General features: G+C 42.0%; 2 protein-coding genes across 24 annotated transcripts in view; both read right to left on the bottom strand.

The window, feature by feature from the left end:
- Positions 1-219,375, bottom strand: part of MCF2L (MCF.2 cell line derived transforming sequence like) — a 262,290-nt gene extending 42,915 nt beyond the window's left edge. For 4 of the 17 annotated variants that reach the window (XM_048855499.2, XM_048855525.2, XM_048855554.2 and 1 more), the window contains exons 1-8: positions 219,303-219,375; positions 205,051-205,240; positions 68,508-68,591; positions 54,461-54,575; positions 13,251-13,341; positions 1,532-1,651; positions 1,087-1,203; positions 413-562 (exon numbers count right to left, since the gene is read on the bottom strand). In XM_048855499.2, coding sequence (XP_048711456.2) covers positions 413-562; positions 1,087-1,203; positions 1,532-1,651; positions 13,251-13,341; positions 54,461-54,575; positions 68,508-68,591; positions 205,051-205,219 — 846 coding nt within the window. In that variant the 5' untranslated portion in view covers positions 205,220-205,240; positions 219,303-219,375. Of the gene's footprint in view, positions 1-412; positions 563-1,086; positions 1,204-1,531; positions 1,652-13,250; positions 13,342-13,441; positions 13,584-54,460; positions 54,576-68,507; positions 68,592-90,068; positions 90,172-91,137; positions 91,276-91,756; positions 91,778-128,387; positions 128,539-159,804; positions 160,010-160,088; positions 160,219-183,198; positions 183,338-184,084; positions 184,305-184,436; positions 184,612-205,050; positions 205,241-219,302 lie in introns of those variants that run through there. The other 13 variants (XM_048855506.2, XM_048855580.2, XM_048855605.2 and 10 more) reach the window with 13 other exon arrangements.
- Positions 219,376-256,839: 37,464 nt separating this feature from the next.
- Positions 256,840-492,176, bottom strand: ATP11A (ATPase phospholipid transporting 11A). Of its 7 annotated transcripts, none has more exons than XM_048855455.2 (31): positions 491,999-492,176; positions 383,710-383,832; positions 369,487-369,576; positions 356,817-356,897; positions 350,864-350,971; positions 346,230-346,358; positions 345,468-345,571; positions 330,355-330,405; positions 324,984-325,048; positions 318,385-318,466; positions 316,875-317,025; positions 313,709-313,906; positions 312,263-312,436; positions 310,522-310,685; positions 310,129-310,200; positions 308,506-308,579; positions 308,106-308,209; positions 302,532-302,713; positions 300,904-301,155; positions 298,919-299,093; positions 297,427-297,529; positions 297,021-297,166; positions 285,974-286,033; positions 284,177-284,304; positions 280,225-280,360; positions 279,528-279,551; positions 274,157-274,222; positions 272,874-272,977; positions 269,180-269,345; positions 264,087-264,191; positions 260,968-261,104 (listed from the first exon to the last, which is right to left on the bottom strand). In XM_048855455.2, exons 1-30 carry the CDS (start codon positions 492,035-492,037, stop codon positions 264,102-264,104), a joined length of 3,441 nt encoding a protein of 1,146 aa, XP_048711412.1. In that variant the 5' UTR covers positions 492,038-492,176; the 3' UTR covers positions 260,968-261,104; positions 264,087-264,101. The 7 variants fall into 7 exon arrangements, with proteins under 7 accessions (XP_048711395.2, XP_048711402.2, XP_048711412.1 ...); XM_048855465.2 differs by lacking the exon at positions 264,087-264,191 and adding an exon at positions 267,157-267,245 and having other exon boundaries at positions 260,969-261,104; XM_048855470.2 differs by lacking the exon at positions 260,968-261,104 and adding an exon at positions 267,157-267,245.
- Between the last annotated feature and the right edge of the window lie 84,540 nt (positions 492,177-576,716).

The following is a 576,716-nucleotide window of genomic DNA, read 5'->3' as shown; positions in this document are numbered from 1 at the left end:
AACTAGTTTTGGTTCAAATTATTAATGTTTAAAAAAAATGTTATCTGAACTGGTTTGTCCATTCCTAATCAGAATTTCATATATATGCACACACATTACTACAAATAAAAAAAAATGAACATCCCCATTACGACATCTTTGGTTGTACAACAATTTCCATTACAGAAACATAACATCATAATTTGTACGTGCTGTATCTTAGCCTCCAGGATTATTTTTGCAAGGAATAAAGATCCTTATTAAACTTCAAATATAGCCAGACAGCTTTAAGAAGATTTCAAAGGTCTCACATTCTTAATATTATCCAAATATTTTCAAAAGCTCTCCAATTTTTCAATTGTATTTTTATTGCTAGTTATAATTAAAATAATGTGCTAACTAAATGCAGGGTATTTTCCTATGACATACCTACCTTCATTTTGTCCTTCTTTTCACTATGTGCTGCAAGAAGGGAGCTGGTTGATTGCACATCATTTGGTAGTTCTGTTTCAGCCAATTCTGTCCCAAAGGACTGAAGCATTTGAGCTGTTTGCTTAACCATTAGGGCAAAACTTTCTATGGCCTTTGGAATATAAAACCATTAAAGACATTTGATGCTCTGAATACACACACACCCCCGCCCCCCCACAGTAAAATGCAAACTTTAGATTACAACTAAAAAGTTTGGTTTAAAAGTTTGTTTTAAAGACTATTTTGCTAGCAAAAGTTGTAAATAAAACACCTTCACCATTAGCTTCTTAACTGCATATTTTCTCTATGCTTACATCGGATGCATTCTCCGAACATTTTTATAATCTGGAATCATTTTTTAACTTGAGCTTTTCCCCCGCTCTTGTAACACCACCACCCACCCAGGCCCTGCCTCCCAGTTCCCAAACAACAGTATTCCTTTGCTCCAAAACCCTAAGAAAACCACTCCCAAAGTTACTACTTATGTTATTTCTCTAAAATGATTAAGTTCCACTGAGATCATCTCCTCACTCAGTTGATGTCAGCTTGCATTAATTAGAATGTGTTTTATAAATGACAGAGTATAACACAGAAGGGCCCATTAAACTGCGAAAAACAAAAACAACTAAGACTTACAGTGCGGTGAGAGAGCCATCTGTTATGGCAATAATCCAGAGTGCCACCAAGGTCTTCTGTTAGCTGTGTTTTGTCAATATAAGCATGCAATTCTGTTACCGAGCCCAGCATTATGATCTGCAACCATAAAGGAGTAGAATTAATATGACCAAATAAATGACAAGACTCATATTAGGAATTTTGGGGCAAATCCTGCAGTCTTTACTCAGGAGATTGAAATCAAGGGAAGAAGCATAGGGTGGATTTATTCCCTTCGTGTATACAACATCACATCAACTCAATAGTAGTTTATGCTGGAAGATGTTACAAATGTAACATGGAACAACATAGACAAATTGTTAAAGTAACATGTAAGCATTTTTTTCCATTTGCTGATGTGCACATTGTCCAGATTAAGTACTTTAACAGTTCACTGCTAGTATAGTTGAGGCAAAGAAATACTTACAGGTACCTTCATTTTAAATTCATCTCTGTTGAATTTGAAAGCGAGGTCTGAGAGAGTTCGGTGGATAAATCCTGTTGGACGCAGAACAAGGACCAGCTGCAGGTTTCCTGGGAAAGATGCCTGTAAGTATCATTAAACAGGTTTGTGCCATTAATTTCTGTATCACTGGGGTCTATAAATGTATCTTTAGACTATATGAAACCCATGCTAAACCACGTCCTGAGTGTACCGAAGGCCTATGTAAATGCTTCACTGAATAAAAACTCAACAAGGCCTGTAATCAGAACATTTTAAAACCCACTCATCTATGGGAATTAGGATTTAACTATTTTCCACCCTGGACTGTGAAGCGTTTGAATGATGAATTATACCGTCCAGAGCAATTATTACTGCTGTGTAGTTGAAATAAATGTTCTAGTTCAAGGACAGTAGATTGATTAAAAAGGAGGCTCATTAAAACTTACAGCTGTAGTTCTTTTATAGTTATCTTTTCCCATTGCCATTTGAACGCATTGTGATTATCTTTTCTGGTCCGTTTGAACACCTTGCCTATCACTAGCCATGTGAACTATTACCACCACAATTGACTCTCTCTCAGGCATTAGCTTAAAATGTCAAACTAAGTAGTCATTAATCTGAATCAAGTGAGGGTTTTTTTTATTTTTTTAATCATTATTGATCCAAGGGAAATACAGGAAAGATGTATAAACTTATTCTATACCCCAGCCGGTCTATCTGAAACAATGCTACCAAGATCATTTTTGTCTCCTGCTGCTTAGACTAAGTCACTCCACACTCAAAACTGTCCAGTAGTTTCCCCTCTCCTTCTGCATTAAGTGCAAGCTCTGTACAACTCTACTTTTGCCTACATATTTGCTCTCATCTCCACTTGCCTCCATTTCTCCTATCTGCACACTCCCTTTCCCACCTGTAACTGACACTCTGCGTAGCAGGGAGGGCATCAGTCAAGAGGTAGTAGTTGAAGAAATATGTAAAGCTTTCTATGTGAAGTGGTAACATTGGAGAACTGCTACTGTAAACCATGTTGGGCAGGTGCCTGCTGTTCCTCTTTATCTGAGCTCATATCATCACTATCTAGATAACTGCATTCTTTTTATGCCTTTTTCAGAAAGTCCTGGAGAATTGCAGAGACAAGGACATGACATAAGAGACATTCCTAGAACACATTTTAACTTTGTGAACTAGCCAATTTTAGAACGAGCAAAGACGAAAGGACAGAAAAAAACCCATGTCACTCTAATCCAGCAACATATATGTTATGAAGCCCAATGTGTAGTAAGCAGACAAACCACGCAGTGCTTTCTTAATAGTGCTCCATGCCAACTTATTAAGAACAAAGATAAACCATGGATTAATTTAATGTGTGGTTACTAATGTCATACTTTTATGGGTTAATGTTCATTTATTGTATAAGTGTCAAATTCTTCACAATGTAAGAGAGAGGGAAGCAAAAATATAGAACAATTTTACTTAAAAAGTTAACATTTTATACTCAGAGGACACTGCTATGGATTTCCAGGTCAGGAAATGAGAAAATTGGTAGAAAGATTCCTACAATATGCAGGAAAAAAATTACTGTACGTTCTTTTTCATACAACACTAACAAATCCTTGGTCACCCAAGCTATTATTATTTGTGTTGTGATAGTACCCGCAACATGGTACGTCCTCTCCACACACATTAAGACAGAGTCTGTGTCCCAAACAGCTCACAGTCTAGGACTTCACTGTTATCACTATGGTGCACGCTGTGGCCATTTGGAACGTCACATCAGCACCATGGACAGACTTTGGAGCACCTGACTCTAAAAGCACACCTCACTATCTACTGAATCGCCATTAGTTGTTAGCAGTAAAGGAACTGACACAGTGGAACATTTCAAATGCCACCCAGTAGATGGCAATGGTACACAGACATATCAATCAATTCGCTGCAATACCAGTAAACAGCAGCATCATGTATTAACATCCTTACAGGCAGTACTGATCCATGAAGTGAGTCATTCCAGGAATAGTGTTACCCTCCCATAGATAGGTTGGATATTTGTAGGATAGCCAGGCGTGTGAAAGAAAGATCTCGTATCTTCCTCTGCTGTCCATCACTAAGTGTCAAAAGAAGGTTCCTGAAACTTCACCAGTTCAACATTTCCATCAGTTCTGTCATTTAGGAAGATACATTATTTCCCGGCACCACGTCTCTTTTTGGCAATTGATGCAGTGAAATTACTGCAGCCAAGATGTGCTGTCAATATCAGAGCACTAATGGAAGGTAAACATTGCCAAAAAAGTCAGCATTCACAATATATAAACTTTTGACCTCACCAGAGGACCTAAATATTCACATCCATGTACAACTGATGTAATACTTCCTCCACACACAGTATATTCCATGACCAGAACCCCTTCGATGAGCAGGTGATTGAAACCATCTTTTATGCATACACACTATTTACAATGGTGTTAAGAAATATTTGTGTAATAGTAATAATAATTTATATAGTGCATCTACTACCATGCTTCCCAAACCATATACATCATCTGAAATGTAGCCACCTGTGGAGTGGAAGATAGCAGCCAGCTATTCTTATTATTTAAATTATGGTACAGCTCAAAGGCCCCAATAAGAATTGGAGGCCCATTATGTGGGGTGCTGTACAAATACATAGGAAGATGTAGGTCCTGCCCTGAAAATGCACAATCTAATATGAAATAATATGAAACCAAGAAGTCTTATAAACTACGGAAGGAAGGATGACAAAGGCAATGAACATAAGATTATGTGGCTACACAGAGTTCAAACAGAGCAACACCTAACGTATCTTCTACCCATAGTTATAAATAAAAATAAAATCAGCTATTACCTGCTGAACAACCTAGTCATCACTGATATGTTGTGGATATTACAACAGAAGCGGGTCTGATGGAGGGATTTGAATGAAGAGAGCGTAGTGACCTTACAGATTTGTTCAGGGCATACAACTTTGCACATCAATAACAGGAGAGGACATTTTGGCACGTGACAATAGAGCAAACCTCTACTCTTACAAACAGTGCCATGGGATATTTAGTGCCTGCACAAAATGGACAGGAACGCTGCTTTCAAGGTCTCATTTGAAACACAGTAAAATGCATGGTACCCAGTTTATCTGTCTTGTATGTCTGAAAAGCTGACTCGACCTGCTAAGAATTTAACTAGCAATTCCAGCGAGCATAGGTATCCCAAACCTAGGTCCTGACCCCATCCCATTGTGTTTCCATTCAGGTCAATGGCAAAGCTCCCTTGGAGGTCAGTGAGAGCAGAATCAGACTGAAAGTCAACTGGAGTTTTACTACTGACTTCAGTGGAAGCAGGATTGACTCCTGATGCCTAACCACTAAGCAAACCTCTGCAGCAGTAAAAACAAGTTAATATACAGAATGTCCAAGAATTTACTGTATGAGCTTCTCAACATCACAGAAGGCAATACGGTATTCCGACTCTATGATATCCATTTCTGTGGCGCTCAAGCAGGATGCTACAAACCACGAAATGAGGATGCACTGAATAGTATTTCAAACAGTTGAATTAGATGCTTAATGTTCTGTAACTAATGTATACTATTACTAATAGTCTCTTTGCTTAACCCACACTACAATGGCCTTTTCATAGGAACAGGGCTTTTTTATTAGATGGTTTTATTGATCCGAGTTCTGTTTCTTGAAGGTAGTACAGTTTCAGTGTCCATGGGAATTTGCAATTTCTTGTAAGGTATTCTCACACCTATTACCACAGATATCAATAAGAAAAATAAAAAGAAACCCTAAATAACCAGGAATAATTTCCACAAACAGTATCTTCCAAGTCTAAAATCTTGAATTAACCTGTTTAACATTTTCCCCTAAAATGTTATTTCAGGAAGTATACTCCACAGCCCTTTTAGAGGGACACAATGCAGTTTAGAATCAAAATTCAGCATTTGTAATTTCTGAAGTGCATTACAGAACCAAATAATTGATTTTATTTCATTAAATTAAAAATAATTCAGAGTAAAAACAGTTTTTGTTTTTAAAATTTAAAAACATTCCCTGCACTGTTGTGAACCATTGTGCTCGAATAGGCGAACCAAAAGTTGAAAGTACCTACAAACATGAGTGCTAATGACCAGACTAATTTTATTGTCCAAGCAGAGTGAAATACTTAAATAACCTAACATGAAAAGAAAGATACCTATTTTAAATTATTTCTCTTTAATAATCTGTTCTGTATAAAGTTAACATTATAAAATACCTATGAGGAAGAGCTCTGTGTAGCTTGAAGGCTTGTCTCTCTCGCCAACAGAAGATGGTCCAATAAAAGATATTACCTTGCTCTATGACTAAATCATGACAGAATCTCTTTAATCTCTCATGTTTAACATTCACCATCTTTACACAGTGGTGCCTCACTTCTGTCTAGGAAGGCAATGCTGTTTAAGACTCCTTCTCCAAAATCCATGTTTGTGCTTTACATTGTGTAGGCTAACAATGAAGTTTCTGAGTGGATCTTATCTTGGGTATGTCTGCCTACACGGCAGCTAGAACCAAGCCTCCCAGCCAAGGCAGACACATTTGTGCTAGCAGGGCTTGAGCTAGCATGCTAAAAATAGCAGTGTAGATGTTGGGGCTTGTGCTTTCAAGCTTAGGGGGTCAGGTGGGCTCCAGTCCAAGCTGCAACATCCATACTATTATTCTTAGCATGCTAGCTCTAGCCCCGCTAGCGTGGGTCTGTCTAACAGAGCAGGAAGGCTCACTCCCAGCTGTAGTATAGATATACCCCCACAGGCTACAATAAAGCAGCTTATAGTGGCCTAGGAGAATCCTGAATCCATTCCATGACTTATATTCTCTATTACCACAGTAAATAGCTGCTACACCGCTGGACCAGCCCACTCCCTGTAGTATTTATATGCTGTGACAGGGTCGGGCAAGATGGCTATAGGAGAGTAATAGAAGGCAGATATATTAGCCCCAGGCTAAGTAGGTCCCTTTTCCTTGGGCAAAGTAACAGGGAAAGTTCCAGAACAATCAGGAACCTTCTAGAGACAATTAAGACAGGCTGATTAGAACACCTGGACCCAATCAAGAAGCTGCTAGAATCAATTAAGGCAGGCTAATCAGGGCACCTGGGTTTTAAAAAGGAGCTCACTTCAGTTTGTAGTGTGCGTGTGAGGAGCTAGGGGCAAGAAGTACTAGGAACTGAGAGTGAGAACGCGGACTGTTGGAGGGCTGAGGTGTACAAGCATTATCAGACACCAGGAGGAAGGTCCTATGGTGAGGATAAAGAAGGCGTTGGGAGGAGGCCATGGGGAAGTAGCCCAGGGAGGAGTTGCTGTTGCACAGCTGTTCCAGGAGGCACTGTAGACAGCTGCATTCCACAGGGCCCTGGGCTGGAACCCGGAGTAGAGGGTGGGCCCGGGTTCCCCCCAAATCCTCCCAACTCCTGGTCAGACACAGGAGGAGTCGACTTGGACTGTGAATTCAGAAAAATGGCCAAGCTGAGGGCTGCCGTGAAGCTCCAAGACGAGCAAATCCACCAATTAGCGTGAGACCCACCAAGGTAGAGCAGGAACTTTGTCACAATGCACAGTGAAGCCAAAAAGAAGGTTTTGAAAGGAATTCATACTGAAAAGGATGCCAATTTTCTTGATAAGTAAAAAATGAAGGGAATCTCCTCTTGTATGCCTGAGTCAATGTTCGTAGATCCTGCCACAGTTATGAAGCTGTTAAAAAAGTGGCAATTTGATCACTGAATCCATATAAACAAGTTAGAGACACCGCAGAATGTAAACATAAGTGCATGCAAGTTAAAGCTCATTTATAGAGAGGTCTCATAAGGCCCACACGTCACCTTTGGATAACCTCAATGGTCATAAGTTTTTCAGATTACGTAAAATCCTTTAAAAAAAATCATACTTCCAGCTGAAATGTTCATCTATTATTGTCAGAAATAACTCCTAAGATGATTAAAATGGAAAGAGAGCAGAGAAAAAAATACTTTCTCTACTGTTGTTTGACTGCACTTTGTACAGAGCCAGTTAGGTGGGTCCCAATCTTGCAAGCAGATTCCATGCAGGTGACTGCGGTGGGCCCTTATGGAGCCCATTGGCTTCAATGGTGGGGTCATCCACATGGAGCATTGGAGCTTTAGTCATTTTCAGCTTGTGTTTGTATGAGCTTTTCATACCGCATGGGAGAGGGAAAAAAATATTGCAAAACCACACAAACTGGCCGAGGGATTCAGGGGTCAGCACAGCCCTTGACACTGTTCTTAGTCCCAGTGGGTAATCTATTCCATTTGTTCATTTAAACACATACAGATTCCTGGCTTTGACACCATCCATGTCCAGTCCAGTGGAGAACAGCATGGCCTTTCAGATTTGTGGAAATTTCTTTACATACAGTGCATTCACTAAGTCGGAGCTTTCCAGTAAATGAAGATCAGTTACATCCCCAGGAACTGTACTGTGCTTTCTATTGTCCTCTGGGTGTCCCAAACCTGGAGCACTACAGAGCTGCCAGCTGGCTGAATGAAAGAGGAGCAGCCCACCTACTGGCTTCCCCAAGGCTTCTGTTAAGTGCTGGGAAGTAGGCTGCTCCTCTCCAGCTGGCCAGACTTGAGGAAGCAGCCTTTGAGCTGCTCCCTTCCTCTGAAGTGACGGGAAGCTTCCCACTATGCTCCAATTTGTGGAAAGCGAAAGTACCTACAAAAACAAAATCCAGCTATGTTTAAAGCAGAGTTTAAAGTGGATAAATTTATATATTATCTTAATGATAGCTTGGAAGGTTATTGAAATGCAAGCTTCCTATGGCACCAAAACTCACCCTAGGATTAAGAAGCTCTTGCGGAGGATTGATAAAGAAGCATTCCATGCTTCATTACTATGCTGGATACTAAGATGACAAGCAACTGTAGAATGGGTAAACACATGGGTAAAAACATAGAGTAAACATCACCTGGGAAGAGCAGAATTTCCACTTTCTATAGATGACAGTTCACAGTTCATTAATCCATGTTTTCCCCAAGGAACTACAGTACAACTCGATCTTCTGCCCAAGGTCAGAAAGAAAAGCAGTGGCACCGTGAGACTTTGTTCTATTCTGACTGACAATTGGCTAATCCAAAAAGACAGTTTTTAAGACTTCCTACTTTTCAGCTGAATAAATAACTGCATTCAGAGATGATACATGACAAATATGTGAACCAAATGACAGAGAAGGCTAGAAACGGACTAGTATCACGCATTTCACGTGACAAGGTCAGATTCATATTTTAGTTATTTACAGTACTTGGACTACAACGAGTAGTCGTGAAATCTCATTTTATGTACAGTACTCAATATATCTACATTTCCCTGTAATAATAGAAAATGTTATGCAATTTTATTCCTTCTACACTCACTTGTATACAGCAAGTCAGAAGACACTGTATGTCAGAATTCCTGTATATAAAGCAGCAAGCAGGTATATCTGTTGAAACTACATTAACAGTGTAAATTGCCAGAATCACCCAACATGGTTTAATGGCAGAATCCTGCACAAGATGAGCTCTCTTATATGGGCTTATTGTCCGGAAGCTTCAATTAGATGAGCTTAGAGGGATATCTTTAATTTGAAATTCTAGTCAGCTTAAAAAACATAATTAAAAGCAGTTCTATGCACTAGGTCTGTTCTCAAGTTTCCCTGGTAAATGCTTGTGGCTTTACAACCCCATTTAAAATGTATTTTTCTCTCCTCTTTTTGTGTGTTAAAAACCCATGTAATAAAAGGGAAAACTGACTGACTATATCAGGGAAATAGTGAAAAGGTCTATACACAAAGCGCTGTTAAATACACAATGTAAACAAACAAAACAAGGAAATAATAGTTAAATTGAAACAAGTGTAATAAAACAGCTTTATCTTTTAAAAAACCTAAGTTTTATACAATCAGAAACAAAATATACAGATAGAAAATTAACAATCGTATTCTTCTTTGCTGACGCAATCACTACCACTCCTAAGATACCACAATGCCTATAAAATATCAGCTTCTGAATGAAGAGCAGCTTGTATAAACTCAATCCATGCAAGCCCAAAGTGATGGTGGTTGATTGGGGGCATGCTGTGAAGAACTAGCTGGAACACTTCCCCCCAACTCCCAGTCCCATGAAGTCATACAACCCCCACTCATCAAAATGATTCAACAGGACAAGTCTTGTTTGACTCGTCACTAAACCTGTATGACTGTAACATCGGTTACTAATAACATATTCTTTTATCTCCAGCTCACTAGGAAATTTCACTCCCAGGCCTTGGCCACAGAGATCAGTGTCTAGATTACCTAATTCACTGTATCTGAAGCCGATTGTAAAAAAAAAAAACGCAAAAGTTCTAGATAGTACAAAGTGTGACTGCCTGGCTCGTCAATGGGTTTTTTAGGCTGTGGTCAGCACATTGGATCCATGCTCTAGTCCCTCCACTGGTCACCAGTCCACTTCTGCTGCCAGTTCAAGGCCTGGGTCCTAGTCCTCAAAGCAATTAATAGATCAAGCCCCAGTTACACGAGAGACTGAGCCATGAACCACTAACAGAGCTGCACTCCTACAGGACAATGCAGCTCACAAACCCTGATATGAAGGGCATAAGAAGTAGGGACAAAGCATTCTTAGTCAAGGGGAACCAGCCATGGAGCAAACTTCCAGAGCAGATTAGATGAATCAAGAGTCTGGTCACCTTTAGGAAATGCTGCAAAGCTTTACTATTTGATAAAGCTTTTCTATCATAAACAGAGGGCACACACATCATCAGTCACTCCCTCCAACCCATTAAACAACAACAATTAAAAAAAATCTACCCCAAGTTATATCCTTATAAACTGAAAGAGAGCCAGAGGCACTGAAAAGTCCATCAGGGACTTCACCACTGCTAACAGACTTTTGGAGGAAGACACCTCTGATACGCTGCTTATGGATGGCAGTATAAAACCCTAAAATATGATAGGAAAAGAAAGATCCACTTTTCAACTCTGGTGTGAGGGCCTCTCTTTTCTGAGATTCATTGATAATCTCGTCTCTCAACACTGACCATCAAGGGGTGTTACATAAAACTCCACAGCTGAAATATTTTGCTCCTAATTGAATCCTCAGACAGAAGTCTTGCCTCGTTTTCACAATCCTATCCACCTTCTCAGGTTGTGAAAGCAGTACAGTTAAACAGGGCTGTGATGGGGGTGTTCACCCCACACTACCCTGAAGGAGTTAAGGTGGCTCAGAGTTGCTAATTAACCAGAGTTGCTAATTTCACCTGGGGAGAGATTTAGGCTTGACTGACAAGCCCTAACTGGAGATGGAGGCCATTTGGACAGAAGTAGGAGAGGGCTTGTATAAAGCCAGGAAGTGAGAGCAGAAGGGGGCTGTAGTGGGGAGGTCTGCAGTCACTCTCTGGGCCTAGTGAGGAGAAAAGGAGGAAACCCAGAGGTGCACCAGAAGCCTTGGCATCCTGACCTTGAGGGAAGGGTTTACCTAGAGGGGTGGTGTAGAAGAAAGCCTGTGGAGGGCAGAGTAGGAAGAGGCCCAGGGAAATGGCAGCAAAAGTTGAGATGGTACAGACCTTGGCTACTTATAGTGGGGTCCCTGGGTTGGAACCCAGAGTAGCAAGTGGACTCAAATTCTCCTACCAGCTATTAGGAAAGTGGCACAGTCTTGAATCAGAACACTATCTGGAATGGCACGGGACAGCTGGTCTGGTGAGACTTTGTTACCCTGGAAGGGGAAAACTGTATAGTGGCCTGGTCAGAGGGCCCAGCCATGAAGAGGAAACACTGCAACTTCTAGAGAGCATGAGGGGCTACATCATGAGCTGAGAGAAGGAAGGGGGCATCACACTGGGCAGAACTAATCCCCATACGCAGCCATGAAAGGACACCCTAGCGGGGAGTGTGCCCTGTTATAAGGGCATTAGCTCTTTGTTTGCCACTGCTAATGCAGAATCTCTGCACCTGAAACAAAATTTCAATGTGTCATTGAGTTACTTTTGTTTCATGATTAAATGAATCTATGGGCCGCAGACAAAAACTTGTATACAGGAGCAGTCCCAACAAACAAATATAAGTGAGTGCATTTCTTATTAGCAAAGTGAATTTCTAGTTAGCAGTTGCTAAAACGTTCATAAATGTCTCCCATGATACACATCCAGTCTAGTCACAATGTCATCGCTATCCAGCCATGACATTTTTATTTGGGATTGTAGAATGGAATTTTCAAAAAGGCTCAGCATTGAAGACAATGAGAGTTTTGTCACGGACATCAATGGAAGCAGCATTAGGCCAAAGCTGAGCACGTGTGCAACTTCAGCTAAGGAATCATTGATTTTTTTTAAATTATTTTTTAAAGTAGCATACAGAACAGTACAGAATGAGAGAAGGAAACATTTATGATTCCATTGCAACAGCCTACACATATTTGCCAGGTTCTGCCTTTAAAACTTAACTTCCTTCTTCAAGCAAAGACTCCAGCGACCATTGCAATCACAGGTCTCATATGTATCGTAGTGAGTAGGTATTCAGGTTCTATGTTCTGTGAAAGACAAAAATCTCCCATTTCTTCAACACATGGAGCACTGTATATGTACTTGGTGCTTAAAACCACAACATTAGAGCTTAGTGTAAGCTCTATTATGGGAATATCATATTGTCAAGCCTATTTAAACAAACTGCAAAGCTGCAATAGACAAGAAGCCTTCTGGCAGTGCCACAAGAACAAGGAAGCAATACTAAGATGACAAATAATTTGCAGCTTTGATTCTGACTTGCTTTTACCTCCCATGAGGAGAACCCCTTACACAGAAACTGGTTACAGCTCTATGCTTTTGCACTTACTGGTAAACATTCTGAAATACTGGTAATTAATGCCAGCATGACAAGATTGAAAGAGGCAAAAATATAAGAAAGGGTTATGATTAGTACCCGATCAGTATACAAGTGAATATTCATTTTTTATTATTCGATATGCCTCTCTTTTACAGCTTATGTAATACAAACTTGCATTGTTTAACAATTCTGTTTATATTTAATTTTTAAAAATTAATAACTGAACGGTATGTTAGTTAAACTCTGGTAACTTTTTTTTAAAGGTATGAAATGCATGCTGAAACAACCTAAAACACCTGCTATTGAGTTTTCTTTGAAACCTGTTTAAAAACTGTTACCAGAATTAGCAGATTTTAAATGTACGTAGCATCTACCTTTTGAAATATTAAATCACAGAACTCCTCCTATAAAGGTACTTTTGTAAATGGAGTTTCATATATTTAAACAAATACTGAGGCGGTTTCAATTTAAACCAAAACTGGCATTTTAAAAAAAATCCTCCTCCTCATAAAATCAGCAAAGCTTGTTTGATCAGTGAAATGATCATGGCTCAGCTCTATTAGCTTTGGGTTACCAATGCAAAAGCTATTTTCCATTTGAACCTAGGTAGGGGTGAAGCTACTTTGCAGACCACATTACAAGCATACTGTAAGCCATACCACTGGGTGTTGATGGGTTAAATCAGAACAGAAGTAAGAACAATTCGAATGTATCTCTAAAAAAAATTATATTGTAACACTTTGGTAAAAGAAAAAATGTTTACTGCATTTTATATATGAGATAGGTTCAACCTGGAAGGACCTGCCATAAAGGCCTTAACTGAAAAAAGAACTCACCGCTATTCGCAGTATGGAGGCTTTCACAGAGGTCCATTTGTCTTGCCTTCGATCTATGACAAGGATAAATCCAATTCCAGCATCTTGTAAACTAAGTTTGGGGGAGCAAAAAAACCTGTAGTTAAACATACAGATGAAACGGTCTGATATTCTCTAGTAATATTTCACAGTTAAAAAAATAGTAGGTTAACCTTTCTTGTGCTGAGCCTCAAGTTATTTATTTAAAATATACACATGAATATCTCTGATATGCCATTAGGAGTATGCAGCACTCCCAAAAGAATTCTGTGCAGCTTGTCAGTCAGTTAAGCCATAAATTGCGCTTATCCACAGGAGGCAAGGTTTCACATACCCTGAACAATTATTATTTCAGTGGAATATAAACCCCTTTGATTATTCAGGATTTTTGTTGCCAGTATAATCCATCTTTCATATAGTTTTCTGTATCACTATTCCTGGATAAAAACAAAATCATTTTCTTTTTCCATCTGTTTTCTTATTCCTTTTTTGGACTGGCTTCTTATTTTACTCATTTCTTAATCCCTTCAAAAACTCAAGCTTTTGTGATCCATGCATTACATTAGTCCTTCCATCTGAAATTCTCATAGTCGTCCATGTTAGAAATCTTCTCTTAGGGCAATTGTTATATTCACCAAGACAAAAAATCCCAAAGGCATCTAAGAGTTCAAAGTCACACACTAGAAAGGTAAGATAAGATGCACTTCTTTGAAATGGAAACATCTGTGAGAAAGATCACACTTGAATCCTTGTGTAAAGATAAGCTTTGTTTCTCTGCTCTGTTCAGCTTCATGTGCTACAGTCACAGAGTACAAATAAAGAGATCGGCTCCGTTTTTTGTAATTTCCTATCAAAACCAATTGTGTAAAGCCAGCACTTGACTGCCAGCCAATCACAACAGAAATGAAAAATGACAGGCAAGTACAAGACAGACTGACTTGAATTGCTAATTTTTTGGTATATTTGGCAACTTGTATATGCTAGAATATACACTATAGCTGAACACAGCAATCATTAATTTAAAAAAAACAAATATAAATTGATGCAGAACTATATAGTTTGTAGGGAGCTCTGTATGCTGTGCTTGTAAATATTTCATATGATCGTGGTTTGTTTATTGTCATTATAATGATGGTGCTTTTTTATTCCAGGTTTGTAAAATGGTATGGAAATATTTCTTGCTTATTTAGCACTGATGGTTTATCATAATGAGTTACATATTGTTAGCTACATTCAGTAGAGATAACTATTGTGTGTTATGGTGGATGAAAATTCCAGGCATCCAACTGTGGTCTCCTGAATTAATATTTACTATTATAGGTCTTAGTACCCGCCTCCTTTTTTTCCTCACTGCAAACTGGCCAAAAGCATGGGCTAAATATTTATTGGAACAAAAAAGTGAAACTAGGCTTCCAAAAGTAATGAGAAAGGAAAGAAACAATACTAAAAATTAAAAAAAAAAATCTACACAACATATGTATCAACAGAACATTTATTTTCTTTTACCACAGAAAGCCTTCAGCTTCCCTGAGCTTCTCAGAACCAAGACATGCAGCCTTTAACTCATACCTCTGGTTTAGGATAACTGTACAGACACCCCCTGACTTACGCAATCGTTCCATTTTGGAAAGTCCTGCGTAACTCAAATTTTGTGCAAGTTGGAAACATATACCCCCATACGTTACGCAAAGATTTCCAAAACTCAAAAATCCTATTTCTGGCTTATGGAACTTTTTCCGTAAGTGCGAATTTGCATAAGAGTCGGGTCTCGCGTAACCCGGGGAGCGTCTGTATCATTGATACATACAGCTTTTGAGCATTTAACTCATAAGCTTGACCAATCCACTCCATCTGGGGTGGATTCTAGCCCTGTAAATTTACCAGTACATGAACCTATGCAAAATATGCAAATATTCAAATAGTGAGCTATAGCTTATTTTGGAATTCATGATGCTTTACGTCTTTATATTTTTGATCAGTTTTCTTACTTTTTTAACCTATATGCTCCACCTAGGGAATGCTGATATCCGATTAGGTCAGATTCGAATTGTTAAATCATTTAATTATTAAATGGATAAGGAAACGTTAATGCCTGAGGCCATGTGGTTCACTAGACCCCACACATGGCTAACTCGCACACTGATCCCTGATTGTGTTCTAATGACACGATGCACTCCACTGCTGCAGATCAAGGGAGTCATCTCCACAACGCGTGCCAGTAGCTCAGAGTTAAGGAACCTCAGGGTTGCTCCTGCATCCATTCTAAGGCCCTGATCCTGCAAGCTGTTCTGCACAGGCAAATCCATGTGCCTGCATGGAGCCACAGGGACCATTCACACATAGCTTTCAGATTGGCCATCTCAACAGTATGGCTCCAAACCACTATCAGTTTACAATTTTGTATTGTAACAGTTGGAGTTTGTTTCTTTTTCTGTTTTGGAGGAAACCCACTTTCCCTGCTTTTCAAAGCAATAACATTTCTATTGAAATCAAACTTCTTGTCTTAAAATTCTACCCACAATACACCATGCCGGGCATCTATTTTTGCTGAACATTCAGCTGTAGACTTTCAGATACAAAATACTGTAGCGGGGTTTAATACTTGAACTATAAGAGAGTTTTCATTAACTGTCTATTACTATAGTAGCTAGGGCTGTGTAAAATTTACCATTTTTTCTTGGAAAGCATATGTGGGCACTAAAACAAAAACAAACAATAATTGGAAATACTACTAATAATCATAACCATGTTCCTCCTAATGGCTCTGAAGATTTTCAAGATATCAGACCTTACACATGTCACTGGTCCAAGACTCAATACTACCAGTGTGATTTTGAAGAGGAAATTCCACATAGTCTGGAAAAATACATACATTTCTTAAGCAATTTTATTTTAAAAATGGCAGCTGTTTGAAATGGCTCAGAGGTTTGGAAGTTAGACTAAGTCCAGTGAAAGATGGATCAATAGGCAGAGGGCAGGTAAGATGGTCAAAAGTACATGATAACACAAGTTTTCATCTAGTTCTATGCATTACCACATGACTACAGGACCCGTTCCTATCCAGCCTAGCATCTCTCATTCACTATCAGGAAGTCAATTTCTGCCTGCTATCAGCCAATCATGCCAGCCTCCATCACCTACTTGTTAAGTTTTCAAAACAAGGAGCAGCCTGTGTGCTTCCTCTCATGCTTGGGAGGAGCTCCCCGTAAACAACTCCAAAGCCACCTGATTATCCTCCTTCAAAATCTGCCTTCAAACTCTCCTTCACTGTGGTCTTAGCACACTAGTGGTCCAACCGCTGTCAAGTTTCACTGGGGTGCTAAGACCACAACCCCTCATACTGATCAAAACTGTTTCGTTGTAGTACTCCATCTGTTGTCATTTGTATTGTACTTCGATTATAAACACTTTGGGCCAGGGACAGTTTTTTTTGTTCTGTGTTTGCGCAGTGCAGTCCTGATCCAGGACTAAGGCTGCTAGGCATGACAGCAGTACAAATAAAATAAATAAATAAATAAATAAATACTACCACCACATGGATTTTATTATAGGTGAAACTGGTAGTGAACCTTATGGTTAAGGTTGTATAACACCTTCCACTCAGAATTCCCTGTTTCAGTTGATTGTAATTTTGCCACACAAAGCATTCGGGCTGAAATTTTCCATGCTTGCTCCCTTCCTCATGTTGAAATTTATTTGAATGTTTCAGAAAAAAGAAAAGGGGGGGTCGGTATATAGGAAAATAAGTAGTTTTTGACCATGTTGAAATGCCTTTTTATTGATTCTTTGAAGAGCGTGGGTGCCTCCAAAGACTTGTAATTTGGAATGGGGATGTTCCTGGCGTGAGGTGTCCCCTTTGCTGTCCCCAGGAAAAAGCATTCAGATTTGACAAAGTTTTAAACCTCTGAAAATTGCCGTTCCCACAGGTTCGGTAGAGTTTACCAGAAACTTGCTTCTAAAATTTCTGAACATTCCATTTGCATTAAGCATGGTGCCAAGTCCCACACAGAGCCCCCCATGTGTCATCTTCACTTAACATGCTCCCAGGCGCTGCATAGCTTCCTGCAACACAGACACAGAACTAGAGCCTCTGACGTGATGCCAGCATAGCCCCATCTTGAGGGGAAGAGGAGGTAGGCTGGGAGCCAGGAGGAGTTTAGTTCCAGCTCTTTCACAGACGTGTGTTAACACTTCTGTGCATTTCACAGCTCTTATGACTGAGCAAGACCTCATAACCCTATCTCAGGAAGGAGGCAAATCTCTTTCCCCCATTTCTCAGGTAGGGTAGCGGAAAAGTTTCACACAGCCACATCTTGCAGAGCTGAAAATAGAAAGCAGGTCTGTTAACATAGAAGACCCAAGTATACTTAGCCAATTCGCCTTTCAGAATGAATGGACAAATCTATGTGCTTGGCTCTGTTGTCTACACCTTTGCACTGTCAAAATCGGAATACAGGATGCTCTATTTCCAACATTCCTTGGCTGTCCAGAAAATATTTACGTAAGTTCTTGGCAAAATATGCACTGGACTAGTAGTTGCTGCAAGGGGAACTTTAATTCAGGGGTTTCTTAATTTTGAGCACTTAGCTTTGTAACTTTAACATTCTCTTAACATAGTTTTTTGATGCAATTTATCTATAAAGTACTTATTAACAACAAATCTAAAGTACTCTGCCACTATCCTTTTCAGAGTAGTAGCCGTGTTAGTCTGTATCCGCAAAAAGAAAAGGAGTACTTGTGGCACCTTAGAGACTAACCAATTTACTTTACTAACACAAGTACTCCTTTTCTTTTTGCTGCTATCCTTGCCTCTCTATATGGTTTTGTATGCTACTCCAGTGATTTAATTCTTGGGACAGGGACCACTGTTTTGTTCTGGGTTTGCACAGCACCTAGTAAAAAGGAGTCCTGGTCTGTGACCCAGGGGTCCTACGCACTACAGTAATACATATAATTAATAAAAAATAATAATGAAGTAAATGGCAAACCTCAGGAAAAATACTTGAGCTAATACACACAATGCCTATCTGGATAACAAAGTTAGTGCTGTGTGGTTAGCTAGAGTGCAAAAAAAAAGTGAAAGTTAAGGGAGACTTGCTGTCAAAATTCAAGTCTCATTACCAAGTAATACTGGGAACATACTGTTAAGGCCCTATTGTGTGCAGATCTGCTCTTAAGATTTTAATTGTTCCCTCAAATACCCATCTGGAGAGAGAGAGAGACTCAGCAAATTGTGGAGAGGGGGCTAGCAATCTCTGCAGCACTGTCTTTTCCTACACACCTTTTCCTGTTCACCTCCCTATACATATGCATTATGCTACAGTCTAATTACATGATCATATGCTATTTTTTCCACAACATCCCTGCCTCATTCAGTGCACAGGGTGGATGGTGATCAATTAAGGAGCAGCTATTCAATATGTTGTTTCCTTCTCATTGCTCAATGTGTGGACCAGGATTTATTTGCTGCATACTATTCAATCCCTGCTCTGAATACAGAATTATAAATTTCTTCATGAGCTTGCCTGTATTTGCTAACCTCAGAGGAATGGTGAGACACTGGAATGTTGGGTTCCATTCCAGGCTCAGGAGAGGAGAGTGTTCCAGTGGGCACAGACTTGATCCCTTCTATCCTGTCCCCACCATCTTGTCCTTGTACCAGTCCTGTCTCTTCCCCCATCATCCCAGTCCCATTCTCTTCACCTATGCAGTCCCATCTTCTTCCCCAGCCAGTCCCCACCCCCTTTGGCTCCCAGTCTCGTTGGCCAGCTAACCCCAGGCTCCCCTCATCCCAATTCCTCTCTTCCCCCCACCTGTCAGTCTCCAGTCCCAGTCTCCCCACACAACTCTGTGTCCCAGTCTTCTACTCCTGTCCCCCCATTTGGATCTTGTCCCTTATGCATTTGAATCGGGCCGCTTCCTCCTCACTGGCTGAAGGAGGAAGCTGGAGAGGCACTGATAGCACAGGAGAGACAAGTCTTGCTCTCATTTCTGGTGCCTGGCCCCAGCCCGTAGCAGACCAGACCTACAAATTAATCAGCCCTAGCCTGGAGAATGCTCAGTGCAGAGAATATTCAGAGTTATTGGCTGAGAAGCTGTAGCAAATCTACGCTGAGCAGATATGAACTGCAATTTTTTAAAAGCTAATAACGTGGCCAGATTTGAATGGATTTTCACAGGGATGGCAAAGGCCACCCATCTGCCAGATTCCAAGTCACTGCTCCGAACCTTGGGGGTGCTAGAGTTTTCAAATAAAAGGTTGATCGAACAACTGATTTTCCCCTCATCTAGGTCTCAAACTGCAGATCCATTTGGGTTGAAATTTTCCAAACAGACTGGACAGCAAGCATGGGAAATTTCAGCCAAAATAACTAACATGTGTGAAAATTATAAGCTACTGGAAACTGGTATTAGAATAGGAAGTTATGGGCAACCTTAACAGCAGCAGAGCGGGTCAGACCCTGTTTTCAGTGAATACACATATACCCTGATATTTGTTTATACATGTTTCTTTCATGTACTTTATTTGTACTCTGAAAGGCAATTTATAAATGTGTAAAACTCAACAAAAACCACCGAGCAGACAATGTGCTGCCTCCATCTCCCACCCTTCCCAAAATAAAGAAGAACACACCACGGGTGAGCATCATTCTCTATCCTCTGCACAACTGTAAGCAGACAAAACAGAACAGGACCAAGAAAAAAAAAAAGAGTAGCTAAAAAGGCACTGAATCAGCTACATTAGTAGTGCTCCCAGACTACAGGCAGGAAAGGGCGGAAGGAAGAGAGGGAGAAGAAAGTAAATGGGACAAAAAAAAATATACCGTAGGCTGGGTCTCACCTTTCCAAGGCCAGTATCCCATAATGCAGTGCCAGATGGCTGAGGGGTACTGAAACAACCCCTTACTCCCTTCCCTGCAAGCACATATCTCAGACAGTGTAGAGCAATGGATGAAGTTTTCATTCAGTGAACCTTCTGCTTTATGCTATGGGGACATCTCCCGCCTTTGTCTTCTGTTGTAAGATTTATGATCTCATGTACCAGGGGAAAGGGTGGGAGAGCTTATAGCACATGCTCTTTCAGAAAGCAACTTTCCCAGATGGCGTGTGGAAGCAATTCTGTATTCATCATTTGAAAGATCCTTACATTTCTCCAAGGTATGGGTGGTAATAACTGGTACATATATAAGATGTCAAAAGTTTCCGCTGCTTTTATACTGTTGTATGAATACTGCTTACATATATTACTCTCCACACTGACAACAACACAGAGATTGCCTTGCTACAGTAACTCACTAAAGCAGAGATCAGACATTTCAAACAGAGGACAGGATTACATCATTTTTGACCTAAATAACTAACTAAATGATGTGGATTTAATAAAGTGTATTTCAGTATTAACAAGTTGCTTATTTTTTTTTAATTAAGAACAAATGGAAGTTAATTGACAATCCATGTCAGTTGTTCTCTGCCCTTACAGTCTCTGCCTGGTTATACTAATGGGCTAGGTATTTAAAACTTTCAACAGCTGAACAAATATTTTGGCAGTAAGACTTAAATGAGCGAGGACCATCCTTTTGTTCTGCTTCACCAGCACCTAGCACAATGGGGTCCTAGTCATTGAATAGGTGCCTAGGAGCAACAGTTATACAAATAATAAATAATAGCGGTATTCAGTGAGAAACCAGCACCGTGACCAGAGCACCAGGGTGACATGTTTACAGCAATCTGTGTTCCTAAGCAGGTGAGTAGTTGTATTCTGAGCCAGCTGGAGCTCTCTCAGGACCCCTGGTTTCATTCCCAGACAGAATGCCCTGCAGAGGTCAAGCCTGGAGGTAACGGATAAACAGATTGCCAAGGCAGATCTTCATGTGTCAAGAGACACGAGAGAGTCTTCTGGCACCTTTGATGGTAAAAGGCATTTCCAGCAGATGTGGCCACCTGAAGTCAGAGATGATTCTTCATTTCCTTATTAGAAGACTGGGAATGGTAACCAACATCATCAATCTCAGTTACCTTGTTTAGGAATGGGCGTTTAGAAACCAGATAACAACTGGCAAGATTTGTTTCCAGGAGGAACGAAGAGTCCTGATCTTTAAAAGTTCAATGGGCAGGACCTGAGCTACCTCAAAGATCTGCTAAAATGTCTGCATTCCTCAGACAATGGAAACATTGGCTACAAGTGTGAGACTCCTGGGAGCAGTGGAAAAACCTTCTCTCACCAGTCAGCTTGTGACTCTAGAACTCTCCTTTTACTGCTGACGAGAATGGCTACTTCCAGGACAAAACGTAAACCCCATATTTTTGTCACAGCTGCTCCACAACACTAAAATAAATCCTTTAATATCTCCTAGTAATAACTAGAAGAGAAGCAAGAATCTACTCATCCACTCTATGTAAGCTTTGTAAAGCACTCGAAAACATGGAGATGACTATGGTGTAAATTAGGTAAAATAGAACTCTCCTCTACAGCAACTTCAGATGCCAAACATTAGGGTATTATGTAACTTACTTGAAATATTAGGGTGCTATGTATCATACTAAAAATATTAGAAGAAATTCATAGCTTAAGGTAATACACTATACAACCCAAATTGCAAGATCAAGACCACTAGCTAGACACTGAACAACTGTATCTGAAGAGGTCTCACTATTAATTTCTTCTCCATCAAAGATTACCACCACTTCAGAATTGGCTTTTTAAAAATCTGTTTTTAGGTTCTTATACTGCATCCACCACTGTGGTATTTGAGTGCCTAAAAAATTTCCTGACGTGAACTCCATAAGATGTCTTATATCTAGCTCTTTACCTCCCCATTCTGTTGGGAGTTTTTTATGTTTTGATCCAATGAAGGAGGATTGCTAACCATCTAAAACAGGCAAAGGTCAAGGGCAGTTAACTTGGGAAATTATTGCTGCAAAAGAGTGAAATTGTCTTGCACCTTCTTCTGTAAATGATGGAATAATTCTCCATTCTCCATAAAGCTCTACTTTGAATGCTTCAGGACTTAGACTTTGGAAGTAGTTCTATAACTCATAATACTAGTTCTGGCTTCACTGTGGAAACCATCTAGTTAGGTTCAATTTAGAAATAATAAGCACTAAGAAGTAATGTTATTCGGTGAAGATGTATGTTGTTTGGTCTTTCACCTGGGTAAGGCATAAACTTTCTAGAGTCAACAGTTACTAAGATGATATGTTATGCATGTTTTAAAACATGAAGTCTAAATTGAGCACTGAACTTTGTAATGCTGTACACATATTTTAGACACTTTACCTTGTAAAAACCGTATTAATTGAACGTTTTTAAGCAGTTTTCTTAAGGAATAGGCTGTGAGACAAAATATTAGAATAGTTTCGATAACTACATTAACATTTCTTTATGTCAGAAGTACACAAAAGAAATCCCATCTCAATTTTTAATAATACCTAAATGATGAAATTATTTAAAAGCAAAACACAGTATTCTTTCTTTATCCTCGCACACACTCAGGTGCATAGGACATCCAATAGTTTCTTCCGTATATTTCAGTCTTGTGCTGGTTTTCTCAGGCTTCCAAGTACCATATTGATGGATTTGGCTTCTTTGCCTATTGTTCTGCATAATATCTCTCTGGAAACTGTAGCTTCTCTTTCTAGGTAGTGTCCACCTTTTCACTTGCCATGGAAGTCAAATTGGTGGGATCCTTAAACCATGTCCTAAATATGTCTGTTGTCTTACCATATTTGATGCTTTAGATTAGTTTGGTCTACTCAGAATGTCTGATGTTAGAAGAAACTTTGTTCTAATGTTCTAAAAGTTCTAATGGACTGTGAAGTTCTTCCACAGGCATTTACTTTGAAATGAATTTGTTAATAGATTTCCATGACTCTGCTCTATAAAGGAGGGCAGACAATGCTGATGTTAAAAATCCGTAATTTTGTGTCATATAGAGGTGCCAATCATACTACTTTTCCAAATCTTTGATAGCCATATATCTTGTCTTTCTGTTGTTGATGAACACACCAACTTGTTCTGCTGTATCAGCCAGAAGGTGGGTCTTTTCTTCCATTAAGTGATGTGCTGAACTAAGCAGGACAATGCCATCAGCAAAAAGGAGGTCATCCAATTCTGCTTTATCATTTGTCCATACAATTTCTTGGTTGATTTCTATGGTTACTTTCCTCAAGAATAGTCAATGACCGGTGCAAACAATAATGGGGACATAATACACCCTTGCCATACTGCAGATGTCACTGAAAACCATTGGTTGATATGGTCACCATCTCTGACTGCACATTTGGCATTATCATATAGATCCTTGATTATTCTAATTATTGTTGCTGATATTCCATAGTATGCCTTAATTTTCCAAAGACTGTCTCTGTGTACACTGTCACAAGCCTTATGGAAATCTATAAAATTTATCACAAGAGGTGCTTACCACTCCTCACTTTGTTCTATAATATATCTGAGAACAATAATATGGTCTGAACATGAGCTCACTGGTCTAAAACCTAATTGTTCTTCTCTAAGAAGGACTAACAGTAATGTGATTCATTTCCAGTGACTGCAGGTGGTAAGGTCACCCTTCTTTGGCAATTTTACCATAAAGGTCTCTTCCACTAGGTTAGGTTCTTTTCTTCATTCCACATTCTACCCAAAGAGACAGGGGGGCTGTTTCATCACTTGCTTTGAGCATCTCTGCAGTAATGTTATCCTCTTTAGCTGCTTCCCCATTTTTGAGCTTACTGATGGCTTTTCTAACTTCTTCCATTGTAATATCTCCCAATACGTATCAAGGTCTAGAGTGGTAGGTCTTCATCACATATTTCTAATAGTTTGCTTGGGCTTAGTCTATTTAAAATAGCCAGAAAATGTTCTGCCCATCTTTTCCTTTGCTATTCTTCTGTACTAAGAATCTTTCCATTTGCATCCTTAACAGGGCCTCTAGTACAGCTAAAGCTTCCCGTGAGCTGTTTGATTGTCTTGTACAAGGTTATAAGATCACTTCTTTGGCTAGCATCTTCAGCCTCTGGACATTTTCCATCAATATAGACTCTTATATTTTCTAGCACTCTTTTTTTGGGGGGGGGGGGTATTATATATTAAGGGTGGTACACTATCTTAACCCTCAGAACAAAAGCAGAAAGTTATCCATCCTTTTGGACAGGTAATTTTGCGGCTGGCCTCCAAAACTCTGTAATGTTGACATACTACTGAACCCATTTTAAACATTTACCTCTCTTTTTAATTCCTCTCCCCACCCCAGTATTACTGTTTTTATGGCACACAAGAATTTTAGGTTGGTATACATCTCAGAATATTTGTAGCAAAGAAATAATATAGGTAGAAAGCAAATATAATGAAACCATTTCCCCAGTGATAGCTATACATACAACCGAATGATACCATCATGACACTTAACTGGTTAGACAGAAAATAACTTAGGGCCAAATTCTTTCCATGGATACGTGTATGAGACTCTCAGCGAGGTCACACATCTGAGGGCAAAACTGTTTCTAATAATAAATAATAATAATAATAATAAGAAGAAGTCACTGCAGCATAAAATTAAAAGATCCAGATAAATTCTTTAAATATCTGGCAGGTCCACAGAGCTATGTGCATAGCTGTCTCCTTAAGCAAACTATATCCTCACATTTCAAATCTGATTCGTGTTGGTGACCCGTCACCTCAAACTCTACACTCCAAAAAATGTATAGCAGCATCCTGATCTTTGAACAGAAATTTAATCTTTTGGTGAACCATCCCGAATTTAACTGTATATAATCCATCATAATTTCATACTGAATATGGCAAATGTATGGAGAACGTGAGAACCCCAAAAACAGAAATATTTCTTTAAAAGTTTTGTGTGAATTCTTTCAGCTTGCAAGATGTTTAAGTCCCTCCACCCTGCCCCTCACTGCAAAACAAAAACCTGAGTGAAGAACAACAGGGTATTTTTAAAAGATTATGATCCCGAATTTGAGAAAAACTCTTTCACAGGGAAGATTGAAGGATGCCACTACAGAGAAACATGGAAAATCCTTTTGATAGCAATGTCTAGTTTCAGATCTAATTTCACATTAAGTGATTTAAATAACCTTGAACATTAACTTTTGGAGGCCTGCTCTCACTACCAGCCGGCAAATGAAGGATTCCTAAATTACAATTTCACGAGACTTTCAGTATTCTCAGATCTCTGTTCTGGATGTTTGTTATCTTGAAACAAGGTACAAGGACAGCCAACTCCATTTTAATTTTAGGTTCTGGCACATGTTGCACATACAAGTCAAATTTTGCCTGAAAAATGACTGATAAATAATAATCTGGTTTAGGTGAAAATAAAATAGATTTTTATTTAATAACTGTACCTTGCATCCATTCAGCAATATGTTCATGTAGACAGAAGAGTCAATCTATCACAAGAGGTGCTTACCACTCCTCACTTTGTTCTATAATATGTCTGCGAACAATAATATGGTCTGCACATGAGCTCACTGGTCTAAAACCTACTTGTTCCTCTCTAAGTAGAAGGACTGTTTGTTTCTTGATACGTTCAAGGATGATGTTGCACAAAATTATGGGAATTGGCATATCCAGGTCTTGCTCAGTTGTACCTGCTCTGGTTGGAGGCTAGAAAGCCATCAAAAGAAGAGAATGTGATGTGGAGGGGCAAGTGCAATATAGGATTCATGTCTTGCTAAAGTCTAATCTTTATCTGCCACTGGCTTGCTGTTTCTAGTAACAGGCAGGTCATCTCACCTTTCTGCCAGCTTCCCCATCTATAAAATGGGAATAATACTTTGACACTAAGCATCCCTGTATTCACACCTCACACACTATTTTAATAATCTTTGTACAAACTATGCCTTATGAATAGGGCCCTACCAAATTCATGGTCGTGAAAAACGCATCGCAAACTATGAGATCTGGTCTTTTGTGTACTTTTACCCTATAGTAAAATCCAGTGCAGTTATACGTACCGTTACAGGTACAATTACTATCTTATTTCAATATAAAAAAAAAGAAAGGTCATAAACTTGTCAGGATTTATTGACTGATACTTTAAGGCAGCAAACACCACTTAGGATTCAACTGACTGATTGGTAGATATGGGCATCTGGGGCGGTTTTGCAGCATAGCGGTCTCAATTGGTAGCCTACCATGAGACAAGTGAAATTATTGTAAAATGAGTGTCCAAAGTAAATAAAAAAACCCTACTATCATTACTACAGCAAATCACGTGAAAGAATTTGGAAGCCAAATTTTCTGTATGTCAATGGTGACAAATTGTTTTGTAGGATCACACAGGGCAGCCAACAGCTCAGCGCCACTTAGACTTGGAAAGTCATCGAAGCAGGAAGGGCTGCAGATAGCGCATTTGTGACATTGGCAGACCAGCCAACCAGAATGTGACCCACAACAACTTAACAAGAGGCTTTGCACCTGTAATCAAGACAATCCACTTATGTATGGGTATCAAAGAAACATTAATTAGGCTAGTAATCCCCAACTCATTCACTTTGTATTGATGAGAATCAAAGGGTAGGTCTACACTACCGGCCGGATCGGCGGGTAGCGATAGATATATCAGAGGTCGATTTATCACATCTAGTCTAGATGCGATAAATCGACCCCCAAGCATGCTCCCATCAACTCTGGAACTCCAGCTCCACGAGAGGCGCAAGCAGAGTCAACGGGGGAGCGGTGGGAGTCAACTCATCACCATGAAGACACCGCGGTAAGTTGATCTAGGTACATCGACTTCAGCTACGCTATTCTCGTAGCTGTAGTTGCGTACCTTACATTGACTCCCCCCACGTAGTGTAGACCATGGCAAAAAATAGTTGCTACATGTATTGGTCTGTGTTTACCTGTATCTTGTTAGAATTTTACCAATCTAACCCAATTAGCTTTTAGATGCTAATTCCCTTTTGTGTCTTAATTGCCTTATATTATATATGTATCTATGTCCAGTTAACCTTAAAATCAAAGATGTGAGATACTGCAGGAAACTAATAATATCAACTACATGGCCTTCAGCTTAACTATCTCTGTTATAATGGAGGACCGGTTAATTACCTTATGTAAATAAACATAACTAGTTTACCTGTATATGCATAGGAAATAGAAGATTAACTTCAAAGAAATGGTCCATAAACTATCTACATGGCCTATTCTTCCTCTGGGGAAAGCCCTGCTGTGACTATTTCTGTGAGGAGGCTTGTCAGCTTGCTAGAAGAGCTATAAAAGACAAACCTCAGGCCTGATCCTTTCATATCAGGCCTGCTTAAACTTTAACAGGAAAGGTCTAAACTATACGACCGAGGGTTCCAGGTAGATACCTGGATTACCCTGGAATTCTCATGGGAAAACTAACAGACTCTACACATGAACTATCTATTGGACTATAACCCTTTGAATTGATTCCAGAAAAACTTGTACAAATCAGCAGCCTCACTATCTTTTCTAGTAAACTGACCTAAGAACTTTACATACGCTTGTATGTCCATTGATCTCTTAACTATTTATAACTCTCTTCTTTCTTCCTTTTATTAATAAATCTTAGATTTACAGTAGAACCTCAGAGTTATGAAACGACCAGTCAACCACACACCTCATCTGGAACTGGAATTACGCAATTAAGGAGCAGCAGAGACCAAAATATAAAAAAAGCAAATACAGTACAGTACTGTGCTAAACAAACTCCTAAAAAAATAAAGGGAAAGCAGCATTTTTCTTCTATACAGTAAAATTTCAAAGCTGTATTAAGTCAATGTTCAGTTGTAAACTTTTGAAAGAACCATAACATTTCGTTCAGATTTACAAACATTTTAGAGTTATGAATAACCTCCATTCCCAAGGTGTTTGTAACTCTGAGGTTCTACTGTAGTTAAGGATTGGCTGACAGTGTGATATTTGGGTAAGATCTGAGATTCATATGGACTTGGGCACAAGCGTCTGGTCCTTTGGGATTGGTGAACCTTATATATGGTAAAAAGAAAAGGAGTACTTGTGGCACCTTAGAGACTAACCAATTTATTTGAGCATGAGCTTTCGTGAGCTACAGCTCACTTCATCGGATGCATACAGTGGAAACTGCAGCAGACTTTATATACACACAGAGAATATGAAACAATACCTCCTCCCACCCCACTGTCCTGCTGGTAATAGCTTATCTAAAGTGATCATCAGGTTGGGCCATTTCCAGCACAAATCCAGGTTTTCTCACCCTCCACCCCCCCACACAAATTCACTCTCCTGCTGGTGATAGCCCATCCAAAGTGACAACTCTTTACACAATGTGCATGAAGGTCTCTATCTTAAAACAAAAAAAACTTCAAATCCAGACTCCAGCGAGAAACTGCTGAATTGGAATTCATTTGCAAATTGGATACTATTAATTTAGGCTTAAATAGAGACTGGGAGTGGCTAAGTCATTATGCAAGGTAGCTTATTTCCCCTTGTTTTTTCCTACCCCCCCCCCCCAGATGTTCTGGTTTAACTTGGATTTAAACTTGGAGAGTGGTCAGTTTGGATGAGCTATTACCAGCAGGAGAGTGAGTTTGTGTGTGTATGGGGGTGAGGGGAGGTGTGAGAAAACCTGGATTTGTGCTGGAAATGGCCCACCTTGATTATCATGCACATTGTAGGGAGAGTGGTCACTTTGGATGAGCTATTACCAGCAGGATAGTGAGTTTGTGTGTGTGGTTTTTGGGAGGGGGGTGAGGGGGTGAGAGAACCTGGATTTGTGCAGGAAATGGCCCAACTTGATTATCATGCACATTGTGTAAAGAGTTGTCACTTTGGATGGGCTATCACCAGCAGGAGAGTGAATTTGTGTGGGGGGGTGGAGGGTGAGAAAACCTGGATTTGTGCTGGAAATGGCCCAACCTTGACAAAGCCCTGGCTGGGATGATTTAACTGGGAATTGGTCCTGCTTCGAGCAGGGGGTTGGACTAGATGACCTTCAGGAGTCCCTTCCAACCCTGATATTCTATGATTCTATGATCACTTTAGATAAGCTATTACCAGCAGGACAGTAGGGTGGGAGGAGGTATTGTTTCATATTCTCTGTGTGTATATAAAGTCTGCTGCAGTTTCCACAGTATGCATCCGATGAAGTGAGCTGTAGCTCACGAAAGCTCATGCTCAAATAAATTGGTTAGTCTCTAAGGTGCCACAAGTACTCCTTTTCTTTTTGCGAATACAGACTAACACGGCTGTTACTCTGAAACTTATATATGGTGAATAGGTTTTCAGTAAATCGCTCAATGTATTAGACTTAGTTGTCTAATACAGTGACTCTTGCCCATATGCTCAGGGTTTAGCTGATTGCCATACTTGGGGTCAAGAAGGAATTTTCCTCCAGGGCAGATTGGAAGAGGCCCTGGAGGTTTCTCGCCTTTCTCTATAGCATGGGGCACGGGTCACTTGCTGGAGGATTCTCTGCTCCTTGAAGTCTTTAAACCACGATTTGAGGACTTCAATAGCTCAGACATAGGTGAGAGGTTTTTCGCAGGAGTGGGTGGGTGAGATTCTGTGGCCTGCCTTGTGCAGGAGGTCAGACTAGATTGCGTTTCCCTATTTTGTTTATGAGAAGGTCATGCGAGACAGTATCAAAAGCTTTACTAAAGTCAAGGTATACCATGTCTACCTATCCACAAGGTTTGACATAGTTTGTTTTTGACAAATCCATGCTGATTGTTACTTATCACCTTATTATCTTATAGATGTTTGCAAACTGATTGCTTAATTATTTGCTCCATTATATCGAAGTTAAGATGACTGGTCTGTAATTCCCTGGATTGTCCTTATTTCTCTTTTTATATATTGGCACTATATTTGCCCTTTTCCAGTCTTCCGGAATCTCTCCCGTGTTCCATGACTTCTCAAAGATAATCGCTAATGACTCAGATATCTCCTCAGTCAGCTCCTTGAGTATTCTGGGATGCATTTCATCAGGCCCTGGTGACTTGAAGACATCAAATTTGTCCAAGTAATTTTTAACTTGTTCTTTCCCTATTTTAGCCTCTTCTGATCCTACCTCATTTTCACAGGCATTCACTACATTAGACATCCAATCACCACCAACCTCCTTGGTGAAAACCAAAACAAAAGTAATTACGCACCTCTGCCATTTCCACATTTTCTATTATTATTTCCCCCCCTCATTGAGTAACAGGTCTACCCTGTCCTTGGTCTTCCTCTGGTTTCTAATGTATTTGTAGAATGTTTTTTTTTTTTACCCTTTATGTCTTGAGCTAGTTTGATCTCGTTTTGTGCCTTGGCCTTTCTAATTTTGTCCCCACATACTTGAGTTAGTTGTTTATATTCATCCTTTGTAATTTGACATAGTTTCTGCTTTTTGTAGGTCTTTTTGGTAAACCTGATAAACTGGTCAGCTACATTAAAAAAAGATCTTTAAATACCGCCCTAGCCACAATCTTCAATCCAGGCAGTACATTGCAAACATAACTGAAATTGGGGAACAAAACATTGCACTTCCCCCAAAGCTAGTAATTACTTGTTGGAATTCCTGGTTTCAGGCTGTACAATACCATGCAACTCACCTGAAGAACTACTCAGAGTTCATCTCAGAAGAACTGACACTGAAGATGCAGGTTTTAAAAGAACTTTCAATCCTTCTAAACGATGCTCAGCTGAATGAGGAAGTTCAGTTTGTTGCCAAGAATGCCACAGGACTAGTGGACTTAATCACTTGGTTCAAATCTCAACATGTCACAATCCACCAAGCTTACAACAAAGAAATGGACATACTATTCTGGGCTGAAGTGCAGTTAAGCAAAAAATCACTGACATTGCTGAGTTAAATGTAGTGCTCAGCAGATGTTTTCTTTCATGGCAAAGAAGCTCAGACAATATTACTGCTATGGGGAAGAGTAAAGTGATGTAGAAAAAATGTCTCAAAAGTTTCAACAACCTGCAGCAGGGATCCTAAAAGCTGTGCATATTTTTGATCCTGCACAAATGCACCTGTTGATGGTGGATTTAACAATAGGTGTAGTTTGACTTCTATATTCAGGGGGGAGGGGGGTGGAAGAGGGAGGCTTCAGTCAGGCCAACGGAGCCACGTGTGTGCGCGCAAAATTCCATGCCTGCCCAGTGCGCCATTTCAGATTTTTGTGGGCAGGGGAGGGAAGGGGAGACTTTAACCATGATTCCAGGGGATATTTAGGCAACTGAAAACTCTATGGTTTGTTTTGCAGATAATAACTTAGAAATTATCTGACAGGAGCACTGTATCTAATTCCTATATCAAGAAAGAAAATTCAATATTAAACAACTCAGCTGTAATACTAACATGTTCTGACATCTTGTGGCAAGTTATTTAAGGGACACTGGTTAGGTTTAAAATTGTAATATATATTCTTACTCAGATATGCTTACTGAAGTCATAAGTGACCATCATGATAATTTAGTCTGATCTTCGGCACCTTGCAGGCCACAGAATCTCACCCATTCACTCCTGTAAAGACCCCTATGCTCTGTCTGAGTTACTGAAGTCCTCAAATCATGGTTTAAAGTCTGCAAGTTACAGCCAATTCATCATTTACATTAGTTTAAACCTGCAAGTGACCTGTGCCCCATGCTGCAGAGGAAGGCAAAACCCCTAGGGTCCCTGCCAATCTGACCTGAGGGAAAATTTCTTCCTGACCCCAAATGTGGTGATCAGTTAGACCCTGAGCAAGTGAACAAGACCCACCAGGAAGATACCTGGGAAAGAATTCTCTGTAGTAACTCAGAGATCGCCCTATCTAGTGTCCTGTCTCCTGCTGTTGGGGATTTTTTGCTACAGGCAAACAGCGATGGGCCATACACCACTGTAGGCAGTCCTATCATACCATCTCCTTGATGAACTTATCAAGTGGTGTTCTGAAGCCAGTTAGGTGTTTTGCCCCCACTGCTTCTCTTGGGAGGCTGCTCCAGAACTTCACTCCTCTGATGGTTAGACACCTTCGCCTAATTTCAAATCTAAACTTGTTGATGGACAGTTTATGGCCATTTGTTCTGGGGTCCACATTGGTGCTTAACTTTAATATCTCCTCTCCCTCTCCTATTTATCCCTCTGATGTATTTATAGAGAGCAACCATATCTCCCCTCAGCCTTCTTTTGGTTAGGCTGAACAAGCCAAACTCTTTGAGTCTCCTCTCATAAGGTAGGTTTTCCATTCCTCAGATCATCCTAGTAGCCCTTCTCTGCACCTGTTCCAGTTTGAATTCATCTTTCTTAAACATGGGAGACCAAAATTGCACACAGTACTGTAGATGAGGTTTCGCCAGTGCCTTGTATAATGGTACTAACGCTTCCCTGTCTCTAATGCAAATACTTCACCTGATGCATTCCAGGACCATTTTAGCCATTTACTTTTCAGAGTCACACAAAGTATTCCAGGATCTCTTTGAATTAGGATGTGTACCGTTATAGTTCAGGCATTCAAAGCATAGGTGTGAGTAGCATACAAGAACAGAGGAATTTTCATCAATATTGCATTGTGTGTAGCATAGAAAAGGATGAGGCTGTAATTTGCCTCAGTGGGAAGTAGGAATAGGGAGGTCACACAGCTGTGATGACATGGGAAGAAAAGAAGAACAATGTGGCACAACTGTTCTTGGGAAGGTGATCATGGGACGGCTATAGATAGGCTAGCTAAGTCTGGGATTGTGTTGTGGCAGGACAATTTAGAGGTCAGATATGGCAGAGGCGAAGAAAAATTAAAGCAAAACTTTGTAGGGACGTATCCAGATCTTTCAGACTCTTTTGAAATCTGTCCATCAGTATTCCATCCCTAGACATACCTAAGGTTCGTTCATTTGTCTCCACCTTTTTTGCCTTTTGAACCCCATCTAATTATTGTACCAGCCACAATAGCAGTAACAGCTTATTGTATTTGCCACCCCAGCAACAACATACAACTAAGGACAGGTTATCATCAATATTTTGCAGATCAGAAGGCAAGGACACCTGAGAAGGAGGATGGCTATTCTTAATCCCTGTAGAGATCAAATTCTTTATTAAGCTGGGAAATAGGCTCCTCCGGACTGCTCCACAACACAAATTGGTATTGATTGATTTTGACAACATCACTGTGTGATGCACTTCCACCCAACCACCTGGCTTAATTAGCCAAAGGAGTAACATTGCTCTAGATCGAGAAAAAGTTTCTCATTGATTAAATATTATCCAACTGAATAAAGCAATGTACTCATATTGATGGCAACAACATTTAAGGGATACATTTTCAAAATAGCTAGGCAGCATTTTAGGCATATGGTTTCCATGGACTGTACTAGGTGTCACATGGTTAATATTTTTGCAAGCTGCTTTGAAACTTTATTCCTAAATGCCTGTAACTACTTAACATGGCATTTATTTTAGGTTTGATGAGTAGTTTTACATTCTTTTTAAATGATTTAAGTACCTGGCATTGAAAGATTTTTGTCTTAGGGATGAGTTTGAACAAGAACCTTAATCCATGTCATCCTCTCCCCATGCCCTCATATCTGAACCTTATTCCACACCACATACTGCCTTCCCTTATCTCAAATCTAACTGATAAATCCCTTATATCATTCATCAGCAACACACAACAGTGCACAGCCTCTGCCTATACCTCTGACCTGACCTTCTCTTTTGCTTGTTCCCCTTGCTCCCTCTGCTACACCAATAGTATCAGCATCCTGTACGTCTTTCTTTCACTGGTCTCTGACATCTTCCACGTTGCTCTTTATTCTTGGAACACCCTTTATCAAGTTGTTCGCCAAACCACTTTCAAATCCCTCCAAAATATTCACTTTGTTATTATTGATTAGTTATAATACAGTAGCACTAGATGCTTTCCCATCATATATGTAGGGATGGTTTCCATTCTCAAAAGCTTACAGTGGTGCCATGAAGTGGAGCATATAAAGCTAACATTATAAATAAAAAAAGAACTAACATAACCAGGCATTCCCCTCACCATTCCGCTTGTATTGTGCATATTGATTTTCTTCCCACACTATCTAGTTCTGTCCTTTTAGACAGCTTGCAAACTTGCAAGCTTGCAAACATGTACACGAATAGTGAATAGTTTAATTGTTTTCAATAGGATTTCTTACATGCCTAAATTTAAGCAGGTGTTTGCACAAACAAATAATAGCTATTAAAAGAGCTCATGCTTAACAGACCTTGCATCTTTTAAAAAGATTACATACTTAAACTGTGGCTGTTTTTTTGGTGGACTGAATCCTTTAAAAGAAAGGAATTAAAAATGTTTCCATATTGTACATGAAAAATTGATAAATTCTTCAGATCATAAATTAACTTGTCTTTATTAGAACTATTCCAAGAACTGCAGTGTTTTTGAAGAGTAGAAACAGACTTGTCTCACGTCTGGTTGAAGCAGGACATACTATCCCTGAGGGGCTTTTCTCTGGAGAACTACAAATATATAGGTCACTAAAGCTTAACCAACATGGAGCACTTTTGGCTAATGTAAACAGGAGCTGCAGAGAGCTGAAGCAACACTTCGTTTAGAGCGGTTAACTCACAGACTTCATTTTTATAATTATTCAAATATGTCAAACTTGAAAAGTTTACCACATTTTTGTTAGTCAAGATCAGTCTGAAATTTAATCCATTTAAAAAAAAATTACAAGTTGTTTCAAGTACTACAAATGTCCTATAGCCTCCCTGCCATTTTTGTGCTTTTAGAATTACATTATCTTTTTATTTAAAAAAATCTTTCCTTCTGTGTTTAGTCCATCGGCTCAATGACGACGTTTTCATGCTCTTTTTGTGGATTCTGGAGTGACTCTGAAGTCCAAAGCATGACTTGCGAACAGATCAGGCAGACAAAGTCATTGGTGAGCATCTTGGTAGCTATAGCAGTAGTATGATGCTTTTCCCTTGCAACTAACATATCTGTCCTCTTCAAAGGCTTGGAAAGCTCTGAGTGTTGTGTGTTGCCATGCTGATCTATTTAATACAGCCGTCTTGAGATAATCTGGTTCTATTGCACCAAAGTGTATGCTGTTCTTGATGCTGCCCTTATTGCGCTTTCTGGGGTGGCCTTGATTCCGATGTTCTTGTGCCAATTCTCCATGGAAAATTTTTCTGGGGAGTCGATATTCAGGCATCCTAATGATGTGTCCAACCCAGTGTAGTTGGCCTTTTATCACCGTGGCCTCGATGCTTGTGGCATTTGACTTTTGGAGAACCTCCAGGTTGGTAATTTTTTCCTGCCAGCGGATCCCCATAATGGAGCTCAGAGACTGCATATGGAAGGCCTCTGTTTGATATGCCATTTGTATTGTGTCCATGTTGCACAGCTGTAGAGGAGAGATGTGAGTACAAAAGCATTGTAAAGTTTTATTTTTGTTGAGAGGGTTATGTTGTGGAATTTCAGCTTTCCTAATGACGGAGAAATTTTCTGTATCGTGTTCGTGATCTCTGTCAAGAGATCCATCACTGGAGATGTTGCTGCTGAGATAGGTAAAACTGTCAACTTGCTTTACTTGGCTTTCACTAATGGATATGCTAGGGGATATCGCACAGAGCGATGAAGATGATTGATGCAATACCAGAGTTTTTTCCAGGCTGATTGTGAGGCCAAACAATTTTGATGCTTGAGCGAAGTGATCTATGATGCACAGGAGATCTCCCTGCGTGTGTGCTAGGTGGGCACAATCATCCGCAAAGAGTGCTGCTTTTATTAGTAGTTCTGTTACTTTTGTTTTTGCTTTAAGCCTTGTAAGATCGAAGACTGAGCTGTCGTGTCTGCATCTGATGCATATGCCTCTGTTAAGCCCATCTGTAGCATGGTTGAGAACTTGGCCGAAGAAGAGGTTGAACAGTACGGGGCAGGGACACAGCCTTGTTTGACTCCATTTGAAATGGGAAAGGAGTCAGTGAGATCTCCATTAAAAAGTGCCTGACCTTGCATCCCCTCAGGAAATAAATGAATGATCTTTACCAGTTTTGGGCAACCAAGTTTGCTGAGGATCATCCTTAATCCTTCTCTAATGACAATATCAAATGCTTTTGTCAGATCAATGAAAACTGAAGATTCATATTTTGGTCAAAACTGAAAATCATGTCTATGGTGCTACTTCCAGGTCTTAGTCCGCACTGAGTCTCAGGCAGATTAGCTTCTGAGACAGATGAAATCAGTTGGTTCAGGAGGACATGAGCAAAGATTTTTCTAGCGACAGATAGGAAAGATATCCCGACAGATAGGAGAGATATGTCCCTTGTAGATATGTAAAAAGTACACAAAGAAAGAGATTACTGACTAATACATGGAAACAGTGAAATTGATTGTGCATAAACTACTGTCAAAATGTAAAGAGCAAGCCAACCAAAAATATATCTATAGATGTTTCTTTTCTCATCTTTCAATTATAATGATCTTAGGTGTTAGTTTAACAATAATAGGCACACAATTGTCAGGTGTAAGGGTGATCCTTTAAGTTGACACACCATGTCATGGTTCCAGAGCTAGGTGCACTTCTGTCCCAAGATGTCAAGTCTGGTGCCTTCACCGATCCTGGGGTGGAATGTAGAAATTCTCCCACTGTTAGACTGGGCCTCGGGCTACTCCGCACATCAACCACTCCTAAGCTGCAGATTCAGCTTGAGTTCCAGCACCAACACTTCTGTTCTTCAGAAGACCGTGATCAGCAGTATACAGTGATCAGACAGCCTTCTTACCACCAAAGTTTATTTTATCAGTTGTAATAAACATTAGAAAAAGGATTTTTAAAAACAGTCTACACACGTCTATCCTACCGAAAGTTTTACCATCCCTGAATGGTAACTTAGGCAGACCTAACTTCTTCAATCCACCCCAGAGGGTCCTGTCTCAGTCTGGTTCCCACAAACAGCTGCTGCCCCTTTCCAACACTGCTACAGTTTTGTTCTTCAGTGTTCCCAGGCTTTGACCCTTCTGATCAAAACAGGAGTCTGAGCCGAGTCCTTAGTGCCAATGGTTCTGGCATTGTCCCTTAACAATCAGTATTTGCAAGATGGGGCTATCTAGAGTCATTCTTTTCCTTCCTGCTTGTCTACCCAGACAAACTCTTATGTCAAATCAATACAGTGTTGGGATTCCCCCGAGACCTCTTCCGCTCAGTTCCCAAAGAACTCAGTTCAACTCGTCTCATCACTTAGGTTCCTTTATTTGGCATACAGCAAAGCTACATTGAGTTGATCAGACTCAAGCGTAGGGAGTGGGTATAGGATGTACCAAAAGTTACAAACCGAACCTCTTCCTTTATATACATTTATTAGTTATATTGCACTTACTATACATTGCATTACTCATTTTGGGATTGCCTTGGTTATTCTGTATGAACCAATCCCTGTACAGCATGCTCTGCCCACACACTGCCCATGTACGACTTACTCTTTACCTCATCTTTATGTTCCCAACTTATCTTGTCCATTGCAAATGATTCCCCAGGTGTTCCCGCTTATCTTAGCTATTACAGACATTCTGTCTCCAGCCTGCAGACCCATTTTCCTTCTTAATTCTGTCTCCCAAGAAATGAGGCCTCACCCATGTCCAATTACTCATGCCAAGCCAGGCCTGCATGCCACTGCTTTTGTTTTTCTTTTCTACATTCGCATGTGTTTATTTGCATTATATTTCTGTCTTTTTGTGTATTTTTTAAAGTTCATTACACAGCAACACATTTCCAAGACCGTAGTAGTTGTAATTATTTGAACCACCATTAATACTAGGCTTAAAGTATGAACTGGGGGTACAAGCTCACCCTCTATGGTACAATCTACCAGGGTATAATTCTACAGTATAAGATGGCTCTGCCTTTAAAGCATCCTTCTCTAATTTTAACTTTGCTTTTATTTTAATTACATCATTAAAAAAAACTTGTACAAAATGTAAAGTATTTATTGCCACAGGAAATTTAGGTTAACAGAACATAGGCTAATCAAAATAACACTCCCTAGGTGCATGCCAGGAGTGGTCCTCTTCAGCTACCACCTCATACTTGTCACCACCAGAGACTGTTTTTATTTTACCAGTGTCCCAGCATCGCAACAGAACTGTGCAATTTAGAGACTGTTCCCCCCACAGTGAACCCACATGCTGGCAACTCTGCCTGTAAGATGTTACACCTGCACATGTAAGTGTGTTCCCCAAGTAGAAACAGCAGTACACATTTAGGGTTTTCCAGACCTTGCCTTGTTTTGCCACAGTATTTGAGGAAAAAAAAAAAAAAAGGAAAGAACTTCTATGCCGTATGGGTTGTAGTGCTTTGCAGCACTTTCTCAGGTAACACTTTGACCAAGGTGGTTGCGGTGATTGTTGTGGGTTTTGTGCCCCTCCCCCAGACTTCATGATATTTGACCCGTATTAATTTTCTTACCCTACACCAACTGGTATTATTCTCCTGTACCGAATTATCAACTCTTCTGTGGAGAGGAGAGATCAAACATCCCAATAAGTAGGCCAGCACACAGAATTCATGAATTAGAGAGCAGCTTCAAAGCTGTCGCACCTCTTAAACACTACTGTAAATATGACTGATAGTCTTCAAAAGTATATCCATAAAAACAATGATACTTTAAACTTCTTTAGCAATATTTTTCCTGCCCCCAAATGGAGTACACCTTGGATATTAAAGGGCTCTAATTCAGCTGGAAAGTTATGTGATTTTCTGGGACTAACCTGTTTAGGATTAAGATTGGCATACCATGAAAAGAAATGTGCAGAGGGGGGAAAAAACCATCGTTAAGCCTGTCAGAGGGAGCAGTGAAGCTTCTTAGTGTGAGCGGGGGAATGGTCTTGCTATTTTGGGGAACTTTTCTGGCTTATATATGACCCTGGTGAAATGGGCTAGTAAAAGGATCCGAGTCCTCTCTCCCACTTCCTTTACCCAGAGGCCTGCCTGACCTCAAGGGCTCCCCTTCCACTCTCCTGTGTGGCAGAGTCCTGGTAACCCCAACAAGGCTGGGCCCAGGATTCCTGGGGGGCTTGACCCCCAACCCTGTTGTGGTCACTTAGGACAGGGGCTAGGGCAGGGGTGGCTGACCTGAGCCTGAGAAGGAGCCAGAATTTACCAATGTACATTGCCAAAGAGCCACAGTAATACACCAGCAGCCCCTGAATCAGCTCTCCCTGCCCCCCCGCTCCCAGCGCCTCCTGCCCACCGGCAGCCCCGCCAATCAGCACCTCCCCCTCCCTCTCTGCACCTCCCAATCAGCTATTTCCTGGCGTGCAGGAAGCTCTGGGGGGGGGGGGGAGCAGGAGGAGCGAAGGCACAGCAGGCTCAGGGGAGGGGGTGGGAAGGGGTGGAGTCGGGGCAGGGCCTGAGCAGTGAGCACCCCCCGGTACACTGGAAAGTTGGCTCCTGTAGCTCCAGCCCCGGAGTTGGTGCCTATACAAGGAGCTGCATATTAACTTCTGAAGAGCTGCATGTGGCTCCAGAGCCAGAGGTTGGCCACCCCTGGGCTAGGTGTCCCACTCCAGGGTGCTCTCTCTGCACTGGACACTGCTGTAACCCACTGATCATTGCATGTACTTCAGGTAAATACACTAACACCAACCAATTAAAAAAAAATAAGGAAAAATGGGAAAGGGTTAAAGGAAAACACGTATCCCCGCTCTGTGGCACAGGGACATCACGACCAGCGTATGGAACGTCAGGGCAGTTCACAGTCTGTTCCTCACATGTCCCAGGCCTCCTTCTCAGGCCCTGGCTGTGCTGCAGGGATGCTGCGGGTCAGACACTTGTTCTAGTGGTGGCCACATGCTCTCAGGCTCTTGGTGACAGGACCCTTCTTCCCAGCATCAGCTGCCCCCACCCCTCCACCCACTGGGGTTATGATCCCCCTTCAAGTCTGGCCTGCAATGCCTCTTGGACAGGGGCGTCTCCCTGCGCTGGGTCCGCTGCCCACAGTCCCCCCTCGCTCTTCCCAGCTGCTCACTGCACCTGGCTCTGGACTCCTCCAGCCCCAGCTCCACTCTGCCTCAGCACTGCTGCTGCTCTGCCTCCAGTACAACTCCTTGGGCTGCTTTTCTGGCCTCTCTGGCTCTGGTTGCTACAGCTCTCCTCCCAGCACAGGTCTGCTCTGTGAGTTGCTTCTGTGACTCTGCTCCCAGAACTGACCCGCTCCCTGGGCTTCTCTGGCTTTTGTTGCTGCGGCCCTGCTCCCAGCGTGGAGTTGCTTCCTGGGCTGCTTCTTGCGTTTTCTCTGGCCACCGTGGCTCGGCTCCCCAGCTCAGCTTGGGCTTCTGCTCTCTCCTTAGCTTGGCCCCACTCTGTTCCAGGCAATTCCAGCTCACACGGAGGAGTAGACCCTCCGGGCCTCCTGACTCCCTCATTAGCCTGCCCGCCCTGACAATCACGCTGACCTGGAGCATTGGTCTCTCCCCATTGCTCCTGGGTACTGTCAGGGTCCTGATTTCCCATTGACCCTTCCCCTTCCTCTTGCTACTGGGAGCTAGCCAACCAAAACACCCCCATTGAGTTTTAGTAACAGGCCAACATCCCCTTACACTAGTAATGAGTAGTCCTATTCCGCTTCTCTTCATCTTCTGCTGGATCTGCTCAGGTTGTAGCATTTATTATAGTTCCAAAGCTGTGAGGAACTCCCTTTGCTTGTTTCTCTTATGTTTCTGGATTTTAAGAAATGCCTGCATTTATGGGGTTAGGCTCAGCATGGGGCTGCTTCATTGGTGCACCACACCCCTTACAAAGTCTGATTTACAATACAGAATGTTTACTAAAGGCAAGGAGTTGGCTTTGACATCCAGCTGTCTTTACATAGTAAAGAGTGTATCAAAACAATAAAGCTGTAAGCACAGGATCTTCCAGCTGAACATACAGGATATGTTAGGGAATTCCTTGAGATTACTCCTAGGTGTGGCAAAATAAACAATCATAACAGCAACTACTCAGGGATCAAGTACTCTTCCTACTGAAATGTACAGCCAGGAGTTTTAGGGAGAGTTTCTATACTTATCTTTGCTTAAAAAGCCTAGAAACCAAAGGGAATTAAAAACAAACGTCTTATTGTGAATGTTTTACACAAACAAAAATGTTTCTGTTTATGGAGACACTAACTAATACTTTAGGTTCAAAATGTGACAATTCTTAAAAAAAGTCATAAGCAAGTAATAGCAACCAGATTCTAAATCCCTATTTTGCGTTCAGATTTTAAATTCCTGGTTTTGTAATTCAAAAAAAATCCACAAATCTTGGAATGTGACTTGTGTGGCACCCACATCAAACAAATGAAACAAAAAACCCGAGAAATATTTACATATATCCAATAATAAGTGTTGCCAGTCCAAAAGACAAAGTTACGTTAAAGTTTCATTAGAAACAGAGGAGGAAAAATAGCCAGTCACCATGTGTCAAATGGAAAAGGACAAGAAGAAGAAGGGAAATAAACATTTGTTAAATTCTTGAGTGATTCAAACAAGAGAAACAATGGTGGTTGACAGAGTTCCTGTACCATGTCTGATATTTTTAATAATTAACTTTCATCATTTTACAATGCTCACTTTGCCCTTTGTTTTCAATGAGAGAAAAAAATTTACCTGTGGGCAATGGGCCTTTATAAAAGCCATTTACCGCTTAAATCCCTCTTGAATCCTGAAGATATAAAAGTGGGATTTAATCTATACATAGGTTTTGTCTGCACAGAAGTGAATTTCACCCACTCAAACCAAGCTCAAAACAATTCCAAACCTAGTTAAACTGAGACATTCTCTAAGTCAGTGGTTCTCAACCTTGGGGGTAAACAGAGGTCTTCCAGGGGGACCTCAACTCATCTAGATATTTGCCTAGTTTTATAACAGGCTACATAAAAAGTACTAGTGAAGTCAGTACAAACTAAAATTTCATATGTATGACGACTTATTTATACTGCTCTATACACTGAAATGTAAGTACAATGTTAACATTGCAATTGATTTATTTTATAATTATATGGTAAAAATGAGAAAGTCAGCAATTTTTTCAGTAATAGTGTGGCTGCAACACCTTCTGTATTTTTTTGTGTCTTATTTTGTAAGCAAGTAGTTTTTAAGTGAGGTGAAACTTGGGGGTACGCAAGACAAATCAGACTCCTGAAAGGGGTATAGTCGTTTGGAAAAGTTGAGAGCCACTGCTCTGAATAATGTTTGTCAAAATGTCATCACATCTGAACAACTGGCACATGAATGGTACAAAAAACTTTTGAATTCTATTCAGCTTTATGATTGAATGCAATCATTTGAAACATAAATTTCAAATTTGATTATTTTCTCTTTCATATGGAACATATGATATTTCCAACAGCTCAGCAGCTGTGCCATGTGAAAGGAATAGGATACAAAGCACAATAGATTTAACTGGAAGACCTGGGACACTAGCCAATGACTCTGGGAAAGGGATTGTGAGTGTAACAGAACGATGCTGGTTCTGCATCTTTACCTTGGGTTGTAAACTGACGGAGAGAAGTGAGTGCAGCCAAAATATAGCAGAAGGAAGTGGACACTGAAGCTGCAAAATTGTTGCATATTGCATCAACTTGAGCTGTTAGTCTGTGCGCTTTTTGGTGCCATTGACTCACCATACAGTAATGTACATCTGTGGTGCTATATAAAAAGATAATAAATAATAAAGCAGGGTTTCCCTGAAGTTTGGGAGAACTGAAGTAACAGAACCTCAGAACCTATGAAATGCAAAAGATCCAGTGCAGGATTGTTCCCTAATATCTGGTTTAAAAATGTCACAGACAATGGAGGTTCCTGGAACTCAAGAGAGCTTCTTGAAATAAAGAGTGGGGTTCTAGAGTTAAAGCAATTGGGACCCAGGGACAATGACATTCTCCCAAATTGGAGACCAAAAGGGATGGTCTACAAGAGGGGCAAGAGCAGAACATACCAAGTTAACATAAAAGTTTATACAAGTGAGGTAGAAATGAAGAACAAGTTGTTACTTAACAACCTTAACTAGCTTTTGAAACTAAGTTTGGTAGTTGGATTTTTTTTTTAAAACAGCTATCATTTCCATGCATAGGTAAATTAAGATATATTTATTTACACATTAGGTGCTCAGAAACTATGGGGATAAGGTCCACGTAAGTAGATACATAGCTAGATTTTAACCATTTTTTCTTCAAGTGCTTGCTTATGTTCATTCCCCTTTAGGTGACTCAAAAGCAGTACCTCAGTAGGTGGGCTTAAGTTCATGGACATGCTGACTGCCAAAGAAACTGGAGTCATCTCAGGCCTGTTGGGTGATGGCGTAGTGGGATGCAAAGGTATGCACTGATAACCAGGTCGCAGCTCTGCAGGGGTCCTGCATTAGGACCTGCACAAGGAACGCTGCTTACGAAGCCTGGGCTCTTGTGGAATGCAGAGGTTAAGATGGGTGGAAACAGGACATTCACCTGCTCGCAGCAAGCTCAAATACAGGCAGTTATCCAGGACAAGATATTTTGGGTTGACACAGGTAGCCCTCTCATCCTTTCTGCTATTGCTACGAAGAATTGTGTGGATTTGTGGCAGCATTTAATCCTCTCAATATAAGAGGCAAGGGCCTGTCTAACGAGTGAAGCCATTGTTCTTTGACGTTTTTGTGAGGTTTTGGGAAGACGACTGATAATAAAATGACCTGGTTGTTATGGAATTGTGACACCACCTTTGGCAGTTGGACCAAATCCTGGAAGAACAGCATGTGGGATGTCTCTGACATAAGGGCCTTGATCTCAGGGACCCTTTTGGACAAGGTGATCGCCACCAGGAAGGCGACCTTCCAGGACAGACGTGTCAGGGAGCATGATGTTAACAGCTCTAAGGGGGAGCCTGTAAGCTTCGACAGAACCAGGTTCAAGTCCCATGGGAGGAGTCGGCTTGTGGACCTGAGGGTAGAGTCTTTCCAACCCCTTGAGAAACCAAACCATCATCTTGTGGGAGAACACTGACTTGCTGTTAACTGGAAGGCGGAAGGCTGAGATTGCTGCCAAACATACTTTAATGGACGAGAGGACCAGGCACTGCTGTTTTAGGTGGAGCAAATAGTTGAAGAGAGACTGAAAGGAAGATTGAGATGGAAAGAGAGCACATTCAGAAGCGGAACAAGAGAGACACTTCCACTTGGCCAAGTAGATAGCCCTGGTGGAAGGCTTTCTACTGCCTAGCAAGATCTGCCAAACTTGTTCTGAGCAGGCTTGTTCTTCAGGGTTCACCCATGCAGCATCCATGTGGTTAGGTTCAGGGAGGCAAGGTTCGGGTGAAGTAATTGGCCATGGTCTTGTGAAATCAGGTCTGAACGAAGAGGGAGGCAGAGCGGGAGCAGGAGCCAGAGTGGGAGCTGACACTGAGAAATCCAGGAGTGTGCCAAACCAATGCTGGTGTGGCCACACTGGTGCTGTCAGAATAACTCTTGCCTTGTCCCATTTGATTTTTAGGAGGATCTTGTGAACCAAGGGGATTGGGGTAAAGGCATAAAGTAGGTGGTCTCTCCATGAGAGCAAGATGATGTCAGAAAGGGAGCCCAGGCTGTGTCTGGGCAGAGAACAAAACTGATGGCATTTTCTGTTCTGCCTGGTGGTGAACAGGTCCACCTGTGGAGGCCCCCCATCTTTGGAAGATTAATCTGGTGACTCTCGAAGAAGCGACCACTCGTGGTAAGAGGAGAAGGATCTGCTGAGGTGATCCTCCATTCCAGGCTCCCAGGAGAAGTGACACCTCAAGATGAATGGAGTACTTCATGCAGAAGTCCCACAGACGGATGGCCTCCTGACACAAGGCTGAAGATTGAGCCCTCCCTACTTGTTGATGTAAAACACAGCCATAGTTTTGTCTGTCAGGACTTGCACCACCTTGCCTGAGATCTGGGGGAGGAACACTTGGCATGCTAAGCGTACCGCCCTGAGTTCCCTGACCTTTATGTTCACGGAGAGTTCTTGGATCAGAGGTCCCAAGTACTGAGACTGTTGAGGTGGGCATTCTACCCTAGGTCAGACATGTCTGAGATTAAGGTTACCAATGGGCATGCCCTCATCACCAATCTCGGGCCTTTCGACCAGCCCAGTGGGGCGAGGACCAGAGAAGGAAATGTAAGCACTGTGTCCAAGTGGTGTCTGCTCAGTGACTAAACTGACACTAGCCACATCTGGAGGGGACTGGATCCAAGAACTGCCCCTCATGGTGACCGCAGAGGACATAATCCTGGCTGCCAAGTTGGCAGTATCCAGAACCACCTGGAGAGAGGTCCTGGCTATGTTCTTAGGCTCTTCCAAAAGGGTCACAAACTCCTAAGAACATAAGAACGGCCATACTGGGTCAGACCAAATGTCCATCTAGCCCAATATCCTGTCTTCTGACAGTGGCCAATGCCAGGTGCCTCAGAGGGAATGAACAGAACAGATAATCATCAAGTGATCCATCTCCTTGACTCCTGGGGCAGGGAGTCTCTGAATTTAGTCAAGGAGTCCCATAAATTAAAATCCTATGTTACCAGCAAAGCTTGCTGATTGGAGGTATGTAGTTGGAGGCTACCCATCAAATAAACCTTTCTTCTGAAAAGGTCTAATCTCTCCACATCTTTCTGTTTTGGGGTAGTGCTCGACTGGCCCTGCCTGCCCCTTTCGTTAGCTGCAGATACCACCAGAGACCTGAGGGGATGCAAGTACAGGTATTCAAAACCGCTTGCCAGCACATAATACTTCTTCTCTACCTCCCATCTCAAATAGGGCAGAGAAGGAGTTTGCCACAGGGCCTTGACTGGTCCCATCACCTTCTCATCGATGGGCAGGGCCATCTTGGATGGAGCTGCTGCAGCCAGGATATCAACAAGGCTGTGCAATGTCACTTTGAGCTCCTGAATTTCCAGGCCCAGGTTTGCAGCAACCTGCTTCAAAAGGTCCTGACAGGCCCTGAAATCATCCTGTGGAAGCAAGCTACTGAGACCCATGATGGCCTCATCTAGGGAGGAGGAGGAGGAGGCGGCTTCCACCAGAGGAGGGGCTCCTTCGTCTTCCTCAACTACATCCTGGAGATGGCTCCAGTGGACATTGGTACTGAGGTCAGTACCAGAGTCAGGGTCAGGTCCCAAGCAGGCAGGAGCAGTAGCCTATCTCTCTGTAACCAGTGAGTTGGAGCACTGCGAGGGAGGACCCTGTACTGGGAGAAAACCCCAGGAGTTCCAATAAAGGCCATTGCATCCACCAGTGACCTGTTGACCAGGTGCCAGTCGGGGGACTGGCACTGAAGTCCAGTGGTGCATACACTGGGTACGGGTGGTGGGCTTTCAGTAGCACATAAGGTTCCCCTTCAGACTCAAAAGAAAAGTATTTTGTCAGCGAGCATGGTGGAGTGGTACCCGCTTCTGCCTCCATTCAGTGGGTTTCTGGAGACCAGCAACACATCAGAGAGCGGGACACTGGGAGCAGGGAAGGTTTACCTCTAGAAGGTGCCGAGGGGCCCGGTGCTGGGAAGGCACCCAACGCTCTGTGTTCCCTCTTGCTTCTGGACACTGGCTCCCCGCCGCCCCATGTTCTGCTCAGAGGCCTCGCTCTCACTCTCACTCCCCCTCTACCCTGAAGCCAAGAGGAGCTCAGCTCCAGCTGGTAGCCTGGAGCTCAGGCCCACTGGCAGCCAAGCGCGGCACTGGGGCTGGACCAGCCTGGCACCTGAGGGCCGGGACTCCTTTGGCCGGGGAACAGGGGGGTTTTGAGTAGAAGGGGCAGGGCTGGTGGGCTAGCATTCCCAAAGAGGGGATTCACCCACCACCAATGCAGAGGGTCCCACACCAGACTCAATGCCCTAGGCATCAACGGTGCCGACACAGGTCCAGCAGCAGAAGAGTGGCCCACATGGATCTCACTATGCTGCCTTCCCCGCACTTGTCTCTCTTCTGTGTTGGCAAGCGCCCTCTGTTGGTTCGCTGCTTCTTCCTCAGCACCGGAGATGGTGAACAGTGCCAGGAAGAGCTTGGTGCCAGGAGAGCACTTAGCACCGATGCTGAAGGACTTGGCGCCAAAGTGGAGCAGCTCGGTTCTGAAATTGGTCTGAGTTCAGCTTCCATGAGAATAGCCTTCAGCCTCATGTCCCTGACCTTTTCAGTGTGGGGTCTGAAGTCCCAACAGATCTGGCACTTGTGCCTCACCTGGGTTTCCCCCAGGAACTTTAAGCAACTGGAGTTCGGGTCACACACAGGTTTGCCACAGGAGGTGTAAGGCTTGAAGCCCAGGGACCAGGGCATGCCTGGCCCGTGGGGCAAAGAAGTCCCTCACCAATAGGAACTATGTATTTACACTAACTATATACACTAAAACTACTTGTAATAACTATATACACTAAACTAGGATAACTACGAATGAAGGAGGGAGTCCAAAAACCTCTGGGAAGAAGTCTTGCCACCGCAAGAAGGGTCCTTCCAGCAACCATCACGGGCTGTAAGAAGGAACTTATGCAAGGCCAGTGCATAAGTGAGTGGCTTCAGAGGTTGCTAGAGCCAGCCCTCTGGATACCACTGGGGGAATAATCTCTGATAATGCTGCACACAGCATGCAGTCACCTAAGAAGAATGGACATGAGCAAGCCCTCAAAGAAGAAATTATATCTAGTTAAGCATCAGACTTAACACTAGAAGCCAGTGCCTAAGCTCCTAGGCCATAGGGTCCCCCAGAAAAGTCAGCGACTCTCTCTGTGCTGTAGCTACTGCATATGAAAAAGTAGAGTCAACTGAAACTTATTCATTGCTTATTATTTTGTTATCTATCTCAATGAAATAAAAATTAAAAGGACAGAAAAGGAAAAGAAAAATGGGACTAACCCCTGTGCATGGCTAAGCAAGTTAATTATGAAAAGTAAGATGCTGTGCAAGATCATTTCTTCTGCGTGCAGATAAAAAAATCTTGTGTATTGTATTTATAGTTAGTGTAGAGGTCAGGGTGGGCTCCCATATTTGGTAGATTTTTTTGTACTGTAGTTTTTCCATTTCTCTTGAATGATACAAACTTTGAAATTGCCTGTTTCCAGGAGGATCCACCTTAGGTATTTAGGGTTTTAATCTCAAAGTTTCTTGGATCAATAGAAATTTTAGCTTTATTTATTTGTTAAAAAAGAGGTGAACATAAAATAGCAACAAAAAAGCACACTTTTTCTCTCACAGAATATACTGACCATTGTTAATAGTCTGGCTGCAGTAGAAACTGCTAAGGACCCAGAAGCAAAACCATATGTTTGAGACCTCCTGTCATTTCTATACAACAGGTAATTTATTCATAATCTTTGGACTAAAGACTTGTGCTACACCGTATCTTTTTAAAATATATATTCCGAGAATGTGTCCACATTAATAATTTAACAAAACATATGTTTAAATGACAGCTGTGTTGGATCAGAATAAATACACATAGCATTTACCTCTGGGTGTATCCCACACCTTAAAAGTCAACTTACTGAGATAAAAGAGCACATTTTACAGTAAAGAAAAAAAATGTTTTGAAAAGAGAGAGAGAGTGAAAGAGGAGAGAACAATGTATGTCCTTCTGAAATTACTTCCTTGAGTGTTTTGAAGCCTCTTTCTTTGTACTCTGCCCCACCTTGATGAAACTTATGAAGGGTTTGTCTACACTGAAATTAAAAACCTAGGGCTGGTCTGTGCCAGCTGACTTGTGCTCCTGGGAGTTGGGCTAAGGGGCAGTTAATTGCGGTGTAGATGTTTGGGCTCGTGCTGTAGGACCCTGCAAGGTAGGAGGGTCCCAGAGCTCAGACTGCAGCTCAAACCCAAAGGTCTACACGGCAATGGAACAGCTCCTAAGCCCAGCCCCATGAGCCCGAGCCAGCTGGCACAGGCCAGCTGTGGGTTTTTACTTGCAGTGTAGACATATCCTAAGAGTACATCCCAAGGGTGCCTGTACCACTTCAGGGTACTGATACTTGACATTGGACAATGTAAATTGGGGTCCTCTGGCATTCACCCACTTATTAATTATGAACTATCACTGTGCTGTACTACCTCATCTTCCTCTCTACAGCTTAGCAGAAGCTATGATCACAGTACCCACCCTGTAAAGAGGTGAGACAGCAAGAAACACAGTCTCCTCTGCTTTCTCCACCAGACGAGGAGATTAGCCCTGGAGGGAGTTCTTTTTAAGACCCAAGAATATTTCTAACTGCTATAAGATTAAGGTCAGGTTTACACTACAGTCTTATGTCTGTATAACTATGTCACTCAGGGGTGTGAAAAAAAATCCACACTCCTGAGCTATGTAGCTATACTGACCTAACCCCCTTTGTTGACAGCGCTATGCTGATGGGAGGGAGTCTCCCGTCAACATAGCTACCGCCTCTCGGGGAGGTGGATTTACTATGCTGATGGCAGAAGCTCTTCCGTCGGTAGAGGAGCATCTTCACTAAAGTGCTACAGTGACGCAACTGTATCAGTGTAACAGCACTGCTGTAGTGCTGTTTGTGAAGACAAGCCTGTAGGGTCATTGCTCTGTACTGGTTCCTAGTACTTTATTAATATCTCAGTAAGGCAACTTTATTAACATCAAACCGAACTCCTGCAAAAACATAAGCATGTGCATAACTTTATTAAAATGACAGTGCCATTAATTTCAAATGGCACTAACTCCTGTGACTAAAGTTATTCATCTGTATAAATGTTTGCAGTGTCAAGCCCTTAGTTTTTAAATATTTTTGTTAGGACGCATCTCCCTAGTAAGTTACATACTGCCATGCATTGTTGCTTGAATTGTTGTTGCTGAGGGATTACACTACTGTAAAAACTTTTAAAAAAGAACTTGATGTGGCTTGATTAAATTTAGTTTTCTTTACAAGAAAAGCAAAGCAAAACAGAAACATGAAACTCCACCCTTTACATAAGATAAAACCCTACTTTATTCAGTATCATCTATCAAAAATATCAGTAGCTACGATGAAGACAATGGTTTTAAAGGTCTTCTTTAAACAGACAAACTTAAAACACAGATACGCACCCACACCACATCTCATTATCAAAACAGGAGCAGTAAAGGGATTAGCTACCAATCCTTCATAGTCTACACTCTGCAGCAGTGGTTCTCAGCCTTTCCAAACTGCTGTACCCATTTCAGAAATCTGATTTGTCTTGCATACTCCCAAGTTTCACCTCACTTAAAAACTACTTGCTTACAAAATCAGACATAAAAATACAAAAGCGTCACAGCCACACTATTACTGACAAATTGCTTACGTTCTCATTTTGTGCGTATGAAATTTTCGTTTGTACTGACTTTGCTAGTGCTTTTTATGTAGCCTGTTGCAAAACTAGGCAAATATCTAGATGAACTGATGTACCTCCTGGAAAAGCTCTGTGTACCCCCCAGGGGTAACGTACCCCTGGTTGAAAACCACTGATCTACAGCACTCATCCTTAATCCATGAGTTGCACTGCTATAGCACGACGACTTAAACGTATACGGTTGATAAATTTGGTCACAAAAGCGCTTTGTATTTAACATTTACAAAGATTACAAAGCACATTAGATGATGCTCTCAAGAGGATTTTGTTCACTGTATTACATCCTTGTATCTATAAAATATGTAATTCCAGCCATATCCGCTTGAGGGAGTTGCACTGCATTAAATAAAATACTCAATGTAGAAAATTAAGATAATATTTCAAACTGCTAAGGGATTGAGGACCTCCCCCCAACCCATTTCCTTTGTTAGCTTGCAATATCTATACATATAAACCTACACACACAGCATCATGCCAGCTCACTCATCTTCACCATTCCCTTGGAGGCCCAGGTTTGTATCCACTATTTGGGCAGGCAGGACTTGTGGGTTGTGATGAAGAGGACTGTCTTGCACACAGCCCTGGTAAAGCTCCTTCTAGCTGGGCTCTCTCCAGATCAAGCGGGCCTTAAGCCTTCAGAGTCTGAACAGAGTTCAGGCACTGCCCAAAGCTTGGAGTCTCTCGGTACATGCTCAGGGTGCAGACCCTCTGTCTAGCACCCCCCGCCTAAGAGCTGGGACCCATGGTTCGACAGTCTGGCCCCTAGGAGTAGTGCTGCCCTCCCACTCAGACTTCCAGTAGCTTAATTACACCCTCTGTCAGAACTCCAGTTGTGTGGGCACTCTGGCTTTAGCGTTTACCTCCTGGGGGGTATGCGGTTGGTCTCCCATGCGCACGCACACATGCGCTTTGCATAGGACACTAACACGCCATTGCTCTTTACTTACTAACACAAGATATGCACAGAATAGTAAATTCTACACGTGCATTTCCCTGCCTCCATTTCCTCACCACTATGGAGCACTCTTTGGGATGAGGCCAGGGTCCTACAAGGACATCCAGGATTATTCTCCTGCAGCACATGGTTTGTCTTTTGAACCAGGAAGTGCCCCTCTCTCTCTCTCCAGGTCAGCTTGCTTTAACCTTGGTTGATCCCACAGCTCAGTCAGGTCCCTTCCCACTATGAAAGTATGCCCAACTATTCCCCTCTCATGCTTGTCTCTTCCCCAAAGCTTCCCATTCCTCCAAAAAGCCTTCTTCCTGTGTTTCCCTGTGAGTCCTCCTCAACTCCCTGCTCTGTTCCTTACATCTCCATCCTGTTTAGTATTTTCTTCTCTCTCCACAGCACCAGCGCCCTACAGACACACTTGGTCAGACTGATTTCTCAATTCCGGCAACTTACTTGGCCTACCCACGGTTTGGTACACTGCAGAGTCACCAAGTACAGCTCAGACCACTGCCAGTAACTCTGTGGTGTGTATAACAGTTATGGTGTCTCTTTACAGAGTAGCAAGCAAGGTATGAAAAAAGGTGAGACTAAAGTTAAACAATATGCAAAAACAAATGTTTCTCTTAAAAAGAGTACAGGGTAAATAAAACAGTTTATACAGAGGCCACTTACCACCAACAGTTATTTCAAAAATAGTCTAGTAGCTGCAGATACACAATTTACTTTGGTCTCCCCTGCTCAAATACTGCTATTATTGTGATGCACAGAGGAAAGAACACTGCTCAAGGGACAGTGCTAGATAATCATGTTTTTATAAGTGAGCTGTTTCTAACTCAGAAAGCTATGTATAGTATAATTACATTTCTCTTACATTGTTGAAATAATGCAACAAAACAACACACGTTGGGGTAGTACAATATGTTGACCAAATATTTGTAATGCCGTCAAGGTTCCTTCCCCACTCTGAACTCTAGGGTACAGATGTGGGGACCTGCATGAAAACCCCCTAAGCTTATTTTTTACCAGCTTAGGTTAAAACTTCCCCAAAGGTACAAACTATTTTACCTTTTGCCCTTGGACTTTATCGCTGCCACCACCAAATGTCTAACAGCTATATAACTGGGAAAGAGCCCATTTGGAAATGTCTTTCCCCCCCAAAATCTTCCCAAGCCCTCCACGCCCTTTCTTGGGGAAGGCTTGACAAGAATCCTCACCAATTGGTACAGGTGAACACAGACCCAAACCCTTGGATCTTAAGAACAATGAAAAAGCAATCAGATTCTTAAAAGAAGAATTCTAATTGAAGAAAAAGTAAAAGAATCACCTCTGTAAAATCAGGATGGTAAATACCTTACAAGGTAATTAGATTCAAAACATAGAGAATCCCCCTAGGCAAAACCTTAAGTTACAAAAAGACACAAAAACAGGAATCTACATTCCATTCAGCACAGTTTATTTTCTCAGCCATTTAAAGAAAACAGAATCTAACGCATATCTAGCTAGATTACTTACTAAGTTCAAAGACTCCATTCCTGTTCTGTTCCCGGCAAAAGCATCACACAGACGGAGGGAGAGAGGCTTTGTTTCTCCCTCCCCCCAGGTTTTGAAAGTATCTTGTCTCCCCATTGGTCATTCTGGTCAGGTGCCAGCGAGGTTATCCTAGCTTCTTAACCCTTTACAGATGAAGAGTTTTTCCTCTGGCCAGGAGGGATTTTAAAGGTGTTTACCCTTCCCTTTATATTTATGACAAATGCATTCTACCCTATTATTGATTTATTGTTATTTATAATTTGTATTATTGTAGTGCCTAGGGACGTGGTCATAGACCATGACCCCATTGTGTTATGTGCTTTGCAAACAGAGCAAAAAGATCGTAAGCCCCTTCAGGCAAGGGCCATCTAAGTATAGGAAAAAAGATGAAAGATGGACATAGACAGATGGAGGAGTACAAGTCAACAATAAGACAATGTTGGTCAACATGATAGGCAGTAGTCTCTGCACACAAGGAACCTATCCATTATTAAGAGACCTCAGGTTGATCAAGTAAAGAGTCAATTCCTACATCTGACCCTTGCAAAACCAATGGTTGAGAATAGGGGGATATATTTGGCAACAAAGATGATTTTAGAACTTAAAAGAATAATATAAAATAAAATGCGTTTCTCTCATTCTGGAGGTCAGAAAAATTGGAATAATCTTGATTCCACAATAAGCTTACAGTAAAACATGGTTTCTGTGGGCTGGCCCACTGGCTTAATAAAAGGCACCACACTGCTATGTAAAAGAACCATGGTAAATTGCTTGGCCAGTTTTTGTGCACCACAACCAGAAGGAGATGAAAGTTCTGCAAAGATAGTGTGCTCAGCTGCTGGGGGAAAAAAAGAGAATATGCACATTGATCAGTAGAAGAAGTTGGGAATAACTAAGTAGTATTCTCATGCTCTGAGGGGTGTCCTGCCCAGAGTTTCCTTGCCTGGAAGGCTGCTGTTCCATTGTGGGGCCTCAACAAGGTAACAGGGTGTAAAATAGTGACTGGTGCAACAGGGAATCCTCAAAAGTCCAGAAGGGAGACAGATGATCCCACAGAATAATGCGGGCTTTTCCAGGTTTGGTTTTGTTAACAAGAATGAGATGTTGCCCCAAGCATGTGTACATTTTTAATGAAATTGAGAATGCAGTGAAACAACAGGACCCAGCCAATTCTTTTCACTGAATAGAGGGGCATAGCTCAAAAACTGCATTTGCTTGCAGCAGAGAATTATTTTCTCTGACGTGCCGGTGAAGCATAAATACTACCTCTTAACTCTCGTATCGAGCTATATTACCAATAAAAACTCTTAATGACTATAATTCATCATAAGACAAATTGTATTGTTTCTTTTCTCCATATAATTGGTCACAGAGTCTGAACTTTGCAACCTGTATGACACAGGTGATTGAGCGTAAACATATTTGATAACCATTGCTGTTTTCTCTGGCACAACAAGCACCTACCTTGGAATGCTAGTTAGATATGTCAGGACATTCTGAAACTCTTTCTCTGGGATCTCGCTGAAAGCTGGGTAGTCTGGGAATGTGATAACAGGGCAACCATCTTCCCCTCTACCACCTAAAAAGCATAAGCAAAAGTATTGATATGTAATTAATCACCTTATGTAGTTAATATTTCCTGGCAAACCAATTACTGATTAATTTTTTTAAAATAATTGTTATGTAGTCCTCAGAAATGGGAATATTTACTCTGAGTAATCTAGTTTTCAAGTACAATTTAGGAAATATAATCCACCATATCCAGTACTTCCAACTTTTTTTTTTTTTTAAATAAAAGGGTAAAGTGTCTTTGTTCCCTTTGTGAACTGGTTTTAACACCAGATGGCTCTGCGCCTTGCATACAATTTACTTTACCTGACTGCAAAGATACTCCACATAAAATGAGAAATGGACAAATTATTTAAAATAAAACCTATCAATTCAAAACAAAACCACCCAAACTAAAGTCAGTTGGAACCTTCACTCAGAGCTGAGCCAAACCTTTCACAGGGTTGAAAATGCTCATGTAATTCCCCCTGCCGCGTTTTATTTTTGCAAGGCTTCTACACTTCCAGTTTCCACTCTTGTCTGGAAGAAGTGGCAGAACAACAAGAGTCTGTTTCTGGTGAGATTTCCTGTCCAATTCTGCAGACCGAAGTGGAAGAGATAAAGCATAATTAAACATCTGAGCTTCTGAGTGTTTATTTGAACCTTTTGTGATTTGTCCACCACTACAAAGAATCTAAATTAAGAAAAGGGGAAGTGAAATAGTTTAAAATGTATTTCCCACAGGTTTTATAGCTAAGTATTTTTATATATGTCACTATATGCAGTTACAAATATGATTAATTAATATATAAAAGAAGGGCCAAGGTTCTCTAACCCCCTGCAACTGCACAAAGTTAATAGTGTGGGACAGACCCACCTAATCCTAAAAGGTTATCCCTGCTCAATGCTACAAAAGGAGTAGAGAACAAAACAATCAATAAGGTCCCTGCCAATATCCTGGGGAAATTCTGTCTCAACCTCACAGCTGACAACTGTGAATAAATTAGCTATAATATTATTTCTAAACATTATTAATATAAACAATAATAATAACAATTATAACGTTGATGTAAATTTAGGATTATATAAGAAACAATTTATGTGCACCTGACATTAACTCAGAAAGAAATATCTACATTCATAGAGTTATTTTGATAAAAATAAGCTTTTCGCTCCAAAACATCCGTAATCAGAAAAGCGTATATATTGCTACTCTGTGTTACTCTGATTACTTTGTGTTACTATGGTCAGCTTACTTTCATGCAACACCGTGATATCTCTGTAAAACTCCTGAATGTAAACTGTATTAAAAATGAATCATCCAGGATGCATTCCAAGAGGAAAAATGATAACTACTGTGCAAATAGCATGGCTTCGCAACATACCCTTTATGACTGAGCCAAGCATTAGCATATGAAAGTTAATTTTAACCATATAAATATTCAAAAACAAACATAAGTCAAGGTCAGTTTTGATGATCTTAATCTCTTTTCCTTTTTCCCTTCCCAGTGAGCAAATATTTTCCTCTATTAGTTTTAGTAAAAATATTCTTCCTATTCAAAATAATTTTTATTTCTACATCTCAAAGAATCCTAAACTCTGTAAGTGTTTGGGTTTCTCTAGAATATATTTTTTCACTATAGGAGGGACTTCTTTCCAAAGTCTGAAATGTAGCAGTTTTAAACAGATATCCACTATAAATAGCCTGTGGTATTCCTCTTGGCTGTTTGCTTTGCCTCAATTAATTTCTACAAATCAAAAAGCCAGAAACAAGCAAACAAAAAAAGAGTAATGTGGTTGCAATATATGTTTTAAAGTTTAAAACTATCAGTTTACTGTAACACTAATATTTATCTAGCAACACATCACCACATGCTTAAAGCTAGGCATGTGATTAAATGATATTCTGCTTCAGGGCCCTCCTGCAGGAAACAAATTTTGGAGTCATTTGACTTGAAGTACTAATTATTATTTGACAGGTTTCAGAGTAACAGCTGTGTTAGTCTGTTCGCAAAAAGAAAAGGAGTACTTGTGGCACCTTAGAGACTAACCAATTTATTTGAGCATAAGCTTTCGTGAGCTACAGTATGCATCCGATGAAGTGAGCTGTAGCTCACGAAAGCTTATGCTCAAATAAATTGGTTAGTCTCTAAGGTGCCACAAGTACTCCTTTTCTAATTATTATTTGTATGCCATATATTTTTCTGGGGTAATCTGTTTTTTTTTTAAATGTTGATGTTCCATAGATCTTGATTCTTTGAGTGAAGCTGCTTATGAATGAGGCATAAATTCATCTACCTTTTACTAAGTCTTAACTTGTGTTTATGAATATTTTGTTAATTGCACGTGCCTGAAAGCATCCCCATGAACCAGCTCCTATTTAGGTTAGGTGAGTACAGAACATCATGATCCTATGTATATGAAGGAAAGGCAGATAACATTTCCCGGACCTTTTCAATTTACCTACAGGTAACTCCCAACCCTGGGATTTGAATCTGCAGGAGTTATTACTCTCATGAACAATCTTGATTCATAAAAACAGCCCATTCTATTGAAGCTAGTTACAATTTAGATCTTTGGGGTCTGATTCACTGCTGCATAACTCCAGTTTTATGCCAGTGTAACTCCCTAAAATCTATGAGATGTTACAACAGTTTCCCAAGGGATTAACAGACTGGGAAAAAACAACGGAGGAATATTCTGTAGAAGTAGCCTCACATTTTCAAGCAGCTGACTTGTGAGATTTTTTTCATTTCTGATGTATATGAAGGATAAAAGCAAAATGTCAAAAAGATAAGAATACATTTGTCCCCCTTCCATTTATAAGCCTGAAAGTCCTAGATTTCTCAACAGGTTTCAGAGTAGCAGCCGTGTTAGTCTGTATCCGCAAAAAGAAAAAGGAGGACTTGTGGCACCTTAGAGATTAACAAATTTATTTGAGCATAAGCTTTCATGAGCTATGCATCCGATGAAGTGAGCTGTAGCTCACGAAAGCTTATGCTCAAATAAATTTGTTAGTCTCTAAGGTGCCACAAGTACTCCTGTTCTTTCAACTATTAACAATTTTTAATGGGAACCAATTCCTCAATTACTAATCAAGCCTGCCTGGACCTGCCTATCTGAGGGACAGCCTCTCTCTTTGTGACACACTGACCCAGCTGCAGCCAGCTGCGGTGCTTGAGTCGGATCCCTCTTGTTTTAAAAGAGAGGGGTCTGCCGGTAGAGTGTTCTCTGCGAGGGCTCTGGGACTCGGGACTCTGCTCTTCCTCCTCAGTCTGAAGTGGCTTGAATTTGATAATCTTCTAGGCCGGCTGCATACAACATCTATCTGATAGGTTTTTTTAGAGAAAATTGAGCTTATATTTCCTGCAACAACAAAGGGGTAGAAAGGATTTTTTTTTTGTAGGTGGCTGGCAGGCAGAGTTCCTGTTTGACCATTTTAATAATACTGGGGGGTTAAGTTTTAATATTAATTATGCACAAAAGCACCATGAGCTTTGTATAGGCATGTTTTAATTATTTAAATAAAAATAAATAGATAACTGTTTCACTAGAGAACTACGGTACACCAGGGCTGGGAATTTTAACAGAGACCATAAGAGCTAGACACCCAAATCCAGTGGGAGTTTGGTGCCTAATTCCTTTGGACTCATTTGAAAATCCCAGTCTCTCTCATTGTTGATATACTACCGAAAACCATGCAGAGCACCTTTCAGATAAGTGTAAAGACAAGGTCCTTTCCTTAAAAAACTTAAAATCCAAACAGACAACATATGGGTGACAAAGTGGTGGTGTTTTCTACACATACTGAAGTTCTACTTTTATTTTATTTTCTGTAATGTAACACTTCATGAAAGGAGGATGAGGGTTTGCAAATGTCATGGAAGAAGCGTGATTACAGAAGGACTTGTAGGGTGGATATAGACATAGCAAACTAAGACTTCATGATGCTCTGCTCTATTCAGGTTCTTATACAATGGTATCCAAGCATGTTGCCATCAATTATCTGATGTACAATCTCAAACAAGAAATGATTAATAACGTTTTCATCTCAGTGTGGTGCTAACGTGAAATCACAAAGTGACGGAATTACTTGCACTCCAGTAAAATGAATAAAAGACTTCAAGTAAAGAAGAATTCTCTGCTTAAATCGTTGATTAATACACTTGTCGATTCAGTCATAGCAGAAGAGCAGCATAGGGTAGCATCAAAAATCATTTTACAGAAAGAAAAAAGCCCCCAAACAGATAAGCTGCACACAGATTCTTCTTCTTAGGGCTAGAAGGGTTTGGGAATAGTGAAGAAGGTTTCTCAGATTTTTTGGTGAAATGATAGGAGAAAGATGGAGGGCAGCTGTGCAATGTTCAGTAGTGACCATTCCACTTGAGTAAGGGATGGTACTAATGGATTCTCAAAAGCACTTTTTCCAGTCCTTTTGGTCAGGAAGGGTAATGGACATGATATGGCAAGGGGGTAATTAGAAAGCAAATGATATTAGTTAAAAAGAGTAAGGACAGGGATCCACAGACCTAAATCCATGGTGGGAAGTTGTAACTGATTCAGATTTTCAAAAAATGGATGGTGTCCCTCCATTGATTGATATAAGTAGACAAAACCCAAAAATATTAGCATGCTTAAGTGGCCCAAATCTAGACCAGTAGTTTAAAAGCCCTAATTTGGCTGTATTGGCATCACTCCATACAGAGGAATGGAAGAATCAAGCACTTGTGACTCATATAATTAACTCCTAAGTCAATGCAAGCCTGAAGACCCAGTGTTTGGAAATAAGCTTCCTCCTGATTTGGAATTTCCATTTTCTATAATGAAAAAATTGACTTATTAACAGAAGTACTCAACATACTCGTGAACAATTTTAACTGTATGAGTTGATTAAAATCTTCATTATTCTTATTCATTATATTGCTTTCCTTAGACAGCAAAAAGATCAGAGAAGAAAAATATGTTGAAACATTTGTTTTGGAACAAGAAAGAAGTTTTACACATATTGTGTTTCTTCTTAGTATGCATTTAATCCAGAGGGATTCAAAAGTATCTGTAGTTACAAACTACACTGGATTACAATTTAGCCAAATGTGCGAATGTATTTGAAATCTAATGCTTTTTGGCCAAATAATCCATTTAAAAAAATTGGGTATGGCACCAAAAGTAAGTTTAGTACTTTAACTTTTTATTTTAAAATTTTAAAACTCTGGAACAATGCAAGGAAAGTGGTAACAGCTGTCCCACTGACAATGTGGATTTAACCTCCCCCTCCTCCCGCCCCACAACGTATTAAGATCCTCAGTTTGGGCATTTCAGCTCCATTTTGGTCAAAGGAATTATACCAATTTACGCCACCTGAGAACCTGGTATACCATATCTATCTATAGATAGATTTGTTTAATTCCTGACTTTGCTCATCAAAATTTCATCTTAACTTATACCACCTGTCTGGTTTCTGAAAACCACCAGAAGCTGTAAGATATCCAAGATGACCTCTAAACTTTAGATTCATTCTATTGCCCCCTTGAAAACAAGATTAATTTAATACAAAGCACTAGCATTAATACAATATTAAAACTGTTAAATCAAAGCACAAAATTCCAAAATTTAAGGTTGCTCTGGCTAGTCTGCACACATGTAGTTTCCAGTCTCTCTTTTGCTGAGGGTTTAACATACTATATTTTTTATTTTCTTGAAAGCATATACTATAAAACAGGTTCAACATGGCTACACGTTCAATGGGGGTTTTGTCTACTTTAACAGACAAAAGAAGAACAAAATCAAAGAGAATCAAATGTAGAGAACCCTACAGCTATAAATCAGTTATGCCTCCCACCAGATAGAGGCTTAATAAGTAGTTTGTGGTCATTTCCTTTAATTTGTAAAGCACCTTTTCCTTCTGTTCAGGGGAGTCATAAGAGACTACAAAGAACATGAAAATAAGGGCACAGGTTCTCTACAGTGCACCTTCTGTCTGCCGCTAGTTGGGGCAAAGGAGCCAGTTGCTGATCTGGTGGCCAGTTCTATGAGTACTAATTTATGCTGGCTGGATAGGGCCCCACGAGGGACTGTCCACCAGCCAAGAACTGCCAGAGCACAGCAGAGCTTTACACCCCCTCCTTATCCTGGGGCTGCAATGGGGGTGGCATAGCTGTACATCTGCTCAGGACTCCACCATGGGAAGGGAATCCCCAACTGGGGAGATCTGTTTAGTGTTGTTGTAGCTGTGTTGGTCCCAGGATATTAGCGGGACAAGGTGGGGAAGTAATATATTTTATTACAATTTCTGCTGGTGAATTTTCAAGTTGTAATTGCAAAAAGTATTCATAATTATCAGAAAAGGCAGGTAATACGGGAATTACAAACAAAGGTGTAAATGTGTATTATAGAACAGTTATGTTAAAGGAGATAGTGAATCTCTTACCATTATTATCTAATCTACATTTTGTTTGACATTATATGTTGTACCAGAGAACGAGACATAGAAAAGGCAGCTGGAATGAGTGGTTCACTATTTGTGGTGGCCAGAAGTCATTTGTATTTTATCATGTTTTATGATATTCAAGGTGCTTGTGACAATTAATTTGTGCAGATAATATTTTGATAAAATACACTTGTCTGTCTATTCTTACTCATCTATATTCTATTATAACGTACCTGTGCGTAAACAACTGCAGGAAGTTTAAGTGTGAATATAAAGGAAATATGGCAACTTCTCACTCAGGGGAGAAAAAAAAAATCTGAGCAAGTATCTGAGTGAGAAAATAACATGAAGTGCTAATGAACAAAGCCCTAGCAAGGTGTTTATCACCCACAGAGGGAGAGAATGTCCTTGGAAAAGGTAACAAAGGCTTGAGAAAAGGAGTACTTGTGGCACCTTAGAGACTAACCAATTTATTTGAGCATGAGCTTTCGTGAGCTACAGCTCACTTCATCAGATGTATACCGTGGAAACTGCAGCAGACTTTATATACACACAGAGAATATGAAACAATACCTCCTCCCACCCCACTGTCCTGCTGGTAATAGCTTATCTAAAGTGATCAACAGGTGGGCCATTTCCAGCACAAAGCCAGGTTTTCTCACCCTCCACCCCCCCACACAAATTCACTCTCCTGCTGGTGCTAGCCCATCCAAAGTGACAACTCTTTACATAATCAAGTCGGGCTATTTCCTGCATAGATCCAGGTTTTCTCACATCCCCCCCACCCCCATACACACACAAACTCACTCTCCTGCTGGTAATAGCTCATCTAAACTGACCACTCTCCAAGTTTAAATCCAAGTTAAACCAGAACATCTGAGGGGGGGGGTAGGAAAAAACAAGAGGAAACAGGCTACCTTGCATAATGACTTAGCCACTCCCAGTCTCTATTTAAGCCTAAATTAATAGTATCCAATTTGCAAATGAATTCCAATTCAGCAGTTTCTCGCTGGAGTCTGGATTTGAAGTTTTTTTGTTTTAAGATAGCGACCTTCATGTCTGTGATTGCGTGACCAGAGAGATTGAAGTGTTCTCCGACTGGTTTATGTAAAAGAATAAATGGACACAAATCAGATGTCAAGAATTATAACATTCATAAACCAGTCGGAGAACACTTCAATCTCTCTGGTCACGCAATCACAGACATGAAGGTCGCTATCTTAAAACAAAAAAAACTTCAAATCCAGACTCCAGCGAGAAACTGCTGAATTGGAATTCATTTGCAAATTGGATACTATTAATTTAGGCTTAAATAGAGACTGGGAGTGGCTAAGTCATTATGCAAGGTAGCCTGTTTCCTCTTGTTTTTTCCTACCCCCCCCCCCCCCCCAGATGTTCTGGTTTAACTTGGATTTAAACTTGGAGAGTGGTCAGTTTAGATGAGCTATTACCAGCAGGAGAGTGAGTTTGTGTGTGTATGGGGGTGGGGGGGATGTGAGAAAACCTGGATCTATGCAGGAAATAGCCCGACTTGATTATGTAAAGAGTTGTCACTTTGGATGGGCTAGCACCAGCAGGAGAGTGAATTTGTGTGGGGGGGTGGAGGGTGAGAAAACCTGGATTTGTGTTGGAAATGGCCCACCTGTTGATCACTTTAGATAAGCTATTACCAGCAGGACAGTGGGGTGGGAGGAGGTATTGTTTCATATTCTCTGTGTGTATATAAAGTCTGCTGCAGTTTCCACGGTATACATCTGATGAAGTGAGCTGTAGCTCACGAAAGCTCATGCTCAAATAAATTGGTTAGTCTCTAAGGTGCCACAAGTACTCCTTTTCTTTTTGCGAATACAGACTAACACGGCTGTTCCTCTGAAACCTGTCAAAGGCTTGAGAGAACTCTTTGAAGCACAGAAGGAAATTAGAAGATTGTGTATCAAAGAGTAACAAAGATAAAAAAAATAGAGTAAAATACCAAGTAAAACAGAAGAGACAGTGAAGTAAAAGAAAAATACCGCTATAGGGAGTGAGTTATTCAAACTGATGTCTGAGAGGAACAGCTGGTCGAATGTCTGAACATTCTAATGAAAATGTTACTTGCTTTCCAAAACAAGAAAAGTTCTTCTGTAGAGAGAACAATGAGTAAACGGAAAAATAAAGGGACATGTCAAGGAACAACATTTTAATTGTGGGGAAGGAGGGTGTGGGCATGAACTTATTACATAAATGGATCACTTGGACCCGTCTGGAGCTAAACTGGAGTTTGGACGGACTGCTACCCATAGATTAGGTGGAACGAATGTCTGCATACTAAGAGCAACAGCTACAGTCTTTAAACTCAGTCTGTACTAGTATGATTTTTCGAAGCTTGTCACTAAACAGGGTTACGTTTAAAAGCTTTTCTTAGTTTTACTATTTCATTTCTCTATTTCTTAAATACAAAGTATTTTGTTTAATTTCAAGTATAACTTGGCTGGGGCTATTGACATAGGGAGAAAAATGCTGTCTGCCAACCCCAGGAAATGAAAGAATTGTTACCCTTAAGGGAAAAAGAGGCAACAGAGTTAACTGATCCAGAGGTATCCACGATCACAAAAAGAGGTTTGGAAAAGGCCGTGGTGTCTACTCATAAGGGGTGATAGGGCTTTGTGCTGAAGTTCAGTGACTTCCTGTTACAGTCCTACATTCGAGCTAAATAAATAATATATTTTATTAGAGAAAATACTGCATATTCAACTATATGCAGCACTGCTTTTTTTTGCTATGTTTTAAGTGTATCTACCTAAGACAATAAATAATACACCAAGCCTAAAAGCTCTTCAAGGGAAATTATTTAATAAAAATATTCTTAAATCTATATACTTTCCTCAATTGTAATTTATTTTACATTACAAGATCAAACAAGTATTAAAAAAATTCCCAGCACTCCCAAGACAAAAATAAATATCCTACACAGCATAGCAGCAAAGTCACAATGCAAGTGTGAGTAAGCTGTTACATAACTTCAGTGACAGAATATTAAACACTGCTCTTGTGTTCCCAGAACCCATAGCAACACTGTATCGGAAAGCACTGAAAGTTAACTATTAGCACACTAATATGAACACTAGGATAAATATGGAGTGCAAAAATAGACACAATGCATTAAAAAGTCAAATTGCACTAGAACGATAAACTGCAACAAAAAAGGTAAATAATGCTCACAACCCATCATTAAACAGCTGCACTAGCTTTTAAAACAAAAACATCTACTCATAACAGATCGAGCGGTTAAGAACAAATTCAATAAACTGGAATGAGAAATGGCTGCTCTTATTCAGCTCCACTGCACCGTGGACATAATGAGTGCTGAAGATGCTTGTGGCTGTGTGAAAAGTAATCTGGGGGGGGGGGGGGAAGGCGCTAAGGAATCTTAAATTGCATTCAATTGGATTGCATCTATTCTATTCATAATAGGTTTAACTCATGGCAGTTGGAAAAAAGTAGTAAATCCTTCTTGCAGTTATCTAGTAAGACTGTTTCTTACATAACATGATCACGAGCATTTTTTTTTTTGCCCCTAGTTAGGAAACAGAAACTTAGGCTGGGTCTACACTCGAAAATTAGGTCAGCATAAATATGTTTAGGGCCCTACCAAATTCACGGCCATGAAGAACGTGTCACAGACAGTGAAATCTGGTCTCCCCCTGTGAAATCTGGTCTTGTGTGTGCTTTTACCCAATACTGTACAGATTTCACAGGGGAGACCAGCATTTCTCAAATTGGGGGTCCTGACCCAAAAGGGAGTTGTGGGGGGGCATAAGGTTATTTTAGGGGAGTTGTGGTATTGTCACCCTTACTTCTGTGCTGCCTTCAGAGCTGGGCGGCTGGAGAGCAGTGGCTGATGGCCGGGCACCCGGATCTGAAGGCAGAGCCCTACCAGCAGCAGTGAAGAAATAAGGTTGGCAATACCATCCCGTGCCACCCTTACTTGGGAGCTGCTGCTGGTGGGGCTGCCTTCAGAGCAGAGATCCCAGCTCTGAAGGCAGTACCGCCTCCAGCAGCAGCAAAGTGGTAAGGGTGGCAGTACCACACGTACCCCCACAATAACCTTGTGGCCCCTCCACAACTCCTTTATGGGTCATAACCCCTACAATTACACCACCATGAAATTCCAGATTTAAATAGCTGAAATCATGAAATTATTGATTTTTAAAATCTTATGTCCGTGAAATTGACCAAAATGGACCATGAATTTGGTAGGGCCCTAACTATGCTGCTAAGGGGCATGAAAAATCCACACCTGGAGTAGTGTTATTAAGAAGACCTAAGTCCCCGCACAGACAGCACTAAGCTGATGGAAGAATTTGTCTATAGTCCGAGCTACTGCCTCTCGGGGAGATGGACTAACTACAGCAATGGGAGACCCTCTCCCACCAGCGTAGGTATGGTCTATGCTGAAGTGCTACAGGAGACACTGTAGTTTAGTTTTAAGTGTAGGACAAGCCCTTGGAGCATCACAGACCTCACACATGACAAGAGAATTTTACATTAAATACCAGAGGGTCCTTCACTTCCAACCGGCCCCTCCAATATCGAGTACGTCTTTACTTTAAGACAAAATACCTCTGCTTATTTTTCCCCAGACATTAAGGCTTTCTCTATGCTGGCAAATGAACGACAAAACTTTTGTCATTCAGAGGTGTTAAAAAAACAACAACAAAACAACACCCCCCCCCCGAAAGACAAAAGTTTTGGTGACGAAAAGCGCCGGTGTGAACAGCGCTTTGTTGGCAGGATCACTTTCCTGCCAACAAAGCTACCGCTGCTCGTTGGGGATGGAAGTTTTTTGGTCAGTGGGAGAGCTCTCTCCTGCCCACAAACAGCGGCTACACTGCACAACTTTTAGTGGCATGGCTGTAGCGACACAGCCAGGTTGCTAAAAGGTGCACAGTGTAGACAAAGCCTAAAAAAAATGATCAGCATCACAGAAGAAATAAACCTCAAGTTCAGCCCATACAATAGAAAGGAAACAGTCATTATAACTAATGAACAACAATGAACACAATGAGATTTAATGCACCTGTACTGAGCAATGCACTGCATTGATCAGGACACACAGGAGAATGAAACATATCCATCTCTGTTTCTGCACAGAAAGGCCACAACTTTATTCATTTTAATGGAGAGGAGGTGCTAATTGCAGTTCAAACTATACCTCCATTATTGGGCAGGGCAGCAACTCCAGCAAGATGGCTGCTGCACACCAACAAAGGCTTTACGTACAGAAAGGGGATGGGGGAAACTCGGGGAGCCAATTGGCTTTCCTTTCCCCCACAATCTGGCCATTGGGAAGCAGGCACTGATGGAGAAATCTCGCCTCTCCTGTCCCCCTTTCCACCTCGGCAAAAACTCCATGTGCTCTGGGCTAGTGGGGGAAGGGTCTGGAGCAGTTGAGCCTGCACCTCCCCTTCCAAGGGCCTCAGGGTCTATCTAACATCACTCCCACAGAGACTGGGATAGGCATAAGAATGTAAGAATGGTCATATTGGGTCAGACCAATGGTCCATCTAGCTCAGTACCCTGTCTTTCAACAGTGGCCAATGCCAGGTGCCCCAGAGGGAATGAACAGAACAGGCAATCAGATAGTGAACCACCCCTGTCATCCACTCCCAGCTCCTGGCAATCAGAGGCTAGGGCTACCCAGAGCATGGGGTAGGCGGAGCGTTCCTGACCATCCTGGATAATAGCCATTGACGGACCTATCCTCCCTGAACTTATCTAATTCTTTTTTGAATCCTGCTATAGTTGTGGCCTTCACAACATCCCCTGGCAACAAGTTCCATTGACTGTGTGTTGTGTGAAGAAGTACTTCCATTTGTTTGTTTTAAACCTGCTGCCTTGTAATTTCATTGAGTGACACCCTGGTTCTTGTGTTATGAGAAGGAGTAAACAACATTTTCTTATTCACTTTCTCCACACCATTCATGATTTTGTAGACCTCTATCATATCCCCTTCTAGTCGTCTCTTCTCTGCTGAAAAATCCCGGTCTTTTTCATGTGGAAGCTGTTCCATACCCATAATCATTTTTGCTGCCCTTCTCTGTACCTTTTTGGTTTCTAACATATCTTTTTTTGAGATAGGGTGACCAGAACTGCACACAGTATTAAAGGTATGGGTATACCATGGATTTATATAGTGGCATTATATTTACTGTCTTGTTATCTTATCCCTTTCCTAATGTTTCCTAACAGTGTTAGCTTTTTTGACTGCCGTTGCACACAGAGTGGATATTTTCACAGAACTGTCTGATGACGACTCCCAGATCTATTTCTTGAGTGGTAACAGCTAATTTAGACCCATCATTTTGTATGTGTAGTTGAAATTATGTTTTTCAATAAGCATTATGGCACATTTATGGTATGATTTTACTGCATTGTCAGTAGTTTCTCAGAAACAGAGTCCTGACTATTGTCAACGCTCTTTTGTATTTCAGTTCTGTGTAGAGACCTACTCAGTGGTTTCAGTAAGGGGTCAGGCTTACTTGATATGGCGTGGCTTCAGCAAAACATGTTCTGTTCATTCCCTCTTAAGCACCTGGCAGTGGCCACTGCCGGAAGACAGGATACTGGGCTAGATGAACCACTGGTTTGACCCAGTATGGCCATTCTTATGTTCTTATAGTTGGAGGATGGGAAGGCAGTGTCTAGGAATGAACCCTCATGGACACAGAGAAAGCAGAATCATATGGCTGGCTAATAACAAGGTGGGAGATTTGGGGACAGGATGGGATTAGGAATGAATTGGCCTTTTTTGAGGGAAAGGAATGACTAGTTTTCAACATTGTGTGGGTGGTTTGAGAGATGGGTAGAAAGGCAGAAGAAGTCTAGTTCTGTTGGGGGAGCAGCTGGGTGGGGCAAGGAGAAACTAATGGGGCATTTTTTTCCGTGTAATCCGTTGGGGACATGTATACTTACGATTACATTCTCTGCATGTCAAAGGGTAAGAAATCTAATTTTTTCTTGTTTCTTGACCCACGATAAGTGAGTAAGTTTGCAACATAATCTAATATATATTTAGGGTTTTGTTTCTTTTTTTTAAAAAAAGCTCCTTTTAGTAACTGGGTTAAGACTAATCAAATACAGAGTTTTTCAAGTCTCAGTTCACAAAGTTCTCTATACAGTAGGCTAAATCCTGATGTCCTCCTTCAGTTTTTTACAACTTTATCATCTCCTGCTGACCCATGTGTGATTATCTGAGGTTAGCCTCAGACCTGGGTCTCCTTATCTACAGATCTATAGAGCATTGTGGTGTTGTCCACTAAGCCAACCAGCTAGCACTACTAGAGATGATATAAATAATTCAAGTGTCAATCATATTTAATTTTTTTTTATAAATTCCAGAACTGCATCTCTTTATGAATAATTCTAAATACAGATCGCAAAATGATGGATGCCCTGATAATAGTGTTCAGTGACTATGTGAAAGTATGGATAGAAACCAACAGCTGAAACCGCACATTTGAACAATCGATACAGTAGGAACTTTCCAGTCTTTACCTGACAGATAGGCAAATTGCTTCTTTAACTGGTCTTCAATATCTGCAGCACAGAGGGGAATGATATCCTGATGCATGATTTCTTCTGAAACAAAAAACAATGCTATGTCATTTTACAGAGAATCACGGTCCACACAAACTCTCAGTTCTAGAGCAGTGACACAGAGCTATTCAAATTTTGAAACACCTGTCACGTGTTTGAAGAAAGTCATTCAGTCTTCTGGCAAGAGCAATTCATTTGGTTTTCCATGTGGAGCAGGACTGATACATTCACAAATAATTACAAGTAACACAGCTTTGCTGATAGTAAGGAGGATAGGATGGCTGTTGAGTCCAATATTTTTTGATGTGATTATACTATGTGATAGAGGTAAATCTGATTTTGCACTTGAAGTTCAAACTCAAATTTCATTACAACCTGCTCAGATATTTTTTTTAAAAAGCAGAAAATGGTGCTATTCATATGTAGTCAACTCTCCCTGAGACCCTGCTGTAATGTACACAGAGTAACCTTGTCAGAATGTTGGATAAAATTATGTAGGCATCTCCAGACTTCTCAATATGTCTAAAAGTTTTCATGAAGAAGCAACATGTACATTCAGAATTGCACTCACTACACTAGCCATTAAATCCAAATGTAGTTGAATGAATATTTTTAAGAATAATAAAACGTTTTACAATGTATATTCTTTATGATAGGAACATAAGATTTACTATACCAAATCAGACCATTGGTCCATCTAGCCTGGTGTCCGGTGTCTAAATAGCAGGGCAATGATTGGCACTTATATTGGATGGGTAAGACACACTTCAGAGGAAGGAGCCTTCCCCACAGGTAATGCACCTGGGTTAACTGAGCTATAATAAACATGGAAGAATATATTTCCTGATACCTTCAGTGACCAAATTATTCCTGGAAGCATGGGATTTTAATACCTACTATTTTAGCTTGCTTAATGACAAATATAACCAAGCTTTACCAATTCTTTAATTTCCTGCCACAGCTAAAACTTCAAATATGATCGTCAGACAAGGAAGCATGGCTGTCCCAGTTTTAGATTTGTGGTTTCTTTCTTCCTGCTGTGGTCTCATTCTCTCAGGTAATCTAAAAATTAAATATTGTTGCTCCTGTGATTGTATGAAAGTATTTCTCTGCATTGTTCTTGTTTTGTTGTGGACCATCGTGCCACCGTTCCTCATTTTCATCCACCTGTTTTTAAATGTGTCTGACACCCACTTAGTCTTTTATATTTCATTTTGCCCTCACATTAATATGCATTGAAATACTAGTGCCAGCACATGATTGAGTCTGACAGACAGAACTGAGAATGTGTGACAGTGAATTGTCAATTAAAATCCCTAAATAATATTATAGATAATATCCATTTTAAAATGTAGATCTGATCAAATAGAATAGTGCCAGTCTAGTACTACCTGCAGTTATTGAACGCTCACTGTGACAGGGTCCACAAATATGTTTGGTTCCTGATATGTCTAAGCCAGGAGAGAAGAACTGAACGGGGATAAAAACAGTTATACTCAGACTGTCCTGTTGTTTCTGCTTCCAGTCCTGGAGTATGATTTTGCTACGTAAATAACATTTGGGCATACACCTCTACCCCGATAGAACACGGTCCTCGGGAGCCAAAAAATCTTACCATGTTATAGGTGAAACCACTTTATATCGAACTTGCTGGGTAGGGAAGGCTGTGCCTCCCCAAACAGCCTGGCCCTGCCCCATCTGACCCCCACCTACTTCCCGCCCCCTGACTGACCCCTCAGAACTCCTGACCCATCCAACCCCCTCCCCAGGACCCCACCTCCTACCCAACCCCCCTGCTCCCTGTCCCCTGACTGCCCCGACCCCTATCCACACCCCCGCCCCCTGACAGGACCCTCGGGACTCCCACGCCCTATCCAATGCCCCCCATTTCCCATCCCGACTGCCCTGCCCCCAGAACCTCCGAACCATCCAACCCCCCCTGCTCCCTGTCCCCTGACTGCCCACCAAGACCCCCCTTATCCAAACCCTCGGCCCCAGCCCGGCACCCTTAACACGCCGCTCAGAGCAGTATGTCGGAGCCAGACATGCTGATCCGCTGGAGTGCGAAGCCCCACCCCCCAGAGCACTGCTTTACCGCATTATATCCGAATTTGTGTTATATCGGGTTGCGTTATACCGGGGTAGAGGTGTATTTAGCTAACATTAATGGAGAAAGGCGCATAGTCTACCACTGCAAAACTATAGGACAATGAGAAGTATTTTTCACAAGAGCTATATATACTGCAAGTAGTCTGGTAATTAAAAGACATGTTGAGTATGCATCTATTCTGTCATCTGTTGTGGATTGGATGGTATTTAAGTGTAACTTTAGAGATAACTGCTTATGTAAATTAGTGATCCGATTTTCTAAACATTCTTTTGATTTATGATCTGAATTGAGAAATGGGTCTGTACCAACACCCCAAATCTGAAGAATCTGCAACCTTTATCAAGTCTTGAGCTGCATCAAAATTCACAGCTAACCCTTATCGTTACATAAATGGTTCAAACCAAAATCCCAGTCCAAAAACACTTGGAATTTTGCATTAAAATTTTAAAGCTATGGCTCATTGTCATCTGTCTGTTCATAATTAACAGAGTGCTAACCACCTGGATGTTTTTGGAGCTCAAATAGCACTGATGCCAACATAAGAGAACATTTAAAAATATCATTCCAAGGGATCAAAAACATAAAACCTTCAATTAATTTCTATGCTTTTTGCAGATTTGAAACCTACAGAAATAATAAAAAGTTAAAGAACTTAATCAAAAATGCACTTCTTTGTGCCTTATTAAAGCACATGTTTCTAATTATACCTAATACTTAGATTAATCAATCAAAGTAAGGATGGAGTTTCAGTTCTAACTTGGCATTTCCCTTTGGTTAAATCTGTAAGCGTTTGAGATATTTGTCATTTCTCTTCAGAAGAGTAAACCCTGTATAGATACTTGGAATTTACTTCTTACAATTGGATCATGCACAGTGTGGAGTAGAAAATTAAAATTATCTCAGCCACCAAAGAAAAATGCTTAAGAAGTGGACCTAAAGACTAGTAAAGTGGCAAAACAGCAACAACATACTGACTGAAATCCGTGGAAGACTAAAACAGAGAGAAAGAGAGAGAGAGAGAGAGAGAGCACGCGCAAGTGAGCGCACGCATGCAATATTTTTTAATTCAGTGAACCTCACTCGAGCAGAATTCTGAGAAGTGCTATTTTTAAGAGTAGCCAAAGAATTATCAGTTTCATTTCTTCCTGATAAGTAGCAATTTATTTTATTAAACAGAACTTTACTGTTCTCTTTCTGGCAGCTTGGCAGAAGCAGCACTGATAACTTCGTTCAAGGTCACACAGCGATTGAAACAATCTTTCTGTAACTGGTGAACCTCTAGTTGGCCAAAAGACCTCTGCATATTTTACTTTCAAACCCACAAGAAAATATGTTTAACAGTTAACTATGATTTAACTATGGGGCCTCCTGTTATGCAAGTGTCTGATATGTACAGGAGATAACTGAATTAAGTTCTTTAATTTCTTTTGAAAGATCTGTCTGAGATGATCAGCTCTCCCACAGAGAAGAAAAATCCAGTCTAACAAAAGCAGGACAAGTTTACTGTTGGACAACAGAAACATAATGAAGATTCCATCCACAGTGTTACACGTACTTTAAAACCTAGGATTCTGGCCCTGCAAACAGATGTGCACAGGTGAACCAATTTGCCCATACAGATCTAATTACAGGTTCAAAGCCTATATTTTCCAAAAATATACACAAACACAGTAAGGTATCCAACATCTGCAGGAACAAACAAATATTTTCATAACAGAAATTTAAGCTCCTAGTAAAACTGAAAATAAGATTCTGCATGCCCAATTTTTGACAAATTGAGCAGTCAGGCATGCAACTGAGCATCCAAGATATCATTTTTCATAAAATTCAGGGAAACGTTTTCATGCCCACAATTGCACATTGATCACCACATGTGAACAATCCTGTTAGTGCCCTTGTTTGCATTAGATAAAGGAGTTTGATTGCTCGTTCATAATCTCATCCAAACAACAGCCTTTGAAGCCTAAGAAAAAATAGAAGACAGCCTAATTTCACTGATGCCAAGACCAAAACATCAGTGCCTATGTTGAATCCCATCACTGAATTAGAGCCTTAGTTGGTTAAACCAATACCACCAAATTACATACTCCAAAAAAATTCAGAACAGTTTCCCATTGCATCCTACTTAACCAGCAGATGAAGCCCTTCTTTCCTTGCTTGTTCCTCCTTCTCCCCCCACAACCCCAAACACACAGGGTGAGGATGAGGATATATGAAGGTCTTCTAAAACTATTTTGCATATCTTTTCAAAAAAGCCTTTCCATAGGAACATTGCGGAAATAAATCACTCCATGGCTTTCTCCTATTGCCTGCTCTTCTGACCATCAGCCCTGTAAATCCTGGTGTCCAGGCAAATATTTAGGAGCGACCAATCTTTTTCTCTGCTTTGTCATGTCACCTGTTGTGTGTGCGCATGTATATGTATACATGCAAACACACATACCTAGAGACAACAGACAGATCAACAGATTACATTGTAAAATTGGAGAGACAAGGTGCAGTAGGTAATAATTTTTATTGGACCAACTTCTGTTGGTGAGAGAATCTTTTGAGCTACACCAAGCTCTTCTTCAGGTGTGGTCCAATAAAAGCCATTACATTACCCATCTGGTCTCTCTAATATCCCAGAACTGACATGACTACAACACCACTGCCTACAACCATGAGATTGGCCAGTTTCATCATCAAATTGATATATTAATCATTTAAGTCATGCATACCACAAGACTTAGAACTGAAGCTGGTTGGGAATTTGTGTCAGAAAATGCAGATTCAAACAACCCAAAACATTTTATGGAAACATATGCAGGATCTGTGGCTCTGGAGTAGACCCGCCATGCTGACTGCCCCAGGATTGGGGACCCCAAGGCTTCCAGGCTCCCTACCATAAAAGCAGAGGCTCGAAGTAGGACTCTCACAGCCAGGAGCCTGGCCACCCTGGAAGCACAAGCTCAAGATGGGGCTTTCAGGGCTTCTAGACTTTCTGCTCCATGGCAGGGCACTCCTCTGACCCCCATGGATTCAGGGGCAGCTTGAGGATTCCCCTGGACTTAGGGCAGCCAGCTGTTCCATTTCCTTTTTTGGGGGAAGAATACAACCCAAAACTATTAGATTTTTCCAAATTCCAAAATTTTGGAATGTTCTTTCTGTGGGAAATTTCAAGTTCTCATTCCAAATCAGAACAAAAAACTGCTGTGAAATATTGGAATTTTCCACAGCATGGACATAAGTTTCAGCCAGCTCTGCTTAGAACAATCTGACCTATATATACGTTAGCTGATTAACTCTCTCAGGTATGTTAGTTTGGACTCTAATAGTTCTTCCTTCTCCCTCCTCCTCCTCCTCTTCTTCCTATATGTCTCTCTTTTTCTTACTATTGTTCCTGAATTTCAAAAAGTATGGTCTAAAGTAACATACTCAGTGCACAATAGCATATTTTAAATAATGCATAATTTGTATAACTACCTGGTTTACAAAATGATTTCCTGCATGCACTTTATCGTGTGAATATACTTCAGAATGTAATAAAATATCACTCTTTACAAGGTTGCTAGGAGAAAACAAAGATGGGAACATCAAAACTGAAAAGGCAAATCACTGGTCATCAAAATTGCCTCAGACTAATTTTATCTGCAGTAACAACGAAACTCATGACATCACATTATAGATTTATGACATTGAATGTAAATTATTCAGTACTTCCGAACAGATCTGAGGGCGAATTCTGTTTGTAGAGGAATTAAATGAGAAATGCTGGGGGAAGGAGAAGTACCTCTTTGCTCAACTCATCTCTGGAATATGTGGGGTTTATGCTTCTAATGATGCACAGGCAGCCTAACTGGCCTCAACTGAGTATGTGCCTTGGATTTCAGATGGGATTGTACTCGGAGCGGCTAGACCGTCCCACTGCTCACACCGCCACAGCCGACCTTCTATTTTTAACATGCTTGCTCAATCAGAGCTAGTGCAGGTACGTCTATTCAAGCTTGAAATTACACTTCCAGCTCCAGTGTAGACATATCCAAAGTCACCTCATCTTTGTCTTGTATACCAGGGAAGCACGAGGGAGTTCTCACTTCTAGAGTGCTTAAGATGTGATTGAATGAATGGTCCAATACATCAAAATATGGCATGTGAACTGCAGTTAGTAAATGACAATGAAAGAGTTGACAAAGAAAGCAAGCAGATCAAAGATTGACTGTGGTGAATATATGGCTTAAAATGATGGGACACTATCAAGATTACTTAATTTAAAAACACGTTGTTTAGAGGGTAACTAACAACATCTTTGACCCCAATCTGGCAAGGATGTCAGCGAGAGTGTAGTGGCCCAGCTGCATGAAGTGGCTTGCAGAATCTGAACCTAAGACTATTCGAAAGATTTTTTTTTAAATTTAATATGCGCTAAGCTTTGAATTTCACTGAAGTCAGACAGTAAGATAAAATACTATCGTTTTTATTTTAATCAAGTTCAGTTTTGTGTCTAGTCAGTTTCCTTTTCTGGTTCTCCTGCACTAGAAAGATGCTGTCAAGTTACACAGCATACAGGATAGATAGAATAGCCACTGTAGGCATAATCCTTCATCTCTGTTCATCCTCATGCCAGTTGCCCTATTGACATCAATAGGACTATAGGCAGGAAAGAGGTTGCTGGATTGGGACCAGTATTTGTAAGGCAAGGATGAAATGGTTAAAAAGTTATTTCATTAGTAACAAAGTTAATAAATGGAGACAATTTTTAGTAACTCACCTAAGTCAATATTTAGAAGCCTCACAGTGGATATTGAAGCCATTCTCAGTGACAAACGAATTAAGCAAGAAGAAAAAAGTCCCTTTAAAATAGAAGACCATCTTAAGAAAGAAACATAAGAGACAAATACAGATGCCCAAATACAGAATAAAGAGGAACAGTGATCATCATAAACAATCGATTTAGAATCAAGAACCACCATGACATATGAGGAAGGATGGTCTTGTGGTTAAATCATAGGACTGCATGAGCATGTTCGGTTTCTATTCTTGCCTCTGCTACATAAGTGCTGTGAATTTCCCAAGGTCACACATCTTTGTATCGCAGTATCCTCATCTGTTAAATGATTATAATACTTGCCTATTGTACTTCTTATGGATGTTATGCAGAGGAATTAATGTTTGTAAAGCACATTGAGATCTTCAAATGGAATGAAATATAAGGCTAAAAAAAATCGATCAAGTGTTGTACAAATGTGCTAGAGTACAGTTCTCTGAATTACCAACATAAGCCTAATTAGTTGTCAAAAAGACAGAAAATTTCTAAAACCAGAATTTTTTTTTTTTTAAGTTTGACACGTGCGGTTATGACCACCCTGTCCATTCCATATTGATGGATGGAACAGGTATCCTAATATGGAAAAAGCTGACAGCCACTGGTTTAGACAATTGTTTGAATAGGTAAACAGAAGTTATTTTAAATGTTTTATGTCAGATCTTCCTGATGTGTTCATACCCTCCCATGAAAATGCTGCAATGAACCACCAGAACAAAGGCCAAAAAGCAGTAAAAAGCAAAGGCAAAGCTCGACAGAAACCTATGCTGAATGGTTCAAAGTATCTTATAGATCAGAGGACCACCAGAGAAGATATTATACAAAAATGAGTAAAAAAATAGAAAGTGTCATTTGTGACATTGGAAAAGAAAAATATAGAAAGAGCTGTGATTTCTGTTTGCCATCCGAAAGTATAGTCCTGTTGCACAGTTCTTCAGTCCAGAGTCAGAATCAAACAGCGGTAAAATTACTTTTAAAAAGTACCAGAGGACAAAACAACCTGAAAATCTCAGTTTAACCGGCTCAGTTCACAACAGAAGCACACCAAATAAACGATGCTGCAGCACTTTCTTCCCACAAAAATCAGACGCTCCTCTGGCTGTATTAACACGATAACTGAAGTGAGGACATTCAGCAGTGCAAAATAAAATAACTAATATCATCACATGCCAGAATCCTGCCTCCACAAGCTGCCTCAGGTTTTCGGTACAGCAACACAATCAAGTCTGTGCTATATTAGAGTAGGAATCAGATTATGGTACTGTTCGGTAACATCCATTTTTTTCACCCAGCAGCACAAAATCTCAGCTCCGTAATGTAGTCCAGCAGGAGACCAAACACAATAAAAATGACAAAATGCTTGGGGTAAAAACCTGGATGTACAGAAGTCATTGGGAACTCCCACAGATATCAATGGGTTCAGGATTCCACCTTAGGAGAGGCAGATCTCATCCAGATGGCCAGGTACTTTCCTCCACAAATACAGCATCAACCCTAGCCCTGAAAGGGAAGTCCCAGGTCTTTTGTCTTATTTTTATAATCAATTAAAATGGGATGGGATGTAAAAACAAATCCTGTGGTTCAGCTAACAGATTTTCACAGAAATCAGGGAGGACTCTCCGGGATGCAGTTATTGTAGCTAGAAGAAAGTTCAATTTTCGAAACAAAAATGATGATGGAGATTGCCAAAAACAAATCAGCTTTAGAGTAGCCTTGGGCTGTAGATCAGATTCCCAGTTCTGGATATTTATCTGCTAACCCTATATTTGAAAAGGTACTAAATGTAATAAATACATAAGGGACTCAGTGACTGAACAGAATTAAAGTGCTGACTGCACTCGCCTCGGTCATAGCACGGCCCTTTCTAATAGTGGCCACTGATTTTCAAAACCATAATGCCCCACAAAGCTTAACTTTAGATAAACATAAATTTAGCAACGGGAGCAGGAAGTGGGGAATTACATCACAGGAGGGATTTCTGGCCAGCCTGTCTTTCCCACACTGAGAAAAAGCTAGGTAGGGGTAGCGAGGTAGAGACCAGAGTTTCAAATAAGCGAAGCAACCAACAGATCCCATGGCACTCAGACTTTGAGTACAATGGGACCTGTTGTGTGCGGAGCTCATTTGAAAGTCTGACCACTTCAAGTAGATGCCTAAGCAAGATCTGACCTCTTGAAAAAAATCAAGCCCCCACTTCAGCTGCTAAGCACACATTTGGAAATCTGGCCCTAGGTGTTTAGGCCTGTCATTAAAAAGAGGACATTAAAACAATCGGTGATCAATATGTTCAAGTTCTGACTTAAGGTAAAGCAAGAAAGTTAAAAGATGTTTAAAAAACTTCTCAAAAGTACGCAAGAGACTTAGGAATCTTTCAATGAAACTTACAGTATGTCGACACAAAGAAAAAATTCTGGAGCCAACTGAGAAGCAAGCATTTATTTGTCACAGGTCGCCAAGTTAGACTATATGTGCTGGAGAGGGAATGTAATGCTATAAACCCCCCTCCCCCAGCCCCCTTTTACTATAGGCTTTACTCCAGAAATTCTAGAGACAGGTGTCTCCCTCAGAGTCTGGGAATCCTCATTTGGTTACCACAAAGTAGGGGGTCTACAGTAACTGCCAGAAGTCCTGTCTTGGGGTGTGTTGGCCTTTGAAGGTTTGAGAGGGGACTTCTAGGCCACTCCCTCCCAAGCCATTCTAATAACAATGCCTTTGGGACAGAAGATGTAGTCACTGAGGGGAAGGATGCTGTAGTCTCAGTTTACAGTGTGTAAAAAGAAAAGGAGGACTTGTGGCACCTTAGAGACTAACCAATTTATTTGAGCATAAGTTTTCGTGAGCTACAGCTCACTTCATCGGATGCATAAAGTGGAAAGTACAGGGAGCAGATTTTACATATACACACAGACCATGAAAAAATATACATTGTAAGGAGAGTGATCCTACTGCTGACTCTGGTTTAGGGCTGGGACCAACATTCCAAAGGTGTGTGTGTGGGGGGGGGGGGGGAGTTGAAGACTCCCTCCCCCACAATGGGGTGGATCAAAATGTCTCTTCCAGCTGCCTCCCTCACACAGAGGACTAGAACAGCAAGGTAGGACAGGAGTTGTCTCCAGGGCAGCTAGGACTATAATCTGGGTTTCTGGCAGGGCCTTCTGGGATTGTAGCTGGATATATAAATAATTCTCTTCCCTCAGATCAGTTAGAGACCTGGAAAGGTCAAGATATATCTCCAGGAGATAAGGGACCACCCACTAATCAATTTATGTTTTTTTTTCTTTTATTTCTCATGCCACAGTATAAGAAAAAGAGGAAAAAAGAAAAGAAGCAAATCTCAACCCTCTCTGGAGAGGCCAAGTACACTGAAAAAGACTGGGGAGATAAAGCTCTGCCAAGGGAAGGTCTCTCTCTTCACACTTTTTTTTTTCCAACTCCATCAGCATGGTTCTTTTGTTCAGTTTGTCCTGACCATGGGTCCCATTAATGGCTAGCAATTTACAGCTGCTTGCCATCTGGAAAGCTCTTCATCTTTATCTGATGTCATCTTAAAGGGTGAATCAAATTACCTAACAGTGCCAAAAGTCCTCTCACATAAACAGTGTGAACTCTTCTTAAAATCAGTAATATTCTATTTCAGGTGAAATAAACCATGCTGCATATATGCAGAGAGTGCCTTGAGCACCAGTCCTGCCAGAAGACATAATAGTGCAGATCCCTGCACCAGAACAGAGGCCGTATGCAGAAGTCTGTAGGATCTGGGGCTTGGAGCCTAAAGCCAGGTCTACACTAGGAAATCTAATTGGCTTAACTACATTGCTCAGAGTGTGAAAAATCCACACCCGAGTGGTGCAGTTGTGACAAAACACAGACAAAAGGAAGTACTTCAACAATGCAGTCAACCTGTGGAACTCATTGCCAGGGGATGTTGTGAAGGCCAAAACCTTTACCTAGAACAACAAAAATTTGAAGAAAGGATTGAAGGTGCTTACATTAGAATTTATATCTATTGGTACAAAGGCCTCTGTGCTTTTTCACCTCAAGCTCAAATTCTTTGCAGGTAAGAGAAAGTTCAGCTTTCTAATATGAGAAAGCAAAATCTTTTCTTACAACACAGCTGAACAAGGAGGAGAGGCTGAAAATAATATTTAGGTGGATCTGTAGATAATCCTATTTTATAATCCTATTCCCATTTAATCAATGGGAATTGGATCAGGCTCTTTGGAGTCAGTTGCAATATGCAGTGGTATTTTACTTCACACAGACTTTAAATAAAAATAAAGGGAGAAACAGGTTGGCTTTCAAGGCAGGTTCTTTTGTACAACTCTTGGAAACTATTATGGTCCTTCTGAACCAAGTCCAACATGATTGAAAACAAACTGTAAATAGTTTTGGGTTGATTGTTTTGTCTCTTTAATAAAAGCTCCAAAACTTTGCTGCTTAGCCCGTAAGATACTTTTGATGGTCTGACTAGAAAATTAAACAAAAAAAAATTTTTTTTTTTTCAGAACACAAAATTGGACTAATGTGGTCAGGAAAAGGACACTTTTGTTGTGTCCCCTCTGGACCAAGTTACACAAACAGTACTGTACTAGGAAACTCTACAACAGAAAATCTTCATTAAAGCACCATCCAGTCTTGTGATTATATATTCAACAGAATGACTTGCAGAGCATTCCCTTCAACTCTCTCAGGTGGGAAAATAAGCCCGGTGGCAAAGCTTTCATTTTCCATTCTTTCTTCACCTCTGCCTCTCCCATCACCAACAGTCAATTTCTTTGTGTAGCCCTGAAGGTGGGGGACTGGGTCCAATTAACCAGTTAAGACACTGAGGGAACTCTCTCCTAAAAGCTCGTTTACTTAAACAGGGACTGTAGCTCTTTTTAGAAATGCTGCTTGTAGCGGTCTTGATATTTGTTAGCTCCACAAATAAAGCAAGTTAAGAAGTTGTTTTGAACCATTAGGCCAGTATGCAACAGGAGTTTCTCGCTTCAATCCCTGACCGTGTAGTGCATTATCCTGGTTGATTTGTGTGCTGTTTGTAACCATGTTGAATTGTTTCACAGTTAAGTATTAGCCTGACCGGCAGTCCACAATTTATTCAATGGAAATGAACTTTTCTAGAATTAACGTTCAGTTACAGTTAGAGCTGGGCAAAACTTTTAGGATGAATATTTTATCTGATGAAAAATGCCATTTTGGTTGACCCAAAGATAATTTTGCATTTGACATAAATAGTTTTGGTCATTCCCAAATGGCCAGAGGAGGAGTGGCGACTGCCACTTCCCAAACCCCTTATAACATTTAGCCCATTGGTTAGGGCACACATTGAGGATATGGGAGACCCATGTTCAAACCCCCGCTCTGGAAGAGACCCAAAATTAACTTTTCTGATTCAACAAAAACTGCTAAATATTTTGGATTGGGTTCAACACAAACCACTTCCTCCACCCAATTTTTCAGAACTGCCACCGAACCAACAAATCAATTATTCACCCAACTCTAGCTCCTCTGCAACCTAAATTTCTATTATTGGATCAGAAACTAAGTGACCAATCCCCCAAGATTTTTACACACAATAGGACTCTTTCCATTTAAAATAATTTATGAAGTGCCACGAGAAGGAAAGCTGTAAGTTATATAAAACAGCTCCATCAGAAATAGCTTGTTTCTGCTACACTGAAGTCAGGCTAGGGCATGTAAACTTAAAAACACTAAAGCTTCATCTTCCTCAACATTCCAACAAATTAGCAAGGTTATATACCTGAAAAGAAGTATCTTTAAACTCCAGCTACTAAGGAAAACAAATAGCACTGTCAGTTCAGATTCAGCATTAGGTGTCTGATGCATAGCTGAATCATTTAAATATTTAAAGTCTTATTTTTAAAACTAGACAATTGATTGACGCTTACAGTTAGGAGACAGCTCATATTTCTCCACCCATTCAGGAGAGACAGGTTCCTCTTTAGAGCCACGATGAATAAAACAGAACTTCACATTCCGAGTTTTTTAAATAGAATGATGTTCTACAGAAACTCCACTTCCATGGTATTAATCCTACCAATATCAGTTTGATACATAGTTTCTAATTTACTTCACATTAAGAAACATCGCGATTTCATACCTCCCAACAGCCTAGGGTTCACAGGACTGTCCTGCTTTGACCCCCCAAATCCCATCATGGTTGAAGCAGATCATGTCCCACCGAGCTGGCTGGGCTCGGCTCCCTGCTTTGGGCGTTACAACTTGGCTCCTGATGCAGGGAGGCAGAGCCAAATACAAGGGAGTGCAACCTGATGCACAGGGTCACAGCAGCACTCATTCAAACTTGAGCAGTGCTGCAACTGTGTGCCAGAGGTCAGGTCGCAACACCCAGAGCAGGAAGCCAAGCCCAGCCAGCCTTCTGGGACAGGAGCCGCCACTACAGGATGAGCTCACAGACCTCCCAACCCCCAGCAGCAGGTCCTACCCCTGCTTTAGCCACTTGAAGTGTTGGGAAGTATACAGTTAAGGGCCTCATCACAGGAGGGAAGGATGTACTTTCTGAAGGGCTGAAACAGCCTGCTGCCATGCTACCTGGGGTAGTAATGTAAAATTGTACAAGCTAATCAAGGTCTTGCCTTGTCAATACTCGGAAAGAAAGTAAACCCAGGTTGCTAGAGGAAGTGGTCCTGGGATTTCAGTAAGTGGCATTCCTTCCCTTATAAGCCAGAGCATGCTGATATGAGGCACTTTATTGCTTGAACAGGTTTTACAGGACCACTTTTGGTCATTAAAAGGTTCCATGACACTTCTCAAGAAGAGAGGTGCTAGTCTTTGCATCTTGGAGGAGTTCTAATTTGGGCAACTACCTTCTGGCCTCTTAAGTTCTGAGTTCCCATTGTCAACGGGATATGGAATTCCCCTTATCTTCATTTCTGAAACTGCGACATACTGTTGCTATTAGTCTTCCCTTTAGAGATGTCTGCATTTCAATGAGGGTGGTGAAAGGATTAGTGAGATTTTTTAAATAATGATACATGTATGTTATTTATGGTATTCAAGATCATTTTGAATCCATATAAGATCAATATTAACAAAGTTATAATTTATTCATGTTTGTTTTGATATAGTTTATAAATGAGGCTTCAACAGGATCATATCCCCTGCAGATCAGCATAGGGGCTGCACCTGTGAGATTCCCTTCCCTTACATGTACTTCTAATTTTTGTTTTTTTTAAATGGAGCTCAGCTCTTTAGCTAAAGATGTAGCAGTTCATGTTTTTAGCTATGGAGGTCCCCAGTGTTTGAGGGCAGGAAGAGAGTCCTTAGGGAAGAGAAGGTGGTAGGCTGGAGCCTGGGGGGTAGTGTGGAAGAGAGTCAGCAGCTAATGGTGAAAGGGGAAGTAAATAGCAACCATCTGCGAAAGAGCGCAGCTGACCCAAGAAGGAAAAAGGGAGCAGTCATCCGGGGAGTGGGGAAAGCATGTGGTGTCATGAGTAGAACCCCACCACTTGTTTCCTCACTCACACTTAGCACTTACACAGCACTTTGAATGTTCAAAGAGCACACATGAACAATTACACAGTAAAAATGTATTTTGCGTTGCTTGACACTAGTGTTCTATTAAAAACAGAGTATTTTTGGTGTGGTTAAATAGTGGAAAGAGATTAATGGCAGGCATGGTGAAGAACCTTGTAGTGGGCTCAACTATACCAAGAGGGATATTTTTGCTAACTGAGGATTCTGATCATGGAACACCTGCTGAAGGCTCATTTTGAAAGCACTGTCAGCAGTTATGCTGAGCAGCACCAGCAGTAAACTTCAGCACACCGCTCAAGCAAGGAGGATATGAAGATTAAAAGGTAAATGTTAATGCTATAAGTGAATAGAAACTAAAATGAACCAGACAGTTACCCTTCCATTACAGACTCAGCAGCCAATGTGGAGACACTAAGCTTCAGTGCTATCATTTAAACAATCCCCATCAAATGCGAGTTTTAAATTCTTGTTAATTTGTTCTCACTGAGAGAAGAGCAGGAGAACTTGTTGAGACTATATGTTAAACACATAGCTTAATTCCTAGAGACAACTGTACCAGTAATAAAAATACATTCCAGGGCAGGCACTTGCAATGCATGTGATGAAAAAAAAAAAAAAAAAAAAAAGACAGTGCACAGATGCAGATTACCACCTGCTCTGCTCACACTAACTAGGGCTTCCTATTACCATGAGCACAAGGCATTTTTTAAAAAAAGTCTCCATCTGGTTCTTCATTAAAATAATAAATTGAGGCTTCGGCAAGGAATCATTCACAGCATGATCACGGTCACCTTTCGTACACGGAGATTACTCACTGATCATTCTTGCAAACAATTTGCTGAAGTGCCTATTGATAGCGGTGCACAAGCACAGCAGGACCCAACGCAGAACGTGAGACACTCACTGTTCCGGTATTTCCGGTGATGAAATAGTCACTTACATGTATGTTTTGATAGTGTCAGTAGCCAACTCGGTTTTTGGATTCTTCCAAATGCTTCTCTAAGGACCTCTAATCCAAACACCTAAAATCAGTATTAAAATCATTTTAGAAATGCTTGTCTATGTTTTACTATTTTTCTTTGCAATACCGAGCCCCAGATACTGGTGCCTTAGCTTCACCTTGTTTAAGTACTTCCATCTCCAGGCAGATGTGGGCTTTGCATCTTTGAGGCACTTTTTGATTCAGGGTTGCTCCTTTCCTTAGGATCTACAGTCTAGCTTAACTGCACTTGCAAGATACTCCACGTGTAACAGCACACCACACATCCTGGCAGAAGAAACCATGTCAGTTCTACTACTTCACCCATGTCCACCCAGCAGAACAAGCTGAAGCTCTTGAGTAATTCAGAACAAACTTAAAATGGGGTCATTCAAGTGGACATGTCCAAACACTAATCATCTCTAGTTTAAGGAAAGTCTCGAAGAAATAAGTACACATCAATTTAGAGATCAGAAACAAAAACTCCTTTATTGTTTTTCCCTGTACTGAGGAAATTCAGCATGGCTTCTACTCTCCCAAACACTTTTAAGATACTTTTTTGTTTTGTGTTAAGATAAAAGGGAAAAAAAAAAGATAGAAAATGAGGGGAAAAAAGGGAATTCTTTTCACAGAATTGCAGATGTGTCAGAACCACCTCAAGATTTCCAGTTTTCATATATACAGAGTCTAATCATCTTGGTTTGGATCATAATGTGCTTCAATGCTCTTTGGTTTTTATCCTGCTCTGAAGTGTCCCAACACTGATTTGATGGCACTTTTAGATGCCCTGTGCTGTTCCAAGTAATGGTAGTTACTGCCAATGTGAGGTGACAGCAGGAATTCTTGATTACTTCACAGACTATCATGAACTAAGTCACATATACATTATCGTGTATGGTAGCTACAGTATGTCGTCAGCAGCAGACAGACCTGTGCTCAAGACCTTCACAATGACCCACCATAGTGAGGCTGATGCATGGAAGACCCAGGTTTGAAGCAAAAAGAAACTGCATATCAAGAGATTAGAAATAATTCAGAAATAATTAATTCATTCTCCTTGAGCAGTTGGAGAAGAGGGAGCACTGATTGTGTGTATCTCAAAGTCGGTTATCTACATCAGTACTACAACTTCAGATTCCTCAGGACCTCCACCACAAAATTAAATTTAATAAAAGCTGGAACATTTCTGAATTAGACAATATTTTAAACAATTACTATTGTGTATATGTGCGCACACAGTGTATAATAAAATCATTTCTGAATGCTCATTTTTTAATTTTAGCTATTTCAGCTTATTCTAAATACGAGTGTCTTTATAATCACATATGACAGATATATTTCTGAAGAAGCAAGAGAAAACACGTTCACAAAAAAAGCATGATAGACTGAACATAAGATTCTCATTTAAGCACTTGCTAATGGAACAAAAATGGAACTCGACCCAAATGTGTCTAATTTAGTACTTTATCAAACAGGCCTCTGTGGATTGAATGGAATATTACACTTTTCTAACTGACTGACTGTAGTCAGATTTAAGACTCAAAGTTAATACAGTTTTCTGAATATTAAAGTCTAAAATGAGAATTAAGAGGAAAGAAAATTCTTAGTACCTCAGCTACTGATTTTGGAGAGACCTACTGTATTAAGAAAAAGTGATAAGAGCCCTATCAAAATGATAGGGGGTCGTTTTTACCAGGATTTTTTAAAAAATACATCTTCCTTTAAAACTTGAGGCAATTGCACAATTACATTAAAAATATGTTCAAAATGGTCTTTTCCAGCCTAATACCCTAACACTATTTCCCCATTAAATCCATCCTCCATCAACAGTCCTCCCCCTAAAAAAAACAATGGGAAAGCACATTCCTTGCAGCATACCCTGAGAGACAGCATCAGGCTTTGCGGGACCAGCTAGGGGAGCAAGTTCCAAAATTCCTTCTCCAGTTTCCTCAAGGAAACGGCTGGGTTGGGTGCCTAAGAGGATCTCAGCTGCAATGTATCATGTACCATCAAGGTGGCCACAGAAGCTGAACAAAACACTGTACATCAGTGACAGCATAGATAATTCCTGATCAGTTCCAATTTTCTGTTGGAATGATTTCTTGATAGAAAATGCACTTTCTGGAGGAAAATTTCAGTTTTACTTGAAAATTGTGATGTTTATTTGGAAAATCATTCCCAGCTCTGGGGATCCCCTGCTCTTTGGCAGGCCATCTGACAGGCTGCTGGGGAGCCCAGGCTTACAGGCTTGCTGGTTCCTGGACAGTCCGCCAGGAGGACTGTCTCAGAGTTGGGGGGTTTCCAGTACTTTCAGGCTCCCCTGCAGCCTGGGAGCCCTAGCACCATAGCCACCTAGTTCTCCACCTAGCAGTCTGCCTTAAACTTTTAATCTTACGTGGTTACAAAAACACATTGAGCCAAAGTGCAAAATTGCTATATTTTTTTCACTACAATTTGAGCTAATTTTCATACACTGCCCCAGTATGAACTTGTGCTGTATTCCATTTGGGGAAGCAGATGTGGGGTATTTACCTCACTGAAAGTTGATCACAGGATATGTTCCTGTACACTCACAAGCTTAGCAGTTTCAATCAATGGATGAAAACAACACTGCTGATCAATATATTTTGTGGTACTTGCGCTTCAGAGTGTGCCTATCTACAAAAACACCACTATAAACTGTCCAGCTGAATAGCAGATTCATTTATAAAGAGCAGCGTGGATGTGTGAAAGAAGAGATAAACATTTACTAAGCAGTTACTAAGTAACTTAGTCATTCCTTAGCATTTACTTGCTATAGTTAGTACGACAAGCTTTTCTGGCATTTCTGAGCCTGTGAAAATCCAAGTAAAATATAAATACATGAGCTCTACCTGACCCATCTGAATGTATTTGTAAAGTACTGCCCATGTTTAACAGTTATAGGTTAAAGAAATAGAGGCAGATACAGGATCCCTAGTCTAGCTTCTCTAATGAAGCACCTAAGGATTCCCGATGTAAGAGAATTCCCAGGGGCTGAAGTAACCAACCACGCTGGCTCTATCTCACATACTCCAAGTTTTTCCTGTTCTTCAGCACAGATGGCATGTTGGAGATGGGCTGGCACATTAGGCACGGCAGGATTTATCTTTTCTCCCCCTTCCCTTGAGTTCCAAGATGAGCACCTGCTCAGTGTCTGATCTGATCTGGCATATGGCCTTTTATGAAACTTTACAGTGTACCTTCCATAGAATTGATTTTTTATTGTATGGAATTCAGCCATAAACTCCACACTTCTGAGCAAGGATTCCAAGTTACTTTTGTTGAAGGCTGACTGTGAAAAGCAAATTAACGGGGAAAATTTTTTCTCAGTTCTCTCTGACTCTTCTCTTCACCCAGGATCGGAAAGATGCAAAGTTTTCCTTCCACATGTAATAGGAAGAAAGTTGAAATTACATTTGATTATTCCAAGCATGTGTGTGTGAGAGAAACCTAAAGAGCAAAGCTTGAAAACAAACCAATAGCAGATTATTATTATATTATTATTATTCCAGCTGTAGATGTCTAGCTGCTGTGGAGACATACCCTAAGTTTCAAAGGCTCCTGGCTCTCTGCACAGAACAGAACACCCAAGACACTGCACTGGGACCGTGCTTTGAAGAGGAAATGCTCCCAGAAGATCATGTAGGTTGCTCAAGCCAGTTCAAATTTTAAAAAGTGTCAGAGAGCAAAAGATGACAACTTCAACATCCCAAAGGCCCATTTCAGAGCTCCCTGAAAAACTCATTTAAAAAGAGACATTATCCAGGAGTCCCCTTCTTTCCAGATAAGATTACATGATGAGAGGCAGAACCTTTAATAGATCAAATGCAGTAAAGAGGTGTAACAGCAAACTTTAGATTTGAACTTCCTCAGTTGTTAAGGGGTGTTCAGATTTGGGATTTTGTCTGAGCTATATTTGTAATTAAATATGATTATTAGACTCACTGGATCATCAAAAGGCATATTTGCTCCCTAGGGACTAGTTCCCTGCCAGATGTCAAGCTCCAATGGCCTCCCAGCTCAGGTATAAGAGATTCAAAAAAGGACATAAACATTTATTTACGACAGCAGACGTATTTGTTTTCTATTCTCTTTCCTTACTAAAATGGCTAAACCATTTTAACTCATTAAAACAAACACACCACCACTCATGTTCTTGGGTTGAGAAAAAACATGCAAAAGCAGTGTTATGATGAATACCAAGCAACTGACATGAAACATGTGCAACCTAAACTACAGGTGTTTGGCCTGCAAAACTGTGAAAATAATGTAAAAATCCATTCAAAATAGGATACAGAAAATTCAGTTATCTAGGTCCATCTGCCTTAATTACCTTAAAGATTAACAAAATCCATATGACAACTGCAACAAAAATTGAAGGGTCTGGTATAGGCCTGGGATAAAAAGACAAAACAAATGAAGATTTGATATTTCCAAAAAGCAAGGAAAGAGAAAAATATTCAAATGCCACAATCAGGTAACTTCGGAAAGTATTTCTGAAAGAAAGCTTGTAAACAGATTGCTTTCTGAAGCCTGTTCATGACTCTCTGGGGTTGTGTCCTCACATTAAGAACTCATGGCTTAGCAGGATGCAGCCCCTCCCGGAGGGATGGCAGATCCCACATAGCTACAGGAGGAGGGCTCTGACCATGGCCAGGCCACCCCACACTCCACTGAATCTCTCCCTCTAAGACAGAGAAATGGCTCCGTTTTCTTTTCTTCCTTTACGAGAAGGGCCTTAGTTCACTCTAAATGCTGAGCTATAGCAGAAGTGGATGATTCAGCCTCCACTCTGCTCCCAAACATGTGACCTTCCTGTGTTCTGTGGCATGTATCAGTAACTGGAACATACCTATTTTTATTCCAAATTAGCCCTTGCCATTGGCTTTGCCCTTACCTACAGTTTGTAGGGCTTTATACTGATTTCAAATACTCAGGAATGTAGCCTCTCTCCTGGCCTAGATCCCCACCATTGGGGAGAAAACCTGCAGAATGATCCCTTCACATGGTCCCATTAGGGGGCCCTCCTCCATAGCCAGTTATCTGCCTGGCTCCCCTGGGAGATGCAGGAGGCACCAACTGTAATCCCAGGCAGCCTGCCTCTTGGTCCTATCGAAGGGGCTGATAATGGCCCCCATTATTGTAGTATCTGAGCACTTCACAATCTTTATTGTTGTCCTCACAACATCCCCCCTGAAATACTGAACTATTACTGCTCTATTTTACAGAGTGGGGACTGAGGAACAGAGACTTACCCAAAGCCACACAAGAAAGCTGCAGAGAATTACACCCCACTTTCCTGAGTCCCAGCAATAGTGCCCTATCCTCCAGACAATCCTCCTCTGTTTGCCCCGATCATTCTGCCCGCTCCACTGGAGCCTTGGTACCAGGGCTGCCCCCACCAGGGAAGCTCAGCAGGGAAAATAACATGGCCCCACCTCTGTATTTTACTTTCCGGAGAATCCTCATGAGGTGAAAGAGGACAGTGTCTCTCTCCGCTCCTTTCCCCAGTCCTGCCCCAGCCTGCTAGTCTTCATTCTCTCCCTTTCATGGACCCGATAGCTCCTCTCATGGGGTCTGGAGGAGGGGGGTAACAGTGCCATGAAGACAGCTGACCCTTCCATCTGTCTCTGGAATGACCCCTATCATACATGCATCCCAGGGAGGGATGATCTGGGCCACAATGAACAGGATCACAATATGTAGCTACATATCTGAGATCAGAACTGAGCCCTGGAAGTTGCTAGTCAAAGCTGCCTCCTAATGTGTTTACATGTTGTCCAACTTTAATCAAACCTTACTGAAAGAGGGAGCTCAGTGATGATATGCAGAAACTCTCACCATTGTTTAGCACTTAACTCAGACCTATACATTTAAATTCTACACCACTGTCACTGCTAGGCTGGATAGCTACAGTTCATAAAATGATCTTATTCTACCTAGAATATTCACTGATCCTACAAGATAAAATATATTCTAAATATACAGCATGTTCTTAAATATAGACACCTCCCCCCAACACACACAAACACTAAAAGTTTCATCTAATGATTAACCCTCCCAGCCTTCTAATCTTTCTAGCCTTACCTTTAATTATTCCTTTCTTCATTCATATGCAGCATGCCTTGTAGCATGCTCCTCCATACCAAGTGCAGTAATAGGAACAGCTACTGATGAACACAGAGTGCAGTAAAGGCTCACACACAGATAATTTAATTAATTATTCTAAACAGAAAAGCCACTCCTTACGCATACCAGTTTCATTTAAATATGATGTTTGAAAAGCAGCAACATTGGAATGTAAAATGCCATCCCAGCAAGTTACAGTCCTTCCTCTGGTATTCCTCACCAACAATCATGCATACCAAATAATAGAAAACAGAACTGGAAATGTGAATTGAGGAAGGAGAATAAGGAAGTAATTTTTGGATGTCACTATTGCCACAAAACATGCTTTTCAGTTTTGAATGGACTGCAGCTGCACTATTTATAGGAAGTAATATCTCAATGTTTCATTTCCCTCCCAAGTGAAACAAGATTTCTGTGGAAATCTTTAATTAAGGAATTTAAAAAATAATTTACTTTTGTTTGTGCCTCCAATGCTAACAGTGTTAGAATGACAAATGCGCCCTGAAAAAGCAACGGTCTTCCCCATGCTCCTCTTCTTGCACAGGGCTTCTCACGGAGGTCAGTACAAAAATAAATATTTGTCAGAGTGAGAATTACAGCTCAAGCAGTGTAGTCTAAGTAGAGCAGAGTAGTTCTCCACGATAGCACCCTCTTCCCACTAGCTGTAACAGTGGTTCTAATTTTTATAATGATTTACTAATGTACAGTACCTCTAACAAAACTGGTTTCTTGCAACAACTGCAAAGCAATATAGTTGATAAGTGTGATATACTGTGTAATACATCTAAGAATAGAAGGATACATTGCAGATTTACATATACATAACCCCCTCCCCACCCGACAGTATATATAATATTGCAAATGCTGAAAACATAAGAGTTCAATTTCTTGTGCCCTTACACTTTACCCCACCTCACATGTTCCTCAATAGGATAGTGTTATTTGCCAGAGTTACCAGGTAACACGCAATTTCAGTGCAATTAAGTCACTAGGAAAAAGCGGAAAACAAATATAAAGCTGGACACACCTGTGCTTTTCTTCAGAAGGAGCCACAGTTCTGCAATATCCTTGTACAGCAAAGAGATCAGACTTAAGGTCATATTGCCACAAATCAATTTAGTGAAAAGCAGTTCCATAGACAGTGACCTATTTATCTGTAAGCCTGCCTTCAGAACACAAAGCAAGCAGAAAATTCCATCTTTCAGTCAAAGCCAAGCTCTGCAGGATACAATACCTTTCCTCAAATTACATGCAAAGCAAGTGTGCCTTTCAACATGATCAGAGGTCTGGCAAAGGGTTAGCTGTTTACTGAATATTTATCAGTTTCAGTCTTATTGTATAAAGAACTGGCATGTATTACACTCAGTTTATTTACTTAGAGTGTGAACACATTCACTGTTCAAATACTGTCAGAACAAGAATGTGTTAAAAAATTAATTAAAGCTCTCAATGTTGCATGTCACAAACCTTCCTTTAGGAGCCCTACATTTAACAAATGGTAACCTCTCAAGTAAAACTATCTTTTTTTCCTCCCAACACAATGAAATATATTGTCCAACAGACAGCTGTCTTCCCCAAAGACCGTTCTGATTAGCAAATCCCTTGGAATTTAACTGGGCATTTCATATTTAGTAGGGAAATCTCACCCTTGCATCTTCGACTGAAATAGATCAGAATATTTTGCCTCGTAGAAAATCCATAAAGCATCTGTTCCTTATGAAGATGTATAAATCCACCAAATGTGCTACAGACAGCTCCCTTCTCTAAAAAAGAACCCTATTTTACTTACAAAGTCACATTGGTGAAAACCTACATCAGGCTTTCAAAAAAAAAAAAGGCAATCTTTAGAAAATCCATTATGACCAACTATTTTTGTACGACCTTTCACACACTAATATTTAGCAGTCTTGCTTTACTTGATCCTTTAAAGTAATTGCTGAAGGATAGATTATCTGTTAATTAATGGTCTCAAGATTATTTAGCAGCAATCCAGACTCACTAATATGAAGAGTATGAAGATAAATGAGAATGGCAGCAGCAGCAATTAGATGTCCTCTATGAAAATTCCTGGGTTCCCTCCCCCTTAGTTGTTATAAGAGCTCTTTTCCAACAAGAGAGGCCAAGAAAATAGAACAGCAGCAATAAAGAGATTTGATTGATGCTTATATCTGTTCACAACAATCCATTTACATGGGGAAAAAGTTCAGTTCTATATTCAGCAATCCAGGCTATCAACCAATTTTATACACGCAGAACCAGCGGAAAACAAGTGACCAATGGAGTGCATGGAATATTTTAACTGCTTACCTGCAAAAGTTTTACTAGTCTGCCTTCCACACATCCATCCTCAGTGAGACAGAAATGCCTATAATCTCAAACCCACTTAACATTTTGTCAAGCCTGACCTTAAAAACCTCAAAGGAAGGAGATTCCACCACCTCCCTAGGTAACCCATTCCAGTGCTTCACCACCCTCCTAGTGAAAAAGTTTTTCCTAATATCCAACCTAAACCTCCCCCACTGCAACTTGAGACCATTACTCCTTGTTCTGTCATCTGCTACCACTGAGAACAGTCTAGATCCATCCTCTTTGGAACCCCTTTCAGGTAGTTGAAAGCAGCTATCAAATCCCCCTCACTCTTCTCTTCTGTAGACTAAATAATCCCAATTCCCTCAGCCTCTCCTCATAAATCATGTGCTCCAGCCCCCTAATAATTTTTGTTGCCCTCTGTTGGACTCTTTCCAATTTTTCCACATCCTTCTTGTAGTGTGGGGCCCAAAACTGGACACACTCCTCCAGATGAGGCCTCACCAATGCCGAATAGAGGGGAATGATCACGTCCCTCAATCTGCTAGCAATGCTTCTACTTATACAGCCCGAAATGACATTAGCCTTCTTGGCAACAAGGGCACACTGTTGACTCATATCCAGCTTCTCATCCACTGTAACCCCAGGTCATTTTCTGCAGAACTGCTGCCTAGCCACCTGGTTCCTAGTCTGTAGCAGTGCATGGGATTCTTCCGTCCTAAGTACAAGATTAAGTGCACTTCCCTCGATCTGTTGGCAATGCCCCTACTTATACAGCCCAAAATGCCATTGGCCTTAAATATAAATATCAAACAAGCTGCTACAGTACACTGCATTAAAATACAGCTTGAGAGTGCAACTAAACCACAACTAAAGAAATTCAGCTATTTCATTCTTAGCATTCACTATTATGCTTCCAGGATCTGTAAGGAATCACAAATGTGGCTGGATCCTAAAGAATTCTTTGAAAAATTAGAGTTGGACTAAAAAACCGGCCACCCTATAGAAAATATTTTAACTGCTCCAGATCTTACATATAACTCTTTGAACTTCCATAGTGCCTTCCATCTGAAAAACTCAAAGCATCTGTCATAAATATAAAGGGAAGGGTAAACACCTTTAAATCCCTCCTGGCCAGAGGAAAAACCCTTTCACCTGTAAAGGGTTAAGAAGCTAGGATAACCTCGCTGGCACCTGACTCAAAATGACCAATGAGGAGACAAGATACTTTGAAGGCTGGGGGGGAAGGGGGGAGAAACAAAGGTTCTCTCTGTCTGTGTGATGCTTTTGCCAGGACCAGAGCAGGAATGGAGGTCAGAACTCCTGTAAAGGGCTAATAAGCAACCTAGTTAGATATGCGTTAGATTCTGTTTTGTTTAAATGGCTGATAAAATAAGTTGTGCTGAATGGAATGTATATTCCTGTTTTTGTGTCTTTTTGTAACTTAAAGTTTTGCCTAGAGGGATTCTCTATGTTTTGAATCTGATAACCCTGTAAGGTATTTACCATCCTGAGTTTACAGAGGTGATTCTTTTATACTTTTTGCCTCCATAGCTCTCCTGTGGGCAGCCTCTAGGGCTTTTTCTGCCTCTTTCACTGCCTCCAGTCTGGTTAACTCCAATTTGTGTTGTGCCTGGGTTTCTGTCATGTTAACCTCTGTTTTTAACTAACTTTACACCTGAGAGTTAGAAATAAAAACAAAACAAAAAAACTTGGCTTGTCAAATATATATATATAGGTTGTGCTGTAATCGGATACCTATGTTCTCTGATAGTGATTGTCAGCCTACAGAAAAATCCTTAAAAAAAACTAAACAAAAAACTAACACCTTTGTCTCCAGGCAAATAGACAGAAAACCCCTCTAGTTGCTCTTAGCTAAAACAACAACTTCAGGTCCGTGAAGACTTGTGAATTTCCCTGCAGGAGGTTAACTACCCTTCTCAGGTTCATTTTTACAAGCTGTACTCTCAAAGTTCTGTTGTCTTTCCCTTACCAACCTCTACTTCCACAAGGAATGAGATGTTAAATTCCTGAGAGACTACAAGTCCTACCCAAAGCGTCTAGAGATGAGAGTAGACCTGCCATCCCCTGCGTTCTCAAGAGATTAACTACCCAGCTGTTCTGCTCTGCAGGCTCAGCTACCCAGTCTTCCCTCTCGCTGGCTGGGCCTGGGGTCACAGCCCCACTGAGCCCTGTCCCTGGTAGCTCCATCCTTGCCGTGGACTCACTTCCCAGCAGCACCTCTGGACAAGGCAAACCTGGTTGGCAGCCATCCTGCCCTGCCTGTGGGTCCCTCCCATTCAGCTGGGGTCTTATCTCCCTCCTTGCTCAGCGCTGCCCTTGCTGTTCCAGTGGGGGCAGGCAACGAGCTCTTTGCTCTCCTTATAGCATCAGAGCCAGCGTGAGCCCCCTTTCCGGTGTGCAGGGGGGCAGGGAACGTCTCTTTGTCCCACCCAGCCCCAGGGGTCTGGTTACAGACAGGCAGGTAGCCTAAGCCTAGCAGCTCCTCCCCCCTGCCAGCCAGGTCATCTGCATTTTCACTGACCATTTCCCTCTCTGCCGATTGGTTCCCTGGCTTCAAGTTCAAATCCTCAGCCATTAGAGGAGCAGGGCCTGGATCCTGTCACAAAGAGACACCATCACCCCCCAACAGGACTTCACAGCTGATATTCTGGAGAACCCCAACAACCAGCCAGCCCGACGCCTCCTGTGTCTGCACAGGGATCTGGGCCATAGGCAGGGCGATGGGCTTCATCCCTGGGACCTTCACGCAGGTCACACAGCCCTTCAGCATCTGGTGGGGCTACACCATCCAGGTCCTGACAACAGTTTTCTCTGTCCCAGGATCTCGCCACCCCAGGAATGTCTCCCCATTGACCATCACCTTCCACTCCCACTGGGGGTCCGAGGGGCCTGACCCCAGGAAACTCCACACAGACATATAGGTTGGGGTCAGGAGTGGGAGCCTGTCCACCATCCCACCCATCTGGCTGACTGAGTCTATGGCCTTGGGACCCAGCAAGGGAGGTAGATACTGGGGCTTTTCCGCAGGATCCCTCTCGTTCAAATCTCCAGCCTGCTCAAAGGTAGTGAGGTGGGTATCCACATCCCCCTCCTCCTTAACCAGGGGCAGCAATTTAGTATCGAGGTTCCCTGCGGAACTGGCACCCCGGGGTCTATCTCCACTCACCTCTGGGAGGTCCCCTATGCCTCTCTGCTCCACCATCGCCAGTTCATGCTGCTGCTGCTTCTGCAGCTCTTTCTTGGACTCTCGCTGTCTCTCACAGCCCTCTTGCTCACTTGGACTCAGCTCCAATCCCGTCCGTCTCTGATCCCCTGATGGGGAACCCGATCATGAAGACCCCTGTCTGGTTGGGGACAGGAATCTTGGGGATGCCTGGCTACCACTCCAGCTGCTCCCAGATCCTCTTGTAACCTCATTTGTGTCAGGAATCTGCTCCTTAGAGAGATCATCCTCCTCCAGCTGCATGATTACCTGTGCCTTGGTGAACGTTCCAATGCGCAACCCTCTCTTTTTTGCACAGGGTTACCATGTCCTTCTTAAGGAGATGATGATAGGCCATCACTCCACTGTTCCCAAGTTGTTGTGGACTCACAGGCCTGTGTGCTCTCAGCTCCCCACAGTTTCCAGGGAGAACCCCTAGTGTGCCAGCCTTCTCGAGGTCACCCCCTCTTTGCCAGGGTCGAGCTGCAGACTCGACCGCTCACTACAATCCCCAGAACAGCGACTTACAAACATTAGTGAATTAATTTTCACATCACACCTGTGAAATCGTTAAATACTACCTCAATTTTACAAATGTGGAAGCTGAACCAATGAGATTGAAGTGAGTTGTTCTATGTCACACAATACATCTACAACAAAGTCAGGAACAGAACCCAGATCTCTTGACTCTCAGTCCTCTGCCTCAACCATAAGACCCTACTCCCATGGGCGGTGAGTATCAGAGGCTTGGGGCGGGACAGTCTCCCCTAACAGCCAGGCATGGTCCCAGCCACTCTCCTCCCCCAGACCCTCCCAGCTTCCTGCCCTGTGTCTCCTCCTGTACAGGGGCCCCGGCTCAGGCTCAAGCCATGCCGTGCCCCTCCCCCCAAGGCACTCTGGGGCTGAGGGGACTGGGGCCATGCCGCCCTCCCTCCCAGCGCTCCAGCTTCTAGCCTGGGGTGGGGGCTGGTGGCCATAGTGGGGGGGGCTCTGAGCTCCAGCAGGGGGCACAGAAGGGGTGGGGCTGGGGGGCTAGCCTCCCCCAGCCAACGGTTTATGCGCCGCCCATACCCATTCCCTCTTGAAGTTTAACAGATTGGCACACAGATTATCACCCGATACCACCTGGAAGGCATGTAGAGAGGAGTCTGTACATTGGATCAAGACCTTGAATTCCAATCCTCAGACAGCAGTTGTAATTAAAATTACCTTATTTATAGTTTTTGCAGTACAAAATGGTCCCAGGCAGAGCTACTCCTCTTCCCTATTAGAGCATTATCAACACAGTATTTTGTAAATCAGAAATTCTATTACTCTTAAAATATATGCATGGGCGCATGCTGCTGTTTCTTTCTTATTTAGCAGCACAAAGTCACTCAGATGCAACAGCTAGTGTGAACTCAGCACTATATTTGGCTGATTAGACAATTACTAACAGCTATGAGAGTCAACAGTCTAACCTAGTGATCCCCAAACTGTGGGGTACGCACCCCCTAAGGAGGCACAGGGGAATGTTCAGGAGGGCATGGCAGGGCCTGGGCCAGCCCTCACAAAGGGTGGTGCGATAGCCCCATTGGGGTCAGGAATCTGCTCCTTAGAGCGGTCATCCTCCTCCAGCTGCACGATTAACTGTGCTTTGGTGAACTTTCCAATGCTCAACCCTCTCTTTTTGCACAGTGTTACAATGTCCTTCTTAAGGAGATAATGATAGGCCATCACTCCGCTGTTCCCAAGTTGTTGTGGACTCAGGCCTGTGTGCTCTCAGCTCCCCACGGTCTCCAGGGAGAACCCCTAGTGTGCCAGCCTTCCCGAGGTCACCACCTCTTTGCCAGGGTCGAGCTGCAGACTTCTCCACACCAGGACCGCTCGCTGCAATCCCCAGGAGAACCCTGTTACTGCAAAAGTCCTTCTCTCTCCAAGGGCCAAGTCGCAGGCTCCTCCGCCCCGAGACTGCTCACCGCAGTCCCTAGGGGGACCCCACTACTGCACAGTCCTTCTCACTGGTCACACACTCCCAGGGGTTAACCACCCCCCGAAACCACTCCTCTCTGAGCCTTCAGCACGCCTGGTCCTCGTCAATCCCCCTTCGTTTTACTGCTCCCCCGTCACTTACTGCAGGAAGTACCATCCACAGGGTGCAGTACATCCCACCTCTGCCACCAGTTGTCACTGAGTCCCTGGGTGATGCTCTGGAACTGCTCCCTACGAAATCAGTCAGGACTCTGGGGAAGTCTCCTTTCTGTGAGCAGACTGTCTTCAGGACACACAGCTCACACAACTTCCACCTTCCTGGGTCTGACCTCGGAGCATTCAGCATCCTCTGCCCCTCTGTGTGCTTCCCACAGTGAGTCTGCCCAGGCAGGGTCCTGGGGAAGCCAGAAGGTCCTGCACCCCAACTCCGCAGTCAGATGTGACTCTCAGCCAACCAGTAAAACAGAGGTTTATTAGACGACAGGAACATGGTCTAAAACAGAGTTTGCTGGTGCAGAGAACAGGACCCCTCAGCAGAGTCCATTCTGGGGGGGGCAGTGAGCCAGACAACCACGTCTGCACTTCACTCCTCGTCCCCAGCCAGTCCCAAACTGAAACTCTCTTCCGCCTCTCCTCCTCTGGGCTTTGTCCCTTTCCCAGGCCAGGAGGTCACCTGATTCCTTTGTTCTCCAACCCTTTAGCTCTCACCTTGCGGGGAGGGAAAAAGGGCCCAGGCCATCAGTTGCCAGGAAACAGGGTGTTGGCCATTCTCTGTGTCCAGACCCCTGCACACACTTGCCCTCTATGGCTCTGCAACAATCATATACCCTTATCCCACCACCTAGATACTTAAGAACTGCATAGGGGAAACTGAGGCACCCCCACAATATTCAGAGGAAACATTAAGAACAGTCCTGCTTCGTCACATCTCTCCCCCCTTCGAGACCGAACTGAGACAGGTTACTTTAGCCGGTGACCTGGGGAAGTTCGAAGCCACCAATGTCCCATGGATGCCCCAGCATCTCTCCCGTTCCTTGGTGGGAGTTACACCAGGCCCTTCCAGTTTCACGCCCTCCCTTAGGTCGGGGGTGGTTGATGGCACTTACTTGCTGCATATGGGTATGTTTATGCAGCCCGTGCCCTTTTGCCACCCCAAAAGCCCCAGGGGTCAAACTGGGATCGGGTCTTCTCCCAGCGCTCAATTGGGGCTCTCTTGGCTAAGAGCCCCCATCTTGACCTGGGCCACATAATGTTCACTTACAGAACTAGCATGGAGACAGTCCTTTCTCAATAACCTTGTCTCCTCAACAAGCTGGCCAAACACAGCCACTTGGTAATAGGACTGTTTAACTTTCTTAACAGCTTTCACTTCATCCGAGACCTTCTCAAAGCTATCCACACTGGATCTTTCAACAAGGAAGTCAGTGGATCCATACACAACAGAAAATTTCTGGCTCCCAGCCGGGGGCCCCGCTCCAGCCCTGCCCCCTGCCTCAGCTCTGTTCCCAGCCCTGCTCCCAGATTTGGCCCCCGGCAGCTGCTCCACTCCTGGTCCCAGGCCTACCCCACCCAGCTGCAGCCCCAGCCTTCGTCTCTTTACCCTGTCCACACACTCCCCACGCAGAGCCATGGTCCTACTTCTGGCCCCATCTCCCATGGGTGGGCACAAACAGATGGAAGTAAGGGGGGGCGCAATGTGAAAAGTTTGGGGACCATTGGTCTAACCTGCTGCACAGCATGCTGAAAATTGAGTCCTCATAAAATATATTTAACTACACAGAAGTGATGACATTCCTTTTAGATTACGTGGAGGAAAGACACGGACTGCCTTTAATGGCATCTGTGGAAAAACAGCAGAAGTAAAGTGAAAGAGGGGGCTAAACCACTGTCACAAAAACAGAAATATGTATCTTGTCAACAAACAAACATTTATAAATACACAATAACCTGACACTTTGGCATAGTTGAATCTGCATCTGTCTCTCTCTGGGTCTCTTTTTTTTTTAAAAACCAACTTGCATGGTGTTGATTACCTTGACCGTAAAACTAAAAGCAAAGATGAAGTGTAAACGTTTGTGTAGATTAAAACTGCTTTTTTATGAATCCTTTCAGATTGTGAGAAAGGCAGACACAAACCTCATCACAGACAAGGATTTCAGAGCACAGGGATTCCCATGCAGAGGAGGTTGTAGAGCTAACCAATATCTCAGGTGAAAGCAGAATATCAGTATGATGGTAATTAGGTTCCTTGTAAATTTCAGAATCTTTAGTTCTGTAGAAGTCTTCAGTTACATGTAAAATTGTTGTGGGAGGGAGACAGCCAAGAGCAAGAGATAAGGGGGCACTAAGAGAAGCAGTTACCTTTGAAAATGTTATTTTTGACTTGGCTTCCTATTGTGTGCTTCAGGGAAAAAAAAAAGATCAGATTGATACAAAACCTAGTAAGAAAAGGAGGACTTGTGGCACCTTAGAGACTAACAAATTTTATGCTCAAATAAATTTGTTAGTCTCTAAGGTGCCACAAGTACTCTTTCTTTTTGCGGATACAGGCTAACACGGCTGCTACTCTGAAACAAAACCTAATGCAGATTGATGCAAAACCCAGATAAAGCTCACCCTTACACCTCGGCATGTCCTGAAAGTGAAGGGTTCAAAGTTCATCACAGTCACTCTACTGAAGAAAGGGAAAAGGGGTTAAATAAAGATGTGTCGACTGTCAAGGGAGGGAGAAGGTTTTGCGGTTTTGTTATTTTTAAAGTAGTCCAACAAGAAGCCCAAACAAGTTGTGATGCTGGCAGACCAGGTTCTAGTTTATGCCAAGGCCCCGAGGTCTCAACTGAACACTGACAAACACATAGCTGGAACTAGTCAGACTCACTTGTAATATTAATGTTGTTAAAATAGGTATTAAATACAAAAATCAGTTTCATGTTTAGACTTGATGAAATGCTTGTAAGTTGCTGCATGCATTAACCTCACTTATATTACCTCCATGTTATAAGGAAATATGTGAATGTTTGCTCTGTAACTGTAAATCACCAGACAGGAGAGAAGCGTTTTCCAACAGGAGATATCATCTCTTGCCTAGCAAAAGACAGACATCTACAGCTACATCAATACCAGATGAACCATTGTGGAACATCAGAAGACAAAAAAGACTTCGTGGATTTCTTCCCTCTCCCCTTCCTCCCACCATGAAGAGGAGACTTGCAACTGAATTCGTAACTGGAAGCAGGAGGGAGAAAGGAATAAAAAGCCCTAACAAGGAGGAACTGCATCTTTTTTGCTTCTTGGGCTCTGAGACAAGGATTACTAAGCATAAGCAAAAGATCCCCACTGCTTGCCCTGGGTGAGCCCTAAAGGATGCATAAAGCTTGCTTAGTATAAAAGCTTCTATTACCTTTTGAAACTTAATACTAACTCATACCGGTATGTGTACGTTTACCTGATTTAACCTTGTAAATAACTCTTAGTTCCTTGTGTTAGTTAATAAATCTTTAGATTATTACAGGATTGGCTGCAAGCATTGTCTTTGGTGTGAGATCTGAGATGCAATTGACCTGGGGTAAGTAACTGTTTTTTGGGGACTGGGAGTAACCTGAATATCCTGTTTTTTGGTGTAAAGGACCATCAATCACAAACGTAAGCTTGCCTAGGTGACAAGACAGATCAGAGTGCCCAAGGGGACAGTCTGTGACTCTATGGTTAGGCTGCTACAGTGCCTGAAGAATTTACTCTTGATACTAGGTTGGTGAAATTTAAGTATAGAACTATCAGCCAATTTCAGGTTTCTGCCCTGCTCTATAACCATGTGCGCTGAGATTGGTACTCATGCTCTTGACACACTGAAGGAGCGCTTGACAGAGGTAACCAACCCCAGGGGTCAAGGTCAGCCATGAAAATACTAATTTATGGCCCGATCCTACAAAAAATGACTTGCTTAACAGCATTCAGGTGAGTGGTCTCATTGAAGACAACGAGACTATTCATGTGAGTAAAGTTAAGCATGTTTGTTTGCAAAATGAGGGCCTTAATATTTATGAAACTTTAATATTAAAATGTTACAATTAAAGATGTGTTTCCTCCCACAATGGGTACACAGAAGAAAGTGTCTGTTAAAAGAGCAATTAACCTAAAAAATAAAATAATAATAACCACCAGTTTAATTTCCTGATTTGACATGACATATCATCTCTCCACAGAGTCATTTATAGAACACATTGGAGGAAGTATACTGTATTCTTGGCAGACTGTATAAAAATCAGCAAAATACATTCCGGCACACCTCCCTGACAATGAATGTCTCAGGAGGAGATATAATAGGGTTGATTCTTAAAGTGACGAAAAGATTTAGTGTGCCACCTCTTGCAAACTGTAATTGAATGCAATGGTTGATTTAAAAAGACAAAATTAATAGGGGTTTTAAAACATTTGAAACCTTCTGTGATGGTATTTAAAAGAATGAAAACTAGAAAAAGGTATTTATTCTTTTTCATACCACCAAACAATAATTTGCATTTATTTTATATGGTTTACAAGGGATCCCAAAGCACTTTAAGAAAATCAGTTTTTACTTTCATGTTCCTTTTAATACAAGTCCACTGTTCAAATAATTATTTGCCAACCTGTATCAGCTGTTTGCCAGACCTTGACACAGCAATAGCAATTTTCAAACTGGGCTGTTTAAAGCTAAACATCTAAATAAAGTCCTTCACTGCACTGACGTTTGAAAGTGTTGATTGTTGTACCTAGTTTTAATTCAGTCAGAAATTTTGATAAAACTATGAGGGGGAAAAACCTCAAAAGAGTAGTGTTATCATGTGAAGATTGAACAATGGTGCTGATATTATCAATACTTATTTCACCACTTCAAAATATGAAGATCACTGTTAAAATAGTATGGTGAATCCTGAAATAATCTAGACCCCACTAATGAGACAGGCTACCATTGCAGAGGAAGCTACTAAGCAATCACATTTTGACTGTTAATTGATAGTTTGCTGGATAAAAACCAAGAAGTCCTTGCAAATGATTATAGCAGCAAAAAAGGTGTTTCTCAAGAAAAGGCACAAACTCTATCATTGCTAGCAGATAACTAAAGAATGAGGCAAGACACTATTTTAGGGACTGGACTTCCCTGTTCCAGGTTCACAGAAGAAGAAAGCCACCCTCAGGGATTACACTGCACCACTTCCTCTCCCCCACAAAATAAAGCACAAGCAGTCTCTAGCTTTTATGATATAAAAGGTATAGTTGGTTCAAGATTCATTAAGTACATTTCCAAATCCAGTTCTAGTTTTTAGATAAGAAATGCTTAAAATTAAAAGCAAGAGAGAGTCAAAGGATCCTGTTTATGTCCCCCACTGAACAGGTTAAGTATTTAAGCCTAGAACTATATATAATTAGGCCTAGATCTACCTCTGTTTGCTGCAGGATTTTCACTGTGGGTTTTTCCACAAAGAGCTCTCAGAGCTCTCAAGAGCTCTCTTCATTCCAAATTTATCATGCAACATTTGGTCATATGACATGTTATCAGGTGACATTTGGTCACAGTTATTTTATCCCAGCAGCCAAATTGATAACCTGCCTTTATCACTTCTAACTTAATTTGGTCCATATATTGTACTACTCGGAATTATGTTTCATGGTTACGAATAACAGCATAAGGAAATGTTTACTACCAAAGTTGGCCATTGAAACTCCACTGGAAGAAATCACATGAGAAGACTCCTAGGGCTATGCTGAAATTATCAGTAGTGATGTGTGAAGCTTAATAGGTTCACAGGTTCAGTATGATTAAGCATACAAAAGCTGAGTTGGTTATCTGAATCTTCACTTATTTTTGAATATTTTGATTCAAGCCCAAACTCCTTTGAGATCATCATTAAGCGAATATTCTTCCTCCACTTGTACACTCAACATCCTTCTGGCATGCATCTCTCGCCCAAGGATAAAGGATGCCAGTCTTGCAGGGTTATATGGGTCATTTAACATGAAGGAGCAGGAGAAGAAGTGATAGCAGGAACTGGATACTTTCATGAGAGGGAGGCAGTCTGGATGGCAGCAGGGTCACCAAATGTCTTAGGTGGGAGCCAGAAGTTCAAATAAAGTGGAGACAGATGGGATCCTTTATTACAGTGGCAAAAGGCTGGGAGCCACTGAAAGGGACCAGAAAAAGATTTGGCTTTGATATGCATCTGCAGTAGAAAGAAAGTTGAATGGAAACTGAAATGGGAGAGAGAAAGGTCTTAGGTCAGAACGGTAACAGGAGAGAACCTAAGACCGAAAGAACAGTTGACATGTTTTGTTTTTGTAAGAGGGTTAATAAAGCCGTGTTGATTTCAAAAATATTTATGTACGTATTTGACATGTACAACAGTAAAAAACACAGACCTGTTAAAATAGAGGAAGTGCAGGTCCTCTCTCTCTACCCACCCTCCCCCACACTTCAATGAATCAAATCAATCAGAAACAAACCTTTGACTAATGGAGCCTTCCTTGGGATGCAAGATTACACCCTTCACAGTGTTTACAGAATAACTATGTAGTCAGGGGGTAAAAGGACCTGAAAAATCAGCCCATTAACTTCTCTGCCTCAGGTACCTGGCCATCTGTAAGATGGGGATCATGGGCCAAATTCTGAGTCTGTTAGTGGGTAGTGGGTGCCGCCAGAGCTCTCCAGCCTTACTAGGCTCCCTGTCCATGATATGCTAGTCACATCCAGAACAGGGAACTTCCTTTCAGCTGTGGAGCTGTTCTGAGGCCACTCACCCCTGTACCCAGAGTCCAAGATTCCCCACCACAGTCACTGCTATGTTGTCAACATTAATCACAAAACTCATGATATCTGGAGTTTTTCTTAAATGCTCCATCTCCTGCTGAATCTCAGAAATTAAAAAAAAAGATTATGTTTCTAGCTCTCAGTTGCGTAGAAAAGCTTGAAAAAAAACATGAGCAATAAAGGCTCAAAAACCAGCAGGCAAATAAAAAGAACCCCACATTTCTTTCTCCTAAGCCAATCGCCATAACGTTAGGGCCTGACTCACGCTTTGGAACCTTAGAGGCTGGCAGAACCACACACCTAACCAGTCCAGCAGTAGACAAGGCTAAAAAGGGCATCACAAGCCCCACGTAACCCCCAAAACTCACCATGCACCAGCTAACATTTTCAAAAGCCAGGTCTGAATTCGTCTCATTGACCTGCCCTCCCTCTCCAGGGCTTCAGTAGGTTCCACAGTCCCCAAACGAGGGAGAGGGAGCCCAGAATCAGCGAAAGGCCAGTGGAGGGCTCATTTGGAGCAGTATTGCCAGGGAGCAAGAAGTGGAGGAGGGAGTGGCAAATGAGCACAGATAATTCTGTCCTCCAGAAGATTTTAGGACGACTCTCTTCAGATTCTGAGGCCAAAGCTCAGGTTTCTTCCTTGGAAGAAAAATCCCAGTATAACAAATTAATTAAAATCCTAGTCCCAAATGTTTTTTTCTGCTTTTGAAACACAATTCGCATTTCAGTTATTACATGTATTTAGTATAAGGAGAAACCAAACTGATGCTGCTTATGGCAGCTAAAAAATCAGCTACAATACTTACCCCTCTTCTTCTTTATAGACACCATCTTTGTAAAGAACCACTTTAGTAAGCTATAAAATCCTGCAAGTATAGGTTGCTGCATACAATTTAAAAAAATAAAAAACCTGCAGAGAGTTTGGATTGTTTATGGACATTATAACAAAGACACACAGCAGCTGTCACTGTGTCCCATGCCTATTCTCCGTGAAGCAAACAGGAAGCATATACCTTTACCTGATTGAAAAAGCAGCCAGTCCACGAAATGTAATTACCCTAAAACAATGGTCATTTTTCTTTCTTTTCCTGTGGTGTTTCCTGGCCAGTCCAAGGTAAAAGCATGGAGATTAAAAGCTTTCTCCACTGAAGCACAAGCTATCACTTACCACTTTAAGAACTGCTATTTGCACGGTTACACTGTTTACTTTTACACTAGGTGTGACAGAATGGGTGGGACTCTTGCTCTGATTCAGACAGCAGAACCACCTCAGCTGAGGAGCAGTCTAGTTAGTCAAAAGCTTTAATTTCACAACCCTACATTCCAGCTGTCATAAATATAAAGGGAAGGGTAAACCCCTTTGAAATCCCTCCTGGCCAGGGGAAAGCTCCTCTCATCTGTAAAGGGTTAAGAAGCTAAAGGTAACCTCGCTGGCACCTGACCAAAATGACCAATGAGGAGACAAGATACTTTCAAAAGCTGGGAGGAGGGAGAGAAACAAAGGGTCTGTGTCTGTCTGTATGCTGGGTCTTTGCCGAGGATAGACCAGGAATGGAGTCTTAGAACTTTTAGTAAGTAATCTAGCTAGGTATGTGTTAGATTATGATTTCTTTAAATGGCTGAGAAAAGAATTGTGCTGAATAGAATTACTATTTCTGTCTGTGTATCTTTTTTGTAACTTAAGGTTTTGCCTAGAGGGGTTCTCTATGTTTTTTTAATCTAATTACCCTGTAAGATATCTACCATCCTGATTTTACAGGGGGGATTTCTTTATTTCTATTTACTTCTATTTTTATTAAAAGTCTTCTTGTAAGAAAACTGAATGCTTTTTCATTGTTCTCAGATCCAAGGGTTTGGGTCTGTGGTCACCTATGCAAATTGGTGAGGCTTTTTATCCAACATTTCCCAGGAAAGGGGGGGTGCAAGTGTTGGGAGGATTGTTCATTGTTCTTAAGATCCAAGGGTCTGGGTCTGTAGTCACCTAGGCAAATTGGTGAGGCTTTTTACCAAACCTTGTCCAGGAAGTGGGGTGCAAGGTTTTGGGAAGTATTTTGGGGGGAAGGACGCGTCTAAACAGCTCTTTCCCAGTAACCAGTATTAGTTTGGTGGTGGTAGCGGCCAGTCCAAGGACAACGGGTGGAATATTTTGTACCTTGGGGAAGTTTTGACCTAAGCTGGTAAAGATAAGCTTAGGAGGTTTTTCATGCAGGTCCCCACATCTGTACCCTAGAGTTCAGAGTGGGGGAGGAACCTTGACACCAGCATATGCATCAAAATCCTTATAGTTCAGCTTGTCCAGCTAAGCAGTAATTAGTATAACATACTACCAATAGGGAAAAAAAATCAAAGTGCAAATCTGTTGGGATGGTGGAGGAAGGAAATAAGATTTTGCAAACTACCATAAAATCCCCTAACCTCATAATCATAGATTTGTAATAAACTTTTTGTACATAAAGCAAAACTGGCAGTTTGCCCCTTTCAGACTTTGAATACTCCTTCCCCACCACCAAAAAGTCCACTGAATTGGTTTTGTGCTGCTGTGTTTCTCTAGAATGGAAAGCAAAAAATGTTTGACTGCCACAGTCAGGATGAGTTGAAGATTCCAAAATGAATTCTAGGAGCTCTGACACATGCTCATCAATTGAGCCAATACACGTGACTAATATGACAGCCCTCAAATCTCTCTCCCCCCCACTTTTTCTTCTTGTTGTTGTTGTTTACTCTGCAAAGATTCTAAGCATTTGCACCCATCTTTTCCTGTTTCTGGCTCCCCTCCCACTTTTTTTTTTTTAAACGAACTGGAAAAACCTAACATGCTTTATTGGTGCTAGTAAAGGGGGGATATTTTATTTCTATCCTCTGTTTCCCACCACTACCACATTTTTCTTCCATTTTATTTGTGTCATGATCATTATCACAGGGCTTCAGACTCTCAGAAAGATAACAGACACATGTGCCTAAATTTTTTTTCAAGTTCAAATGAAAATTAAAATGGAAAATTAAATTCTATGAAGAGTTATTTTGCTAGTTATGGTGAATTTTTATTTCTTTAGAGTGTGTGCTAGCAGAAAAGTAAAAGAAACAATGCTCTGATACTGCAACTTCTTTCCTATACCAGAATTTGCATTTGAACCACCAGCCATTTACAGAAGTTTCTCAGTCCCACAGACTCCACCCACCACCAGCAAAATCTGTTTTCTACAACTCTCCTCACAGAGATGTAAACTTACTTATAGGGTGCATCACTGATCAGTTACAGTGTATTTAAATCACTTTCTACTCCTGCATCTGCAGTAAGACAGACTGGGTAAGCCAATCGGGGATGGGGTACGGGAATAGTGGCATAGTTATAGTCTTGCTTTAGAACTGAAAAAAAATGTTAAGGTTCTCCTTTACTTTGGTGATGGATCCAAAGAAAGAACCTAGTTAGATAGAAAATAAGTCATCTATTCATCAGTGGTGATGGTCATCAGGGTGCTGAGGCTTGTTCACTTTGGTTGAATACATTTATATTGAAGACAAAAAGGGATGGATTTGCCATCTATGAAAGAATCCTTGAAACTACGGGTTCAAAATATGGCAGCTTTCGTACTAGCATACCTCCTTCCAATATGGAAGCTTTTAATTCAACGAAGATAAGTAAAACTGAACTCCTTCCAGTTCTGTGCCTGGATCACTCAGACATGACCTTGATAACTAAAGTCCTGTCTCTTCTTCACAGACAGTGAAAATCCAAGAGACGGTGTATAGTATCATTGACTAAAATCCATCTTCCAAAGTGTTCAGTAGTGTCTGGTTCATCTGACTACCACCATCACTCTTGAGCTCACTGTATGTCCTTGCTGCTGCATGTATCTAATTTGTAAAGCATAACCAGGATCCAAAATGTGTGACACAGAGAGTAGAGCAGAGAAACATTGGGAAAGGAAAAAGGTGGCAAAGCAGTCTCCTCAAGAGTGTTTTTTCTGCTTTTGACTAATTTGGAGCCCAGGGAAGGTGATTTCTCAAGGAACTGCATGGCAAGTTGCAGGGTTTCTCATGAAGAAATCCCTAGAACAGAGCTCCTAACATGCATTGGGGGAAAAGGATGCAGGAGGGGCCCAAGAGGATTCCACTCTTTCCCCTCTTAAGATTCTGAAGATGTTCTCCTGCAGCCCTGTGTCCACGCACACCTCCTTTCCTGTAGAGAAAGCCTTTGTTAATTTAGCTTGTCTCTCTTGTGCTTCCTCAGCTCATGAAGGTAGAAGCTCTTACCATCCCTGAGGGGGAGGCAGTGAGGAAAAAAAACCCAGTAGTAGTTCCCTCTTCAGCTTGTCCAGAGAGAAGTCTGAATCGGTCATCTACTTCCTGACAACTGACTATCTTTAGGCTTCAGACAGCCCAGCTGTGACTAATTTAAAGAGGCAAAGGTGCAGGAATAATCATTTAGCAGGTAATGAGGGATATCAGCATTCTCTTCTACAGCAGAACCCTGATCTTCAGGCAGATTCCCCAAAGGATGTAAAACCAACTGCTGAGATTTCTACTGGAACCTTAAAAACACCAAGGAACAGAGATTCTGATCTAAGTTAAACAAGGTCAAATCCAGGACAACTCCACTGAAGTCCTGGCCTTCAATGGAATTATCCTAAATTTGCACCAGTAACCAAGAACAGAACCTAGTCAATATACTCCTGGTGTACTCCAAAACCTGGCAAACTGTAATTCAGGTATGCTTTGTTCTTGTTTTAGTCATTTTACTTCATTTGCCACCACAAGTCTTTACTCCAATTGCTTAGCTGGTGGCAATACCAAAATATTATAAAGTGCATCTGCCTGTATTTAAAGTTCTTGTTCTACGGAGCCTAGGTATAAGTAACCATTTGAATCTAGCAAATACTACTACTTTTTTTAGAACATGTAACAACTATACAATTTTGGGGAGCGTGGAGGGGAACTGTGCCAAAAAAACCCTCAAACTAACCAGGATTGGGCATGGCCACTTTTTGTATGGGACACTTCAAAGCAGTAAGGTACTATCAACTTCACTGCATTAGCTTGTGATAAATACTGTTCATAAAGTCCGAGTATGCTCACATGGGGAGGGGTGGACTGGGGAATCTGATTGTTTAAATAGCGAAAAAATGCATACACACACACACACACACACATAACCAAGGAGGGAGGCAAGGAAAAACAACAAATTTTATATTGCATTCACTGTAGTGGAAATGATTATAGCTCTTGCCTTCTGAAAAATATGCTGAATATATTAATAGTAAAACACAGGGTTCAACCTGTAAAATTGGAAACTGGGGGCAGATAATTGAAAACCATGTTGGGGATTTCAGGAGTATCCTCCCCAGGGAAATATTTTCAAAAAGTTATCTGCCAGTTAATGCATTCTGGAATTCCAGAAGGCAACACTATTGCTTTTCAGAATCATTTTTATGTCCCCAAGATAAGTAATTTTCAGCAGGGATGTTTTAGTGTTATAGAGAAAGACCAGATGAACTTTAGGCAAGGAAATCACTCCAACCCTGCCTTCCATTTGGTGGCAGAATTTTAACAAAGAATGCCTCCTCCATGACTCCACTGCTTTCCAAAAAAATAAATAAAATAAATCCTAAACCCCCAAACATATCACTGGATGCTGTAGAAGTAGTACTGGTGATTCAGATAATGTCCTTGTTTTATCTGAGTCAGTCCTACATCACAATTGTCCAGAATGCCATGAATAGGTGCTGGGTTATCAGAGGTGCTTCTGATGGAGAAGATATAAAACCAAGATCCTGACCTCTTGTGAGTATTAAAGATTCCATGGCTCTATTCACAGGAGATGGAGTTTTAATCCCAATACCCTAGACAAATTCCAGTAGTTCAGGTAGTAAATTAGTGACTTACAATACCGTACGACTAAGGCATTGGGTATGTTGACCAAACCAGTCCAGCTCCTTTCTGATGGCAATAAGACACTGTTTTCAGCATGACAATGTCACCCTTATGATTGAAATCGTGGGGGGCGGAGGGGCACAACCCCTTAGGCTATTTGTAAGATAAAATGTGCTCACTGGTTGAGTTAAACGAAGATGACTAGATCTAAGTTCTCTTCCAACTGACTGTTTTTCTGCCACAAGGCATTCTGTTGTACCTACAAATCGTCTAATCTGAAGCATGACAAGATTTCATTAAAAAGACACACATATTTCATCTAGTTGAACTGACTACATTTGCATGAAATAATAGAACAATGTCCTTTATCATTATTCAGTCCATGCATCTGAAGTGCTTCTTTTGGCCAGTCTGATTCAGGAAAGAAATCACTTTATATTTCTGAAGGGAAAACACAGTTTAAGATTTTGCTTACATAACGTTATAGGATTTTACTTTCCAATCTTGAAATAACGATCTATTCTAAACATACACAAAGCATTAAAAAGCTTTGCAGTGTGTTTTTTCATCATGTGAAAAAGAGATTTTCAAAGTATATTTAAAAGAATATTTAAATTCATATAGAAGAGTCTCCAAAACATACTATTGTTACAATTTTATTTTAATGTCAGATGCTTGCTCAAAAGTACCAATCCCTGTTCCAAATGTGCTTATGAATTGCTGGAATTGCAAAAAAGCTAAAACTTCTCTTTAAACCCCGTATTACTGGATGTGAATCCTCTCCTGAGGGGAGGCTAAAATACAAATGTCATTGTTTCCAAAATAAGCAATGTACTTCAAAGAATAAAAAAAGGTAGGGGACCAAAAAGGGCAAAGAAGAATTATTAGATATAACAAATGTGGTATAAATAAAATTTGTGATAATGGAAATGTTAATATATAACATTTTTATTACCAGAGTAATGTTCTTGTTACTCCACTGTGTGTGTCTGGGAGGGGGTGGGGGGGAGAGAACACACAGAAACCAAGAACAGAGAAGAACAAAAGGAGGGGGGAGCAAAACAGCCAAGCAGCAGCTTGTGAATATGGTGTGACCACAGAAAAAGCTAGAAAGAGCGCTTTTGAGTCTGGTTTTGGCTAAAGAGACAAGGGGCTATAAGCTGAGAAACTGCTTCTTTTGTTCTTGGTTCCTCCTGTGTTCGGAGAAGCAAAATTATGTACATTTCTTGTAAACAAACAAGATTGCCTCAAATTAAATACCATAACCATTAATTTCTGCTTCCATCTGGAATATCTCCTGGGTCCCAAAGTTTGCTAGCTGCTTGGGTCAAAAAGGGGCAACAGTCAGACTGTAATGGACCAACATCTGATGCACATTTCAGAGCACAAGCCCTTCAACCAGTCCTCTAATATTTATTTCCATGGTGTGTCTCTCAACTGTTGCGGAGACTTCAGGGGGTGATTTCTCAGGCAGCCATAATCAGAGTCTTTCCCGGAAACTGAAATTAGAGGGGGTGGTCAAATTTATAGGGATGGTTGAAAAATGACTAAATTGGCAACACTTCATGTAACTAATTGACTACTATGGAAGGATGGGGGAGTTCAGGGATGGTGTAGGGAAATTCCTAATCCTAACTGTACATAGCCAGAATTAAATCTGAAGCTAGAGCAATTGTTAGAGAATTCTTTGGGACTAACACCAGTAAGCTGGATGACACCAATTTTACATACCAGCTGAAACTTCTGAATACCCTTCAAGTGTAGCTTAAAATATTGCAATGTGATCTACAAGTACCACAGGGAACACTTATTGTGACAAGGGCCAATTCGGAGAGAAATCCTCACAATCCTCTTACCAGTCACAGTTTTTTGTTTTTATTTTTTTTAAATGTGATTTTGGCCTCTAGCAAGGACATTCGGGAATCTAAAAAGCAATGGCAAATTCTGAACATCTCAGAGAAAGGGTGTACAAGATTATTCAACAGAAAATTATAATTACTCACACTATATCCTCCAGACTCCTTTCCTAACTTAGGCTGTTGACACTGTCACTTTTGTTGCTCAGAGGTGTGAAATAACACCCCGCTGAGACACAAAAGTTTTAGCGCCCAAAAGAACCGGTGCAGACAGCGCTTTGTCAGTGGAAGATGCTTTCCCGGTGACGAAGCTACCACCCCTCATTGCAGATGGTTTTATTTTGTCGCCAGGAGAGCTCTCTCCCAGTGATAAAGAGAGGCCACACAACACAACTTACAATGGTATGGCTGCAGCAGCACAGCTGCGCCATTGTAAGGTGTCCCATGTAGACATTGCCTTCCTAGCATCACTTCCATCCTCTCTGGACTCAGGCTCAGTCATTTTACCTTCCTTCAAATCCTAATCTCAGCCAAACACTAGGAAACCACAGACAAATCCGCATCTGATTTTAAAAGTTAGACAGATGAGTGTCACTTCATGCTGATGACACCTCAGATCAAAACAAACAAAATCTCACACTCACATGTAAAGAAGAAGGAGGAGAATAAAAACTTTGTAGAACTCCATATAATAGATTCCTAGAGGCAGGTAATCACCGGCCTAAAATCACCCTTTAGAAGGAAGAGCTGAAACACACAAAAGCAACAGCATTCACCCAGTTAAGGACTGCAGGCAAGTTAATAAAACCTTGTGGTCAATGAGATCAAAGGTTGATAATGAGTGTTGCGAGGTGTCCAGTATCACATCATGCCCATATTCTTCATGGAAATATTTTTATGATATAAATAGGTCATAATTAAGTTGTATTTGATGCAAGATGAGTCCCGTGACATATCATTGGAAAGGTTATGATTTACAGAATATGATAATCCTATTTATATGCATGTATCATTGCTGTATCTGCAGTTAGGAAGATAAGCTCCGTATCAATTGCAAAAGTGTTTGCATCTGGGAAATGCCCACCAGACAGTAGGCAATCAGCCTGAATGGGTTAGGAAGAACAATTAGACTTCGAAGATACTAATCTCCCGCCTACCTGAGAAGCTTCCTGGGTTGCTGCTTTAACACTACAGGCTGAGATGATCATGTCACCTGGAACTAGACCCCCATCTTGGGCTTTCAGTGTTTTTCAATTAAGAGGGGGTGGGGAGTCAGACTGCGAAACAAAAGATTCCCGCCATATGTAAATTCTATTTAAGGCTGGAGAGTGTGTTAATCACGGTCACTGGTACTTCACTGAACCCCTGCTCAGAATGACTGCTGGAAATACCTAAGACTGATCTGGGGAGAAGGACTGGGACCCAGGTTGAGAAAGGTCAGCCTGTGAAGGGTATACCTGAAGATTTAAGCTGCAAGCAGTGTTTACTTTCAAGAAACTCTGCAACCTGCATAAAACAACATTTAGGGTGAGAACTTACTATTTGTAACCAATTTCTTTCATGTATTAAACCTAGTTTGCATGTTTTGTTTTATTTATTTGGTAATCTGCTTTGATCGGTTTGCTATCCCTTATAATCACTTAGAATCTGTCTTTTGTACTTAATAAACTTCAATTTGTTTTCTATAAACCAGTCTGTACAATTCATATCTGGGGGAGGGGGGCAAAAAACTGTGCATATCTCCCTCCATACTGAGGGAAGGGGCAATTTTTATGAGCTTGCGCTGTACAGATCTCTCTAAACAGCGCAAGACAATATAATTTTGAGTTTACACCCCAAAGGAGGTGTGCACGTGAGTGCTGGGTAAATCCCTGATCTGAATCCTCCCACACAGAACTGATTTCAGTCTGTGTCTGGAGCTGGGTATGGCTTTATCTGTGTGTGTGCTAGAGAAGGCTTGAGGGTCTGGCACAGGCTAGTGGAACGGGTGGTCTCAGTGTGACCCCAGAATATCAGATGGAATACCCGACAGGGGGTCCAACCCATCACATCCGGTTTTCAGCCAGAACACTCAGTTGAAAAGGGACCCTAGCAGTTCTGGTCAGCACCGCTGACCAGGCTGTTTAAAGTCTGGCTGGCGCATGGCTGGCAGGATCGCTACCTGGCTCTGCGTGGCTCCCCAGAAGCGGCGATACATCCCTCGTCTTGTTGATGTAGGACTGGCCAGGGATGCTCCAACACCCTGCCCCAGCTGGGAGCCCCTCCTGTACCCTGAACCTCTAATTTCTGGCCTCACTCTGGAGCCCTCACCCCCTCGTACCCCCAACCCCTGCCCCAGCCGCGTGAAAATAAGCGTGAGAGTAGGTTGGCGGAGAGTGAGCAACAGAGGGAGGGAGAATGGAGTGGGGGCAGGGCCTCGGAGAAGGGGTGGGGCAAGGGTGTTCAGTTTTGTGCCATTAGAAAGTTGGCAACCCGATTGGTAACAGATGTTAAAAAAAAGAACTACACAAAACCACCCCTCCCCCCCACATCCCCCATGGACAATAGACCTTTGTCTATTGCTTTCAGAAAAAATATTAGCCAGCCTAGAAGACTAATGGAGCCTCCATGCCATAGCCAATTCAAAAACCAGACTGCAAGAAATTTAAGTCGTGTATAATATATACACAAAACTATCCGAAGCATAATATTTTTTAGGGATTTTACAAATGCCACTTAATAAAAACCAAACAAACTGATGAAAGTTGTGTGGCTTTGTACTTCCTGATTTTGGCTTGGAACAGAGGTAGAAATACTAAAATAGAAGACAGGCTGTTCTTGTGGTAATTTGGCCAGTCAAAATGTTAGGAATCTCACCGAAAAGATTACAGTTTCCAGCCCACTTTCCCTAAACAAGGTGGTGTGGGTGTACTGAACCTGAGAACCTTTTGAGATCTATGCAACGTATTTCATGAACACATGGGGTTTTGTTACGCATAACAAGTATATATATAGTAGGAGGAAGTAGGTACAGCCACCACGCAAACCATTGCTTTAGGATAGGGAGAGTAACTTAAACAGCTTGCAACAAGCATAAAAGATTGCAAACATGTAAAAATAACAAGAGATAAAGAGTACCAGTAAAATTATACTCCAGGTCTGGGAATAGCCCTGCCCACAATGTAAATAGTGATTTTGCTTGTTGGCGAACAGAAAAAAAAAAATCTTTCCAAAGATTATCGGAAAGTCACTTTTGCTCTACATTCTAAAGAAATAAAACATCTCTCTTGTAATTGAATAAAAGTGTCATTTTCTGCAATTCCATTTCCCTTCTTCATACAAGCTCAATTTTTTCAGTAACTATATGTACAAGAACAAATTTCCTATTACTTAAATTAGCTAGACACTGTACATTATTGCCATTCATTAGGATGAGAGTTTAAAAGTGCAGTAATCCAGATTCATCAAACAGGATGTCTCTATCTTCAATTTCAAGAGTTTCAGGACAAACCCAGATATAAGTACAGTGTGATTTTGTTTACCAAGGATGCATTTGAAAAGTGTACAACAAAACATCTTTCAAAATGTTTGTAGTAAAAGCAAACAAATATTTTAAGTTAAATGTTGATTTTAAATAAGGTGTTTTAAAAAGTGTTTTGTTGTGGTGGTGTTTTTTTGTTGTTGTTTAGGGGTTTTTTTAACTATAAAGAAAGCCCTGATACACAGAATGCAGATACAGTCAATGGATTTCCGCTTCCTCAGATTTCAACATTACACTGTAGAGAAAACTCTCAGGAAATGGCAACTGATTTCAGTTTCCTACTGTAAAACATTTAGATGACAGCTTCTTAGAATAGCCCATTAAGCCATCACTATAAAGAAATTTCAGTGAACAAGCAGTATCAGGTCTAGCACTCCACTGAATCCATCAGTTTTCTTGGATGGATCATCATCAGACTGGATAAAAATGGTAGCCTCATAGGTTAGTATCTCAATGGTTACACTTAATTACAAAACAAATACCATACATGCTTTGCAAAACACAGTTACAATTACTTAGACATCACACACAATGCTATAGCACTAAAAGCTGTATTTCTATCATTTAAAAGACAATATCAAACCATTTTACAAACTCTTGGAATATTTAAAGCACACTGAATAATTAGTGAAACATCATAACTGTTATGGTAAAAGAACCTTTTAATTGTGAACTGAAATTAAGTTTCACATGATAACTGTTCATATATACGCACCAAACCTCTTAAAGTTCTTCAGTCCCGAATAAGTAGGGTTCGGTTCTTGTTTCTACTGATAATGTGTTAAATCAATCCCAGTCACTTACCAGATATTGTATGACATCTCTTTTGCATAGTTTATCTAGAGATCTTTTAACTTTTCTGAAATAGTTTATAAACTCTCCATTCAAACTGGAATTTACTAGTTGTTTAAGAAAAGGAGATTACAGGACTATATGAATCATATAATTTTAACAGAATTGTCAGCAGTGGAAAATGTCCAATCAAGGCTGGTTATTTGTCAAGAAGTGGCTTGGCAAGACAAAATGTGAGCAATTGGACATAAATACTCAATCACTCAGATTCCAGCCCCTAAATTTTCAGTACTCTGGGTAGCCCTCCAAGCTGCCAACCACTAAAGCCATCATACTTCCAATTTCTCATCATATAAAAATTAGTTTTCAAAGATCTAGGGTAAAATTCTGGCCCCAATAAGTAAATGGCAAAACTGCCACTGACCTCCAAGGGGCCAGGATTTTACCACGTATCTTTTGACCCACAACTGAAAATGTGCATATCTAGAATTAGTCTGCAAGCGCAAACAAAATTACATCACCACCTTTTCAAGGTAGACATTTACTAAAGCAATGCAAAATGCTTTCATAGATTACAATTTCTATTTTATGCATTTTAGGTGCCCCCTATATTTTATTAAAGGCAATGTCAGAGGTTTGTTCATTATATGCAAGGCCAGTCAGGGGAAAAAAAAACCACCCCAAAACCCACCTATGGTTTACTTCACCCATTCCAGATATTTCTATTTTCTATCACAGTATGAGCCTAAGATTGTCTTTCAAGTATCATAAAACTCCAAATCACGTGTTTTTCTCATTCAAAATCTTTATATCCTTTTTATGTTTAAAAAAGTGAAATCTACAACAAAGCCTGGAAAAAATTAATTTTTTTTTAAAGTCTGATCCCTCCAATACTGCAAAGTCAGTCAGTATAGACTTACAAGGAAAGATCTAATGCAGAGTTGGTGCTGCCCATGTTAGTTGCTGGATTGGCAGCTCTGGAGAGCGAAGGTGCCAGTTTATCACATAACAAGGACTAAACAGATTGCAGCAAGCTAAACTGCCGGAGAAAATTCTGTCAATATGCTTAAATGCTGACTTTGGGTGAGAGAACAGATCAGTATCCATGGCCCTTAGCCTCTTTGCTGACTGCCAGAAGGATGCCAGTTGTGGTGCTGGTTTTATGTATCCGCTTTCTGATGAAGAACTTGACTGAGACCGATGTATCATTTCACATAAACCCTCAGTTACCAAAACGCTAACAACTTTTTTCTCACTTCTAGTGACCTAGAGATGAGGAAAGTTCTGTACCTCCATCAGCAGCCCATGCCTCCCCAAAGTCATGCCTCATCTATTAAAAATGAGTAAAATAGTTAACTATACACTGTGTTTAACTGAAGCATATTATTGATCAATTCTCAATTTAGTTATATATACAAATCTACGTTAAAAGAATGTTAAGAGTTACAAAGTCCAGCACTCAGAAGTCAGGAAATGACAGCATTTTGGTGTCCTCACATCTCTCGCTATGCTTCTCTTTAATAATTGACCCCATCAGTATCTCCCTTCCCATCACATGCTTACCCTCACACTAATCCACGCATCCATTCAGAGCCTGGACATTTTACCAAACACTAATAAACTCACATTGACAGAGAAGACATCCTCCAGTCCAGGTATCTTCCACTGTCCAAGAGCAATCCTCAGGTAAGAATGCACGCGCTCCTCTCACAGCTGTTCAGAAAGGGAGGGATTCTATCAGGGTGCTGTCCCTGGACCTTGCTCTGGGGGTTCATATTTTGCAGAAGCCTCTGGCTAACAGGTCTGATAAACGTGAAGACTTTTACCATCACCGGGAGAAGGAGCTCTGGGTGTGCCCCACACTCCTACCACAGAGATGGGTGGGTGGGGCCAGGGGTCTCTGATACTCCACCTCTCCTGCAGCCTTTATTTTTGGTCCCCCTTGTCAGTGATTAGTTCCAATTCCTCCTACCTCTGCAGTTGTTCATAGCTTTCTCAAGCTGTGATTCTTGTTAGGTTTACTGCTGCCCACAAGAATCTAAATAGCAACAGCGAAACCTAGCCAGTCTTTTCCAAATACAAGTGTTAGAAACTTGTGGGGTTTTTTTTTTTTGGTTTGGTTTTTTTAAACAAAAGTTTAGATCCTGCAGAATTTGATGGTACTTGCCCAGGAAGAGTCGCTACTCTTCCTAGAGGAGTGGATTTTTAAAGCTCTGATCAATACCATAAGCTGTCTAGATTCCTCAAACAACGCATTCTATGAAGAGATGTGTTTTCAAGATTCAAAGAATGAACTAGAAAAATCTATAGGAAGGATTATTTAAACATGTATTTTTATGGCTTATATAAACCAGGCTGTTTACCTCAAAATTCTTCCTGCACACACACAACACATACGTCCCACAGCCCTACTAAACAGATTGTACTTTTACTGTTACAAGATCAGGGACTTATTTTAAAGTTATTATGACTTACCCTGAACCAGAGCACCCAACAAAGAACACCACTCGGAGAAAAAATAATAGCTCTTCATTTCAGAGACAGAAATTCTTAGATCGTTCATCTCTAGGATGATGCAAAATCATAAAGGGAATAAACCTCCACTTCACCCTGCTTGGGCTCCTATCACACTATCCTGCTGTGCATACAGTTTCCTTATCGACTGAACTTTGTTCCTTAAATGCAAGAGGAGGGACAAGACGACTTTACTCATACATTTTCCTGCAGTAATTCCACTGCTTCTTGTAATTATCTCTTTAAATCACAATATTCTCTGCCTCCACCCCGGATATTTAGATATACTGTAGATATACACATCATCTGACATGTTGGCAATAGACTTAAGCCTTGAAGTCTTAGTACTTGTTTCAGGAAAATATTTTGGGTTTGGGTTTTGTTTACTATTTTAAGCATTGACAGGACTGAGCAGATGCTGGTAGTCTGCAAGTGAGACCCACAAAACACTTTGTACTCTTGCAGAAGATGCATTGAAGTCAGAGGACCATGAGTTCAAGTGACAAGGTGGACGAGGTAATATCTTTTATTAGACCAACCTGTTTGCGAAAGAGACAAGATTGCAAGCAACACCAAGCTCTTCTTCAGGTCTCTTTTTGTCCACTGACAGCTGTTAATGTTTCTTGTACACTTCATAACCGTTACTGAGCAAGGTTTTCTATACTTTCCCACTATTTTACATGTAAGTTAACAGTTATGGCACTTCTAGCAGAGCTGGTAATAGAATCCAAATCTCTAATCTGGCAGACCCAAATCTCAAGCACGCTGCCAAATCTAAGTATTTGGCTATTCCGTTTCCAAACAATAGGCCACGGTCCATTCCCAACATTCTACGGCTGTCTAGCAAATAGCTGTGTAACCTGCTGGCAAAGCATGTGTCACACCGCCATCTAGTGGCCAGTTTAAACAGAGGCTATAACAGCTTTCTGTTGCTGTCAGTTATACTCCTTGAGCTCAAGTGGCAGAGGTCTGTATTGTGGTCCTGAAGGTCTTGAGTTCAAATCCTGTTTACAATCCACAGAGGGATGGAAAGAAAAAGGAATCATGTAATTAAATACTAGTATAATGCATGTGCACATAGACAGAAAGGGCAACCTTAATTCTGGCCTTTCCTAATTTTTAAGTGGTTGTATTTGCAAATTTAGTGTTATTTTAATATAGGTATATTACTATTGTTAATAAATATCTGTATTACAATAGTGCTTATTTATAACTTAAGTTAGCACTTATTTACTTTCACTGTAAGCAGGTCAGGGCACGGACTGCCTTCATTATGTGTTTATACACTGCATTGCACAAAAGGTGCCTCTAAGCACCACCACTGTATCAATCATCATCAATAAACTAATAAATAAGTGGCTTGGAGGCCGTGTTAATATTGCTAATTAGCTATGGTCTTTCAGCTTGAATATACGTAAAATTCCTTAGGAACTGATGGTTGTTCCCATCCAATGGATGTTTGTGGGCCCCTATATGAGAGAGGTTTTGAGGTTCTCCATTCAGCTCCCCCATCACAAACTTGCTACCATGCTTCCATTATTGCCAGGTTCAGAGAACACTGCATGGGCCATGGAGACTGATCTACCCCTAGCACCACTTGAGGAAGTCACCCATATCAGGGTAGAGGCAGGTCAGTGTGCAGGGGACGCTTGCCATAGAGATGGGAGAGCCACAGACCCGTGGAGAGTTGCTTTAGGCCACACATCTCCATGGCTGGAGTCCTCCAGAACCCTCACTTTGACAGCTGCCATCACCCACCCATAATCAGAATTACAGAGAGGAGTACTATCTAAGGCAACACTTGTGACTTCTGTATATCTGAGACAATGGCTGGGGATAGTGATCTAGGCCCTAGCTCTACAGTTGGAAAAGAGCTGTGTGTAGGGCAGAATGGCACTCAAGGCTGGGTCTCTGCGTTCCAGGGGACCGACCCAGTAGCAGTGTGACCCCCGCCAAGGCAAGGGGGAGAAGGAAAAATGGTCAAGGCCCAGGGAATGACTCTTCCAATCCACCATTGACAGAGGGAAGGGAGTAGCTAGGACCTGGGCTAAGGGGAGAGACCCACCTTCCAGGGAGGATAGAAGAGATGGGGTAGCTGGTCTTGCTCTTCTTCATTAATGTGAATAGAAAAGGAATTGAAGATAATTTGAGACATTCAGATCAAATATACAAACCATGGCATAACTCGCTAGCATAAAATCTCCAGATTTCTGGACCGTTTGCCTCAATGGGTATGGAGTAAGAGTGGAGTTCCCCCATTCCCAGTAGCCAACATGGGAGTGAAAGTGAGTGGATACCTACCTTCATTTCAAATTCTTTGAAGTACTGCAGCACAAAGGATTCTGGGATGGGAAAGAGTGGTTTAATTTTGTGACAAAGAAAAGGTTGAAAGCAGCTAACCAACAAGAGCCCACAAGATAAAAAAGTAAAAGTTGATATAAATTATTGTTAAGACGCAACTGAGGCTTTTTTGTCAGACATCTGCATTTCACAAACAGTGGCATGGTGTTTTCATTGAAACCATGTTAAGTCTGTTACTCTGACAAGCGCCCATTTGTTCAATATGAATTTTACCTGACGTAGTTACAAGATATATATGATTTGATTGATATTCTCTCAATCCATAATCCAAGACCTTCCTTTTACAATACATAGCTGATGTCTTCCTCTGGAATTGCGGCTAACATGCTAATTCACGTCTGTTACGAGAAAAGTATGGGAATCTTTAACAAGACACATGGCTTGTTTGACAAAAGAGCAATGGTATAAAAGCTTTCAAATACATCCAGATAACATAAAAAGGAATTATTGTTGCTCCACAGTCAGCATAAATTGGGGAAAAGAAAAGGAAACTGAACTTTTGTATAAGGGAAGACTTTAAACAGAAAGACTGCTCTAACAAAAATCTAAAGTATTTTGGAACAACAAACAACAACAACAAAGTTTGGGTAGGACAGAAGAGGGACACTCTGTTAAGGAAACTGACACGTTTCAGGATGACAACTCCTGCACGTCATGTAACAAAAGGATTCTGTAACTAAAAGAGGATTATACAACATTACAAAATTTCTCTCAGGGATAGTATGAATATCTTTGAGATTCAGACAAGCCAAAAATCAAGAGACAATTTTACTATCCTAGAACGTGTAGCTTTCTATACTAGCAGAGCTTACAACTACTTGAAACTGGAAGAAGGCTGACTGATGCAAATGGCTGCTTTTCTGTCTATGTTTCAGGTTGCCCCAGTACAGCTATGCTAGTTGCTGGCCACTGATGGCTGAATTCCAAGTACAGACAAGACCTAAATTTGAGGAAAGGTTGTTGTTTTTTAATCCAAACTGTCCAATCTTACATGTTTAAAATGTAGCTAAATGAGATTTTAGACTTTTCCTTATATTGCTGTAAATTGCCAATAAACATAACTCTTGTTTAATCTGAGCTAAACTGAGTTGTTTGACAGTTAAATCTAGGTCATTTACTGGCTAGCACGTAAATTCGGCATGTTCCATATACTACAAAACCTTCATTTTGTGTGAACACACACACACACACACACACACACACACGTTCTCTTATTCAGATTATTCTTCTATACAAACTCTTCTTAGTGGCTTTAGTTGCATTTTTATGACTGAAGCAATCAATGAAGGTCTTTAAGAAAATGAGCACTATAGGCAAACCAGGCACAGCCCTACTTCTTAGGCTTCGTCAAGCGATTAAAAAAGTAATCATGATTAATTGTGCTATTAAACAAACAACAATAGAATACCATTTATTTAAATATTTTTGGATGTTTTCTACATTTTCAAATATATTGATTAGAATCATAGAATATCAGAGTTGGAAGGGACCTCAGGAGGTCATCTAGTCCAACCTCCTGCCCAGAGCAGGACCAATCCCAACTAAATCATCCCAGACAGGGCTTTGTCAAGCCTGACCTTAAAAACTTCTAAGGAAGGAGATTCCAACACCTCCCTAGGTAACGCATTCCAGTGTTTCACCACCCTCCTAGTGAAAAAGTTTTTCCTAATATCCAACCTAAATCTCCCCCACTGAAACTTGAGACCATTACTCCTTGTCCTGTCATCTGCTACCACTGAGAATAGTCTAAATCCATTCTCTTTGGATCCACCTTTCAGGTAGTTAAAAGTAGCTATCAAATCCCCCCTCATTCTTCTCTTCCGTAGACTAAACAAACCCAGTTCCCTCAGCCTCTCTCAAGTCATGTGTTCCAGACCCCTAATCTTTTTTGTTGCCCTTCGCTGGGCTCGCTCCAATTTGTCCACATCCTTCTTGTGGAGTGGGGCCCAAAACTGGACACAGTACTCCAAATGAGGCCTCACCAATGTCGAATAGAGGGGAATGATCACGTCCCTCGATCTGCTGGCAATGCCCCTACTTATACATCCCAAAATGCCATTGGCCTTCTTGGCAACAAGGGCACACTGCTGACTCATATCCAGCTTCTCGTCCACTGTCACCCCTAGGTCCTTCTCTGCAGAACTGCTGCCTAGCCATTCGGTCCCTAGTCTGTAGCTGTGCATTGGGTTCTTCTGTCCTAAGTGCAGGACCCTGCACTTATCCTTATTGAACCTCATCAGATTTCTTTTGGCCCAATCCTCCAATTTGTTTAGGTCCCTCTGTATCCTATCCCTACCCTCTAGCCTATCTACCACTCCTCCAGGTTTAGTGTCATCCGCAAACTTGCTGAGGGTGCAATCCACACCATCCTCCAGATCATTAATGAAGATATTGAACAAGACTAGCCCCAGGACCGACCCCTGGGGCACTCCGCTAGATACCAGCTGCCAACTAGACATAGAGCCATTGATCACTACCTGTTGAGCCCGACAATTTAGCCAGCTTTCTACCCACCTTGTAGCGCATCCATCCAGCCCATACTACTTTAACTTGCTGACAAGAATACTGTGGGAGACCGTGTCAAAAGCTTTGCTAAAGTCGAGGAATAACACGTCCACTGCTTTCCCTTCATCCACAGAACCAGTTATCTCATCATAGAGAGCAATTAGATTAGTCAGGCATGACTTTCCCTTGGTGAATCCATGCTGACTATTCCTGATCACTTTCCTCTCTTCTAAGTGCTTCAGAATTGATTCCTTGAGGACATGCTCCATGATTTTTCCGGGGACTGAGGTGAGGCTGACCGGCCTGTAGTTCCCAGGATCCTCCTTCTTCCCTTTTTTAAAGATTGGCACTACATTAACCTTTTTCCAGTCTTCTGGGACTTCCCCCGATCGCCATGAGTTTTCAAAGATAATGGCCAATGGCTCTGCAATCACATCCGCCAATTCCTTTAGCACTCTCAGATGCAACGCATCCGGCCCCAGGGACTTGTGCACATCCAGTTTTTCTAAATAGTCCCGAACCACTTCTTCCTTCACAGAGGGCTGGCCACCTCCTCCCCATGCTGTGCTGCCCAGTGCAGTAGTCTGGGAGCTGACCTTGTTCATGAAGACAGAGGCAAAAAAAGCATGAGTACATTAGCTTTTTCCACATCCTCTGTCACAAGGTTGCCTCCCTCATTCAGTAAGGGGCCCACACTTTACTTGGCTTTCTTCTTGTTTACCCAAGAAAGAATTTTCTGTAGTACCTGGCTGGTGAATCTTGCCCATATGCTTAGGCTTTAGCTGATCGCCATATTTGGGGTCGGGAAGGAATTTTCCTCCAGGGCAGATTGGAAGAGGCCCTGGAGGTTTTTCGCCTTCCTCTGTAGCGTGGGGCACGGGTCACTTGCTGGAGGATTCTCTGCTCCTTGAAGGCTTTAAACTACGATTTGAGGACTTCAATAGCACAGATATACGTGGGAGGATTTTTTTGTAGGAGTGGTGGGTGAAATTCTGTGGCCTGTGTTGTGCAGGAGGTCAGACTAGATGATCATAAGGGTCCCTTCTGACCTAAATATCTATGAATCTATAACATACCTGAAGAAACTCTTCTTGTTACTCGTAACATCCCTTGCTAGCTGCAACTCCAGGTGTGATTTAGCCTTCCTGATTTCATTCCTAGATGCCCGAGCAATATTTATATACTCGTCCCTGGTCATTTGTCCAATCTTCCACTTCTTGTAAGCCTCTTTTTTGTGTTTAAGATCAGCAAGGATTTCACTGTTAAGCCAAGCTGGTCGCCTACCATATTTACTATTCTTTCTACACATCGGGACGGTTTGTCCCTGTAACCACAATAAGGATTCTTTAAAATACAGCCAGCTCTCCTGGACTCCTTTCCCCCTCATATTATTCTCCCAGGGGATCCTGCCCATCAGTTCCCGGAGGGAGTCAAAGTCTGCTTTTCTGAAGTCCAGGGTCCGTATTCTGCTGCTTTCCTTTCTTCCATGTGTCAGGATCCTGAACTCGACCATCTCATGGTCACTGCCTCCCAGGTTCCCATCCACTTTTGCTTCCCCTACTAATTCTTCCTGGTTTGTGAGCAGCAGGTCAAGAAGAGCTCTGCCCCTAGTTGGCTCCTCTAGCACTTGCACCAGGAAATTGTCCCCTACACTTTCCAAAAACTTCCTGGATTGTCTGTGCATCGCTGTATTGCTCTCCTAGCAGATATCAGGATGATTCAAGTCGCCCATGAGAACCAGGGCGTGCGATCTAGTAGCTTCTGCAACTTGCCGGAAGAAAGCCTCATCCACCTCATCCCCCTGGTCCAGTGGTCTATAGCAGACTCCCACCACGACATCACCCTTGTTGCTCACGCTTCTAAACTTAATCCAGAGACTCTCAGGTTTTTCTGCAGTTTCATACTTGAGCTCTGAGCAGTCATACTGCTCCCTTACATACAGTGCTACTCCCCCACCTTTTCTGGCCTCCCTGTCCTTCCTGAACAGTTTATACCCATTCATGACAGTACTCCAGTCATGTGAGTTATCCCACCAAGTCTCTGTTATTCCAATCACATCATAATTCCCTGACTTTGCCAGGACCTCCAGTTCTCCCTGCTTGTTTCCCAGGCTTTGTGCATTTGTATATAGGTACTTGAGATAACCCGCTGATCGCCCTCATTCTCAGTATGAGGCAGGAGCCCTCCCCTCTCATATGCTCCTGCTTCCTCCTGGTATCCCGCTTCCCCACTTACCTCAGGGCTCAGGATTACAATTATAACAGAATACAAAATGTACAGTGCTCACTTCATATTTATTTATATAACAAATGTTAACACTGTAAAAAACAAAAGAAATAGTATTTTTCAATTCACCTAATACTATAGTGCAATCTCTTTATCATGGAAGTTGAACTTACAAATGTAGAATTATGTACCAAAAATATAACTGAATTAAAAAACAAAACAATGTAAAACTTTAGAGCCTATAAGTCCATTCAGTCCTACTTCTTGTTCAGTCCATTGCTCAAACAAATTTGTTTACATTTGCAGGAGATAATGCTGCCTGCTTCTTGTACACAGTGTCACCTGAAAGTGAGAACAGGTATTCTCATGGTACTGTTGTAACCGGTGTTGCAAGATATTTATATGCCAGGTGCGCTAAAGATTCATATGTCCCTTCATGCTGCAACCAACATTCCAGAGAACATGCGTCCATGCTGATGACAATCCAAAGCAGGGCAGACTGATGCATGTTCATTTTCACCATCTGAGTCTGATGCCACCAGCAGCAGGTATTTTCTTTTTTGGTGGTGCGGGTTCTGTAGTTTCCACATTGGAGTGTTGCTCTTTTAAGACTTCTGAAAGCATGCTCCACACCTCATCCCTCTCAGATTTTGGAAGGCACTTCAGATTCTTAAACCTTGGATCAAGTGCTGTAGCTAGCTTTAGAAATCTCACATTGTAACGTCTTTGCATTTTGTTAAATCTGTTGTGAAAAAGTGTTCTTAAAATGAACAACGTGCTGAGTCATCATCTGAGACTACTATAACATGAAATATATGGCAGAATGTGCATAAAATAGAGCTAGGGACATATAATTCTCTCCCAAGGAGTTCAGTCACAAATTTAATCAACACATTTTTTTTAAACGAGTGTCATCAGCATAGAAGCATGTCCTCTGGAATGGTGGCCGAAGCATGAAGGGGCATATGCATGTTTAGCATATCTGGCACGTAAATACCTTGTAATGCTGGCTACAAGAGTCCCATGCTAACACCGGTTTTCACTTTCTGATGACATTGTAAATAAGAAGTGGGCAGCATTATCTCCTGTAAATGTAAACAAACTTGTTTGTTTTAGGATTGGCTGAATGAGAAGTAGGACTGAGTGGATTTGTAGGCTCTAAAATTTTGTGTTTTGTTTTTGAGTGCAGTTCTGTAACAAAACAAAACTCTACATTTGTAAGTTGTACTTTCACCATAAAGAGATTGCACTACAGTACTTGTAGGAGGAGAATTGAAAAACATTGTTTCTTTTGTTTAAATTATTTTTATTACAAATATTTGCACTGTAAAAATGATAAAGTGAGTAGTGTACACTTTGTATTCTGTGTTGTAATTGAAATAAATATATTTCAAAACGTAGAAAAACATCCAAAATATTTAATAAATTTCAATCGGTATTCTATTATTTAACAATGCAATTAAAATTCAATTAATCATGATTAATTTTTTTAATTGCGATTAGTTTTTTTGAGTTAATCGCATGAGTTAACTGCGATTAATCAGCAGCCCTATTAAGAAGCCGTGTTATCTGGATATCAATTGTATAATACACCCAGGACTATAAGGAAAAACAAAATCAGAGATATGTTCCAGTGTGTTTGTTCCTGTATGTCTCCGAAGAGATGGACTAATCCCAGTAAATACTAAAAAGTGAAAGAAAAAAAAAGGGAAGTGGGGAGAGAGGAGGCAAAACACTGTTCAATAAATAGTATAATAACAATACACAAGAAATCCCAAATTTCTGAACAGCTGTTGGATTCTAACAGATGTATATATTCTGAATTTAGAAAATACCTGTTCCTCAATATTCTGATATTTAAGAAAAAACATCAGTAATGGAGGAATCACGGTAGCTATGAAAACCGTAACCAAAATACTGTATCATACCACTTACTGATCTTAAAAAACAAAACAAAAAGCAAAATAACCCACATGAAATCCAGCTGCATTTGTCACTTCATACTTCTTAACTGGCATAGGCATAATATAAAAATAAAATAATTTCCCTCTTTTCTTTCACAAGGTGGTTCTTGTATTATCAATACAATTAAACAAGTGTATGACTTGCGATGTCTCAATGCAACTTTATTTTGACAGTCCTTCCAGACTGAAGAGAAACATGTTTTTCTTCATTCTGACTTCCAACTTTTAATGCATTTTTAAAAAATATTTAAGAAAAAGAAAAATGCAAAACCTAGTAACTTGTCACCATAATTTAGGACTAGGAGTTTAGAATTCAATATTCAATGACATAAGAGATACAATATTGTAACTAAAAAAAACCCCCAAACATGAAAACATCTCACCAGACCATGCTCGACGTGTGTTATTTCGCGAGTGTCTCTTTGGAAGGGAACGAAGTACTGTGGATGAGACATTGCGAAGGGTTTGGCTGACTCTTGTTAGTAATCTGTAATGACCTTCTCGTCCTTCCCTTAAAAACCCGTGTAGAGACATGGATGTATTCTTCTATTTTCACAAAGTTATTCAACAAGGGGAAAAAGTTAACTCTTCAGACCTGTGTTCTGATGACACATCCAAAAGAAGTTTATGCCAGTGGCACCACCAAAAATTTCTCCTCCAGTAATCCCAGTGTGTGTGTGGGGGCGGGGAGGAGGGAGGAGGCATTCAAATGCTATAGAAAGGGGTGTGTGTGAAAAAGTGACAGAGGTTAAGAACTAGAAATAGGTGCAGGTTAATTTGTACTGTTCATGCTGTTCCTCAGAAAACAAAGCATGTTCCTTACCAAACAGAGTATAATAAACTACTGCAGTTGTTTCTCACTAACAGAAAATGCCAAGATAATTTCTAGATGAAGCTACAAGATTCTTTCAATTTCAAGTGTGTTTAACACCTTAATACTGAACATATGATATCTTGATAGAGAATAAATACATAATACATTCACAGCTTTCTCATCTTCAGTGGGAGCAGATAAAAAAAAGTTTCTCACATGCAGGTGAGACTAGCAGAAAAACAAACAGAAAAAAAGTGTTCAACAATACCTATTTTTCAATGAGATATTGAGCTGCAACTTTTTAAAACAATTTCATGCTGTTTTTGATTAAATCAAGAGACACATCCAGTTAGATAATTCTTTACCGCAGCATGCACTGTCCCACAGTATCAAAGAGTTGTTCTTCCATTTCCAAGTAACACCGCCTCTATGTTCGCATCCTTTTCGCTGAAGTGCAGGAATGTTCCACTGTTGCAAAGTGACATCTTAGGTTTTCAGTGAAGAAGGGCACTTGGAGGTCCTTTTCATGCATTCACAAATCAGCATTCAGCCAGGCAGAAATCTAATGCTGACACTCACTACACTTTCTGTGCCTGCGTCTGCACCAGCCTGTATGCCCCTGAGGCCAGCACTGTGCTGATATCAGCAAATCAGAAGAAAATATTGATGACAATACAATGCTGTACGCTAGAAATGGTGTATTTTTTCACCAATTTAGTCTGACTGGGATTTCCATCCCCCCTAAAACACAGAAAATCTGCATAGAACGCACCTGAGCCTTTCAAAGTCAAAGTGAGTTTTCATACTAAGCAAGCTGAAAGGCTTAAAAAAGAAACTTGAATCTTCCCGGGACTTTAATGAACAGCTAACAATGGGAAGGAAGGAAGGGGGAAATGGATCCCTGCTTTCTTAAAACATACCAGGAAATTCTGCACTGTCCACTCCTGTGTCTCTTTCAGTGTGGGAGAAAGGAAATTGATAACACTGCTTTACTTGGCAGTCAATTCTTTCCACTGACTTATGTTTAACTATACCTTGTGTGGTAACAGATTTAACACAATCCCATTTTATATATATCAGAAAAAATATTCTGAGATACAGCATATCAACTAGCTCTCTCTTTTTAAAAGGAATCCCTCTATGAAATTTTGTAAGCGAACTGAAGGTTGAATCCTTGTTTCAAGTCCCATTATACTGAATATCACTAACTTCCTAGAATATTTGTAGAGATACAAGGCAGGTGAGGCATTTTTATTTTAAAACCAATTTCTGTTGGAAAGTGTATTCCACTCCAACGGCAGCCTCTCAGCAAACCTGTTTCTGCTCTTGGTGGGGATTATTTTAATTCTATCATATATACTAATAGACCATGTGACAAAGTTCCTCCTCTGCCTTGGTGGGTCCTGCGCTTATTGGCGGATTTGCTCACCTCCGAGGTTCACGGCAGCCCTCAGTTTGGCCACTTTCGTGGCTCAAATCTGCCGTTCACTCAGTTAGCCTCATCACTGGCCAGCATGGGGAAAAGGAAGAAGAACAATCCCCACAGTCTCTGCTGATCCACCTAGTGGATCAGGGAACAGGACAGAGACCTTCCCCTCTGGTGGAACCCACAGTGCAGGTCAACTCCTCCGATATCAAGTAGGGAGTTGGGGGGGATGGAGGGAACCCTGGGTTCCAGCCCAGGGCCCTGTGGATTACAACTGTCTACAGGGGCTCCTGTAACAGCTAGAACTCCCTGGGCTACTTCCCCATGGCCTCCTCCCAACACCACCTTTATTCTCACCACCACTCTCTCACACCTCCTGATGTCTGATAATGCTTGTACTTCAGTCTTCCAGTAGTACGCCTTCTCACTCTCAGCTTCTTGCTCCTCTTGCTCCCATCTCCTCACACACACAACACAAACTGAAGTGAGCTCCTTTTTAAACCCAGGTGCCCTGATTAGCCTGCCTGTCTTAATTGATTTTAGCAGCTTCTTGATTGGCTGCAGGTGTTCTAATCAGCCTAACTTAATTGTTTCCAGAAAGTTCCTGATTGTTCTGGAACCTTCCCTGTTACCTTACCCAGGGAAAAGGGACCTACTTAACCTGGGGCTAATATATCTGCCTTCCATCACTCTCCTGTAGCCATCTGGCCCAACCCTGTCACAAACAGTAAAATCTTGTTCACTAGTGATAAAAACCCCTCTGCAATCCTTACTTTAAATGCAATTTATGACACAATGGAACTCTTAGGGGTGGCTGAAAAGGGCATTCTTAATGGTTACATCCTTTTCACCTGTAGTCGCAGTTTGAGCCCTGAGAGCTGCTGAAGGCTGGGTGGCAAGAAATAGAGCAAGAAGGATTCATATCAAATTACTTGTGCTGACAAACCCACACTTGCACAGGGAAATCAGGAGCCCCACAGATGAAGTGCTGTGCATAAACTTTTTATTGCATCTTTGCTGCACGAAAGAAAGGACAGGCTGAATCTGCCTCGTTGAGAAAGATGAATTGTTACAGTTGTGGCCTGTCGAATGCTAAAGTTTCACTAAAAAAAACCAATGACAAATATGACAATTGCAAAATCTGGTAATTAAGAAGAGACACAGAAATACTAACACACTGATTTACTTTATGCAAATTTCATTCCTTTCCATGTTGATTATTAATTTGCTACAATACTTGGACCAGTACAAAACTGGTGGGGCTAGGTTGATCACCCTCAACCAAAGACTCATTACACACAAACAGAAAATGGGGCGAGGGGAAAATCAGTTTAAACATGTACAAAACAATTGTTTTGTATTAGCTGTTCAATGCCTAAGCAATATCAGAAAGCGTGAGAATGGAATTTAACTTTTGTGACAGATAAAAACACAAAACACTTTGATCAAAGTTCCACCTTTTCTTGTGTAAATGACTTAGAAGGGGCAGTAAGATGTTGCTGGTCACATGCAGTTACACAGCAGGGTGGCTTAGGGAGAGCAAGTGCACCTCACAGCTTGCTACTCAGCTTCTGAGTAGAAGCACTATGCATGATCAGCTAGCACTTGCTGCAGACAGTATATGCCAGCCAACTTGACATTCCCCATAGCTGGCAGTCCACTGCTCGTTTTTGGGCTGTGTGCTTGCTGGTGCGTGCTAGCTGAGCATTCTCCTGAGCTGCCGGATGCTTATGTGGAATACTGCCAAATCATGTGTGTCAATGTTCCCCCATAGCATCTGACTCCCTGGAGACCAACAGCTGTCTACTGCTACCAACTAATAAATTACTCTTAGTTCAAAGGGTGCTGGATTGTGCTGTGGGACTGAAGGCTCTTGGTTCAAATTCTACTGAGGACCCATGTGGGGAATCATTACGCTTAAGCAGGAGCAAAATTTCTCTATGCTCTCTCCACCTACCTCCTATGTACCCTGTGCCACAAAGGATGGATTGTACCCCTTCTTGTTGAAGATTAAAGGTTTATGACTCACACTGCAAAAGTACCAAGGACGCAAAATCCCAATCAAATCAGGGCATTAAGCCACAATCACGTTGCTACAAGTAGCTTTTAAATTTTCGTTCATGCATTCAAAATTTGTTCTTCGCAGTAAAGAAATTAATCACAACAATGGCCAGGGCAATGCACAATCAGAAGGAAACAGATGGTGTGATGCAGCATTTCCCAAACAGCAGCCGTTCTCATATCACCAGAAAAATAATCTGAGTATTTTCCTTGCTGTTTGGTTACTATAACAAAAAAGTACATGGACAGGATTTCTTCTGTGCTCTATACTGCATCAACAGGCTAATTAGCAGTTTTGAAAAGATAGCTATATTCTTTGAACATTAATTGGAACTACTAACTAAACTGCACCTGATCCCCTCTTTCTGCTTTGTAAACAGTAATACGCACAGGGGAACACCGCTGTGACTACAGTTAATGACTATGAACAGAGTGGTGGAATCAGAAAAATCATGGAATGGAGCAGGTTTAATTTTTCCACTTACTTATTTGAATAATTTCTAATTTCAGCTGCACACAAGAATATCATTCCATTAACTTGCATTTTATAAGTTATCATTGACTCTTCTTTTGAGAATTTATGACTGTCCAAACATTCCCCCCCCACACACAGTAAAATAATTTTGGTTTTTCTTTGAGCTCATGAAATTAATTTGCTGTTTGACACTCTTGTTATTTCTTTCACCTGTGTGTATACAGGTGTCTTATCTTTGCTGAACATCTTGAAATCCCTGATGTCATTTTCCCAAAACTGATGAGTAAGTTATTTCCTACAACCTTGTATTAACCATATAGCTCTGAAAAGTTCAGATGTAGCACAAAATGACCCTCTTCCATGAGTGCAAAAGGTTCTGGTATCAGCACCAGTGCAGTTCTGGTGCACAAGAGGATGCAAGGCACGCAGGAGGCAAACATACCCTATATGCCCTCCAGCTCCCAGCACACAGGTGGTGGGGTGGGCTGAAGGATCCGCTGCTCTGTGGAGGAGTCCATCTTCTCGCCCACTCATCCTGCGGGAGGGATACCTTAAACCTACAGCTGCTTCTGCAGACAGAGCTGCAAGCACAGCTTTGCAATCACTCTAAATCAAAGGGCGTACGCCAGTTTACATTTTGTATATTTGGGGGGGAAAAAAATGTTAAGGTGCTGTGTGTGTCCTTCAACAGCAGCACATGCTCAATGAGATCAAGAATCCAGTGAACTGGAGGAGAAAGCACAACAGAGATGTTTATTAAAAAAAGCTCAAGCTGTTAATTAGCTCACAGCACACGAATGATGATTGATCTTGCTGAAAAACCGACATACAAACAAAATGATCTCAACTGGAATTATATTATATTGTCCAATAAACTGGTTCCATTACATGTAGATAAGAAGTTTAGCATAAAGTGATTCCTATTTTGTATTTTTACTTGTTTCAGGTATCTGAACAGAGGTATGCTAACTATAGAACCTGTATATTATCTTGCACTGTACTGTATTTGTTTTATAAACACGCGTGATAGCTCTTTCAAAGGATGATGTGATTGTACATACATATATATATTTTAAATAAACTCACAAGATGAACACATACCCTAGGCAAAAGAGATTGGCTTTGCATTAGCTGAGAGAGTGAGGCCTTCCAAGGTTGCAGCTTTTCTCTGAACTTGGATGGGTAGATGCTGCCATCACTCAAGTGCAAAAACCCCTTTGAGAACCCAGAAAGGCACACTTGGCAATTCCTTCCTGTGGGGTACCCTCAAGCCCTTTCACCTCCCCCCCCCCCCCAAGGAAGAGCTGAGAAAGAAAACAAAGGAAATCAGCTGTTGCCACCAGCTAATTAAACACCACACACACAAACCTCTTAGGACACAAAATCCAATCTTGTTCTTAAAAAAGGTAAATTTTATTAACAACAAAAAGAAAGAAAATACATTTGAAAACTTAGGCTATTGCTAGATTTAAAAAACCCACTTACAAGAATTAAGTATCAAGAATAACCTTGAGGTCTAGCTTAAAGGTTACAAGCAAAATGAAAGCATTTGGGATTAGCACAGAGAAGTCCACAAGCCATAAAGAAATAAACAGAGATAAACCTAATCGCGTTTTCCTAGATGTTTCCTGATCTACTTACATATGTGGAGTTTTAAAATGAGTAGTTTCTAGATACGATTTTTCATACCTGGCCCAAACTTACAGCATAGCTGCTCTGGCCCTTCTTTCCTGGAGAACAACACAGACAAAGGGGGAAGTTTTTCCCCAATTTTAAGAAGCTCTAGCCTTCCCATTGGCTCTTTTGGTCAGGTGCCCACTCCCTTCCTTTTACCTATGCAGGGAGACATTTTAACCCTTTACAGGTAGAGCAAGTAGAGAAAACTACTAAGAGGGATTTTATAGCTAACTGGCTGGCTGGCTGCATAAAAGGGAGCTACCCCCCATCCCTTCATGTATCACAAATCCCCAATACACTGCCAGTAAATATTGGAGGTTAGCAAATATATTATTAAAGCACTACCTGACTTCATTAGAAATCCAGACACAAACCCTGAATTAGCTTGCATGTGAAAATTAGGTTAGTTGTCCAATCTTAGTCCTGATAGCCTATCTCCAAAGGTGGACTACGACCGTAATAGCAGGTGAATATAAGCTGTTCAGGACTGAGGTAACTTGACAATTTCTACACTTGTCTATTTACATATGCATATTGTGTCACTATAGCACAGCTGCCAATCCCTCACTCTCAGGCATTTAAATAGTTACCTCTCTCAAAAAACCTAACTATTTTTTAACCACAATAGTGATTTTTAGGGCATGGCTAAACAGTAAAGATTAGTTTAATGACTTCAGTTTAAAACCGAAGCAAAACATTTCACAACTTAAGAAATTCCATCATGTATCTTCCCTTCTATCCATAAAAGGATTCCAGTATCCTAGAGAAACTTGGCAATATTTATATTTCTTGAAATAATACCTAAAAGGCAAAGGCTGTCAAGCCTAAAATTTGCCTTTTTTGGACGTTGTCCCATATTGTAGGTCTGAACTTCCCAGTTCTAGCATTGTATTTATTGGATTAAAAAAAGAAAGTTATGACCTGTGTGCTAATGCTATGATTGGAGATGGCATATGGGTAGCAGTTTGTACTGGTCACACAGGTAATGAGATGGGCTGAAGGGGGATTATTTATTACACAAACTATAATGGGGGCACTGGTCACAAGCCACTCTAGAGAAGATTGTTTAACAACTCTCTCTGACCCTCCCCATTCCCACCCAAAACAGCACTATGCAGGACAAGATGGGTGCAAAAAGCCAAATTTTGACACAAACAGCAGGAGAGAAGGGGCTTTGAGTGTTCTGAAGTAAACAGGTTCCAGTTATAAGCTTTTAACAGGTGCACAGTACACCTTTAGCGAGTTTTGTTGCTAAGCTCCTAAAACCTGATAAGCCTCTCTCCTCATGCTGTTCTGTCACAACTGAGATTAGTGAGGGAAGTCAAGCTGGCACTTCTTTCATTTAAAAAGAGGCGAAGCATTCTCCATGAGGGCAAGTTTAGAATTCATTTCCCAGTTATTCTAAAAGGCCCAAACTTCATGGGCTTCAAGGACACTGCAAAGCCCATCATTATATGAGGGGTTTCAGGAGAGGGATGCTGCTTGAGAGTAAAAACTATGAAGGGAGAGAATTATTTTGCTGTAAGGTTTAGCAAGTTATTGCTGTATATGCTGCAGATTGCTGTTGGATCAGTACTTTTAAATAGTTGGCAGGGGCTCCTAGAGCCTGGGATTAGGGTTACCAACTTTCTACTCACACAAAACCGAACACCCTTGCCCTGCCCCCACTTACTCCATCCCCCCCCGCCCCCGCTCGCTTGCTCTTCCCCACCCTCATTCATTCGCTCATTTTTATTGGGCTGACTCAGCACGTTGGGGTCCAGGATGGGGTGCAGGCTCTGGGGTGGGGCCAGAAATAAGGAGTTCAGGGGGCAGGAAGGGGCTGAGGCAGTGGGTGAGGGCTCTGGCTGGGGGTGCAGGCGAGGGCTCTGAGCTGCGGGGTAGAGCTGAGGGGTTTGGAGTATGGGAAGGGACTCCAGGCTGAGGCAGGGGGTTGGGGTGCGGGAGGGGGTATGGGCTCTGGGGTGGGGCCAGAAATGAGGGGTTTGAGTACTGGAGAGGACTCTGGGCTGAGGCAGGAGGCTGGGGAGTGGGGGGGGGTTCAGCTGGGGGTGCAGACTCTGGGGTGGAGCTGGGGATGATGGGTTTGGGGTGTAGGAGGGCACTCTGGGCTGGGACCGAGGGGTTCGAGGGCGGGAGAGGGATCAGGGCTGGGGCGCAGGAGGGGAGCAGGCTCCAGGTGGTGCTTACCTCAGGCGGCTCCCAGAAGCAGCAGCATGTCCCCCACTCTGGCTCTTAGGCGGAGGTGCGGCCAAGTGGATCTGCACACTACCCCATCCACAGGCGCTGCCCCTGCAGCTCCCACTGGCCACGGTTCCTGGCCAATGGAAGCTGCGGAGTGGGAGCTTGGGACAGTGGCAGCGCACAGAGCCACCTGGCTGCCCCTAGACCTAGAAGGCAGAGTGGGGACATGCTGCTGCTTACGGCAATTGCAGGAGCCTGACTTAGCCCCACCGCACGGCCAATTGGACGTTTAACCGCCCGGTCAGCAGTGCTGACTGGAGCCACCAGGGTCCCTTTTCGACCAGGCATTCCAGTCGAAAACCAGGTGCCTGGCAACCCTACTGGGGATAGGTTTTGTTTATATAAATCTACACAAATAAAGCGTGCCATGGAGGATGGCTGCTTTGTGGCTATGTACATAGACTATTTAGTTTCTCCCTTTCAGTCAGCTGTATTACTCCAATCAGGCCAGGACTCACAGCTAAATGCAGGGAGTATTAAAAAGGATGCTTCTGCTGCTACCACTGCTTTCCTCAGGAAAAAAAAAATGTTCCCCCTGGTTACAGGTAGGACAATATACACTGACCTAGGAGTCAAGTGAGCCTGAATTCCATTCATACCTCTTCCACTATTTGTCCTAATCCTTTTCCTGCTTTTAATAATCCTCTTTTTTTCTTGTTTTATCTGGCATATTGTTAGGTACGACTGTTTGAGATTAAAGTATATGTTTAGAAATTCTTCATATTTTTGTAGTATTACATTGATTGTAAATGTGTAATATTAGCTATATTTCATTTTCACAGAAATAGTATTACTTCTAATATCTTATAAAGATGGCATGTTATAAATAATATCTTTTAGCGATCTTTAAGAAATACTAAGAAAATCCCTGAACTGACAGAAGGCAAAAGAATTTTTCTTAGATCATTGCTATAATGCAGCAGCGTGTTTTCCTTCCATTGGACAAAGCCCATAGGGATGCAAGATTGACAAATCAGATAAAGGGCTATGTAAAACATTGAATAAAGGCTGAGATTTTCATAATATAATGAACACACAGAACTCATTTTGAACTGCTTATTTTAAACATCACCCAAGTGAGCCTCCAACAGGTTCTTTACGCAAATTAATATATATAATTAAACAAAATTGTGAGAAACATTAAACTGGAAAGGAGGGAGTTGTCAGTGTGAGGTCTGCCAGTTTCCAAAACAGAAACGCAAACTTTAATTCTAAACTGCCTGATCAGAATTCTTTTTCCAGCCTGCTTATCAGTTAGAGAACTATCCCAGTCACTTCTTAAAAACCACAGGTAATGAACGGAGTAAGAGACTAGGCCTTTTTAGGTCATCTGAAATTGTCACTAAGAAGAGTCAAGGTGTAAAAAGGAAAACCTCTCTGACAGTTGGGAGAAAGTAGCCATCTTTCTATCTCTCAAAGCCTGGCACAAATGTGATATGATGATGCAGTTACCATGGTTACAATTCTTAGAGAAAGTGAGCAGCTCATTCTATCCTTAGTGGATTTGCCTGAATGTGCTGTTTTTAATTCAGTAAGCAAACATGACACTGAAGCTGACTGAAATGTGTTACATGCCAAGCTTTTTGATACAAAAGGAGACCTATTGATTTCCCACAGCTGAATATATAATTTTTTCTTGTATTCAGTAATTCTTCTTGCTTTTGGATTTTTGACTCTTTTTAGAGAGAGACTTCTTCAGAGATTTACTGAATCAGGTTTAAGCACTGTCTACGACTGTGCCAGGGCATTTCCAGAACCCAAATGTACAGAGCACTTAAGTGATTTGCTGTACTACTCAGTCAGTCAAAGGCCAGTCAAAGGATGTTGAAAAACCACCAATAAACTACACACACTCAACGCACAGATATGAAATGACATGACCTCACTATGGAAGAAGCCTTGCAGACAAGATGGGAGCAACAATAAAGAAAGGGCACAACAAATGAATCCCTACCAAAAAAAAAACAAAAAAAAAACCACTTATCCTACATCTAAGATATTCTACATCTACACTCACATGAAAGATCTTACATTAGAGTAATGCCTTCAAACAAATGGTATGGGAATTGGGAACCTCCATGCCCAAGATCTCCATAAACTAAGGGTCCATCCCAATGAATATCTCCCTGACCGCAAAAATCAGGCCTTATAAGGGAGTTGCCACATTTGCTGTGTCCAGACTGTTTTTCCAATATTATAACTGGTGCTTCCCATTTGCAAGTCAAAGTTACATCCGTGTCAGCCATCCCTGCTGTGCTGTAAACATCATGTGAGAAGTAGAGATGGCCAATATAGTGCTCCTCTGCATTGTGCAATCAGAAAGCCCAAGTCAGACTTGGCCATATCAGCTGTCTCTGCTCCTATTTGTAACAAATGGAGACAGTGACCATGGGGATCCTCCGTTAGCTCTGAGCATTACTGCATTGAATAACTCTGCTCTATACCCCTAGAGAGGGAAAATAGAAGTGGAGAGCACTACACCTATTGACCTGCCCCTATTACAAAATTAGATTGGATTTCCTGATGCATCCTGAGGGATGTATCCAAGCAGGGAAGGGAAATGGGAAAGTCATAGAAACTGCAATTCCCATGACAGATACCCAATAATCATAAGCGCACATGCATGCATGCGCATACACACACACACACAGAGTATGTTTTGAACATACAGTATAGTGAACCCAATCAAACAAAAATAATTCTGGGAAAAGTTTTGTGGCTAATACACAATCAGAGAAAAATCACAGAATGCTGATTTATTGATAATTTGCCTGCAGAATGCAGATCTAGATAAAAACTTTTCCAAAATCCAGGTACAAAGAAATGGGGGTTCAGTTCAGGCCCATTTTAGCTCTAACTATCAGTTTACACAGACACTGCTGCTGTACTGGACATTTCTAAAGATTTATAGTAGCAACTTCTACCACAATCAAATTATGTCTTTTCCCTTCTTCAAACACTTGAACTAGGATGATGAAAATTGCTAAAATCCATAATACTTGGACACTGCAGAAACAATCGCTGCTTTAAAAAACCCACATAAAACAAAACAAAAAAAGAAAAGAAACAACTGACTGCAACAAAAAGAAAAGATCAACTTATTTTGTAAACAGTCAAAGTCCTGGAACCTTGAATAAAGGCAGTGTAAAGGTGCTTTGATTAGAAGATCGGTAAAGTCATCACTAGGGAGAGGAACAGAATCCTTCTCCAGAATTCAGCAGAGTGAATAAAAATTGATTTTTTATTTAAAATCAGATTTTATTTAAATAACAAGTTTAAAAAAATAAAATACAATAAAACTTGTTTAAAATGAAATCTGAATTTAATACCAAATACTAAGATTATAATCTCTTAAAACAATTATATATTATATATATAACATTTAAATGTTTTAAGAGATTATAAGTATGTATCCTACACACACAGAATCTATCACACAATGAGTTAAAGGCTGCTTTCTATATAAAGAAAGAATTGGGGGATGGGGGGAATATCTAACTTCTGAGGTCATGTTTTATAAATATGCTGTCAATTTAACAGTTTTAGGATTTAAAAAAAAATAATATATTTCATGATTTCAGATATTTAAATCTGAAATTTCACAGTGTTGTAACTGTAGGGGTCCTGACCCAAAAGGGGGTGGGTGGGTGGGTCACAAGGTTATGGTAGAGGGATTGCAGTATTAACACCCTTACTTCTGCGCAGCCACCAGCAGCAGCGCAGAAGTAAGGGTGGCATGTTATGGTATTGCCACCCTTATGTCTGTGCTGCTGCTGGCAGGACGCTGCCTTCAGAGCTGGGCACCTGGCCAGCAGCCATTGGTCTCTGGGCACCTAGCTCTGAAGGCAGTGCAGAAGTAAGGGTGGCAATACTGCAACCCACCTACAATAGCCTTGTGACCTCCCCCACTGAGACCCTCTTTTGGGTCAAAACTATCAGTTTGAGAAATGCTGGCTCCCCCAAGAAATCTGTGTAGTAGGGTAAAAGTACACAGACGACCAGATTTCACGGTCCATGAAGCTTTTTTCATGACCATAAATTTGGTAGGGCCCTAGTTATAAATATGGCACAATAGTTATGTACTTTATTAAGGGCTTGTTTTGTTTAAGAAAAATAAATTTGATATATTGTTTTGTTTTTAAATTCCAGTTACCATCCTAATGCAGCTTGATACAAATCATGAGCAAAAAGTTAAATTATCTAGTAAATAAGCAATATGTAATTCACCATTTTCTAACATATTCAAAAATGTACCATTAAGCAATTATATTGCTTAATATTTTCAGATTCTTTATTTAATAAATTTATATATAGTGTTTTACCCTTCAAGGTATCAGTAAGATGTACTAAATCTAATGCAAAGTTCTATTTATTTGTAAATCAACATGTTCTAATGGTTAGATCAGCCGATGAGAATGCATCTTTCTTTAGAAAATAAAGTAAAAATGGAAAAGTTGATTAAAACTGATTATTTAAATTGAGGTTTGGTGATTTCAATCAATCCACCCTGGAATTCAGAGCACTAGCTCTGTCACTTTCTGCTGACTTTAGAAGAGCATACACCTATGAAAAGCTATTGTAATTTCCCAGCATGGGGGTTTCAGGCAGTGGATCTGTGTAATGGTCAGCCCACTGGTCACACCCGCTTCCCCACCAGACTGCGTTGGAAAAAGTTGCTGTGGATCGCTACACCCTAAGCTGATAGAAGATGTAGAGTCCATGTGTGCAGTCTGCCTCACATATGTAGAAGTACCACTATGGTCCAGCGGAATTCAGGGCTTTGTGCATCCACAGAGAAGGATGAGAGCAACTTTTGGCCCTTAGCTATTTGGCTGTTTCAGTTTCTCCCTGAACAATTTAATAAAATTATATCTTGTTTACTTGAGAGTGATGTGATGGGAAAGAATAGAGAAAAAATATTTAAATTATTTACATACACTGTAGAAATATCATGAAATATTTACCCACTGGTCACAAGCAATTTCTAAGCATGGCAGACAAACTCCTTCTTCAAAAGACACAAAATCGGTCTTCAGATTTGTATTAGCTTATTATTTGTACTAGCAAGAGCTGGAAAAATACATTTAGGATAGTGCACCTATACAGCCAACTTCAACAGTACTAGTCTATAAACACACTTCTGGCTGGAAGTAAAGTAATGGGATTTTGCAATTCTATTGGAAGAATTTTCTACTATAGTCAATTAAGATTCTATCCAGTATCTTCATGGAACATAATTGAACAAGTCACTGGTGCTCAGTACTATCAAGCACGAGCAGCTGATTAGGTCATCAAAGACAAATGGAGTAAATACTAAGTTCATTTGTAATGGATGGATAATGCTATAAAATACTGAACAGATGTGAAGTCCGCTCTCTCACTCTCAAATTTACCAACTCCATTCAGCTTGCTTGAACATCAGATTATGTATTCTTCTTTCAGTTTTCTGGAAACAAAAGTTTAGGAAATAGGCAATTGTTGAACTTCTATACAAAGTCAAAGAACCTCTACAAATGATGCAGACAAGTGCTGGGAACAGACTTCCTCAATATCCAGCCCCTTATAATGCTTTATGAAGCTAATCTTTTTTTATTCATGCAGTTCAACAAGCTTTTTCTCATATATAATTAAACCAAAAATAAGGTTAAGAACCAGGAACAGATCTGAAACAGTAAAGAATTCTTATTCGAAAACATAAAATAACTCTGGTGTAGAACAAGATAAACCTTAACATAAATTTGCTGGTTTATAACTTGAAATTTTCTTAAAAATTTCTTTAAAGAAAGGTTTCTTCCTCAGTGTCTGTTCATCTTCAGAATATATACTGTTGTAATCTCCACACAAAGGCCTTTCTGTGAACAATCCATTGGCTATCTAGTACCTCCACCCCCATTTCCATTAAAGGATCATCTGAACAAGCTCCCCTTTCTCTTCTAAAGTGAACCCCTCTGTAGCAGAGTGCATCAGAGTAGCGTTCATTCTTAGAAACTCAGTGGCAAAATCTATTAAACCTGTAAAGATACAAAACCCCTTTAATTTCCATGTCTTGCTGTCAAACATCCACATGTCTGATGTACATGATGTTAGCTCTTAGCTATTCCCTGGCCGTCATAAACAATCAAGGCTTTTCATAAATGCTAAGGCCAGAAGGGGCCATTATGATCATCTAGTCTGACCTCCTGCATAACACGGGTCAAATAATTTCACCCAGTAATTCCTATATTGAGGCCATAACTTCTGGTTGAACTAAAGCATATATTTTAGTACAGCTTTGACAGTTTTACCTGCAACAGTGCTGTCTTACCTTTAAAAAAAATATTTAAGGACACAATTTAATAAAAATATCTGTGCAGTTTCTATCTGAGTGAAATGCAAACAACGGTACTGTCAGAAATGCCATAAAACTGTTTGTCAGATTATTAAATATTTTAATAAAGGTAATTGATATATTACTCAACAGCACAGCTCCAAAATATTGCACAACCATGCTAATGTCCAACCAAGCATACATAAGGTGTGAATTACTGTAGCATTAATTCATTAATGGTTAGAAGTGCTATAAAGTAATCAGATGGAGGATGCTCTGCAAAATTGAAGAATTTTTTTATGTTCTTTTTGAAGATTTAAAAAAAAAAAAAGTTAAAAAGGCTGACCCAAAGTAGAACTCTGGACCTGAACATCCCAAAATGTTGAAAAATGTCTTTTGGAATCCAGATTCAAAACCTTGCAGCAAGAGCAAGGTCTGAGTGTTTTCTCCTCAATCTGTTGGAGATGTATTGATTTATTTTTGTAAACAAAGGGGGCAGAGAGGGGGTAGAATCAGGATGATAATCCAAAATGGTTTCTAACAAACTGTAAACTTAACACAAGTCACATGTTATGTTTAACATACATGACTGCATTCCTTTAAAATACTTCTTGCTGAAGCTACATTCTATCCTAAGAGTTTAGTATTTCAGACCAAACACAGATTCTGCATATCAATGACTGTACAGCAAGAAGTTATTTGTGAAGTAAATACAAAACAATATATTCTTGGATCTTATACGGATTTTGGTATCAACAGTAGACCAATCATAGTATAATGTGATTTAGAATTTTTAAATTGAAATAACCGTGCATGTTACCTCTACCCTGATATAACGCGACGCAGTATAACGTGGGTTCGCATACAACGCAGTAAAGCTCCAACACGCTGCTCTAAGCAGCGTGTTAAGGGTGCTGGGTCAGGCCGGGGCGTTGGATAAGGGCAGAGGGTCTTGGGGGCGGTCAGGGGCTCCCCCACCTCCAGGGTCTGGGAAGCAGAAGTTGGGGGGTGGGCACTTTTGGGGGCCCCGCAGTCCCAGAGTGGCCCGGGGGATTAGCGCGGGGCCAGGACCAACCCGCTCCACTTCCCTAGCCCCAGCTGTGTCGCTTGGGGGAGGGGGCTTGGGGGAAGCGATCCCCCCTGCACTCACCAGCAGCAGTGGAAGCGGAGCAGCCCGGCCCCAGCCCGCTCTACTCCACCCTCTACTCCGCCCTCTACTCCCAGCCGCGGTACTACGCTTCCCGCCGCCGGTGAGTACAGGGGGCGTCCTTTTCCCAACCTCCCCGCATTCACCAGCAACAGGAAGCAGAGCACCATGGCTGGGAGGTGGCGGAGTGGAGCGGGCTGGGGCCGTGTTGCTCTGCTTCCCTCCACTGCCGGTGAGTGCCTGTCAGGGGGAGGGGGTGCAGATAAGGGTTGGAGCAGTCAGAGGACAGGGAGCAAGGGGATTGGGAAGAGGGTGGGGTCCTGGGGGTGATTAGGGACAGGGGTCTCTGGAGGGGGCGGTCAGGGAACAAGGAACACGGGGGCCAAAGCAAGTTCGATATAATGCGGTATCACCTATAACCCAGTGAGATTTTTTGTCTCCCATGGACTGTGTTATATCAGCGTAGAGGTGTACTACAGTTCCAAAAGACAATTAGTAATCAAATCAGTGTGTGTAGAATATTTCACAGTTCAAAAAATTGTCCCCAACTCCATGGCTTTTTATGCAGGGTAATAAAAAAAAAGCACAGCATGTGTCTGATGGACTCTAATGCAACCACGACATAATCAGGATGGTCTTGGTCCTACCTGGACAGGTGGTAAACCTGTAACTAGGATATCTATAGGTGCCAATGTATGGCTCAAACCTAAAATAGGGTCCCTCACCAGTAAAATGCAATAAAATATTTTGCACGCCTCAGAAAACTGCATATATTGCACGTAAAGAACAGTTTTTGGAACTACCTTTATAAGGAACTATATAAATAGTTAGCAAATTATCAAAGTAAAATAGAAGATAACTAGAGCTATATTGTGGCTGCTTGGACACCGATGTGCAAGGGTGTTGGAATCAAGAGAAGGCGCAGAAAGCCTTTTCTCTGCACCCATGTCGGAGACAGACAGAACAGCAGTGCATTTTGGAATTGCGATGGCAGGTGTGACTGCACCAGAGTCATATAGAAACAAGAACTACCACCACCTTGCTCCATAACATATCTCTTCATTTTACCTCAAACCACAATGTTCATTTTTGCTGAAACTGTAGCATCGCGCACACTCACCACCGCAGCACCTCCTGCTGGTCACTCTGGGAATTAGCTCAGTCCTGCCTCAGAGCACCTCCTGCTGGCTGGTATCTCCTTACCAGTACCTGCTTCCTCATCTCCACCACTGTACTTCAGGCTCTGTGTCCCTCCTGGATCCTGGTGCCCCTTATCTTGGGGTGCTGCCCCACATCAGCACCCCCACACTCTGGGTCTCCCCTCCCAGGGGAACCCCCTCCCGTTATACCCACCTTGCCTCTGTGGCTACTGCCAGTCGTCATCTAGCCCCCTTTCTCTGGGGCAAACTGCAGTCTGTAATGGTCACTCATCATTGGCAAGGGGGTTGGACCTGCTGCCTTTCTAGCCCCAGCTGTCTTCCTGCAGCCCCATTACCTCTTTAGGCCTTCCTGCCAGGCCTCAGCCTGGGAGGTAGCCAGGCCTGAGCTCCCCAGCTCATCCTGCCCCTTCCCCAGCACTGCTCTGTCGAAGGTACCCTGATTCTCCCAGGTGGCTAGGTCCTTCTCATTCCAGGGCTGAAGTGAAACTCTCCCAGCTTCTTACTCACAGCCCTCTTATCAGGGCCAGCTCCCCACCCAGCCTCTCTCAGCTGCTCTCACTCCTTCTATCCCAGAAGCAGGGTAACTGCCCCGCTCCACAAACAAATTTCCAAGTTATATCTAATTAATATTTAAACACTTTAATGTCCACTCTAAATTATACCTCTGTTTCTTTAGGCATTAATGCTTTCTCTCTCCCATTTAATATCTGTGTTTTGGATTAATGTAACTATCTGTACAACCATCGTTGACGTATACCATATCACTCCTGCATGAGAATGAGAGCAAAACTTACTGGCTCGGAACAAAAATAAATAAATAAATGCTTACTAAAATAAAGCATTTACTGTACATAAGCTTTCAGCCATGTCTTCATGGATCACCATCTTGTCACAGACTTATTCCTTCAGACAAGATTTTATATGTGCCTTATCGAAGGTCATTTAAGATTCTCTGATTGTCAGAATACTGATGCTAAAGAACAATACCCAGACTAGGCAGCTTGCTCGTTACACCCACACACTATTTACTCACACAGAGTACAAAACTGGAAATAAACAAATTCCAAATTGGATAACCACATTCTATTTAAATTCTCCCTGTAATTTCACTGAATTAAGTTACTCACCTTCACTGCCAGCTTTAGAGTGTTGCCAGAGATGTTAAATGGTGCACTGACCTTGTATATTTGTATAAGGTACGTAAAGAACTTTGGGAAGATGCTGGATAAATGGTACTATACAAAATACAAGCTATTATTAATTTATACAGTAACACTAAAGTTAAATCTGGTTTAAAACGATTTGCACTGTGATTTTATATTTTATAAATGACATCTTTTTTCTTATAAAATTAAATTCTCCTTCAATTGTAAAGGTTAGGCAGAGAACAAGACAACACAAAATCCACATATTGCAGAACTATTTTCCAGGGAAGCACTTAGGACCTGTTCCAACTCCCCACAAAGTTGATCAGACACTCAATGAGAGTTGAATTGGACCCTTCCAGTGATTGGCACTGTAAAGAAGCCTAAAGCCCTGATCTCATAACTGGCTTCATGTGGGCACAGGAGTCCATTTGCACGGAGCCTGTTGCAGTATTGGGGTCTAAAATCACTATATTAAATGCAATAAGAAAATGAGATCGGCTCTAAAAAAAACAAAAAAACCATCACACAACAATGTGTAGGTTTTAATGCAAACCAAGGGAAAAAAAGCCTCTTCTGAAACAGCCAGAGTTGAACAGCTTCCATAGAAAATAAAAACTATATTACAAGCCATACAAAAATCCAGTTAACCATACAAACAACTCAGCCTGCCAATTAAATACGGGAAGGGTTCATAGAATCATAGAAGATTAGGGTTGGAAGAGACCTCAGGAGGTCATCTAGTCCAACCCCCTGCTCAAGTCAGGACGAACCCCAACTAAATCATCCCATCCAGGGCTTTGTCAAGCCAGGCCTTAAAACCTCTTAAGAATGGAGATTCCACCACCTCCCTAGGTAACCCATTCCAGTGCTTCACCACCCTCCTAGTGGAAATAATTTTCCTAATATCCAACCTAAACCACCCCCACTGCAACTTGTGACCATTGCTCCTTGTTCTGTCATCTGACACCGAGCTCCATCCTCTTTGGAACCCCCCTTCAGGTAGCTGAAGGCTGCTATCAAATCCCCCCTCACTCTTCTCTTCTGCAGACTAAATAATCCCAGTTCCCTCAGCCTCTCCTCGTAAGTCTTGTGCCCCAGTCCCCGGATCATTTTCGTTGCCCTCCGCTGGACTTTTTCCAATTTGTCCACATTCTTTCTGCAGTGCAGGGCCCAAAACTAGATGCAGTACTCCAGGTGTGCCCTCACCAGTGCCAAGTAGAAGGGAATAATCCTCACTTTCCTCCATCCACTGGCAATGCTCCTACTAATGCAGCCCAATATGCCATTAACCTTCTTGGCAACTAGGGCACACTGCTGACTCTTATCCAGCTTCTCATCCACTGTAATCCCCAGGTCCTTTTCTGCAGAACTGCTGCTTAGCCAGTTGGTCCCCAGCCTGTAGCAGTGCATGGGATTCTTCCTTCCTAAGTGCAGAACTCTGCACTTGTCCTTCTTGAACCTCATCACATGTCTTCTGGTCCAATCCTCCAATTTGTCTAGGTCACTCTGGACCCTATCGCTACCCTCCAGCATATCTACCTCTCCCCCTAGTTTAGTGTCATCTGCAAACTTGCTGACGGTGCAATTCATCCCATCATCCAGATCATTAATAAAGATGTTGAACAAAAACAGCCCCAGGACTGACCCCTGGGGTACTCCGTTTGATACCAGCTGCCAACTAGACATAGAGCCGTTGATCACTACCCGTTGAGCCTGACAATCTAGCCAGCTCTCTATCCACCTTATAGTCCATTCATCCAATTCATACTTTAAACTTGCTGGCAAGAATACTGTTGGAGACTGTATCAAAAGCTTTGCTAAAGTTAAGATATATCATGTCCACCACTTTCCCCATGTCCACAGACATAGGTGCCAACTCCGTGGGTGCTTCGGGGCTGGAGCACCCATGGAGAAAAGTTCGTGGGTGCTCTGCACCTACTGGCAGCCAAGCTCCCCGCCCCGCCCCCTCCTCCACCTCCTCCCAGCACACCACATCTCTGCTCCTCCCTCCCTCCCAGCTCTTGATGCCGCCAAACAGCTGTAGGAAGTGCTAGGAGGGAGGGGGGAGGAGCAGGAATGTGGCGTGCTCAGGGGAGGAGGCGGGGAAGAGGCAGGGATGGGGCAAGGATTTGGAGAAGTCGAATGGGGGCGGGAAGGGACGGGGCAGGGGTGGAATCGGGGTGGGGCCAGGGGCAGAGAGGGGTCAAGCACCCACTGGCGCCAGAAGAAGTTGGTGCCTGTGTCCACAGAGCCAGTTATCTCATCATAGAAGGCTATCAGGTTGGTCAGGCATGACTTTCCCTCGGTGAATCCATGTTTACTGTTCCTGATCACCTTCCTCTCCAAGTGCTTAAGAAAATGAACCATCTACATTGTCTTTTCTTTTAATTGTACATCTTTTGACATAATAGTCTTTCATGCAATCTCAGTCCCAGGTAGACCAAGATGAAATTCAATAAAGACAAGTTCAAAGTACTACACTTTAGAAGAAAATAAAAATCAAAATGCCCAGCTACAAAATGGGGAACAACTGGACAACCAGTAATACTCCAGAAAAGGACGGGGGTGGGAAGGGATTATAGTGCATCACAAATTGATTCTGAGTCAACAATGTGATGCACTTGCTAAACAAGGGTAATATAATTCTAGGGTGTATTAACAGGAGTGTTGAAGGTAAGATACAGGAGATAACTGTCCCACTCTACATGATACTAGTGAGGCTCTGTTGGATTGTGTGTCCAGTTTTGGGCTCCACACTTTAGGAAAGACGTGGACAAATTGGAGAGAGCAACAAAAGTGATAATGTTTAGGAAACCTGGCCTATGAGGAAAAGTTAAAAAAAAGTGGACATGATTAGTCTTGAGAAAAGATGTCTGAGGATGGACCTGATAATAGTATACACGTATCTTAAATGCTGTTCTAAAGAGAATGGTGATCAATTGTTCTCCATGTCCTCTAAAGGTAGAACAAGTAGTAATAGGCTTAATCTACAGCAAAAGAGATTTAGATTAGATATTAGAAAAAACTTCCTAACTATAAGGATAGTTAAGTACAAGAACAGGCTTCCAAGGGAGGCTGGGAAATCCCCATGATTGGAGGTTTTTAAGAACACAGACAAACACTTGTCAGGGACAGTCTAGGTTCACTTGGCCCGGTCTCAGAGCAGGAGGCTGACTACATTTTTATGATTCTATGATTATAGAGGCAACATTATAGACCATGGAGACTGAATGCAATACAAGTTTCTTCCCCACCACCCTCAAAGTTCTCTAGGTTTACTAATTGCTAGATAAAGAAAATTCAGTACATCACATAAGCATACTATCGCAAGTAGATTACAAGGCCCAGACTTTCAAAAAAGCACAGTTCATATTTACAAACCTAAATGAAGTGGCCAGATTTTCAGAAGCATGTTGTACCCTGCAGTTCTACATTGTACTAAAATCACAATGAGCAATTTCAAAGGTGTTATTTTATGCCATTTTCCATTCAGTTTAATAAAAAAGGTGTCACAAAGGTGAATAGTGTAGCAATATTGGAATAAAAATTCTATTTCATGACTTATTAAAGCTGTCAGAGTAAGACCAAGCTAACCCTGAGTGAGGCAGAGAATAGTTTAGGCCCTGCCTGGGTATCCATGTGACAGGTGATCTTCATCAAAATGGTGTCATGGAAAGACTAATGAGGGTACAAAGAGGAACCAAAAGGGGCATGACACAACAGTGACAATATTGACAAACTCCTTAATTTTATTTTACTCAGCTTTATACAGAGCCAAAAAGGAACTACTGCAAAAAGCATGAAATGCTGAAACTATTCATTCACTTGTACCCTCCCCTCCTTGGGCTAAAAGCATGTCAGCTTCTTTTGGCAGGTCTTCACTATGGAACTAAATCGGCTCTAATGCAATCGATGCAGTGGCATCGATTTAGCGGATCTGGTGAAGACCCACTAAGTTGATGGCAGAGCGCTCTCCCATCTATTTCTGTACTCCACTTCCCTGAGAAGCGTAAGGGAAGTTGGCGTGAGAGCGTCTCCCGTCAACATAGCGTGGTGTAGACACCGTGGTAAATGGATCTAGCTACATCAACTTTAGTTATGTTATTCACAGAATGAAGTAGCATAGCTCAGATCGATTTACCACAGTAGTCTAGACCTGGCCTTTATGGTGGTATGGGGAACAAACTATCTGACAAATACTTCCCCCCCCCCCCATCCTTCTCCCAACCCTCCATCCTGTGCTTCTAGACAGATGTCCCTTATATTTCCCACTTCCAACATGTCAAGTGGGGCTACCTTAACTCCTTCCCCTCCCATCTTTTGACACACACATTCACCATGCCTCCTTTCTTTCATGGTCCGTTTGGGTCCTCCTTCCTCAGGTACTGCTATATTTAATCCCCTGTGGCCCACTGCAATTTGTAGACCTCCCTAATCCCATGTGTCACTTGGTTTCTCTTTTGTCTTTCAAATACCTATTTGAAACCCACTTCACTCAGGAAGCCTTCCATCTCCAACCCTCACAAAAATAAAACACTAAAACCAAAATCACAGTGCACATTATGTAAAATCAAATGCCTGTGACCTTATTTTATGTGATGACTATCATACGTTTCCAGACTGTACATCCTTGTCTGACGTTTTCATCTTTTGTTGAGTCTAATTTAGATTTCAATTTCCTTCCTGTCAAGTATGGCTCATCTACAAAGTACCACGCACATTTCTGGCTCTGTGTGTGTGTGTGTTTATTTTATATATTATATATAAAAACACAGTGCCCATACTCAATCATAGTGCTGTGGATGATTGCACTCAGCAGTGATAAGTTTTCTGAGTAAATATTACACAAATGATGTACAACATACTATTACACAATGCATGAGATTTTCAAAGTGCTCCAGTTTTGTGTAACTCTGTTCTCAATGAGCTCAATGATGAAACTCCCAGTAACTTCTGTGGGACCAGAGTTATGTCACAAGTGAGTGATTATGGAAGTCCTGCCCCACATGGAATGATAACACCATTATTTTTTATTTGTCTCTCACTTTGCCTGAAAATCCTGGTTATTTAAATTGTTAACCTAACAGGGACATCTATCTTGAGGCGCCCAGGTCATAATGGACAGTCATGGTAGGGAAAAGTTAACAAATTGTGGAAGACAGGTAGTATATCATATGTTCAGTAAGTTAGTCAAGCATTTCCTATACTAAAGATTTATTTACAAGCTGGATTGTGCCACGTATGCTCTGATCTGCATTCAGATCACAATTACAGCTGGTCCAAAATAAAATAAGTTAATTTGGAATTTTTTTGACAATAAAAATGAAAAGGAAAACATTTTTGTGTGAAGTTTTTCCACTTTTTGACCAGCTCTAGTCAAAATGTCTTGCAAATCTCCCCAGCACGTAATTCATGCCTGCTGTGCAACCTTTAAAGAAGGATGCAGTGAGCAGTCCTCTCCATGGTAATCAACTCCACTGGCTGGTGTGAGAGATGGAGAGCTATGGCCCCACACCTCCCATGCACCCTCTTTGAGGGGAGAGGGATAGAAAAAGAGCTTGTGCCGCAGGAAGCTCTAGTCCCAGCACTCTTCCGTATCATATGCACATTTAATTTTAGAACAATTATCTTTTATTATTACTACTTCCGTGAATTCAATCATTTGCTCCCTACCACTTCCTTCCACTTCAGTCAAATGCACACACCAGCATGTGGACAGACGGTACGTTAACAGCAAGCTAGGCAGTTGCAACGATGCCGGCAATGCCCATATTCTCTAGCACTGACAGAATCAAAGCAAAAATAATTAGAAACAGGTCAGCCCCGTTTACAGTCTGCACAAAATACAAAATGCAAACTAACAGCAAGCAAAGAGTGAAAAGCAAATTAAGATTTTTTTAAAAATTCACTTAATGTTATTTGTGACACATTCATATTTTTTAAAATAGGATGTTATCCTGAGAACATCCTTTAATCACTATCTTTTTTTTTTTTTAAACTAATGCCTAGGGTTAAAACTAAGGTGTTTCAATTAGGAAGCCATAGATTTAATGATAGTGTTCACAGCCTTCTGTTTTGGCAGTAATGGTGTCAGAGAACAAACCTTGACCCTTTTAATAAATTTTTCCTTACTAATGCATACTCCAATATATATCAGTAGCACAGCGAGCTTTGGATTCATTATGCAAAGTGCTTCTGGGTCTCCACAAATCCTTGCCCGAACATAGGGGGGCAACGAATAAAGGTCCTGCCTCCCCACACCGGCTTCTATCACTTGGGAGAAACCCTGTAAGGGAACCGTAGTCTTGAACACCCTCTCACCACCACTAAATCCACTGTGTTTTCAACACTGATGTTTGTGGTCATAGTCAAATTTGACTAAGTGTGCAAATTAGCTAATTAAGTAACTTGCATAATACGCGACACATGAAGTTGCATAAAACTTAGCAGTTATGATTAAATGAATTCTGTTCTACAACACAGAGCTTACATAAGCCCCCAGCAACAATTTTTCAGGGCCTAAAAAAAATTAAAAAAAAATAAAAAATAAAAGAAATCCACACATGACAGCTGGAGTGTGTATTTAATTCAGCACTAGATCAGCACCTTATAATGACTAACTAAAAGAAAAATAAAGGAGGAAGTTAAATATGTCAATCTAAACCTAAAGTAATCATTCTTGTGTCCAAATACTAGATCAGAGGTGGAGGATGTGGAAACATTTGTTCCCTGTCCAGTCAGTTCTTAAGAACAGGAAGGGATCTCTCACTGATACAATAAATTGGAACTCTGCAAAGCACACTGTGCAAAATTAACAACATAGAAATTGGTACACGTTTCCACTCCCCTAATGTGAAAATAATGGTGCTCTCCTTTGAGCTGCATTCCTTACACAACCTTCTTACTTTCCTGTCATATCGCTCAATAAAATTAAAAAAAAAAAATCAGTCTATATTTAAAGACCTTCACCCATCACATTGAGACAACTCTTCCTTTCTCCCCCCCACCCTCCCAGCAGCACACGATAGGAACTATTCTTAAAAATAACCATCTTGCTTCCTGTCTTGTCTGTTCTCAGAGCAGCTCAAAGTCTAGTGTTTTCAAATAAACTGATTTAAGAGAAAACTATGTTACTGAAGCAGAGAAATAGATAGGATTATCTTTTAGATCAAAGTGGAAATCAAGCACTGTATAATTGGGGGGGGGGGGGGGGGGAAGGACAGGGAGATTCTAGAGTTGAAGCTTAACACTGAACATTTAATTTAATGGGCCCAGATATTAAGCTCTTAGGAATCATTATGTGTTGGTTTACTTTTTTCTTTCTTTTTTTTTTTTATTTAAAACCTGTGATTGAGCAGACTGAAATAATGGAAACCCATAATTCTTCCAAAGGAAGATGGAAAAACATTGTCAATGGATTTTAAGTAGCATAAATACCTTTCTATCTTGCTAATCTCAACACTGACATTAACAGAAAATGGTTGGCCAGGTTGCTGATGCACAAGCATTGAGAGTTAAGGAGAGAAATTACTATGACACCAACAAGATTAATGGAAGCAGTCTCTGCTTGGCTATGGAACTCCCTCATGTAAACACTAAGAAGGGTCACTAAAACTTGTTGTCTTCCTGACAAGACACAAGAGCCTTATGTTTGGCACAGCTTTCCCGCCATAGCAGCAGGGCGCTCAGGCACTATAGTGCTGAGTACAGTAGAAGTACCAAGAAAAGAGAGAGAGAGGAGTTACCTACCAAACAGGTTTTGCAAGAGTGTTACACTGCCCAGAATATAGTTTGAAATTGGATTTGAAAAGCAGCCAGCGAGAGAGAGTGTGGCATGGGTTAAAGGATTGTACTACATGGAGAAGACATGACACTGGCTGGGATAAGATACTAATCAAAATAAGGGACTTCGCCCACTCCAGAAGTCAGACAGGGCTGTTTACAGTAATTTAATGTTTTTAAATGTAAAGAATTTAGCTTGGTGAGTGTTATTTCTAGAATCAGACAAGTTTATTACTCTGCTTCATTTCAGTTTAGTTTGATTCTCTCTCTAATATCTACTGTAAATAATCCTCCCTTTAAATTAATCGGGATATGAACAGTTGTTGGGTGGAGGGAGAGAAAAATTGCTGATGAGAGATGGGTGAGGAATAAAAAGGCACCAACTTGCACTGTCAGTCATAGGTGTGGAAGCAAGGCTCACTACAAGAAGTACTGTAATACAGTGACTGCAACAAGAATGGAGCACAGTGAAAGCCCCAAAACTAAAAGGTGATTGTGTTTAGGTGCTCTATGGTAACAACGCTGTTCAGTGACACCAATCATCTTAGCATGTTTTACTTTCGTACTCTTCAAATCTTATTTTACTCCAGGTACAACGTTTAAATAAGAAATCAGGCTACTGACAGAAAAAAAGAGTTAGACAGTGATCCTCAAAAGTGTGTACTCTTACATTAAATGTTATCATGTAATTATTTGAGGAAGACATTCTGCTAGGAAGCGGTCTATCAATCTCTCCCTGCACCTTAGAAATATTACAGTCTGGCCTAGGTTATTTGGATTATTCGGATCTCTCCATACTCACACTGGCTAGTGCCAGCCTCCATATACAATAACACAGTTGATGTTGGATATCACAAAACCCTTGTTCCTGACTTTGTACTCAGGCCAAAACTCATTCCTGATTCTGTCTTTCCCAAAGTCTAAATTCAGTCACTTTCCACAAGACCCACCAAAGACGGATCCACTTAACAGCATCCAAGTTGTCTTAAAAGCAGATTTTATTGGCACAATAGGATGAGAAAAGAAATCATGAACTAAAAACAAATAAAAAACACACTTGCCAGACAGATTCTATGAAGCAGGCTCAAATCTCCCATTAAAATGTCTGGTTTCAGATACCTGAAAATCTTGTATAGAAAAGTCTTCAGTCTGATTCAGCAACAACAAAATTGTATGTGTCTATTCCATCGCACTATGTCACATGTCCCATTCTGAACTCTTCCTACCTTTAGCTCTCTTTGGCTTGTCAGTTTAAGCTAATGATGCCTTTAAGAGAATGTTGCTAGTGTAACTTACACTTTTTGCCCAGGGCTTGAAGATTACGCTTTCCTACAGATATTCTCTGTTATCTGATATGCATATTCTCTTTATCATCAGATTCCGCTCTTAAGGTAGCCTTTTTTATATATCTACCAGTGGACTTTTGTCACCTGCCCAATCTGAAGGGCTAAAAGAGGGTTTAAAGCCCTCTTCACTAGGTTGGCAAGTCTGTGCATGAAGATGCTCTTTTCCCTCTTGGTCTTGTGACCCCATTTCTTCTCAGCAGACCTTCTTCCTGGAATAGCATCCCATGGTTGAGGAAGCTGAAACCCTCCCATAGACACCATCTGTGTAGCCATGCATTCATCTCCAGGATGAGCACATCCCTGCCTGGGCCCTGACTCTCTGCCGGGGGCCTGGATGAGAACACAAATTGCACTCCGACCCCTTCACCCTTGCACTCAGAAGCCAGTAGTTACTGCTGATCTGCTCAGGGTCAGACCTGGCATTAGTGCCCACATGAGTGAGCAGCATGGGGTAGTGATCATAAGGATGGATGAGCCATGGCAACCTTTCTGTAATGTCTTGGATGCAGGCTCCAGGCATGCAGCGCACTTCCTGGGACATCACATCAGGCTGGCAGATGGATGCCTCCATTCTCCTCAGAAGGAGTCACCAATCACCAGCACTCTGTCTCCTCCCCTTGGGTGCAGCTGCCATCAGCCTCTCAGTTATGGGGGCAAATGGCTCCTCCTCTTCAGCTACTGGGTCTGCTCCTCACCTCCTGTTGCCAGTATGGCATACGGTTCTTCACCTTGATGGAGAGGGGACCTGAGTGGGGGTGGAGAACTGTCTATTGCTTGAGGTGAACCGCAGCTGATTTCCTCCTCGCAAAGCAGACAGTTCTCCTTCCTCCTCTGGTGCTGCTGTAGTTATCCATAGTCAGCTAGTACTCTCCATCCCACATGTCTCCATGTGTGTCCTGTTTATGAAGTCCTCGGGCTCCCAGATGCCACATAGATGAGCCACCTCTTCCTGCAGCTCTCTTGCCTGCTTCCACCAACCAGGCACTTCTCACACCTGGTGGTTTCCCCTGCCTAGCTTTCATTGACAGGGATATGCAGGCCGCATTCCCAGCAAGTCAGACCTGGCCTCTGTGGAAGTCTCCAGGGTCAGGATGCCTGGCAGGGCACCCCCACAAGTGCAAGCAATTCTTAAGGTATGTTTAACACTGTGAGCTGGAGGGATAAATTTCAGCTTGGATAAATGTATGCGCACTGGGTTGATAGAGCTAACTTGCTAAAAGCGTAGCTGTTGCGGGTGCAGGCAGCTGGCTGGGGTAGCCACCTGAGTGAGTACCTAGGGTCCTGGGCAGGACTGTACTCGGGGTGGCTAGCCAATCCTACCACCTGCACTACTGCAGCAACACTAGTAATTTTAGCATTTTACCTCAACCAAAGCTAGCATGGTACGTCTCCCCATGCGAGAGATTACACCTCCAGCTTGAAGTGCAGACGTTCCCTTACCTTACACCACAAAAAGACCACCCCATATCTGCAAAATTTCACAACTCCCTCACCCTTTGGGACATGATGCCATCTAACACGATACTTTCACTTGCCCTTCATTAAACCCACAGATTACATTCATCTCCCACCTCACTGCTGACAATCCCCAGGGAAAGAAGACCCCTGTGCCCTGCTACTGACACAACCTACACAACACAGTGCTGAAATAAGGCATACTGGACCTCTCAAGATACACTTCCATCTCTTTCTTTTGATCACACACATAGGGGGTCAGACAGAGGGCCTTACATTCCCCCCGCCGATTGCTTCATATCACAGTTACAGCTCTTCCAAGCTGCTCCAGCTAATCCCTCCACTGTTCAATGCACTTGCACTTATCATGGTGAATGCAGCTGGAGTGGACACACAAATTCCCAGTGACTACTTCCAGCTCCAGGGGGCAGAGTTACAGTTACGTGGGTGTGCACCATAACTTTAGATTTCCTGGTTTACAGAAGTTTGAGTTTTGCTGAACTTGACTTCCTGAAAGGGTGTGAGACACCACTGTGCAACCTTAACTCTGCAGTAATGAAGTTTTTTTTGGTCAGTGAAGAGAGGTGGTAGTGGAAGTCATGTGAGTAGACGGCTTTACTCAAGGAGCACAATGTGAAAATAGGAGGTGGCCAACAGAGCCCTTTGAGAAGACTACAATAAATCAGTCTTAAGGAAAAAAATAAAAAGGGGATGGGAAAAAAAATTAAAGCTCAGTTTAAATAGTACTACAACTGAAGTAAGGTTACCTATAAATGCAATCTCATGGAAGGCAGAAAAGAGGACGCAGGGGTATTTTTTGCTAAGACTGTTCCTAGATACTAGTGATTGGCACTTTAGAAATGGAGAAAGAGAGAAGACAGACAGACACAGACAGCGCACACAAGTACAGCTAAATCATATAACCATGCAGATGTCACTCTATTTAAAGTATCACCCCATTTTGAGATGGATATACATTGACATAAATTATTAGCAATACAAGTCAGTGCCTGCCCCAGTGGGAGAAATTAGGACTGGGAGCTGTTTGCACTCTTGTGGGTTAGGATGCACACAGCTGGATGGTTGGGAGATGTGCCGGACAATGTGCCCAGGCTGCCCAGCACCCAGCCTGCAGACTCATAATAAAGTTCAGGAAGAAAAACCTCCCATACAAGTCACAAGTCTATTACCTATATTGATATACATTGGGCATCACTGATCTAAGGTGTGCTTTATAGCTGGTCATACCCGAGACAAAAAGTATAGCCACAACTGAGAGGGAAAGAAACATTTTTAATATAGGAATTATTTAAGCTAACAGTTTGGTTACTGCATAGCATCTTATGCGATTAGATGACTAGGACACAAAAATAAGGTCACCGGCTTTGTGTTTTATAAAAAACCACACTAAATTAAGAGAGGCATTAAAAAAAGAAATACCTGTGAATTTGAGAGAGACACCAATGTTTCTGAACAGAGAAATGATAAAGATATCTGGTGGAAACAGGCATGTGAGAAGCAATGTAAGTAGAAAACAATGAGTACAATGACCTTTTCTTATAATGTAATGTTTTGTGCTCATCTTAAACTTTTTCCCTTAAAATACCTTTTATTAAACGAGCACTCCCTCTAGTCAACAACATTGATGCAGCTCATCTGTATGTTTCAAATTTGGTATTTAATCTCTTCATTGGAAAATGGCATCAGCCATCTTGAAAATTATCTCCTACTATCAGATTAAAAATGAAAAGGACAGTATGCAAGAATGAAAAATACTATATTCATGCTTTGGGAATGAGAGTGTTGTTCATCCCAAGAAAATAAATCCTCCAAATTTCAATATCTGCAAGGAATGATACTTTGAAATTTCTGTACTAAGAACCCACCAGTACACTTTGGACGACAAGGAGATGCAAAACTTGCAAAATCTGCCTAAGAATAACTAGCAAAAGAAAGGTTTCAGAGGAACAGCCGTGTTAGCAAAAGAAAATATTTTCAAAGGATGTAAAAAATATTTCCCTGCACTGTCAAGATAAGCATTAGATCCGTTATGCAAAGGTGTATGCTGTAGATTCTATAATGTGTTCACATTTCTGCATAAACAATTGCCCATGAAAGTTCTCCTGGACCTAAATCCAACCACAATCCAATCTTTTTATAATCCTAAAACCATTTACAGATATTTGCTGCAGGTTTTATTCCTATTTAGATGCACCACTGAATTTCCTATGACTAGTGGAGTCATGACTTCATCCTCCTGGAAGTGCAACTTAGAACTACCTAAAATAGAGGTTGCTGTGCCTTAGATTTTCATTAATTCACATATCTGCTTTTTTAAAGCCTGCTTTACAGCTCCCCTGCCCACTCAGTAGCTGCAGCTGGGTCTGAACCGCAAAAGACTCCAGACTGGTTTATACTAATTGACTGTGCTAGCAGTTATTTAAGAATAACTTAAATAACTTATTTAAGAATCAATTCAACAGGATCTTTCTAAACCTGGCTTCATTAATTTCCAATAACTAAAACCTTTCTAAACATAATGAAATGTTACTAAAAATAGTGAGTGTCAATGTAAACGCGAGATACTCTTATGTGAATAACAAAAGATTTTCTCTCTCATTAACATAGCTGAACATAAAGAAAGCTATTCAAGTCACAGGGATTTACTAAAAAACCCACACACACAAAAAAACCCCACACCTATAAATTCATTGACAGCATCAACAAAACATTATTTCAGACCAGCAGCTCCTCCTACCAGTGCACTGGAAAACCGCATTTAATCTCTGCACCAATTCTTCTAGGGCCATTTCTTCAATTCTCAGCAAACATTCTCTGGTAAAACAAAAAAGATCCACAGCAAACATGTTTCCCTCTGCTCCAGAAATAAAAAAACTACAGCAGTGCTTCACAGCCCTGCATTTCAATTACTCCACACAGATCCCCTATCAGCACAAAAGGAGGTGTGAGTGCACATTCCCCCCCTGCAATGCATAGGCTTGGCGGATGCTGCTCCAAGCCGGAGTCATGAATGTTAATTACCTCAGGATCACAAACTTCTCTCCTCTGTGCACTGGTTTGTCTGCAGCATCACTATTACATGTCAAAATTAATATGAAGCACTGATGAGACAGTAGCACAAATCTCTATATCAGACTGAAGCAAGCACTGGGGAGAGCTGCACTGAAGCAACAGCAAGCCGTACGAGCTTAAGCAATTCAGCAAACCTGAACAAAGCAGTATCCTCTTTCTTAGGAGAGCATTAGTCTTTACTTTACCCTCTTGCCAATTCAACTGCTATATAGGAAAATTCACTCATTGCAGACAGAGGGGCAATACAATTTTACTATCTTCCACAATAGATTTACATTCTTCTAGTTATATTTAACACATTACTTTTTGCGTTTGTGCCCGATATCCTCAGTGTTTGCTTTAAAAAAAATCCCCAATGATATCAGAACCATTTTCAAGATAGTTTGGAGGAGCTTAGCTGTTAAAATCCTGTCCAATAACAGCCCATTTATCCTCTACATCTCTGTTTTCAAGAATCCAAAATGTCTGACTTTATGGCACTGGATTCATAGACATTAGATATGGACAAGATCTAAGTCACCTAGTCCATTACACTATCTCCATATGGTTGTTCCCTGAAGTTAATTTTCAGTGCTTGTATCCAATCTTCTTTTTAAAGTCATAAGCAATGACTTCCACTACTTCCCTTGGGAGACTATTCCACAGTCTAATAAATCTCACTGTCAGGATGCTTGCTTTTGCTGATATTCAGCTAAACTGGCTCCTTACTTTCATCCTATTAATTGCAGTTATACTGCCTTGTGCCACCCCAAGTATTTGATGCTTTTCTTTGGTGCTTGTCTAATCAAGTTACTTATTTACCACAGGAAGATGAAATGAGTCAACATGTGTTCAGTTATGATGTAACTGAACTTAATAAACGGATAATGGGTAGCTATAAAGGGCTAGAGCAAGGTTGCTTTTGGAATGTGCAGCACAGTATTTCACATATGTACATTTCTTAAAGAGATTGCTGATCTAATGGTGCATTTGAATATTTATCAGCCTTTTCTTAACTGTTCATTTCCAACCAACTGCTGTTTCCACTCCCAAATTGTACATTCCTCAGCATATGCACACACACTGTAGCAACCTTAACTTTTACTCATATTTTTCAGTCTATTGCCTTTTATAAATTATTATTAAAACTACTGGCCCAATGTAGAACTTAAGATCTCCAGGGAGTTCCTGGCTTGATCTTTCTCTCTAGTCCTGGGACCTCCAGTTCCTATTGCCTTGTCACTGCTCTGTGACACATCGGAATTGTTTGCAAGGCTCCCATTTCTCCTTGCCCTGCATAAGCATTATAAAGCCCTTGGGTGTTGTAAGATACCTGTCAGTGTGCCAAATCCTGATCCTGCTCAAGAGAGCCTCTTTGTGGCTGCATAGGGTATAAATACCTCTCCACTCTTCTGGTCAACAGGAAGGGCAATGCAGTGACCCTGTCCTGACCTGGCTCCAAGTTCTTCCTCCCTTCCTGTCCATCCCCATAAACTTTGCATTTTCTCCTACCAGCTGTCAGGGAGCCCTTAAAGGGGCAATGCCCCTTTTCTTCCAGCTAGCCGGATAAAGATAGACTTGCATAAAGGTTGCAGTAGAAACATTTCTCCTCCACTTCTTCTTGCCCTGCATATAAAGCCCTAAGGATACTTAAGATATGTCAGTGTGCCAAATTATAACCAAATTTTGTAAATAAGTATTTTAAAAACAATAAACTTATGTCCTAGATTTTAATGTTATTTAAAATATGTAAAGTTTGAAGTTTTACAATCAAGCTTATTTCTTTAAAGGGTAGGGGGACCTAAAACTTTAGATACTTGGAAAATAAGCTTTTTAAAAAGATTAACTACAAGCAGCTACAATAATTATAAAAGGAGATGTAGCTGTGTGGAAATTTTGAAGAAATAGTAATAAGCAACTTTTGAGCTACAGACAATAAGACTACAATCATGACATATCTCAAAATTGTGTTTATAGACTTATATTTTCCTGACAGAGAAAAGATATTCCATTTCATTTCAAGTTACAATATACTGTACTGGTTTTACAATAAAACTTCTGTATTACCCTGGTCTTTCTTATCTTTGATCTATTCTAGAAATGATAGGTAGATCTGTAAGAAACCGTCCCCAATTCTGATCATGAAATTAGCCTGTTTCTTCTAAACCCCAATATGCCACCAAGGGGCATCTTTCTCCTCTGAAATTTTACCCAGAGCATACCCTGATGCTATTCAAAGGTGCGAGGACAGCTTTATAGTATGGGAAGGTCAGGTCTACTTACCCAGAAGACACCCAAAATTTGATTTTTTTTTTTAAATTGTGCAGAGATTTCTCTTTAGCAGTTGGAGCAAATCTGGCATTTTTCAGTCGAAAACAATATTGCTAACCGAGGTAATTTGGCTGGGTACGGAATAGCTAAAACTAATGCTTATAATATAACAGGATTTCAACCTTAACTGTAAAAAGACTAGATTGTGTATAATGGGATTCAATCTACTATTGAGAAAACAAAAAAACCAATTGAACATATGCAGCCACTACTTTACTTTATAAAACGTAAGGATGAGACAGCACATTCTTAGAGCACCGACTCCTAAGAACATAAGAATGGCCATACTGGGTCAGACCAATGGTCCATCCAGCCCAGTATTCTGTCTTCTGACAGTGGCCAATGCCAGGTGCTTCAGAAGGAATGAACAGAACAGGCGAGGGATCCATCCCCAGTTGTCTGCTCTCAGCTTCTGGCAGCTTTCCTCTTAAGCTAATAGGAGTCTGGGTCGCACAAGGAATGCAAAATAAGGCCCTTAGCGTGCGTCAAGTCAACATTACAATTTATATTGCACAGCAAGTTTTTCAGTCTACACACACCTATTTTAGGTGTCCTTACGGTGAAATCTACTAAACTGAAATGGTCTCCCAAGGGAAGCGAGAGATGCCTGATCACCTGAACTTTTTAAAACTGGGGCAAAAGTGCTGGAGAATATCCTGAAGTGAGCAATTCTGCATTGACAATGAGAAATGCTAGATTACCTACTAGCACTTCTCCCAATTTTTCTGATACATTTCAATGGAAGTTTGCTTTGTAATAATAGGACGTGCTTTACCAGAGCTATGTTGCTTCTTTCACATTCACACATGCCTGCAGTTTAAAGAAAGTCTGTATAACTGTATTGGTTCTTGAAGAAAAAGCAGGTGACTGTCATACCAGATTTTTGAACTAATACATCATGCTTAATGCACTCTCAGCTGGATATCCACTTTTTAGGATGGATTTATATAAAGAAAAAAAATAGAATATCATTTCCATATTATTTTTTTTCACTAAAACCAATCCTGCTTTTATTGACGTCAAAGGGAGCTTTGCTTTTCATTGGGCCAGGATCAGCCCCATTGTACTAGTCTAGTTCCTAGGCATACTTTGACACGGGACACCTTAGAGGGAGTTACTTCACCGCCCTGTGCCTTAGTTTACCCACCTAGGAAAAGGAAACAATAATACCTTCTTTTTATAAAGTCTGAGATGTATGGATCAAAAGTGCTATGCAAGAGCACAATATTATTAGATTCTAATATTTGCATATGTAAAAACATGAAATATTAAATATAAGGCTTTCAATAATTAAAGTGGTAAAGATCTGGCTTAACTATACATACAGCAAGGACATCCAGAATTAAAGCTGTTAATGCATCCTCCTTGAACTCAACCGACTGCCTAGATATTGCCATTCATGCGATCCTCTATAAACCGTAAGAAGTAGAACAAACAGTGACCTTATTCTCACAAGAGCGCAAATGTCCAGCTTTTTGCTGTATCTCAAAACCTTCATGTAATTTTAACTACTTTTTTTAATGATTTGTTTTCTCTCAAATTTCTGCTTCTAAAATAATAAGTAAAGAACAAACATTCATTTTTGTAAAGGACTGTTTTATTTAGCACAAGCGAAGTGCTAAATAAACTTAATTTCAACACCACCATGCAGCTGGCTAAAAGAAAATAGTCCTTTCTAGAAAAAGACATGGATCCCTGTGGTGACTAATCAGTACAAAGGTGAGTAGGGCACGGAGTAATAAAATGAATTGAAAAGAGATACTCCTCAATGTATCAGGTCTTTCTCTGCAGTCATATGGATTTTTCCTTATTTAGATATTAATTTCTGCAAAGTTTAACAGCATATAGTAATTCCAAGTTTAAATAGGCCTACAACATCTCAATTTGTTTTGTATTCTTTGGGTTTATTTATTCAAACAGATTAACTTTATTCCCTTTATCGAGTTTTTGTAGCAAGATTTTATATGATAAATACTGTGTGTATAAAGCTTGTCGTATGATAAATATTTCATATAGCTGACATCCATTTAAGAACGTACCCTGGCAAGGGAAAGAAGATCCATAGTAATAGGATGATTCTGTAACAGTTCTATTTCTGAGTTTATTGGGTAATGAGTTAGAGCACAACACACCCGCAGCTTGTCTGTTAACATCTGAAGTTTGTTTTGAAACAGGATGTGCCATGGAACACCATGTCCAAGAAATCCTCTGTGAGGATTTCCAGATTTCAGGAGATCAGATGGACTTGTTGACTCCTGCTAGTAAAATACAAAAAGGAATAAGAAATCATAGTTTGTACTGAACAGTGAAGGCCACCCAGAGATTACACCATTTCCTGGGCAGCAAGAAATGCAAGATACACACACGATTTCACAACCATTTAGAGGCGCGGAGTGTGCTGTTTCAGCAGTGGCTCTCGCTTATGTTGTCTGCCCTCAGCTTACAAGTTATTTTTTAACTCTCTACGGAGTCAGTAAACATAATGAGCCTGATGCTCCACTGCTGCCATGCATCCTGTGAAATTGTTTCCACTTGTGCAAAATGAGTAGTAGAGAATATTGATTCATTAGCATTTTTTACTCGCATTCTTCAGCGGGTCTCATTTTAAATCAAAATTTGGGGGTCTGTGTAGGAAAGCTTAATGAGCAGTTCTACTTTGAAAAGTGGCACTGGGGGATTCCACGTTCTCAATGATTTCAGATCAAAATGTACTGTTTTCAAGTTTAAAATTATTATTTTAAAAAACAGACAGCTTTGCAAACTCGGCCCAGGCTATGAGAGCTTAGCGGGATCCTTTCCAGCCTATACATCATCACTAGTAAGAAAGGTTCAACAATTCCTATGCAAGACTATATTACAGCAGGGAGATTGAGCTCAAACTGCTGTGCTACACAAGAAAATGCCAGTTACATGAAGTGCACTGCAGTATATGCCCTTCATTCGCTGTTAGCTGGTAAGCGTGGATAGAAAACATTGTTATCTAGTCTACATTCCCATTTCCTACATGCTCAGGGAAAACAACAAAATAAGCAAGGAATAAAAAAAATATTGCTGATCTTAATGAGATCAGTCATCTTAGAGGGCTACATGAATGCAACACCTGACCCAATTTCTGCAGGTCTGCACTGACTTTTCTTAAAGCTATGTTGAGCTTCAAAGCAGCAAGAGAATTCGTTTTTCCTCACACCACCTACTTTGTATTTTGGTTCACATTTTGTTCATAAAAACAGGATTCGGCATCCATTATAATGCAGTTTTACTCCTTAGAGCTGAAAATGGGCTGAGGGGAAACAAACAATTCAGTTTGGTTAACTAGTTTTCCATCTGGCTTTGCACTGGCTTACTCAAGAAGCAGCACAGTAGCTCGCATAATTTATAGAAATTTAGTAGTATTGGTACATTTTCAAGAACCCCGTCAGCGATAGATTAGTCTTATAAACTTTTCTTTACTACTGTTCTTTCCTGTTACACCCATACACTATTTAATTCAATTTGTAATTATAGCTTTGCTTACGTGTCTGTAGATCATGTGCAAATGCAGGCGTGTTACTATCAAGGTTCCTTCCCCACTCTGAACTCTAGGGTACAGACGTGGGGACCTACATGAAAGACCCCCTAAGCTTATTCTTACCAGCTTAGGTTAAAAACTTCCCCAAGGTACAAACTTTGCCTTGTCCTGGAACCCTATGCTGCCACCACCAAGCGTGTTAAACAAAGAACAGGGAAAGAGCCCACTTGGAGATGTCTTCCCCCCAAAATATCCCCCCAAGCCCTATACACCCCCTTTCCTGGGGAAGGCTTGATAAAAATCCTCACCAATTGGTACAGGTCAACACAGACCCAAACCCTTGGATCTTAAGAACAATGAAAAATCAATCTGGCTCTTAAAAGAAGAATTTTAATTAAAGAAAAGGTAAAAGAATCACCTCTGTAAAATCAGGATGGTAAATACCTTACAGGGTAATCAGATTCAAAACAGAGAATCCCTCTAGGCAAAACCTTATGTTACAAAAAGACACAAAAAAATGAATATACATTCCATTCAGCACAGCGTATTTTACCAGCCATTAAACAAAAGGAAATCGAACGCATTTTCTAGCTAGATTACTTACTAACTTAACAGAGTTTCTGAGACTGCATTCCTGATTTGTTCCCAGCAAAAGCATCACACAGACAGACAGACCGACCCTCTGTTTCCCCCCTTCCAGCTTTGAAAGTATCTTGTCTCCTGATTGGTCATTTTGGTCAGGTGCCAGCGAGGTTATCTTAGCTTCTTAACCCTTCACAGGTGAAAGGGTTTTGTCTCTGGCCAGGAGGGATTTTATAGCACTGTATACAGAAAGGTGGTTACCCTTCCCTTTATTTTTATGACAGTTACCTCTTCCTAATTTTCACATGGTTCCAGGCAATGAGTGACATCTGTTTCAAAGACTCTTGCACAATCAGGAATACCTGAAGTTTTCTACTAGTAAGAAGCCTTCACCTGAATTCAGGTAGAACATGGAAAACCTGTAAAATGTTTGGCCACCATTATGTACATCAGAACATCTATAGCTGTATTATATGGATCCCTCAAAGGTTTTACACTTCAATCTTTATCTTTAAAAGCACATCAGCTTGGTCACTTAGCAGATACTGGTTTTTTTGGGAGACCACTGAAGAATAAACAATCTATTCCAGCACTTTGGGCTGATGAACCTGGAATACACTGTAGCAGATGTCCTTGGCATCCATGTTGATGGTGCTAGACACACTGATCTTTTAGTGGCCCCTACCAAATAATTCACAGCATGGCATCAACAGTTTCAGAAAGACTGTACAGCCATGCTTCCTTGGTGGGAGGAAAGGAGTGACACTGTATAGAGTATGAGCGACCATTTATATTATCAATACCAATATTACAAAATTACAATGAATCTTATACAAGATACGTCATGTAAGGTATCAGTGGAAAAGTTATGATTGGCTAAATATGATAAGCTTGTGTATATGTATCTATTATCTTTGTATCATGAGTTATACATATATATGTTATATTGATCTCAAACTTGTGCTGTGCATCTCGATAACACCCCCAGGCATATTGGCATTAGCACTATCCAGCCTGCTTGATGGCCCATCAAAGACCATCAGTTGTATAATTAACCCTTTGAGAGAAGCCAGGGGCTACCCCCGAGTCAGCAGGACAATGTAGTGACATGTCTATGGACAGGGGACTCCAAATAATTTTCCATGTGCATGTGCTGTGAGCTTGTGTTTGGCACAAAGGATGTACAAGCCACATGACTGAATATAGAAAGGCAGCGGCATCACCTCCATTTTGTCTTCAGTCCTGCTTCTCACCTCTGGAGCAACTTCTCTACAAACTGAAGCTTTAAACAAAGGGCCTAATGACCCATTAAAGCTACGGATGTGTTCCAGAGGGATTTTTACAAGCCAGCAAACTCACCAATGCTGTTAATAACCTGATATATGTATTCTGAAGTTACATTTCAGGATTGTTTTGACCATGTAACAATTCTCATTCTTTTCTTATAAACCTTTGTTTTTAGATACTAAAGGATTGGCTGGCAGGGTGGTATTTCGGGTAAAATCCAAACTAGTAGTGATCTGGTAATGGTGCTGGCCTTTTGGGGTTCAGAAGAACATTTTGTACAATGAATAGAGCTTTAAGTAACTTCTGATTTTATTGGACCTATTTGCTGATTGGGAACCTGAGATTGGAATGCAATAAGGGGGCTGTGTGATTTCTTCTCTTCTTTTTTAAATTTAGCTTCTAGATAACAAACGTGAGGGATCAGGAGTACAGTTTGTGTCTGGTTGGTGAATCTAACTACAGTGTTAACCACCAGTATTTGGGGGAAACCGGCTCTCCTTTTTGGAGCCTTCCCTGACCTTGGCATTTTTAGCGTGGGCTACCCTAGGCACCTCGGGTCACACAAGGTACTATGACTGTGAACCCAGCTGTTCATGAATAAAGAGCTTTGAATAGGAATAAAATCATAACAACAATATATCTAAAGACTTAGGTAAAATCCTGGTGCCAATGAAGTCAATAGGAGTTTTGCCCTAACTCTAATAAGGACAGGATTTCACCCTCCATCTGCTCTGTAGGTAAGCTCTCTCACATCTGACCGTATCTAGGTACTTATATGACCCCTATCACAACAGTATCTTGATTCTTCACAAGCATTCATTTATACAGGCAGCAAAATCTCTGTGAGGTAGAGAAGTACTATCATCCTCATTTTGCAGATGGTGAATAGAGGTACAGAGTGTAGGTGGCTTGCCCTAGGTCACGCAGGAAGAATATGGCAGAGCAGGGAACAGAAACCAGATTTCCTAAATCATAATTAAGATTTTTAGCTACAATCCCATGTTCCCATCCTTATATTTGGATTGTCTGAGGAAACGTAGGAAATACCAATTTTTTTTGCTCTGCATTCAGAACACCAAGATTTCTCACTGACAAAAAGATAAGAGAATAAAGAATAGGAACAGTTGCATGCCCTACAGCACTAGCAGCTAAGCAATGGGACGGATAAGTTCTGTGTTTTTATACAAGGTTTTGCTTCTCTCTTCACACTGACTTGAGGAATCAACAAGAGCCAACACCTTATCCTCAACTGGGCGGCATCTGCTCTCCACAGGTTTTGCTGGACTCAGTGATCCTGCATCATAAAGCTCTGATTTCATCTATGGTTAGCAAGACAATTCCACCTCTTCCACTTGTATCATAGCCTAGCCATAGTAATTCATGCTTTAATCTCTTCCAGGCTGGACTGTCTGTAACTCACTCTTCCTCAGCCTAGACAACGACACTGCAGCTGGTACACAACACAGCAGTCCATCCTCTATACGGAGCGAGCTGAAGAGAGTATATTTCATTGGCAGTCACAACTTGTATGGAGAGCCAGTGCATTACCAGATCCAATTCTAAGTTCTGATATGGATATGCCAAGCCCTTACCTTGATATCCCCACATTATCTCAGTGACAACCTCTTGTTCCAGGGCCACCATGGCAGCTGCAATTACCCAGCACACTGTTTTAAAGAGCTCAGGTGTAGACTCCAGGAAGCCATCAACAACAGGCCCAAGGTTCTAGAACACTTTCCCAAGAAAATCAGAAAGAGCCCTTCACTATCTTAATATCATGCTGTCAGACTCATTGTTTCATCACAGCATTCCCCAGAGAATCAGCGCAAAAGAAATTAAATCAAAAGGACAGATCTCCTTTGTTTTGTTTTTATACGTGATCTTTGTACAGCACCTAAATTACAGGAACTTCAAATATGCAAAGGTAGAAATGCGGATATATACAAATGAATCGTTATTTAAAAGCCACTGACCAAGTAGGGGCAATATCCTTGCAGGACCTACATTTGCTGACCCTCAAATGTAAATGCAACAGTTGTACTGCTACCACTTGAACTGAGGAACCACCTCCATTATCTGTCAGCAGTAGCAGCACTTAGGTCCTCTTTACAGGCTTCTATCTACTTCCAAGAGAGAATATCAAGTATTCCCCACACTTAAACCAAGTATTCAGCTTCAAAAAAGTCACAACAAAGATGTTCTAACTAGAGTCCAAGTCCAGAACCTAATTTCCCCAGAGTTCAAGGTAGCCTGGACTCAAGTGCTCCAGTTTATGCCTATCTTTAGAAGTGATAATGTTTTCTCCAGTAAATACTAAGTTGCATCAGACTTCATGAAAAGGATTCAAATCAGAAATTAGGGTTTAGGTATTATTATTGTTCAGTATATAAATTGCAGTAACACCTAAAAGCAACTGTCAGAGTTGATAGCCCCACTGATAGGTGTGACAGATATGGCATTTTCCTGCAATATCTTGGACAAAACTTATTGAATTAAATATTTTAGGAATTCATTGTATTAAAATGCAAATGTTGATGTATTATTGTGGGATTGTATGCAAATTCTCCTGGGAGGAGACCTGACTAATCTAAACCTTGGGAAGTGTTAGGAGCTTCAAAGAACTCTTTGAAACAATGTCAACTTTTCAAGTAAAGTGGATTTAGGAAATACCTGGAGAAGGGAATGCAGATGCCTCACCTTGGACACAAGATTTTGAAGCTACACCTTGAAGAGAAACCCGCGGTCTCTAAGAATCTAGGACCCAAACGGTATGAAGGAGAATATTAGACTCATAGGGGTGCTTGTTCTGAGCTATACATTTATGACCACAGGGAAAAAACCCTTGCTGGTGTTTGAAGAACCTACACCTGCTAGAGTCCTTTTTGGAGTTGGGGTGATCTCTGGTAAGTTTATTAGTTTGTGTGTAGGTTCTTTTATGGTTTTTAGTAGGTTCTCTCTGTAATACTTTTACCTTAAGACTAAATGTGCCTGCTTAGAAAAAGCTGTGTAGCAACTTATAACTTTAGGCACTTAGGTTGTTTATAGCCTTTGAAAAAGGAAGGCAAACCAGGCTTGCTGAGACAGTCTGATTTGCTGGGGAATCCACAACCCAGACAACAACTATGAAGCCTGGAAATGCCCTGCTCAGGAGGGGGAGAAACATGCATCCGCCAAGAGAGGTGATGGCTGGAGAGCCAGAAACCTGAGAGTGAATGGCCATAGTGGACCAGATAGAGGGGGAATACAGGTGCAGTTACTCTGAACTGTGACAATAGGCTCTGTACACATGTAATAAACTGCCAAGTGTCAGGAATCCATCCTGCTGCAAAATGAACAAGAGACCCTCAGATCTACTTATCAAGGTGCAGTATGTAATGGCAAACCTATATTAGCTGCCAGTAGTAGCAGCAGCAATGGACAAAGCTATGATTAATATAAAATATTATTTACATTTGTCTTAACATATAAATTAAAATAAGGTACAATTTTATAAACAGGGACATTAACTATCCAAAGGAATAACCTATCTAGGGACTTAGTGGATTCTCCATCACTTGTAGTCTTTAAAGGAGATCCTGTCTTGATTTAAAAACATATATTCTACGATATTAAACAGAAATTACAGGCTTGATGCAGAAATTACTGGACAAGGTTCTTTGCTCTTTGTTACGCAGGAGGTTAGGAGTAGATGAACTTAGTGGTTCAATCTGGCCTTAAAAAAATATCTATGAAATTATATAAGAAACGTAAGACATAAGGCATAAGCTGCTTTCAAAGAAATAAAAGGCTCAAGCCTAGATTGAAATTTACTTTGAGCAGCCCTGTCATAGGTACTTACATGGTTCCCATTAACACGGTATCTGAATGCTTCACAATCTTTAACATATTTATCCTCAAAACACCTGCATGAGAACAAAGTAGTACTGCCATCCCCATTTTACTGATGGGAAACTGAGGCACAAATTGACCAACTGACTTGCCTATGGTAACATGGGAGTCTGTGGTCCCATGGCACCTGGGTCTCGCGAGTCCCATGTTAGAGCCTAAACCACTGGACTATCCTTGCTCTTCCTGTAGCATGTTTTACAACACAAGCTCCAGCACGTCTTAGTCAACATCAATATTTGTCCCTAACCCTAGGTTGGGAAAAGATCACACCGTGAAAGATACAAGCTTCCAGATATTTTAAAACTACATTCGTGGTATAATATGGTTTGGTACATTTCTAACCATTTTATCCTTCTTTAGGCACCAGCTCTTCCTTTGTGGAACTGGTTTTTCCCCTTGATTTTTCTGAATGACTAAATTCTCTCGGCATTGAGCCCAGTTTGTCTTTATTATGCAAAGAATCTGGGGTGCTATTTTGAAACAAGGATCATAAACAGAGATGGCAATATTCTAGTTTTGGCAATACCCCAGCTCTTTACAAGGACAAAGATGTCCCTGGATCCACAGCTTAGATGAATAAGGAGATTTTTACATTTTACAAGTTGCTATCCTGCTTCTAGGACTAAGAGGAAATAAATTAAAAGATATTAAAAAACCCCCAGCTCTGCATTTCAAACACCAAACAGCAGACCACTACATTAGCAAAATTAATACAGGAGCACAGAGTAAACAAGACTCCAGATTTGCCCAAATAATACAAACCCAACATTTACTACACTGTTGTATTTTAACTTTTATCACAGTATTTTATATGTGCAATAGAAAATACCCACAAACCATACACTTATTAATTCCTAGTGCCCACTATGAAAATGTGCCCATCCACCTACTAGCTGCATTTTCAAGGATGGTCCCAGCAGGCCTGCTTCCCCTCTGATGTCATCTGAGGCCTCTCTCCTGCAAGCACGCACAGAGGAGTCTCTCACTTCACTCTCTTCCCCATGAGCAATGGGAGGAAGAGGCAGGAACTCCAGGCAGGTAACCAGAGCCCTGGGGAAAAGAAGCAAAATCCCATGCAACACCCAGACTGGGACAGTGAGATCTCTGCCTGGGGACCCATTAACTTGGTCATTGGGGGGGTAGGAGGAAAGGGAATGAGGCCTCAACGTGTAACTATCACCCTACCAATTTCAAAGGGAAATAGGAATCTAAGAGGACTCCCATGAAATTCCCATCTGACTCAGGACAAACAGATGCTATCACCATTGCTCCTCAGATCTCCTTCAACACATATGATGTCCCAGGAGAGGAGCTGTACACCACAAGTGGAAGAGTGTGACGCTCCCCCAGGATATCTAGACAAATTAGAGGATTGGGCCAAAAGAAATCTGATGAGGTTCAACAAGGACAAAGTGCAGAGTCCTGCACTTAGGACGGAAGAATCCCATGCACCGCTACAGACTAGGGACCGAATGGCTAGGCAGCAGTCCTGCAGAAAAGGACCTGGGGGTTACAGTGGACGAGAAGGTGGGTATGAGTCAACAGTGTGCTCTTGTTGCCAAGAAGGCCAATGGCATTTTGGGATGTATAAGTAGGGGCATTGCCAGCAGATCGAGGATGTGATCGTTCCCCTCTATCCGACATTGGTGAGGCCTCATCTGGAGTACTGTGTCCAGTTTTGAGCCCCACACTACAAGAAGGATGTGGAAAAATTGGAAAACGTCCAGCGGAGGGCAACAAAAATGATTAGGGGACTGGAACACATGACTTATGAGGAGAGGCTGAGGGAACTGGGATTGTTTAGTCTGTGGAAGAGAAGAGTGAGGGGGGATTTGATAGCTGCTTTCAACTACCTGAAAGGGGGTTCCAAAGAGGATGGATCTAGACTATTCTCAGTGGTAGCAGATGACAGAACGAGGAGTAATGGGTGGAGGTTTAGGTTGGATATTAGGAAAACCTTTTTCCACTAAGAGGGTGGTGAAACGCTGGAATGCGTTACCTAGGGAGGTGGTGGAATCTCCTTCCTTAGAAGTTTAAGCTCAGGCTTGACAAAGCCCTGGCTGGGATGATTTAGTTTGGGATTGGTCCTGCTTTGAGCAGGGGGTTGGACTAGATGACCTCCTGAGGTCCCTTCCAACCCTGATATTCTAGGATAGCCAACAGCCCTTATCATGAACGAGTCTTGCCTCCGTCTGTGATGGATCAGTTCCCTGAAACCAACAGCCTCTGGACAGCAGAAGCATTACCTTCCAGGCCCTCTCAGGCCTCGCGCTCTCTCCCCAGATGGCGGCAATAGGCACATGGCACCCCTCAACCCCTTGGAGTGTTCCCTGCAATGTCCAGTCCCTTATCCACTGAATGCTCACAGAACTACCAGGCCTGATATTCTCAAAGGAACAGAACATACCAGCTTGTCAGATACAACTCAGGACCAGCACTTTGCTGAACACCACTGTTCTTAGTTATATTTATAGTGAAAACAAGAATAAAATTTATCAAAGATTAAAGAATCAAGTGATGAGTAAGAATATTGGAAACAAATGTTTACATATAAAATGAAATCATAAGTCAGTTTCTAGAGACTAAAATTACTCTAGAAACAAGAGACTAAACAAGCTATTCACTTGTCTAAAGTTTATCACCCAAAGTCCTCTTCAACCAAGCCTGGTTGAGGCACCTTTTTCCATGAAGCAAAAGCTCTGTCCTTTTATCTCAAAGAAAACTCCCTACCACCTTTCACTTAATCTCCCAAATATAGCAGAGCAAATCTTTGAAGCGCAGCCACCAGATAGGGTTCCCCCTCTGCTTTTCTCTCTTCCTGTTCAATTTTTTTCTCTGAAGTCCTCACAAACCTCCTTTTGCGGTGAGTGAGTGGTGAGAGGTGTCCCATTGCGAATGGGACAACACTCAGTTTATATGTGAAGATTTGATTATTCATCTGTCAGTTATCTGATAGAAAACCTGTTTTTCACCTTTGCTGGTGACTAATAACTTGATACAGATTTTAGGAATAGGTTTTCAACACACACACACACCCCTTTTTATATCGTAGCTGCGCATACATTTCACAGTTACATTGATGACCAGTGTGACTCTGGCTTTCATGAGAGACCACATGACATTCTTTGGAGAACCAGAATGTACACACCAGAATCAGGACATTCCTGTAACCTCTTTACGTCTCCTTAATAGTTGGCATTAAGAGGTTCTTGGGTCACAGAGAGAGAACCCCCCCATCTTTCTCTCACACCCACAAAGGTATGCAACTCTCGGGCACAGATTGTGAAGACAAACACCACTCCATGTCACAGTAGGCTCAGTTTCTGTTCCACACACATGCTTTTCTCCAAGAATACTGCAATAATTCCCCTGTGTCTTTGGAGATGGGTTGTGATGAGAGTACTGTACCTTTCTCTTCCCTCTCATCGTGGAGAGAGGAGTGGTAGGAAGCTTTGCCTGCAGTCCCACAATCAATGGGAAGGATTTCTCCAGCGAGCCCAACCATAAATGCACAAGTAACTTTGGGCACCCACCTCATCTTCTGCGGACAGAATGTCACAGGAACAGGCTTTTAAAATGCTTGAATGCTGCCCCTTAGCTCAATTAATAGCAAACCGTGAACTTACTAGGGTGGGAGCTGTGCTTCCTTCCTTGAAAATGCCTTTATATATATTAGGAAAACAATAACTCCCTTGAAACCCAAAGATGGGGAGCACATGTGTGGCAGGGGAAGAGACTAGCTATACCCAAAAGAATATGGAAGATCAATTGCCATCACTCTGATTTCCCCCCCTCCACCCCGAAAACTTCACAAGGTGAAATGTTCTTGGGGGAATGGGTGCTGGAGGGAAATTGTGCTCTAATCACTAAATAATGCTTGCTTCCTCCATGATTTAAGTAACAGAGTTTCAGGAGACAGAACTTCTTGTGTAAAAGAATAGTCTCCATTAATAAAATGTGCTGAAAGATCTTTTGAGCAATAACCTCAAAAAACAGTGATTATTTGTTCAAGTTTTCCATCCATTCTCCCTTGACTTAGCATTTTATAGTTAAAATAACTAAATTAAGCCAAAAAACATGCCATTTGCCCTTACTGATAATAGTTTTATTTTTAAATGAAGACAGTCAAGGTTATTAGGCATTTAAATTAACCAGCCTTGAAAGTTGTTTGTTTTGGGGGGTTTTTTAAGCCAAACCTTTCAAGGATTCCTAAAAAATACTGGACTTTAAAACCGGTCTTTTCTGGGGAGTTAAATTTGGATGGAAGGAGAAAAGTGTCTATTTTACTGCACATCTCATGGTAAAACATACTAGTTCAAGAACACTATTTGCTTTAATACTGCCCATTCACTAATCTAGTGATCTGCATATTAAAGAGCCAGGCTAATTCTATAACGAGCTTGACAAATGACCCTTTAATGAAATGTGAGAGACTTAACTTACAGTTGATTTTACAGTTGATTTTACATACAACAGTCATTTTAAAAGAATTTCTAAGAGAAGAAGAGGACACTACTGGTACCACATCAATTTGACTGCACAACAGAGAACCTGACTATATGCCATAGGGGAAAAAAAAAGATTTTTTTCTTCTTCCACTCACACAAAATGTCACTTAATTTTAAACTTTCTTTTCTAGTATGCGTCTTTCAGTTCGTTTGGTTTTCTTCAAAGTCTATAAGTCAATACATTGGTATTTTAAAGTAAAAGAAAAATAGGTCAGCCAACAAGAAAATTACAGTAGTCAGTGTCGTGTAACCTACATGCTTGCATTGCATTAGTGGTGTAAATAAGGGAAGAAACAGTGGGTAGATAACAGAGTTTTTGTTTTGGAGTCTCTAGGAGTATGTTTGCACTGCAGCTGGGAATGTGCCTCCCAGCCAGGGTCGACAGACACATGCTAAAAATTGCAGCGTGCACATTGTTGTATGGATGGCATCTCAGGCTAGCCACCTGAGTGTGGAACCAGGGGCTGGGGCAGGCTTGTACTTGGGCAGCTAGCCCTTGCTGCTGCCTCGGTTGTAACATCCACACTGCTATTTTCAGCATGCTAGCTCAAGCACAGCTAGTGTGTGTGTCTACCCAGGCTTGGAGGTACAGGCCCAGCTATAGCGTAGACATACCTGGTACAGACTTGCTAGAACTGGGCAAAGTGACTGTCAAAAGGAGGCAGAAACATCCACAAGGATGGCAACCACCAAACAATGAAACGATCAAGGAAGCTTTCATTGTGGGCAAACAAACAGACAGGCAGGGGACACTCCTAATTACCATCTGAAACTGAGACAACTGGAGCTCAATGAGGAAGAGGCTATAAATAGGGGAAGCTGGAGACAGCCTGGTGTAACTCAGCAGCTGAACCACGCAGAAATAAGACTGAAGCGTCCCCTGCAAGGTCAGGGTCTCAAAAGACTGTGCCCATCCATCTGGGTCCAGATGGTGTTCTTCCTATCTTACTAGGAGCCAGAGGAGACACAGAGTCACCAATGGTTATGAGAGTTTAAGACTGCTGCTGAAGGGACGCTGTGGCGTTAGAAGACAACAAGGAACTACCACCCACTCCACCTGTAAGAAACTGAAAGGACATATATACATTTTAAATTTCACACCTTGCAAGAAGGGCTGAGGACTCTCCCCCAGGAGAAAGTTAGAGGGAAGCATATGTATAAGTGGGTACAAGGTACATATTTCTTCAATATTTTGTAATAGCATCAAGTGTGGAAATTTGGATGAGAAACACCAAAGGGCTACCACATCAGAGTTCTTTGTGAGACATATTCACAACCAATGTAAATATTGTTTGTAGATTTTCTAAATTTAATAAAAACAGAGAAGAGAAAAATTGTATATCACTCTCTCAGAAGTGTAATCCTGTATAATGCTAAATCTTTGTCCTGAAAGGTCTTGTGCTTCAGCAGAAGAGTAAGCTGAAGTGTAGGAAAGTGGAAGTAATTGGATAAATAGATCTCAGCTCCCCAGCCTGCTTCTTTGGCCTTAAAGATTGAAGTTAGCATCTATTTTATTATTTTCTTAATTATGATTGATGTAACGTACATGAGGAAAACTAGCAAAACCATGGCTTTTATTTTATTTATGTTTCAGAGTTCTGAATGGTTATACATTGGGGTCATTACAAGTACGGCTTCATAGAAACAGTCAAAATATATTTCAGTAGGACTTCTGGGTCAAGTAGTCATAAAATCAAGACATATTATAATTGAACAAGCATGGCAAATAAGTTATTTAGGTGATGAGTGTTACAAAATCCAGACCTTTTGGCTAAAATAATTTGCTATAATTAAATAATTCTACACAAGCAAACAGCAAATAGGCAAAGACCCTTAACTGAAGAGAGAATCAATCAACTAGATAAATTACATGCAACACAGAGGGGACACTGATCCTCACTCCTTTTAACATAAAAAGGATGCCTAACAACAAAAATATTTGCTTTACTTGAAGTCTACACAAGATGGTCTGGAAACATTTTGATTTAATATCCAAAATTTTCTACCAATTCTGGATGCCTCAAAACAAGAGCTGATTTTTTGAGGGTGGCTTGCTGAGTATTGTCTGAAAAATCAGGGTCCTTCACAGTTTAATGAGATGACAGCTTCTTCCTTTCTGAAAGTGTGCGCTTTGCAAATGTTTACAAACAGAACATTTTAATCAAGCAGCACCCAGACCACCACCACGGAGGTGTATGTAGTTGGTCTCTGACTGCTACCACTGGATCAGCTGGTTTAAACACAACCTCTCACTGGTTGTGGCCATTCTTTAGAGTGCTTCCTATTTGTTTGACCAGAAGAAACTGGTCTATGACAAAGACACCCCTTTGTCAGTAACAGGTCCATGTTTTAGTGCTTGTACAGCCTCTTGCATAATGGGGTTCAGATCCTGATCAAGGTCTCAGTCCTACTGCAGTATATTAATTAAATTAACACTCAGCATTACAAGAATCACTTCACGATGTTCTCTCTTCAAAGATGGCCAACAGCATGACCAGAATAATGGTTATACCATCAACTGCTCTTTCATTTTCTGTGTTTTTGATAACAAAATGTTTGACATTTATCTGTTATATGGAGTTTCCATCCATTTATTTTCTTGTACAACACTTTCATTAAATAAAGGAACATTAATTTCCCAGGTGGGTTATAGTTGGTTGCTATTTATGAGAGAAAACCTAGATGACATGTGGTCCAAACAGGTATGGTTGTGGTAGTGGGAAGGAAGGGAGAAGTTTTGTTTGTTTGGTTTTTGGTTAAAAAAATCACTTTAAGGGAATGATGGTTTTTGAAGAAAATTCCAATTTTTCCATCTTTTGTCAAAACAAAATTAAGGTGTTCAATTCAGAATTAAAATTCATTTTATCTGATTTTAAAAAAAATCAGACTGTAAAAGTTTTCATATGAAATGAAATTTGTTTCACTGGATACTTTTTGTGAGGAAAAAAAAAGTGTCAGTTTTCAACTATTCAAAAAAAACTAGACCTTTCCTAGGAATTAGTGTATACTAAATGCCCCCGACAGAAATTGCTCATCACATTACAGTTTCTATTTTTATAACTGTAGATCTGTCAGGAAAATTTCTTTGTTCCTCTTTTACAGTATAAGGCAGCGGTAGTCAATAGGTGGATTGCAGGCCAAATCCATACCACCAGATGCTTTTGAATGGACCACGAAAACTTTTTATAGTTATTGCGGTGTGAAAAATTTTTCTCAGGACTCTGGACCTTGACTATACCTTGACCAAGAAATTTGGACCCGGGGGGGGGGGGGGAGAGGGGGGGGGGAAATTGATTACCCCTGGTATAAGGCCACTACTTTGTGCTTTGTATTTTGAATAGAAACATCAGATTGTTGCTCCCAGAGAGTTTTAACAGGCTTCACTGTTATAAAGTTCTTTCAGAATAGCAGCTCTGAAGGTTTACTGTTTTTCAAAAAAGTGTTGCTTTGAATCTTTAACATAGGTATGGATCTTCCCCCACCTACCTAGAGACTTTCTGAGGAGATGTTTTACTATTTTAATTCCACACACTGTCAATCCATTTGATTGCTGACAGCTTTAATTTGAAATGAGCTGCTGGAATTCTCATTTGTCAGCTACTCCTTATGAATCTTCAAATAGTGGTCCATTATCAGCAATTACTATGATATACCATGTCATGCAAACATGGGTTATAAAATGAGTTTTTGTGCTTGTATCTGGTAACGTTGCTACTTCAAGAAAATTCAAAAACCACCCCATAATTAACAAGCATGCAGGTCTCCAAATTTCTCCATGCTACCACAACTCTGTTGGAAGAGCAGTGAATTTTGCTCCCTCCCCCCCTCCTCCCCCAATTTTTTGAATTATTCTTGTAGTATTACTGTATCTTCTTGTTTAAGCTAGGTTGATACACATGCTTTTCAGTTTTCCCTATACTGTTATGTCCTTGTCCATGCTGCAAAACCTATCTTAAGAAAGATGGAATTACGGTTCAATTCCTTTCACCAACAAATTCATCTTTGTGGTGCATATTTTCTTTCATCACATAACAAACACTGTCAATTAGACTTAATTGAACTGTTTTGTTTTCCCTTTCTTTGCCTTGATCCTGTGTTAGAGAGCAATTTCTGTGATAGGCTAGCTGCCATGAACAACATGTTGCCTGGGCTATATTCCAGTCTCAGATCATATTGTTGTAAACATGATAATATCTATATCTGTAGAAGAATCTCCTTTGAACTTAGTTGTCCAACTGTGATCAAAGTTTGGCAGTGTGTTTCCACCAAGACTTAATCCATCAATGTAAGTCAATGAAGTTTTCATTTCCAGAGCACAATCCTGGAGCTTCTTTTTCTATTTAAATAGATATTTAAACTCTGTCTGTTCTTTTTGTAAGGTTTGCTACCACAGTTTTTTCCCCACGGTGCCCAGTTTTAAACAGGCTGAAACGACATCTATTTTTGTTAATTTTTAAACTATTTACCCCAGAGTTTTGAGTACAGTTCATAGTCCTGTCATATTTCTTCTGTGCAATTCACCAGATTAAGGAATGAAATGTCATACTTTACTGCTGCACCAAGATTTCCTTGCAACAGGACACTGGATTTATGTCATGCCCAAATAGCATATTTATAGTGCTCATTTTGCTCCTTTTCTCAAGTACGATATACAAGAATATACAGAAGACATCTACATTCCAAGGAAATGAAGGAGAACTGTATGAAAAATACAGGACAAAATGAAACATATGATGTTGCATGGTACAAACCATGCATTTGATTGATGGCAATAGTCATGCAAAAATGTCTCTTACATTGACTTTACATTAGTCATGAAATACAGGCTATCCTTTAAAATGAAGGTCAGGTGATAGTACAAGGAGTGGGCCACAGTGTGTGCAGAAAGAGAAAAGAACTAGTGGGAGGAGGTCAGCAGAGGGCATGCCCCCAGACTCCCTTTTGCTCATCCTCATCCATAATAAGTGCCACTATTGTAGAGCTATGATAAACTTGACACATGTCAGCTTCTATCTGGTCAGGCATTCTCCCTGGGGTGCTTCCTGCCTACTGCACCAGAACACAAGACACAGGGTATGCTCCTCTATGAATCTGCTGCAGGTTTGGAAGAGGAAGAGCATTTTCAGAACTGGATATTGTTAATGTGTACAATACAAAATGGACAGATATTTTATTGTCAAGAGATTCCAAACATGTGAAATCTATTCAAAAAGTTGTGATCATCAAGGCAAAACATTCAGCGATGGGCTTGATGATGCACTGTAATGCACTGGGAAGCACAACTCAGGATCCCAAATGCACAGAATTGTACTGAGGCAATAAAATCATTTAAGAGGACAGTCACCTGCTTTGTCTCTAGGTACAGATCTACATTAACATCTGCCTCAGAAACCACTTCACTGCTTCTAAATCTGTCATAAAGAGAAACTTTAGAAAGGAAAGAAAGGTAAATAACCTAGAAAGGAAGATCTTAAAAGTTTTAAAAGCTGAGATCAGATGCTTTGATAGCCATTCCAAAGCTTTGTCCAATAGTTTGTTCCTCATAGGAACTCCACCCAGTTTGCACCCTCTGTACACCAGAATATTTGCCCTCACTCACACTAGCAGTTGTGGGTGTCTGGTATAGCAGTTAGCTGTGCTGGGACAAAGTATTGTAGACTGGCAAATGGTTGTATGCAGAAGGGCAGTTAAAGGAGGTGACTGAAGGCTGTTATAAGGCTGGGGGACAGCTATGGTTGAGGCCTAGGGTCTATAGTATATGATAGCTATGGTAATTGTAAGGTGTGCCCTTGTGGATGGAAGGGTAGAAGATATACTGCTAATCTGGCCTTTCATTACTTTTGTGGATTTGTGTCAGTAATGGTGTGTGTGTAGCAACACTATTTGCTTCACGATGACATTTTTGAGGGTTTTTTTTTTTAATGTTTAATTGATAGCGGGCATTGGATGAGCTGGGGACAGACTAGTACTGGGGTAGAAAAGCAGTGGGAGAATTTTTGTTTTTTAAATGTGTCAGCAGCTGTCCATGAATCCTTCTCTGTCATAAGAACAAGTGACAGAAGTCTAGCTCCTTATGGAAAAGATTTCAGGTGTACCCTCCCCACTACAGTCACCCACACAACCACAAAGCACAACCTTTCAGCTGCAACATGACTAACTGCTAAAATCTTAAATCCAAACATTAAAAAAAAAACGAACAACAAAAAACACCACATCCCCATTGCAATAGTTCAACTTCTCTATCAAGTCCTTCGTAGACAGACAACACTTCAAGAGAGATAATCATCAACAATGAAAGGGGGGGATGGTCAGGGGAATTTTCAGCCTGAGCCCAAAGTTCAAAGGCTTCCTATTAAAAAAGTCTGAACGTTTTTGTTTTTTCCCCTTCATAAAGGGCACAAAAACTTAAAACCACAAAAACCTCTGTGAAATTTCACACTGACTGATTGCCTCCTTTAAGAGAAAAACAGAAATGTAAGCCCCATTTTAAGCCTACTTTAGAATGTGACCCCAGCTATGAAATCATGACCAATGCCTCCATAATATTTGCCAAGCTGTAACCAATGTTTTGTCAACATACCTATAAAAGTGTTTCTATAGAGAGGACACTTTTCTCAGTACCGTGCATTATTTTCCAATTACATATGGGAAACAGATTTGTGTCTGTCCTCCTGTTAGCAAAACTGACTTCTACCTCACATATCCGTGACTCAGTAATTCACATGAAGCTACATTAAATGTTCTAGTCAAAACATGAATATACATACATAAATACAATTACTCACTCTTCAAGCTCTTCTCAGTTAAACAATTTTTATTCATTTTGTTAGCTTCTGCCAGAGATATTATGTCAAGCAAAATACACCACACTAATTCATTTAGCATATTTTAATGTTTATAAATTACCAGTCTCAAATTTCCAAGCCAAAATAAGTCTTTGCAACAAGCATTATTTGAAATGTGAAATCAAACTTACCTTACAACCAACACCAAAATACCATTCTGTCAGAGCATGTCATGCAGTTCACACTGAATGAATCTGAACAAACTACAAATAAGACCAACTTCCTGCCAAAATCTTATTAGGAAACAAACACATTAGTTTCAGAGGAACAGCCGTGTTAGTCTGTATTCGCAAAAAGAAAAAGGAGTACTTGTGGCACCTTAGAGACTAACCAATTTATTTGAGCATGAGCTTTCGTGAGCTACAGCTCACTTCATCAGATGTATACCGTGGAGATGTATACCAGCAGGAGAGTGAGTTTGTGTGTGTATGGGGGTGGGGGGGATGTGAGAAAACCTGGATCTATGCAGGAAATAGCCCGACTTGATTATGTAAAGAGTTGTCACTTTGGATGGGCTAGCACCAGCAGGAGAGTGAATTTGTGTGGGGGGGTGGAGGGTGAGAAAACCTGGATTTGTGCTGGAAATGGCCCACCTGATGATCACTTTAGATAAGCTATTACCAGCAGGACAGTGGGGTGGGAGGAGGTATTGTTTCATATTCTCTGTGTGTATATAAAGTCTGCTGCAGTTTCCACGGTATACATCTGATGAAGTGAGCTGTAGCTCACGAAAGCTCATGCTCAAATAAATTGGTTAGTCTCTAAGGTGCCACAAGTACTCCTTTTCTTTTTGCAAACACATTAGTAACTCTTCCACCAGCTCTCCAATACCAGACTCCGCAAAGCAGCTGTAGCTGTGTACAAATGGCAACATTAAACTAATATTGCTAAAAAGAAAAAAATAACTTATGTTGTAACACAGAAGCAACTTTTGACTTGGCAGTTAAGTCAAAAATATTTTTCTGCAAGTCACTCAAAAACAAGACACCCCTAACTTTTAGCTTCATAAATACCAACCTTTCTTGTTGCTTTGTCACAAATTCCAAGCGTGTAGCTAATCTCTTCCTTTGACCATTTACTTTGTAAATTTGAAAAAAGGGTACAGTACACAGCATTTGAGAGCCAAATGAAATAAGACACTCCACGCACAAGTGTTAAACTCCAGAGATAACATAAATCTCAAGTTCAGAAAAACTGACATTCAGTTTAGTGCAGTGTGTTCCCAGCAAAATTGGTTTCCACGGAAACCAATGGCTGCAGATGCTTTACCATTCAATAGGGAAAGACATTTCTGCAGTGAGAGCCTTGCTGACTTGCAAAACAGAATTCCGCAACATTTTTTTTTCTTTTTTTTGCAAACACCATTTACCCAAATCCTTGAGGGAAGATCTTCATCCTCGCTCCGACTTCTTTACTCTGGGTAAAAGGCATGCGGTGCCCCTTTATGCCACTCCATCTGGCATTGGAAGGATCCCCTCACAAACCCTGAAACATGGGTCCTGAAAGGGGCAGAGCTGCAGATTGAAGGCAGTGCTGCAGACATAGAACAGCCTAAAGAGGCTGATGTACCTTACAGTACGGCTACACTGTAATAAAAGACCTGCAGCACAGCCGTGGCTGCTGACCCAGGTCAGCTCATTCAGGCTCATGGGGCTCAGACTCATGGGACTATAAAATTGTAATGTAGACGTTCGGACTCAGGCTGGAGCCCAGGCTTTGAGACCCCACAAGGAGGGGAGGGGTCTCAGATCTTGGGCTCCAGCCTGAGTCCAAACATCTACACTGCTATTTTTTGCCAGGCAGCCTGAGCTTCTTGAGCTCAAATCAATTAGCCCAAGCTCTGGGGCTTCATGCCGCGGGTTTATTATTGCAGCATAAACAAACCCGTACATCCCCCAGGACTGTCCAGCCATAAAGCCACCTTAGCTCCCACTCTCCCCGAGCTAAGCTCCCTTAAAGGCACAGCACGAAATCTCATCATGCACATAAAACATCACAGGCATGCCTTTTATTGCTGCGAGCACCAAATTCATCACTTCACTTTTATATCTTATAATTAGGAGCAGTATACTTTGTTTCTTTTGACCTGAATTGTGCCAAGAAAAAGAAAGGCTATGATACAGAATGGCAAGTTGGTGATTTTCAGTGTGATGGATGGTATTTTTAGAAAACTTATTCTCTTATTTTAAGTAAAAGTTGATAGAAGTGAATTTTGGGGGGGAATTAAAAAATAAATGTCTAATCTGAATTAATCAACATGCATGTTCTATCACAATTCTTCATTCGGGGTCTACACTAATTTGTAAATAATATTTACAGACACTGGTGTCTGTTCATTGCTACCTACAGCAGTAGTGGCTCCTGTGCTCTTGTGAGTTAAGAGAGAAGGTCCTCCCATGGATCAGTAACTGGCCAAGAAATAGGAAGCAAAGGGTAGGAATAAAGAGTCAGTTTGCACAATGGAGAGATGTGAACAATGGAGTCACGCAAGGATCTGTATTGGGACCTGTGTGGTTCAATATATTCATTACTGATTTGGAAAGGAAATATAGCAATGAAGTGGCAAAGATTGCCGAGGATACAAAATTATTCAGGATAGTTACATCCAAACCTGACTTAAAGAGTTACGAAGGGCTATCACAAAACTGGGTAACTATATGACAAAAGGGCAGATGAAATTCCACATTGATAAATGCAAAGTAATGCACACTGGAAAAATAATCCCAGCTACACATATATAATGATGGATTCATTACCACTCAGGAAAGATCTTGAAATCCATGTGGATAGCTCTCTGAAAGCTTCAGCTCCATGGACAGCAGGTATAATAGGCCAGGGCAGGCTAAGCCTCCCCTGGCACAGCTGCTGACACCAGATGCCAGTTTCAGGGTTTGCACGGGAAAGTTTTTGCTTATTATTATGTGCCATGCAGGTTCTGGGGCAGCTGAGGGAGTATGTGCTACTCAGCTTCCTAGGTTAATCAGTAATCTCCCTGGACTGTTTTTGCAAAGTTGTGTTGTTTCATAGGTTACAGTCATCATCAGTGATGAAACATTTTTATCTCTTAGGATGCAAATAAAAATAATTTTACAAATTTGGCAAAACTGTATTATACAGTAAAAAGGCAAATTTAAAGTTCCTTCTCTCCCCCCCACCCCATATCTTACTGTTGGGGCATTCAACTCATAACTCAATAAATTAATTTCTATAAATATACTTGCAGATCTCTTAAATAACAGATTCCCAATCTGCAATATTTTCATACCTTACTGGAAACCATTATGTACACTATATTTGCTGTTTTATAGTAATGCCTTGTCTCTCTCTCTCCCCTTGTGTTAAATCCAAGTCTCCAGAATATTTCAAAACCTCTCACCCTTACACTGCCTCAGTCCTATTGATTCAACAGCAGCACCTGCTGGCTGAGCAGAAGTAGGATTCAAGGTCAGTGCAGACCTTTTAGGAAGATAGATTTGCAGGGCTATGAGATTTGCATTCAGAGTAATGGGAAGGAATTATGGTTAAGGCGCCAGACCCTCCATATCCAGATGCAAAGAGTGCAATGGATTATCCCCATTGGTCCTTAATATTGTCCTTAAGAGGGACCTGTGAACTTTGCACAAATAGAAAAATTTGAACAGCCTCCAATGTATGCAATGAAGAGCTTTACTTTAACTTTTCTAGTTCAACTTCCCCATAGCTAGGCTAATTAAATGGGTGATACAAAAAGCACAGCCTCAACTACAGGCTATCATATCAAGAAAAGGTTCTCTTAAACATCTCAGAGAGGAAGTCGACTATGTGCAGGTCCATTAAGGGCTAACTGCTTAAAGAGGGTAGAAAGTGAACTGACAAACATATGTCACATGCCATATGTCATATGCCAAGGCTCAAATATGGGCCATACTGTGTGAAAAAAGCCCCAAAATAAGGGACAGAAAAATATTCATGTATGACGACATTTAAAAGCTGTGGGATACATTCATTTAGTGTAAATGCTGCTTTCTATAACCTCACTTTCATAATTGTTTTGCAAGTGGACAGGCCTAGCCTGTTCACTTTTCGCCACAGGCCCCGCCCCCTGCCCCTCCTCTTCCGAGGCCCCACCCCCAGGTCAGACCAGAAGCTGGAACCTGTCCCAGGCCCAGCCACCTGTGAGAAGCCACAGACCCTCCATCTGCCCAGGGTGGGTCGGCCCATGGCCAGGCTGCAGCTCTTCAACTCCTGAGACCCCGCCCCAGGCCAGGCCGGAGGCCGGAGCCAGGTCAGGGTAGAGCCATGCAGGAATCTGTGCAGAGCAGCGGACCCTCCACCTGCCCAGGGTGGGGGGGGAGGGGGCAAGTTTCCCAGCTTGACCCCAGCTTCCAGTTTGGCCAGGACCTTGGGGGGGGCGGTGTGGGAGGGGGTGAAGAGGAAGGGCAAAGGCGTGGCAACAGAGGGGGCAAGGCCCCCCACTTTTAGGAAGAATCTGTCACCCCTGGCACTTTATAAGGATGACTAAAGACAAAACTTTCTAAATGATGGAATCTAAATTAGTGGTTACCACCTAAGAAAGATCTTGGAGTCATTGTGAATAGTTCTCTAAAAAACCATTTGTTCAATGTGAAGCAGCAGTCAAAAAAAGTTAACAATCTTACGAACCATTAGGAAAGGGATAGATATATTTTCTGTCTTATTGCCACTGTATAAATCCATGGTATATCTACATGTAGTTTTCATCACTCAATTTCAAAAGATATATTAGAATTGGAAAAGGTACAGAGAAGAGCAACAAAAACTATTAGGGGTGTAGAACTACTTCCATATAAAGAGAGATTAAAAAAGACTGGAACTTTTTGGCTTGGAAAAAGAGATGACTAAGAGGGGATATGACAGAGGTCTATAAAATCATGAATGGTGAGAAGGTGAAAAAGAATGTGTTATTTATTCCACTGCATAATAAGAATCGGGTCACCCAATGAAATTAATAGGCAATAGATTTAAAACAAACAAAAGGAAGTATTTCTTCACACAACCTGTGGAACTCACTGGCAGGAGTGAAGGCCAAAAATATCATGGAGTTCAAAGAAAAATGAGATAAGTTCACAGAGGTTAAGTCCATCAATGGCTATTAGCCAGGTCGGGGATGCAACCCCATGTTCTGAGTGTCCCTAGCCTCTGACTGCCAGAAGGACGACAAGATGGATCACTTGATTACCACCTGTTAATTTCCTCCGAAGCACCTGGCATTGGCCACTGTCAGAAGACAGGATAGTGGGCGAGATGGGCCATTGGTCTCACCCAGCGTGGCTGTTCTTATGTTAGATGGGTCAGTCTGCCTCTGGATCCTTCAGATGTCAAAACTGGGATCTGTCAAAGGTAGCCAAACAACCTCCACACACAGCCCAATCATATATCAGTTGTTGAAACACGACTGGGGAAGCCTCTATCAGCACAACTTCCCAGTCTTTTAGGAACCAACACTCCACCTCCCACAGACCTCATTGGCAGCACTGAAGGAGTGCCTTCACCACCCTAGCCTGCCTTCACCACCAGCTATCCCCTCTGGATTACTGGAGTTAGGGATCAGCCAGCAGCAGTTCAGCACGGACAAATCTTCCGTTAGTGCAGGGTCTCAAGAGGAAGCAGAAATGAATCACCATCTCCATGGTAATAGCTAGGAACAACTCTACCCTGAGGTGCTTCCTGACTGAAAGTCACACACAAGAGGGTTGTTACAATGGTTATTTTTTCTTCCAATACATTTAGTAATTTGTGAGAGTACTTCTCACCAGGTGAGCTTCTTCAAAAACAGGTCATACACTTTTGACAGGATTAAACTTAACAAAACAACAGATGTAACATGAGCAGGATCTCCTACACAAGAAATATATTTCCATGTGCAATTGCTAAACTTATCAGTTTTGAAGAATAACTTGTTCACTGGTTAGCTTAGCCTGCATTTTAAGAAATTAGACAGTAATTTAATTATGAAGAATTTAAACTAATTTCAAAGAATCACAATTTTTCTAATGTACCTTATAATCAAATATGTTCAAACCAATCTGATAAACTGATCTGAGAAAATACAATTCATTAAGTGACTCTGCAGATTAAATATCCTGCTTTTAAACTCTAGCTATTAAAACAAAAAACACAAACCTTTTCCTCAAGCAAAAAGTATATTTGACATCACCATTTTTAAAACTATAAGCAATTCAAAAAATACAAACTATAGGTTTTTTAAAGAGACAAAACTCAATAATGATAAGCATTTTGTCTGGAGTTTGTCCAACAGGATGAAAAATAAAAGGAACCATCAATCTTCACCTATAAAAATATAGTTTTTCCGCACAACTCTTTCCATTGGGAGGAGACACTTGTTTCTAGCCATACGAAGATGCAAGATTACAACTTTACAGTACAGCTTGTGTGTGTACACACAATTTTTGTTATGAATTTTCTCTCCTTAGGTGGTGATAGTTTGACTCATGTCAGTTAGTGGAATGCTGCACAGGTCCACTCCAGCAAATAGATACAGGATTGGGGCCCAAGTTCATAACTTTAGTATTACAGATTTTATATATGTATTATTTCACTGAGTTTTTAAAAAACAAAAATTACAAAACACATACTGTGTCAACTCCTAAGTGCCATGAGCAATAATAAAACTCAAAATCTAATACAAGATTTTTACTATCTATACAAAGAAACCACTTTTAATCACTTCATTTTAATAAATTACAACAATCCTAAATTTACCATGTACTTACTTGTCATTATAGATGAGTCACATCAGAGGTATAAAGTTTTAAAAGTTCTAGATGTTATCCATTCACAAAAATAAAATTTTAAAAATAAGAAATAATGGGTTCCTCTGCCTTCTAAAGTAGACAGTGGGCCAGATTTACAGATTTGAAAATCAATGGGAGTAAGGCACCTAACCTGCTTAGGCCCTTTTATCAATTCCACTAGGCACCTAAATGCCTTTGAAAATCTGGCCAACTGACTAAATGGATTTGGTAAAGCTTCCAGAAATATTCCTATTTCAGCTCTGAACAAGCATCAAAAGTTTCTGCACATAAGGTGAATATCTGAGGAACTGATGAGTGAATTAAAGTGAAGGTTTATAACAGAAATTGCATTGCAATCTTAATTATAGAAGCTTTTGCTACCATGAAAGCTACATCAGTTTACATAAGAAAATTACTTGTTTTTTTCCCCCCTTCCACATTTAAAAATATATCTTTTATACAGTACGTAACAAAAGAATCACCCACTTCTCTAACATGAAGAAACTTAAAGAAATCTATACCTAATTTGATTAAAAAAGAAAATTTTATGTCTAACAAATTGGTATAAAATAACAGGATTTTTTAAAAATAAACTAGCATTTCTTAATATTTTAGCACATGCGACAGTGGCTGGATGAATAGCTCTAACAGCTCAGAGGTCTCTGGCCACACCCAAGGCAGTGACCTTCCCAATTTCCCCGTAGGAGTGAGGCAATTTAGTATGTCTTTCTACTGATGCTTCTAACAAGGACTCCAATTGTGCTGATGGTTTTTATGTGATGAGGAAGTGGTTTGAGACAAGGAACTCATTTCAAACAGTAGTCAGATAACCTTCAATCAATTCTCTCCTAGGCCAACTTTGAAGCAAACCAGAAATGTTTAACCCCCTCTCTGAATCAGTGATGACAGAGCATTTTAAACTATTGCCTTTGAAATGAGCAAGTAGATATAATGGGGGACCTTCCCCCTCATTAGCCTCTTCTACAAATGCTAATCTACCACTCAAGAAAAAAGTGACAAGAAATTGCTCAGATGACATTTAAGAGCATCTGATACACTGGATAGAACCCTAGAGGCCCTCATTTTTTATTTATTGCTTTTATTGGTCCTGTATAAAATACAGGATTTTCAGCAATTCAGCTGCCTTCTGCAGAGGCCTCAAAAATATTCTAAAAGTTTCAATTTATATTTATATTTGGTAACGATGCTTCTTTTACCATGAGAAGTCTCTGAAGTCCATCCTGATCAAAATGGGTGCAGCTTCCCTTTAAGCGTGCAAAAAGCAAGGAAGTTTTGAGCGAAGGCTTATAACTCTATATAACCCCCTGCCACTCTGTGAGCTCCTCTCTCAGAGGAATGTGTGGTCTTAAGTAGCAAAACCAGGTGAGTCAAAACACAGAATTTGAACTATAACTGCTAAATTATCTGGAGGTTTTAAGCCATCCCATTAATATTAGTTTTGGTGAGCAAATAGTTTCTGCAGGAAACTTTTGAAGGAAAGGAACAAATGTGAAAACCCATTGCTTTTGATGTGTTATTTATTATAAGAATAAAAAAAAAATTTCCCCCACAAGATGCAGGCAAACCCTACTTGAAAAAGATTTTTTTTTTTGCGTTTTAACAATGTATATGTGAATAGTCCAAGAAAGAGTACTGCAGCAGTACTTCAGATATATCTCACACTTAAGTTGTGTCTGATGGTAGTAAGTATAGTCTGATGAACTTTGGGTCAGTATATAGGACTATAAACAGAGGGAGCACACGGAAAAAATGAGACCATAATGATCAGCATGCAAGACAGTGGTCACAGCAGTAAAGTTGCTTAATCATTGTCTGTGTTTATGTAGGCATCATGGTAGTGGGACTTGAAAGAGGACAAATGAGGTGGCTTTTCAGATACAGTTCTACTCAACATACATGTTTACTAGAATAAAAAAAAATAGCTTGAAATTTTACCTGAAGTGTGATTTTTTTTTTCCTGGTAGATGGTCCCCTTTTCAGCTAATAAGACTTGAGTTTTTGCTACACTTTTTTTTTTTTTTTTTTTTTTTTTTTTAAAAGTCTGGACTTTAATATTCCTACCCAAATAAGATTTGATTTTACATACCATACATGCTGTAATACCTAGCCAAACAGGGGATTCAAGAAAGATGTTTCAGTATTAACTATGGACATTGTTTTATTAGTTTAAGGCAGTGGTTTTTCAAACTGTGGGTCACGACCCAGGACTGGGTCGCAGAATGCAAGGCAATAGGTTGCGGCAGTTCTGGTCAGCACCGCCGACTGGACCATTGAAAGACCCGTTGGCGGTGCTGCCCGGCTAAGGCAGGCTAGTCGCTAGCTGTTCCAATACTGCACTGCACCCCGGACGCGGCCAGCAGCAGGTCCAGCTCCTAGGCAGGGGGTCCACAGGGCTCTGCATGCTGGCCCCACCTCCAGCACTGGCACTACATTCCCATTGGCCAGGAACCGGCCCATGGGAGGCGCGGGCAGTGCCCGCAGGCAAAAGCCGCATGCCTCCAACTAGCAGCTGTACCTACTGCCGGCCACTTCCAGGGCGCAGTGAGTCCATGGAGCCAGGACAGGCAGGAAGCCTGCCTTAGCACCCCCACTGTGCCACTGACTGGGAGCCGCCAGAGGTCAGCCTGTGCCCCAAACCTGCACCCCCAATCCCCTGCCCCAGCCCTGAGCCCCCAAACCCAGAGTCCCTTCCTGCACCCAAACCACTCATCCCCAGCCCAGAGCCCTGACCCCCTCCCACACCTAAACCCCCTGCCCCGGCCCTGAGTTTCCTCCAAACCCCTCATCCCTGCCCTGCCCAAAACCTGCACTGCCCCCCCACACCCCAACCTCCTGCCCCAGCCCAGAGCCCCCTCCGACACCCCGAATCCCTCATTCCCAGCCCCACAGCCCTCACTGCCGCACCCAAGCCCCTCATCCCCAGCTCCGTTGGGTCATGGGCACCAACAATTTTCTTTAACTGGGTCGCCAGAAAAAAAAAAAAGTTTGAAAACCACTGGTTTAAGGTGTGATTTAACCTGCACAACTTGAACATCCTGGATGAAGTCCTGGCAAAAAAGTTCCACAGACTTCAGGATTTCAACCCTTTTTATTATTATTATTTGAAGCAATGAGACAATACAGACTAGCAGTACGGTGGGTCTATTTCCATGTGATTAAATGCATAGCTCCAGTTAGCCATTAAGTATGTCTCACCCTGAGGATACAGAGTTCTAAACGTGCCAAAAACTTACAACTATTTTATACTAAACAGCAGAAAAACGTCAGCTGATAAATTTCTGAAAAGATTGGCTCATTATAGACATGTTGACAGACTCCTTAACTATGGGCACTACTGACACCATTACAGGAAAGTTCTAGAGTCAGTAAAGGAACAGACTTGTGAAAAATCTATGAAGTCTGTCCCTTTACTACTGACTGTATAATCTTTTTATAATAGTATCAGTCGTACCTAGAATTAAGGACTGTCAGCATATCTATGATGAATATACAAGAGAGCATGCCCCATACACAGACACTGATTACAAGCTCTGTAATTCAGGGACTCTCTTCTTTGTACAATGCCAAGTACAATGGCGCCCTGGTCCTTCAGAGGAGTACCTAGTGTGCTATGGCAATTTCCTACAATATCCTCAAAAAACCTTATTGTATTAATGTGACAGAATACATCCATGTTCACACTCTACACACTTTTGTAATAATCTTTGTACAAAGTATGCCATGTGAGGTATCGTTTGAAAATTCACAACTTGCTTATCAGTAATATTATGGTAAAATGCATATAGCAACATTAGATGTAATGTTATAAACGCAAGCTGAAATCATGACTAAAGCATGTTTCACAAATAAGTCTGGGGAGTGGTTAAACCAGTTTTCCAAAGACAAAAGGCAAGCTGACAACAGCTAAGTGTCAACAAAGCTAATGGGCCATTACCTACAAAGTGGCCACTCGTTGGCAAAGAAGTGGGGACAGGGCAAAGAGATCTGCATCTTGGCAAAGAAACAGCATGGTGTCTCCTCCTTCTGGCAGACTGCCTGTCTCCTGGTTCTCAACTGGAAATGCTTTACAAAGAGGAACTTAAAAAATAAAAACTATAAAAAAAAAGAGGGGGAAACACCCCAAGACAACCATTTCTCTCGCCCTACCCATCTCATGCTCTGTACCTGAGAAGACAAAGGAAACAGCCATTGGACTCTGGGGGAAGGGTCCTGACCTGAAGAGTTGGGTTAATAATGCTACTACAAGCATGTGTTGAGAAACTGCTTTAATCTAACATAGTTTGTTAAAAGTTAGGCACTAGAAAGTGTTTTCTCTTTATTTTTCTTGTAACCGTGTCTTTTATGGATCATTACTTGTATTCTCTTAAAATTTCTCTTTGTAGTTAAGAAACTTTTTTTATTGTTTTATTTAATCCGGTGTGTTCAAATTCAAGTGTCTGGGTAACAAACCATTGTGTATTATTCCTTACAGGAACAGTGGACTTATATTTGGACCATCCAGGAGAGGGCTGTGCAGTGCAAGATTTACATTTCTGGCGGCGGTGGGGGGGGAAGGGGGACAACCTGGGACTGAGTGCATTGGTGTCACCCTGCAGTATAACCCAGGCTGGTAAAAGCCAGAGTGTAATCCAAGTGTGGCTGGCAGGTTGCAGTTACCCAGACACACAGGGTGTAGCTTGCATGCCAGAAGGCTGTTTGTAAGCAGCCAGGTGTGAGCTACTTCAGCAAGGCATTGTAAGGCACACAAGGTTGCAAGGCAGGGGTGACACAGCCCTCCACTGGTCTGGATAGCACCCTGGTATGTGACTGTTAAATGCAAAGTTTATGTATTATTGTGGGCTGGGATTGTATGTAACCTCTAGGGGGAAAATGTGATGTGAACCTGGGAGTTCAAAAGACTACACTGACATTGTGCCAGACAAGAATACGCTTTTGGAATAATAAGAATAAAAAGTGTTTTTCCTGGGGAATATCTAGGGGGAGGTTAATACAAATTCCCCCTCTCCAGTTATGCAAAAACCAAGCCTTTTGAAGCTACATCCTGAGATGAGGGGGACTGTCTGCCAACTACCTGTTCCCAGAGGTTAGAGTTCAAAGGCCTAAACTATATAAAGAAACAGGCTGATCTGCTCAGTCTGGGTTCTGGTTCTGAATCTGAAGACAGTCATAAACTTGTAACCATGGGGAAAACAGAGCTGTAGATTTGAAGGACTGACACCTGTAAGATTCCAAGGCTGGAGCGACCTTTGGTAAGCTTTTTAACGTGTGTAGATTCTTTTATTGTTTTCAACAGTTCTCTGTAATGTTTTCACCTTAAGAACAAATGGGCTTGCTTAGAAAGACTGGTGTGGAAACTCATAACTGCCCGCAATTATACTATTCATAACCTCTGGTGAGAAAGCAAAGTGCAGATACTGGCCTGTTTAGGTAAACAGCTTGCTACGAATATTACAGCATGATCAAGGAGCTATGCAGCCTTAACAACCCCGTCAGGAGGGAGAGAGATGCGAGTCTCTGCCCAAGAGAGAGTGACGGCAAAGGAGCCAGAAATCTGGAAGTGGGTATCCTTAGTGGACCATGGAAGAGGTATACAGGTGCAGTTGCCTTGAAATGGACAGCTAGGAATGGAAATTTTAAAAAAACAATATTTCTTCCATTAACTTCCAACAGATAAGGTGAAGTTCATTAGAAAGCGGAGTTGGCATCACACGTACTCCACTACGAAAGGTGATATGTGCACCTTCCTAAGGGTGAAATTCACTTTACCTACATTTAAGCCAGATATATGCATAGCTGACCCATCTGCAGAAACACACTTTGAGGGACTGAGTGGTATGAACTGTGGAGGATCTTGTAAGAGGCCCTCTTCACCAGGGTGAATTTCACCCTAAATCGATACCAAAAAAGGAACAGGCTAGTTAAGAGGCTATTTTTATTCAGCAAGAATTAAGCATGTATAGCAAGTATTATTTTTGTTTTTAAACCTTACCATCTCTGTGATGGAGAATACCCATGCAGGAGGGAAAAAACAAAACAAAAACAGGTATCAGAGGAACAGCCGTGTTAGTCTGTATTCGCAAAAAGAAAAGGAGTACTTGTGGCACCTTAGAGACTAACCAATTTATTTGAGCATGAGCTTTCGTGAGCTACAGCTCACTTCATCAGATGTTTACCGTGGAAACTGCAGCAGACTTTATATACACACAGAAATCATGAAACAATACCAGGACAGTGGGGTGGGAGGAGGTATTGTTTCATGATTTCTGTGTGTATATAAAGTCTGCTGCAGTTTCCACGGTAAACATCTGATGAAGTGAGCTGTAACTCACGAAAGCTCATGCTCAAATAAATTGGTTAGTCTCTAAGGTGCCACAAGTACTCCTTTTCTTCTTAAAACAAAAACACAAGCTCTAAAGATACGAGAGGAAAAAATATGAATAACGTTGAACAGTGTGACAAAAATACATTAAAAACAATTATGTATAATTCTTAGATCTCAGCCACAATCAACTCATGGCTTAAAAATACATTATTAATATAATGTAACAATCTCTCTAACTGAAGATATAAGCTTCTACTATACATCTATGTGGTAGAACAAAGCTTTTACCAGATAAAAGTTTATCATTTGTCAAATTACACAATTCAATAAAGTAATAATGTATTTTTAATCTTGTGAAGACAGGGTTTTGTGGGGAGCGACACATCCCTGGCTGATGCACAAAGGACATTTGTAGTCCTACTTGAACAAACAGCTTTTTAAATAGTAACGAGTTTCCAAATTCAATTCTTAAGCCACTTTAAATCTTAAAAACATAATACTTGGCTACCACACTTATGCATCTCTGCAAACATGTCAGTACAAAACCACTCTTAGTGGCAGAGTTTAGAATTCTTCACGGTGTCATGAGATCTCCTTTCAAAGGAAAGTGTTGCTACCTTCCTCAAGATAAATAGTGACAAATACGAATGCTTCCAATCCAACTTGAAGAGCTTTTATAGACATATTGAAAGAAACCATTAGCCAACTGGCACTTCTTTTCACCATCTTCATGAGAATACCTTAGTAAAGAAAATGCCTGCATCTTATTAAGGAAATATTATATTCCTTACTTTAAACTGAATGTGTTAGTAATTATTCAGGACATAATTATAACTATTTGCTATACGAGCGTAACAAAGTTAAAAATTGCATCTCTCATGCCCAAAGGATCCTAAAGGTGAGAAGGGATGGGGAGAGTGTGGGGTCGTGTGGGGGGTGATCACAGGGGTTACTCCCCTGACCCCCAGCTTCTCCTCCACAAAAAAATTTCCCCACCAGTTGCTGTCCTGGCCCCTCAGAGTAAGCAGCTGGTGAGCTGGGACACTTTGTTTACCTCCATGCCTGAGGACGCTCAAGGTAAACAAACCATCTCGACCCGCCAGCAGCTTATCCTTATGGCCCGGGAGCCAAAGTTTGCTGACCCCTGAATTATGGGGTCAGCTTATGAATGGGTCATAATTTTTTTCCATTTTTACTTATCCATCTTGGGGGGAAGGGGGGGTGTTGGCTTATAAACAAACCGGCTAATGATCAAGTATATACGGTACTCAGTTAGAAGTGACCTGCCAGTCGTCATTTTACTAGTCTGCAAACCTGCTAAAATTCAAGAAAAACCCAACATTATCACACAACTTCACAGTTAATATTTAGCAGAGGACAAGAATGAATTTCATACTACTAAGAGTTCATCACTTTACTATAAATATATCACACTACTGTATGTGATATTTCATAGTATTCTAGAAAGCCACCAACTCCACCTGTACATTGTGTGTATATATAGATTGTATATCGGATCTTACATGTGCACATGCCACACAGAGCACTGCAGATATGGGATTCAAAGAATTAAAGGAGGATAATATAATTAACGCCAATCAATGTGTGTTTATGGAAAATAGGTCTTGTCAAATTAAGGTATTTAAAAAAAAAGTTACGTTTGGTTTGTAAAGGTAATAGTGTTGATGGAATAGATTTCTGTAACATCTTACAGTATCAAATGAAATATATCTTGATTAATAAATGAGAATGATACAAAAATCAAACGGCTCACATTAAATGGATTAAAACTAGTAAAATTATAATTACACTGAGATAATTTAACAGTGAATCGCTGCTGAGCAGCTGTGTTTCTAGTGGGATCCATCAGGGGTCGGTTCTTGCCTCTGCCACTGTTTAGTAATTTTATCAATTACTCCGGGGGGGGGGGGGGGGGGGACAGGGGCAACAATCATTGCTACTAGAAGTTTGCAGATGATGCAAAGATTGGGGCACTAGTAAATAATGAAGAGGATAGAACAGTGATACAGAGTAAGCTGGATCACTTTGTTTGCTTGTGCCCAGCTTACCATGCATTTCAATACAGGCAGTCCTCGGACTTACGACACACTTGATTCCTAAAAATTGCATCCTAAGTCGAAACGTCGTAACTCAGAACCGCAATCCTCTCCGTTGCGGGACCGAGCATTGTGAAGTCTAAACCAATTGTCGTAAGTCAAATCAGGGTATCAATTCAGAAGCATTGTAAGAGCCGTTCATCATAAGTTGAACATCATCAAGTTGAGGACTGCCTGCCACACGGAAGGTCATACATTTAGGAACAGGCCATGCTTACAGGATAGGGGACTCTATCCTGAGAAGCAGTGACACTAAAAAGGATTTGGAGTCCATAGTGGATAATCAGCTGAACACGAGCTTTGAGTGCAACATTGTGGCCAAAAGAGCTCATGTGATTCTTGGATGCATAAAACAGGGAAATATAGAGTAGAAATAGAGAGGTTATTGTTACAAGGTTGGTCCTGAGTTTGCAACAAACCATGGCTGGATCCCCAGTCAGGTGCAAAAGGACAAGCTGTTTATTCAGGTGTCGCCCCCTTCAGGCAGGGCAGCACCTACAGCACTCATACTCAGCAACACAAACACAAGACAAGTTGCTGGTAGCAAATTCAAAACAATAGTCCCATGTCAAGCCTACCTTTCCTCATGGATGCCCTAGAAGGCAGCAGTCTGTAGTTAGTTCCTGGCCCCTGCTAGGCTCCCTCTTACGGAGAGAGAGGTTGAAGTCTACTCTCCCGCCTAGCCAGCCCCCCCTTTAACTCCTCCCTCCAAGCCTGACACTTACTGCAGGTGTAGCAGGACAGGGCTTACTGAGTCCATAGCAGTTCAATTACCCTTTCCCAGTCTGTGTGGGGTTTGTGCACCCCATTGCAGTTCCATTGCCTTTTTTCTCCTAATGGTGCAACCTCTACTGGAAAACGGTGTGCAGTTTTGATACCCACAATTCAAGAATGATTAAAGGATTGGAAAACATGCCTTATAGCAATTGTGCTCCTTGAGTCTATCCATTTAGATTATCAAAGAGAAAGTTCAGGAATGAGTGGACTGCAGTCTAGAAACACCTACACAGGAAACGGAAATTTTATAATCTAAACAGAGAAAGATGTAACAAGATCCAATGACTTACTCGTGGGGGAATTCTGAGCCAATGCATATGTGCAGAATTAATGTCCACCACAGATTTCTTTGCTTCCCTGCAGAAAAAAGAAAAAAGACTGACAGGGAAACAAAGGGAAGCCACAAGGGAGGCCATGCACCTCTTCCCAGCAGCACAGGCACATTGTTGCAGACACCCAGAGCAGCTGGAAGAGAGGTAAATCACTACCAGGGAGGGGAGGGGGAAGGCTGGGGATTCCCCGCTGTGCTGGGTCAGACTCAATTTTCATGTATCCATACCCAGAGTGCCCCCCTACCTCCACCAAGCCTCACTCCCATGCACCTGGCTCTCCCCAGTCTTACCCAGTGACTCCTACCCTGCACCAGGCTCAGCTGCTACTCCTGGCTGGGCTGAGGGGGGAGCGCACTTCCTTTGCATGGAACAGGCAGGGCACTTCCTGCCCCCCATTGCTCCTCAGCTGTAGGGGGTCACTGTGAGGGAGCTGCTCCCCTGTCTGCCCAACCCCTGTGTATTCAGACACCCCCTTCCCAGAGTCCCCTGCTGAGTTTCACCCCCTGCATTCAGAACCCCCACATTCAAATCCCCATCCCGATGAGCACCACCCCAACCAGCCCTCTGCACCCAGACTGCCACCCCACTGAGCTGCAGCCAGTTGCACCCAGACCCCCACCCCATTCCCCCAGCACCCGGACCCCCCATCCTGCTAACCCTCCCACCCCCAGACCCACCACCCCCCCACACTAATCCCTAACCACCTTTAGCTGGACCCTCCTGCAGCTTCTCATTGTTCCTGCAACCAGAATCCCCCCCCAAAACGAGCCCCTGTGCATCCAGATTCCTGCCCCCACAGGCACCTGGACCTAGATTTCCACACACAGAACCCTATCACTTCTTACCTGGATCCCCCACACACTAAACCCCTCTACACTTGGATTCTGTCAGACTGAATCTGCCTGCCCAAACTTAGTATGTCTGGCGCAGAGGGAGAGGGCCCCGGGGTGTTTCTGGGGCAGGCCCAGCCCTTGCGTTGTGTCAGGCACAGTCTCACTTTTGAATCTGTGTCCCAAGGTGGAGGCTGCAGGGTGATTGCCCACCTGCATGCAGCTAATGGGCTGTGCTCCCCACTGCCATGCCAGAGCCTCCACATTTATTTAACAAATAAAATTTGCAGAATTTTAAAATATTGTGCACAGAGTTATTTGGTGCAGAATTCCTTCAGGAGTAAGTGACTGGAAGTTGAAGCTAGACAAATTCAGACTGGACAAAAAAATGGGGGGTTCCCTCCCCCCCCCCCAACACAGCTGACTAAGGGATATGGTGCATTTTCCATCACAGGGACATTTTTAAATCAAGATGGCATTTTCTTAAAAAAAAAAAAAAAAAAAAACCCACAAACCATACCACAGGGGTATGTTCTTGTTCAAACACAGCTATTGGACCTGCAGGAAGAAACACAGGGAAATCCTATGCCCTGTGTTATGCCAGTGGTCAGATTAGTCAATCACCATTGTCCCAAATCTACAAAAAAAAAAAAACTGTTCACTTACCAGATTCAGCTATCCACAGTAGGTCTTCCAGTCATTAATGCAAATTAACACACTTTTCAATGTACATACATATAGTTTCACCAATGAAATTCAGCCACCTCTAGGTTAAGGATAGATCACTGGCACACAGGTGGAGTGGGGGAGAGGAAAGGGATTTTCACCCACAGATATTTGCACACATCTCTAGTCTTTAAAAAAAGAAAAAAAAAAAAAACACATGAATGGGATATTTTCCATCTACTGGACCTAGGTTTACAAGCTCTCATCTGCACAACTCCATACACACGAACCTGTTTTGTTATATAAAAGATATGCCAACATTCTTAAATGAGTGCGAAAGGCCAAATTAAAGCCCTATATATTGGTACTCGCTCAGTTTTCTGCTCATCAGAGTTAAAACAATCCTTTTGCTGCTATGCCATATCACATAGTGATTTCTAATATAAAACAAAGCCAAGATAGGACTCAGAACTGTTGAGGACAATATACAAATTTTACAGTTCTTTCTATAATCAAGCAACCTGGTCATCCATTCTGGTTATTGTTTTTAATCAATATTTTCTCTGTACACATGCCAGTTGTATTTCTTGTGATAAACCCTTTGAAAAAAAATTTCTCCAGATTGTCCCTTGCAGCCTTCCAAATAAAACCAAGGTTAATTCCAATGAAATATCAAGTAGGGTAAAGCTTCTTAGGGAATAGCACCTGTTCCACGAAAGTTTCTTAGGAGATTTTCTCCGATAAAGTGCAAGAATACGTAAAGGATTAGCTAGACTGGCTAATTTATCTTTCCTGCACTCTCAGCATTCCAATTTTTTTTTTTAAGTGGTGGGGGAAATTAGTTACATTCAGGACATTCAAAAGTAGAATGGATTTAATCCAAATGCATTATTTCCCATCCCTTTTTGAGAGGGCAGTCAATTCTGGGATAATATATGGTAAAACAGTTGTATATCACTATTTAGTGAGCAACAACAAACATTACCACTTCTTGCATTTATCCTGATTTGCTCCTGGGGGTGAATCACTTGAGTGCAATGCACCAGTGGATTTAGCAGAATTTATAAAGGCTTAATAGGTTATTTCTTTTTTGGCTTGTACTTCCATTAGGCTGTTATCAAGAGGAGTACATACCAGTGGCTTGGTAATACAATGTTAGCTGAAAATCTGTTTCCGATTTATCGAACTAGACCTGCTAGAACATCTCAAAACAAGCAATCTCAGCAATCTAAGGCTGAAAATCTATTGGTTGCTGTACACAGAAAGCTATGTTTCAGAATAGCAACGGTGTTAGTCTGTATCCGCAAAAAGAAAAGGAGTACTTGTGGCACCCTAGAGACTAAAATTTATTTGAGCATAAGCTTTCGTGAGCTACAGCTCACTTCATCGGATGCCAACGAAGTGAGCTGTAGCTCACAAAAGCTTATGCTCAAATAAATTGGTTAGTCTCTAAGGTGCCACAAGTACTCCTTTTCTTTTTGCAGAAAGCTATGTAATTTAACATTTTTAGTTGAGGCCAAGAACATTCTTCAAAGAGTTTATGAACGTAACAGCTAAGCATTTCAAGAGTCTGAATTACAGCTTTACAATGGTTAAATTGGTTTTTAATTATTCTTGTAACAAGTTTTTGTGCTTCTATATGAATTGCTGATGCACATGTGCCTTCAGCTGCTTTTTCAGTTCTCCTGTAATTTTTCCACATAAAAACTAAACAGAAAAGGAGCCCATTTTATTCAGTTCTACATTTTAAAAAGTATTTTCTGTTCGGTAAATATATGTTGTTATTGCATAATTTTGCACCAGAGTGATTTTTCATGCTTTATTTTCTGTTCCAGATCTTTACTTGTTTTGAGTCTTTAAACCCGAGCTGAGCTGTGCTTAAGTCTTAACGTTGGTAAAAGCTTTGTCTGTAGCACCCTCGTTTGGGAGCGGTTTGTCACAGCAATCCTACTTGCTGTTTTTACCATGGTTTTCACCAGTATGCCATACTAGCACCATTTACCTTTCCACAAATTCTAGAGCCACCCTGACTTCACTCTAAGCCATGGGAGGAGAGTGGAACAAAAAACTGCAGGAAGACCAGGCTCCAGAAAGCCTGTGGGCGTGGAAGTGAACTGGGTCAGCCCACTGGTCAGAAGACACCATTGCTACATGAGCATACCCTGGAACACAATTTGCAGGAGGTGGCAGCATTTGACATTGGCCTGCAAGCACAGCACTCAAGGAGCTTGACTCAGGTGGAGCTGCAGTGAGAGGAGGCAGTGCCACCTCAAAGACATTGTGCCCTAAGGGAAAGAAGGCAGGTTGACTAGAATCGGTTGAAAGCTTTTTTTTTTTTTTTTTTAGTGGAAGAATTTCAAAACAAACGAACACAAAAAACAAAACAAAAAAAACAACCCCACCACACAGGGACAAAACAATCATGAACTTTTTTCCCCCCAAACCAGCTCTACAGGCAATGGAGGAAAGAGTGGGTATTATAGATGCAACTTCACAGTAATTGTGCACACAACCTGTCTATGCAACATCACACTTCTGTCCTTGTTACCCTTGCCCTCTATTCTTTCCACTGTTTGTTTCCCCACGTCACATCTTAATCTAGACTCCAAACCCTTTGAGGCAGAAATTGTCCCCTGCTCTACATTTGTGCGGTGCCTAGAACAATGGGGCCCCAATCCTGCCTGGGTCTCCTGGGAGATATTCCAATATAAATAATGCTTAATACAATAGGGAGGTTGACTTTTGAAAGCGAGGCAAGAGGTTAAAACACTAACAGCAGATGGTTAAACAAATAAAGGCAGTGAGAATGCTCTCTAATACGATCTATCACAGATTACTAGGCTGCATGAGAGATTTAAAAACCCAATACGTGTTGTGAGCCAAAAAATGGCCACTGAAAAGAGAATACTCCATTACAAGTTCTGTAATTTATTCCCCATAGCAATATTTTAATAGCAGTATTCCCCCACAAAAAGTGATCAGCTTCAATGGCTATGCTCACACGGGTTTTCTTAAATCAGAACTCAAAGGGGTGAGGTTAATTTGTCTTGAAGAAATCATTCGAACAAGCATTGAAACTGTTAATCCATCATCCACCTCCTACGCAACCCACTATATAAACTGTTAGTTTTAAATATGTAAAATATTTTGTAATTGTAATTCTTTCTAGAATTGATTTTTAAGCAACCTTTGACAGTCATAGAACTCTGTATTGTCAATGAGGCTAATTTATTAAAATCAAAACTTCGTTAAGAATGACCACAAACATGATTCAATTTCTTTTAGTCTGATTAGTGTTGCCAGCAACACTGTTAGCGATGATGGAGAAGGAGCTTTCATGCTGAGCTCTTAGTTTTATAGTCTTATAACTTCCACCCCCCAAAAAATCACATTCATGGCTGAAATGTCTTATGCTTGCTCTCAGCAGCTGTGCCCGCCATCTAGTTTCAAGAAAATATATTCCTATATCTTTTGACTTTTTAGAATGAAAACAATTTTTGTAGCAATTATGAATTTTAAGGTGCTTTTTTTGCACTGTGATTAATGGTTTGGAACACAAGTGTCAAACTTGGGATGGATGTAGTCCTCAGGTGAAGAATCTGCTATGTACTGAACTGACAATATTGATGAAGAATGGCCCAGTCCTGCTTTCACTGAAGTCTGTAGTGAAGTTTAATGCAAAATTCTTAAGAGCAGCACTGGAACCAAAGTTAACAATTGAAATTACCAGAGTCTTGAATGCACAGTACATTAATTTTCCTTACTGACTTAAGTACACCCCAAGCAGAGATATCCAGATATAGGTATACGCAATTGTGGATATCCACAATGTCCAAAGGATAAGGAACTATTAGGAATCGCTGAAGTCTTGTTTAAAAGCCAAAAACCAACCCACCATCCCTGAAGCCACTGAAGTGTTTCAATTTAGGAAATTAACAACAAGATATTTAAAGCAAAAGTATTCTGTGTAAGCCTAGCATAAGAATCTTGCTTAAATTACTAGAAATTGAAGTTTAAACATTTTAAATTAATAGTAGTTTATTAAAACCATCCCACCAGCCAACACTTGGATATTATGTTATGAAGGTTTTCTATAGCTTGGCACCAGCAAGAAATGTTCACAACATTTAGTAGATTTTTCTCACCTGCTTGCATCTGCTGCTTCTCTTGCACAAGCTGGATGATGTCAGATACCACAATTTGTGGCTCAATATCTTCTTCTTTCCTCTCATTAGACTGGCTGTCTGTTACGAAACAACTGCAGCTGCCAGTTTCCTTACATAGGATCACCCTCCAGTGCCAAGAGACAGACATTAAAGTATCTTATGTTGACTTCTGCCAAAAGTGAGACAAATTAAAACTATTTAGCATTATTCAAGGTAAGTTTAAAAACAGTGATCGCTACACACATTACCAGAACCTTTGATTTTTGGAATAGAATAAAGCTACTTTATACTTATTTAAGATGACAGGTGTATATCCAGGATATCAGATGAGTAGAACTAGCTTTCATCCAACACAAACATCAGGTTTCCTTGTATAAAAAGGCCCTTTCTTCACCTAGTCTTGAACCAGAGGCCTTGACACAGATTAAGTCAATTTAACTACAAACTTTAACTTCCTAATGGAAAACAACATACAACCTTAAAAACAAGTGCATGGAAGCCAAAGATACTTCTATATACTTTCAATGTGAGACACCAATGCTTATACAAAACAAATCTCTCGAACAAGGTTGCTTGGATAAAAGAGAAAATGTCCCAGGAATACAAGATTTGCAAAAAGCAAAATAATATAAATGTTTAAATATTAAATTATTTCCTGAAACATGAAAAGAGGTAAAATGACTGTTACAGATTTGAAAGGTACATGTTAGGAAACAAATGAACTCAGAGGGCATTTTGGTGGTGGGAGGAAGACCAGTCAGGGAAGAAGAAATGCATTATATTACTAACTTGTTTTGGCTTTTAACACGGGGTCTGAGCCTCTTGAGGCTGCCCTATTCCTGGAAGGGAAGAACTGGAGGGAAGGGGGAGATGTAAAAGTTAGTTGTCCAGACAAAAGGTAAGAGATTTAACTGTTTATGGATGGGAGAGACACCTGCAGGTTTGTGCATTTACAGAAATAGATGGGTGGAAATAATGTACCTTGACCTCAAAGTCACCTGTTCTTGAAATCAAAGATAAATCATCATTAACCGGGGAATAAAGCTATATTATTTTTCACATTGTGGGAGACATCTTAGTTCTTGATACTTATAATTGCCAAGTTATACTTGTTTATAGTGTTGTAGCAGTATTGGTCCCCGGATATGAGAGAGACATGGTGGGTGAGTTAATATCTTTTATTGGATCAAATTCCGTTAGTGAAAAAGACTAGTTCTCAAGCTCCACAGAGCTCTTCATTGAGGAAAAAGTCTAGAAAGCAACAAGGCTCTAGCAAGAGGAAGTTTCCCCTCCATTGTTGGGATGGTGCCAAATTGGTGTGGCCATACTGAGTGAATGGTGCGAGCATAACTTGACATGACTTAAACATGGCTGAATGGCTGCAGAGGATCCTGGGAGCAGATTTCCTTTAAGCAGAAGCAAATTTGATAGAGAACTGGCAAAGTCTGCATGTACGATCGATATTGAACCTATTGGTCAGCAAATATGGGCCCATGCAAAAGTAAATATCACATGCATAAAGTTCGAGCATGGAGCACAGGTCAACCTGGTTGTAGTTACCTTACAGCAAGGACACCACGCAGAGAGCCAGAGTGAATGACTGAGTGAGTAAATGTGGGATCTGCGTTTGGTAGCACTCCCCCCAACCCCCCTTCTAAAACACTAGTTAGGTAAAAATTAGTAGCCACACGGCTACTGAGCATACTTGTAAGACATGTGACTCCTTTGAGGGGGAAAAAAAGTGTAAGAATCAAGCAAAGTAAATAATTCTTGGTTGGGATTCCTTAACTGACCCTTGAAGAAGCAACGCTGCTAGACACAGTAGCCAAAACTGCTCTGTGAGCTAGAGTAGCACTGTGAACCAGAGGGGTCTCAAGGCAACCAAGGCTTGATTCAGGAGGAACCCAAGACGGACCAGGAGGAAAGAAGCTATCTATAAAATTGGTGACCACCTTCTTTGTTTGCCAAGCAGGAACTGCATGAGGCTAGTGCAGGGCCTGTTTGTGAAAGACACTCATTAAGAGGAATGTATAGCTCTTAATGTCTAACATAGGAGATAGATGCTTAATATAATCCTTTACTGCTTGTGTAATTCCTTCTTAATAAACTGCTGTGTGCTGCAGAGAATTACTGTGGGCCTTTTTCACAGGTATGGACAGTAATCCACCAGGAGCCAGTCAAGATCCATTTCAGGGGTAGTGGTGCCCCCTGTTGTCAACATCCATCACATTACATCAGCGAAGCACCCTGACTTTTCCTAGCAGTCTAGTAAACACCTTTGGCCATCTTTTGACTTAACTCTGCAAAGGAAAAGCAGAGAACAAAGCTGCTGGAGACCAAAATAGCTTTGCTAAGTCACTCTGGGTAAGTAAACAAGAGGGAAGAAGGGACATGTGATATCTCCTAAACTCACATTTAGCATGCACTGGACAAGGATGTGACCTAGGATTACTGTATCTCCACTTATTACAATAGCAAGAAAATATTAGTTGATTCTTTTCCTTTAACCTTCTCCATATTTCCAGATGCTGACTTTGACTGCCTCAGAATAAAAATATTATCCAAGAGTATAGATGGTAATACTGATATACTTCAGGATTGTCACCTTCAAGTATAATGCAGATAATCTTATGATTTAAAGAAAACTAACTCAGCCAATTTAGCTTGAAATAAAATGACTGTTTGTAAATAAAGAATGAGACTAGCAATGTTTTAACCATGAATCCCTCAGGAATGGTCTGAGAAGGATTAAGTATTATCTAATTAGAGTTAATTACTATACTTCCCACACACACTACACATCATTCCTACCAAAGCCCTTCTGCTCTAAACACTGTTATAAGCTATATTTTCTCAGTGTATAAAAATAACTTGTTTTACTCGCAGCTAACATGTTGCTGACAACTTCCCTCTTCTCCTGCCTCCGCCTCATGACAAACTTTCCAAATATTGTAGTCTTTGCTGTACTTTTAAATCTACTTTTAAAATAAAAAGCAGGAGTACCTGATTTTCTAAGGTGCTGAGCATCCAGAGCACCCACTGATTTAATGGAAGCTGCATATGCTTTGTACCCCTAGGGCAATAAATATTTTTTTTAAAGCAATAAGCCATTCCCAGTGGTAAAAGAATACAAGTAAACAAACTTACTCTCTAGGAGACCTCTATTGGAGTGTGTGCAGCATTACAAGAGTGAGATTCACAAAAATGAATACTATTATGATAAATTAAATTTGGTTTGAACACCTGAAGAGAGTTAAACACATCACAGGCAACAATGAAAACAAGAGACTACACATGCAGAGATAACTATGTGATACTGGAATTTCAGCAGAAGATAAATACTACAAAGTGTAACAGCATTTTATATTTTATTTGTTGATACGGCACTATTCATTGTTTCTCTTGATTATCTCACATGGTATATTTAAGGCAATATTTCTCCCTAGTTTCTTGGCTAACGTGTGGACTTTTCTAATCAAGAGAAATTTAAAAAAGAAAAAAAAAAGAAAAATATCCCTTGAGGAGGACACCATCATAGACCATCAGAGTAATTTTTCCTTCTCAAGAGTGAAGTGAAATGCAGTAGGGTTACCGTGACGCTCCCCTCTGGTGTTATCTAGACCAGTGAGCTGCTAGGTCACTCCAATCCTGGACTCTGGGAGCCAGCCTTACCCCGCTCTGCTGTGAGAACCCCCCACTCCTGGGCTATTCTCACACAGCCTCTGGCATGTAAGCTGCTCCTTGGATTGTGCAACTGAATGACACCAGCCAATATCTCCAGTCCCAGACACAACCATAGGAACCACCGTCTTGCATTGTCCAGTTATGCCCACTGGGCACTGCAAGCTTATAGAAGTTCATCAATTTAACAAAGAAATTGATAAGTACCAGGCTTGTTATCCCAAGGGGAGTCTCTGACATGCTTCAAACCAAATGCACTGCTTCAGGCAGAACAAACTTACTAATTACAGAGATATAATCACTTAATCTACGTCAAAGCACAAGTCAGATTTGGTCAAATGAAACAAAAGCAAAATGCATTCTAAGATGATCATAACACTTTCAGTGCCCTTACAAACTTAGATTCTTCTCACCACAGGCTGGCTGGTTGCCCTTTAGCCAGGCTCTCCCCTTTGATCAGCACTTCAGTCACTTGGTGGTGATGTCTGCAGATGGAGGTGGAAGAGCATGGCAAATGTCTCTCCCTTTTATTATGTTCTTTCTTCCCTCTTGGCTTTGCCCCCTCACCTCAACCCTTTAGAGTCAGGTGAGCATTACCTCATCGCAGTCCCAAACCGACCAAAGGAATGTGGGGTGACTCACTCAAGAGTCCAACAGATCCTGTGTTGCTGCCTAGGCCAGTGTCCTTTGTGCCTGTGAGGCTGGGCTGCGCTTGTCCCATACATGCCCCGATGAGGTGTGAACTGCCCCTCTGCTCTTGAGAGTTTTTGCCTGGGCTTGCTTTAAGCCCTGAGGACACATTTTCAGACTCATAACTATATACATGAAATTATAACATATAACACAACAATTACTAGAACAACAATGCTCAGTACATCATAAACCTTCCGAAGACACACGACATGACAAACTTTGAAATAGATACCACACAATCATATTATAAGGATGAACACAGGGGTGTGGGGTGTTCCCCCGAGGTACAGAGCATCACAGTTACACTTCAGTGGTCAGAAATTACTTCATAAATATTAGTTTAACCTTCACTTTGGATTTCCTTAAATAAAAAACTTCTAAAGAAATACATATTTACAACCTTAACTCCACCTTAATGAAGTTGTTTGCCCAGTTCATTTCAATTCGGAACCATCTGTCAATGTGTCAACGAAGCAACACAATCAGAATATAAATGACTTCTGAAAAGGTTGCCTAGAGATTGTAAGTGGATTCTGTTGGCTGGGAAAGAGACATAGCCAGGGCTTCCAGAAGACGCAATGACTCAGTGCACCACCACAGCTCGTAGGGCTCCTATAGAGCCCTAACCATAAGTTAAGGCTGCTTTGCCCTGGCAGACCCCCAGGAGAAGGGTGCAAACTAGGGATATAAATATTGGTTAAAAACGTTTACTGGTTAAATGATTAAAATTATATCATTTAACAGGGGCGGCTCTGGCCAGGGTCCCGCCCAGCCCGGGTGCTGGAGCTGGGGCCCCTGCAGCCGGCTGGCTTGGTGCAGCCGCCCGTCCGTGTTAACAGTTAGGTCCAATTAACAGTAAGCCTAATGCTTACTGGTTAACCAGTTAACCGTTTAACCTTTTACATCCCTAGTGCAAACCTGAGGGGATGAATCCATCCCTGAAGGCAGAGCTGCAAACTGCACCTCCATCTCCGTGTCAGGAAATGTGTGAATCAAGCTCACTGTCTATAAAGCTAGCCTGCAGCATTTATAATGGATGTACAGCAAGGTGTGCAATGAATGCAAGTATTTTGGTGGCATATGTAACAGATGTTTATTGCAGGAAGTATATGACATATGGAAGTTATATGCAGTATGGTTTGAGGAGAGAAAATGTGGGTGTGCACACCTTGGGTTATGAAGATTGTGCTCAAAGACTTGCACACTGTGGACAGGACACATGAGAATTCATTATTCTCACTCAAAGAGGTAAAGCTGGTCCAGTCTGTTTTACCCAGACAATATATGAAATCTGTATGGTCTTTCAGCATGTTAACATAGCTCACTGTTCTATTGTCACCAACCTTTCTTTGGCTGTGACTTTATTAAGGTGAATGGTAAAAAAACATATAGTACACAGGTTAAGAAAAGAATGTGTGTACATCTGGGTATAGTGCTTAGATTATCCATAAATACCTACCCAAGCTATTCTGATGTCTGTTGAAAGTGTCACACACAATATGTTGGCTATGAGCTCTCTCAACTCACTGAACAGCTGGAATTCTAACTTTAAGACTTAAGACCATTTGTAGTTTTCCAGAACAAACTCTTCCTGAAATTCAAAGTGATAAAAAACCCACCCAAGAACAATTTATAAGAGTGAAAATCATATTTTACAGTCAATAACTCAAATATTTATTGGATTTACTTCAACCCTCTCTACCCAAAACAGTCCTCAGGCCTAAGGAAGGGAAATGTCACTCCAAAACAAAGTTGTTTGAAGATTTATTTCCTTGAAAGCTAAGTGGTGGCTCATGCTGGATGGATTATCTGTCCAAAAACATGGGGGAACAGGGAGAGGGGAGCTTAGATTCGAAAGTATCTTGTGACCTTAGATCTAGATCCTGCAAAATCTTGTCTATAGGAGCACTTCCTGAAAACACAAGTTCAAAGGATTAGGCCTAAGCTATGGAGGGAAGTATATGCTCCATAACATCCCTCCTATTACAAGCCAAGGTACTATTGGATTTCTTTTCTGTTTCATGTTGAACTGATCTATATTGCACGAGCTATTTCACTGATCACCATTTAATTTTGTGCATTATTTCTAGGAAAGTGCAACACTTTATACTTAAAAAAGTATTAATGTGTCGAATTCTCCTCTGTGCCTATTTGCCTGATCTATCCTGATTACTAGGTAAACAACACCACTCTGGGTTTTAACCACTTCACCTATTTTAGTATCATCTTACATATTATACAGTAACTTTGTCTAAATCATTAAAAAAAGCATAAAAACGAAGGGCTCTACATTGGGACCAGCACTATTAACACTCCTTACCTCAGTTTCCACATAGAAAACATGCAACTTTCATTCCAACGCTTTAAGAAGAAATCGGATAACGTATTACTTAATTCAGGGATCGGCAACCTTTGGCACGTGGCCCGCCAGGGTAAGGCCCCTGGCCGGCCAGGCCAGTTTGTTTACCTGCCGCATCCAGAGGTTCAGCCAATCGCAGCTCCCACTGGCTGCGGTTCCATGCTCCAGGCCAATGGTGGCTGCAGGAAGCGGCGGCCAGCATATACCTCGGCCCGCGGCACTTCCCACAGCCCCAATTAGCATGGAACGGCGAACCGCAGCCAGTGGGAGCTGCGATTAGCTGAACCTGCGGACGCAGCAGGTAAACAAACCAGCCCAGCGCACCAGGGGGCTTACCCTGGTGGGCTGAGTGCCAAAGGTTGCCGATCCCTGACCTAACCCCATACTTAGAGATTATTTAATAATTCACCATGCTCAGTATATCCATACTAATGGAAATATAGTGGAACCTCACTGATGAAGTGATAATTAATCTGCAAACCCAGTAATTCTCTCAAATAATTTTGAGTTTGTACCCAATTTTCGGCAAAGATTTAATAGCACATTGCTGGAACATGGTTTCATAGTACTACCATTTCATTATTTTAAATTATATATTCCAGTACATTCACTGTTATTTAAAACTATGCAGTATTATAAATAAAACTGAAGTACACTTGTCAAAATAAGTGAATGAACACGATGCAATATTCTTCACGATTCATATTTGTTTCCTTCCTTGCAATGGTCTACAAATCATGATTCTCAATTAGGAAGGTTGCACTGTACACAAAACAATATAGGAACTATCTGCCTAAATGCAGTATGACATACTACAGACAGATGACTGACTTTTTTCCATGAAATTCTAATAAGGAATATAATGCATTTTAAAGCTATTAGCAAAACAATGTCAATTAAACTACTGGCAAGCCTTATTTCTTAAGTTCTACCAAGGCAACCTTCTTCCTAAGGATATTCACATTTGAATTCATAAATATGCTGTCTCCCACCCCCCACATCCCTGTTACTTTTTGCTCTAAGCAGGGGAAAGAGAGAGAGAAAAAAAAAGCATATTTTATCTCCAAGGTATATTTAAATTGATTTTAAAAGGTGTAGGATACTTTAAAGATTGAAGAGCTCTTTTTCTACTTCAGAAGCGTACTGTGATCATCACTTTAATCTAAACTACCAGAGATTCCTATTCCTCCAAGATAAACTTTTTCTATAAAAAAAGTCCCCTGTAGAGGATTATCAACCTCCCGTTATGATTTAAATAAGGGAAAGTTAATCTCAGAGCAGTTGCAGCTACGGTGTGAGTAGGTAGCCTTCCCTCTTCTTAGTATGAAGATCGACAATATTTATACATTAAAGTGGTTTCTCTCAGTCTCTCCTCCTACCCAGTGAGGACAGCTCCACAAGTGAATTACATGTTTTGCAAATTAATCCAAAATATGACATAGTTTAAGACATCTGACAAAGTATTACAAAACTTGAGAGAAGAATTTTTTTTAATGCAACATCCACAACACAAGAACATGGATGTGCACGCTCTGAACTTGGGGAACCCATTTGTATAGTGTGTATGCTAGGAAAATAATTTGCTTGTATACAACTGAAAATACGACATCAAATCGTGCACCCATTTTACATAGTCACAAACTGACTACACACAGTGTTGACGAAGGACAGTCCACCTGGAGCACAAAGCAAAGGGAACACAAAAGGGATCAGCATTGTCAAGCAGTTCTGCATCTCCTACCTGCATAGGTGACAGTGAATATATGTAAAGGAGTTTCCCACTTCCCAAGCAGCCTTACATGAATTTGACCCTAACTCCCTCGCAAGCTTGATCCCTAGATTTGCAAATATTTTCTTCACGGCTCCAGCAGAAAGAAAAATCAGGCCCCCTTAGTTAAAAAGGAGATTGCATGGACATGTAAATGAGAGGTGGCAGCTCAAGGAGAGCGCTTGCCCTCAAGATCTGTGTTAATTTTCATTCTCGGGGAGCCCATGTGGGTCTTATGATGCGAGTGCCACAAGGGCACCACAGAAGCAGCTGGGTCTAGGATTGGCGTATACCAATTAAATTACTGGGTATGCCAAATATTTGTCCTTACCTTTAGAGCATTATTAACATAAATCTAATGTGCTGTGCCCCTACTGCTCAGTGCTCTCCGTCTCCTTCCATATCACTTTACCAAAAAAGTTCAATTTCCACGGACCTCGCTTGCATAGATCTCTAAGAAATATGCTGAAATGCCTTGACAGAAACTAGAATTCCACCATGTTGCACCCTGCCATGCATCAGTTATACCAGTATAATTCTCCCATCCACCCCATGAAGACACTTAGTCCAGTATAAGAGTACCCTATTTTAGCTTAACTTAAATCCATTCCCAAATGACATAAGCTAAATTGACAAAAGTGCAGTTACACTGGAATAGGAGTGTCTAAATAGGGGTTATACCAGTACGAATATATTGGTTTGAAATTCACACCTTAGCACACAACTTTCCTGTGAGGACAGGCCCTAAGTTTTTATTGTGTAATTTTGTAACATTAATGAAGGTTACCTGCATACACTGAGTGGAGTATGCAGCTTGCAGCCACCCTAAAACATTAGAGAAGGGGAGCCAAATTAATTTCTTGGAGAAGGCCAAATTCCATCTTTAACACTGGTGCATAAGCCCAACTGGTCCTAGACAAAGGAATTTATTTTTTTCAGGCTTGACTGTCTCCCCAATGTGAATTAAACAAGGTGTTAGGAACCATTAGGAAAGAGATAGATAAGACAGAAAATCTCATAATGCCACTATATAAACTCATGGTGCGCCCATATCTTGAATACTGCATGCAGTTCTGGTTATCCTATCTGAAAAAAAGATATCAGAATTGGAAAAAGCACAGAGAAGGGCAACAAAAATGGTTAAGGGTATGGAACAGCTTCCATATGAGGAGAGATTAAAAACACCAGGGCTGTTCAGTTTAGAAAAGAGGAAACAACTAAGGGGTATATGATAGAGGTCTAAAAAAACCCATGAATTATGTGGAGAAAGCGAATAGGGAAGTACGATTAACCCTTTCACATAAACACATGAGCCAGGGGTCACCCGATGAAATTAATAATTAGCAGCTTTAACACAAACATAAGGAAGTACTTCATACAACACACAGTCAACTTATGGAACTACTAGCCAGGGATGTTCTGAAGGTCAAATGTATAACAGGGTTAAAAAAAAGAACTAGATAAGTTCATGGAGGATAGGTCCGTCAACAACTATTAGCCAAGATGGTCAGGGACACAAATGCATGCTCTGTGTCAGGTGTCCCCAAAACTCTGACTGCCAGAAGCTGGGAGTGGATGACAGGGGATGATCACTCAATGCTCTGTTCAGTCCCTTCCCTCTGAAGCCTTCCTGCCTCTGTCTCTCTTTGGAGACAGCAAATTCAATAACTTCTATGAGTCCAGTGAGAGGGACTGAACAGTGCAGGGAAAACAGTTTGGGGGAAACTTGGGTCTGGAAGGGCTGTTGGGGCCACGTGGCAAGGAGTAACCAGGCTGTGGAAACCAGGATGAGGCCATTGTGCCATGAGCTTGCTATTGGTGATAGGGCTCTGAGCCAAAACTGCACAGCACAGAAGAAGCCAGGGTTACCTGGCAGGTGGGGACATAATCCCTTACTGATCTGGTTTAACCCCCAAAGCATCACAACATCCTCACTCATTGGAAAAATGAGGTTTTCCCCTTTAGGAGGGCTGCCTTTTTTGCCCCACTGTTTCCTCTTTATTCCCCATCCACCTTTTTGCTCCCTTCCCATTTTTGTCTCCTTTCTTCCCTCTGTATTTTATTCTCTGCAACTATGCCCAATTCCCACCTCACATAGACTTCACTCCTACCTCCTTTCACCCACGCAATCTATTAGCAATGAAATAGTTTGCACTGACATTTACATAACATCATTAGATTTCAGAGTCTACACCCCAACGAGATTAAAGAGAAAGACACAGTTTAAATCAGTGGTGGACAACCTGCAGGCCGCACATGTCCTGTCGGGGTAATCCGCTGGCGGGCCATTAGACAGTTTGTCTACACGATCCCAGTGACTGTGGCTCGCCGTTCCCAGCAAATGGAAGCTGTGGGCAGCCGTGCTAGCGGACAGTCAATGTAAACAAACCATCTCGCAGCCAGCCAGCGGATTACCCTGACAGGCCACGTGCGGCCCACAGGCCCACCACTGGTTTAAACCTCTCCAAGTCTTGCTTTAAGACTGTCTGTAGACTCAGGAAGATAAACACTATCAGATTACACTTAGTTCACATTTTGGACATTATCTTGACAACCAGGAGGCTTAGAAATTTACTTCTTATTTTAAATAGTAAACGTTAATACTGCTGAATTTGAATATGCTATGTAGATCAATTAAGTAAATCAAGTGGGTTGGATGTTTGAGACTCTTATTTGAAACACTGATAAGTCTCCTGATATGATAATTAGCCATGAGAACACCTCCACCAATAGCGCATTATTCTTATATGAAAGATATGACAAAAATACCCAAATAGGATGCTGCCAATATTCTACACCCAGATTTGTTTAACACAGACTCACCAATGGCTAAGTATGTGAATCCTAAAAAACAGACTAGATTTCTTTCAATTTAGAATGTAGAACAGGGGTAATCAATTATTTCTTGTCAAAGTCCAAATTTCTTGGTCAAGGTCAAGTCCAGAGAGAACAACAGAACACCAGCAGCAACGATAACAATAAGTAAATAAAAGGATTTCGCGATCCATTCAAAACCATCTGGCAATCTGGATTTGGCCTGTGGTCTGCCTATCCAATACCCCGATGTAGAATGTATTCTGCTTTCCTTAGTGTTAATATATATATTGCGTGATTTATTACTGGTGTTTTACTTATTGCAGAGATATCAGAATTTATCATCTTGAAAAAGTAAGTTTGAATGTCAGGGACCCTCCCCTGCATAAAGTTCATTTGACAGCATCCGACTGCTGTAGCAGGATCAGAGGAAAACATGCACTCTGCTACTGTAGGAAGAAATCAGTTAACAGACTTCTGATCTGTTTGTTTTTTCAATTCAATAAAGTAATGGGATGTTGAACGCTTTGTTTACGAAACTTGTATAGATTTAATAGGCAGGTTCTATTACCTTGTAACAGATGGTAATGGACATAATTTTTTCAGCATTAAAACAGAACTACAGAAATTACTTAAAAGCGTTTAGGAAAATTAACATTTCACATTAATAAGTTTACAGTATTACAGCATAGTACAGGGTGGCCAAACTTACTGGCCCTCCGAGCTGCATACAAGCTTCAGAAGTTTGAGAGCTGCTGGGTGGCACCTGCCAGGGGCATGGGGCTTCTGCCCTGATACCCCCCTTCAGGGCTAAAGCCCCAAGACCATACTCCCCACAGGGCAGAAGCCACAAGCCCTGCTGCCCAATCCCTCTCAGTCTGCTGGGAGGAGAAAGGAGGTTGGGGCCAGGGGGAGAGGAGAAGAGAGCACCGCAAACCGCACTTTAACTGTAAAAGATGCATGCAGCTCACAAGCCACAGTTTGGCCGTGCCCGCCCTAGTATCTCATGTGCGTCCCTTTCCTCCCTCAACTACTCACACATGCAACTTTCTTCAGTGTTGCATAGGTGGGCCCTTCTTCCACCACAGATACAGAAGTCAATAAAAAAGAGTTTCTATGAATGCTCAATTGTTCTTGTACAGTAGATTCTTGAGTCAGCAAAGCATGCCAGTTCAGGAAGAACACAAGCATATTCTTAAAGTTAAACATGAGGTTAAATCCCATTGAAATAAACAAGATTTAAGACAGTGCTCAAGTGTGTTCCTGAGTTGTGAACTAAATCAATAGTAGTTGGTTTTGTCTTTTAATACAGTATTTGACATTAGCAATATATTTAGTCTGTCATGACAGTTGTTCCTTGTTGTTTAATCGTCACATTGTACTTGTAATCAAAAAAGCTTAGTCAGTACTAACACATACTCTGACTCTGCAAACAGCCATGTGATTAATCTTATGTATTCAAGTACTTCCAGTAGTCAGCCCCAACCATTCAAAAACCTCATGAGATTATCTTAAAAACCATGAGATTGTGTTTAAATAGTAAACTTTGGGTTCTATTTATTTGCCTTCATGGTTCATATTTTCAACCTTTCCTTTGCAATAATATGGGCTAGAAATTTACTTAAAAATAAATAAAAGCTGAGATTATTACATAACCTTATGAAATTAATGAATTCAGGGACTGGGGCTTTATGACACAAGCCAAATGTTGCAAGAGCTGGCAATTCTGATTCCACTGAACTCACTGGCACTACAGAACTTTCGTTCAGTTACATATTACTTGCAGGATTGGGGCCTTAAAAAGAGACACTGTTAGACCTATATAGGCCCCAAAGTGTAGGGCTTGCAAATCTTTTACAAAACCTAACAGAAGAAACGTTTCCATTATTTTTTAAAATGTCAGTAAAAGATGTTTTTAAACACATCTTTCCTTGTAATCTTTGGATTGTAAATAACCCTTTTCCCAAATGGAAACCAGAATGAACTACTCATTGGAAAAGGACTACAAATAAAAGGACGGCTAATCTATTTTGAGATACATGCTCAAATAAATTGGTTAGTCTCTAAGGTGCCACAAGTACTCCTTTTCTTTTTGCGAATACAGACTAACACGGCTGGTACTCTGAAACCAAACAAACTGAGTGAAATATAAAATGTAAACAGCACAAGAAGTAATTTAAAAAAAGACTATTTCACATTTAATAATACCACGTACTATTAGCAACACAACGAATGAGAGGTTTTTAAATATAAATGTTAATTTAAGTGCCTCCTGATGTGAAAAATTCTTTGTTCTTTTCAACTACGGAAAAAGCAATACAAGGTTTGTTTTTTTCCGAGCACTCTCACTCATTTCTAATGCAGCCTGAAGAGACGACACCCTGCAACAGCTACCAGATTTACCCGGAGTGTGACAATCGCGTAGCGGATTTTTCCCAGCAGCCCGGAACTATCCCCACAGCTCTGCTTTAACCCACACCACAACCGGAGTTGTGGCGCCAGCCCCAGCCCTGGTCCCAAGCTACCGCTCAGCCCGGGCAGCCCCAGCTGAAGGCGGAGCGCCCTAGCCCCGAAAGGGGCAGCGCGGCCCGGGCTGGGGCACTTGCAGGCTTCTGCCGCGCTGCCAAGGGAATGAATGGGCCGGACTCAGGCAAGAGACCTCGGCGTGCGTCTGCTCGCCCGCGCCTCGCACACTGCGCGCCTGCCGGGAGCTGGGACCGGCCCGCTGACCCCCTGCAGCGGCTGATCCTGCCCTACGGAGAAGAGCCAGGAGAGGGACTTCAACTCCCCCGGGCTGCCCTATGCAGCCACAAGCAGACCGCGGGGGGGGGGGGGGGGGTGCGCCGCTGTTTGCTCCCCAGGGGAGCAGCCACAAGCCCGGCGCACGAGGAGGGGGCGCGCCCCGGGCACACTCACCTGGGAGCGCTGCTAGGGCTGCCGCCGGGGGCTGAGCGCCGCGCACAAAGCCGGCCCACGCCTCGCTGCCAACGATTGGCCTTTGCAAGCGGCGCGGGGGAGGGAGGAGAGATGAGCGCCGCTCCCGCCCCCTCCCAGCACAGGCGGGGCGTGGTGGCTGGCGGGGGAGCACCAGGAGGCGCCCGGCCGAGCGCAGCAACTCCGCCCCGTGCAGCCCCTCGCCGGCGGGCGGGAGCAGCCGCAGCCCCGCAGCCGCTGCCGGGGCGCTCTCCAGCCGGCCGGTTGCTCAGGCACTTGCCGGGGGTAGCGGCTCTCTTCTGCGGCGAGGCGTGGCAGCTGGCGCACCTGGGTCAGCCCTTTAATGCAGCCGCCTCCAGTCGCGGGGGCTCCGTCGGTGACACGAATAAGAACAATGGGCAGGAACATAAGCTACCTTCCCGCGCTGTCGTGGGGGCGGGACCCACCGGCAGGCAGGCGGCGGCGGCTGGAGAGCTCGGCCACTTGGTTGAGGTCACGCAGCCAGCCCTGACCGAGCACGCGGGGAATAAGTCCCAGTCTCTTGTTCGCAGCCCTGCTCGCAATAGGCGTCTGTCCACTTCATCCACCCACGCTGCACTGAGCTGACAATCGCTGTAGTTTGTCCTTCGTTACACAAAAGATCTTAGTTCCGTGCAAACTTCCTTTCCTCTTGCTTTGCTGCTGGGCCTGTGACCGCACCTGCTGTGTTACAAGCCACTTTAATGCTCCAGAGAAACCACTGAACCAGCAGGACTCACCTAGTATGTTCAGTGGGAGAAGACAATCATGGTTTTTTTTGACTCAAAGTCTGACCAAAACTTGGATTTTTTAAATTTATCTCTATATAGCTGAACAAATGGACACATGGTGATAAGTTTTTGTTTTCCATTCTAACCCACACTCAGCAACTCATAACTTTTCTGAAGAGTGTGCTTTGGGGCTGAAGTTTTCTGTTATTAATTATAGGGAGCACTACCTGTAGCTAGGATTGCCTAATACTTCCCACCATCAGAGCTGCTCTCAGGCCTGTTCCACAAACTGGTATGACAGAAGGTCTTTTACACAGAAAGACTGGAATTTTCAAAAACCAGTTGTAAGAACTCAAAAATGATGCCTCATTCTCTGGCTGGATGGTGGGAAACAACACTCATTTGGGTTGGACATTTCAAGTCTACATTAGAGTATGGGTCACCCTGAGATACACCAGCTTCTCTAGGAAGAAGTTATGCTGCCCAACAGAACAGGATAAAATGACCTGTTTCATTCAGCACATTGGGTCCTCTACTTTCAGAAAGCAAAGGGAGAAGACTGAGGTCCTGGGCTATCTGGAAGTCCTCCTGGTGTTACCAAGTACCTATCTTGAATAGGTAACATTAACTGTCTTTTTTTCCCAGCAGTTTAGGTAGTTTGCAAGTGTGTGTTTGCAGGATTAACTCCTGGTGAATAGTATCTCTCTCAGCTGAATGGCTGATCAAAGTTTGGTTGATGCAGACTTTCTCTTGGGTGGCAACCCAGATCAGTCAATTGAGCACTGCCTGAAATCAGGTGCCTAATTAGTAGAGAAGTGTACATGTTTGTGAAGGTGCTTTAAGGATTGTCAGTGTTGTTCTTGTTTGGTAACAAGTTCCAATCAAGATTGTTATAGAGGAAGTTTAAAACTGAATCAGTTACTATTGTTAACTAGGATTGCCACACACTGTCCATGTGTCAATTATAAATTAATTATAAATAGATACTGCATTTTGAGTTCTAGGTATTCTAGGGCAAGGCCAGATGGTTACAGAAAAGTAGTGGGAGATAGATATATTAGCTCCAGGCTAAACAAATCCTTAGTACCAGGATAAGTTAAATGGCAGCTGCTCCAGGTCAATTAAGACACCTGGTGCCAATTAAGAACTTTCCAGAAGGCAGGGAGAATGCTAGATTGATTGGGACTCCTGAAGCCAAACAGGGACTGGCTGAAACTAGTTAAAAGCCTCCCAGTTAGTCAGGTGGGGGTGGATATCAGGAGTTGTGGGAGGAAGTTGTGCTGTGTATGATGAGATTACTGGTTCTGTGAATGAAGGGAAAGCAGTGGATGTATTGTTTCTTGACTTTAGCAAAGCTTTTGACGTGGTCTCCCACAGTATTCTTGTCAGCAAGTTAAAGAAGTATGGGCTGGATGAATGCACTATAAGGTGGGTAGAAAGTTGGCTAGATTGTCGGGCTCAACGGGTAGTGATCAATGGCTCCATGTCTAATTGGCAGCCGGTGTCACGTGGAGTGCCCCTGGGGCTGGTTTTGTTCAATATCTTCATAAATGATCTGGAGGATGGAGTGGATTGCACTCTCAGCAAATTTGCAGATGATACTAAACTGGGAGGAGTGGTAGATACGCTGGAGGGCAGGGATAGGATACAGAGGGACCTAGACAAATTGGAGGATTAGGCCAAAAGAAATCGGATGAGGTTCAATAAGGATAAGTGCAGGGTCCTGCACTTAGGACGGAAGAACCCACTGCACAGCTACAGACTAGGGACCGAATGGCTAGGCAGCAGTTCTGCGGAAAAGGACCTAGGCGTGACAGTGGATGAGAAGCTGGATATGAGTCAGCAGTGTGCCCTTGTTGCCAAGAAGGCCAATGGTATTTTGGGATGTATAAGTAGGGGCATAGCGAGCAGATCAAAGGACGTGATCGTTCCCCTCTATTTGACATTGGTGAGGCCTCATCTGGAGTACTGTGTCCAGTTTTGGGACCCGCACTACAAGAAGGATGTGGATAAGTTGGAGAGAGTCCAGCGAAGGGCAACAAAAATGATTAGGGGTCTGGAACACATAACTTATGAGGAGAGGCTCAGGGAACTGGGATTGTTTAGTCTGCAGAAGAGAAGAATGAGGGGGGATTTGATAGCTGCTTTCAACTACCTGAGAGGTGGTTCCAGAGAGGATGGTTCTAGACTATTCTCAGTGGTAGAAGAGGACAGGACAAGGAGTAATGGTCTCAAGTTGTAGTGCGGGAGGTTTAGGTTGGATATTAGGAGGGTGGTGAAACACTGGAATGTGTTACCTAGGGAGGTGGTAGAATCTCCTTCCTTAGAAGTTTTTAAGGTCAGGCTTGACAAAGCCCTGGCTGGGATGATTTAATTGGGGATTGGTCCTGCTTTGAGCAGGGGGTGGGACTAGATGACCTCCTGAGGTCCCTTCCAACCCTGATATTCTATGATTCTACATGTTGGAGAGACTGAGCAGTACACACTATATCAGGCACAAGGAAGGAGGCCCTGAGGTAAGGATGAAGTAGAGCTTGAGAAAGTGGAGGGCTGCTGTGGGGAAGTAGCCCAGGGAAGTGTATGTGTCATGTTTCTAAAAGGTCAGCTATCATAGCTGATACTATTAGGGTCCCTGGGCTAGAGCCTGGAGTAGAGGGCAGGCCTGGGCTCCCCCTTTTGTCTCCCCCCACCCCCCGCAATTAATCACTGAGACTGGGAGATAACCGAGACTGTGCAAGGGAGGATAGCTTCTCCTCATCTCCCTCACTGGCTTAGGATGCAAATGGCTCAGTAGAATGACCCTTGTCCCTAGAGAGAGAAGGGCTATGTTGAGAGATACAGTGAGCCTCTGAGGCTAGTAAAATCTGCCAGGAAATGTAGGACCCACGGAGACAAGGACAGAGCTTTGTCACAGTATATATGGATACAAAATAAGATTAAGTGTGGAAAATCTCATGAATTGTACTCGGTCTATAGAATCTGTGAATAAAATATAGGTGTTAGTGTTAGATATTTAAGAGTGTTAACCATATCCTGGGGCTAATGTGATATGGGTGGGTATAGGTTAAAAGGGTTGACTATAGATCTATTGGGTAGGCAATCTAGGTGAAGTGGCATGTGAGTAATTGACCACACTGACTTGTGCGTTAGCTTTGGGTGTTTTCCTGTGCTGTGTTAAATAACTGGAGTTTATAACTAATTGGCACAAGTGAGGATCTGTTCTGAGGCACTCACTCAAAATTCCAAACAAGTCACTTTCTCAGGATAATTGTTGAATGGTAATGTTGTATTCTTTTATGGCTGTGTTATGTGATTCTTAAAAGTTGGATGGTTATCATGTTTACCAATTTTTCTAGTATATATTAGTCCAATAATCAATGCTATTTTGCTTTCTTTTATCCTATACTATTGATTATTATTGTTAAGGGCAGATGATAAAACTCTATAAAATCAAATCTAATTGTAGTGTCTTTTCTTTGGTTAAGCAATTGGTATCCAAAGAACCCTAAGAAAGGTGGTATGAGTAATCTGTTTAACGGAGGTTTATTGTACCCTATCTTTCTTACACTTGCTTGTAACTTTGCCAAACTTAAACTGTGCAGGTTGATATTTTCCATGCCAGATGTTTGCCTCAGGCTGAATATTTTAAGAATCTTTCAGCTAAAATAGTTTAGCCCTTTCCAGGAGTGAGATTAGGGAAAAATATCTTTTTGTCCATGTTACTGCCCATGACTTTTATTGATGCTCTAGTGCCTCCCAGCTTTAGAGCAGGGACTTGAAATTTGATATTTATCCAAGTGTCAGCCTTTTGCCCTTCACATGAAAATTCACTACATTTGGGAAAGTTACAAGCCTCCAAAAAATCTGTTTGCACAAGCTCAGCAGAGGATTCTTAGAGTTTGCCAGCTAAATTCCCTGAAGGTCCCACCTGCACTGAGCATGCTCTACCCCCTCACAGCTCCTTCATGCAACCAAAAGGCATCTTCTCACAGCTACTGACCATAGTCCAATCCTGGACATATGGCTGAAATTCCTTGTAATTGCTTCACCTGGCAACTGGGGCTGCTATGGCACTGGGCACCAGAACTGAGAACAGGGAGATTTTCAGCTTTGCTCTCAGTGCCTCCTGCTAGTGCCCAGGCACTGAGGAGTGACAGACCTGCAGAGATTTAAGATCTCAGATGGAGAGGAGGGAGAAATGCCGGCCATGACAAATGGAATTCTGAGGAGATGAGGGGAGCAGAAACGAAATTGCGGTAAGGAGCTAGGGATTGGTGATGATAGCTGCAAAGGAGGGGAATATGGACAGGAGTCAGGTAACGGTGGGGAATAGGGGCAGGGCAGAGGATGGGACAGGTGTTGGAGAAGGGAATAGGCAGGAGCCAAGGGGGGTATCTGAAGGTGGCAGGGGACAGGGCAAGACCTGCGGATAGGAGCAGGAGAGGCTAGAGGGATAGGAGCAGAAGGGTCTGTAACCACTAGATAAATTCCAGATTCTGGAGGGGAGCGTTAAGACATTGAGACTCGCCATTCACTTGCTGTCTCGCAAATATCTATGAAACCTGCTGGAAAATGTGTGACTGCATTCCCCCTAGTGACAGGTCTACAGAGAGGATACCCTTCTACTACTACCAGTTACTCTGTTAGCTCAACTGATAGAGGGCGATGCTGTAGCTCTAAAGGTCCCAACTCTGCTGAATGTAAGTGAAAGTCTTCATTAAAGAGTACATGCTTTCATAAGCTTGAACATATTGGTTTATAAATATTTGAAAACTACATACTGAATGTGTCAGGAGAAGGGCCCTGAGCATGTCTGGGTAGCTCAGAAAGTGCATACTTCTCAAACCAGTCTTCCTGCCCAACAGCCTGTGTTCCAGGCTTCTTATTCCCTACCCCCTTCCCCAGTAGTGTTATTTTAAATGTCTGATTACTGGATCACATGTTCATGTTGAAAATTTCCAACCTTGTGTTAACAGCATTCCAGAATGTACTAAGGTCTCTAGAGCCTAAAAAATATAACCCCTATGACTGGACAGCATGTGTTCACTCAAGCTGCTCCTCTGGCTAGTAAGCAGCTACACAGGCATTCTTTGCACCCTCCACTGCTTAGTTGCAGGAGGCACCAGGGACCAATTTCAGTATTTGAGTGGCACAGATATGGAATTTACAGATGTCATAAATATAAAGGGAAGGGTAAACCCCTTTGAAATCCCTCCTGGCCAGGGGAAAGCTCCTCTCACCTGTAAAGGGTTAAGAAGCTAAAGGTAACCTCGCTGGCACCTGACCAAAATGACCAATGAGGAGACAAGATACTTTCAAAAGCTGGGAGGAGGGAGAGAAACAAAGGGTCTGTGTCTGTCTGTATGCTGCTTCTTGCCAGGGACAGAACAGGAATGGAGTCTTAGAACTTTTAGTAAGTAATCTAGCTAGGTATGTGTTAGATTATGATTTCTTTAAATGGCTGAGAAAAGAATTGTGCTGAATAGAATAACTATTTCTGTCTGTGTATCTTTTTTTGTAACTTAAGGTTTTGCCTAGAGGGGTTCTCTATGTTTTGGAATCTAATTACCCTGTAAGATATCTACCATCCTGATTTTACAGGGGGGATTTCTTTATTTCTATTTACTTCTATTTTTTATTAAAAGTCTTCTTGTAAAAAACGGAATGCTTTTTCATTGTTCTCAGATCCAAGGGTTTGGGTCTGTAGTCACCTATGCAAATTGGTGAGGCTTTTTATCCAACATTTCCCAGGAGAGGGGGGGTGCAAGTGTTGGGAGGATTGTTCATTGTTCTTAAGATCCAAGGGTCTGGGTCTGTAGTCACCTAGGCAAATTGGTGAGGCTTTTTACCAAACCTTGTCCAGGAAGTGGGGTGCAAGGTTTTGGGAAGTATTTTGGGGGGAAAGACGCGTCCAAACAGCTCTTCCCCAGTAACCAGTATTAGTTTGGTGGTGGTAGCGGCCATTCCAAGGATAACGGGTGTAATATTTTGTACCTTGGGGAAGTTTTGACCTAAGCTGGTAAAGATAAGCTTAGGAGGGTTTTCATGCAGGTCCCCACATCTGTACCCTAGAGTTCAGAGTGGGGGAGGAACCTTGACAACAGATGTTTTCATAATTGTCCATACACTCTCCTACTCTGAAATGACTCAATGTGCTATCAGGGAATAGTTTACAGAAAATCTCTCACTATCAAATTATTTCTTCTTGAAAAAGCTTGTTCTGGGAGACAAAAGCTCTTGAACTGGAGCTGGGACAGGAGTGAGTGATTGAGTCACTGTGCATTGGTAATCATAATATAAATTCACACCTATCATCTTATGCTATCCTATAGGAAAGGGTAGCACTATGACAAGTACAAGATGAGGGATTTTTGAAAATGAAGCAATTAATTTGAAACCAGTTGAGTGGAAAAGAAATTAAAATCCATAGACTGGATATGGATGATGCATAAGAATAACAGAATCCACGAACAAAAAGAAACGAGGATGTCAACAAATCATTAGAAATATTTCAGTATAGCACAAAAACCTCATGAGTAAGCAAGTGGATCTTCTATTACCCCAATGATGGTCAGTTAAAGAAGATATTAAATAGCAGAGAAGACCGATATCAAAAAAGGTTTTGTAGTGTGAGAGGGACTTTAATAAGATATTTGCTATTTCACTTCTTTGCAGCAGGCATTGTCCGTTGTTATATGCAAGTAAAGTGCCTGATACAATGGGGCTTTAGGCCCTGACGGGAACCTCTATGCACTACCCTAATACAAGTAATAACAAAGCAATACAAAGACTGAAAACTATTTGATTCAGCAGGACTTCTACTGAAAACTTTACTTGAAAGAACAGATGGAATAACTAGCATTAGTGGCAATATTTGTAAAAGGGGCTTATTTAATGATAAATGCCTTTTTTCTTAGTCTTCTATCGTTATGGAGATGATTTTTCCCCAATTTTGACCAAATGCATGTCTGTATTCATACCTTATGCACTATTGTAATAATCTATGTACAAAATATGGCTTGTGAGGTATCATTTGAAAACTTATAACTCACTGGTCAACAACAGCAGAGTTGCTGGACCAGTCCTGCAGCTGTACACAGACACTCAGGGTGTGACCTGCAGCCTGTTTGGCTGTTTATGAGCATGAAATCTGCCATCCAACTGTTTGAAAGCAGCTGATCTACTCTTGCTGCCAGGCCTTAGCTTTGAGGTATAGGGGACAGGCAGCAGTCTTTCCAGTGGGGGGGCCTCAGATCTAGAACTAACTTCCTCTGTTAATCCACCAAAGCCTGATGCAAAGCTGGCCTGTTTACCCATGCATTTTCATGAGTTTGGATTAGAGTGCCATGTTTTCAAGCCTGGAGAGTGGCTAATCAGCAGGTGGCTGCTGATTGCACCTGCCTTTGGGAGAAAGTATTGTTTTATATTATAAATGTATCCAGAGACCTTATGTGCCAATGGTGCATCATAAATCTCTCTATAAATAATAAAAATTAGGCAACAAGACAGCAGATGAAATTTGACAGAGAAGAGTGCAAGGTAAATCATGTAGGAAGAAGCAATTTAAAATAACTGTACAAGGAGGTTTCTGCATTAACTGTGATCTCTCAGGTGAACAGACAAAGTCACTGTAGATATGCCCGATATCTCAATGCAGATGTCTGCAGCATGTGAAACAGAAGTCAAAATCTCACCAAAATCTCTGTTAAGCTGCAATAAGAAGAGGATGGAGTAAACCAGACAACACTGAAGTCAATGGCAACAATTCTGTAGACTTTAAAAGGGACAGGATCTTCATCACCTAACAAAGTATGTATTACATTATCACAAAATGACAGGTTTCAGAGTAGCAGCCGTGTTAGTCTGTATTCGCAAAAAGAAAAGGAGTACTTGTGGGACCTTAGACCTCCTACACGCCTCCAGCTTTCATCCAGACCACACCGTATGATCCATTGTCTACAGCCAAGCTCTATGCTACAAACGCATTTGCTCCAACCCCTCAGACAGAGACAAACACCTTCAACATCTCTGTCAAGCATTCTTACAACTACAATACCCACCTGCTGAAGTGAAGAAACAGATTGACAGAGCCAGAAGAGTACCCAGAAGTCACCTACTACAGGACAGGCCCAACAAAGAAAATAACAGAACGCCACTAGCCATCACCTTCAGCCCCAAACTAAAACCTCTCCAGCACATCATCAAGGATCTACAACCTATCCTGAAGGACGACCCATCACTCTCACAGATCTTGGGAGACAGGCCAGTCCTTGCTTACAGACAGCCCCCCACCCTGAAGCAAATACTCACCAGCAACCACACAACAGAACCACTAACCCAGGAACCTGTCCTTGCAACAAAGCCCGTTGCCAACTGTGTCCACATATCTATTCAGGGGACACCATCATAGGGCCTAATCACATCAGTCACACTATCAGAGGTTCATTCACCTGCACATCTACCAATGTGATATATGCCATCATGTGCCAGCAATGCCCCTCTGCCATGTACTTTGGTCAAACTGGACTGTCTCTACGTAAAAGAAGAAATGGACACAAATCAGACAGCAAGAATTATAACATTCAAAAACCAGTCAGAGAACACTTCAGTCTCTCTGGTCACTTGATTACAGACCTAAAAGTGGCAATTCTACAACAAAAAAACTTTCAAAACCAGACTCCAATGAGAGACTGCTGAATTGGAATTAATTTGCAAACTGGATACAATTTAACTTAGGCTTGAATAGAGACTGGGAGTGGATGGGTCATTACACAAAGTAAAACTATTTCCCCATGTTTTTTCCCCCACCCCCCACTGTTCCTCAGACATTCTTGTCAACTGCTGGAAATGGCCTACCTTGATTATCACTACAAAAGGTCCCCCTTCCCCCCCACCCCCGCTGGGAATAGCTTTCCTTAAGTGGAGGAGTACTTGTGGCACCATAGAGACTAACCAATTTATTTGAGCATAAGCTTTCGTGAGCTACAGCTCACTTCATCGGATGCATGCTGTGGGAAGTGTAGACAATCTTATTATATACACACAAAGCATGAAAAAAATACCTCCTCCCACCCCACTCTCCTGCTGGTAATAGCTTATCTAAAGTGATCACTCTCCTTACAATGTGTATGATAATCAAGGTGGGCCATTTCCAGCACAAATCCAGGCTTTAACAAGAATGTCGGTGGCGGGGTGGGGGGTAGGAAAAAACAAGGGGAAATAGGCTACCTTGCATAATGACTAAGCTACTCCCAGTCTCTATTCAAGCCTAAGTTAATTGTATCCAATTTGCAAATGAATTCCAATTCAGCAGTTTCTCGCTGGAGTCTGGATTTGAAGTTTTTTTTGTTGTAAAATAGCGACTTTCACGTCTGTAATCGCGTGACCAGAGAGATTGAAGTGTTCTCCGACTGGTTCATGAATGTGTTAATTCTTGACATCTGATTTGTGTCCATTTACTCTTTTACGTAGAGACTGTCCAGTTTGGCCAATGTACATAGCAGAGGGGCATTGCTGGCACGTGATGGCATATATCACATTGGTGGATGTGCAGGTGAACGAGCCTCTGATAGCGTGGCTGATGTTATTAGGCCCTGTAATGGTGTCCCCTGAATAGATATGTGGGCACAGTTGGCAACGGGCTTTGTTGCAAGGATAGGTTCCTGGGTTAGTGGTTCTGTTGTGTGGTATATGGTTGCTGGTGAGTATTTGCTTCAGGTTGGGGGGCTATCTGTAGGCAAGGACTGGCCTGTCTCCCAAGATTTGTGAGAGTGTTGGGTCATCCTTCAGGATAGGTTGTAGATATTTAATAATGCGTTGGAGGGGTTTTAGTTGGGGGCTGAAGGTGACAGCTAGTGGAGTTCTGTTATTTTCTTTGTTAGGCCTGTCCTGTAGTAGGTGACATCTGGGAACTCTTCTGGCTCTGTCAATCGGTTTCTTCACTTCTGCAGGTGGGTATTGTAGTTGTAAGAATACTTGATAGAGATCTTGTAGGTGTTTTGTCTCTGTCTGAGGGGTCGGAATATGAACAAGAGGCTGCTCGGCAACTCTCCAACACCACTTTCTACAAGCCATTACCCTCTAATCCCACTGAGAGTTACCAAAAGCAACTATAGCATTTCCTCAAAAAACTCCCTGAAAAAGCACAAGATCAAATCCGCACAGACACATCCCTGGAACCCCGACCTGGGATATTCTATCTACTACCCAAGATCCATAAACCTGGAAATCCTGGGCACCCCATCATCTCAGGCATTGGCACCTTGACAGCAGGATTGTCTGGCTATGTAGACTCCCTCCTCAGGCCCTATGCTACCAGCACTCCCCGCTACCTTTGAGACACGACTGACTTCCTGAGGAAACTACAATCCATCAGTGATCTTCCTGATAACACCATCCTGGCCACTATGGATGTAGAAGCCCTCTACACCAACATTCCACACAAAGATGGACTACAAGCCATCAAGAACACTATCCCCAATAATGTCACGGCTAACCTGGTGGCTGAACTTTGTGACTTTGTCCTTACCCATAACTATTTTACATTTGGGGACAATGTATACCTTCAGATCAGCGGCACTGCTATGGGTACCTGCATGGCCCCAAAGTATGCCAACATTTTTATGGCTGATTTAGAACAACGCTTCCTCAGCTCTCGTCCCCTAACGCCCCTACTCTACTTGCGCTATATTGATGACATCTTTATCATCTGGACCCATGGAAAAGAAGCCCTTGAGGAATTCCACCACGATTTCAACAATTTCCATCCCACCATCAACCTCAGCCTGGACCAGTTCACACAAGCGATCCACTTCCTGGACGCTACAGTGCTAATAAACGATGGTCACATAAACACCACCCTATACCGGAAACCTACTGACCGCTATTCCTACATGCCTCCAGCTTTCACCCTGACCACACCACATGATCCATTGTCTACAGCCAAGCTCTACGATACAACCGCATTTGCTCCAACCCCTCAGATGGAGACAAACACCTACAAGATCTCTATCAAGCATTCTTACAACTACAATACCCACCTACTGAAGTGAAGAAACAGATTGACAGAGCCAGAAGAGTTCCCAGATGTCACCTACTACAGGACAGGCCTAACAAAGAAAATAACAGAATGCCACTAGCCATCACCTTCAGCCCCCAACTAAAACCCCTCCAACGCATTTATTAAAGATCTACAACCTATCCTGAAGGATGACCCAACACTCTCACAAATCTTGGGAGACAGGCCAGTCCTTGCCTACAGACAGCCCCCCAACCTGAAGCAAATACTTACCAGCAACCACATACCACACAACAGAACCACTAACCCAGGAACCTATCCTTGCAACAAAGCCCATTGCCAACTGTGCCCACATATCTATTCAGGGGACACTATCACAGGGCCTAATAACATCAGCCACACTATCAGAGGCTCGTTCACCTGCACATCCACCAATGTGATATATGCCATCACGTGCCAGCAATGCCCCTCTGCTATGTACATTGGTCAAACTGGACAGTCTCTACGTAAAAGTGTAAATGGACACAAATCAGATGTCAAGAATTATAACATTCATAAACCAGTCGGAGAACACTTCAATCTCTCTGGTCACACGATTACAGACATGAACAACAACATTACAACAAAAAACTTCAAATCCAGACTCCAGCGAGAAACTGCTGAACTGGAATTCATTTGCAAATTGGATACAATTAACTTAGGCTGCCTTGCATAATGACTAAGCTACTCCCAGTCTCTATTCAAGCCTATTTCCCCTTGTTTTTTCCTACCCTCCTCCCCCAACGTTCTTGTTAAACCCTGGATTTGTGCTGGAAATGACCCACCTTGATAAGCTATCACTCTCCTTACAATGTGTATGATAATCTAAAGTGATTACCAGCAGGAGAGTGGGGTGGGAGGAGGTATTTTTTCATGCTTTTTGTGTGTATATAATATCTTCTACACTTTCCACAGCATGCATCCGATGAAGTGAGCTGTAGCTGACGAAAGCTTATGCTCAAATAAATTGGTTAGTCTCTAAGGTGCCACAAGTACTCCTTTTTATTATCACAAAAAGGACATTGTGGAAATGGAAAAGAGCAATTAAATGTATTAGAAGTTTGGAGAATGCCTCCATCTGAAGAAAAATGTAAAAATAAGGCTTAGTTACACAGGTAAGGAGTAAGAAATAATATTCTAGAAGTATAGTCTATGATGTTTATAATGCATTTTAAAAGTATATTTATGTTTTTGGCAGTCCAGGTGGTAAAATTCCAAAAGCATACATTTTAAAGGCATGCTGGAATTAGTAATATTAATAAGGTGCTTATACAACCTAAGAAAAGTTCTGTTAGTGTGATCTGTGTCTGTTAAGTCTTGTTGTAAGTCTGTCATAAAGGGAAAGCTAACCACCTTTAAATCCCTCCTGGCCAGAGGAAAAACCCTTTCACCTGTAAAGGGTTAAGAAGCTAGGATAACCTCCCTGGCACCTGACCAAAATGACCAATGAGGAGACAAGATACTTTCAAAAGTTGGAAGTGGGGGGGAACCAAGGGTTCTCTCGGACTGTGTTGTTATCTTGCCAGGACCAGAGCAGGAATGCTGGTCAGAACTCCTGTAAAGGGTTAATAAGCAATTAGTTAGATATGCATTAGATTATGTTTTGTTTAAATGGCTGATAAAATAGTTTGTGCTGAATGGCATGTATATTCCTGTTTTTGTGTCTTTTTGTAACTTAAGGTTTAGCCTAGAGGGATTCTCTGTTTTGAATCTGATTACCTTGTAAGGTATTTACCATCCTGATTCTACAGAGCTGATTCTTTACTTTCTCTGTAATTAAAATTCTTCTTTTAAGAACCTGATTGTTCTTAAGATCCAAGGGTTTGGGTCTGTATTCACCTATGCAAATTGGTGAGGGGTTTTTATCAAGCCTTCCCCAGGAAACGGGGTGTAGGGCTTGGGGGAATTTTGGGAGGAAAGACGTTGCCAAGTGGGCTCTTTCCCAGTTATATTTGTTAGACGCTTGGAGTGGTGGTAGCAATAAAGTCCAGGGACAAAAGGTAAAATAGTTTGTACCTTGGGGAAGTTTTAACCTAAGCTGCTAAAACTAAACTTAGGGGAGTTTTCATGCAGGTCCCCTCATCTGTACCCTAGAGTTCAGAGTGGGGAAGGAACCTTGACAAGGTCCTTGCATTCCACGTGAAACTTGGCTGGTTGCAAGGTAAGCCTGAAGTAAACAATGCTTGCTGAAATCAGTAGGCCTAGCCCAACATGCCAAGAATGGATAGCATACAGACTACAAAACAGAAAGATAGGAATAAAAAACAGCTTACATTTTGTGATATCAAGGTTTTGTTTTCAAGGGAAATTATAAGAAATGTTTGTCCTATGTCTGAAGTCTGCAGAACTAATTTTTATTATTTACATCCTGTCCAAAACCAGAAACTGCCCATCTGCCCTACAACCTTAACTGTACATCATTATCACACTGCTATTGGAACTTGTAATTATTATCCAGGGGAGAGCCAATGTACTAGAGACAATTCACAGTACACACGAGAAAAGAGTAACAGGAACATTAAGCAACAAAAGGCAACAATCAGTTTTTCATGAAATAAGCACCAAGGTTCATGGGAAAGATTTTGTTTTGATGAAACACTTGGGGATGTGAGGGTCAATGTTAATGACCGTCCACAGTGATGTATTGGCAGGAGTGTTTGTAAGCAAGACAAGAAGTAATTCTTCAGCTCTACTCTGCACTGATTAGGCCTCAACTGGAGTACTCTGTCCAGTTCTGGGTGCCACATTTTAGGAAAGATGTGGACAGATTGGAGAAAGTTCAGAGAAGATCAATAAAAATGATTAAAGGTCTAGAAAACATGATCTATGAGGGAAGATTGGGGGAAAAAACTGGATTTGTTTAGTCTGGAGAAGAAGACATAAGTTTTCAAATATATTAAAGTTGTTCTTTAACCTCTGAGGATAGGACAAGAAACAAGGGGCAGTTTAGGTTAGACATTCAAAAAAACCTTTATATCAAGGTGGTTAAGCACTGGAATAAATTGCCTATGGATGCTGTGATCTCTGTCATTGGCAATTTTTAAGAGCAGGTTCGACAACCACTTGTTAGGGATGGTCTAGATACTACTTAGTCCTGCCTTGAGTGCAGGAGACTGGACTAGAAGACCTCTCAAGGTCTCTTCCACTACTACGATTCTATGTTTGTAGTTTAAAATACTGTCAATTTCTTTTTCATTAAGTTGTGAATTGATCTGGAGTAGTGATATGATAAGAAATGATTAAGTTGTGTCAAATTATTGTTGATTTAACAATAAAAGCTGAAAGTAACAAAATAAAAGCAAAAGAAACCTGGATAATGCAGCACTAGACAAAAGGTGCATTAGCAGCTATAATCACTGCAAGGCAGCAAAAGGAGAGGAAAAACAAGTGACCTCACAGACAATCCTGCTCAGAGGGATCTCAGGTGATAATGTTCTATGTTTAAGCAAGATGTGCACAACATTTATTTTCATCATGGCACTAGTCTGCCTTTTTATTCAACAATGTACTAGAGTGCTGTACAAACATGACACTCAGGGTTAGATGGCACTAGAACCCCTTCCTTCTGGGGGGTGAAAACATTAGCCTTTGAGCTTCTGTACTGGGTGCTACAAAAAAACAGAATGTGAATCCTGAGAATTCACTGGAAATACCTGCAGTTTCTCCATTAATAATGGAGGCTCTTGATTTCAGGGTTACTCTAAAGCTGAGTAATTCAAGGGTGAATGAATCAGAGAAACTATAATAGCCTATAAACATTCTAGCCTACAGTAAATTAGTTTCCATCAAGAAGGTGCTGTTGAAGATTTAACTTGTTATAGATGGACGACCCTGGTGTTTCACCAGACTGCTTTGGTGCCCATGCAAGTCCCTAATGAAACAAGAGATGTTACCTCGGATTGTATTGAAGTGCACTGGTGGGTGGAGGAATCAAATGAACAATTCACTCAAATGTATCAGTGGGTTACTATAAACTGATTAGTTTCAAGAACAAAACCTAGGGGTGAAAACTGCCATTAAATACCTTTCCTGACCCCATTTCACTAACAAAAAGCAATATACATTCATGAATTTTAAAAACAGATATGCAGTAAAACAGCAGTTTAGTTGCATGGCCCAATAGCTCTCACTTCATTCCAAATCTTTGTTTGGATTGTAACTTTCAGAAACTGAATGTGGAGAGGTTATTTGCTTTATTCTGGGAGATGGAAAGCTGCAGCCAGCCTGCTACTACTACTGCATATGTGCTGTTGCATATATTATATACACACATGTGTGTGTATGTGTGTGTATATATATATAAATTAAAAAAAATTGGGGCTGTCAAGCGATTAAAAAAATTAATCATGATTAACTGCACTATTAAACAATAGAATACCATTTATTTAAATTTTTTGGATGTTTTCTACATTTTCAAATATATTGATTTCAGTTACAACACAGAATACAAAGTATACAGTGCTCACTTTATATATATTTTTGATTACAAGTATTTGCACTGTAAAAAAACAAAATAGTATATTTCAATTCACCTAATACAAGTACTGTAGTGTAATCACTTTATCATAAAAGTTGAACTTACAAATGTAGAACTATGTAAAAAAAAATCTTTTGTTTTTGAATGCAATCTAAAATTTTAGAATCTGCAAGTCAAATCAGTCCTACTTCTTGTTCAGCCAATCACTCAGACAAATAAGTTTGTTTACATTTGCAGGAGATAATGCTGCCTACTTATTGTTTACAATATCACCTGAAAGTGAGAACAGGTGTTCTCATGGCACTGTTGTAGCCAGCATTGCAAGATATTTACGTGCCAGATGTGCTAAAGATTCCTATGTCCCTTCATGCTTCAACCACCATTCCAGAGGACGTGCATCCATGCCGATGACGGGTTCTGCTCAATCATGATCCAAAACAGAGTGGACCGATGCATGTTCATTTTCATCATCTGAGTCAGATGCCAACAACAGACGGTTGATTTTCTCTTTTCGTGGTTCAGGTTCTGTAGTTTCTGAATCGGAGTGTTGCTTTTTTAAGACTTCTGAAAGCATGCTCCACACCTCGTCCCTCTCAGATTTTGGAAGGCACTTCAGATTCTTAAATCTTGGGTGGACTGCTGAAGCTATTTTTAGAAATCTCACATTGGCACCTTCTTTGTGTTTTGTCAAATCTGCAGTGAGTGTTCTTAAAATGAACATGTGCTGGGTCATCATCTGAGACTGTTATAACATGAAATATATGGCAGAATGTGGGTAAAACAGAGCAGAAAACATACATTTCTCCCCCAAGTAGTTCAGTCACAAATTTAAGTAACTCATTATTTTATTTTAAACGATCACCACCAATATGGAAGCATGTCCTCCAGAATGGTGGCTGACACATGAAGGGACATACGAATGTTTAGCATATCTGGCACTTAAATACCTTGCAAGGACGGCTACAAAAGTGCCATGTAAATGCCTGTTCTCACTTTCAGGTGACATTGTAAATAAGAAGCAGGCAACGTTATCTCCCGAAAATCTAAAGAAACTTGTTTGTCTTTTGAGATTTGGCTGAACAAGAAGTAGGCCTGAGTGGATTTGTAGATGCTGAAGTTTTACATAACTGCACTCAAAAACAAAAATGTAACACAAACAAATGTAGATTTTTTTTTAAGTTACACTTTCACAATAGAGATTGCACTACAGTACTTGTATGAGATGAATTGAAAAATACTATTTCTTTTGTTATTTTACAATGCAAATATTTGTAATAAACTAATACAAAGTGAGTACTGTACACTTTGTATTCTATTTTGTAATATAAATCAATATATTTGAAAATGTAGAAAAACATCCAAAAATATTAAACTTCAGTTGGTATTGTTTAACAGTGCAATTAATTGCGATTTTAAAAAAATCAGTTAATTTTTTGAGTTAATCGCGTGAGTTAACTGATTAATCGACACCCCTAATACATGTGTATGCATGTTGATCGATACAGCTGTGTGTGTATACACATGGCCTGACTTTAAAATATTGATCACTTGCAACTCCTACTGAGTTAAATGGAACTTGGGGTGCTCAGCATTTCTGAAAGTGAAGTCTTGTATTCAGGAACCTAACTTTAGGCACTCAGGTTTGAAAATATTGGCCTCGAGCAATAGTTTGCTACCACTATATTGGCCTTTTGACTGTAATAAAGTGCAGCATGAGTGACGCATGATGCCATTATTAGGAGGACTGTATCCTGGATTTATGGGGATAAACTCAGGGATCAAGTCAGTCTTTTTCATTGCTCCCTTCTATGATCCTTTGAAAAAGTCAGTGGAGTGATGTAAAGAGACTCTCCACTATTGTAAGAGAAGTCGCCAAAAAAGGAGGGAAACCTGCTATAGCAGAAAAGATAGGAAAACATTGGTTGGAACTACATATTGGAATCTACTGGGGAGAGCAGCAACAAAAAAGGAGGGGATTATAGCACTAGTGGGTTCAGTCAAGGCATTGGAGACTGTACAGAAGGAGCAAGACTGACATCCATATTGAGGTAAAAACAGGTTAGAAACCCAAACTCTTCCAAAATCATGGTGAATTTGTATTCTACCCAAATCAACACCAGTTTAGGGATGCAAAGAATTAGATCTAGTCTGATGTTTTATACAGAAAACTATTCCCTTGTCATGTGTGTTCCGATCCTGCATGGTGGGACAGCCAGGAGCAGCCAAAAAAATGCTATCGCCTTTTTCCTAATCCTGTAAGGTCTTTGGGGAAGCCACTTGTGCACATGCAACACAGAAGTCCATTTGTGGTTCACAACTCTGTCTCAGCAACTTGTCAGGCCTGACATCTTCACTGCACATCACACTGGTGTCATGATATGTATTTAAAAGGTGATGAAATATATTGTTTGAAATTAAGAATACCCTTGTCCTTAATATCACTGTGAAACAACAACTCCTTCTCAGTAGGTCAAATTATGGATTACCTCAGATGTACCATGGAGATTTAATAGACAAAGTTGATGCCCTATCCAGGAAAGAGGGCTCTGACCTACTGCCTCTGGGTCAGCCAATGGCTAACCTTCCTGCAGTTTTGTAAGGGGGTGTTGGGATGGTGCCAGTATGGTGTGGCCATACTGAATGAAGGGTGTGAACATAACTTGACATGACTTAAACGTGGCTGAATGGCAGCAGAGGATCCTGGGAGCAGGTTCCCTTTAAGCAGAAGCAAATTTGATTAAAGAACTGGCCAAGTTTGCGCGTAGGATCGATATTGAACCTATTGGTCGGCAAATACGGGCCCATGCAAAAATAAATATCACATGCATAAAGTTCCAGCATGGAGCACGGGTCCACCTGATTGTAGCGACCTTACAGCAAGGACACCGAGCAGAGAGCCAGAGGGAGTGACTGATAAGTGAGTAAACGTGGGGTGATCTTCGTTCGGTACCACCACCCCCAGCCCCTCTTCTAAAACACTAATTAGGTAAAAATTAGTAACCACATGCCCACTGGGCATGCTTTTAAGTCATATGACTCCTTTGAGGAAAAAGAGTATAAGAATCAAGCAAAGTAAATTACTGTGATTTGGGATTCCTTAATGGACACTTGAAGCAACGCTGCTAGACAGAGTAGCCAAAACCCTTTACCGCTTGCGTAATTCCTTCTCGATAAACTGCTGTATATTGCAAATAATTACTGTGGACCCTTTTTACTGGTATGACAGTGATCTGCTTCACAAGGAGCCAGTAAAGATATATTTCAGAGATAGTAGCGCCTCCTGTTGTCAACAGGGGTGTGTGTGACTAAGAGCATCCCAGTGCTAGAGGGTAAGGGGCTCACCGTTATCAAGTAATGAGTTTCAGCTAGCCTGACCAACACATTGTACCCCAACTCACTATGGTTATAAACTGCATCTAAAAGGTGTCATGTAAAATGTGATTGGAAAACTAGTAACTAACAGATTAATATTCTTGCAAGATGTATGCACAGGGTGTGTACAAAAAGTTATGAATATATGGTAGACTTATATTCTTAAAATGTATGGTTACCTATCTTTCATAACTGTTGTTCTTCAAGATGTGTGGTTCACGTCCATTCCATTCTCGGTGTGCGCGTGCCCATGTGCACAGTTGTCAGATATTTTTGTCTTAGCAGTATCTGTATGGTCGGCAGTGGTGCCCCCTAGAGTGCTGCGTTCATGCGCTGGTTTATCAGGTGCCGCTGACCCTACGCCCTCTCAGTTCCTTCTTGTTGGCAACACCGACAGAGTGGCAGGAAGGCAGGTAATGGGATGGACATGAGCAACACATCTCAAAGAACAGCAGTTATGAAAGGTAGGTAACTGTTTTTTCTTCTTCGAGTGCTTGCTCACGTCCATTCCATTCTAGGTGACTCACAAGCAATGCCAATGGAGGTGGGCTCAGAGTTCACAGGTTTGCAGCTTGCAGCACTGCTCTGCCGAAGCCAGCATTGTCGGAGGCCTGCTGAGTCAATGCGTAATGTGATGTAAACATGTGAACAGACGACCAGGTAGAAGCTATACAGATCTTTTGGCTTGGCACCTGAGCCAAGAAGGCCACTTACGATGCTTGTGCTCTAGGTGAGTGTGCTTTGACTATCATTGGTGGAGGCACGCACACGAGCTCCTAGCAGGATCGGATGCAGGCTGTGATCGAGGATGAAATCCTTTGAACAGACACTGGGTGACCTTTCATCCTGTCTGCCACAGCAACGAACAGTTGCGATGACTTATGGAACAGCTGTGCCCTGTTGATATAGAAGGGCAGCGCCCTCCAGACATCCACAGCGTGTAACCTGCACTCCTCATCGGAATTATGTGGCTTCGGAAAGAAGACCGGTAAGAGAATGTCCTGGCTGGCATGAAACTGGGAAACTACCATGGGCAGGAACACCGAGTGTAGCCGCAACAAGAGCTTGTCCTTGTAGAACACTGTGTAAAGGGTGGTTCTGATGTAAGTGCCTGAGCTCAGAAACTCTGCAGGCGGAAGATCCAGCAGCATGCCGAACCAGTGCTGGCGAGCCACTCAGGGATTATCAGGATAACCCTCACCCTGTCCCGCTGATTTTTCACTAGGACTCTGTGGATCAACAGCACTGGTGGGAAGGCATACATCAGGGCCCCTGACCGCGGAAGTAGGAAAGCATCTGACAGTAACCTCTGTCCATCCTCTGAAACAAACAGAACACGTGGCATTCCCTGTTCTGGTGGGACATGAACCTGGGGAGTCCCCCACTTCTGGGGCATCATACTGGCCACCTCTGGATGGAGCGACCACTTGTGGCGAGACGAGAAAGCTCTACTGAGGGGATCTGCTAGCGCATTTTTGGTGCCGGGCAGGTGCACGGCTACCAGCTGAATGGCATGCTGCACACAGAAATGTGAAAGGTTGAGAGCTTCTTGGAGAGGGCTGGCAACCTGGCTCTGCCCTGTCTGATGTAATACATTGCGGTGGTATTGTCTGTGAGGACCTGCACCACCTTGCCCCTCAGGTGGGGCAAGAAGGCCTGGCAAGCCATGCAAACCACTCTGAACTCCCTGATGTTGATGTGGAGGGCCAGATCATCCCGCACCCATCGGCCCTGGGTGCTCAGCTTGCCCAGGTGGGCTTCCCAGCCCAGGTATAAAGCATTGGAGACCAGGGTCAATGATGGGGACAGTTTGTGAAGGGGACTCCCGACAATACTGACTCAGCGTCCAACCATCAATCCAGGGATGACAGGTTGTGATCTGGCACCCTGACCACCCAGTCTAGAACATATCTGTTGGGGGTGTAGACCGATGCCAGCCATGCTTGCAGAGGCCGGAGGTGGAGCTGGGCATCCCTGACGACATATGTACAGGCAGCCATGTGGCAGAACAATTGCAGGCAGGTGTGAACTGTGGTGAGCAGGGAGCTCCTCACATGGTCTGAAAATGCACCTCCAGGAGGAAGACTCTGGCTCACATGGAGTCAAGAACCACTCCTATGAACTCTATGCACTGAACCGGCCTTAAGGAGGATTTTTTTCTCGTTTATCAACAGCCCCAGGTCATGGCAGGTGGAGCACACCAGATCGAGGCTTCTCTGCACTTGGTTCCAGGACCTACCCCAGATGAGCCAGTCATCGAGATATGGGAAGACCTGGACCCCGCAAAGTCTGAAGTAAGTGGCCACCTGCACCGTATATTTGGTAAAAACCCTTGGAGCCAATGAGAGGCCAAAGGGGTGTGCTGTGAATTGGAAATGGTATTCACCCACTATAAACTGGAGGAAATGCCTGTAACTTTGGAATATTAAGATGTGAAAATAGGCATCCTTCAAGTCGAGGGCGGCATACCAGTCTCCCAAATCCAGGGAGGGGATAATGGAGGCCAGGGAGACCATGCAAAACTTCAACTTTTTGAGAGACTTGTTGAGGTGTTGTAGGTCCAGAATTGGTCTGAGGCCCCCTTTTGCCTTTGGGATTAGGAAGTAGTGGGAGTAGAACCCCTTTCCCCTCATGTTCCGCAGGACCACTTCCATTGCCCTCATGTGCAAGAGGTTCTTGATCTCTTGAACGAGGAGTTACTCATGAGAAGGGTCCCTGAAGAGGTATGGGAAGGATGGGGTCTGGGAGGGAGGGGCAGCCAAAAATTGAAGGGTGTAACCGTGAGACACTATGTCCAGCACCCAACAGTCCAAACTGACTTTGGACCAGGCTGAACGAAAGGGATGCAGATGGTCGAGGAAAGAGTGGGGTGGATCCTGGACAGCGACTGGGGTGTTGCTCTCAACCACACTCTCAAAACAAGCATTTCTGGCCCCCAGAATGTTTGCCAGACTGGGCTGCTTGGGTGAGCAGGAGGAAGAAGGGCAATGGCAGCTGAAATTAGCATCTCTGTCCCGTCTTGCAGGTCCCAGGCGAGACTGCCAAGGCTTAAGCAGAGGGGGCAGCCAGAACTGTTTCCTCGCAGGCTGTGGCACATGCATTCCCAGTGAGCGAAGGATGGCCCTGGTGTCTTTCAGCCAATGCAGCATTGCATCAGTCTGCTCTGAAAAAAGACTGTTACCATTGAATGGGAGGTCTTGGATAGAGGTCTGCATTTCCTGGGACAGACCTGCAGTCTGAAGCCAGGAGCTGTGCCTCATCACCGCCGCGACCATCTGGGCTGCCGAGTCTACCATGTCCCACACCGTCTGGAGGGAGCACCTGGCAGCCACAGTGCCCTCCTCCACCACGGTGCCTCCTCTTGGGCCAACCCCTGTGGAAGGGACTCCTTGAACTTATGAAGGAAGTCCCATAAATTAAAGTTGTACCAGCCCAACCAGGGCCTGATGGTTTGCCACCTGGAACTGCACGTCAAATAAATCTTATTCCCAAACAGATCCAACCATTTGGCTCCTTTATTTTGGGGAGTCAAACTGGTATGCCCCTTTTTCTCTTTCATTGGCCACAGAGACCACCAGCAAACCCGGGGCAGGGGGATATAGAGGTACTCAAATCCCTTGGCTGGAACAAAGTACTTCTTTTCAGCCCTCTTTGAGGTGGGAGGGATGGAGGACTGAGTTTTGCCAGAGACCCTTGGCAATCTTAAGGACACCGGTAGTGTGACATGGGTCGGGGTGGAGGTTAATGGGATGTTAAAAAGGCGTCTGTCTGCTCAGCCATTTCCTCAGCCTCCAGAGCCACATTCTTGGCTACCCAACTCAGCAGGGCCTGATGTTCCTTTAAAACGTCCTGCGGGCTTGCCCTTGAGGGTCTTGCAACCTCCTAATCTGGGAAAAAGGATGATTGTACTGCCGGGGGAGGTTCTGAGGCATCTTCCCCTGCGAGCAGGGGGAGGCTTAGGGGTGGGCACCGTTCCCTCTGCTTTGACCACTGGGCATGCCTCGGGCACAGAGCCCGGTGCCATCAGTGCTGCCAGTTGCTGCTCTGAGGTGACAGCCGATGAATGGTGAGAAGGGGGCATTGCCACAAGTGGCATTCCCCCCGCATCCCAATAAGGCTACCAGATTGGCCACTGGGCATGCTGCCAATTTGGCACTGATGTCGACGCAGCTTCAGGTGCCCATTCGCACTGGTGCAGATTAAGTGAGGGGCTGAACTGGGCTTCCATGCTGGAGGACTCCCCTTTCGGTGGCCGCCAATGCCTGGGTCCACTTGCTGGAGCGAGGTGACGGGTGCTCGTATCGAGGGAATCGGTGCTGGGGGGACCAGAGATGCGACGGGGAGTGTTCCCCTGATATGGGTGACCGTGACCTGCGCCTAGAAGACGATCTGTGGGAGGGTGAATGGTGTGGGTAGTACGGAGACTAATGTCTTGCTTTACGTGATCCATGTTGAGGTGGCGGCGACTGGGAATGTGGCGCCAGTGACCGAGGACGAGTCTCAGAGCATCTGGGCTGCGGCTTCGGTGACCTGCAATGCAGAGGTGGAGAGCACTGCTTTGTCTCGGGGGATCGGCAGCGCCCCACTGTCCCCTGAGGGGTCTTAGGGGCTGGCTTGTCCTCATGGAGAGCCTTTGCCAGTTCCTGGGGCACATGCTGGATCGGCAGCATGGGTGGAGGCCTGTGCTCTTGGTTCCGGGGGAGCCTGTGAAGGGGTCGGCGCCGCCAGGGTTTTGGGCCCTCTGCCGCTCCTGGAAGTCGGCGGTGGACCTTTCATGGGACTAAAAGCCCCAGCTGGAGGCGTGCGAGCGCATGGCTCCAGAGTGGCCTGGCGGCCCAAAGCGGGTCCTTTGTGCAATGGCCCATGGCCCTGTTTGCTTGGTGCGGGGGTTTTAGTCTTTTTGGGCACCAACAACTGGGAACAGTGCCATGTGGAGCCTGGTGCTGGAGGCACACTGTGCAATGAGACTGAGGCACTCGGTGAGTCCTGGTGGGGCTGACTGGAGGCCGGGCTCAGGGCAGACTCCATGAGGAGAACCCGAAGCCAAATATCCCACTCCTTTTGTGTGCAGGATCAGAAGTTCTTGAAAATTCAGCACTTATCTCTAACATGCAATTCCCCCAAGCACTTGAGACAGCTGCTATGGGGGTCACTTACAGGCATCGGCCTGTTGCAGTCCATGCAGGTTTTAAACCCGGGAAACCGGGGCATGCCCCGCCCGGGGCAAAGTCCCCGCTGGGACCCTGCTAACTACTAACTACACTTAACTACTCTGAACAAAACTATTTACAAGGCCCTAAGGCTCAAAGACAACAGACGAAAACTGCTAGTCCTTGCAATGCAAGGGAAGGCACTCCGACAAACTACCATGGACGGTAAGAAGGAACTGAGAGGACGTAGGGTCAGTGGCGCCTGATACACTGGCGCATGAGCGTGGCACTCAAGGGGGCACCACTGCTGACCCTACAGATACTGCTAAGGCAAAAAACTCTGACGACCACACACATGGGTACACGCACACCTAGAATGGATTCGACGTGGGCAAGCACTCCAAGAAGAATGTGTATTTCTTTCTCTGACTACCCTGGTCTCCAGGCAAAGACAATGAAGGTCCATTTTTACATAATAGGTAAACAAAGCTATCAAGCCAACCAGTGAGGGAGAAGACAGCATGGCGTCTACACCCCTGCAGAAGAGAGAAGCTTGGTCTAGGTTTTACTTTTCAAAGAATATATTGCAAAGGTTTATTGCTCTATAAAAGACAAGGAGGCTGAACCTCAAGTGATAAGCAATTGAACCAACTGATTTTATACAATATTATTGTGTTTATAAAAGTGTATAGAGTGTAGTCTTTTCTGAAAGTTAATGCCATACTGGTGGTTAATATTGTGAAATGTTTGTATGCACACTATATGATGAAATATGGATACTTGATGATATTATGTTTTAAAGTCTATGGCCAGTGACCGAGAAACAGGTTCCCTACCAGCCAGGAGAGAAGGTAACTATCTACCGGTCTCCTGTGAGATTAAGCAAGATGTAAACTTAAAACAATGGAAACCCCATTTACATAGAAATCAGCAAAGGGATGGGAAGTCCACAGGAAGGTAAGAACAACATGAGATCATCCTGCCTCTTGAAATAAAGTGATTGAACTTCAGAAGGTATGAGCAAAAACAGAAGCCATCTTCGGCATCCATTACTAGACAAGGTGAGAAAGATGGTCCCTTCAACCAAGGAGGGATTGAAGTCTCTGGAAACTGAATATAGGTCAGAACTCTGCTTAGGAAAAGATTTTTCACCTAGTACGAAAAGGGAAACCAGCATTTTGTAATTCTGTAGAAGGTCCAGACTGATGCAAAGTCAGTCATGGCTGGGAAGAAAAATGACTGACTGAGAGAAATCATCTTGTATAAAGGCTATATCTTGCTAGATTAAGTTTTTTAGACTATTAGATGTGTGTTTTCACTTTTATTTGTTTGCAACCCTTTCTGACTTTATTCCTTTTACCTGGTATCATTTAACTTTTGTCCTATGGTTAATACATTTATTTTTACTATAAATTAACTCAGTGCTGTGTTTAAATGGAAGGGTGTATTTAACCCAGTGAAGTTAATAAGCTTTGATGTACTTGTGTGCCTTTTGAGGAACTGTTCAGGAGAGGACTAGGCATATTAGAGCACATTTGGGAAAATTTGGGACTGGGAGTGAGTTGGGGTTACCCTGCAAGTAGTAAAACCAAGGCTAGTAGAGTGACGGGTGTGTTGCTGGCAGACTGCTGGGGTCATAGTTGCTGGACCAGGGCTGCAGTCATACAAACATTTGGTGTGACCTGCATGTTTGTTTGTTTGCTGACTGTTAGTGTCCCAGGGCAGGTATTACAGTAGCAAAGCACTGTGAGGCATTCAAGGTTATAGGATAAGAGATGACAACCCCTTATCGGTCTGGATTGCACCACAAATTCTGTGAGAGCATACCCATGTGTGTGAAGCTAGTCTGACTGCAATTGCTGAGGAACCAAGCAGGGTCAGGTAGCCCCTACCATCACAAAAGGCTTCTCCACCCCTGAGCTTCCAGCAAATATATACTAGGAGAGATACTTACAACTAGGGGGTAGGGATTTTGGGGTGGTAAGGGAAAGATCTGCCCCGGAAAGTTTCCTGGGGACTTTTTCCAGCACCTGCTGCTGTGTGTGTGTGTGTGTGTGTGTGTGTGTGTGAGAGAGAGAGAGTGAGCGTAGGCAGTGTGGAGGGCTACTCTTCCATTTCCCTTCCCCCCACCAAGAAGTTCCTTGCAGCATTATAGGAGGCAGTGTCACTTCCTGCAAGACCCATACGCATTAAAGAGAGACAGAGAGAAAGAATACATGTGTTAGTGTGCACGTGTGTGGAGTTGGAGCAGCTACACAGAATCCAACACAAGCCCCAGGTGAGTGAAGACATCTAATAGACTGTTTTTTTGTTCTGTGTTAGTATAGTGCGTAGCACAGTGGGGCCTTGTCTGGGACGAGGGGTCCTAGGCGCTATCGTAATACAAATAATAAGAAATAGTAACAGCCTGAGGACGGCGGGGTGGTGGTGAGTTTTCAGGGAGGCGTGGCTTCTACACAAACCTACATCCTCATGGTGCAATATTCAGTTCTTGTCAACCCTCTAATCTATGTATTAGAGACAAGAAAAATGGAGGTAACTTACCTGTAACTGGAAGTTCTTCGAGATGCATGGTCCCTGTCTGTATTCCACCTGTGGGTATGCATTTGCACCATGTGCCTGAGACCGGAGATTTGTAGCAAGTAGCGTCCATTGGTCCACGCTTGCATAGTTGCTCATCGTGATCCGAATGGGCAGTGCGGACCGACACACCTCCAGTTCCTTCTACCATGAATCAGAAAAGGTTTGAAGCAGAGGGGAAGGAATGCAGGCAGTGGAATACAGATAGGGATCACACATCTCAAAGAACCTCCAGTTACAGGCATGTAACCTCCACTTCTTCTTAGAGTACTGGTCCCTATGTGTATTCCATATATGGGTGATTGGTTAGCAGTAATCAAACATAAGGAGGGTGCAAGGATGCAGTTGGTATGGATGACCAGAATTGCTGACCGCACAGCTACATCCGCCAAAAGAAATCAGAAATGGGGTGTTATGCTTTGCAAAGGTGCAGATGGAGCTCCAAGTAGCTGCCTTACTAATGTCCAGTATTGGTACATATTGAAGAGATGCCATTGAGATTGCTTGTGCTGTTGTACAGTGAGCCCTCACCCCATCTGGGGGAGGAATACATGCCAACTGATAAACAGTGAATGATGGATCCAGAGATCCACTTAGAAAATCTATGGGCCGATAAAGTTTGTCGTCATAATTGCTCTGCAACAGCAACAAACAGCCTTGGTGTTTTCCTAATTGGTTTCATTCTTTGTAGATAGAAGGACAAGCTCCACCTGATGTCGAGGGAGTGCAGCCTTTTTCTTTGCTGGAAGCATGATGTTTTGGTTAACTGAATAGGTTGGTTCACGTGAAATTCTGAAATTACCTTTAGGGATGAGTTTTGGGTAGAGATGAAGGGAGACTCTTTATGAAATATGGTGCAGAGCAAGTCACCTGTGAGTGTTCCCAGTTCACTCATCTGTCTGATTGATGTGATAGCAACTAACAAAGCAGCCTTCATGGAAAGGTCTGGTATAGAACATGCAGCCATCAGTTCAAAGGATGGTTTGGTAAAAGCTGAAAGTGCAACACTGAGGTCCCATTCTGATGTGGGTTTTGTCACCAGTAGGAAGGTTTTAATGAGGCCTTTCAGGAACTGAATTGTGTCAGTGTGAATAGAGTGGCCTTCCACCAGAGGATGGAATGCAAAATGATGACTGCCAGGTGGACCATCAACGAGCTAATGGAAAGCCCCAACATTTTTGGGATACTGGCCCATTCTGGTGATAACTGTTTCTGTTGTGACCAGGTAGAGAAACACTTCCATGTAGACAGACAGCATTTTCTAATAGAGATTTTTCCGCTATGAGAGAGAATAGTTTGGACAGCCTCTGAACATGAACGTCCCAGGTCTGATGCCCATTCAAATATCATGCCAGGAGATGAAGAGGGTCTGGGTTGGGATGTCTGATCCTGCCATTCTCTTGAATTAATGGATCCAAAAAGGGTCAAATATAGATAGGAGGACAGAATGATATACATAGAAGGTTCAGACACTACAACTGTTTGGGCCAATTGGGTGCAATGAAAATAACCCTGGCAAATCTTCTGGAGAACCTGGGGTGGCAGAGGGATGGTAGGAAAGGTGCACCTTAGATAGTCCATCCAGGATAACAAAAGGAGTCTCAGTCTAATGCTGATCTGGATCAGTAGAGATTGAATTTCTCGTTTTTTGGAGATCTGAACAGTCCCAACATGGTGTTCCCTGCTGGGTAATGATTTCGGTAAAGACAGAACTGAGAATTTCCCACTCATGGTCTGTGGAGAAATGCCTGCTGAAATGGTCTGCTAGATTGTTCTGCACACCTGGTAGGTATGTCGCTGAGAGTGTGATGTGGTTCCATAAATTCACTGCTTCTATACACAGAAGAAGAGATCTTGATCCATCCTGTTTATATAAAAAACTGACGTCATGTTGTCCGACATTATTTGGATGTACTGGAAGCATATGAGGGGGAGGAATGTGTTGCAGGATAGGTGAACTGCCTTCATCTCCAGCAGATTGATATGCATTCTGGCTTCCCATGGGGACCATGTGCAATATGATTGTCAATATGGGCTTTACAACCTATGAGGGATTCATCTGTAATTACGGTTGGTGTTGGGTATGGTTGGAAGAAGAGCAACTCCCACTCACACCTGGTCTACTTTTGTCCACCATATGAGAGAGGCTCTGACCTTCTGTGGGATTCATGTTTTCCTTGTCTAATGAGTAAACAGACCAAACTCAGGCCTGCAGGCAGTGGAGGAGCATGGCAAACAGCATTATGTATGACATACAGCCATGTGGCCTAGGAGGAAAAGACAGATGTTGACTGTGGGTTGAGGGTGACTTGATTTATCCATATGCCCACAGTCTGAAATCTATCTCTAAAGAAGTAGGCCTTTCCTGAGGATGAGTCTAAGATTGTTCCTATGAAATCCATAGTCTTTATGGGAGTCAAAGTGGACTTTTGTTTATACAAATCCCCAATGATGTCAGAGGTGGAGTAAGAATAGGGCTGCTGACTGGACCTATTAGCTTGATCTGCTCATTGGTAGCTAGTCATCCAGATATAGGAAGATGGTATAGCCATTGCCTCTCATCTGGCCTGTCAACACAGAGAAGACTTGCATGAAGAACCCAGGTCTGTTGCCAGCACGAATGGGAGTACTCCGAACTGGTAGTGCTCTTGTCCTATCATGAATCTGAAAAACCTTCTGTGGGAGTGGTGAATAGCTACGTAAAAGCAAGTATCTTTCACATCAAGGGCCGCAAACCATGTGCTCTCCTCCAGGGAGGGAATTATTGATGCCAGTGTTACCATAAGAAATTTTGATTTGCAAATAAAGATCTTTAGTTGACGTAGATCAAGAATTGGTCTCCAGCCTCCATTTTTCTTGGGAGCTGTGAAATAGCAGGAGTAGAACCCCTTCCTTTAATGTTGGAATGGAACTTGCTCTATGGACCTTCACTGGAGGACAGAGTTCACATTCTGATGAAGGATGTCCCTGTGAGAGTGATCCTTGAGAAGAGGCCGAGAGGGGAGCTAAACTCAATTGTGTCACCAGAGTGGATGATCTCTAGTACCCATTTGTCTGTTTTTATTGCCCTCTAGTTGTGTGCAAAGTTGGTTAGGTAGCCAAAGGTTTGGGGGGCAATATGGCATGGCATCAATATCAGTATGCAGTCCTCGAGCATCTGTCAAAGAAACCCTTAGATAGCAGGTGGGGATTGGCAGCAGTCATGGAGGCAGAGGAAGCTGCCAATCCCCAGATGTGGATCTTTGAACCCTTTGTCATTGTGTGGTGGTTTATAAGGGCATTGATGATAAAATGCCTGGGGGGTAAAGCTGGATCTGTAGGTTTGCTTGTGGTGATTTCTCTTTGGGTCAGGGTGCAAATTTCTACAGAGTGGACAGTTGTCCTAGCATCAAGAGAGTATAGGGATTTGTTGGTTTTCTCATTCAAGAAATTAAATTTATCAAAGGGCAACTCCTCAATGGTATTCTGCCCCCACCCTAGGGAACTGTAACAGCATGGCAACCACTTCTTCCAAGCGCTCCTTTGGGTTGGGTGTGTCTGCAATCTTTAAACAGTTTTGGCCCTGGTGTCAGGCCGTATCCCCAGGGTTTCCTCACTGCAGGCAATGGTTTTGCCCTCTCTGGGCCCAGCTCTCCAGCTGGGTCGCTAACTAGTTCAGATCCCCTTCTGGGGGTTTATCACTGTCCAGTTGCAAGTCACTTCCCCAGTGACCTACAGAGGTAACCCAGGCCTGCCCATTACTCCAGATCCCAGCCCAGGGACCCTAACAATAGCAGCCATGCGCCACCCTGTCCCTTTAACAAAGCTGCCTTCAGTTCCCTGGGGCACTTCCCCTTGGCCCCAGCCTTCACCAATGCTTCACCCTTAGCTCAGGGCTCTTCTGTGTTCAAGCCTAGCAGCCAGCCAAGAGCTCTTTTTCACTGCCCTGGTCCCTGCCAGCACTAAGCTGTCCGTGGTCCTGCTGCTCTTTCAGTCAGCCAGCCAGCCAGCCAGGAACACAGACCTCATGCCTCCAGCTCTAGGCAGCAACTCACTATCTCCAGCTCTGCAGAGAGTTTTATATGGCCTTCCTAGGCCCTGACTGACTGCTCCCTGAGTGGCTGCTTCCCCCAGCCACTCTAGGCCACTTAGAGGACTTCTCTACTGCTCCTTTCTGGGATGGGGTGTGGTAGGACCCTCAAGCCTCAAAGGGGCTCTAGGCCTAATCCACTCCAACACAGAGACCCAAGGAGTGAAGCCATGATTCGCACCTCATGACTACAACTGTGGCAATGGCTCTAGATGCAGTGTCAGCAGCTGCTTGGAGTGATGTTTTAGACACCAACCTGAGTCATCAATGAGGGCTTGGAACTGAGCTATGTCTCCCTGGGAAAGTTTGTCTCTGAATTCCAAATATTGAGAATAATTTAGGAAATTGTACTTTGCTAACAGTACTGAGGGTAGTTAGCAACTATGAACTGGAGACTAGCTGATAACAATGCCTTCCTCCCCAAGAGATCAAGACATTTAGCACCCTTGTTAGTTGGAGCAGTCTTGGTTGTGTCGCATCCTGGACCTCGCTGTAACTACTGCACGATTAAGGATTTGGGCACTGGTTGTGTAACTAAAAACCTCTGCCCTTTAGTCAGCACAAATAAATTTGTCAGCCCTTTTTACAGTAGGGGCACAGGAGGCAGGGGTATGACACAGACCTGGTGGGTTCCACAATGGCCTTGTTGACTGGGAGGGCCACCCTACTAAGGTCAAAGGGGTTGCTGAATGTCCAATAGACCATGCTGTGTGTCTTGGACCTCCTCAAGAGTTACATGAAGCTCGGTTGCCACCTTCTGTAATGGTTCCTGGTATTGCCTACGGTCATCAGATGGGGAAGGAGATGATGGAGCAATTGCCTTATCAAGTCAGGAGAAAGACACTCGTTAGGACCTGTTTGACTGTTTTCTCCGCAAACTCTGACAGCTGGGAGAAGACAGTTGGTGGAATTCTTGCATGGATCTCGGTTGTCTGTGATGCAGATTCCCTGGGGCCCAGTAAGGCCAGTAGGAAGGATCAACCATTCAGAGGGGCCCCCAAGGCATAGAGTACCAACAGCCCCCTAAGTAGTCATAACCTGGAGAAGGAGGATGGTTGGGCTTGTTTCCTAGAGGGCCTAGGGGAAGGCTAGTCTGGAGCATCAGATACGTCCAATGAAAAGGTAGGCTCCTGTTCTACCAGAGGTGCCATTGGTTCCAGTGGAAGAATGCTCTAACTTGTGGGTGCAGTAGGGGAGGATCCTCTTCTCAAAGTGGATTCTGGCATTGAAATGTCTCTAAGGGGGACCAGGCCTGACAGAAGAGAGGACTGTGGATAAGGCAGAGTGAAAATATGTTCCAGCAAGATAAGGGTTTCAGTCCTTCCTGGAGCTTGCAGAGTCCCTGAGATGGGGACTGATTAATCAGAGGATCCCAGTCAGAGTGTGCTGGAACCACTGAACGGGGGGTCCAACATGAAGCTCCCAGATGGGACTGGTGGGTACTCCTCTTTTGGCCTGTGGGATGCAGCTGGAACTATGGGCTCCTTTTTCATCTTCACCTTACCTTCTTGGACAGAAGGTTTATGTAGATCTAATTCTTTAGGACCTGCATGCAAGGATTCACCTGATTTGGACCAAAATAAGGAAGGATCCTTTTATTTATTTTACAGGCAGATCTGTACTGGGATCTGTCCTTACTGCTATGGTCATCTCCCCTACTCCTATGAGGGGGTTTCTCAGACAACTATTTTGGTGTCTACTCCAGAGCTCATGCTCAGAAGGGTGCTACTTGCAGTCTGAGGCCACTGTACAGGGTAGTCTCTCTGGCCTGGATCCAACTGAGGTCTCATGGCTTCCTTCATGAGATGCTTCTGCAGGTGGAGTTCTCGTCCCTCAAGGGTTTGAGGCAGGAAGGAGTGGCAGATGCTGCACTTGGTGGCAGTGTAAGCTCTCCAAGGCAGTAGTGGTGTTCATCACTGATGGAGAAGAAACAGGGGCAGGAGATACAGTCTTGGCATGATCCGCCATGGGGAGAGGCTCCCTGAGGCAGGGAGCACTAACTATACTAGCTATAAAAACACAAAGTTTAAACTTACTAAAAACTATTTACAGGTATTAAAAGCAGAGGAAGATCGAAATGGACACAGAATCCTCAGATGATGTGGCAGTAAGAAGGAACTGGAGAGGCATCAGTCTGTGCCACTGTTTAGGCCCTTGGTTCAGAGAGTAACTGCAGATGCACAAACCAACACCATTTCTGGCTACAAATCTCTGGTCTCGCGTGCATGAAGCACATGTGTACCTACATGTGGAATACACATACAGACCAGCAGTCGAACAAACCACATTTTGAAGGATGAGGCTATAATTCCATCTAGCTCTTGGCTTGTGCACGAGTCTTTGCTGAAGCCCCGACATTCCTATTTGCTACTGTTTGTTATATCTTTATTCCACTATTTTTAGCTTGTGATACCTGGAGGAGGAGTTAATAATATTTTGCCCTTTCCTCTTGAGCTTGTATGTTAAACATACTCCAGCAAAGCACAAAATATATCTATTCTAGAATACAGTTGTGCAGCAGTGGAAGCTCCTTCATTTACACATTGTGATGATCTCATCCCTCTTCCTATGGAGTAAACCCCTTTGTTAGGGGTATAAAAGCAACTGCAATGCTAAGTAGATGTACCTCATCATCCCCAGTATTCAGAACAATATCAAAGCAGTAAAATGCATTTCAAATGTACGGTGGAAACAAATACAGGTTGTAGCCAAGTAATTTGCACATGGATGGCAGAAAATGCTAATTTGTTGAAACTTTTCATAAAAAATTTTTGTGGCAGGTTTCTTGGGTCCACGAGGGAACTTCTGGTCAGAGAAAAATATCCACCACCAGGGGCCCCAATGGAGAATGGGAAAAATTTTGAAATCTCAAAAATGTTCATGGGACAGGAAAACCATGCGTACCATACCTTTCTATATTTTAATAATTTCTGATTTCTTTCAGGTTTAACCTTAACTCTGAATTTCCTAGGTTTCTAATGCTTTGTTATGGGATAATTAAAATACTCTGCAGTGGTGTTGTATCCTAAAATATGAACATGTGCCCTCAACCTTAACTCTGTCTTAACATACTTTTTGTCTGGGACTCCAGTGTTACGTTTATGAATTTAAATACTCAGAAATGTGGAAATGAAAAAGTTCTCAGAATAATGTTACCTCTGCCATATTCTGCATCCCATATTTTAGGGCTTTAAAATATAAGCAATATATTAAGATAGTTCTTACATATGTATCAGTCTATAAAATACCACAAATTAGCCAAAGTAACATTACAAAGAAAATCTTAACTTTTTGTGTTTCAATTTCCAACTTCCCCTAGCCAAAGGGATGGGGGAGAGGGGCATGTGGAATTCAAAGCCATGATACCTGAACAGCTCAAACTGTTTGAATGGGAACATGGGGGGTTATGAAGTTTAATTAAGTGGTCAGTTAGTTGACACTGCCAGCAGAGGTATAAACACTACAATTTGGTTTATGCCAAGAGGAGGGCCTGAGCTGCTTACTGTGACCATAAATCATAATTCAACCCTAATATTCTGTTAACAGTTTTGGTACGGAAATTCCTAGGTTTTTAACTCAAAGATTTTAAAAAGAACAAAAAGGAACTTCATTCTCTCTAAGAATTCCTTAGCTTCTGCATGCCTTACAAGGAGATTTTGCATAACTTACGAAGTCCCAGTTATAGATTTCCCTGGTGATACAAAGCAATGTTTCATCACACAGTTCATTCTATAGCTACCTTAGTTACACACATACGTTTAGTGAACTTTTATTTTTTTCTGCACTTTACCAACTTAACAAAAATATATACTGCATACCTCAGTATACAATTTACAAAAGTTTGCAAATTTTTGCAGAACACAAACACACTTCTTTTCAGCGAGGACTATTTCTATTCCGAATTTCAGACCCAGCCATTTTGACTGTAACGCTGTTCAAAACAAAGTCAAACAACATTTTTTTAAAAAATTATGGGAAAAGTGTATATTTTTTCCATTTCCCTTCCACTGAAAAATGGAATTATTTTGGCTCAAAGTTTCCTAAACAAATTCACTTTGAGGCAGAGACCTAGTACGATAAACATCAACATCAAAAGGTAAAAGTTTCAGCGTTATGAATGACTAAAATCAGGGAGTTAGGTTGTATAATGATTTTTACTCTAACCTTAGAAGTCACGAAGTCACTGGTGCTCCCACTGCAACCTCTCCATAGCTCAGTGTGCATAAATGCTGAAACAAAGACTAGGCAGATTAGAAATTATTAAACAATATTTTATCTTATGCAATATTAATACTTATGGAAAATTTAGGTATTGTTTTGAGAATTCCAGTTTTTAGACAGTTCTTCTACTTCTTTTCTGTTGTTCGGATATAAAATATTGATCTTTAGAATGTTTCAGTAAGAATTCTGTTTAGCGGGGTTTTTAATTAATTCTTACCAAGATTTCATTTTGAAGAAAGGAGTGGGATAGCTATAATCTAAAGTATTTTATGATGTAGCTTTTCTTTAAAACTTGGGTCAGCAACAGAAGCAGTTCAGTTAAACTAATAAATATTTCTGAATGATTGTGTGTCTTAAAATAAAACATGGGATTTCTTGACCTCATATTTTGACCTCATATGATGGGGTTGAGGAAAATCTTCAGGTTTCATAAAAATCTCTAATTTCTTTTGTCCAGGATTATGACTAAATGTTATGCAAAAATTAAATCTGATCAAAAGAGAAGAAATGATCCTAACAATATTCTCTGAAATGAATAAATAAATCAATAAAACCAAGTTTTCCTGTACACTTGATCTGACCCATACATTGTGCTATGGACTCATTAATCACTGTGTCTTTCAGACTTCTAATAAGCTATTTTGAAGTCATGGCAATATTAATACACCTATTTTAACACTAGCGGTCTACAAATGTATTATCTCCCTTACACGGTGATGGTGCATACAAATATTTTGGTGGTCCCAGGTGGGAACCTCAGGTCCCTGCTGCTGTCTGCCCCAGGAGCATCTTGCAGAGGAGTCCTTGACAAGCCAGCCAATGGCCTGGGACTTCAGGGGTTAATTCCCAACCATAGTTTAGAGACAGCTCAGGGAGGAACTACCATTTGAAAGCTAATTAAGCAGCTGATCTGGGTTTTACCAAATTCCTGGCCATGAAAAACACGTCATGGACTGTGAAATCTGGTCTTTTGTGTGCTTTTACCCTATACTATACAGATTTCATGGGGGAGACCAGCATTTCTCAAACTGGGGGTCCTTACCCAAGAGAGTCGTGTGTGTGGGGGGAGGGGGCATTGCAAGGTTATTTTAGGGGGGGTCGGTATCACCACCCTTACTTCTGTGCTGTTTTCAGACCTGAGCGGCTGGAGAGTGGCAGCTGCTGGCCGGGCACCCAGGTCTGAAGGCAGCGCTCCCCCTGCAGCAGCACAGAAGTAAAGGTGGCAATACCATACCATGCCACCCTTACTTCTGTACTCTTGCCTTCAGAGTTGGGTCAGGACCACTACAGTTACAACACCGTGAAATTTCAGATTTAAATATCTAGAATCATGAAATTTACAATTTTAAAAATCCTATGACTGTGAAGTTGACCAAAATGGACCATGAATTTGGTAGTGCTCTACCTATTGGAAAACACCTTAAAAGAAGGGTTTTACTCAGGGGGGGGAAAAACCCAGGTTTTCCAGGGCAAAGAATACTAGGGAAAAATATATGCTACACGGTATGGTTTATAGTTTTTGTTTGGAATTTTTTTCAGCTTGATGGCTGTAAAACTGCATGTAAGGAATGAAGCTTTGCCAGACTGGTGCCAATTTGTATTAACCCAGAACCTCTGCGCTAAAACCAATCCAGAGTGAGTGATTTTGTGTTTACACCTAAGCCTCCAGTGAACTCTCATTTTTATCACTCTGCTCCTCTTCTGGCTATATATGGCTTCCTGAAAATGTAACACCTTTTTCAAACTACTGCAAAAGAAAAAAAGTCTTGGTCACGATGAACAAAGCTCACTGAAGCTGACACGATCAGACGACTAAAATAAAATGTGAATACAAACACATCAATGTAAGATTAAAACACTACTTTATTAGTCTATTATCTACTTACAGTTTATTACAGTTTAATAAGAAATCATTTCATATTGACCCTTAAATGATTTTAATTGCTTATCAACAAGCTAAACCAGTCTTTAATTTTTATTTTATTGCAAACAGATTCATATCTCCTGCTTATATATTCTATAGAAATGTCCAAAATATGAATGAGTATATATAAACAAGTTATGTGTGGGTATCTATAGAAACAAAAGTTAAAAATAGCACTGAAAATAAACTTTACAGTAATGTATGATTATTTGACTGTTTAGGTCAGGTGAATGAAGTGTTACAGGATAATCTAAACCTTAGATTTGAAGGCTGATTTATTTTCAGATAAATGCACCTATCATTGTACAATTAAAAATAAATGTCAGTATTTGGTGCAGATGACTAGAGAGATCTTAAATGGTTAATGCACTGATAACTCTCCCCCCATTCCCAACAGCACTTTTGCAGAGTCTACTTTACATTATATAATTAGGACATTTTAAGTGACAGTATATGCACACAATACAACAAGTCAGAAGCACCACAATTTAAAGTCTGTATATGTTCATATGGTAAAAAATTAAAGCTACATAAACTGATTTTTAGATTATTCTGCAAAGTAGAATCATGTATACTTACACTTTCATAATACTTTGACAAATTTCCATTAAAGCTTTGTTCACAGACAGTAGCATGATCACAATGATCCCACTGGCTTTCCAAAATAGTGCAGTTCCTCAATTAAACTTGTTTCCTTTTATACTTGCAAGCCAGTGGGATCAAGACAAACAGGCTAATGCAAGCAAGAAAGTAAACTGTAAGCTTTTATATTAAGTGGTTGAACAAACCATATTAATTACTATGTACCATACAATGAAAATGATTCCAGTATTTTGCTAGTAGCCACTGCAGGAATACAGAAACTTCAGTAGCTAAGAAGCTTGAAATACTTTAAGTCTTCACAAACATTTGGTTGATGCCTACCAATTCCAATACATTTATAAAAGCAGTTATGAAGGTATTTTGTTGTTAAAGCTGCAACAATTTAAACAAGGCAAGTGAGGAGTTATATGAATTGTTCTTTTTGTCTTCCTGAAATTTCTTTCATCATACAAAAGTCCATCAAATGACCATGTCCCATTAATAATACAACCTTCTAATGTTGTTTAGATATAACTTACATTTACACGTGTGTCCTATCTGATCCATTTACAATGAAACTCTTGAGTTTAACATCTGCTGCATTGGACTAGGTTGGCTATAGTAACAAGGGACTGAAGGAAAGATGTATCAAGTGTAAATTAATTTTGAGAACATATGCCTTTTTCATTTAGATGGCATATTTTTGCAGACAAATATAGTACAACTATTTAACTAAAAGTTTTAATAGATATTTCTGCTTTGACTTAGTAAATGCGAAACATCTCTCTCCCTCCCAAAAATGACTTTGTTAAATAAAACTATTTTGTTCTTTAAACAACTCCCCAAACACAAGTGTTTCAGCCTGTATAAAATCTCTGTCAATGATTTCTAGGTAAGAGTTGGGCTGTAAGAAGGTTGCAGTAAACTGTTTTGTTAGTAGGCAGCGCAGGAATGAAGCATTTTCAAGATCAAGCCAAAGTCTTCTGATTTAAGGCTGAAGGATGGAAATGAGAAAAAAATCGAAAAGGATGAGGCTTTACAGAATAAAAAAAGTGAGCGTAATAGTATATAAGCGGAAAATGTATCACACTAATCACTACTATAATAAACAGCATCAAAACATCAGTAGTTTGGGTGAGATTGATAGAGCAAAAGACCTAAATTTCTAATTTAACATTCTTTAGAATTTTAACATTCAGCCACAATTCCTCTGTAAGCTAAAATTTAAGTGGCCAAAACTCAAATATTAAAAAAGCCTTCAAAACAGATATTTAAAAATAATAAAAATGGTGTGTTAACAAATGTATGCGTAAACCAGATCTATAAATAGCTACAGTATGAAAAATATTTCAGTGCAAAGGCAATTTTAAGATTTCTAAAAAATACATTACAAATAATTTGTTAACTGCACACAGGAAATCTGTCACTACTACTGGTATAAAACATATACCCATATAAGATATATTTTTAAAATATATACACCAGTGTTTTATATAGGGGACAGTTCTAACTGACCGACATTCAAATATGCAATGGCAAATATAAATAAATTTATATTTATTAATATTACAATATGTGACCAATATGATGGCATTGTTTGAAACTGAAAACTGCTACATGTTAAATGGTAAAGATGCCCTAATATCATTCTATAGGGCAATTAATAGGTTGTCAGACTTTTTTCTTCTTCTCTCTAATCTTTGGTATAATGAAGTTTTCACAATTCACTTTTTAAAAATTCTAGCTGTTTTCCCCAGTGTTTCTTAACAGTAGGTCACTGGTTCTTATGAAGAGATCACTGTAAATGTTTGTGTGAAACATTTCCTAGTGCATTGATTTTACTTGTATTTAAAAAACATGTACTTCTAAGTTATTTTACACAAAAATGAAATCCTCCCCTTTCCCCCTTATCTACAGCACTAAAAAGTCTGCAAACAATACCCTGGTCAAGTTTTCTAATAAAGGCAGCAGCTCTCATCCCAAATACTTAGTTTCCATTTAGAAATAAACATTTAACTAATGGCCTGCCAGAAACATTAATGGAAACAATTGTTTATCTGGTATTAACTATAGGTACATTAAAATTGATCAGTGTTCGATTAAACCTTGAGGCATTTTTACACCCCAAATAAAACACTGGACAAAAGCCAAGCAAGTACATAGCTAAGTAAAAACAGTGCAAGGTAAAATTAATGCTGCTGAGAAATTGGAAGCACAAGCTGGCTGTAATGCTTTAAATAATTCATACAGCTTGTAGTCAGACTCATTTCTACCAGAAATATGTTTTAACCCACAGTAATAGACACATGCCATCGAGTGGTTCTGTCTCAAAAGACTAACAAACATATACTGGCTTCTTCAGAATAAGATACATATAGTGGATCCATTAGCCATTAAGTCAAAATAAGAATCAAGGAACAAAAATGGAGATGTTAAAAAAATTCTATTTGGGTAGCATAAAAGATTGGTTATGAACAACTATTTCCTATCATTGACAGGAAAAAGCTTAACCCACCAATATTTCCTAACATGAATAATTTAGAATCATGCACATGCACTTTTCCAGAGAGGTAGCTAGGTGATAGGAACACTGGTTAATTTATTCTTAAATTCAGACATTTTAGGCTGAATTCTTAAATTCAGTAACTGAGTAAATGTCAATATTGATGGTTTTATGTATTTGACAGCCAGCTTGACTCCATATGGTATGTATCTAGTCTAAGCAAAATTTATTTAGTCTACCTTTCTACAGGGGAAACTAACTTAAAACCATATTAGACCTGATTTAGCCACTTACAAGGTAGTGAATATTAGAGAGTGTTTCTTGAAAGCAGATTTGCACAGAGGAAACACCAGTTTGTTCTACAGAAAGAGCAAAGAAAGAAAAAAGTACAGAGGAAAATCAGAAACCGCACTTGTTAAATATTCTTTAAGAGACTTTCACTGGAGTTATCTGAGGTCATTGCTTCTGGCTGAAAATTAAAACTGTTGATCTCAAAATGTAGGTCATTGACTTAAATTATACACTTCAAGTAATACAGAAATGACTAATGACAACAGAAGCAATGAACGCACAAACGTCTTGACATAGCATGAAGAAAATTTCTAGTGCTATCAGTCTCACAGTACCAGACTGTGCAGATTGTTCATTGCTGCAGCAGTTCAAAACATAAAAAGGGGCCAGCAGGCCTGGAAAGATTCATACTTCTAGCTCTTGATCCTATTTGTCTGAACATTATTTCAGACAGGAAAAGCCAAGTGTATTTTAGTACAGTTCTGTGACGTTTCCTGTTTTTGCAAAAAAGAAAGAAAAATGCAGTTCTTAAAGGCTTGAATTGGTGATCTGTCATACGGATGTTTCCAGACCTGACCCACTGTAGCAGTATCTTGCACTGGAATTGCAACGGTTATTTGAATAGCCAAAGATGGATGGAAGTATTGAATAATCATTGCCTCTCCAGTGCGTAAACATCATTTTTTTAGAATGAGAATTAGACCTCCTGGCTGGGGAATTGCTGCAGTCACTGCTCCTATATCTTGGGTTTTTCAGAGATGCAAGAGGTGTGAATTCTGAAATGTGGTCCCAACAGTGCCTGGACATAATCTGTCAAGAAAACCAAAGAAATAACACACAGTAAATTGACAATAAAATAGCCAAATATCCTAAAAAAATGTCATTTAATAGACGCACTATGCCTTTCGCACACACATAGTGCTCACTAGAGCACCAGTCTGGCTTGTTCATTTCAATCCCAAAGTGATGAGCAATCAGCCAATTTCTACATGATTAATTTACATTAGATTTAGAGATCAGAGAGCCAGCTATTCTTCATACATAAAGTTGATAATGTCTCATTAAAGAGCAGAGTGGGGATTAGAAGGATTATTTTCAATTTGAGAATTATTACCAGGTTTACATTATAATTTGCTATATTGCTTTAAATATCATTTCATCCTTGACCTTTTATCGGTGTAGCAGGAATTTTAAAAAGGCCAGAATAATTTCATATATTTTCTACAGCATTTCCAAAGAGAGAGAATTCTCCTCAACTAGTTTATGTTAATAGATGATAATGCACAGTGGGGTTAAATGCACTAGCTCTTTACTTCTGCAGATCTAAATTCAGATCTTGCTTGGATTACATATGGATCTATTTAGCAATTTATACTACACATCACAGTATTATCTTAGTCTAATCTTCCATTAATATTTATCTATGCTACAAAATCACCCCATAACTGAGCACAATGGGTAACATCTACCCAGGAAATACTCAGGACTACAGTAATAGCAGTATTGCATGACAAGACTGAAGTACATGTGCACTGACTGAGGGGAAATTTGCACTGGGCCTTCCCAAAGCAGTGGTCTATTCTCCTCTGCAAATGCACATATAACTAATATTTATGGGTTAAAGAAGCTATATCAGAGAGGAAAATAAACCTTAAGCCAATGCTTAACCTTAAGCATTCAAGCCAATGCTATCAGTCACTTTCTCGTGAGTAATGACTAAACCATTAACAAATTAATAAACCATTAATAAAACCTATCTCCTCTGTTCAAAACAAAAAATGGCAAAAGGAGGTAAAAAACATCAATGTTAGTCATTTCACCCCCTTTCTGTTTATAAAACCTGCCTGAGACATTATTTCTTTCATAACAATCACAACCCTCAAATGCCAGTTGTATATGCTCAAGACCAGCAATAAGGCTCTCTTTTTAACTCCACAGTATAATCACTCTTTGAAGACAAACAGTGAGACAAATACAGGGAATTATTCAGCAGAGGGGTATTTAATATAGCCCCGAATCTTTTCAACATATATAGACCAAAGACAGGCATTAATTAAGGGGAAAAAAAACAGATAAGTATACATTGCATCTTATGGGAAAGCATTTTATAAATGTTTTTTTAAAGGATTTTTTTTAAAAGAAGTGTACAGGAACTATATTTCATATCCCTCAACCCACAAAGCCAGTTACCCTAAATACCTCTAAAAATGATGTGTTGTTCTATATATAAAATGTCATGAGCTCAAGGTCTTCTATTTTGGGATTGTCCAGGGCTCGAAACAATTTGTGTGTCCACACTGCAAAACTGGGAAACTCCCCTAAGAATGGTATAAAGTGCCTGTGTTTTGCTCTGCAGGGTTACAAGATATCTGAAAACACAGCTTCCCTGCTGCCCGAGCCCACTTCCCTGCATGCTTCCCCTTGGCTCCCCCACACACCTATCACTCTCTTCACACACTGTCACTCTGACCTCCCTTGATTACCCCACTGTTGTTTTCTGGTATCAGGAAACGGTGAGGCAACCATGGGAAGAAGTAAAGTGGGAAGCAAGGTATATTCATGGGTCCAGGTGGGAGTTTGTTTGGGTAAGGCAGCTGGTATTAATGAGACTGGAGATACTGGAGACCCAGATCCTGAGTCTCAATGTCTTTGTGCTTGAAGAGCTCATGACCCTATGTTGCTTTTCCACTAGTACCATGGGAAAACACTGTTGCCCTGGGCACACAGGAATTCTATCCCCACTCCAGGTCCCTGCTTGATACATAGCCCTGGTCTCAACACAAGATCCTTCTCGTACATAACACCCTCTCCCACAACTATCTTTGAAGACCAATGAACACCCCTGTACCCTCTATATTTCCACTCACCCTTCCTGACCGCCCCTCACAGGTTCCCCATGGTGACTTCGGTTGTGACACCAGGAGAGAAAAAACCTGAAAAGCAGTTTAATCTGATCAGGGACCCCAGACACCAGAATAATGCATTAATAGTAACTATATCGTTATTGCATGGTGTCACCACAGGGCAGAATTAAGGTTCTTCCTGTGTTTTAACGACGCTTTTCTGTACTTTAACCTTAAAAGAAATCAAAACATGTTAAACTCCAAATTTTCTGGGTTTATAATGCCTGTTTTGGAGATAATTACAAAATCCCTGTGTGTTTTTTTTTACCTTAAATTACTGCTATGTACTTTCAATTTTAATGCCATTCTAATGCAGTTTTTCATCCAGGAATATATATCACACAAGAGACATAATACATAGAGCTCCATGTTTGAGTTTTCAGTAGTACCTACAGCATTTTAAGACTCTGTACGTCTAACATCTTGTTTTGTCTGCATTTGGTCTATACATGTGTCTGAGAAGAACCGGGGCTATGGTGAATAAACTGCTAATGATTAAGTATTATTTCTTTGTATACTATGTATTCAATACCCAAGATACAGCATGAGAACAAGCAGTTTATAAATATGAAAGCAATTGTCATACAATACTTAATCTCTTAAACCCAATCCTCTTCAATGGGACCCCTTGTGGGTGTATGGATCCACGCAGGCAGATAGCTTTGCAGGATCAGGGCCCTTTACTGTTACATGTCTGAGACAAAAAGACCTTACCTGTGATATGACATACATCATACAAAAACTTGGATCTCCAAGAAAATGGTAATGATATCATATATCAAAATTGGTAAAGCACAACAAAAACTCTGGAGGAAATAGTTTTAGTTTTAAATAGCACAGAAAACCAATAGAAATGACTCCAAACTGGCAACATGTGCAATACTGTTACCTAGCATTGATCTAATTATGCCTCGGAAGCTGAAAGAGTTCCTTCAAGAAGTGGCCCATCGCTGTTCGCCAGTGCATTTAGAGTTGTTTTATGTTTCATACTCTTCTGCAAGGATGAGGAAAAACACTGAGACTACTGCTGAATACATGAGTGAAATGAGTGAATTTGTCAAGATGTAAAAATAAAAATCTAACTGTTGTATCAAGATCATATAAAGCAACAAATTTTCCAATACAGATTTTTTTTTAAAGTTAGGTTTAAAGCAAAATGCATACTCCTAATCCTGAGGTTAATTTCCTGAGCCATACTGCCTACCCAGAGTGGCTTTAATCCCATTTTGAACTCCACTGATAGAATACTAATCACTCTCTCAGAGATATATACAGTGTACCATAACTAACTAGTAATGAGTATGTGTTCTGCTGCACTCTTTTGACTATTTATTAATTACGGCAGAAAAAGTTATTTGTATTAACAAGAGATTTCCTTATGACATGATCAAATGACTTGAGAGCACAGTGCTTATAAGAATGTCAAAACTGCCCTGGAACAAGGCTATTAGCTGTGCTGGTAGAATGTTTATGTATGAGTAAAGCTAAGATTTTGTCATGGATATTTTTAGAAAACACCACGGACAGGTCACAGGCAATAAAGAAAAATTCAGGGAAGCCGTGACCTGTCCGTGACTCTTACTAAAAATATCGGTGACAAAATGAGGAGCTGCAGAGTCCCCCCATGATCTGCCGCAGGACCCCGCAGCTCCTGGGTGCCACCGACTGTAGTCACGGAGGTCCCTGGAAGTCACCGATTCTGTGACTGGCATGACCTCCCTGACAAAATCGTCGCCTTATTTATGAGCTGTCAGCTCAAAGTGCTCAGCCACCAAAATTAAGGAGCAAATTGTCCCCTTTACTAATTTGCAGAATGATTCTGTACTGAAGAAGTAGGCAGTTGCACTTGAAAACTGATGAGGGTTGGTGCTACAGGAGGTCACTTTGAAGACTACTCAGGGTCAATGTAGTTGTCATGGGATTCACGTTCTTCCACAGCAGAATCCTGTCCTCTTTTTTTCAAAAGAGAAGAAGCCAACGACTTGACAAAGATAATAGTTTATTGGTCACTGATGTAATAAAAGCACTCTAGTTCAACAGGGCTATACACATAGGAAAGTGGAAGTATGCAGAGTCCCCATTATTCCTTTCTAAAGCAAAGTACCATTTTTGGCTCCTCTAGAAACAACAAAGGGCAAAGATTTAACAACAAGGTGGATGACCTGCAATTGGGACTGAAGCAAAATATTAAAGAGAAAACATCAGTCAGCAACCAAATGGAAGGGAAAGGTGTTTTTTTTAAAAATGGGTCAAAAATGTAAAATTCTTCACCACTCTCAGATAAAATGCTTGACATTTTTGAGTTAGATAAATATTTTCAATTACTAGAATAACGGTCAGTTACAGAGCCAATAAAAAAGTGGGAAGAAGATAATTTGAAGTGCTTTTGCATTTTTCAAATGAGTGTTGCCAGATATTAGACATCTCTGCTGTTAGTTAGAGGGAAGAAAGAATAATGGTAGTGGAAATGTAATAAATTAATGCAGTTTGGGTATAACACATGACCACAGTGTATGATAGATAACAGAGAAAACACCACACACGTGTAATTTCAAATTAAAGGGTCAAATTCAGCTTGCCTCACACAGGCAAATAGTTTCACTGTAATTATTGAGCCTACTTGTCTGAGAGGTGCATGCCGGTTTTGGCCTGAAGTTACTCATAGCAATAGATTCCTCCAAAGCTTTTGCAGAATTATCGATAGTTTTATCCCAGCATATACAACACCCCTCTGATAGTGAACTTCAAACGGTGACAGACTTTAAATGATATTTTAATTTTTTTTTTAAATGGTAACGGATGGTAAATAGCTGTTCACCACACACAAATAATCTCAAGGTTAGAAATACAAAGTTCAGTAGAGCCAGAATTGGTTCAGTATATTTTCAGCTGTTGCAGAAGCCCTCTAAACTATATTATAAAGAAGGCTTTATCATTTTAAGGGACTCAAAAACTAAAAATCATTGCTGTTCAAGCAGCTAGTCAAACCAATTCTAGCATATTTAGAAGACAATTTTAGCCAAAAATTTGAACTTCAAAATTAGCTTCATATGTCCTCCCTGTGACTTATGCAACAACTCATTTTTAAATGACCACACTTAAAAAAAATTCTATTTATTATGTTGGTCAGTCAGAAAATATGAATATGAAATCTGAAATAGAGACTGGCCCCATTGAAGTCAATGAGAGCTTTGCTATTGAATTTAATGGGGACATGATTTCACCTTAAATTGTTCTATAAAAGGGCATCTATCACTAGTCTATTTCCTATTAATGTTTTTGTTAATTTAAATATTTTGAATTCAACAGTATTTCTGATCTTATGGATGTTTTTTCTTTCTAGAAAGCAGCATAGGATTTCATGAAATAGAATACAAGGAAATTTTCCTTTAAAAAATGAAACATGTTTGCTGGAAATAATGGCTGCAGAACAAAAGATCAGAGTTGCAGCATTTTTCCCCACGGTAGTGGAGTAGACACATTACAAAAGAGCCATTAAATAGCTTAATACCATCATTTCTGTATTAAGTTAGAAATAATGGTAAAACCAATATCATCTTGCTTAAGGGCTTTATCACTTCTTTGTGTGGTGAACAGTCAACATAGTCAGTTACAATGCAAGCACTATGTGCATTCATCTATAGAAACATCAGTGCTTCAAAAAGGAGGGAAACAGTCACAGATCTCTGATTCCTTAAGCAGAAATATTACTGCATAAAATGCAAATGACTGTGACAAAGATGACTCAGATAACCACTAATGATGTGTAAAAACTTTAGGATAAACATAAGGAGGAAAAATCTAATCCAAAAAAGTATTTTTCTCTTAAGTCTAGTAGTTTATATGTGAGTCAGAAGTGGAGACAATGATAACAGTAAACAGGTTTTGATGATAATTAAGCTTTCTACTGTCCTTTGAATGAAATGGCCAAGCATGCAGAAAGGCAGAAAAAAAATCACCTTTTATTCCATTAGAAACTTAGACTGCTTGAAGTCTGAGAAAGCATAAAGATGGTGGACTGCTCAACAGAAAGGCACTGATGTTTACTCTGATTTCCCCAGAAGATTGTAGGAAGTAATCGTGCACATCATGTATGTTTAAAGCAAGGTAGTGGTTATTTAGGCAAAAGCAGGTTGGAAGATAGGAGGAGAGAGAGAGAAGAAAGAAATACAAGGGATAAATCTGGTTAAAAGCTAAAGATTTTCTAGTGATATTAGAGCTTATTAAAAAATGAACATTGCCAGTGTTAAGCCCACTCTGCTTTCCAGCTGGTTCATTTTCCAACATTAACACATAATGGCACTGAGAAATGCCATTAGATATACATCCTCCCCCCACCCTCTTTCTATTTTTTTGTTTTATAACCCATCCTCATTCTCTCTCGTTAGAGGTTTTAGCTTGAGCACCCACAGCCTAAATAGAGGTCAGAGATTTGTTGATATAGTGAGCTTCTGTAAGTAGCAGTCATATACTGAAGAGTCCTATCTTCAAAGGTCCAGATGGAAAAATTCTATAATCTGATCTGTGCAGAAATCTTCTTCCAATATTCTGCTATTCCTACAAGCTTGGTTTTCCTATAGAAATCGGTCAGTTATAGTTTTATACATACAGGGAATGCAGAATAATGGCATTAAGAGTTGCCTTACAGATATGCAAAAAGAAAAGGAGTACTTGTGGCACCTTAGAGACTAACCAATTTATTTGAGCATAAGCTTTCGTGAGTTACAGCTTACTTCATCGGATGCATCGAAAGCTTATGCTCAAATAAACTGGTTAGTCTCTAAGCTGCCACAAGTACTCCTTTTCTTTTTGCGAATACAGACTAACACGGCTGCTACTCTGAAACCTTACAGATATGAGAGTTTTAAGGTTGGAACTGGCCTGATGGCCCTCGGCAGTACTGCTGTGGGCTACCATCCAAACCACCTGAGTTTGGCTCCATTCTCATTCGTCAGTAAGGGAGTTTTGAATTGACACTATACAGTAGTTTCTCCTGTTGGCTGATCAAAGGAATGGGGAAAGTAGAGATCTGAAAACAGGCTTGTCTTTCAATGATGTGACTACAGTGCATGTCAGTGTGTTTGTACTTCAGTATGTTGTGAATATATGCATCTCATATATGTGAATATTAATTCTAGAAAGAGTACTGAAAGAAACAAAAATAAAGATAAGTTTAACTATAGATGAAAAGAGCTAACAGCATTATGAATTAGTAATATTTAAATCAGTGGTTCTCAACCCACGGCCCACAGGCCACTTGCAGCCCAATTATCACACAGCTGTGGCCCATGTGATATCCTCTGTGTTATACAGATAGTATATATATTGTGTGGATGCAGCCCACATAACACAGAGAGAGCTGCATACGTGGCCCAAAATGGTAAATAGGTTGAGAACAACTGGTTTAAATGCACGATTTTTCGTAAAAACTACAGCCTCACTAGAGACAGCAAACAAGAGTAATATAGTTTCCTAGGAAATGATTAGATTACATAGGTCATGTAACATGATATTTTAGCAGTAGTAAACTACTTAGTCATCTTATGCATATTAATTTTTAAATTTACAAATCCTGGATTAATTAAACAAACATTCATATAGTCTTCTTTTGATATTGGAGTGGAACTGCTTTTGCAAAGAGTTACTTTGAATTTGGTTAAGAAAACTTGCCTTCTTGCTATTGGCTTTATTTTGTGCTCAGGAAACACCTTTACATGGTTTTCCATTGTATATAGCTGTAATGAACTGCCTGGATCAGTACCATCAACTATTTCTCAACAGTCTTATAATTTATGAAAGAGTTGATCAAAAAGTTCTCCCAGTGAAATTTCAACACTGCAGAAATTGACTAACACATACGTCTCACTAAACATAAACATGATTTCTATTCTTTCCATTTATTGCTTCTAAAATGCTAAAGGGCTCTAACTTTTAAGGATTCATAGTAAATATCACTGTATCTACTTAGAAAGATATTTTTACCTGGGTTCTTTCTGTTGCTGTGGGCCACAACTGTCTGCATAAAACCTTCTTGAGTACATCTGGAAGAAGGCTGACAGTTATGAGCAGAATGATACCCAACCATGCAGGACCACTAGACAACATCTGCATGAAAACATAGTACATCCTCTGATAATTGAGAAAAGGCCTAGTGGGAAAAAGAAAAAAGAAATTAAACCTCAATGGAACATCTAAGAACAAAATTCCTAACATTGTTAAATATAAAAACTGGAGTAGCAGAGTTGTGTGAAACGGTTTCTAATTTGCACATAGTTCACTTTTCAGTTTGTGGGAGTTCATCCACCAGAGTTTCACTCTGTATTTCAGATTCAAACAAACCAGAAAATTCAGACAAGCTTAGTTCGAATGGCCTCCACCTTTTGCCTGGCTCAGGCCTTGTCTACACTACAAGGAAAAGTGGATCTATGCTACGCAATTTGAGTTACATGAATAGTGTAACTCAAGTCGACATAGCTTAGATCTACTTACCGTGGGGTCCACACTATGTGATGTCGACAGGAGATGCTCCCCTGTCGACTCCACTTACTCTTCTCGACCCAGTGGAGTACAGGAGTCAACAAGAGAGCGATTTGCGGACGATTTAGCGGGTCCCCCGGTAAGTGTAGACAAGCCCTTAGCATCAAAACCACTGTAGTTTGTACAATATTTTAGCCTAAATCATTCTTCCCCTGGCTATGGAAGGAGAATGATTATCAGCAACTCCAGCCCCCAAATTAACCACGGAATAGACTTCAGCCTGGTCTGGGATACTCAACAGGTCTCCCTTCCCCCTCCAAATGTTCCAAATTTGTCCTCAATATTGCCAACTCCAAATGTTCAAAAATCATGACTCAGACCCCTAATGCCCCCAAAATACCCCACTCATGATTGGCTGAAAAATTAGGATATAAAAACATATAACATTTTCACACGCCTTTTGATTTTTTTCACCTTAAGGGGGAAGAACACCTCCCCTCCACAACTTGTATGTTACCTCAGGTTTAAAATTCAACCTTAAATACACTCACAAGAATGTAGCCTCCCTGTTCATTAATCGGAGAGAGCTACACTTACCCTCGTCTATCTATGCAGGTGCGTGGGGAACTCGCCTTTCTATCCCCCTCCCTCCTTTGAAAGGATAGGGAACAGCCCCATTCTCATTCTCCCTGTATGCTCATGTACTCTATCTATTCCCTACATTCATTTGCCCCCCATATTTCTCTTTCTCCTCACAGTCTCCTCGTCATCACATAGTCCTGCATTCCTCCTGAGTCTGCCTGCTGCCTCCCACATTCCCCCCACATCCATCTCATGCCTTCTACATCCCAGACTCTACATATTTCCTTGACCAGCTCCCCAACACATTTATTTTCTCTGCGGCCCTCACAGACTCATTCTGTCTCGTACATGGCCATGATCATATGGTGACTAAGAAGCCATTGTCACTTTTATCAACAAAGGTAAAAGAGACATCCAAGGCAGATGACTATCCAGCCTCCTTTTGAAAACCTCCAGTGAAGGAGCTTCCACTACCTCCCTAGGCAGCCTGTTACATTGTCCTACCATTCTTATGGTTAGGAAGTTTCCCCTGAGATTTACTCAAAATCTGCTATGCTGTAGTTTGAACCCATTGCCTCTTGTCCTGCCCTCTGTGGCAAGAAAGAACAGCTTTTTCCTGTCTTTTTTATGGCAGCCTTTCCAGTATTTGAAGATCGCTATCATGTCCCCCCCTCAATCTCCTCTTTTCCAAACAGAACATTCCCAGTCCCTTCAGCCTTTACTCATATGGCTTTCATTCCATCCCTTTGATCATCTTTGTTGCTCGCCTCTGGATCCTTTCCAGTTTCTCTACATCCTTTCTATATATTGGTGACCAAAACCGGACACAGTACTCCAGCTGAGGCCTAATCTCCCGTGACTTGCACGTGATACTTTTGTTAATGCAACCTAATATTGCATTTGCTTTTTTTGCAACAGCATCACATTGCTGACTCATGTTGAGACTGTGATTCACCACAACTCCCAGATCCTTCTCAGCAGTGCTACTGCCAAGCCAATTATCCCCCATTCTGCATTTGTTTTTTCTTCCCTAAGTGTATCACCTTACATTTATCCTTTTTGAATTTCATTTTGTGATCTATTGCCCAGTTCTTCAATTTATCAAGATCCCTCTGAATTTTAGCTCTATCCTCCAAAGTGTTGGCAATCCCCACTCCCAGCTTTGTATCACTGCAAATTTGCTTTCTGTTTCTACATCCAGGTCATTAACATGGGGAACCTCAGACGTATAGACCCAGTTCAAAAGGGAAGAACAGGGCCAACGGGAACCTTGAGCCCTGCTGTTGCAGAAATGAGAAATGGATAGGCTGCCTCCCAGAAGATTCTTCCTGATCTGGGGGGAGCGGGGAGCAGACCACCCTTCCCAGTCCCAAATTGGTATGCAAGATGCAAGCTAGCAACAGTCCCCTTCTCCACTTATAGATTGCGAGGGGAACCAGCTGGCTCACTCAGTTAAGACACCAAAAGAATAAGAGTGTCAGAATGTGCTGTTGGAGATAAATGACACAGGTCTCCCATCCAGAAGGTAGTCAAAAGTTCATTGGGCATGGGAATCCCATGGGAAGTATGTGGGTGGAGAATGAGAATCAAGTTATTTATAACATACATGTTTATTCTCCTCCCCACAATTTTTAATAATGTAATTAAGTTGATAGTGATTTTTCAGTTATATACAACTGATTTATCCTGTTAAAATGTAAATATGGATAAAACAAAGCACTTTATAGCTATTTTTTAAAAATGTATTTAATCTAAAGCCATATGCCTTTATAGTCTGTTTGCAGCCAAAAGCATGAAACCAGACAAGTCTCCTGAAGTGAGCTGTAGCTCATGAAAGCTTATGCTCAGATAAATTGGTTAGTCTCTAAGGTGCCACAAGTACTCCTTTTCTTTTTTCTTTATTCTCTCCTATATACATCCAAGAGTTTTGTAATGAGTTTTGCTTTCCATTTTCCTTGCTAGCGGTGGATATTAAACCTTGCCAGAATGTATTCATAAAAATACACAAATAAAGTAACAAAAATAGCAGTAGGTGGTGCACAAATTCTGCAATAATAATATATATATTTTAAGCAAAGAAGAAGGAAAGGAAAAACATTTACTAAAACGTTATTCACATCTGGTGAATAGCAGAAATATTTAGCTATCATAACAAATGTAGTACTCACTAACACATTTAGCTTGTGTCAGAAATTCAACGTTAACTCCTTGCCTTTTAACATGAACTCATTTTACAAATTTAGAAAATGTACTGCAGTATGTATATTAGCACAACAGGGGACCTCTTTAATATGTACTTAAGCCTTTATTAAAAATAGAGGTTTTGGTTTCTTAAAACAATAGAACAACCAGAAACTCAGGTGCTTACTGACTCAGTCTGAGTGCTATTCTTCTTCTCTTCTTTAAGAACATTTTTAGCAGCTATTAAACTAAAGAAAAGCCAAGTATTCATTAATCGCCATGACTGACATGTTTCAGTTGGTAACTCGTATTGTAAATTACAGTACCTATAAAAGCTTAAATGAATTTTATTTGAAAAAAAAAACAGTTGAATATATAAACTTATTTTATGCTTCTGAAAATAACATTTGCAATACAATTCACACTAGGTTCCTACCAGATAATTCCTCCCCAGAGGAGGGAAAAGATAATGTAGAACAACAACGATCCCCAGATCACAAAGTGGTTTATCCATGTCCAGTAGTGTGTATCTAGTGCAAGCTGAAAGAAAACAGGTCATCTTGGTGTTTATATTATTTTTTAGAAGTGATAAAAGACTCAACAGGAGATGAGGTACAAAGAAAATCAATGAACTATTTAAAGAATTAATCTGAGAAATCTTTGCAGAACTTTAGGGAACAATGATACCTTTCTATTTCTACCATACCTAAGAAAGTTCCCATACCTAAGTACTAATCTGTACTGAGATCTAGTATATGTCATGACAAAGGCTTGACTATTCATTAGGAAATTATAACATTGAGATATTACTAGCACAGCCCCAGACTATTGTTTCACCGTCCTCCCTCTTGTTCCTCTTTATAATTAGGCTGTAACTGTCCTACTTTATATCAGTTAAAAACTTATGTATATAATTACTGAAAATTGGCAATTATAAACTGCCTCAACAATGAAAAGAATTCTCTCCCCCCTTATAACAAACAAATAATTACATAGTGATGCTCATTACTGATGCTCTCTTTTCATCTAATAGGCTGTACTTATTGGATGATAGAAATATAAGTCATGAACTCCCAACGCTTCTCTCTTTTGACAGTGAAAATCTACTGGAGAAAGTATTCCAACAATTAACTCAGTAAAATCAGCTATTTTGAATACCCTGGCTAAAAAGTCACATGAAAGGAACTCAAGCAAAATATAAGTATATGTGCATTTCTGCACAGAAATTTTCATTTCATTATACAGAATGTGTAAGAAATCAGTATATTTAAACATAAACCAACTTTGATAGGGCATCTGAAAAGGGATGCATCTGAAAAGGAATACATCACCATACCAAGCTAGAAAGCTGAACTTAAAAATTAAAACCAAACCACAAACAGGATCAATCTGGCAATTCATTGGCAACAATGTGATGATATGTCAAGATCCAACTCTGGAACTCCAGCTAAATCCTTCATTCTTGAGCTGCCAGTAACCCTGCACAGATTCAACCAATGTACAGTTTTTTTTATAGCTTCACATACCAACAGCTCTGGACAGGAGCAGCATCGACAAACTCCGAAGGAAACCATGTCTAGTTCTCCGTAAGTAGAAGGATTATAGTCAAAATACCATGTTGGGAGAGTTGGTTTTAGTAAATACGATAGGGTACAACTATCGCTATTGATGGAAATCCCAGAGTCTCAGTAGATGAAATATTAATATAGAATATCTTACCTTCAATGTAACTGTAAATACTAGCACAGTAAACACCAATGTTCCAAAGGTCCAGTTTCCAAACATCTATAAAAAAGGGTCCAAAGTCATTATAGGTAATGTACTTCATTATATCATGATCCATCTAGAAAAAACTATTTGGATATCAGTTTATTTTGCTCATATTTCAGGCTGCACACAAGCAGAATACACATAATCAGAACACTCAGCCCAAAGCTCATTGGTAGTTTTCTTTGCGTAAAGAAAAACTGAAGCACAGTTAGCGTGTCATCGCGCTGTTTCCCATGACAGCACTGATGATATCTTCAGAGTCTTCTCAACAGCCATCTTTCTGACCTCCCTCCTCTCTAGCTCTTGGAGTCACATGTCTTCATGGAGACTGATGAATGCATCAGGTTGGTAACAGGACAAGTAAGAATGTGATATGCATCATAGAAATGTAGGTATGTATAAACTTCACTGTTTTAAAAAAAAATAGCTTTGAGTAGTTGATACTAGATTTTTTTCCTTTTATTCCTCACTACATGCACCTTGAAATAAAATCACCTCAACTACCCTAAATGCACACTGCTTTATGTAGCATACAATATTTATGGTTCAGGATACCAACATAATACCTTTTAACACCTACACATATATCTATTTTAGAAGCTGTGATAATGATGCAATATCTGAAGTATCTCATGCTCGAGATTCTTCAGATAGATGGCACAGAGAAGGAAATTTGAAAATGATGTGAAGAGGACCTGAGAGATGAACACAGACAACACACGAGGGAGCAGCTGCTGCTTACTCAGATAGAGACAGCATACAGCTCAGGAGCAGATGAGCTGAGCTGAATTTTCTTATTCAAATGTAGTGACTGTATACTTCCAGCATGCTGCACCAGAGGCTGCTAGTTGGTTGTATGAGGGCAGGGCAGACATGCAAAGATTACATGAGCTACAATTTCTTTCCACTTCATTCCATTTCCAAGATTTATGAAAAATGTGCTATTTTATACTAAGATATAATTGTGTTGCAATTGATAAATATGACTTCTGCCTTATTAAACCAAGACACAGAAGTGGCATGCATATTTTCCATATACTAGTATTTGTAATAGAGATTAGGTGTTACTTAAGTAAACTTCAGACATACTGTAAGTCATTTATTTCAGATACCAACTTTAACATAGAGCCTTAAAACAAAACAAAAACACCACCAACCAACCAAAATAACTTTGGCTTTTACATAAAGGGAAATAAAGACCATTTATATTATAAATTCTGCAAAGTAGAGACTTCTAAGTAAGTGTTTTATCTAGTACAATGAAGTCCCAATCTCAGTTAGGCTTCTACATACTACTGTAACAAAATATTATGATTATTAATAATATTCTGTCAAATCCATAGTATTATGTATATTCACTACTCAATTATTCATCTAGGTTTTCATAAGATCACCCCTCACCATGGTATCTGAGCTACTATCAGAAATTATAGTTATGGTACAATAAATCTTGAAATAATGTACTTTAATAGACTGAACAACACGTATTATGATAAAATATCCCAGGTTTTCTATTTTGTTTAAGAGAGATTTTGGTGTGTCTTTTAAATTGATTTCCTGTGAAGGAAACCACCAGTTTGGAATCTGGGCTGCTTCTCGCTACATTGTTTGTTTGTCTGTAGCTCTTCTCCCTACTTGGTTGCTAGGCTTTTGCTGCCCAGCAAAGTCCTCTCTACCAGTAACATGCCCCCCACCAGTCTCTGTTACCTTTACTTCAAAATGAGACAAGAACTATTGCAGTAGTACTCCCACAGCTATACTGATGACAGTAGGACTGAAACTGTGCATGGAGTGTTGCAGTGACTGGAACAGGCCTGGCCTGACCAGCCCCTTATACCTCATTGAATCTTCACCCTAAACCAAATGGGAAGAGACTCCACAAGATTTTGGACAACTTCCTGAGAAGATATCAGGCAGGCAACCTGTTCCACAGGAGAGGCACCAGAGCAGAGACTAGAAGGAGCACACAGTCAGGTAGAAAGGGTCTTTCCTCCCAGCTATACTTTGATCTGGTGGACCTCCTCAACTACATGTTGAGGAGAAAGGTGTGGAGTTGCTCAGGCCTTGACGTTCACCACATTTACTCCAGACTAGTAGGCTCTCTGCAGAAATAATTATTAGTGTTGATGAAAAGTGTAAATTACTATCCTTAGAGATTTATGTCCCATAACCATTAGAGCATATGAAGCTGTGAAGGCTCACTCAATTTGATTTAGTTCTGATTTGAAGGGTTGATAACACATGGCGTCACCTCCAGGGATGATAACTTCCCTTTTTCACATGGTGATCCTTTGTATCTCCACTGAACCTTCCAGCAATGGTGCCTCACTGCCAGCTGTGCTAGTAGTTTCTTTGATGTGGACACCTCTCCACGAGAAAGTAGACAGACACCATCCACTCATTTTACATAGACCAGTACTCAAACTTCATCATACCCAATATCAGATTCTGAATCTCAGTTAGAAAGGATATCTTCAACAATATGTTATCCCACAGTGTTGATTTCTCATTTATCTTAAGTTAATTCCATTGAAACTAAGATCAATGCGGCTGTATTTTTAACTTCTTGATATTTTACATTCAATACAACATTTCAACAGTTCATCCAAATTTATCTGTATGCATGGTGTTTAAGACGAAGAAACATTAAAGCAATGAATGACTGAAATATTAAAGTGATTGTCTGTTCCTCCATAATCAGGACTTTCACATCTATCTAATTTCTTTATTTAAGCCTATGTGGCACCTTTCATTCACTAGTCAGACCTTCTGCATTTAATCCTCTTACCTGTACAACCTGAAGGATTTTGATTTACTGAGGTTTCGTTTTGGTAATCAACTTGATTTTGACATGGCCATGCTCATGGCTGTACTATTGTGTGTGCCACTTCTGAAAAATTCAGTTCACTTCTTGATTAGAGAGGCTAGGCTGGACTCTTTAACCCTTTAGTTAGTTGACTTGTTCAGGACTTCGGGTCATGCCAACACATGCTGACTTTCTTCCAGCAATTAGATATTCAAGTAATTAGATGCTGGTCTAGGCACCTCTCTGACAGAATAAGAACTTGAAGATCTGGTACCAGTTTGAATGTTTGTATGTATAGTGCTCAGCAGACTTTGTGGGATGGCAAGTCCAGATTCCCAGTAAAAGAAGGTGTATCAAACCCAGATGGTGAACATTTTACTTCAAATTCTGGGTATTGTGTTCTGTTTGCTGGTTTGCTATGATATGCTCCTACTCCCTTTGTCCTCACTGTCATTCTGCTTCTGACCTCATTGTCCCTGTCCTCCAAGTTCCTCTACAATTTTCAATCCTACTTCTCCCATCTCTTCTTCTCCTTCATTGTCCCTATTCCCTTCTTTTGTCTTTCCCACATCTTTGCTCCTATTAACCCATCATCTCTCCTGCCCTTTTCCCACTTTTCCAACCCCAATAATACAATTTTAAAAATCCTACAACAAAACACCAAATCAAGAGCACACAAAACACACTGTATAAGTTATATGACATTTACCACCTGCAATCACTCTGCTTCTATGTTGCATTCCTTTCTTTACTCTTTGCCTTCTCTGTTTAAATTGCAAGCTCTTTGGGGAACATCTCTTACTATGTGTTAGTACTGTGCCTAACACAATGGGGTCCACAATTCAGTTGGGGTATCTAGGCATTGCTGTAGTAAATTGACTACTATTATTATTGACAGATCTTGGACACCTGAATTTTGCTTGTCAGCCAATTGCTCTGGGCCAGCCATTTTGCAGTCAGCTGGCCAAGAGAAATGAAAGACGATGGGTGATAAAGGACACCCAACATTCTAACAGTATATCACTTTAGGTATTGTAGTGGACCTTCAATAAGATTTCTAAATAAAGTTAGATGCTTTAGGTTTGTGATTTATTTTTAAGCTGAATGTCATGTCATTATCTGGCCTGTCACATTGGAGTTTTTCACACAGTAAAGGACATTAACTTGCCTCACATTTTTACTAGCCTTGACGGAAGTGGAGATTTGGGGTGAAAAGCTGAAAAAAAATACCTTCTTGATGCAATAATCTAGAAGTTGTCCATTTTAACAACTTGGAACCTAAGGTGGATCATCTAGTGTAGCTTCATGAGACTGTCACACTTGTCTCTCCTCTCCCCCTTAACTTGTTTTTGACTGACTTGTTGTGAGATACTGAATTGATATTGTAAGCCACTCAAAGCTTGATTTTGTGAGGCACTTAGCACATATCGGACACTCAATCATTGTTTAGAGTTGAGGTTGATGCCCACATTTCAGTTGATAACTTATAACTTATCCCTGGCAGCCAACATTTTCAGGCACCCAAAATCCATGCTTAACACTGAAATAAAAGGTCAGAGTTCCAAAAGGTGCCGAATTTCCCCTTAAATTCTGACTTCAAATGGAGCTCAGGATACTCAATACCTCTGTCATTAGGCTACTTATTTTAGGTACCTAAATATTAATGTGGGTACCTAACCTTAAGCACCCAACTTTGAACATTTTGGGATGAGGCTTTAATGTGTTTTGGGAACATTGTTAAAAGCAAGCTGGCTCTATCTACACAACAAGACTGAACTAAAAGATTAAAGATGGACTCTGAATCAACACATCTGGCAACAACGAGAGGCTATGCGATACCCACAGGTCTGAAAAAGACAATTTTATGTGTACCAAAAATTGAAACGATATAGAGTTTTCAACATCAGACTGAAAACATAAGTACAGGATAAACAGAACTACTGTAGCACACTGCACTGCCCAATGGTAATTTTTTCAATGTACCTGCAATCTTAAAAAGAAGATTCCTATCTTTTCTCACATAGTGGCTTAGTATATTACATTCAATGATGTCACAATATCCATTCTACTCGAATATTACTTCTCTAGTAAATGTAGAATTACAAGTGACATTTGTGGACAGATCTGTTTCTTAAAATTAGGTAAAAAAATTACACTGTTGTATTCTCACTGTCATTCAATGAATCTTTTCTAAAGTTTTGGAAATGTCAGATATTATAAATCGACTAGAGTACAGATTTTCAATAAGACAAAAAAGCTGAGTGGGAAGCACTGATGAAAACACAACATAACGCAAAGGAAAGCAGAAAATGAATATTGTAAAAAAATTATAGTCTTTCTAATACAACTCCCTGGCCGTAACAATTTTTAAAGAAATAAAAAGGCAGCAACGGCTAATATTTCTATAAAGGACAGAAGTCATGAAAATATTTGTAGGAAATATTTTAACTGTTCTTTAGTTCAAGAATCGGGAAAGAGAAAATGCACATCATGACAAAACCACAGTAGTCTTACCATTTGAGTGTTGGCTGTCATTAGCTGAGGTTAGGAAGAGAAGCAAGTAGCAAAAAAGAAAAAAAAGCAAGACACAAATAAAATAGACCAAAAAATGTTAATGTATAAATAACTAAAATGCAAAAGGTCCTTAAGAATTTATATTCATGTCACTGTACAGTAAGTAGAAATAGAATATCTTAAATGACACGTAAAATGTATAAATGTTAAACATGTAATTCTAGTCTTTTATATTTAGGCTCTTGCGTGGTACCCATCACAAGGATATTCAGGTGTCTATCTTTTTAAAATATACACAAATTAATTAAATGAGTCAAATTATCAAGATATTGATGAAGTAGGTGTTAATTATGAAATAGCAAAGTTATAATGTAAATTCTTACAGAATATTTCGAGTTCAGGTTATAAACTCCCCCATTGTCCCCCATACCCCCACAAAGTAGCATGCAGCCACATGCTGATTACTGATCCACAGTATTTTAGCTATATAATTCTGCTTCTGTTAAACACAGAGTTACAGATCACTCCTATCTCACTGCCACCCATAAAAGTTGTTAACTCTACAGGAAGCCTTTATGACAATAGTTTGTTATTTTTAATGAATTACGCCTATGTAAATCATAATTGAACATTTGGGATTTTAAAAGTTACAATTTCTTCATTTCCCAAGTCTACTTTGATCAAACTAAATACTAACCTGTCCATTGCTGGTCACAGTTGTGTTGTCAAACAAGAAATAGGCACCAAAAAAAAATACCACAGCATCAAACAGTCCCAAGAACGTCCAATAAATAAATACACGCCAGCGCAGAAGAGCATTCTTGGTGATATCCCTGAACAAAACAAGACATATGCACTCAGACTGGCATGCTAAAAAGATCCAAGAAATATGAAGTCAACAAATTATTCTGTGAGAAGAAATATTTAAAACATTTTATTTGGAACAGCTAAACGCTTCCCATGCGACAGGTGTCTACCAGACCCACATTCATCTCTCTCCGTAAGATCTACGACTTTTTTCTAGCCTTCTCCACTACTCATTGACTATAATTCTACCAGTTCCCACTCTGATGGTAAATTCTGTATTTGTACTGTACCAGTGCAAGTTAGATTTCAATCTCTTCAGGGAAGGGACATGTTTAAAGTACAAGTTTTATAAAGTGCTGTACACACTGATGACCTAAAAAGATATGTAATAAATTGAAACACTAGAGGTCTCTGGAGACTTTGTTTTCTTTTCCAGGTGGTGCTCTTTGTAAACAAAGAGAGCACAGGACAAACTTATTACTACGATATGGAATGTTAACAACATAGGTGGAGTCACACTTACCAGAATCAAAGAGTATATTAACATAAAGAGTATTACTAGAATGCTTTCCTTTAGAAAATGTGATTGATTGATTGTTGGACAAAAGTATTTGGCTATAGTAAATTTTCCACAGTACATATGAATTTGAATGGTACTTGTTTAATTCTCATACACAGAAAATTGGGACATGGCCTATCATAAAATATCATAAAATGGGTCAGAGCAAAACTGAAATGAAAAATGTGAATTATAAAGATATAAACAGTAGCTGGAAACAAAAGCACTTATACACTCTCTCTCTTTCCATCAGTGATCATATCAATCAATATTTTCATCCAAATAGCTTTTAAAAAAAACTGGGCTCAGGACGATCTTAAATTATTTTTCATTGTGAGTAAATTACCCCATTCATTTAACAGGAATTTTTTCAAAAGAATACATCACTATAAATGGCTAAAAGAGCATCATGTGTCTCATGTGGCCTGCAATAATTTTGTGCTATTGACTGACAAAATAAGTTCAGAAGATCAGTGGGCATTAAATATGCTATGCTCTCAAAAGCCAAACAAAAATGTCACTCTCCAAAACAAGCATTTTTTTAAATTGTGAGGTGTAGTAAAAATGAGTTTTCAATAGCAGTATGTCATATTGCCCTTAGGATCTAAGAGTTCACCCAATTGTGAAATAAACACCTGGAGCCATATTACACTTTTCAAGTTTATGCTTTGGGCATCTACAATTACTCTCAAAATAAGGCACGGGTTTTGCAGCTTCAGCAATCCAAACCAGACACTCATCCTAATGTGGACTGCCAAATGCAGTTTATTGGCAGAAATAGTCATCCAACTGGCAGAGAAGAGTAATCTAAAATAGTTTTAGCATTACTGTCCTGAAAGCTAGTCAACATTTTGCCGTTGACTATTTTAGTCTCCCTGCCAAAAGGATCTTGGGACATGTAAAACTGATAAAAGTTTCAAGGAAACACTATGGCATACTGGAAGCAGGCTTGAGGTATTTCAACAAGCAGCAACAATATGTTTATGGGGCTTCAAAAAAACTTGTTCACATGGCGTCTATTGTGAAAAACATGTTGCTGCATAAAAGATATCTTTGACTATACCCGCACCACTCACCTCTGCAAGAAACAAGGAACTCACTGATGGAATTAGATCCAGCAAAGAGAATATTTAAGGAAAAAGGAGCGAGAAACTGCAGCTTTCAGTCTCTCTTTCCCCTCAAAAGAAAAGTTTATAAATAGATATATAGTGTGTTTTGTTTCTAGGAATCTGCTGTCCTCCACAGACGGAGGCATTAAACAATACTAAACGAATACGTTTTTTTCCACTCTGTAGGGCAATAATTTTCTACTATAATTCTGAACTTCTGTCCAAGATTGTACATGATCTACAGAGTTTATCCAGCTATTGAAATATATATATTAGGGCTGCGAAGCAATTACAAAAATTAATTGCGATTAATCACACTGTTAAACAATAATAGAACACCATTTATTTAAATATTTTTGGATGTTTTCTACCTTTTCAAATATATTGATTTCATTTATAACAGAGTACAAAGTGTACACTTCTCACTTTATATTTATTTTTATTACAAATACTTGCACTGCAAAAAACAAAATAAACAGTATTTTTCAATTCACCTAATACAAGTACTGTAGTGCAATCTCTTTATCATGAAAGTTGAACTTACAAATGTAGAATTATGTACAAAAAATAACTGCATTCAAAGATAAAACAATGTAAAACTTTAGAGCCTACAAGTCCATTCAGTCCTACTTCTTGTTCAGCCAGTTGCTCAGACAAACAAGGTTTTTTACATTTGCAGGAGATAATGCTGCCCACTTCTTGTTCACAATGTCACCTGAAAGTGAGAACAGGTGTTCACATCGCACTGCTGTAGCTAGCATTGCAAGATATTTACATGTCAAATGTGCTAAAGATTCATATGTCCCTTCATGCTTCAACCACCATTCCAGAGGACATACGTCCATGCTGATGACGGGGTTCTGCTCAATAACCATTCAAAGCAGTGCAGACCGATGCATGTTCATTTTTATCATCTGAATCAAATGCCACCAGGAGAACGCTGATTTTCTTTTTTGGTGATTTGGGTTCTGTAGTTTCTGCATGGGAGTGCTGTTCTTTTTTGATCTCTGAAAGCATGCTCCACACCTCGGCCCTCTCAGATTTTGGAAGGCACTTCAGATTCTGAAACCTTGGTTTGAGTGCTATAGCCAGCTTTAGAAATCTCACATTGGTACCTTCTTTGCGTTTTGTCACATCTGCAGTGAAAGTGTTCTTAAAATGAACATGTGCTGAGTCATCATCCAAGACTACTATAACATGAAATATATGGCACAATGCGCATAAAATAGAGCCAGAGACATACAATTCTCCTGCAAGGAGTTCAGTCACAAATTTAATTAACACATTATTTTTTTAATGAGCATCAGCAGCATGGAAGCATGTCCTCTGGAATGGTGGCCGAAGCATGAAGAGGCATCCGAATGCTTAGCATATCTGGCACATAGGTACCTTGCAATGCCGGCTACAAAAGTGCCATGTGAATGCCTGTTCTCACTTTCTGTTGACATTATAAATAAGAAATGGACAGCATTATCTCCCATAAATGTAAACAAACTTGTTTGTCAGGGCGATTGGCTGAACGAGAAGTAGGACGGAGTGGACTTGTAGGATCTAAAGATTTACATTGTTTTGTTTTTGAGTGCAGTTACATAACAAAAAAAAATCTACATTTGTAAGTTGCATTTGCACGATAAAGAGATTGCATTATGGTATTGTATGAGGTGAACTGAAAAATACTGTTTCTTTTGTTTATCATTTTTACAGTGCAAATATTTGTAATAAAAATAATATAAAGTGAACAGTGTATACTTTGTATTCTGTGTTGTAATTGAAATCAATATATTTGAAAAGGTAGAAAAACAGCCAAAATATTTAATAAATTTCAATTGGTATTCTATTGTTTACCAGTGCAATTAAAACTGCGATTAATCACGATTAATTTTTAAAATCGTGATTAATGTTTTTTTAAGTTAATAGCGTGAGTTAACTGTGATTAATCAACAGCCCTAAACATATATATGCTGTATAGTATACTATATACATCCGGTCATTTCCAAAATATTTACAGAAGTACCATCTCAGGTGCAGCGCATTTAATTGTTAGAGGATGTTGAATTTCTTATATTGTGCACAATGGAAGTACTGAATCGCTAAAGGTATTTTGGAGACACATTCCAAAAAAGACAGTCTACAAATGAATAGCCAAACATTTTGGGCTAAATGATTACCTTTACCTGTACAGTGAAGGTTCTCTCTTGAGCATGTCTGTACTGACATGTTGTTCCATTAGACTGTACAAGAGGATAGGAAGAGATGTGAAGCTGATATTGTATAGTGTTAGATACGCAGTATCATACAAAGGCTGCAGATGGAAAAAAGAGTTACATTAACCAGTTATATTTTCAAACACAATACACCATATTATGCTTGATTTAACGGGAGAACGTTGTCTTGTTTAGAGCCATAAAAGCACATTCCTTAAAACGAAGACAAATTCCACATAACATCCTTGGATGACAGCTTTTGAGATAGGATAAAAGTTAGTTTTCACCCAGGTTCCTCTGGGCAAACAAGTCTATCAAAATTTGACCTGACAATAGTCAGTGGCCGCCTCACAATGTTTCAGCTGTGCAAAGGAGCTGTAAAGCTACCCTAGCTGGACAACTGATTCCTCTGGTGGAGGAAATCTCTGTCAGGCATAGCCAGCTCCACTCCACCCCCTTTTCACTCACCCAATGTAGGGCAGAGTTCAGGTGTAATGGCTGGAGTGTTGTTACATTCCAGTAATCCTCAGATGCCATAATGGTCACTTGTGGGGCTGTAGCTAGCAAGTTTAAGCTAAAGCGGCTCTAGAGAACAGCTTGAATAGGGGGATCAAATCAGCTCCTTGACAACATAAGGGAATGGGTATGAACCAAACTTTTTCTCCCCTTCTCCCTGTTCTGGGTCTTATTCTAGGTACCTAACGTTTATCATCAACAACAAACCTATTCCTTACCCCTATAAAGTGTTTTTTTTTTTCCAGACCCTGCCTCATGATCAACCTATGCCCTGAAACATGTGCACTGAAAATCCTTACTACAAAGGCTTCTCTTAAAAAAAAGTAGTGTTATTTTTCATGAAAAAGAATGGCAAATTTTGCAGTCAAAGTTCATGAACACATGCTTTAACATCTAGTATTAGCCAGAAAGTGCTTTGCAAAATGCTAGATAGGTTTCAGCACATCCCTAAAATTAACTCAAACTCCATGTTGTTAAGCTCATTAGAGCTTTACTGGGAAAATCTTTGACAAAGGTCCGGTCTCCTTTTCTTCCAAGTTCCTGAATTTGTTTTCATCTCCCTTACTTCATGGGAGGAGTGACAAGGAGCCTTCCATACAACTTAGATAGCTGAGAACAGCCGAGGAGGAGCAAAGAAACAAGAATTTAGAAGAAAGAGGACCTTGCCATCCCCCAAGAATGCCTTATTTTTTTTTCTTTTGGAGAATTAGGTCCCTTTTCCCTAAACTGGTGTGTTTATTTTCCCTTCTCCCACCACGGATTTCCACAGTATGGGCATCTGCATGCTCAGCCTGAGAGGCCCCCCCAGATCAGGACAGCAGCCTTCTGCACTTTCACCCCTGCCTCAAAAGACAAACTGCTTGTTCACACCCACACCTTTTAGATTTTCCTCTATCCGTGCTCTGTGAGCAAAAAAAAATCGATGAAAAGATTGAACTGCATGTTTTCCATAGAGATTTTGCTTTCCACAGCTAACTCTCAGTTTTGCTTTTTCCATTAAGTCTTTGACTCAGAAAATAACGTGGGTTTTCTGATAATTCATCAAATTCATTTCAGTAACAGTCACGAGAGCTCTTGAAAGCCACACTAACCAAAGGTAATAGCCTTCTTTAGTGACAGCTGTAAGCTAAACTAACAGCTTTCCCAGCCTACTTGGTCCAGTAAGAATATACAACAGCCCAACGCTTTTAGTTAAAAAAGGCCAAAGAGAAGGTTTTACACAAAGCAGAAAAATTAAAATGACTGACTAACCTGTTGTGAAAACCCACAGAAGAACTGGTATAAAAACTGAGGAAAAATGAAGCAGACATTCTGGAAGACAAAGTGAGAGTTATCAAGTGATGCATCAACAACATATATCATGCATTATTACAACCATGTATATTATAATATTGTATAATACTAATTGTACTGTACACAGAATACAGAAAATACCGTGACAGATTTATAGAAATAGGGCATTCACATTCTCCTTTTACATTAGCACAGACAAACACAATTTTGAAAGAAAAACTATAAGTACTCTATCAAGTTGGAGGGAAATGAGATGCTACCCGGGGGTGGGTGGGCACAGAAGACAGAAAGAGGAAATTAAGGTCATATCAACAATGGGATTCAGGTAAACTAGTTTCTGATATACGGTGGCCAGTCAGTGTGGACATAAACAGTAAAATGGGTTTCTCCATCCACACTGGTCAACTGAACTTAGAAACTGATTTAAGTTAGAATTATGTTAACTTTTAAAACACTGTTCCTCAGACTTGATTTAAAAGGCCACTGTATATGGAGCCTAGAAGATGGGTGGGGGGGCGGAGGGTAGAGGAGGAGGAGGGAGTTGCTGGAATACATAAGGGAATAAAGATTAAAGAAAAAATGAAAATTTTATTTGTGACCGTATTAAAGATCACACAGTGCATATAAATAAAAGCTGTTCTGCCTCAGAGTTTGGTGACAATGATACTCCTGAGATCATTCTGCACCAAAAAAATTAGAATTCTATACACAATATTTTAAAATTCTGCAAAATTCTGCAAATTTTATTTGACAATGAAAGGTTAAAATCCATTGCTGATGTAATAACCTGGTATATGGATTTGTGTACAGGCCCAAAGTCCTGAGTTTGGTCAAAAGGTCAAAGGCCTAGCAATAGCTAAGAGAAAGCAGAATAACCAAAAGATAACTTTGCTTTTGCTAAGATATGCCTGGTCAGCAAAATGCCAGATGTTGGGGGCAATAATTGTGTCTTATTCAAAGTTACAAATAGAACAAAGAAGTCCTGTTTCTGTTGTGTTAGTTTCTTGTGTAGGTAGATGTTCTTCCCACACATCCAACCTTGAGTTTATAAAAGGTTCAAGCATGTCAGTATAAGATATGGCCTCCTCCAACATCCCTTTCCCAGGAACCAATGCCTGCCTTAAAACACAAATGAACAACTTGAAAGACAATTTTTATTGCCATATACTTTCACTGTTTCTTTGCTTTTACCCCTAGATATGTATCTGTTGGACAATCAAAGGAGTTACTTCATTCCTATAAACCCCAAATAAAAATTCAACATATATATTTTATACAAATACATTTATTAAAGTACTAATTAAATGTTAAATGTTAATTTGTGAACTTGAGACCATGGGCAGAGACATTATGTAACCTTTAACCATTGGCTACTGTGCTATCATGTCTTACTGCTAAACCTATCCGGGGAAATGGGACTGCCTACCCCGTCACTTTCCCCGCTTATGGAAAATCCACATATTCTATTGTAATCCATTGATTAACAGTGTCTCTAAGCCTTATAAGCGAGGTGACACTCCATAAGCGCTGTACGTAATAAACTCCTGTGCTTGACCTCTACACAGTGTGAATTTATGTCCTTCCATTTGGGGGATCGTCCTGGATTCAGGCTTTTGAGCTAATTGAGGATCTGAGACTGAAATCCAAGGAGGTGAGTATGTTTACTTTACCACCTCATTAGGCCAGGGATAGAAGTCTCTCATCCCCTTTCAAACACATCTTGTTTCTGCTTTTTAAATTTAAGTGTGAAGGAACTTAGGCACGTGTAGTCCAAGCAGAGGGGTTAAATAAGGGTATCAAAGGGGAGGGAAGACAAGTGCAAAAGGGTCATGTACTGTTTAAACTAAGGGGTATGTTACGGGGAACTTGAATAAACCACCAGCAAGCGATTGGCCCTGAGTTAAGCCCAGGACTGGCTGGGTACGCAAGCGGTAGGCAGTGCAAACTGGTGGTCCCATTTCCTCATTGCACGTAACACTGCAAGTCCTAGGGGAGTGCCCCCCCGCAGGCATGTAATGTACATGCTTTCGAATAGCACAAAGTCTCCAACCAATAAGGCCGGCAGCTGTGTGTAACTTAAAACCATGCACTATTTAAAAAAAGGGGGGGAGACGGCCTCATAAAAGGCTGTGGAGATTGAGACTATAGCAGAAAAAGGAGAAAAGGTAAATCCCGATCAAGGCTGACAGGCTGTAAAGATTGAAACTACGGCATTTAGAGGGGAAAATGTAAGTTCCCAAAAACAAGGTCAGCAGCCGGGGTGAGTAAAAGCCCATGGCATCAAAGGGAGAGGCAATAATCAGCCCTCAAGAATATTTGAAATATAAACATGCCAAAACTCGGCAAACAGCAGCTAAAAAAACAAACTACTCTGCAGCTGGACCAGAGGCGGATCTGGTTACTTGGTGGAATAATCAGAAAAGTGACAAAACAGACAAGGCGGTAATAGTGTTATTGAATATACTCAACATAAAAGAAAAGAAAATGCAATTTTTAAATCTAAAAACCAAGCTCTAAAAAATAAGAGTTTGTGCTTTCAAATGTGTAATTGTCCGGAGATTGGAAAAGATCCCAGAGCAAATGAATTACATTCACCATGCCTAAAACACGCTTCCAGATTGGGAGGGGGGAGAGCCCACTCCCAGCATTTGTTAGCCAACTGCATCACCAATTAACTATGTGTGAAAAAACTCAGCAGCACAAAGCAAAGGGGAGGAATCCAACCCTCCTCCATACATTTCTTCATGTGAAAGGCCAAATTTAAGCACCCACAAAGATAATAAAGGAGCATCACAAGGATTAATTGCCCAAGGGGAGCAAGTACAGCGTATGGCTCCAATCAAGACGCAGTTAAGGAGGTTCAGAAATGTTAATGCGGAGGGTGAACCAGTAAGGAGACTCAGAACAGACACAACTAAAATCTACCATCCCTTCACCCCCCAGGAAAAACAGGCATTACTATCTGATTTACCCAAACTCAAACATGACAACAAAAATACTGAGTTTTGGGACAAGCTAAATGGCCTGGCTAAAATACACAGCCTCCACAGGAAGGATGTTCATATCCTGGCCAAGTGTAAATGCCCCAGGAATGTGTGGGACAACTTGAAAGATAAATGGAAGATGGGGCACTGGGCTAAAAATCATAACCCCAACCCTGCGGGAGGGGATCAGGCCGGAGAACCAGCAGGAATTCCAAACCCAGATGCAGGCAGTGTAACAGAATTCAGAAATGCACTATCTGCTGTTCTAGGAGCCCAGACCACTAACTGGGGGGCTCTGCAATCAGTGGTTCAGCAGAAGGGGGAGTCTGTCATGTCTTATGCTGAAAAGAAATGGAATGCATTTCAAGCTTATTCAGGTCTGGAGAATATAACATCCCAAAACCATGATGTATTCCTCCAAATCCTAAAGGAAGGGGCAGTCTGCAAACCACCAAGTGGTCCTGGCATTAGGCACCTCAGTGGGAGAAACACACTCAGCAGTAATGAAAAGGGACACAGAAGTAGAAAACAGAAAAAAGAGGAAGGTAGCAGCAACCATCCCCTCTGAGGAAATGACAGCAGTTCATGCAATCAGAACCATTACTTGCTTCACGTGCAATAAGCCTGGACATCTGGCACGTAATTGTAAAAATAAAATCAAAACATGCAGCAATTGTAAAAGGAGCGGCCACATAAAGGAAGACTGCTTCCACCCCAGGGGGGAGAGGGGGCGTAAGGAGGGCCAGTGCCAAACAAGCAAAATAAAACTGATACAACTAGTACCCAAAAACAAAAAAACAAATCCAGGAGTTGCTCAAACTACTGGCTAGCAAATAGGTATCTGTGGCCTCTGTGGCTGGATCCGAAAGTGACCCCAGGATGTTTCTTAACGCACAAGTGGGGGGCCAACCGTGCAACAATTTTGATAAACATAGGAGCCTCGTTATCGATAACCAGCCAAAATCTCCCCCTCACCCGTCGAACCATATAAATTAAAGGAGTGGCAGAGGGAAGATTAAAAGGAACCGTAAGACAGCCAGTAGAAATAAAATTTAAAAATATGGTCACAGTCAGTCAAATCTGGATTTGCCCCAAGCAGGAAGACACAATTTGCAGCACAGATCTCCTTAAGGAGCTCGGGGGAGCAATCAACCCCAGAGGTAGCTGTACTGAATGGGCCGGAGGGTCCAAACAGGAGAGATTATCTCAAAATGTAGCCATAATTGCCAAGAGTAAGGCAATAATACAAGAGTGGGGGGAAGTCCAGTAAAACACTGTGTTTTCCTTCACCCTGAAGTGTGGGCAACAGATAAACAAGATTGTGGGCTAGTAAACATGAAGCCTATATCTGTAGAAAGACCAACACATAAAGCCCACAGGCAGTACCCAATGAAACCAAAAACCTTAAAGGCAGTTAAAATTATAGTCACTAATTTAAAAGCTAAACAGGTGATTAGACAAACCACCTCCACAACTAACGCCCCAATTTGGCCCGTCCGAAAGCCAGATGGGACCTGGTAGTTAACTATAGACTACACCTACCTTAACCAGGTGAATCCAAAGGCACACCCTATTGTGGCAAGCCCTGCCACTATTCTTAATTTGCTAAAACCAAAACACTCAGTATTCTCAGTCCTGAATATAGCTATTGAATTTTGGAGTATTCCCCTTGCAAAAGAGAGTCAGGAAAAATTTGCATTTACAGTGGAAGACCAGCACTATACTTGAACCCGAGTACCCCAGGGGTTCCATTCTAACTTCCACAGGGCGACGCAGAAGTAATAACACAAGTGCCTTTGGAAGTGGATACTGTAATATTGCAGTATGTAAATAACTTGCTAATTGCCAGTTCAAATAAAAAGGACCATTTAAAAACCCTAAACAAACTGTTTATATATCTTCGCGAGGCAGAATTTAAATTAAGCGCAAAAAAAGCTCAATGGCAACAGCATATCACAGGGAGAAAAAGCACTCACTGTAGACAAAAAAACAGGCAATTTGAGAGTTAAAAAACCATGGACACTTAAGGAAGTCCGAACAGTGCTGGGACTCCGCAATTTCTGCAAAACATATATTTCGGAGTACTCAGAGACAGTAGAACCAATTCAAAGCCTCACTAGAGGAGGAAAGCCTGTAAATGAGTTAGTAATATGGGGCACAGAAGAAGAGAAGGCATTTAAAAAAATAAAACAGGCTTTAGCCTCTACCCCCAGCCTGGGCTTACCCAATGTGAAAAAGCCATTCCACCTTTACTGCAGCCATCATGAAACTCAATACTCAGCTGTATTAACACAACTTCAGGAAGATAAACAGGGTCTGTAGCATACCTATCTACCTTAAGACCCCCTGTATCCCATGGACTACCGGAGTGCGGAGTGCATAGCAGCTCTAGATTGCGCTACATGGGCGGTAAAAGCTTGTAAATCATACACTCTCACGGAAAAATTAGTGCTACATACACCCCATACACTTATTAATCTCCTTAATACCAGGTGGCTAAGATCTGTAACAGATGCCCGCAGGCGGCAGTGGGAATCAACATTGTGCTTGCAAAACCCCAACTTCTCTATCGTAAGAAACAAAAAAATAAATGTAGCTGAATGTCTAAACATAGAGGGAGAAGTACACAAATGTCTTATAAATAGGAAAGAGGAAGTGTTGGGGAGAGTTAAAGAAGAGCCATTAGAGAATTCAAATATAATTCTGTATGTAAATAAATCAAGAAAGTATAAAAATGGAGTGCCACACACCGGATGGCCGGTGGTACTCAGTAATGGGACAGTAATAGCGTCAGGTCAGATGGAAGGATCAAAGTCAACACAAGGAGCGGAGCTAACAGCCCTCACTAAATGTCTGAGAGTGGGGGAAGGCAAGAAGCTCACTGTATACACAGACAGCAGATATGCATTCGGAGTAGTGCATAACTACATGAATGTGTGGTCATGCAGAGGGTTTATAACAACAACTGGCAAGCCAATTAATAATATGGAGGCAGTTCAAAAACTGACAAAAGCTGCCAAACTACCATCAGAACTGGCAGTAGTAAAGATAAAAGCACATAATAAAATCTCAAGCAAGGAACAAAAGGAAAATTACTGGGCAGATAAACGGGCCAAAAAAATTGCACGAACAAGTCCTATTAAGGTTTGTGCAACTGTAGTGTCAAAAAAGGAAGTGAATTTAAAAAAGCTATATGCAACCATAAGCCCAGAAAAAAAAAATGGAAAGAGCAAGGCTGTGTGTATAATAATCACCTCTGGTATGGGCCGGGGGGGTGGGGGGGAGGAGCTGGTAGCCCGGGAGTGCATACGGGCTCTGCTGCTCCATGCCATCCACTCTCCAGCTCATCTGGGGTGGAGACAAATAAGAGCTACCCTAAAACACTGGTGGTCGCCCTCTATGAAAAAAAAATGCTTTATTATTTCTCAAACCATGTGTAACGTGCGCACAAGTGAATCTGGGTAGAAGAAAAAAGGTGCCTCTAAACCACCAACCATGGCCAAAGGGACAGTGGTAAAATCTGCAAATTAATTGTACTAAAGCCTTTGCCACGAAGCAGGGGATACACTTACATTTTGGTAATTATTAACACTTTTACCCGATGGATAGAGGCATTCCCAACCAAGAACTGCACTGCCACAACAGTAGCTCGAATCCTAGCAAAAAAAATAATACCCAGATGGGGTCTGCCCCTGTCAATAAACTCTGATCTCACTTTACAGCTCACTTTACAGGGCGAGTGATGAAAAAGGCATGTAAGGCACTAGAAATAAAGCAAAGATTCCATATACCATACCACCCTGAAAGTTCAGAAATGGTGAAAAAAATAAATAAAACAATAAAAGCAGCCTTAACAAAAGCAGTATTGAATACAGGAGAAGGATGGGCTTGTATGCTCCCTGATGTATTGTATCAAATCAGAGGCAGCAAACAGGCTGACCCAGCTAACGCCCTTTGAGTTAATAACAGAAAGAGCAATAAGAACGCCTAGCACTGTAATCCTCCTGGTGGGGGGGTGGGATCTGGACTTTTTGCAGACAGGCTGCAAAACTACATCAAGGCATTGGACAGAGAGTTAAAGGATTTGTACAACCAAGTTTAAAAAAAAAAAATCAAACCCAACTGAATAATAACAGCACTTTAAAGAAACTGGCATTTAAATTTGGAAATTTGGTAATGTGTCACATTTACCCAGAAGTTAAAAAATTTTCAAGCCAAAATGTCAAGGCCCAATAAGGGTCCTTCTAACTACTAATACATGTGCAAAGATTGGGGGAAAATTGGGAACATTTTGAAGGCACCAAAATCAGTTAAAATTGTTTAAATCAGCATCTGTCAATACTAACAATGTTTCCACAAGTGTCTCGACAGGTAAACAAAAGAAAGTAAAGGACAAAGAACTAAAGGGTAACCAAAACAACCAGAGTGACTAGGGGAAGGCTCCTGCTGTGGCTCCTGCAGTCCCTGTGGTGCATTAAAAAAAAAAAAAAAAAAAAAAAAAGCAAGTAGTGTGCCATGTGAAAAGAAGGAATGAAAATGGGTCACCAACCCCCCTCCTTCAGGTTTGCTTCGCTTTAATTGCCACACTAAAAAAACACTTAGCTTTTGCAAAACACACGCAATGGCCAATAAACAAGTCTGGCCAGAGATAAAGATGGCACTACAGTTAGGACATGAGCACACAATAAAACGTAAAAAGGTCCAAACAAAATCATACACTGATGCTCATAATAACAGGGAGACTAGTAACATCACAATTTTAATAACAGCTAACTGCCCTGTTATTCGCTGGTGTCAGGTGCCAGAGATCATGGAGTTTAATGAAGGCATTTGAAAAAAATCATGACAGTGCATAAGCTACCCCTTCAAGCAGAGTAACACCCTTTAACAATGCTGTGGCCCTCTTAGAGGGACAGTGCCTATACTTAATGCAACTAGTGTCCAAATTACCTTTAAAGGGGGCCAGCTGTGTCCCACTACTGAAGGGGACTACAAGGTCCTGGGTTATCCCTCATTTAAACACAATTACATGGCATATTGCCACAATGGCTTGGAAGAAAATACACAAACCTCAATACTGGAATTTGTGTGGAATTTTGTGAAAAAAAACCCCCCAAACACTCGTAAAAAATCATGTGCCAATTATACTAACATGGTACCAAAATAAAGGCCCTGGAGGAGAGCTGTTGAAGAGCAAAACAAACTTTGGCCACACCACACAGGGAATTGTAACAGATTTCCTTAATGGGCGGGTCCACCCAGCCCTTATAAAAGTGGTGGAACCCTATCTCTCCAGTACCCCTCCGTGGGTATGGGGAAACAAAAAAATCAATAAAAGTCCAAAACCAGTTTGAACAGGTCACAGTATACTCTTCAACCTTTTGGTACCTCTGGGCATCCCTCATTTACAGCAAGCCAGGATGGTGACCTCCCTGCCAGTATGGAGGAGGGGTCATGTTATTAAAATAGAAGGCGTTGCATACTCTGAGGTCACTGGAAAAGCATTGTATCCTAGTGAATGTTGCACCCACTCTAAGAAGAAAATTTTGTGTACTTGCCCATATAATATTCTAACGACTCTGTCTAGGTTCAAAGTGGCCATCACTAAAAAACTGGCGCACATGGAGCTGGTCCAAATAAACGGTACCTACTGGTGTGTAACAGCCCCAAACCACTCCATCAAGCTAAATAAAAAGCCCTGCCCCTCAAGGCACCCATCCGTGTGCACGACAGTTCCCCAAAGGGCAACCCTGACTGTTAACAGGACGCAGCTCCACCATACTCTGCCAATAATGGGTAACCTAACATAAAATCTGGAATGTCACTACGGCAGTAAGTATCTAAAGGAGGATCTACAGGCCCTGCAGGCAAAAATCAAGGAGTTGGCGGCCAAGGCCCAGAGGGTCTAAGGTACACCCTAATAGGAAAAACTGTGGACCAGGCCAATGTAAAGTACTTGAAGGCACGGAACCAGGCAGTAGAGGTTAGAGAAAGCAGAATAACTGAAAGACAACTTTGCTTTTGCTAATATATGCCTGGTCAGCAAAACACCAGATGTTGGGGGCAATAATTGTGTCTTATTCAAAGTTGCAAATAAAACAAAGAAGCCCTGTTTCTCTTGTGTTAGTTTCTTCTGTAGGAAGATATTCTTCCCACACATCCAACCTTGAGTTTATAAAAGGTTCAAGCATGTCAGTATATGATATGGCCTCCTCCAACATCCCTTTCCCAGGGACCAATGCCTGCCTTAAAACACAAATGAACAACTTGAAAGACAATCTTTATTCCCATATACTTTCACTGTTCCTTTGCTTTTACCCCTAGATATGCATCTGTTGGACAATCAAAGGAGCTACTTCATTCCTATAAACCCCAAATAAAAATTCAACATATATATTTTATACAAATACATTTATTAAAGTACTAATTAAATGTTAAATGTTAATTTGTGAACTTGAGACCATGGGCGAAGACATTATGTAACCTTTAACCATTGGCTACTGTGCTATCATGTCTTGCTGCTAAACCTATCCGGGAAAGTGGGACTGCCTACCCCGTCACTTTCCCCGCTTATGGAAAATCCACATATTCTATTGTAATCCATTGATTAACAGTGTCTCTAAGCCTTATAAGCGAGGTGACACTCCATAAGCGCTGTACGTAATAAACTCCTGTGCTTGACCTCTACACGGTGTGAATTTATGTTCTTCAGACAAATAAATGTGGAGGCTCCACCATGGCATTGGGGACACCAGACCACTGGCTGCACAGAGATGGGAGATCACTCTAGAGCCTCCCCTGCCTGGGACACAGACTCATCTGGTTGAGGTTCGGTGTGGTGAGGATCCAGGTGGCTCATTGGGGTGGTCCAGGTGTAGGGGGAGTGGGGCTCATTGGGGGCTTCTGAGTGTGGGGGGGGGTGAGGCTCAGTGGGAGGGTCTGGGTACGAGGGGTCTGGATGCACGGAGTTTGGGTGGACGGGGGAGCAGCTCCCTGTACAGAGATCCCTTGTGGCTGAGGAGTGATGGGGAAAGGGAAGAGTTTGCAATGCTTCATAGAATCATAGAATATCAGGGTTGGAAGGGACCCCAGAAGGTCATCTAGTCCAACCCCTGCTCGAAGCAGGACCAATTCCCAGTTAAATCATCCCAGCCAGGGCTTTGTCAAGCCTGACCTTAAAAACCTCTAAGGAAGGAGATTCTACCACCTCCCTAGGAAACGCATTCCAGTGTTTCACCACCCTCATAGTGAAAAAGTTTTTCCTAATATCCAATCTAAACCTCCCCCACTGCAACTTGAGACCATTACTCCTCGTTCTGTCATCTGCTACCATTGAGAACAGTCTAGAGCCATCCTCTTTGGAACCCCCTTTCAGGTAGTTGAAAGCAGCTATCAAATCCCCCCTCATTCTTCTCTTCTGCAGACTAAACAATCCCAGCTCCCTCAGCCTCTCCTCATAAGTCATGTGTTCTAGACCCCTAATAATTTTTGTTGCCCTTCGCTGGACTCTCTCCAATTTATCCTGCAGCCAGGGGAGAAATCTGGGAATAGGTCTGACCCGGCCCCAGATGCTGTACAGGGGAAGAAGAAATCCTGTTCTCCCCAGCCCAGATGGGACTAGCACCTGAGTCCGGTGCAGGGTAGGAGCCACCCGTTGGGTCTTTCCCAGTCCCGCCTCCTGTCCCACAGTGATTTACTTCTCTGCTGGCTGCCCTGGGCAGCCGAAACATACTGCTGGGGAGGGTTGCATGACTGCTCTTGTGGCTTCCCTTTGCTTCCCCATCAGAAAGTCATTTTTCTTCAGGGAAACAAAGAAGTATGTGGGGGGACATAAATTCTGTGCATGCACAGTGGCACAGAATCCCGCCCCGGAGTACAATGAGCAAACGACCTGGGGATTTGTATCTAGGAGTCAACAGACTTTCTGTGGAATTACAGCATTTTCTACAGTTGAGGGTACCTATTACATATAGTTAGTTAATACCATATGCATATTCGTGGATTACATGAGGTCACCCTACCTTATAAAAGAAGTATTGCACAAGCTCGGATATCCTAACATAATAAAAATGCCCATGAACAAGTAACATTTTTTTCAAATGTTTAAATTTAGGTATTGCATAGTCACTATTTCTTGCAGCTTGGCGGCCTTCTTTCCCCGTGATTCCTAGAAGAAAGAGTCATTAGAAGCTGTTCAGAAAGGTAACAAATTATTTAAAGCATACAAACAAATACTGGCAAGTTGCAGGGCATGTGGTGATGTTAATTTAATATTATTAGATTTCACTATGCCTTATAATTAGCTGGAGTGTATAAAATATAAAAGGTATCTAAGAAACTGGGGAACTAATTCTTTGAAGCAACCTCTTATTACTTTTTAAATTATATTTATTTCCTTGTAAATTAAAATCTAGACTGCACACTTACCTATACCAACGTGTGCTTCTAGAATCATACTGACATCATTTGCTCCATCACCAATTGCTAATGTGATAGGGTGTTCCTTTGATAATTTAATCAATTTCACGATCTGAAAAAGAACTAGCATTAAAAATCTCTTTCCTGACATGTTTACAGTTTGGTTACTGTGCTGTGAGATGGCACGTGGTGTACAGTTAATTAAATGTAAGCAACATGCTTACTAAGGAAATTCTGTGAAAGTGAAGAAAACCACTTTTGTCCAATTCAATCATTATACATTAAACCCAATAGGTTTTCTTTGGCTAGAAAAACCTTGGGTATGAATAGTCCTCTGGTTTTATAAGTATTATTAGTGCATTTTAAAAGGGGTAGGGGAGAGAGACTGTTGAGGAGACTAATGTAGAAATTATTCAGAAGTTTTGCTTATGCACAGTCATCATCTATAGGCTGTGAAAGCTTTAATTAAAACAATTCCCAAGATATGGACTGTACATTTTCAGTAAAATCCTTTTTAAAAAAAGGTTTTTACCTTCTCAAATGCTTCCAAAGCCAGTAAAGTTGCTTTTCTTTTCTTATTGAATAGTTTTCTTGAATATTAATCTCATGATCATTCCATGACTGGCAAAATGAATATCAAACTTGACAATGAACAAAGATAATAGGGTCCTGTATGTCTTTCTGGATATAGAAGACCAAATATGGGAGCATAGATCTATCCATTTTAACTAGCAAGCATTATAATTTTAATAAACTGGTCTATTCAAACTAAATACTTATACAGACTTCCCCAGGATGAAAAGAAGAGTGACTAAATACATTGATTAGACTAAACGAATATGCATGTGTACTGTATATGAGTACTAAAACAAAGATATGGGGATTCAAGATATTAATGTTCCCATGTTTTGTGTCTTAAATATCAACATGCTTTAACGTTTCCTTCCCTGGAGTTATTAATATTGTTTACAAATTGAATTCCAGGTAAAACAGAGTTTTTAATCTGGGAATATCTACAGAAATGTATATGTTTATGTTAACATCAATGAGCAAACAGGAGTCGGACAGTATTTCAAATAGTTTACACCATCTACCTATTCCATCTGGATTTTACTTCTATTTGTGTTTAAAAAACAAGAACTAACACTCCACAATAATAGGTAACTCATTCTTCCAATAGTATCATGTAGCATGAATAGAAGATGAAGCAATTAGTTCATTAAATATGTTTCATTTACCAGTATGTATCAACCATAAAAGTTGATCATATACATAAATCAAAATCAGGTGCACAGCAGGGTTCTCTTTTAATGTGCCATTACCTAATTGCTTTCTAGCAAAAATTCTCCTCTCATTCTTTTTCTAATTTTTTTATTCCATTTTATAGGATAGAAAAGTAAAAGATAACATTTTAAATTACCATAACATGTCCCAAACAGTAATGACTTTCAATATTTATATAGATGCATAGTTAACAAGTAATTGATCATGAAACACAAACCTGTGCTTTCTGCAAAGGTGCCATTCGACAGCATAACACTGCACTGCAGTTCCTGCAAATTTCAAGAAAGAGCTCTCTATAGTTACCAGAGCTCCCATCTTCTCTAGGTTTCATTATTAATGATAATGCTGCTCCATCAATAATTAAGCCATAATCTTGCATATCAGTTGAAAGTCTGTTGAGGAAGAAAATGCAAGTGAAGAGCTACTGTACAAATATACATATTTTGAGTCTTGATTTGGAAAGAGAAGGTGACAAATTTATTTACCAAAAAGCAACATTAAAAGGGACACTACCAAGGTAAATATACTTAAAGTGAAAATCCTTCTATGCTGTTCCTAGCAAAATATTTTTAAATTCTAGTTTACTTTTGACTCATTCTGCTTATTTACTTTTGCATTTCACCACCTAGCTTGGACAATGAAACTAGATTGATTCCGTTTAATTTATGCTTTGACTTCCATGCACTGTATAATGCTACTGTGTTTGGGTTTCCAACACTGCAAGGGAATGTTCACAACAAAAATGGGGGAAAAACAAGTGGTTTTCAAAAGTCTGTAAACATTTACATATTATTTATAATAGTTATTTTCCCCAACACCTCCCTCTGTCTCCACTGCCAATATACAACCTTTTGTTTATCTTTGACAAAAATAAACTGCCTAAGCTACCCATTATAATGATAAATTATTGACATTAAAAATTTCCCTCACATCTTGAAAACAACAGAAGCATCAAAGTAGCACACTACTGAGTCAGAATTAACTAGAAAATGAGGTATTTATTAAGAGCTGACGATGAGCTTGAATGCTTGACAGGACAATGAAATATTTTCATTCTAGCCTTACACACACAGAATCCCTACAACTAAAATAAAAATAAATAAATAATGTGTTTGATTCACACATATATGAATCAAATGGTACAGAGAAAACCAATGTACAAAGACCTTTGCAATACAAGGTTAAAATAATATACATAAGTGAACACACCCAAACCCTTGACAAGAGAGAGAGAGAGAATTAATATCTAGGAAATAAGAGCCAAGGAAAACCAGTAACCATCAACTCCAAGCAACAAGACCGACATTTGTGCAATACTCTGCCAAAACGTAACAATGCTTGCTAACTGATGCTGTCCCTTTATTACAAACTTATCACTAGGGTGAAATTGCTATTTGTTTTCAAATTAACAAAGAGAACAAAGCAAACATACACGCTGTATTACTAGGTCCAGAAAACCCAGAAACTGATTTCCCCCCAAATTTTCAGACAAACAAACACTTTTAGAGTTTTAACCTTTTGAAGTTTTATTCAGACATTTTCTGATTCCAAATCCCATTTTTCTGACTTTCTAACCATCCTCTCTCCCTTCGTGACACATTCTAAACTGATGAAATCAACCACTCTTCCCCAGATCATGGGCAGCTGCCACTTAGCCACCCAACAAACATAATTCAATATTCTCTGGTTCCTCTACCTTCATATTTAAGTCACTAACGTTTCAAGGTTCACATGTGGGCCAAGAGATCCCGCAATGCGCTTGCTCTGTCCCAGATGCATGTAGGTGTACTCTAAGGCTTCCTTAATTATAGTACACAAAACCTCCTGGCACATGGGCTTATCAGGGAAGTCCCAGAGCACACAAAATATTAATTCAGGAACATACTGTTCATAGTATCTTTTAAAAATATAAACAATATATTTTTCATAACCATGATTTTTGTCCATGATCTATTTTTAGCAGTGGAATGGTTAAAATAACGTAAGTCACATAACAAGCCCGAGGATGAAGAGTGGAAAGATTTTTGGCACGTAACAAGCCTAAACTAGGTATTAGTTGCTACACAGTAATTCACATTCTGGCAACATAAATTGAGCTACAGTATACTGCTGCCATTGCTGTTCTAACAACCATTTAATTACAGTAATTATGAAATGCCCAACAATTCTTTTCTCAGCCTGAAAGCTGAACTTTCTACATACCCTGAGAAGTTGTCCCTGGTTAAGCTGCCACTGTGCTTTAGGACAGTTTTGCTTAGGTCAAACAATACATCATGTAAACTCTGTTCCTCAATTTTCTTTGTGGTTAGCTCAAGTAGTTGTGTGTTTCTTCTGAAGAGTTTGCAGGCATAGCATGTGGCAGCAGCAGTCTCCATTTTGTCTCCGGTCAGAACCCAAACTTTAATGCCAGCTTTCTGGAGTGCTTCAATAGTGTCAGCAGCTTTTTCTTGCAGCCTGTGGATATCAATTGACAATAAATATTGATAGACTGACTGGAAATGAGAAATTCAGGGTCCTTACTAAAAGGTTTCCATGACACTAACAGTATTTCAGTAAAAGGTTTTAGACACAAGAAGTTTCTAATATGAGGAAAATCATAGCTGGGAATCTGAAAATGCTTAAAGACAAAGATCAGCATGTACTGTATAAGTAATGTGTCTTGCCATTTTCAAGCTACTCAAAGGTTTCTGCTTTCATCTTTATTACTTAAAGAATAGGATGTTTCATCTCACCAGCTCCAGGCCAAGTACAAACACACAACATAGAATCATGGAATCATAGAATATCAGGGTTGGAAGGGACCTCAGGAGGTCATCTAGTCCAACCCCCTGCTCAAAGCAGGACATATCCAGTATCTTCAATTAGTTGTGTTAAAAAAATGAAACATCTAAGTTGCTGGGTGATAAAAGTCAGACACACACATCCCCCTCACAGCACCCAATAAGCATATCTTTTGCTCTCCTCACCAACCCCTAAAGATTCTGCCTTCATTTCCTCAGACTGCCCATCTCAGAGACTTGCTTCTCCATGATCTTCCCTCCAGCAGATGAAGGGTACACAGGAATACCACCCAGCCCTGTCACACATCAGTGATGTTCTCAAAAGTGTGAGATTCCCTTTTTTGTTCCTCTGGGGCTCCACAGCCTTCATAGCCAGAACTAGTGACAAATGAAGAATTCCAAGCAATGTCTTCTGAGCAGACCTAACCTTGCTGAGTTTTGTATCCGCTTTTCCACATGGGTGACAGATTTTATATAAACTCCATAAAAAACAAATTAAAAGAAAATTATTATTGCAAAGCTAAGCACTCAAAACTCAGGAAATGCCAGAATTAAGGTAGCTCATGCAACCTTAATTATGGTCTGTGTGTGAATATACAGTATAGTCTGATTAAACAATTCTAGGAATATGCTGACTTTGATATAAACCAAAATGTTCATTACCATTTGTGACTCAAATCAAATGAGTATAGAAATACTTGGGTAATATTCACGACATGTTATTCTTCAAAGTTTTATTTTAGTATGGTATCTATGACTGAAAGAAATAAGCCATATTTAACATTTTTATTTGTAGTAGGTCTTAGAAACATAATAGTAAAAGTAATAATTTGCAACATTGATTATCTGAAAATACTGATTTATGTGTATTTATTATACATAACAGGGAATGTAGGTAGCTAATTTATAGGAGATGGATACAAATAAAGAGATCTGTGCCTCACACAAAAAAAGAGGTATAATTATTGCTCCTCTGGTAATAGGCGCATCTTCCCATTTATCACATTTGCTAGTATACATCATTCAACATATCCAAAGCAATATACTTACTGGTCCTCAACAGCTGTAGCACCAAGCAAAATAAGATCTTTCTCTATCTGCTCATATGCCTCTGCCAGTTTCTTTTCCCGATCATGAAGGGCTATCTTTGCATTCTGAAGCAGCCTGCAGACATTATCATACTCTTTGAATGTGAACTTTTTATATGCAACACACAATGTTCGCAGTCCCTCCTAAAGAATATGATAAAAACAAAGAACAATGTTTATACTGTGAAAGTCTTAAACACCATTAAGAAAATTTCTGAAAATAGAAGAAATTAATATTATCTAATATTTATGATTAATATGAAGAGTCCCTCTTTGGTTTCTCTATATCAGTTTAGGGCTCGATGATGACTATATAATCTGCCAGAACAAGAGGCATCAGGATGTTATGCTGCTCTGAGAGCAGCCTGGGAGAGACATTGTGACCCTCCAAGTAGGGAGTAAATTGTACTGGGTCTATACCCACTGCAGCACACGCTGCCTGACATGCCAAGGCAACTATCCTGCTGAGTGCGTAGGATAGGTAGGTGGAAAAGCATGGGAAACCAAGGCTATATGTTCCCCTTTCTGACCTCTCCTACCTACCTGCACAGAGGAGGAAATGTACTCGCTTTGTGGAGCCTGCTGCCCCTCCTCAGCTGCTACCTGCAACCTGGTCCAAAGGGGTGCTTCTCACTCTTAATCCCTTGTGCTGCTGCACAAGCAGGGATAGAATTTGGCTCTTGGCTGGTCTTTACATTATATGCACAAAGATTTAATTTGTAGGCAAGCATTTTTATGTCTATTTAAAAGGGATTCAAGTTTATAATTTTTTCAGCTGATTTTACTGATATATTTTCCATGTTAAAAAGATCAGCTTTAAAATTCTGATTCATTTGGCGAGATTATCTTTAAATAGGTACAAATGAAAAAAATACTAAAACTGTACAAATAGACCTCACTTTTGAGAGCTATAAACAATTGTCTAATCTAAAACAATTCATGTTTCTCAGTAACTCCTTATACACTGAAAGGGCAGGCATCATCCAATTTTGAGATAACTAAATATTATAGTTATATTATTCTGTGAAGTTAAGCACAAAATACCTGAATGTCACGATAATCTCAATCCTATATTTACTGCACATATCGTTTCTTAATTTACAATAGTTTAATTCTAACAGAAGAAGAGAAAGCAAGCACATATAAAACAAAGCAGGATGTCAAGTATCTCATTAACAAAAGGAAATCAAATAAGAAGCTACTTTCTTGTATGTACTGGTCTGGTGAATGATCTAGTGAACGATCAGTACCTTTTTCACCATAACGTTACACTTCAGCAAATGCACCACAGTAATTGGACTGAAAGTCAGGTGGAATGTCAAGTGTTCAGAAAGCAATACAACAAGAACATTTCCCTTTGACCATTTTCGATGTGAGTATGATCAATTATTTTCTTGCTGGTGTCAGATATTGTTAAATATTTATGTAGTGCCAAAACTTTGAATGGTACTTTACTGAGAATTATAAATGGAAGAGTCCCCAAGGAGTTTGCATACTTATTTAGAGAAACAAAGGAAATGAAGATAAAGGAAGAAGCAGTGAAAGGAGGGCCAAGGATTAAGGCCAAATGATAACATGAGTCATGTTATATTGTGGTTGAATTATATAACTTGTGATTTTTGAAATGAGGCTGAGGTAGTGCAAGAAGGATCGAGTGGATAGCACAGGAGTGGAAGTGAGTGACAGAAATCAGGGTGAAAGAAATGGGTTTTGCGGAGGCATTTGAAGACGACTGAAGGTGCTTGACACATTACAGAGCGAGGTCATTCCAGTTTGAGGAATGAGTGCGTGGGAACAATCAGCAGTTAAGAGTAGGCAGATTGCATAGTACGAGATGGAGAGGGTCAAGAGGATAAGTAACATGTATAGGCAGGAGTTCACCATCAGTGACGCAGGAGAGCCAAGAAAGGATAGAATAACAGAAGCCCATGTTAGAGAGGGTGGTGATCACAAAGTGAAAAGGCAGGAGAGAGAGAGCATTCCATTTTTATTTCAGTTACATTTTGGAACTTGAAAGGAGCCCTGCTGCAATGCAGCAGTTGAATTTGAGGACTAGCAGTAAAGCATTTCACTGTGTGTAAATGTCATGTGTTCACCTTCACACTGCACTACTGCAGGGATTGGGTATTACTATATTTTTGTACTGGCTCACAGTGGCTTCTATTACTAATGTACAGTACCTTAAGCATCCCGATGACTGCCCACAACACCTAGATCAATGGTTTTCAACTGCAGGTCTGCAGCCCCCTGGGGGACTGCGAGGCAGTTTCAGGGGGTCCATGAAGCAGAGCCAGCATCAGACTGATCAGGACCTATGGCTGAAGCTTGGAGCCCTGAGTCCTGGCACGCACAGGGGGGGAAATTCTGAGCCCCCCGGCTTAGCAGCTGAAGCCCAGAGCTCTGAAGTCCCGCTCCACTCCCAGTTGGGCCTTGGGGTTTTTATAGCATATCGGTGGGGGCCTCCGAAAGAAAAAGGTTGAGAACGTCTGACCTAGATCACATCCTCCCACTCCCTATTTGTCCCCAAAATAGCAGACCACAGTGCCAAGGATAAAAACAAGTAACAATCACCAAAAATGAGTTAGAAATTTTATGGCAACAGCATTTCACTTGATCAACACCACTTCCAGCCTTGAGATATGGATATTGCTCTCCACAGAACAGCACTGCAAGATTAGTAATTATCATACTCCTAGTAATTTGATGTTTCCACTTTCTACCTTGATCATGACCAGGAAGCACAGATTTGAGTATATTATTTTGAGCTGGATTACTTCTGATTTGATCTGAACTGGTTTACACATCCTTAGAAAGAATAGTACTATTTATGACAAACTATCATTGCAAGTTCCCTTTACACTGTTAATTAGTACCTTTAATGTAACCTGAAAAGTTAAAGGAATTTCCCATGAATCTAACCGACAAATAAATACAAACAAGTCTCTTACAGTTTGATGGGCACTACCGAACGATTCTGCTCTATAACATAACCTACCACTGTTACCATTTTGGCTTTATATATTTTGATCCATGAGTAGAATTTACTAAATAGAAGGTAGGTAACCCATGTACCCTTCTCCAAAGAAAAAAAGTCACGCTATCAAAAATATGATGGGAAAATGTACAAATCAGAAGTGCAATGTGCTCTTTTTGAATTATGTCTATAAGGAGCCATGAGGAAAGAAATAGCTGATGGCAACAAAGCCAAGAATGTTTATTAATAAAGTGATTAACTCATCTGAGCCAATGCCCAGAACCCAGTTGCCAAAGATGACTGAATTCAATTTTTGAAGAGGAAACAACATTATTTCATTTTTGGAAGGGAACATACACATAAGATGATGAAATTCATCCCTATGAAGATGATCAGCACAAGGCCAATGCATTAAATGCCACATAACCATTGTACAGATCTTGATGCTGGCTCTCTGCACAAAGGTGAATTTTACTTAAAAATGAACATAATGCATAGACAGAAGAAAATGAATGTTATTTTTTTGGTTTGTTAGATCAACAGGACTGTCTTACTTGGACAGAAGAGCAAGTCAGTTAATTGAAAATGGAAGGACAGCAAGGTCTTGCCCTTGGTGTTACTGTACTTTGCTTTAGTAAATAAGAAAATCCTAGCTCCTAATCTGAATGTTTTAGGCTAATCTTCCCCTGGTTAAAGCCTGGGCAGTTTGTGGTGATAGCGCTTTGCCCATCACCTTAGATTATTAATTTGTATTGATTATAGAAGCCTCTGTATTTTTTGTACTTTGGTATTTAGCAATTAACAACTACAACCACCTCTCAATTTAGTTTTCCACTTTGAGACAGAATGCATTAATAGACACTTTTTGAAGAAGTTAGCTTGAGATGAGGCTCTAGTAATTTTACTCCTTCCGGTCACAACAATTTGGGCAACTAACTTCGTGATTTTATTGATAAATTGATGTTGCTTCTTGTAAAAAAGCAGTATATTGTCCTGGACACAGAATCTGAAGTGTTATTTTAATGTTAGTCAGTAAAGTCTACATGACAAAATGGACAAAATGAATAATAAAGTCTTAGTAATCTTTCAAAAGAGAGGGAAAGGACCAGATCAATATTGAAAGCATGACTCAATCTAACTGTTCCAGTTTAGTTGACTGCTAAGACTAGATTCCAGCAACGACCTTTCAAGTTGGTTCAAACTTTTGAACTATGGACTGTATTAGAATAAGGAAGCATTTTATTTCCCAGTTAAATGATGTTGTCAGAGGAAATATATTTTAAGTGGCATTTAATGTTCGTATGGAAGAGTAATCAAGCAAAATAAAGATAGACGAGCTCTCTACAAAGTTACTTATATGCAATCCAAAAAGGACAAAAATCAGGACATCTATGAGATACCTATCATTTATCATAGCATGTGAGCCCATTTGCTGCCTGTATGCTCTTGAAGAAGCAGCTATATTTAAGAATTTGGCCTAAATGCAATTATCCAGGATGAAGAAATATTGAGACTGAGGCTCTTGATTCTCTCTCAGACTCTGCCAGAATTTGGATGGATATAGTAATATTAAATTGCTCTTTCAGTTTTATTAGCTTCTTCCACCTCCAAACAACCACTCTCTCACAGGGGAGAAAGCTATTTTATATAGTAAAGGCTTAGTAATGTGCTCTGGGAAAGAGTTTTAAAGAGGAAATCCAGTTTTCCTCTAAAACAGAAGATAACATTGATGGACATTTCTTCACTTTCTGTAGTAATACCTGTTTTCAGTCTGAGTATCTGATGCCAGCCAATGCTATCTTATTTTAAAAGAGATGATAATATTTCATTGAAATGGCCTTTGTTGTTTTTTAATGGCATGTGAGACAAGTATTTATAACCCCTAATCCTATCTTTCAAGTAACCAAGTTAGATATTTTTTCCCAAAGGAATCGAGCAAGCTCATACTTCCTTTTTAGCGAGCAAAAATGTACGTACAGGCATTATTGTTGTATTGCTTCCTCATAACAAGAACATTTACAGCAAAATTATGTTCTAATGTTTTCTCTCTCAGGAGATCTTGTGAAGTATTCTAAAGTCAGTAAAAATATCAGATGCCAAGCTGGAGACTGAAAGTGGGGGTGGGATTTTCAATAGGAGTTTTACCACTGACTTCAATGGGGAAAAGTTAGGCCAAAGCTGAGCACTTTTTAAAAACCTCACCTTTGACTGCTAATTAACTAGTTCTGGGTAATAATAGATAACTACTAGTTAGATTATCCTAACCACAAAATTAACATGTAAATATCCTTCAAAATATGAGTTCTTGGTGTTTATTAAGCATTGGGGCAAAAATCATACCTCAGAGGAAAGATCTCCAGGGGGCAGAGGAGAGAGGGGGCTCACTTTTGTCGGCAGCTACTGCTACAGAGGCTATGATGAAGAGTAATCCTTGCACTCAGGAGGGCAGAAGGACTGTAGCTGTGTCCAGGTCTCGCACAATGGTGGAGGCTCCCTGAACCCTCCTCCCCATCTTGGTACACAATGCAGGGTCAGGAAATGCCATTTAATATTTAATCTTACCACTGCGTTGCGCTCAACTCTGGATCGTATTTGGTCTATTTTGCCTTCTGTAACTCTAGGAAATATAGATGAATCTGCTCCCTTACAAAACAGAAAAATGTCGCCTAAAAGAGACAAAATACGAAGTTTAAAATGGTTAAAATTTATTTTCTCAAGAAAAAAAAAAGTTTTTAAACAGGTTAAATATTTTTAAAGACAGTTTCTTCAGACATACATTGTTCTGAGAGAGCTAATTACCATCTTAAAATTCCAAAGTATCACTGGAAGAACAGAAAAGAGCACAGCATGAAGAAAAGAACACTCTGGTGAGACCCAGTTGAATTCAAAATCAAGACAAAGTTCACAAACCACTAACCCCCTCCCTCCAAAGCAAACCAAATCCAGGATATGACATCTCTACCTGCCACTGATCGGACAATCACACTCATTCGCCTCCTTACCGAATCAAAACTCAAAATCTCTAACAATTCAAACCTGAAAGAGAGAGAGGAAAAAAAAAACATTTTGAAGTTAGCCTGTTTTTTCATACAGCTAAGCTTGTTACTAATCCTAGATAATAATTTGTAAGTTCTGCCCCGTGGAACAAAGATGCAGTCAGTTAAGGAAAAATGGGTGAGTCCCCTGGCAACTAGACCAGGAGTTTTGGCTGGGTAATGACTGCATGATGGAGTCCAGTATCCAGTCACTGACAGCAGCCAGTACTAGAGGAAGATGCAAGAAACCCTATAACACAGGGATATGGAACATACTGCTCACAGGGAAAGTTTCCTTCTAGTCCCTAATAGCTAGAGGTTGTCCTATGCCTTGAAGTATGAGGGTTTCTATCCCTCAGATGTTTTAGGATTTTTAAGATTTATTATAACTCTGAATATTCTTGTTTTCCCCAAAGGGAAAGGCACTTCTACCCCCAATAAATCTCCATCCAACACCAATATTCCCCTCGACCCAATGATTCCCCTCTACCTTCTCCACACCATTCATTTAATGTATTTTATCAGGTCTCTTATTAATTTTTTATAAAGTAAAGAGTCCCAATTTTTTTTTTCAATATAAACATATCTTTAACCCAAGTTCTGACCTCTGAAAGGCCCTTCTCCGTAAATATTTTACTCATGAAAAATGCTCTAATCATTAGACAGACTATATCATATTGTTTTCACTTGTTTAATCAGAGAATTTACTCAGTTCTATGTTTTTACAGTCTGGAATTAAAAAAAAAAAAAAAAACTACGTAAGGCCATAATACTACTTTTGTTGAAGTCAATGGTACAAATCTAGCAGGAAGCTGGATCAGGCTTATGATTGCAAAATGCAATGAAAATTGGAGTAAGTTCCAAGTATTTTTTAGTACTTCTATATTTTACCTGCCAAATTATTACTGTGCCTCCATTTGCTTATGAATTTAGCTATAAATATCAGAGTCCTATGTTACTTAACAGGAATGAAACCAATGGGGTTCTACAGAAATATAGATTAACATTTTCAAAAGCACATAAATCCTATTAACTTTCAGTGGGATTTAAGTGGTTTTGAAAATTTTACTCATAAAAATGTTCTACAGAAGTTACTCTATAGTCCCAGACTATTTAACAAAGTAGAGTACCCTTTCTGTAAATTACTTGAACCACCTAAACGATTTTCCAACAGGGATATAATTCTCCATTAAAACTAAATAGGATTGTTTAAAATAAAATATATAGAAACAGATGAAGCCATATTAATTTTATATACCAGAGAAACACCATTTTGCCTCGGACTACCTTGTTATACCTTTGCTGTTTTCCCATTTTTCCAACTACATAGTTTCTCAAACTGTCAGAGTAAGTGAAAACAGAAAATGAGAAGTCCTGTAAATTATAACTATCAGTAAAGCATTAGCCTTCTTCAACTAAGTGGTTTATTATTTCTCAAAATTTTTGGTTTACAAATGAATATACTTAGCGAAAGAAAAAATTGCTGTATACACCATTGATAAAATCCATTTCCTCAGACCCAACCAGTTCACATTTCCACAACCACTCACCTCTCAATATCATTTTTTGGATTTAAAATTTCCATAAAGTTGTCCTTCAGCCTTAAATATGTATAACCAAGTCTGCAAATTTAAATGCAAATTCAGACAAGAAGACATTACAAGTAATACATTTATAATTACACAGCTTAACACGTTGTAAGTACTTAAGAATCAACTTTATCTTCTGAAATAGAAATATTCCGTTTTGATTTCATTCATAGCTAAGAAAAAGAATCACTAAGGTATGCTAAGAAGATAGTAAATATCACATGTTGATATGATTCTGTTAAGTTGCCTATTAATAATATTTTGCTGCTGAAATATATTTTCAGCTTCAGTGAATTGAATATCCATATTCAAAATTATTTTGGAGACCTAAAAACGATCAACATACACACGTACCTCTGTATTCCTTCAACTAAAGCAACTTCATCAGGTGATGATGATATATACACACAAGATCTTCCGGACAACTGGGCTTTCTTTAATCCATCTACACTGTCATCCTCTTTCACTTGAACAGTGTGACAAAGACAAAGAGCCCGAAAAAATAGCTCCTCTCTCTCCTAATAAATAAAAAGGAAAGCATTGTCATTATATAGTATTACTTTGAAAAGGGATACGAAAAATGAAAACAAAAACAAATAAAACCCAATCTTCCTTCTAAATTATTCTGTTTTGTAGGAGATTGGAACCACTTATTTGATTTGGGCTTGTACCTACAACCAATTATGAATATTTTTGATAGGTAATACAGTCTTACATGGTGGCTAATCCTTTACGAGGGAGCCCTACCCATGACTAATCAAGCTTCCTCCTAGATGATGTCAAAGCCAGGATCAGGTGACGGCTTGAAGATTACCTGGTCCTCATAAAAGCCACCAAGCAGCTCAGGAGAGCAGCAGGAAGTAAGACGACTCCTGTAAGAATCCCTGGATCAAGGGAAATGGCCTATTTCATATGCAACTCTCTGAAAGAAGTATAATCTTAAAAGGAGAAGAATGGAGAGGTGCAGTTGTAGGAAGGTTCCTACGGGAGTCCCTAGGACAGGGGAAGGAACACAGATTACATATGATTCTGCAGGCAGCAGGCTAAAGATAAGGGGAGTAGAGACAGGCTCGCCCTGACTCTCAGGCAGATGCCCTGTGGAATATAATCATGTAGGGAGTAGACAGGCTCTTGCAGAAGGCTGTGGGTCACAGAGAAAGGACAAGAATGATATGATAAATTTTCTCTCAGCACCCAGGTCTTACTGTGGGGTGAGTTTCTGATTGTTCTGTTGCAACTCTGACAAGTGTTTACTGCACAATAACAGAGCATGTTTTCAGGGGCCTTAAATCCAAGCTGAGAGCCAGAAAAGCATTGGGTCTGGACCTTTGATGTTGTCAGCTGAGTGTGTGGACTTCCTGTCTTGCATAGCTTGAAACAGCCCCTTTCTGGTTGCTCATATAAGGTATGCTTTGGTAGGCGATTTTGGGAGCTGGGGTGAAACCTTTACAGTCAGTTGCAGGGACTAACTAAGGACATCCTCTCTTTATGTATCTCAGGCCTCTGAGTGCAGTTTGGGAACCATATCAAAGAGGTAACTGCTAGTTCCTGGGCTGTTGTTTGGGGTTCTGTTTTATCCCAATGAAGGTTGCTTAGTTAAGCCAAAGAAGAATTGCAGCCCGTGCTCTAATCACACTTCGGTGTCTGTCTCTCTTTCCTGCACAGCAAAAACTGCAACTGTGTAGAGAATAGAGTCACCCAGAAAAAAACTTTTGCACTAGTTTAAATTTATGAAGACTATACAATATGCTTTTAGCACTCATTTTTACCCATTTTATCATAGTTTTTGTCTTATATTATCACTTTAATCAGTCAACTAACTATTATTATAGATGTTTAGCTATTAACTTGGTAAACTTTCATATTTTAGTTTTCAATTAACGATATTTTACAATTCTGTTAAGTGGATTCTCTTGGACATTTCTTGTTAACCAAATGAATCCCTTAGACTAAACTACAAGAGGAAAATATTTATGCTGTGATACAATTCCACCAGAAACCCACTTAGTTTACTAAAATCTCTGGGACATTTATAATTTTCTTTTCCACATAAAGATCAGTCCATTTTCATATTTTTTTTAAAGGGGCATCGTACTTTCCCGCTTCCTCCTGGAGAAGAGTCGATCATATCAATGCCTGTACAATCATGGAGGATTTGCCCATTACAGATGACATGAGGTATATAAACATGCCCTTCAATGCAGCATTCTATGAATTCCATATTGTTCTCAGTTAATGTTCCCGTTTTATCTGTGAAGACATACTCAACCTGCAAAGAAATACATTAATTAAAGAGAACTGGATTTATTATCAGACACTGAGAAAGTCTCTGTTCATAAATCAAGTTGTATAATTTTCAAGCCCTTAGCTACTGGTCCTCACTAAAGAAGAACACAGTAGCTTTCCTTTGGGGTGTCAACTTTTGTCAAAATACAGGCAGCACCTGAAAGGTTCTACAGTACATGGGATAGCTGCAGAACTATGTTTCACCTGACAAAGAAAGTATGTGAGACAGTAGTGAAGCACTTAATCCATTTTTCTCACTTCCATCCTCCTCCTTTCCCAGGTTAAATCCCTTATCTGCAAGAGCTATTTCTGGAAACACATTGCACATAGCTTACACTTGTCAATGACTTTTCATATCTGATGCATAAGCCCAGATTTCGATTATAGTTATACAATGTAAATCCCGAGTGTCTACAACAATGTCTACAACAATGTCAACAGAATTACTCAAGCATTACATACTAATGTGCATGTAAGTGAGATACTAGTGCGATCAGAATAGGACCACAGCAATTGTGGAAAAACAAACAAAATGTAGTTATAGTGTTACAGTGTAGGCCTAGCAACTGCACTCTTCACCTGAACATCAGTTTTTATTTCACCTTCCATAGCACTTCATGGAATTCAAAACCCACAGCAGTAAAAAGAAAATGAAAAGTGACCGGTAGCAGGGACAACCGATATGTCAGACAACTATAACAGCTCAAAGGTGGGGTGTGGTGTTTTTTTTTTTTTTTTTGAGTAACTGACAGCAAGCAGTTCCAAATATATCATTTAAGCTAATGGTGCTTATAATGGGTTAAGCAATACTTCTCTCAATTACTATTGATCATATTGTTTAAAAGCCTTAGAAATTATCGCACGTTAAAAGAAATAAGTTGGTCCAATAAAATGTATTACCTCACACACCTTGTCTCTCTAATACCCTGGGACCAACATGGCTACAACAACACTGCATCAACAATGAATGTGTCCACTAAGTTTGGTTGCACAACTTGACAAACCTCAGGCCTGTTCTTCAGAGGCTCTGAGCACCTACAATTCTCACCAACTTGGGTGGTCAGTACCTCTGAAAATTGAGCCTCATGGGTATCGAGTTGGACATCTAAAACTGAAGAACACTTTTAAACTCCAGATTAAATCTTGAACAGCACATTTTGAAATGACAAAAATTAATTAAGCCAAAAATGACCACAATTGGGTTATTTTTCTTTAAGTGTTAGAAACGATTGATAAATTTTTATAATCAATTTACCTGTCCTAATTCCTCATTGAGGTCAGAAGTATTCACCAGAGGTCCTTCACCTGTGTCCTCATCAAACATTTCTTCATCCCAAGTGAGGAAATAAGAACCAAGAAACTTCTGCATTTCCACTGTGACATACATAGATACAGGAATAATGTAGTTGAAAAGAACCATGAATGCAAGGAAGTCTGTAAATGCTCGAAGTATCTGCCAAAGAAACAAAACCAAAACATTGATTTTTCATTAATCAGTGGAAATTAAAAGATTCAAATGGTTATTTATGAGTTTATCTTTCAAATGTCTTTCAAACATTAAGTGGAACCATTTAAAAGAAAAATCTTCTCAGTTACTCTCAACCCTAAGCTTGCATTTCTGCATTTCTCCATCACCGTCATTTTCTCTCCATGCTTCATGATACAGTGAAGTCAGAATCTGGCACATTTTTATACATCTGTTATGATTCCAACTTCACTACTAATCAAGCATGAGGAAGAAAGAGCTTTGAAGGAGAAACCAACTTTGTAATTCTCGTGAGTCCAGGTTTAGAGTACATATTTTCAGTTACATATTAATGTATTACAAAGTTCTAGAGTGTCGAATGAATGACTACCTATGAATGATGAAAAATTAACATTCACAGAATATCATAAAAGAGAAAAACCAAACAGCAAGAAAAGGAGGCAAGGTTTGCCGATTTGTACAGATTACAAACACTTCCCATATTTCAAATAAAGGGCTTCCTGTCTCAATGAAATAGCAAGGTATTCATGTGTATATATGAATACTTTGATGTTTTCTCCATAGATAATAAATGACAGATTTTAAGCAATTTAGAAATAAAGGACTGAATTGTGCAACCTTTACTCCCATTCGTAAACCTAGCAATCACAGTCACTAAGATCACACAAGTAAGTATTACTTGTGGGAGTAAAGGTTGCAAAATCCAATCTTATTTGTAAGAAAATTTATTTATGTGAAGAAAGGCTGCAAAGTGGGGCCCAAAGTTAAGAGCTCAGAGTTTAATACCGATTTCTCAGTAACTAATACCAGCAACAAGAAAATACACACTTTCAATTTAGGTGGATTTTTGATACTGTACAGACTGAATACTAAACACTATTACTATATAGTCTCTTTAAAATTACATTTGAACAAACATCCAGCTTAAAGTGCAGAAAGCCAAAATACAAGCTTTTCCAAACTGCACTGCCAGTAGTCTCAGCAAGGACCAGGAGAAATAATTCATGACTGATAGTCACTCTTCACTAGGATCACTGGAAACAAATGTGAATTTAGGGTATTCTGAAACTATTTTGGTATTTCAAGTGTTTTCTTCACAAGATAAATTTTCATTAAAAATATTCTGCGAATTATGGTTGCACAGATCTACTTCTGAAAGAACAATGACAGTTTTGTATTTATCGATCTATAGGAACAGACAAGACAGCCAGTATCCATTTATATAGGACATGGTGGAGCATGATGTAACAGTCCCACCAATAGTGCATTTTTACAGCACGAGGGGCTAACAGGTGTATATTGCCTCATTCACCTTGGGGTCATTAACTTTGTATATGACCATACCAATTTAAAATGTCAATACTGTTTACTATTTTACTGCTGTTCATTTTAGTATAAAAACCTAGCTAATGTGCTTTATGCAGTATAGCTGGATTAATTCAAAAGGACATGCTCCACGAATCAGGTTGCACTGGAATATGGTATCAAATATTTGAATTTTGTTTTGGTCCTTATGGGGGAATAGAAGGGAGAAGAGAGAGACAGGTGATGATATGGGAAGACCTCTGGGAAGAGATCGGGGTGGGAAGTCATAAAGAAAGGACTCCAGGTTAAGGTTGGGGGCAGAAGAGGGCAGAATACATTTTATTTTAAAATGATCCAGAAAAGATACAGATAACTTACTACAATCACTAGCATTCTCACTTTTATTTTGATTTGCTTTACAAAAATATCCAACAAGTTCATTCAATTTGTTTTAAATTCCATTGAATTTTATAAATTTTCCGGTAGCTATCCAGTGGCTCTAGTAATCCCCTAAGTGATTCTCAAAAGTCCTGAAATGGCTTCCCCTCAGACAGTCAAAATTACTTCTAATCAATAGGAGCTCATCCCCAACTTCAGAGATCTATTCATAAGCTACCGTATAAAAATATATCATATCCCACACGTTGCCATCTAATTTTTAATGTTTACTTTAGACAAACATTTACTATTTATTCAATATTTATTTTTTAAAGTAATTAGCTACTATGCCTAGGGGATTTGCTTCCCTTTAACTGATACAGAAATTTTAGCCTCTTTAAACTTTTCAGTTTTACTATTATCTATATACTATTTAACAATCACTACTTAAAAGGTTTTCATCAAACAAGTGTTAACGAAACAGAAAATGTATAAAAACAAAGATTGCTGGGTACCTCCATCTGATTTTAGGATAGTAGGAAGTATGTTATCCAAAGACTTAGAATTAAAAAACAAACAGAACGAAAACAACAGATCAGCATAATATGGTCAAGTGTTGTATCTGCACTTAACGCTCAGCATTTTAAAAGTGACCTCCAAAACATTCAGAAATATATTTTATCTAGTGTGTGCTAAATGCACAAAGAACAAGAGGGCAAAGAGTCATTCAAAAAATAACAGATATGAAAAACTAGTTTTTCCAATCTTCTTAAAGTTATGCTAGCCAATTTGACTCCATTGTGATGTCACACATACCATGAAGTGTCATTAACTAATAGAGCCAGTCAATATGGGTCTGGTAAGGGACACTTTTTTGGTAATATGGTGCCCTTTTGAAAAAATATTTCATATACTTTTTAAAAAAATAGCTTTTTAAATTTTTTATAGAATAGCTTTTTAAAAATATTTTAAAAATAAAACATGTCTCTAACTCTACATCAATCAATCATACACTTCAACAGCAGGGCTTCCTGTTATCAGTAATGTCATACAATCACGTATTCTGGGATTACGGTGAAATGGAACTGTAAATCTCAGAGACACTAGAATAAAAATGGCAAGTTTACACTTTCCTAGTTGCTATATGATCCTCCATGCTCTTCTGTTTAGAACACTATAATTTTTATATGTGTCACTCTTGAACACCTTGAGAGAAAATTATGTTACACAAACACACAGTAATTTTCCGTACCATGTTTCTTTTCCTTTCTGACTCTGTTTTCTGATTATACCATGGTTCATCACGCAATGGATCACTCTGCCAGACATACTTCAGGGTAGTATTTATTAGTGCTTTACTGATTAGAATACAGAGGTATACAATAAGGAATACATTCATTGATCTAAAACAAACAAAAGAAAACAACTCTTCCATTAGTATATAAAAATGTACAGAGTTTATGAAAACTTTATACTGAAGCTCCTTAAGTCTAATTAATATTCATTAACAAATCTAATAATGTTATGATGTTAAATAAGTTCTGTACAGTATTTCTCCAGTGGAGAATAATATTACTAAGACCTGGTCTAAACTTAAAAGTTTACCAACATAACTTGATCACAAATTTTATACACGTTTTACCATCAACACTATGCTGGTAAACCCACTATGTAGATGCAATTACATTGGCATAACTATCCTTATACCAGGACAGCTTAAGCCAGTTCCCTGAACCAGCACAAACTATACTGGTATAAACACTTTTACACAGATATAACCGCATCCACACTCAAGATTTTGCTGGTATAACTATACCAATATAATGGCAAAAACGTCCTAGTGCAGATAAGGCCTAACTTTCTTCTCAAAGCGTAAGAAAACAAAAATGTTGTTATTAACATCAGTGATGGGCATGAACTGAACGTTCTGACCTGTACACCTTTAACAATAAGAAGAGCTCCTTCACCACTTCCCAGCAGTTGTGAAAGGAAAAAGGAGGTACACAGGCTGATTACCGTAGCTTGCTTTAAGCAATGGCATCCTATCTGCCACTCAGACACCAGGGTAAGGTATGAGACTATATAAGAATCCCCGATATCTGTGGTAACAGACAACCAATATCAGCCCAAGTAGCTGCTACTCCCCTTACAGATGACAGTGTGTTCAGAAAACAACAGGCTTCCTTTTCAATAGCATTCATTTTGCTTGTGTAGACCACCATTCATTTTAGTTAAAACACAGAAACCCTGCCAGAAACAGACTGGTAGTACACAGTGTTTCTGCAGTTTGGTTCCATTTTATTGTATTTTAGTATGCTGTTCCAGACTGAAGTGCCTCAAAGGAGTTTTGTCTATTGAACTCAACATGTAATTGCTAAAAATTGGGAACTGTAAGGGTACTGGAACATGGCACAATCTGCTGATTCTGTCAGTGGATCTACTCTAAGCAGGAAGAGTTACTATACTCTGGAATGGTAAAGAACAGCTGATTTTGAAAAGGTAACTAGAATTAATAAGTGTTTGTTGTTGTTTTTAAAATATAGTCATCTGTTCAATAAGAGGAACAAAAATCTAAAGGGCGCCCATGGTGACACACAGAAAGATGCAATTTTTACTAAGTCTCTTTCTTCCACTTATATTCTAGTCAATGTAACATACAGTTTTAGCGTAAACAAAAATGTGTCCGAATATTATTTTTTTAAATCCAAACGTACTCTTTTCACCCCAAAATAAATACTTAAAAAGGATAATAAAAGCTTTACTTTTCAACAGCAGATCGTTTCTGTGATTTTGACTGGTAATTTAATGCCATCTTCGTTTCCATGCCAGTGTATATAGCAACACCTGAAACAAGAAAAACTATTTTAGTAAAGATTGTGATTGAAGGTTGTGAATGCAAGTGTTAATGAACAGCACAAGAGCAAGGAGGATATATGATCCTGACAGCAACAAAAAAAAAATAAATAAAAATCTCTGATTGCCCTGGTATTTACATATCCTACCATTACATCCTGCCTTGGCCATATGAAGAAAAAAAAACACTGGTTCAGATGATATTCAGAAATTAAAAACAGTTGTAGCATCATGGATAGTCCAGGCAAATTTTAAGAAACAGAGGTTGTTTACTTTGTATAGTAACTGGAGCGTCTTTGAGATGTGTGGCCATATCTGTATGCCACTGTGGGGACGCACGCACTTCACGCGCCTGAGACAGAATTTCATTTTTTTGCCAGTAGTCTCCATTGGTCCCCACCTGTGGTCCAGATCAAGAGCATAAGGGGCAGTGCAGACTGACTACCTCTCCTGTTCCTTCTCTACCACGAATCATGTGAGAATCCAAGTAGAGGGCAAGATGGACAGATAGGGGAATACAGCTAGAGACCACACATCTCAAAGAACTCCAGTTACTATACAAGATAAGCAGCCCCTCTTTCTTCAAGTAATGGTCCTTATGTGTATTCCACTGCACACTGCTGAGGAAGGAAGCGGATGCGAGGACCTACGCAGTATGAATAACTGAAGGATTGCAGATCCAAATGAACCATTGGCTGCAGAGGCTTGGATTATGTCCTGTGAAGGTATGTATAGAACTCCATCTTGTGCTTTGTAGATGTCAGTCAGTGGCAGATGAAGTGATGCTTGATGGGACCTCACATTTTGCAGGGGAGGGTATCAACTAATTGATAACAGAGCAGGATACAGCCTGAAATCCACTCAGGAAGCCTCCGAGAAGATATCACTTGTCCCTTCATCCATTCTCCCAGTGAAACAAACAAACAACGTAGATGATTGCCTAAAAGACTGTTCTTTGTTGGTGGAGTGCCAGTGCCTGGCATATATCCAGAGAATAAAGTCTCCTCTCCTCATTAGCAGCATGTAGCTTCAGAAAAAACAAACAAAGAGGTAGATGGATAGTCTGTTTTAGGCAAAAGCCCAAGAGGACTTTGGGGGTGAATTTTGGGTGTAGCCTCAGTGTAACTATTGTTATGGAAAATTGCATAAGGTGGATAAGCCACAATGTCACCTAGTTCAACAACCCTTCTTGCTGATGGGATGGCCACTAACATGGTGACCTTCACAAAGAGATGGGAGAAGCATGTCATGAAAACAATCATCAAAACGGTGACTCAGTTAATGCTAAGAGGACCAAATTAAGGTCCCATGCTGGAGTGGGTTTAGTTACTGGATGAAAGGCTTTAACTAGACCAGAGGTCAGCAACCTTTGGCACACGGGCTAATCTGATGGCGGGCTGAGAGACATTTTGTTTACGTTGACCATCCACAAGCAAGGCCCCCTGCAGCTCTCAGTGGCTGCGGTTCACTGTTCCTGGCCAACGGGAGCTGCAAGAAGCGGTGGCCAGCACGTCCCTGCCACCCGCGCCACTTCCCGCAACTCCCACTGGCCGGGAATGGCAAACCACGGCCACTTGGAGCTGCGGGGAGCCGTGCCTGCAGACTATTAATGGAAACAAAATGTCTTGCAGCCCGCCAGCAGATTACCCGATGGGCTGTGTGCCGAAGGTTGCCGACCCCTGAACTAGACCTTTTAGAAAACGTAATTATTGGATGGGTGAAAATAGAGTGGTTGTTGACTGGAGGGTGACAGGGACTAATTGCCACCACATGCACTCATAGGGAGCTGAGGTCTTCAGGGTGAGCAGATAATATAAAATAGTGGGAATGTCCAGTCATTTGTGGCCATATGACAATGTCAGGCCCAAATAGAAAATCTCTTCCACTTAGCCACTTTCTGATGGATTCCTTCCTGCTGTTGTTAAGGATGGCTTAAACTGCTAACAAACATGTCTGTTCTAGATTTGATGCCCATCCAAATACCAGGCTGTGAGGTGGAGTCACTCTGGATTGAGATGTCCGATCTTGCCATTGTCCTATGTCAGAAGGTCCAGAAAGATCAGAGGCTGATGGGGTTGAGCTGACAGCTGGAGAAGGTTGGGTATCCAAAACTGTCTGGACCATCTGGAAGCAATGAGGATGATCACCACTCCATCTTGCTGGATCTTCCTGAGGACTCGAGGTAAGAGAGTAATGAGGAGAAAGGGGTACATAAGGGATTAGGATGGTATCCCCTTTGGAGTCCTGACCTTTAACTCCTCTGGAGCAGTAGGTCTTGCATTTACTGTTTTCTTGTCCTACTAAAAGAGCCCAAGAAGGGAACCCCAATTGCTTGAATATGCTCTGCACCACAGGCTCATGTAGCTCTCAATTGTGGTTGATCGGGACATGTATGCTGAGCCACTAATGTTCTGTGTATCCTGGGAGATGTACTGATGATAGAGTGATTTTATGACTAATACACCAATTCCATGGGTTGACCATGTCTATTAACAGGTATATGCACCTTGCTCCCCCTTCCCTGTTGATGTAGTGCACTTTTGTGATATTGTTTGATATCACCTGAATACATTGGGATTGTACAAGCAGTAAGAATTGCTTGCAGGCCTCTCAGACAGCTCTCTGTGCCAGCACATTTGTGTGCATCCTGGACTCTCAGGGAGTCCACATCCCTTGTGCTGTGTGTTTGTCCAGATGGGAGCCCCATCCTAGGAGGAAGGTGTCTAATAATCATCTTCTGGGGGTGGAACAAAGGCAACTCCTGTGCACATCTACTTGTTGCACTGCCATCGCCTGCTTGGCACAGATACCATCTGAAGCCAAGCTTATGGGCAGTGAAGCTGAAGTCTTGCAAATGGTGTCAAGTAGGTAGGATGCCATGTGACACAGGAAAATAAAACATGTACAAATCAATGACTGAGGGCTCTGGATTGATTGATTAAATTATTCAGTGACTGAAATCTGTCCAGAGGTGCACCAATAAATTCTGTGGTCTGCAATGGAACTAAAATGGACTCTTCTGTGTTCACAGAGATTTCCAGTGACACTAGAAAAAACTGAGGAGAGATGAGTTTGATGTCAGTGCCTCCTACTGATGAGATCTCCCTGTCAATAGGTAATTGTGCAGGTAAGGAAAGACTATTGAGCTGTGGTGTCAGACATGCTGCCATGACAGAAAGTACCTTTGTAAACACTCTGGACACTGCTGCTAGTCCAAAAGGGAGCACCCTGTACCGATAATGATTAGGACCTATAGTGAATCTCAGCAATCTTCAGTTAGAGGGATGGATGTTGATATGAAAATAGATATCTCTCATGCCAAGACCCGTGATCCAATAGTTTCTGTTTAGGGACATAATTATTGATGCCAGGATGACATCCACAATTAGGGTTGCCAACCCTCCAGGATTGGCCTGGAGTCTCCCAGAATCAGCATTGATCTCACAGTGACTATTGAAAGCAATCCAGGAGATTTTAATAGGCTATTTTAAGACAATGACATTACGTCATGCTGGGGAAAAATAAAATCTCCCAGACCAGCTTCAGTCAGACTTGGCAACCATATCCACAATCTCAATCTACAGATAGTTGTTGAAGGTCTAAAATGGATCTCCACCCTCCTTTTCTTGGCTATGAGGAAATATTTGGATAAAATCCTGCCTCCCCTGCTCCCCAATACTGAGGTGGTACCAGCTCTACAGTTCCCTGCTGAAGTTGGAAGTCTACCTCCTGAATGAGTGTCTTCTTATGAAAGTGGCCCCTAAAAAGGAATAGGGAAGAGGGTTTTCAAGGGGAGGGTAGAGGAACTCTTTGTGCATCTGAACTTGACAATGTTAAGAACCCATTTGTCTGTTACCTACTAGGCATGGAAAAATTTCGCTATTCAGCCACCAAAACGGATTTCTGGTCTCATCAAAGTACCTCTTGACATGAAGTTGTTGTTGAAAGGAGGAGGAAGGAGGATGAGTGTTGTGTTTACTTTTCTGGATCCTCTATTGCTTATGTGGTGGTTTGTATCCCCTTTGGTGGTAGAAGGATTGTGGTACTGGACTTGGTTCATAGGGCTGTCTATGACACTTCCTCTTCAGTGCTAGTGTATATAAAGTCAGGGAGCATACTGTTGCCCTGGAGTGCTCCAATGAGTGTAAAACTCATCTGTCTTTTCACTAAATAAATTATTCCCATTGAATGGCAAATCCTCTACAGCTGATTGAACCTCCTTGAGAAATCTCAAGTGCTGCAAGGATTTGCAACACAACAGCAGGTGCTATTAACCTTGAGGCCATGTCAGCTGTATCAGCTGCAGCCTGTAGAGATGTTCTAGCCACCAATCTACCCTCCTCAATAAGGACCTCAAATTATGCCCTATTCTCTGGAAGGAATTCATCTCTGAATTCAGAAATTTTTGAATAGTTGACAAATTGTATTTCGATAGTAAGGTCTGGTAGTTGGCTATTCGGAATCACGTGCTGGTGGACGTAAATATTTCTTCCAAAGAGGTCTAAACTTTTGGTTTCTTTACCTGGGGGGGACAGACCTTGGGTGCTGTTACCTACTTGTAACCTGCCTGAACCACCAAAGGATTCCGGGCAGGATGAGTAAATAAAAATGCTGTTACCCTGTCTGGGACAAAGTATCTCTTTTCTCACCTCTGAGGAGTAAGGTGCACTTGTTGCTGGAGGAGTAAGGTGCACTTGTTCTTGGAGCATGCCACACAAGCTTGTCAAGCTTAGGGATGGCACTGTCAATGGCGAATGCCATTCTGCTAGGTCCTGCAGTCTGTAAACTATCCAGGAGTCTGTAAGGTATCCCCTGAATTTGCTCCAGAAGAATCTGGAGCTCATCCACAACTCCAACAGATCTTGAAACCGTTTTTGGTCATGTGGTGCAGACCAATGGACACTACTGGCAAAAATCTTCCAGACTCAGGCACATTGAGCGTATATGTATCGACAGCGAAACGCACACAGGGACCAGCACTAGAAACAGCAACATTCACATTCCATTTCTAATTCACATTTTTCAATCTTGAATCTACACCATGTTCCTCACAATTCTTGCATTGGAGTGCCTTTTGACATGTTACCCAATGCAACTGTACAAAGTATTTTTGAATAGTCCATATTGTAATTCTAGATTTGTCCAGCTTCAATTTTAGAAACTAAATGATAGGTTATAAGAAGTATTCTAAACAAGCCTAAACTACATAATGTATCCAAAAATAAAAGAAATCCACAGATTTTGCTCTCTTCAGCAGAACCTACTCATTCATTTAAAAAATATTATAGTTTTGCACAGCCCCATTAATAACAGCTTCAGAGACTAAAAAAAAAGATTAAATACAGCAATTATAATCAGCTATAAACAAAAAAATATATTCAAAGTACACATTAAATCAGATCTAATGTATCCTGGGTCATAACTCACTACTAAAAATAAGACACTCTGGCATGTGTGCTGTGCTGGGATAATTCCATATGTTGGGTGTGTTATTAACAAGGTCAACAGCAACTGCTCAAGGAGTGGCAATATCTCAGCTTGATACACATCTTCACTGAGTTTATAAAATAGCCCTATGAAATTGAAAATAATAATAAAAAGACATTAATTATACCTATTACATTGTTCTTTATTCCAAGTAAATAAGGGAAATTTGACAACATCTCTCCTCTAATCATTTCCTGCTGTTTTTTTCTGGAGAGAGAAAGTTGCAAAATTTGAATTTTCTAGATTCCTTGCCATTCACAGTCTTCCCTCTTGGAAAGAGAAGGTGGTGCATCATGGGAGATGTGGTCTGGCCAAGGCGCCCGACCCATAGAGGAGAATGGGGACATGAAGCAACTGAACTACAACTTCAATGATTCATCGTGGCATTTCCAAATAAAAATATTTCAGTTTTTCGGTGATTGGTTTGTAAACATAAAACTGAAATTTTCTGCAGAAAGCAGACACTTTATGGAGGGGAAAAAATGTTGAGATGAAAATCCAACTCTGATGAAGAACACTTTTAAGAGAAAATGTTGGCCAGCCCTTCGTATATTAGGTTGGGGTAACAATTCATCTGCCCTAATGATTCAGCAACAGAGACTCAACGTTTTCCAGTGGCTCGTTAACTTCTAACACAATTGGGCTTTTGAGCACACACTGCTAGCCTGTCACATCCACATCGTATCAACAATTTTGTGGATTAAAGCCACATATTTACGTGCAGAATTTAGAAAACATTTCCTTCCAAGGTCTCTTGCCGATAGCTAGTATTAGAGATTACTACATACTAAATCAATTGCTATTTCAAGGAAAAAAGGGTGTCATTGCTATTGTATGTCAGTTGTGATTATTTCAGTTCTCTTAATGATGACAAAAGTGCACTCCGTGGTGCAGATGTAGTTCAGGCAATGCAAGGGACGATTTATGCTCAGGTGATTGTAATTATAGATTTTTAACTTGATTTAACGTTTACATTTTAATTGAGAATACATTTTCATCATTTGTTAATTCAAATATTTACCAAAGATTCTCTCTGTGTTCTTTAAAGTAGCTCCTCTAAGAAGCAGATTTTCAGATCCTAATGGCCTACAAAAGATAAAGGATTACCAAAAATATACTAAGTGTTCAGAAATAGAAAACAGATTGTTATGAAAGCCACATGAAACATAACAGACAGTATTAGCTACAGAAAATAAAGTATTGATCATTTTATTTAGTGAAAGTCCACAATTAACAAGCAACCAACATCTGCGGTTTGCATTTGGGATTTTTTATTAAAGTATTATGGTCAAGATTTTTAGATATATGAATACCTAAAGTTAAGCTCTTAAATTCATACTTAGACACCTATAACCTGACTTACAGAAGCATTGCGAATCCAGCAGCTACCACTGACTTCAGAATGAATTTGGACCACAAACCTCAATATACAAAGATAACTGAAAAATGCATTACGGAGTTTGTTCCAACAGCACTATCCAAGATATACATGGCATATCGTAACCAACTTATCTTGCTTTACTTCTCACCCCTGAAAATTGTACAGTCTACTTTTGTTTACTGATTAGGATGGGAAACTCATTAGAATGGGAAAGATTGCTGCTTTCAAGCTCTCTTCCTCCCTCCCATTTCAAGTTAGCTGCAAAGAAATTTGATAGAGCAAAAGTTTTAGACTCAGATTGCTATAAACTAATGTTTAAGTCATCCAAACGTTTGAGAATTTATACAGTACTTCAAATATATCTTGTGAAAAGCAAGTATTTGTATATGGCATGCTGGAAATATGTGTGCTAAATATAAGCAAGGAATTGAAAACTATATTGTAATCTTGTTGAATTTAAAGATCTATTTTGCTTGGTCCTTCACGGAAAGGAAGTTTGGATATCCAAAAAGTGGTGCTTTTAATTTGAGTCAGCACTGAACTAGAAGAGTGCTCTAGCACTGTGCTAAAAGGTGCTGTGTTTTAGAAAAGATGTAAAGCCTGGACCTGACCACTTGTAGACATTTCATGACATTGTTTGTAAGGTATCAGCTGTAAATGCTGGTGTCTGGACCAAATGCCAATTTGTATAAGGGAAGGTTATTCCCAGTAATCTTGTTTATCATCTCTTTCTTTTCTCCTATCCTTCCTAGCAAAAAGTCTTATGGACAGCATTCAGACTCTACCAAATCAGGAAGCAGGAGGAAAATATCTGTCAATCATAGTCAGTACATAAGGCCCAATGCATCCCTAAATAGCTGAGGGGAGGTGGGAGGAATGTAGAATGGGAGAAGACTATAACAAATAGGATTACTAATGTCATATGTCCCTCTTCTCCCATTCCAATTGGCAAATGCCCTTAGAGATAGTGGATATAGTATATGGTGTCATCCCAAAGGAGGGTTTACATGTAGTGAAGCTTGGAAAACCAACTAGCCAAACTAAGTGTCAGTGGCAAAAGACAACCAGCTGGTAGTGACAGTTGAAAGTATACAGCTATGAACAGATGGTCACCTTGCAAATAGAAGAGGCAGATATCTCAACTCTCCATGCACCAGATTTTGCCATACCACGCGACACTTACGATGTAAGGACAAGTTTTTCATAGTTCGGCTACAGTATTTTTACTGATGGCCTTGCTTTTATTGCAACTCTCAAAGCAAAGAGAATAGTTGCTTAGAGTTTGAGTTTTAGCTATGAACTCTACTGAAGAGAGAAATATTACTGAATCAGGACCTTCTTGAAGCCTGCTGGTAAAATGCTGAGGACACACTGAAAGAAGCATCATTATATATCCTCCCCTTTCTCCAACATCCAGTGAATGAAGATGCACTAACCTAAGAGAACGTTGTCAAGGCTGATTATTTTCCGCATCAGAGCTCACAAATGCCACTCAGCAATTTCCTCCGAGAAATCTATAATTAAATAGCTCTGCTCAATCTCCAGGCCATCCCTCAAGGCTAGGTGTTCTGAGTTGGGGAAGCTGGCTGATCTCAGATAGCAGTTCTGGCCTATTAAGTAGCTGCTATGTAGAAGTATACGGTGATGCTCCGGAGGTCAGAAAACCAAAGATGATGGGGCCACCAAGAAGCCAGCAGGATCATTTATATCTAGCCTAATTTCTCTTGCAGCTTTACAGAACACTATTAGGACAGGGAACCAATATCCCAGTTCCTTATTTCAATCTCAGGCCAATGTATTTTCCCCATTGTTTCGGGACAGAAGTATTTTCCAAAATGCGGTTAGTGTGGCTGTCTTGCTGGAGTCAAGCCAATTGACTGTTTTGGACTCAGCTGCCGGCACACCTCCTGGAAGACTTGAGGTGCAGGCTCCACTTTCCCAATGTCCTGGACAGGAGCTCCCCTGGCCTAAGAGAGAGACTGTTCTGAGGGAGGCAGGGAAAGGCTATGTCCAAACACAGATGGGACAAGTGGGGAAGGAAGGAACACGGAGCTATGTGTTCCTTTTTACTGTAGTTTTGTTGTTATTGCATTATGTAGTCCCTAGGGCCCCACTGTGCTAAGCACTGTATACAGAGAGCAAGAGGCAGTCCTTGTCCCAAAGGATTTTATAATCTAAACAGACAAAAAAGGATAGGGGAATAGCAATAACATGCAAGCAGAGTGAACTGAGTTTTCATTTGCAAACATCAAGCTAGTTCCATGATTTGGCTTTATTGTGACGGGGAGGGGGCAGGTGAGGTGTCCTGGTGGGAAAGGATTAGCTAAATGTAAAGGACAGGGGATATCGAAGGAAGGAACAGAGACAAGAAAAAAATGGAAGGCAGGTAGAGTTAAACTGAGGTGAAGAGATTATGCGTAAAGGGATTAAAGCAAATAACCAGTCAGCTCAGGGGAGAGAATGACCCACCTAAGAACTGTAGAAAGTAGCCAACAGTGCCTTCAGGAGCTACCTGAGTTTGCTTGAGGGTGATTGTTTGGTTGGCTCCACCCAGGAGTTTTTCCTCTTCCTCAACCCCACATGGTTCAGGAGAGGTGTGGAGGCAGGGTGTGCTTCAGGTCACAAATGATAACCCAAAGCTCCAGCATGTTGGTATTGAGACTACAGGGAAAGAATCATTTCCTAGACTCAAAAGAAGTCTGAGTTCAAGAGGCAAGTATCATGGCAAGAATGGGGGTGGTGCAGTACATACCTCAGACCCATTGTATGCAGAGAGGAGGAAGTACCACATAGGACTGATTCCTTGACAGATAGAATGAGGGGGAAAAGGCCAATGCCACTAAAGGAGTGGAAACCTCTGAAGATGGAAATGAGCCCAGAGTGGTGGGGAATGCCAGAGTCTGCCTTGGAATCCATGCTATGTTTGAAGGGATTATCCCCCAAAGCAACCAAAAGGTAAAATGGGGTCATAAGTGAAGGACAGGCCTTGGTCTTACAGCACTGTATGTACTGAAACACCTTTGTAAAAATGGCATTGTAGGGTTCTATAATTCACTATCTCACTAATTTGCATTTCAAATCTGCTCAAGTTGCAATGGTTTGCTCTGCTGCCTGTAATTAGGCTTCTCAGATATACCTGTGCAATCCTGTTTTCAGATTTTATCAGTTAGACCTGTGCAAGCACTTACACCTAATGAGGTACACAGGTATCCTGATGGAGCCACAAACTAAGCAAGGAGGGCCAGGAAGATCTGGAATAGCAGAAATTCCCCTCATCCACTGGGCTCACTGATACAGAGAACCGACAACCTGCAGTCACTTACAGAGGTTAAAAAGAAGGCTTAACAGGAGCCACTCTGAGAAAGAGCTCTGGCTGGCTCCTTGGTTGCTGGGCTTCTGCAAGTAGCCACAAAAGGAAAAGCTTTTGTTCTCTTTGGGTTGAGATCTGGACAGAAGCACCTACAGGATGGGGAATCTTCTTGACAGTGCAGACAGGAGGAATGGTGCCTCCTTGTGCTGCTTTGTTCATCTTTACTTCTCCTCTATAGCTTTGATTCTGTGGTTCTTCATTCTCTTTTCTTGAACAAGAATTATAACAAATAAGAAAGTATACAGAAAAAGAGACAATTGCTCTTCCTTGCTTCCAACATGCAGGAGACAACAAATTGAGAGGAAGTGGGCAAATTGGAGCTTATATTCCACCGATAAATTGATCGGTGGAAAATGAATGCTGTGTATATGGGCTCTTGCCAGACAGAACAGGAGAAGATGCACTGCCAATATGTTTTGTTTCTCCAATAGTTTCAATTGAAAATTTCTTCACTTCCTGTTCCAAAGTGTTGAGTGGTATTGCTGTGCACAATTATATGATGCCACGTTTCACACCAGTGGCGAGTTAAGTCTCTCTCTCTCTGAAAATTTTCATTCTATATTTCACAAAGTCTTGTTATTATAAGAAACACTAAATTTGTGACTGCTCAGTGTTGTCTGCAATGTTAGACCCCTATCCTGAAAAGCAATCTGTCTGCCTATGTGGAATCTTGTGGACTCTGACAGCACTCTGTCTATGAGGCAGGATCACAGCCCTCAGTTGTGCACCCTGCATATTGTTTGCAATGTACTGAAATATGAAGGATAAGAGTATATGACTCCTATTCTCCCTGGTTCCTCAGAATACTGAGTCATGTTCAAGGTTAAGGTCCTGATCTTCAAGGTGCTCAATGGCCTAGGCGAGTATATCTAAAACCTCCTTAGATTAGGACCATGGTTGACAACTCCCTTCCTCAGGCAGAATGGAACTTTCTACCGTATGGGTGAAGTTTGTCTGTGCAGGAGACGGACTGAGGAATTAACTCAGTACCATCACCTTCTATTCCATGAGCAAGCTGCACTTCTTTGACTTGCCTTCTCTAACAAATAAAGCAATACGTATATTTAAAACAAACAACACCCCACCCCCCCCGCAAACCCCTATCAAAACAAAAAACACTAAGCTGCACACACAATTCTTCCCCTGCAGAGAAGACAAGAAAGAATGAACTACATATGACAGACGTTACTGGAAAGTAATGAAATCCTACAGTGAGAAGGGCAGTGTAAGAACCTATGTAGAACAATACAAGTAGAACAGAATGAAGCTATTTGAGTAAGCAATACCTGAAATATCTATATTCTGTGCATGCAAAGCAATTTGGGATTGTAAACAACACTATATAAATGCACTAAATCAATTATTAACCTTACATTCAGACATCTATGATACAGACAACCACAAAGTACCATCAAAACATATCACAAACCTAATATTAAAAACAAAATGTAATATAAAAAAGATGATTGAATACATGAAGCATAAAATATTCGCTATACACAAAATTGAATTTTGTAAACTTTTAAAATAAAAATTTCTACTGTAAAATAAAGAGAACATACTTCTCCCTCAGGATCACTACATATTCAGGGACAAAAGAAACCTATGTATTGTACGTTAAAAACCCTCTCTCTGATTTACCTTGCAATAGGTTCATTCCTATCCTGGTAAACATTTATTCGACCAACAAATCTGTAAGAGGAAAAGTACTTTAGTATCAATCCCAGATATTAAGTTATTTTATATAGAACATACGCAAATACAACTTGAGAAGTATTTATAAAACATTTTAAAAATCCGTATTATGACGATCTGAAATTTTATATAGAGAGACAGCATCTCACTTGTAAAAAAACTTGCAAAAATACATTAAGATGAAGATTATTTTTAAAATTCTCTATGAAGGCTCTGTATGCTATAAAAGTTCATTAAATGTTATATGGACAACATATAATAAAAATAATAGAGAAGGAAGCCTGAAAATTTGGATTATTTGAAACATATTAAACTTTTTATAAACTTCACTTTTATAAGCCAGCATTTGAAGACATCAGTTATAACAGTGAGTCAATACAAATTTTGTGTGTAACAAAGGCGAATGTGGTTCTAAGGTTACTTGCAGACCTTCTAATTAGAGCACATTTCTTCATTCATTTTCAATTCCTGAAAGATACGGTTACCTACCAAAACTATAGTTCTTCGAGAAGTGATGCAGCTGTGTATTTCATTTAGATGTGTGCACGCCCAGCACACCAGAGCCGAACAATTTTGCCTAGCAGTACCTGTAGCAATCGGCGCTTGTGCCTCATGGCCATAGCCCCTTCCCCGGCTATAATGAGGTGACACTGCCTCTGCCTCTGCCCCTGCTCAGTTCCTTCTTACTAACCGTGGCCAGAGTCAGAACTGTGCGTAGTTCTTAAACTCACAATTCCTTGGTTTTTGACTTAATTGTTCTAGTTGCATATAGTTAGTTAGTACCCTTAATATTAATGTTAGTTAGCTTAGACACCTTTTCCTAAAGCAGCATCTTCTCAAGCAGGCCAGGAAGTCTGTCTCAGCACCAAAGCCTATAGAGGATTGGAAGTCGCCCTCAACCTCGGTGAGTGGTACTGACTTACACTCTGGAACTGGCCCCTCTCCAAAGAGGTGAAGAAAACACTCCGCATTGAGTGTGCCAAAGAAAAGGTGTCAAGACCAATCAAGATCTTGTGGAGACTCTTCTTCCTCTTCCAGGAAGAGTATGGCTATTGCCACCCCAGCACGCGGGAAGAAGCAGGTCCTTCCAACTGCTCCCCAGTCCTGTGCAGGGGTGTGGGAGACCCCATACCACTGACTCCAGTTCCAGTCCTGGGGCACCTGTTGAGTCTAGTATTGACGGCGATGCCGGCACTGGTTGTTTCCACACTAGCGGCATATCAGAAGGTGGCAGACCTCCTTTGCCTTTCCATCCCAAGCTCACCATTGGTCCAGGACTTCACCAGGGTTATGGCATCCTCAGCCTCACTGCCTGGATGGGCAGCTGAACCTTCAGGTGTACGGGCACCGCAGACTGTGGAAGTGAGGCCATTGCTGGGCTCAGCACAAGGGATCTCCTTGACACTGGGAAACTCCTTTGTGGTGCCAGTGTTACTGTGGCAGCATTCCCTGCCCTCCACCTCAGCACCATCAGCAGCATTGGTACCACCGCTGACTTCGTACTGACACCACTCCCAGCGCCAGAGAGAACCAAGGCATACTCTGTGGTGGCTGTGCCGTTTCCACCATTGTACCAGTCCTTCCCTCGCTATGGGTGACAGACAAGTCAGGCCGGTTGCTTGTGCCTCCTGGGCTGGCTCCATCTTTATGCCCTGAAACCCAAGTTTCCTCGGCATCCAGGTCAGGGTCCTCTTCCGCTCTCCATCGCCTGGCCCATATCCAGGACTGTTCACCGAGCAGCATTGGTACTGAGTTCAGCATTCTGGCCTGGTGCCGACTGGCCACCAATGCTTTATCCTTATGCTCTGTAGCCTCCATAGAATCTGTGGGATGCTCCTCAATCGTGGAGGCTGTCCTTCTCAATCCACTCCCAGGCAACATCAATGGGCACTTCAGTGGCTGGGGTTGTCCTTCCCCATATGAAGCCTCCAGAGTTGTCCCATCCAGGTCCATGACCCATCACTGGCACAGTTAACGGTCTCTTCATTGTCCCTGAACAAATTCAGTGATGCCCAGCTCTCCTTTAATGCCTGAGGATTTCAAGGCCTTCAAGGACCCCCTGTGATGTGTGGCTGCTTCCTTGAGCATCCAGATGGAGTTCTTGCAGGAGAACATCTGTAATTTGCTAGACCCCATGGAGAGTGACTCTCCCCATTAATGATGCGCACCTGGAACCTGGAAAGGTTCTTTGGAGCACGCCAGCTTTGGTGCCACCGAGGGGAATGCTACTTTGTCCCGACGCTGGGATTTGAGGGGTTTTACTTCCACTTTACCCCTATATCCCTGGTCATAACCGCTGGGAACAACACAGCCCAGCAGGGCAAATTTAAGTCCACTCCTCAGGACAAGGACTCTAAACGACTGGACTAAATGGTAGAAAGATCTATACCTCCTCTTCCCTGCCAATGTTGTTTGATAACCAGCAGGAATTGTTGTCCAAGTACAACTTTGTAAATTGGACAGCTATGTCTAAGTTTACAAACCACTTGCCTGAAGCCTCCAAGGAGAAATTTCGAGCGATTATTGCCAAAGGCTGCTTGGTAGCGAAGATGTCACTGCAGTGTGTGCTTGACGTGGCCGACACTTTGGCCAGAGTGATGACCTCAGCCGTGACCATGAGAAGGGCATCCTGGCTGCACAGTTTGGGTATTTCTCCTGCGGTGCAGCAGGCAATAGAAGATTTGCCCTTCAACAGTCGGGTGCTTTTTCAGACAAAACCAATGAACCTATGCACTCCTTCAAGGATTCTAGGGCTACTCTATGTTCCTTGGGGGTGTTTATGCTGGTGGCCAAAATGTGCCATTACAGCACCCAGCAACAGTGCCAGCAGCAGCACTGCCCTCAACACCCCTTTGGGCAATCTTCCTCTCCCCTGAGACAGCAGTACTACCTAGAAAAGGACATATGTCCCAAATGGGGGCATTCCGGCTCTGGGTTCTGCCAGTCAACGTGACCTACACCAGCACCCCCAAGCATCAAGTGTGACTCCTTTTTCCAGTTGGGACTTCAATTATCTCGTTTCCCTGTTTTTCTTCTCCCCCCCCCCACCATTTGGGGCCTGCTTTCTCAATGTTTGGGGCCTGATTACCACCCACAGCTGGTTCCTAAGAATTATCAGATCAGGCTACGCTATCCAGTTCCTCTTCACCCTTCCTCCCCACACTCCCTCCCAGTCTCTCTTCAGGGATTCCTCTCACGGGATACTGCTCCTTGAGCAGGTCCAATCTCTACTGGTTCTGGGAGCAGTGGAAGAAATTCCTCTGGTGCACCAGCGTTAAGGTTTTTATTTCTGGTTCTTTCTGGTTCCCAAATCCAAAAGGAGGGGCAGATCTACTTTTGACCTATGCAGCTTTATCATATATATAGGATACATGAAGCTCTGAATGGTAACCCTGTCAACTATCCTCCTGGGTTGACTCAATGACTGGTTTGCTGCTCTGGACCTTCAGGATGCTTATTTTCATGTGGTGATCCTCCCAAGCCACAGAAGATTCCTCCAGTTCATTGTGGCAAACCATCATTTTCAATACATAGTCCTCCCCTTCAGTCTGTCTTCTGTCCCTGGGTTTTTAACCAAATGTATGATCATGCTGATGGCAGACCTCAGGAACAAGAAAACCCATGTCTTCCTGTATCTTGACAACTGATTACTAAGGGACAGGTCCAGAGAAAATATTCTCATGTACCCATTACGCTGTGCTTGCTTGACCATCTGAGTCTCATCCTAAACAGTGGGAAGTCAACATTTGTCACCATTCAGAAAATTGAGTTCACTAAGGCCCTAATAGACTCTACACATTTGAGAGGTTTTTTTGACAACTGACGATTCTCAGACCACTTGTCACTTTTGTTTTGGGGTCTACAGTTTCAGCCTTCCAAGACAGTTTGCACGTGTCTGAGGCTCTTATATCACACTCAGGTGGTTCAATTTGCCTTCTTCCTCTTCAAATGTGGCTCAGGACAGTTTACTCTTCAACCCGTCGCCCCTTAGTCTGCCTCCCCTTGTTGATCCTGGGCTCCTTCCAGTGATGGATGGTTCAAAGGAATGTATGTCAGGGCATTCCCTTTGTCTGGCTCTTAACAACCAGGACTGTGGTCACCAACACCTCTCTGATAGGTTGGGGAACACATCTGGTTCCACTGAATGTTCAGCATCTGTGATCGGAGCAGGATGCTCCACGGCATATCAACATCATAATGCATGTCACATTTTTCTAGACCACACCAGAGGCTCAGTGGTTCACATACTTAGCGACATTACCATTGCTGTGTATTATTTGAGCAGGCGACAGGGAACACACTCCAGAGTGTTCTGCGAAGAGGCAACCAGGCTGTGGCAGTTCTACATCAAGTAGAGTATCACTCTGATAGCTGATAACTCGCCCGGAGCCCAGAACCATCTCATGGACCATTTCAGCAGGAATTTTAACCTGAGTCACAAGTGGTCTATGAAGCCCAGTATTCTGCAAATCAACTTCACAGCTTGGGGGCAGCCTGACAATCAACCTATTCATTACAAGAGAAAACAGGAAATGCTGTCTCTTCTACTCTCAAGGTGATACAAAGGATTTTCCAGCTTCTCTGTGTGCTGCAAACATTGATCAGCACTGAGGCACTGTCCAGCATCAATAGTACTGATCTGTCACCATTAGCTGAAGGAGAGAAAGATCGAATTTGGGGTTTATGTAAATTAGTGAAATTGGACTGGTGACAGTGAAACATAATGTTAAGGTACATATAAGTGTGTGTGTGTGTGTATATATATATATATTTGGTAATTATAAGGATTTAGATCGTTAATAAAGAAAGTTTTAAGCAGTTACAGCTAGAGAAAGCAACATGGTGGTCGCAAGAAACCAAAGCTGTGAAAACCAAAATGGAGGCCTTAGAACGATTCAGCCAATAGCAGCAAGAAGGCTGGTTGGGGTGAAATAAAGGTCACTCCAGAAACCTGAAGAGTGGGGTCAGTTAGGCAGAACCCAGGTCTTCAAACAGGTCCATCTTTAAAGCGCAGGTTTTCAATCAGGTCCAACTTTGATTGACAGAGAGAGGGCTCAAAGCTGATTGGCTGATAATGATAGGGATTGAAGAAACAACCAATCAGAACAGATCAAAATCTGTATATAAGGCAAGGAGCTGAGAGGCTTTAGTTAGTTTGTCTGTGAAAGTGGAAAAGTACCTGTATCTGTGTGGGAAAAAAGAATCATAGCGGATAGAAACGGGAGAGAAGGAAGTCCACTAAAAAAGCTAAATCATTATGTATCAGTAAGTGGTGGAAAAACAGCAGCAATAACAATGCCATTTTGACAGAACAGAAGGAACAGTCAGAGGGAAGGGGGAAGATATCAAAGTAGAAAGCATAATGACTCCAATATACATATAAGGTAATATGTAAATGTGTATGTATGGGATGTTAAAGCTGGATGATTGTGTATGTATACTTTGTTGTTATATGTATAGTTTTAATGTTTAAGAACTTGCTGTCAGCCTCCTGTGTGTGACTGGCCATCCCATATAGAATGCAATCACTTAAAGCTGTTTTCCAATTGTAGGATATTGCAATTTTGCATACTTTAATGTGCATCTGTGCTAACAGGATTTTATACCTTTGTTAAGAAAACATGTGGTTTATTTCTTTAGTATATGTTTTAGATCTGCTATGTTTTCCTAATATTATTATGTGTTTTAGAGTTATTGTATTAGGAAATATTGCATTAAATTAAGGTTACTTTTGTTTTTGAAGGTGTCATAAATATAAAGGGAAGGGTAAACCCCTTTGAAATCCCTCCTGGCCAGGGGAAAGCTCCTCTCACCTGTAAAGGGTTAAGAAGCTAAAGGTAACCTCGCTGGCACCTGACCAAAATGACCAATGAGGAGACAAGATACTTTCAAAAGCTGGGAGGAGGGAGAGAAACAAAGGGTCTGTGTCTGTCTGTATGCTGGGTCTTTGCCGAGGATAGACCAGGAATGGAGTCTTAGAACTTTTAGTAAGTAATCTAGCTAGGTATGTGTTAGATTATGATTTCTTTAAATGGCTGAGAAAAGAATTGTGCTGAATAGAATAACTATTTCTGTCTGTGTATCTTTTTTATAACTTAAGGTTTTGCCTAGAGGGGTTCTCTATGTTTTTGAATCTAATTACCCTGTAAGATATCTACCATCCTGATTTTACAGGGGGGATTTCTTTATTTCTATTTACTTCTATTTTTTATTAAAAGTCTTCTTGTAAAAAACTGAATGCTTTTTCATTGTTCTCAGATCCAAGGGTTTGGGTCTGTGGTCACCTATGCAAATTGGTGAGGCTTTTTATCCAACATTTCCCAGGAAAGGGGGGGGTGCAAGTGTTGGGAGGATTGTTCATTGTTCTTAAGATCCAAGGGTCTGGGTCTGTAGTCACCTAGGCAAATTGGTGAGGCTTTTTACCAAACCTTGTCCAGGAAGTGGGGTGCAGGGTTTTGGGAAGTATTTTGGGGGGAAAGACGCGTCCAAACAGCTCTTCCCCAGTAACCAGTATTAGTTTGGTGGTGGTAGCGGCCAGTCCAAGGACAACGGGGGGGAATATTTTGTACCTTGGGGAAGTTTTGACCTAAGCTGGTAAAGATAAGCTTAGGAGGTTTTTTCATGCAGGTCCCCACATCTGTACCCTAGAGTTCAGAGTGGGGGAGGAACCTTGACATGGTGGCACAGTGGTGGGATTAACCTGAAATCATTTTGAGATCCAGTTGAGATTTTTTGAACTAGAAATACAGATTTTAAAAAGGAAATTTTTCTTTCCTGTGGAAAGGAAGTCCAGAAAGCAGCTTTGAAACTGAAAGCAGCTTTGTTTTCTCTGCTTTGTGGCCAAGCAGAGACAAAAGGGGATTATCTTGTGAATTGCAGGTTTTCTTTGCCTGAGAGGCAGGGTACTTAACTCCTGCAGGGAAATTCACAGTCTTCCAACCCAGAGGTTTTTTTTTTCTTTTCTTCCTAAAAGTAAATAGGGGATGTGTGTTCTACCCATTTGCTTTTTCTTTGGGCTGGGTAAGCAGGTTTCCAAGTAGTTGGAGGTTTTTTGCTTTAATTTGGGCCCAGAGCAGAGACAAGGGAATTGTCTTTTTCTGTAGGCTGACAATCACTATCAGAGAATAGGTATTCTATTCCAGCACAGCAAAATTTTACAGCCAAGTTTTGTTTGTTTATTTCTAAACCTCGGGTGTAAAGTTAGTTAAAAACAGAGAGGTTAGAATGGCAAAATCCGCGGCTCGACTACAGCTCGAATTAGCCAAATTTCAGGCTGAGGAAAGACAAAGGGAACATGAAAGACAGATAGAACTCATGCGGCTGAAGAAGGAACAAGAAAGGGAGGCAGCGAGAGAAGCAGAACAACACCAAGCGGCTGCTCACAGGAGAGCTATGGAAGCGAGGGACAAAGAACTGGAGGAGAAGGAAAAAGAGAGGAAGTATGTGGAGGAGATGGAGAAGATAAAGGCTCAGCAGAATATCCCAACAAACCCTAGTAATCCTTCTCCAAGTACCACTTCCCATCCCAGAAAGTTCCCCACCTACAAGGCAGGCGATGATACTGAGGCCTTCCTAGAAAACTTCGAAAGGGCCTGCCTTGGGTACAACATCTCTACTGACCAATACATGGTAGAGCTGAGGCCACAGCTCAGTGGACCCTTAGTTGAGGTGGCAGCTGAAATGCCTAAAGAACACATGAACAAGTATGAACTGTTTAAATCCAAGGCGAGAGTCAGAATGGGGATAACACCCGAGCAGTCTCGTCGGAGGTTCAGAGCCCTAAGGTGGAAACCAGACATGTCATTTACCCGACATGCCTACCACATTGTGAAACATTGGGATGCCTGGATATCAGGAGCAAGTGTTGAATCTCCAGTAAATTTGCCCTTCCTAATGCAAATGGAACAATTCTTAGAGGGTGTTCCTGAGGAAATAGAAAGATACATCCTAGATGGGAAACCCAAAACTGTAATCGAGGCAGGAGAGATTGGAGCCAGATGGGTGGAGGTGGCAGAGAAGAAGAAAACTGGTCGCAGTTGGAGCGGAGACCAGAAGGGACCACCCCAGACCACACCCTATTACCGGGGGCCGCCCAAAGCCCCACCTACCTCCCAAAGAACCCTCCAGACCCCTTATCGTCCCACCACCCCGTTCTCCAGCAACCCTCCTCGCCCCAGTGACCCGTCTGCTGGACGATGTTTTAAGTGTAACGAGCTGGGGCATGTAAAGGCCAACTGCCCCAAGAACCCCAACAGATTACAGTTCATTGCACCGGAATCACACCAGAGGTCCACAGGCCCAGATACCTCCCAGATACCCTTGGAGCGGAGGGAAACTGTGAGTGTGGGCAGGAAGAAGGTCACCGCGTGGAGGGACACCGGAGCACAAGTGTCAGCTATCCATGCTTCCTTAGTGGACCCCAATTTAATCAACCCAGAGATCCAAGTGACGATTCAACCCTTCAAGTCCAACTCTTTCGATTTGCCTACAGCCAAGTTGCCTGTCCAGTATAAGGGCTGGTCAGGAATGTGGACTTTTGCAGTCTATGATGATTATCCCACCCCCATGCTGTTGGGGGAAGACTTGGCCAATCATGTGAAGCAGGCCAAGAGGGTGGCAACGGTCACCCGCAGCCAGGCTAAACAAGCCGTGAGGCCTAGCTCTGTTCCGGAAACTTCTATCAGGACCTGGTCAGAGGTGATGGACCCGGACCCCAGGCCAATGTCTGCAACAGCAGTAGTGGATCCAGTCCCAGAGACCCAGACGGAACCAGTCCCAGAACCGGAACCAGCCGAACAACCAACACCAGACCCCGTGTCAGCACTGAATCCAGTACTTGCAACCTCAACACCAGAGGGCCCCACCGAAGCTGAACTGGCAACAGCCGATAACTCTACACAAGAGGCTCAGCCGGAGCCTGAATCCCAACATAGTGCACCAGCGGAGAGCGGTTCACAGTCAACAGAAACAGCTCCATCCCTTATATCGCTTCCAGAGGGACCAAGCCTAGGTCCCCAATCCAATGAGGGACTGATGTCTCCAGCATCAAGGGAACAGTTCCAGACCGAACAGGAAGCAGATGAAAGCCTCCAGAGAGCTTGGACGGTGGCACGGAGCAACCCACCGCCTCTCAGCTCTTCTAATCGATCCAGGTTTGTTGTAGAAAGAGGACTTTTATACAAGGAAACTCTTTCTGGGGGACACCAGAAAGACTGGCATCCTCAGAAACAGTTGGTAGTTCCAACTAAATACCGGGCCAAGCTCTTGAGCTTAGCCCATGATCACCCTAGTGGCCATGCTGGGGTGAACAGGACCAAAGACCGTTTGGGGGGGTCATTCCACTGGGAGGGAATGGGCAAGGATGTTTCTACCTATGTCCAGTCTTGTGAGGTGTGCCAAAGAGTGGGAAAACCCCAAGACCAGGTCAAAGCCCCTCTCCAGCCACTCCCCATCATTGAAGTTCCATTTCAGCGAGTAGCTGTGGATATTCTGGGTCCTTTTCCGAAAAAGACACCCAGAGGAAAGCAGTACATACTGACTTTCATGGATTTTGCCACCCGATGGCCAGAAGCAGTAGCTCTAAGCAACACCAGGGCTAAAAGTGTGTGCCAGGCACTAGCAGACATTTTTGCCAGGGTAGGTTGGCCCTCCGACATCCTCACAGATGCAGGGACTAATTTCCTGGCAGGAACTATGAAAAACCTTTGGGAAGCTCATGGGGTAAATCACTTGGTTGCCACTCCTTACCATCATCAAACAAATGGCATGGTGGAGAAGTTTGATGGAACTTTGGGGGCCATGATACGTAAATTTGTAAATAAGCACTCCAATGATTGGGACCTAGTGTTGCAGCAGTTGCTCTTTGCCTACAGAGCTGTACCACATCCCAGTTTAGGGTTTTCCCCATTTGAACTTGTATATGGCCGTGAGGTTAAGGGGCCATTGCAGTTGGTGAAGCAGCAATGGGAGGGATTTACACCTTCTCCAGGAACTAACATTCTGGACTTTGTAACCAACCTACAAAACACCCTCCGAACCTCTTTAGCCCTTGCTAGAGAAAACTTACAGGATGCTCAAAAAGAGCAAAAAGCCTGGTATGATAAACATGCCAGAGAGCGTTCCTTCAAAGTAGGAGACCAGGTCATGGTCTTAAGGGCGCTCCAGGCCCATAAAATGGAAGCATCGTGGGAAGGGCCATTCACGGTCCAGGAGCGCCTGGGAGCTGTTAATTATCTCATAGCATTCCCCACCTCCAACCGGAAGCCTAAGGTGTACCATATTAATTCTCTAAAGCCCTTTTATTCCAGAGAATTAAAGGTTTGTCAGTTTACAGCCCAGGGAGGAGACGACGCTGAGTGGCCTGAAGGTGTCTACTACGAAGGGAAAAGTGCTGGTGGTGTGGAAGAGGTGAACCTCTCCATGACCCTTGGGCGTATGCAGCGACAGCAGATCCAGGAGCTGTGCACTAGCTACGCGCCAACGTTCTCAGCCACCCCAGGACTGACTGAACGGGCATACCACTCCATTGACACAGGTAATGCTCACCCAATTAGGGTCCAACCTTACCGGGTGTCTCCTCAAGCTAAAACTGCTATAGAACGGGAGATCCAGGATATGTTACAGATGGGTGTAATCCGCCCCTCTGAAAGTGCATGGGCATCTCCAGTGGTTCTAGTTCCCAAACCAGATGGGGAAATACGTTTTTGCGTGGACTACCGTAAGCTAAATGCTGTAACTCGCCCAGACAACTATCCAATGCCACGCACAGATGAACTATTAGAGAAACTGGGACGGGCCCAGTTCATCTCTACCTTGGACTTAACCAAGGGGTACTGGCAGGTACCGCTAGATGAATCTGCCAAGGAAAGGTCAGCCTTCATCACACATCTCGGGCTGTATGAATTTAATGTACTCCCTTTCGGGCTGCGAAATGCACCCGCCACTTTCCAAAGACTTGTAGATGGTCTCCTAGCGGGATTAGGAGAATATGCAGTCGCCTACCTTGATGACGTGGCCATATTTTCGGATTCCTGGGCAGACCACCTGGAACATCTACAAAAAGTCCTTGAGCGCATAAGGGAGGCAGGACTAACTGTTAAGGCTAAGAAGTGTCAAATAGGCCTAAACAGAGTGACTTACCTTGGACACCAGGTGGGTCAAGGAACTATCAGCCCCCTACAGGCCAAAGTGGATGCTATCCAAAAGTGGCCTGTCCCAAAGTCAAAGAAACAGGTTCAATCCTTCTTAGGCTTGGCCGGTTATTACAGACGATTTGTACCGCACTACAGCCAAATCGCTGCCCCACTGACAGACCTAACCAAAAAGAAACAGCCAAATGCTGTTCAGTGGACTGAAAAGTGTCAGAAGGCCTTTAACAAGCTTAAAGCGACACTCATGTCTGACCCTGTACTAAGGGCCCCAGACTTTGACAAACCGTTCCTAGTAACCACAGATGCATCCGACCGTGGTGTGGGAGCAGTTTTAATGCAGAAAGGCCCTGATCAAGAATTCCACCCTGTAGTGTTTCTCAGCAAAAAACTGTCTGAGAGGGAAAGCAACTGGTCAGTCACTGAAAAAGAATGTTACGCCATTGTCTATGCTCTGGAAAAGCTACGCCCATATGTTTGGGGACGGCGTTTCAACCTGCAAACCGACCATGCTGCACTGAAGTGGCTTCACACCGTCAAGGAAACTAACAAAAAACTTCTTCGGTGGAGTTTAGCTCTCCAAGATTTTGATTTCGACATCCAACACATCTCAGGAGCTTCTAACAAAGTGGCTGATGCACTCTCCCGTGAAAGTTTCCCAGAGTCAACTGGTTAAAATCGTCCTTGAGATGTGGAAAATATTGTTAGTCTTTATGTACTTGGTAGTATATTTAGAGATGCATATGTCTTATTAACTCTGTTTTTCCTAGAGCTCCAGGAAGAAATCCCAGCCAGTGTTTCACCCTAGCTGAGATTTGGGGGGCGTGTCATAAATATAAAGGGAAGGGTAAACCCCTTTGAAATCCCTCCTGGCCAGGGGAAAGCTCCTCTCACCTGTAAAGGGTTAAGAAGCTAAAGGTAACCTCGCTGGCACCTGACCAAAATGACCAATGAGGAGACAAGATACTTTCAAAAGCTGGGAGGAGGGAGAGGGACAAAGGGTCTGTGTCTGTCTGTATGCTGGGTCTTTGCCGAGGATAGACCAGGAATGGAGTCTTAGAACTTTTAGTAAGTAATCTAGCTAGGTATGTGTTAGATTATGATTTCTTTAAATGGCTGAGAAAAGAATTGTGCTGAATAGAATAACTATTTCTGTCTGTGTATCTTTTTTGTAACTTAAGGTTTTGCCTAGAGGGGTTCTCTATGTTTTTGAATCTAATTACCCTGTAAGATATCTACCATCCTGATTTTACAGGGGGGATTTCTTTATTTCTATTTACTTCTATTTTTTATTAAAAGTCTTCTTGTAAAAAACTGAATGCTTTTTCATTGTTCTCAGATCCAAGGGTTTGGGTCTGTGGTCACCTATGCAAATTGGTGAGGCTTTTTATCCAACATTTCCCAGGAAAGGGGGGGGTGCAAGTGTTGGGAGGATTGTTCATTGTTCTTAAGATCCAAGGGTCTGGGTCTGTAGTCACCTAGGCAAATTGGTGAGGCTTTTTACCAAACCTTGTCCAGGAAGTGGGGTGCAGGGTTTTGGGAAGTATTTTGGGGGGAAAGACGCGTCCAAACAGCTCTTCCCCAGTAACCAGTATTAGTTTGGTGGTGGTAGCGGCCAGTCCAAGGACAACGGGGGGGAATATTTTGTACCTTGGGGAAGTTTTGACCTAAGCTGGTAAAGATAAGCTTAGGAGGTTTTTTCATGCAGGTCCCCACATCTGTACCCTAGAGTTCAGAGTGGGGGAGGAACCTTGACATGGTGGCACAGTGGTGGGATTAACCTGAAATCATTTTGAGATCCAGTTGAGATTTTTTGAACTAGAAATACAGATTTTAAAAAGGAAATTTTTCTTTCCTGTGGAAAGGAAGTCCAGAAAGCAGCTTTGAAACTGAAAGCAGCTTTGTTTTCTCTGCTTTGTGGCCAAGCAGAGACAAAAGGGGATTATCTTGTGAATTGCAGGTTTTCTTTGCCTGGAGGCAGGGTACTTAACTCCTGCAGGGAAATTCACAGTCTTCCAACCCAGAGGTTTTTTTTTCTTTTCTTCCTAAAAGTAAATAGGGGATGTGTGTTCTACCCATTTGCTTTTTCTTTGGGCTGGGTAAGCAGGTTTCCAAGTAGTTGGAGGTTTTTTGCTTTAATTTGGGCCCAAAACCAGACAAATTGAGGATTGAGTTACAAATGTAGGGAGGCCATTATAGGGTAGCCTGGAGTCTGATCTTGGGGGTTACAGAGGGGGCCCTCTGTCCGGCCTCTCTGATCAACACCTTCCAAATCAGGTGGCAATCAACACTCCTCTATGCTTTACCTCTGATCCCTATCATTCCACAAGTCATCCTCAAGCCGAAAGTGGATTGGGTCAAGCTCATCCTCATTGCCCTGGCATGACCAAGGAGGCAGTGTTGGTTTTCTGACCTTCTCATGTTGTCATTCAGCCTCCCATATCTTTTTCTCTCCATCCTGACCCACTCACACAGAATCACAGTTTCAATTTGTATTCTGCGCTCAGCTCCCTGCATCTCACTGCAAGGCTGCTCAGTAATTGAATGAAGAGGAAGAGCAATGTTTGCCAGCTGCTTGACAGGTCCTACTCAATACCAGAATAGCCTATTAGGCAAAATGGAAGTGGTTTTCAATGTGACCTTGGCCCATGGAATTCAGCTGATGCTGGCTTGCATCCAGGACATCTTGGAGAACTTGCTGCATCCTCAGTCATGGGGCCTTATGCTTAGCTCATGGAAGGTGCATCTGGAAATGATCTCAAGGTTTCATCTACCTATTCATGGGAGAGCAGTATTTTCCAGTGGTAACAAGATTCTTAAAAGGAATTTTTCATCTCCATCTGCCAGGGCAAGAACCAGTTCCTTTTTGGGATCTTAATACAGTCTCAGCAGCTCTGATGGGACCTCTGGTCGAGCCTGTCAGTCATTTTGTCACTTTCCTTTCCTTGTGTCAAAAGGACAGCATTCCTGGTGGTGATAACATCTGCAAGGAGAGTCTGAGAATTACAGGCTTTGATGGCAGAGCCTCCTTATACGCAGTTGTCCAAAGACTAAGCGACATTGCAGCTGTAATCAACATTTATGTCAAGAGAAGTCTCTCAGTTTCATTTGAACCAGGTGGTATATTTACCTGTTTTATTTCCTAAGCCACATTCATCCCTGGAAGAGCAGCACCTTCACAGGTTAGACATCAGATGACATCTATCCTTCTCGACTAAACCCTGTCATGCTTTGCCTCATCTACTTGTGTTGTACGTGGACTGTGTGAAGGGCTAGGCAGCCTTTCTACGAGAGCACAAGCTACGTCAATGGCGTTCTTAAGTGACATCTCAATACTGGACATTTGCAGGGCTGCCAAATGATCGTCCATACATACAATTACAAACCATTTAGGAATCACCCCTCTGCACGATGGACAACGTTTGAACCTTGGTGAGGGCATCACCAGGGAAAACACTTAGTATTAGTTAGCTTAGTTAAGAGTACTAACTATATGCAACTAGAACAACTAAGTAAAAAATTGAGGGATTGTGAGGTTGCAAACACACATTTCTTAGCCCATGTTTTGAACATCTAAAAATATAGAAGAAAGATTTTTAAAAAATCCAATTTACATGTCACTATTTATGCTCCTTACTTGCCTTTGAATTGCCTGTCTGCTTGGGACAATGAAAATCAGTTTCACTTTGATCTTCTTAGATTGCAATGCTTAGGTTTCAAATACTGTAGGAGACCATTTGTTTACAAAAATCAGCCACTTCACTGGATTTTTATTTAATTGTCTTAAATTTAAATTTTGGGCTAAGTTTGAATTGATAGCATCCCTTTAATAATTACACTATTTTATAGTTTGTTTACAGGATTCCTTGGTAGCATATACTAAAGCTATAAAAATACAAGTCATTTTCTTACTTATAAAGGTCAGGCTGAGGTTGTTCACATTCAATGGTAGCGTGCAGTGCATCGATATCTTGTTCATTATGAAATGCCTTTGTATCTTGAACAGCACGGTAAGTCTAGAATGAATGAAAAAGGTGTAACAAAAATAATAAGCCAAAACACATGCGGTGACCAAGTTATGTATGTAATTAAAAGAAGGGCCATGAAGTAGGTAAATTTTTCATATTTTGTGCTAGACTGTCAAGAGCCACGTAATCCTGATTCTTGTTAAAAAATATGCACTTCCAAATATAGATCTGGAATTTTCCTCTGCCTGTCATAACTCACAGATTGATTCAGTTTTCTTTGCAGTATGAACTCTCTTTTCCTCTAATCTAAGCAGCCTAAATTTTTAAGTGAAATATTTTTGCTTTCTCTTAACCTTTTACCTATTAACTTTTTACATAATAGGTGCATGCCTCAGTGCCCCCAATCCTGCACAAATCAGTATTGCACGTATGTATACACATGCACAACACTAGCTTGTGCTTCACCTCTGAGTGCCCATGTTGGGCGCATACAAAAGTGCAAGTACACATAAGCAAGCACCAGTTAGGAAATTCCTCATAAAATGGCTCAATGGTACGGAAGTAAGTTAATGATAGCTTAAATGAAAAAAAAAAATCACACAAACCAATATTTTGTTTACACTATTATATAGGATGTTACTGTGCATTGTATGCAAAAAAGTTTGTAATAGCATTTTTAAAATAAAAAAATATAGTATTTTATTACTTTATGACTAGATTCACCATCCAAACTAGCTGTTGTAACAAAACATGTTCCATCCCTTCTGCTGCTTGATAGAAATATTAAGTCACATGGGAATGTTTCATCTTCTTTTACCATCACAATGTCTCCAACCTAAAAAAAATAGAAAAGAAAACATGTTTATCATTAGTTAAATAGCCCAAAGATCAGATTCCAAGGATGAAATCCTTCTTCCATCGAAGTCTATGGAAAAATTTTCATTGACTTTAATAGGGCTGAGATTTCATCACAAGACTAAGGAACTGCAGATACAATTCTCAAAAGAAGTACTACATCCTGTAAGACAATAAATAATTCTTAGCACTGGGATAGAATCTATCCTCTGAGGATCTCAAAAGTACTTTGAGATCCTCAAAGGGCAGATTATTTTATTAAGCCTTACAACATCCCTTTTAGATATACACATGTATGGTATTATCCCTATTTTACAGATAAAAACACTGAGGCACAGATAGGTTACACCAGAGGTCGGCAACCTTCAGCACGCGACCCATCAGGGTAATCTGCTGGCGGGCCGCAAGACATTTAGTTTACGTTGACAATCTGCAAGCACAGCCACCCACAGCACCCATTGGCTGGGAACGATGAACCACAGCCACTGGGAGCTGTTGGGGCCATGCCTGTGGATGGTCAACATAAACCAAATGTCTCGTGGCCTGCCAGTGGATTACCCCGATGGGCCGCGTGAGGAAGGTTGCCAACCCCGGGTTACACAATGAGCCAAGTCAGAAGCGTGACTCTGGAGTCTGACTCTATGCTGAAACTGGGGATGACCCAGTATCACTGGCTGTTGATATTGAGCTGGTTGAAAAAATTTGAAGTTCGGTTTTTTTTAATTGAAAGAAATTTTTAGCAAAAGTTTTCATGAAAAGTTCATCTCATCTCCCATCCATATTGGTGTCCAGTAAATTAATTCAGATTTCTGTAACCATAACTGATACTTTCATAGACCTTGTCAACAAGACTATAGGCTTCTTATAGAGTGCTATCGTTCAACAAACCAGCTCCCACAGTCAAAGATTATTTTAAAGATTTTTTCCCCCCCATAGAGGCAGCTTCTGATATATAATTTTATACTCAAATTTAAGTACAGCAGGTCAAAGAAGGTCAAAAAATTGTAAGAATTTAGTCGGGGGGCTGTAAAAATATCAAAGGTTCAATGAAAAATATCAAAAAAATAAATTTTGGAATTTTGACGAGCTGAACATTCGACTAGTGTGGATTTCTTGGGTTGCCTACTTTATCATGTTAAGATGTCCTTGTCTAAATAGTTTTCTAGTTAATCTTTCCTCTTGTCAGAAGGATTTAGTGTGGTCACAATGAATTTCACAACAGAAAATTATGACATTAAAGACTGAATTTTGACATCACCAAAACAAACTTTTAGGAGGTGAGCAATTCTAACGATACACAAATATTTTGGTAATTGACAAGGACCAAGTAAGTATAAAAGTAAAAATCAAGACAGTTTAGGTAGTACTTCATAAAATGTATTTTTACATTTCCCAGATTATGGAAGGAATTCCAAATGAATTAGCTCAGCTGCCTACCCAACTTCTGTATCTGCCGAGTATTGAGGTGTATCACACTAATTTATATGTTGGTGCCAAGGCGTAATAAATCTAGAATCCTTGTATCCTCCATTTTGTTTGTGTGTGTGTCTGACCATATGGCTATGGTCTCTGTTGCCTCCTCCTTTCTTTGTCTTCAATGCATCCAAAGGGTCTCTAAAATAGATTTCTTAGACTTTTTTGTCAGTAGTTTTTGGACCCAATCTGCTGCTTCAAAACCATGAACCCTTTTGAGTAGTCACTGACAAGCTTGCCTGCTGAGGATTCAAGCAGTAAAGCTCAGGAATGAATGAGCACAATCCACACTGACACTTTTTCTATAGGGTTCCAGCTTGCCACTGAAGGTATTTTAAAATCATAAAGAGAATGTATGCAGGAAATTCATAAAGATTGGTTTCTTGAGTTCCAAGAGTCGCAGACTACAAATAAAATGTATTGATTCTAGCAAGGGTTCACTCTGCAATCCATAGCATACAAAAAACTTGAGTTGATCTAGGAAACTGAGCAACCTGTAATAAGAACCTGCCAAAATGTGAATGATTAATAATTAAACTTATCCTAGTATTAATTCAAGAAGGGAAAACACAAGAGTTAGAAAGGTAAAAATAAAGCTCAGCAACAGGAAGCCTGTTAACCAAAATTGTTAAGTGCACCTCTGATTTCATTTACCAGTGCACTGGCGAAAAGAGGACTTTCCCTTTTAGTAACTTTTTTCTTTTGTTTATACTTATGTTGAGCAAAATTTCAATTAGTGTACTACAAACTACTAATTTTTCTACTGTTCTTTTTGATTTGGGCTGAATCATTATTAAAATGAATACAGTTAGTATTAAATATGTATGTCCTAGATTTATGATACAGTCATTAGGCTGCAAAATTAAGGAACTAGCCTAAACAAGCTCTTTGATACAAACACACAGTCATATAAAGGCACCGAGTGAACTGTGAAAAGAAGGAATATTAAGAACATGTAAAGCACATTGGTCACAGACCTCTTATGACAAGAAAGTTGCAGAAGTCTACTACCTAGAAGACAAAGGAGTAATAACATCGATTTTCACCAAACAGTTAAGGAACAATAAAAATTAGGGCTGTCGATTAATCGCCGTTAACTTACGCGATTAACTCAAAAAATTAATCGTGATTAATCTCAGTATTAATCACGCTCTTAAACAATAGAATATCCACTGAAATTTATTAAATATTTTTGGATTTTTTTCTACATTTTCAAATGTATTTATTTTAATTACAACACGAATACAAAGTGTACAGTGCTCACTTTATATTGTTATTTTTTATTTTAAATATTTGCACTATAAAAATGATAATAGTATTTTTCAAATCACCTCATACAAGTACTGTAGTGCAATCTCTTTATCGTGAAAGTGCAATTTACAAATGTAGATTTTTTTTGTTACATAACTGCACTCAAAAATAAAACAGTGTAAAACTTTAGAGCCTACAAGTCCACTCAGTCCTACTTCTTGTTCAGCCAATCACTATGACGAACAAGTTTGTTCACATTTACAGGAGATAATGCTGCCACCTTCTTATATACAATGTCACCTGAAAATGAGAATAGGCGTTCACATGGCACTTTTGTAGCCAGCATTGCAAGATAAATGCCAGATATGCTAAACATTTGTATGCCCCTTCATGCTTCGACCACCATTCCAGAGGACATGCTTCCCTGCTGATATTGCTAGTTGAAAAAACAATGCGTTAATTAAATTTGTGACTCAACTCCTTAGGGGAGAATTGTACGTCTCCTGCTCTGTTTTACCAGCATTCGGCCACATAGTTCATGTTATAGTAGTCTCGGATGATGACCTAGCACATGCTGGTCATTTTAAGAACACTTTCATCGCAGATATGACAAAACGCAAAGAAGCTACCAATGTGAGATTTCTAAAGATAGCTATAGCACTCGTCCCAAGGTTTAAAAATCTGAAGTGCTTCCAAAATCTGAGAGGGATGAGGTATAGAGCATGTTTTCAGAAGTCTTAAAAAAAGCAACACTCCAATGCAGCAACTACAGAACTTGCACCACCAGAATTAAATGTGCTTATGTTTACAAGAAACAAACAGTGAATTATATTTATACTGAAAATGGTAGCAAGAGTAATTTTTTTTGACTGTGAGGATTTAAGAATACCTGACTGGCACTAGAGCTACAGCTGCTTGTTTGAAAAGGGAAAGATGAAGAGACCCAAACGAACTGTGTGATAAGGATAAATGGTCTCAAAAAAAAAAAAATATTAGGCTAGTGAAGAGATCAGAACACCAAATGGAAGGAGGAATTTTGCCAAGAGCTCTGACAAGACAATTCTGGCAAAGTAGGAGGCACCAGGGAAAAAAAACCCAGGTATTCCAAAGAGATGCCCATCAATTGTTTCAATCTGTTGACATTCTGAAAATTAAAACCAGGTAGGCAAGTTGCTTTGCTTATGAGAATTTACAGACATTAGTTTCTGAAAATAACCCCCAAAATATCAGGGGTGCAGGTACAAAGGTAGAAATCTAAAGGAGAGGCTTTATGATGCTGAAAAGGTACAAAGCGAGGATTGTATTCTGATTGGGCTGTGTCCTCTTTGGAAGGAGAGGAATTAGTCAATGAATTTTGCATCAAAACTGGATTAAGAGAGATATCTTGCTAATCATTTTTACTTTCCTAGAGAGAGAGAGAGAGATGAAAACAGAAGAAAAACCACGAGTGAAGGGCTAGAAGTTAAGAAGGAGATAATGAAAGGACCAAGGAGGGTAGAGAGACAACCCAGCATAGGGAATTAATAGGGGAGAACCTAGCAAAGCAAGGATGAGGAAGGAAATGCTATAGCTTTTAACAATATTTTATTCAGATTTAATCGTTTTAAAATATTTTTCTAAACTTTTATTTTCCATATTGATGTAGTGAATACTGTGATCTTGAGTGCTCTACATTTTTGTCTAATTTGTTTTGCAAATGGGGAAAGCGGGGAGAGATAAGCCTGATCCCTAAAAAAACACCCTGTGTTAGTTGTTACTTACTCTTAATTTTCGGCTTTGCTTTCTAACCAGTTTGCCATGCTGAATGAAATGAACAGGGCACTGGTTCATTGCATTGTCTGCTTTATGTCGAAGCCAATCTTCATAACCCTAGAAAAAAGTGAAGTGGAATGGAATAAAGTTAAGGAAATGCAGCTAGCCACACTTTACATTGCAGTTGTAGATCAAAGCTTTCTTACAAAAATAGTTAAAGAATTTTCGATTACAAAATGATAATAAAAAGTAAAGCATATCACTAAAATCTTCAATAGTTTATTATTTAGCAAATCAGATGTGCTTAAATAACATAAGTGAAGATAATTCGATGGTGTGAGTAGGCTTTGTGAAAAAATGCAGAGCCACTTCTTGGTCTCTCGTGAATAATGGGTAAACTCCAGTTCAATTTCCACCACTCCTTGCCCAAGCGCTCTGAGGGGTCTCCTATAAGGGTGGCTACTCAGGAGACAAAGTGTGCAGAATGCATTTGGTAAGGTTGGGCTCAACATGAAGCGATTACAGGGCTGGAATGAACTACAAACTGGGGAGTTTCCCTGTTTGTTTTCTGATTACACTGAACTATTATTTGGTGTACACAATATACCAACCCTCCAGAATAAGTTTTGAGAAAGTGACCTTGATGCTTATTTTGGTTGATGCATTATTTCACCAATTTATAAGGTTACATTAGAGAGGAACACATATAAATATGGTTGAGGATCTCAGCAATACAATGATAACTCTGCTTTCAAATCTGTATAGCCATATTATAAAATTTAAAAAATTAGTTTTACTATTTTATTAGTTTTTTTAAAAAAATGAATGGATCCTTTTTTGGGGAGGTCAAAGTTCCTCCTACTTCCCATCCTCCCAAAATCTCTCTTGCATTAATTCAACGGAAGCCCCTAATACACACAAGAAGATCAGATGCTAGAACTGATATTTAAACAGAGAGCTGACCTAAGCAGCTCTTTTGCTTTAAATTCCCTGGAAATTCCTAGACACAAGCAATAGGTGCCATATATCCAGGGGCAGAATTCAGCATATTGCTTATGATTAATGACAACTGGAAGATGCAACAACAGCTGCTAACAATATCAAGTGACATTTCACCCCACAGATTTTCCATTCTTTTTATGAGAAAGGGTAACTTCAAGCTTATAAAGGATTTTCTGTGGCTGTATTTATTTTTTTTTATTTTTAGAAATGCACCCATTACATGTGTGCAGGAGCATACACACAAATTAAAAAGCAATTTTACATGTCAACCAAATATGAAAAGATAACTCCAAAATCCAGCTGAAGACACAAATATACCCCAGCAATGGGAGCAATCAAAATGCTGCTGTTCGTAATTTCTTTACTAACTAATGAATGAGAAAAGGCCAGATGACCTTTAGATCCACTGAAGGTCATACTCCACAGGCTTTGTTAGACCAGCAGGAAAAGCAAATTCCAGAGTCTATGGCCATCAATTTAAAACATCCTGCCCTAGTCGTCAGAAATTCCAATCAGCTAATCTCAATTGTTGTGTTAAAGAAATACAGTAGAACCTCAGAGTTATGAGGTTGACTGGTCAACCACACACCTCATTTGGAACCAGAAGTATGCAATCAGGTAGCAGCAGAGAGAGAGAGAAAAAAAGCAAATACAGTACAGTACTGTGTTAAATGTAAATGATTAAAAATAAAGTTTAAAAAAAAAGATTTGACAAGATAAGGAAACGGTTTCTGTGCTTGTTTCATTTAAATTAAGATGGTGAAAAGCAGCATTTTTCTTCTATATAGTGTGATACAGCATGCCCAGAGGGCAGCAGGAGGGTGATAGAGGAGAGATATGTAAGCCCCAGGATGATGAGAGCCTTATTCCCTGTAGAGGGAAGAGAGGTTTCTATAGATTAATTGGCACACCTGAAGCCAATTAGAGCACCTGAAGCCAGTCACCTGATAAAACCCCCCTGCTCCAATCAGACAGTTGGAGAACTTGAAGCAGAGTGGTTTGGTGTTGGAGCAGAGAGCAGTTTGAAGGGAAGCAGAGGAGAGTTTGGAGAAGTGCTGTGGTGGGCCAGAAGACCAAGACCCTAGGTAAAGGGAAACCTGGCTTGTGCAGAGCAGAGGGACTCCACAGACACAAGGGGTTGGGAGAAACCTGGTCCAAGCAGAGAAAGGGCAGGAAGCCCCACAAGCTGAAGGGCCGGAGAGGGAAGTAGCCCAGGGAAAGGAATCACTAGTTCAAGTAGTTTGCCGCGATCCCTAGGGCCCCTGGGCTGGGACCCGGAGTAGAGGGCGGGCCTGAGTCCCTCCCTCTCCACTCCCCTTCTCTGGGATACTAGTGGGACAGTTATCACCCCAGATCTGGGGTGAGAAATGGAGCCCTGAACTCCCCCCACAAGAAGAGAAAGCGTGGGACCCATCATAGTAGTGCTGGTAATTTGCCACAATAGTAAAGTTTCAAAGCTGTATTAAGTGAATGTTCAGTTGTAAACTTCTGAAAGAACAACCATAATGTTCTGTTCGGAGTTATGAATGTTTCAGAGTTATGAACAACCTCCATTCCTGAGGTGTTAGTAACTCTGAGGTTCTACTGCAGGTGATTCCCCAGACACACAGAGCCTAAAAAACAGTGGGTTTAAAGGCTGGGATTTCAAATCTCATTGTAATTCAATGTGAGTTTTACTTTTAGTTTCCTTAGGCATGTTTGAAACTCCTTGCCTAAGAGAACAATATCACCATTTTGAATTGCACCCAGAAATGAACAGGGAACCAATGTAGCCTTTGGAGCCCTGTGTAACATGCTCCCAGCAGCTCACACGGGTATACAAGCGGCCCACAAAAGTCCACACCAGCTGTAGCTTCTGAGGGTAGTCACAAGGAGATACAAGTGTCGTGTTATGGGGAACACTTTGTAATAATCCAGTCTCTGAGTGTGGTCAAACCACAACGGAGTGTTAAAAATAATCCCCCAAATTTTAGAGCGGAAAAGCCACCCGTAAGAAGCTAGCTGCTGTGCTCCCCACAACCACCTAGTGTCAGCAAATACTGACCGTGACTGCAGAGTACGGTCAGTCATGCAGTGTGAAGGACTGAAAACGCTGCTGTTTGTAATTTCTTTTACAACTAATGAACGAGAAATTTGTAGAATAAGTATTCTCTGCATTCATCACTGCCACATGACTTGAAACAACTACAGTGGTAGCCAGTTATCCCAGCACGACACAACTGAAGTTACTTTCTTTCTAGAGATCAGAATTGGGGCAAGCCCAAATGTTGGCATGGAATATTGGAATAGAGAGGCCCCACTGCAAGCCAAGAAGTTTTGAACTGAAGGCTGACATATGAATCTCTCGATGTCCTATAATCTCCTCAACTTCTTTCTCTGAACAAAGAATACTTGTGTTTGAAGAAGTTAAGAAAAATAACTGGCTAATTTCTGTACGAAGAGTGTTGACTCCTGGCACTTAGCAGATAGCATCACACAATTTTGAGCAGAAAGTGTTAATACAGAGTCTCAAACAATTGTACCCTCTGTTGTATCATGTTAGATGGAATATATTGGCCCAAAGAATTAAAGGTGTCAACATGGTCCTGTCGCTGTCCAATATTAAACAGTGTTAAACAAGGTTAGGTAGACCGAGATCTTAGCCTGCTTAGTATCATGGCAAACACATTACCTTTTTTTTAACCTTCTAATAAAGATGCAGAAAAGAAGGAAACAGTTAAACTTTTGAAATGTGAAGTATTAAGTAGGGCTTTCGTTTTAACAACATTTTTTGTTCTCTTTCCCTTTTGCTGGAGAAAGTTTTAAGAAAGACATCCCACCAAAACGCACCATCCCCATCTGACGGTGTCTTAGAGGTATTAAAGTGGTAATAACGGCCCTTTTGGGGAAAAGAGAAGAAGTTAGTTGAGATGGTCTGGAGGTGGTGGTGGTGGTTGTGGTGTTAAAGTCTGATTCTGTTTCTTAGAAGACAAAACAAACACACACTCAAAAGAGGAGAGAAAAAAAAACTATAAAAAGACAGAAAATGCAGGCTTCTGTCTCATGTTGACTTTAACTTGCACCTCACTGCTGAAAAAACAAAAGCATGGCATATTGTCTTATTAGCTACTCCAAGACTTGACAAACTTGTACTAGGACTGTTTAGGGCATTGCTTTTAGCTGCCTCCTTCTGGTCACAGGGTTATAGCAGTGCCATAAAACACAGTTTTAGCCAGCTAACCCAGATTCTTATTAGATAGAAAAAATAAGGTAAGGAAGGAAAAAAACAATGTGCAGAGAGGCAGAAGGAAGTCTCACATCCCAGGTGATGGCTGAGATTTAGTCAGTCTCAATAGAGGGGGTGATGTCATTTTGGTCCCTCTCTCTGGCCTGACTTGGTCAGGACTTCTCTCAGGGTCAAGATGAAGGCCCAACTGTGTTACAGTGGATCCTGAGGTCTCAGGAAATGGAGTAGGTGACAGCTATGATGGTAAAGCTCACCCATTTCCTGATCTTCTGTCTCTTAGTCAGCGGTTGTTGGCAGCCCACTACCGCTAATTCTCCTCCAAAGTCTTTCTGAGGACCCCAAAAGGTAGTAATTGGTAAAATAGCTCTTCCCTTCACTATTTTATCCACTAATTAAGCCTAATTTCCTATACGCCAATTCTGGTTAAATTGATTTCTGGTCCAACATTTTTCTTGTTTACCAGACATGATTTTTAACTCAGTCCTTGAATTATGTCAGTAGGCCTTTTTGTTCGGATTAATTCAATTGATCTCTCTTTCGCACCTTTTCCCAGCAACATTTGTTGTTCTAGGTTATTGTAACATTTTATGAACTTTTACTCACTTTTCACAATAGAGCTCACAATTAGGGTAAATTTGTAAGCCCAATTATCACAACACTTCTTTACTCTCTTCTCTCTCTATTGTTTGAATGAAACTGTTGGTGTCCTGATCTATGGCAGAATGCAGACTGGAGTCTGAATGGGAACAGGCTGAGCCAGTGTAATTGAAGATACGAAATTCTTACACAGATAAGTCATAGCATATATTCTGTGTAGGGTCCCCCACTGATTTTACTGGGATTCTAGATACGTGTACCAATCCACTCTAGCAGATACCATTGCAGTACTGGGGTCACAGAGTGACAAACTGCTGTAATCCACTCTCTATGGCAATATTAATTTAAAATATACAAAAGAGAAAGGGAAGGCTGACACAGTTCCATAATATTATAGTATTATTTTACTTAGATTAGGGGAACCTTTATTAGGATCTTCCAAGCTACATTGATATGGCAAGTATTGACTTACTTGAATTTTATTATTTTAGTTTTTATAGATAATTTTTAAATATACTTGAAGCATTATTATATAGTATACTCAATAATTTGTAAGATCCATTAAATCTCGTTATAAACTGTTAATAGTTTGAGTAAAAATTAATGTGATCCATTAAAAGTCCATCTTGTGGATGCTGTATAGAGGTTGTCTATACATATCACAACAACTGTATGTTGGAAATTTCCTTACCAATAAGAGCAACAATTTTATCCCATAACCTACTGCTGTAATTCTTCCTCCACATATTTTAATTTTTTTGAATAGGTAGGTGAATAAATATTTAGGAACTAAAAACAAACATCTGGCTACTTTTAACAGACACAACTGTATAAACTACTCTTCAGAACACAGTTACACAAGTTACAAACTAACATTACAAAATAATTTTGAAAGTTCTGTTGAATAAATGAAAGCCAGCATCGTTTAACAACCAATAAAATTCTACTTAAAACAGAGGCAAATAAAAAGTAAAGCCCTCAAAATAAAAGCAAAGCCCTCAAAGAAAGGATAACCCTTCCCATGAATCCCTAAGAACAAACAAAAGTAACATTGGCAGTTGTTTTAAAAAAAAAAAAATTTACATTTTCATACACTCTTCAGTTTCACTTCCCCGCTTCCCCCAAAGAAACTCTCACCTGTTTGATAGCTGTTACAGTGATGACAAAGAAAAGTGGAAGTCCACTTGTTACTGGACTGGTTGGTGTATCAATAATTAACTGCAACACAAAGAATAATCATACCATTTCCTGAATACTGTTCTGTGAATTTAATGCAATCATTTTCCAAGCATGAAATTTATATTGGGCTTTTAAAAAATATAACCATACACATACCACACAACACGCAACTTATTATTAAAAAAAGGAAAGTGCAATAAGAAATCAAGGTTATTTCTATTGACAATACCGTTCCCTGACACCATCTGTAATTGCAAATACATATAAGCCTATCCACCAATTCATGATCATGCACTCAGTCAAAATGGAGGTTACTTACTGTAACTGTAGGTTCTTTGAGATATGTGGTCCCTATCTGTATTCCACATGTGAGTATGCATGTGCGCCATGTGCTCAAATCTGGAAATTCTTCAAAGCAGTGTCAATTGACCTGCACTTGTGCAGTAGCTCCCCTTGCGCTCCCAACCAAGGAATAAAAGGCAGTGTGGATCAACGCCTCTCCAGTTCCTCCTCTTACTGCAATCCAACCAGATCTGAAGCAGAAGGGATGGAGGATGGAAAGCAGCAACTACAGACATAGCCATAGGAAAGGAAGCACTACAAACATCTCTGTGCCGCCTTCTCACACCCTCCTCCAGTCTGAACACTGCTTGCCAGTCACCCATGTGTGGAATACACATAGGGACCATCACTTGAGGAAGAAATAGAGGTTACTTACTGTAGCTGGACATTTTTTGCGATGTGTGGTCCCTATTTACGTTTCACACATGGGTGACTGGCAAGCAGTGCTCAGACTAGAGAAAGGTGCAAGGAAGGTGGCAGCAGAATTGCTTGTAGTTATGCCCTTCCTACGGCTGCATCTGCAGTTGCTGCTTGGTCTAGAGTGTAGTGTGTTATGAACATGTCAACAGAATTCCAAGATGCTGCCCTGCAAATGTCCTGCAGTAGAACATCACATAGGGATGCCATGGAGCCAGCATGTGCTTGCATAGAGTGATCTATAATACACCCAGGAGCGGAATATTTGCTATTTTGTAGCATTCTATGTGCATTCCAAAACCCACTTAGAAATCCTCTGGGAGGATATGGCTTGCCCACACAATCTTTCTGCTATGGCAATAGAGTCTCAGAGATTTTCTAATTGGTTTGGTTGTTTGGCATTCTGCCTGCAATGTGAGCCTAATGTTGAGGGAGTGACGTCTCTTGTCTTTGGAAGAAGCATGGGTTTTGAGGAAAAATATAGGTAATGGTGTTGTCCGATAGATGTGGAAGTCAAACAAACAATCTTGGGGAAGAAATTTGGGGTATAATGTAAGGGAAACCTTCTCTTTGTGAAACATTTTATAGGGAGGATCTGCCATAATGGCTGCTAGCTCCGCGATCCTTCTGGAATGCTCGCGGTATTCAGCGAAAGTTGGTGGAGGTGGACCCAGGCTGAAAAGTGTCTCCATTTAGCTAGATAACAGACTCTAATAGAGAATCCTTTCTACTTTGGTTAAGGATTTCCTAAACCAGGGTGGCACATGGGCATTCTATTTCTGATGCCCATCCAAACACCAGGCCGTGAGGTGGAGTAATCCCAGACTGGGGTGCTTGATTTTCCCCCCGTCCAGGGTTAGGAGATCTGGAAAAGGGAGGATCCTGACGGGAGTGTATGGACATTGTTAGAAGTTCCATGAACCAGGATAGTCTGGGCCAGCAGGGTGCTAGGAGGATGATGGGGGTTCTGTCACAATGGATCTTCCCTACGACTTGCAATAGTAGGCAGATGGAAAGAAAGGTGTATCTGAGGCTACCTGTCCAGGAGACCATCACCCTGGGAATCGCAATCCATGGCTCCCCTGGAACAATACAGGGGAAGTTTTCTGTTCATCTAGGACACAAAGAGGTCCCATAGCGGAGTACCCCATTTCCTACATATCTTGGTTAGGACTGTGTTGTGAATCTGCCATTTGTGGTCTGCTTAGTTTGTTCGATAGGGAGTTATGAACATCTGGAAGGTATGCGGCCTGTATCATAAGGTGGTTTCTGGTACACCAGTTCCAAAGTCTGACTGCCTCCAGGCAGAAAGGACAAGAACTTAATCCTCTGTTTATATACCCCACCATGATTATATTGTCTGACATTATCTGTACATGGAGCGGGCATATGAGGGGAAAGAAGCCTTGAACACAAGGCAGATTGCTCTCAGTTCCAGTAAATTTATATGCAGTCTGGCCTTTTTGGGGGTTCAGGTATCCTGAGCTGTGTGGTAGACCAGGTGAGGGCCCCCTCCCTGAGGGAGGCGTCCATCACAAAGGTTGCCCTTGGTATGGGGGGGCTGAAAGAAGTTCTCACCATGACTTTGTTTGGGTTCAACCACCAAGCAAGGGAGGTGAGAACTCTGATGGGAACAGTCACCTTGGAGTTGATGTGGTCCCTGTTTGGCTGGTAAGTCCAGTGGAGCCAGGCTTACAGACACAGTAAGTCGAGTCTGGCGAACAGCATCACGTAGATGTATGCAGCCACGTGACCCAACAGCAAGAGATGCTGGTGCATCATAGTTCGCGGTTTGCAGGTAATGCAGAAAATCAGGTTGCTCATCATGTGACATCTGTCTGTGGAAAGAAATGCTCTTGCAGAGACGGAATCCAGTCATGCTCCTATTTTGCTTGGAGGCTCAGGTGGATGCTGGTAATAGTTTACTGTCCTCATGGGTGACAAAACGGACTTTATTTATACAAATGCCCAAGGTAGCAAGAAGTTGCCAAAGAGATCCTGTCACTGACATGAATTCCCCATGAGATCAGCCTACCAGAAGCCTGTTGTCCAGGTATGGGAACACTGTGTGGCCCTGCCACTTTATCTTGGCCAGGGGTCTCAAACATGCGGCCCGCGGGGCTATTTTCTGCGACCTGCCAGCTTTGCGCGGCCCCCCCCAGCGTTTACCTAGAGGGCTCCCCGACTGCCTGCCCTGCACACAGGCCACTCCGGGACCTGCCAGGAAGCTGCCCTGGCTGCGCCTCCAGATATCTCCCCCGAAGCTCCAATTGGCCGCGGTTCCCCGTTCCCAGCCAATGGGAGCTGCGTGGGGCAGTACCCAGAGGCGCAGCCAGGGCAACACACAAATCCCTGTGGCCCCCACACCCTTTCCCAGGTTCCGGCCGCGTTCCGGAGCAGCGTGGGGGCAGGGCAGGCAGGCGGGAAGTCTGCCCCTGCCCCCAGTGCGCGCCAGGCCGGAGCGGCTCTTGGTAAACCCCACAACCCTCCTGCACCCCAACCCCCTGCCCTGAGCCCCCTCCTGCACCCTGACCCCCTGCTGCACCCCACACTCCTTCTGCACCCCGACTCCCTGCCCTGAGCCCCCTGCTGTACCCTGCACCCCGACCCCCTGCCCCACCCCGCACCCCTCCTGCACCCCAACCCCCTGCCCTGAGCCCCCTGCACCCCTCCTGCACCCCCTGGGGGCAGGGAGGGGGCAGAGTAGGGGTGGGGATTTCGGGGAAGGGGTTGAAATGGGGGCAGGGAAGGGGTGGGAAGAGGTTGGGCCTCATGGAAGGGGTGGAGTCGGGGCGGGGGCAGCGCCGGGGAGTCAGTGATGCGGCCCTCAGGCAATGTACTAGTCCTCATGTGGCCCTCGTGGTCATTTGAGTTTGAGACCCCTGATCTGGGCTGCTACCACCCCTTAACCCCCGGTGTAAAAGGGATTCTGCCTCCAGATGAAAAATCAATTGCTGAGAGTGGTCCCCAAAGGGAAATTGGGAACGGGGTTTGTGATAAGGGAAAGAGAGAAACTCTGTGGAGTATCCCTGATGCATAATCTCCAGGACCCAACTGTCCGGGGTGATCTGGTTCCAGCTGTGGGCAAAAAGAGAGTAAGATGGCACACAAATGTGGGTGGCATCAATGTGGTATGCAGGTCTCAACCAAAAATGGCCCTTGACCTGCAGTTGGGAGTGAGTGGAAGCTGTGGCAGTAGACGGAGCCGAGAAACAGCACCTATGAGTCTGCTGGCATTTGTACAGAGGCTCATGTGGATGCTGGCAATAGGGAGGGTGTAGAGGGGGTGGTCTTTGTCTAAAAGGCTGTCTCTGGTATTTTCTTCCTGGGGGAAGGAGGGGAAATCCCCAGGGACCGCAAAGTAGATCAAGTCCTTTAGTAACTGCAGGGACTCATCTGTATTTCCATTAAAAAAAGACTGGACTCATTAAAGGGGAGGTCCTGGATGGTGATTTGGACCTTTCTAGGAAACCTTGACAAATGTAGCCATGAGTCCCGCCACAATACAAGTCCTGTGGCCAAAGTCCTGGATACTGTGTCTGCAGCATCCATCTCTGCCTGGAGGGCCATCTTTGCTATTAACTTCCTTTCATCTAGAAGGGACTGGAACTGGGTTACCTATGGGAAGTTTATCTTTAAAGTCTGCAAGCCTGGCACAGGTGTTAAAATCATATTTTGCTACCAATGCTGGTAGTTAGCTACGCGAAACTGCAGACATGTGGCGGAGAAGACCTTCCTTCCCAGGAGGTCCAGTCTCGTTGAGCCCTTATGTGCCGGGGTGGATTTCTGATAGTGCGACTGAGCTCTTTCCATGACTGTCTGTACCACCAAAGAACTGGAGGTAGGATGAGAAAACAAGAAGTCAGCTCCTTTGGCAGGAACAAAAAAATGTCGCTGGGCCCTTTTTGGTGTAGGGCCACAAGATGCTGGTGTGTACCATGCCACTCTGGCTGACTCTAGTACAGAGTATAATTGGAAGGGCCACCTTACTCCATCCCTGTAGTTGCAAAATATGTAGGAGCTAGTGTGGAAGGTCCTGAACCACCTCTATTGGGATCTGTAGATCATTTGTGACCTTTTGTAAAAGCTGCTGGTACTGACAGTGATTATCACTGGCTGGGATGATTTAGTTGGGGATTGGTCCTGCTTTGAGCAGGGGGTTGGACTAGATGACCTCCTGAGGTCCCTTCCAACCCTGATATTCTATGATTCTATGACCTGGCAGAAGAGGCGATGAAAGAATGACAGCACTGTCTGGGGATAATGAAGACGATGACTATTGGAATTGTTGGTACCAGTGGAACTGGTTCTGGCTCCTCCTCCTTGTACACAGATGGAGCTGGCTGGTGAGAAGGGGAGGAGTGGTGCAACTTCTGAAAGGGATCCAGAGGCCCACCATAAGGATCCCACAGGCCCCAATAAGTCCAGAAGGCAGGATCCATCCATTGCAGTGGCTCCCAGGGGAATCGGTACCAGCAGTGCCTAGGAGGGCCATACCCGGATAGATGGCAAGTATGGCCTCTCGGCTGTCTGTTGGGGCTCCTGTGCCTGAGCGGAGATACTGTGTGGCTATCTCTTCTGACTCCTCCGATTACGAGGACTGTTCCATTGGTAGCAGGTTCCAGGTTGCTCCCGCCCAATGGTTGGAGATGGAACTGCACCTGAGACATCAGTAAAGATTCCTCCTCTGGAGAAAGGACATTCCTCAAGACAGCAGGGCCAGAAAAGAGACTGTGAGTAGGGGAGGAGTATGTCCTCTGGTGTTACATAGGTCCCTGTATGGCTTGGGATCCAGGGAGTTCCAACAGATATGTCTGAAGGACCCGGCTCATTTGTTGAAGCCGAACATTCTTTAGGTGAACAAGGCAGTACCAATAAGGAGTCTGGACCCACACTCAAATATGGAACTGGTAAGCATCTGTCCTTCCATTTCAGAAGCACAGTCACCATTGGATCCCTCTTTTTGCATGCCTTGCCCTCCAACCTGGGGATCTTCTGCAGAGCCACTTCCATGGGTTCCAGACGTGATGTCTCACCCAACCTGGACCGGCTTGTGGAGGAAACACATTTGCTAGAGAGAGTCCTCTGTGAGGATCTGTCCTTGCACCCATGAGAGTGCCCTCTATTCTCATAGAAAGCCCTGAAGGAAAAGTCCTTGGGCTTTGGGGTTAACTGTTTCGCTCCAAGCCATGTACTTGGAGGGGCACTGCTGGTTGGTGGAGGCCAATTTACAGGCAGGTCTCCTGGGCCTTGATCAGAGCGGGGCCTCATAGCCTCCTCCATCATAAACTTAAGTCAGGGCTGCCAGATCTCTTAAGTTCTTGGTGGAAAGGATCAACAGATACTGCACCTGCAGAGATATATACTTCTCCCAGACAGTACAGGCACAGTTGATCGTTGCTGATGGAGAAGGAGCAAGGGCAGGAAATGCAATTCTTGAAGCTCAGGTCTCTGGACATAGTCCTGGGCCTGGAGAAGATTTCCCCCAACTGGGAGTGAGGGAACTACTCTATACTAACCATAGACTATACTAACTACAAACTAGTTAAGGGTCTCTAACTGATCACCATATTTAGGGTCAGGAAGGAATCTTCCCTGGGGTCAGATTTTCAGAGACCATGGTGGGTTTTCGTCTTCTCTGCAGCATGGGGCACGGGTCACTTACAGTTTAAACTAGTGTAAATGGTGAATTCTCTGTAACTTGAAGTCTTTAAATCATGATTTGAGGACTTCAGTAACTCAGCAAGAGGTTAGGGATCTATTACAGGAGTGGGTGGGCAAGGTCCTGAGGCCTGCAATGTGTAGGAGGTCAGACTAAATGATCATGATGATCCCTTCTGACCTTAAAGTCTATGATTCTATGAGTTAAGATAGACAAACTATTTACAAGTATTTTATGTTACAGTTTATACATGGAGTGAAGGACGCAATTCTGACTCTGGCCATGTGGAGGTAAGAAGGAACTGGGCGGGTGTTGACCCACACTGCCTTTTATACCCTCAGTCAGAAACATGAGGGGAGCAACTGAGCAAGTGCGGGTCAAAAGATATTGCTTTGAAGAATTTCTAGATTCAGACACATGTGTACTCACGTGTGGAATACACATAGGGACCATCACTCAAAGAAAAAGAACAAGTTTTGCAAGATTGCAACAGCAATAAGTCTTCAACAAGTTAGGTATCTGGAAATGTCTGAATTTTTATTCTTTGCTTTCAAACCTATGAGGCACTTCTTTGAAAAAATATTTTGTCGAAAGAAAATCTGAGCACATTCTTGTTGAAAAAACCTTGAGTTATCTGGTTAAGGTCCCCTCCATTTAAAAAAAAAAAAAATCAAACGGAGTGGGCTTCCAATATTCCTTTTTTTTTTTTTTTTGGGTTGGACCTTCAAATCTATCACTCTAGTTCTAGATCAGGGGTCTCAAACTCAAATGACCACGAGGGCCACATGAGGACTAGTACGTTGGCCTGAGGGCACAATCACTGGCCCCTGCCCCACTCTTTCCACCCCTTCCCTGCTGCCATTCCAACCCCTTCCCCGATATCCCCACCCCAACTCCACCCCCTCCCTTCCCCCAGGGGGTGCAGGAGGGGTGCAGGGTGCAGCAGGGGGCTCAGGGCTGGGGGTCGGGGTGCAGGAGCGGTGCGGGGTGGGACAGGGGGCTCAGGGCAGGGGGTCGGGTTGTGGGGTGCAGCAGGGGGCTCAGGACAGGGGGTCGGGGTGCAGGAGGGGCGTGGGGTGCAGTAGGGGGTTGTAGTGCAGGAGGGGTGCGGCAGGGGTTTCAGCTGCAGGAGGGGTTCGGGGGGCAGGCTCCGGCCTGGCATGCACCGGGGGCAGGGCAGGCTCCCCGCCTGCCTGCCCTGCCCCCACTCCGCTCCGCGATGCGACTGGAACCTGGGGTGGAGGCCCACAGGGGTCTGTGTGTTGCCCTGGCCGCACCTCCAGGCACCGCCCCCCGCAGCTCCCATTCGCTGGGAACAAGGAACCGTGGCCAATGGGAGCTTCGGGGGAGGTACCTGGAGGCGCAGCCAGGGCAACACACAGACCCCTGTGCTCCCCCTCCCCCCGGTGTGTGCTGGGCCGGGCCGGAGCCACTCTAGGTAAACACTGGGGGGGCCGCGTGGAGGTCGCGGACCACAGAAAATAACCCTGCGGGCCAAGTGTTTGAGACCCCTGTTCTAGATTAATAAAAAACAATAGTTCTGAATAAATATAGTGAAACCTGCACTAAGGACCATTTTCAAATTGCTTGTCCATTTAACAGTACCACAGGTGACTATTTTTTCTGATCTCTAATGTTCTTTTGAGGCAGGCAGGCACAAGAAAAAAAATCCTTAAGAACTCACTCACTCACTCTTTTATTTGTTTAATGTTAAGAGGAATGAGTGTAGGGTTGGGAATGAGGAACTCCAAATTCTAATCAGAGTTCTGCCACTTGATTGCTGTGTGACTTTGACCAAGTCAATAAATATTTATTCTATATCCCCATCTCTAAAATGGAACAACATTTACATACCTACTTTATAGAGGTGCTGTGATGATTAGTTAATGATTGCCCAGTACTTTGAGCATATAAAGTATCCTCTAAGTTTTAGATATCGGTATCTGCTAAATACTTGGATGTTCTTTCAAATGGTACCCTTTAAAATACCATATAAAACCCATTTCAAAGATTAGTAGGAACCTAATGGAATGAATCCTTGTTTTAATTGGGTAAAAGTTTCTATCTTTTGGAAATATCCAAGCCTGTCCCCATAGTGAAAGTAGTTAATTAGGGTAAATGCTTGCTATGATGAAGGTGGTCGGAAACTTTGGAGGAAGGGATAAGGAACTGATGGAATTCAAGATGCTAAGGAAAACAAGACACAAGAACAGCAAAACAAGACATTGGACTTCAGAAAGGTGGATTTCAACCAACTCAGAAAAAGAGTAGGCAAGATCCCATGAAAAGACAAATTAGGAAGTACAGGAGTTGAAAGGGGCTAGCAGTTCCTAAAAGATGTAATACTAAAGCCTCAACATCATGCTATTCCAATGCAGAGGAAAGATAAGAAGAGCAACAGGAGGCCAATGTGGCTGCACAAGAACCTTTTTAGCTATAAAAACCAAAATGGATACATACAGGGAATGGAAAGAGGGCCAAATCATCAAGGAAGTATACATAGGAACAGCGCAAATGTGTTTGCATAAAATCAGGAAAGCTAAGACAAAGAATGAGTTATAGCTGGCAAGAAATGTTAAAGACAACAAGAAGGGGTTCTTCAAATAAGTCAGACAAAAAAGAAAGATCAGGGATGGTGTGGGTCCACTGCTCAATGGAGAAGGTAATTTGGTAACCAAAGATGATAGGAAGTCAGAACTGCTCAATGCCTACTTTGCTTCAGTCTTCTCACAAAAAACAAAATGTGACTGGACAACTAGTCAAATTACTACAGACAATAAAGGGGAAGGGATGCAGATAGGGATAAGTACAGAACATGTCAGATCTTCTAACCAATTTGAATGAATTCAAGTCAGCAGGGCCTGATGCTATTCTCCCCAGGGTACTCAAGGAATTAGCTGAGAATCTCTGAGCCACTAGCAATAATATTTGGAAACTCATGGATGACAGGACTGGTCCTGGAAGACTGGAGAAGGGCTAACATAGCGTCCATCTTTAAAGAGGGGAAAAAGGAGGAGTCAAGCAACGATAGACCAGTCAAGCAACTATAGACCAGTCAGCCTGACCTCGATACCTGGGAATCTACTAGAGCAGTGTATAAAACATTCAATTTGTGAATACCTGGAGGATGAAGGGGTAATCACTAGCAGCTAGCATGGATTTACTAAGAACAAATCATGCCAAACCAGCTTGCTTTCCTTCTTTGACAAGATAACTGGTTTGGTGGGTAGGGGGAATGTGGTGGACATAAAATACTTGGACTTCAGCAAGGCTTTTGAGACAGTCCCACATGACATTCTGATAAGCAAGCTAGAGAAATGCAGGCTCAGCGGAACTACCATTAAGTGGCTACATAACTGGTTAAACAACCGCAAACAAAGAGTAACTATTAATGGAATGATGTCAGATTGTACGGAGGTCTCAAGCGAGGTTCCACAGGGATCTGTTCTGGGTCCGGTGTTGTTTAACATCTTTATTAATGACCTGGATGTAGGAATACAGCATACTGATCAAGTCTGAAGATGACAAAGCTAGGAGGGCTTGCCAACACTTTGGAGGATACAGTTAAAATTCAAAGGGATCTTGATAAACTGGAGAACTAGGCTACAGACAACAAAATAAAATTCAGCATAGACCAATGTAAGGTGCTACATGTAGGGAAGGAAAACCAAATGCACAAATGCAGAATGGGGGATAACTGGCTTTGCAGCAGCACTGCTGTGAAGGATTTGGGAGTTGTGGTGGATCACAACTTCAACATGATTCAGCAATGTGACGCTATCGCAAAAAAAGCTAATGCATGTTTAGGTTGCATTAACAGAGGCATAACATGCAAGTCATGGGAGGTGATAGTACCACTCTACTCGACGTTGGTTAGGTCACCACTGAAGTCCTGTGTCCAGTTTTGTTCATCCAAGTATAGAAAGGATGTTTATAGAGAAACTGGAAAGGATCCAGAGGCGAGCAACAAAGATTATTAAAAGGATGGAATACAAGCCATATGAGCAAAGGCTGAAGGAACTGGGTATGTTTAGTTTGGAAAAGAGGAGATTAAGGGGAGACATGATAGCTGTCTTCAAATACTTGAAAGGCTTCCATAAAAAAGATGGAGAAAAGTTGTTTTCTCTTGCCACAGAGGGCAGGACAAGAGACAATGGGTTCAAACTTTAGCATAGAGGATTAGATTAAATCTCAGGAAAAACGGCAGGACAATAGAACAGACTGTTTAGGGAGGTAGTGGAAGCTCCTTCACTGGAGCTTTTCAAAAGGAGGCGAGATAGACATCTGTCTTGGATGGTTTAGACAACAAATCCTGCTTCTTGCCAAAGGGTTAAGACTAGGTCATCCTTGAGGTCCCTTCTAATGCTATGATTCTATACATTTTCTTAAAACATAATACCTGTTTTGTCCTTTGGAAGAATTTTTAAGTGCAAAATAAACACATAATTAATCAAGTGTTAAAACATGTGGGTTGGAATGCTTACTCCTCCTTCTAGTCGTTAAGGAGTAAAGGCTACAGGAACTGGAAATAAGACTGTAGTAATTGTTAGCTGCGAAGTGGCAGCAAAAGGGCTTTCTTCATAGCCCTCATGACACTGCTATTCTTTTCCTAAGAGAAAATGCAAAAATACCAAACTGTAACTACTGCATTTAGATGGTAAGGAGGCAGAACACAGACTGGGGTCCCAGTGCAATGGGAAAAATAAAAAATGTTCTGAGAACCTACATAAATATTGCTTGCTACTGTCTAGATCAGTGGTTTTCAAAAAAATTTTCTGGGGACCCAGTTGAAGAAAACTGTTGATGCCTGTGACCCAACGGAGCTGAGGTTGAGGGGCTTGGGGGGTGAGAGGGGCTCAGGGCTGGTGCAGAGGGTTGGGGTGTAGGGGTGACGGCTGTGGGGTAGGGCCGTGAATGAGGGGTTCAGCATGTGGGAGGGGGATCTGGACTGGGACAGGGGGTTAGGGTGCAGGAGGGTGTCAGGACTCTGGGCTGGGGGTGCATGCTCTGGGGTGGGACCAGGGATGAGGGGTTTGGGGTGCAGGAAGGGGTTCTGGGGGGCTCAGGGCTGGGGCAGGAGATTGGGACGTGGGGTTGTGGTGCGAATTTACCTCTGGAGGCTCCCAGTCAGCAGCGCAGCCGGGGTGCGGAGTCAGGCTTCCCACTGGTCCTGGCACCATGGACCGCGCTGCCCCTGAAGCAGCCAGCAGGTCCAGTTCGTAGGCAGAGGTGCGCAAGTGGCTCCGTGCAGCTGTCACCCGCAGGCATAACTCCCCCCGCACCAGCTCCCATTGGCCGGTTCCTGGCCAATGGAAGTGCGGAGCTGGTGCTTGGGCAGCATGCGGAGCCCCGTGCCCCCCTGCCTAGAAGCTGGACCTGCTGCTGGCCACTTCTGGGGTGCAGCACACTGTCAAAACAAGTAGGCACTAGCTTGCCTTAGCTGGGAAGGACTGCCAACAGGACTTTTAAGATCCTGGTCCGTGGTGCTGACCAGACTGACCCAGTGCCTTACTTGCCGCAACCCAGTACTGGGTCACGACCCGAACTTTGAAAAACGCTGGTCTAGAGAAGTTAAGAAATAGAAAAGGTCTTTCATTCCGAACCAGTGAATTTCCATTACGTTTAGTGTATTTCAGTGCTCATTCAAGGGGCAAAATTAAGGGACTTAAAAAGTGACAACCTATAATTACTGAAACATGTCAACATGCACAGTGACAGTGAAAGCCTACCCACACTACCCTGTCAGTGTGCCTTGACCCTGGCCTGGAGGGACTACCTTTTGCTGATGAAGGATAATCCAGTTTCCATACCCATTTAGACTACCACTTATCCTGAGTATTACCAACATGGATGCCAGCTAGTGCCAATTATGATGGTGGGTTTAGTGAGGTGAAAACCTGTTTATTACAACATAAAAACCACTCATTTTATAAACACTAATCATCAGCTATAAGTAAGTGCCATTTCCCACCATGATTGGATTCACACTAGAAACAGTTGAAAAAGTTCTTTAGCATATCACCACCCAATCTTTAAACCAATCAATCTTAACCATCCAATTTCTCCTGCTACCAAAATTGGCGGATTGGAGGATGCAGGTGGTTTGGTTTTGTTTTTTCTAAATCTCTTTCAAGCTTTAGCTGAATTTTACAAGTTCTGTTTTTTCAATGTTCATATGAACCTATTTAAGAAATGGGAATGGCTTACCTGAACAAGAAAAATGATGAGAAAATAAAAGTTAGCTATCCTTCTGAACTGCTCAAACAAGTTCTTCGGTACAAAGTTCCAAAATGTGTACTAAAAAAAAATGTAAAGAGTATTTAAGTATTTATGATGATAATGCTGTTTTCTCTAATACTGCGTGCCCTGCCACATCACTAACAGCAGCAAAATATATACAAGTACTTTAAGAATCAAACAAGCTTAAAATTCACAAATTAAGTTTAAATATTAAATGCAAATTAGAAGAAATTTTTGTTAATTTATTTAGGCAAATATACTTATGCAATTGGCATTCATGCATTCTTAGAATTTCAGTTATTAACTGAATGATTGAATCTAACATGGCTACCCGAAGCAGAAGTGTAGCACTCCACAGTTTCATTCAGAAATATTTGACATCTGGACATCTTGGTACTATGGACTGAAATAAGTTTTTATGGCAATGATACCCAGATATTTAGTTACAGTATATTTAGTTGAAAGCCACTGAAAAACATTTAAAATATTAAAACAATTGCTTCTAATGCTGTATTTAATTAATCTCCATTTTCTTTTTTCATTTATGCTAAACCTGCTTTGTCAGCAAGTCAGAGACAAAATCAAAAGTTATCAGCCCCCTTTATGTTCTTTGGTTTTGTTACACATGCATCCCTTAAAACAATCAAGAGCACTAACAGTTTATGGTTGTAAAACCTTTATTTAACAGTGTTATACATAGCAAAACTGTAATGAATATAATGTGACATACAAATTACAGAATATGAAAATACAAATAAAGACTATATAAACTTATAATTTTCTCTTGGAGATCCAGTGCGGAGAGAAGTGGAGGCAAAAGAGGGAAGGATTTGAGGAGGGAGTCAAAAGTGGTAAAAAATGGCTGTGACTGCACATGTGGGATTCAAGTAAGTTGAAGAAGTAGAGCTGTTTATCTAAGAATATGGCAGAACTGAAGGAGAGAACTAATTTGTAATTAAGTCAGTCAGCCTGGTCATGGGATTTCTCTTCAGCACAAAAGCTGGCACATAGGAGCAGATGTCAGCAGACAAGACGAAATCAACCCTGGTGAACTGAAAGTCACAAAAAGGGCAAGTGATAGGGCGTGAGGGGAAGGGGAAGAGGTTGATGGGTGATGCTGAAAAAGAGACCAGCTGATAGCTGGGTTGGATAGAGGGAACTCAGCAACAGAAAGAGCAGTGCTTGGTGAAGATCAAGTCAAGTGAATGGCCATCTTGGGGAGTGGGAACGGGGAAACAGGACTGCAGGTCAAGTGAAAATATGAGGGTAAGGAAATGTGCAGGTAAGGGGCTGTATAGGGCAAAATCAAAAAGGGTGAGTGTGGGAGATTGTAAGGAAAGTGTGAGAGAGTGAGTCAGAAGCTGAAATCAGAGAGGCAGGCTGATGGGGAGGAGTTGGGTGAATGAAGCAACATGGAGGGGAAGAAGAGAGTTGGATGCAGTACTGTTCAAAAGAGTATGTGTGGGAAGGGGGGAGGGAGAGGTTGGAAATGGCAGGAATGGGAGGAGAAAAGCCCAACACCCCCATTATTGTCTGATCCAGCCAGGAGAAAGCAAGGAGAGGCCTTCATAAAAAGAGGACAGCTGCAGTGGCAATGTCAGATGAAGGGATCCAGTAGCTGGAGGGAGGGAGCTATGAGGAGGATGTGGACGGCTGAGATCTTTTTAGAAATCAAGTGGGGGTTCCAGAGGCAGCAAGAGAAAAGGAAGGGGGAGATGGGTAGTAGGTGGATGGGCATGAGATTAGGAATGGTGGCACAAGAGGAAAAGGTGGTGGAGAGGGTTGGTGTGGAGGGAAAGCCAGGGTTGGGAAAATGTCACAAGAGGTGACGAGGCAAAGGAGAATGTGGATGTGGGATCTGACATCTGGATTTGTATTGGTGGAAGAATGGGGAAGATGGGGATGGAGAAGGGAAGAAGAGCAAGGAGAGCTGGTGGGAACTTTATAGGGGTGAGGTTAACATGTATGGGGAAATGGAGCCAATGGGGAAGTAAGGGGGAAGAGGATGGCAGATGCAATGATCCAGAAGAGGGATGTGGCAAGAGCCGCGGGTAATTGGAAGACGGACAAGATTACAAAAAGGTGTTGTTTTGAAATTATCAGATGTAGAAGCTACAATTACAGGGGTATTAGATTACCTGGGATTCTGATTTTCTGTTTAAAATTAAACAAATAATAGAAAAAAATGATTGAGAAATAAAACCAGAGTGACGAGTTTCCAACTACATACAAGTCTCTCAGCAGCACACTTGGTTGCACATAGCAACACAATGGCAAGTGGTGGTTCTTTTATATGAGGTTACACTCAGAATGGGAATGCAGATTGCAAAAATAATTGAGACTTCAAAAAAGCTTGTTTTTATTTCATTCCTAACTAAACACCAGATTTCTAATCAAAACTGTGAAATCACAATTCAAATGAACCTATAAAAAATTTCTAGTCTGTTACAAGACTTTAATGTAGCTATAAACACAGAAAATGAATGAAAATAAAAACTGAAAATCCAAGTCTACTGCAACCAAGTGTAAGATAAAGTTAAAATTCCAGTTAAGGACAAAGACTAACTAACAAAAATAGAGGAGAAAGTCACTGCTTGAAAAGACTTGACTTTAGCAAAGCTTTTGATACAGTCTCCCAGAGTAATCTTGCCAGCAAGTTAAAGTATGGATTGGATGAATGGACTATAAGGTGGATAGAAAGCTGGCTAGATTGTCGGGCTCAACGGGTAGTGATCAACAGCTCGATGTCTAGTTGGCAGCCAGTATCAAGTGGAGTGCCCCAGGTGTTGGTCCTGGGGACATTTTTGTTCAACATCTTTATTAATGATCTGGATGATGAGATTAATTGCACCCTCAGCAAATTCGCAGATGACAGTAAATTGGGGGGAGAAGTAGATATGCTGGAGGGTAGCGATAGGGTCCAGAGTGACCTAGACAAATTGGAGGATTGAGCCAAAAGAAATGTGATGAGGTTCAACAAGGACAAGTGCAGAGTTCTGCACTTAGGAAGGAAGAATCCCATGCACCGCTATGGACTGGGGACCGACTGGCTAAACAGCAGTTCTGCAGAAAAGGACCTGGGGATTACAGTGGACGAGAAGCTGGATATGAGTCAGCAGTGTGCCCTTTTTGCCAAGAAGGCCAATGGCATATTGGGCTGTATTAGTAGGAGCATTGCCAGCAGATCAAGGGAAGTGATTCTTCCCCTCTATTCGGCACTGGTGAGGCCACACCTGGAGTATTAAGTCCAGTTTTGGTCCCCACACTACAGAAGGGATGTGGACAAATTGGAGAGAGTCCAGCAGAGGGCAAGGAAAATTATTAGGGGGCTAGGGCACATGACTTACGAGGAGAGGCTGAGGGAACTGGGGTTATTTAGTCTGCAGAAGAGAAGAGTGAGGGGGGATTTGATAGCAGCCTTCAACTACTTGAAGTGGGATTCCGAAGAGGATGGAGCTCAGCTGTTCCCAGTGGTGGCAGATGACAGAAGAGGCAGCAACGGTCTCAAGTTGCAGTGGGGGAGGTTTAGGCTGGATATTAGGAAACATTATTTCACTAGGAGGGTGGTGAAGCACTGGAATGGGTTACCTAGGAAGGTGATGGAATCTCCATCCTTAGAGGTTTTTAAGACCCGGTATGACAAAGCCTTGGCTGGGATGATTTAGTTGGTGTTGGTCCTGATTTGAGCAGGGCACTGGACTAGATGACCTCCTGAGGTCTCTTCCAACCCTGATATTCTATGATTCTAAGAAGCTGCTGATGCCAGTTCTGGGGATAATAGTTATAACCTGCTGAGGATTGAAAGAGATGAGGAGGCAGCCATGGGGGCATTCAGTTAGATTAATAAAATGATGATATATCAGAGACTGTGGGGAGAATATAAATCTTTCTTTGCAGCTCCTATCTTTAGTCTTTTCATCTCCTAGGTGACATCTTTAAAGAGAGAAGAGCAAGAAGATATATTACCAACTCTTTAGCAACACTTAAAGAGAAGGGATTGCTAAAAAGAGGTTCTTTGGATTCCTGATCCCTATTGTTGTCATCTTTGGTCACTGTTGCTCTACAAGAGGCAAAATCTGCAGCTAAGTCATATATTCCAAAATGTAGTCTCAGGTAGGCCACTTGAAGTTTTACTTGAAACTTTATTTTCTACTATTTAAACACTAAAACCTGAATGTGACCTTTCAGTTATATTAAATTTGGAGATGATGGTTTGTGGGAAGAGACTGATTTAAGTAATTCTACACTTTCATTGTTAAATTAGACTAACAGGAAAAAGTTATCCTTTTCAGATCTTGTAGTCATCACTTCCTAATAAATCACAGTCTCCGCAGATTTATACAATTCTTCTTCTCCAGTCCTTAGTTGGTATTGCATTTTCATAGGTAAGATAGCTACAACTGATTGGGGAACATAATAGAAATTCAATATAAGAGAACCAATTTACTTCCAAGTATTATCAAGGCAAATCAGTCAGGGAGGAGAAAAAATTATGTACACTACAAATTTAATGTGTCTGGAATAAACAGAGTTTTTTTCATTCCATCAACATTGAAAATTAATTATAGAAGGAAAACATATATTTTTGATCACCATTTTAACATACAGGTTTTTTTGATAGCACTAAAACTCCCCAAAAGACTGTTTATCAAGTCAAAATTCAACAGCTTATAGAACAACTTTTCTTCTGTAAACCATTATGAGTAATAATGTAAGTTGGAAGCATATCACCTTCATCAGTCTAGACACTTCATATGTCAGAATGGGAAAGCTAATTCAAGTAGTTTAAATAAACAGACAAAAATATGAATTTTCATTCTTTCCTCAAGGGTTTGAGATTGAGAGAAGTTCTGGATAAGAAGACACCTTCCACTTTACAACCTCAGCACATCATCTCTCCAATCCCATATAGGCCTCTCCCTACTTTTCTACAATTTAACAGGTCTCAGGTGCCTCAAATATTATATATGTTTTTGCTTGAGCCAGATTTATTTGTTATATTTTTAGAATAAAGGGGAACAGCATAATTGATCAGGAACCCTAGTAACTGAGGTAGCCCAGGTAATATGTAAATTAATCCTTAAAATCCTTCCAAATATATCTATCTTTGAACTATGCACAGACAAATTCCATCTCAGGTGTAAATATATTGATGGTGGGATGGAAATTGTTGAAATCATGGTGGAATTCCTCAAGGGCTTCTTTTCCCTGGGTCCAGATGATGAAGATGTCATCAATGTAGCGTAAGATGACTGTGACTTTGTCCTCACCCATAACTATTTCACATTTCGGGACAATGTATACCTTCAAGTCAGCAGCACTGCTATGGATAACCGCATGGCCCCACAGTATGCCAACTTTTTTATAGCTGACTTAGAACAACGCTTCCTCAGCTCTCGTCCCCTAACGCCCCTACTCTACTTGCCCTACATTGATAACATCTTCATCATTTCCATCCCACCATCAACCTCAGCCTGGACCAGTCCACACAAGAGATCCACATCCTGGACGCTACAGTACTAATAAGTGATGGTCACATAAACATCACCCTATACCAGAAACCTACTGACTGCTATACTTACCTACATGCCTCCAGCTTTCATCCAGACCACATCACACGATCTACTGTCTACAGCCAAGTTCTAAGATACAACCACATTTGCTCCAATCACTCAGACAGAGACAAACACCTACAAGATCTCTATCAAACGTTCTTATAACTACAGATACCCCCACCTGCTGATGTGAAGAAACAGACTGACAGAGCCAGAAGAGTACCCAGAAGTCACCTACTACAGGACAGGCCCAACAAAGAAAGTAACAGAACACCACTAGCTATCACCTTAAGCCCCCAACTGAAACCTCTCCAGCGCATCATCAAGGATCTACAACCTATCCTGAAGGACGATCCCTCCCGCTTACAGATCTTGGGAGACAGGCCATTCCTTGCTTACAGACAGCCCCCCAAACTGAAGCAAATACTCACCAGCAACCACACACCACACAACAAAAACACTAACCCAGGAACCTATCCTTGAAACAAAGCTTGTTGCCAACTCTATCCACATATCTATTCAAGGGACACCATCATAGGATCTAATCACATCAGCCACACCATAAGAGGCTCGTTCACCTGCACATCTACCAATGTGATATATGCCATCATGTGCCAGCAATAGCCCTCTGCCATGTACATTTGCCAAACCGGAGAATCTCTATGCAAAATAATAAATGGACACAAATCAGACGTCAAGAATTATAACGTTCAAAAACCAGTCGGAGAACATTTCAACCTCTCTGGTCATGGAATTTCAGACCCAAAGTCGCAATTCTCCAACAAAAAGAACTTCAAAAACAGACTCCAACGAGAAACTGCAGACCTGGAATTAATCTGCAAACTGGACACCATTAAATTAGGCTTGAATAGAGACTGGGAGTGGATGGGTCATTACACAAAGTAAAAACTCTTTCCCCATGCTCAATTTTTTCCCTCCTGTTACTCATACCTTCTTGTCAACTGTTGGAAATGGGCCATCCTGATTATCATTCCAAAAAGTTTTTTTTCTCCTGCTGATAATAGCCCACCTTAATTGATTAGTCTCGTTACAGTTGGTATGGCAACACCCATTTTTTCATGTTCTCTGTGTATATATGTCTTCCTACTGTATTGTCCACTGCATGCATCTGATGAAGTGGGTTTTAACCCACGAAAGCTTATGCCCAAATAAAATAGTTAGTCTTTAAGGTGCCACAAGTACTCCTCTTTTTTTTTTTTTTTTTTGCTGATACAGACTAACATGGCTACCACTCTGAAACCGATCATAGAAGTGTTTCTCCAGGTTGTAGTAACAACCTTCCTCTGTAATTCTAGCACACTCCTACAGTGCTGTGCTGCTCTTGCATCCTGTAGCAGTGCTCCTGTATGCATAGAATTACTCCTGACAGAATTCTGCGCCGATGCAGGGACGCAGAATTCATATGGCCCACATATTTCTGTGCCCCCCATGCAGAAAAACGCAAACTAAAACTGTGGGCAGGGGACAGGGGGGAGAGACACTCATCTCTTCCCTGGCAGCCCAGGCAGCGCGTCTGTCATCTGTTCCAGTTTGCCTGGAGCAGCTTCAGAGACACAAATCACTGGGGGGGATGGGGAACTTGGCGTGCCTGCCTGCGGGCGAGACGTTGATCACTGTCACGGGGCGGGTCTGGCCAACAAGTGAGAGAGACTCTGTCAGTCTCTCTTGATACTGCGGCTTGAGGGGCGTGGAGGAGGGTAGGTCTTTTTGTTATGCAGGAGGAAGGCTTTGTCCCTGAGGCAGAAGTGTAGCAGCCTGCCTGCCTAGTAAAATGTAAGTTCTTGAGAACTGAAAAAAACATGTAATTAAATATTAGCATCATGTTACGGAAAATTATTTGTTTTTAAATTAAAGAAAATAGCTTTTGTAAAAAAAAAAAAAAAGGTTAATTGATCTCATTCTCAGAGACAGAAATGTAGCAACCTGTCTGCATAGCAACCTGTATTTTCCACTGAATGCATCTGATGAAGTGAGCTGTAGCTCACGAAAGCTTATGCTTAGTCTCTAAGGTGCCACAAGTCCTCCTTTTCTGCATAGTAACCTGCCTGCATAGTAACATTGTTAATTATTCTATTGTTAGTTAACCGTTCCCATTCTCAGTCAATTCCCCCAGGAGCAAAACCTGTACAATTTTTAAGGTCCCTACATTGCCAAAGTGATGTAAAACCTTATAAATGGCAATAAGAGAATCAGCTAGGAAGATCTATTCACTCTTTCACTTTTTTCCTGTGCCAAAGTGGCACAATGAGTTAGATTTTTACTTACCCATTAAAAAAAAAAAAAAAAAAAGCCTTTTGAGGGCAAATAAAACATTTACCAAGCAGTCAATAAAATGTCAGGACGATCAGAACCAAGCATTTTCCAAAGTACCCAGCTAGGTCCAGGACAATGATTAGGAAAACAATACGACTTTCATGTGTGAAAGTCTGAGCAACTTAAAATGACATTTTAATATTTTTGTTCCCTGTTTGGTGTTCTGTAATGTAATTTGAATGAAAATCGAGGATTATAACTGGAATGCAGGGTATTAGTTACCAAATATTTGTAACTTAACTTTCATGTGTTAAGGAAATCCTGAATAGTTATTGTAACTTTTTTCTGTACTGTAGTTTAAATAACTTATCAAAATAATTGAAACTGGTGTGATTATTTTGACAAATAAAATTTTCAGAATTTTGCAGAATTTTTAATTTTTTGGTGCATGATTTTAATTTGTCACATAATCCCCCCAAGAGTAACAGAATCCTTTTGATGACAGCTGCCTCCTCAATTTCCCACAGCTCATTTGGCCAAGCAGCTACCACCACATCCTCACTTTTTCCAAATTTCTCCCACTTCACACAAATCAGATTCTCCCTCCCCCAGTCTTACTGGATTCTTCCTGCTGCCTCCTATAACCAAATATATACCCATTCACCCATGCTCCTAAGAACCTCCAGGCTGTTGTGCCACCCTCAACCCTGTGTTCTCTCTATCTAACCCTCCAATGGTAAACCTCCAGCCACATCCTGAATTCTAGCCACCACTATGATGGATTCAATCTCTTTTTATTTGTTAAGATTTTCAAATTTTTTTTTCTTACAACAAGCCAAACAAATGCTAGGTACCAACATCTAAAATAAGTATAACTATACATCAGAAAAGACCAAGATATTTAAAGAATATTTGGATTCCTATGTATTAACAGCAATATTCCCAGCACATGGATTTTTATGACACAAACAAAATTTAAAGAAAATGTTTACAACTTCTTATGTAAGGTTCTCATGTTGCCAAAATAGCAAATGACTTTTTTTTAAACAAGGTGTCTGCCTTCAGCAAGAGAGCTCAAATGCCCGCTGCAATTATACAGTTTATATTCAATATACTTTATCCATAATGAGAAAGTTGTTCTGTTTTCAGAACTTCTAAATTTATAAAATTACACTTTTCAGACACGGAATTTGTCAAATGCAGTTCACATCTTTATTCTGGAAGATGTATTTCAAATGCTCACCACTTGAACAAGTCAAAATCATATACTGAACATGTGCAGTAGAGATTTTTTGCCAAAATTTTTAAGCCCACCTATAGAAGGGTGCACTGCCAATCTAGTAAATATGCATGCACTGTTTAATTAAGTACCCACTGAGCTGCTCATTCTTAAATTTATGCCAACTAGCCAGGATGCATTTTTCAAATGTTGTGGAAGACACACCAAAATGCTGCCCACAACCAAAAGAAATGTGCACAGACAGGGCTTAGAGATTTAATTCCACCTCTTCCTCCAATATTTTTATGTCTTTGTGCTTCACAAACCTTCTTAGAAAGTCCTCACACTAACAATCAAAGAGGGACAACATTCACTGCTCCCATTTTTCTAGAAATCAGACATTAAGTGACTTGCCATATACGAAGTTTGTGGCAGAACTGAACTCTGATCTTTAATGTGTTAGACTTACGTCTTTGCCCCCAACTAAAGCGTCTGAAGCAATTTGCTTGAGACCTCTAAACTTAGCTATGTAACAAATAAAACTGAGATAATAATGCCTCGGCAATTGTGTAAAGTGCTTTGCAGGAGACAAATAAAAATGTATGAATGTGCAAATATCTTAGCCACATTTTAAAAAGCAAGTAACAAAGAACAGAGACTGTCTAGCCTTCTGGAGGGCACAATGGTGGTTGATAAAACAGTTTCCATTATAACTTAACTTGTAGCTAGCTTAGCTTCCCACAAAACTGGTTAGTTCCAAGAATGACTCCAAACCAACATGGACAGCTGTCCAAATATTTCTGAAAACCTTCCCTGGCCTCCAGCTTTATTCACAGAAGAAGTCCTCTTCATAGTAGGGAATGCACACAAAGCTAGAGTCAAGGAGTCCTGTGTTCCCTCCTCCTGAATGACCTTCATAACCTCTGCACTTCAAAGCCCTTTTTTAAATCTTTAAGTGAGGTTTGAATGGGCGTCCACTTGAAAAGTCTGGTTTTCAAAAGCTGCAATTGTCCCAGAAAGAGTCCTCACTGCGGATCAGAACATGGCCTTGTTTCAGAAGAAAATTCATTTTATTTGACTAAGTTATGTAGGTCTGAAAACACCTACTGACCACATGTAGTGCTGGCTTTTAGCGTAGGCTCATTAAGTGCGCTCCTAATACAAAATGAACTACACATGCATTCATCACTAGCTGCTCTTTTAGATGCACACTTTTGAACACTGGCAACAAGTGACAATGACAGTAAGGAAATCTACAAAGCAATGAAACAGCCCCACAGCACAAGGCCTGCGAGCCCGTGTCAGCTGGCACAGGCCAGCCTTGAGTGTCTAGCTGCTGTGTAGACATACCCTGAAACAGTGATAGGTAACTGCACCTGTATCCCCTCTCCATGGTCCACTCCAGGAGTTCCCTGTCAGGTCTCCAGCCACACCTTCTCCGGGCAGGGACCCTTGTCCCACTTCCTTCTGACTCAGGGTTTTAACGCTGTACAGCTCCCTGCCTTACCCTGTGATAGCCTTAGCAAGCCAGTCTGCCTAAATGTCAGAGTCTGTGCTTTTCTTTCTCTCCAAAGTCTATAAATAATGTATCGCCAGAAATCACAAGTTACCTCATGGTACTTTATAAGCAAGTACATTTATTCTTAAAATAAAAGCATTACAGAGAAAAACTTAAAAAATAAAAGTTCCTGTACATATGCTAAAAGCTCACTAGAGGTCACCCACCAACCATATGGGACCCTTGTAGGCCAAAGTCATTCCATACCTTCCACAAGGGTCTCCCCCCTTGGACCTGTCTGTTTACTGGATCAGAAGGAACACATTGGGTCAGTTCAAGCTCATCCTTTTACGCCAAAAGCCCTTTCTTTGTCCCCTAGTCTCTGGAAAACCCAATATGAATAGTATATGCAAGCCACTCCAGGGGGTGGTACCTCCCTAGAGTTTTTCATTTTCAGTGATTTACCTTAATCACCCTCCACTGTTTTTAGTTCCTGAAGTTGCTGTGGTAACTCCCCCTCCCCCATGTAGAACACAATCATACATAAACTATTCATAGATTTAATACAATATGATCCCCAAAGATACTCCATGTAATTGTAATATCTGTCAGTGACATCTTAAAATTATTTACTGAGAACAGAGAGACCTCTTTAGCTACAAGAAAAGATAGATATTCACTGTGATTCTGAAGGTCTGAGATGACTCATAAATAACTAGTATCTTCAAAAAACTATAATTTAGTTTTTCTGTGGGATGCAATTGAGGACTCATTTGCAGAACAAGGATATTTGGAGGATTTTCAAACTACAGTGTTACTAGCTCTGGCTACATCTCGTAAGATCAGCAGCTGTGTCAATATTTGGATGGTTATCCTTCAGGGAAAGCCCAGATACGACAAGAAATGGTGGCAGTGGGGGCACCTCTTTTGTGGTACAGTGATTCTACTTGAGGTAACATCTTTCAGCTGAGACACAAAACAAAAGTTGTGAGCACCGGTGGTCACTGAAGACACAATAGCACATTTTGCTGATGCTCAATTCCCTTCACAGTGTCACTGTGAGAACATATTTACTTAGCACAGGAAATGAAGTTGCTGTATACTACAATTTCAGCATTCCACCCCAGAGATGTTAATTGTGCACTACGTAAGTGTAGAGTACACGTAATTTATTACACCCCAATAAATGTTATGAAGAATGATAAGGTTGTTAAAGTTGTGAAGTCAGACACTCTAATGTTCAGAAATACCGGAACTGCCCATATAACCTTAGTTTGGTCTCACTGTACATATGCATTAGGATATGGTCTTTAGTTACAAGACCCTTCTGCTCTGACCACCCAGCATGTCCTTGCTTCTAACCCACCTCTCCCCAAAGTCTTGCCTCTCTCTCTCCTCTCTACAACCTGCCCACTCTCCAGTTCCTGCCTCCCTGATTCTTTGCTCCTATCCACCCTCACATCCCTTGGCTCCTGCCCCCCTTCCCTTTGCACCTTTATCCCCATCCCACTCCCTTAGTCATGTTTTATCATAAGATTACAAATTTGGCTAACAACGACAACTGCGTTGACATATTTTTAGACTTTTGTGTGGCATTTGACTTAGTATTGTATGCATATTATTTTGATAATAAAATAAGCACTCCACAAATTAACGAAACAACATACTATGAGGATTTAAAACTGGTGACTACATTTCAAAATAAGTGATCATTCATTCTGGGAGGGGGACGTGTTTCTAGTGTGATCCTGCATAGATTTCTTCTTGGCCCAATACAATTTGCATATTTTTATCAATGAGGTAGAAAAATTACTGATTAGATGACAAAAAATGGTGGAGTGATAAGAACAGAACAGTTTTATAGCATGATCTGGATTGCTTGGTAAGCTGGGCTCATTTGAACAATAACCATTTTAATATTGCCAAATGCATGGTCATTAATTTAGGATCATCTAATGTAGATCATGCTTGCAGGATGGCTCAGCCTTGCCTAGTGATGCCTCTGTTGCTGAACCCACAGGTGCAGGGTTTGGCGAGGAAGTTTTTGCTTTATTATGCCTCATGCAGGTTCCAGGGCAGCTGAGGAGGCGGTATGTACTATTTAGCTTCCCAGGTTCATCAGTAATCTCCCAAGACTTCAGAGAAATTACTGATGAATCCAGGAAGCTGAGTAGCGAATACTGTCTCCTCAGCTGCCCCAGAACCTGCATAGGGCATAGCAAACGCTTTTTCAGACGAGACACTTTTCCCCAGGGTGGCTTAGGGTCTGTGGAGGCATGGCTCGCCTTGGGGCCCTCTGGGTGGGGCGCCTCAGGACTTCAGCTGGCTCAGGTCTCCTCCGGCCGATGTGTGGGGGGGTGTGCACTTGGGCCTCCGGCCGGCCCAGGGCTTCTCCGGCCAAGGGGAGGGGGCGCCCGGAGCTCCTCCAGGTGTGTGGGGAAGAAATGGGTGCAGGCGGAAGGGGCGGAGCTGGGGGCTAGCCTCCCTGAAGGGCAACTCCACCCGCCGCCCGTGCAGGTTGGGGGACAATATCCTAGAATGTATCAACTCTGAAAGGGACTTATGGGGATCATAGCCATAGGCTTAGCCTTCCCTGGCGCTGCTGCCCACCCACCACTGGGCCCCACTCTTTCCCCAAGGCCCCCATTGCCTGCTGCTGCTCCTGCCTGCCTGCCATGTCTCCTCAACTCCACCCCCACTCTGGAGGGCCCTGCTGCTCGCAGCATCCCTCCTCCTCGGGGACAGGGGAATGAGGAGGGATGCAGAGAGTCAGCAGTGGGCTGGGGAGTAAAGAGGCTCAGCCCGGGGGGTTCAGGCACTCGGGGGGGCTGGCCCAGCATTGGGGTGGGCCTGGCACTCGGGGGGCCAGCAGCTCAGCCCAGCACTGGGGGCCAGTTGCTTTGCCAGGGGACGGCCTTCAGGGGTGGGGGGGGCCAGCCCGGCAGCTGGATGGGGGCAGGCGGTGGATCGAGCAGCTCAGGGGGGTCGGTGGCTCGGCCTGGTGTGGCTGGGGCAGATAGGCCGGGGCTCCTCCAGTCATGGGGGTGCCCCTCAGGGCTTCTCCTGTTGGGGGGGGGGGGTGGAATTCGGAGGCTCCAGCGTGCAGGCATCAGGGCCCTGGCCAGAAGTGGGGGGGCCAGCGGGCTAGCCTCTGCAAAGCAGGGGTTCATCCACTGCCCATGATCATAGCATATAACCAACTAAGCACAAGCTCCCAGTCCAATGCTGTAGCTAAGAAAGCTAACACTATTCTTGGATATACAGCAGGGGAATAGAAAGTAAGAGAAGGAAGATTTATTCCTCCATTTTTCCCAACTTGTCTCCACACTAATATTTGCCTTTTTTAAAAAAAAAATAAAATAAAAAAGCCCACATTTTTGATTAATCATGTGGAGTCATATTACTGGCTTAATGTACACCACTGATATTAACACAGAATGAGTCATTTTATTCCCCTTCAAGCCAGAGGCAATTTGGTGAAGGAAACTTGTAGCACTTTTCATTTTACCTTTTCCAGAAACTGTCACAGTCAAGATGATGATGAATTAAGAAGCAAAAAAAGATTTTTGTGGAAATAAAAAATGAACAGAACAAAGCAGAAAATGATGTGTTTTCTAACAGTGAATGAAAGGAAATACTTCTACCTTTGATGAGACTATCCTGTTATCTGGATACCTCTGTGGAATGTATGCTTCGGTGCCTGAAGGAGGTTCACGATGCCCAACATAAATAGTCCGATTGTCCACCCAATTCTCTTCCCCAGCACACTGCAAAAGGAAGAAAGAGTTATCCTCAGTTCACCCAGTATTTCTGTATAAAAATAGTCAGATTGAGTCCGCTAGTCCTGTCATTTTTAAACACAGATGCCATTTTCACACAGTCATCAATGTACCGTCCCTAAATTTCTGCCTATAGTCTTCCCAAGAACCCTAAATGACAAATAGGAGCAAGCTATCAAAACTCTGCCTTTAATTGTCTTCAGTAACATTTTCCCCCTATAGCAATAAGGTAATATCCTAGAAATGCTAGCCTTTGAAGAAAAAGAAGAGACGATTTACAATTTTGCCATTAAATAGAGTTTTATAAAGTTTCCACATGGCCAGTGCTTATCTCACTACTCTGAGAAAATTACTGATAATATTAACATTTCAGTCATATGACAAGAACAATCTAGATTGGATGAATAGCCAGCTATAGCTCCATTTTTACCTAACACTAAAGCAAATGTAATAGAAAAGTGTGTTACTTTCTACACAGAACCCACCCTGTGTTGTCTGAAATACTAGTAATGGTGAATCCCACAGGCACCAAGCCACAGTAGCATATCCAGAAATACCCAGAATAGTTTTCATAATCCAGACACTGGGGATATGCTGCACACCAGGGCAATGCATTAGCTTTTCATCTCTGAATATATCTGGGTTCAAAGCCTATGATCATGAAAAAAAGAGGAGTATGAGTGGGGGCCCACATTTAGTCCCCACACACCCACATCACAAAGCTTCTATATAATTGGTTCAAATTAGCATTTATGTATTCACAGTTTGTAAGTACTACTATCTGAGGACACAGATCCCTTTCCCTTGGGATTATGATTTGAGGGGTTGCTTCAGACAGTTTAGAATAGAAAGTACTTGCCTCTTATGAAAAAAAAAAGTTGTAGTAGTTCCCACATATATCTAAAATGTATCCTAGTGCACCAACTCTTCGGTATTTGCACAGGGTGTAGTACTTGGTATCTTTAGATAGGAGTTTCACTGTATTGTAAATGCCACAGGATTAAGTTTACATTTAATTATTTATTTAGAGAATGTTTCAATCTGTTTTAAACACAAACATTACCTTATATTGAAATGTTGTATTTTATACATACTTGTGTTTAGCGTCATAGAACATTAGCTTTCCTCCTCCTCCTCCTCCTCCTCAATAACCCCAGAATTCTGAAAATAGAATTTCATTCTCACATTTAAGCAAAAGATACTTGCTCTTAGATTGCCTACACTTAGACTTGCCCACACTGGTTCACTACTACAGCAAGTTAATGACTTAAATACTACGTTTATATTAAGAAAAAAACTTTCAGTTCAACTGTTTGTTAATGCAGTATTACAAAAGAGAAAAAAGGAAAAAGAAAAACCTGAAGTAGTTGTGTGTACAAAAATCAGTAAATGTCTAATTGCAAATGTGTAGAATTGAAGCTTCTTTTGGGGAAAAAGTGTGAAAAGTTTAAGACTATGAAAATTAAATCTATGAACCATTAAGTTTTAACTGTACCTTTACATAATTAATCTATGCGTTTCAATATGTCTGTACTGAAAACAGTCCACAAAAAAGTTACATTAGTATTCATTCTTGAAATCATACAGAAATATGAAGAGATGGCACTCAGATGCCAAAATAGTGAGTTTGGTATACAAAACTAAGTAAGATAAAAGGATAAGAAGATAAAGTGTTTCTTGGCATTTTCGCCATCCTATTCTTCTATTTCTATCCTACGCAGTACATTGAGAGGCACACCTTAAAAATAACTACTTTGACAATGTATTTACAGATGCAAAGACTGTAGAAATGAAGACTGCCTCAAGACAGAGGAAGACCATGATCCTGAGAAGTACTGTGTACCTGCAACTCCTACTGACTTCAAATGGGTATTGTAGGTGCTCAGCATCTTTCAGAATCAAGCCCCAAATGTGTAGATCTAAAAAACATTTAGCGCATCCCTTTTGAAAAGTGGAATAAGGGAAAGAGAAGAACGTTTAATCTCAAACAAGTCTAATTCTCCAACAAGTCAACTCCCCATGTCTTTAATGTGAGTTGCCACAATTTAAAAAGCTTGTTGCCATTCCAAATATCCAACTTACCCTAGGATAGCTATAGTTCATACCACTTCCCCCACCCAGGTACCCAGGATTTTGTGGCAAGTCAAAGAATTTTGAGGGAAAAGGAAATTGTACTGAAAACATTTCTATATTATACTGACCTTCTGTGGCAACAGAAACAAATAGGTTCAAAAAATGTATATTTTATACCTAAATTGCCATACATATCACCTTTTCAGTACCTGAGGATGTACAAAACACTTGAAAGATTTATGGATATTTGTGTCAAATAATACTGCTGAAAACAGAGATACAGTATAGGCCTGGATAGTCTATTAAGTTATACAAGTACATTGGCATTTGTTTTTACACTAAGGAGGACTTTAAAAAACGGGAACAATTCTTTGTATTGTAGTACAATTTTTAAGATACACAGGGGATGCAAGTACGAAGCTTCCATTAGAGCTAATGGGAATTCAATGCATAAATCCTTGAACATCAAGAATTGACTATTTAGCTTCTTCCTTCTACACTGAGCAAGATTGACAAACATATTCCTTGTGTTTATGAGTCCACATAAAGGGATTTGGAGAGAACATGAGTAGGTGAGGTAACCAATTCCTTCATTTTGCAATATAAACTGGTCTTTGCCATGAGCCAATTACAAGTGCACATCCCTCCCCCATTAACTGGATTACCAATAGGAGCTCATATAATATTGAATATTATTTATTTAAAGTCCTTTAAAGAGCTGAAGTTCCCCCACAGTACTCTGTTGATTTGAAAGCTAGTATTTTTCTGTCAGGCTGCCAGTCAAGTATTATGACCAACATTTGTTCATCTACATAGAGGCACAATACAATACAATTAATTCACTAAAGGTCAGCTCCCAGACTGCTGTGCTGGGCATCACAAAATGGGGAAGAGATGGCCAGCCCTCTGTGGAGATAGAGGTGGTTAGGGACTATTTAGAAAAGCTGGACGTGCACAAGTCCATGGGGCCGGACGAGTTGCATCCGAGAGTGCTGAAGGAATTGGCGGCTGTGATTGCAGAGCCATTGGCCATTATCTTTGAAAACTCGTGGCAAACGGGGGAAGTCCCGGATGACTGGAAAAAGGCTAATGTAGTGCCAATCTTTAAAAAAGGGAAGAAGGAGGATCCTGGGAACTACAGGCCAGTCAGCCTCACCTCAGTCCCTGGAAAAATCATGGAGCAGGTCCTCAAAGAATCAATCCTGAAGCACTTGCATGAGAGGAAAGTGATCAGGAACAGCCAGCATGGATTCACCAAGGGAAGGTCATGCCTGACTAATCTAATCGCCTTTTATGATGAGATTACTGGTTCTGTGGATGAAGGGAAAGCAGTGGATGTATTGTTTCTTGACTTTAGCAAAGCTTTTGACACGGTCTCCCACAGTATTCTTGTCAGCAAGTTAAGGAAGTATGGGCTGGATGAATGCACTATAAGGTGGGTAGAAAGCTGGCTAAATTGTCGGGCTCAACAGGTAGTGATCAATGGCTCCATGTCTAGTTGGCAGCCGGTGTCAAGTGGAGTGCCCCAGGGGTCGGTCCTGGGGCCGGTTTTGTTCAATATCTTCATAAATGATCTGGAGGATGCTGTAGATTGCACTCTCAGCAAATTTGGGGATGATACTAAACTGGGAGGAGTGGTAGATACGCTGGAGGGCAGGGATAGGATACAGAAGGACCTAGACAAATTGGAGGATTGGGCCAAAAGAAATCTGATGAGGTTCAATAAGGATAAGTGCAGGGTCCTGCACTTAGGACGGAAGAATCCAATGCACCGCTACAGACTAGGGGCCGAATGGCTAGGCAGCAGTTCTGCGGAAAAGGACCTAGGGGTGACAGTGAACGAGAAGCTGGATATGAGTCAGCAGTGTGCCCTTGTTGCCAAGAAGGCCAATGGCATTTTGGGATGTATAAGTAGGGGCATAGCGAGCAGATCGAGGGACGTGATCGTTCCCCTCTATTCGACATTGGTGAGGCCTCATCTGGAGTTCTGTGTCCAGTTTTGGGCCCCACACTACAAGAAGGATGTGGATAAATTGGAGAGAGTCCAGCGAAGGGCAACAAAAATGATTAGGGGTCTGGAACACATGACTTATGAGGAGAGGCTCAGGGAGCTGGGATTCTTTAGTCTGCAGAAGAGAAGAATGAGGGGGGATTTGATAGCTGCTTTCAACTACCTGAAAGGGGGTTCCAAAGAGGATGGCTCTAGACTGTTCTCAATGGTAGCAGATGACAGAACGAGGAGTAATGGTCTCAAGATGCAGTGGGGAAGGTTTAGATTGGATATTAGGAAAAACTTTTTCACTATGAGGGTGGTGAAACACTGGAATGCGTTACCTAGGGAGGTGGTAGAATCTCCTTCCTTAGAGGTTTTTAAGGTCAGGCTTGACAAAGCCCTGGCTGGGATGATTTAACTGGGAATTGGTCCTGCTTCGAGCAGGGGGTTGGACTAGATGACCTTCTGGGGTCCCTTCCAACCCTGATATTCTATGATTCTATGATTAATTGTACATAGGGATATAAATTAAGACAGGCTCATTTACTCAGTCCATCAGATTTATTTTTGTTCTTAAAATAAATTCACCATAGAGAATGGATTAAAAACAAGTCAACTAACTTTTTACATACTATTTTAACCACTCGCCAGAGCAGAATTAATTTGATTTTTCCCATCTGTTTGTAGAAGTGATGAATTAATGTACATCACTGGTCCACTCCAAGCAAAAAGACATTTCACAACAAATACATGGAATATTTTGCATAAAATGTGCAACTGCATTGTTCAGTGAAGTAATACTGTAATAAAAAAGGAAGCATCATGCATTATTCAATAACACTGCAATACAGTTATCCCACAAGGGCACTCATCTCTACTAATCAGGAAAAGGTATATGGAGGAAAATGGCACAGTGAAGCTCTAATGTATGCCACTTGCAGAGATCAAAACACCATGTTTTTATTAACAGTAATATTGTCCTACAAAGAGAACACTTTGAACAAGGAATTCTTTTGATGTCCAGGTACCAGATATTAGACATCATTTGCAGAGTGACACCAGGATAATAGAAAAAAGGAACTCTGCACTGTGGCCAGTGCAGTGAAGTGTATTCAGTGTTTTATATTCTGTTGCTTAAGCCCATTACAGATATGTCCAAGAAACAATAAATAAACCTAAAGCATTATGTGTTTCCATTACTAGTACAAAGCTCAATGTACTGAAACCTAGTTTCACTGGCACATAAATGAAGCAGCATTACTTATGTTCTGCGCTCTTTAGCACTGTCAGCAATACAGAAACCAAAGACTGGTGAAAAATCCATTAAATTGTCTGTACTTCACATAAAAGAAGGCTGATGATCTAGTATGATCTTCATAAAATCTGAGAGTTTAGGAAGTCACACAAAATACACTAAGCATTTTTTCTAGGTTTAATTCCAAACTATGACAAACTTCTGAATCACTTGTATGCTACTCTGCTAATTTTTAGCTAGGTACATTTAGAGATTGACCAGACAAGGTATAAATATTCAACAGGTGGTGGGGGCTGGGAGTGAAGAGAGATAAGTTAACGTCTGTGAGCTAAAAAACAATGCTTTCTGAGAATTAAGTTACAAAGACATTTTCATATTAATAAGAGAGAGAAATAAAAGCAATTTGATAAAATCCAGGGGTATAACAAATCAGCTTATTCTTCACATGTAATTTTAGTTCTTCCAGTCCAAAGGCAACTTTGATTAAGGTACTGACAACTCTGTTAGCTTGCAACAGCAGATTCTGAAAAAGTAACTGATCTTGAAAGATTCAGAATCTTAGATAATTTTAAGGAACAGGGTTTTGAGCTATAAACTGGAAAAATCAATGGAAACAAAGAATGACATTTCCAGAAATCTCAAATAAAAAGAATACCAGTTTGGAACAGAGCCAAAAGTAATCTAAAAGGTGATTACATACCTGTAACTAGAAGTTCTTCAAGATGTGCAGTCTGTATGTGTATTCCACACATGGGTATATGCATACACCCCATGCACCTGAGTCTGGAGATTCGGAACAAGCAGCGTCCACTGGCTCGCACGTAGCAGTTGCCCACCTTGTGCTCCAAACCAAGGACATAAGAGGCAGTGCGGGTCAGTGCCTCTCCTTACAGTGAATCCAATAGGATCCAAAGCAAAGAGGACAGAGCGCAAGTAGTGGAATACAGACAGGGATCATACGTCTCAAAAAACTTCCATAGTTTTTCCACTGAATGCATCCGATGAAGTGAGCTGTAGCTCACGAAAGCTTATGTTCAAATAAATTTGTTAGTCTCTAAGGTGCCACAAGTACTCCTTTTCTTTTTGAAAAAACTTCCAGTTACAGGTAAGTAACCTCCACTTTTTCAAGTGCTGGTCCCTATGTATATTCCACATGTGAGCAACTGACAAGCAGTGCTCAGACCAGAGGGGGGGTGCAAGGATGCTAGCAGTAAAGATGCTTGAAGAACTCCACTGCATCCTCAGTGCAGGCCTGAACTAACACAATGTTTTGTAAACTTGTGAATGGAACTTCAGGTATCTACTCTGAATATATCCGGTATCTGTACCTCCTGCAGAGATGCTGTAGAAGCAGCTTGCGCCTTTGTGGAGTGTGCCCTTACTCCATCCGGAGGAAGGGTACATGCTAATTGGTAGCACATGATGATGCAACCAGAAATCCATTCAGAAATTCTCTGCTAAGATATTGCTTGTCCTCGCAACCTCTTTGCTATAGTGAGAAACAGCCTTGGTGATTTTCTAATTGGTTTGGTCCTTTGCAGGTAGAATGCCAGGGCACATCTGACATCCAGGGAATGAAGTCTTTTCTCTTCAGTGGAAGCATGATAAGCATGGACAGGTTGGTTGACATGAAATTCAGAAGTTACCTTAGGGAGGAATTTAGGATGAAGGTGAAGGAAGACCTTCTTCTTGTCAAAAGTGGTATATGGTAGGTCAGTCAGGAGTGCCCCCACCTAGCTCACCCTTCTGACTGAACTTATATCAACTAAGAATGCAACTATCATGGAAAGGTGGGACTCAGAACGTTTGCAAAGGTTCACATGGTGGTCTGGTCAGCACTGACAGGAGAGTTTAAGGCCCCATTAAGGTACAGACTTTACCACTGGTAGAAAGATCCTGATTAGGCCCTTCATTAACCTAACCATTGCTGGGTGAGTAAAAAATGGAACATCCCCCTACTGGAAGAAGAAGGCACTGAATGCTGCAAGAAGTATCCACAGTGAGCGAAGGGAAAGACCCAAGTTCTTCAACGACAGAAGATAGTCTAAAATGACTGGGATATCTGCAGAGTTTGAGGAAGACCCATTGCACCATACTCAGGTAGGAAAGCGTCCTCAAGTAGCAGTTCCTAGTTGAATCTTTCCTACTTTGTGTAAGAATGGCTTGCACAGCTTCAGAACATGAGTGCTGTAGGTCTGATGTCCATCCAGACACCAGGCCATGAGGTGAGGTGGGTCTGGATTGGTGCGACTGATTTTACCAACTTCTTAAATTAGCAGATCTGGGACGGGACAAATCCTGATGGAGGACAGATTGATAGTCTCCGAAGTTCTGGGAATTGTTGGGTGCTGTGAGAAAGATCTGGCTCGACAGGGCCAGAGCCACTCTCAAGACCTGTGGTAGCAGGGGAATGGGCTAAAATGGATCTCTCAGTTGGTCTGTACCTGACAGCAGTAGAGCATAACCCTGGGAGTAGTTGCCCATAGCTGCTCTGGAGCAGTACAAGGGAAGCTTCCTATTCATTTGGAACACAAAGAGATCCTATTGAAGTTTTCCCCACTGAGCAAATATCTCACTCAGGACAAAGCTGTATATTTTACACTTGAGATCTGCAGAGAGGTGCCTGCTTACATTGTCCACTAAAGAATTCTGAACACCTGGAAGATACTTGGCTTGGATAGCAATGTGGTTTCTGATGCACCAATTTCAATGCCTGACTACTTCCAGGCAGAGGGGAAGGGATCTTGCTTGACCCTCCTTGTTTATATAAAAAACCATGGGGATGTTGTCCGACATTACTTGGATATGGAGTGAACATATGAGTGGGGGAAAGGGCCCCACAAGCCAGGCACACTGCTCTCAGTTCTAGCAGGTTGATGTGAAGTCTGGCTTCCTGTGGGGTTCAAATCCCCTCTATGGTATGGTTGTTCAGGGGAGCACCTCAACTCAGAAGGGATGCATCTGTGATGACAGTGGCATGGTGGGTGGCTGAGAGTGCTGAAGGGAACTTCCATTCACACTTGTGCCAGGTTTGACCACCAGCTAAGAGGTGATTACTCTCGTGTGAACAGTCAGGCTGGTGTTCATGTGGTCCTTGTCTGATGAGTAGACTGACTGGAGCCAAGCATGTAGGCAGCATAGATGAAATCTGGTGCACGTAAGTGCACACGGCCATGAGGCCGAGAAGAGAAAGGCATACTAGGACCATAATCTTTGGTCTGTGAGTAATTTATGCTATCAGATTGCCCAATAATTGAAATCTTGCCTTGGGGAGGAAATCTCCTAGTATGGGGACTAGAATCCTCTCCCTTGATACTGAGGTGGGAATCATTCTATTGCCTGTTATTGAAGAAGAGAATCCACCTCCTTATGAAGAATCTCCTCATGAAAGAGTGGTCCCTGAAGAGGAACCGGAAGTGGATTTGTAGGGAGGAAGGGAGAGAAATTTGATGGAGTAACCATAGTGGATGATTTCTCAAACCCAATTGTCTGTTGTGACTGAGTCCCAGTTGTGGTAAAAAAAAAAAAGTGAGAGAGAACCATCAAAGAAGACGGAGAGGAGTAGAAATGGTCAGCATCAATAACAGTGGGTGCTTTAGAAGTAGCCCTCACAGTGGGTGGATGGGAATGGATAGAGGTTGTGGTAGTAGAGGGAGCTGAAAATCAAGGCTCTCTACTCTCTGATGCTTGCACAGAGGCTCTGGTGGACTCTGGTGATAGAAAGTTTGTGGAGGGGGTGGCTTTGGTCTATACCCATGCCTGCAGTGTTTTCACTTGAGGGTCTTGCTGTAAATTCCCTGGGAAGCAAGGGCAGCCTGCCTTAGCCCCACTGCGCTGCTGACTGGGAGCCACCTGTGGTAAGTGCCTCCTGGCCGGAGCCTGCACCTTACGCCCTCCTGCACCCCTGCCCAGCCCAGAGCCCCCTCCTTCATGCAAACTCCCTCCCAGACCCTGCACCGCCTTCCACGCTCCAACCCCCTGCCCCAGCCCTGAGCCCGCACCCAAACTCCCTCCCAGAACCCACACCCCTTACCCCTTCCCGCACCCCAATCCCCTGCCCCAGCCCAGAGCTCCCTCCTGCACCCAAACTCCCTCCCAGAGCTTGCCCCCCTCACCCCCTCCTGCACTCCAACCCCTTACCCCAGGCTCAGCCCGGAGCCCCCTCCCACACTCCAAACCTCTCAGCCCCAGCCCAGAGCCTGCACCCCCTCCCACACCGCAACCCCCTGCCCCAGCCCAGTGAAAATGAGTGAGGGTGAGGGAGAGTGAGCGATGGAGATAGGGGGAAATAGAGTAAGTGGGACAGGGCCTTGGGGAAGGGGTGGGGTAGATCCTGGGCTGATTTTAAATTCAAAGAGTGATCTTGTGCATAAAATGGGTGGAGACCACTGTCTTAGGATATTGTGACCTTGCTCTCTCTATGGCTGCTTGCAACAGTGGCAAGTTGGCTGCTGGATGGTTGAAAAGGAACTCAGATCCTTTAATCAGGATGAAATAGCATGTCTCAACTCTTTTAGATGCTGAGCTAGTGGATGAAGCGGAGCTGGGGTAGGAGGTGAGGTGATAAAAGAACAGGAGAATAAATATATGGAACTGGGAAGGAGGGAAGAAGGAAAATAGGAACGGTTTCAGTTCAGGAGAGGCAGAAATAAAAAACCTGGGTATGTCAGCAGCATAGTAGAAAAGGTAAGTAGAGGGAAATAAAATCTACAGACGTACTGGAGAGAGAGTCAAGGGGGAAAACTGACAGGAAATATAAGTGGTGAAAAAGGGAATTGTTCAAAAAGCTTGTTCAATGAAAACAGATCCTGAAAACAGTAAATGAGAAGCCCACCCACAAAGAACCTAAAGTATATGAACTTTAGTGGGGGTGGGATAGCTCAGTGGTTTGAGCATTGGCTTGCTAAACCCAGGGTTGAGAGTTCAATCCTTGAGGGGGCCATTTAGGGATTGGGGGCAAAAATTGGGGATTAGTCCTGCTTTGAGCAGGGGGTTGGACTAGATGACCTCCTGAGGTCCCTTCCAACCCTGATATTCTATGATTCTATGAACAAAGAGAATGACTGTTTAAACATCTATTGAAGGAATACAGTTCAAAAGGTGCCTAATGGACAAATGAGGGTCCACAAGGTGAAGATAAACCCGTGGATAAACTCAGCGAAAAGAGGTACAGCCATAGGCAAATAAAATCTAAGGAGCGCTTCAAGCTGAAAGGAACCAAAGAACAGGACAGCAAGAGTAGAGCTGGACTTGCTGCCCAGGAGAGGAAAAGTTGTTTCTTCTCTGAAGTGACACAGTATATTGTTGAGTAATCACTTTTATTTTTGTTAACAACAATGCATTTGGTATTGACTGCACAGAGTAAGGACGAGTAGCATGTATAAGCTCACAAAGGTTAATGTGTTGGTAACCTACAGTTTAATGTAAGTAGTACGTACTTGGTAATGTTCTACATTATTTATGGTCCTTATGACCAGGAGAGTATCCCTTGCACTCATGCAAAGCCTTGGATGAGGAGTCTTTGGCCTACACAGCTCTAGGCACCACTTCCAAGCTCATGCCCAGAAGGGTGCTACTTGTCGGCTGGGGCCAATGTACAGGGGGATCTTCATGGACCAGATCAGAGTGAGGCCTCACAGACTTCTCCATAAGGAGTTTTTCCTGAACTGAAGATCATGAGCACCACCTGTTTGCATGGGAAATGAGTAACAGATGCTGCACTATACAGAGATCTGTATCTCAACCAGAGTAGGGGCAGTGCTGTGGTCATCATTCATCAAGAAAGAATGAGGGCAAGAGATGTAAATCTTGAACCCCAGGACTGAGAAAAACAAGCTATACTAACCATACTAGAAAACTAACTATGCAAATAAAAAAGCGATTTACTATATCTATTTACAGGCTTAACAAGAAAGAAGCTGAAGAAATCTGCATGCAGAGGATTCCAACTCGGGGCATGCGGCAGTAGGAAGGAAATAGAGAGACATCAGCCCATGCTGTCGGCTCAGTGTAGAGCATGAAGAGAGCAACTGCGCAAACATGGTCCAATGGACACTGCTTGTAAAGAATCTCCAGACTTCAGCGCATGGCATGCATGTGTATCCACACGTGGAATACACATTGGGATCAGCACTTGAAGAAACTCAAGATTAGATTATTACTCCAAGTAATGTAACTAACAAAATTACAGAATAAATAACTGCATTTAGATTTACAACTACAACTTCAGCAAAAATCTCCACTTACCAGACTGGAAACATAACTTGATGTGAAATAAATTTCTTTTTTTGTTGTTGTTAAATGTTCATTCAGGAAAAATTAGTGTATCCAAAGAGTCATAGACAGATGGCACACTCAAACTGTATACTTGCTAGTTATGAATGCTCAGAATCAGCTGTAAGCCTATCTGCTCAGGCTAAAACCAAATTTCATTCACACAAATGCTTTGAACTCTAAGAAGCAACATTTGCAACAGATATGGTGCTTCAGTAAAAACACTACTCCATTTTTTGACCTTGATAACGCAATTAACACTGTTGCTCAAATTGCACAAGAACACAGCTGTTCAGTCACTTCAGCGATTAGGATAACAGAAACGGACAAGCTATTATCATCCAAATCTGTATTAAGTACTAATACACCACAGTTTGAAAAACCTCCAAGAGTAAAATGTTTTGCTCATATCTACTTGTGTACATTACTGTACATCTGCAATAGCAAGATTCCCTCTGTTCTCAGTTTACTATTCAATGCACATAGCTATTTTAACATTGTAAGACGGCATAGTTCATTAAAGGGAAAAACAAAATGATTTGCATTCTGATTTTCAATATTCTAATCACACAATCTCATTTATTAGGTTACTCATTTGATTTATACACAAAGGGCTTCATTATTCATAGGTGCCAAGTATCCACGCTTCCACAGCTGGAAATGCCCACCACCTTTAAAAAAGAGTCAGGCCCTAACCAGCTGTCTCTGGTAGAGGTGAGGGTGATGTGCGCATTTGAATTGGGCCCTGCTGAATCCAATCATACATTTTAAATGCAGATAATGCTTTTAAATGCAGATAATCTGTAAATCATAACAATGCAGATCGAGTATAAATTCTATAGAATACTTTGATTTAAGGGGCAATTTTACATTTCCTTTAAGGACTGTGAACAAGTAATTGCTAGCAACTGCAAGCGAATTAATATTATCCATCGATATGAGTAAATATCTTACTAAGTATGAAACCGCCTAAAAATTAGATGCATTTCTATGTGGAAATAAAAGGTGAAACTCAGCTCTGTGCAGAGGGCCAACACAAATACCCATGTAAAATGCTTAAGGAGGATTATACTTTGATTAGGACCAGGTCCTGGCCATCTACGCATGTGAATTTAACTCAGAATGAACAGTAACAAATGTTTGTAAAATTATTTTATTGCACTTCAGGCATATTTATAGATGTGTTCTAAGAATCCAAATAAATAGGTAATTATTACATAAATTCAGTATCAAGACAAATTTTATAAAGGCTTGTTATAAAGCTCAGCCTCCCGTTACACATATTGCACCACTGATTAAAAAACCCTTCTAGAAATCTGCAAACAGTACTCAGTATTGCTAATCTCAAGAGATCAAAAATCAAGAGTCAACCCACAAAAACCATGAGATTTAAAAAAAAAAAGCAAATCATATTTTTTAAACTGATGTTTCTCAATAGTGCGTGGGATAATTTCAGGTTGAAAAAGTTAACTTTTAACATGCACAAAAATGCACTCCTCTCCCTAACTGCTCAGATGGAGACTCTACTTACCATATCCTCAACCCTGAGATAGGAAATGAATGACAGTTCCCCTATTACTGTCTTAACATCTCTGCCCCTCCTAGTTAATTTCCGTTGATAGAAGGACTGAATGGTAAAATAGTTTGAAAGCCACCGATCTAATTAATGTATCATGATTAAGGGTGAGTCTGTCACAGAGGTCACGGATTCCATGACTTTCCGAGACTTCTGCAGCGGCTGCAGCCCCTGGGCCAGCAGTGGTAGTTTGGATGCGTGGGAAGGGGCTCAGGGCTAGAGGCAGAGGGTTGTGGGGTGCGGGAGGTGCTTACCTCAGGGTGTGGGGCTCCCACTGACATGGCCCTGCAGCTCCTAGGCAGCAGAGGGGTCACGGGGGGCTCCGCACTGTGTGCTGCAGTTCCCAGCCAATGGGAACTGCAGCAGCTGGCTCTTGTGCCCTTCTGCCGCCTAGGAGCTGCAGGGATACGGAGCCAGGTAAGGAGCCCCTGCCAGCCCCACCAACCCACAACCTCCAGCATCAGCAGGGGTCCCAGGCCACCTCCCCCAGGACCTACGGTGCCCCTGGACACCCCCACCCCCGAGCACCCGTGGCCCCAAATTTTAGTCACCAGTACCTTCAGTAAAAGGTCATGGACAGGTCACGGGCCGTGAATTTTTGTTTACTGACCGTGACCGGTCCATGACTTTTACTAAAAATACCTATTACTAAATCGTAACCTTAATCATGATTCACACACAGACACACACCCCTCCCTTACATTAGTTTTTAGGGGTGATGAGTTACAGATATACATATTAAAAAACTTGATCACTTATATGAATGATTGATATATGCAAAATGTCACAGTAAAAACAATACGGGATTGTTTTAGCCTTCTGCAAGCAGATGTACTTCCCTGACTCCCTCCCAGAAATTTCTCTGCCTGGAACTGGGGAGCACTCCCCCACCTACTCCATCCCTGCCTTCTGTTGCTCTGAACCCCCCTTCCCAACCCCATTCATGCCCTGCTTCTCAGTACTCTGGACCCTCATCCCCGCCACTCTCTTCCTCACCCTCATTTCCCCTGCACCTCATTCCCCTGTAGCCCTTAAGTCTGTCTCCTGCTCCTCACAGTTCCTGTATCCTGTCTAGCCCCCAGACTATGGAGTGGCAGACATTATGCCTGTGGACATGGCTACAATATCACTGAAGATAGTGGGAGTTGGCAGCCAATTTTTAATAATGGCAGCCTCACTTCTACATGCAGATAGAATGTAGGAAAATGGCAGCCATCTTCCTGGTTTCAGCCACAATGACAATAATGGGAGATGGTGGCCATTTTGAATAAGGGGAAATTTGTGTGTTGGCAACCTTTCATCACGTTTTCATGAGAGGGCTAAAAAAATCCCCAAAACACTACACTTGATTGCTATTTAACTCAATGAGAGTTCCAGGTAAATATCTGACAGTTGTGTATGTTTAAAGACTTATTTCTAGAAAAAGAAATCTCTACCGGGTCTTACCTCATTTTACCTAAGGGGGAGGGGCAGAGGTAAGGAAGAGTTGTTAGGTATCTGCAAATAAATCAATTATTAATAAAACAACTGTTTATTTTACAGTTATACTGCTTTGCATAAACCCCACTATATCTTTGCTCATTAAAGCAGAAGGTTTCCTTTGTTTGGTTTAACAGTGTTTATGTGGTGGTAGAATTATAAACAGAAATGATTGAACTATAGAATTACTTAAAATAGAGTTCTTTTATTATAGTTTTTTCCCCCTCTTTTCAGAAAAAAGTCAAGAGTACTCAGTTACAAGAGCTATAAAGTTAAAATAATTTTCCATGCAAGACTTCCAGATTATGTATTGGGATTAAGAAAAAGTTTTTTTTATCAAAGTCCACATGAGCCATATGACAGGCATGTGGATGGCTGAATTTGACCATGTAAACTTCACAATCATTTGTATGATCACCTACTTTAAGTATAAGTCTTTACCTAATTTATAGATGCAAAATACCTTAAATTCCTTAAATCAATGGTTACTTACAAAAATCAACCAGTAAAATGAAGAATTATGTTTATATTTATCATCTTGGTACAAAAACTGGTGGCGCAAATTGTAAAATAGATTCTTTAGCACTTTACAACAAGCCATAGGGATAATGTATTTAGAAAGCATGCAGACTTTGCCATCATCAGTTACGAATTAATCAAGCACAGAGGAGGCAGCCATCAAAACAAAGCTCGAAGCACAAAGGAACTCCAAGGACTTTAATGAGCATGGTCCTTTGGACAATGTTAGTATCATCGGATTTGATGTCTCATTCTGTTGTTATAGCATATTGCTAGAAACAAACAGTGAAACATTTTTAAAATCTCCAAGAATAACTTTCTTAATTGAGAATATCTGAAAATCTCTCTTCTCAACATTATAGGAAATTAATTTAATCATAACAGAATGTTACACCAAGATAAAAAAGTGAGATTATGCTCAATTTGTTTATGGATCACAATTTTACTATAACCCTTTCTAGGTTAAGGCTCTCTTCTGGGATATGGGAGATCCAGAATTCCCCCCACTGCCTGATGTGGGGAAGAGATTTGAACTTCACTCCCCACACTGCAGGAGAGTATCCTAGCCATTACAGGATATTCTGGTATGGCTCTTTCTCAATCACCTGCTGAATCTGTTACAATTTGTATTAATAATTAATTAGTCATTGGAGCAACTACTTGAACCTGGGTCTCCCATATTGCAGGAAAATGCCCTAAGTACCAGACTATGGAGTCATTCTCATGCTTTCCCTGGCCCGATGACGATGAATGACTATGCTAAATCACTTGGGCCTGGTCTACACTACGAGTTTATGTCGGATTTAGCAGTGTTAAATCCGAATTAACCCTGCACCCATCCACACAACAAAGCCATTTTTTTAACATAAAGTGTTCTTAAAACCGATTTCTGTACTCTCCCCCAACGAGGGGATTAGCGCTGAAATCGACATTGCCGTTTCGAATTAGGGTTAGCGTGGACGCAATTCGAAGATATTGGCCTCCAGGAGCTAACCCACAGTGCATCATTATGACTGCTCTGGACAGCACTCTGAACTCGGATGCACTGGCCAGGTGCACAGGAAAAGCCCTGGGAACTTTTGAATCTCATTTCCTGTTTGGCCAGGCAAGCTCATCAGCACAGGTGACCATGCAGTCCCAGAATCGAAAAAGAGCTCCAGCATGGACCGAACGGGAGGTACTGGATCTGATTGCTGTATGGGAAGAGGAATCCGTGCAATCAGAACTACGTTCCAAAAGACGAAATGCCAAAACATTTCAAAAAATCTCCGAGGCCATGAGGGACAGAGGCTACAGCAGGGACATAACACAGTGCCACGTGAAACTTCAGGAGCTCAGATAAGCGTACCAGAAAACCAAAGAATCAAATGGACGCTCCAGGACAGAGCCCCAGACATGCCACTTCTACGCTGAGCTGCATGCAATTCTAGGGGGGGCCGCCACCACTACCCCACCCCTGTCCGTGGACTCCGATGATGGGATACTCTCCGCCATGCCTGAGGATTTTGCAGATGGGGAAGATGAAGAGGAGGAGGACGACGAGCTTGGGGAGAGCACACAGCACACCGTTCTCCCCGACAGCCAGGATCTTTTCATCACCCTGACTGAAATACCCTCCCAACCCAACGAAGCCAGAGAAGGGACCTCTGGTGAGTGTACCTTTTAAAATATAATACGTTATAAAAGCAAGTGTTTTTTAATGATTAAGTAGCCCTGAGGACTTGGGACGCATTCATGGCCAGTACTGCTACTGGAAAAGTCTGTTAACGTGTCTGGGGATGGAGCGGAAATCCTCCAGGGACATCTCAATGAAGCTCTCCTGGAGGTACTCTAAAAGCCTTTGCAGAAGGTTTCTGGGGAGAGCAGCCTTATTCTGTCCTCTATGGTAGGACACTTTACCACGCCATGCTAGTAGCAAGTAATCTGGTATCATTGCCTGGCAATGACAAAGCCTGGCAGCGTATGGTCCCGGTGTTTGCTGGCATTCAAACAACATACATTCTTTATCTCTCTGGGTTATCCTCAGGAGAGTGATATCGTTTATGGTAACCTTAGCCACACAATATCGACTGAATAAAAATGCTTTCTACAATACCAAATTCTAGAAATTTGACCTAATTTCGTAGTGTAGACAAGGCCTTAGAGAGACATGGTGCGGGAAGTAATATCTTTTCTGGGTCCAACTTCTATTGGTGAGAGAGAGAGAGAAGCTTTCGAGCTAAACAGAGCTCTCCAATATTTTCTATAAAGCTTGTCTCTCTCACGAACAGAAGTTGGTCCCATAAAAGATATTACCTCTCCCATCTGGTCTCACTAATATCCTGGAACCTATATGGCTATAACAACACTGCATAGAGCAATGGTAAGTCACTGGTGCTCCAGGAGAGTGCAAAGAGCTCTGGTCAGATCCACAGACTGCATGGGTGTCTGCAAAGCCCCACACTAATTATAATCGTAGAAAATGTCAGGCACAGGCACAGGAGATACAAAACATTACATAATGCAACTACTAAGTTTCTGTCACACCTGTTGGAACATATATCCTGACAAACAAGCAAACATTCTTGGATGTATTGTTTCTTGACTTTAGCAAAGCTTTTGACACGGTCTCCCACAGTATTCTTGTCAGCAAGTTAAGGAAGTATGGGCTGGATGAATGCACTACAAGGTGGGTAGAAAGCTGGCTAGATTGTCGGGCTCAACGGGTAGTGATCAATGGCTCCATATCTAGTTGGCAGCCGGTATCAAGTGGAGTACCCCAAGGGTCGGTCCTGGGGCCGGTTTTGTTCAATATCTTCATAAATGATCTGGAGGATGCTGTAGATTGCACTCTCAGCAAATTTGCGGATGATACTAAACTGGGAGGAGTGGTAGATACGCTGGAGGGGAGGGATAGGATACAGAAAGACCTAGACAAATTGGAGGATTGGGCCAAAAGAAATCTGATGAGGTTCAATAAGGATAAGTGCAGGGTCCTGCACTTAGGAAGGAAGAACCCAATGCACAGCTACAGACTAGGGGCCGAATGGCTAGGCAGCAGTTCTGCAGAAAAGGACCTAGGGGTGACAGTGGACGAGAAGCTGGATATGAGTCAGCAGTGTGCCCTTGTTGCCAAGAAGGCCAATGGCATTTTGGGATGTATAGGTAGGGGCATAGCGAGCAGATCGAGGGACGTGATCGTTCCCCTCTATTCGACATTGGTGAGGCCTCATCTGGAGTACTGTGTCCAGTTTTGGGCCCCACACTACAAGAAGGATGTGGATAAATTGGAGGGAGTCCAGCAAAGGGCAACAAAAATGATTAGGGGACTGGAACACATGACTTATGAGGAGAGGCTCAGGGAGCTGGGATTGTTTAGCCTGCAGAAGAGAAGAATGAGGGGGGATTTGATAGCTGCTTTCAACTACCTGAAAGGGGGTTCCAAAGAGGATGGCTCTAGACTGTTCTCAATGGTAGCAGATGACAGAACGAGGAGTAATGGTCTCAAGTTGCAGTGGGGGAGGTTTAGATTGGATATTAGGAAAAACTTTTTCACTAAGAGGGTGGTGAAACACTGGAATGCGTTACCTAGGGAGGTGGTAGAATCTCCTTCCTTAGAGGTTTTTAAGGTCAGGCTTGACAAAGCCCTGGCTGGGATGATTTAACTGGGAATTGGTCCTGCTTTGAGCAGGGGGTTGGACTAGATGACCTTCTGGGGTCCCTTCCAACCCTGATATTCTATGATTCTATGATTCTAGTTTCTGTGGAAAGCCTAGCATTGCTGGGAATGTACTGAAAATGTATTTGACTCCTTCCCCTTTGGGGCCATTGTGATGGGCTTCCCACACTAGCCCTGAAAGGGTTGAATTAGGCTAGGCAGGCCCAATCAATTGACCAATTAAGCAGCAAACAGGGGAGAGATTTAGGCTACAAGGAGGTTGCTAATTGGAAGCACAGTCACCTGTGAGGGAACAGGCAGGGTTTACATAAACGTCAAGAGACTGGCACCAGAGAAATGGCTACAGGGTGAAGAGTGGCAATCACTCTCCCTGAAGGAAGGAGGGATAGGAATCCCTGAGACCTAGCAAACCCTAGGAGAGAGGTCTGACTAGAATGGGCAGAAGCAAGGTAGGAAGTAGTCCAGTGGTGAGAGCAGTAAGGTTAGGGATGCTGCAGACTGTGACAGCTTGGTAAAGGGCCCTGGACAGAAACCCAGAGTAGATGAACCACTGCAGAGTGGTACCGCTTGGGGCAGTGAACTAGAAGACTGCCCAGGTCACTGCTGGAGTGACACGGTCAGGGTAGTGGGCTTGAGGACTGCCTGACACTGCTTGGACAGGAAGACTTTGAAGGGCTGTACCCTGAGAGGGGAAACGGCATAGTGACCTGGCAATAAGGCCAAGTCACGAAGAGGAAGTAGTAGCTCCTGGAGCGAGAGAGGGGCCACAGTTAGAGAGAGACAGAGTGTGACAGCAGGAAGGGACATTGGCCTGGCAAAGCTAATCCCCAGACAGCCAGGAGGAGGCACCTTCGAGCAGTAAGCAGAAAGCCCTGTCACAGCCATTTGCTCAGAAGATCATCTAATAGATCTAGTTAAAATCTATTTCACATCAGATTAGCCATCAAGCACAGTGATATCCAGCACAACACCACATGGCAGATCTAGTTCTGCCTACTCATAGAAGCATAAAAGATTAGGGTTGTAAGAGACCTCAGGAGGTCATCTAGTCCAGCCCCCTGCTCAAAGCAGGACCAACCCCAACTGAATTGCAACAGAAAATTATCAGTGCATCTCCAGTAAACTAATAATCAGAATACATCATTTCTAATTTCCGACCTAATTCAAAAAATTGAGATGCCTTTCTCACCTCATGTTTGCTGTGACATCACTAGAATATTATTATGCACTAATAAGATGAAATTATTCAGTCAAGTAATTATCTTGTCTTTTATTAGGGGTACTTGCACCTCAGACCACTTTCACTTTATATTCACAAATTTTAAATTTTAAACATCTACACTTGAACTGCAGTTCCATGCTATTCATACTTAATTCCAGATTACTGAACTGACAAGGTTAGTTCATCCATTTTCTTGTTCAGCAGAGTTTACAGTAATTTGTTTCAGGTCATAAACAAATCTAAATTACTGGAACAAGAAGCAGATTGTTAATATGTGGTCATCTTTAACTCCAAACAAAGTACAACTATATTAAAGGCTTAGAATGGACCTACCTGTGATACTTCGGATGGCTGAGTGTGTGTTCCCGATTTCTCCCCCCTCCCCTCTATAAAAGGAGTAGTGATGGACATGGTACAGAGAAGCAGCATCTTATTCCAACACTCCCTAGGGTCCCTTCATACACACTCTTGGGACCCCAGATCAAGGAAATATGGGGAAAACAGCATGAAGTAAACGTCTGGGGAACATGGGAGTGTCGGGGCATCTAAGGGAGTGCTTTGGGCCTCACCTTTTTCACTCTTGTCTGCTCCATATTGTGCTCAATGGTGGCTGTAAGACAGCAGAAAGAGCTGAGGCAGAGAGGCTCCGTGGCCCCCAACAGTTAGGAGGAGTCACTGCAGAGTAACCTTTCCTGCCTGTCTGCAAACCAGATGGATGCATGAGAATCCAACTACACTGTGGGCAGGAGTGACAAGGGGGGCTGGCAGGCCTAAGATGTCACATGAGATGCATGATACTTGGCAGCCCTGGTATCTAAATTAATTATAAGTCAAGTTTATACCTAGCTAGCCCTTAAACAATGACAATAACTGAAACTTGAGTTTATGAGAAGAGGATCCGGAGTTCCTGCTCCTGGAGCTAATGAAGACTAGAGAGTATCGAGAAACCTTTTCAGTTTTTACAAGATAACTGATAGTGGTGCTAAGAATTACATGCAGTAGTGGCTAAACTAAGAGAACTTGCATAAGATGCCTCAGAGGACTGGCAACTTCATCCTCTTGGTTGCAAGGGGAACATTGAATTTACAATTGTTCCTCAAAAGAAAGTAAGGAGACAATGTCAAGCTACAAAATTCAACATTTCAATTTTTTAAATGTATTGCTGTTATTTGCAGCATATCAAATTCTGAAAATAGTGTCTATATTGTTTGGGTTTGGGGGGTGATTTTGTCCCTTCATTCATGCAAAAGTAATTAGCAAAATTCTGGAAATATCAAAATCTCTGTATTTTAAGTTTTTAATACTGAGATATTAATTTTTTAAGACAGATCAAGCAACAGTTCCAGTGAACAACCCTTTCAAAAGCACAGTTTAATGCATGGGGGGGGAGGGGCCAAGTATTCTCCCCATACAAAAAAATTCAGGCGATTAGATAAAACAGGACCATGTCTGAACCAAGGTTCTTGCTTTTAGAGTACTTTCAGACTGTCCAGAGGGGCTGCATTCTAAAAATGTATTAAGTAAAAGTAATATATTTTGTCAGCCTTCGAAGAGTCATGACTAGAAGTAAGCAGTAGTGGGAAAATTCTTTGCAAGTGCTATGGCAAATAATAAACGCAAATTTAATTTGTTGTTTATACCCCTTTTATATTCAGCTCTTTCACAAGCAACTGATTGAGCAAGTTTTCGTTCATAAAATATTCACTGTAAATAAATTTTGCTGTACAATGTTTACCACCATCACTGCACTAGAGAGAGAGACGCAGATTTCCCCAAGCCTCAGACCAGAATCCTAGCACTAGTATATTAAGCAACATAGAGAGAAGGAAACATATATTGGACTCTTTGGTCAGACCTCCTGTAACAAACCTTGGCAAAGAGACAATTAAGAAAAAAAGACAAGGACTTTGTTACACTCTTTACAACGGGGTCCAATCCTGCATCACAAATGCAATATCACTAGACTAATAAGGATTAGATTTTTAATCAATAAATGTCAGCAAATGTAAATTTCACTGTACACACAAACCAATGAATAATATTTTTATTGATTATTATCAAACTTTACAGACAGACAAAAAGAAAAATGCTCCTTGAGAACTTACAGTCCCACCTTAATGTATATAAAACGTGTTATGCTGGCATTTAGTGGACCTGGAACAGAGGCACCATTTAGGTAGCTTCAACTTTTGGAAATTCAGCAACTGTCATTAAATATTTATGAGCTGATGTCCCCTTAATTTCCCCACAACTGACAATTTAAATTGATAAAAACAAAAAAATGCTTAAACCCCATAATTTCACACAACTGTAAATATTTACATCAATAAAATCATTAAAATGCTTAAATAAACATTGACCATCAATTATAAATTCTGCCAAGCCAAATGATCACATAGCTAATGAGCTGTGGAGAAACAGGAGGCCACCACCTGGGGCCACTGTGATGCCTGCTTCCCATCTCACCGCTCTTCCTGCTGGATCTTAACCAGGGAGGAGACTGCAGCAGCAAAGGGAGAGGAGTCCAATACTGGTCCAGGGTTTCTCACAGTATAAGCTACCACAGGATCCCCCTCACTCCCCAGCAGCCCCACACAACTAGCAACCTTCTACTACCCAACTACTCCAGCTGCCTGGACAGGCAACACACTAGGCTACTCAACCAGCTGACCCAGACATCTCCATATAATGGTCTTCCTCATTGACCCAGGAGATAAAGGTCCCTGGGAGCATGCAGAAGCAGGTGCTTCTAGGCACTGTGGGGAGGAACAGGCAATCAGACGCCTCTCTGCCCCTGTTCATTGCTAGCTAACTGCCTGGCAGAAAAGAAGAGCCAGTGGGGGAGGAAGACGAGGTGGCTGCTGTGGTCTCTCTTGCTGTGGGCCGGTTGTAGAAAGGGGTGTTGGGGAAACAGTTGGGGAGAGGGAGCACAACTGGGGAGAGAGGAATTAAGGGCATATGAGCCAGATTTCTTTCCACTGAGGCTTTTCCCATCCGCAGGCTTCCTAAGAAAAACCTGTTCCTGTGACAACCGTCGCTGAAAGATCTCCTCAAAACTCTGTAGCAATAAGACTATCGCCTCATATGCCTCATTTATTGTGTGTGAATATGCTGGAACTTAGCTTAAATTCTGCCTCAACACTCAATTACAATAGTCTAATTATTTTCCTAGTCATTACATCCCAGACAGGATGTAACTCAATGACCTTTATGACTTTTTTAAAAAGATACCCCCCAAAAAATCCCTAAACTTTTTAGCAAGACCTAGGCCTATATCACAAACTACTCCTCCCTAACAGAATCAAAGGCCCAGTGATTATGATTACAGTTATGCAGTTAGGAAAGACAGTTTCATTTAATGATGGCAACCAAACATATAGCAACAACAATTAATATCTCAACTCACAAAGTAATTAATTGGTTAAAATTTGCTCAGTTGAAGCCTTCCAATACTTTCTAACAGTAATATAAATCTAAAAATGCCCCAGTTGGTCAAAGTGTTCTATATGTAAAATCCCAATGCTCTAGTGTTTGTGTTTACTATTTCTATTATAAAAGTTAGCCAACCTGTGCATGGTGTGTGTGTGTGTGTATGTGTATGGATAGATGGACAGATAGACAGACAGACACCCCCCCCATAAGATATTTTGTAGAATAATGATGTTGACCTTATGCTAAGGACACTTACCACAAAATGAACTGGACCAATTCTGAAATGAACAGTTCATCATTTAACACATCTACATTTTCTTTGCTATTCAGGCATTGCTTTCTTGTAAGCATATTCAAACATTAGCCTGCCTCAGAAATTCAAAAGACAACTGAATATGCTCAATGAATCTTGGCGGACAAATTGTTACTCATGCAGTTTTACATTACTAAATCAAAACTGCCAAAATCCCACAACTCAGACTGTAAACCATCATATCTGTTTTGGCACCAAGCTTCATCAAAATGCTTCCAGTATTGTATGTTCCAGATATACAAATATTATACAATGACATTGAAATGTGATCTATATTACAACTGGCAATATATTTGTAGAATACAGAAGTCAAGTTATATATAGTCATTCATCTAACCTACAAAGTATTTATATATAGGCAAGACAAGTGCCACTATCGAATAATCTGTGTAATAATGCACTGTTGCAGGAAACCGTCATACCTTCAACCTCTTTTGAACAAGGTAGTGGTGTTCAAGGTTCTCCTGATTAATGTGTATAGCCATACCAACTTGAACTGCAAGTTCATCGGATCTCCTAAACTAAGTAGAGACACTAATGGGAATTCTCCAAAGCAAATCCAAGTGCTTCTGGGAGTGGTATTACTGAGTAGATGGTACTCTTCACTATCTGGTAGTATAGACCAAATGCGCTAGCAATACATTAGACACTTTGTTGCTTGGGCTGCCTTTTTCAGATAAAGATTAAAACCAACATCCTGATCACTTGTTATAGTTCCCACCCTCTCCTTTAGGCAAAATTATGGCATTGTTTTATGTGCTGGTCAAATTCTAATATGGATTATTACATTTTTCCTATTTAAATTCCCGCTGCAGTGTCAGTTGGATAGCATACAATGGTTTAGCAACTCTGAAACATTATACAGTTGTCATGTTCCAACACAAGGGTAGCTACACTTCAGCCTGCACACAGTTATTTCTGTACATATAGCTTTAAAATCACTTGTCTCTTCAGGATAAGTGATAAAAATTATCCTACAATGTATTATTAAATAGTTCCCTGCATTTCCAGACTATCTCCAGTAGACTGGCAGCAAATCCTTGGTTATGTAATGTCTGGTTTAGAAAATGGTAACCCACATTTGATCTGCTATGATGTGAAGAAGGACCCTAACTCTAGAAAGTTATAAAAATTAGATGAGAAATTTGTTCAGAGCTATACAAAAACAAGACTGTCCTCTGACGGAATTTCACATATTTACAAAAACAATACTCCACTGCAATTTTACCATGATAAAGGAACCTAAAATATCAATCAGACCCTTTAATATAAAGGAAGAACTCCAATTTTAAATATATCAGCAGAAAAATACTCAAGTTCTAATACCACCCACAAATTACATTTGATAGTTTTACCTACCATTTTATATATTAGATGCTGATGATATATCCCTTTGATCCCTGAGTATAGCTGTGGGGATCTTTAATACACACCTCAAACTAACAGCGTCTAGATCACAGACTTCATGTAATACCTATGCTGGTGAATGTCTGAAGCTGACAGAGTGGAAAATTCATGTTTGACACCTCTAGTGTGTGTTAACGTCAGGAGTATGGAGAAACATACCCCTAATAAATAAAAAGGTTTACAATACTGCTAATCGCAGCATTTGTAGAATAAGTTTGATTTTCACAGCAATTGAAGAAAAGAAACAATTCAATTAAAGATTAAATATTTAAGAAATTCCTTTGATGTACTGAGCTTTTAAGTCCTGTTTACTTTTCATTCTTTCAAAGAGTATAGCTTTTTCCATCTACAACCGAATACCAAATCAAAGTACGAATATTTCACAATGTATTGCATTTAATGACATCAAAAGATTCATTTTAAGGATAAGCACTTATCCACTAGCCAGTCAAATATTTAACATAATAAACATTTATTATTTTTCAGTACTATTTACATTTCAGAAGTTTGTTGGATATTCAACAAAGATTTTCAATTTCACATCCCAAACTTTCCTTTGCATTCTTAATCTTTCTTTGACATTCATATTCTCAAAGCAATGAAAGTATAATTCCCCAAAAAATACTAGTAACATGAGAACGGGAGAAATCAGATGCAAATGCTTATTTTGACTATTTACGAAGGAGTTCCACCACAATTCAGAAAAGCTAAAAAATCCCAAATGTGAATATATTTGCAGAAGTATGAACTGAATATAGACATTCTTCTGCCAGACTTCAGCACAAAATATCAAACCTATATTTGTAATATAATTAGACACTGAACTGTGGATCATGATAGCCAGTTTACTTCATAACCACAAAAAGGTAGTTCAGAACTTACCACTCATTTAAATATATCTTACCATAGGTAGGTAAAGAAAATTCAATACCTAATTCATCTGCTGCTGAGAACTACACTTCAAAAGTGTACATAGGCAAAATAACCAGGATGGAACATCTGTCCTATCTTTGAGTGTACCTACTCTTGAGAATATAAACAATAGCCTAAATGTTTGTTGATGCAGTTTTGGTACAAACACTGAATATCAGAAGTTTACCATATTCCACGTTAAAGAACTTCTACTACTGACAATGAAATTGAGGGGCACTTGAGAAATAGGCCCAAAGCATGAAACCAAAAAGAATGAAATCATGAGAAAGAAGAGTTGTTGTGTTAAACGTGTAGTGATCCTTCAAAATACCAGTGTTCGCTTATTTAAGGTTTGGGCTAAAGTAACAGAAATAAGACATGGTTAATTGGGTACCAGGTACAGTAAATAATTGCCTACCATCCACCACCTTCATCCATTTACAAACTAGGATAACAAAGGTGTCTTTTCCCACACACAGTATTCAGTGTCTCCCTTTTTTCAGGTAGAAGACATAGCTACTCTGGGAGATCAATCGTTCTGGTGCATTCTGAATAAATAATTTGCCATAAACCCAATTTATAGCGATACTTAATTCATTTTAGAGAGCCATAAAGTGATACTTGCTTTGTAATCTGCCTGCTCTGTTGCCACCCAATATGGCCCACCTTATGTGAATAAGGGAAGAATAGCTACCCTTTCTCCTAAGGGGTGAAAGGGTAGTTCTTGTTACTGATACACACCCACTAATCCAATGTTTCATGGCCTGGCCTACAAAGGCACATGCATACTTGGGCTAGAGACCCATGGAATTCATGGTGCATGTGTATTCTATTGCTATGATGGTGTGACAAAGGTGTCTGCTTGCAATGGGGCTGTATTTAATGGCAGAGGAAGAGAGTGTTATATCCTAATTGAGATATTGGGTAGCAATCTGAGATCACACAACTTCAAGGTGGAGAGGGGGAATATATGGGCCCTACCATCATCCCTCCCCTGAAAGGATTTAAACCCAAAACACGAGGTCGCATGATACGAGATGTTTTCAGAAAGGCTCACTGAGGCGAATTACCGTCAATATTAGATAATACTTAAGGGCTTGTGGTTCGACATTTAAAACTGAAAGGAGAACAGTACCTGCCTGTGACAATATGGCAATTGCTTGGCTAAACCTTATTAAGTTAAATCTTTCAGTACCTTAGGAGTTCATGGTATTAAAAAATGTAAATGTGTATGTATTATGGTGGGATTGTATGTAGTGACTCAAGGGAGGGACATGGCTAATGTAAATCCTGGTAAGCATTGTAAGCTTCAAATTGTAACACATCAAACTGTATTATAAACTGCGACTGCCATCTTAGAGGCTGATGGGGTTCAACTAATTTTCTTTATTTTAATGAAATAGTAGCCACTTCCCACTCTAAATATAAGCTATACATTATATCATTCATGTATGTGCTCAGAGTAACAGACCTTTGAATATCACAGTGTGGATGACACCAATATAATTACACAACATGGGGAATGGAGATGGGAAAAATGTTTTTGACGTACCATGTACCTCCATTTATATTTGGATAGAGATTTAATATATGTCTGTATTTTAAGAGCATTTAATATATGAAAAAACTGTTGTCTCTCATCTAGGAAAGCCAAGATATTGTTAGAGAAAGATTTTGCTATAAAGTCATGTATAGAACTGTACTTTAATATTAGTACATTTTGAGTTGCAATGATTTTGATAACGGCAAGGGAGGTTAGGTAGTTTTGTCTGAGGTGAGAAGATAAGTGTAATCACAGCCTCCAGATACGTCTGTTGTTCAATGATATAGAAAAAGGCTAAACAACATTTTGATGTAGCAGTTTCCTATTCAAACAGCAAAAACATACATAAACAATACATGAGACAGCATACACCTCCAGTCTCTGATTTGCTGTCATACATTGTTTGACTAGGGGAGGGGAAGAGAATCCTGGTTATAGAAGAGGAAGAGATGCTGTAGAGACAAGCTGGTCATGGAATGGTGGTCTCTTCTTACCATATCTCCCCATGTGCTCCTTAACCAAAAGGTCTTCCAAAACTCTTTAACCCACATCCTTAATCCTTTTTGCCTGCTCCCTAAAGAAACCTTTAAAAACTGAGCCTTCCTTCAGGAACATGTAACCAATCTCAACCCATTATGTTAGCAGGGCAGAATAGGAAAAACTTGCACTGAGACTGTGCTGCACCCTATGCTCGGCTGCTCGACTGTAAAAGGGATCAGGAGGGAAATACGCCTGTTGAGAGGCAAGACCTTCTTTCATATAAGGAACTTTACATAAGAGTATGAAATGCTACAAACCTTTCAGAGCCCAAAATGAAGCCTCAAAGTTATGAGTTCTACATATTCAAATTTCTCTTATGAAGACAGAGAAGAGGAAATCTAGGACTCAGAGTTGCTTCCTCAAACGCTCAAGAATAAGATGATGAAATTTATAGGTTTTTAAGACCAGAGGGGATGACTCTGATCATAATGTCTGATTTTTTGCATAAGACAAGCCAAATAACCTAGAAGCTGGTGCAGCTGAATCCTATAAGCACAAATATAAGAATGTGTGTATTTTATATATATAAAAATACACACACACACACACACAAATACAATTACAAATGAGGGAAATTCAGCAGAAAGGGGCTTTTAATCTAATGAAAAAAATATTTTATAATCATTTGCTTTCTGTTCTGAGCCTTGTCCTGAGTACACAATCAAAAGTGTTTTTAAGTTTTACTGAGCCTCTTCCAACACCAGGGTGTTTCCCTGGCCATACAGTCTGCTCCTGGTGTCTAAGTGGAGTTATGGAACTAAGCCAAATCACAGAAACCATAACCGCTCAGTTACTGCAAAGTGGAGCCACAAAAAGCAGTGATGAAATAAACTCAAACTACCTTTATAAGACTGACTACAAAATAAATTAGTATAAATTAAGTTTACATTGAATATCAAAGAAAACTGGTTATATATTGCACTCAACACCTTCTTCTGAGAATGTATGACCCTGAAAATTCAGTACCTTGTTCCACGCTGTTACAGGTCTTTTCAGAAGACTCCAGGTTGACTGAGCAACTGGTTGTATAAACCTCTTGTTTAACATGTACTGTTTGGATTTTCTTTGGCATTTTTGAGGATTAGTCTAGACTAGAGTTTAACATTAATTCATTGACTACCAATTAATCAGCAAACCTGTTTCTAAATGCTAGCCTGGACACTTATCCTAAGACACAAAATGCTTCACCCTATTCAAAATACTGATATTTAGGGGGATAACCTAGAATAAACCACAAACATGCATGCTGTGGAACAGATGTTTGCCATGTGTCCCGACTAGCATGTTTAAGCATGTTACCTAGTTCAAGACCATCATAATAAACTAACTCAAGGTAAAAAAACCTCGAGTCTAGTCATTCCCCCTGCCACCAATGGCACTGAATGAAGCAGTAAGTTGGGCTTTAGCAACTGAAGTATTTGATCCGTTAAAAAGCAAACACCCATATAAACAGCTGTAGATTTGGAAATGGTTTTAGATGCATGCTACTTAAGCCAGAACACTTATCCTGGCACACATTTATTCTGGAGGCAGAGAAGGTGGGGCAAGACATCAGAACTATAGTGCCAAAAATAAAAATTCAAAATATAGCCTGTCAGGGAATGGGTGGGAAGAGGCAGGGCAGGGGTGGGGCCTCACGGAAGGGGTGGAGTGGGAGCGGGGCCAGGGCAGCAGAGTGGGGGGGTCAGTGGTGCGGCACTCGGGCCAATGTACTAGTCCTCATGTGGCCCTCATGGTCATTTGAGTTTGAGACCCCTGTTCTACAACCTCCCTGGGCAGTCTGTTCCATTGTCCTACCATTCTTACGGTTAGGAAGTTTTTCCTGAGATTTTATCTAAATCTGCTGTGCTGTAGTTTGAACCCATAGCCTTTTAGCCTGCCATTTGTGGCAAGAGAGAACAGCTTTTCTCCATCTTTTTTTATGGCAGCCTTTCAAGTATTTCAAGGCCGCCATCATGTCCCTCCTTAATCTCCTCTTTTCCAAACAGAACATACCCAGTCCCTTCAGCATTTGCTCATTTGGCTTGGATTCCATTCCACTGATCATCTTCATCACTTGCCTCTGGATCCTTTCCAGTTTCTCTACATCCTTGGTGCCACCTTAAACCGGAACATGATAAAGTTAGCTGACTCTATTGTAAGACTTGGTGCCTCCAGCCAAGCATCATAAAAACAGTCTCCAGTTTGTTCCATCTTCATCACGCCAGCGAAACACAAGAACTGAATGTTTATCTGAATGGTCAGAAGGTGAAGCACGAAGTAGAACAAGTCTATCTAGGTGTGACCTTAGACTGCATACTGAGTTACCATGCCCACCTGAAGAAGACAGCAGCTAAAGTTAAGACGGGTAACAATCTTCTCAGCAAACTGGCAGGTTTGTCATGTGGTGCTCATGCTCCAACTCTGAGGACGTCAGGTCTTCCCATCTCATATTTGGTGGTGGAGTACTGCGCATCAGTTTGGATTCGATCATCACACACCAAACTGGTGGATACGCAGTTACATGCCACCAAGTGTATCATCTCTGGCACCCTGCGTCCAACTCTACTCCGATGGCTTCCAGTTCTGTGTTCTTTACTTATCCTGATCTGCATTCCTTCCCCTTTGTAGTCTAGGGTAACTTTGCTATCTTTTAGCACTTAGCACTCTGTTGCAGCTGCACAGTTGCTGAATATAGTAATGGTTTTGCTAGTGTAGACAAGGCATCAAAGTGACATCTTAGTTTTAAAATGAATGTGTGGAAAAATCACTGTCTTAACAGATTTGCTGTGTCTGTATTCAGTCATAGCTGTTTACTTTGACAAATTTTTTTTTAATTTTTCACTCCAGTTAGTTCTGCAGAGCAAACAGAGACAAATGAGGTAAATTGGATTCTATTCCCTTCTTGAGTACCATGAAGAGAATTGTTGGTCAATTTCCAATCAGATTCACCTGTAGTGAAGTTGCACAGATGTAACTGAGGGCATAATTAGTCATGCAGACATGGTCAGTTCCTGGGGATGGTACACAAGATGGGAATATTCCAGCTGGACTTTCATGTTCAGTTTGCAGGGCTGTCAGGTAAGAGAAAAAAAAGCAAACCATACTACTAGCACCTGTGAACAGAGTGTATTTGAATCAATATTGTTGAGGCACAAAAACTGAACTCCATGGTGCCATTCCTAAACTCTCTTCAGATTAGCATCACACTTTGAGTATTTACTTTCCTCTAGACAAAATATTTTTCTATTTGGAATGCCTTTTAAAAGTACTGGACCCTTTTTAAGACAGCCCTCTTACAGAGTCGGTATGGGACAATTTGCCATTCTATACTGCTAATACCCAAGATCCCCCTCTCGAAGATGGCCTGACTGGTGTGGAGAAGGGTAGTGAACTGGAACTGCATTGATAAGGTGGTTTCCCGTTAAAGGGGAAAAGATTTGTTTATACTTCAGTTCTAGAAATGTCAAATCCGGCACCTTTCCCAACAATTAAACTCCCTGAAACCTTCCTTCCTTTCATCAGCCTCTTTTCAGAAAGGAAACAACCTCTTTATGGAGCCCTCCAAACCTGAAGAGAAAGTTCTTGAGTTTAAGTATTTTAAAGTAGAACACAGTGTTTAGCTTTGCCAAACATTTTATTATAATAAATGCAGTTTTACTCAGGGACCCTGTAATGTAAGTGGACAGCAATCAAAACAGTCTTGAGATAATATAAGAGACAAAAAAGGTACAAGTCTTTCAAACCCAGTTCCAACTTGTTTTGTGAAATTCTTCAGTATAACAGAGTGAGTTATCTACAACTTGTACTTTACTTAATTTAGCAGTGACAGCCTGTGTTAAGCAACTGAAATTAAAGAGTGAGGCGTTAACTCGTGAAAGCAGTGAAGAGTCAGTGCATATCGTTCGATATAAGAAGAATTTAGGCCCATTAAAAAAAAGTTTCCTTGGGCTAACTGAAGGTTTTCCATTCATGGGGGGAATGCTTTCTCTCATACTAGAGAGCAGGACATCCTAGAGAGACTAAAAGATACACAGATGTCTGTAGATGCAAATTTATGGCTTCAGAGAGCTAATTACATGTTAATCTGTCAAACCAGGGCATTTACAGAAGGCTGGCAGTCACTAATCCCCTCTTTACTCACCTCTGGAGATCACCAGTTAGCCCACATGAGGAGAAAGAAAAAGGGTTCTCACCATAGTGACTGTGGTTCTGCAAGATGAATATTGCCCATATGGAGCCACGCTCTTAGAGCATGAGCATCTCTGCATGTCTGGCCCACCATCTCAGAATCTTCTAGAAAGTGCTGCCCGTTAGAGTCACTTCCCCCAACCCTTTGCGTCATGTAGGGTTCCAGGAACGTCAGAGCAGGAGTGGCCCATCCACCTCCTAGTTCCAGCCACGAACTCAGGAACCCTTATCTTGAGGCTCCAAAGCAGTGGGTGCAGAGTGTGGAGCCATCTAGGCTTTCACCTTTGAAAACTGCCCACGTGGATACTCACAGGTGGATGATTAAACAACCAGGAATGGATTGAGTATTACGGTTAGAAGTGACCACAAGGTTGTGCTTCCAAGTTGGACATTGAACAAAAATTAAAAATAGCACCCAAAAGGGGAGGAGAAGCTAGGCAAGTGTTGAGGACACAGCATTTGAACATGCTGCATTGCTGCTGAAAAGGAAATGGAGGGTGGCCGGTGTCACTCCCTGATTTATATCATCGGAACTCTGCAAAAGAGTTCCAACGGACACAGCTTTCTAGAAATTCTGAGGCACTGCTTATCCCAACAGCAGTAGATCCATACATGGGCAGTTTTCAAATGAGAGGGGTTAATTTATTTTGCTTTCAGCGTACTGGAAAAGCCTAGCTCTAAGATGTAGCAGGTGATATATTCAACCTGCAGTGGGAGCTCAACCCATAATCTTAGAAAGAACTTCCTGACCTACAGAGGAGGAACAAAACACCCCCCCACAATTTAACATTTTAAAATGCATAATTCTGGATGAAGGAAATGCGTTTGGCAGTGAGTCTCTCAAACAATTAAGAGAATTTAAAGAAAGCCTTAAGAAAAAGAAGGCCTCAATCCATGATGTAATAAAGCACTTACCATCTTGTTTGGCAAGTCAAGAATCAGCACAACTGACATAATCCAGACACTACTACAAGCCCATGAATGTGTGTCCAGGCCAGCATGTACATGATATGTGCATTTTAACCATCTATAGACCTTAGGAGAAGAGCCATGCCTTTAATACCAAACTGCTGCCAGTCCCAGGAGTTCTCATGAACCACAACACACTAGCCACCTGAAAGCCAACACTGGACAGCCAGTTTGCAGCAAACAAAGGCCACATCCAAGACAAGCTAGCTGCCACCACCACTGAAAAGCCTCAAGAGAGGTGCTGGGGAGCAGAAGGCAAAGAGGTGTGGGGGACAGTCATGAAGACTGGGACGGGAAGGATTGATGAATTTTAGGGGATAGGGATAAGACTGCTGAATATGTGTGCAAGGTATTTCACCCACGGAATGTCATATAGATCACCTCACGAAGTGGAAAGTTTTGAGGGAACACCTTGCTAAAATTTTGGTAGCACATTACTTGTTCTATCATTCAGTTTCATGACTCTGCCACTGCAAGTAGGAAAGAAATGCTGGTGAAAGATTTTGTAAGGAGGTTTCTTCTTCTCGTAATTCAAGGCTCCAGAGAGAAGAAAAGCGAAACCCATTTGGTTGATTAGGAACGAAATCTTCTAACCCCATCCCACAAAAGCAGACATCTCTTCCTCCAATTTGAACATGTGTGTACATAAGTAGATTATATGTTTAACCATGAAGACCTCAAACAAAAATATATTAATTGTAAGTGCTTTTTTTTAAGAAGTTTTGTGCACTGTAATTAAGAACAAAAACATCACACAATGTTTAAAGTTACAATGTTGCAAATGAGAAGCGCATTACAGAAGCCTTCTCAGGTACAAAGGAATACATTAATGTAACTGAAGTGAGCATTTTTCTAACTCCTAATGGGAGTTGCCTGTAACGGACCAAATTCTGCACTAGGTGACATTACTTCATTCGAGTTACTCCAGATTTACAGACAGGTAGCTGAGAACAGTCATACATAATTCCCAGAAACTCTGCAACTTCTTTCAATATTTTCAGGTCCAAATTTTCCAAAATCAACAGGACATACTACATCTCTGAAGCAATTACTATAGGTTGCAATGCTGAAATACATGTTACAAGAAACAATGCAAATCTTCTCAACCTCTAAAAGTGATGCAGCAAATACTAGATGTCCCAGGGACTGCATCAGTTACACTATACTTGTCACAGAGCGTATCTGGAAGAAGTTTAGCAGCCACTGTAGTACAGCTATTGGCAACAATTCTGCTTTAAACAAGACTTTAGTCAAGCCAACTGACTATACCTCTGGACAGCTTTCCAATTTAAACAATGAGGGAAAACTCCTTTGCATGAATTCACACCCCCCCCCCGATGTTCAAGTATTCAATTAAGAGCCACATCCAGCATTCTGTGCAATCAGCATATTTACTTTTGCAATGCCCAGAAATTCACTAATGCATGGATCTTTCTATTAAGTTTCTATTTTCAAAAGTTTGAAAGTCTCCATTTCTATATTTCATTGTACAGGTACAAAAGCTTATTGAAGATAGCTTCATTGATCATCTAGCCCAAGATGTCTCCTTTTCCATCTCGTGTAGAGCCAGCATTTCACTAGCTTTCTGTTTTTCACTTCGCAAGCAGCAGTTAAGTAGTTTCAGCATCTCTCAAATGACTACATATTGAATCATCTAAGAACATGGTTACACTTTTGAAACCTCTCCAAAAAGGCTATTTTGCTTTGATTGCTATCTTGTCATTATTGGCTGGTGCAATTTCTTCTAAAGCAAATTGTGCTAAATCCTATTGTTTCAGAAGTTATACTACAGAGGTTTACATTAAACTTAGATCAATTTTATTAGGTTGCCCAAACTATTGCCCCAGCTCAGACACACTCTGTGTTACACAACAAAGCTAAACAAATCAATTGCCTGGGTGATTTAAAAAAAATAATAATAATTGAGCAATCCTATCGATACTAGCAACTTATTTTGGGAGCAGACACTAAATGCTGAACTGACAAAAAAAAGAGTTGATTATAAATTGGTCACATTTGTTTGCTATTAACCCCACTGATGCCTAACAGTTTATTTTTTTATCTGCCTTTCTGTATTAGACGAAAAAATTACAGCTTTGTAAACAAGCTCTGTAACTAAAGCTATCACCACCAATGGTATAAGACCAAATTTAAAGTAAAATGAGCATGGCTTTGAGTAAGAGGATATATTACTTATAATTCCAGAGGAAAGCCCAAAATTTTCAGAAGTTATTAGTAATTTTAAGTGCCAAACACTCTAAAATTCAGACCCCCTCCCCCCTTAAAAGCTGGATCCTCAACACTTTCGGGGGGAAATCAGACTCTTTAAGATGCTCCCTAAAATGAGCACCCAAAAATTAAACACTCAAAAATTACTAGTGACTTTAGAATATCTCAGCCAAACTATCTTATAAATAGAAAACGGCTTCCAAATCCTACAGTGGCTGCCTTTTCTCCCCACAAAGTAAGTGGTGATAGTGGTTAGGAGATGCTTCAGTTTGATCATAATTAAATTAAGATCCAAGAGAAGCTTTATAGTTGCTTTCTGCAGAGATTTTGTAAACAGTTACCTTAGCTTTTTGGATTTTAGTAACTACTGTAATCGACTGCAAAAATGATAAAAATGATTGCCACCAAATATAGCCAGTCAATCCACTGTCACTTACACTAAGCTGTTACTTCGCTAAGTTCCTCCCAATATCTTAAGTGAACAGCCAGATATAACCAACAAATCCACACAACACGTCCAATTTGTATGATGTAGTATCTACAACAAAATGATAGAACAGAATTCAATTCAGTCAGTCCCAGTGATGAGCTGCTAAAATCTTAACAACCGGTTCCCTCCTCAACCCACAAGGGAGTCGTGACCCGCCCGTGCCCCCAGGGATCCCTGCTCCATCCAACCCCCCGGGACCCCTGCCCCATCCAACCCCCTCCCCTGTCCCCTGACTGCCCCCAGAACCGGGCAGGAGGGTCTCGTGGGCCACCGTAGTGGGTGCCCACCCCACCCCGCCCCTAAGAGCCAGAGGGATCTGCCAGGGGGTGAGGTGGGGAGTCCCAGCAGGGCTCACCTGGGGTGGCTCCCAGGAAGCATCCGGCAGGTCCCTCTGCTTCCTAGGGGCGCGGTAGCATAGCTGGGGGGAAGCAGGGGGAGGCCGCTCCCCCCACTGATCACATCAAAAGGGGCGCCTTAGACACCAACTCCGTGGGTGCTCCAGGGCTAAATTTGGTCCCGCCTGGCCCCAGCTCACCTCACCTCTGCTGCACCTCCTCCCCTGAACGCACCGCCCCGCTCTGCTTCTCCGCCCGCCCCCCACCCCCGGCTTCCTGCGAATCACCTGTTCGTGCGGGAAGCCTGGGAGGGCTGAGAAGTAGGTGGCGGCTTCACGCTCAGGCCCAGGGAGGCGGAGGTGAGCTGGGGCGGGGAGTGGTTCCCCTGCGCGGCCCGCGGGTTACTTGCTGCGGTGTGGGCGGCCCTCCTCACCCCCCATTCCCTAGCTCCCCTCTGCTCCGCTTCCTTGGGCCTGAGCGCAAAGCTGCCGCTTGCTTCTCAGCCCTCCCGGGCTTCCTGCGCGAACAGCTGATTTGTGGGAAACCAGAGGGGGAGGGTGAAGAAGCAGAGCGGGGCGATGTGTTCAGGGGAGGAGGCGGAGCAGAGGTGAGGTGAGCTGGGGCCAGGTGGGGAGCTCTGCACCCACCAAATTTTCCCCTACGGCGCCACTTTTGGCCAGTTGTTAAATTTAGAAGCCCTTTTAGAACTGGTTGTCCCTCATAGGACAACAGGACAACCGCTTCTAAAAGGGCTTCAGAATTTAACAACCAGTTCCAGCGAAATGGCTCCAGCTCACCCTGGTCAGTCCTTCCCTTTATAGAAACTTGGATCAAAAACTTAGAAACCTGGCCACATCCAATATCCAATTACCCAGAAGAGAAATCAAAAATGAAAATGAAACATACAAAGTTTTCATGCTGAGCAGACAAATCTTACAGCATGATCTAAAGACTCTGAAGAACAGTTGGGGGATCAAGTTCCAAAGGTCAGGAGATCTTGGTTAGTCAAGAGCCACGCACAGAAGTTGTATAACACTTAAGTAAACTTCCCCTGTGTAGTTGTCTATAAAACGTTATTTTCATAGACTGTCTGAAACAGTACTACCTTACCAGATCCTTAAGGAAAAAAAGTATGATACTGTTTCTCAGGTACAGTATAAGTGTATGTGATCAAATACTTGTGATATATATTTTATTGTACACTTCAAATAGTTAACCATAATGTCGGTTTACAATTAATTTATTTAAGCATGTCATCTAACAAACCAAATCTTTATCCCACTGGAAAAACAAGTTGCTGTCGAGATACTGGTTTTAGTGGGGCAAATTCTGCCTGCACTGATAGAAGTAGACAGTCTACGAATTTATGTTTTTACCTATTACTAGCACAACTATGCGTTGCTGCCTTTTTATCAATTACTTCTTTAGGCCTATAGCATAGATAAAGGCTTTAATTCATGGCTAGAGCAATCTGAAAGAATCAGTTGCTGCACTCTATATATTCATTGTAACAGTGTAGAAACAAAACAACTTTCTTTCTCTAAAGGCTTCTTCAAAATCTCATGCAGATCCATTCTTTACCTCTCAACATGATGGTGCTGTAGTAAGGGTCAAACTGTAGCAAACTTTGGATTTTTTTAAAAAACAAATCTTAAGTACGAAGCAAGATAGGAAATATTCTGTATATAATCTATTGATACTGTTTGTTAAAAAAAGATCGAGAATACAAATTTGCCTTTTTATTTCTATGCACACAAACAAAAAAACTGTTGTGTTACAAGATTATGCTGCTTTCTTTGTTCTTGAAAGCCTGAAGCAGACAGAAGTTGAAACTTGAGCTCGTAAACTGTGTTGGTAAATCACATAAGAGACTGGACATTAACAATGCACCAATTGTTACACATAAGACTTATTCATTAGAGCAAAACAAAATTTCTACAAACATTATGTTTAAATCTAGTGTTAAGACATTTCCATAGAGAGGAAAAAAAACTAGCTTTGCTTTTGTAAAAATAAAGCCTATAAACTAAGCATTACTTGAGAGTTTCTGAGGGGGATCTTTTCAATTAGATTGAATCAGAGACACTACTACAAAATAACATGTTAAAAAAAGATTAAGTGTTTTAAATTTCACAGTTTCATTTCTAACTGTGTTGAAAGCAATATGACGTAAGCAGCAGCAACAGGAATTTTATTCAGCATTATTCCAGAAGAAAGAGCCTTTAATAAAAGCAGTTAATCTTTCACGAAGGAAAAGTAAGCTATAGCATAAGCTGTTAAGTCACCACACAATGCAGTAAGGAACAGCCTCTTATGTCACATGTCCTTATTAAATCTTCATTATAACTGTTGTCACTATAACCTTTGTATACTGGAAGAAAAATACTGCAGTAAACTACACATATCCTGTACTACTAAAGGCCATTTATTTTTTGTAAAGTGCATATAAGGGCCAAGTAATGCTGCGATAGTTCCATCTATACATTTCTGATGCTCTCATAACCATGGTATCTATGTGCCATGCAGGAGACTAAATTAAAAAAATGAGTAGTCTAATAAGGCATCCTCGGTTCTGTTACTGTTTGAATTACCATTGCCTCAATTACATACTGAAAGTTTTCTCCTTTGCCTTTTTTGTTCTTTCTCCTATGAGAAAATTTCCTCTCCCCTGGTTCACCCTCCAAGAAAAGGCTTCTGCCAAAGAATCAGTCTTGCCCTGTGTTCTTATGACTGTCAGGGCCATCCTGTTCTTCAGCAGTAAGGAGCTTATTAACAAAAGCCCAAGAATGCCTTACCCCTAGATAACAAATAATTCACCAACAAGTCACCTAAGAGCCCACTCCTTAGGTCGAGTCAGAGAAAAGGAATTCTAAGATAGCACTCTAAAGATGAATAAAAATTTTGAGCTAGATCCTGAACAAAACTGGGTGCCTATAGAGCACACTGAGAACTGAGTGTGATGTACTCCATTGGCCCTCAGGTCTTCAAAAGTGACTAGTAGATCTGTGTGGGGGAAAAGATCTTCCATTCCATAAAAAATCTCAAGATTGAGGGGTTTTTGTTCTGAATGGGAACAGAGGGTTTTGTTTGTTTTTTTTAAACAGGAAGGAAAGAGGAGGAAAAAAATCCATTTCAGAAGAATCAGCATGGAGGTTTCTGGCTTGCCAGCTACCTGCCCAGCCTCCAAACTGCTGGGCGGAAGGCCTAGTTGCCCAGCTAGCTGGCTTCCCAGGTTGCCCGCCAGTAGGACAGGCCAAGGAGCCAGACTATCAAAGAAGACATCCGCTCAAAAACCCCGGGAGCAGGGATCCTGCTGGCTGGGAAGCCAGTCACCTCCACTGTCTGGGACCCCAGGATCTGGGAATTGGCCACCCACAAAGCCAGGAAGCCCACAAAGCCAGGAAGCCCACAAATTCCACCAGCTGGGGAGCTGGCCATCCCTGAAGCCCCAACTCTGGCAGCCAGATGGGCTTCTAGGGAGTCTCAGAGTCCAGAGAGCTGCAGCCTGCAGGCAGGGTGCCCAGGAGCCAGGGAGGGAGCCCATCTTGTCTAGGCTGTCGCTGTTGGGTAGATATGCTCACTTCAACTACCCCTGTAGTGGACAAAGGTGAAATCCGGTATGCTGTGTGACAAACGTGTTCAACAAAATGTCACAGAAGCTTCAGACAGGTTCTCACTGATGTTGAGGGCTGCACTTTTGGAAATGATGTATGCTGGTCTGCCACTGTTTCGAATCTCGCAGGTAGATATGCTTTTCCCAACCTGGAATCTAATACTGCTTCTATTAATTTGATGCTTTGCACTGGGGTCAGTGTGGATTTGTCCTTGTTGACCTTGAAACCCTTAGAAGTGAAGATGTCAAGAGATGTTGTTGGGAGGAGCTCTGTATTAGGCAGTCATCTAGTAAGGATACACCTAGACTGCTCCTTGTCTTCTTAGCCGAGCTGCCATAATAGCAAGGCCCTTTTACAATACCTGATGCAGCATTTGTGGAGCAAAACCGGACGCATTGGCTGTGCAGAGATAGCTGTGTGGGCGCTAATTTGGTCATTTGCAGCATCCAGCTATGCAAGCATCCAGCTGAGGTACCTGAATGCAGAAGAGCCTTATCTGTGGGCACCAGCCTCATTAACAGAGCATCCTCTCTGTTCAAGCTGGTAGGAGCCTGTGCTAGCCTTTTCTGAGATGGAACCTGCAGTGGCTTGTAAGCTAAGGCAGGGCCCATATCTTCTTTTATGTCACCTTGAGTATTCTGTTATCTCTCAATGACAGTGACATACAATGACTGTCTCAGTGCTGCCCTAATATCAACACACAAGGCCTTCGGAAGTCCTGGCCTCATTTACTTAACTTTTTGAAGAAGAGGCACAACGCACTCATTTTTACAGACAGTATCTGCATCAACCTCCAGCAGCAAGTCTAGTGATGCAGTTATGAACGAAAAACTAGAATCCAAGAAACATGCTTGCAAATATGACGAGGCTTTCTTCGATTATGCTTCACCAGTGTTTTGGTCAAGAATGAAGAAAGGCCAAACTGCCTGCTATGTCACACGGTGTTCTCTAATGACACATTAGAGAGCATCAAATAGTGTACTTAATGTGTAAATTCCTTGGTCACTATGTTGCTGTCTGGGGCCATAGGAAACAGTAAGTCTCAAAATGCGGGGTGGGTGGTCACAGGCAAAAACCCTGGTCTGCACTATGGACACTGTAGCAGTATAGCTATGCCAGCATAGCCCTGTAGTATAGACACAGCCCATACCGCCAGAAAAGGTTTTTTTGTCAATGTAGGAATCCCACCAGCTTTCAATTGTTTTATTCCGAGCAGGGGAACATTTTCCCCCCCAGAGAACTGTCATCCTCATTATGAATTTAATGAAAAAAAAATTATTTATTTAACACATATTTAGACAGGGTTAGGGGTTTTGTTTGTTTTTGTTTTTGTTTTTGTTTTTTACATTTCCAATATTTAGGGAAAAGTTTTAAAAATTTACTTTACTTTTAAACATTTTCTTTTTAAAGAGAACATGAAAAAAACAACAGTCTTCTGGTAAGTTACAATATATAAATCCCTCCAATAGGAGTGTAACATGGCTCAAAATAACTTAGGCAGCAGAACTGATTGCATATTATATTAACTTGTGGTTTATGGTGCAATTGATTTAAAATAAAAGTGTACATTATCTCCGAAAAAAATAAGTATATGTCATTAATACTGTGCCACACTTTATATTTTTAAAAGGAGTACACTTGTAGATGTTGGGGGATGACATCTGCACATGGACATTTTTTAAAACAAATAAGAACATCCCTCACTAGCCCACAGTCAAATCGAAAAGTTATTGACTTAAGAGTATCAATCCACTACAAACAAAGATTCAAAATAACTTTCCCTTGGTGTTCTGTAACTACTACAAAAAATGCAGCTTTTAATAAAACAAACACTCCAAACCATCAGATCTAAATATAAGCTCAGCAGAAATAAGACTGTCAGTGAAACTGCTATATAGGAAACAAAGAACAAGCCCAAACTCTTTCCATCTTTCCCCCATAAATTTTACAGACTCGATTACAAATTAATTTGCAAAGAAAATTTGAAGTTTTGAAATTTAAAGAACAGCAAACCCTGGAAGATTCACACATAAAGGCACGCTGCCTACAGTGGATGTGAAATTTTGTTTGACAATGTAAAAACCTAGAGGCATTAAATAATTTGCTTGTATCCATCCCCGCCTACACACACAACCTGTCACTAAGAATTTTCTGGAAAGCAGGTTAAACTGTGGTCACCCACAGCAAGATCTGCAGAGAGGTTTTTTCCTTCATATTCTTCAGTTCTTTTAGAAAAAATTTCATGTATACTGGATAAAAAAAACAGCATTTCAAGTAATAATTATACACAATTTTAAATATAAATGAAAGGCTAGAAACAGCTGTTCAGAAAAACGCTTTAAATAGAGTTCACTGAGCAAGCCCACCTTTGTAGGTAGGAATTTTGCTTTGTTTGATATAAATCCTCTAACAATCAAAGATAAACCCAATTTCTCAGCTATCCTTTCCCACTGCTTGAAATGTTCCTGTGCCACAATATACACTGAATGTATCCAGTCATATTTGTTGAATGTACCTGATATATCATTACATAGTCAAGTAGTTAACAGCACTGGCAATACATCATAATAAGGTTTCTAAATTAGTACCCCATTTAGATTAATGGAAGCATTTCACACGTCTCATTACTATTATCTCAGTTTGGCAGGCTGCAAGCAATGTAACAGTTCATCTGTTTACATTCTGAAGATCATCTTAACAATTAGAAGGGCTTTTTTTTTTTGTAATTAATAAAAGCTTTGGATTCTGAGAATACAGCAAAATACAAGGGGAGAGCATGACTCCCCCAGGTTTCTTAGTTTTCTCTATAATACAAGTTTGGATTAGCTGAAGAATAAGATTCTATGCAAACTGTATAAAATAAAAAGAAAAGGAGTACTTGTGGCACAAAATGATACACTGATGTGTGCAGGAATATTGCTGCCTTCAGATGATGAATCCTTAGCTAAAAGTAACATTCACAGAAAAATATTTGTTGGTAACTAGTGGAGTGACGATATATAGATCCTTTCAACCCTAGGCTATCTGGCTCAAATTAAGTACAAGATAAAATCCAGTCCAGTTCCTCGTTCTCAGAGAAAGAACAATTCCCTACATATCCCACTTGGCAAAACTTTAATTTAGTGTGGCCAGACCTGTTTCTCAAGACCTGGTTATGCCGATGCTAAGCTTTCTACTGTTGATTATACTACCACTCTACCTCATTTTCTGACATTTTTTTTTTTTTTATTAAAGTGTCTTACTCGGCACAACTATAAACTAGGGCTGTTGAACGATTTAAACAAATTAATCAATCACAAGATTTAAAAAGTCGTGATTAATCGCAGTTTTCATCACACTGTTAAAACAACAATAGAATATCATTTATTTAAATATTCTTGAATGTTACCTACTTCTGCGCAGCTGCTACAGCTCATGATGCCTGGCACTCAGCCTGCAGCTCAAGGCAGGCTTCATGGTTTCACACAGGGGCTGCATTTTTCCAGAGCCCATGGCCATTCTGCAGCCCCTCTGGCCATTCCTGGCTCACCAGGGACACCATTTCAGATTTGGGGGCGGGGGGGGGGGGGAAGGAGAGAGAAAGAGTGTGTGTGTGCGCCCGCAGGGTGGGGGGTGTGGGGGGGAAGAGTGCTGTCTCTTTCAGCCGAACACTCAGGAGCCTGAATGCATTTTCAGCCAGCAGCAGCTGCTGGGGGCAGCACTAATTCCTGAGCCAGCAACAGACAGGCTCTCCCTTTTTCCTGACCCCAGCTCAGCAATGACTGAGTGGACGGGGACACCCCAACATCAGCCTCCCCACTGCCCCCACTCTGTGCAGCAGACAGGAGGCAGGCTCCCGACCGCTCCAGAGCAGCTTGAGCAGGGATGGCTCAGGGGGAGGGAGGAGGCAGGAGAAGCAGTGGAGCAGGGCAGCAGGCAGAGGGGCACACCCTGAGCACAGCACCCTGGGCAGTGGTCCCTCCTCACTCACCCCTAAGGCTGGCTGTGTCTTCCTCCCTGCCTGGCCGCTGCTAGTCCTGTCTTCAGAAGTGCGCGATTAATGCTTGTTAAAAAAAAAAGTGTTAATTTGTTTTAAATTAATCACGTGTTAGCTGCGATTGACAGCCCTACATACACATTAACATGGTTTAAACAATATCAAGTAGACTATAGTGATTGATAAAAGTTTATATCGTGCTGCCTAACTTTATTAGGATTGTTAAGTACATTTCAGACATGGTTGTTCAGAGATATCCATCAGAGGGAAAGACTCATCTCTTCTGGAACATGGAGATATAGATCTGATACCAAAATCAGAAATCAAAATAAATTCTAAATTCAGAGAAAGGATATGGGTGAGTGAGGACGAGAAAGGAATTGATGTGTAGAAAAACAATTTGCTGAGAAGGTAGAGTGCTCTGTTTGTATGCAAGGAAAGTAAAACTGGTGTCCTCATTTTCCATGTGATGGACAACAACTGTGGGGCCACAGTATTGCCTGTTGGTTAGCATAGTGGACTGGGAGACCACAAACCTGGATTTTCCGCCCAACTCTACTACAGATTTGGTATAGAATCATGTTAGGGAGCTTATTCCTTCACCCACTTACTTCCCTGCTCCTTCTCGCATGAACAGAGAGCAACAATACCCGAAGTCCAAAGGTGCAAACAATTCAATGTTTATTGGGGTGAACTTCCAGCAAGCATGATTCCAGTTTTCTTCCTTAGTATCCTCCTTCCCAGCTCTGACACCACAGAGCCTTACACCTGTGTCCCTGTTCCCATTCCTGCCCTTAGCCAAACATTATTCCAATTTTCTTACCCCCATTCCCTTTTCCCCTCTTTAGCAAAACATGATTCCAATTTCCGCACCCCCATTCCCTGTTCCCATCCCCTCCCACCCACACCCCCATCCCCTCCCACCCACACCCACTCACTTCCTCATTGACTACAGATTATATAGTAAAACTTGAGTTCTGCTTAGCTATACCTTAACCAATCATTTTCCTGAAATTTAACTAACCAATCCTAACATATTGTAACATGATTATGTAACCAATTATATCCCACCACCTTAATTAGTTTACACCCAGCAAAATTAATTATACAGCAGACAGGAACAATCACAGAACCAGACAGATTATACAGACAAACAATAGCAAAGTGGGAACTATAATGACAAAACAATACAGAAGTGAGGATTTCACATCCCAGCTATTGATAAGTGAGTTCTTGCCAGACAGGATGCTATCAAACTAAGTTTCCTTTTACATTTTCTAGGCACTTCCCTTTCTCTGGAGGTGATAGGAATACAATCCTGTCCTGATAGTGCCTGACAGCCCAATAGCACCTTATTTCAATGTGACTAGTTTGGAATGTGAGGATGTGACTGTTCGCTTCCTAGCTTATGGCTGCCTCTGCTGCTTAGTCAAAGGCCTTAGCCTAAGAACAGGGCCTCAAACTGTCACAGTAAGAGAAGGCCCTTACACCAGCAGACAGTGATTTTGATTCTTTCTTTTATACCTCTAGAACTAGCCAAGTGATAAGAATACCCCTAAATTCTTAAAGTACAGGCCTTTGCAGACAGGCCTGAATATCTATATCCTAACAAATCATAGAACTGGAAGGGCCCTCAAGAGGTCATCTAGTCCAGTCCCCTGCACTCAAGGCAAGATTAAGTGTCATCTAGACCAGTGCTTCTCAAGCTATCTGATGTCGGGGACAGGAAAATTTTTTTTTCCAATGTGCACGCAGACCGGCAGCTGATGGCTGGCGGACTGGCACCGGTCCGTGGACCACCACTTTGAGTAGCACTGATCTAGACCATCCCTGACAGGTGTTTGTCCAACCTGCTCTTAAAAATCCCCAATGATGGAGATTCCACAACCTCCCTAGGCAATTTATTCCAGTGTTTAACCACTCTGACAGGCCATTTTTCCTAATGTCCAACCTAAACCGCCTTTGCTGCAATTTAAGCTCATTGCTTCTTGTCCTACCCTCAGAGGTTAAGGAGAACAATTTTTCTCCCTCCTTCTTGTAACAACCTTTTATGAACTTGAAAACTGTTATGTCCCCTCTCAGTCTTCTCCAGACTAAACAAACCCAATTTTTTCAATCTTCCCTCATAGGTCATGTTTTCCAGACCTTTAATCATTTTTGTTGCTCTTCTCTGGACTTTCTCCCATTTGTCCACATCCTTCCTGAAATGTGGCACCCAGAACTGGACACAAGACTCCAGTTTGGGCCTAATCAGTGCGGAGTAGAGCAGAAGAATTACTTCTCGTGTCTTGCTTACAATACTCCCGCTAATACATCCCAGAATGATATTTGCTTTTTTTGCAACAGCATTACACTGTTGACTCATATTTAACTTGTGATCCACTATGATCCCCAGATTCCTTTTCGCAGTATTACTTCCTAGGCAGTCATTTCCCATTTTTGTGCCACCAGTCAAGACATTTAACCTCTGTTTACCTGTGTGTTAAAAAGGAGATAACACCTGTCCACTCATTCAGTTCCATTACCCCAGAAAGAGATACATTTCCCCAAGAGAAGAAAAAAAAGAGCATCTTGAAAAATGTTAGTTTCATAGGAACGGATCATGACAGATGCTAGGCACATTCAGCTCCCATTGATGTAAAGTTCCTTGGAGAGTAAATATCAGTTCTACAGGGAATTTAACAACAACAAAAATCCTATTGTAAGCCTGACAGGAATCCCAAGAGGGTCTCTGGGAACTGTGATGCACTCTCTACGAGGTACTTGGTAAACTGCAATGAGACAGCAACAACAGTTATGTGGGGTCTTAATTCAGAAGGCCCACAAGCCACCAAGCCTGAGCTTCTTACAATATTTTTCTTATCTAGTTCCAATGGCTTCACATGTTTTCGCAAAAACAATAGGAGAGATTTTCTATTTACATACATTGCCACAAATGCTCAGATGCATTTTACAACAATGTTTCTATATCTGGATTTAACAAAGTGAACAGTATCCCTGGAAATTTTCTCCCTTCTCAAACAAAGCATAAATGAGAGTACCCTCAGGTTTTAATGGAGGAGATATTCCCAATTCTGAAGGATCTTTCAGTGAGCCACACAATATTTCAGATAGTCATTCTCACTATACTGATATCCTGTAGGAATGATATGGGAAAGGCTACTCTTATTTAAGATAAATATTTACGTAAGATATTTGCAGAATTTCAAAGATTCCTTTTGAGATGGACAGAAGGAAATATTCCAAGGACTGTCTTTACAACCAGCTATTTTGTTTTTAAGTCTCATGAACATTTCAATACACTCTGTACCTTAAGGTAAAGGGGAAAAGGCACAAAGAAATGCTAATCTACTTTTGGAAAGGCATAATGACGTTAACCCATAAGGAAAGTAAAATGGTTCCTTCAGTTAGCGTTAAAAATGTATAAATCACTTTAGCCAGGTGACTCCATGACACACTATTAATTGCTCAAGCAATAACTTCCCTCAGATACGAAGGTAAACAACAGGATAGTGTGGGGAAGATTGGAAACAGGTGGTGTTTCGGACATCAAGAAGGAAAAAAACAACCACTGACTGGAAAGGAGACAGTATTTTTACATGTAAAAAGAAAAAAGTGATAAACCACAATGAAGGGCAGAAAATACAGAAAAATCTAATGGTCTCATTTTGGTAAATTATTTTGTTCTAGTTCAGAGGTGTGCAAACTACGGCCCGCAGGACCGTCCTGCCCAGCCCTTGAGTTCCTGGCCCGGGAGGCTAGCCCCCCTCCCCTGCAGCCACGCCACTGTGTGGACAGCACTCTGGGTAGCGGGGCTCCATGCTCATGCAGGGCAGCGCGGCAGCCAGACATGCTGCTCTGAGCAGCGTGGTAAGGGGGCTGGTGGGTTGGATAAGGGCCAGGGGGTCCCAGGTGTCAGTCAGGGGACAGCTGGATGGGGGACAGGGAACGGGGCAGTTGGATAGGGCAGCGGTTCTGGAGGGGGCAGTCAGGGGACGGGGAGGGGTTAGATATGGGGTGGTCCCAGGAGGGGGCGCTTAGGGGACAAAGAGCGGGGGGGTTCTCTCTCTCTCTCTCTCACGCACACACACAAAATAAGGCCAAATAATATTTTGCCTCTAAATAACATCTTTCCAGCAGTCATAGTCCCTAAAAACAGACCTGTTCCAGACCTCTGAAATGTTAATCCTGTCAGAGCCATTTCCATAAGAGTTTGTTCAAAGTAATGAAGTTTGCATAAAAGAAGAATTTCTTAACATCCAACAAAAGCACAACTATGAATACTTAACCAGGAAAATATTTCAAAAGACTTATCTGCCAAGATTGTATTACCACAGTTGCAAACAAAACACAAAAAGCAGCTAGAATTTTTAAGTTTAAGATGCAAACTAGTCCATACTAGATCCAGATACTTCAATGAAAAATTTAAACTGGAGAGCTAACCTCTCTCTTTTAAAGACAAGGCAAGAAATACTACATGGCAACTAGGTCTACAAACACTACTACTAAAATGTTATTTCAACCACTCAGTAACTCCACTCATGGTTGTGAAATTATTTCAAGTATGCATTTATCAAACAAGAAATATAATATATCAAATCCCGCTAGAAGAGTGCTCAAAAATGAGACCCATACAAATAATTAAACATGAAAATAAAAAAGCTGAGGGGTTTTTGTTTTTCTAAGCTAACATGACATTACTTATATTCAGGGAACAAAAATATATCAGACCTGACATCTGAATCCAGATCTTCATGTACAAAAACAAAGTTTTCTCTCAGCTTAAAAACCAGACATAGTATAAAATAGACATTTTTAATTTGATTAAATTTAGTGGGTAAATACGGAGGTCTGGAAACACGAGACGAGAATTCAGATAATGTAGCTACTTTTCTGCCATTAGGAGTTATTTTAGCAATACCAGGGAAGTGATATTTCAATGAAAAAACGGTTGTCTCCCTTTCATAACTGCTGCTCTTCGAGATGAGTTGCTCTTGTCCGTTCCGTTCTAGGTGTGCGCACACCCACGCGCGCAGTTGGAGATTTTTTTCCTTAGCAGTATCCACAGGGTCAGCAGTGGCGCCCCCTTGAGGGCCACGGTCATGCACCAGTATATCAGGCGCTGCCGGGCCTTCGCCCTCTCAGTTCCTTCTTGCCGACAATTCTGACAGAGTGGCAGCAGGGTGGGTTTGGAATGGACATGAGCAACACATCTCGAAGAACAATAGTTACAAAAGGCAGGTAACTGTTTTTTCCTTCGAGTACTTCCTCATGTCGATTCCATTCTAGTTGTCTCACATGCAGTGCCAATGGAGGTGGGCTCGGAGTTCATAATCTGGCAGTTTACAGCACTCACTGCCCTGTTGAAGCCAGCATCGTCTTGGGCCTGCTGGGTCACTGCATAATGGGATGTGAACCTGTGGACAGATGACCAGGTAGCAGATCTCTTGGATGAGCACCTGGGCCAAGAAGGCTGCTGATGACGCTTGCGCTCTCGTTAAGTGTGCATTGACTATTGCCGGTGGAGGCACACTCACCGGATCGTAGCAGTATTGGATGCAGGCTGTGATCCAAATCCTTTGAGCAGACACCAGGTGACCTTTCATCCTGACTACTGCCACAACAAACAGCTGCGTTGACTTACGGAATGACCGTGGCTGCAACTGGACCTTATCTTTGTAGAACACTATATCGGGTGGTTCTGACATAAGTGCTCTGATCTCAGACACTCCGCGGGCAGAAGTAACTGCCACCAGGAACACAACGTTCCAGGAGAAAAGGAGAAGAGAGCAGGAAGCCAGAGGTTCAAAGGGAGGCCCCAATGAGTCTTGACAGCATGAGATTCAAATCCCAGGGAGGGACAGGATCCCGGATGTGAGGGTAAAGACACCCCAGACCTTTTAAGAACTGGGCCATCATGTCATGAGCGAAGACTGACCGGCCTTGGAACGGGGGGGGTGGAAAGTCGAAACAGCAGCCAGGTGGACCCTGATCGATGACAGGAACAAGTCCTGAAGTTTGAGGTGCAGAAGATAATCCAGGATCTCCTGCAGCAAAGGCTGCTCAGCCCGGACGCGCTGATCTGAAGCCCAGCATGTGAATCTTTTCCTGGTAAGTTGCTCTGGTGGAGGGCTTTCTGCTGCCCAACACCACCTGTTGCACCCTGGTTGAGCATTCCCGCCAGTCTGCATTCGGCCACGCAGCAGCCACGCTGTCAAGTGCATCACCTCCAGGTCCAAGTGCAGGAGACTGCCGTGGTTCTAGAACAGCAGGTCTGGGCAGACAAGGAGTCACAGCAGCATGGCTACAGAAAGGTCCAGCAGTGTGCCGAACCAGTGTTGGTGAGGCCACTCGGGGGCTATCAGGATAACTCACACCCTGCCCCGCTTGATCTTCATGAGGACTCTGTGGATCAATGGCACTAATGGGAAGGCATACACCAGAGCTCCTGACCATGGAAGCAGAAAAGCATCTGACAGGGATCTCCCGTCCATCCCCTGGAGTGAACAGAACTCGTGGTGTTTCCTGTTTTGGTGGGACATGACAAGTCCACCTGGGGAGTCCCCCACTTTTGGAAGATCATACTAGCCACCTCTGGATGAAGCGACCACTCATGGAGAGACAAGAAGGTTCTGCTGAGGCAATTTGCTAGTGTATGTTTAGTCCCAGCCAAGCGCACGGCTACCAGATAAATGGCATGCTGCACTCAGAAGTCCCAAAGGCGGAGAACTTCTTGGCAAAGGGGTGACTACCTGGCCCCGCCCTGCCTGTTGATGTAATAGTTCGTAGTGGTATTGTCCATGAGGACCTGCACCATCTTGCCCCTCCGGTGGGGCAAGAAGGCCTGGCAGGCCAGGTGAACAGCCCATAGCTTCCTGATATTGATGTGAAGGGCCAGGTCCTCCCGCAGCCAGCGGCCCCGAGTGCTGAGTTCATCCAGGTGGGCTCCCCAGCCCAGGACCGAAGCATCTGAGACCAGGGTCAGCGATGGGGAGAGGGCTGCGAAGGGAACTCTCTGCAACACCACTCCAGGGATGTGATTTGGCACCCTGACTATCCCGTCTAGATCGTGTCTGTTGGAGGTGTAAACTGACACCAGCCACACTTGCAGAGGCTAACAGAGTCGGGCATGACTGACCACTTACGTACACACAACCATGTGGCCCAGCAACTGCAGGCAGGTGTGAGCCGTGGTGTGCGGCTGGTTCTTCACATGGGAGAACAGATCCGACATGACCTGAAAACGCGCCTCCAGGAGGAAGGCCCTGGCTCACATGAGGTCGAGAATCGCCCCTATGAACTCTATGTGTTGGACTGGCCTTAAGGTTGATTTTTTCTTGTTTATCAAGAGGCCCAGGTTGAGGCACATGGAACGCACCAGATCGAGGCTTCTCTGCACTCGATCCTAAGACTTGGCCTTGATGAGCCAATCATCGAGATACAGGAAGACCTGGACCCCTCAGATAAGCGGCCACTGGCGCCATACGTTTCGTGAAGACCCTTGGGGCTGATGAGAGGCCAAAGGAGAGCACTCTAAATTGGAAATAGGATTCGCCCACAATAAAACAGAGGAAACGTCTGTGACCTTGGAATATGGCGATACGGAAATAGGTGTCCTTCAAGTTGAGGGCGGCGTACCAGTCTCCTGGATCCAGGGAGCAGATGATGGAGGCCAGGGAGACCATGCGAAACTTCAACTTTTTGAGAGAGACTTGTTGAGGCATTGCAGGTCCAAAATGGGTCTATAGCTCCCTTTTGCTTTCCGGATTAGAAAATAACAGGAGTAGCAACCTTTCCCTGCCATGTCCCGAGGGACCTCCTCCACGGCCCCCATGCGCAAGAGGTTCTTGACCTCTTGAACAAGGAATTACTCACGAGACTTGTCCCTGAAGAGGGACAGAAGCAGAGGGGGGAGGAAGGAGAGGCGGCCGTAAACTGCATAGTGTAACCTTGAGACACTATGTCCAGCACCCAATGGTCTGAGGTGACTTGGGACCAGGCTGAAAGGAAGGGACGAAGATGGTTGAGGAAAGAGCATGATGGATCCTGGAAGGTGACTGGGGCATTGCTCTCGACCACACCCTCAAAACAAGCGCTTCTGGCCCCTAGAGTGTTTTGCTGGGCTAGGCTGCACGGGTGAGCAGGAGGAGGAAAGGTGGCGGCGGCTGAAGCTAAAGTCTCAGTCCCTTCTCCTTGCAGACCCTGAATGAGACTGCCAAGCCTAGGTGGCGGGGGCGGCCGGAACTGCTTCCTCGCAGGCTGTAGTGTATGCATTCCCAGCAAGCGAAGGGTGGCCTTGTTGTCCTTTAGCTCTTGCAGCATCGCATTCATCTGGTTGGAAAAGAGACCATTCCCATCAAATGGGAACTCCTGAACAGAGGTCTGCATTTCTTGGGAAAGTCCGGCGGTCTGAAGCCAGGAACTGCGTCTCATTACCACTGCCAAAGCGACCATCCTGGCTGCTGAGTCCGTGGTGTCCCTTGCCATCCGAAGGGAGCAACGGGCAGCCGCAGTGCCCTCCTCCACCAGGGTGCCAAATTCTTGGACCACATCCTGTGGGAGGGACTCCTTGAACTTATGGAGGGAGTTCCATAAGTTAAAATTGTAATGGCCCAAGAGGGGGTGATGATTTGCCACCCGGAACTGAAAACTGGCCATCCAATAAATTTTCCTCCCAAAACAGGTCCAACCGTTTGGGCCTCTCTATTTTTGGGGGTTGAGCTGGTATGACCGTTTGTCCCTTTCGTTGGCCGCGGAGGCCACCAGCAAGCCAGGGTGAGGGTGAGTACAGAGGTATTCAAACTCTTTGGCCAGCACAAAGTATTTATTTTCAGCCCTTTTTGAGGTGGGAGGAATGGAGGAAGGAGTTTGCCAGAGGGCCTTGGCAATCTTAAGGACACCATCATGCACCAGTCGCGTGATACGGGTTGGGGTAGAGGCTGATAGGACATTAAATAAGGTGTCCACCTGCTCAGCCATTTCATCCACCTCCAGGCCCAAGTTTTCAGCCATCCAACACAGCAGGGCCTGGTGCTCTTTGAAATCGTCTGGCGGACTGACCCTTGATGGCATAGGCGCGGAAAGTAGGGGTGCAGGAGGTGCTGCAGAACCCTCAGGTTTTATGAGGGGTACCAGCTGCCGGCTGCACACACAAGGTCCCAGCTGCCGGCCCCGCTCCCGGCCGCCGGCCCCGCTCCCGGCCACGCATGCCTCCACTACAGACCCCATGCTTGACCCCAGCCTCGGCCCCCTTATCCCTGTCCATGTCCCCCAAGCCGGAGACACGGCCCTGCTCCTGGCCTCAGATCTGAGAGGGGTGGCATGAGGTAAAAAGTTTGGGGATAGTTTTGCTGGCTTTCAGCACCGCACTATAAAAAGCATTCCAGCAACAATGCTCGAGGGTCCCACCACTGCCTCATCCAGGGAGCCATGCTTTTTGGCCTTCTTTTTGGGCACTGGTGACTGGGAACGATGCCAGGCAGAGCCCGGTGCCGGGGACACACTGTGCATTGAGGCCGAGGTACTTGGCGATGCCTGGCAGGGCTGCATGGAGGCCGGATTCCATGAGGAGAGCCTGTAACTGAATATCCCGCTCCTTTTGAGTGCGGGGCCAGAAGTTTTTACAAATTCAGTACTTATCTCATGTGTGATTCCCCCAAGCACTTGCAGCAGCTGCTATGGCGGTCACTTGCAGGGATTAAACCCAGGAGACCGGGGCATGCTCTTCCTGGGGCAAAGTCCCTGCTGGGACTCTAACTGCTACCTACTAACTACAGTTAACTACTTAACACTAACAACAATAAACAAACTATTTACAAGGCCCTAAAGCTTGATGTCAGTAGAGGAAAAACCTCTAGTGCTTACAGTGCAAGGAAAGGCATTTCGACTAACCACCATGGGAAGTAGGAAGGAACTGAGAGGGTGTAGGGTCGGCGGCGCCTGATATACTGGTGCACGAGTGCGGCATTCAAGGGGGTGCCACTGCTGACCCTACGGATACCGCTAAGGCAAAAAAACTCCGACGACCATGGATGGCACTGACATGAGCAAGCACTCAAAGAAAAACGGCAGTTTCTCTTTTCATTTCCAGACCTCTCTCATTAACAAATTGTTGGTGGGCAATATTACAAAAATGACTAAAACAGATGCTACTAATGGAACCTGGATGATCAAAATGGAGACCTTCTTTCAAGACACAGATGATACGCTTTCAGTGTGTTTAAAGAAGGGTCAGTTACGATCAGCGAAGTTAAAAAAGATTTATATATAACTAACAGATCCTCAACAGCAATTTTTGGGGGAATACCAAAAATCTTAGTAATGGTTTTAATACAGTTTTCCATTAGTTTTAATTTCAGGTCAACATGCACATTATCTTCTATAAGTGTTCCAGCTAGAACTGCAATGCTACCCTCCTGAAGAGGCTAGCACACCATGAAGAGAAATCCTTGGTCTTATCAATTTTTCCTTCCCCCTCTCTTACACAATTCTAAATTTAGCGTTCTATTTTAAAAACAATATCTAATGGTCACAGAATGTGTCATTTTTAGTTTATAGTGGTTTTATTTCATTAAGAAAATAATCTCCAATGAAATGTAAGGAGCAGGATGTGGTGAAGAACTGGACTTAGATTTCTGTTCTAATTCAAAATGTTTCTAAAACAGATGCAATTAAAGGTGATTTTGAAGGGTACTAAGAGAAAGGAAACAGCTATTCCCTATATTATCAGTTCCATGAAGGTCATAAGAAAATTAATGGTGATAGACCTATCAAAAAAAAACAACCTCTTACGTTCCTGTCATTTTTAGTGGCCAAATCATGAAAAGATGCCAAAAAAGTTTCCTTTAAAATTGGTTAAATGTTGGCATTTAATACCTCAGTAGTTTTCTGTATATGTTCAATTTTGTTATTTTGTTTTTGATATTCCATGTACAATAGATATTGGACATATTCTGTTTGTACTGTTTACCTTGACTCCAGCTCTGTGTATTAGGGCAAACTGCTTTTTGTTTGTAGGTTTCTGAAATGTGTTTACTTGACTCTTAAACAATTAAAGGATCTAGGCATGTGGTACAAAGAAACCAAACATTTATTTATATACTCATTGTTCTCAAGTTACTTTGCTTAACCAGAAGCAGTCACACACATACTCTCTGGAGAGAACAGACTATCAGCTCTGTCTCAGTCAAATAAAATCATTGCAAAGATATATTCCTACCCTAACAATAAAGATAAGTGAGTGGGAGTGGAAAAAAATAGTACGTGATTGTGTACCTAAAGACTGTATCATAATGCATACACACAAAGCAGCTGAATGAGCAACTTTAATTTTGGCACTTCTTCACTTCTGGGTACTTAACTTTGCAAGTCTTGTACACACTGAAATTCTCAAAAGGGACAATCCACAGAATTACTACAAAATGTGAATTTCCCCTGCACACCATCCAAAGAGATTTGTGGCCAATGAAGTTTAAAGATGTGGCTAGACCTTTTCAAGTTTGGGTGACTAATGTAAAGCACCTAGCAAAAAGCTGCCTGACTTTCAAAGACTTTGCAGCTGTATCTGCATCTCTGAACGTCAGGCTGCTCTTATTTAAGTGCCAAGTTGCAAGTTTAGGTGGTTTAAGCTTTAAAAATAGGGACATAGGTTAACATGAAAGCCTAAATATTGGTGTAGATTATGGAAAAGGAAATTTCCAGAACTTAGTGTTAAACTTCTGGAACTTCGTGGGTTTCAGAATTACAAGTCTTGTATCTTTTTTAAAAAATGTTTAATCTATTTGAGGGGGATGTTACAGTCTTTTATCTTTTAGAGACCTCTATTTTTGGAGACAGTTGTAAAATATTTGGCAAAACAAAATATAGAGCTCTGATCAAAAATATTTCTGGGATCTCCAGTACCAAGTATCTCAAAACATTTTAATTTAGTTTCTAATTCTTCATCTTACATTCAAATTCATTTAAAAATGTGTAATGTATGACAGAACTGAAAACGTCCTCTTTGATTTCTACCTGCAGTCAAAAGTTTCGTGGACTGTGCTGGCTTTGCATCAGGCTCCCCTCTGAGGTGAATTGTGGTTTCATACTCTGATTCTCTAGGCCAGTTACTTCTTTGTTCCTGATTTTTATATACATTTTCTCCAAAGGTTTTCAAGATAAATTGTTAAAAGAAATATATTTACGATACATAATTCTCGTAACTACAATAAGTATTTACATCTGCTTGCGTGTTCTACTATAGAAAAATGGTAAGCAGAGATCTTGGCCTACCCTGCAATTTAGAAAGCATTTAGAAAGTAAAGATAAACGTCAAATGAGAACGGAGTCTCCAATCTCCTAATAACCCACCCAACATTAACAGTAAACTGTAGTTTCCCTGTAATCTTGAGTCTTCCTTGTTTCCTTACAGGAAAGGGATTCCAGATCTCTGACATTCTCACTTAAGTCTCCTGAGATAGAGGTATTGATTAGAATAGAGAAGACTGAGGACAGAGAATATTTAGCTGACTTGAACAACTCACTGGGAGCAATGCTTTACCTTCATTATAGTTCTAGGAATCACCCCCTCTTGTCCCACATAGGCCTCAGGCCAATCATATGGATGAATCTCCACTCACAAGTATCCACTGGCTAGGTCAAGTGTAGTAAAACAGGAAGCTTTGGACAACAGATTAAGTTTGCGCATGTGTCCTTCTGAAACTTTATTCAGCCACTAATTGTCCCCACACCATCTCATTCCCCCATCCTTCTTCACAAGGATAATTAGAGGACTCTAAATTTGTGGAAGGTTAAACTCTATGCTCCTTCATCTGATGAAAGCAGCTCTCAAGCTTTGCTTATAACAATTCAGTGTCCCAGCTTGACTTGCTCGCCTTTCAAGTGTCTGCCTGGTGAACTAATCCTGTGCATCCCAAGTTGTAATCCCCTGTGTTGAATACATTTGAGTACTTCAATCAGATTTCTGTTCTGACAAAGCTTCAGCCCTTGGGTAAGATCTTCCATCTTCACCTTATTTCTGTGTTAGCCGATTCTTAACCCTTCCTGGTTAAAGAGATGGTTCTTCTGTAGCTTGCACTTTGGCCATCGCGTTCATAACATCTCTTAAAATGTCTTTGCATTGTTAAGAGTCTGGAAACTGAAATATTACAAACATGTTGATAGTCTAAATTACACAATGTATGAAGTAAATCTTGATTTTAAGCTTTATTAAATGTCACACTTTATATCACACTGAAAGAAGTGGACCTCGCAGGTGAAGTTAAAAAAAAATGGATCAACTGTAGGCATTTATTCTGCTGCTGGAGCAATGAAAGCTCTTTGGGCAAAAGAAAATTTCTTAAGATCCAAAGGGTCTATAGTGTATTTCCTCAAGAAATATTTTCTGATGAATTAACATGTGAATCTATGGAGACTGATCATGTCAGACCTTTTCAACTTACATGTATGTTAACAGTTATAATGGTGCTTGCAACTGCTGCCGTTACTGAGGGTCTGTCATTCTTCACATATTTAATAAAAATTACTGAACACTTTAAAACATAATTAGTTTAAGTACAACTTCTGTTCCAAGACTGAAATATGTTTAAATTTTTATTATAAAACCCAGGGCCATGTGCTCCTATAATGTTCAGTGCATGATGGAAATTCATTGTTTTAAGATTGAAAAAACATGACTTGGGGCCTCTGATCAGGATAGGACACTGCCATAGCAGCATGATCCAATCTCGGTTCTGTGAAAGGAAGCACACAGAGGACACTAGCTTTTTTTCCCAGTTAAAAAAGGGAAAAATAATAAAAGCGTGGTATCAGTCCAAATCAGTGTCACTAAATAGAAAAACTGGTTAAATAAGGCTCCATAAGCATCAGTAATTTTGCCTAGCTGGCCATATACATGGTAAAATGTTTCTACAGCATTGCATGTTGATCTGTGTGGTGAAGATTCCTACCACCTTGTGAGTTTATGACAAACCTGGATCATGAACCCTCTCAGATATGGCTATAATGGAATGACATTTACTGAAGTGTATGCCTACATACTAAATGAATTTTTTCTACATTAGCAGGCACACCATCAGTAGGACTTTGCTCATCGGTTGGCACAATGTCCAACATGACTATCGCTGACTTTGTAGTTACATCCCCTACTAGGAAAGGCATGACGATTTTAGTGTCCTTTTGAAATAATGTTGAGATACAGCTTACGCTGTTGGTTATCTATAGAATTGTAACTTTGGGGGGGGGTGCAAGATGGCGTCAGTGTTGGATAAACTTTTTTAGAAGTGGAGAAGTTCACTTTCTAAATGATCTGCTACAGAAAAGGGGGAAATTAGATTAACACAAGTGTCTGGTGTCTCTCCTTTTTGGTTAAAAGACTTTTGTAAGCACACAATGCTTCTGTATAAATAAAGTAAATAAATAATTAGCTATTTTGTATTCTATTAAGTTCTCTGATATAAACAGAGTGAGTTGCTTCTTATAATTTTTAGAATGCACATGTTCAAGAACCTCTTGTCAACATTTGTAGTGCTAAACCCCAACAGTGGTGTGATTTCTTTAAAAGTATTTTGATCAAAGAAGTTTGCAAATCAATACTATGGGATTAGAGTTTATTCCATGTAATCCTGAATTTTCCGGAAAAAAAATTATAAGTAAAAGTTCTTCAGATACTTTGGAGTTTAGCTTTTCCTTAAATTTCCTTCACTAGCTATGCAACAAAGCAAACCTGTTTCCTCCCTTCTTCTATAGAGGAGTCAGGGAAGGGTTTTGCCAAATTGATTTCTACATTTATATTACATTACCAGTTCTCCTTTCTTCCCTGTTGACATTTTATGTGAGTAAAGAATCCATTTCTAAGCAGTTTTATAGTTGTAAGATAATATTATATTTACCATGTGATTAAAATAAGACATTCCTTTGTGAAAGGTAGCTGACTGAAGCTTTAATTTTATGATAAATCCTATACACAGTAGGATTTCCCCGGTACAACCCTAAATATTCCCGTCATTGATGTAGTCCACAGAGAATAAGAATTGATTTTATAAACATGGAAAGGGCTCTTTTGAAAGGCACTATATGTTGGGAGAGCATCCTGTGACTTGTTTTTATTACAGAGCGAAATCTTGATAATTTATTTCAGTGCTGTACTTGCTTTGTACAATACAACGAAATAAAATAATGGGGCATTCTTCCAAGGAGAATTATTCTCTTACAGATACATTTGTATAAATAGGGCATGACCTGTTCATCTGAGGGGTATAAATTTGAGACTATAAACCCATCTACTGTTGAACTAAAACCTATTTAAAATCTGTCAGTTTGTGAAAAACACATTTTCAATTTGTTTTTTGTTGGAGCAAGCTGCTAATACTTGATATAATCCAAAGATTTGTGTAACATAATAGGATAAAACCCCAACCCCGTGTTAAACTTTATAATGCTAAATAGTGTAGCATTTCCATAATCTATTAGTTTGTATTCTTTCAGTATCGCATCAAATCAAATAATCTGGTGTGATGTTTCAATTGTTAGATATTTTTGACACTACCCAGTAGTTTTGGATTACATTATGCTAATGGCCTTTGTTCTGTATGCTTAAAAGACTGGCCTTGACATGCCAAGGTTTCAGAACCTGCAGCTGTGCTGTCATACGATTTGACCTGGCATATGAAATAATGCAGTAGGAATTAGATCCTTAAATTTAGCCTGCTTCAATGTGCATGGAGTTTTTAAGTCATGTTCAGAAACCAAGGAACCTAGTGGGGATGTCTCGTTAGTAGTATGAAACCAAACAGAAAATGGAATAGCTTTAGACCAATAATCATGTAGTAGACTGTATGTGTACAAGCATGTGTATGCATGTGCATGTAGGTTGGGGAAGGGAGCGGTGTCCACACTATATTTTGGTGCTACTGTGAAGTTTGAAAATTTAGTTTCCTTTTTTTTTTTTTTTAAATCTGAAGTTTAGGCAAGACCAACAAACAAACAAAACACCACACGCCACCAGAATTTTGAAGGTTTTTTGGTACATAATCAGTTTCAGCAATTTACCCTAATGAACACATGGATATAAGATGAGCTTTAATGGCATTCTCTCTTAACTACACATTTTCTACTCCTCTTCTACCCCACCACCTCACTGTTTACATACACTTTAATAAATATAATAATAAAAAAAAGTTATTTAAGGATTAACATTTTGAGAGGAGGTTACTGAGTTTCTTTTGGGTACTAATCTAAATTAATGCTGCTGTAATTGGATTAGTACTGAAACTCAAATAGAACCTCCACCTTTAAAATTAGAGCAATTCAGTCCTGTTGTCCTCTTCTCCCTAGCCATCCTCCATGTCCAATTCTGTAATGTTTGGATTCCCCTCTTTGTGGCCTTGCTCTCCTATTCACCGGCATGTCTCCCTGTGCACTACTTTCCCCTGCACAGTTGTTAGAATTTATTTCTGTAGCAATGCTGGAGAGGAGGTAAGATCAAGACACTCCCTGGCTTCAGGTCACCAGCAACATGTACAACTCCTAGCCCAGTTTCCTTGTGATGAAAGATGAAGTCCTGGTGTAAAACCGACAAATCCCGGTCAGCAGCAACCAGGACCTAACCTGGGACCCCTGGAGTTTAATCATAGAATATCAGGGTTGGAAGGGACCTCAGGAGGTCATCTAGTCCAACCCCCTGCTCAAAGCAGGACCAATCCCCAATTAAATCATCCCAGCCAAATTTGCTGAGAGTGCAATCCACACCATCCATGAAGATATTGAACAAAACCGGCCCTAGGACCGACCCCTGGGGCACTCCACTTGACACCGGCTGCCAACTAGACATGGAGCCATTGATCACTACCCGTTGAGCCCGACAATCTAGCCAACTTTCTACCCACCTTATAGTGCATTCATCCAGCCCATACTTCCTTAACTTGCTGACAAGAATACTGTGGGAGACCGTGTCAAAAGCTTTGCGAAAGTCAAGAAACAATACATCCACTGCTTTCCCTTCATTCACAGAACCAGTAATCTCATCATAAAAGGCGATTAGATTAGTCAGGCATGACCTTCCCTTGGTGAATCCATGCTGACTGTTCCTGATCACTTTCCTCTCATGTAAGTGCTTCAGGATTGATTCTTTGAGGACCTGCTCCATGATTTTTCTGGGGACTGAGGCGAGGCTGACTGGCCTGTAGTTCCCTGGATTCTCCTTCTTCCCTTTTTTAAAGATTGGCACTACATTAGCCTTTTTCCAGTCATCCGGGACTTCCCCCGTTTGCCACGAGTTTTCAAAGATAATGGCCAATGGCTCTGCAATCACAGCCACCAATTCCTTTAGCACTCTCGGATGCAACTCGTCCGGCCCCATGGACTTGTGCACGTCCAGCTTTTCTAAATAGTCCCTAACCACCTCTTTCTCCACAGAGGGCTGGCCATCTACTCCCCATGTTGTGATGCCCAGCGCAGCAGTCTGGGAGCTGACTTTGTTAGTGAAGACAGAGGAAAAAAAAAAGCATTGAGCACATTAGCTTTTTCCACATCCTCTGTCACTAGGTTGCCTCCCTCGTTCAGTAAGGGGCCCACACTTTCCTTGGCTTTCTTCTTGTTGTCAACATACCTGAAGAAACCCTTCTTGTTACTCTTGACATCTCTCGCTAGCTGCAGCTCCAGGTGCGATTTGGCCTTCCTAATTTCATTCCTACATGCCCGAGCAATATTTTTATACTCTTCCCTGGTCATATGTCCAACCTTCCACTTCTTGTAAGCTTCTTTTTTATGGTGAAATCCTAGCGGATCTTAAACGTTAAGCCAAGCTGGTCGCCTGCCATATTTACTATTCTTTCGACACATCGGGATGATTTGTCCCTGTAACCTCAACAGGGATTCCTTGAAATACAGCCAGCTCTCCTGGACTCCTTTCCCCTTCATGTTAGTCCCCCAGGGGATCCTACCCATCCGTTCCCTGAGGGAGTCGAAGTCTGCTTTCCTGAAGTCCAGGGTCCGTATCCTGCTGCTTACCTTTCTTCCCTGTGTCAGGATCCTGAACTCAACCAACTCATGGTCACTGCCTCCCAGATTCCCATCCACTTTTGCTTCCCCCACTAATTCTTCCTGGTTTGTGAGCAGCAGGTCAAGAAAAGCTCCCCCCCAGTTGGCTCCTCTAGCACTTGCACCAGGTAATTGTCCCCTACGCTTTCCAAAAACTTCCTGGATTGTCTGTGCACCGCTGTATTGCTCTCCCAGCAGATATCAGGAAAATTAAAGTCACCCATGAGAATCAGGGCGTGCGATCTAGTAACTTCTGCAACTTGCCGGAAGAAAGCCTCATCCACCTCATCCCCCTGGTCCGGGGGTCTATAGCAGACTCCCACCGCTACATCACTCTTGTTGCTCACGCTTCTAAACTTAATCCAAAGACACTCAGGTTTTTCTGCAGTTTCGTACCGGAGCTCTGAGCAGTCATACTGCTCCCTTACATACAGTGCTACTCCCCCACCTTTTCTGCCCTGCCTGTCCTTCCTGAACAGTTTGTAACCATCCATGACAGTACTCCAGTCCTGTGAGTTATCCCACCAAGTCTGTTACTCCAATCACATCATAATTCCTTGACATCACCAGGACCTCCAGTTCTCCCTGCTTGTTTCCAAGGCTTTGTGCATTCGTATATAAGCACTTGAGATAACCTGCTGATCGCCCCTCATTCTCAGTATGAGGCAGGAGCCCTCCCCTCACAGATGTTCCTGCCTGTGCTTCCTCCCGGTATCCCGCTTTCCCACTTACCTCAGGGCTTTGGTCTCCTTCCCCCAGTGAACCTAGTTTAAAGCCCTCCTCACTAGATTAGCCAGCCTGCTCGCAAAGATGCTCTTCCCTCTCTTCCTAAGATGGAGCCCGTCTCTGCCCAACACTCCTCCTTCATGGAACACCATCCCATGGTCAAAGAATCCAAAGCCTTCTCTCCGACGCCACCTACGTAGCCATTCGTTGACTTCCACGATTCGACGGTCCCTACCCAGGCCTTTTCCTTCCACGGGGAGGATGGACGAGAACACCACTTGCGCCTCAAACTCCTTTATGCTTCTTCCCAGAGCCACGTAGTCTGCAGTGATCCGCTCAAGGTCATTCTTGGCAGTATCATTGGTGCTCCTGTGGAGAAGCAGGAAGGGGTAGCGATCCGAGGGCTTGATGAGTCTCGGCAGTCTCTCCGTCACATCGCGAATCTTAGCCCCTGGCAAGCAGCAGACTTCTTGGTTTTCCCGGTCAGGGCGGCAGATAGAGGACTCAGTCCCCCGGAGGAGAGATTCCCCAACCACCACCACCCGCCTCCTTCTCTTGGGAGTGGTGGTCGTGGAACCCCCAGTCTCAGGACAGTGCATCTCATGCCTTCCAACCAGCGGAGTCTCCTTCTGCTTTCTCCCCCCAGACATATCATCTGGTCCACTCTCCGCAATGGATGCGCAATGCATGAGCTTCTACTGGGGGAGGGGGAGGGGGGAGAAGAACTTTTGGCTCCCATACCGGATGCGGCCTGCTGCTTAATTTAATCTGGCCCACAGCAAGTCTCCATGCTGTGGGCCAGAAGCCCTGCGCCTCAGCATCCCCCTACCCCCCGCAGTTCCTGGGTGGAGAGGTGATCAGGGAAGCTCCGCACACTGCTCCGGCCCCCAGTGCTGGCTCCGCAGCTCCCACTGGCTGGGAACCGGGGCCAATGGGAGCTGTGGGGACGGCGCCTACAGGTGCAGGCAGCGCGCACCGCATAGACACTCCTGGCCACGCCTCCGCCAAGGGGCCATACATGCCGCCGCTTCCAGGAGCGGCACAGGGCCAGGGCAGGCAGGGAGCCTCCCTTAGCCCCGATGTGCTGCCAACCAGGAGCCACCTCAGGTAAGGGCCACCTGGCTGGAACCAGCATCTCGCACCCCTGCCACACCTTAACTCCCTCCCAGACTCAGCACCCCTAACCGTACACCAATCCCCAGGCCTGATCCACCTCCTGCACTCCAACTCCCTTCCAGAGCCCACACCCCTACCCACACCCCAACCCCTGGCCTCAGTTCGAAACCCCCACTGCCCCTGCACCCTAACTTCCCCCCAGAGCCCACACCCCTGCCCACATACCAACCGCCAGACCTGATCCAGCTCCTGCACCCAAACTCCCTCCCGCACCTGCAACCCAACCCTCTGCCTCTGGCCAGAATCCCCTCCCAGACCTCAAACTTATCCCCAGCCCCAACCCAGAGCCTGCACCCACAGCCAGAATCCACACCCCCTCCTGCACCCCAACCCCCTGCCCAGAGCCCCCTCCTGCACCCTGAACCTCTCATTTCTGGCCCCACCATAGAGCTTAGGGGAAGCCCCAAGCCTCTGCGCCTCCCTGTGTGGCTGGAGCTGCGCGAACTGGCTCGCCCCACTGCAGAGGGAAGCCCGGAGCCTCCGTGCTCCCCTGCAGGGCTGTGTGGGGTCTGCCACTGATTTTTTCTGTAGGTCAAGGGCCCTGATAGAAAAAAAGGCTCCCCACCCCTGTTCTACTGCATGAGCTAAAAGACAGCTCTCTCTTAGCCAAGGCTGTAGCAGACTCATCAATCTCTAGCTGGTCTAGCTGCCACTAGACCAGAACAAAAAGCGTCACACACCAAGCAGGCAAAGGTTACGCTTGCACAGATCTTCAAAGATCGAATAGGGTTGCAGCACATTCAACTCACTCTTTTGCATGGAGCTTTTGTTTCAGTTAGTTATAGGAGAATAGCAAAGACATCAGGTCTGCTTTTAGTCTCCTATAGAGTTCGGTAGTCGAGCTGTTAAGCCAAAGCACTCTGTGTGTGTGTGTGGGGGGGGGGAAGGGGAGTTTGAACCCAAGACAAATACCCAGCAACAAATCCAGACATTCAACTGATGGACAGTCAACATGCAGAGGTGGTTTTAGTCCTGTGACTGGAAAACCAACTATTTCTTGGTTTAAATCTTTTTAAACTCTTGATTCAAGCGATTGCATTGTTGTCAGCTCTCAACTTTCCAAAAAAAAACAAACAAAAAAAACAAAAACAAAACAAAACAGGAGCTTCACAGTATTCAGTGTTTTTCTTAAAGCTCTAGGCCCTGGCTTTATGTGACTATACCAGAACCTCAACTATAGCTGGGTGTTTTTTTTTTTAATTTTTTTTTTTTTTTTTAAAGTTTCTAGCCTGCACTGCTGTGATTTTTCAGTGCTCTCAGGTAACAATACTGAGATTCATCTGTTTGTTTTATTTTTCTAAATGAACTGTATGTGGGATGTTGAAGCTAAATAGTTACTGCTTGTTAGATTAAAATTTATAAACCAGTTAATTTATATTCACATAAGATACAATTTAACACCTCTGAAAGATACAAGAAAAAAATAGTTGTTTCAGCAAAGCAGGAGAATGGTGTGTTGAAGGCAGATGTTATTTACTTGTGTATTGCAGAAGTGACCAAATGTGCCAGGTGCTGCACCTACATGAGTAAAACAGACCACTCACACTGAAGTGCACATGATCTAAACAGATGAGCAGAACAACTGTAGACAGACAAACTAGCAAAATCTCAAAGGTGATGGTAGTTACACGACTTGCTAGTGGGTCCTCTCTTTTTTCAAGTGCCACATCCAATCTGACCCACTTCACCATCGCTATTCTAATCATGTGCTACTTCATGGCATTGGTACAAGCTCAGCATGATACACAGAGAAAGAGCAAAACATGCCTGTCTCCCCCTCCTCAAAAAAAAACAACAAACAAACCCAAAAAACCTCACCACACACCATCCCCAGCCTCCCCTGCTTCCCACAGCTCCCAGTCTCCTTGCTCTGCCAATCCAGTTTCTACCCTACCTCCAACCCCAATCTCACTACATTCATTTATCCCAATCTACTCCTTTTTCTCCCCAACCCCAGTCTATTTTGTGCCTTCCTCATTCAAAATCTGGCTGCTCCTTCCTCCTCCATGCTGCCTGGATGTCAGTAGGAGGATCATTGAAAACACAGGAGAGACAGGCTCCCTGCCCTCCGTTCTGGTGCCTGGCCCTACCAGTCTTTACAGAAGAAAGTCCTTCTGAACTCCTGTAGCCCTGGATTGGAGCATACTCAGTTGCTCTGTGAGGGGACGGCACACGTGCAGTCTGGCACTAGGAGCTGAGAGAGGATGGCAGCAAGGAGGGAATCTTTGGAGATTTTAGCTGCTAAAAATTTAAGGCATCTCTACTGAGCGCGTGCAAACTACTATATTTCAGAGGCTTACAACCTGGCCAAATTGGGTGGATTTTCATAGGGACAGCAAAATGCACATCCTTGATACAAAAACCACACCTATCAAATGCCAGGTCACTATTCCAGAGCATGGGGTGTTAGAGCTTCTCAGTTCACTATTATTTTTCAAAAAGTATTTTCCCTTAGTCTCGTTCTTAGAAATGACTACACTGTTTAGCTGATTTTTTTATTTATTTTTAATAACTTGAGGCAAATACCTGGCATGGAAAATATTTGCCTAAATAATTAAAGTTTGGCAAATTTATAAGCAACTGAAAACAGAGTTTTAGAATGCGAAATATCTGGCAACCTTAAGTGTTGCCAATTCTTGCTACTTCATCATGTGTGGTGGGGTTTTGAAGCCTACTTCGTGATGACAGGAGAAGCTCCACCCCCTTGCAAAGTTCAGCCCTGATTAATGATTTTTTGACCTCTTGAAATTGGCAATAATGTTGTGTTTTAAGCACTGCAAAAAACTAAAAGGTGGTCACGATGCACATTGCTGTGATCACTCATTGCTCTAAGTAGGGTTTTGGTTAATTACAGCTCGGTGTGTAAAATGAAGCTGAAGTCCAAGGGAGGAGTAGTCTTTGATGGCAGATCGCACAGAATACAAACAATGACTCCGACCAGCAAGTAGAGCCATGAGTATGTAGTGAGTGGTGTTGCCCAAGTGACCACAGATTAGTGAAATTATTTCACTAGAGTTCTAGAGTTTGTCTGTAAGGTAAGACATTTTGCTCTATGGGGATATAGTTTCTGAAGTGCATTAATGTGCTGCACATTAAGTATCTAGGGAACTTTAATGTAGCACACGTTAGTGTGCCTCAAATGGGTCTACACAGATCAATTAATACTCTGCATGTACTTTAAATTCTCCTCTCTCCCACGGCATATTGCCCCACAGCATAGACAAGCTTGGAGTATGCAGGCAGGAGTAAATGTCTGAGTGCATTGAGCACGGAGGAAAACTTACTTGAATGAAAGAAACAAGAACCTGTTTGACTGCTGGGTATTTTTTAAATGAAACTAGAACAAACAGATTACGTTCATTCAATAGTCATACGCTACAAACTCTCTGGGTCACACTTTTGCTGGAAAAAATCACTTTGTTCTCAAGGTTTTATGCAGCATGAATTTTTGGGGCACAGGTATCACTTTTGTTAGTCCAGGGAGGAACTTCTGTATTGTGTATTTAAATTTCTCCCTAGTTTCCTTAGTAGTAGACAATGAGAGATTAAAGTAGGAGGGGGTCAGTGGGGCAGGGTGTGGGCTTGTGTGTGTATTAAGTCTCCCTAATAGAGTAGCAGAAAGCAAACCTATAGAAGTGCAGAACTGCGGGCTACTCTTTGTTTGGTAGTAGTATAGGCAAGACTTGTAGTGCCGCCAGATAGGACTGTAGCAACCTCTTTCAGGTTGTACCTACTTTCCTTGATTAAAAATTTATACTGCAGTTATTTTATAGTGAGCGCAGACCTCTGTTAGAGGCTGTATTCATACCACTTCTGTTGCAAGATCAGGGTCTTTGAAGTTCCCTGGTTTGGTTCAAATAAAAAAAAATACAGCATCACCACTTATATTACAGTGTCACCCATAATGTACTAAGTCCTTTTCAAACACAGAGAAAGATACATTCCCTTCCATAAAACACCTGTGGTTATTTCTACTTCCAGATGAAAGCAAAGAGCTCAGAGGCATATAAAGTGATTAAAATGGGAGCTTACGTTATTTCAAATGGCAAAAACAGGTTCTGCAATGTTTTGTATTTTATTCAGACTGATTCATCAGTCTTCAGTTATACACATACATTGTCCTTTGCTGGATCAGTGTACACTGCCCATTGTGATTTAATATCAGACAAAGGTTACATTGCAGCATGCAGCTCAGTACAAGGGGGACGGGGGGGACCTCTCGCCAAGTGGCTTCTACATTTGAGACTTCTACATTTGTTCAAGAAGAGGAGCTTACTCACCTGTGCAGTAACTGATGTTCTTCGAAATGAGCGTCCCTGTGGGTGCTCCACTCCAGGTGTTGGCGTGCCCCGCGCCTTCGCTCTGAGATTTTTACAGCAGTACTCACACGGGCCGCACACACATGGTGCCTGCCTCACGTGCTGACTGTGCCTCAATAATGCGTGCGCGTGGCCCAGACTCGTCAGTTCCTTCTCTACAACGGAGACCGCTCCGAACTCCGAAGTAGAGGGGAGGAGAGTGGGAAGTGCACAGGTGAGTGACCTCCTCTTCTTCTGAGAGATGTCCCTGTGGGTGCTCCACTCCAGGCGACTGAAAAGTAGTATCTCTTAAGGAGGTAGGGACTTTGGATCTGGTAAGAAAGCTGTAGACAGCACAGCTTGGCCCATTTGAATATCGGTCAGGGGTCCTTGAGTAAGAATATAATGTTTAAGCAAAAGTATGCTCTAAAGCCCAGGTGGCGGCTTTGCAAGTATCTGTGAGGGGTACGTTATGTAAGAATGCCACAGACGTTGACACAGATCTGGTGGAGCGTGCTCTAACGGAAGTTGGAGGATTCATCTTCTTTACTTGGTAGCATAAGCGGATGCAGTCTGCTATCCAACTGGATATTCTCTGGGTAGAGACGGATTTGCCTCTGGATCATTCTGCAACTGAAATGAAAAGTTTAGGGGAAGCCCTAAAGGGCTTAGTCCTATCCAAATAAAAAGACAATGCTCTGTGCAAGTTAAGTGTGTGCATTGCCGATTCGAAAGCAGTCACATATGGTTTAGGAGAGAAGGTTGATAGATGGATAGATTCATTGAGGTAGAAGGAGGAATGTACCTTTGAGAGAAATGTAGGATGCGTTTGGAGCACGACTTTGTCCATTAAAAAAATATAGTATACGGTGGGTCAGCTCTAAGTACTCAAGTTTTCCTACGTCTGACCAATGTAATGGCAACTAAAAATAGTTTTTGTGGATAGATGTAGGAGAGAGCATGTTGCAAGAGGCTCAAATGGATCACGCATCAAGCATGAGAGGACCAAATGTAGGTCCCAGGGTTGAGTGGGTGGTCTAATGTCCAGGTATAGGATCTGGAGGCCCTTGAGGAACTGCTTTGTGATGGGGTGGGTGAAGATAGTAGTGTCTCCAGTCTTATTAGGAAACGCCGTAATTGTTGCTAGATGTACCTTTATGGAGCTGAAGGAGAGCCCAGATAGTCTAGTATTAGTGAAAGAGGGGCGGAAACAGGTGCGGTTTGCTTGGTGGAGCACCAATGAGTGAACCTAGTCCATTTATGGAGATAGCAGAACACAATCCACATACCACCTATGTAATAGTACTCTTTGAACCTGTTCAGAGCAGTCTAGTTCCTCATTAGAGAATCACTGAGGAGCTATGCTTTGAGGTGCAGCATTGTTACGTTGGGGTGGTGTAGTTGATAATTATGATAATAGGTTCAGAAGAGGCGGGGAAGTGGAATCGGCAGACAAAGTGATATTCTCGTTACAAATAGATACCACGCCTGTCTGGGCCATGTAGAGGCTATTTGTATGACCCTGGCTCTCTCCGCTCATATTTTTTGTAATACCACTTGTTCACAGGGTATCTAGGGGAATGCATATAGGAAATTGTCATTCCATTTGATGAATGCGTCTCTCATCAAGTGCTTTCTTAGGCCTGCTCTGGAACAAAATTCTGGGTATTTTTTGTTGGCTGTGATTGCAAAAAGATCCAGTTGCATGTAGCCCCATATTTTGAATATGTTGTGTAGGATGGTATTGTTTAGGGGAAAAGAACTCCTGAGCTCATCCACAGTGGTGTTTAGTGAACCAAGTAGGTAGGAGGCTGAAATTTGGATATTGTTTTGGAGGCACCAATTCCAAAGTTTCGTAGCTTCCGTGCAGAGCAAGTGGGATCGAGCTCCCCCTTGTCTGTTTATATAAAACATGCAGGAGATGCTGGTCATGATCCTGATGTGTTGGTTCTGGATGTGTAGGAGAAATTGGAGGCAGACACTGTGGACCGCTTAAAGTTAAAAGATTTATCTGTAGTGGGACTTCTGTAGGGGACTAGGGTCCCTGAGTGGTGTGGTGTGCCATGCCATGTGTGCTCCTCAGCCTGTGAGGGAAGCATCTGTGGTAATTATAATGGAGGGGGACTCCTGCACGGACAGAACTCTGGAGCAGAGGAAGAGTCCACCACGTGAGTCCTAGACTTTGGTAGTTATGGAGAGAAGTCTGTTTAGGCCATGCACATTTGGGTCTGTAGATAATGGTCATGCAAGCCTACAGGCACCGCATTTAGAGGTGTGCATTCTTGACCACAAAAGTGCACGAGGCCATATGGCTGAGAAGTTGCAGAGAGTCCTGGACAGTGACCTGCAGGCTGTTTTGCAACTTGGCGACAAGTTTCTTTATGGTATTGAATCCGTAAAATGGAAGAAATGCAAGTCCAGTTGTGGAATCGAGGTGAGCGCCTATGAACTGTAGTCATTGGGTAGGAGTTAGTGGATTTGGTTTTGTTTATTTGTAGGCCCAGACCTTGGAAGCAGTCGATAGTCATCTGTGTGGCTTGGATGGCCGCCCCGAGAGTTTGTGCCTTGAGCAGGCAATTGTCCAGGTAAGGAAAAATTATGACTCCTTTTTTCCATAGATGTGCTGTTACCACCATGAGAATCTTGGAAAAAGACGCGGGGTATTGTTGAGAGGTCAAAGGGCAGAACTGTATATTGGTAGTTATTTGAGCCCAAAACAAATCTGACAAAATGCCCGTGGGTGGGGTGTATAGTTACATGAAATAAGCATCCTGGAGTTCGAGGGCTGAAAACTAAATCGCACTGCTCCAGCGCTGGAATTATGGGTATGAGTAACCATTTCGAATTTTTGCTTTTTGACAAACTTATTGAGTCGCCTGAGGTCGAGGATGGGTCGCCATTCCCCACCTTTTCTTTTCTGTCAAAAAGTAGTGGGAATAAAAACCCTTTTCCCTGTGCTGTTTGGGCATTGTCTTGACTGCTCCTATTTGTGGAAGACATTGCACTTCTTGGTGGAGCAAGTGGTCGTGAGAGGGGTCCCCGAAGAGGGATGGGGGTATGGAGAGGAAGGGGATGGAATAACCCAACCAGATGGCCTCTAGGACCCATCTGTCTGTAGTGATGGCTCACCAGTTGTGGTAGAATGGGAGTAAACGGTAACCAAAAGGTTGGATGGGAAGTATAAGTGCTGGAGTGGGTAGAAGGTCTTGACCAAGGTTTCAAATCTGCTTATTAGATGGAGCAGGTTGGGACGGTGCCGATGTTGTGGTGCATCATCGTTTATGCCTGGGTCTCTGGCGGTGTTGCTGCTGGTGGTTGTATGGCCTCTTTTGTTGTTGTGTGGAGGCTGGGTATCATGGGCATTGATAAGGCAGATACCCGTATTGTCTTCTTCTAGTTGCTGGTGTATGGATACCTAGGGATCTGAGCATCGCTCTGGAATCCTTCATGGGGTGCAGCACCTCGCTGCTTTTTGCTACAAATAACTTCTCGCCATTGAAGGGGAGATCCTCCACCATCTTTTGTATCTCACCTGGGAAAGAAGAAGCCCAACGCATCACTACAGCCATTGCGGTGGACCTGGCAGCTGTGTCCACAGCATCGAGGGCAGCCTGCAATGCAGGAAATAATCTGCCCTTCAGAGACTACTGCTTTGAACTGTTGTCTCTTGTCCTCTGGGATGTCATTAATAAAGACAGGAAACTCATGGAGATTTCTATCATATTATTTGGCCAGTAGGGCCACGTAGTTTGCCACTCTAAACTGTGGCGTGGATGATGCATAAACTTTGCAGCCGAGTAGGTCCATTCTTTTGCTGTCCTTGACAGAGGGAGTGGACCAGAAATGGCTGCTGTTTGTTCTTTTGGGTGGCTGCTTCTACCACCAGTGAATTTGGGGGGGGGGGGGGAAGGGGTGTAAGTAAAGGAATTCTGAGCCCCTGGAGGGGACATAGTATTTCTGGTCTGCCCTTTTGCAGGTGGGGGGTATGGTGGCTGGGATTTGTCAGATATTCTTGGCAGGGTCCATAATGGCTCCATTAATAGATAGGGCAATCTTGCAGGAGGTCGAAGGTTGTAATGTTTCGGTCAGCTCATCCCGAGTCTCCGACACCTCCTCCAGAGTCATCTTGAGCTCATTAGACACTCTTTTGAAGAGGTCCTGAGAATGAGTAAAATCATCTGCTATTGTTGGGGGTGGGGGGCAGAATAGCTTCTTCTGGTGAGATGGATTAATCATTATTATTTGGGGAGGGTTCAGGTGACTCCTTGTCTATGTGCACTGTTGCAGGTTGCTTCTGTCCGTCCGTTGCAGAAGCGTGGACGGGTACTGAAGGAGATCTAATGTCACCTCTGCTTGGCTACTGTGGTGCCCGCTGTAGGACCCCCCACGGGTTCCAATAATGCCATTGTCCGGGGAAGGGTATGGGTGGTCCCATCCACAGGTGTCCACACCAGGGTGGTAAGTCCCTGGAATAAAAGGACCTTGGTCCCATGCTAGCAGGAGTGTGAAGGGGGGAGGAATGTTATGGTGAAAAAACTCCCTCCACGTCATCATCCTTATCACTAGAAAAAAGTGAGAGGGAATGGGGGATAGCTGTCGGTGCTGTGCTGACGGTCCCGGTGAGAGATCAGTACCAAGTAATGGGGAATCTGGAGCTGGCGAGATTAGCAAATCACTGGAATGAATAAACTGTAGTGCCAAGGTAGATGGAGCTGGAATACATAGCGCTGGGTGCGGCATCGGGGCCACAGGGTCGGCCGGTGCCAATTGGCGCGGCACCGTATGCGGTGTGATAAGTGGTTGAGGTGTCGGTGCTGGGACAGCAACTATATTGGTGTGCAGCACAGGCAGGCTCAGCTGAGTAGGCACTGAGTCCTTTGCGGTGCTGTGCGGTGCCGTATTCGAAGAGGCAGGCAACTTTAAGCACATAGCCTCGGCACCGGAGCAGTGTGTACTGGCAGCAGCAGAGGTACGGACGGTGCTGGAGGTGCCCAGAAGGTCGTACATGCTTAGCCGCGGAGCTGTCAGCACCGACGAGACAGACCTGGTTGGAGACCCTTTGGATACTGGCTCATCTCTGTGAGGTGATGAAGCTGGCAGTTTTTTTGTCGTTTTCTTGTCCCTAGTAGATTTAGGAGGACTCTGTTTCAAGTAGGACTCCTGACCCGAGTCAGAAGCAGGTCTAAGGCACTTCTCCATTAGAATTAACTTGAGTCTCAGGTCTCGGTCCTTTAGTGCCCTACCCTTTAGTTTACTGCAGTGGGCACATTTTTTTTGGGGGTGGGGGATGTGGGACTCCCCCAAACAGCAAACACATGGAGAATGGTCATCAGAGATAGGGATGGCCTCTCTGCCTGCAGTCCATCTCTTAAAACCTGGAGAGCCAGGTATAGTATAAACTGTTTAACTGACAGAAAAAAAACCGGGAAGGAAAAAAAAATTTTAATTTAATTTTATTTTTTAAGAGAAGGGGAAATTAAACGTATCTAATTTTAATAAAAAAAGCTAGATAAACTGTATAAACAACTATCTAAAGCAAGAAATAATTGAGCGAGACAGCTGAGCTCCGCCTCAGGCTGGAGACAATAGCGAAGGAACGGAGGAGCCTGGGCCGTGCGCAGGCGTTATTGAGGCACAGTCAGTGCATGAGGCAAGCGCCGCACATGCACAGCTGTAAAAATCTCAGAGCGAAGGCGCAGGGGTGCACCAACACCTGGAGTGGAGCACCCACAGGGACATCTCTCGAAGAAGCATCAATTATTACAGAAGTAGCACCTGTAGTGTTGAAAGAGGGGAATACTGTTGGACACCTCCTGCCAGGCCATTTTCTGGAACAACAGAAATAGTGCATCAAGCTGTCCTCCAGTGACTCAAGGGCATGAATACCAACTTCAGGGCAGACTATTAAGAAGCAGGGGACAAACCCCAAACTGGTTGTGAGTTCTAGACTTTGATTTCACCAATCATTTATTAAGTGTAAACTCCTCCAGCACTATAACAGTCTAACCATGGAGGCACAGACAGTCCTCTTGGGTACTCTGGTTTATCTTGTCACCTGGGTAAGCTTACGAGAGCTGGTCCCTCTCGGGTGACTTACATAGTTACAGAGGCTTACAATGCAAAATACTTACATTTTACCTTGTAACATGGGATATAGATGTTATTAATGAGATTAATGAATCCAGCAATTTACAAGCATTCAATAATCTCTAAACATTAACCACCTTTTTATAATTCTAATATCTATTTTAACAATACTGACACATAGGTGAGTCAGATTAATTCCACCTATGTATTTGTCAGTATCCATATGAGGCACGAGCACCTTGGCATAAACTGCAGCTCGTTTGCCAGTGTCACACAGTGGGTTTGCAAAAAGGCTGTACAGTAGAATCTCAGAGATACGAACACCAGAGTTACGAACGGACCCGGTTCCAAATGAGGCGTGTGGTTGACTGAAGTAAGTAATCAGGCAGTAGCAGAGGGGGGAAAAGGAAATACAGCAAACTACTAAAAAATAAGGGAAAGTTTAAAAAAATAAGATTTGAAAAGGGAAGAAAACTGTTTCTGTGCTTGTTTAATTTAAACTGAGATGGTTAAAAGCAGTATTTTTCTTTTACATAGTAAAGTTTCAAAGCTGTATTAAGTCAATGCTCAGATGTAAACTTCTGAAAGAACCATGATAATGTTTTGTTCAGAGTTATGAACAACCTCCATTCCTGAGGTGTTCGCAACTTTGAGGTTCTACTCTGTATTCAGTTGTCTCAGCAATGGGAATAATGCTGAAATTTGAGAGTGGGAAGTGGCAAGGACTTTTTCAAAATAAGAGACTACCTTAGAATGACAGGTTTCAGAGGAGCAGCTGTGCTAGTCTGTATTCGCAAAAAGAAAAGGAGTACTTGTGGCACCTTAGAGACTAACCAATTTAGTTGAGCATAAGCTTTCGTGAGCGACAGCTCACTTCATCGGACAGTATGCATCCGATGAAGTGAGCTGTAGCTCACGAAAGCTTATGCTCAACTAAATTGGTTAGTCTCTAAGGTGCCACAAGTACTCCTTTTACCTTAGAATGAAGGCCAACTTTGCTAGTGTCATTTATCTCTTTAAATGACATTATCTTAAACATGGTAAATAACTTGTCAGCCTGGATGCAACATGACTTTAGTCATTGCTTTTGAATTTTAGATATTTAAAGTTACATACACACTTGACTAGTTTAGCTTTAAATAAAGCTAAATTGTAAACACGGTCACATAGCAGGCCATATTGAAGTCTATGATGTTAACACAGAGCAAGACATTTTGGTGTGGTATTTTTCAATTATTTTTTGTCCTAAATGTTAAAGCTATATTTTTAACTTAACTTCAATATAATCGGCTGATACTCAATATGCCATTAATATTTTTAACTGTTGAAACAGCTGCTACCAACATTTACTGACAGATTCTCATAAATATGCTGAAGAAAAGTCCCTGCAGCTTTTTTATGGTTTTAGAACCCTGAGGATTGTTTTTCTAAGTAGCCTCCATTCTCAAAACATGTTTAAAATTAAAATTAAGCTTTAACATCTCCAAAACCTGTGCCTGGGATTTGCTCCTCATCAGAAACTTAGTATTTAAGGAAAAAAGGAAAGGGTGCCACTTACACACTTTTAGAATATCCAGTTATAGAATATATCCTAACTAAAAGGCTGCAGTCATATATTTAAAGGGTTATACATATGAACAATGCAAAACAAGAACATTCAACTTTAGAGTGGTATATCATCATAAAACCCCAGCGTCCTACCTCTGAAACAATGCCTGTCTTTCACAGTTAATGTATGTTAATATATTTTGAGGACAATTTGTTTTAACACATTGCTGTGAAAAACATTAAATATTTTACAGGACTGTCAAAAATATAACGCTATTTTATTTGACCGAAAGGAAAGATGTGTAACACACATCATATTCCTGCTCAACGAACAGACTTTCAAATATTTTACAAGATACTGTGTATCCAGACTGCTGCGCTGGGCATCATAACATGGGGAATAGATGGCCAGCCCTCAGTGGCGAAAGAGGTGGTTAGGCACTATTTAGAAAAGCTGGACGTGCACAAGTCCATGGGGCCGGACGAGTTGCATCCGAGAGTGCTAAAGGAATTGGCGGCTGTGATTGCAGAGCCATTGGCCATTATCTTTGAAAACTCGTGGCGAACGGGGGAAGTCCCGGATGACTGGAAAAAGACTAATGTAGTGCCAATCTTTAAAAAAGGGAAGGAGGATGATCCTGGGAACTACAGGCCAGTCAGCCTCACCTCAGTCCCCGGAAAAATCATGGAGCAGGTCCTCAAAGAATCAATCCTGAAGCACTTACATGAGAGGAAAGTGATCAGGAACAGTCAGCATGGATTCACCAAGGGAAGGTGTCAAGGGTCCTCCCCCACTCTGAACTCTAGGGTACAGATGTGGGGACCTGCATGAAAAGCCTCCTAAGTTTATCTTTACCAGCTTAGGTCAAAACTTCCCCAAGGTACAAAATATTCCCCCCGTTGTCCTTGGACTGGCCGCTACCACCACCAAACTAATACTGGTTACTGGGGAAGAGCTGTTTGGACGCGTCTTTCCCCCCAAAATACTTCCCAAAACCTTGCACCCCACTTCCTGGACAAGGTTTGGTAAAAAGCCTCACCAATTTGCCTAGGTGACTACAGACCCAGACCCTTGGATCTTAAGAACAATGCACAATCCTCCCAACACTTGCACCCCCCCTTTCCTGGGAAATGTTGGATAAAAAGCCTCACCAATTTGCATAGGTGACCACAGACCCAAACACTTGGATCTGAGAACAATGAAAAAGCATTCAGTTTTCTTACAAGAAGACTTTTAATAAAAATAGAAATAAAGAAATCCCCCCTGTAAAATCAGGATGGTAGATACCTTACAGGGTAATTAGATTCAAAACATAGAGAACCCCTCTAGGCAAAACCTTAAGTTACAAAAAAGATACACAGACAGAAATAGTTATTCTACTCAGCACAGTTCTTTTCTCAGCCATTTAAAGAAATCATAATCTAACCGTACCTAGCTAGACTACTTACTAAAAGTTGTAAGACTCCATTCCTGGTCTATCCCCGGCAAAGACAGAATAAAGACAGACACACAGACCCTTTGTTTCTCTCCCTCCTCCCAGCTTTTGAAAGTATCTTGTCTCCTCATTGGTCATTTTGGTCAGGTGCCAGTGAGGTTACCTTTAGCTTCTTAACCCTATACAGGTGAGAGGAGCTTTCCCCTGGCCACGAGGGATTTCAAAGGGGTTTACCCTTCCCTTTATATTTATGACAGAAGGTCATGCCTGACTAATCTAATCGCCTTCTATGATGAGATTACTAGTTCTGTGGATGAAGGGAAAGCAGTGGATGTATTGTTTCTTGACTTTAGCAAAGCTTTTGACATGGTCTCCCACAGTATTCTTGTCAGCAAGTTGAAGTATGGGCTGGATGAATGCACTATAAGGTGAGTAGAAAGTTGGCTAGATTGTCGGGCTCAACGGGTAGTGATCAATGGCTCCAATGGCATCCAAGGTAACTGTCTAGTTGGCAGCCAGTGTCAAGTGGAGTGCCCCAGGGGTCGGTCCTGGGGCCGGTTTTGTTCAATATCTTCATAAATGATCTGGAGGATGGTGTGGTTTGCACTCTCAGCAAATTTGCAGATGATACTAAACTGGGAGGAGTGGTAGATATGCTGGAGGGCAGGGATAGGATACAGAGGGACCTAGACAAATTGGAGGACTGGGCCAAAAGAAATCTGATCAGGTTCAATAAGGATAAGTGCAGGGTCCTGCACTTAGGATGGAAGAACCCAATGCACAGCTACAGACTAGGGACCGAATGGCTAGGCAGCAGCTCTGCGGAAAAGGACCTAGGGGTGACAGTGGACGAGAAGCTGGATATGAGTCAGCAGTGTGCCCTTGTTGCCAAGAAGGCCAATGGCATTTTGGGATGTATAAGTAGGGGCATAGCGAGCAGATCGAGGGACGTGATCATTCCCCTCTATTCGACATTGGTGAGGCCTCATCTGGAGTTCTGTGTCCAGTTTTGGGCCCCACACTACAAGAAGGATGTGGATAAATTGGAGAGAGTCCAGCGAAGGGCAACAAAAATGTTTAGGGGTCTGGAACACATGACTTATGAGGAGAGGCTGAGGGAACTAGGATTGTTTAGTCTGCAGAAGAGAAGAATGAGGGGGGATTTGATAGCTGCTTTCAACTACCTGAGAGGTGGTTCCGGAGAGGATGGTTCTAGACTATTCTCAGTGGTAGAAGAGGACAGGACAAGGAGTAATGGTCTCAAGTTGCAGTGGGGGAGGTTTAGGTTGGATATTAGGAAAAACTTTTTCACTAAGAGGGTGGTGAAGCACTGGAATGCATTACCTAGGGAGGTGGTGGAATCTCCTTCCTTTGAGGTTTTTAAGGTCAGGCTTGACAAAGCCCTGGCTAGGATGATTTAGTTGGGGATTGGTCCTGCTTTGAGCAGGGCGTTGGACTAGATGACCTGCTGAGATCCCTTCCAACCCTGATATTCTATGATTGTTAGTGATCTGGTGCATTATATTTACCTACAACATGTATCGTTATTTACCCACTTAACCAATTACAAGACCACCACCAATACACATATGGTCTTACAGCCAAACTACAGTACCTTTAGCCAGCTTATCTTTAAGGACTGGGGTACAAGGGGTAAGAGTTATTGCAGAGGCTGCCAGAATGCCTAATACAACCAGATTTGCAGATTACATTTATCAGAGTTTATGCTGACAAGTGAAACTAAAACCAACATTCCATATCCTCTTGTCTGAGGAGATGAGTGGGATTGTACACTCACATCACATGAGCAGTCAGCAGCTGAAAGTTATAGGAAAGGTAACTGGTCTCAACTGAGCTGTAGCATCACCATTGTGAAGTGTTTTACTAAAACTATTAAGCAATTTTTTAACTGAGTCAAAAGCCAATCAACCAACCAGTGTTAACCTCTTACCACAATTTAGCTATTTACAGCCTCAAAAAGCTAAGCTACCAGGCTAAAAACAAACTCAATTACATGTAACTGATCTGCAGAAACAGAGAGGATTCATTTTAAACATTGAAAACAGAGCAGTAGTTTAATGGCTTCTAAGGGATAAGACTATGCTTCAAAAAACAAATTACTGGGATAATCTGAACTCAGAAGACCAGTTTCTTGTTCTGTATATTTTGGAAAAGCAGGCAAATGTAAATCAACTGTGGGGAGATCATTATATCCACACATTTGCGAACATGCCCAACGTGCACTTCTTTCTAGATCACCATCTTCATTTTAATTTCCTACAGTTCTATTGGGAAGCGGTTGCCTCATTGGTAGGGTGCTGGACTGGGACTTGAGAAATCTCTGTGCCTCTTGCAGGGTCACAAGGCAGGCCAGTGGCCAAAAAAATCACTTCATCTTTGTGCCTCAGTCTCCCTAGCTGCATAAAATGGAGATGATACTTACCTCCTCTGTAAAGTGCTTTGAAATCTATAGATGAAAAACGTTATATGAGAGACAGGTATTCTGACAGTTCTGAACCTCTGTTGCATGTGGAGTACACATCCTACACAGAGAGGTAGTTTTAAAAAGACAGAATCTCTATTTCCATTTAATTATTCAGGGTGGGATTTTCAAAAGTGCTCAGCATTGACCTAACTCTGCCCTCACTGAAGTCCATGGTAAAACTCCCTTTGGCATGGATATAAGCAGTTAGGATATTACAGAGGGCTTATAGAAAATTGCATCCTGAACAGCCCCGCAAAATTGAGGATTTTTTAAGAGCTTAAGTTCATCCAAGCCTAATAGAACACTAGTTATGCACTCATCTCCTCTGGAGAGCTGGAAGCTGCCATGCGTGCATTTCTGTAATCACTAGCTAGCAAAACTGTGCCACAGTGCAGCCTTCCCGTCGAGGAGAGGTCTTGGACTGGAGTGGTTGGACAGTGCATATCAGGAATTAAGTACATTCAGAGAGCTTAAAATGGCCCGTTTTATAATATAAACCAATTTCAGTTTCCCCATCTCACATTTAAAGACTGCATGGGTTTGTTTGGCAGTTTGTTCTTTTACTCATTCAATAACTCATTTTTGGAAGCCTAACAAACAATCCTCAGGCCTATCAGTTTTGTCCTCCATTTCGGAAGCGTTCTGCTGAGATTCTAGGATACGTTAACACCATCTTCTGGGACTCAGTACATCTTGCTTTGCCTGCATATAATGGCCAAATGCTTCATAAACTTGCTACTGCAATTAACAGTTACCATAACAGGCAACCCCAAGTGGAGGGCCTTGGATTGTAAACTCTCTGAGACAAGGAGTGTGCCACAACTGCCTATGATGAGCTTAGGGCTGCTTGCTTTACACAGTATTTGTTTTCTTCTGTTCTCTAGGTGGGGTTTGTTTTTTTAATTGCCACATCAAATTACAATACACTTATACTTTTAAAAATAGTTGTTTGGTTTTCAAGTACAGTTTAGCAAACATTTTTCCGAGTTTAATTAGTTTTAAGGCAGATCTACACATTTGATGCGTTGTTCACACAGCAACCCTGATTCTGCTACAGTAGTTTTGGCACATCCTCAGAGCACCCCTTACAAATCATTGGATGTGCTTGTGCATTCTCAGACTCATGAAATACCAATCTCCAAGTACTTACACCAGCACTTATGCAAGAAGCGTACTAGCAGTTTACAAATTTAAGGCATGAGGAGCTAAAGAAAACAGTTCAACTAATGCAGGTATAATTTTTGTGGCTTCCAGGTCCATACTTGGCTAAAATTGTAGCTTGCACTGGTTCACTAGGACCTAAGGTTAAACAGAATCCCAGGTGTTGCAAACTAGTGTGAGACCAGCGCATCAAAATCCCGCACACAACTTCTGAATACGCACACAAGGAATCACAGCATTTCAGTGCAAGAGTGATGTTGGAGTTCTATAAATATTTAAGAAATTTTTTTACAGATGTTTCAAGTTATTCCAAGCATGCTTATTTCCCCTCCCCCCACTATGGACAGGATTTTAGAATGATGCAAAGTTGTGGTTAACATCCTTTGAAAAGGTTTTAAAGTCATAGTGAATACAGGACTATACAGACTTGGAGTAAAAGAATGAGCTAAGATCTGCAGCAGAGGCTAGGGACCAGATTTAAATGCAAGTTCAAGTCTCAGACCTACTTACAGGCGCATTCGGCAACTGAGATTGATGCAACCAATCTTTCAGGTATGTCTACACAGCAGCTGGGAGCATGGCTCAAGCTAGCGTGCTAAAAATAGCAGCGTGAATGTTGTGGGATGGGCAATGACACCGGATATCTTCCAAGTACAATCCTCCTGAGTCTATACTTGGGTTGCTAGCCTGAGCTACTGCCCATGCTGCAACATCCACACTGCTACCTTTCACACACTAGTTCAAATAGAGTTAGCATGTGTCTGTCCATCTGGGCTGGGAGACTTACTCCCAGCTGCAGTGCTGAGACACCCTTAATTCTCCACTTCTCTTAAGTGCTGGATTTTTTTTTTTTTTTTATTAAAGCAAAGGGGTGGGGGGAGAAGAGAGACAGACAGACAGAGACACACACATACACGCTCTGAGGCTGTAGCGGAGTGGCTACCCCACTCCTAAAATGGAAGGGGTTAAAAGCAGCCCTGGAGAGGGCTGTGGCTGGGGATGGCTGATTGGGGAAGCAGCTGCAGGTGGGCCACGCCCCAATCAGGCCCCAGCTGGCCTGTATAAAAAGGCTGTGAGCAGGAGGCCTAAGGAGTCTCTCTCCAGGCTGGGAGAGAGTAGGGCCTGGCTGCCTGCCTGCCAGGGTACTGAGGATGGCGCAGTGCTGGGGAAGGAGCAGGCTGAGCGGGGGTGCTCCAGGCTAGCAACTCCCCAGGCTGTAAGGCCTGGTCCAAGGCTGATAGAGGTACTGGGAGGTAGAGGAAGGCAACAGGTCTGAACCCCCTTGCCTATGATGAGTGGCCTTTACACTGCAGTCTGCCTCAGGGAGTGGGGACTTGGTGATGACTGGCAGTAGCCCAGACTGAAAAATGGGGATAGTGGGTTGGGGGTTCCCCTGGGAAGGGGAGACTCAGAAACAGAGTATGGGGGTACAGCCAGGGGGCAGAATCTCAGAGAAAGGGGTATTGGGGTCTGTGAGGGACATGGGGGCCAGAGCTGTGTGGATCACCAGCCTGCAGAGGGTGCTCCAAGCTGGAAAAGAGCTAAATTCCTAATGACCAGCAAGAGCTGCCGCAGGGGTGAGTCTGCTCTTTTACAGAGGCAGATTACTGTTAAAAAGAAACTAAAAAAGCTAACATTTTCAAGTCAATCTGATGGCCAACTCTGGAAATATAAAATGCAACAGAGCATGTAATATGTATTTCATAGCATTAATTCTTTATGTACACTAATGAAATTTGACAAAATTAAGTTGTATTTAAGCTGTAAGTGCCTCACAGCAGGTATTGCATTGTCCTGTGTTGCCCAACACAGGACAATACTTAAAAAATAATTCCAGTTTGTTGTTTGAGCCTCTCCTCATTGCCTTGAGTTGTTACTTTTGGAGGAGTGGGTTGATCTTTGTTCTCAGAACTGTTCTTTGAAAACAGTCTTTTCCAGGAGTGGGAAAGTTTATCATTCGAAAATTTGCATTCGAAGTGTTTTGTTCTGAGATTTTCAAAGGCTATAAAGCAAGGGTGGGCAACCTTGCTTTATAGGTCAGGGTAATCTGCTGGCAGGCCGCAAAACAGTTTGTTTACATGGACTGTCAGCACACAGCTGCCCGCAGCTCCCAGTGGCCAGAGTTCGCTGTTCTCAGCCAATGGGACCTGTGGGAAGTGGCAGCCAGCCTGCGCCGCTTCCTGCAGGTCCCATTGGCAAGGAACAGCAAATTGTGGCCACTGGGAGCTGTGGACAGCTGTGCTTGCGGACTGTCAGTGTAAACAAACTGTCTTGCGGCCCACAGGTTGCATTGCAATTGGATTTGAGTGCTTAATTCCCCTAGTGCAGTGGTGGGCAATGGGAGTTGGGCATTTACCTCACTTAAGTTCCTTTGAAAATCCCAGCCTTAATGTATTAAGTTCTACACATTTTAACAACCTCTCTGTTACCCCTCCCCCCTTCTCAAAAGTTTGAGAATTCTTATGAGCGCTTCTAATTGAGTTTGCTTTCTAAAAAAAAAGCCCTTTCATTCAGGAGGCATATTGTATCTTTAAAATAATGTACTTGTGGCACCTTAGAGACTAACCAATTTATTTGAGCATGAGCTTTCATGAGCTACAGCTCACTTCATCAGATGTTCCTCTGAAACCTTTAAAATAATGGTTTATGATCAACAAAACCATGAATATCAGGGATAGAAGAGAATAGCATCAAGTAGAAATAAGCCCTACTACCAAAAGAATAGATCACACCGTTAAGGCACAATGGAATTAAAGTAAAAACCCAGAGTAAATGAGAGTTCAAACTAGTGAAAGCCATGGCTCTCTACTTGCAGACCAGCATAGGTCATGATCAACCCCCCTTAGTGCTCTCATTACTACAGGAGCTCTCAGTCAAATATAGGATTAAGTTTAAGAACCCGGTCTGGATCTTCAAAGCTTGCAATGAGCTGGGCACTCATCACCTCAGGGACTGTTTCCTACCCAGGACCAAGACTTATCCTTTTAGGTAGTTTCATTGTCCTTGAGGAGTGAAATGTACTCCTCTGGAACAGACTTACCTACAAAACAAAAAAGTGACACTAGTTAGAGGCAACCTTCTCAGCAGCTGGCCCTTTGGTGCAAGGCCATAACTAAGGTAGGTTACATGCCTTTTTGGGGAAGTGAAACCCAGACTCTGCATTTCCTTCCTTTTTAATATTCACTGGTTTCACTTTTTTCCCCTTCCATGCAAGTGGACCGAGGTTGCAGCGCTGAGGATGGGAGTCTGTCTTTCGCATACTAAATCACCAGTATTTGACATATTTCCTTTTAAGCGCCAATACCACAATGCAGAAACAGTGGAGTTAGGATTGCCAGGTGTCTGGTTTTCGACCTGAACATCCAGTTGAAAAGAGACCCCAGCAGCTCTGGTCAACACCACTGACCAGGCTGTTAAAAGTCTGGTTTGTGTGGGGTTGGCAGGCTCCCTACCTAGCTCTGCACAGCTCCCCAGAAGCAGTGACATGTCCCTTGGCTCCTAGGCAGAGGGACCGTCTTGGGGTGCTGGGGGGAAGGGACACTCCACACACTGCCCCTGCCTCAAGTGCTGGCTCCGCAGCTCCCATTGGCCAGGAACTGCAGCCAATGGGAGCTGCAGGGGCAGCACATGCGGGCATGGCCAGCACAGAGCCCCCTGCCTGCCCCTCCCACTAGGAGCTGGAGGGATGTGTTGTCACTTCTGGAAACTGCCTTGCATAAGCACCGCCTGGCACCTGCACCCCAAACTTCATCCCAGAGCCTGTATCTCCTCCCACACCTCAACCCCTTGCCCCATCCCTGAGCCCTCTCCTACACCCCAAACCCCTCATCCCCAGACCTATCTACAGCCCGCATCCCCCAGCTTGGAGTCCCCTCCCACACCCAAATTCTTTCCCGGAGGCCACACCCCCGCCCTAGCCCCGAGTCCCTTCCTGCACCCTAAACTCCTCAGCCCCACCCAGAGCCAGCATCCCCCAGCCCAAAGCCCCATCCCACACCCAAATTCCTTCCTGGAACCCCCCAACCCCATCCCTGAGCCCCCTCCTGCACACCAAACTGCTCAGCCCCAGCCCGGAGCCCCTTTCTATATACTAAACCTCTCATCTGCAGCCCCACCCCAGAACCTGCACCCCCAGCCAGCGTCCTCACCCCCCACACCCAACCCCCCTGCCCCAGCCCCGAGTCCTGTCCTGCAACCTTAACCTCTCATTTCTGGCCCCACCCCAGAGCTGTACCCCCAGCCAGCACCCTCACCCCCTCCTGCATCCTAGCCCAGTGAAAATGAACAAGTGAGGGAGGATGGGAGAGAGCAAGTAGCAGAGGGAGAGGGGATGGAGTGAACGGGGCAGGGTCTCAGAAGGGGCGGGGTAGGTATAGGCGCTGACTCCGTGAGTGCTTCAGGGCTGGAGCACCCACAGGGAAAAGTGAGCAGGTGCTCCGTACCCACCAGCAGCCAAGCTCCCCCCTCCTCCTCACTAAGAGTGCTGCATCCCTGCTCCTCCTCCTCCCTCCCAGCACTTCCCACCCCCCCCCCCCCGCCGCCTAACAGCTGTTTGGTGGTGTGCACAGGGGAGGAGGCGGAGAAGAGGCAGGGCAGGGGTGGGGTGAGGATGGGGCAGGGGCAGGAAGAGGCAGGGCCAGGGGTGGGGACGAGCACCCATCAGGCAGAGGGGAAGTCAGCGCCTATGAGGGCAGGGGTGTTCAGTTTGTGTGATTAGAAAAGTTGGCAACCCTAAGTCGAGTCCTTGAACTGGCCCCTTGCTCTCCACAGCTCTGTTCGCCTCTGCCACTGCTCTGGTCCTCTTCATCCCTTCTATTTCCCCCAAAGCCCCAGAAGTCTTGTACACAGCCTGATGCCCCCCCACACCACACATCCATGCCTACAACTAGATCAAGGAACAGAAATATATTAGGTCACACTAAGAGTACATAGCTCAACATAACTCACCATGGAGCTGCTACAAATGCCTCCATAATATTCCAGTGACCTAGACTAGATTGCTGGCATCCACATTCCAGTTAAGTGATATTTTAACTTTGATAGATGTCCTTACTGTAAAGCCATTACTCACCTGCTCCAAAGAGGACTTTGATACTTGTAAACTGCATTATTTCACAAGTCTTATGAGAACAGTAATATACCCTGGCAACACCACCTTGAATTTTAAGTTGTTTGGCTTTTTCTATATTGCGTATAAACCTTATTGATAATCAGCATATGAAAGGTCACTGAATCCACTATAGCAAGATCCTAAATATCCTCCACCAAGTTTTAATTTCTTTTAGGTAAGGTTGAGCTCTATATTTTAACTAGAACTTCCCTTCTGGTTTGTACTGTGCAAAAATTTAGAGTTTGTGGCTTTCCTCCCCCCATTAAGTTTTTTTTTATTCCGTTCTAACTTTAGTTTAAAAGGTTGCTTTAACTCCAAATCAAAATTAATTTTGTTGTGACCCACATTTTAAATAGCAGTAAATTAAAGAGATGTAACATTCCCTAGAGAGCTGAGGCCACACCTAAATCAAGTGACAATTTTACTGTTAAACTTAATAGAACTTGAATGGTGGTAATTCCAGTTTGAAAGGCTTTTTTAGAGTTTGAGACGAGTCGTCTACTTGATCCATATTTCGACTTCAAGGTTTCAGATGGCCATGAGATCACCTACTGTACCATGACGTACCATCCTGGATATGGAACTACATCACCTTCAACAGGCACTGTTAAAAGATCCACGGCTTCCAATGGGACTTTTTTTTTCTTTTTTAAAGCATAATAAAAATCTAAAGCTCACTTGCACCATTTATGTCTTAAAGCTGAAAGCATTCTGATACACAGATGACATGAGTAAACTGAACAATAAAGCCAACAATCTTGTTATATGCAGCATTTCATAAATAATTTCAAAAGTCTATTTCCTTTCCTTTTGGACTGGACGTCAGCCTGCTGAGAACAAGTAGTCTTTACTACTGTTATTAAATATTTACCATATGGTTGTTCTGGCATCCTCACTGAAACACTGCATAGAAATATTATAAATTAGAAATAGATATAAGAACATTTAGATGGTAAGATGGTGGCAAATGGTCTGGATAATAGCCAGAAAATGCAAAGCGAAAGTTGGCATTCTGGATTTCATTAAAAATACTGTCCCCAAGACACCATAAAAAAAGCAGCTTAAAGTTAAAAATAACTGTTCTTTTGAAGTAATTTTGTGTCAAAACATAAAAATGCTATTCAACACTTGCGGAAGAAAATAAAGGAAAATCTTTCAGTGAAATGCAGCAGACCACTAGCTTTCTCTGACAGAGTTTGGCACTATCACATCCCATGAACCTTTAAAAGCAACAAGAAATATTTACACTACTACCTGAGGAAAAAAGGTCCATACCTCACTCAGCTGGTGAGAGCCACAGAAGAACAGCTATGCCCACTGCTAATGGGAATCTGACACCTTCAGAGAAGCTCACAGACACACACACACACACCAACCCATTAACACACACAATACTCAGTCTGATTATCCAAGAGACAAAACACCATATAGAGAAAGTCTGACCAACTTCAACCTTGTCTCCAACCTCCTATTTTGAGGCAAAGTCACTGAGAAAGTTCTAATATACGAAATCTGATATTTTAAATGCCTCACAATTGAGCTTCAGATCAGCACATAGGTAGTGTGGCTAGCATTAACATACAATGACCTCATGGCAATGGACAGACACTATCTCAATGCCTGGAGTAGTCAACCTGCCTGCAACTTTTAACCCAGGTTGACCAAACTATTGCTGACCAGTCTACATGACAGAGGGAGTAGAGAGTGCAGCAAATATGTGCCTTGTTTCCAGTATGAATTTGTCTAGCTTCAACTTTCAGTCATTGGGTCATATTATACCTCTCTCTGCTAGGCTGAAGAGCCCATTATTAAATATTTGTTTCTCATATAGGTATGTATAGACTAATCAAGTCACCCCTTCTCTGTCTCTGTGTTAAACTATGTGGATTGAGCTCCTTAAATCTACACTACAAGGCATTTTTTCTAATCCTTTACTCATTCCCATGGGTCGTCTTTGAACTCTCTCCAATTGATCAACATCTTTCAAACTGTGGGCACCAGAACTGGACACTGTAACCCAGCAGCTGTTGTACCACTTCCAAATATCGAGGTAAAATAACCTCTCTACTTCTACTCAAGATTCCCTTGTTTATCCATCCAAGATTCGCATTAGCCCTCTTAACCACAGCATCCCACTGGGAGCTCATGTTCAGCTGATTATTCACTACGACCCCCAAATCGCTTTTTAGAGTCACTGCTTCCCAGGATAGATGTGCCCCATCCTGTAAGGATGGGGTACATTCTTTGTTTCTAACTGTATACATTTGGCTTTATTAAAATTCATAGTTTGCTTGAGGCCAGCTTACCACACAGTCAAGATTGCTTTGTATCAGCAACCATAGTGTAAAAATACATGCTCTCAAAACACTTACCCCAACTTGAGCTTCCAACACCCCCCAGAAGAACAAAGAGCAGAATCCTTTATTACGTGCATTATGGAGTTACTATTCAAACACTAATTTACCTGTGCAAAGCACTTATACTGAAGGAGCTACAGAAAACCATTAGATTCGATTTTCGACACATTACAGTCTACCAAGAAGGTGGCACTGAGATCCCTCATACTATCTCACAGGATACTTCTATTAACAGCTTTTCATAATTTAATCTAAAAAGGAATCCAGGGATAAAAACAATCATTGGCCTGGGGAGTTAGCAGTATCCAGAGAGGTGGTGAACTCCATCAGAAACAGAAGTCCGCCCAACCCTCCTCCACATTGTTGGATTAATTTTACTGTAAGACTTCTGCAAGTGCCAATTTACCACATCACAGCAGAACAGAAAAATATCTGTTATGGCAGAAAACATGTCAAGGTCTCTCACCAACACCAGCTCACAGATCTCAAAATGGTAGGTCACCTGTTTCCAACAGCATGGGTGTCAAATCCCAAGGTATGTCTCAGCCAAGAGCCTTGCCTAATTATGTGGAAAAAATCCTTCACATTACATCCTCTGCTACCGTGTAACAAAAGCAAGAGGCTCTACCTTAAAAATACTTTCTAGAAACAGTACAAGATTATATAAGGTAGTTTGAATCCAGTTCAACTAGCCAGTTCAGCTGACTCATACCTCCAAGTACCCACTTTCAGATTTGCAGTCTGTTCTAAAATCTAATGACTCAATAAAAGCAAGTCTCAGGACTGGTTGGGCAAGTTTATGGCCAGTCTGGGCTGGAACTTGCATATCAATTAGTTATATGTAGTACAAAAAACAGCCTGCACTTTGTCTATGAACGATTTGAAATTTAACGGTCAAATATTTTTATCCCTCTTTCCATAAAAAACAAATTAAAATCCTATATAGGGTTTGTATTAGTCCTAACCATCTCCACAAAGTCAACCCTGCTCTCTCTGCAAACTGCTAAGAAAAGTGCAACCATGTCAGTTCACTAAAAACACATGGAATAGTGGAGCCCAGATTCATTTTCAGATCACAGGCCCAGTATCTTATAAAAAGATAACAGGATGTTCATCTGCCACCAATACACCCAAGAGTTTTCTGAGAGGTGTTGCCTTCTTTTCCTTGTAACTAGAGTTGAGATTGGGTTTGGAGGTGTAAAATGAATGGGGTGAGAATAAGCGAAGAGATGTGCCATGCGTGAAGTGCCTGCATCCCCTATTTGTTCACTTCCATCCTCTCCAGAGTGATTTCCTAAATTTTTCCATTTTTCCTAATAAGTTCTTTATGGTTAGTCTGTGTGTGTATGGGGGTGGGGGGGTGAGAAAACCTGGATTTGTGCAGGAAATGGCCCACCTTGATTATCATGCACATTGTGTAGAGAGTTGTCACTTTGGATGGGCTATTACCAGCAGGATAGTGAGTTTGTGTGTGTTTTTTGGAGGGGGGTGACGGGGTGAGAGAACCTGGATGTGTGCAGGAAATGGCCCACCTTGATTATCATGCACATTGTGTAGAGAGTTGTCACTTTGGATGGGCTATTACCAGCAGGAGAGTGAGTTTGTGTGTGGGGGGGTGGAGGGTGAGAAAACCTGGATTTGTGCTGGAAATGGCCCAACTTGATGATCACTTTAGATAAGCTATTACCAGCAGGACAGTGGGGTGGGAGGAGGTATTGTTTCATATTCTCTGTGTGTATATAAAGTCTGCTGCAGTTTCCACGGTATGCATCCGATGAAGTGAGCTGTAGCTCACGAAAGCTCATGCTCAAATAAATTGGTTAGTCTCTAAGGTGCCACAAGTACTCCTTTTCTTTTTGTGAAGACAGACTAACACGGCTGTTACTCTGAAACCTGTCCCTGTGTCATTATCCTAATTGATATGTCTGTATTTAGAAGCAGTAGCAATAATCTCAGGGTAAAACAGGTGATTCAGTATAAATTCTAAGGTAGTTTTCATAGTGTAGAGATCTATACACAAATCACTGCTATAATAAAGGCCTACAATCTCCAGGAATGAGACAGAGAGCCACCAAGTAGTAGTCATTGGTAATCTTTATGACCTTTTATATTCTGTATGGCTATAACATAGCACATATTTTGTGAATTATTAAAAGTATTATGCTTCTCTGTACCCAGAGTCAGTTTTAAACACCTCTCAGGATCTTTTACCACCATCATTTGGCCAGATGATAAAACAAGAGGTCTTCTAAAGAGGCAGGAGGGACCATTTTCTTTTTAATTTAAATGGCAAGTAGGACCCAACTGTTTTTATAGAAATAAACAGAAAGGGGTATAAATATCCTTGGGTTTCTCGAGTGGCATCATGAACAGTTCAAATATCACTCTCAGAAGTTTGATGCGTCAAGGGAAAGCCACTAAAGACATTGTTACTTGTCTATATATAGTGGCTTTCCCTTGACGCATCAAACTTCTGAGAGCAATATTGGGCATTTCTCCATCCAACTGCATTACCAGACTTTTGTCAAGGGTGGGGTAGTTTGTCTGCTGAGACATTCCATATCTTTCCTACCTGCCAAATACACCCTGTAGGGCTTGATTTAATGACAAAGAACCAAAGTCTGTGAGGATGACAGGAGACAGTTGGAAAGCTGGGAGTGAAGGGGACCAGCCTTTTGCAGCATCTGTAGGGACTGTGAGCACCACTGTCAGCGACCACTTGGATATGACAGGTGCAGAGTGAGTGGCTGGATGGAAACAGCCAGCAAAGATTCTAGTTCTAATTTTATTTTGTTCACCTACATGCTTCAGACTCTGCTTGCCAGCTGACCCTCAACTGCTATTTGAATAACTCCTAAGGTCTTTACAAAGGCAAGTTACATCAATACTTCCATGCTGTTTTGAGATTGCTTCCTGCAAGAGAGTGAAAGAACAAGAAGTTCTTGTTAATACTTTTGGAAAGGAATCTCTCCTCATATTGCAATTTCAGACTGACAGGAACTACTGTAAAAAAAGTCAGTGCAGATTTTAGAAAGGTACGAGTTATTCAATTACTTAGACCTGGTTGTTTTCAAGTAAAATTTGAAAGAATTACAAAGATTTGCAGTCCCTGTTTTAAATATCCAGTCCCAGAGGACCAATTTACATATTTTAGATTTGTAACATCCAAACTAGTTTAAGATAACCATTAGATATTGAATATATTGAAAGACAAAAAGGGGAGAAATTCTGTTAATTTCTTAAAGGAATAATGACACTTGAAAAATGATTTTGTTGTATAACGGCACACATTTTGATAACTGAATATCCTAATGACTTAAATTCCATGTAAAGAGAAGGAGGAAACGTATAGGTTGTTTGAATTATAACTTTTATATTTGTTATTTCATTAGCAATGAAAACCACAGAAGTTAAATATTCAAGAGTTTTAAAAATTCATTTACATCCTACCTTACCACACTAGCACCACCCGTAAATTCTGCTAATGTGAGCCATGCACACGCACGTACACACAAAAAAAAGGACCACAGTGTCTGAACAAAACGCAGTTCAAGCTATCGATACATAATGTTCAATATGCGGTTCACTGAGAATCCCTTTAAAGGAACTTTACCTTTTTCATCCCCTGAAGCCCTGTTTATATTTTTAAAAGACAAGTTCTTGAGAAGTTATTGTATTTTACCAATTGCTTTCAGAATAAAATGAAAAGTGAAATCCAAATACCTTTGAAGAAAATCCAAAGGATATAACATGGCTCAATTAAGAGAGCAATTGCCTCCAAGCCAGACAATCCACTACTGAAATTATTTGCATGCTGTACTGTTAGAAATTGGCCTTAGACCAAAAGATCCCTGCTGCCAGTCTGTGGTTGTCTGGGGAAGACTTGAAGATATAACTGCTTACCAAGGACAAGAGTAAGGGATAACTCTGGTGTACTGACCAATATTCATCTTCAATAAAAGATGTTCTAATGTATGTGTGGGAGTAATTTTATGAGCACATAATGGCTCCTCCATTTTCCTGTAGTCATTACGCTTTCAGTTGATCATGCACGTCTGGCCTTCATGAAGAATGAAAGGCATTAAAGAAATAACTCCACACCACAACATTCTCTCACATTCCCACTACCATACCACCCCACATTCTTCTTTATTACTCTGGATTTGTGAAAATTAGATAATGTTCTGGTCATTTATTTCTCTCCTTTCCAATGCTGGATGGTCCCCAAGGAGCACTCAGTACCTCACAGGATGTCAGCAAGTTGCTGGATTAGGCCCCAATTTATGGGACAAATCTCTCATGATGCCCTCGGTGCATCCAGTCAGAAGTGCTCTTACCAAGAACCCATGCACTTGGCAGCACTGGAAGTTCATACAAATACTTCGCCTTTTCCCTCATGCCATAAGAAGGGGAGCAAAGCCAGTGCAATAGCCACCATGTGAGGAAAACACCCCTTACACACACCCACCCCTTCCCCCGCTCCACTGAGCTGCCACTTGATGAAATGAGCAGAGCATGAGCTCCAGTAGTAGGAGTGTCAGGTCCTTGCTGCCGCCAGGCCAGCGTGCCCACAAAGAAGGAAAAGGGTAGCTCTGCCCCCATCAAAAAAAGGCAGCCACAACTGGCTCTGACCACCACGTCAGGGAGGAGCCACAGAACAGGCAGCCATTGTTACACAACAACAAAGCGCTCCTAGGGAGGAAAACAAGAAAGTAAAGATTTGATAGCGTGAGTAGGAAGAGGCGTTGAGAACCACGGCTATAACTTCTCCCCATCTCTGGCAAGAATCTTCACCAATCCTATCCACCCTTCAAGTATGCGTCAGACTGTCGGTAGTTTCCTTTGGTATTTCTACCCCAATTGTGGTTTCGCCAAACTGTTTTTGTCATTTTAAATAATTAGCAGGGCACAGAGAGCCTGTGTACAGGCACTTTTTATTATTATAAACAAAAATATATTATATTTAGACTTTTCCATTATGCAAACAATGACAAATGCTTAGGGATATCTCAGGTTTCAGAGGAACAGCCGTGTCAGTCTGTATTTGCAAAAAGAAAAGGAGTACTTGTGGCACCTTAGAGACTAACCAATTTATTTGAGCATAAGCTTTTGAGAGCTACATCGTCATGCATCCGATGAAGTGAGCTGTAGCTCACGAAAGCTTATGCTCAAATAAATTGGTTAGTCTCTAAGGTGCCACAGGGATATCTCAGTCATACACACCCATGTCAGCACAAGCCTCCAGAGATAAGTGTTTGAGCACAATATTACAGTCAGTTATTGGCTAAGGTAACTCACCCCTTAAAAAGAAATTCAAATGGCTGGAAACCCCCTTTTGGGGGAAGAAATAGCACCCCAAATTTAAGAGCTCAAATCTTCTAAAAAAAAAAATCAATCTAGTATGTCACACATTTAAGTCTGTGTGTTCACTGGAATCCACCTCCTCTCCCACAACAGAAAGTATTTCAAGCTTTCCTTCATTAAATCATAGAATCATAGAATATCAGGGTTGGAAGGGACCCCAGAAGGTCATCTAGTCCAACCCCCTACTCGAAGCAGGACCAATTCCCAGTTAAATCATCCCAGCCAGGGCTTTGTCAAGCCTGACCTTAAAAACCTCTAAGAAAGGAGATTCTACCACCTCCCTAGGTAACGCATTCCAGTGTTTCACCACCCTCCTAGTGAAAAAGTTTTTCCTAATATCCAATCTAAACCTCCCCCACTGCAACTTGAGACCATTACTCCTCGTTCTGTCATCTGCTACCATTGAGAACAGTCTAGAGCCATCCTCTTTGGAACCCCCTTTCAGGTAGCTGAAAGCAGCTATCAAATCCCCCCTCATTCTTCTCTTCTGCAGACTAAACAATCCCAGCTCCCTCAGCCTCTCCTCATAAGTCATGTGTTCTAGACCCCTAATCATTTTTGTTGCCCTTTGCTGGACTCCCTCCAATTTATCCACATCCTTCTTGTAGTGTGGGGCCCAAAACTGGACACATTGCTCCAGATGAGGCCTCACCAATGTCGAATAGAGGGGAACGATCACGTCCCTCGATCTGCTCGCTATGCCCCTACTTATACATCCCAAAATGCCATTGGCCTTCTTGGCAACAAGGGCACACTGCTGCCCTCCAGCGTATCTACCACTCCTCCCAGTTTAGTATCATCCGCAAATTTGCTGAGAGTGCAATCCACACCATCCTCCAGATCTTTTAATGAAGATATTGAACAAAACCGGCCCCAGGACCGACCCCTGGGGCACTCCACTTGACACCGGCTGCCAACGAGACATGGAGCCATTGATCACTACCCGTTGAGCCCGACAATCTAGCCAGCTTTCTACCCACCTTATAGTGCATTCATCCAGCCCATATTTCCTTAACTTGCTGACAAGAATACTGTGGGAGACCGTGTCAAAAGCTTTGCTAAAGTCAAGAAACAATACATCCACTGCTTTCCCTTCATTCACAGAACCAGTAATCTCATCATAGAAGGCGATTAGATTAGTCAGGCATGACCTTCCCTTGGTGAATCCATGCTGGCTGTTCCTGATCACTTTCCTCTCATGTAAGTGCTTCAGGATTGATTCTTTGAGGACCTGCTCCATGATTTTTCCAGGGACTGAGGTGAGGCTGACTGGCCTGTAGTTCCCAGGATCCTCCTTCTTCCCTTTTTTAAAGATTGGCACTACATTAGCCTTTTTCCAGTCATCCGGGACTTCCCCCGTTCGCCACGAGTTTTCAAAGATAATGGCCAATGGCTCTGCAATCACAGCTGCCAATTCCTTCAGCACTCTCGGATGCAACTCGTCCGGCCCCATGGACTTGTGCACGTCCAGCTTTTCTAAATAGTCCCTAACCACCTCTATCTCCACAGAGGGCTGGCCATCTTTTCCCCATTTTGTGATGCCCAGCGCAGCAGTCTGGGAGCTGACCTTGTTAGTGAAGACAGAGGCAAAAAAAGTATTGAGTACATTAGCTTTTTCCACATCCTCTGTCACTAGGTTGCCTCCCTCATTCAGTAAGGGGCCCACACTTTCCTTGGCTGAAGAGTAAAGTGACCTCTCAGAAACAAAAACATATTTGCAAACCCCATGAAAGCTGTGAGTGCACTAAAATAGTCACAGCGTTCTTCATCACATCTCCCCTTTCCCTTGCTCCAAACACAGATCCAAGAGAATCTTCCTGCCAGATACACTAGGCCATCTGGTCACTTTATTCCTGTAACTCACAGTTTACCACTTAACACCATTTAAGAGATTAATAGTACTTCAACATTCACTTCTTAAAATGAATGACTTATAGCTTCATAACAGCAGAAATGAATGGTTATGTTTTTGTTTTTTTTAAAGGAACCGCTTACAAGATTTTCCTTGAAAACTTTTTGTTTAAAATGAATGTATGGAAATTGAAACAAGGCGATTATCTAGATGCATAAATCAAAATCCTCCCCCCCGCCAAAGTCAAGCTATAATAATACAAAGATGTCCGATGTATTTGTCAAGCACCAGAAACGTGGCCTTTGTTGCACAACAGAGTACGATAAGGTTTAGCAACAAATGAGTGAATAACTAGAAAAAAAAACAAAATTTAAGTGGGAATAGCTGCAAACACTGTAATGTATACACACCGGGGTGGCCAAACTCTGGCTTGCAAGCCACATGTGGCTTTTTTACCATTAAAGTGTGGCTCACAAGCCACACTCCACTTCCCCATTATCCGCCTAACAGACTGGAGCTTGGAACATATGCCTTGCAGTGGCATGGTGGGGTAGGAGCTTCTGTCCAGTGGGGAGGAGGGTCTTAGGGCTTCCACCCTGTGGAATGCACCTGCTGGGGCTCGCGGCTTCAGCAGAAGTGGGGCTGAAGCCCCAAGCCTTGGCTCCCAGCAGGTTCGCTCTGGCTCTCAAACTTCTGACGATTACTGTATGCAGCTCAGCTGGCTAGTGAGTTTTGCCACTCAGATATGTACTTATACTGTTTTATAGAAACTTAAGTTTATATTAGATTAAAAATTTAAATTTAGCTTAAACTGCTATAATTTTGTCCATTTGTCTGAAAAATGTCTTTTCCCATTTTTAACTGTCCCATCTTAGCAGAAGTTGTTTAACTATCCAAGAAAGAAGTTGCCAGGTAGGGGGGTCTAGAGCCTGGAAGTTGGTTTAAACGCATATTCGCTCCTAGCATAACTTGACTGATGAGTTTCAGTCAAAACAACAAAATGAAAACAAAAAACCCAAGCTTTCGAGTACTTTCGGTTAAAGCTGATCTTTAGAAACACAAAAACGTTAGTTAATTTGTAACTGCTATTTGTTATATAGAAGATACAGGAAATCCCAGTTAACATGAACAGCATTTTCAATGTGTGTGTATTCTAGGTTTACAAGGAAAATGCTGACCATTACTTAAGAACAATAAATGGAGTATTTTGGTCAAAACTAAATGCTAACTCTAAACATTTAGATTATATATCTGCTAACTCCAGCATAACAGTTATTGACAAAGCCATAAATAAAAAAAATTATTAAGTTAAACTGCTTAGGTCTTAACTTGCAGTATTCTCATCCTCTTCATGTATCATATTTCCAATAATAAAATTGTATTGTTTATACCTAGGCACATTTTGTATTAAGATTAAATGACAGCTTGGTTTGTAAGAGCTTTCATGGCACTGTTTCATTTAAAATAATGGTTTACACAACTCCAAAAAGACGAGACAACAGAATGTACCTAAACTTTTCCAGCAATTAGTTTTCTCCTCATTTTCCATGCCCTCAGAAAAACAGAAACAGTGGTCAACATGCACTTTCCTTTTATATGTGGGTTAAATCATCAGAGACTGGACCTATCTATGTATTTGAAGCATTTATTTGGTTGCCAGCCCAAAAGATGCCAGGGTTAAATAGCACCTGAATTCAGAGAGAGAACAGTGTAATCCAAGAGAACCAACTAGTCCCTGCACTCTGAACAAATATTCTTGTTATAAACAAAAGAAAATGTTACTGATAACTGACAATTATTAGATTTAGAGATGAAATTTTGAAAACATTTTGGTTTTCCTTTATCCGAGGCAAGTGTCAGTCTAGTAAAACCAATTTACTTTCATCTGTCATATTCTCTACAACTAATCCATCAAACAAAAACAAAAATAGTAAGTCATTTATTTTTCCTTCACATAGGATTAAGTATTTTACATCTATTTGTTTAAATAATTATGATCTATGTACACGCAAACACTTCAATATCCACTTTTACTGTATGACCACCTCCTGTCAAGGGTGCTGGTTTAATACAGATTATTGAATGCCCCTTCTGATTCAGGTTCGCCTCAAGAGGGGTAATTCATATTCATTAGGTACAGTGTAAAAACTCTCATACATGCAAAGTTAGTGTATATTTGTGTCTGTACTTAATTGCTATATTGCTTTATAAAACTAACAGTACTTGTAAAAAAATATAAAGGGATGTATAAAGTGCTAAGCCTATTATTTTAATTGCATTAACCACCATACATTTCAAGAAATCCATTCCAGTTGATCTACACGTCCATTAATGTAAATTACAAATGATCAATGCAGGGTACATTCTGCATGGCTTATGATACTTGTTATACATTTAACCCTATGAAGAACAGTGTACAAACAGTACATGTTGTATTTAGCAAAGGCGTTGAAACAAATGGTTATAATGGGGGTGCTGAAAGCCATTTAAAAACAAAACTGTAAACCCTGTATATGATGGAAACCACTCCAAGCCTGGGCGTGCACCCCCAGCACTCCTAGTTCCAGCACCCTGCATTTAGTACATTTTATCAGCATACATAATCTTTCTCTTTAAAAATAGAAATGGATTATATGTGTTTTATTAATTTACCAACACTTTTCTGGTGCTTTAGCAGATGTGCATTTCAGGGGATTTCACAAAGTAATATCTTAGTAGTGATCCAGAGGAAGAACCTAATTGTCCTTAATCCTCCATTTAAAATAGAGTAGATTTAATCCTCCTTCAACTGAAGCAAGATTAGTCCCTGCCACCAGGAAACAGAATTGCTACATCTTTTGTATTTAAGTATTAGACTCTTCCAGATACAGCGAAGGAAACAACTTAACTAGTCACAAGTTTCAACAAGGGAAATCAGTCTACATAAAACAGAGGACAGTGCCTGCATATAAGAATTATGCATATACACACACACACACACACACGCACTAAACCTGAAAAGGTCACTTTCACCTCTTAAGTCAGTGATATTTGTAGCTTCATAATGTAACAAGTACAACAAATGTCAAAGAATAGCTATGCAATTTCAGTGAGATTTAATAAAAAGAAAAAAGGAGTACTTGTGGCACCTTAGAGACTAACCAATTTATTTGAGCATAAACTTTTGTGAGCTACAGCTCACTTCATCGGATGCATACTGTGGAAACTGCAGAAGACATTATATACACAGAGACCATGAAACAATACCTCCTCCCACCCCACTCTCCTGCTGGTAATTGCCCATCCAAAGTGACCACTCTCTTTACAATGTGGATGATCATCAAGGTGGGCCTTCTCAGCCCCCACCCTCATACACACACAAACTCACTCTCCTGCTGGTAATAGTTCATCCAAAGTGACCACTCTCCCTACAATGTGCATGATAATCAAGGTGGGCGGGGGGTGAGAAAACCTGGATTTGTGTTGGAAATGGCCCACCTTGATTTTCATACACCTTGTAAGGAGAGTGATCACTTTAAATAAGCTATTACCAGCAGGAGAGTGGGGTGGGAGGAGGTATTGTTTCATGGTCTCTGTGTATATAATGTCTTCTGCAGTTTCCATAGTATGCATCCGATGAAGTGAGCTGTAGCTCACAAAAGTTTATGCTCAAATAAATTGGTTAGTCTCTAAGGTGCCACAAGTACTCCTTTTCTTTTTGCGAATACAGACTAACACGGCTGTTAGTGTTTGCATTAAATCTCACTGGTTTCAGAGTAACAGCCGTGTTAGTCTGTATTCGCAAAAAGAAAAGGAGTACTTGTGGCACCTTAGAGACTAACCAATTTATTTGAGCATAAACTTTTGTGAGCTACAGCTCACTTCATCGGATGCATACTATGGAAACTGCAGAAGACATTATATACACAGAGACCATGAAACAATACCTCCTCCCACCCCACTCTCCTGCTGGTAATAGCTTATTTAAAGTGATCACTCTCCTTACAAGGTGTATGAAAATCAAGGTGGGCCATTTCCAACACAAATCCAGGTTTTCTCACCCCCCGCCCACCTTGATTATCATGCACATTGTAGGGAGAGTGGTCACTTTGGATGAACTATTACCAGCAGGAGAGTGAGTTTGTGTGTGTATGAGGGTGGGGGCTGAGAAGGCCCACCTTGATGATCATACACATTGTAAAGAGAGTGGTCACTTTGGATGGGCAATTACCAGCAGGAGAGTGGGGTGGGAGGAGGTATTGTTTCATGGTCTCTGTGTATATAATGTCTTCTGCAGTTTCCACAGTATGCATCCGATGAAGTGAGCTGTAGCTCACAAAAGTTTATGCTCAAATAAATTGGTTAGTCTCTAAGGTGCCACAAGTACTCCTTTTCTTTTTGCGAATACAGACTAACACGGCTGTTACTCTGAAACCAGTGAGATTTAATGCAAACACTATCAGAGACCTTTACTATCAAAGCATATCAAATAAATCAAAAAGTTTGAGGAGATGCTTTCAGAAATCCAGATCAAGGCTACTGTAAATCATGTATAATTGGAAAACAAGTAGTGCTGGGGAGGTGGGCAGGGGGGACACCAAAAACCCCACCTATCTGTAGTACTTACATGATCACCATTACCATAGTATGTGAATACCTCACAGGCTTTAATGTACACAGGCTTTTCCCTACACTTCTATAAGGTAGGGAAGTGTTATTGTCCCCATTTGGGGGATGCAGGACTGAGGCACAAAGAAACAAATAGTTACTTGCCCAAAGTCACACAAGAAGTCTGTGGGAGAGCAGGGAATTGAGCCTGCACCTGGGAGACCCACATTAAGTCGTAACTACTGGACCATCCTTCCCCTCTAAAATAATCTAGTACGGAATGTCATCTTCTGCTAGAAAGTACACGTTTCTTTTTAAAATAATATTTCAAAATACTTTTGTGATGCCAATAAACCTTAATATGAAACATTTATGACACTAGACATTCAATCCAAACACCTTCCAAGGGGACTTAGGGTACAGCTCTGTAACAGACTCTTTACAGTTAAAATGAAAAACTCGTGTCTTTCTAACAGAGAAAGAAGACTTGGTTTGCTTCCCTACCTGCAATTGTTGCTATGGCAATTATAGCAGAGGAGACAAACAGCATTCCAGTTCTGCCTTGTAGTTCAGGCTGAATTTCAACTGAGATGTCCCTTGACAATTATACCAATGGAAATGTTACATTATCTCATATAATGGTAAACCAATGGGTTCAGAAATGGTACTCAGGAAAAATACAATTTGACTAAAAAATTTAAATGAGAAGATAACTGTATTTCATGAACAAAATAGCCTGCTAAGTCAAATCCAGTTAAGTAGTATGTGCTATAACATCATCTGCCCAGCCAGCCTTAAGGCACAATTTCATCTTTTAAGTGGGGGAGAAGGAAGGGAGAAAAAAAATCAGCTTGTGTTGTCTCAAAACTCCCTCCATTTTCCAATTACATTCAAATCTGTTTAAACTGTGCTCGAGTTATCCAACTGTCTTGATATTTTAAATAGTAGCCAATTACGGCATTTATATACAGGAACTTTTTCCAGCTAATCCAGAGTTATTGCATTCAGAATGCAGTTTACAAACCAATTTGAGATATTTTGATTTGAATGGACTATAAAATAAAGTGAAAAAAATTCAAGACTTTCCCCTTTTGTTTTTCTTGTTTCAACTACTATTGTATGACAAGGGGAAAAAGGTGGAAAAATGATGTACGAATATATATTTAGTATATATTGGAAAACAAGTAGTATATATAAATGAAGGTGAAGACGATTGTGTTAGCTGCAAAAGCCAATATTTTAAGTTTCTCATGTTGACCTGGCTGACATAGTCAAGTTAATTTTTTTTTTTAAATATATTTCATTTAGCTATTTTAGTTAAAAAACTAAAACAAACCTGATTTTACAAGAACTTGAAGTTTAAATTCAAAAATTCATATGCTTGTTTTGTTAAGGTATTAGATGTTAACTGTGGAAGAAAAAAATCCAAAATACATAATGTTGTTTTAGTTGAATAAAACAATTTAAATGTCTGTCTGGTGATCTTCTCCTAATACAGGAAGGCAAAGAAATCCTCCAAATATTAATGATAAACCTGTTGAACTGGAGATAGTTCACCTCCAAATGACTTCATAAATATCTGCTTCAGTTACCTTTGGTAAATGAAATAACTGAACAATCATTCATTTTCTGATATAGCTATAAAACTAATCTGAAAAGTTTTCAAAATAAATCACTTAAAAAATGTATAGTGTGTACCTTCTAAAAATGAAACCTACATCTGTCTGAGTTTAACAACCAACAAGAATGTACTTCTATGTAGAAATCCATAATTAAAATAGAGTCTTCCTGACTAGTGATTTAAATCATGATTTAAATCAAATCCTCCCTGATATAGTTATTAATAGCTATAGTAAACTTCTGTGAGTTTAGAGAAAAAGATTCTCTATTACTACTAGTTTCAGTTTGTGTATAATCAGTTTCCCTATATTTCCCTGTACAGTATGATTTCCAGTTTGCTTTAATCATTCACACAACAACAGAGGAAAGAAACATTTTTTTAAAACAAAACTGTGATTGTAAAACCAGATAAATTACCAGGGAGTACTATCACAGATATTGTAATAGGGTTCTTGGAAGGTTGGGTTTCCTGGTGGTTAGTGCACCTGACCTCCATCTTCTTTTTTCGGGGCCCGGGGGGGGCGGGGGAAGGGACAGGAAGGGGAGAAGAAGAGCGTTAATGGTGCCTGCTTCCTGACTCCAGGCTGAGAGTTTGTGCCTCCCCTCTGCATCTGGGCCTTGGCCATAAGTGGGGCATGGTACAGAACACAGGCCCTCCCCTCTCCACCAGGTCCTAGCCCAGGGCCCTGTGGGAAGGAACATCAGCAAATTCCTTCCTATAGAGTGTAAAAGTCTGCTGCCCTGAGTAACATCCGTCTTATGTGAACCTTCAGTTTGAGGCATTGCTCCTTTGGGCCCAGTGTGGGGTTTGTATACCCCCATCACAGACATAGAAGTTACTTTAACTTCATTGTAAAAATCGGCCAAAATTCAAGTCTATTTCTCCCCGTAAAAAGTCAGTCTAATTAACTTGAGAAAAGAAAAAAAAAAACTTTTGGCTACAAGCTTTACAGATTTTTAATCATGTATATTAGGAAATTAATTTTCATTGTTTGCCATAAGAATCAAAACATGTTCAAGACTTCAGGGAACTGAATGGTTTAAACTTAAACAGTATATATTTAGTCAGAAGCTTCTGTTCTATATTACAGAAAAACTATGAAAAATGAAGTACAAATATTCAATTAAGAACCCATGTACTATGCTCAACAAACTGAAACCCACTAAAGCACTACTTTCAGTAAACAAAACTCATATGGAAATATATAAAAAAAATGTATATTCCTGTCACACCATTTATCCTCAAGGAAACCAAAGCATTTACAAACTGTTCAAATATTGGGATCTCTCATAAGTTATTCCCCTACGCACAGCCCTATAGGGGTGTACAGGACAGGGTATATGTGGAAGCAGAGAATAATTTGCAGAAAGGAGGCAGAATGCATTTGGATTTGACTACACTGTTATTATTAGGCACCTCTACTCTTCTAGAGTGTTCTCCCACCACTCAGGGAGATGGCATGGACACAGTATGATATTTGGAAGTGCTCCGCATACTGGTTAAAGTCAGGCTGCATTGGCAAACCAATGTCATCATCAAGGGTCCTCATACCTGGAACAAATAAGGAAACAAATGACTAACAATTCAGGTTAAACACTAGACAGAAACATTTGAAGATGCTAGCCAAAACAAACTTCACCCTGAACTAAGGGCATCAGATCCAAAAGTTTTTGCATAACCTTGAAGTTACGCTGGACTTCACCGCTTTTGGACATAGATTCCAACTGCAGCGAGGAGTACAACCTCTCACCTTTGGTAAGCCAGGAGACCGACCTTTCCTTTTGAATAAAAAACCCCAATGTTTTAACCTCAAAACTACACAACTGGAAGTTATCTAGGACTGACAGAGACCACCTCACAGAAGCTACAACTAATTCAACATGCAGCATTTGTTTACTAGCCAGAGCGTGAAGAGATTATATCACTCAGCCAAGTTTAGTCTGGATTCGGCCAGGGAAACACTATTAATCTGCAAAGCCTCTAATAGGCTAGCACCTGCATACCTTAGAGACCATTTATCCATCCACAATCCACCAAGACAACTACACACCACAAAACCATTGTAGCCAAAATGATTCAGGAAAAGACTCATTCTTAGTGGTAGGAGCTCAACTTACCACACGAAGTCAGACTAAGTCTGAGCTTGACATTGTTTACGCAAACATAAAACCGACCTTTTCTCTATGGCTTTCCTCCAGCAGTACCATCTCCCCTACTCACCAGCCTTTTAAAAAGTTCTGGAATAAGGACAAAGATGAGACGAGTGTGTGGGTGTCATCTATTCAGTAACAGTGATAAAGATCTATGCTATGGCATGGACATCTAATCATTCACGCCAATCAGTTTCAGGGATGGCATTTAATATTGCAAGAGTATGTTTACTGCCGTGGTTAAATAAAACAGTTCAATCACTGAGTTGGTAAAAGTAACTGGCTAGACATCTACTTGCAGAGTTTTCTGAAGTGGTAAACCTTATAGTGTCCACAGCTGCTTCTTCCATGAGTCTTCATAAAAATAACAACAATAATAATAATAATAATAATTAATAATAATTCAAATTTAAGAAACCAACAAGATGCACAGAGAAAATAGGAAAGATAGTTTACCCGCTCCTAGCAATGTAATAACATGCAACTGATGAAGTATGCCATTCATAGAAGCCAGTCTAGAAAAATCTGGTGAATTATAAAGATCTTTTTAATTCTCCCACATATCTTGACTTTATCCTGAAGCAGAAAGTTCTGAGCATTGAGAAACAGGAACACTCCATAATTCAGCTTATGAAGTGGTTGCATTTAAATTTTTAGCCTGTTTAATCATCAAAACTAAAAAGAAACTTAGATGATACAGTCCATCCTCCCCCAAGTACATAATGATTTTTACATGCTCTCTCTCTTCTTAGAATAGTTTCTAGCATATTCTCTAGCCTGGTTTTACCAAAGTTGTTTGCAGTACTTCCTCTGAAAGACTATTTGTTAGAACTTGGAAATCATTTTTCAAAACACAGCTATATCCAAAACTGGCCTTTGCTTAGGCCGGATCCTGCAATTGGATCCGCACTGACAAATCACTGCACCTAAATGACAGGTTTCAGAGTAGCAGCCGTGTTAGTCTGTATTCGCAAAAAGAAAAGGAGTACTTGTGGCACCTTAGAGACTAACCAATTTATTTGAGCATAAGCTTTCGTGTTTCAGGCAGTTGATAGATTTCCACTCCATATGGCTAAATGCAGTGCCTTATGTAAGGCACTGCATTTAGCCGTATGGAGTGGAAATCTAAGGCACTGCATTTAGCCGTATGGAGTGGAAATCTATCAACTGCCTGAAACACGAAAGCTTATGCTCAAATAAATTGGTTAGTCTAAGATGCCACAAGTAGTCCTTTTCTTTTTGCACCTAAATGGAGACTTGCTGCCTACAATGGGGCTCTACATAGGCATAAGAGTACACCTGAGCTGAATCCTCCACAATGAAGATCCAACTGAAGGACTAAGACTTAAAGTTGTACAATATTTAGAAATGCCTCTCCTTTCTTCAGGGTTACATTCTAAAGATGTGTGAATATAGTTACCTCCCTTGCCACCCCATCCACCCACCTACCCACCCCTTAGCTGAAGCATTATAAGTCTTGCCACAAGGAAATTTCTTCAACACCCGTCATTTTATTCTCTTTGGTTTTTTCCCTCCAAACTCTTCTCATTTCCTTCCAATTTGTCCATATCTTTCTGGCTGAAGAGCTTAGAAAGAAACTGGGTACTTTAGCTACTGTTTCACCGAGAGTGAAAATCATCTCCCTGACCTAGGACAAGATATTTCTGAACATGCAGTCCAAAAAAAAAATAAAAAAATAAAAACCCCTACACATACACTGAACACCCCAAAGTCTCTTAGCATTACCCCCATCTCATACAATATTTATGGTTTGGCTTCCCCCCATCCCCAAATGTACTAATTTGCATTAGTTCACATGTAGTTTCAGTTTCCTGCCCATATTTCTAATCTCTCTGTATTGTTTCTGGTTTTAGTAGTAACTTAGTAAGCATATTATTTACCCTCTCTTCCTGATCATCAGTGAGGATGTTAATGAAAGCCAGATTTAGCACTGATTCTTTTGACCCTCAATGTCCACTTTTCTCCAACTTAATACAACTCTAATTTTTATACCATTTGTTTGTCCTTTCATACAGATTTCAAAAACCATGTGCTTTGTTCATCTCAAAGTCAATTCATTTTTCCTTATATGAAGTAATGGCCATACTATGTCAAGTCAGTGGTACATCTAGCCCAGTATCCTGTCTTCCAACTGTGGCCAGGGCCAGATGCTTCAGAAGGAATTAACAGAAGGGGCCAGTTCTCAGGTGATCTATCGCCTGTCGTCCAGTCCCAACTTCTGATGGTCAGAGGTTCAGGGACACCCAGAGCTTGGGATCAGCCTGACCATCTTGAGTAATAGCCATTAATGGACCTTTCTTTTTTGAACCCTGTTATAATTTTGGCTTTCACAACATCCCTGGCAATGAGTTCCACAGGCTGTGTGAAGAAGTACTTCCTTATGTTTGTTTTAGACCTGCAACCTATTATTTCATTGTGTGACCCTGGTTCTCGTGCTACATGAAGTGTTAAAGAACACTTCCCTATTCACTTTCTCCAAATCATTCATGGTCTAACAGACTTCTGTCATATCCCCCTTAGTCGTCTCTTTTCTAAAATGAAGAGTCCAGGTCTCTTTAATCTCGCCTCATATGGAAGCTGTTCTATACCCCTAACCATTTTTGTTGCCCTTCTCTGTACTTTTTTTTCACCCAATTCTAATACATCTTTTTGAGACAGGGTGACCAGAACTGCATGTAGTATTCAAGGTGTGGGCATACCATAGGTTTATGATATTTTCTGTTTCATTATGTATTCCTTGCCTAACAGCTACTAACATTGGTAGCTTTTTGACTGCGGCTGCACGTTGAGCCGATGTTTTCAGAAATCTATTCGCAATGACTCCAAGATCTTTTTGAATGATAACTGCTAATTTAGAACCATTTTGTACATATAGTTAGGATTATTTTTTTCTACATGTGCATTACTTTGCACTTAACAGTGAATGTCACCTTAGTTTTGTGAGAAATACCTGTAAATTCAATCCTTAAAAAGTTCTAAATCAAATATGATTTGCTGTTAATGCTAATTCTGGTCCACTCCGGTAGTATTACTTATTTTTGTGTATAGTAAGTTGTCCTTGTTTTAGGTAGGAAAGCTGACTTTTGCTTTAGTAAAAGAGTGCATGACAATACCCATACCTATTTGGGGAACACTAACAACTGTGTAAACCATATCCATCATGTGCAATGATAAGCCCTGAAGGCTTCTCCTGACCTCCCTGCAAATCATGAGACTATCAAAAACTCATGACTGATCACTTACTATCAGCCTTCAACAGAAAAGAGAGTCACTGTCAGAACAGATTTATTCTGGTTCACTGTAACCAATTTGACAAAAATAACTATGTTGTCTTGGAGTGCTACCTTAAGGGTTTGTATTTCACTAGGTTTGGAGAGATATGGGGTGTCAAGTATGTTATCTCAGATGTAAAGGCTTCCAAAAGCGGAAGATGGACTTAGTAAACACAGCCACCCCTCTCTCGATGGATTTTTTACCGTCGAGCAATAACATTCCTCATATTGCATCAAATATAGTTTTCACTTACTGAATAGCTCGAAACACTGTATTATTCAGCTACTCACCAGCGAATAGTTAGCCCATCAGCTAGTCAAAAATATTGCACCGACGCAATGCAAGGCAATTAGAGCCAGAACAAGTGTTTATACTTCGCCCTGTAAGCGCGTTCACATGAGAGGCACCTGCTGGTCCAGCCTGGAGAGTTCAAATCTCTGACGTCCTACAAGCAACTAGCGGCCGACACTGACCCGGCGCCGCCGCCGCGCTTTGCAGAAGGAAACGGGCCGGCGGAGAGAGGCAGGAAGCGAAGGGGCAGAGCTGGAAAGTGCGGGGAGTCCCGGGGTTTACCGCTGTGCAAGTGCTCGCAACCCGGCGCGCCCGCCACCGCTTCCACTGCAACCTGCTGCCGGGCCGAGTTCCCACCCCCGGCAGGGAGCAGAGCGGCTGCTCCCAAAGGGGACCAAGCGGTCACGGGCAGGGAGGATGGAGTGACGGGGGCTTCGCAGCGCCCTGCAGGGGTCACCGGGGCGCTTCCCCGGGCCAGCGTGGGTCTAACGCGGGCACTTGGCTCCCCCGCACGCCGGGGAGAAGCGGCCCCCGAGAGCGCCCCGCTGGGAGCGGCCGGCCGGCCGGCGAGTTCGCGGCGCGGCCCCGGGTACTTACATATCTGTTGATGAGCGTGCGGATGAGGCTGCAATCCATGGTGAGCCAGAGCCGCTCGGCCGGCCGGGCTGCCTAGCTCGCCTCGCTTCCACTTTCCGCCTCCATGGAGCAGCGGCTGCTCCGCCTCAGCCGCCCGCAAGGAAGCGGAGCGCGACTCCCCCGCCCCGCTGCCTCTCGCTCTGCCCCCCGCCGCCGCCGCCGCCGCCGCCTCCTCCTCCTCTCCCCCCCTCCGTGCTGCCCCGGCTAACTCATGCGTGCGCCAGGCTACCCATGTGTGCGCCGCTGCTCCTGCCGGCGCCTCATCCCCCGCGCAGGGGACTCGGCTCGAGCGGCTGCTGCCCCTGGACACTTTGCAAGGAGCTAAAAGCCGGGCAGGAGGGCTGGGGAGGGGGGGGGGGTGTCCCTGGCTCCGCGCTGGCTCCTGGCTGCCAGACAGCGTTTTATTGAGCGTGCAGTTAGCTTTGCTTTGCTGCCCTGCCCTGCCCTGCCCGGCCCGGCTCGGCTCGGCCCGGCTCCCCCTCCCGCTTTGATCTTTGCCGGCTACTCAGGCAGTCCGCGTCATAAAGGGCGTGAGAGCATGCGCATTCCGCCTCCCCAAGCCCCCTCCCGCAAATAGCCCCCTCCCCTTCCCCACTCACGCAGTGCCTCGAGCTCCGCCCTTTTTACTCCTGTCCTGCGCTTCGCTCTGCGGCCGGCGGCCAGGGGGGCGCTCTCAGGGCACGGGGGACACACGCTCGGGTCTGCCGAAGCTTGGAGGTTTCGGACTGGTGCGTTTGCGTCCTGCTTCCCTCCCCCTGACCCGGTCTCTTAACCCCAGGGGAAAACGCCGCGCGCTATAGCTGATTTTCCAGTCCCCTTTGACTCTTCCGCTGTGGTGTCAAGCAGCCTCCTCCTGCACATTTTGCACACCCCAAAACACTCCTTGAACTCCGACGTGGGGGTGCAAAGAATGCAGGCTGATGCCGCAGAGGCCGGGTGAGTGCTTTATTCCGGGTAACACACACGCAATTCTTTGCAATCCTTCCTTGTCCTTATCGCTGCAGCTTTTGTCCTGCCTCCGGATGGGTTGTGAGTGACAATCTCAGAAAGAGCTAGCGCCCAACATCTGCTCACACGAGTTTGCAACAGAAAATCCGAAAAGCAGAGGAAGGTTCCCAACGCCTGTTGAAAGGGCGTATCCCATAAGTGGAGAAAAGAGCGGGAAGCTCCTTCTTTAATCACCTGACTGCACAGCCCTAAACCCACAACTACTGAGGTACTGACGCCGCAACCTAGCAGACAGTGGAGGGAGTGATAGCTAGAGCCCTCCCCGGAGGGGGGCGACCTTGGCGGAGCAGTGGGACAGCCCCAGAGCGCTCCCACAGTCGGAGCTGCGGCGGCTGGGAGCTCTAGGGCAGCAGGGCACGTGCCGCTCCAAGCAGGTGGTGAGCGCTTCTCCCTTGTTTCATTTGCTGTTGAGGGTGGGAAGTCGAGGAAAGGGAACTTTAGATGGAGCAGCTGTTCAGTTTTCTCCGTGCAGGACTTTTTGTAAAATTCCTAGGGGTGAAACCACACACAGGTCCCAACAGTGGCAAATCGAGGTAAATAGCGTGTGTCTCACACACACAAGGGTACTACAATCATGGGAAAATATACAGGGACTGGGAATATATTCCTAATGTGTTAAATACTCCTTTACTGGTAATGGGGGGGTGGGTTAAGGCCGATTCCTGCAAACAATTTACCCATGAGTAATCCCAATGTGTTCTATGGGTCTCATGATGCTTGTTTTTCACATCCCTTCTGGTTTCCCCTGAGTTTGCTAAAGGACTTGTTGAGAGGCTCAGAAGATGTTCTTTGTTAGTTTTCACACCTTAAGTGAAGGAGTAAGGCTGTAGAGATTTTACTTTAAACAAAAATTTCCTTTCTCCAGAATTAATTAAACTATTTTGTTTTAGTTAAATAAGTGTTTTTTAAAGAGCAAACCAAACCCAAAGTATTTTATATAGTCAGACTAAAAATCCCTTCCTGTCTAGGGCCCTAATGATGCAACCTGCTTTGCATGGCCTGGATCATGGCCTAGATTAGTCAACTTTCACTCTCTTGCTCCCTGTGTTGTCAAAATGCACTAGTTCTCCAACCATCATAAAATCTCCTAGGCCAGACAATTCCTGAAACTTCTAATGTGGAAAGAAAAAACTCAGCAATATATATTTTTATCGTGTTTTTTGAGTTCTTTATACATCCTGGAAAAAAAAAAAGGGCACATGTCCAACATTTTTTTCCTCTGTTCAGGTCACCTTTAATTTAGCCACATAATATACATTCAGGATTGTTTATTACTCCTTAGACCCACAAAATGTGCAATTTAATATAAGGTATGTGCAATGTGGTCAAGCTAACATTGCTATTCAAACCTTAAAGGGACATCACTTTAAAAATTGAGTTTCTGTACCTTTGTTAGTGATAAATATTTATTAACTTTTGCATTTATATTAACTCTTTGTCATACTAATGTTTACAGCCTTTACATTGCAGTAATTAATTTCCCTGAGGATGAGGTGAAACATTGAAAACACACACACACTCTCTCTCTCTCTCTCTCTCTCTCTCTCTCTCTCTCTCTCTCTCTCAAAAGAGCAATGGAAAGGGTTTTACACCACCATTCTATGAAGAACTAAATACCTGGTGGCCAGACTATGGATTTGTTCAGTTCCATAGTGCCATGGATAGTTAAAACCTATTCGGTATTCCTAGCATTTACCATGGTTTATTAAACATGTTTTAGATATGTTTTAGTGCCTATTAAAATCTTAAAGAGGTTTTGTTTCCTGGAAAAATCATTGTGAGAATGAGCTGGATGTATTTCTGATTTTTTTGACATATTTCTTCCTAATTTTCTGACAATATGTACCTGGGCTTGCTGTTTATATATCCTATCTGCAATAGCAGAGAGCATGACAACAAAATTCCATTATATTAATAAGTGAGGATCTGAGGACTAAAACCCAGGTTTGCAGGGCTCTTGGTGATCAACACTTTCACACCAGCAGCCATAGGAGAACTGTGATGCATGTGCTATAAATGCTGGGGGGAAGGGGTAAAGCTAATCACCACAGGAAGTGCTACCCATAGAAGACTCAGTTGGCAGCACCCCATGACCTTTGGTCCACGTGCACTATTTAAACATGGAGGGAGTTCCAGGAAGATGTATAAGCACCTTAGAAGTATGTAACCTGTTGTTCCAACAGGCCCTGTTTTGGCTTCTGGTTCTGTTGTTGGGTTCTGACCCTTGGTTTGAGTGCTGATTCCTGTTTCTGGTTCTGACCACAAGGCCTGACTTCTGGTCCTACCCGCTATACCAGACTCACCACGTCCTGGTTGTGATATAACCTGCAAGATGTCCTGTATTTCCTAATTTAATAACAAAATCCTCTAACAGAACATACTACAGCTTTTAACTATGATTTTATAAGCAGCAGAGACAGTCATATGAGCTAATTGTAAGTAACTTAATTTGGTTTGTGTCTACACAGTTGCTTTTTCTACCATCACAATAGTGGTTGTACTTCTACCTTTACCATACTACTTAACTATGTTTGTCTCAATTGTTTGTATCAGATAGTTCCTCAGCAAGGTATACAGTACTTAGCAGCCACAGAGCAACCTTTTCTGCATGAAGGTCAATGCATTCTGGAATGTCTTTACACACAGAGCTATAGAAGGACCAGACTTGCCCACAGTGTAAACTACAATGTGTTAAACTAGAAGAGCTCTGTGTAAACTTGAAAGCTTGTTTCTCTCACCAACAGAAGTTGGTCCAATAAAAGATATTCCCTCCCCCACCTTGTCTCTGTTAAGAAGATAAACAGCCTTCTCCGAGACTCACATTTTGGTGGGGTGAAACACAAAACAGTGTTAGCTGCTATGGTTACAAACATACTAATTACTTCTTTCACTCACCTGCCTTCCTTTTCCTACACTTACACAAGTGCATTAACAGGTGCTTCTTGCTGGAATAGTAATGAGCCTTAGTAGTGGAAGCCACCCCTATAACCAGGGTAGAGGAAGATATAAACAAGCAGGGAATAAGCAACTGTTGGAATCTACAGGTAAAGTGGGTATTTCTTCTCTCTTTGCTGCTATGTTGAATTAGGCTTTGCCTTTTTCTATTCACTTAGGAGTTGCAATAAGGTTAGCCTTGTCTTATGTCTCTACTTTAGGTTCTAGTATGTTGGTTTTGCAATGAGGTCCTTGCTGCTCAATTACTGTGAATGTATACCACTCACACAGTATTGGGGTCCAGGTGAGGAAAGCCTTCTTTCTCATTTTAGGGCTTTAAAGGCTCAGAATATTCTTTTTGCTATTGTATTTTATTTTCACATAACACCTCATTGTTGCTCTGATTCTAATCCTGATGTAAAATTGCCTTTGCCTAATTTCATAGAACTGGAAGGGACCCAGAGAGGTCATCTAGTACAGTCCCCTGCACTCATGGCAGGACTAAGTATCTAGACCATTCCTGACAGGTGTGTATCTAACCAGCTCTTAAAAATCTCCAATGATGGAGAGTCCACAACCTCCCTAGGCAATTTATTCCAGTACTTAACCACCCTGACAGTTAGGAAGTTTTTCCTAATGTCCAACCTAAACCTCCCCTCTTGCAATTTAAGCCCATTGCTTCTTGCTCTATCCTCAGAGGTTAAGAAGAACAATTTTTCTTCCTCCTCCTTGTAACAACCTTTTACATACATGAAAACTGTTATGTCCCCTCTCAGTCTTCTCTTTTCCAGACTAAACAAACCCAATTTTTCAGTCTTCCCTCATAGGTCATGTTTTCTAGACCTTTAATCATTTTTGTTGCTCTTCTCTGGACTCTCTCTAATTTGTCCACATCCTTCCTGAAATGTGGAACCTGGACACAATACTCTAGTTAAGGCCTAATCAGAGTGGAGTAGAGCGGAAGAATTACTTCTCGTGTCTTGCTTACAGCACTCCTGCTAATACATCCCAGAATGATGTTCACTTTTTTTTGCAACAGTGTTACACTGTTGACTCATATTTAGCTTGTGACCCCCCAGATCCCTTTCCAGAGTGTTTCTTCCTAGGCAGTCATTTCCCATTTTGTATGTGTGCAACTGATTGATTGTTCCTTCCTAGATGGAGTACTTTGCATTTGTCCGTATTGAGTTTCATCCTATTTACTTCAGACCATTTCTCCAGTTTGTCCAGATAATTTGAATTTTAATCCTATCCTCCGAAGCACTTGCAACCCCTCCCAGCTTGGTATCGTCCGCAAACTTCATAAGTGTATTCACTATACCATTATCTAAATCATTGATGAAGATATTGAACAGAACCAGACCTCGACCTGATCCCTGCGGGACCCCACTCATTATGCCCTTCTAGTATGACTGTGAACCACTGATAACTTCTCTCTGGGAATGGTTCTCCAACCAGTTTTGCACCCACCTTGCAGTAGCTCCATCTAGGTTGCATTTCCTAGTTTTGTTTATGAGAAGGTCATGCAAGACCGTATCAAAAGCTTTACTAAAGTCAAGATATACTATGTCTGCCCCACCCCCACCCCCCAAGCCTTGTTACCCTGTCAAAGAAAGCTATCGGGTTGGTTTGACACGATTTTGTTTTTGACAAATCTATGCTGACTGTTACTTATGACCTTATTATCTTCTAGATGTTTGCAAACTGATTGCTTAATTATTAGCTCCATTATCTTTCCAGGTACAGAAGTTAAGCTGACTGGTCTGTAATTTCCTGGGTTGTCCTTATTTCCCTTTTTATAGATGGGCATTATATTTGCCCTTTTCCAGTCTTCTGGAATCTCTTCCGTCTTCCAAGACTTTTCAAAGGTAATTGCTAATGGCGCAGATATCTCCTCAGTCAGCTCCTTGAATATTCTAGGATGCATTTCATCAGGCCCTGGTGACTTGAAGACATCTAATTTGTCCAAGTAATTTTTAACTTGTTCTTTCCGTATTTTAGCCTCTTCTGATCCTACCTCATTTTCATTGGCATTCACTACGTTAGGCGTCCGATCACCACCAACCTTCTTGGTGAAAACTAAAACAAAGAAGTCATTAAGCACCCCTACCGTTTCCACATTTTCTGTTGTTATTTTTTCCCCCCCTCATTGAGTAACGGGCCTGCCCTGTCCTTGGTCTTCCTCTTGGTTTCTAATGTATTTGTAGAATGTTTTCTTGTTACCCTTTATGTCTCTGGCTAGTTTGATCTCAATTTACCATTGTTCTGATCAGCATGTCAAACCACCTAGTATATCAAAAATTCTGATAACATCACATCTGTATGGGTTGCAAACTGTCTCTTGCTGCCTGTGTGGTGGTGGGTGGGGAGGGGGAAAGGATTATAAAAAAGCGACCAGTTTATCCTGGGGGTCAGGTAGTTGAGAGTCACCGTTGCATAATGTTTCAGAGTAACAGCCGTGTTAGTCTGTATTTGCAGAAAGAAAAGGAGTACTTGTGGCACCTTAGAGACTAACCAATTTATTTGAGCATAAGCTTTCGTGAGCTACAGCTCACTTCATCGGATGCATACTGTTACGTAATGTGAAAATAACTGGATGGACTGGTGCTATTTAGCAGAACTAGCATGCGCCATAAGGTACTTATCACATTAGGAATTTTACTTTTAAAAATCTTTTCTAGCTACTGAAATGGGTAACTGATTCCAAATCAGCACAGTAAATAAAATTCCGTTTTAATGTCACCTGTGATTACCATTCTTCTGCTTTAGTGCTCAAAAAAGACCTCTTTTAGTGGCTTGTTCTTTCCCACCAAATAAAGCACTCAAATTAGTAGTGTCAGCATTTTTAGATTCAAAAAGGTTGTGGGTTCATGTTTCTGAACAGTATCTGCATTTTTTTTTCCTGACTTGGTCTTCAATCTTTTTACAGCCATTTACTTAGGAAGCTTGAGTGATTTTTACAAATCAATACCATAAAGTAAATACGTTCGTTTTTGTAATGGTAAATATTGTATTACCTTTTTGGTTCAGAAAAAAAGTATGCAATAATACAGTCATCAAGTTTCCCTATTTAGAAAGGTTAATGCAATTAGAGTACAATGGTCTCTATGAAATCTAGGACATGTTGTTTCTGGGTATTTTCTTAAGTTGAAAGACAGTTCTGTCTTCAACTCGTATTAACAAACCAACGGCAAATCTATTCTACTTATCAATAGTCAAAGAAATTTGTCAAATGCAATTTTCTGAAGTCCTTCAATATTAATAGCCCACAAAAGCTTTTCGTTATGCTTGTACCATGTGTCCAAACTTGTTGCCAATGTTACAAGCTTGTTTGGTGGAAAACTAGTTCTTAAAGATGCTGCTATGCTTTTCCCTGAGCACTGCTATGTCTGGTTGATCTTCTTTGTTATTAAAGAGGCGTGGCATTTTGAGCATTGTCTGTACTGGAAATCTTGCTTTTGAGGGAACATGGTGTGATGCAGCACTTTGTAGGCAGGCTCACTGAGGTGTATGAGGTCCCTGAAGCCCTCACCCATGACCACATTCAATTCCATCATGTCAATTGTGGTATAACAGCCACAGTCATCGAGTCTGTTTTTTTCCTTGGGGACCTTGTCTGCAATTGCAATAAAGTTAGTGGTCTAAGTTTACTTCAACTTGTTGATATGTGAATAGAAATCAGTTCAATTAAGCAGGCAGTAATTTATCCCAGGCTTGTCCTGACTGGGACATACCAGTGGAAATCTTGCACCCTAAATGAAGGGAAAGAATTGGAAATACAGAGACATAAACTGAAAAAAATTTGCTTAGATATACAAGAGTAAAAATTATATTCACAACATTTCATTAACTTAACTTTAATGTGTAACTTATTGTTTTGTAACTTTTGTATATGAACACAGGCTAGAATTCCATCCTGTCTTGGGCACACCATTCATTTGAGTCTCATTCGGAGCAGGAAGATGATGGCATCAAAAATCCTGGACATTTCTTTAAACTGGTTTTAAGTTGCTACTGTGACTCTGAACAGTAAACTATTGTTGCAGTCATTAGTCTTTAGGGCTGTAGCCTATAATACCTCTTTTGTAATAACAGCATTTGAAAATGGAGATTTGTATCTAGTTAGATGCCAGTAAGTAGTGATTTCAGGAAGCAGATAAAAGGAACAGAGCCAAGAATTAGGGTAATTCGTACTTAAGAGTTCCTTTCATCTAAAGATCTGAAGATCTCTACCCCCATGCCCTTGTCATACTCCCATTCTTCCACCCCAGCACTAGCCAGTTGTACTGAATCAATAGGATATGGAGGGAGCAGAACAGCACCAATCATACCGGTCTTTAAGTGGGCCAACGCTAAGTGACTGCTGTGGGAGCACTCTAGTATACATGTCTATTTGTAGCTTCTAAAGTGGTGAGCATTGTTGGTGGCACTTAATCACAGTATTTAACATTACTTAAACTACTGCCCAAATACATCCCCATTACACAGAGACTGTTAGTATTGTCTTACTTTAGCATTACTCATTAGCGCTCACTAGCATTACGCATTAGTTCCCTGGAACAATTCCCAATAAGACAGCCATCCCTGTGTATACTGTATTCTATCTAAGGGCTTGTCTACATTACCCGCAGGATTGACGGGCAGCGATCGATCCAGCAGGGGTCGATCTATCACATCTAGTCTAGACACGATAAATCAACCACTAAGCATTCTCCCATCAACTCCGGTACTCCACTGGAGTGAAAGCGCAGGTGGAGTCGACGGGGGAGCGTCAACTGTCAACTCACCACAGTGAAGACACAGTGGTGAGTAGATCTAACTACGTCGACTTCAGCTATGTTATTCACATACCTGAAGTTGCATAACTTAGATCAACATTCCCCCCACCCTCCCCAGTGTAGACCAGACCTAAGTATCTGAACACTGAAGGGTCAAATCCTCTTTCCTCTACCGTGAGCAGTAGAGTCTCAGACACAGCAGAACAAATATAGTTTCATTGCACATGTCGGGGTTCCAAGAGTCTCTACTGAGTGAGCATGCTTGTAGCCATAGGGGACACCCACCCTGCATCTGGAACCTCCAGTCTTGGGTCCTGAACAAGGTAACACTGACGCCTGCTCCTCTATGACCAACCTATTTCCTGAGATCACTTCTCTCTCTCAGTACAAAGTAAATGAAGGCTGGAGCCAGCCTATTAAAAAAATAAAATAAAAAAAAATATATTTGGGATATCTTCGCTCCTCAAAAGAAGGTATGGCAGCCTCTAGCTATTTCTCAGACTATTTTGGGGAGTGCCTTCTTTCCACAACACAGAGAAACTAAGGCTTGCAGACAGATTGCTGGTAAAAACAGTCTTTCGAAGTTTTTTCTTCCCTGCAAAGAAAAAAAAGACTCAAATGCAAACCATCAGAAAAACAATCGCTCTGCAACTCTTTCCCTTCCTCCAGGCTAGCTAGTCAAACATAGAAAAGACAAACTCAGTCTTTTCATAGTATTTATCCTGTGAGGCATCACGTTTTTTGTCAGGCTGTCCCCACAGAACTGCTTCCCCACTCCCAGCAACCCTTAGCAACTTTGGCTGAGATCCACAAAAGGACTTAACAGCTTAAGTTCCACATTTTAGCATCACCAAGATTTTTAAAACCCCTGCTCAAATGCTGCCTAACTCTGGATGTGCCTGACTTTCTGCCATTAAAATCCCGGAGACAGCTACGTTTCTACTACGTTTCAGACCTAAACACTCTCTCAGAACAATCATTTTAATGGATATGATTTATATCCAAAATAAAAAGAATTGTCATACTGTACTTGGCTTCAAGAGAAGTAAATTAAGGGTCATCCTTTCCCATGCACCCGGAAGTATGTATGCAAAAGAGGACTGTATAAACTGCTGGAACTCCAAATTTCTACTTCCCACTTTTGCAACAAATTGCTCTGAGGAGAAGGGAGTATTTGCTCCCTCCACCTCCCTGCCCCTTGAAAAGAGAAGTGATTTAGGCCCTTAAAGCAAACTGAGGCTACTAAGGAGCAAAACTGGCAACATTTGAAGTGATTTATGAAGGTTTCCATGCTTTGAAGTCATGAAGTAGGAATTCTTTCTTTGAGACGACTGGCCCTTAGGCTGCATTTCTGTCTTCATTTACAACTATGCGGCCCCATTAACATCAATGAAATTACTTGGGTGTAACTGAAATTACTTCCCCTTCCATCCTCTTAAAAAAACTAAAAAAGCACAACCTCAATGTACATTAATTTATTAATAAAAATGTAATGGCATTGTGGATTTTTATGAGGATCTGCTCTCGGGTGTAAAAAGTGGCATGGGAGAAAGTACGAAGATGCTTGTGGGAAAATTTGACTTGTAGGAAACAGAGTCTGGCATAATTGGATGGGCAGAGGTGGGGAGAAATGGCTCCATATCATGTAAGAGTGAATAAAACTATGGCCTGATTATCTGCTTACACACACGTTGCAAAACATCAGGAATAGTTTCTCTGCCCACTGCCAATCATCTATTTCTGTATATATTAGTATTACAGCTGTGCTTGGTGCCATAAAAACACATATGAAGATGCAGTCCTTAATCTAAAGAGATCTTTGATCTCTTGAGCAAACCTATAGCTAACGTTCTGTGCCGTAAGGGACTGATCAAAAGGTCGCTCGCTAGACCCTCTGCCCCCCCTGCTCTCTCCAGGAGAGAGAAAAGGGCTAGGTTGAAAAACAGGACCCAGTTATATTGCATGCACTATTATAAATGAACAGTTTCAGAGTGGCAGCCTTGTTAGTCTGTATCCGCAAAAAGAACAGGAGGACTTGTGGCACCTTAGAGACGAACAAATGTATTAGAGCATAAGCTTTCATGGGCTACAGCCCACTTCATCGGATGCACAGAATGGAACGTATAGTAAGAAGATATATATCAACTTCCCACTTATCTGTATGTGTGTGTGTATATATTTGTTCGTCTCTAAGGTGCCACAAGTACTCATGTTCTTTTTATATAAATGAAGAGGAACTTGCTGTAGACAGGCTTGCATGGGAACTCATGAAATATGATAGCTAAAACTGTATATGTTTCCTATCTTTATTGTTGATCTCTACAGTGTTTAGATTTCTGTGAGACTTATGTTAAACTTAGTCTCTGCTTTGAGTGGTGCTGTGGTCCCACAGAAAATGTTGTCCCCACCTCAGGCCTAGAAAGAAGGTGTGTTGCTGATTGGTCTGCTCGATGACTTGATTTCACAAAGGCTCCTGGCTCTTTCACTAAGGAGGACCCACGGACCAGAAGGCAAATATTTTACCCCTCCCACAAGTTCCCTCCCACAAACACCCACAGGAAGAGGTAATAGAACTCCAAATCCGCTTCTTGCCTCAGTTACCAACCCTTCTCAGTTCCTGCAACCTCACGTATCCTGTATCACTAACACAGCCTTCTTTTAAGAGCCCCAAACCTCTTGCAAGCCAAATCTTTGGCTTATTTTTCTCTATCCCTCCACTACCCTATTGTCAATGCAAAATATGATGACTGAGTGAAATTTTTGCAGCAGCATAAAATAAATGGAAAAATATCTTAAAGAATTCTCATTGTGTTAAAATGAACATCAATACTGCATTGATTGTGTAGTTAGTTTTAATATTCAACAAAAATCTGATTACTTTTTTCATTTATTTTATGCTACTATAGTTTGTCATAAAATCCAGTATATGTGAGCAAATAAAATCAAGACTTTTGCTGCAGAATTTATGGTCCGCATCCAAAAATATGAATATTTCCCAAACTTCTGAAACCTGAGTGTCCTCTCTCCCTCTTCAGGCAAATGAAATGCATCATGCTCCATGTGATGCTAAAGGCCTACCCATCTTCATTCATACATCTTTCCTCCCCCATAATTATTGGAAAAACACTTGCAGATCTTCCTAATAAACTTCTTCTCCTTTCTCACATGCTTCGACAAGCAGTGAAATTGTCAACAACATTTTCAGCAATATCAATGTGACCTGTGTCATCTGAATTAGCAAGAGTTAAGATGAATGGTGCTGTTCACATCTCAGAGCTCTTGTTTCAGGCTCTCAGCAGATTCAGGAGCAACCTGTTCACCACTTAAACACACTTCACATTTTGAAGGCTATCTGTGCAATAGCAACTGCTTGCTAGAGGCTTTTTTTGTTTGTTTTGTTATTGAAAGCTGAGACTGTCGAGAATAATTAAGAGGTCTGTTCTCACACACCTCTAATGGGGTACATAATAGGCTATAGGAAACACTAAGGTATGCCGAGACTACTGTCTACCATGTTGATCAATATTATTTCATTGTTTCCTTGTGCTTCCTAGTCTGTCTATATTTACTTGTGGTCTTTTGTCTTATACTTAGGTCGGGTCTGCAGTACAGATATTTGTCATCATAGCTAAGAGTATATCTAAACTAGAAAAGGAGTACTTGTGGCACCTTAGAGACTAACCAATTTATTTGAGCATGAGCTTTCATGAAAGCTCATGCTCAAATAAATTGGTTAGTCTCTAAGGTGCCACAAGTACTCCTTTTCTTTTTGCGAATACAGACTAACACGGCTGTTAAACTAGAAATGCTACAGTGGCAGAGCTGCAGTACCACCAGTGTAGTGTAGGCGTTTACTATAATGGTGGAAGGGGTCTTTCCATCACTGTAGTAATCCACCTCCCTGAGAGGCGGCAGCTAGGTTGATGGAAGAGTTCTTCCATTGACCTAGTGCTGTCTACACGGGGACTTAGTTAAGCTGACCTATGTCTCAGGAGTGCGTGAATTTTTCACTCCCCTGAATAATGTAGCTAGGTTGGCCTAAGTTTTAGGTGTAGACCAGGCCTAAGTCAGTCAGAGGTGTGATTTGCTACCGACAGAGCTGTGCCAGCAAAAGCCCCCAGTGTAGCTGTATTATACTGGCAAAACTGCACTTTTGCTGATAGAGCTTATTTCACTGGTGTTGGGGGCGGCTGGAATAAGTTATAACCACAAAAGCACCATTTTTCCAGGGTGAGCTGTGCTCACGTTAGGAGGGCTTTGCCAGTATAGAATACTAGTATAGCTATTCCATCAAAGCACTTCTAGCGTAGACCTGGCCTTAGACTTCGGAGTGGTAGCCGTGTTAGTCTGTATCAACAAAAAAAAACGAGGAGTACTTGTGGCACCTTAGAGACTAACAAATTTATTTGGGCATAAGCTTTCATGGGCTAAGACCCACTTCATGAGATGCATGCAGTGGAAAATACAGTAGGAAGATATATATACACAGAGAGAACATGCAAAAATGGGTGTTGCCATACCAACTGTAACAAGATCAATTATTGGGCTATTATCAGCAGGAGGGGAAAAAAACCTTTTGTAGTGATAATCAGGATGGTCCATTTCAAACAGTTGACAAGATGTGAGTAACGGTAGCGGGGGGGAAATTAGCATCGGGAAATAGTTTTTACTTTATGTAATGACCCATCCACTCCCAGTCTTTATTCAAGCCTAATTTAATGGTGTCCAGTTTGCAAATTAATTCCATTTCTGCAGTTTCTCATTTGAGTCTGTTTTTTGAAGTTCTTTTTATTGGAGAATTGCGACTTTTAGGTCTGAAATTCAGTGACCAGGGAGGCTGAAGTGTTCTCCGACTGGTTTTTGAATGTTATAATTCTTGACATCTGATTTGTGTCCATTTAATCTTTCACATAGAGATTGTCCGGTTTGGCCAATGTACATGGCAGAGGGACATTGTTGGCACATGATGGCATATATCACATTGGTAGATGTGCAGGTGAACGAGCCTCTTATGGTGTGACTGGTGTGATTAGGTCCTAATGATGGTGTCCCTTGAATAGATATGTGCACAGAGTTGGCAAAGGGCTTTGTTGCAAGGATAGGGTCCTGGGTTAGTGTCAAACACCATCCTGGCCACTATGGATGTAGACGCCCTCTATACCAACATTCCACACAAAGATGGACTACAAGCCGTCAGGAACAGTATCCCCGATAATGTCACGGCAAACCTGGTGGCTGAACTTTGTGACTTTGTCCTCACCCACAACTATTTCACATTTGGGGACAATGTATACCTTCAAGTCAGTGGCACTGCTATGGGTACCCGCATGGCCCCACAGTGTGCCAACATTTTTATGGCTGACTTAGAACAATGCTTCCTCAGCTCTTGTCCCCTAATGCCCCTACTCTACTTGCGCTACACTGATGACATCTTCATCATCTGGACCCATGGAAAAGAAGCCCTTGAGGAATTCCACCATGATTTCAACAATTTCCATCCCACCATCAACCTCAGCCTGGACCAGTTCACACAAGCGATCCACTTCCTGGACATTAGAGTGTTGTTAAGCGATGGCCACATAAACACCACCCTATACCGGAAACCTACTGACCGCTATACTTACCTACATGCCTCCAGCTTTCATCCAAACCACATCACACGATCCATTGTCTACAGCCAAGCTCTAAGATACAACCGCACTTGCTCCAATCCCTTGGACAGAGACAAACACCTACAAGATCTCTATCAAGCGTTCTTAAAACTACAATACCCACCTGCTGAAGTGAAGAAACAGACTGACACAGGCAGAAGAATACCCAGAAGTCACCTACTCCAGGACAGGCCCAACAAAGAAAGTAACAGAACGCCACTAGCCATCACCTTCAGCCCCCAACTGTGACCTCTCCAGTGCATCATCAAGGATCTACAACCTATCCTAAAGGATGATCCCTCACTCTCACAGATCTTGGGAGACAGGCCAGTCCTCGCTTACAGACAGCCCCCCAACCTCAAGCAAATACTCACCAGCAACCACACAACAAAAACACGAACCCAGGAATCTATCCTTGCAACAAACCCCATTGCCAACTCTGTCCACATATCTGTTCAAGGGACACCATCATAGGACCTAATCACATCAGCCACACCATAAGAGGCTCGTTCACTTGCACATGTACCAATGTGATATATGCTGTCATGTGCCAACAATGCCCCTCTGCCATGGGGGAAAAAATAGAGTAGTTTTCTGAGAAGTTGTTAATTTAAGAACCAAGAGATTTTACTACTGAGCAGTGTTAGGCTGCATGGAATCTGAGCTCAAAGAAACTTCAAGAGAATTACAAAATTCTTATAAAAAAATTCTTTGCTGGAAAGAAAAGTGGAAACACTAAAGCACCAAGTCAGGGTTTAAAATATCTCTGTCCTCAGAATTCTAGAAGATATTGATTATGAATCCCAGACCATCAAAATAAGCTCAAACTCCCTGATATTGAACAACAAATACCATATTTTAGAAGGAGTTACAGGATCCTCTGATGTAGATACAAACCCCACACTGGGCAACAAGGGATTAAGCCCCAGCCTGCCACCCCTGCAAGAGATGTTCAGGCTGGAGGAGGTGCTAAAAGGGAGCAGAACAGCTCACATGTGGGCAGACCAAGGATGAGAAAGGACTTGTACCTTGCAGCTCATGAGAAAAAGGCTGAGGGAAGGCAGGATCTCTTCCTCAACAACTGTCTGAAGACCCCTCCCTGAGGAAAGGGAGGACCTGCTTCTGTTATACTTGGAGAGGGACATATTTCCTCCTCTCACCTATTAACCCAGTTTATTTGCATTGATTCACCATGTTTTGTTTATGGACTCCGCTGAAAGGGAAGAGACTTGGAACTCACTTGCCAGAGGGCCAAGACATGAGGAGGTAGCAATTGCCCGAAGAGGGAGAGAACTATCACACCATGCCTGGCCAAGAAACTATGTCAATTTATGAGTTGACGGTCGTCTCACCCTCCTGTGATAGACTGTGAACTTTGGACAATAGCAGGGTGATAGGAAGTGGCCCAGGGAGGGCAGCTTTAAGATGCTCCTGGGTCTGAGACCCTTGTGTTGCCCTCACAGGGCCCTGGGCTGGAGCCTGGTGGACTGGGAGGGTCTCGTGCCTCCCCTGCATGTTGAAAGGTCAAAGCCCTGACCACTAGCAGTGCCCCCCCACAAGTGAAAATCACCACAGATCCACATGTTCAAAACCTAAAAGGCTAATAACAAAGTTATGGCTATTGTTACTCTGACTATTACGAAGTCTGAAAATAGCTAAACAAATATGATAATTCATCAAGGCCATGTTGTTTGTTTCCCAGAGCTCCGTCCTCTCTCACAGGCACATTAGAAAGAGTGCCTCTTAAATGGGCAGTTGAAAAAGCAGGAGTAGGAACAGCTATATTATTCCCAGCAAAGTTTCAGCATATCCGTGATGGAAAAAGTCTAATACATCTGGGACACTAATTCAGCTAAGAGCCCTGCTGGAAAGAAGTCTTAAAGCTAATCAGTCCAGCTCCCTTAAGTTCTAAGAAGAATAGGACTAAAATACTTATATCTAGGGCCCTTCTAATTTATGGCCATGGAAAACATGTCAAAGACTGTTAAATCAGCCCTTCCCCGTGAAATCTGATCTCCCCCTGCTGCTGGGAGCACAGAGGTCCAAATTGGCTGGGGTCCCCTGCCTTATTCTGTCACTAGACTAGCAGCCCCCTCCTATAACAACTTTGCAACTCTCCCTCCCCCCCATCCCAATTTGGGACAGGACCCCCAGGGTTACAACACTGTGAAACATCTGAAATCTTTAAATTGACCAGTTTTAAAACCCTCTGGCTATGAAATTGACCAGGATGGACTGAATTTGGTAGGGCCCTACGTGTATCTTAATCGTTGCCCTACCAATACAGGTGGACTTTAGTCTGTCAGTACATATCTGGTCAAATTAAACTATACAAAAATTGCAAATCCTGCTGCTTCAAAGACCATGAGTTTGATTCAGTCCAACTATGGACAATTGACATGCAAATCTGGGCCCAATCAGGCTGCTCCTTTGTGCTCACTCAAGTGCAGGCAAGATCAAAGAGGCATCTGAAATGTTTGCTGTTGAGAGAAGAAACTGTGAAATACTCCAGCACTAAAGTAGGGCAGACACACCCTGGGGTGGGAAGGTAGGAAAATGGTGTTACAAGATAGAGAAAACAAAAGTGGCTGTACAGAAAACAGGGACTGTTACCATCTCTCCCCCACTCTAGATGATCAAACATTACTTTGGTGAAATGCTGATGTAAACTTCATCGGCATGCCTGATTTCTGTCATGCCTTTAACTCAGAAAAAGTCACAGACTATAACAAACATAAGAATGGCCATATTGGGTCAGACCAAAGGTCCTTCTAGCTCAGTACTCTGTCTTTCAACAGTGGCCAATGCCAGGTGCCCCAGAGGGAATGAACAGAACAGGCATTCATCAAGTGATCCCCCTTTTGCCCATTCCCAGCTAGGGACACGCTAATAGCCATTGATGGGCCTATCCTCCCATGAATGTATCTAGTTCTTTTTTGAACCCTGTTATAGTCTTGGCCTTCACAACATCCTCTGGAAGAGTTCCACAGGTTGACTGCGCCTTGTGTGAAGAAATACTTCCTATTGTTTGTTTTAAACCTGCGGCCTATTAATTTCATTTGGTGACCCCAGTTCTTGTGTTATGAGAAGGAGTAAATAACATTTCCTTATTTACTTTCTCCACGCCAGTCATGATTTTTATAGACCTCTATCATATCCCCCCTTAGTCATCTCTTTTCCAAGCTGAAAAGTCCCAGTCTTATTAATCTTATCTCCTCATATGGAAGCTGTCTGTACCCCTAAAAATTTTTGTTGTCCTTTTCTGAACTTTTTCCAATTCCAGTCTATCTTTTTTGAGATGGGGCGACCACATCTGCATGCAGTATTCAAGATGTGGGCGTACTATAGATTTATACAGAGGCAATATGATATTTTCTGTCTTATTATCTATCCTTTCTTAATGATTCCCAACATCCTATTAGGTGTTTTTGACTACCTCTGCACACTGAGTGGATGTTTTCAGAGAACTATCCACAATGACTCCAAAATATCTTTTTCTTGAGTGATAATATCTAATTTAGACCCCATCATTTTATATGTATAGTTAGGATTATGTTTTCCAATGTGCATTACTTTGCATTTATCAACATTGAATTTCATCTTCCGTTTTGTAGCCCAGTCATCCAGTTTTGTGAGATCCTTTTGTAGCTCTTCGCAGTCTGTTGTGACTTAACTATCTTGAGTAGTTTTGTATCATCTGCAGATTTTGCCACGTTTACCCCTTTTTCCAGATCATTTATGAATATGTTGAATAGTACTATTCCAAGTGAAGACCCCTGGGAGATACCACTATTTACATCTCTCCATTCTGAAAACTGACCATTTATTCCTACCCTTTGTTTCCTATCTTTTAACTAGTTACCAATCCATGAAAAGACTTTCCATCTTATCCCATTATAGCTTACTTTGCTTAAGAGCCTTTGGTGAGGGACCTTGTCAAAGGCTTTCTGAAAATCTAAGTACACTATATACACTGGATCATGCTTGTTGACCCCCTCAAAGAATTTTAGTATATTGGTGAGGCATGATTTCCCTCTACAAAAACCATGTTGACTCTTCCCCAACAAATCATGTTTCTCTGTGTGTCTGACAATTCTGTTCTTTACTATAGTTTCAACCAATTTTCCCAGTACTGAAGTTGGACTTACCGGTCTGTACTTGCCAGGATAAACCTCTGGAGCCATTTTTAAAAATTGGTGTCACATTAGCTATCCTCCAGTCATTTGGTACAGAAGCTGATTTAAATGATAGGTTACAAACTACGTAGTAGTTCTGCAATTTCACAGTTTCTTCAGAACTCTTAGGTGAATACCATCTGGTCCTGGTGACTTGTTCCTGTTTAATTTATCAATTTGTTCCAAAACCTCCTCTAATGACATCTCAATCTGGGACAGTTCCCAAACCTGAGCCATTCTTTTTAGGTGACGAATCTGAGGAAGTTCCATCACATCCTCAGCCATGAAGACCGATGCAAAGAATTCATTTAGTTTCTCTGCAATGGCGTTATCATCCTGGAGTGCTCTTTTAGCATCTCAATCATCCAGTCGCTCCTCTGGTTGTTTAGCAGGCTTCCTGCTTCTGATGTGTGTTTTTTTTTTTTTTTTTTTAAATTGCTGTTACTTTTTGAGTCTTTGGCTTGTTGTTCAGATTCTTTCTTGGCCTTTCTAATTATATTTTTATACTTCATTTGGCAGAGTTTATGCTCCTTTCTATTTTCCTCAATAAGATTTAACCTCCACTTTCTAAAGGAAGCCTTTTTGCCTCACTGCTTCTTTTACTTTGTTTAGATGTAGTGACACTTTTTTGGTTCTCTTACTATGTTTTTTTAATTTGGGGTATACGTTTGAGTGTCTATTATGGTGTCTTTAAAAAGTTTCCCTGCAGCTTGCAGGGATTTCACTTTTGGCACTGTACCCTTCAATTTCTGTTTAACTAACTTCTCATTTTTGTGTAGTTTCCCTTTCTGAAATTAAATGCTACAGTGTTGGGCTGCTGTGATATTTTTCCCGCCACAGGGATCATAAATTTAATTTTATTATGGTCACTATTACCAAGTGGTTTAGCTATATTCACCTCGTGGTGAAAGGACAGATTCAAGAGTGAAGGGGAACTGAAGACACTTGAAACCAGAAGCTGTTTCTCTGAGATACTAAATGGCTGAGTGGATCAAAGTGGAAAAAGTTTGACAGCTACCTTGATGGAAGAGGTGGTCTCACTGATAGGGTGCACAGAGAAGTAAGATATCCTTTCTTTCACTTTAGATTATCTAAAGTTGTACCACCCTAGCTCAATTCTTGCAGAGTATAAGAATGAATATATAGAAATTTTTTTTTCATTTTAATCAGATGTTCATTCTCCTTTCTTAATAAACCTGGTTGATTTAATTTAAGTATTTGAGTCTTAGGTCATGTCTACACTACCACTAATGTTGGCAAAATTTATGTTGCCTAGGGGTGTGAAAAAACCACCTCCCTGAGCGACATAAGTTTCGCTAGCATAAGTTGTAGTGTGCACAGTGCTATGTTGGCAGGAGAACTTCTCCCTCTGACATAGCTACCACTACCCATTGGGAGTGGTTTAATTATGTCAAGGTGTGACAGGGTGTTTCAACCCCGAACCGATGCAACAGGGGTTAATGCTTCTCTCTTGGCTGAGGAGGCCAGGCCCCCTCAGCTCTTTTGGGCATGCTCCAACTGCAGACAGGATATAAAAGGCAGCAGAGTGGTGCAGTCTGGGCTGACCACTGGTGAGGAAGGAGGTGTGCTGCTGACTCTTAGGGGAGGACTACTTGCATTGCAGGACATGGAGGCCAGCCAGCCAGAGATGGACCCCTACACACCGGCTCGAGATGCCACAGAGAGGGGAGAGACCGTGGAGACCCAGAGACGGCGAACTGTTGAGAGTTGGGTAGGAAGTGACCCAGGGAAACTTGGCAGGGAAGCGGTTGTAGAACAGGAGACAGGCTCGGCGTGTTTCGATAGGATCCCTGCTGAGTGGGTGGTGGGCAACTCCACCACTAACAGGCCCTGGGTTGGGACCTGATGGAGAAGGTGGGCCTGGGTCCCCCTATCCTGGCCATCGCTCACCCTGGGGTGGTGGCTCAGCTCCCTAGCACTATTGACTCTTGCCACTAGGCCGCACTGCCCCAACAGCAGGGGCTGTATTATTGACTCTGGCCGCTGGAACTCAATACCCCAATAGCAGGGGCCATTATTGACTCCAGCCATCAGGCCGCACTGCCTTGATCGCAAGGGTGTCTGACTAAGGCCATGTGGCCCTGAGACCGGGGGCAGCCCTACAGATGCAACCACAGGGCTGTAATGCACCCCACCCCATCCCTGCAAAGGGTGATGAGTGTATCAAACCCATGACACAAGGGAAGAGCACTCTCCCGTCAGCATACAGGAGCTACACGAGAGATTACAGTGGCACAGCTACATCGGTACAGCCAGTGATGAGCTGCCAAAATCTTAACTGGTTCCCTATAAAAAGTTCTGATTTAAGGGATGTGCCCCAGTATGTATTTTTTGTACCAACAGGGTTACCATACATCCATATTTTCCCGGGAGGAATTTTTAAAATTTAAAAATTCTTCCCGGATGGCGATTTAAATACCAAAAAGCCTGACCTGTCCAGGAAAATACGGATGTATGTTAACCCTGGCTAAAGTTCTTTTTTAAAAAGATGGGCCTAAACTAGAAATGAGCTCCGTTTCACATGTGTGGGTCCCCGCCACTCTCTGGGGGTGTGCTAGGGTGACCAGATGTCCCAATTTTATAGGGACAGTCCTGACTTTGGGGTCTTTTTCTTATATAGGTTCCTATTACCCCCCACCCCCTGTCCTGATTTTTCACACTTGCTGTCTGGTCACCCTAGGGTGTGCACATGTGTGGGTCCCAACTGCTCCCTGCCCCCCTCACTGAAGCAGGTGTGCAGGGTTACTGCCCTGGGAACTGCAGGGCACCAGTGGACGTGGGGCCAGCTGCAGACAGGAGGGTGCAGGCAGGGCAGGGGCAGCGTGCAGGGGTTGGCTGGATACAGGGCAGGGGGTGCGGCAGGGGCTGGCTGCGGGCAGGGCGGGGGTGGCTGGAGACGGGCTGGCTGCAGGCAGGGCAGGGGGTGTGTACAGCAGGGGCTGGCTGCAGGCAGGAGGTGCGGGGGTGGCTGGAGATGGGCTGGCTGCGGGCAGGGCAGGGCAGGGGGTGTGTGCGGCAGGGGCTGGCTGCAGGCAGGGGGTGCGGGGATGGCTGCAGATGGGCTGGCTGCGGGCAGGGCAGGGCAGGGGGTGTGTGCGGCAGGGGCTGGCTACAGGCAGGTGGTGCGGGGGTGGCCAGAGATGGGCTGGTTGCAGGCAGGGCAGGGGGTGCGGCAAGGGCTGGCTGCAGGCAGGGCAGGGCAGGGGGTGCGGCAAGGGCTGGCTGCAGGCAGGGCAGGGCAGGGGGTGCGGCAGGGGCTGGCTGCGGGCAGGGCAGGGGGTGCGGGGGTGGCTGGAGACGGGCTGGCTGCGGGCAGGGCAGGGGGTGTGTGCGGCAGGGGCTGGCTGTAGGCAGGGGGTGCGGGGGTGGCTGGAGATGGACTGGTTGCAGGTAGGGCAGGGAGTGCGGCAGGGGCTGGCTGCGGGCAGGGCAGGGGGTGCGGGGCTGGCTGGAGGCAGGGGCTGGCTCCGGGCAGGGTGGTGGGTACTCACGGGGAGAGCAGCCGGAAGCGGCCCAGCAGAGCAGCCGGGACCCACCAGGCAGCAGCGGGAGCCCCGGGGCCAGGGGAGGAGCAGCAGCAGCAGGGCTTGTGCCCAGGGCCAGGTGGTAGCCCACATGGCTCCTGCAGCGCCCCCGGCGGCCAGAGGAGGAATTACATCACTTTCCAGCTGGAGCCCATCAAAGCCTCAGCGCCCCCTGCAGGGAAGCAGGTTAACAACCGGTTCTAAAACTGCTTCAAAATTTAACAACCGGTTCGCGCGAACCGCCTCCAGCTTACCACTGGGTATAGCTGTTCTGCTGTAAGGGCTCTTGTGTAGACATAGCCTGAGACTGCTGCTTAGGAGCTTTATGTAGACTGTTTAGAAAGTTGAAATAATTTTCAACTTCTAAGATAGGGTGGAAAAGGCAGAGCATCTTTCACTTGAGATTCTCAGCCGAAAGGGTACAGATTAATAAGTCCTCTTGGGTATGCCTTCACTGCAGTTAGCTCAGATGATCAACACCTGAGTTAGCCTAGTCTGGGTGTGAGCAGCCACACCACAAAGCCCTATTCACGTCACTCTGTTCTCACTAGTGCTGCACTCCCTCATGTGTGGGGTCAGTACTTCTGGGGGCACATCCAGTAAGCTGATGCTTTCCCAGTGAATGATAAGAGAACTTTTGTGTCCTGAGCATATAGGGGGAATTGTGGGAAGGCACTGGAGGACTATTAGCACTTGAGTGATTTAGCCTGTGTCCTCACTGTGAAATGGGTTGGCTTCTAGCTCAGGTGAAAGGGGCACCCAACCTAGCTCTTGATGGGCCAGTTAGCCTGGGTTAAAAGCAACACTTGATTTGGGTGAGGAGGTTTTATGTGTGGATGGAAGTCGAATTAGGGGCCACACCTGAGTTAACTCTGCAGCAAAGACATACCCAGAGTGTGTTGCTTACAGGGCTGCAGTCTGAGGGACACCTAGACAATGCTTAATGGGTACTGATGAGAAATGAGTTACACAAGTGACACATTCAAGAAATGTTTGGGATTTGAATTCCCCCATTTACCAGGGTCTATTGGCTCTGAGAATGCCCCACTAGCACTGATGGGAGATTTCTTGAAAACTGTCAGTGGATATAAGGTTTGGTAAAGTATGGAATCTAAAGGAACCACCGCACTGTCAGCCTGATTTTGCAGTGTATAATGGAAAAAATGACACAGCTAAAATATTGTACAACAAATATTATACAATATGTCTTTCATTTGTCTAATTGGAGCAGCATTAGAAAACAAGGTAGCAAAAGACCTCTTAAAGTGCTTCCGGAGGTACTTATATGGCTTACATTACCTTTCTTTCAGCACTACGCAATCTATAATGTATCCTCTCAACATCTCTGTGAGTGCTATTGTCCACATTTTACAAATGAAGCACAGAGTGACTAAGTGACTTGGTCAAGGTCACACAGAAAGTCTCTTGTGAAGCGGATAATTGAATGCACATCTCCCAAGTTTCAGGCTAATGCTTTAACCACAGTGTCTATTTTGTCAACCACAGTGTCATCCAGATTGAATTATTTTATAAATAGGTTTAATTTTCCAGAAAATAAAACTTAATTTGATGCAGTAACATGAGAATCTTAAATCAGACTTGAAACAGCTCCCAACTCCTTCCTTCCATTTTTAATTTTAAAAAATATTGAGCATGACATGATGTTCAATATTGATTATTTGCGGCTCCTTTTAAATTTAGACCAAGATTTTCCAAAGTGACTCATTATTTTAGGTGTCCAACTTGAGAGGCTTTAACTGAGCCTGATTTTCAGAAAGTGCTCAGTGCTAGCCTTTGCAAATCAGGCCTCTGTAAGGGTTATAGGGGGGTCCCAAAACCAAGGCACTCAAAATCACTTGACACTTTTGAAAATCTTGGCCATAACTTCTAATTTGAATGGACCTGTATGAGTTCCCAAGTCCGTCTTTTAATTCCCCAGTTGCATAACTTAAAATTCCTGTTTTACTCTGGCTTTGTTCGGTGTGTATAACTCTAGGTCCCAATATAGTAAGGTACCTCAGCACTTACCTAACTTTAACTACGTGAGTAGTTCTTCACTGGAACTACTTATGTGATTAAAGTTAGGCATGTGCTTAAGTATCTTGCTGAATTGGGGTCTGAAAGACTTTTTTTTTTTTTAATCTGCTATTCTCTCTCCTTTTCTCCTGTCTTCTCCTTTCTTTCTTTTGATTCTCCTCCTCACTGTGCTTTTCCTTCCTCTTTTCTACTTTTCCCATCTTCTTCACTTTTTCCTCTTCCTTCTCTTCCCACTCTCCACATTTTTGTTCTGTTAAAGATCTAAAAGAGCATTAACCAGTGTCTCCAAAAAAGTAGGACTGGAGATGGGAAGAGGAGTCAATTAATATGGCTTCCAGTTTTCAATTAATTTCTGCTGGATGGATGCCTGTGTGTTGTATGCTAAGAGATTTCTGGTTAGACACATCTAAAAGTTAGAAGAGAAGAGGAAAGACAGAATTATTGATGAATTTCACTCCTAAGTGCTCCATAATATGGGAACCTTTTATCTCTTTAGCTGATCCAATCAGTCTTAAGCTCAGTTTTTGTAAATGGATTTTTGGGTTGGGAGCTGGGGAAGCTCTGCTGTCCTGCAATGAGAACAATCTGAGCATCACTGTCTATGTGGTTCTCTGTGCAGCAGAATCAGGGCCTTAATATGTGTATTTATAATTTTAAACTGAGGCTTTATTTGAATGTGAAAGTGGTGATGATACTTGGAAATTATTTGGTTTTATATCATGTAAAAATTTGTATAGATATAACGGGTTTCCAGCCTGTGTGGGATGGGAGAAAGGGGCAGAGGGGTTTTTTAATCTCATCATAGTAGTAGATGACAGGAAGGGTGCTATTTCTCTATTATATATGATGAGATATGATTTTTACTGTGTGTTTTCTGTTGAGCACCAGGGATTGTTGGATGGAATAGGGTCATGTTTCTGACCTGGTGTCACTGTGCCTCAGTGGGTCACAGCTAAGAATGCCAGATTCAGGACTAACTGCTGAAAAATAGGGCAGATTTACCCCAAACTGGTGGTTATTCTCTCATTAGATTATACCGACCAGTAGCAACAATAAACTTCTTCCTCTACACGCTGATTAACAAGAAGTCAGAAATGCAGTCTACTTAGGTATTCCAGCTGTTGTCTCACCACTCAGACACTAGACTTTAAGATGAATGGTTATTGAAAACCAGTTTAATCAAATGTAGGGTCCTTCTAATCCCAAGAAATGTGCCACTTGGCCAAGTCCATATATAACTCAGATCTTACCCAGTAATCACACTGATGCCGATCCTTTAGTAACTAAAATCTAAAGATTTGTTAAGAAAAGAAGACGCGAGTTAAAATGGTTAATAGGTCACTGTGATGGAGTGCCTTTCTACGCTGGCCCATAACGGGGTAACAGAGCCCTACGGAGGCTGTGGAGGAGGCAGCCAATTAGAGAGGGGCTGCAAGGAGCAGCCAATCAGGGCCAGGCTGGCCCATATAAGAAGGTCTGCAGAGCAGCGTCAATAGCTTCCTGGAGCTTGCGGAGGGAAGACCAGGCTCCTAGCGGAAAGGAGTCCTGGCACCTTTCTCAGAGCAGTACTGCCAGCAGGGATCAGGGAAGCTAGAGAGAGTACCTGGCTAGCTGCTAAGATTGGCAGGCTGAAGCCCAGAGGCAAGGGTAAAGAAGGTGCTGGGAGCCACAGGGAAGTAGCCCAGGGAAATGAACTGAGGAGTTGGAGGAGGCACATCAAGTGGCAGCCATCTACAGGGACCCTGGGCCGGGACCTGGAGTCGTGGGTGGTCCTGGGTCCCCCACACCCTTGCCACTGAGGAAGTGGCCAGACAATGGGTTGCAGTCACATCTGAGGGAAGTGGCTGGATGGTGGACGGCAGGTGCCCCGGAAAGGGGGAGCATAGAGTGTGGCACAGCCAGAGGGCTGTGTCATAAAGAGGATGCTGTGGTTCTGGGATTGACGTGGGTCCTGGAGCAGAAGTGACGGTGTTGAGACACCACCAGAAGAGGGCACACTGGCTAGCAGAGCTAATCCCTGGGACAGCCAGCAGGAGGTGAAGCACTGGTGAGTCGCAGCCCCGTTAGTCATTTACATACTATATTTGCAATGTCCTTACATCAGGTTTGTAGATGGAATAGACTGCTGGCTTGTAAATAGAGTTGCCAATTTTGGTTGGATGTATTTTGGGAGGTTTCATCATATAACATCATATTTAATTAAAGATTAATCTTTAATTCCTTGAGACTCCAGGACAATCCTGAAGGGTTGGCAACCCTACTTGTAAAATCTCTCTGGTAACTTCCAAAAGTTTGAACTGTGGTCTAAGGACCTTCCAATATGCTCCTTTTAGTTGTAAATCCACAGTCCAGAGATTGAGAGCAGAAAATATGCAAAAGGAAGTCATCCCAGGGGTCTTTCATACTTTTTGCTATGTGCCTGGAAATTTTCTGTTTCAAAGAAAGCTCACAGCCCAGTTTTTGGAAAGTTATTGGCACAAGATCAAGTCCAGGGTCAAATGAGGATATCGCATGTCCTTACAAGGTTTGATGACTCACCATGGGTATCCATTGGCCCCTTGGAGACTGAGGCGTCTGCAAGAAGAGATATCTGGGCAGAATGTGTTTCTTCTATGGCCCATTGTTAGTGAAATGTCATTAATGGGTCATCAAGCTTGAGTAGTCCATTCACAATAAGTGGCTAGCGTGGATATGTAAACTACACCAGACCCCCTCTAGAAAGCGCGTCTATACAGCACGAATTCGCATATAAGGCGGTTGTGGCCATGGATCACAAATCTCATTACTTTAATTGGAATTCATTTTTAACTCGGTCCCCGCTATAACACGATCCCTGCGTTAACGCAGTACTGTGAATGGATCCCAAATCCCGCGTTCTAGCGAGGGTCCAGTGTACGTTGTGGGTGTTACCCCAGAAACAAATGCATTTGGGAGATGTAAATATTGGAGATATAGATATATAACTTTAGCTACCATGATGATACATAGATTTAAACAGGATAATCTTATTTAGCAATTCATAACTTTTCCAGTGACACCTTATATGTCAAACTTTGTACAAGATTCGTTGCAATTGTCTAACAGTGGCAATATCGTAAGAACATAAGAACGGCCATGCTGAGTCAGATCAATGGTCCATCTAGCCCAGTATCCTGTCTTCTGACAGTGGCCAATGCCAGGTGCTTCAGAGGGAATGAACAGAGCAGGCAATCATCGGGTGATCCATTTCCTGTCGCCCAATATATGATCAATGATTTGCATGGTCATATCTCAATGACACCTGGATATAGAGAGAAAAGAGGGAAGATGGTGTTTTTCACAGTTCAGGGCAACTGCATTTGTGTTTCCCCTTAGTGGTTCAGCAAGGGCACCCATTCTCAGGCTTTTGGCTCCCTAGCTGTTGTGTCTCTTGGGTGGAGATCTATGTCTTTCTCCTTCCTGACCAGGGTATTTCCAGGCCAAACATTTCCCTGCCTTTACTATGTTGTTCACAACACAAGAACATCTGCCTAAACAGGTGTGGTTGCTTTCTCTTCAGAGACTAATAACAGAGTAATTGCAAACAGTTATAGGTTACCACACAGCATTTCCAAAGGCATAAGCATTACAGAGAAAACCTATTAAAAAAACCTTCACACATGTGAATAAGTTTACCAGAGATCACTCCAACTGTTTTCAACATGGGCTCTGGCAGGTAAGTCCCTAAACCCCTGCTTCCCCAAAGGGGCTTCTTGTGCTCACAAGTTCATAATATCCTTAGCTCAGAACTAGCACCCACTCTTATGGGGCCTCAGTAGGACAAGTCCTTCCAACACTTACCTAAGGATTGGGGCTCACCTTGGACCAGAAGTCCTGTCCGCTTGCTGATCAGGAAGGAGGCCCTGAGCCAGTTTAAAACCAAGCTATTTATCCAAAAATCCTTCCTTTATCTGTTGGTCCCTGGAGAATCTAGTTTGAACTAGTCTATGCAGACCTCTCGAGGGAGAAGTGTTTCTCTGGAGATGTTACAACCCGAATGAATTTGTCTAATCACTCTCTGCTGTTCTCCTGTTTACTCTTCCCATGGCAATGCATACAATCCACAATAGCACATAGACAATTGCAGTTTTAATATGGTGAACTCCAAAGATATTAAACTCAAGTCAATAAGTTTTAACTCAGTTCAGTAAAGTTTGTCCAGGAGCTTACCGGACTGTCACAGTTTCTCTAACCAATGGCAGCGGTGAACTGGAAGGATGGTCTGGAGGACATATGTGGGTGTGCATAGATGGTGGATTGTGAGAGTCAGTACCCCATATTGGGAAGCTTATATTATGTAAGGTGGATGGGTGAAAGAAAGCTTCATGTCTGTGGGCTCAGTCTCTACAGGGATACAGGGGAAGAATTCAAGCTGTTTTTGAAAAGTGCCATGTGCTATTTCACAAGACCTACCTTCCCTGAACTGTTAATTTCTGTACTTTTAAATGCAGTCACAGGTCCATGCTTTTATATTCCTTGGTCTTACATTGTACTTTCCATGGTATAAACACACCTTAACTGTTTGTCTGTTAATAGGAAAAAGTGTAGCTTTTAAAGATCTACCAGTTCTTGTCTGGTTTCAGAGTAGCAGCCGTGTTGGTCTGTATCCGCAAAAATAACAGGAGTACTTGTGGTACTTGTTAGTCTCTAAGGTGCCACAAGTAGTCCAGTTCTTGTCTGATTGTTCCATGTATCTTTACATAAATGCCTCCTTAGTCTCATCAAATATGACTTAACCTCTGACTGCTATATTGGAGAAAACGCTGTCTTTACTGTTCCTGAAGAGATTTGTTTCCTGTCTTCAATTCTGGAAGAAATAAACAGAGCTAAAGGATAATATTTGCTGAATTGGTGATCTGGCAAAGAGGTGACACTGTTTGAAGAAGACCAACTCTTTCAAAATTGTCCTGGCACAGCCTAAAAAGAAGCTGAAGTCCAGAGAGGCAAAGAGCAAGAGGATAACTAAAGGTTAAATCTTAAGTAACTTCATGCTGTTGGCATTGATTTTTCTATTTCTCTCAGAAGTCTGAGGATAAGACAAGAAGCAATGGGCTTAAACTGCAGCGGTTTAGGTTGGACATTAGGAAAAACTTTCTAACTGCCAGGGTGGTTAAGCACTGGAAAAAATTTGCCATGGGAGATTTTTAAGAGCAGGTGAGACAAACAGGAATGGTCTAGATCAGGGGTGGGCAAACTACATCCCGGGGGCCGCATCTGGACCTTCAAACATTTTTTAATCCAGCCCTTGAGCTCCTTCAAGGGAGCGGGGTCTAGGTTTTGCCCCACTCCATGCTTGCCGTGGCTCTGCGCGGCTCCTGGAAGCAGCAGCATGTCCCGGCTCTGGCTCTGGCTCCCATGCATGGGGCAGGCATGGGGCTCTGTACGCTGCCCCCACCCCAAGTGCCGCCCCCCCAGCTCCCATTGGCCGGCAACGGCGGCCAATGGGAGCTGCAGGGACAGCGCCTGTGGACGGGGCAGTGCACAGAGCTCCCTGGCCATGCCTCCATGTAGGAGCCGGAGGGGGGACATGCCACTGCTTCCAGGAGCTGCTTGAGGTAAGTGCCGCCCAGAGCCTGCAGCCCTGATCCCCCTCCTGCCCCAGAGCCCCCACCGTCAGCCAAAGTCCTCATGCCCCCACCTGCACTCCAACCCTCTGTGCCAGCCCGGAGCCCCTTCCCACACCCTGAACTCCTCATTTCTGGCCCCAGCTGGAGCCCTCGCCCCCTCACACATATCCCCAATTTCATGAACATTCATGGCCCGCCATACAATTTCCATACCCAGATGTGGTCCTCGGGCCAAAATGTTTGCCCACCCCTGGTCTAGATATTACTTAATCCTGCCATAAGTGCAGGGGACTGGACTAGATGACCTCTTGAGGTCCCTTCCAGTCCTACAATTCTATAAATTCAAATCTGTTGAGTCTGAATTGAAAATCACGGTAACACGATGTAAGCCTTACAGTATTTATAACTCTGCATTGCAATAGTTTGGAGAATCCTGGGAAAAGGCCTCTTGATTTTTATCTGCTACGTTCATAATTAATCTCTTTTACAGGAGCATAGTACATCTATATGGTTATGGTGATGTGTAAATCACTTCGCTGTTAAGATTGAAACTAGCCAAGTATTTTTGGCACCAGCCAGAGAAGATTACTTTTCCTAATGTTTGCAAAGAGTTATTTAAGTAACAAGCCTTAATAGTTGATGTAACAGCAAATTATTTTATATATAGTTATGTATTGTGCAATTAGTTTTCAATTAAGTCTTAAAGGTAATGCTTCACTGATTATATGTTAATGTTAAACTAATGAATATGAATTGCCATTTGTAAGACTGTTACAATTTTTATTATTTGTTTAGGATAAATAAGCATGGCTGTTCTGTGTTGTTGTTGTCAACAAAGAGTAAAAGGATTTAAAGTCTTATCCTACAGAGAAACTACTCTCATCAGCTCTGTTTTTTCTTCCTTTGGGTATTTGGCTAAAAAATTGACATGCAAATTCCAAAAAGTATTGCACTGCTGCAATCCAATACCGTGGCAGATGTTCAGACAATTTAATGAAAAAATCTGCTATTAATAAAATTTAATCATATGCATTCTTAATAATTGTCCCGTGGATTGCAGCAGATACCCATCTGCCCAGCATGAACAATATTTCATGGGCATCTGCCACAGTCCAGAGAACCAGAACTGGGAACCTATGCCATGTTATTGAGTCCAATCGGTAGTCTCCTCTGTGTGTGCATTTTATCTAATAATGGTTAGCTTTTTTTCACAAATGATCTGCAGTTGGGCCAGCTATTCATAGACACATTTAAGCCAGACACATGAATTGCTTACTCAATTTTATGTACTTTTACACAGGTAATTTCTCCAATATTTAAATCAAAGCACTACACAGAGCATTCTTTAAGACTCTTGAAAGTATTTTGCTCCACACAACCTGTATTTTGATTTTTCCCTCCCTTTTTTGAGGGAGAGAGGAGAAGGAATATTTTACTTTGCATTTTCAATTATTTATTAGTAAATGTCAATCTCTTATTTTGTTTTTTGTTTGACACTTTGAGATTTCATTTATAAAACATCTGAACCTATCATTAATTGTTTTCATATAAAGCCATTCTACTGTTCTTAACAAAAGTGACTTTATTGTTTGTTTCTCATGTAAAGATCCTTCCATGATTCTGGATTCAGTACAGTCCACTGTTGATAATATCATTGCTCATGTTATTTCTTTCTATTCCAGAGGTCTAATGCAGTTCTTAAATCTTAACACTGAATAACTCCTTTGATACTTAGAGGTTAAACGTTTCCACAATTGAAGTATTCCTATATGCCATTCTAAATCTTGGAGGTAATATTGGGACATCCAGATTAGACACACTACTATTAGCAGTAATAAAATCATAGCTATCTGGAATAATGCTGGAACAGCCAGAATATTAGCAGTGCTATATTCACTACAGTAATATATCTGTTCCATAGACTACCCAAATCATCACAATTGACCCTTGTGAGGCCTTTGTGTGTACAATACCGGAGAGATGAATAATGCAAAATATAATTCAGTGCAAAAAGTAGATTTCTCTAAAACCAACAAAAAATAATCCTGCCTAACACTTAAACTGTTACAGTTAGTGCAGATTATCATGGGAGGACACTAATGGTTTGAATACAAGTGAGTTTTCATGTTAATTTAAAAAGTTATTAATGTTAATTTATTATTGTCACCCTTTTCCTCTCTTCCCCCTTCTATGCTGCTATTTGTAACCCACACCTCTTGTGTCTTGTCTTACATTAGGCCGTGATACCGCAAAGATTTAGAGGCGTGCTTAACTTTACCCAGTTGAGTAGTCCTATTGAATTAATGTGTGTAAAATTAAGCATATGCATAAGTCTGCAGGATCAAGGACCTAGGTTGTAGGGGCACGGATTCATAACTGTTAAGCTGTGTAGTGATCTTTGGAAATGTTGTTTTAAAGCCTAAAAGAAAGGATAACCAACCATCTGAAATCCAGCCAGGGTGGGTTAGCTATCCTGATCAGGTGGCTAGTGATGATTCAAAATCATGCAGTTTTTAACAGCTCTGAGTGAGTGCCCATATCCTGTAGAAACTTATGCATGTGCTTAACTTTACACACACTAATTCAATGGCAGTATTTAAGTGGGTAAAGTTACCCTTCAAAGAATTCTAATAGATTGGTGAGGCATGATTTCCCTTTACAAAAGCCATGTTGACTCTTCCCCAACATCTAAGTGTCTGATCATTCTGTTCTTTGCTGTAGTTTCAACCAATTTGCCTGATACTGAAATTAGACTTACTTTCCTGCATTTGCCAGGTTCACCTCTGGAACCTTTTTAAAAAAATCAGTGTTACATTAGCTACCTGCCAGTCATCTGGTACAGAGGCTGATTTAAAGCAATAGGTTACATACCACAGTTAGTTGTTATGCAATTTCATATTTGAGTTCCTTCAGAACACTTGGGTGAATGCCACCTGTTCTTGGTGACTTACTACTGTTTTATCAATTTGTTCCAAAACCATCTCTATGGATATCTCAGTGTGGGACAATTCCTCAGACTGGTCCCCTAAAAAGAATGGTTCAGGTGTGAGAATCTCCCTCGCATCCTCTGCAGGGAAGACCAATGCAAATAATTAATTTAGTTTCTCTGCAATGGCCTTGTTTTCCTTGAGGTGGCCTTTTAGCACCTCAATCATCCAGTGGCCCCCCTAAGTGTTTGGCCGGCTTCCTGGCTCTGACGTACTTTAAAATTTTTTTTTGTTTTTGTCTTTTGCTAGTTGCTCTTCAAATTATTTTTTGGCCTGCCTAATTATGCTTTTATTCCTGACTTAGCAGAATTTATGTGCCTTTCTATTTTCCTCAGTAGGATTTGACTTCCAATTTTTAAAGGATGTCTTTTTGTGTAACTGTCTCTTTAACTCTGTTTAGCGATGGTGCCATTTTTTTTTTTTTGGATCTCTTGGGTTTTTTTAATTTATTTTTATTTGGGGTATACATTTACTTTGAGCCTCTTTATGGTGTTTGTTTTTTTTAAGCTGCCATGCAGTTTGCAAGCATTTCACTTTTGTGGCTGTTCCTTTTAAGTTCTATTGGAATAGCTTCTTCATCTTTGTGTAGTTCCCCTTTCTGAAGTTCAATATTACTGTGGTGGGTTTCCTTGGTATTCCCCTCCTCTCCCAGGATATTAAATTTAATTACATTATGGTTGCTATTATTGGACCAGATCCTCTGCGCTGCTTAGGACTAAATCAAGAATTGCCTCTCTGTGGATTTCAGAACTAGTTGCTTCAAAAAGCAGTCATTAATGGTTTCTAGAAATTTTATCTCTGCATCCCAGCCTGAGGAGACATATATACCAGGTCAATATGGGGATAGTTGAAATCCCCCTTTATTATTGGGTTTTCTGTTTGTTCTAGCCTCTCTAATCTCCCTGGTTATTTCACAATCACAGTCACCATCCTGGTCAGGTGGTCAATAATATATCCCTACTGCTATATTATTATTATTAGGGCATGGAATTACTATCCATAGAGATTGTATGGTACAGTTTGATTCATGTGAGATTTTTACTCTCTTTGTCTCTATGCTTTCTTCCACATATAGAACCACTCCTTCACCAGTGCAACCTACTCTCATTCCAATATATATATTGTACCCTGGGATTACCGTGTCCCACTGATTATCATTGTTTCACCAAATTTCTGCCATGCCTATTACATCAATATTCTCATTTAATACCAGGTACTCAAGTTCACCCATCTTAGTATTTATAATTCTAGCATTTGTATACCAGCACATATAAAATTGTCAGTATTTAGTTGCCCGTCTTCATGTGATGTAATTGAATGGGACTCGTTTTAGTTTTACTGTTTCTCTTCAGTTCCTACCTGTACTTTATCAATGTCTATCCTCTCCTCTTTACTAGGATATAGAGCAGAGTTTCTCAACCCATTGGTCGGAACTCAAAATTGAGTGGCCAGGATGTTTCAAAGGGGCACGTGGCAGCTCCCGTGGCTCCTGTCCCACAGGGCTGGCTGAGCTCACCTCCCTGCTCCAGGCACTGCAACCTCTGGGGTCCCAGCACCACTCAGGTTTGGGCCAGTTGTCATGACGACGGGAGCCTGGGTAGGCCAAATTTGAGTATGTGGCACTTCAACCCCATGAGCCATGTCAAAACTCCATTCACACAAATTTGGTCCAGTCAACATGATGGGGCCAAACCTGAGTGGTGCTTCAACCCCAAAGGTTGCAACATCCAGAGCAGAGAGCCAGGCCCAGCCTGCCCCACAGCACAGGAACTGCAGAAGCCATTACTGTGGGGTGAGTGTCAGGCAGGACCCAATCCTCCGGGTGGGGCAGGATCAGACTGAAACCACTCCAGAGCAGAGCTGTAATCGGGGTGGGGCAAATGAGGCAGCCATCTAGGGTGCAAAGCCGCGGGGCTGGCTCAGGCCGGTGATGCCAGGTGGCTCAGGCCAACCCCACACGGTGGGGCTCCATGGGGCTAGCCCCGCATGGCAGAGCTCGGAGAGGAAGTGCCACCTCCACCTCCAACTCGCCTCAGCGATCCACTCAGCCTCTCTGGGTTGGGGGAAGGAGAAAGCTACCAAAAAATCTAGGGTGGGCACGTGCCCCCACATGCCCCCTCCATGCTTCGCCTCTGGTAGAGGGTGCAAATATGCTTGTTTGCTCTGGGTGTTAAAATGACTAGTTACATCTCTGCCCCAGGGCTTCCACCCCCCGACTATTTATTGGGTCACGACAGGCCATAAACGTTTACAAATGGGTCGTAAGTTTGAAAAGGTTTAGAACCACAGATATAGAGTATCTCCCCCACCTAGGGGACGTCTCTGTCTGAACTGTGTGGTACTCCACGCATGTCCGCTTTCCCCCAGCCCTTAGTTTAAAACAGGGTTTCTCAAACTGGGGGTTGGGACCCTTGGGGTCATGAGATTATTACATGGGGGGGGGGGTTGCAAGCTGTCAGCCTCCACCCCAAACCCAGCTTTGCATTCAGCATTTATAATGGTGTTAAATATATTTATAAGTATTTTTAATTTATAAGGGGGGGGTCGCACTCAGAGGCTTGCTACGTGAAAGGGGTCACCAATACAAAAGTTTGAGAACTACTGGTTTAAAAACTCCTCTACAACCTTCTTAATTTTACATGTCAGCAATCTGATTCCATTCATTTTAGGTGGAGCCTATACTTCCTGAATAGGCTCCTCCTTTCCCAACAGGTTCCCCAGTTTCAAATAAACTTAAATCCCTCCTCCGAATACCATCATCTCATCCACACATTGAGACACTGCAGTTCTGCCTGTCTTAACTGGCCCTGTGCATGGAACTGGAAGCATTTCAGAGGTTGTACATGTGAAGGGTTCCCTCTGTGCAAAGACTTCCCCCTTCTCTTGTGAAGGGGAGAGGGACAGCTGCCTCTATGGCTCTGAGGGAAGGGGAAGTTTTGCCAATGTAGGGCCCCGCTACTTTGCATAGGCGTGGAGGGGAGAGGAAATGTATCGGGGAAGAAATGAGTGGGTTTGTGGGAGGGAAAGGATGTGCTTTATTTCCTCGCTGACACACAGTGGAGATTAGTCAGGAGTGTTAGCAAAGACTGTAGAAAATTTTGTGGGACACCCCCTCCATGCTGGCAAGCCTCCCTTTGTGTCTTGGAAGTGCGGCTCCATTAGAGCTGTACTTTCAGGAAACAGGGTAGAGCTTCAGGCAGACGGCTTCATGCTTGCCACAGATTCCTAGAGATACATGAGATTTGTTTCAGAGTAGCAGCTGTGTTAGTCTGTATTCGCAAAAAGAAAAAGAGTACTTGTGGCACCTTAGAGACTAACCAATTTATTTGAGCATGAGCTTGCATGAGCTACAGCTCACTTCATCGGATGCATAAAGTGGGAAGTACAGTGAGGAGATTTTATACATACATACAGACCATGAAAAAATACACATTGTAAGGAGAGTGATCACTTAAGATGAGCTATTACCAGCAGGAGAGTGGGGTGGGGGGAGAGAAAACCTTTTGAAGTGATAATCAAGGTGGGCCATTTCCAGCACATTTCCAGGAGTTAACAAGAACGTCTGAGGAACGGGGGGGGGGGGGGGAGAAAATAAACAAGGGGAAATAGTTTTACTTAGTATAATGACTCAACCACGCCCAGTCTCTATTCAAGCCTAAGTTAATTGTATCCAATTTGCAAATTAATTCCAATTCAGCAGTCTCTCGTTGAAGTCTGTTTTTGAAGTTTGTTTGTTTTTTTTGAAGGATAGTCACTTTGAGATCAGAAATCGAGTGACCAGAGAGATTGAAGTGTTCTCCTACTGGTTTATGAATGTTATAATTCTTGACATCTGATTTGTGTCCATTTATTCTTTTACGTAGAGACTGTCCAGTTTGCCCAATGTACATGGCAGAGGGGCATTGCTGGCACATGATGGCATATATCACATTGGTAGATGTGCAGGAGAACGAGCCTCTGATTTGTGGGTAAGATCCTTGCTTCCTTCCCCAGTGAGCCATCCTGCCAGGATAGAAGAATGGAGGGGAAACTCATGGAGTTTCCTGGCCCTATGAGAGGATGAATATGGCCCTTTGTTTAAGGCTGGTAATTATTCTGTGAAATTACCTGGCACTTGAACTGGCAACTAGTTTCACCACTCTTATAACAGGGCTTTATAAGAGCAAGAAATGTTCTTTGCCCATGTGCTGATTTAGATCAGCTCTGATGTGTTAAATATTAAAATATTACCCATTTAAGAACTATTTTTACTTCTATCTTTATAGTTAAAGTAGGAGGCCTGAAATAGCTGCCAGATAAGAAGACAGGAAGAACTAAACAAATATCATCAGTTTTCTTTCCTTCTAGACTTGCATTGTAAAACACAATGACTGCTGCTCCCATCATTAAACTTTGTCCTACATATTTTTAAACCACTATGTAAGTATCTCTGTGTAATGATCCTGGGATGGAGGTGTGGGGGTGGAATGTATCTTTTTAAAAGATCAGTATAGATAAGACAGATTTTTTTTCAGAGAAGTCTTGGAGAGATGATCAAAATTAATATATTTTAAGACAAACTCTTTTCATTAACTTCAAACCTTTAACAGCCATATCAGAACATGTTCATTTTATAGGAGTAATTCTCATTCTAAATGAATGGAATGTAGATCAGTGTTTCCATATTAAGAACTGGTTCTATTAAGGTTCATCTTGTCCATCAATAATAAATACTTGTCACCTCGGGGAGGTAAGAAACCGTAGCAGCTAGCTAAGGTTTTCAGATCTGGCTGAAAATTAGACTCGAAGTCAAGATTCTCAGTTAGTCATTGGGGTCAATATTTTCCTTGCCTTGCCTTCCATTTTCATTCAGGGCATATAGTAAACTAGATACAGAAATGTGTTCACAATGTGACTCATAAACTGCTGGCCTTTGACTTACACAGTTAGTCATCAGTAATATTTTTTTCACTTATTGAAGAACTTTTTTACTCTGAAGCCTACTTACACACACGACCCCCTTTTTAGTTCTGGCAAAACACATAGTGTGGCTGTATTATAAATTCATCAACCAGCTAGCATTCTGGATTCCCCAAAGCATACTGCATGATTACTTTGGATACTTCTCAAGTCTTTCGATTGTTCCGGGTGTTATAGGTAAGGATTTTTGTTAGTTAAGACTTCTGCTGGGTACAATTGTTCATGGTATTCAAAATCAATTTTGAAAACACTTTTGCTATTTTGGGAATGGCTTTGAAATGCCTCTGTAATGCTGGACCATACTTAATCAGAGTACAGTAGATTTTGGCATTCTGCCTCCTTGATGGTGTCCTTAGGAGGCCACAGAGAAGACAGAGGACCTAGGTTGTGTACATTTCTTTAGATGTTCCTGTCATATGATGACTGAGTTTGGCAGGAGAAGATGGTGACCTGTTCTGATTCTGGTAACCAGGTGCCAGCTCATGCCAAAGCCCCAGGACAATTCACCTGTGTATGAGTATAGATCAAAGTGATTCGTTAAATGTATAAGAGTGTATTTGGAGTTTAAACTTCATGAAAACTAATGGGATGTAACTAGCATCACTTATCTGTATGCCATTATAATGTACTAGCAAACATTTATATTGTGTTTACTCCTGTAACTAAATAACCCATCAAATGAGAAAGAAGCCTTGTGGAATGCAAATGAAGAACTTAAACAGAAAAGTGACAATTGCAAAGCAAGTGGTCATTATGTGTGGTGATCGGAGGTCAAAGTCTCAAAATGCATTCCTCACTCTCTGTCAACAAAGGAAAAGCCCATGTGGGTAGTGACCCTGTCAGCTTGTTTTCTGTGAGAAGAAGCTATAAGTATGGTTTGAGGGAAAGATCCTGCATCTCTGGACTGTTTGGATTCTAACAGAGTGGAATAGCTGAATGAGAAGACGGAGATTCTGGGTAGCCCTAAGAGACTTTTGAGAAACTGGCAGATTACTACATCTCTGCTACAGTGTGGATTTATAGACTGTGACTCACTTGTACATATATTTTACCTACTTTAACCTCTCAATAACTCTCATTTCCTTTTCTTAGCTAATAAACCTTCAGTTAACTATAGAACTGGCTACCATCTTGTCTTTTGGTGTAAGACCTAGGGTACCAGTTGATCTGGAGTAAGTCACTGATCTCTTGGGACTGGGAGTAACCTGAATGTGATATGATTTTTGGTGTAAGTGATCTTTTATTACAAAGTGCAGTTTGTCTGAGTGGCAAGATAGATTGGAGAGCCTAAGGGGACTGTCTGTGACTCTGTGGTAAGACTAGTACAATGATCCAGGAATTCACATTCATTACCGTCTTGGTGAAATCTAATTATAGAACGCTCCACAGGTTGGAGCTGTCTGCCCTGTTTTCTGCCAGTGTGCCCTGGGTAGGCACTCTCCGTTGTGAGCCACTCCAGCCAGCGTGACACATGTTATGAAAAATAGGGCAGCAGCAGAATTTGAAGTACATGGCATGGGCCAAAATCATCCCTGGTGTAAATAAGGAAAAACTTCACTGAAGTGCATGAATTTGCCTCAGGACTGAATTTGGACAAATGGGAACAGAATTATATGAGTTCCTGATGCCATAAGTGTGTCTTCTGTGGTATGCACTAGGAGACATGTGGCAGCACATATTTAATCCCAGTACTGTGGCTGTGGGGTTTATAAAGGAGCTGTCCACTATGCACAAACGATAAGAACCCTCTCCTTAATGGTAAATAAACTTGTTCATATGTGCCTTGTCAAAAACTGTTCATAAAGTTCTCTTGAGTTAGATGTCAGAAAATATCTTACCTCTGTGCCCTTCACCTCCCTCATTTTTTTTCTTATCTGTGAAAGCTGACATATATATATATGTCAACCAGTAAAATAATACACACCCAGAAAATGACATCTTACAGCTCTGACAGACACGAACTGACAAGCATTGTTCCTGTTAGGGCTCCCGGCTGTGGTGATATTGTCATCAGTCAGCCTTTGTGAGCTCCTGTGTGCCTAAACTGTTCAGTTAGAGCAGGGGTGGGCAAACTATGGCCCAGGGGCCGCATCCAGCCCTTCAGACATTTTAATAAGGCCCTCAAGGGGAGCGGGGTCCAGGGCTTGCCCCACTCTGCGCATGCCATGGCTCTACGCGTCTCTTGGAAGCAGCAGAATGTCTCCCCTGTTTCCTATGTGTAGGGGCAGTAAGGGGGCTCCACATGCTGCCACTGCCCCCGCCCCAAGCGCCGCCCCCGCAGCTCCCATTAGCCGGTAACTGCGGCCAATGGGAGCTGCAGGGGCGGCACCTGCGGACAGGGCAGCATGCCGAGCTGCCTGGCTGCACCTCTGAGTAAGAGCTGGAGAGGGGACATGCCGCTGCTTCCAGGAGCTGTTTAAGGTAAGCGCCGCCTGGAGCCTGCACCCCTGACCACTTCCAGCACCCCTTCCCCAGCCCTGATCACCCTCCCGCCCTCCGAACCCCTCAGTCCCACCCTCCTGCACCCCACGGTGTGCACTGCGAGCTGGAGCCCTCACCCTCCCACCCGCACCCCAACCGCCTGTCCAAGCCTGGAGCCCCCTCCCAAACCCTGAACCCCTTATTTCTGGCCCCACCCCAGATCCCGCACCCCAACCCCCAATTTTGTGAGCATTCATGGCCCGCGAAACAATTTCCATACCCAGATGTGGCCCTCAGGCCAAAAAGTTTCCTTGACCCTGAATCAGAGCATGATGATTTCACATCTTAAAAGAAAATTGCACCCATTTTTTCTCAGCACAGCCATCTGGAAATTCAGATAGCAAGTACCACTTTTTCAGTGACATCAGACTCTGAGATATCTAGGGCATGTGGGCTATGCTTATTTTAGAAGATGAGTTTCTACAAGTGCTGGCACTGTACCCATTATACTGCTGAAAAAATATAATTTGTGACACTTAGTTTGCAACCTACATACCAGGCTCCTCTATCTTCTATCCTTAAATACAGATGTATGTCACAGGAAACACTATTTCAGTTACAGGGAATGAGGGAATGTGTGGGGTTGGGGGGAGTGGTGGTTGTGGGGAGGAAGCTGGACAATGGACTGGAAGAACGTATTTTCTAGGTCCTCTGCATGAGAAAACATTGATGCATTACTTTATTGTTACAGAGGCACAGAAATCTCTCTCTAAATTAATAAATATTTTAGTTTGTCCCAAGTCCAGGTGGATATTTTTTCCCCATGGGGACCCATCAAATAGAATAAATTATGGGCCTGCTTAACCACTGAAAGCTCTAGGGAAATAATCTTTGCTATAACTGTTGAAACATGATGGTTTGGAAAAAACAACTTCTCATTGAAATTGCTTTTTTTGTCTGAGCACTAGGGCTGTCAAGCGATTAAAAAAATTAATCGTGATTAATTGCACTGTTAAACAATATTAGAATACTGTTTATTTAAATATTTTTGGATGTTTTATACATTTTCAAATATATTGATTTCAGTTACAACACAGAATACAAAGTATACAGTGCTCACTTTATATTTATTTTTGATTACAAGTACTTGCACTGTAAAAAACCAGAAAAAAACGATTATCTACCCTTTCATAATTGCTGTTCTTCTAAATGTGTTGCTCATGTCCATTCCGTTTTAGGTGTGTGCGCACCCACGTGCACAGTTGTTGAAGATTTCTGCCTTAGCGGTATCTGTAGGTCTGGCTGAGGTGCTCCCACATGGCAGTATATCAGGCGCTGCCAGCCCTATGCCCTCTCAGTTCCTTCTTGGTGGCAGCTCCGACATAGGGGTAGGAGGGCAGGTAATGGAATGGACATGAGTAACACATCTCGAAGAACAACAAGTAAGAAAAAGTACGTAACTGTTTTTTCTTCAAGTGCTTGCTCATGTCAGTTCCATTTTAGGTGCCTCACAAGCAATATCCACGGAGGAAGACTTGGAGTTCACAGCTTAGCAGCTAGCAGTACTGCCCTACCAAAGCAAGCATCGTCCTGGGCCTGCTTCGTCAGTGCATAGTGGGATGTAAAAGTGTGGACAGATGACCATCTGCTCTACAGATGTCCTGGATAGGCACATGGGCCAGAAAGGCTGCCGAAGAGGCCTGCGCCCTGGTAGAGTGGGCAGTGACAATCGCTGGGGGGGGCACCTTCGCTTGGTTGTAGCAGAAGCGAACGGAGGCAGTGATCCAAGAAGACATTCTTTGAATGGATACAGGGCGACCTTTCATTCTGTCAGCCACAGCAACGAATAATTGCGTCAACTACAGGAACAGCATAGTCCTGTCAATCTAGAAGGCCAGAGCCCTTTTGACATCCAGGGCATGTAGCCTACACTCCTCCTCCGATCTATGTGGCTTCAGAAAGAAGACTGGTAGGTAAATGACCTGGCTTGAATGAAACTGAGAGACTACCTTGGAAGAAAAGCTGCGTGCAGCCTTAGTTGGACCTTATCCTTGTAAAAGACCATGTGTGGCGGCTCCAAGGTGAGCGCCTGAATCTCAGATACCGAGATGTCACCGCAACCAGGAACACAACCTTCCAGGAGAAGAGAAGGACGGAGCAGGAAACCAGCAGCTTGAAAGGAGGAGCCACGAGCTGTGACAGCACCAGATTCAAGTCCCACAGACGGATGGGGTCCCTGGTGTGTGGGTAAAGGCACTCCAGGCCCTTTAGGAATCTGGCTGTGATATCCTGAGCAAAAACCGACTTGCCCTTGAACGGCAGGTAGAAGGCTGAGATGGCTGCTAGATGGACCTTGATCAATGAGAGAGACAAGCCCTGAAGCTTGAGTTGCAGGAGGTATAGTCCATAATAAGCTCCAGCAAAGCCCACTTAGGAGAAACACCTTTGTCTGAAATCCAGCCGGTGAACCGTTTCCACTTGGCCAGGTAAGTCACTCTGCTGGAGGGCTTCCTACTTCCCAGGAGAACGTGCTGAACCTCAGCCGAGCGCTGCTGCTCCTGCCATGGAGCAGCCAGGCTGTCAGATGTAATGCCACCAGGCTGGGATGCAAAAGACAGCCATGGTTCTGGGACGAGGTCCGACCGAAGTGGTAGCTGGAATGGGGTCGCCACCAAGAGGTCCATCAGAGTGCTGAACCAGTGTTGGCATGGCCACACTGGTGGTAGGAGGATGACCTTCACCCTGTCCTGTTTGATTTTCATGAGGTCCCTGGGTAGCAATGGCACCGGAGGGAAGGCGTATATCAGATCCCCGATCATGGGAGCAGAAAGGCGTCGGATAGGGCTCCTCTGTCCATGCCCCCAATTAATCAGAAGATGTGGCATTTCCTGTACTGCCAGGACACAAACAGGTCCATCCGGGGAGTTTCCTACCTGCAGAAGATGGAACTGGCCACCTCCAGATGAAGGGACCACTCGTGGCGAGATGAGAACATCCCGCTGAGGCAATCTGCCAAAGTGTTTTAAGTCCCTGGAAGGTGAGCGGCTACGGGATGGCTGCTGTGCTGCAGACTGAAGTCCCAGAGCCAGAGGGCTTTCTGGCAGAGGGCAAATGGCCTGGCTCTGCCCTGCCTGTTGATATAGAAGACCGTGGTCGTGTTGTCCATCAGGACCTTGACTACCCTGCCTTGTATATGAGGTAGAAAGGCTTGGTAGGCTAGCTGAACTGGCCTGAGCTCCCTGACATTGATATGCAGGGAATTATCATGACTGGACTAGCAACCTTGAGTGCTGAGAGTGCCAAGGTGGGCTCCCCTGCCCAGGTCTGAGGCATCAGAGACAAGGGTCACTGACAGGGCTGGGGCTGCAAAGGGAACTCCTTCCAACACCGACTTGGGATCCTACAGCCAGAGGAGGGACGACCAGTACGCTGTCCGAGATCCTGACCACTCGGTCCAGGCTGTGCCAGTTGGGGACATAGACCGGTGCCAGTCACATCTGAAGAGGTCTGAGGCAGAGCCGTGTGTACCCGACGACATAAGTACATGCTACCATGTGGCCCAACAGCTTCAGGCATGCGTGGGCAGTGGTGAGTGGGCGGGCCTGCAGCCTGTGATGAGGTTCGCCATGGTCTGGAACCGAGTCTTCGGGAGGAAGGCCCTGGCCCGAATAGAGTTGAGGACCGTTCTGATTTAATTCTATGCATTGTGCTGGTGTCAAGGTTGAGTTTTTCTCATTTTCAACCGCAGGTTGCAACAGGTGGAACATATCAGGTCGAGATGTCTCCGCACCTGCTCCAAAGACTGATCCCTTATCAATCAGTCATCAAGGTACCGGTATATTTGAGTCAACCAGTCATCTCAGGTAAGCGGCCTCTGGCTCTATACACTTTGTGAACACTCTCAGGGCCAACAAGAGACCAAAGGACTTTGCTGTAAACTGAAAATGGCACTGACCCAACATGTAGCAGAGGAAGTGCCGGAGCCCCAGGAAGATGAAAATATGGAAGTAAACTTCCTTTATATCGAGGGTGGCGTACCAGTCTCCTGGATCCAGGGAGGGGATGATGGAAGCCAAGGAGACCATGCAAAACTTCAACTCCTTGAGAGACTTGTTGAGGCCCCACAGGTCTAGGGTGGGTCTGAGGCCCCGTTTTGCCTTCAGAATTAGGAAGTAGTGGGAGTAGAATTCTCTGCCTTCATGTTCCGATGAACCTTTTCCACTGCCCCCAGGAGCAGGAGGCTTTCAACCTCCTGAACGAGGAGTTGCTCATGAGAAGGGTCCCTGAAGAAGGATGGGGAAGCGGGGTGGGAGGAACAATCGGCTATAAACTGCAGGGTGTAGCCTGAAGAAAGTGTGTCTTGCACCCACTGGTCCGAGGTGACACGGTGCTGAGGAAAGGGAGGGTTGGATCCAGTACATTGGCTGGGGCGACGTCCTTGAGCACACCCTCGAAATGACTGCTTCTGCTCTCCCTAACTTCTGGGAGGGTCATCTTGGGCAGCCTGGTGGGAAGAGGATGGGTAGCATCTCTTAGGCCCTTTGTCCTTGTCCTTCCTTCTGTAGGAGACAGACCTGGGAGCCCCCCGGGACCTAGACTGCGTCAGAGTAGGTAGAGGACGGAACAGTTTCCTGGGCTGCTGAGGGGTGTGCAAACCCAGGGAGCGGAGGATGGCTCTTGAGTCCTTGAGCTCAGGGAGCCTAGAGTCAGCTAAGAAAAGAGCCCCAAACTTTCGAATGGCAGGTCCTTGCTAGTGGCCTGCATCTCCTGGGGCAGCCCAGAAGCTTGCAACCAGGAGCTGCATCTTGTGGCCAACGCAACCGCCCTGGCAGCTGAGTCCACCGCATCCCAGGCCGTCTGGAGGATTCCCTGGGCCACCGCCATTCCTTCGCTCACCAACGTGGCAAACTCTTGGGTATGCTCCTGTGGGAGGGCTTCTGTGAACTTATTAAGGGAGTTCCACGGGTTACAGTTATAACATCCCAGCCTGGTGGTTAAGAGACCCTAAACTGTAAGCTGTCCATCAAATAAACCTTCCTGCTGAATAAATAGAGTCTCTTGACCTCCTTATTTTTTGGCATTCGCTGGGGTGGCCCTGCCTGCCCCTTTCGTTCACCGTGGACACGACCAGTGATGCTGTGGGGGGGAATGAGTATACAGATACTAGAAGCCCTTTGCAGGGACATATTTCTTTTCCACTTTCTTGGACGTTGGTGGTATAGATGAGGGGCTTTGACCCACCGATTTGGCTATTTTGAGCACCCCTGGGTGGACGAACAATGCAATTTTTGCTGGTGTGGTGGCCAAGATGACATCGAAGAGGTCATCTGCCTCCTGCTCAATCTGCAGGCCAAGCTTTTCAGTCTCCTGTTTAAGGAGGGCCTGGTGCTCCTTAAAATCGTCTGGGGGACTGCTGGTGTGGGAGAGTCTGGGCACTGCCTTGTCTGGGGACAACGAGGACGATTGTACCACCCGAGGGATGGTGTCATCCCCTCCCTTGTCGGGGGAAGGCTACCTCAGTGCGGGGGTACGGTGTGCGGGCTCTGCTTCCGTCGTGGTGCTGTGTTCCGATTTGCGGTACCAATGGTACCTCTACTGGTTTGTCCAATGCAGCCAGTGAGGGGTGGGAGTACTGGACTGGCACCACCGGCTCGCCACCAAGTTCCAGTATGGCCACTGGGGGGGCTCACAGCCCCTGCTGCGTCAGCACCATGGCTGGAGTCCCACGTCAGAAGGGAGTCCGTCCGTCTCGGCGACAGGCTAAAGTCGCTGTCCGACCCTGATCACTGTCCCTCCAGTGACCACGGTGGGGCCGTTGAGGCTTGAGTCTGCCTACTGACCCTGGTAGGCGATCAATTAGGGGATGGGGAGTAGAGTTGCCTGCCGGAGGAACAGTACCAGGGTGAGTGCGAAGGACACCGAGATCCTGAACGAGCCCTCCAGGACAGAGCCCGACAATGATGAGACCTTCTGGGAGTGTCTAGGTGACCTATGGCCAGACAGTCGTCAGTACCAGCGGTATGGGGAGCAGCACTGTGAGTCTGGAGTCCCTTGCCTAGTAGGCGGGGATCTCAATGCAGATCTAGGTCTTCTGGCTGACTGGCTAGTCTGCGGTGCCTGGTCCTGAGGTTGAAGCAACACGGACTTGCGCCTGCAATCCGATCTGGGGTGTTCCGCCACTCTATGCTGCAGCACCCTGGTGGCTTTCCCGTTTGGTGCCGCAAGCAGAGCCCTATCAGTCACCTGGCATGGCACTTCTGGAGCCGGTTGGCCTTGCTCCTTGGCCGCCGGGACTGCTTCAAGCGCTGAAGGCCCCATCACTAGCTGAGAGCCCCTGCCGCTGCGGGGCTGGTGGGTCTGACCTCTGCGATACCCCCATGAACCCTGTAGTGGACATAAGGCCTGACACAGGTCCTTTACCTGAGGTCCCACTTGTCGTCGATGCCCAAGGGCTTCTTTTCATCAGCCTCTTCTTAGGCACAGGCGAAATGGAACCGTGCCGGGCCGATTCTGGCACCAGCAGTGCATTGCGCACTGAGGCCGAACTGCTGGGCATGGGTACCATGGTGGAGCATTCCAAGGCTGGACGAAGAGCAGCCTCCATCAATAACATCCTCAAGCAGATATCCCGCTCTTTTTGGGTCCATGGGAAAAATGTATTACAGATGCGGTACTTGTCTTTGCAATGGCCTTCCCCCAGACATTTAAAACAGCTATCGTGCAGATTGCTGATAGGCATCAGCCTGCTGCATGATGCACATGGCCTGAAGCCGGGGGAGCGGGGCATGTGCTGCTCAGAGCAAAGTCCCAAATGGGACTCTATTGACTAACTAACACTATCAGCTAACTATCTATGAAACAATGTACAACAACAATGAAACCAGTCAATGGATAACCATTACTGCTCTTGCTAAGCAAGACGAGGCGTTCCAATCAACCGTTACAGGCGATAAGAAAGAACTGAGAGGGCACAGGGCTGTTGGCGCCTGATATACCACCTCATGGAGCGCCGCTCCCCATTAATATTTTGGATGTGAATTTTTAAAAAACGTATACATGACATACTTAAAATGTTCTTTAATACCAAGCCAAAATTTTATTTTCAGACTGTTAGTGATAAAAATTGTGGTTCTGTCCCTCCCAATTTGTGGTTTCTTGCCAAAGACTCCTAGGTTAGAGAAATTATTATTTATATATTTAACATTTTTAATGAACACTTGGTTAACACATTACCCAAAAAGGATATTAAGGTCTATTACACATTTTAAGAGAAGAAGGGACCATTATAATCATGTAATCTAGTTTACTGCATAACAGACAGGGACCAACAGGGACAAATTAATCACTGTGGGCCTAGGAAGCCACGCCCCCTTTCCCCTGCTGCTCATGCTTCAGGTGGAAGAGCCGGATAAAAGGAGGCAACCCAGCTCAGTCAGGCTGGCTGAGGAGGAGGAATAATGTGTACTGCAGGCTCCTGCAGAGGTGCCTGTGATGTTCCAGGCGGCATAGCCCATGGACCCCGACTACGCTGTGGAGACTGATGGGGACACCAGGTCTCCTCCAGCTGAGGAGATGCCTCGGACGCAATTTGTGGTAGGAACTGACCCAGGGGATGTAGTAGAAGCCAATACCTTAACCCTTAACGTGGAAGTCTTCATAGGGCCCTGGGTCGGGTCAGAACCTGGTGGCGCGGGCAGGGCTGGGTTCCCCTACTACTCCCTACAGGCCAATAGGCTCAGGGGCCACAGACTTTGTTTGCCTCGCCCCACCCAGGGCTACAGGTTGATCATTATTCCTCCCTGCCCAGAGGGCCAGAACTCCCAACTGTTATTGGCCTCAGCCTTGAAGCTCAGGGGCTAAGGTCTGTTTGTTTGCTAGGCCCCACCAGGGGTCCGGAACCCACCGTGCTGCAATTACCTGCTCTAACAGGGAATCCCGATGACTGGGTGATGGAGTATACGAACCCTGCACTGGGCCAACAGTGACAACCTAGCTCGAGAAACAGGGCTCCCGCCCCACCCCCGGTCACAGAGACCATAAACTGCTTCTAGGGATTCTACAGACGTTGGTCTCAAAAATGTCCAGTATCAAGTCAGTATTTATAGTTTTACAAAATTGCTTCTATTTAGCTCTAACAATATTGAGAATATTAATTTAAACAGTTTACATTAAAATGTATTGTTTTGGACAATGTTGCATCACTTACGATACGAGGCTTAATAAAGCTAAAATTTATATTTTCAAAAACATTTCAATGGTTTAGGAGCCTGTCACATTTTAAAAAGTGACTTCGGCACTTACAATCCAAGTTCTATTGAAAACCAATGGGATTTAGGCTCATGAGTTACATTTGAAAATGAGGGTTAGTCTCCTAAATCAGTCAGACCTTGCAATACTATGCAGACCAAAAACTAAGTATCTATAAAAATCTGAGGTTTATGCTCCTAAATCAGATAGGTGCTTTTGAAAAATTTTCCCATAATCTTCTTAGCACATAATTTCCCATTATGTAATTAGTATAAATCTTTTCTAGTTTTCCTAATTAAAACTCACTTGCTTCCAAGATCAGGGGCAACACCTGAACTGTGGGCATTGGCTGTCTCTCTGAGGCTCCCCGAGGATACCACTTTATACAATAGATTCTTCCCTGAGGTCTCCACTAGTAGGACTGGTGAGGCAGGAAATTTCACTCTAGGCCAGGGGTCTGCAACCCTTAAGAAGTGGTGGGCCAAGTCTTCAGTTATTCACTCTAATTTAAGGTTTTGCATACCAGTAATACATATTAACATTTTTAGAGGGTCTCTCTCTATACAATATAACCACGCTATTGTTGTATGTAAAGTAAATAAAGTTTTTTAAATGTTTAAGAAACTTCATTTAAAATTAAATTAAAATGCAGATCTTACCAGTTTAGTGTGATCCTTGCCCTTGCTTTTCCTTGCTGAGTTTTCCAATGTCTGGCACATATTTGGATACTTTAAGGTGCACACCAGCTTCTGAGTGATCAGTTGTTAACTGGCTCGAAGAGGGTCAGAGAACAGATTTCATGTGTGAAAATACCTGTTCACACAGGTATGTGGATGCAAATACTGAAAGCATTGCAAACGCAATTTTCTTCAAACAGTTGAATTTCACTGGCAGGGGCATCCAGCAGGTCAGAATAGAGGCCCCATGATCTCTCTTGGTAGCATCAAATGCACTCTTCAGATCTCCAAACTTTGATGCCCACAATTCTGAGCTTTTTAACTAAATGAGCTGCATTTTGAAATCTTAAACATCCATCCACTGAAATACAGACCAATCCAAGTCACTTTCATTGAAGTTTTCAGGTTTATTTAGAAAAGAAAGCATTGGGCCAAATAGCTGGAAATCTTCAAATCTGTCAGAAAATTCGGATTCCAGTTCTTGCATGTACATTCCAATCTCATCGACACTGACCGTGCAACGTGTTGATAGTTCTTTTATGGATTGGAAGTAGCAGAAAGTCAAAGTTCGAATATCCTGAGAAAAAACTGCTAGTTTTAGAACAAATGCCTTCCAGGTTTCATAAAGATCCAGAACTGTTTGCTCTGCACCCTGGAGACGGAGGTTGAGTTTGTTTAGGTGAGCGGTGATGTCAGTTAGAAACCTGAGCTTACGCAGCCATTTGTCATCATCCAGTTCTGGGTAGTTTTGTCCTTTTTCCGACAAAAAGGCCTTGATTGCATTAAAACAGTTTTCAGAGCACACCAAAACCTTGCCATGACTTTGCCACCGAATATTGCTGTGAAGTGGAATGTCATTATAAGCACTGTCCATCTCTTCTATCAGTGCTTGAAACTGTCTGTGAGTCAAAGCAGATAGAGCAACAAGGAAATTCACAGTTCTCACTGCTGTATTCATCACATTATTAAGCTCTGAATTAGAAATTTTAGCACACAGGTTTTCTTGATGGATGACGCAGTGAAATTTGACTGTTGGGTGGCCAATTTGATCTTCAAGTAACTTTACAAGCACCATCTATTGTCTCACAAAATATTTTTCTGATGTCAATGCCTCGTTCTTCAAAATGGTTTACAAAAGTTTCCACTATATCTTCCCCCCCTTTGTTGTGCCATGCAGGGGTTTTAGGCAACAAAGTTCCTCTTGGATTTTATTGGAAGCACAATAGGTTGCAACCACTGCCAAATGTGGAATGTCATTTATATCCACGCTCTCATCAACTGCAATGCTAAACACTGCTGTGTCTTTTAATGCAGTCGTCTGCTTTTCGTTAATGTTTTCTGCCATTTCGCTTACGCATCTCTCAATTGTTCTGGCAGAGACAGGCAGTTCTTTTATTCTAGATATGATCGTGTCTTTATTTGGCAAATCATTGAACAAAATTTCCAAACTGCTGAGAAAAGCTTCTTTTATCTATTCCCTATCTGTAAATGACTTTCTGTTTTTTGCAATGCACTGTGCAATCTTGTAACTTCCTTCTGTGGCTTGATTTTTACTTACACTTAAGCATTTAAAAACACTGCTTTGCTTCTCATATCCTGCTACTGCCTTTTTGATCAATTCTGTCTTGTCCGCTTCATCAAGAAAGGTTTTCTCATGCTTTGTTTGAAAATATCGTTGAACACTTGATGTATGACAAACCACGCTTTCACAACAGAAAGCACAAATCAGCATGGTCCTACTTTTGAATAATGTGTCTGTCCAAGAAGTCTGAAATGAATGGACATCTAAGTTGCTTTCTTAGGAGCTGATATTTTGTCAAATGTACCCCCTCAAAAAAAATCGCGACAGACGGCACACACAATGTCAAACGCAGTGTGCTGTTCCACATGATGTGATAGTGATGTAAGCAGCAAATCAGGACTTAAAAATATCCCAATACAGTGGCACTGGAACAATTTTTAAGGTGGGGGTGCTGAGCTGTGCCCTTCCTTGCCCCTGTCTGCAGTTCTCACTGCCCCAGGCTGGAGCCAGTGGGCCACAGCTGTGGAGCGGAGCCCCGGCCGAGGCCAGGAGCGGAGTCCCGGGCTGAGGCCAGGACCCCAGGATGGCAGCAGAGCCCCCAGGACCGGCGGCTGGGACCCAGGGCTGGTGGACAGGACCCCGTGTGGCACGGGGCTGGCAGTAGGACCCCAGGCCAGCAGCAGAGCACCAAGGCTGGGGGTCAGGACCTGAGAAGTGTGAGTGCTCTAGGCTGTGACAGAATACAAAATTACAAGTGTCCCATTTGATATCAAGCATTCTCTCTAACGTTCCTTGAGGACCAACGAAGAAAACTTCTGACTGAGTCTGATGGCATGGCCAGGTGCAGTGAGGTAGGCTGAAAGACACCTTTAAAATGCAAAACATATAGTTAAAGATTGAAGTGTACAGAGCCTCCTTTGTGAAGTGTGTGGCAGGCTCAAGTCAGAAGACAATAGAGAGAAGACTAGAGGCAACTGAAAACCAAATAAGATCTGGAGATTTGCCCATCCTTGGATTCTCCTTTGATGCAAAGGGAGCAGATTATATTACATTTGTTACTAAAACTCTTGCTGAACTTCTAGAAACGGATGTCAAGAAGGAACATTTTTATGTGGGGAAAGTGCTGTAGGATACCAGTGAGGAGAATGTGACTGTGAGTGACAGTCGGAATACTTTTATTTCATCTATGTTTGAAATCGGAGAACAGGATAGACTGTTGTGAAAGCAACTCAAGCAACACAATCTCCAAGATCAGGACAACAAAATCCTTTTGTTCCCTGACATCAGCCCCACCATAGAAAGCAGGAGACGTGTTCAGAGGTGGATTATGTTTTTCAGGGGCCCTGGGCCAAAGCAAGTGGGCCACCCTGCACTCCTGCTGGGGAAATGGGGTTGGAGCGTAGGGGCTTCCACTGCCTCACCCAGCACTCCTGCTGCAGTGCGGGGGCTTGCCCCGCTCCGCCCACCCAGCACTCCTGCTGGGGAGCGGATGTGGGGAGCAGGGGCTTCCCCCGCTCCCCAGCAGGAGTGCCAGGCAGGCTGGTGAGCAGGGTAAGCCCCTGCACACTGACCCTGCTCCCCAGCAGGAGTGCTGGTCAGGTGGGCAGAGCAGGTCGGTGCACGGGGACGCCAATTTTTCTGGGATCTCCCAATTGGCTGGGGCCTTTGGACCAGTGGCTAATCTGCCACTGGAAATGTTATTGAGCTGGATGCAGTGTTGTAGCCATGGTGGTCCCAGGATGTTAGAGAGACAAAGCAGGTGAGATAATCTCTCTTACTGGACAAACATCTGTTGGTGAGAGACAGAAACTTTTGAGCTTACACAGAGCTCTTCAAAAGAAGAAGAGAATTCGTAGAAGAGCTCTGTGTACTTGTCTCTCTCATGAATAGAAATCAGTCCAATAAAAGATACGCCCTCATCCACCTCTTACTGAGCTACAGGCTTCTGTTTACTGAATGGAATACTGAAGCTGTACGACTGTCTAGCAAAACTAAAAGTGCTATAACCAAAGAGAGCTATTTTGGTTGAAGAAGCAGCAGGGATTACACTGATGAGAGAAAGGTCAATGAATGCTGAACTTTTATAAACTGTAAACTAAATCCTGTAGATCAATATTTCTCAACCTGTTTGACGCCAGGGACCAGCTTGCTGCCTTCCTAAACTGGTGTTGGGCAGATCTTGGGGACCAGCGCCAGTCCATGGACTGATCGTTGAGAAACACTGCTGTAGAGAATGTTGGTTCTTTTAGTTAGTCTACATCTCTACCTGAACATGGTCTAAAGGGCACTGATGTAAGACATTTTAAAGGGCATGTAACTCGTGCAAGTTTAATTTTGTTAATATTGTTCCGTTTAAGACATTTGCAACACTTCAGTCAGCTCAACTCTTGAATTTTGAATTTAGTATTGTAGTAATATCCATCCCCTTTTCTACGTGCAAGTTTTATGTATGGACTGAGTAATTCCTTGGTCCTGATCCTGCAATGAGCTCTGGGTGGGTGGGTCCTTATGCCTCTGCAGAGCTCACTGCAGGATTGAGGACTTTCTTTGTAAATACTTGTGGACTAGCTTTCCTAGTGGGTGCTTAGCACTGACTGTCAGCCAAGCTCCCTCCCCTCAGCTCCTCCAGCCTTCTGGCGGCCCTGCTGATCAATTCCTCCCCCTCTCTTCCAGCACCTCCCTCCCCGCGGATCAGCTGTTCCATGGCATGTAGGAGGTGCTGGGAGGGAGTGGGAGGAGCAGGGACGGAGCACACTCAGGAGAGGGGGCCGGAAGGGGCAGGAGTGGGGCCTTGGGGGAAGGGGTGGAGTGGGGGCAGAATGGGGGTGGGAAGGGAGGAGGTGGGGGCTAGGGGAAACGGTGGGGACAGGGTCTGGGGGTTGAGCACCCCCGGGGAATATTAGAAGCCGGCATCGCTGACCTCCACCACAAAAACATCAGCACATGGGTGTTCACAAACTGTTCGCTTTGACTTCATTATTTGTTAGGTATGCTTAATCACACCTAAGCCACATGGTGTTTCTGATCTGTAATCAGATGCCATACTTTTAAAATAGGAAAAAAGACAAATAATGTGTAGTGAATAAAGTATTTCCAATTTGAACTTATTGATAAATTAATCACTTGTGCTAAACTTCACAAATTACAGAAGTTTTATGAATATTTTGAATATGCATGAACTAATAAATGATCTTACAAATTAAAACCCAAAGTCACAAGTTTTATTCAGTCAAGTTCCTTTTACTGACAAAAATATTCAGAGATTGTTCTGTGTATGATTCTACCAACTCTACTCCAGAGTGTTATCAAAGACATTAGGTCAGTTCCAGAGTTGTTCATGTTTCTATTAGATATTTGTTAAAAAAATTATTAACATTAACTTCCAAAAGCTAAAAACATTTCTTTCTAATATAGATCTCCTCCTCCCTTTAAATGAAGACAAATTAGTAGAGATGACAAGATGGAATTTATCCTCTGAAGGAAATTAGTTATTTAGATTTATGTGCTTATTTCATACTTTAGGTTCATTACACATGAAAAACACAAACTTCAAAAAAGTAGATCCAATAAATCTTAAATCTTCTCCCCATATGTGACAATCAGTGTCCAGAAACGCCAAGAGGCGAACAGAAGATTTAAATCCCAAATATGAGCAGTTGAAACAACTGATTTGCATTCTGTATTATTGGACTATAAAAGAATATCAGGAAAGGTCTTTTAAGAAAGCTTGTAAGGTTCTGAACTTGATGGCCATTGTGAGATATGTATAGAGACTTGTCTTTATGATTCTGTGTATTTATGTACATAGGAAAACTGTTCATAACCTCTGCTACAACTTCAGCTTACACCTCCTCAGTTGTAAGGTAGTGCTCATGTTTCTTGTCCTTACTGAAATCTTTTAGCTCTGTACAAATCTTTGACATGTTTGATTTTATTATAATAACTGCACTGTTAACATAGTCGGTATCTGAATTTGCTCAATAGCGTCTATGGTCAAGTAGAGCTTTTACTTTATCACTCAGTTCTATGAGAGTTTACATTATCCATATATTTTGGTGGCACACTATGGGTATGTCTACACTATGAAATTAGGTCGAATTTATAGAAGTCAGTTTTTTAGAAATCGTTTTTATATAGTTGATTGTGTGTGTCCCCACACAAAATGCTCTAAGTGCATTAAGTGCATTAACTCGGCGGAGTGCTTCCACAGTACCAAGGCTAGCATCAACTTCCGGAGCATTGCACTGTGGGTAGCTATCCCACAGTTCCCACAGTCTCTGCTGCCCATTGGAATTCTGGGTTGAGATCCCAATGCCTAATGGGGCAAAAATATTGTCACAGGTGTTCTGGGTACATGTCGTCAGACCCTCCCTCCCTCTGTGAAAGCAACAGCAGACAATCGTTTTGCGCCTTTTTTTCCTGAGTTACCTGTGCAGACACCATACCATGGCAAGCATGGAGCTCACTCAGCTCACTGTCACCCTACGTCTCCTGGGTGCTGGCAGACGTGGTACTGCATTGCTACACAGCACCAGCTCCCTGCCTTGTAGCAGCAGATGGTGCGATAGGCCTGATAACCATTGTTATAATGTCTGAGGTGCTCCTGGCCGCCTTCGTAAGGTCGTTCAGGAGCGCCTGGGCAGACATGGGCGCAGGGACTGAAATTGGAGTGACTCGACCAGGTCATTCTCTTTAGTCCTGTCGGCAGTCCTATTGCACTGTCTTCTGGCGAGCAGCCAGGAGATCAGGATGGCTAGTAGTCCTACTGCACCATCTTCTGCTGAGCAGCCAGGAGATGAGGATGGCTAGCAGTCCTACTGCACCATCTGCTACCAGCTAAAGATGCAGAAGATAGATGGAGTGGATCAAAACAAGAAATAGACCAGATTTGTTTTGTATTCATTTGCTCCCCCTTCCCTCCCTCCATCTGTGAAATCAATGGCCGACAATCGTTTCGGTGAGGTCTGTCAGAGGCACCTTGAAAAGTTTAATGGAGATACAGGGGGAGGGATAGCTCAGTGGGTTGAGCATTGGGTTGAGCATTGGCCTGCTAAACCCAGGGTTTTGAGTTCAATCCTTGAGGGGGCCATTCTGTGTGACAGTTGTTTTTGTTTCTCCTTAATGTAAAGCTATCCCCTTTGTTGATTTTAATTCCCTGTAAGCCATGTCGTCAGTCGCCTCCCTCCCGCCATCAGAACAACGGCAGACAATCATTCTGCACCTTTTTTCTGTGCAGACGCCATACCATGGCAAACATGGAGCCCGCTCAGATCACTTTGGCAATTATGAGCATGTTAAACACCACGCGCATTATCCAGGAGTATATGCAGCACCAGAACCTGGCAAAGCGAAACCTGGTGAGTAGGCAATGTCAGCGCAGTGAGTGATGAGGACATGGACACAGACTTCTCTCAGAGCACGGGCCGTGGCAATGTGGGCAACATGGTGCTAATTTGGCAGGTTCATGCCGTGGAACGTCAATTCTGGGCCCAGGAAACAAGCACAGACTGGTGGGACCGCATAGTGTTGCAGGTCTGGGAAGATTCCCAGTGTCTGCAAAACTTTCACATGTGTAAGGGCACTTTGATGAAATTTTGTGACTTGCTTTCCCCAGCCTGAGGCACAATAATACCAAGATGAGAGCAGTCCTCACAGTTAAGAAGCAAGTGGCAATAGCCCTGTGGAAGCTTACAACGCCAGACAGCTACCGGTCTGTTGGGAATCAATTTGGAGGGGGCAAATCTACTGTGAGGGCTGTTGTGATGCAAGTAGGCAATGCAATCAAAGATCTGCTGATTTCAAGGGTAGTGACCTGGGGAAATGTGCAGGTCATAGTGGGTGGCTTTGCTGCAATGGGATTCCCTAACTGTGGTAGGGCCATAGATGGAACCATATCCCTCTCTTGGGACCGGAGCACCAAGCCAGCGAGTACATAAACCGCAAGGGGTACTTTTCAATGGTGCTGCAAGCACTGGTGGATCACAAGGGATGTTTCACCAACATTAACGTGGGATGGCCGGGAAAGGTACATGACGCTCGCATCTTCAGGAACTCTGGTCTGTTTCAAAAGCTGCGGGAAGGGACTTTCTTCCCCGACCAGAAAATAACCGTTGGGGATGTTGAAATGCCTATAGTTATCTTTGGGGACCCAGTCTACTCCTTAATGCCATGGCTCATGAAGCCATACACAGGCAGCCTGGACAGTAGGCAGGAGCTGTTCAACTACAGAAAGTGCAGAATGGTGGTAGAATGTGCATTTGGATGTTTAAACGTGCGCTGGCGCAGTTTACTGACTTGCTCAGACCTCAGCGAAACCAATATTTCCATTGTTATTACTGCTTGCTGTGAGCTCCACAATATCTGTGAGAGTAAGGGGGAGAAGTTTATGGAGGGGTGGGAGGTTGAGGCAAATCGTCTGCCTGCTGGTTATGCGCAGCCAGGCACCAGGGCGGTTAGAAGAGCACAGGAGGGCGTGGTGCGCATCAGAAAAGCTTTGAAAACCAGTTTCATGACTGGCCAGGCTACGGTGTGAAAGTTCTGTTTGTTTCTCCTTGATGAATCACCCCCACCCCCACCCTTGGTTCACTCTACTTCCCTGTAAGCTAACCACCCTCCCCTCTCCTCCCCCCTTCGATCACCGCTTGCAGAGACAATAAAGTCATTGTTGCTTCACATTCATGCATTCTTTACTAATTCATCACACAAATAGGGGGATAACTGCCAAGGTAGCCTGGGAGGGGTGGTGGAAGAGGGAAGCAAAGGGAGGGGTGGTGGAGGAGGGAAGGACAAGGCCACACAGAACTTTAAAGCTTATTGGGTGCCAGCCTTCTGTTGCTTGGGCAATCCTCTGGGGTGGAGTGGCTGGGTGGCCAGAGGCCCCCCCCCCACCGCATTCTTGGGCATGTGGGTGAGGAGGCTATGGAACTTGGAAAGGAGGGGCTGTATCGGCGGTCTGTGCTCCAGCTGCCTTTCCTGCAGCTCAACCATACACTGGAGCATATTAGTTTGATCCTCCAGCAGCCTCAGCACTGAATCCTGCCTCCTCTCATCACGCTGCCGCCACCTATCAGCTTCAGCCCTCTCTTCAGCCTGCCACCTGTCCTCGCATTCATTTTGTGCTTTCCTGCACTCTGACATTGTCTGCTGCCACATATTTGTTTGTGCTCTGTCAGTGTGGGAGGACAGCATGAGCTCAGAGAACATTTAATCACAAATGCGTTTTTTTTGCTTTCTAATCTTCGCTAGCCTCGGGGAAGGAGAAGATCCTGTGATCCTTGAAACACATGCAGCTGGTGGAGGAAAAAAAAGGGACAGTAGTATTTAAAAAGACACATTTTATAGAACAATGGGTACACGCTTTCACGGTAAACCTTGCTGTTAACATTACATACATAGCACTTGTGCTTTTGTTACAAGGTTGCATTTTGCCTCCCCCTCCGCCCTCCCCATGGCTAACAGCAGGGAACATTTCTGTTCAGCCACAGGCAAACAACCCAGCAGGAACGGGCACCTTTGAATGTCCCCTTAAGAAACTAGGTGACCATGAATGATATCACTCTCTTGAGAATAACACAGAGAGAGATAAAGGACGGATGTTGTTTGAACGCCAGCAAACATACGCTGCAATGCTTTGTTCTGCAATGATTCCCAACTACGTGCTACTGGCCTGGCATGGTAAAGTGTCCTACCATGGTGGAGGGAATAAGGCTGCCCTCCCCAGAAACCTTTTGCAAAGGCTTTGGGAGTACATCCAGGAGAGCTTTATGGAGATATCCCTGGAGGATTTCCGCTCCGTCCCCAGACACGTTAACAGACTTTTCCAGTAGCTGTACTGGCCGCGAATGCCAGGGCAAATGAATCATTAAACACGCTTGCTTTTAAACCGTGTATACTATTTTAAAAGGTACAGTCACCAGAGGTCCCTTCTCTGCCTGGAGTGTCCGGGAGGCAGCCTTGGGTGGGTTCGGGGGGTACTGGCTCCAGGTCCAGGATGAAAAACAGTTCCTGGCTGTCAGGAAAACCGGTTTCTCCACTTGCTTGCTGTGAGCTATCTACAACCTCATCATCATCATCTTCCTGGTCCCCAAAACCTGCTTCTGTGTTGCCTCCCTCTCCATTGAAGGAGTCAAAGCAAATGGTTGGGATAGTGGTGGCTGAACCCCCTAAAATGGCATGCAGCTCATCACAGAAGCAGCATGTTTGGGGCTCTGACCTGGAGCGGCCGTTTGCCTCTCTGGTAGGCTTGCCTCAGCTCCTTAAGTTTCATGCAGTACTGCTTCGGGTCACTGTTATGGCCTCTGTCCTTCATGCCCTGGGAGATCTTGACAAATGTTTTGGCATTTCGAAAACTGGAATGGAGTTCTGATCGCATGGATTCCTCTCCCCATACAGCGATCAGATCCCATACCTCCCGTTCAGTCCATGCTGGAGCTCTCTTGTGATTATGGGACTCCATCATGATCACCTCTGCTGATGAGCTCTGCACTCACCTGCAGCTTGCCACACTGGCCAAACAGGAAACGAAATTCAAAAGTTCACGGGCCTTTTCCTGTCTACCTGGCCAGTGCATCTGAGTTGAAAGTGCTGTCCAGAGCGGTCACAATGGAGCACTTTGGCATAGCTCCCGGAGGCCAATACCATCTAATTGCGTCCACAGTACCCCAAATTCAAGCCGGCAAGGCCGATTTCAGCACTAATCCCCTTGTCGGGGGTGGAGTAAAGAAATCAATTTTAAGAGCCCTGTAAGTCGAAAAAAAGGGCTTCGTTGTGTGGACGGGTGCAGGGTTAAATTGATTTAATGCTGCTAAATTCGACCTCAAGTCCTAGTGTAGACCAGGGCTAAGATCTATATCTGTGTGATATATTACTGTATATCCTTAATTCATCCTAATTATTTAAACTCCTTATCAAATCCTTTAAGAAATTCTTTTGCATTTTTGTTCAGTAGATAAGTTATGCACCCATTCTATCACCTGCATTTGCAGATTGCTCTTCCACTCAAGCACAAATGGGACATCCTGTTTCAGTATTTCAAACTGAGTGGTATGTGTTCTTATATGGGCATGCAGATATTTGGACCCCTCAGACAAGACAGACACTGGACCACAGTGCCTGCAAAATCTACAAGAGCACCACTGACATCTACCTGGACTTGGGACTGACATGTTAGGGGGGTTAACATAACAACTAGAGTCATGCCAGGAAACTGTGAGTGGTTGTCTTAAATGACCAAAAAGGGGGAGGAGGGAAGTTTATGGCATCCTCTACCAATGGTTCTGGATGTATATTTTAAAAATCTAGCCATATTTGTGTTAATTTAGTGTAACTTGTTCTAGCATTTTTGTGTTCATAATTTCTATTGTTTGTATAAAGCTTATTGGAGTTGTTTTGTAACTCGAGAAGTGTGTACTTATTTATGAAGGGAGTATGGTAACCACTGTTAGGATGGATTACCTGTCATTTCCCAGAGGCATCATTATTACAGTAGCAGTCCGAGTAATCCAGAACACCTGGGAGGGGATGGGACGGACAGGAAGAGGCAGTCATAAGTTCAGAAGGGAGACGTACGCTGGCAGAATGACCCAGGATCTCAGGATACAGAGCACATCCCCAGCCACTTGAGTTTGTACCCTCAGAGGCACCCCAGGGTTAGGGGGAGGGGTTACACAAATCTGTCTTTTGCTGGGAATAACACAGTGAAGACAGGAAAGTGTTCAGCAGGGGGATAGATGCAGGTCTCCATCCAAGAGAGGTGAAGACGATGGGAGCCAGAAGCCTAGAGTTGGTGCCTTTTCTGGACCACTGAGGGGAAATACAGGTGTAGCTGTTCTGAACTGTGACAATCTGCACCACAGTTTTGGAGAATCTGCCCATGGTATGATGTCTCTTCGCTCCCCAAGTGCCTGTGGGTAACCACTCTCGTGACTGGAGCACTAGGTAACTCCAGTTTTGAAGAGGGAACAACAGACTTTCACAGGAAGTGTTTCTGAGTCATGCTCACCAGTTTCTCCAATAAAAACATTTTTTTTGCCTCCGGGCAATTTGAGTGCATCAGCAACAAGGTTTGTGTAACTCCCCCACCCCCAGCACCTCTGAAGGTACAAACTCAGGAGGTATGGTGTGTTCTCTGCCTCACCCGCCCCCAGCACCTCTGAAGATACAAACTCAGGAGGTATGGTTTGTTCATTTTTCCAGAGTGGAACAGAGGAGTCTATTCTCCATATTTCTTGATTTCAGAGAAGGAAGGTTGGCATCCTATTCTGGATCTCAGGTGGCTGAACAAGTTTATCCACTGCATCAAGTTCTGATGATTGAAGGAGGCAGGCTTTCCAAATACTATTTTACAGAAGAATGACTAAGATTTTGCTCAAAGTTTATACCAAAAGTAGTTTCAGACTTTCACCTGAACAATTTATATACACTTACCAGTGATTTTCTTCCCCCCCCCCCCCCCCCCCCGCCCCAGCCTCATTCATCTGGCAAGGCAAAACTCTGTACTTAAGATGTTCTGAGAGCTCTTTCTTATTCCCTTAATTGAAACTGTTATGCACATCGCTCAGACTTTTTGTAGCCTTTGGAATTAAGTCTTGAGGACAAGCCATTTCTACACAGAGACTTTTGTAATAGATCTCAGATTGCATTAGGATTTTATCTGAACAAATTGGCTCCCCCCCCCAATCAAATCTCACTAGTAGCTAAAAGCCTGTGCTGTTGCACAGGTGCAATTCACATGTAGCGGTATGTAAAAAAGCTGAAAATGGCTGAGAATTTAAATATTGGGTGGTAACAGACCATGAGTCCTAGTGATGACTGAACCTGCTAATATTCGAAACAAAAAAGAGCTCTCAGCCATGATTGTAGCTGTTTCTGTCACTTCATACTGATTCAACAGACATTCTAGGCTTCAAAGTGATGTTTGGGATTATTGTGTGTGCTAGTTGTATTGATTTGTGTGGGGGTTGTGTTGTCCTGGGAGAGCTATGTTCATTTATGTAGGTGGCAAATGAGGGGGGGGTGCTGCTCTGAGGGCCTATGTGTGTTTGAGGTTGTCGCGTGTGCTGGTTGTGTTGTGGAGGCGGTTTTGAAGAACTGTGGCAGCTGCGTCAAGTATTCCACCATCCATGCAGGCTCCTTCATTCAACCAGTGAAGTTGTTGCATGCAAATTAGCTGTAGAGTAAGTGTAGCGATTGATTGAGTTACCTCTGATATCACAATGGTCTAAGATTCTTGGCATGGTGTGTATACATGCCTTGCTGTTGCATAGGTATACATTTGTAAAGTCAAAATGGACAAGAACTTAAAAATTGGATGGTAACAGACCATGCAATCCAGTTAAAATTGAATCAGAACAAAAAGAGCTCTCAGCTCTACTTGTAATTGTTTCCATCACTTCACAGTGACCCAGACATTCTAGGCTTCAGCATGACACAGAGAATGACAATCCCAGAATCTTATTATATGGATGAGTAGCTGAAAGCCTGTGCTGTCACAGGGGTGTGCCAGTTGGTCCTCAGTGATCCACAATCAATGCTGTATATCTCATACAACCAATAAAATTGTTGCATGCAAATTAACTGTAGAGTAAGGGAGGTGATTGGTTGAGTCACCTCTGATCTCACAATGGCCTAGGATAGGATTTCTCAGCCTGTGGGGAGTTGTGTAGATTTGCGTGGGTGGCAAATGTGTGTTTGGGGTTATTCTGTATGATGGTTGTTTTGTTTTGTGTAGTTGGTTGTGTTGATTTATGTCGGGGGGGTTGGGCTGGGAGATGTGTTGATTTGTGCGGGTGGCATTTGGGAGCACAGATTTGGGGATTATAGTGGGTTATTTAGATATTCTGTCCACATGGATCCCACATCCTCCTTTCTCACTGCTAGGGAATCTTTTTATTCTGGATTGTGTGTGGCAAAGTAGCTGAATGGCAGTGTGAACAGCCCCAAAACTCACTGCTCATTAAAAGATTCCAATCTCATATGGATTGGGTGCATGCACACCAAGAATTGGATCCATGTGGACAGGACATCTCGAAGAACCAGAATTACTTTAAGGTAAGTAACTGTTCTTTGTACATTTATTGTAAAAAACTCCAACAATGAACTTTGTATCATCCATTCTCCTCATCAGAGGTTTGTCCAGCAGCTGTACTTTCATGAATGTATTTTTTGTACTGAATTTACAATATGTCTTGAGAATGATAAAGGGTTTGCTTCTATTGCATTCATGGAATTGCACCCATTGTCATGAACACTTCTTGGCAATGTGTTGTGATTATTTCCACATTTATCATTAACAAATCTTGTCTCTGCAGTTTTATTTACCTTTGAATTCTCTCCTTTGCTTTAGGAGGTGGAGTTGTCTTGGCTAGTCTTGTAGGAACATCGGTGCAAACTGAGAGCCCATTTCTCTTGCATAGCAAGGACACATACTGGGAGCACTTGTGGCAGATATACTCTTCTTTGCCTTTTTAGAAGGTCTCTTCCTGACCTTTTGCCTGCTCTATTTGGCTAGCCTCACTGTTCGGGGTGGGGAGGAATGAAGCTTGACAAGTGGGACTGTTTCAGTAATAAGAAAAGGAGTACTTGTGGCACCTTAGAGACTAACCAATTTATTTGAGCATGAACTTTCGTGAGCTACAGCTCACTTCATCTGATGAAGTGAGCTGTAGCTCACGAAAGTTCATGCTCAAATAAATTGGTTAGTCTCTAAGGTGCCACAAGTACTCCTTTTCTTTTTGCGAATACAGACTAACACGGCTGTTCCTCTGAAACCTGTTTCAGTAATGATACCTCTCTTCCCAAATTTCATCCCACAGATGAAAGACAGGGGAGAGGGAAGGAATACCACAATGCTGCCCCAAAATTTGGCTTTTAAAATCTGAAATAGTAGCATGTAAGGCTGGAGAGCTGAGCTGCTACATTATTTGTCTGACAAGAAGCTGAGAAACTAGAATAAAGGCAGAAAGGGTGTGGGCAAGCTCTGAAATTTTGAGTACAAGTCTGAGCTGCCTCAGATACGTGCAGGAAGAGAAGCACAACACAAAATGTCTAGATTGTTGGCAGAGGTGGGGATCCAGAAATATGTGTTATGCACATTCTGTACACAAAGAAGTCTGATTCCTGATCAGAGAAAACAAACAGAAATTCATATATACATTTACCACATCATAGTATGTGCCATCCTCTTCGTCTTTTAGATCCTGGTCTGTAGCATCCATGTGGGACAAACCATATTGTCACTGATAGTGATGCCATCATTTTAGTACAACCAAAATAATATTTTAGCAAGAGGGTAGATAGGCTCAAGGCTGCTTGAGCATCATTTATTGAATTGCTTTAAATTTGCTACTTTTTTCCTAGCTTTAGCACTGCCATCTGGTGCTTTTACTTGGAATTGCAAGCTATTTCAACCACAGTGATAATTTTTTCCGAATTTCATAGACAATGTACCTTCCTGACAGGTTTGAAGTACACACAGCTTCCTTTGCAAAATCACCAGTAAGTCTCACAGAGGCAGGTTGCCCTGTTGCTGCAGCCAACTCGTCTCTGGCATCCACTCATCCTGTGTAATCTTTGAGACTCCAAACTCTTGTCATTTTCTAGGTGTCACACTGAAGCAATAGTAGCTTCATAACACTGCTTGCATATAATCCTCCATGTAGAAAAGCACCATTTTCTGTGTGGTCAAATTCATTGAGCTTTCCTCAAAAGCAAAATATCATCAATATCAGACTCTGATGCTTGGAGTCACTTTTGTCAGCTCTCATGCCTCATAGTTTTTTTTCATTGCTTACATATCTCCCTCTCTATCTTTGTTCTGGTACTCCTTACATTCCTACTGTAAGCAATGTCAGGATGAGCTCCACCCTGACATCTGGTGGTGAGGTGTGGCAAGTTGTGGAAAAGAACTTCAGGGGCCGATCTTATTTGCATAGGCACACCCACCCCCCCTAGAATGAGGCCATAGCTGCCCAAATGGTCACTTTGGCTGCTGTGGGATCCCCAGTGTCTCTGTTATTGGGGCAGGAAGAATAAATTGTTATTATCCTGATTATGGGAACTGTGCTTGGAACTGTACTTGGCCTTTTGTTACGATGGAGGGACTCACCATCAATTAAGTAGCACTCGCTAGGCAAGGGTCATGGGTTCCAAAACTGTGAATTGAGAGAGGTTGGGGGCAAGTATTAACACTTGGTGGCATGGGCCCCTTGGTGAGGGCCTTACATGCTAATTGCACTTTCTCCTCTCTCCACTGTGGAATATCAGAGCTAATTTTGATTTCATTAGGAGTCTAGTTACAGGCTGCTGAGCTCGCTTTGGGCTAATGGTGCACCAGCACTGAGGTTCCCCTACTACAAGCTGAATTCAGCGAAGAGCTGAAATCACTGAGCGTTGTGTTAAGTAGTGGGGGAGCCTGAAGATCTATTGTGGAGCAGTTTGCAGGACGGCTGGAGTGCCTTGTGGACAGGCTGGTGGAGCAGTTCATAGGATGGCGGGAGCTGCTGGTGGGACGCGGAGCAGTTTGTGGACCGGCTGGTGGAGCAGTTCGTGGGACGGCAGGAGCTGCTTGTGGGCCACGGAGCTGAGCAAAGCAGTTTGTGGGGCGGCTGGTGGAGTGAAGCAGAGCAGAGCGAAGGCCTATGGAGCTGTGGGGCGGTCAGCTTCAGATCATGTAAGGTGCCTTTTACCCCCGCCCCCATCTCCACCCAGGTTGGGAGGTAAAGCTCTGCAGATAAACTTTTGAACTCTGGGGCTGCCCTGACCAGGGACAGAGACTTTTGGGTCATTGGACTTTTGGGACTTTGGGTGATTTGGGGTTGCTGGACTCAAGAACCAAAGGGAAAGGGCATGCCCCAATTTGCTTGGGGTGGGTTTTTTGCTCATGGGTTGTGTTATGAATCCTGTTGGTGGTGTTTCCCCAACATAATGCCACATTGTTTCTCTCTGTTATTAAAAGGCTTTTTGCTACACTCAGACTAGGTGCTTGCGAGAGGGGAAGTATTGCCTCTTGGAGGCGCCCAGCGGGGGTGGTATATATTTGTCCCAGGTCACTGGGTGGGGGCTCGAGCCAGTTTGCATTGTGTTATTGGAATGGATCCCCTAGATATTGAACCCGGCCCTTGTTTCTGCCAACTCTGATGGGCAGAAGGGTTACATTTTTGGGGGCTCGTCCGGGATCCCTGGATCAGTAACCCTCACAAGCACCTGTTGAGTGATCCACTACATTGGGAAACAATTTATATTTTGTTTGTTTGTGCTTATATTTTGAGGAAATTACTGTTTGTATAATGGCTAATATGTCAGGTTTGTTGGTACCTGGCTCAGCAGCTTCTAGCTTAGAGGCTGCAGCCTCGGCTGATGATTGGACAAAAGCTCTGGGGCAAACATTGGAAAAGGTTGTGCTGTCCCATGCTGTGTCAAACTCTTGTCGTAAGTTAAGATTATTTGCTGGGGAGGAGGAGTTTGAACCCTGGTTAGAGCATACCTCTGAAATGCTGCAAGAATGGGCCGTACCAGATGCAGAAAAGCGAAGATGCCTCATAGAGAGCCTTGGCAGCCCAGAATTAGATGTGATTCGCACCCTGAAACTCATTGACCCTGGGATCAGTGTGAAGGACTGCCTAGAGGCCCTTGAACACACCTTTGGGAGCGTAGGGGGCCCTGAAAACAGCTACTGTAAGTTCCTTAATTCCCGACAGCAAAAGGGCGAGAAGGCTTCAGCCTACATACAGAGACTGGAGAGACTGCTTCAGAGAGCTGTCATGAGGGGAGCAGTGACTGCTGAGCAGATGGATCAGACCAGCCTGGCTCAAATTGTAAGAGGAACTCAGTATCAGAACCTGATTCTACTTCATCTCCAGCTAAGAGAACAACAGGAACATCCCCCAAGTTACTCCCAGCTGATAAAAGAGGTCAGAGAGGAGGAAGAAAGGCAGGCTGCCAGTGAGTTTTGGGAAGCCCAAACATCGGATCCAGCCAGCACAACACCACTGCAAACGGCCAGTGTACTGATGGTGAGCACCAGAGAGAAACTTGCCCAACAAATGCAGGTCCTGACGGAACGGATAGCTGAGCTGCAAAGTACCATTGACCGAGTTAAGACTTCCAGGAATAAGAAGCCTCAAACTGTGGCGATTGAGAAGCCCGCACTTAGAGCCACCATCCCACCCAGGCGAAGGGGGAAAGGTCAATTCTTCTGCTACCGATGTGGTCAGGATGGACACAGTGCTGCCAAGTGCCGTAATGAAGAAAACCCCTCCTTAGTGTATGGAAAGCTGAGGATCAGTTGGGAGAGATCCGGTAGCTGCCAGAGGGTCTGGGGATGGGGACCCCCTAGGTCTGCAGGATTTGAAGATTCCCCCAGAAAAGACTGTCCAGCTGGGATCCCCACAGGACTGATAGGGCCTCGAGCAGAGGTCACGGTGAGGATTGAAGGGGTGGAGTGTAAAGCAGTGCTTGACACTGGATCTCAAGTGACTATTATATTTCAGTCATTCTACCAACAGATGCACCTGCCTATACAGCCACTGACTGGCCTTGGCCTGTGTGGCCTCAGCATGGATGAATACCCCTACCAAGGGTATGTCATAGTGCACCTGGAATTCCCAGAGAAGGTTGCTGGGGTAAGAGAAAAGGTAGACACAGCTGCCTTAATATGCCCTGACCCTAAAGGGACCTCTGATGTGTCTGTGCTGATAGGGACTAACTCCAGTCTCTTCAAGGTACTCGCAGATTACTGCAGAAGGCGGGCTGGGGACCAGTACCTGAATACCCTGATGATCCATACGCTTTGTGCTGAAGCCTATAGGAAAATTGAGAGCGCTAAAAGGGACACATCTGAGCTACTGCTTGGGGCACTGAAGTATGCGGGCACAACCCCCTTAGTAGTGCCTGCAAGGACGGAGCAAGAAGTGCTTGTTATGAGTACCTGGCTGAAAGGCAGTAAAGGGGCGTTAGCAATGATAGAGCAGCCAATGGGAGGAGAGCTCCCTGAAGGAGTGCTGGTCCCCAGTGGAGTCATAACCCTACCTGTTGAAGCCCAGGAAAGGGTGACTATACTGATTGCTAATGAAACGAGTCGTGATGTTGTTGTGAAGCAAGGACAAAGATAGCAGACTTCTTTGAGCCCGAGTCGATTGTAAAACCCCAGTGTGAAACTCAAGTTCCGACAATAGACCCAGCAAAGTTTGACTTTGGAGATTCACCAGTGTCCGAGGACTGGAAAGATTGCCTGAGGAAGAAACTTTGTGAAAGATCCAAGGTGTTCTCACTGCATGAGTGGGATGTGGGATGTGCAAAAGGAGTAGAGCACAATATCAGACTACATGACTCTCGCCTTTCAGGGAGAGATCTAGGAAGATTGCTCTGTCTGAGATGGAAGATGTGCGACATCATCTTCAGGAGCTGGCTGCGAATGACATCATTACAGAGTCCAGCAGCCCATATGCCTCACCCATTGTGGTAGTCCGTAAAAAGAATGGGAAAATCCGGATGTGTATTGACTACCGCACCCTAAACAGCCGTACTGTGGTCGACCAGTACACTATGCCTCGAGTGCAAGATGCCTTAGACTGTTTGCTGGGAAGCCAGTGGTTCTCTGTGTTGGATCTTCGAAGTGGATACTACCAGATCCCTCTCGGAGAAGAAGATAAGGAGAAGACAGCCTTCATCTGCCCATTAGGGTTTTATCAGTTCGAACGCATGCCCCAAGGGATTTCTGGAGCACCTGCCACCTTTCAACGTCTCATGGAGAAAGTTGTGGGAGACATGAATTTACTGCAAGTGTTAGTTTATTTGGATGACCTGCTTGTGTTTGGAAGAACCTTAGAGGAGCATGAAGAAAGACTTCTTAAAGTGCTTGATAAGTTGGAGGATTATGGTCTGAAGCTTTCAATTGACAAATGCCAGTTCTTCAGAACCTCAGTGAAGTATGTGGGTCACATTGTGTCCCAAGAGGGTGTGAGTACTGATCCTGATAAAATAGAAGCACTCACTACATGGCCACGTCCAAGTAACTACAAAGAGCTCAAGACTTTTCTTGGATTTAGTGGCTACTACCGCAGATTTGTGAAAAACTATGCTACGATTGTAAAGCCTCTGAATGATCTTACCAGGGGACATCAGTCCAGCAAGAACAAATCTAAGACCAAGAATAAGGGGAGGTCCCCAAAGCCTCCTGTGCAGAGACACTATGGCCCCTTTGAACCATTTGGGCCATGGTGGGATGAGAGATGTGAAAGGGCTTTTCGAGAAATCATTACTTGCCTAACTCATGCTCCAGTCCTAGTTTTTGCTGACCCAAGCAAACCATTTATCCTGCATACTGATGCCAGTTTGGAGGGTCTGGGAGCAGTCCTGTACCAGGAAGTGGAAGCAAACATAAACCTGTAGCCTTTGCCAGCCGAGGATTGTCTGATAGTGAAACTCGCTATCCCACCCACAAGCTGGAATTCTTGGCCTTGAAATGGGCCCACACTGAGAAATTTCAAGAATACTTGTATGGTGCTCAGTTCCAGGTGTGGACAGACAACAGTCTATTGACTTATGTGTTAACAAGTGCTAAGCTGGATGCTACAGGGCAGAGATGGGTGGCTGCCTTGGCTAGCTATGAGTTCAGCATTCAGTACCAATCAGGGAGAAGCAATGTAGATGCAGATGCATTGTCCAGGCGTCCGCAGGCTCCAGAAGTTGCTGTGATACCGACAGATGGAGTGAGAGCTATTTGCAGTGTGAGTCACTGAGAGCAGGAGGCCCGTGAGAGCCTTCAGGGATGTGTTGCAGAAGCTTTGGGCCTGCCCCCTGAATGCATGTCTTCTGCTTCAGTGAACTATATTGCATTGGACCAATCTCCTTTGCCCATGCTCAATGCGGCTGACTGGCAAGAAGCCCAGCGGCAAGATATTGACATTCGTGATACACTACTTGCCAAAAGGGAGGGGCGAAGCCCAGCTGCGGTTGTCCCACCTAACCCGGAGGGTAAACTACTATTGAGAGAATGGACCAAACTAAAACTGATTCGGGGAGTGCTACACCGAATGACCACCGACCCTTTACAAAAGCAACGAGCACAACTAGTACTGCCAAAAGAGTACAGAGCCCTGGCCATGAGGGCCCTGCATGATGACTTTGGGCATTTAGGGATGGAGAGGACCCTGGAACTTATTCGTAGTAGGTTCCATTGGCCCCGAATGGCTGAAGATGTTCGCAGGAAATATGAGACTTGCGCTCGATGTGTTCAAAGAAAAACTCTGCCCACGAGGGCTGCATATCTCAAGAACATCACCAACAACAAACCTTTGGAATTGGTATGCATTGATTTCTTGTCTGTAGAGGTGGACAAGAGGAATGTTGGGAACATTCTAGTAGTACTGACCATTTTACACGGTATGCACAGGCATATCCCACACATGATCAGAGGGCCACCACCGTCGCTCGAGTATTGTGGGACAAATATTTCTCAGTCTATGGATTCCCGGCTCGGATACACTCTGATCAGGGGCGGGATTTTGAGAGTCACCTTCTGAAGGAGGTGCTGAAGATAGCAGGAATTAAAAAGTCTAGGACAATGCCTTATGACCCCCAAGGTGATCCTCAGCCAGAGAGGTTCAACTGAACCCTATTAGATATGTTGGGAACTTTGCGACCAGAGCAGAAGGCAACCTGGAGTCAGCATGTCACATTTCTGGTGCATACCTACAATGCCACAAAGAACGATGCTATGGGAGTCACCCCCTATCTCTTGATGTTTGGGCGAGAACCAAGATTACCCATAGACTTGTGCTTTGGTGTATCAGAGGATGGAGATAGCTATGAAACTCATCAGCAATATGTATCCCGACTAAGAGAAAAGCTGCGGGATGCTTATCGCTTAGCTACCGCTGCGGCTCGGAAGAACGCAGACCGCAACAAACATCGATATGATGCTAGAGTGCGTTCGCAGGAGCTCCAGCCGGGGGACAGAGTCCTGCTGCGAAATTTGGGTATTGCTGGCAAACACAAGATAGCTGACAGATGGAAGGCAATACCTTACCTGGTGATGGAAAAGCTGGGAGATGTGCCGGTCTAGAAGATCAAACCTGAAGACGGTCCAGGGCAAATAAAGACGGTGCATAAAACTCTTTTGCTCCCTATGGGGGAATTGGTAAGCACCCCTTATGAGATGGGCCATGACAGGGCAGCCGGGCAGAACAGAAGTGCTAGACCAAAGCCGCCATCCAACACAGACAGCGGGCCCCTTGCAGCTACCTTACCCCTATTCTGCACATCTGAGAGTGAGTCTGAGGAGGAAGACACAACCCTGGTGTATCCTGGGATGGACACAAGATTTCAGTCTCGATCAGCTGAACCAAACGAGAGTTCTCCCTCTTCCCCCCTAAACCCCATGGCGGAATTATTTAGGCCCATTTCTGACACCCCTGTGCCGCTGATGAGACCCCCGTGTGATGACACACACAGGTTATTGGACAGTGGAGACACACAGGTAGAAGATGTCCTGGGCACCTTGGACCCTCCAGCGTTAGAACTAGGAGTGCAGGGGCCTATGCCAGTAGGTAAGGGACCCTCAAAGGAAGCCTCTCCATCCGTCAATCAAGAGGATGTTCCCCCTACCTCGGCAACAGAGATTCTCAATTGACGAGACAGGGTGATAAGACCAGTAAAACGGTTAACTTATGATGCACCTGGGGTGACTAGTGAGGAGCCAATACATTTAGCACACAGGATTGTGGAAGCTAAAGTGGGCTTTCTGAGGCCCTTTGGAGGAAACCAGTGAGTTGGTATAAAGGGAGTGTGATTTGTTGGGACGACAAATTCTCGACTGGGGGGAGGATGTAAGCAGTGTCAGGATGAGCTCCACCCTGACATCTGGTGGTGAGGTCAGGGGCTGATCTCATTTGCATAGGCACACCCACCCCACCTAGAATGAGGCCATAGCTGCCCAAATGGTCACTTTGGCTGCTGTGGGATCCCCAGTGTCTCTGTTATTGGGGCAGGAAGAATAAATTGTTATTACCCTGATTATGGGAACTGTGCTTGGAACCGTACTTGGCCTTTTGTTATGATGGAGGGACTCACCATCAACTAAGTAGCACTTGCTAGGCAAGGGTCATGGGTTCCAAAACTGTGAATTGAGAGAGGTTGGGGACAAGTATTAATATTTGGTGGCATGGGCCCCTTGGTGAGGGCCTTACATGCTAATTGCACTTCCTCCTCTCTCCACTGTGGAATATCAGAGCTAATTTTGATTTCATTAGGAGTCTAGTTACAGGTTGCTGAGCTCACTTTGGCATAATGGTGCACCAGCACTGAGGCTCCCTTACTACAAGCTGAATTCACCGAAGAGCTGAACTGACTAAGAGCTGAAATCACTGAGCGTTGTGTTAAGTAGTGGGGGAGCCTGAAGATCTATTGTGGAGCAGTTTGCGGGACGGCTGAAGTGCCTTGTGGACAGGCTGGTGGAGCAGTTCATAGATGGCGGGAGCTGCTGGTATGACACAGAGCAGATGGCGGGAGCTGCTTGTGGGCCGCGGAGCTGAGCGAAGCAGTTTGTGGGGCGGCTGGTGGAGCGGAGCGGAGCGAAAGCCTATAGAGCTGTGGGGTGGTCAGCTTCAGATCATGTAAGGTGCCTTTTACCACCGCCCCCATATCAACCCAGGTTGGGAGGTAAAGCTCTGCAGATAAACTTTTGAACTCTGGGGCTGCCCTGACCAGGGACAGAGACTTTTGGGTCATTGGACTTTAGGGACTTTGGGTGATTTGGAGTTGCTGGACTCAAGAACCAAAGGGAAAGGGCATGCCCCAATTTGCTTGGGGTGGGTTTTTTGCTCATGGGTTGTGTTATGAATCCTGTTGGTGGTGTTTCCCCAACATAATGCCACATTTGTTTCTCTCTGTTATTAAAAGGCTTTTTGCTACACTCAGACTAGGTGCTTGCGAGAGGGGAAGTATTGCCTCTTGGAGGCGCCCAGCGGGGGTGGTATATATTTGTCCCAGGTCACTGGGTGGGAGCTCGAGCCGGTTTGCATTGTGTTATTGGAATGAATCCCCTAGATATTGAACCCGACCCTTGTTGCTGCCAACTCTGACGGGCAGAAGGGTTACACTGCTTTACTCTACTTGGGCTGCTGATTTTGAAGCAATCTAGTTCAGTGATACAATCCAATGAGCCCAGCACTTCAGCTCTTTCCCAGCAATCTGTAACCTGTTCTCATCAGTCAGTCAGCTATCTTAGTGTCTTCATTAAATTTCATTACAGAGATTAGTTAGTTACCAATAGTCCTATCTTTACCCTAGACTTCCACATTGGAGTCTCTGTTTTGAAGCTAAAACCTCCAAAAGTCCAACTCTTTCTTAGTCATTAAAATATAAGAACATAAGAATGGCCATACTGGGTCAGACCAAAGGTCCATTCAGACCAAAGGTCCAGTATCCTGTCTTCCGACGGTGGCCAGTACCAGGTGCCCCAGAGGGCATGAACAGAACAGGGAATCATCAAGTGATCCATCCCCTGTTACCCATTCCCAGCTTCTGGCAAACAAAGGCTAGGTACATCATCCCTGCCCATCCTCGCTAATAGCCATTGATGGACTTATCCTCCATAAACTTATCTAGTTCTTTTTTGAACCTTGTTATAGTTTTGGCCTTCACAACATCCTCTGGCAAGGAGTTCCACGGGTTGACTGCGTTGTGTGAAAAAATACTTCCTTTTGTTTGGTTTAAACCTGCTGCCTATTAATTTCATTTGGTGACTCCTAGTTCTTGTGTTATGAGAAGGAGTAATTAAAACATCCTTATTTACTTTCTCCACATCAGTCATGATTTTACAGACCTCTATCATATCCCACCTTAGTCGTCTCTTTTCCAAGCTTAAAAGTCCCTGTCTTATTAACCGCTTCTCATATGGAAGCTGTTCCATGCTCCTTTTTTGTTGCCCTTTTCTGAATTTTTCTAATTTCAATGTATCTTTTTTGAGATGGGGCGACCACATCTGCAGGCAGTACTCAAGATGTGGGTGGTACCATGGATTTATATAGAGGCAATATGAGATTTTCTGTCTTCTTATCTATCACTTTCTTAATGATTCCCAACATTCTGTTCTCTTTTTTGACTGCCGCTGCACACTGAGTGGATGTTTCCAGAGAACTATCCACAATGACTCCAAGATCTCTTTCTTGGGTGGTAACAGGTCATTTAGACTCCATCATTTTATATGTATGGTTGAGATTATGTTTTCTAATGTGTGTTTGGCTATTACTTTTTGAGTTTTGGCTAACTATTCTTCAAATTCTTTTTTAGCCTTCCTAATGATATTTTTACACTTCATTTGCCAGAGTTTATGCTCCTTTCTATTTTCCTCAATTGGATTTAACCTCCACTTTTTAAAGGAAGCCTTTTTGCCTCTAACTGCTTATTTTAGTTTGTTGTTTAGCCATAGTGGCATTTTTTGGTTCTCTTACAATGTTTTTTCAATTTGGGGTATACATTTAAGTTGAGCCTCTATTATGGTGTCTTTAAAAAGTTTCCTTACAGCTTGCAGGTATTTCACTTTTGGCACTGTACCTTTTAATTTCTGTTTAACTAACTTCTCATTTTTGTGTAGTTTCCCTTTCTGAAATTAAATGCTACAGTGTTGGGCTGCTGCGGTGTTTTCCCCACCACAGGGATGTTGAATTTAATTATGTGGTCACTATTACCAACTATATTCACCTCTTGGACCAGATCCTGTGCTGCACTTAGGACTAAATCAAGAATTGCCTCTCCTCTTGTGGGTTCCAGAACTCGCTGCTCCAAGAAGCAGTCATTTAAGGTGTCAAGAAACTTTATCTCTGCATCCTGTCCTGAGGTGACATGCACCCAGTTAATATGGGGATAGTTGAAATCCCCCATTATTATTGAGTTTTTTCATTTTTATAGCCTCTCTAATCTCCCTAAGCATTTCACAGTCACTATCACCGTCCTGGTCAGGTGGTTGGTAGTATATCCCTACTGCTATATACTTATTATTAGAGCATGGAATTACTATCCACAGAGATTCTGGGGTACAGTTTGGTGCATTTAAAATTTTTACTTAATTTGATTCTACGCTTTCTTTCACATAATGCCAACATGATCTGTTCTGTCCTTCCAATATCTTTTGTACGCTGGTATTACTGTCCCATTGATTATCCTTATTCCACCAAGTTTCTGTGATGCCTAATATATCAATATCCTCACTTAATACGAGGCACTCTAGTTCACCCATCTTATTATTTAGACGTCTAGCATTTGTATATAAGCACTTTAAAAACTTGTCACTTTTTAGCTGTCTGCCATTACATGATGGGATATAGAGAATTTCCATTAATAGATCCTCCCCGAAGGGATGCCTCTGTCTGAAACCAATGCTCCTCCGCACCTGTCGGCTTTCCCCCAGCCCTTAGTTTAAAAACTACTCTCTGACCTTTTTACTTTAAGTGCCAGCAATCTGGTTCCATTTTAGTTTAGGTGGAGCCCACCCATCCTGTATAGGGCCCCCGTTTCCCAAAAAATTCCCAGTTCCTAATAAACCGAAATCCTTCCTCCCTACACCATCGTTTCATCCATGCATTGAGACCCTGCAATTCTGTCTGTCTAACTGACCCTGCACATGGAACTAGAAGCATTTCAGAGAAAGCTACCGTAGAGTCCTGGACTTCGATCTCTTACCTAGCAGCCTAAATTTGGCCTCCAGGACCGCTCTCCTATCCTTCCCTTTGTCATTGGTACCTACATGTACCATGACCACCAGCTCCTCCCCAGTATTACACATACATCTATCTAGATGTCTTGAGAGAGCCGCAACCTTTGCACCAGGCAGGCAAGTCACCATGCAGTTCTCCCAGTCATCACTAACCCAGCTATCTATGTTTCTAATGACCGAATCCCCCATAACTATTACCTCTCTCTTCCTAATAACTGGAGTTCCCTCCCCTGGGGAGGTACCCTCAGTGCAAGAAGATACCATGACATCATCTGGAAGGAGGGTCCTAACTATGGGATCGTTTTTCTCTGCTCCAGTTGGATATTCAACTTTCCTGAGACTTTCATCCTCCTCAATGACGCAGAGGCTGTCAGACTGGGGGTGGAATAGTTCTCCTATGTCCCGGAAAGTGTATCTATGTATCTCTCTGTCTCCCTTAGCTCCTCCATTTCAGCCATGCTGGTCTCCAAAGCCCATACATGGTCTGTGAGGGCCAGGAGCTCCCTACACTGAATGCACGCATACACCACCTGTCCATATGGCAGGTAATCATACATGCTGCATTGGTGCAATAAACTGGATAGCCCCCACTCTATTGCTGGACTTCTGCCTGCATTCTCTTTTTACTCCTGCAGCTCATTCCTTTGTTGATGTTTTGTTTTTATCAGGGAATGTTTTGGGCTTTAAGATTAAATAATGTTAAGTGTATCTACCCCCCCTCACATTCTCCCTCTAAACTCCTTCGCAAAACTCCCCTGTTAGCTGATCCTGTTCACTAGCTTCTCTGGTCACTTAGGAGTGGGCTTTTTAAAGCCCCAGTGTTCCTGAGTAGCCCTGCCCCCTGGTTAAGGGTTGACAGGCGCTAAAGGGCTTGGGGATCAAAGCCTCGTTAAGAAGCTCTCAGCCTTGCCTAGCAGGCCGCTGGGCTCAGCACATGTTCCCCCAAACAAACAGACCACATGGTATATTTCAGTCAAGCAGCAAAACTCTTTCAGGGCCCAGCATTGTAGAACATAGAGCCTGCTACAGTACTTACCCACTCCATTATTTGTAGCTTGAATATTCTGCTTTAAGAAAGGCTTTTCCTTTTCCGGAAAATTTTATTTTTTGTTGCCTTTCCTGCTAACAATTTTTTATTTACATTTGTAAAATGTGCCTATCATTAACATCAGAGTACACTTCCAATAAATAAAACTGCATGATATGTCAGTTAAACCAAGGCTTACTAACACAAAGAGCTCCATTACGAAACAAATTATCTTAAACAGCCCCCTCAAAAAATACCCCACCATATTTAAATAGATAGGTTTTGCTTGTCTTCAAAGTTGAACTCGGTTGAACTGGTTGTAGAAAAAAATTCCAGAGTCAGGGAGCCCACACATGCTGAGAATACCCTACCACCACTCTCTTCATATTTAAATCTAGGCACTGTCATTTGGTGCTAACTACAAGTACTGTGGTGCAGATTAGAATCATAGGACTGGAAGGGATCTCAATAGATCACCTAGTCCAGTCCCCTGCACTCAAGGCAGAACTAAGTAATAATTAGACCGTCCCTGACAGGTGTTTGTCCAACCTGTTCTTAAAAACCTCCAATGACAGAGATTCCACAACTTCTCTAGGCAATTTGTTGCAGTGCACAATTACTCTGGCAGTTAGGAAGTGTTTCCTAATGTCCAACCTAAACCTCCCTTGCTGCAATATAAGCCCATTGCTCCTTGTCCAATCCTCAAAGGTTAACAAAAACAATTTTTCACCCTCCTCCTTTTAACAACCTTTTATGTACTTGAAAACGGTTATCATGTCCCACCTCAGTCTCCTTTTCTCCAGACTAAACAAACCCAATTTTTTCAATCTTCCCTCATCGGTCATGTTTTCTAGACCTTTAATCATGTTTGTGGCTCCCTTCTGGACTTTGTGCAATTTGTCCACATCTTTTCTGAAATGTGGCACCCAGAACTGGACACAGTACTCCACCTGAGGCCTTATCAGTGTGGAGCAGGGTGGAAGAATTACTCTCATGTCTTGCTTACAACTTTCCTGCTGATACGTCCCAGAAAGATATTTGCCTTTTTTTTTTTAACAATAGCGATACACGATTGACTCATATTTACTTTGTGATCCACTATAACCCTCAGATCCATTTCCACAGTACTCCTTTGTAGGCAGTCATTTCCAATTTTGAATGTGTGCAATTAATTGTTTCTTCCTAAGTGAAGTACTTCCCATTTGTCCGTATTGAATTTCGTCCTCTTTACTTCAGACCTTTTCTCCAGTTTGTCCAAATCATTTTGAATTTTAATCTTATCCTCCAAAGTACTTCCAATCCCTCTCAGCTTGGTACCATCCACAAACTTTATAAGTGTACTCTCTATGCCATTATCTAAATTATTGATGAAGATATCGAGCAGAACAGGACCGTACTCAAGAAGTCCTTCCAGCTTGTCTGTGAACTACTCTTTGGAAACGGTTTTGCAACCACCTTATGCGAGACAGTATCAAAAGCCTTACAAAAGTCAAGATATACCATACCACATCTACTACTTTTCCCGTATGCACATGGCTTGTTACCCTGTCAAAAAAGCTATTAGGTTGGTTTGACATGATTTATTCTTGAGAAATCCATGTTGACTGTTACTTATCACCTTATTATCTTCTAGGTGTTTGCAAATTGATTATTTGCTTATTTGCTCCATTATCTTTCTGGGTACAGAAGTTAAGCTGACTGGTCTGTAATTCCCTGGGTTGTCCTTATTCTCGTTTTTATAGATTGGCATTATATTTGCCATCTTCCAGTCCTCTGGAATCTCTCCCGTCTTCCAGGAGTTTTCACAGATAATCACTAATGGTTCAGCCATCTCCTCGGTCAGCTCTTTGAGTATTCTAGGATGTATTTATCAGGCCCTGCCATGCTGAAGACATCTAACTTTTCTAAGTGATTTTTAATTTGTTCTTTACCTATTTTAGCCTCAGATCCTACCTCATTTTTACTGGCGTTCACTATGTTAGACATCCGATTTCTACTAACCTTTTTGGTGAAAACTGAAACACAGTCATTTAGCACTTCTGCCATTTCCACATTTTCTGTTATTTTCTTTCTCCCCTCATTGAGTAATGGGCCTACCCTGTCTTTGGTCGTCTTGTTCCTTCTAATGTATATAGAGAATGTTTTCTTGTTACCCTTTGTGTCTCTAGCTAGTTTAATCTCAATTTGTGCTTTGGCCTTTGTTTGTTTACTTTTATGAGGTGGCATGCTCTCTCTCCGATAATTCAAAAATCAGGAAATGGCAAGTTCCAAGTTGAATGTGTAGCCTTAACTTTGCTTCTTGTGCATATATATTATTATGCTACAGTCTTAATTGCATGATCCCAAACTGTCTTAAATAACATTAAATATTTTTCTGCAACTTTAGATACATATGTAGCTACTTGTAATATTTTTAAGTTATATTTACACTAATGTCGTTGTCAAAGATCCAGCATATTTTTGACAGACTTTTATGTAAGTTTCCTTTTCTCTGAGGTATTTTAATAATTTGGTCAGGAATTGTGTGATATATAGTTTCTTTTTAACCAGTAGCACAGGCAGTTGAGGGGATAAGGCAGTTGATTACAAAATGAAGTTACAGAGTAACAGCCGTGTTAATCTGTATTCGCAAAAAGAAAAGGAGTACTTGTGGCACCTTAGAGACTAACCAATTTATTTGAGCATGAGCTTTCGTGAGCTACAGCTCACTTCATCGCTTCATCACTTCATGCTCAAATAAATTGGTTAGTCTCTAAGGTGCCACAAGTACTCCTTTTCTTAAAATGAAGTTAGTTGTGAATGGACGTGCAATGCTCTTTTTCTTAGGTGCAGGTCTGGGCGTGAGGCAAATAGCTTTGTGAAGCTGGGTGGCCAGCAAATTTTTACTGATACTCTGTGTTTTATATTGAGGCCAAATTTTTTGTATGTAGGTGCCTAAAGTCAGGCACTTAAATTCATATTAGGCACCTAAATAAGTGGTCTGATTTTAAGAGGCCTTTAGCACACACAGCTCTTGATCAGTTTCCCTTATTTGATTTTCAGAAAGTAGACCTGCAACCATATTACTGTGTGTGGTGTTTTCTGCCTCAACTGTTTGGTGTCAGAGATCTGGACTTAATAGACACTCCAGCATTTATATATGTCCCTAATGAGGGAAATGATTAGGATGGGTTTTCTCTGTAATGACGTCACAGCATCAAATATTGGACGATACTTTTATTTTGAGATTTGATCACATATTTAATTGTGCAACAGGCTCTGTATCAGGTAGGATGATAATACAGCAAACTCAAGTACAAGAAGAAACTGAGGAGTGTGATCAGTATTATTCAACAAGAGCAAGGGACTTCAAATCATGAAGTATAAATCATGAAGTACAAATCATGAAGTATAAAAATAAATGAGATCATTACTGATTTCCAAAGTTCTTCCACAGCTAGGTCTGCTATATCCAGATTTGAGATGCAGGAGTAGATTCCAAATGAGATCCGCCTGCTTGTTAAGGGGAAGAGATCCCAGGAAAAAAAAGCTGGGGAGAAAGTCTCCCTGGATGAAGGCCTTTTTAATGGGTCTGCTTCACATCTTCAGTAGTTTATGCTGGAGAGAAGATTGTGACAGACTGTACCCTTATGTTCACCACTTTTACAAGATTACAATAAATTTTGTACAAAGTATGCCTTGTAAGGTATCATTTGAAAACTCATAATCTACTGAACATTGTTGTCTTGATTACATGTGTATAGCAACATTGTATGTAAAGTTATAAGATTTACTGTATGACATTACTGAGATATGCTCCAAGTTTAGAAAAGCAGCCCAAACTAGTTCCTCAGAGACAGAAGGTTAGCCAGTACCTCAGCCAGGTGTCAACATAATCAAGTGGACTATTACCGGGTTGAGCAGCCATTCTTTGGCAGGAAGAAGGGTGCGAGTGAGAAATTTACATCTTGGCAAACAGACTTGCTGTCGCCTGAACCCCATCTGGAGATTATTCTCAAAGAGAAGGAAAAGACATAAAAATGAGGAATAGAGGCCCCAAATCACCTCTCTCCCCTCATCTCTATTCACGGTATCAACAATGTTTGAAAGACAAAGGAAGCATCAGTGAACTTGGGGGAGTGTTCCTGCGTGAAGGAATCTAGCCAGACTGCTGTGAATACATGGTGAGAGTAACCCATTTGCTTTAAACTCACTTACTTGACAAATTAGGTATTAGTTTGTTTTTTACCTTTTATTTTGTTGTAACTGATTCTGACTTTTATGCCTCATTACTTGTAATCATTTAAAATCTATCTTTCCGTAGTTAATAAACTTATTTTATTTATCTAGGACAAGGTGTTTGGGTTGAAATGTTTGGGAGCCTCCATTTGAGATAAGATTTGTGCATATTATTTTCTATTAATGAAATGACCAACTTTTTATGAGCTTGTTCTGCACAGAAGGAAAGAGCTGGGCAGTACAAGCTGTACTTTTCTGGGGACAAGTCTAGGACTGGGAATTTGCTGTGTTGCTTTCCAATATATTTTAGGAGTGGCTGACCAGAAGCACTTATATATTCAGCTGGGAGTGTTTTTCATGCTAGAGGCCATGTGAGAACAGAGCAGGAGTGGTTGTTCTCCCCGCAAAGCAGTATAAAAGGCACTCCTCGTTGGAGAGTTGAGGGGACACAGCTGTCCATCAGTCAAGATTGTACCATGGTGCAGGAGTTGTCAACCTTTTCTTTTTTTTTTCCCTGAGGCTCCCCCAACATGCTATAAAAACTCCATGGCCCAGCTGGGGAGGGGTGGAAGGGGGGCCTCAGGGTTCCTGGCATCAGCCACAGGGAGGTAAGGGGGGACTTGGGGCTTTATCCCTGCAGGGCTTCAGCCATGGAGTGGGGGGTGCGCTTGGGGCTTCTGCTCTGTGAGGCGCTGGGGCTCAGGCGGGGGAGGGGGCTCAGGGCTTCTGCCCTGCAGGGCATGGGGGCATGGGGAATTCTGCCCTGTAGGGTGCCAGAGCTCTGGGGGGAGGGGCAGCTCAGCTTATTAAAAATAATGATCAGTTTTCCCAGTTTATGAAAACTGAAAGATCTGCACAGAATGGATGCATGATGGTCATGTGCCTTCTAGAGACATACTGAGTGCATATTCTTTAAATAGAATGCAGCCAAAAGATAATTGCAATATTTATAAATGCTGCAGAACAAAGAGTTGTAAATAGGAAGTGATGATAGTTTTGTGGTTAAAGAACAACATAAGGAGAAGACCTGGGTTATAGTCCTAGCTCTTCTACCGATATCCTGTGTGCCCTTGGGCAAGTTACTTCACCTGTCAGTCCTCCATTTCTTTATCTGTAAAATGGGGATTATAACACTTACCTTCCTCAAAGGGATGTTGAAAATAATTCTGTAAGACTTGTACAGTACCAGATATTCTGGGATGGAAGGTGCTATATAAGTACAAAGTATTATTATAAATGGAAAACATAGGCCCTCTCTAACTAGCCTCTCAGTTAAAAAATTAATCTAACTACATTAGGAAACCTAAGAAATATAGTTAATAAAAATCATTCTCAAAGGCTTTGATTACTTGCTTAATGCGTCTGTTTATGTGTGTATGTCTCTCCATGTCCTTGACTCTCCTGGAATATGCTTGCAACTCTTTCATCTCATTCAGGCTTTTTAAAATGAAGGAAATGCTGATGTGAGCTCCTGATCCACCACCCAGTAGGTCCTTTTAAAAAATCTTTGTACCTTTTGGCATAGCAAATGTTAGCTACTTTAATTTGGCTGCCAAGCTACGCTGTCAAAGAGTGAAGAAGTTCCCCAGCACATCCAGGAACTAAGCAAAGTTTTTCTGGATATGTGGTGCATTTTAGGACAACCAAACCAATGTGGCATTGGAGCTCCTTTTTTGGCTGAGGCCTTCCTGTTGCTACAGATTTAACAGTGGTGATAATAATGAATACTTCACAATTCTATACCACCTTTCATCTGAGGATTTGAAAGCATGTTGAATATCCTTACCTTTTATTTAATATTTATTTAGTTACACTGCTACAGTGCAGCCACTTGCTTGGTAGAATAAAGCAGATTTTTAACAATGTAAAGCAAAATGATTCAATAGTTTAATACAGCAAATGAAGAAAAATATCATTCAATAAGACTGCAAGGAGAATTTAGATAGACAGGATGTTATTAACCAAATGGGAAGTTGGCAGGGATGCTGGGAATTATACCCCTACTCTAACAAAAAGTGCCATGTGATTTTTTTCAGTGACCTCAGTTGTTCAGAACCTCATTTTTATCTTTCATCCTAAACATCCAGTAATACATACGTGATTGTTCCTAACACTAGGATTGCATCTTAGATTCATTATTAATTCTGATGGAAGAGAACGATGTAGCACTATGACTGATGTGACATGGACACCCCAACACAGTTCTAATGAATTAAAATATAATACTTTATAATTTTAAGAAGCTTTACAAATGTTAATTAGGCCTCACAACACTACTGTGAGGTAGGTGTAAGCATTATCCCCATTGTACAGATGAGAAAACAAAGGCACAGAAAGTTAAGTGACTTGCCTAAATATCATCTACGTGGCTGAGCTGGAAATATGATCCACAGTCTCAGTCCTGCTAGGACTTAAATGCATGCTTAGTTTGATACATGTGAATAGTCCCACTGAAGTGAATGGGAGATTTGCTTTTAACATTTAGGGAAGTAGGATCAAGCTCAAAATGCAGACTTCAAGTGACGCTGTTAACTTGACAATCATTTATGTCTAAAAATGTTGTACCTACTATGTCATGAACAACAACAAAGACAGTTAAAGCTGAAAAAAGCCAGCTGAAAAAAATGTTTTCCTCTAATTTTCAGTTTGTTTAGCTTGTGCATTTAACTGAACTTTAGGCATAGTCATTTTTCCTGTTTCCCTCTATAGTTGGTTGGCAAGGGAGAAAATGACTAATTGAAAAAATCCTAGCAATCAACAAGAGAGCAGAAAACTCTTAAATATTTTTAGAGGACTTACAAATACAGATAGACACATACACATTCAAAGAAACACTTTTTATAGAACATACTGTTAGAAATTTTTTCAAATAAAAGTGAGTTAGTTCAAAGAAATTCAAGATAACAAATGTTGTTTCAAAAGTTTAAATTGAAATTAACATTTTAAAGAAAATATCTGAAAAATCAGTTCCTCCATAACCGTCTTGGTGCTGTTTTACCATCAGCTGTTACAGAATAAACACTGAAACCTGACCTTGAGTCACGGGGCCCAAGCTGATGAGAAAAGTGCAGGTGGAAGGTCCATGGCGCGGCGCCCCCTGCTGCCTGGGCTCTCTGGCCAGGCTCCAGCTGCCTGCCTGGTGGGGATGGAGCAGGGCCTTGGGGGGAAGGGGAGGGGCAAGGGCCAAGGGGCCATATCAAAAAGTGGACAGTTCAGCTCATGAGAAAAGAGAGTAAGGTTAGTAAAGTACAGAAAAAATCTTCACCTATGTTTTACAATGCAACAATCTCTAATTCCAGCTTATGTGTTCATTGTATTTGATTTAGGATTTTAAGCATACTTTGTATATTTTCTTGTACAGATTTTCAATTCATTTCAGATACATTATTTGCTTGGTTATTGACTTTAGGTCATTTTAATGAGCTATTTATGTATGTTAGGAGCTTTGTGGTATTTTCACATCTCTACAAAAATATCTCACTACAAATATAGAGTTACATATTTACCAATTATTCTTTGTATTCAGCATTTTATTCTAATACTCTTTCTTCCTTTCTCCAAGGCTCAGAAAGATTAACATGAAAGCCTGTGTTAGAAAATGATGTGACTAAAGCTGGAAAACTCAAATTTTCCGTTCCATGGGAAATTTTGACACTTCAAAATGTCCTTGTTATCCCCAATTGGAATGAATATTCAAAATTAAAAAATTTCCGACGAAACAAAATTTCCAAAAAGTTTTGTTTCAGGAATATAAAACAACCTCACAGAAATATTTTGTTTTGATAAAATTGAAGCCTTACTAATTTTGATTTTTTATTATATTATAAATTAGGGCTGTCAAGCAATTAAAAAAAGTAATCACTATTAATTGCATGATTAATAACACTGTTGAACAACAGAATACCACTTACTAAAATATTTTGGATGTTTTCTACATTTTCAAATATATTGATTTCAATTATAACGCAGAATACAAAGTGTACAGTGCTCACTTTATATTTTTTATTACAAATATTTGCACTATAAAAAACAAGATATAGTATTTTTCAATTCACCTAATACAAGTACTGTAGTGCAATCTCTTTATCATGAAAGTTGAACTTACAAAACTAGAATTATGTTAAAAAATAACTGCATTCAAAAATAAACCAATGTAAAACTTTAGAGCCTACAAGTCCACTCAGTCCTATTTCTTG

This window comes from Caretta caretta, chromosome 1 (assembly GCF_965140235.1).
Source record: "Caretta caretta isolate rCarCar2 chromosome 1, rCarCar1.hap1, whole genome shotgun sequence".
Lineage (NCBI taxonomy): Eukaryota > Metazoa > Chordata > Testudines > Cheloniidae > Caretta > Caretta caretta.
The sequence above is the reverse complement of the archived record's forward strand: the minus strand, read 5'-3'. Positions and strand labels throughout refer to the sequence as shown.

What these genes read in the sequence shown, in the direction of transcription:
- ATP11A (XM_048855438.2), bottom strand. Translation starts at nt 492,037, where the DNA reads ATGGATTGCAGCCTCATCCGCACGCTCATCAACAGATAT. An exon ending in CTGTAACAGCTATCAAACAG is followed by an intron (nt 350,972 to 356,816) that starts GTGAGAGTTTCT and finishes ACTTTTTTCTAG; the next exon opens with GGTTATGAAGATTGGCTTCG. An exon ending in ACCAGGGACAACTTCTCAGG is followed by an intron (nt 299,094 to 300,903) that starts GTATGTAGAAAG and finishes CTTCCTCAACAG; the next exon opens with ACTTTCAACTGATATGCAAG.